Source organism: Microchirus variegatus (assembly GCF_963457635.1).
Source record: "Microchirus variegatus genome assembly, chromosome: 9".
NCBI classification, from domain to species: domain Eukaryota; kingdom Metazoa; phylum Chordata; class Actinopteri; order Pleuronectiformes; family Soleidae; genus Microchirus; species Microchirus variegatus.
Window position 1 is genome coordinate 6,801,316 of NC_139810.1, and position 576,716 is coordinate 7,378,031.

Below are 576,716 nucleotides of genomic sequence, written 5' to 3' on the forward strand. Positions count from 1 at the left end.
TGCACATCACCAACAACACAGCAACACACTCCCTCCAAACAGAAAACACAACGACAAAAACGCTCTTTTCCATTTTTAAGTTAATTTTGTTTCTGTTTATGAGGTTGATTTTTGTCGTTGTGTTATTTGTTTTTGTCGTTTTTTTGTTTGTGTAATAAAGTTTTCTGCTTTTGCCTCTTTTTTTTCATTTTGCCGTTGTATTTTTTTGTTCTTATGTTTTACGCTTCTGTCGTTGTGTGTTTTTGTCGTCGTATTTTTTTTGTTTTTGTTCTTATGTTTCATGCTTCTGTCGTGTGTTTTTGTCGTATTTTTTCGGCTTTTGACGTATTTTTTTATTGTATTTTTTCTGCTTTTGTCGTTGTATTTTTTAGTTTTTGTCGTATTTTTGTCTGCTTTTGTTGTAATTTTTGTTGTATTTTTCCTGCTTTTGTCGCTGTATTGTTTTGTATTTGTCATAATTTTTCTGCTTTTGTCGTTGTATTTTTTGTTGTTGTTGTAATTTTTCTGCTTTTGTCGTTGTATTTTTTCTGCTTTTGTCGTTGTATTTTTTCGGCTTTTGTCATTGTATTTTTTCGGCTTTTGTCATATTTTCTGCTTTTGTCGTTGTATTTTTTACTTTTTGTCGTATTTTTGTCTGCTTTTGTTGTAATTTTTGTCGTATTTTTTCTGCTTTTGTCGCTGTATTGATTTGTCTTTGTCATATTTTTTCTGCTTTTGTCGTATTTATTTGGCAAATTTTTTCTGCTTCTGTCGTTGTATTTTATTTGTTGCCATTTTTTCTGCTTTTGTTGTATTTTTTGGGTTTTTGTCGTTGTATTTTCTGTATTTGTTCTGCTTTGTCATTGATGTGTGTTTCTTGTTTGGGGTGTTTTGCAGTTGTGTTTAGTTGGTGGTGATTGGCACTTCAGGGCCACCATAAAGGACAATTTTGTTTTCATGATACTGATTTGGTTTCAGAACAAATCATGTATCGTGTACAATTACTAAACCACGTGTTGCCACAAAAGGGAATTCCAGGATTTTTCAGTCATGTGGGCGTGTCTTAAATAAAGTACTAACAAAAACCTTTAGTATTGGTCTAATAGATTGGTTCGGTGAGTGGCAACTGTCTGTTAAGTCCACTGAAAGAGTTTGTTTTCACCAATAAACTGAAGCATGAGTGTCTTGCTTCTTCAAAAACAGCCTAAAAAAGCAGCTGCACAAACAAAACAAAACACAGCTGTTTTAAATGCACAGACGACATTGAGGGAAAATAAAAACAAAGAAGCAAAGTAGGAAATTAAATTCACCTCTTGTCTATTTTCACACCGACTTGTTCAATCATTTTTTCAGCTTAGAAAAACACACACACACACACACACACCCCCACCCAATCACACACACACACACACACACACACACACACACACACACACACACACACACACACACACACACACACAGCATTTATACCACTTTACAAGATGAGCCTGTCAGGCACAAGGTGACAAATGAACAGGTTTAATTCAGTTGATCATTTCAGCTTATGCTTGTTTATGGCTGCTATTATAATGCAATCCTAAAAGCAGTTTTCAAACACTCTGCCTGTCTTCCCCCCTCATGGAAAACCCTGGATTAATGGATGGACGGACGTTTTTTACACCTGAAAAAGAAGAGACAGGAGCCAGTGTTCTTATAAGGAGGGGGGGGAAATGTTTATTTATAACACATGGTGCTGACAGGGAGTCTCCAGCTCAGCGTCTATTTTACAAGGTTGATCTGCAAGGCTGCGCATGTACTGGTACGGTATTTGGAAACCAAGATTGCAGTGGCACTAAAAACACGCTCGAAAACAACAGACTCGTTCCATTTTTCTCTCTTTTTTTTTTTTTCCTTTTGCTTTTCTTACAAAACGGTACAAACAACAATACAAAATAGTTGTGCTGTTGACAATTTACAAAAGAAGTCTTTTGATAACTGTGCAATTATTATTATTTTTTTTTCTCCCCACTTTTTTTTTTTTTTAATTTTTTTATTATTATTTATATATATATTTATATATATAGCGTCCATTTTTAAACTATGTGAGTATGGTGAAACCGGGAATCCCTTCTTGAACGGCGGCCTCGGTCATGCGGGCCCGCGACACATTTTTAAAACGGTTCGTTTATGTAGTTACTGTAGCAGAACTCTCGTCTGTCCGTTATAAAAAAGACACATGCAAAAAAAGCTCCAATGGTACAGTTACAGTTCGCCTAACTCAGTCTGTTCAGCTTCAAGCAAAAACTACATTATGTACACTTAGACTGGAGCAGTATTTTGGGGGGGGGGGGGAGATCTCGTATACGAAACACTGCCGACTGCCGTCGTCGTCGTCGTCGTTCTGGCCAAAACAGGACAAAAGTCTGGCTTCTGCTGGAGCCTCCCGTCATGTGCGTGTCCATGGTCAGGCAGTGAGTGTCCAGTCAGAGAACAACAGTGCAATAGTTCCTCCTTCATTCTCCCCTCCAGCTCAATAAGACAAGTGAGGACCAAATATGGGACCAGTAATGACCAATCTGCCTCAAATTGCATTTTTAATGAGGCTCAAATTTGACTCCGTCACTGCGAGTCTGCAATAACATTCAGTACAATAATGGCATTGTGTCGTCATGTATGTGTGACGCAGCTATAAAGGTCAGTTTACACCGTGTGTGTATGTATATGTGTGTGTGTGGAGGAGAACGATGCTTTTCAACGGATCGTGTCTTTTTATCCTGCGAATGCACGGAACGGCCTTCGGGGCGGTCGGAGCTCCGCGGCTGAAATCAGAACGACACCGACAGGGCATCCGGCGTTCTGGAACACTCACGTATATACAGTAAGGCCTAAAGGAGTGAGCGTGTGCTCTCGAAGTCGCTCGGTAATAGAATAGACTCGGAATAGAGAAACGCGACTGACTATGGCTGCGAGCTCGTTTAGAATCGCGCGGATTCCCCTTGGATGCGCATGGCTTTTTTGCGGTGATATATTCCTCGCCAAGTTTTCTTCAGAAAAAGGAAAATGGAACAAAGACGCAGACATCGTTTCACCAAATGTAAGAAAAAAAAAATGTATATATACAACATTTATATGTCGGAAATAATCACAAATAGTAGAAAGTAACAGCTGTGTTTATTTTGTGAAGATGACTGGAGAGATAAAAAAACGTCTCCAGCTGAGAGCCGCGATTCTGTTTCTGCGTCTGCTCTCGGTCAAAAATCACTGTTTCTGTTACTGCAAAGGTGCGACTTCAAGAACATTTGTCCGTGAAACTAAATCAAGAGATTCCTACCCTGTTTCGCCTCATTACTCACACGCTGACCTTCCCTTATTTTTTCCCTTGTTTATAGTCACCTCACACTTTCACCCTTATTTCTTTTTAATGGCACGATGAATATTTACATTTATATATCTCGTCTCTGAAATGATCATTTTGACCACTACGTACAGCACACGGGGAAACTACAGATTGTTTAAACGGACCCGTAGCAGGGGGCGCAACAGTTGAAAAGCTGCAGGACACAAAAGGAAACGTTTTCATTGTGCACATTTCCTCCTTTTATTCATCATATTCATAATTAATAGGAGATCTGGTCAATCCACATCGAGATGAAGCCGGGCTACCACCGTGTGAGACGTATTTCAATGGGGGCTACTCAGAAGATCAGGAATGATTAAATCATTCTATCACTCACAGCATCTCCCCGGTCCCTTCATGAAATGGTTTGCATATTTAAATAATTTAACACAAAGTCTACAGCCCCCCCCCCCAAACCCCCCTCCAGTTCTCTCTATGTGTATATATGTGCCGTCCTGGGAGCCTGAAATATGATTTTAAGAAAAGCCCATGGGTAATGGTGCTTTTTTTCCCTCATTAAGTCAAAACACAACTGTCCTCTCAAACATCTGTCCTTTAAAGCACAATTACCGAAGCTTTAGCTGCTTTGATAAAGCGCAGAACTTCATAACAGACTTTCTCCCCCCCCCCCCCTTCTTTCCGTCTAACTTCTTTTTAAAAACCTCTTCAACTTGCAGCCAAAAATTTCAGGAGGAAATTTCCCGATGAATGAAACGCTGCCTGAAGAGAGACAGATTGTGAAGGCGCTAAATCCCTGGCTGAGGCTTATTTTTTCCTCCTCCTTTTTCCGTTTGACAGGGAACCGGGCACCGAAGTTTGTTACGTGACAAAAGTTGGTTGGAGAAACAACAGCCGAGTCAACAGAAAAAGAGGAACGGAACGGAACGGGGCTCAAAAAAAAGAGCAGCTCACAATCTCTGTGTGAAATGATATTAAAACTCATCGAGTGTTTTTCTTTCCCCTCGTTCGTTTGTACAGATTAAATATTTTCCCTTTGACACGTTCACCAATTCACAATAACTTGGTGCCGGGTTAATAACCGTCGGGCGAAGGAGTAAACATGCAAACCTTTAAAGCTGCAGTGCGTAACTTTTTTTTTGGCAACTTTCGTTGTTGTTGTTGTTCTATGGAAAACAATGGAACTATCATCTGAAAACAGCCTCTGTCAAGCAATACTATCAGTCCTGACTGAGGGAGCATCTGCGTGTATACAGCAGCAGCGCAGCAGGGGAAGCTGAGGAAAAAAATGCTAATCTACTAAACGACAAACAAACCCTTCTGAAACATTTGTGTTTTCAGTGAGACTCCAACCTGCAGCCGTCTCGCTAGACTAGCACAAAAAGTTGCTGTCGTCTCCGTCTGCGTGGACATAAAACAAATCACTTCCTGTGTGCAGGTAAGGAATGTTGCTGGGTGGCACACGATACACTACCATTCAAAAGTTGGAGTCACTTAGAAATTTCCTTATTTTTGAAGGAAAAGCACTTTTTTTAATGAATATAACATTAAATGAATCGTTAATACACTCTATACATTGTTAATGTGGTAAACGACTATTCTAGCTGCAAACATCTGGTTTTTAATGGAATATGTACATAGGTGTATAGAGGCCCATTTCCAGTGTTCTAATGGTACATTGTGTTTGCTAATGGCGTTAGAAGGCTATTGGATGATTAGAAAACCCTTGTGCAATGATGTTAGCACAGCTGAAAACAGTTTTGCTGGTTCTTTGACAATTATTTCAAATCTTGTCAATGTCTTGACTATATTTTCTATGTATTTTGCATCTCTTCTGATGAATAAAAGTGTGACTTTTAATGGAAAACACACAAAAAATTGTATAGGTGACCGCAAACTTTTGAACGGTAGTGTATACAGAGCGCTATATATTGAGAAACGCCGTGGAGCCGATAGTTACGCACTACAGTTTTAAAGTGATCTTAAAAAGGTAAAGGTCTCCCTACATCGCCCTCGCATGAACGTCATATACAGTAACATAATAACACACTTGTTACACCTTAAATTCAGTAACAAGCCTTTATGTGCAAAAATACTGATCGCTCAAAACAAACACAGCTGCTATCGAAGCCACAATAAACAAAGACACAATGCAATGCATGTCTTCTCTCACGCAGATTCCCGTCGTGCATTTTCTGTGATTTTCACAAACCACATTCAAGTCGCGGCCGCGATCTAGGCAGCACAGATAAGCCCGACTTGACGAGACAATGATTTGTCCATAACTTACAGACTCGCTCTAGGCCTATATACAGTACATCTACATAAAGCGCCCTGCTAAGCCAGTCGACGCTCCTTCAACGACACCACCGCAGCTCTGCGGAATGACACAAATGACGAGGGGAAGGTCTGAGTTAAAGGGTCAGGGGGTCATGTGGGGGCATGTAAGCCCAGACAATGGCAACCAATCCTGAGTTAGCGGGAGTCTGCTAAGATACGCACCACTGAAGGCACTTTTTTTAAACAACAGTGCTTAATTCAAGTTCAAGAAAGAATAAACCAGGGCCCTCCGTGCGCGAAGGGCTTTCATATCTTGTGTTGTTCATTTTTTTTCTCGTCTTCTTCCTTTTGTTCCTCTCAGACAAAGCAAGAAGCTCAACCTAAAGCTTCCGCGGAGAGGCAGGCGGGGGGCTGACAGCGAGGGAAAAGTGAAAACCCTTAGGAATCGACTCAAAAGGGAGTGAGGACAAAAAACAAAAACTTGAAAGAAACAAAATCAGACAGAAGTTACTAGAACTTACATTGAGCTTAAACCCTAAACTGAAACTATGAGACGCCTGAAATCCAGGGCTTCTGTTTCAGTGTCAGACAAGACTTAGAGCAGGTGACTGTTGGGGAAACTGTGGCGACTAATTTGATTGGTTGGTCGGCGTGAAGTAGTCATTGTTAACGTGTGTTCAATAAGGGCGTTATAGACCCCCTTGGACATTAGCGGGGTAGAGCGTGGCAGGCCAGCTGACGGGACAAGCTTTTTGTGTGTGTATGTAAGTGTGTGTTTGTTTGTGTGTGTGTGTGGGAGTGTGTGTGAGACCGGGCAGATTTTAGTCCTCGTCCCCGCCGCCGCCGTACATGTCGGCGAGCTTCTTGAAGCGCGGGCCCCAGTCGTTGAGGTAGTCATAGTCCTGGTCCCCTGTGCTGGAGGAGTTGAGCGAGCTGACGGAGCCGGCGGTGGAGCCGCTGCCCTCGTAGTCAAACACCAGCAGGGAGTCGTAGGGAGGCGCAGTGGGGTCGTTGTCTGCTGCTCGCAGGCCCTGGATGGAGGATGAATAAGGAAGAACGTGGTCGTGTCAACAGAGGGAAAGATAGCAGTGAAAGGGTCAGTTTGTCTGGTCACAAGAGGTTGGAAACTTCCTGAAAGTAGACATATTATACCCTATTTCTAGAAGCTAAGCTAGTTCCCTAGTGACCTCAAAACACCTTAAGGATGAAGCACCACAGCAGTTCAATCACTCTGCCAAAACAGCCCTGTTCAGAACGCTCTGTTTTGAGTGCATGTCTCTTTAAATGCAAATGAGACACAGGAAACTACGTCAGCGTCACTGAGGCTAACGGCAGCTAACAGCAGTTAGCATTTGGGAAAGCCATCATTTGCCGACTCTAGCCGGGCACATTGCCGTCATATATTAAATGTAAATCCTCTGAGGCTGGAAGTTTGTGTAGAACTCTGTGCTGCACTGTGCAGCCAAGAATAGAACACTTCGCAGACTTCCACTCTTCCAGATACTATTGCCCTCGTCTGCACTCTCGCGTTTTTCAGGGACAAAGCGGAGCTCTACGAGACAACAATTCCAGGAATGTCTCATTGTGACGTAGGAATGAGTGCAGAAGTCAAAATCGCATGTTTTATCTCCTGTACTTAGACGGAGGCGAACCACAAAAACATGACAGAGTCAGCTTTTTTCACACTTTGCTGACTCATAGGGCCTCCAGAGTCCCAAATATAAGTATTACAATGATTAAAAAGTAGATTTTGTATGATATGGCCCCTTTATTAACCACTTCACTACACTAAAAAATGTCTATCCATCCATCTTCTACCATTTTATCCTCCACAGTACGGTCATAATGGATGAATCCTAGCTGACATAGGGCAAATTACGATCAATTTAGAGTGTCCAATTTACCTAATCCCCCACAATCTGCATGTTTTTGGACTGAGGGTAAGAAGAAAAAATGTAAGAAAGCATTTTTCCTTTTAATGAAATACCTCTTCTTATGTCGTAACTATGTTATTAGGTGCCTGCACCGCAATGCATTTAGGGCCTCAACTCTAGTAGAACTAGAGTTCAGGCCTAAATGCATTGCGGAGCAAGCATCTCTTATAATCCTTCGCGCTTTTTCCGCTTGATTTTCCTCTTCCGCCAAAAGTTTGCCGCGTAACTCGTCCCGCAGCTTTGAGAAAACCCTGACACAAGTTATATCAAAACGTGCGGTTTGATCGGGAATCGTGTGCTATGACTTTTATAAGGGTTTCGCGTAACCATGGCGACAAAAATCGCGAAAAACCCTTAACGAGTTCCACATAGACATGAATGGGAAACGGACGGAACAAGTCGACAAACCAAGCCCGCTTTGGAGCCTCATAGTGTCGTCATACTTTCACGTAGAAACGTGATTTGAACTTTAAACGGGTCACAAGACTTGGGACTTTTATCACCTAAGTCACGGTTTCGATACATATTACGGTTTTTCCACAATCGCAGTTTAAGTTTTGCAAAAAAAAAATACGTTTTTAATTTTTATAATGGGTGTGTATTGCGTGCGTGGGCGGTAGCTAGAGTGTACACTGTAGTGAGAAGTAGAACATTATTCACTTAAAATCTCCAAACAAACTCCTCTCCTGCCCACAATTTCCAACTTAAACAGACATTTTTTACATCAAAATGTTGCTATGGTTGTTGGCTAACCCTGTGTGTTGTTTTTATTTTCATACGACTTGCGGTTTTTCTTCAAATCACCTAATTGCACAGAGAGTTCCAGTCAACGTCCCCATCGACTGCCATGTTAAAAATTTAGATTTGGACTTTTTGAAAAGTCAAGTTCAGGACATATTAAAACTGTCATTACTCGGTCAATTCTCACCCGTTTCTTACGAAATTAAATGTGGACGCTGCTCAGAGCCTTGTGACGCTCACAAACCAAGAATTTTAGCTCTATCATTTACCGTTCATGAGATATGACAACTTTAAATGGTGCTGATTTCGCTGTTGTCTGAGGTTTTCGACAGAGACACAGGTGCGTGTGTGCGTGAGGTAAGGAGGAGGGGGAGGGGGAGGGGCTTGTCAGTAAAATGTACTTCTCCACCACAAACTTTGACACTCAACTCATCCCACAGTTTTGAGAAAACCCCCACACATCCTATATCAAAACGTGCAGTTTGATCGGGAAACACTGGCTATGTCTTTTCTAAGCGTTTCGAGTAACCATAGCAAGAAAAATCCCAAAAAACTGTGCAATCATTTCCACATACACATACATGGGAAACGGTCAACAACATGATCAGGACCTCACTACAGGAAGTGGAACACCCGAAACAGGAAGTTAAATGTAACTTTGCCTTACATTGAGAGATCTGCATCAAACACCATATGTGAGACAATGGACCTTCCATGGACATGTTTAGGGACACGCCCTTGACCCAGAAGGAAGTCGGCCATCTTAACCAGGAAGTGCCGACTTACTTTGCTGTACATTGACCGATCTGCATGAAACTTTATATCTGTAATGTCTAATGTAAACAACACATTACTTCCTGCTTCTCCTATGTACCTCTCGTACCTCCTACAGCACACACACACACAGCTCCTCGCTCGCGCACACACACACGCACACAGCTCCTCGCTGGCGCACACGCACACACACACAGCTCCTCGCTTGCGCACACATGCAGCTCCTCGCTCGCGCACACATGCAGCTCCTCGCTGGCGCACACGCACACACACAGCTCCTCGCTCGCGCACACACACACGCACGCACACACACACACAGCTCCTCGCTCGCGCACACACACGCACGCACACACACACACACAGCTCCTCGCTTGCGCACACACGCAGCTCCTCGCTCGCGCACACACACACACACAGCTCCTTGCGCACACACACGCACGCACTCACACACACACACACACACACACACACACACACACACACATAATTGTGCAGCTATTCTTCTTAGGACAGTGAACACTTCCATTATCAATGTTTAGTCTGTAACAGATTAGTTTGTCTGCCAGGGTGGTTCAGTCTTTAGAATAAAATGTGTAATAATCTAATAATTCATCCAAAATTTTATTTTGGCTTGAACAAATATTATATTATAAATATTGTGTCTTGAAATTGCAGTAACTTGTATTGCAATTTAGATTTATTGTTCGGCCCTACACTACAGTATATTCCAAAATATGCAAATAACATTTACACAACGCAAGCCAATCCACTTTTCTATGTTAATAAGAGTATTAAAATGAGGAAAAATAATGGTACAAAAAGAAATCAAGGAACATTTAGAATAGATAAAAATGTGAGATTAATTGCGATTAATCGAGAGTTATCTGTCATAATGCGATTAATCGCGATTAAATATTTTAATCGTTTGACAGCACTAGTATTTATGCTTTATGCAAGATGTTTTATGTATTAATAATGCTTACAACTCATTATGCTTTATACAATAACAAGGTCAAAAACAACGACTTTGGCCAGATTCAATCCAGCAACCTTCTAGACATTAGTTTACCTACTTAACCACTGCACTATCAGCAGTTATTGTAATATGGAGGTGTAGAACTTTCCATAATGAGTACATCAGAAAATGAAGATGTACACTGTACAGCTCTAATTCAAATACAAAGTTTATGGTTTTACTGTGATTTGAAGCATGTAGTGGCTGATTTGACAATTCAACTGGCACAATTTCGAAAAAAAAAAATGAAAATCTCTCATTAAAAAAAAAAAAAAAAAAAAATATATATATATATATATATCAATTTATTTACTCGTTTTGCGCTGGGCTGGGAGAAATATTTTGAATTACCTGATTCTAGTGATGCAGTCCTAACTCTAACCCGGTGGAAATGCGCCAAAAGATGTTTAAAAAAAAAAAAAAAAAAAAATTTGATTGTGAAAAGTAAACTGGATGTTTCTTACTACTTCCTCCCCAGCTCACGCGTGGTAAATTGACACAGACACCAGAGAGTCACGGTCAGTGCATGTGCTGCACCTGCCATTGGTCAGTGAACAATGGTCTATTATTCCAGGTGAGCTCTGATTGGTCCGTGACATTCTAACGTGTCTGGACGACGTCTCTTCTTCAGACTGGCATTTTTTCTGGTGAGTAAATGACGTGTTTCTGTTCGCTCTGTGTATTTGTCTGCTCTTTAAAATGTTTAAACAACCACAGCTCAACTTTTTCATTATCAAACTGTGTTATTGTACTGCTAATGTGAATGTGCTAATGTCAGAAAGTTGTTTCGTCGATATTAAACTTGTGTTTGTACGGGCTGTTCGTGTTGCTTGTTAGCCTTAGCGCGTTAGCGTTAGCTTATTAGCGTTAGCATGTGTGCCCGTGGCCTTGTGATTCACTCGTTTTTCAGGGGCACTTTTTAGAGGAAAATATTTTACTGTACACCGGTGTGTAAATAGGTATATATTTCATTACTTTTGACGCAGTGTGGAAGCATTTTTCATGTGTTTGCGTTGCTTGGAGCTGTGTGTGTGTGTGCAGTGCGTGTGTGTCTATTTTTAGACTGTGTGTGTGAAGCGCGTCATTGGTAAGCTGCTCGTTTCTTCGTCACTTTTAAACAATTATGGTTATTATATATTATATTAAACGGTATGTTAACGTGGCCGTTTTGTCTGAGAAGGCTTGAATAATGTGGGGAGATTTGTGTCTTTTCACTGTAAGGCGTGTTTTCCGGGATTATAATCCAAGTTTATCTTAAATGTGTTGTTTATTGAAAGAGGTCTGGTTCTTTTGTGTAAGGGTTAATTTAAAGCCCAGGTGTAGCTCATTAAGCGTTAGGCCATGTGTGTGTGCGTGTCTGACGTTGTTAATGTCCTTGGTATGAAGCGGAACTGTTTAGAGAAAGTTATTTTACTGTACAGAAAATGTATAAATTGGTATATTTTTCATTCCTGTGATATGCGTGTCTGTGACTGAATTTTCAGGCTTCCCGTGTGTGCGTGTGTGCGCCCGATGCGGTTAATTGTTAAAGAAAGTTGTTAAACTGTATAAAAATGTGTGGAATATTTCTGTGTGTCTGTCTGTCTATAAGTGTGTGTGTGTGTGTGTGTGTGTGTTTGTGTGTTTGTGTTTGCCCGAGGCGGTTAATTTTTAAAGAAAGTTGTTAAACTGTATAAAAATGTGTGGAATATTTCTGTGTGTCTGTCTGTCTATAAGTGTGTGTGTGTGTGTGTGTGTACACATACACTCACTATTTCTCTGCTCCTTAAGATTTTTAAACAATTATGGCTATTGTATATTATATTATACAGTATGTTAACATGACCGTTTTATCTGAGATGGCTTGAATAATGTGGGGAGACTGTCTTTTCAATTTAAGGCGTGTTTTGGAAGATTATAATCCACGTTTATCTTAAATGTGTTGTTTTTTGAAGGAGATCTGGTGGTCTATGTTATGCTATGCTATGTTTAGACTGTGAGACACACTTTGTGTATGTAAAGCGTGTTTTATATTTGGAGATTACAATCCAAGTTTATCTTAAATTTGCTGTTCATAGAAGGAGGTCTGGTTCTTTTGTTTAAGGGTTTATTTAAAGCCATGATGTAGCTCATTAAGCGTTAGGCCATGTGTGTGCGTGTCTGACGTTAATGTCCTTGATATGAAGTGGAAATGTGTACATTGGTATATTTTTAATTCCTGTGATATGTGTGTCTGTGACTGATTTTGCAGGCTTTGTGTGTGTGTGTGCTCGTTAACACTTTTAAACAATTATGGTTATTGTATATATTATATTACACAGTATGTTAAGGTGGCTGTTTTATCTGAGAAGGTTCGAATAATGTGATGAGATGGTTTCTTTTCACTGTAAGGTGTGTTTTGCTGGCTTCCTGTGTGTGTGTGTGTGTGTGTGTGTGTGTGTGTGTGTGTGTGTGTGTGTGTGTGTGTGTGTGCTTGTGTGTGTATTTTATGTGGTTAATTTTTAAAGAAAGTTATTATACTGTACAGAAATCACCTCCTTATTCAGCTGAACATTTTAAAGTAGAAAGTTACAAAAGTGGAAATGAATGAGGAGGTGTTTTTTGTGGAAAGTCCTGTTGAACCACTGTTACAAGCTGTAAAATATTATATCTTTATTTATTGGTTTTTTTTAAATAACATCTTGATTGTATAATTGGTGGATAACTTTTTACGATGTGAAATTGAGTAAATAGCTAGAAACCTATCACAAGAATTTAGGCCGTGTCATTACCTGTGACAGTGTGATGTGTCATCTCTCTGCTCTCTGTAAATGTTTGCTGTATCCACTACATAATCTTTCCTGTTTTTACCTCTGTCTCTTTTTTCATATGTTTGAAGAATTTCAGATTGCAATACCAGTTTACCTTTGCCTCTTTTGGCTGGCTTGAGCTTCTGGCGAGAGACTACAACAGAGACTTCATCGAGGATCTTCTTCATCACCTACATCACCTACACATCATCTTCATCTTCATCACCTACACCTACACATCACCTTCATCACCTACACATCACCTTCATCACCTAAACATCACCTACACATCACCTTCATCACCATCACCTTCATCATCTACACCTACACATCATCTTAATCACTTACACATCATCTTCATCACCTACACTTACACATCACCTACACATCACCTTCATCACCTACACATCATCTTCATCACCTACACATCATCTTCATCAACTACACCTACACATCATCTTCATCACCTACACATCATCTTCATCACCTTCATCATCTTCATCACCTACACATCACCTTCATCACCTACACATCATCTTCATCACCTTCTTCATCTTCATCACCTACACATCATCTTCATCACCTACACCCTACACATTATCACATTTTGTTTGTCCAGTATTATTATAGCACTTGTTTCAGCAGTTAGATTAGTGTGTTTGTATTAGATTAGATTATTTAGTTTAGTTAAGATTATTTAGTTTAGTTTAGATTATTTAGTTTAGTTTAGATTATTTAGTTTAGTTTAGTTTAGATTATTTAGTTTAGATTATTTAGATTGTACAAGCTCATTGTATTATCTACTAACTTTTTTAGGGTTAGGGTAAGCAGTTAAGCAGTTAGTTTAGTGTTTGTAGTAGGTTAGATTAGATTATTTAGTTTAGTTTACATTAGATTAGTTTAGTTTAGTTTAGATTATTTAGTTTAGTTTAGATTGTTTAGATTGTTTAGATTAGATTATTTAGTTTAGTTTAGATTATTTAGTTTAGTTTAGATTGTTTAGTTTAGATTATTTAGTTTAGTTTAGATTGTTTAGATTAGATTATTTAGTTAAGTTTAGATTGTTTAGATTAGATTATTTAGTTAAGTTTAGATTATTTAGTTAAGTTTAGATTGTACAAGCTCATTGTATTATCTACTAACTTTGTTTCTGCGAGTCTATTCTCTCCTTGTCTGCTTTCTCCCAGCTTTTTCTCCCAGTTTTTTCCCAGGATGCCGCGGAAGGGGAAGCGTTCCCAGGCCCAGAAGCTGCGTTGGACGAAGCTGGACCTTGACGGACTCCAGGAAGGGGCTCCACCTGCCAGGCCCACTGTTTTGGATGATGCACCTTCCCATAACTGTATGTAACCTATTACTGTGGAGGGTTTATGTGATTGATTGTTTTTCATTGTTGTCTTTATATAAATAATGTTTACTAGTTGAACAGCCCTTTTTTTTCTCTTTTCTTCCTCGTTTCTAAATAGGTCACGGGACTGGTCATCGTAGGCGAGTGCAACCATGGCCAGTTTCAGACTTCACTGGCCTGCAACACAAAAAGGTTGTACCAGCCGAGTCACCAAACAAAAAGGTATGTCTTTCTGTATCATTTATGCTCAGAGCTCTTTATTCTATGAATTATTTGTGACACTTGTTCTAAACACATTTCTTCTCATGTTGCAGTTTGTGTTGGTCATTGGTGACTCCCATCTACGAGGCTTCGTAGATGGAGTTTCTAAGAAGGTCGAAGGAAAGTACTCCTTTGGCTACATGTCAACACCGGGGGCCACTGCGGAGCAGTTGAGGACTGAGGTCAGGAACGTTAAACTGGATCGGATCCCTGACTTGGTCTGTCTTTTGGCCCCTGGCAACAACCTGACAGCCAAAAACACCACCATCACCCAATCAGGGAAAGACTTCAACAATCTTCTGACTACTATCCGTAGTCGCTGGCCTCAGGTGAATTTCTTGTTTTAAAATGTACATTTTTTTTAAAGCGATATTTCTTTCATTTCAATGGCTATGATGGGATTTCTTATTTTCACAGCTGTCTGTCGTGGAGTTTGTTCCAAGACTGAACGTTGAGGTTGGCATGCAAGAACTCCTGAGGCAGGAGTATCATCGTGTGGCAGCTAAAATGGGTATGTACACATGGATATAATTTGAAGTGCAGATACCTGTCGAATGTCCTAAATGTTGTTAGCCAACCTGATAAAATGAATCAGTCATTCCTCAAATGCTGAAAGTTGCAATTAATTGTTTGATCGATGAATGTTTGTTTGTTTGTTTGAAGGTGTCCCGTACCTGTCCACCTTTGAGCACTTTAAGTTTTCTGAGCCTTGGCTGTGGTGCAGAGACGATGTAAGTAGAATGTTGAGGCAAAGGGCACATGTAATGTTTAATATCAAGTTTGGCCAGTTCTTGGACATAAATGAACTGTAAATGCACATTCTTGCAGGTGCATCTCAGTGACAAGCAAGGGATGAGCACCCTGGCGGGGTTGTTGTGGCGTGCTGCGTACAACTACTTTGACAGAACTGATCCAGTGCAACAGGTTTCGCCTCCACCACAACAAGTTTCACCTCCACCATCCTCTCCGAGACACTTCTCCCCAAGGCTGGTGGTGACCGGAGAAGCAACTGTCCCTCGCATAACAAACCCCTTTGAGTGGACAGTTGTTGGACCAGACAGGATGGTAAAGGTTTCACACACTGTATCCTGATGACCCTGAAGCTGTGTAGAGTTTTGCCATTTTGACAAGGAAAGTAACCACCACTTCACATTTTACACGTGTCTTTTACAGGGACAGCCAGCCATGTCACAGGCTCATCCCATTCCAGTGAATCCTGAGATCTTCTCCAGTGATGTCTTGGATGCGATGGATCAGTTTGCTCCATCACAGCTTGACATCGCTGTCAGCCCTCCTACTCCAAAGGTACTGTACAGTTAAGACTTTGTGTGTATTAACTGTTTTTTAAGAAGTTATAGTTGTTTTCATTGTTGTACAGACTTCCTTCCTTCCATATGCAATCTAAAATTGCCAATATTGTCAAAGTGCCAATGCATCACTGTTGTAATTGATAACTTTCCCAGATATGGCTAATGAAAGGTTTTGTTTCTGTTGTTGTTGTCTGCAGAGAACCGGAAGCAAGAGGACACGAAGCAAGGTTGCTCCTTTTAACATAAAAAAAATTTTCTTACCTCTTTAAATTTGCTTAAAATTATCAGTTTGTTTAATATCAACTGAGTATATTGTGTAACAAAAAGCCTTTTGGTTTGTTGTGTTTGTAGGTGACAGCTGCACCACCCAGAGAGCCCAGAACACCTGCAGCGTCCTGCTCGCACTCTACTGTTGAGCAAGTATGTTCCTTCTGACAGTTTAGTCATTTAAAACACTTGCAGCATACTCGACACATTTTCCTTTGAACAAAGCATAACGTATTAAGACAACACACGAGGTGGCAAGCTTCATTTTACTGACATTTAACATCATGTGTTTACAGGTGCCTAGGACACCTTCACCCACCAGACGCAACTGGATGACTGGACTTGCACCTAGCCCCACACAGTCTCCGGCTGCAAAGGTACGTTTCCCACCTCCTGCTTAGCGAGATCACTGTGTCACTTGAAGATTTTCTAAACTTGCTGCTGTGTACCCTCAGATCGTAAAAATTATGAGATCGCCAGTGAAAACTTCCCTGACCCTCGAGGATGAACCCTCGTGCTCCCACCACCCAGTTGGAATGGTACGTTTTAGTTTGACACACAAAATTCACAAATCCCCTATTCTGCGGAGGTGCCAAAATTTCATCCCTGAAAGCAATATTAAATAATTGCTTGAATGTGTCAATCATTGATTAAAATTGTAATTAAATACACGTGTCGTTCATTAAAACACACGATTGAATAATGATTAGAATTATAATGTATTGAGCAGTGTATCTCACAAAACGGTATCTGTGCCGAGAGGTGTGGTTTCTCTTTTTGGCCACAAGGTGGAGTAGCTGCTATGGTAATGTATATTATAGTCATTAATTAAATGCATTCATGTGCCATTAATTACTTAAAACACGCAAAAAAATTATTTCCTCTCTGTGATTAATTCAGAAAAATCTGAATGAATGACATAACTGTCTAAATTAATGACACTACTAAATAATTACTCGATTGTGTCACAATTCCATGTATTTATTTATTGTATTTTTTAAACATGTATTCCAGTTTGTTGCAGTTTTATTTGTAATTGGATAATTCTGTGTGCCTGCATGGGTATGAACAACCTACTTTGTATTCCATATTCAACATACACGTTTTAAAGGTGTAGAAAGAAATAAAGTGCAGAAAAACATACAACTCATTCAGCTACTTGATTTTTTTGTTTTGTTTTTCCAAGGTGGAGCTGGACAAGGAGTGGCTCCTACCAACCAGGCCTGTGGTGGTAAGGAAATTATGTTTCAAGACATACAGTCGGGTCCATAACTATTGAGACATCGACACGATTCTCTTCTTTTCGGCTCTATATACCACTACAATGGATTCGACATGAAACAAACATGTGGTTTAACTGCAGCTTTAATTGGAGGGTATTTACATCCAAATCAGTTGAAAACCAAGTATTAAACAATGAAAGTTTGATTTATGATTGTTCAGTTTTTCCCATTACCTTTGGTCCCCTAAAAAGTGGGAGGCACATGTCGAAAATGTTGTAATTCCTACACCATTCATTTGATTTGGATGTAAGTAATGTAAAATTTTGAGCCTATAACAAAGTAGTGCTCTGTAGAATAGTTTCCACCCCCAATATATATGGACCTGACTTTAATCTCATTGTTTTTTTAAATTTGTTTTTAAATATCAAGTTATATCAATGTAATTTTATATCAGTCATTTCTGTCCATGATTAAGTTTGCTGAATACATATTTTCATCAGATGGGGAGAACTGTCAAACCACCAGCAAAACCCTCCATCACAGTGGAAACTGCACCCACCTGCTCCTACTACCCTGTTAGAATGGTACGTATTCATGTCACACACACACACACACACACTAATTCATTCTTCTATGTAGGTGCCAAAATTACATTCAAAAAACACTATCAAATTATTGCTTGCATTTGTCAATCATTCATTAAAATTGGAATTAAATACATGTCACTCATTCATTAAAATCCACCATTAAATAATGATTAGAATTATAATGTATTGATCTGTTAAGCTCACAAAAAGGTTTCTGGGATAAGTAGTACACAGAGAGGTCTGGTTTCTCTTTTTGGTCACTATGGTAATTAATTAAATACTCTTGTGTCAATAATTATTCAAAACACACCATTAAAGGATTTTTATCTGTGTCCGTTCATAAAAATTGTAATTAAATACATGTATGTCATTAATTAAGAAACACCGGATGACGCTTGAGCATGAAACTTAAAAAAACAACAAAAAAATGTAAATACTACTGGTGAAAATGACTTTGTTATATTGTATTGACTGTTCTTTTTCTAAAAGTACATGTTGAAGTACTTGAATCTTGATTTATTAACTCATTTGTTGTACTAGTCCCTAAACTTGTCATATGGTGTGACATGAAAGTTATTGTATGTTATAACTGCAACTATTTTAATAATAATTGATTAATCTGTGGCTATTTTCTCGTTTTATGGTTTGGTCCATGAAATGTCTGAAAATGTGTGTTTGTCAAACCTGAAAATGATGACCTTCCCCAATGTTCTTGTTTTGTCCACAAACCAAAATGATTCAGATGTAATGATTTCTTTGTTATATGGAGCAAAGAAGTCAGGAAATATTCACATTTAAGAAGCTAATATGATCAGTAATCTTGTTTTAACTAGGAACAAATCTTCCAACCCATGAATCGCTTATCATAATAGCTGACAATTCATTTAGTAATCCATTAATTTTTTTCAGCTCAATTGTATATAAAATAAAAATGGGGTTTAACTTTATTAAGTCATTGGCTTTATCATAATTCTTTGTCATCACCACCAGTGGATCCTGCATTTCCTTGTTCAGATCTGTTACATTTTTCTTAGTCATTGTGCAAAGTAAGACCTCTCTCCTCAGTCTTTCAACATATTTTAGATTCATTCTGACAAATGCCATCATAAATAAATTCTTGTGACACTTGGTGATACTATTTTCCATGTGTTCCATTGAGAATTTTAGGATTTATCACGACATGGTCAACTATTTTGACAATCGATTAGAAGCTTATTAATGAAATAATTATATATATATATATATATATATATATGCATATATATATGCATATATATATGCATATATATATGCATATATATATGCATATATATATGCATATATATATGCATATATATATATGCATATATATATATGCATATATATATGCATATATATATATGCATATATATATGCATATATATATGCATATATATATATGCATATATATATATGCATATATATATATGCATATATATATATGTATATATATATATATATATATATATATATATATATATATATATATATATATATATATGCATATATATATATATATATATATATATATATATATATATATATATGCATATATATATATATATATATATATATGCATATATATATATATATATATATGCATATATATATATATATGCATATATATATATATATGCATATATATATATATATATGCATATATATATGCATATATATATATGCATATATATAATTATTTCACTATTTAATCAGTTATTTCATGGTCCTGCGTTGCCGGGGTTATCCTTCTGTGTTTTAGGTGTTGGTGGCAGATTTTTTTTAAATTCAAATGCTAAGAGGTTATTATCTGCAGTTTTTTGTGTATTGCTCTGTGTAGCAGTGTAGTTCACAAAATAGTATCTGTGCTCCAATTTGTGTTGTTGAGAATTGGCACACATGGCACACAGGTGTGATTTCTCCTGGGCACAAGGTGGAGTATCTGCTAAGGTGAGCACTGCTCAGGAGTAAAGAAGGCAAGCACATGTGTATGACAACAGTTTCCTCCTGGTTCCATAGCGACAGCACGCCAGAGAAATGTATATTATACTGTTGTTGTTTTTTCTCTCTGTGACAAATACAATACAAATACAACTAAAAGGAGGGCAAAAACAGCAAACGCATTAATTTTATATTGTGTCATATTGATTTATTTCTTTACCTTGTATTCCAGTTTGTTGCAGTTTTACCTTTAATTGGATAAATATGTGTGGGCATGAACAACATGTAGTGTTTGTTGCTATGACATCAATCGTATTCCACATTCAATGTGTTTTTAAAGGGGGAGACGCAAGCATACAAGAGACTACTATCGCTGCGTGTTAAAAAAACAACAAAACAAACGGCATGAATTCTGAGATATTTTTTGTTTTTTACATTTCGCACTATTACTCTTCTGCAGAGTGAAACAATGTCAGCTTGGGTCCATGAAAACAAGACATTTCACACATTCAGCTACACTAATAAAAGGAAAAAAATGAATGCAAAGAAACTTCTGTGTAAAGCTATATAATGAAGTACTTTTGAAAATCACAATGACTTGAATAAAAAATGTGTTGGCCATTCAACTAAAAGTTAATTCAACTTTGAACAATGCATGATAAGTGTAATAACAATTCTGTCTTTATTTTCAGGCTTCGGTCGGACGGCAGGAGCGTTCTCTCAGGGCAAGTCACTCTCAGAACGATACAAGGTACACAACCTTCTCTAGAAACCATCAGTGTACCTGTATTGCTTTAACCTTCCTGGCCTTTCAAAATGAGGGCCTTCACTTCAGCACAACTGACCTTGATGGAGTGCTTGAAAATGGAGATTCTCTCTATGTTGCCATTAAGCAACAGCTCCTGGTTGACAAGAGATTCCAAAGCAACCACTTGACTGTAGAGGAACTGCCAACCCAAGTTCTAACCGATGGAAATATCTACAGTGTACGGTTGTCAGATGTGAGATGTGGCTATTTGAAAAAAAAAGTGAGCAGCCCATCAAGAAGTCAATGGTTTCTGCCCCTGGCTGCCCAACTGGACTGTCTGTCAAGTGATGTCAACCTTGCTTTGCTCCTCGTCACCCCCGAGTGCTTTGCAGTGTTTCGCACCAGATCAGGCCAGTACGGAATCTTTGACTCTCACTCAAGAAATGCAAGAGGCTTGCCTTACCTAAATGGAAGAGCAATTATGCTGACTTTCAATCATCTCCGTGGCTTGACTGACCACCTCAACAAGCTCTTCAAAGAGCGCGGCCCTGATGCTAGCTACGAACTTGTGCCCGTTTCTTTTGAAAGAGCAGTGGCCTCACCAGCACCCCCACAAATCAATGTGACAGCAGATGTCGCAGAGAGCAATGTGGACGACTCTCCACAACCTGCAACACCCACAGTGTGTGTGGAGAAGTCACCACAGCCTGCACCACCCACAGTGTGTGTAGAGGACTCCCCACAACCTGCAACACCCACAGTGCGTGTGGAGAAGTCACCACAGCCTGCACCACCCACAGTGTGTGTAGAGGACTCTCCACAACCTGCAACACCCACAGTGTGTGTGGAGAAGTCACCACAGCCTGCACCACCCACAGTGTGTGTGGAAGACAAAACATCAGAGGCTGCACCAAATGTCACCAAAATCAGTAAACAACGGCGACAAAAAGCTCGACGCAGAGCGATCAAAGAAGGCCAAGAGGAACAAGCACAACCTCAACAAAAGCCCACAGCTCGGACAAAAAGTCAATGTGAAAAAAATAAATATGCCACCTGCCCAGAGGTTCGAAAAAAAAAAAAACAAGCTATGAAAACCAAGTATGTGGAAGACCGTCACTACCACAAACAGAGACTGTTATCATACAAGAGGTATTATGCCAAGCCTCATGTTCAAGCACAAAAGAAAGAAAACATGGCCAGAAGATACAAAATGGATCTTGATTTTCAGAGCAGGCGGAAAAAACACATGGCCCAGAGAAACAGAGATCCTGATTTTCAGAGCAGAAACAAGGAATACATGGTGCTGAGATACAAAACCACTCTTGACGTCAGCAAAAACAAGAAAGCATACAGCACATCAAAGTATGCACATGACCAGAAGTACAGGCTAAAAAAGAAGCAAACTCTTCACAGCAGATACCACAGTAACCCTGACTTCAGATTGCACCGAATACAGAGCTCTATCCAACACAGAAGGAACAAGTTGGTTTCAAATGCAACCTTCCAAATCCATTACAGGTTGCAGCGTGCACAGAGAATAAAAGAGAAGTACAGACACTTGATGAAGCGCCAGCAGAAAACTCCAAAGCCTGTCGTGAACCCTGTGATGCAAGCGGCCACATTTGCATTCCGAGAGACGACTCGCAAGGGACCCACATGTCCCTGCACAAGCTGCCACCGTGTTCTCTTTCCCAATCAAGTCAAGCCGTGCAACAGATCCAAATATGTCAAAAACCCAGACGTGGCATCTGCTTGCTTGACTGCAAAATATGTTCACGTTTGTCAGGATGAATGCTCAACTCCTTGTACTGTTCCAAAAGAGAGACTGCAGGAGTGGATCTGCCCCACTTGTGACACTCACGTGATGAGAGGAGAGATGCCATCCATCGCAGTAGCAAACAGCCTGGAGTTAGCAGACATCCCCCCAGAGCTCGCTGAGCTCAATGTGCTCGAGAGACAGTTGATTGCCAAAATTCTGCCTTTCGCAAAGATCGTCGCGTTGCCCAAAGGACAGCAAAGAGCAGTACGCGGCGCTGTCGTGTGTGTGCCATCAGAGGTGGAATCGACTGTAAACTGTCTCCCAAGACCCAACGCTGAAGCTCAGCTGCTGCAGGTAAAGCTGAAAAGACGCATCAACTACAAAGGTCATCAATTCTTCTACACCGTCAACATGAAGAATGTACTCGCCGCACTTGCGACACTTAAGGAGATGCACTCTGAATACGAAGACATCGAAATAGACCAGAGTGCTACTTTTGAAAGTGTCCAAGACGACCACGAAGAGGACACGGAGCAGGTTGATCAGTCTGACGACGCTGCACAGCCCCAGCAGAGCACCACTGCACAGGGAGAAAAGGAAGCCACTGCACCCACTTCCACAACAGGTGAACAGGACCAACTGAGACCCGGTTTGGCCCTGGACACTTGCATGCAGCCCCCCGACATTGCACAGGAAGTAATGTCATATGGTAGTGGTATATTTAGCATTGCACCCGCCCAAGGCAACAAACCTGTGGGATTTTTTACCATACCAAAACTTGAATCCATGGCATTTCCTGTGCAGTTCCCAACTGGACAAAACACGCTGGACGAAATCAGACTGATCAAACTGTCCCCAAGCATGTACTTCAACGTGAGACTGTTCTCTGCAGACTTCCGATTTGCAAATGACCAAAGTTACCTTTTCTTTGCCCAATTTGTCACCGAAACGAATTTGGCTACCAGCAGCATGTCGATCCAAATGCGCAAAGGTAAAACCCAGACAAAAGACGGTCGCTTCATTTCCAACAGAATGCTTCAGGACAAAAATGAGGTGGAGAGGCTCATCCAAAGTCAACATGCCACACGCTTCATGCAGCCCCTCAGAGGAACTCCAGCGTATTGGAAGAAAACGCTGAAGGATCTTCACGCTATGGCCAGACAGTTGGGCAGGCCTACGTTTTTCCTGACATTCTCTGCTGCCGAAATGAGATGGCCTGAAGTCATAGAGGCCATAAAAGCCCAACAAGGAGAACAAGTGGATTTTTCACAGCTGGACTGGAACGCGAAATGTGACATTCTCCGCAGCAATCCTGTCACTGTCATGCGAATGTTTGAGAAGAGAGTTGATGCGCTCATGACGAGCCTCATCATGTCTCCTGCTCAACCCATCGGTGAAGTGAAGGATTATTTCTACCGTGTGGAATTTCAAGCCAGAGGAAGCCCACACATTCACATGCTGGTCTGGATCAACGATGCACCCGTGCTGGGAGACGACTTTGACGAGCACGTGTACAGATTTGTCGACCGGTACATTTCATGTGCGAGGCCCGACCCGAACACGGACCCTGAGCTGCACAAAATTGTTTCTGAAGTTCAAGTTCACAGCAGAAACCACTCAAAGTCATGCAGGAAAGGCAACGTGGAATGCAGATTTGGGTTCCCCAAATTGCCCATGGACCAAACTATCCTCGCATGTCCGTGCCCAGACAATGACGACAATGACGACAATGACAACGATAAGGAGAAAAAGGACGACAACGAGGAGCAAAGCAAGAGTGGAAACGAGGCCAAAAGTGCAGGCAACAAGAGGAAGAGGACAGCACTTTTAAAGAAGCAAAGAGAGGCCAGAGATAAACTGCAGCCAATGAGACGTCTGCTCTCTGATCCAAACGCTTCGTTCAAGGACTTGTCAGAGCTGCTTGAGAAATGCAATCTGACCCGTGAAGAGTACATGAACGCCGTGTTTGATATGACCATTGGGAATGTGCTTCACATCAAACGCCATCCCAATGATTGTTGGATCAATCCGTACAATCCAGATTTGCTCAGGGCATGGAACGCCAACATGGACATTCAGTATGTTGTCGACGACTACAGCTGCATGGCATACATGATGTCCTACCTGTCCAAACCAGAGCACGAAATGACTGAGCACCTGAATGCAGTCATAAGCGAGGTGAAGAAAACGAGCGTCAACGAGCGAGACGAGATGAAGCTGATCATGCAGGCGTACGCAAAACACAGAGAGGTAAGCGCTCAAGAGGCCGTGGCACGGACTTGCAGCCTGCCCTTGAAAAAATGCACCCGTAGCGTCATCTTTGTGCAGACTGATGACGATGCTCTGAGAATGAGTTACCCAATGAGCAGATTGAAGAGCATGCCAGCAGACGCAGAGGCAGTGTGGATGTCGGGCGTGCCAGAGAAGTATGAGGACAGACCAGCAACACCCGAGTTTGAATACATGTGTCTGGCTGAATTTGCCTCAGAGTACAGAATTCTTTATGGCCGCCAGACAGAAGGCAAAAACGCAATTCCTCTCCAAAACAACAAAGGCTACATTCAGAAACGGACTCGAGGGAACGCCGCCATCATCAGGTTCCCTCACTTCTCGGAGAAGAAGCAACCCGAGAAGTTTTACCGACGTCTGCTGAGACTGTATTTTCCGCACTGGTCAGTCGAAGACTTGAAAAACGAGACGTGTCCGACGTACGAGCAGTTTTACCTAAGCGGCCGCCAATGGGATCATGAAGTCAAGCAAATTGTGGACCACAACAAGCAGCGATACGAAGGCTATGGCAAAAAAATCGCAGCGGCACTCGAACTGATGCATGAGATTGGCCCAAACATCAATGCGTGGAACACCTTTGCGCCAGAGGTTGAAGTGGATCGCATGGAATGCCTCGAGCAGCGAGAACCCGTGGATCACAGTGACGACGAAGACGGGATCCCAGACTACCACGTGGATCCCAAGAGCAGTGGAGGCATACCAGGTATAGTTGCACCCAAGTTGAGTCCAGACTTTGTCAGAAAAATGTACCAAAGTCTGAATGAAACGCAGGCGTCCATATTTTACACTGTGCGAGAATGGTGCCTGAAACGTGTTTGGGGTCACGACCCCGAACAGTTTTTCTACCTGGTCTCTGGCGGAGCTGGCTGTGGCAAGTCTCACGTCATCAAGTCCATACACCAGGAAGCGACCAAAATCCTGCGCCAGCTCCCCAAGTTCCGCGACATAGCAGACATGTCCCAGCCCACAGTGTTGCTCGCAGCATTTACTGGAACCGCAGCATTCAACATCTCGGGGAAAACGCTACACTCCCTTCTGAAACTGCCGAGAAGCCTGAAGCCACCGTACCAGGGCCTTGGCAATGCACTGGACGAGGTGAGAGCAACGCTGTCAAACGCAGAGATTTTGATAATCGACGAGATATCGATGGTTTCAAAGGAGCTGTTTGCCTACGTCCACTGGAGATTCCAGCAGATCAAAGGAAACAGGAAACCGTTTGGGGGGATGTCTGTTCTGGCTGTAGGAGACTTTTACCAGTTGCCACCACCTGGTACAACCAAGCCGCTCTGCGTCTATGAGGAGACTGTGCTGGATCTCTGGAGAGATTACTTTCAGATGGTCAATCTGACGGAGATCATGCGCCAGAAGGACGACCGTGCTTTTGCCGAACTCCTGAACCGGATTCGGGTGAAGCAGAAGACGGATCCGCTGGGCATCGAGGACAAAGCTTTGCTAGCACAAGTCGTCGTAGACGTCAAGGACTGCCCACCTAAAGCCCTGCACATTTTCGCTACAAACAAAGAGGTGGACGGTCACAACGCTGCAACGGTCGCTGCTTTCCACACAAACATTGTAAACATTCCAGCAGACGACTACAGGAAAGATTCCAGAACTGGAGGCATGCGTGCCTGTGCGCAGCCACTCAAGGGCGGCAAAAGAGACTTGCCTGACAACTTACAAGCTGCAGAGGGGGTGCGCGTCATGATCACCAGAAATCTTGACGTTGAAGACGGGCTTGTCAATGGGACGTTTGGAACGATCGCAAACATTGTGACCGCGTCGGCAAACGGAAAGACTACCGTGAGGCTGATGGGACTCAAACTGGACAATCCTTCCGCAGGCCAGACGCTCCGTAAACAGATTCGAGGGTCGTCTGACGATCTGGTCTACGTGGAGAAATGGGAGGAGAGTATGACTCTCAAGAGAATGGTTCGACGACAGTTCCCAATGAAGCTGGCCTTTGCATGTACAGCCCACAAAGTGCAAGGCATGACCTTACAGTCGGCTGTCGTCAGTTTGAAGCGTGTGTTCCAGCCCGGAATGGCCTACGTCGCTCTGAGTCGGACCACGTCACTTCAAGGACTGAGCGTCACAGACTTTGAAGAAAAGAAGATTTATGCCGATCCTCTCATCGCGTCTGCTCTTGAGAATATGAGCAAAGCTTCGTTCCACGGTGTAATGCCACTCTTGCACCGAGTCCCACCAGCAGACCAAACCGGTCCGGCGACGCTCACAGTCATCCACCACAACACGGAAGGACTGGCGTGTCACATTGACGACGTCAAAGCCCACCATGAACTCAAGTTGGCTGATGTTTTCTGTGTGACCGAAACCCATATGTCTGGCTCCTTTGTGCCCCAAACGTTACACTTGGAGGGATACAACGTGTTCACGCGCAGCAGGAGCACGTCATACTCGAGCTGTCCAGACATGGCTGCCAAAGAAGGCGGTGGCGTCGCAGTGTACTGCCGAAACAGTCTTCAAGCTGAGGTGCGAAGGTTTGTTCACAATGTTACCGATCTGGAGTTTGTTGTCGTCAAAGTTGAGGGACCAGTCAAAGCGTTGATCGCGACTGTTTACAAGCCCCCGAATTACAGTCTCGGCAAGTTTCTGCCAAACTTGCAAAGCCTCTTGGAGAGTTTGGACATGATGAATCACCAGCCCGTCATTGTTTGTGGGGATTTCAATGAGGACCTCCTTTCAGGAGGAAAGAAAGCCATACGCGAGGTGTTTCAGTCCAGAGGCTACACGCAACTCATAACGGCGGCAACAACTGAAAAGCAGACACTGCTCGACCACATCTACACATCGGAACCACAAACCTGCCTTCAGTCTGGTGTACTGCAAACGTACTACAGCTATCACCAGCCAGTCTACTGTGTTCTGAGTGTGTAAAAACCAGCCAATACATTCTGTTGACCAGTTTGTTCTGTTTTAACTGATGTTTTTAATCCATCTATCATGACTATTTATTTATCTACGATGTGTATATATATTTACTCATGATATATTTAATTTATTTATCTATCATGGGTGCAAATCGTGCTGTGATTGTAGTCGAGGCATAAGTCAAGTCCTCCCCTGCTCTCACATTTTTTAAAAGTTTTTTCATGTTTTGGGTGCATGTGATGTGTAGTCGAGGCATAAGTCAAGTCCTCCCCTGCTCTCACATTTTTCAAATGTTTTTTCATGTTTTGGGTGCATGTGATGTGTAGTCGAGGCATAAGTCAAGTCCTCCCCTGCTCTCACATTTTTTAAATGTTTTTTCATGTTTTGGGTGCATGTGATGTGTAGTCGAGGCATAAGTCAAGTCCTCCCCTGCTCTCACATTTTTCAAATGTTTTTTAATCGCTTTTCAATGTTTTGGGTGCATGTTATGTGTAGTCGAGGCATAAGTCAAGTCCTCCCCTGCTCTCACATCTTTTAATGTTTTTAACTAACTTATTTATTTATAAATCTCACATGTTCATATTTATATGTATTTAAATAACTTATTTATTGCTCACAAATCAGTGTTTTTAACTTTTTGGGCGTGCAAATTATGTGATTGTGGTTGAGGCTGCGTCAAGTCCCCAACTGCTCTCAAGGAAATCAAGTCATTGTCATCATTCATTAAGTCCTCCACTGCTCGGACACATTTCTGGATGGAAAGCAAGTCATTGTCGTCATTCATTAAGTCCTCCACTGCTCTAACACGTTTTTGGGTGCATATCATGATGGCGGTCTAGGCATTCATCAAGTCCTAAACTGCTCTCACATTTTTTAAATGTTTTTTAAATCGCTATTTAATGTTTTGGGTGCATGTGATGTGTAGTCGAGGCATAAGTCAAGTCCTCCCCTGCGCTCACATTTTTAAAATGTTTTTTAATGTTTTGGGTGCATGTGATGTGTAGTCGAGGCATAAGTCAAGACCTCCCCTGCGCTCACATTTTTAAAATGTTTTGGGTGCATGTGATGTGTAGTCGAGGCATAAGTCAAGTCCTCCCCTGCGCTCACATTTTTTAAATGTTTTTTAATGTTTTGGGTGCATGTGATGTGTAGTCGAGGCATAAGTCAAGACCTCCCCTGCGCTCACATTTTTTAAATGTTTTTCAATGTTTTGGGTGCATGTGATGTGTAGTCGAGGCATAAGTCAAGTCCTCCCCTGCGCTCACATTTTTTAAATGTTTTTTAATGTTTTGGGTGCATGTGATGTGTAGTCGAGGCATAAGTCAAGTCCTCCCCTGCGCTCACATTTTTTAAATGTTTTTCAATGTTTTGGGTGCATGTGATGTGTAGTCGAGGCATAAGTCAAGTCCTCCCCTGCGCTCACATTTTTAAAATGTTTTTTAATGTTTTGGGTGCATGTGATGTGTAGTCGAGGCATAAGTCAAGACCTCCCCTGCGCTCACATTTTTAAAATGTTTTGGGTGCATGTGATGTGTAGTCGAGGCATAAGTCAAGTCCTCCCCTGCGCTCACATTTTTTAAATGTTTTTCAATGTTTTGGGTGCATGTGATGTGTAGTCGAGGCATAAGTCAAGTCCTCCCCTGCGCTCACATTTTTAAAAATGTTTTTAACTAATTTATTTATAAATCTCACATGTTCATATTTATTTGTATTTAAATAACTTATTCATTGCTCACAAATCAGTGTTTTTAACTTTTTGGGCGTGCAAATTATGTGATTGTGGTTGAGGCTTCGTCAAGTCCCCAACTGCTGTCAAGGAAATCAAGTCATTGTCGTCATTCATTAAGTCCTCCACTGCTCGGACACATTTCTGGATGGAAATCAAGTCATTGTCGTCATTCATCAAGTCTTCCTCTGCTCGGACACATTTCTGGATGGAAATCAAGTCATTGTCGTCATTTGTCAAATCCCCCACTGCTCTAACACATTTCTGGATGGAAATCAAGTCATTGTCATCATTCATGGAGTCCTCCACTGCTCTAACACGTTTTTGGGTGCATATCATGATGGCGGTCTAGGCATTCATCAAGTCCTAAACTACTGTCACGCATTCATTTTTCTATGTAATTAAATGATTTGTTTACTGCTCATATATCAGTGTTTTTATTATTCTGGGTGTGCATATCGTGATTCCAGTCGAGGCATTTGTTAAGTCCTAAACTGGTCCCACGTTTCTTTTTCAATGTTTTTAAATAACTCATTGATGCTAATTGTTTTTTGCTATTATCGTTCTGATTGTAAACATGTGATTGACCACATGTATTTTATGATGTCACAGATGTATTGGCTGGTAATAGGGTGTATATGTAAAATGTTTAGTATCACATCTTGTATATATCATGTAATGTCATGTTTGTTGTGTGTGGGGATTGGGTGGGAGTGGGAATCACCAATAGAAGATGGGGGGGGCAGCAAGGGGAAGATGGACCCTGCATGAAGAAATCCAGGTGAGGCATACACATTTGTTTTACAGTTTGTTTTTTTTGTCTTCAGTCAAACACATTGTTGTTTGTGGGTTGTATACAAACACTGAATTAAAAAACATAAATGTGTTCTTTTCCCCCACAGTTTTTAGAAGGTGCCAATCAGCAGAGTCTTGAAACTTCAGGGCAATGCAAATACCAGGTCAATTATACAGAACATTAATGTGGACCACAAACCAAACATTGTTTTCTCAGAAACATGTTTAGTAACGGGACATGATGCAGATGTCAATCGAGACAAACACAAACTGAGATTATTATTCTAAATCATTCATTTAGCAAACTAAAACTCTCTGTCTTTACCAAAGGATTGGAACAGATGCAAGGAAGAGGACCTTCAAGAGGAAAAACGGCAGCCTTCAAGAGGACTCTGATCTACTACCAAAAAAAAGATAAGTGTTATTTTAATTCACGTCAACGGGCAGCTATACTGGGATAAAGAGGTAACAGAAATAAGTAACACAGAAAGTAAGGGATTTTAACAACGGTGGTGGGGGGGGGGGGATGCTGAGGTGTGCGACTATAAGATTGGCCGATTATTATTAATCTCTGGATAAATGATGGTAATAATTCGAATTTATATTATGCATATTATACACATACATACAGACCTGTTTAGAAGTTATGTGTATTTTGTTTGTTGTGTCTCCCCGTCCCTGAATGTATATTTGTATTTTATTCATATTGTATTGTTACACACTTGTTTACTATTGAGACGCATAACTTAGCTATCACTGCTATTCATGATATGTTGATTGTACTTAGCAACCACATCACGATTAGGACCTTGCATATACCGGCACAAATACATTGGCACACACGAACGCACGCACATACACACACACACATACGCGGACACATACGCACACGCGCGCGCACACACACTCAGATAGTCAGGCAACTACACATACACTCACAGACACTCACGCACACACTCCTATACCTACAACCACTCATAAGTACACACATACACCCCTATACATACACCCGCATGAACCCACGCACATACAGATACATACACACACACACCACTACGTATGCATTCACATGTACTCATACATACATGCACACCCAGACTTACACCTACACCCATATACAGGATTATAATATTGATTACACAGATACACACACGCACACACACACACACCAACAGACAATACACACAACTACATTACACAATTAGATAAGCCAGGATGACCACACTGAAGCTTGTCACTTGGAATGTACGAGGAATCGGCTCTAAAAATAAAAGACTTAAAGTCCTTAATCATCTTAATAAGTTGGAAGCAGACATTGTCTTATTACAAGAGACTCACCTGCCTAAGTCAGACTGCCAGTTAACTTCACTACAATTCCCTCACATGTATCTAGCAAACTATAACTCTAGACAGAGAGGAGTAGCTATTCTGATCAATAAGAAGTTAAATTTCACACATAAAAACTAGGGATCGAACGATATGGGTTTTTCACGGCCGATATATCGATACCGATTATTAATAACCAAGCGAAACCGATAGCCGATATGTAGAACCGATATTTATTTGCAATAAAAATTAACATTTTGGTGTCAAAATTTAGAGAAACACACCTGGGATTAAAATGAATACAGTATACTGTTTGTGTACACTGACAAAATTAACTTTTTGTAAAATAACATGAACACATAATTAACATAATAACATAATCACATAGTCATTAATGTCTTTGCAGGTATTACACACTGCCCTTCCTGGGGTTGGCTTTGTGAAATACTGCCATACTGTACTTTTCACCAGATTCTTGGATCCATCCATCTGTAATGAGGATTTAGAGAAAGAGAGACAAAAAGAAAGAGTGAGAATTTAAAAAGAGTAGATATATATGAATTTATTAGAGCAAACTGTCTATTAAACTTCCACTCCACTACATCATATTCTTATGATAGCCTACATGAATAACATTTAATTAATGACGTCTTATGTTCTATATTAATAAATTATATCGTTATCAGTGAAAAAAACGGCCGATGCCGATTAACGCAAAAATAAAATATCGAATATCGGACGATATTATCGGCCAGACCGATAATTGGTCGATCCCTAATAAAAACACTATTACAGATCCAGAAGGTAGGTTTATAATAATTACCCTACTAATCAATAGTACAGACTTCTGCATTGCCAACATATATGGACCAAATGTTGATAACCCTTCCTTCTTTCACTCCTTCTTCTCCTCACTATCCACTCACCTGGACACAACAGTCATATTGGGAGGGGACTTCAACATGACACTCAACCAAGAATTAGACAGGCTCAGTATGACAGAAACAACATGAAACTGGCAGTCGACGGGGATTCTTAAAAAATATATGGAGGATGGTTTTCTCTGTGATGCTTGGCGCTCCCAGAACCCAGCTACGAAAGAATACACCATCTTCTCACCGGTACACAACTCCTACTCACGACTTGACTTCTTCCTGACCAGCAGCTAAATTTTAGCAAATATTCCAGACACTTATATCCACCGTATCACTTTCAGTGACCATGCACTGGTCTCACTAAACATAACTATAAAGGCAGTTACCCCACCAAACAGAAATACATCGAGGATGAGTGGACAACCTTTCTGGAGTTCAATAACCTACCAGGAACTTCGCAATGTGTTCTCTGGGAAACGGCTAAAGCAGTAATGAGGGTAGAATAATCTCCTTCTCCTCATTTAAAAAGAAGAAAGACAATTTACTAGAAATAGAATTAGAACAGAAAATTAAAACACTGGAGACTGCTTACACCGCCTCACAAGATGAACACCTTTTGAACAATATACGACAATTAAAACTTGAATTAAATAAAATAATTGAAAGGAAAACACGGTTCCAACTGGAAAGGCTACGCTTAGAAAGCTTCGAACATAGTAACAAATCCAGCAGTTTTTTAGCTAACCAACTTAAAATAAATAAGGAAAAAAACAACTATCCATTCCATAAAAGGTCCTGACGGGAACTTAACCCACACACCGGAGGAAATAAATAACGTCTTTAGAGACTTCTATAAAAAAGGAAAACGTTTTGGCCCATACTGGCACCCATATTTCATAAAATGGTAATGGAAATTAAGGAAAGTGGCACTCTCCCCGCACACATAAACACAGCACATATCTGTCTCCACCTTAAACCAGATAAAGACCCCTCACTACCATCCAGCTACCGGCCAATCTCACTCATAAATGCAGATCTTAAAATCATCTGCAAAGCCTTAGCAAGGAGACTGGGAAAAATCACCCCCTTCATAATTCACCCAGACCAGACAGGATTTATTAAGGGCAGACACTCAACAAATAATACGCGCAGGCTAATTAATATAGTAGACTATTGCACAATTGATAAACTTGAATCAGCAATTATGTCACTAGATGCAGAAAAAGCATTTGATAGAGTAAACTGGAAATTCCTCCTTGCGACAATGGATAAATTTGGATTCAAACAAAACTTTGTCTCCTGGATCAAAATTCTTTATAATTCATCCAGTGCTTCGGTCAGGACAAACGCTCAAACATCTCCAAGCTTCAAGCTCCGGAGGGGCACCAGACAAGGTTGTCCACTCTCCCCTTCACTGTTTGCCATGTTTATAGAACCGCTTGCAGCCGCAATTCGAGGAAATGGATATATCAAAGGTATTCAAACAGAAAATCTGCACCACAAGATAAGCCTATATGCAGATGATGTATTACTCTTCCTTCAAAACACTAAAACACAAAACACTCTCTCTGGTACTATCTCACTCATCAATAAATTCTCAGTAGTTTCAGATTACTCAATTAATTGGACAATATCAACTATTCTACCGATCAACTCTGACTTCAAAACATCTTTACCGACTCCCTTTGGCAAATCAGGCAACATTAAATACCTGGGAATTAGTTTATCCTCTAGGATCTCAGACCTGACTCAACTAAATTATACACCTCTACTCAAAACAATTGAAAATGACCTCCAACGATGGACCTTTACCCATATCACTTATGGGTGGAGTCGCCACTAAAAATGACGATCTTGAGCCTAAGCATCACCAAGAAAACAATCCTCATGAACTGGAAAAACAAACAAAAAATAAGTATAAGCCGATATAGAAATCTTCTGCTTGACCACATCTCTATGGAGAGAATGTCTGCCTCAATTAAAAAACAGTCGACTGACTTCAATTCTACCTGGGCACCTTAAATTAACCATATTACTTACGGCAGTGGTGGGCTGGCATCCCTGCTGGCCGGCCTCCTGGGGTGGGGGCCGGGGGTCCGGGGTGCTGGGGCTGTTCGGTGGCTTCTGGTGTCTGGTGGTCCCGCTTTCCGGCCCTCTCTCGGTGGCTGTGGGCCTTCCCCGTGGGGACTGGGGGGGGGGTGGCTGGGCGGCTGCCGCCCTCGTGCGGGGGGCGCTGGGGGGGGCGGGGGGCTGCGGGTGTGGGCTGGGCTGCGCTGCCCTGCGTCGTAGGTGGGGGAGGGGGGCCCTAGGCCTCCGTATGCTGGGGCCCGCTGGGACCCTGGGGGTGGGCTTGGCCCCTGCCGGTGGCGGGGGGGCCCCGCTAGAGTCGCTCCCCAGTGAGGTGGGGGGGGGGGGTGCTCGCTGCGGTGCCCTGGGGTGGACCGGCGCACCTCTTGTCCCCTGGGCAGGTAAAACGGTAGAGGCGGGTGTGGGCTGGGCTGCCCTGCGTCGTAGGTGGGGGGGAGCCCTGGGCCTCCATATGCTGGGGCCCGCTGGGCCCCTGGGGGTGGGCTTGGCCCCTGCCGGTGGCGGGGGGGCCCCGCTAGAGTCGCTCCCTAGTGAGGTGGGGGGGGTGCTCGCTGCGGCGTCCCGGCGGTGCCCTGGGGTGGACCGGCACGTAACTTTTCCCCTGGGCGGGTAAAGCGGTAGAGGCCGGTGGGCTTCCTGGCATGGGGGACCCCGGGGACTGGGGGGGGCGGGGCCTGGACCGGCCTGGGCTGTCTCCAAGCGGTGGGTGGGTCGGGGGCCTGGACTGTCGTGGCGGATCCCATGCTGATCAGGCTACGGGTCCTACTGGCGTCCGGGGTGCGGCGCTCACTGTTGGCTTCCCCCTCCGGGGGAGCGGGAGCGGACCTGACCCTGCCGCGCCGGTGGTGCCCGTGGAGAGCTGTAGCGTCGCCCCGGTCTGAGCGGGCTGGCCTCTGCTGGGCTGGGGGGCTGGGTGGGCGGCGATACACGGCTCTGCTAGTCAGGAAGCTAGCAACCGGCCTGGGTGGTCAACCTTGCCTGCCCTCCGTGCTCCCCCACCGGATCTGGTATATCACTCTCACACACACAACTAGGGCATTGGGGGAGATACGGGAAGACCATTGGGGGGGTTGGGGGCGGGCCCACCAAGTAGTGGGTCTATCCCCCATCTTCCCCTCCAGGGGTCTCCGCTCTCCCCCAATTTTTTATGGCATATTAGACACTAGGGCTTGGGGGTGGGGTGGGGCATATCGACAACCCCGCTGTCAGCAAGCAGCTGGGTGTTGTCGCCTCATCCTCCCCCCACATTTTTAATGCACTCTTAGAGACCAACATCCACCATACACACATCCCACAGCACACATACATACACACCACACCAGATCCTGGTGGGGGGGGGTGGGGGATGGGTGACGGGGACCTCCCGGGTATCTGTGTCCCGCACGCCTGCCTCCCGGCTGGGCTGGGATCAGCGGTTTGGGCTGGGGTGCGGCTGTGGGGCTCCGGGGCGCTTGCGGCTGCGGTAGGTAGTTGGGTCCGCTGTCGGTCTGTCGGGGGGAGCCCCGGGGGACCTGGCCGTGGCTTTGCATGACTCCTGGGAAGGGTGATGGTGGGCCGCGGACTGGTCGCCCGGCGGGGGCTGACTTTGGGCGCCCTGCCCTGGGTGGACGGTGGGTCCCTATGCCGGGTGAGCGTGGGGTCCGCCGTGGCAGATCTTTCGGCCTCTGACCCATACCAGTGTGCGGGGGCTTGCCCGGGGCGGATCCGGGACCCTGCTGTCTCCTGTTCCTTGGGGACCCCGGCTGGGATCCCTACATGAGCCTCTGCCTGTTCCCTCTGGGGGGAAGTCGTGTGGTTGGCTCCGGGGTAGGCGTCGGGGATAGCTGTGGCGGGCTCCGGCCCGCCTCCTGGGGTGCGGTCTGGCGGGGGCTCTGCTGTCCCTGGTGGTGGGCTGGGCTGCCCTGGGGGCCTGGGTGTGCCCCGGGTGTGGGGACCTGGGGCCTCAGTGCCTACCTAGGCGTGTGGTGGGCGGGTGGGCTACGGGTGTGGGCTGGGCTGCCCTGTGTCGTAGGTGGGGGGGGGGGGGCCTGGGCCTCCGTTTGCTGGGGCCCCTGGGGATGGGCTTGGCCCCTGCCGGTGGCGGGGGGGCCACGCTAGAGTCGCTCCCCAGTGAGGTGGGGGGGGGTTCTCGCTGCGGCGCCCCGGCGGTGCCCTGGGGTGGACCGGCGCGTATCTTTTCCCCTGGGCGGGTAAAGCGGTAGAGGCGGGTGGGCTTCCTGGCATGGGGGACCCGGTGGACTTGGGGGGGCGGGGCCTGGACCGGCCTGGGCTGTCTCCAAGCAGTGGGTGGGTCGGGGGCCTGGACTGTCGTAGCGGATCCCATGCTGATCTGGCTACGGGTCCTACTGGCGTCCGGGGTGTGGCGCTCACTGTTGGCTTCCCCCTCCGGGGGAGCGGGAGCGGACCTGACCCTGCCGCGCCGGTGGTGCCCGTGGAGAGCTGTAGCGTCGCCCCGGTCTGAGCGGGCTGGCCTCTGCTGGGCTGGGGGGCTGGGTGGGCGGCGATACACGGCTCTGCTAGTCAGGAAGCTAGCAACCGGCCTGGGTGGTCAACCTTGCCTGCCCTCCATGCTCCCCCACCGGATCTGGTATATCACTCTCACACACACAACTAGGGCATTGGGGGAGATACGGGAAGACCATTGGGGGGGTTGGGGGCGGGCCCACCAAGTAGTGGGTCTATCCCCCATCTTCCCCTCCAGGGGTCTCCGCTCTCCCCCAATTTTTTATGGCATATTAGACACTAGGGCTTGGGGGTGGGGTGGGGCATATCGACAACCCCGCTGTCAGCAAGCAGCTGGGTGTTGTCGCCTCATCCTCCCCCCACATTTTTAATGCACTCTTAGAGACCAACATCCACCATACACACATCCCACAGCACACATACATACACACCACACCAGATCCTGGTGGGGGGGGGTGGGGGATGGGTGACGGGGACCTCCCGGGTATCTGTGTCCCGCACGCCTGCCTCCCGGCTGGGCTGGGATCAACATTTGGGCTGGGGTGCGGCTGTGGGGCTCCGGGGCGCTTGCGGCTGCGGTAGGTAGTTGGGTCCGCTGTCGGTCTGTCGGGGGGAGCCCCGGGGGACCTGGCCGTGGCTTGCCATGACTCCTGGGAAGGGTGATGGTGGGCCGCGGACTGGTCGCCCGGCGGGGGCTGACTTTGGGCGCCCTGCCCTGGGTGGACGGTGGGTCCCTATGCCGGGTGAGCGTGGGGTCCGCCGTGGCAGATCTTTCGGCCTCTGACCCATACCAGTGTGCGGGGGCTTGCCCGGGGCGGATCCGGGACCCTGCTGTCTCCTGTTCCTTGGGGACCCCGGCTGGGATCCCTACATGAGCCTCTGCCTGCTCCCCTCTGGGGGGAAGTCGTGCGGTTGGCTCCGGGGTAGGCGTCGGGGATAGCTGTGGCAGGCTCCCGCCCGCCTCCTGGGGTGCGGTCTGGCGGGGGCTCTGCTGTCCCTGGTGGTGGGCTGGGCTGCCCTGGGGGCCTGGGTGTGCCCCGGGTGTGGGGACCTGGGGCCTCAGTGCCTACCTAGGCGTGTGGTGGGCTAGTCTGTGCCCGTGGTGCTGTCGCCTCCTACTCCTCTGGGCGGGGGGGGGGTGGGGGGTGGGGCTCTGGCTCTGCGGCTCCCTGCCCAGGTCTTGTGCGGGGTGGACTTGCAGCTGGCCCTGGGTCTGGCGGCTGCAGGTCTCTCCTGGCCCAGGGGGCCGGTGGATGGTCCATGTGCCTGGGTAACTGCCGATCTTCTTCCGGGCTGGGGGGGGCATACGGAGGCCCAGGCCCCCCCCACCTATGACGCAAGGCAGCCCAGCCCACACCCGCAGCCCCCCACCCCCAGCGCCCCCCGCACGAGGGCGGCAGCCACCCAGCCGCCCTCCCCCCAGTCCCCACGGGTTAGGCCCACAGCCATCAAGAGACAGCCGGAAAGCAGGACCGGCCGGACAACAGAAGCCACCAAACAGCCCCAGCACCCCGGACCCCCGGGGCGGCGACGCGGTTTTCACCACAGATTCCCGACCACACCAAGTGACAACCTCCGCACATACATATACATGGTTGCGCGAGTAATTATTATTTACCAGTAAAATTACTTCACTAGTGTTTCATTCGTGTTGTTTGGTGAGTTGAAATTTGCTCCACATTATATTGTCATGTGTCTCATTGGTGTCTTTTGGTTTTGTGTATTTTCAGAAAACATCAAGGATGATCAACACTCTGCCGAGTTCCCAGACATCGTCTTGAAACTTCAGGGCAATGCAAATACCAGGTCAATTATACAGAACATTAATGTGGACCACAAACCAAACATTGTTTTGTCAGAAACATGTTTAGTAACAAGACATGATGCAGATGTCAATCGAGACAAACACAAACTGAGATTATTATTCTAAATCATTCATTTAGAAAACTAAAACTCTCTGTCTTTCCCAAAGGATTGGAACAGATGCAAGGAAGAGGACCTTCAAGAGGAAGAACAGCAGCCCTCAAGAGGACTCTGATCTACTACCAAAAAAAAGATAAGTATTATTTACCAGTAAAACCACTCAACTAGTGTTTCATTTGTGTTGTTTGATGAGTTGGAATTCTCTTCTCATTATAATGCCCTGTGTCTCACTGGTGTCTTTTGGTTTTGTGTATTTTCAGAAAACAAGGATGATCAACACTCTGCAGAGTTCCCAAACATCGTCTTGAACATTTTGGAAGAGGCACAACAGCGATGGGACAGGATGCAAATGTCAACCAAGAAGAACGCAAAGTGAGATCATTATTAAGATTTTTATTGTAAATCATTCATTTAGAAAAGTATAACACTCTGTCTGTCTTTGTCGAAGGATGCTAACGTGTCCAAGGAGGAGGACCTTCAAGAAGAAGTCCTCAAGAGGACTCTTATCGACTCGAAAAGAAAGTTAGTATTATTTACCAGCAAAACAACAAACTTGTTTCATTTGTGTTGTTTGAGGAGTTGAAATTCTCTTCATCTGTCTCACTGGTATCTTTTGGTTTTGTGCATTTTCAGAAAACAACAAGGATGACCTAAAGTGAAATCAGTCATGATATATCACAATCAGGGAAACATGGCCAGACAACATCCAGATTTGCCGTTTGCCTCATGGATCTCTGTGTGGAACAATGTATATTTAAGTTGTAACATACGCACATTTAAATTCCACGCAAATAAACTGGGAGATTTGTTTTAAATAAGCAGTGCTAATTGTGTCCTTAATCAAAATCCATGTTTTCCCGTGGTCATATGAAGACCATTTAATGTTGGTAATTGTGTTTTCTCCAGCTGTGACAGTTGGTCTCTAAGTTTCCACTGAGATACTGCTTTGTCCTACTACTTCATGTTTTAAAAGTTAATTTCACCCAAGTATTACTGAGTCTAAATACTTCCAAGTATCCACCCAAATGTTACTCTATTACCAGCAAAGGTCCTGCACGCGACGACACATGCCGGAAGCTGCAGGCACCATCGAAATTACGCCGGCGGAATTTTCTAGTATGGTCTTGTCCTTCTCCCACAAAAAACTTTGCCGCTTAACTTGTCCCACATTTTTGAGAAAACCCTGACACATGTTACATCAAAACGTGCGGTTTGATCGGGAATGGTGTGCTATGACTTTTATAAGCGATTCGTGTAACAGTGGCGACAAAAATCTCGAAAAACCGTTAACAAGTTTCACATACACATGAATGGGAAATGGACAGAAAAAGGCCATATACCAAGCCCGCTTTGGAGCCTCACAGTGACGTCATACTTTCACGTAGAAACGTGATTTTAACTTTAAACGTGTCATAAGACTTGGGACTTTTATCACCTAGGTCAAGGTTTCGATACATATTACGGTTTTTCCACAATCGCAGTTTAAGTTTTTGACTTTTTTTGGCCTTTTATAATGGCTGTGTATTGCGTCCCTTACAGTGTACACTCTGCTGAGATTGTGAAAATAAATCACAAACTCTCCAAACAAACTCCTCTCCTGCCCACAATTTCCAACTTAAACAGACATTTTTTACATCAAAACGTTGCTATGGTTGTTGGCTAACCCTGTGTGTTGTTTTCATTTTCATACGACCTGTGGTTTTTCTTAAAATCACCTCAAAGCGCAGAGAGTTCTGGTCAATGCTGCCATAGACGGCTATTTTAAAAATTCTGATTTGTAGTTTGGAAAAACAAGATAAACCGACATTTCAAAACTGTCATTACTCGGTCAATTCTCACCCGTTTCTCACAAAATTAAATGTGGACGCTGCTCAGAGCCTTGTGACGCTCACAAACTAAGAATTATAGCTTTATCATCTACCGTTCATGAGATATGACAACTTTAAACAGTGCTGATTTTGCCGTTGTCTGAGGTTTTAGGACACAGGTGCGTGTGTGCGTGAGGGAAGGAGGAGGAGGAGGAGGGGCTTGTCAGTAAAATGTATTTCTCCACCACAAACTTTGACACTTAACTCCTCCCACAGTTTTGAGAAAACCCCCACACATCCTATATCAAAACGTGCGATTTGATCGGGAATAGCCGGCTATGTCTTTTCTGAACGTTTTGAGTAACCATGGAGACAAAAATCGCCAAAAACTGTGCAATCGTTTCCACATACACATACATGGGAAACGGTCAACAACATGATCAGGACCCAGTCCACTTTAGAACCTCACAGTGGGGTCATACTTTAACGTAGAGACCTCAAACTTTATATGTGAGACCAGAGACCTGTCCTGAACATGTCTGCAGAAGGTGACCTCACAACAGGAAATGGAACGCACGGAACAGGAAGTTAAATGTAACATTGCCATACATTGACAGATCTGCACGAAACATCATATGTGAGACAAGGGACCCGTCCTGAACATGTTTAGGGACACGCCCTTGACCCAACAGGAAGTCGGCCATTTTAAACAGCAAGTGCCCACTAACTTTGCTGTACATTGACCGATGTGCACGAAAGAGGATATATGAGACCAGGGATCCGTTTTGAACATGTCTAGAAAAGGTGACCTCCCTACAGGAATTGCAACACCCGAAACAGGAAGTAAAGTCTAACATTGTCCGATCTGCACGAAACTTGACAGATGTGACGAGGGAACTTCCCTGAAGTTTGACGTTGCCCGAAAACTCGACATGCCGGAAGCTGCAGGCACCATCGAAATTACGCCGGCGGAATTTTCTAGTTCCAGTCTGTTGTTGTTAGCAAGCACTGGAAGGGAAATCCTCATATATGACATCATCAGAACCAGAAAAAGGCCTTTTACTGACTGACATATACAGTATTGGTTTGTTTGAGGGTGAAGGAGGAGGGCGTATGTTTGCACAAGTCTATAATTGCTTCAAAATAAAAAATAATTTTGTTTTGAATGTGCTTTTTACATGTACATTAGGCAAAAGCCATGCTTTTATTATATGGAGGCTGCCGCCTTGCATCGCCATATTTCTACAGCAGGCGAAACAGATGTACATTAAGTGCTTTGGAAAGGAGACTTTCTACACAAAAGAGAGGCAGACTCCATCAACATAAACCAGCAGAAGAAGAAGAAGAAGAAGGAAATGACAAAGAGAGATTTGGAGAGATAATGAGCAGATAATACTCATTATCAATAATGTTGTTTCACTGCCTTTGTAGAACATGTGCTTATTACGGTAATTTCAATCATACTGTGGCAGGAAGCCGGCAAATCAGCATCTTTGTCACCAGAGAGGAGAGAGTTGGAAAAACGCCTGTACAAAGTTTGCATTTTTTGGCCTGTTTTTGCACATTTGAGACAAAAACTCCAGACAAAATGTAACTTTAAATATGTTTAATATTGTTCCAATTCCAAATTGAATGCGTACGATCTGGTGTTCACCTGCAACTACAGTGGTGTTTTTCTTCATTTTAAATTGTTAAAACACCATTGAGGTGCAGTAGATTGTAGATAACTGCCAGATATTGAAAGTTATTCCGGAAAAATGGGCAAAATCACTCACTTAAGGACATTTAATGGTTTAACTGTTATGGTTATGGTTAAAAATAAGCAAAAATATAAGATTTTACCATCTGCATTTTTTTTTGTTTGATTGAATTTAAGGGTTTTAGCAGAGCTCTGCACTCTCCAGCCACAGTATGCATGCGTTTCACACATACTTGTGTGTGTGGGTATTTTTGAAAAAACCTAAAACAATGCATCATCTTTCACAAGTTGACATTTTCACGAGGTCGACAGTGTTCGACGCGCGCCGGCGCTAAAGTGGTGCGGTGCTATTTTAAGTCGAGTACTTCAACAAATGTACTCGGAGCAAGTTGTTTTCTGGCACTGACATTTATCAGCTCTGTCTGTGTTATAACCCGCCGAAAAAGCATATGTGCACTCTAAAAAAGAAAATATACTCTGTGCATAGAAATACATTATGTAAAATGTTTTTTGCTCATGTTTAATGAAAAAGAATAGCGCGTTATTTTTGTCGCTGTGCTTCAGTTTTGTCTATTTTAGTATTCAGCAAACATACACAGGCGTCCAATGAACAAATCCCTCCGTTACATGTGCAAATATTTCTGCATTAAATCGTCAGGAGGCGCATAAATTGCCGTGGTTCGCGTACGCGGATTCATAAATAAAGAGCAACATTCGCCAGCTCGCGTTAATAATGTGTGATCAAACCTTCATCAATATTTTATGACTGTTTCACCGACGAGATGTAAAGTGGTACAGCGAGTCGCGTTGTCTACCCCCCCCGCGATGACGAATGAATGCCGTTGACCCGAAAAATGTTGGGGAAACCAGAGGGGGAATTTGGCTTAATCCACTTCAACTGGAAAACGGGGGAAAGAGAGAGAGAGACTGGGCCCCCCCAAGGGTGTAGTGTGTGGCAGGCAGGAACACCATGTGTTAGCTGTGTTTGTGTTGGCTGCTGCAGCGCTATCAGGTGAGTACATGTGTGAGTGAGGGAGGAGGGTGAGATGGGGGGGGGGGGGGGGGTGGAGAGAAAGAGAAGGGAAAAGAGGAAAGTCAAGGCTGGATGGATCAAAGCTGAACAGCTGCTGACACCCCTCGAGTGTGAATGTGTTGTCACGAGTCTGTCAATCAGCATTTTCTAGCATCACTGTGCCAACACTGTAGTTGTACGTGTGACAGGTGTGCGTTTGAGTGTGTGTGTGTGTGGCACAGTGAGAGCAAAGGGACAACAAAACATTGTTTCCATCACCTTCCATATCAAACAAAGCATCCACCAAATTAGTAATCACGTTGGATCGAAGAGAAGCGAGAGGCGTGATATAATGTGGAGGTAGGAACACTTTTGTGTGTGTGTTTGTGTGTGTGTGTGTGTGTAATATCACCTCATGGATAAAGTCCCCGATGTCTCCAGGATGGGGAACGACAGGTCTAATTGGATACTGGGACTCGGGGATTATGGGACGCTCATCCACCCGGCGAACGCCAGGCGGTTTGCTGATGATGTGCTCCAAGGAGTCGGGCTGCTGCAACTGGCTGAGGTCGTAGTCCTGCAAAGACACACACACACACATGCGATGTGAGCGGGTCAACATAGCGAGTGTGCAATCGTTGTACGCGCGCACGGGCATCTCTCGAGACGTCACCTGGTCCTCCTCTCCTCCGCCCTCCTCGTCGTATTTGAGGATGTTGTCCCTGACGTCGTCCTCGGGGTCGATGAGCAGCTGCTTGGTCTGCCTCTCCTTCTCTCTGCGCTTGATCCACACCACGAACAATAGCACCATACCTGCGACACACACACACACACACACACACACACACACACACACACACACACACACACACACACAGCATAACAGGATGCATCAGAACTCAATAAGAACACAGAACAAGTGCAAGTTTTGCCTTAAAGGTGCATTATGTAATAAATCTTAAGCAACTGGCCGTAAAATCCTCCTAATATGTCACAGAGACTCAGGAATAATGTTCATATAACAAACTGAACTCACCAACAACAACAGTACAGCCAAAATATTTGCATTAAAACAAATATTTTGCAGACTGCAAATCATGTTTATGTTTTGAAATCGTGTTTTGGCATGCAGCGCCACCTACCGCCGTCTACCAATCATTGCAGTCAGTAGAGTCTCAGCTGCCGAGCAACCATGGGTTGCCAGTTACGTCAAAAAACGAAACCTTCGGTATTTTGAATTTGAATGTAGTAACCGCTTTTGACCACATTCTTACATATGGCACCTTTAAAGTAGAAAAATGTGTAAAAACTACATCAAATGAGACATTTACCTTGAGCCATGAACACTCTCATATCGGTAAACTAAAATGTGAATTTAACAAGATGGTGATTTTATTTAACACCCCCAATAAGTATAATACATGTTATAAATGTTTTGTTCTAATGTGAAAAACTTTGCAATCACAACAATCTATAACAGGACTTTTTAAGACTATTTAAAAGCAACATTAAGCACAAGAGATAGAAAGAAATATCCAAGAATAATGTTGTCGTAAATCAATTCACCTAAGCTGTATTAATAAATCATAAATAAGTAAGTATATGTGTATATATGAATACATTAAACATTTTAAATTAATGTCTCCACATAATATCCCCAAACCACTCTCCTTTTGCACTGGTGTGTTAGTTTGCAATAACTTTAAGCAGCTGCTAAACGTGTTATTTTCAAGCAAATAATTCCCCCCGTAACTGAAGAGAGGGTAGAAAGTGGTAGAAATATTGTGACCTGGCTGTTAAAGGGCTCCGTTTATCAGTTCCACGTTGCGTGTGTTTTTAGTTTTCTTAGAGCAACTGAAACACCTGGGAAAAACCAACACATTTGACAGTGTGACAAATATGAAGCCTTGTGTTAGTTAGTCTCACGCCACAGTTACAATCAACTGACAGAAATCTATCAGTCACACGCTCTGATCACAGCCACTCTCACACCAAGGAGTGTCATTAATAATATATAACACATAAGTAACGCTCCTCCCTCCCTCGTTTCTTGCTACACCAGTGCTGCACCACACTGCTGCCGCTTCTAGATCAGAGTCTAACAGGCTCAAACATTTGGGCTGAATTCCAATTCCTTGCTTAACCCTCAACCTCAAAAATGCTCCCTCTAGTGCAAGTGCTGTCCCGATTCTCAGAAAAATTAAGTTGAGGGGCAAGTTTAAGGGCTGTATCGCCCTCAATATTGAGATTTTCCGAGACCACCCTTGGGAGCAAGGGCTACCCAGAATGCATTGCGTGTTTTAAAAAAGCAGCAAAACAAGTATGCTCCAAATTAAGTATTTTCTTTGTTAATAGAGATATAAAAATGATGAAAACCATTGTATTATCTTAGTTTAGGCCCATATTATGGATTACTTACGTCATTGTTACGTAACATTTATTTTTTATTTTACGATCTTTTGTCAATAGCCGGACAAGCGATCGTTTGCTATGGTTTACTTTTCAATAAGCCGTGGTGTGTGGGAACTGTCAGCTGAATATGTCTGTGGTTGTGGTATTTGTATGAGTATCATCTTATAACTAACTGACAACCTAATAACTTGACTGACAAACGGATCGTAATAAATAATCGTGACGTAAATGTGTTCTTCTTCTTCTTTTTTGGAGTTGACAGACTGGACGCAGCTTTCGCGTTATTCTGCCCCCTACAGTCTGAAGACATTAAGGGGTGTCCCATTTCTAAGTGACAAAATAACCCTCAACACTTGGTTTTGAGGGCCAGTTAAGATAAGGGTTGCGCTTGAGGGAGCAGGGAGCATCCAAAGAGCAGAGAAATCTGTGCCAAGGCTCCGTGTATTTCCATTTGTTGCAATATATGGTTTAATTATGACGGGTTTTCTTGACTGAAGTAGAGTTAAACTAGAAAGAGGTAAAATAAAAGTGCTGTGAATAAGTTGTAAGCACAGTGCCTACCAAATACACCTAGCGAGTGTTGTAACCAGTGATAGCGTCTACAGATCACGCCCAAAATCACTTGTTCCTGGTCCCATTGCAGACATTTCCTGAAAATGTCATCCAAATCTGTCGGTTACTTTTCGAGTTGTGTTGCTAACTAACTAACAGACAGACAGACAAACTCCGGCGAAAACATAACCTCCTTGGCGGAGGTAATGAGGTCCAGCGTTTAAGAATTTGTGGTGCCTACAAGAGACCCCCAAAATACACTGGTGACCGAATGGTTGCATACTGAAATACTGCTCCGTTTGTTGTGTTTACAACACACACACACACACACAGCGTTTTTCCGTGCAAGAAGTACAGCGGGAAAACCAGCCGTGCAGAAGTGGGCGGATGTGAGGCGCAAGCAGTGTATATTTTGTATTTGTAAGAAATGGAGGACTATGGTGGACTTTGTATAGCAGAAAGGATGTTGTTCTTCTTCATTTATGTTGTACTAAGTAAAGTTGTAAACTACAGTCTCTGTCCATTTGGGCTGCTGTAGAAACATGGTATTGCAAGATTATGGCCATTCTCCATCAAGGCCTTAGAGAATGGCCTTTGCCTATAGTACATACAGTTTAAGAGGCTTTTTACACACTATTCTGTTAAGATCTATTATTTTAACCAAACATTTTTGCCTTAAATTCTGAGCAGAAACACTGCTATATTTATTTTTAGTGGCTGTGAATAGGTGGCAGTAACACCATGTCATTATAACAGACTTATAACTCCCGACACTGAGTCACCGCTTCTCATATTCTGATTTTAGTCATCAGTAAAGTAAACCTTAGCAAAAAATATGAACTATTTCTGCTTCTGCATGTCACAGCTGCAGCTGTATTCGTCTGCGGCACTTGTCGGCGTGTTTGCACGAACAATGCAGCTCACAGCCACCAAATGAGCCAGCGGCATGAATCAGCGGCTGAGATTTATTCTACGAGGAAAAAGAAGACAAAAACACCTTGTTGAAAGATGGCGGAGAAGAGCCGAGCAGTCGAGACATTCATCCATTATACTATTGTTCGTGGTGTTGTATTACAGCATAGCCAGTGTTTAATGGCTGCAGCCCTAAATGGTACTTGGTTTGCTAGAGAGGAAATTCACATATAAGTGTGAGTGTGTGTGTGTGTGTTATATGAAATGCCTCTTTTGCACTAAAATTAGCAGATATACAAATGATTTGAACCTAGGTGAACCTGCTAAAAATAAGCGGATAAACACACATTGCCAAAGCAGTTGTTGTTTTTTTCCACTGCTGCATCATCCGTGTGTGACATGTGACGAAGAAAACAACAACACACTGGAGCAAAGTAAGTCGGAGGGGAAAAGTAAGTCGTTTAGCATTTTAGAAAATGCTAAATGTTGGAGATGTTTTGGGGATTTTTAAGTCTTTTTAATTGTGTCCGGAAAAAGACGCATGTGACGCCATGTTTACGTGACCCCTGATTGTTAAAACGAGTCGCTAAAGTAACACTAAACTTTATAAACAGAAGCACACATACGCAGTACACAGGTATGCTGGTGACCTCTCCAGTTCGACTGTAGGCACGCTAACGGCGCTAAAGGACTTAACGCAGCTAACTGGTAAACGGTGCCTAGACTCCGGTGCCGCGGCACGTAAACATGACATCACACGCGTCATTTTCCGTGCCCAGCACTACTTTTTAATCTACAGTTCAGCATTGATCAGTTTAATTCTTGTGTCGGACTTTGCGCTCCTGACTCATCCGGCGACGACACTCTATGACTAATTGGTGGCCGGCAGTCCGTCTACGTCACGATTTAGTATCGGCTCAGCTTGCTTGGAACCTCTCCAGAGCAGGTACTAAAAAAGTACCAGGAGTAGAGTCGCTATGTAGCTATGGATTAGAGTCGAGCCCAGTGGTGTAAGTCTACGTGATACGCAGGTATATACGGCGGATACCCACTACAAAAAGGCCAGGATTTCGGTATGACCACTTAAAAACAGACATTCATACATATCAACACATTTATATACAATTGTTTTTGCAAATAAAGAGTAGAGATGACTCTCATTTTCATTAAAAACACTTAATATAGTCAAATTAAACGTGTATACTCTTTTTGTAGGTTATTGTGCTGCTGGTTTGGCAACCCATGCTGACGGTATACCCACTCCTGTAGACCACACGACACCACTAGTCAGGCTAGAACTATACAGTGGACAAATGCCATAAGTGTTAACCCCACCGAGTCATTCCATTCGTGAGTAAATACCACATAAACACATCCCCACTGGTCAAAATCCTATTTTTTTGATTTGTGGTAACAGGGTACACTCGTGGAAATGAGGGTTCCAAAAGGGTCCTTCTACCAGGGCTGAGGTTCTACCTGGAACCATTTGCTTCAGGAAAGGGTTTTTCAGAAGCAAAGGGTTCTTGGTAACACTAATGGTTCCAGTAAGAACCGTTTTGATCCAGAGAACCCTTTAAAACCCCTTTTCTTGATAAAGGGTTTTAAAGGGTGGTGGAACCCTTTTGTAGGGTGGAATTATTTATTTATAAAAAGGTTCTACCTGGAGCCAAAAAGGGTTCTCCTATGAGGACAAGCCGAAGAACCTCATATGGTTCTACTTAGCACTTTTATTTCTAAGAGTGTATAAGAGTAGTAAAGTGTCCGTGGATGAACGTGACTCGAGGAACCCGGTACTTACAAAGCAGTATGATGATACAGATCAGGATGGAGATGATGGCTCCAGTTCCCAGGCCCGCGGCCGCAACTGCACCGAGCGTAGTGCAGTCTCCGTTTTCATCGCAGGGACACACCTTCACTTTGATGACCGACTTGTTGGCCAACGGAGGGTTCCCCGAATCTGACACGATCACAGGGACCTCGTACACCCCCGGCTCCAAATATATCTGATACCGCAAGCCCAGACGGGCATAGTTGCCTACGTCGAGAGGAAAGAGACAAGGTAGGACGTTATTATTCGAGGTTTGAGCTACGTTTTTGTTTTGCACAAAACATCATCGAAGACGTTAATTTTCTCTCCTCACCACTGATCCGGGAGATCGTCCAGTTGCGTCGGATGGTGGCGGGGAAGTTGGGGAGCTCGAAGACGAAAGGTCCGGCGTTGGGGTCGGTGTCGGCGTCGGCAGCGGTGATGTTGACACCGTTGATGTTTCTGTTCACCCGCTCGCAGATCTGCGACTCCTTGGGTAAGAGCGCCGGAGGGTTGTCGTTAATATCTATCAGATAGATCTGCAACGTGCCCGTGCCGCTGGCTGCAGGGAAGCCTGGGAGTAGGGAGAGAGAAAAGATCACGACATGTAAGAAATGAAAGGGACACTAGAGAGAGGGTAAGGGGATAGGAAGGAATATAAGAAAACTGTTTATTTAGAGTGTGAGAGGTGATTTTGCTGTAGCGCCGGAGGAGAATTCAAGTTGTTGACAAAGAATACTTGTGGCACTTGTGCTTTCCTGCTCTTCCTTTAGCCTCACAGACCCAAACCCAAACCAGCTCAGTCAATCCAGACGCATCCAATCACCAAGAGAGGGCTGCGAGGAACAGTAACGATGACTGTAATACAATCAAACAAATCCTTGTCTGAGTGTATTTATGCCATTGCACGAGAGCCATCATATATGATTCAGTAGCTAAAGGCTCTTGTGTCTGCAATATGAACTATTTATTTGTTGAGAGGAGAACTGGGCTTTTCTCGCCGTTGCTGTTGTTGTTGTGTGTTCAGAGGATAACGTCAATGTGGAGCTTGGATTCGCAGCATATTACTCTCTTTCTCACAGATAATGAATCACTCTTTAAGAGCGAGTTACTCGGTTGTTTCCATCATAACACACGACCTTCACAGACCTCAGTTATTACATTGTTAAGCGTGTGAGTGAAACGGTGTGAAAGCAGTTGTGGATTTCCCCCTCGGTGCAGACTAGTGTCCAATTATGTCGAGTATATTTTATCTTTAGATAGTGTTTGACCAGCTACTGCATTCGTATTCTTTGCCACCGGCTTCCCGAGTCCTCTCTTGTTTTCGCTGGTACTCGCTCTTGTCACGCTCTTGTCTAATTAGCGCGAGGCTCATTCTCCCCATTTAATAAACACTGGTGATGGATGGAAAATACGGCACCCGGCGGAGTTAGTCTCAGAAGAATGTCTTTAGTTATCCTTTAAGCAATTTGCATTTACACATTTTTTAACATTGTTAAGTGCTATACAAACACAATTAATGTTTATTACTAAAGTTTTATTAATCCTTAGAACACAGAGCATTTAGGCTGCTTTTATCCATTGCTGTGTATATTGTTAGCCTAATAGCATAATTGCCTCAGTCATCTGCCTTACTTTACCAATGTGGTTGCTGAAAAATTAGTTTTTTCTTGTTTTCTGAAAATGTGAAGTTGACTTCAGCAACTATGCTATTAGGCTAAAAATATATAGAGAGGCTATAAGAATGTGCAATATAGAGTGTTTTCTAGCCTTTTTTTAAATCATGATTTTGCTTTCATTTTCTAAAATTCACAATTGTGAAATGTGGAAATACATCACAATTTAAAGTTGGCTTGGCTCATTTTTATCAACAAAAATTGTCTATTTTGTGTATTTTTTTATCGCTAATTAATCATGTTGTGAATTATTCCCACGGCAATTTACCAAGGGTTAAATTATCCATTGTTTGACGCACATTCTAGCAAAGCCAATGTAGTGAACTTTGTAATTCACCAATACTGATGATCAGCAAAATACTCCAATAATTAAGCAGGTTGATCACTGGTCGACCCCTAATGGGTTCATTCTGTGCTAATAGAAACAACAAGTCATGCTTTGAGGTGATTGAACACAACAAAAAAACATAGATATGATTATTTTATATTCCATTTCAGCCAAATGGAAATAATTTCACTTCAATCTTACACAATGTTCCTTCAAACAACCCGTGAGTAAGCTAGCAGTGTGGAGAGAAGAATGCACAATTGTGTTTTTGTGGCACAGTGGTGTGACAGAAATGTGAAATCTGAAAAAAAAAAAAAGCGTACTTAGTAGTATAAAGCTCAGAGCTGTTTATGGAGTGTGTGTCAAGGGGTGATGACACTTAGCTGCCTCCAATTACGACTCATTTCCCCCGCCATGCCCCACTGGCTGAACCATTGGAATCAAACGCCCCAAGGGCCCATCTCTGGGATGAGATAAGGGCGATGTAATTTACAAAGATTTATGCAAAGCTGACAGATCTGCCAATTAAACATGGCAACAGAGCAAGACATTTGCCACACGAAGAGAGACAGAGAGAGAGAGAGAATGACACAGTTTAGGTTCTTTTCCTGGCATTTATTATACCCTTATTATAACTATCTCTCTTCCTTAAAATGATACATTTAAGAGATTCTTTTGAAGTCATCGTCTTAAAATGGCTTTGCTATAACGGCATATCTTTACCTCATCTAACATTTGTCAGTACATCCCCACAAACCCCTCATGTGTTAGTTATTATATGCTGCACAATGGACAAGTTCCAGTAGTACGTGGTTGAAATATACACAGACTAAAAAAAGAGCATATTGTGCAGGGTTTGCCCGGGACACATATGGTATTGTATTTTTTGTGTATTACAAAGATTAAAACACGGTAACGCGAGCGCTACGGATTGAATTGAATGACTAATAGCGTGTTGCTAATAATATTGCATGAATCTATGCCACAGTCTCCAGCCCTGACTTAGCTCTACAAGATAACTGGGCTTGCAAATGACAGATTAGCTGCTACACCTGGCTTCTTGTGATAATAACCCTTTATAATGATACGGCGAAACGACGGGAAGTCGGAGGTTCTGTATGTAATTGCAAAAAACGTTATGGAAAACGCCCGCCTTGTCTGCACAATGTTGTTCCTGTGGCTACATTGGTATAAACTAACAGTATGTGCGTTAAAACATGTCTTACATTAAAGTCCAGTGACTGACATGACTCCTCAGACTCTAAGTACTGGCTACACATAATTTATGTTGTCACAACATGAATAATACGTTGGACTGCACGTGCACACACACACAAGCACGCACACATGCACATTGCGGCTTCACTCCACTTCCGCTCATACCATGTTAATCCCGGCCATGTATGGGGGACATGTGGAAGCAGCTTGCCACAGCTGATAGGAGAATTATGTGGGTTTTAACCGGCTAAATAAATAATTATGTTTGTGTAAGTTCCTCAAAAGGATTTGTATTAACTCCCATTTTTTAAACGCTGGCTCAAAGATGTGAAGCGTGGTGGGAAAAGACGTGCTCCAACACCAACCATATGTTCTCCAAAGAGCGCTCACAAACACATAAACAACCGCTATAGGTGTCACGAAGATCCGGCACGTGTTGGTAGAGCAACATAAAAGTAGGGTTGTGTATATAATGTCAACTCCTTTTTCTACTCTATGACACTGTTGTTATTAAATCTGCACAACTTGAGCTGCTTGTGCCTCGTCTTTGAGACTTTCTGCAATCCATCAAACCTATACAGGCTAAGAGAAAAACACAGGTGCGAAAGCTGCTTTAAGGAAGAAGGCAACACATTGAAATGACTGTGAAAACTACATTGGAGCTAAACAACAAGGGTGTAAATGAGATGTTTATTGAGTCTAAACAACCTCCAATCATCGCAGCAGATCACGCATCGCGTTGTCTGACATCAGTCGACGTAAATGAATGTACAGAAACACAAATGTGTTAGAAATAGGTTAATTCATACATGCTCGCACACCTATAAATAAACTAATGTCTAAAGGCCAGCTCAACTTACTAACGGTAAACACACTAGTGTTCTGCTGCATGTCACTGATAAAGCAGTTGTGGGGGAGGGTTCAAGTATTCTTGTTCTTTACTTGAGAAAACATTTTCACTTCCACTTGGGAAAACAGGAACTTATTTGTTTGCTGTGATTGAGTTTGTGCTCAGTTAAGCTTGATTTTTTTTTCTGAAGCAGAACAAATAATAGAATTCAGGAAAGGGGAAGAAAGGGACAGGCGTTAGCTGGAGATGAGAGGAGATAATGTTGTTTCCTTGGTCTCATAACCTGCTAAAGTCATGCAAATGTCTTCATCTATCTAAAAAGCAAGTGTCTGTCTGTCTGCCTGTGACAGGCATATCTCGCTGACCGTAAGTTTGCCGTAAGACTTTGGATATGGGTTAATGAATTTTGGAAATTCAGGAAATGATCAATTTGCCCTGATGCACTTTGACAGTGAGCTGACTTTCTTCAAAAAAACAAAAAGTATCTCGGAATGACTTGAAATTTACCATCATAATAGTCGGCATCGCCCTGAACAAGGATCCGTTGAAAATATTTGCAAGCCTCGTAAGGAATAATTTTAATGATTTTTTGAAATTCAAGAAATGATCCATTTGCCCTGATGCACTTTGACAGTGAGCTGACTTTCTTCAAAAAAACAAAAAGTATCTCAGAATGACTTGAAATTTATCTTCATAACAGTCAGCATCACCCTGAACATGGATCCGCTAAAAATATTTGCAAATCTCTTAAGAAATAATTTTAATGAATTTTTGAAATTCAGGAAATCATCCATTTGCCCTGATGCACTTTGACAGTGAGCTGACTTTCTTCTCAAAAACAAAAAGTATCTCAGAATGACTTGAAATTTACCATCATAATAGTCTACATCGCCCCGAACAAGGATCCGTTAAAAATATTTGCAAACCTCTTAAGGAATAATTTTAACGAATTTTTGAAATTCAGGAAATGATCCATTTGCCTGATGCACTTTGATAGTGAGCTGACTAGAGTCACAACATCTAGCTACGCTAATGCTAATTGAAAATGAAAACATTTGCGTTGTGCCTAATGAGGTTGCACAGTGTTTGTATTATGTTATGTAATATGTTGTTAGCCTACGTTCCTTATCATGCATTACCATAACTGAAAAGTCTTCTTCCGCTCCCACTATAGGAATACATACTCCCTACAGGCACTGCATGAGTTTTTATAAATCACTCTCAAGAAGCTCAAGTTAAAGATCATATTTTTCAATTTAATTTATTAATTTAACACACTCCTAACAATCATTCTCATGCATTCTTTTAGAATCTATGGTGAGCGTCTTTGTAATATTAAAGTTTTTGGGCGCTACCGTGGAAACCTTCGGTCATAATCCCTGAATATGAGATGCACCCACACCATACACAATATACAGAAATTGCTGAAGTTAATTAAAGCAACTTTCAAAGTGATTCACAAGAGGCTCTATCTGAATATTTTTGAGAATCACGACTGTGAAATGACAAAATGTAATGATATGCGATATAATCCACAAAAAACACAATATATCATTTATATTTTTAAAGTAATGAATGTTTAAATCATTTTCATCATCATGTTTTTGAGGCTATATGTAGGAATGTTTGAACATGTGAAGATAATAACAGTTTAATAACAGCATTATATGAAACAGGAATCAATTTAAATGTCAAGTGTGTAAGTTTTCTTAACCATTTTGGACCATCTTTTGATGATCAATGAAGGCTCTGTTGTAACACGCAAGCTCCACCAATAAATGCCATAGATTGTACACACTGTATCTGTAAAAGAAAAAAGAAGAAGAAAAAAACCTCTTACCATTATCAGTTGCCAGGAACGTGGCTTCATAAATATTGTTTTTGACGTATATGGACTCCCGGTCGAGCATTGCGGTGGTTACTATCTGACCGTTGGTTCTGTTGATGGACAACCAGTCAGCCGGGTCGTTCAGCTTTGCATACCTAAAGACACAAGGACGGATCGATGGAGAAGTTAGAGCCGTGGCTTTTTTTCGTGTTTACAAGCACTTATAAATTTTCTCCTGCGTCTGTGCATACTCAGATTGCCTGCACATACACACCCTCGCAAAATCACAACAGCCTGACCTTCACACAGTTTAATTCTTCATTGACTTCTCCTCCAGAGCCTGCAGCCTACAGTCAATTTCACCTCATTTTTCACTCCTGTGTACCAGGCACTGAAGTCAATTACCTCCCTAGTTAAGCATTGCCTGTGTGCGAGCGTGTGTGTGTGTGTGTGTGTGTGTGTGCACATAGCATAATGCAGAAAACAGCATTACAGTTACACACATGGATGTGTTAGTCCATGCATGTTTGCAAATATTTCTGTGGGTCTATAAGACATCAGTGTATCTGCTGTAGACAGGATGATAGCATCTTAGAACGATCATCAGACAGGGAAGTGGATGTGGGAGCAGGTGGCGACACTCCCCCGGGATAAAGGACAGGGAAGGAAAAGGGGGATCATCTCCAGGATTGAATCTCAATCTCACTCGGATCTAACCGTTCTCGTTTCCCTGGCATTTTGTCTCGTTCGTCTCGTTCCGCACTTTCAATTTTTTATCTGATCTCGCTCACCCCCGCCGCTGCCGCCGCCTCGCCTAATCTCGCCTAATCTCGCTTGTGCTTTTGTATTCATGCGTTTTCTTATCCCACCGTCTGTGTCATCTCATTCCCTCTGTGACACGGAGTTCATAAACTGCCACCTCTGCTGGCTGCGTTTCCCCGCTTTCGAATGTGAAACATCATCCGCGGACATGTGACTCCTTGGCCTTACACAACGTGGGTTCTCCAACAATCCAAATTCATTTACTGAATGTCAGTTTGGGCAATAAGGCCATGTTATTATATGGCATACACTCCAAGCTTTTAAATCCATCCAAATTGAAATGGATTTGCCCTTAACCCTGCTTTTATATTTATTGAATCGTTGTGTACTTACTGACAGTATACAGCCCACTTGTTTATTTGTGTTTGATTAAATACCGGATGCACATTTCTACTTACATGCCGGAGAATAGAAGCCCAGAGGGGTTGGTGGCGATTGAGGCGGAGGGGGGTTGACAGAGAGTATAATCTCTCTCCTGCAGTGAAGGAGGTGGGATTTTCCCAGCAGGCAGTGGGCATGATCCCAGGCATAGCACAGTGCAGGGAAAGGGATCACAGAGATGACATTCCCACACTCTAGCTGGGTTCACACAAACTCGCCAAAAAAAAACCTACAGCCAATAACTGGCGGACTGTGAAATCACCATGAGGACTCCAGTCCAGTCCATCACAGTAGGAGGGCGCGATGAAAGGGTGAGAAAGGAGAGAGGAGCTGGGAGGAGGCGGCATTTTTGGATGTAGGAGCGTGGCTGTATGATCCGGTTTTAATATCCTCATTAAGACCGACTTGATACTGACAGATATTCAGTGTCCAACTGCTTCTCAGTCGGCCAAATGGACTCTCAAAGTCTCCACTAAAAGAAAAAGACTGTCTCTCTGTCTTTTTAGTGGACATCAGAGGGAAATAAAAGGGTCAGTTTACCCAAATCCCAAGAAAACGGCTTGAAATAATAGTCTGACCTTTTGTGACACGTGTTAAATTGTCAGGAGTCAAGCTTGAGTGGAGTGAAGCCGCGAGAATGGCTCTGTCCAAAATGAAAGAACCCGCCTGACCAGCGCCTATAAAAGAAACTGACACAACATAATGTGTTTTGTTCGAATAAATTGTACAGAAATTGTAGTGTGAAGCTAAGAATCTGGACTGGCTGCCTCACAGTCATGATGGTCAGCTGATAAGGCAATTCAACCACTGCACTGACCACCTCCGATTTCTTGCGACTCCTCTCGGTGAAAGTAAAATCAAAACCTCTTTGCCCACAATTATATCATCAACTTAGTGAAATATATTGATTATGCGTGGATGTAGATGCAAACAACAAACAAAGGATAAACTAATCAGGATGACACAAGAGCTGGATGGAGGTGGATAACGGTGCATGGTTGGTTGCCACGGAAACAAGTGAAACCTTTTCGTTGCAGCATATAGATTGAAAATGTGCGAATCGGTATGTTTTGTCAGGAAGAAAATATGAAAAGTGTCGAGTGGGGAAGTATAAATCGGGGCTTAGAGAAGTGCTCCACATAAGACGGTGACTCTGGGTGCATTCACACCAGGATAGTATGGGAGACTTGGGGCCAATTCCAATTTGTATCCTAACCCTCAATCTTAACCCTCAAGCTCAACACTTAATCATAACTGGCCCTCAAAACCAAGTGTTGAGGGTTATTTTGTCACTTAGAAATGGGACACCCCTTAAATGCAGATATGTCTTCAGACTGCGGGGGGCAGAATAACGTGAAAGCTGCGTCCAGTCTGTCAACTCCAAAAAAGAAGAAGAAGAACACATTTACGTCACGATTATTTATTACGATCCGTTTGTCGGTCAAGTTATTAGGTTGTCAGTTAGTTATAAGATGATACTCATACAAATACCACAACCACGGACATATTCAGCTGACAGTTACCACACACCACGGCTTATTGAAAAGTAAACGAAAGCAAATGATCGATTGTCCGCACCGGCCGGCTATTGACAAAAGATCGTAAAATAAAAATAAATGTTACGCAACAATGAAGTCAGTAATCCATAATATGGGCCTAAACTAAGATAATACAATGGTTTTCATAATTTTTATATCTCTATTAACAAAGAAAAATATTTAATTTGTTTCGCAGCTTTCGGCGCCATCTTTGCTATGGCAAAACACGCAATGCATTCTTGGTAGCCCTTGCTCCCAAACTTAAACTTGCCCCTCAACTTAATTTTTCTGAGAATCGGGACAGCACTTGCACTAGAGGGAGCGCACATTTTTGAGATTGAGGGTTAAGATTGAGGGTTAAGCAAGGAATTGGAATTCACCCTTGGTCGCTGATGGCTGCTCGTTCGGGGGCAGTATTTCCCGGAACGAGCACTGAACAAGAAGAAAAAAGCACAAGGAAGAAGAAAACCCGGTTCAGAACTGAAAACGGAAGAAATACTGTGGCGAGCTTGCCAGGAAGTGCCTTTTATAGTGACACTCGGCATTGAGGAAGTCGACAAACTCTGCACAATGCTCTGCATGAGTACTTGCAGTGCAAACACATAAACACAACACAACAGCAGAAATCACTGCACATGCCTGCATAAACACACTGCACCTAGTTAACTAGAACACATTTATGCTAACTGAAGGCATGCATGGAAGCTCCGCCCACTCACCCTCCCAACACACTACAATATCAAGTATTTTTCCTCAGTTATAGTCTGTAAATTACCACTGGAAACCTTCCTTTCTCCTTGTGCATTAAGCACAACAACACGAGCGACGTCGTACAAAAGCAGTGTCACAAAGGTTTGCTCACAGAGCGGAATGCTCTGTTCAAACCCGACTTTAATGAAGTCTCCTAAACAGCCCTCAGCGCAAATGTAATAAACTTGATACGAAACAAAAGGAACGAACAGACGACGCGGCTGAGCTCATTTCCAGCGCTCTGACTTCACGTCACCTCGATATTATTTCGTTTAAACTCTCGTCTTTGAAGCTTCAAATCGACAGATGGTTTGGTTCACGTACTGAAACTCTCTATGTATGGCATAGTTATACAGTTTCCTCTGCACCCTGTAGATGACGCAGCTTATTTGGTCATTAGAATGTTCCTGCAAAAGTACCCAGTGTTTTTGTTTACGAGTCCCAACTGTAATCAACATTACCGGTGGCAATTGGCAGTCCTCTATCGCTAACTTTTTAATGAAGTGTTGTGCCAATATTTTCTCTAGTTGGAAGGGTAGTTTTTTGTTTACTGTAGTGTTAGTTTGGTTTAAATAATATATATATATATATATATATATATACCTTATCTCTTTCTGTGTCGCATTTTCTGTGCTTATACCGAGAGCTCATCTTCTTGAAGGCTGCTCTCATTTGGGTGTTGGATGGTGTGTGAGTACAGCTGAATGTATGATTAGGCCTGGCAGGTTAGTGATCTTAGCAAGCAGCAGGGAGCAGGATGACATTTATTTTTTAAACCCCCCCGACCCTGAGGATGAAAAATGCATGTCTCAGGCTTAGCCAAGCCGGTTTGGGTAATCATTTATGCCAGTGTCTCCAGTCCCATATTTCGACCTCACTGGTCGGGTGTCTGACAGGTGATGCATGATGCCTCGCTCCCTCTTCTCCCCCTGGCCCTTATTCCTGTCCACATTCCCTCCTACCGCACTCCGAGAGGACGCTGTTCGACTGTCTCTGCTTTGATGAGCACCTGTCAGGTTCAAACCTTGACCCAGAGTCGGCTCTCCATACACGGGTTCCCATCTGCCTCCCTGCACAGTCTTTCCTCGCCTTACTTTCGACTTTTACAGCTCCCTCTTAAGTCTTCTCTGTGTCTCTTTTTTATGTTTCTCTGCGAACCGTTTTATAAAGACATACAGCTCTTTGTCACATGCAGAAGACAAGGATAATAAATCATGTATGAGACATGCAGTAATGTCAAACCTAAAAGTCTAGCACATGCAAAGATCTGTGAAAGGAGTATTGGGGTGAATTCCAATTCCTTGCTTAACCCTCAATCTCAAAAATGTGCGCTCCCTCTAGTGCAGGGGTCACCAACCTTTTTGAGTCAGAGAGCTACCTTAAGGGTAAAAAATAATATGGAGGGCTACCATATAATATTTTTTTGTTTGTTTACCATTTAAATGATTAATATTATGCATTCAACTGCATACACATTCCTTCCAGTGCTTACTCCTAACGATTACCAGTTTTTATAAACAATATCAAAGATATTTTACTGACAGATCATTTGGATACATGCAAGTGAGGTGAAGTGAAGTGAGCCCGCGGGCACCGTATTGGCTGCCCCCGGGCTACCAGGTGCCCGCGGGCACCACGTTGGTGACCCCTGCTCTAGTGCAAGTGCTGTCCCAATTCTCAGAAAAATTAAGTTGAGGGGCAAGTTTAAGGGCTGTATCGCCCTCAATATTGAGATTTTCCGGGACCACCCTTGGGAGCCAGGGCTACCCAGAATGCATTGCATGTTTTCACATGACAAAGATGGCGCCGAAAGCAGCGAAACGAGTACGCTACAAATTAAGTATTTTCTTTGTTAATAGAGATATAACAATTATGAAAACCATTGTATTATCTTAGTTTAGGCCCATATTATGGATTACTGATGTCATTGTTCCGTAACATTTATTTTTATTTTACGATCTTTTGTCTATAGCCGGCCGGTGCGGACAAGCGATCGTTTGCTATCGTTTACTTTTCAATAAGTCGTGGTTTGTGGTAACTGTCAGCTGAATATGTCTGTGGTTGTGGTATTTGTATGAGTATCATCTTATAAATAACTGACAAACGGATCGTAATAAATAATCGTGACGTAAATGTGTTCTTCTTCTTCTTTTTTGGAGCTGACAGACTGGACGCAGCTTTCGCGTTATTCTGCCCCCCACAGTCTGTAGACGTATCTGCATTTAAGGGGTGTCCCATTTCTAAGTGACAAAATAACCCTCAACACTTGGTTTTGAGGACCAGTTAAGATTAAGGGTTGAGCTTGAGGGTTAAGATTGAGAGTTAAGATAGGAATTGGAATTGGCCTTTGGACTGATTATATATATATGTGTGTGTGTGTAAAAGTATGAAGATAGGATGATACAATTGCACGATTGCACATTTGTACAACAAGATTGGAAAGAAAGATTCCCTGAATAAACCCCCTGATTTCCTACTGGTTCTTTTGAGTACGGGAGATTCAAGAGACTGTGATTAGTATTCTTGCAGAACAGCGGTGAGAAGACACCTTTTATAGAGCTGGTAAAGCAGGCGGGATTGATGGTGATCCTACCCAGATGGATCCAAATGACTGAGGTGGTGGTTTGCCATCTCTCTAAAGTCCTCCTTAGCCTGATGGTGAGAGCGGAGGAAGGATATTTGGTTTGCGCTGAGGAGAGCGACGGTAGGCCTAACTTAATGCCAAGAATTACAGTTCATGGCAAAACAAAGAAGGAAACCAAAGAGGTCAAAGTGAACTCAACAGGGAGAGATGAGATGAGAGAGAGAGAAAGAAAGGGGGGATGGGGCCGAGGCTATGGTGACTTTGTCGTCTATCTAAATTATAACTTACACCCAATTTACTCTAATTTGCTGTGAAATTAGCTGAGAAATTTGTTTAGACCGTTTTCCCCCGAGAAAATTAGAAGGAAGGGGCTGCTGAAGTGTGAGGTGTTTGGAGGAAGGTTGTTTTAATGTCACATTGAAAAGGCACGTTATCAACTCAAACGCCGTGCTGTAGTAAGCCGGTCCTTGGTACGTTCTGTAATTCAAGTACATTCTATTTCTTTTGTGCTATGTACAGTATATGTGGTTTTAAACACCAACACATTTTCAGTTTTACCCTCACAACTCTTTACACTACATCTAATGTTCTCAGCCACTATTTTTTATTAACTTATATAATGTGTGAAGAGAAGAAATGGTGAATTTGCTTCATGGAATCCTTAATGAAAATGCTAAGCAGGCACTTTGGCGAGGAAGCTTCACTTATATTGTAACCATTGGAAAAAACGTTAATCTAAATAATGTTAAAACAGTAGCAGTTTAAAGAGATGTAATGACCACATTGTTACATAAGTGGAATTTGAATTATGTATAAAACAGTATGATATATTGCAGTACTCTGATATACTGTCCTATCAGCAAGCCGATATATTGCAATTTATTGTGAAGTAGTCTCTCCTAGTGAAAATACCCATTTATATACATCTACAAAATGCTGCCAATAGCATTTCCATATTGATGCGGTGCTTCGGGGCATCAATACAGTGTCACGCCATGAAATATTCCAAAACTGTAGTGCATCCATATTTCCTTGCACCCCAAGATGCGAGCATTTGTTTATTTAAAACAGCTACCGTGACTGACTGACACATATGCCATATAAACCAAATAATGCTGACAATTTCTCCCATGCTGGCAGTCAAAAACACACCGCCCAGAGACAGCCCCTCCGCCGTCTCCGTTGTATTCATTTGCATGAAACGCGGTGACAAGTGTACGCCCCTGTAGTGCCACAGTGACAGCAGGACTATGGAAAGGTCTGCTCGTCATTTAAAGGTTGGTTTACATTTCAAATCCTGAGAGGCTTAGTAAGAGAGTAAGAACACTGCAGGTGGACATTATGCTGTGTCAGCCATTTGATCTTGAGCCAGCTGTTCTCTTCGTCCTCCCTCTATGTACTGTATGTGTGTACCTGCATGCACGTGTTCATGCAAACTACTATACACCATAGACACACTACTAATTACCCAGAGGCTATTGCTCCCTATTAACCTTCCTACCCTCTTTAGACAAGAGTTCTCTGCTGGCTCATAATATTTCACACAGTAGGACTTTGAGGAATGAGTAATGCCAAAATATAGTTCCCTTGTTGAACTTTGACTTCTAACTACTGACATGGAACCTATCCAAGAGGTGTTTTTAGAGCAATTCTGCTGCACATGGGGGGATTCCTGCCAAGTTTGTACTTACAATGCACTGAGCAAGACTTATCTGCCCCCAGTTACCCCATTAGGACTTTCACACCGTACCTGATTATCTGCTGCATCTGTAGTCGGTCAGGATCTGAGGCCGAGAAGGTCGTCAGGCTGGTGCCGGCAGGAACGCCCTCCTCGAAGCGGATGTGTTTTGGATTCGTGGGGAAATACGGGGGCTCGTTGACGTCCTGGACCGATATGGTGACGCCCGCCGTGGACTGGAGCGAAGACTGGATGCCGGTGGCTAGATGGGCCTGGTTGGAGACGACCACTGTCAGCATGAAGGCGCGGTTCATCTCAAAGTCCACAGGCTGGAGGAAGAAGTAAGGACACGTTAATGGTACAGGTAAAACTAAAGAAGTTCAAATGCTAAAAGCATCTTGAGTCCTCAGATGATTTGTAAACAACAACATTCTGCATGAAGGATAGCATCTGCATCTAAATCCATACAATTGTTTTACTTGACAATTGAAAAATTCACTTTCTTACTACGTTTTTATCCCAAGCCTTCACTGTCCACTTTTGACACATCTACTCCTTGGCTTTCAACACAGTATGAATTTTTTTTCACAGTATGAGGTTTTATTTCTTCTTCTACTGTTTTGGGGTTTAAGCCTTGGCACATCCAGAGTGCACCCAACCCAGCTTGGGTCCAACTCTGGTCCAACTCTGGTCCAACTCTGGTCTAACTCTGGTCCAACTCTGGTCTAACTCTGGTCCAACTCTGGTCCAACTCTGGTCTAACTCTGGTCCAACTCTGGTCTAACTCTGGTCCAACTCTGGTCCAACTCTGGTCCAACTCTGGTCCAACTCTGGTCTAACTCTGGTCCAACTCTGGTCTAACTCTGGTCTAACTCTGGTCCAACTCTGGTCCAATTCTGGTCCAACTGAATGTACAGGCAATAGCAAATCCATCCAATTGTTATACTTGACAATTGAAATATTCACTTTCTTACTTTAGTTTTTATACCAACCCTTCACTGTCCACTTTTAAAACATATCTACTCCTCGGCTTTGAACCCAGTATGAGACATTTTTTTTTGTTTTTCATTGTATGACTTGTTTATTTGTTTTCTTTTATTAGGTCTTATATTTCTCTATATTTATTTTAGTTTTGTTTATCTCTGATACACAGCACTTTGTGTGCTTTATAAATAAAGTTGGATTGGACTGGTAAGTAATGAAGCACAAGTGATCTAGAAATATGATGTTAATTTCAGTGTTAAAACCCCTGTCAACATATTTTTCTCCCCCGCGTGGCTAAGGAATAATGTGTTGAGCCGCGTTGACGATAAGGACATGAAGAACAAACAGATATCGTGTCATGTGCAAACGCATACGTGCAAACACATGCACGCACACAGAATGTGTGGCACTAGATGGCTCTGCCTCTTTGAATGAGTGCACTTACACTATATGTCTCCTCTGCCAGATGAGCCTAAACCAGCCTGACAGTTCCGTGCTCTCCTAATGAAGACTACGCAGTAGAGTTCAGATGACAACGACGCAGAAGCAAGGAAATGGAAAAAGGCAACAATTACACTTGCTTGTAGGTACCGCTGTCCCATTTCTGCACAAGCAAGATGACGCTTATAGCGCGGCGAGGCTCGCGTCTCTCGTGTTTGATTGTGATGTTAATGACAGTGAGCACATCTCTATGTTGCATTGCCTCATGCACAGTTAAGTCGAGCTTGAATAGGCCATTTAATGGGACTGCTGTCTTTGCCCAAGAAGACAAGCAATAACGGGGGATTCGGTTGATTGAGTTAAGTGTGTCTTACCCCGCTACACTAGCTGTATATTGTTAATATTAGGCAGATTCTGGTTTTAGATAGCAGCTAGTTGTTTAGAAAGTCAAGCGCCATTCCAGGTCACTATGCATGAATTTCAAAACATTCAATTCTTTAAACTGACTAATTCTGTATCCTCATCAGTCCAACAAATGTACCATCCTACATTTTGCCAGTTTTTTTTCACTGTTGTTTTATTTCTTCCGCTGCTGTTTTGGGGTCCACAGAGCACCCAACCCTGCTTGGGTCCAACTCTGGTCCAACTCTGGTCCAATTCTGGACCAACTGAATGTACAGGCAATAGTAATTTAATTCAATCATGTTGTCTCTGTGTGTTAGGGTACTTTCACACCAACAGCATTTGGTGCACCCCAAACGTGTTTGGTCCCTTGGTTTGTTTGGTTTGCTTAGGTGCGAATGTAATCTTGGTACTTTGGTGCGCACCAAATCAACCGCTTTATCTGCCCTACTTTGGTAAGGTTCCTCTGGTGTGAAAGCAACTAAACCAAATGGTCTAGTTTAATGCATTATGGGTATGAGATGAGATACTTGAGTGTCTTGAAAGGCGCCTTAAATATAATGCATTATTATTATTATTATTATTATTATTATTATTATTATTATTAAAGGTGTGAAAGCGCCCTTAGTTTGAGTCAAAGAAATTAAATTTTGTCCAATTCTTCTGACATCACGTAAATAGTGTGTTATCCATGCACAAGGATGCCGTATCTCTGTGTGGCTGTTGATATTTTGCCCGTCAATGTTTATGCACATAGGTTTGAATGAAATCAAATGAGCGCGGATTCGCGTATGACCCCATGATGCACTGGGGAGCCCATTTACAAGCTAACCACGCTCTGGGCTCTTTGATCTACTGCCAGCGGTATTCAGAGCACAGGGAGGTCTAGAGTATAGCTGTAGGCTAAGTGAAACACACATGCATGTATACCTCGAGGGAAGCCAGGGGAGTGAGAGGTCAATAACATGGTTTCCATCTATTGCCCATGAGCCATCACATTTTGCATCTCCTCACTGCATTCATTTGTCTCTTTCCCTTTACCTAATTTGTTCCGCCATACTCCATACTTACTCCAACCTCCCCGCCCCCAACTTCTCTGCAAACTCGTCTCTCTGCAGTCTGCATCCCTCCATCCATGGAAATCTTGTCTTTCTGTCGCCTCCCTTCACTTCCCCCTGTCATCGCCGGTGTTTATCGTACGCTGTGATTTCCATATCCTAATGACTCAAGCGAGTCTGTTTGTGTGTTTCTCTCCGTGCTTGTTTGCCAACCCGGGCTTTTTATTAACATGTCGCGGAATGAGACTACATCGCTTAAATTCCCCAGAGAGCGGCGTAAACGTGTGACATGTTCTGGTGAAGACCTCAGCCCTTGTTTACAGAGGAGCCCAGGTCCCTTCTGGGAAACTGCGGCAAACCCAGGTGTCAATGTGTCTGCGCGAGTCGTAGCGGATATCTTGTTAAAAAAAAAATAAGACCAAGGCAACCTTTTTTTGTACGGCTTCATGATTTTACCTATCGTATTTTGTCAGATGTGAACCATTCTGGCTCTCGTTCCCTGGAGCAAGCTTAAGCCACTCTGTTTACATGTTGAGACAGTCTATTTCATATTTCTTCCCAGGAGGTGTCCTGTCTCTTATTTCATGATTTCCTGATAACCTCCCATGGGTCTCTGTGAAAGCTTACGGCTACCCGGCTGCCTGCTGACTTCTACATAAGGGTGTCAGAGGAACGGATTATAAAAGGCAGTCATGTAGAGATAATGAAGAGAAGCAAAATGCCAATGCTTGGTGCTCTGGGTACTGTGGGAATTACAAGGAGATGTTATTGGTGTTCTTTTAAGCGTTATTGTGGGATGCGAGATGCGGTTTTGCAGGAGTCAGACACACGGATACAAGGATAATGCACCTGGGTCATCGGGGGTCAAAAAAATAAACAAGTTATTTCTGCAAAGCCCCATATGCAACATGATAACCACATTCCCTGAGAACAATTCATGGGTGAGCACAGAAAACACAAACCTTAAAGGCCATTTCAACAGCACGTGTATTACACGCAGCAAACAAGATGAACATCACATTGTGTTCATTTCTGTTGTCCATTTTCTGTATATTGCTCTGAATGGTTTAAAAAAAACCCTCTGAACAAGCTCAGTCTGAGAGGTTAAACACGAACACAGAAGGTTGTTACAAGACATAGCTTTGTTGTTGCTGTCATTTACCACAGCGGCGAGCACATTATGAGTGTATAAAACCCGCTGCCTTTGTAATTGAGAAATCAATATGTAATTTGCTACAGCCATTGTGTTTAAGACTGTGTGTGAGTGTATGAGCTGTTTCTGAAGGGTGCAGCGGGGCTACAATCCCTCATTTGGACATAAAGGGGCACATGAAAGGCAAAAACTGCCGTCTGTCCCCATTTAACTCTGTTGTCTTATGCTTATAGGCTTTAAACCCAGAGGCAATCGGACATTCGACAGAAAAAACATTTAAATTGAGCATTCTTCTATAGTGAGCTCCATAAAGCGACGGGATGAGCATGTTTTAAAGGTACATCGCGAAAGGGCCCAGTCATAATTACCACGTTCTGCATCTGCAGAGAGGCGATTCGCTTTTTTTTTATGTGCCCACAATGCCGCTCAAACCTGAAAGAGAGTCCAGGTCAATCGAGCTTTCTATGCAAGAGTGCTCTATGTCATATTCCAATAAAGTAGCGTCAATTTAACACCAGCTCCAGACATCACATGACTCGGCCCTATGAACCGCCATATTCGCAGCCTAAAATGTGGCACAAAATGAGCAGATTTAACCTGCCAGCGTTCACGGTGCACTTTAAATCCACGGAGATCAACCAAAACATCGCAAAACTTGACAGACCGAATGTATCTGATCCATATAATGTTCCTTGCGTGCTTTTTTAGGGGTATGGAAACAGCCTGAGGAGGACATTATTCCAGACCCACAGTATCCTGACATCTTCAACTTCCTGATTAACTTCCCTTTATCTTACTCTAGAGAGTCACTGAAAGTTTACAAGAGGCCTGGAGGGGGAAACAAATGAATGCACTTTCTAAAGATAGCGCTGTTGTCACTGTCATCAACAGAGAGTTAACCATGAAATCTGGTTTCTGGTTCCCATCGCGCAGTCTTCTTCTGCTCGACGTGAGCACATTTCAACAGAACCGGTTGGTTTAATTCCGGTAAGTTCTCCCCGTTTTGTATCTGTCCGTTTTAGAGGCGAACAGCGTGGTATCCTGCCAGTGGGCGTTGCCTTGGTTGTGTGACGTCAGCGACCGGCGCTCTATTGGACTTGGAAAGTGTTCGGCAGTCAGCATGTACGATCCACAGTAAATAACACTAGAGGTACAGTATGTGTCATGTAGGGTCCCTGTGAACGAACGTGGGAATTAGGGGAAGACAAAACTATGGGTTACCCTAACCCTAACCCTAATGTCACACAGACACTTGCAGACCTCTGCACTGATGTGGAATGTATGACCTGGCCCTCAGAATTAGTGACGTCTAATGATGAAACTCCATCCCTTTCCCACGGATGTCACTATATACAATGGTTGCATACCAGAAAGGACGTTAGCATAATATTCTTCCACTTCAAAATTCAAAGCACACTGGCCGGTTTTTCCTTTTTGGGCTGCTGTAGAAACATGATGGCAGCCCTTGCCTTAAATTTAACACAAGGGTTAGGGTTACAACCCTCACGTGGAGTGAATCAAAATCATTTTAATTTTAAAGTGATTATGCAATCATACAAGCTTCCTTGAAGTAGCATATTCAATCTTTACCAATAAATCCTCCTAAATGCTAGAAGCTGGACCTTTAAATGTGATAGAGTCCTCAGTCCAAGGATCAAATTTAACATAATGTGCGCCAATATACCTCATAGTCATACATGGACACAGCAAAATAGACATTTGTGTTGTTTTAAAACCCCTCCTAAACACTAAAACTTTAAGAGAACGGCGTCTTACCTTAACCACGGTGACCATGCCGTCATTGGTGACAGGGTCAGTGCGGATGTTGAAGTGTCCAGACGGGTCTCCGCTGATGATTCTGTAGATTGCGTTCCAGTTCGGCGAGTGCGGTTGATCGGCGTCCACCACCGTCAGGTTAGCCACCACGACACCCACTCGATTCTCTGGGACCTCGCCTGAGAACTGCGGAATTAAGGGTAAAAAAAAAAGCGACTTTGTAAAAATGTTGCTGCAAAACATCTTTATTTCCACTCTCGCTGACATTCTTTGGGATCCATTGAGCTGTATGAGTGCAGCAATTTTCGCAAAAAGCCACAGAGTGCCTATCATTACCCTTTTTTTAAATTTATTTATGTTTTTTTACAGAGCCAGTGCTACTTTCTGGTTTTCAGGTAGAGTAAGTTTAATTATCCTGCTTTTACCACGACCGAGTTGTAAACAAGACGTAAACCCATTTGCGCACCAGCAAGCACATCCACACAGGGGCAACAGTTCCATTTAAAAAAAATGTTTCCCCATGCATTACCCATGTCCATCCTTGGTGAGTAACAATTTCTTCTCTCCTTTGAAATCCAGAGTGACAAAGGAAGATAGAAGGACACCAGCAGCGGGCGACAGTTAAAACAATAGTTTGAGCGTCGTCTCCGTGCTGTAAAAAACACATGTGCTTTGTCCCGATAAGCTCCGACGAGGAGTGAGCTGCTGCCTGTCATGTGTCTCTCACGGTGGGGATTGATCAAAGCGGAGGCTCAGGGGATGAGGCCCACAAAAAACAAGAGCCCGCAACAGAAATAATGCACTTGTTGCCCACTGCTCTACGTAGACAAAAAAAACCAGTCAACTCGTGTGGGGGTCATGAGGGTGTTGATGTGTTTTCACCTGATCTCGAGGCAACAGGCATGTAAGCACCACAGAGTCACTGTGTCACCACGGGTAACAGGCATGGAATAGCCTCTGAGCCGCTTATGTGGGTGTAGGATATCAAAGAGCAAAGCCCCAGACCAAACACTCCAACAGACCATAATACCCTGCCTGGCACCCGTCGCATCATCCAGCCAACAGCAGCAGGCAGATTAGGGGGCTGCGTCAGGAGAGCTGTTCAGAGACTAAGTGACATTCTTAAGACAACAGACAAGTCGGGGTGGTCCTGATGCACTGCCGACACTGGATAAGAGGCAGGCTGTTGTGCGTCTGTGCCAGAGTAAATTTGTTTATGCGCGTGTATGCATGTGTGGTTTATTCCAATTCAATAGAATAAACAGAAGGGGTCCCTCGCAGCTCTGATGATCAGGATTCATTCTATCATTGTTTCCTTATAAAGTGCGATGGCTGGATGGGATTACACCAGGTATGCGGAAATTTGGGTAAGAAATAATAAAAACGGTAATAGGCAACCTTGATGAGGCATGGCTGTTTTTTTCAATTCCCCACACATAATCTTCAGGAAGAAGGAGAGCTGTTATTTAAGTCATAGTCCGGTGCCAAAGCACCTCCCTCTAATCTCACCACAGAAGAGAGGGTGGTCCTGACATAATCTCAAGAAAAACTGGCATATCACCATGGTACCGTCTACATTAAATAAACTAGTGTTTTCCAAACATCTTACATGACAAACAATCCCAACTTAATTCATAATATAAATGGGATGGAAGCCAATTTGGGCATCCTGTAACATAAAGTTTACAACAAATAACAAGTAACAAGTCATTTTCAACAGATAAATGAAACACAACTTCATTTTATACCTTTTCTTGACAGATAGATTTGTTGAGCCAAGAAAAATCAGCGACAAGTGCAGTAAGTTCACCTCACTCATTGATATTAAATTATAAAACTGGCTTTAACTGCTAAATTTGCTACTCTGATCTACTGTGTTGCAGTGTTGAGGCTGTGGTTCATAAGTTTTAAATAGGAATGAGTCAGTGATTCTGAGTAAGATGTTCCACAACCTGTATTTTCAGCAATCTGACAGAATAAACCGCTTATTGCATCTGTGCAGTGGAGGGGTGGGAGTTTCAACATCACCTCAGCATACGTCATGTCGAGGCTCTGTCACAGTTTTGGTTATTACTCATAATTTAAAAAAAATGTAACCAGCTCCTCTACTTCCTCACTATATTCAGTTCAACGTGATGATGCCTTTTCTTTCTCTTACCCTTTATTTTTATGACTGCTGGAGTCAAGATTGCACTGTGATGAATCTTTTGTGAGTTTTTAACAGCGGAGCATTATCATCTCTTTTTGAAGGCTGCTCTCTTTCACTTCTTTGCTGGGTGCTGTATTGAATTAGATTTGTGTCTACGCTTTTTTTTTTACAAACCAAACGATGATTTAATCATTCAAAAATATTGTATTTTACTGTTGTACTTTGTGCTCCCTGATTTGTTCTCTGCGCTGTGGTTTTTTGTTTGCGATTCTAACCATGGGCGGGCCTTAGGAAACTGCCTGCTGATTGGCTACTGGGTTTTGGAGCAACAGCTCAATGGACCTGAAGTAGTTTGTAACTACAACTATATAATAAAATACCTTTTTTTTAACCTTTCAATGTATTTGTTTACTACAGAAACTCGGTTCTTACTGTATAAAGTACAAGCATGTGAACCATACAGCATAAATATGAAATGTACATCACACAAATAGAAGAAACGCGCTCTGACTCAGCCACAAGGTCTCCAGGCGCTAGCTTACATCGCATACTTTAGCTGCTAACTTTGCAACAACTAAAACAATGAAACACAATAAAACATACCTCCCATTCCTGCTAAATAACAATTATAAAGCGGAATCTATTGAAAATTGTATGTAAACTAATTGAAAGTGTTTATGTACGCTAGTTACCTTAAGCAACGGGAGATGGGCTGTGCCCCTACTGGATCCCCAAGGCATTACTAGCAGATCGGTGAACAACTCAACTGCTCCTGTCTATATTCCTGTCCCCTTACACGCACATAATGCATCAATAAACAAATATGAATTGACAAATTCTTTGATGAAACTGCAAATTATTTGAAGCCAATATTGCGTGAATAGTCAATGACATCAGACACACAAGTGAATCACCGATCCCCAAACAATAATTGACTAGTCATGTCTGTTACGTACCACTATTGGCACAAAGAACAAGTGTATTTTCACACATGCAAATGCAATATTTTATCGATATTTTATTTGCTCCGTGAAAACACAAATCTAATTCCATAGATGCTGTCTTGACACTGCACTCCAGTATGTGACCGTGGCGTCTTTTAGTGCAGGGTGTATTTTCCTCTCTGCAATACTGTATCTGTATCCATCTGGTGACAAAAAGGAGGTGGGAGCTCTTTGTGATTGTGACTGGCACAGAGTGCAGTTGACTTTCTCACAGCACTTGACAAAACACCTCTTGCCAACACCCTCACCCTCCTGTCACTGTTTTGGCAGTCGGGGAGAGACGAAAGCAGGCAAGGGGAGGTGAGAGGAGAGAAGGGGGAAGTGACAGGATACTTCATCATAGCAACTTTGCGGGGACGGTAAAGGAAGGAAGACGAGCACTGCAGTAAATTCATGAATGTGGGTTTCTCTGTTCATAATTACAAAACATCACGTAACAAATATGAGACACAGTACAGTTCCTTATACTGTACTGTATGCCTAAACAAACAGAGGGGATAAAGAACTTATTAGCTTTATTTCGTTACTATCTGCGTCACAGCAGTAATGCGACGCAGCCCTGAATGAGCACCCGCTGCCTTCTTATCTGAACCCACGCGCCAGCATTTGCCGCCTTGGAAATATAAAAAAAAGAAATAGGCCAACCTCTGATAGGCGTGATGATGAAATATTAATCATCAACATTAAAGACAAATTCCCCAAACTTTATATTTCTGGGACACATTGAAAGATCTATGTGGTTTATTGCAAACACTAAGTATCTGCATAATGGCTTTGCATTCTCAACAAAATAGCTTTTATGTTATCCCCGCCAACTGAAATGGCTGATTTATGTAAGGACTGGATAAAAGTGCTCGGCTCATCCCGACTCTAAAACCTCCACCAAAATGTATCATTAATATCCATGATGTGCCAATGGAAGCGACACTTAAACGCGGTGGAATACAGTTAGAGGATATTAATCTGGTACTGGCTGCTCATCATCAATACGCCGCCATCAGTCGAGAATCCTAATGCAGGAGGGGAAGCCAAGACAGGAAAGGCCTCTGATTTACAATGGGACATGTCTATGCTTTATCACTGCTGTGGTAGAAAATAGCTCCTCTGACTAAATAATCCTTCATTCTTCCTTCTCTACCCATCATTCTCCCCCCTCTCCATTTTTCATCTCGGAGCATGGTGGTGGTCCAGTCACCAGCCCCTCTCTTTGTTGTCTTTTTTCCATCCTTCCTTGTACGCGATCTTCCGACGAGATTCGCGCATGCTTGCCACCATTGGTAACTCATCACGATCTGGGTCTTAACGCCTCCCCGGGCAAATGCTAATGCTAAGTGCTCTAATTTAAAGTGGAACTAGACCGGAAGTTCCTATTTACGCTGTTTTTTGGGGTGTATCTGCGTCATTACCTTGTTTATGAAGCCCTGAAGTTTTGAACCAAACAGTTCAGCCACTGCTGAGAACGCTGTGTTTATTGTAATCTCGGGGCTCAGCGAGATCTCTGAAAATCCCGTAATAGTTACGTTAACAGCGGTTCTTCTGAACAGGCGATCGTCCTGCTCCGGGCACTAGTCCGGGCACATCCGGTTGCGTACATTGAACCGCAGAAGAAGAATCTGTTGTGGAGGTGTTTCACGAACGACAGTGTCTTCTGTCTCGGGGTCAATGTCTTAAAAAAGGGACTGCGGCGGGGAGTCGGGACGAAGCTATTTTTAAACACTGTTAAAACAGTGTTTTGATAATTAGGAGCAGTGCATCCACCGTTCCAGAGGGGGGAGCTGCGCTTCTGAATAGTACTGGCCAATCACAAGACTTTGTCTTCTGGGGGTGAGAGTTCACTCTGAAACATCGCGGCTGACGAACAGCGTCAGAAAAGAGGATTACTATCGGCTTGTTTACAGCAACTAGGAGGTTTTTGACCATAAAAACAAGTTAATGTATGTAAGCAGACCTCCATAACTAACATATTGCACATATTATGTGCAACAGGACCACTCTATGTGAGCTTTAAAGTGGCGCGTCGACAGCGCTTCGTCTGGTTTCCCCCCTGCAAGTTACAGAGCGAAGCTGCCCGAGAGGACTGCTCATCTCTCTCATCACTCCTGACAGGAAAGCACACACGCTGAATAAATACCGACACCTGAAGTCATACTGACACATGGACGGATTTGTCTTACACTGAAACTAAAATGAAGACAAACAGACTCACCTTTTGACCGCCTCAAGGGCAACCGGCGTCCGTTCAGGCAAAGCAAACTATTGCCTGGGGCCCTTGATGGTCCGATAAGTTAGTCCACACTATGACGGTTTTGTGTACAGGAGATTGCAACAACACCATGGTCAGAGAACTGGCCAGGTTCAGACCTGCTACTAATCTGTATAAGTTGGCATCTCCTGACATCTACAATGCATACGGCATGTGTCTCTTGTAACCACGTGCCCTCTGCCCTCCTTTATTCTGACTGTACAGACATGTGTGATGTCAATGTGCCTGTGCGTGTGTATTTGGGGAAAAAGTTTGAGTGACTCAAAAGGGATATATTATGCAAAATCAACTTTTTAAACATTGTAATACTTATTATTTGGGACTCTGGAGGCCCTATGAGTCGGCAAAGTGTGAAAAAAGATGATCCACACAATTCCACAACATTACAATCATGGACTCTGTTGAATAAAGTACCCGAAATCATTTTCCCCCTCCTCGAAAAACATCCAGAGATTTAGCACATGGAATTAAAGCTTGACCTTCAAACTGCGCAAATAATCAAAACAAAACAGAAAAGAAAAAAGACGGAGTGAATAAAAGTTTGTTTAGTGATGACGCTGCTGAAAACCAGCGATATGATACATTATATTCAGTACATTACGCCGGGCATTTAAATTTAACTCTGCTCTTATTAATGACCTTCTGTGATGCAATCATCGCTCTCTAAATATCACAGTCACGACAACAATCATTAACGATTTGCTGGCTCTTGTGTTTTTTGCTGATGAAAGTCAATGATATGGATTAATTTATCTTCGCCTGTGTGTGTGTGATATTTTGTGCATTCACTACTAGGAAATTAAAACGTGCCCTTTGCACTTCATAACCCACCCTCGCTGTCCTTGTGTAAATCTTCCCGTGCAACAACAGAAGCGTTGTAATCCTTTCCTCATTTCATTGCTCTCTCTCTCTCTTTCACTCTTCACTTCAACCTTCTTTAATGCCTTTCTCTCTCCACCCTTTCATAAAAAAAGAACAAGAATTTGTAACTCTTGTCATAGTCATCATTTTAATAATTCCTCTCTTCTCTGAACCAAAACCCTTTTCCCCCTCCACCCTCCCACCCTCCCACCGCGCCCTTTTATTTCTAGTGACTCACAGTTCTGGAGGTGAGCATGGGAGGGTTGTCGTTGATGTCCGTGACGGTGATGATGGCGGTGGCCGTGTTGGAGAGGCCAAAGTTCAGGTTGCCTTCCATGTCTGTGGCCTGCACGATGACGGTGTACTGGGACACTTTCTGCAAACAGAAGAAAAATAGGAAAAGTGTGCAGTTATTGGTCAGATCAGCAGAAAGCTTTCATTTTCCCAGAGTCTCCAGCAGCAGCAGCAGCAGCAGCAGCAGCAGCAGTTAGGGAGTATGATTCCCAGAGGGAAAAAGAGACCAAGCATGTGTTCTGTTCCATCGTCGCCATCCATGGGCTTATGTGAAACAGAGGGTGACGTCTTTTATTCGACTTCAGTTGAAACATATCCAGACTTCACGCCATCTGCAGAGGCTTGCCTCGCCTCTCCTCTCCGTTGGGCGTGGCGTCAAAGACATCGCTTTATTATGCCGTTGCTCCTGATGGACAGATGTGAAGACAATGATCCAACTGACAGAGATTAATAAGACCGTCGATGGGGGAAATAATACGAGACGATGACGAATGACGTCTTTTAAAAAATGACACAGTGTTGCTTCACTGGAAGCAGGAAAATTTTTCTTTTTTTTAAAAAAAACATTGTACTTTGAGTGCATCCAGCTCAGGGGTCTGCAACCTTTAGGATGAAAAGAGCCATTTTCGTCGCCTCTCCACCCAAATAAAATTCATTTTGGAGCCGCAAAAAACCCCACAAAATGAAGGTAATAACACGTATAAAGGTTTTTATACAGACATACTATATACAATAGTAATAGTCTCTTTCATTCATGACATTTAAGAACTACGACATGTTCCGTTTATACCCAACCTCTAGACCCCGTAGACCTGGTTCTTCCATTGTTTCATTGCTTGTGTCAAATTCACGAAATTCAAATGAACCCACTTTGAAATAAATGACGCAAATATTTGGCTTGTAAATGATCGTTCGGGCTCCAGGAAAAACGGTATGTGGATCCGAAGATGGACAGGACACATCCGAACGTGTACTGAATATTGCATTTTACGTTGACGTTGGATGTGATGTGATGTGAAGATATTAACCACTTCTTCCCTGACCCTCTTTTTGGAGTCCCTGCTCGAAAATGACATGCCCAAACCAAATAGAGTAAATCTCTGCAGTTACAAGCTCGATGTGAATTATCTGGGTTATCTTGGATTTTATTTATATGTCACTATTGGTCTAAAAAGAACTTGTTTTGAAAAAAAAGGAAAAAAGTATGATAACTCGCTGTAAATGGATGCTCCCTGTGCGGTGCGTAATAACAACTCTGTGACTCTGAAGCGTCTTCAGTTACGCAGCGCCATAGCTCTGGCTTACCTCGGTCAATTAGGGTGATTGACAGCTCGTTTTAAACCTCTAAACCGGTAGAATCAGACCCTGGTCTCCAAATGTATGAGAATCACTTCATTAGTGAGTCAAAAGGGCATAAATGCATGTAACGCATTTGTGCGGACAGTCGCCTTTCTCTAATCAGAATGATCTAATGTCCCTCTGTAATGATCAATCAGACCAGGATTTGTTCCCAAAGCATGCTGGATAGTGTAGTTCTTCATTAGAAGTGGTTTTGTTCCCGTGGAAATAACTTGTTTTGATAAACAGCAAAGGTAAGACGACATTTTTGGTTGTATATCTTGAAAGTCAGTTGTTGTTTTGCTCTTATTTTGGGGCTGGATCCGTGAATCTTGGTACTAGAGTGATAAAAATGGTACCGCTGGAATCTGTTTGTTCTCCGCTGTCCAGTCGACACATGTTTTTTGTGTTTACATAATCACGCTGACGCTGCAGTGCCGCTTTTCAATGAGTGCGCCTGAAACGTTTTTTTTCGCTCCTGCTGGTTTGATCCGTCGGTGTTTTAACTGTGTTTGGTGAACATAAGAATGGTTTATATGAGCTTTTAGCTGAGTTTCTGACCTTTCTGTGGGTATGCAGCATGTCTGTGTTTGTTCAAGTTAGACATGGTTTTATGACGCTTTTGTCGCTGCGTCTGACGCTAAGAAGAGGTTACAAGACTTATATTTGTCTCCTTGATCTCTAAAGCTACAAGGAGCCACTGCAGAGTGGCTGAAGAAAGCCGCAGGTTGCAGACCCCCGGTCCGGCTCATCCACCTTTCCTCCTCTCTCATCCTCTGTCACTTCCTCTGTCCCAGGGTGCAGTTAATGGGCTGCGGGAAGGGACGGAGGAGCCTGTCTGGATAATGCGTCTCATCACTGAGATTCCCAATTACATTCCCAGTCTCTCCTCTAACTCTCTCACCTGCTAATTACCAAGTAAATATCCCAATTAGACGAGGACGCCAACATCACGGGGAGCAGAAAAGCTCCTCTCCGTACCGCTCATCTCGACGCCAGACAAGACGGTGAACTTCGACCTCGCACAAACTCTCATTAACACCCATAGTCGCACACCCACATACGCCCCCCCCCACCCCCCATATCTTGTTTAAAAGCAGCATTTGCCTGACTGTCCCATCAGCCCCCGTGTACGGCGTGGACACAACACTCCCGCTAATTAGACAAGGGAGTAATTATGTAGAGCTCCTCTGAACCTCTCAGCATCGCAACAACACCGCAGCGTAAACCAGGTTCCTCTGGAGAACTGAGGTCTGCTGCTGTCAACAAGCCTTTTAAAAGTCCGCACCGCAGACCAGCGAGAGAAAAAAAAAAAAAAAGAAAAAAGAAACCTTTAGAAGAGAACCAGTGTGGGAGTTTATAAAGGAGAGGAAGACATTTTAAAAGTAAAGAACAGAGAGACAGCAGGGGATGCAGCCGAGGCACAAGGGAGGAGGGTTACCAAAAATAGATGCCTGTGTTTTTATGTTTTTTTCCCTGTCTTTTTTTTTTTTTGAGCAACTTAATACCTTTAACACCCGTGCTTGAAGAGAGAAGGCAGATGCAGAATCTCTCAAAGTTTCAAAGGTGCATATAGTGCTGACTAAAAGTGGACCAGGGAAAGCAGAGTAGACAGGTTTATGTACAATAATCAAGGTTTTAGACTTCTAAATTAAAGACGTTACAAGATAAGAGGGAAGTTGGTTTTTTCTTCTTCTACAGTTTCTTTAGTTTAAGAAAGTAGAAACTTGGAAAACTGGTCCTTACTTCTTAGTTTTTAAAGTACAAGTACCAGTTTTTCATGATTAAAACAAGATTTCTGATTGTTTCAGCTTCTTATATTTTCTTTGTTTCTTCCAGATAACAAATAAATCATTTAAAGTCAATCATTTTGGTTTGTGGACAAAAACAAGACATTTGAGAAGCTCGTTATTTCCAGGTTTGACAAACACTGATCAACATTTTTTTAAACGTTTTTCTGACGAAAATAATACTACTAAAATAGTATATATAGAACATAGAATATACTGTATATATTCTGGACACTGTCTATAATTTACATTCTATTTGAACTTTTTAAAGTCACTGAATTCTGTAGAATCCAGCTAACATGATTTCTAAAAAAAGATTTTTATTAAAGACATTATATAGACGTTGCGCATCTGATTTCATTGGTTTGGGCTCACAGAGCAGTCATATATTATATTACATATATTATGTAAAATAGTAAGTCAAATATATATGTATAATATCCCATGTTCAGTCTTTGTTTAAACTGTATATATTTTTGAAACTGTCTATAATGTATATGAATATTGTTAATATCTTTCTGTACTGTACTTTCTTGGAAAAGCATGCTCAATATTTATTATCTTTACCTTTACTGTCTTTGCTGCTGTGACAATGTCAATTTCCCCGCTGCGGGGACTAATAAAGGAAGATCTTATCTTCTGTGACCTGATATAACTTCTTCTTTTCTTCAATTTTCTGCCAAATTACAAATACATTTAACAGACTGGACCTTTAATTGTGTACACGGTCAGTCCTCTTCTGTCATTTGCCGGGGTGTCAATGGTGCGATCATTTTAAAGACTTAATAATGCCAATTTTTCGATTATTATTCTATTCAATGTACAATAATAAATAATATTTCCATGTTACCAACAGAATAAACCCCATATAAATTCCCAGTATAGCCACACTCAAATGATTAAAAACACAGTAATACAAACATATATCACCAAACCTGGGCTTTGACGTCACTGAATTCAGTTGATTCCAGCGAAGATGATTTATAAAAAGATTTTTATTAAAGACATTATATAGACATATGTCAGGCATCTGATTTCATTTGTTTGGATGATCTGATCCCAAAGGCTCAATCACGCCGAGCGATCTGAGCGTTAATGGTATTTTAGAGTAGTAGAGAAGCACAGTCTCTCTTTCCCATCACTTGATAAACACAAATTTGCACCCGCGTTATTATTAATATGTTATGTTAATACCAGGTGGTGGGTGTCATTAAGGTAATGGCATCTGTTCATGTCAAGCATCTCCTCCCTGTGTTGATTCGCTCCCGATTGTGACCTGAGCTCAAAGTGCAAATTCAGTAACAAGCACGGCTCTCGGGTCAGGTGAAGTGATTATAAAATAAGTGACTGTGAAAATAAATTGTCATTTCACATGTGACAAATGATCTTCTTCACCCTTTAAGGTACGCACCAAGAAAAAAGCAAAGGAAAAATTATGTCTTTGTGTTTTTTTATTATTTTATTTTATTTCCGTATGATAACCATAGTACGGTACGGAGCCCCCGAAGTGACATAAGAAAAAAAAAAAGCCAAAAAAATAATAATAATTAATTTAAAAACAATTGGAAACTCGAGATCTCGACTTTCCCAAATTTTTTTTTTTTGAAACTCGAGATTTCAATTTATTTATTTTTATTTTTTTTTCTCATGTCACTTTGGGGGCTCCGTACCGTACCATAGTAACAATCAATGTTTTTTTGTTTTTTTTTACCCTACATTATTTCAGATACAGGCCTCTACCAAACGGTTAAGACGTCTATTCATAATAAACCTGGTTTGCATAATTCATAAAGTGCAACATTCACAAGTCACATTGTGTGTTAGTGAGTTCAGCTTGATGCATTTTTCAATGAGACATAGTGACTTAAAGTGTGGTCGACCAAATGGTTGAGTAGTACCTTAAAGGGTTAAGAATATTCCCATTTGTCATACAATTACAACATTAGCTTACAGACAAGGACAGTCATGGAGCCGAGGCTCAACAACATGACGACTGTCATGTCCGCCAGTCCAACCTAGAGTTTCCCACACTCCGGCTCTCCAGTGTCACTCACCCTATCTGCTTTTTTTTTTTTGCAAAACTCACACACACACACACTTACTCCAGCTTCATTGTAATATACAACTACCACCAGCTCAGTTTTCCTTCCATTGCTCCCTTTACAGTTTTCTTTCTTCACAACTTGCCTGGTGCTTTATCGAGTGTAGATGTGATTATATGGGCTTTTGTGTTTGTCTGACAGGCGTCAAGGGCATTCTATCTTATATATTTCCTCTCTATCTTTACCACACACACACACACACACACACACACAAACACACACACACACAGGTGAGCAGCCCATTGATGTGTTGTTAATGGGTCTGTCAGCGGTGACAGTTTGGGATGATGATTTGTCTGCGCGGTTTCTTTGCAGAGTTGCGTCTGGCATGTCCATGTCGCATGAATACACACATTTTGGATCTTGTCACAACTTTTTAAAGCTCCATAAACAAGGTGACCGAAGAAGATGGTAATTTTATTTTTGAAAAAAAAGAAAAGATAGCCTGATATGATGTGTGTGTGTATGTGTTTCTGTGTGCGGTTTCAAGTCACATCACAGAGATGTCATCAAAGCCTCTCCATGCACACAGCGGTTAAGGTGTATCGACTAACCCCACATGAACCAACATGTATGGGAAACAGGAAAACTGTGTTGTGAGTGAACAATTAATTGTTTTTAAAATGCAATTTGAAACTAGAAGCACTCGGAGAGTGCAGACCTCCGCCAAGGCAGCTCAGCCCCCTACAAAATAGCGATGAAAATAGTGATATCGTCCACGGATCACACTCAAAAAAATGTTCTGGTCCCATTGTGGACATTTCCTGAAAATTTCTTCCAAATCCGTCCGCGACTTTTTCGACAGACAAACAAACTCCGGCGAAACATATACCTCCTGGCGGAGGTGAACAATGCAATTAGCAAAAAATGACTGCAAAAAGAGAACCTTTTTTGGCTCCAGGTAGAACCTTTATATAAAGGTTCCACCAAGAACCCTTTTAAAGTCCTTTATATAAACTCTTTATTCAGGAAAGGGGTTTTAAAGGGTTCTCTGGATCAAAATGGTTCTTACTGGAACCATTAGTGTTACCAAGAACCCTTGAAAAACCCTTTCTTACACTCTTAGAAATAAGGGTTCCAAAAGGGTCCTTCTACAAGGGCTGAGGTTCTACCTTGAACCATTTGCTTCTGAAAAACCCTTTCCCAAAGAAATGGTTTTTCAACAGTTCTTGGTAACACTAATGGTTCCAGTAAGAACCATTTTGATCCAGAGAACCCTTTAAAACCCCTTTCCTGAATAAAGAGTTTTAAAAGGGTTCTTGGTAACACTAAGGGTTCTCCTATGAGTACACTCCCCACTAAATTTCCTCATCTGTGCTGATTGGTTTGGAGTGAGGAAAAAAAGAACCCACCTCTCGGTCAAGACCGGGCGCCACGGTGACGATGTCCCCCGTCTCGATGTTGATCGTGAACATGTTAGGGATGGGGCTGTGCGGCGTCTGGGACAGGATTCGATAGCGCACCATTCCGTTGGCGGTGGTGTTGTCGTCGGCGTCGAACGCAGACAGGTGCATCACATACGTTGCTGAGAAGGAAAAGACAACGGTTCATGATTCATGGACACAGGCAAAAACTCTTTCATACGACCTGATATCAGACCTAAATAAGGGAGCGTTTGTGTGTATACACTACTATTCAAAAGTTTGGGGTCACCTATACAATTTTGTTTGTGTTTTCCATTAAAAGTCACACTTTTATTCATCAAAAGAGTTCCAAAATGAATAGAAAATATAGTCAAGACATTGACAAGATTAGAAATAGTGATTTTTGTTCAAAATAATAATGTTGCCCATTTGTCAAAGAACCAGCAAAACTGTTTTCAGCTGTGCTAACATCATTGCACAAGGGTTTTCAAGGGTTTTAAAATCATCCAATAGCCTTCTAACGCGATTAGCAAACGCAATGTACCATTTGAACACTGGAAATGGTCCTCTATACACCTATGTACATATTCCATTAAAAACGCAGTATTTTTGGTTTCAGAAAGACCCCGAGGCTGACCCAGGACACCCTGGAGGGATATCTCTCAGCTGACCTGGGAACAGCTTGGAATTGCCCTAGAGCAACAGGTCAAAGTGGCCGAGGAGAGGTTTGTGTGGGTTTCCTTGCTAAGGCCGGTGCCCCCCCTGTGACCCAGACACGGATAAGTGGAACTTGAAGACAATTTTTACATGGTGGCCACTGTGGGTACTGCAACAGAAAACCCCATAAAAGCCCAAAAAGCAATTTTCCCATATACCGCAATAGTAAAAGAGACGCCTGTAAAAGTGTCCACAGGACACCTCGAGACATGGACACGGGCTTTTATAGATCTTTATGTGGTAGTGACACTACTGCGCATGCTCTATGGGCCCCATAACCCGGAAAATAAACGCGGAAGTCAAATAACTTTTTTCGCATATGCCTATGAAGCATATGCCTATGAAGCATAGGAATGAACGGAAGCGAAGGGGCGGTGCTCTATCCAGTTCATATTATACATTCATGGTCGTACTCCAAGATGTTTGCAACAATTTTGCAATGCTGTTGTTGTCTTACTTCCTGTGTGCAGCGAGATCTAAAACACCGCTAAACGCTAAAGCAACGGTTTGACTGCAAACATTTATTTAAATCCAAAAATTAAGCACGACAGTTTCAATAAACACAGGGATTTCTCTGAATGCCGACTCTTTCGTTACAATAATCACATCCCTGAAATAAATGACCCGGCCTCTCCACTCTAACTGATCATTTTGCGCATCACAGTTTTTTAACTGCACAGTCACACTGCGACGCTCTCCTCAACCAACCGGTCCTCGGGAACAGGATTTAATAACACATATCAGCAATAACGACACTGACGCGCCGATTAATGTGTTGATAAAAGTGGCGAATAACCCAATAACATGTTCCACAACACTGTGACACTTTTCAACGTGGCGTTAATTAACCTTCTAAAGATTTGTGGCAGCAGAGAAACGCCCGCCACTAATGTCACGCGTTATATCATCGTCGTCAACATGCAGCGGTAAGCACGGACGTTAGAGTTAATGCAGATGGACGATCAATCACACACAAATGCTGCATTTTGCATTAACGGGCGACACACGTCAATGGCATTAATCACATTTTGATATTGATCGACTGGCACGTGATGTATGGGGATGCTCGATAATGCTTGTTTACATGCATCTATGTAGATTTATGGCAAACTGGTCAGGGGGGGGACGCACTCTGCAGAAGACAAGCGTGTGTGAAGCGTAGATGCAGATCTGTGGCAAAAAAATCTGCCTCTGCAGCGAAGGCACCGCTGCATAAACACCCAATCTCTTCATCCATCCATCGCTCTCTCTCTCTCTCTCTCGCTTTCCCTCTCGCTCTCCTTCCCTCGTGGCTGATTGTAATTGCTGGAGATAGTGATATCATCCCAGTGACAGCCCCCTGTCCGAGGATAATTGTAACCGCAGCTCCCATTTCAAACTTCATTACATTTCAAAGCAGCATTTGTCAATGACTCGGCCAGAGGGAGCACTCTGAAGGCCTCTCAGCGAGAAGAGGAATAAAAGCCGGCAGCAGGAGAGAGAGGGGGAAACAAGAAAAGCAGAGGACAGACTCCATATTTGGTTTGCTTCCAAGTGACTACCAGTCCTCCAGCTATCACTTTTTCTTTTTTTTACTAGATAGAGGGATAGAAAGGGAGGTGAAGAATCAGACATCAACGGGGGTAATGTCATTATGCTGCACTCTTAGGGGGCTTAATGTGGACCCTTTGTACAGGCGTCCTAAGCTGTGCCTGACAGGATTAGGTCGCCATAATGACTCTTTAATTTGCAAACTAATTCAAGTCTGTAATTGGCCTTCCACAGAAACTACTGGAGCTCTTCTATCCAACACACACCCCGTTTTAAACCAAAAAAAAACAACATTATTATTGTTTAGTAGAAACATCATGCTGTGAGGGGGGAAAGAAGAGAAAAGAAAAGAAAAGAAAAGAAAAGAAAAGAAAAGAAAAGAAAAGAAAAGAAAAGAAAAGAAAGAGTAAGTTCTTTATTGTGCCCCCGGTGCAATAAACTCGGGCTCATCATCGGGTTCACACACATGCACGCACAGCACCGTGAGCTCATCTTTGAGAGGCTTTTTTTTCGCTCCGAGGTTGGACATAAAATGACCCAGTGGTGCGACAGCATGGTACATTTAATCCTCAATCTCCTCTCCAGACCGAACACCCTCTTTGGTTTATGGCCGCTGCTGCTGCTGCTGCAGCCGAACTAAAATGAAAAGCCACCGTAGGAGACAGAATCTCGACGCGTCATATAATTCTCGCTCTTTAACTGAGATACAAGTCATTATCGGTCCGTTCCTATCTTCACCCCCTTTTCAAATCTTCTAAATCCTTTAATTAACACATCCCTGTACCCTGCAACTGCTCCAGCGTCCCGCGTCGTAAGAATTCACACGTGAATACCTGGTTTGGAGCCTTCGTCCACAGAGCCGTTGTAGATCTGGTTTTTGAACTCGGGCCTGTTGTCGTTCATGTCGATGACGAAGATGTACAGGTCGATGGGGTTCTCCACCTGGTTCCCGTTCATGTCCACGGCGTGGGCGCGCAACTGGTGGACATAAAAAAACAAAAAAAACACAACAATTAAAGCAATGGTTATTATTGCAGAAGTGAATGAATATATTAATAATTCATAATGAGCTTGATGAGATCTCGTAATGGTTACACGGAGAAAACATTAAGGTTAAAATTAAAATGTTGTACGAACGGAATGATTAAATCTATCCGTCTCACAAAACGTGTTTCTCTTCGTTGATGTTCGTACAAAAACAAAATGAAAATCTTGAAGGGATAAGTTAATAAAAAAATGTTTATGATGATGTTGTTTGTGCAGCACTGAACTACTTTAGGGCTTTGAGGCCTTGCCGACAAGTCACTGTGAGGCAGTTCAGTGTTCAGTGTGGAACAAATACTGATTTTGATGGCTTGAATTAAAGCAGAGTGTGTAGTTTACTCTGTTTTAGTGACGCAAAAAATACCTCTCACAGACATTTAGACCATGTTTTTGTGTTTTGATAGACATCTACAGCGCCAGGTTAAGGGATTATTGATTATCCACTTAAGCAGACACGGATAATTATTAATAAAATCTCCACTTTTGAAAGCATGCCATCATCCGGAGTCTTAATGCCTTAACCCTTTAAAGCTCACATAGAGTGATCCTGTCGCACATATATGTGAGTTATGGAGGTCTACTTACATACATTAACTTGTTTTTATGGTCAAGAACCTCCTAGTTGCTATAAACGAGCAGATAGAAATCTCTCCTGACTGAAGCTCTCGTCAGCCGCGCTGTTTCAGACTGAAATCTCACCCCCAGAAGACAGACTGTGTTGTGATTGGCCATTTAACGAGAGCTTTCCCAACTGTCTTGTCATTGGTCAATACCTGGAAGTGACTTAAACAGCACAGCAGCTCTCAGAAGCGCAGCTCCCCCCTCTGGAACGGTGGATGCACTGCTACTCATTATCAAAACATTGTTTTAACGGTGTTTAAAAATAGCTTCGTCACGACTCCCCGCCGCAGTCCCTTTTACGACTTTGACCCAGAGTCAGATCCAGAGTCAGAAGACACTGTCGCTCGTGAAACACCTCCACAACGGACGTTATTCTTCTTCTGCGGTTCAATGTACGCAACTGGATGTGCCGGGACCAGGAGGATCTGCTGTTCAGGAGAAATGCTGAACCGGACCGGGTTTTTTTTCAGAGAGATCTCGCTGAGCCCGAGATTACAATACAACACAGCGTTCTCAGCAGTGGCTGAACTGTTTGTTTGGAACCTTCAGGGCTTCATGAACGAACACAAAAAAAAAACAGCGTTAATTGGAACTTCCATTCTATGGGAGCTTTAACACCGAACATATCGCAGATGGCACCTTTGACTGACTTTGCACCAAAATAATCGCACCGTTGGAAACATTGCAACAGTTTCTGAAAGCTGAGAAGTTGCACATCAAAGCCAACATGTGGTTTTAAGGTAAGTTCACTCCTGCTGTTGTAGGAAACCGGCGAATCAGCGTCTTTGTGACCATTGAGGAGAGAGTTGGAAAAACGCCTGTACATAGTTTCCATTTTTTTTTTTTTTTTTAAGTTTTATAGTGTTCACATTTGAAATTTAACACCCAAAATCTGGTGTTTCTTCTCAATAAAAACGTTTTTCTTCATTTTAAACTGTTAATACACAATTTTAATACGCACAAAATTGTAATTAACTAGCAGATATTAAAGGTTATTCTGGAAAATTGTGCAAAAACACTTAGTTACAGGACATTTTCTGGCCCTTTTATGATTAAAAAAAGCAAAAATAAAGTCCGGACAGACATTTTGAGGCTTAGGCGTTATTAAAGGGTATGTTCAAAGCATATTTGACATGAAAATCAATTCTGGCATATAAACCCTCATCTTTGTTTATTGTCTCGATACTCAAAAATAAAACAGAAACAAGGGATGAATTGTTTTTATACTTCAAAGCAAATATTCGACAGCACCTTCGGAAGTTAAAGTATCTCCACAATGTTATGCAGCACTGAAGCGTCAAAACGACAGAAACGACCTCTGCTATTGTAAACTTTCTCCAGACTTCTTATCGCTTCTTTCCACTTTGTCCCTAGGAATGTTTATAATAGCAGGAAACAAAACTGGAGACATTTCATTTTATCGCAAAAGGCGAGGAGGTGTCTGCTCCAGGATCGCGGTGTGTTAAATCCCAGGCCGACATTCTGTTTGATTTCATTTGAGGGAGAGTCTTGAAAGTTCTCCGACTGAAACGCAGAGCATTTTCAAATTCAACGTGCGCCCGTGCTCACACGAGACGAATCACCAAATAGGATTTCTCACCAAAGTTTGGACATGGAAGTTATTACTGGAATCAATACGTGATATAAAAAAAGAGACGGTTGCTTACTCTCTTTGGGTCCGAGGGAAAAATAAAGAGAACGTGAGCGAATGAAAACAGGGGCTGAGAAAATGACTAAATTATCAATGAAATGTTGACTTTAAATAAATATTTGTGTTTTTTTTTTTTTCTTTTCTTTTCACGAAGGTTAAAAACAGACTTATGTGGCATCTTAAGATGAACGGCTCGCTTCAGTTTAAGGCTGTTTTGATTCCCTTCACCTTACCTGGGAATGTTTATATCCCCGAACATGACTTATTCAGAGATATACCTGTCAGGTGGAAGCGCTGGGGATATGTTTAGTTCATACTGAGAAAGAGGGAGAAAAAAAAAAAGAAAAAAGAATTCAGATACTATCCTAGATTGTGCTAACAATATGATGCTGATAAATATTTATTCTATTAAAATGCCCGGCAATCGATTTCAAGCGACGGACCGTCTGACTTCTTTGAAACGTCCGGATATCCATCTTTAGGACGGATGAAAACATTTGACTGTAACACGAGAACGGAGAGAAAATGGTTGTAGTCGTCTGAACTGATCTGAGCCTAATGGGAAACATGCAACCTGGCCACGGCAACAGCATGAGAGTCAGATAAGTGAAAAAAGCCTCCAGGCCTCATTTGAGCAGGAAATAGAATAAAAAAAAAAAAGGGTTCTTCATCGACTTCTGGTCCTCAGAGAGGTGAAGATCTTCTCCACTGCTGTCTACACCCCTCTCTCCTCTTCCACTTCTGCTGAAATTGTGTTTTCAGATCTCCCTGAGGTTAATTTGACTTTACTTTTTTTTTTCTTTCCCAGCGCCAACCCCATTGTCTGATCTGTCCTGCACCCAATATCCGTGCGCGGTAAAGGCTCGAAAAAAACCAGGTGCCTTATCTCCACCGAGGCCCTCGTGCACCCCCACACCCTAATTCAATAACAGCAGGAGTCAGAGATTACCGCCATGTTTAAAGAAGGTAAAATGTAATTGTGGGTCCACATTAAAGTTATTATCTTGAAAACAGAGCGTACCATGCAGTACCTCTGCATTTGGCAAAGATGACGCATCCTGATAGAGATAAGAGCAGACCAGATGCTCCGAGGTTTTATTTCTTCTTCTCCCTCCCTCGTAAGAATGCAGTGTCTTGGTTTGCGCTTGGCTCGTTTTTTTTAAATTTCAGAGAGCCTCGTTCAGACCATAACTTTTGTTCTGTCCTCGCATGAAATATGAAGTAAACAAATGAAAGACACACAAAGTCAAACACTGACTCAGGTAAAGTTGCTCGTACGGATAATCTCCTCTGTCTTAAAGGTACATATAACTTTTGGCCATTTTTGTGAACATTTTATGCTGCGTCCTTCATCTGAAAACTTCCCTCCACACCGCCGAGGACAAGAAGCATGTATCCCATTAGACTGAAGATCGACCAGGGCTTTGTTTATGCAATGAATGAATTCACTTTTCGTGAAACTTTTGTTGTGGATGCGTCTTTTTTTTTTTCTTGTTGTTTTCAGTCACATTCCGGCCTGCCGCCCATCTGTTTTAACGTTAAAACAAATCACTTCCCATGTGCAGCTCGGTGTTATTGTTGCCAGGCGACACACGATTCGAGAGCAGCACAGAGAGAGTCAGGTGACTGGGTTCATCAGCATTGTGTGAACTATAATGCTGCCTTCACATGCTATTGGAACTATGAGTGCGTTACGTTCAAGTGATTTTGTTGTCAGCTTTCATTGTTATATTTATGAATTAAATACTGTAATTATTGTGGTAATTACAGTGTAATAATTATAATAAAGGAATTATTTACCACTTTGCATGTTCTCCACGTGTGTGCGTGGGTTTTCTCCGGGTTTCTCCGGTTTCCTCCCACAGTCCAAAAAATATGCAGATTTGGGGATTAGGTAAATTGGACACTCTAAAGTGGCCATATATTACTGTTCAAAAGTTTGCCGTCACTTAGAAATGTCATTATTTTTTAAGGAAAATCACTTTTTTTCATTGAATATAATATTAAATGAATCAGAAATACACTCTATACATTGTTAATGTGGCAAACGACTATTCTAGCTGCAAACATCTGTTCTAATGGTACATTGTGTTTGTTTATTAGCATTTATGTTAGCGCAGCTGTAAACATTTTTGCTGTCAAAATTATTAGTTTGAATAAAAATCATTATTTCTCATCTTGTCAATGTCTTGACTATATTTTCTAACTCTTTTGGCCCTGTGATAAACTGGCGACCTTTCCACAGTATACGCCGCCTATCGCCCTATGTCAGCTGAGATTGGCACAGCGCCCCCTCCCTCACCCACCCTCATATTGGAGGATAAAGCAGTAGACAGTGGATGGATGAATCATCTTGAAATGTCTCCACTCGGGAAAACTATCTTGCCATTTCCCAGTGGAAATCACGGCGTGAGCTGGAGTCCGTGCGCATTTTGCACGTCTGGATTCCATATGTCCCATAATTCCGATAGCACGTGAAGGCAGCATAATCCCACAATGTTTGAATCTAACGGACATGTATATGTTTAATCATGTATATGGTAATTCATAGACGAAGCACCAGAGCAGTTCAATCACCCTGTGAAAACAGCCCTGTTCAGAACGCTCTCTTTTGAGTGCCTGTCTCTTTAAATGCAAATGAGACACAGGAAACTACGTCAGCGTCACTGAGGCTAACGGCAGCTAACAGCAGTTAGCATTTGGAAAAGCAGTTCAATTACCCTGCCAAAACAACCCTGTTCAGAATGCTCTGTTTAGTAGTATCTATTTAGGTCCACCTTAAAAAACATGTAAAACGAAACTTAAGGGACAGGAAATGACATCAGCCACAGAGGCTACTGGGAGCTAACAGCAGTTAGCATTTAGAAAAGTGATCATTTGCAGGCTCTAGCAGGCACATTGCCGACATTGGACAATAAATCCTCTGAGGGTGGAAGTTTGTGTAGAACTCTGTGCTGCAACTTTTTGCGGACCTTGCAGACTTCCGGTTTTCAGATACTATTGCCCACGCCAGCACTCTGACGTGTTTTACGTACAGAGCGGAGCTCCGCGAGACAACAATTTCAGGAATTTAGCGCATTGTGACGTTTTTATCTCCTATACTTAGACTGAGGAGGATCACAAATACATGAGTAAGTCATCTTTTTTCACACTGCAGACTTATGAGGACCTCCAGAGTCCCAGATATAAGGATTTAAGTGATTGAAAAGTTGATTTTGCATAATATGGGACCTTTAACAAATCACCCCATCAACTCATGAGCATCAATCTGCTCAGTTCCCAAAAAGGTTTGACTACACATTTCTGCATCTGGATTTGGGACAAAATCAGCTGCAGAGAGTTCAGTGACAAATCCAAATGTAGTTCCTCCTCAATGGCAGAGAAAAGACTTGTGGAAAAACAAGCTCCAACTGAAATACTCTAAATTGGCACTTTATTAAATTTTAAACGCGCTTTGCCTGACTGCTTGACATTTCCATTCTAAAAAAAAAGTGCACACAGTGCAAACGCAACGAGAGGAAGTGGGAAACAATGGCGGTTTTATTCAAATGAAGCAGAGCCGCCGTGACAGGTGATGGGGAAATTGTTTTAGACCTGCGTCGTGTGCTTAGAGCAACGCCGGGCCATGTATGTTGCACGAGGACAGAAACCTTTTTACGTTTCAATTTATATTCCGGTTGAGGAAAGAAGTGTTCATTCATCATCTGGAGCTGCAGTTTTTTTTTTTTTTTTTTGTCCAGACCGTATTAAAAAAGTAATGTGACTGTGGCTGTGAAGTCAATGATTAATCATCACATTGTCTGACGCTGTACTTCACTTCATCCAGATGCTTTGCACACACCTTTAAAAAAAAAAAAAAAAAAAGAGATGCCGCAAATTGGAAATCCCATCATTCAACCTGACATCGAGTGCAATAAAAAAAAAAAGTGTAATTGGTCCTCGCGGCGATGAAAGCGTAAAAGAACGCACGGCGAACGATTTCAGCTCACTGTGATTCAGTGAGTTCGCGGCTTAATATTGTAGCGCGATATCATTATGCAGTGTTTATTGGTCGGGGCTTAATTAAATGGTTTGTAAAGCAGATTTGCTCGAGCGTAATTTGCTCTCCGACATCTATTATGCAGAACTAACACTGATTCCGTTTTTGACCCAGCTCTCCGTTGAAGGGAGTAAAGGAAGCGGGTGGACGTGTCAGAGGGATAAACACAGCTGTGCAGTAATGTTCTCAAAGGTCAGAGCTGTTAATGCGAGCGTGAGAGTGTGTGCGAATGAGTGAGAGATGGAGTGTGCGTTAGAGACACTCACGTGGTAAGAAGAGCGATGTTCTCGATCAAGAGGTTTGGTCACAAACATCTTCCCGAGCACGGGGTCGATGTTGAACACCTCGTTGGGCGGTTGGTCGGCTCCCACGCCAGTGATGCTGTACCGGATCGAGATGTCCTGGTCCTGGTCCGAACGAATCTGCATCAGACCAGACGGAGGAACACACAGACACACAAATCAATCGTATGTTTCTGTGAAAAAAAACACACAAACACATCGATCACACGGCTCATACTGTGAAACACAGAACCCCATAAGCAATGTTTACTTTTATTTTTTTTTCCCCGAAAACAGACGCTGCATCTTTAAATCTCTAAATTTGGGTTTTAACTTTTTTTTTGTACTTTTTTCTATTTTAAACAGGGAATCCACTCACATACACATCACTCACATCGCAGCTTTTGCATTTTCTAGGCAGCACGTACTCAAGGATTCCATTAGCGCTGCCACTGGGAGCACTATACATTCTGTTTAGGCAGAACTGGACTGCTTCAAGAGAGAAAGTGGAATTCAATATTTCTGGAAAAGGAGACACTGAATCAACATATTTACTGTTCTTTTTAACAGTTTGGCACTTGAAGGGAACTGGGGATACAGACAAAATATGACAATTAAGTAGGTGAGTGAGAATATGATGTAATTAGTACAGCATATTGCCAAAATATTGTTTTTTTGGGGGGGGAAATGAAAAATAAGTCAATTTGGGGGAAAATAGGTTTTTCATTTTTAAAGGAGACATATTATACCCTATTTCTCCAAGTGAACCTAGTTCCCTGGTGTCATAATGAACATGTCTGTGACATGCTTGGTCAAAATACCTTAAGGATGAAGCACCACAGCAGTTCAATCACCCTGTGAAAACAGCCCTGTTCAGAACGCTCTCTTTTGAGTGCCTGTCTCTTTAAATGCAAATGAGACACAGGAAACTACGTCAGCGTCACTGAGGCTAACGGCAGCTAACAGCATTTGGAAAAGCCATAATTTGCCGACTCTAGCCGGCACATTGTCATCATATATAAAATGTAAATCCTCTGAGGCTGGAAGTTTGTGTAGAACTCTGTGCTGCACTGTGCAGCCAAGAATAGAACACTACGCGACTTCCGCTCCTCGGGACACTATTGCCCTCGCCTGCACTCCTCTAATTTTTTTGGGACAAAGCGGAGCTCCACGAGACAACAATTCCAGGAATGTCTCATTGTGACATTGCAATGAGTGCGGAAGTCAACATTGTGTGTTTTATCTCCTGTACTTAGACTGAGGCGGACCACAAAAACATGACTGAGTCATCTTTTTTCACACTTTGCCGACTCATAGGGCCTCCAGAGTCCCAAATATAATAAGTATTACAATTATTAAAAAGTTGATTTTGCATAATATGTCTCCTTTAAATGACAAGCCTGTATTTTGGCTCAGCTTCATTTGCCATGTAGTCAGGAAATAGAATACTCAAGCGTATATATTGAAAAATAATGTGAAGGAGTTTTTCCAAATTAGTGGCCAAATAGTCCAAACCCCCTGAAGCATACTATCGCTTTCCGGTAGCTACATGACAACCCATGAACATCAGCTGGTGTATCAAAACGATTCAATCATAAAACGGCATACGCGGACATGCACGCACGCACGCAAGCACGCAAGCATGCACGCACGCGCACAGCCTGTCTATTAAATGACTGTTTCAGAGGAGATCCGGAGTGCACGGAGAGAGTAAGACTGTCCAAAGTCGTCTCCCATCTTTCACCACTCGTGGAAACCAATTTAGCTCCACTTTTGACACACACCAGAAAATCTGCCCTGCCGAGAGAATCGCTGCAGCGATGAACAAGGACACGATAAGGACGTGGTCTATTAGACAGGTGTCACCTCCGACACTTCCTACTGGTGGAACAAAAATAAAAAAGAAGAAGAAGAAGAAGAAAAACTGTCACCGTCACAACACTGCCATTATGACAATTCTCCTTCTGTTGTCTTAACATCACCGTCGGCTCCCTCTCTTAGACGCGCACTGTCAAGGTGTGTCTTAATAATCAAAACGGGAACAATCACTTATAGACACTTCAGCGGTGAGAATGCAAAGAGGAAGCTGTCACAACAGCTCACTAATGCTATTTGTGCTCGTCTCTTGTGTTTGTGTTTTCTTTGGGGAATAAGCGGGGGGGGGGGGGGAGAAGAATGTCAGCGTGTGGCGCGCACACACATCTCTGCAAATTACCGCTGACAACTAGGATAATTAACGAGCTGCAGGCGTCCGCCGCTATTACTTCAAAGAAGATCTAGCGAGTTAAACACCGACAAACGAACACATATCCGGGGATCGCAGCTCTGCCGAAACCCCTCCTAATGTTCTGCTATTAGCCTCCTGTACAGGCACAGCGGCGAGAGCGTGGCACGGTGCGACTCTGTCTGCCGCTCCTGTCGCATTAGAAAACACAAGCCATTTCTTCACATCCGCCTGCCAAACTATCTCCATTCCTCTACCTCGACGCTCCATTCTAACTTCCCCTCTCATCTTCACCTTTCCTCTCATCTTCCCCACCTCGCTCTCTTTCTTTCGCTTCAGGTCTCTGTGGGGACAGAAGTCATGCATAAGAAATGAAATTACTTCAATCCGTTGGCCCTGGCAGTGGTGTATAACTCCTCACCAGTTAGGAAGTGATCGCTCTCCATAATTCCATTTGGGTTTTCCCCCGCCCCTCAGCTTTCCCACCCATTTCCAAGTTGTCCTGGTGGTGTGTGGGTGCGGGGGGAGATTCAATTCAATTTTTTCCACAGTCTTTTCCGCCAATTAGCCCTCATTCCCACCATGTTCAAGTGTACATTTTTTTAAACTGATTAGAGACAGCGGCAGAATCCTGATCTTATTTCTCTATTTTTTACCAAATATTTGTGCATGGCTGCATGTGCAAACATTCAATTATGCAAAAAGTATATTATTAGTATTATTGCTGGGCAGCGTTAATAGCGTCAATGTTAACGCATGAGGTGTTTTCGTGACGACTGACCAGAAAAAGACGTGCGTGACCTCATGTTTACTTGATTCCCGGTTGATAGAATGAGTCTCTAAAGTGACGCTGAACTTCAAAAAACAGAGGCACACATGCACAGTACACAGGTACTGCTCTTTTTACGTTTCAGAAACAGATCGCTCCAGTTCGACTGTAGGCGCGCTAACCGCGCTAAAGGAGCTAACACAGCTAACGGCGCTAACTGGTAAACGGTGCTTGGACTCTGGCGCCGCGGCACGGAAAGCTGCGCTACTTGACAGACTCATTTTAACAATCGGGAGTCACGTAAACATGACGTTGCACGCGTCTTTTTCCTGTCAGTCGCCATGGAAATGCCTCATGCGCTAACATTGATGCTGGTTAACGGTGTTACCGCCGCTAACGGCGTCAATGTTAACGCATTGACACATGCCCAGCACTAATATAAATGAATAGATATATATGTATATCGATCTATAGATATATATCTATCGATATATAAAACTCATTTTGGCTCAGGGGTCAGTACAATCATAGCATAATAACCTATAAAACAGCATTTCCCTTTGATTTACATTTAATGAAATATCTTTTTTTTTACGAAACGTATTATGAATAACCTGGAATTTCTCTAGGAAACAAAAGTGGAATTTCCGGATAAGTGCCGGATTTGGACCCTTGTGTGAGCCAGTTTTGGCCTGTGGGCCGTATGTTTGACACCCCTGATTTAAAATGTGACACTGTCTTAAGACTGTATTAAAGCACAGCATCACAAGTCTATTTGGATACAGAACACAGAATAAAACATTAAAAAACATAATAAATAAACGGCAGGATTTGCAGACTTTTTTTAATTGTGATTCCATTAAAATTATCAATTGAATATCCACAGTACGTATATGTGCTTTTATCACAGGGCAATTAATTTCAGCGGTGAGCAGCTTTCACAGTCGTTTCGCCACATTTTTAGCTTCTGAGTGGGAAGTAAATGGCAAAATTGCACGACATGAACACGAAGAGCTGCTCGACTGCATCGGTGCCTTTTATTTCCTGTAATGAAGAGCGGGGACTTTCTCTCATATGTTGAGCTTCATATGCAAAACAGCACATTTCAAAATGTCTCCTCTGGGTGATGAATAATGAAGGAATTCACTCTCAAAATGCCAATAACGATGTCTGTTTTGAGTTTTTCCTTTGGTTCTTTTCCCCAGTTTTTCCACCGTCTCTGATTTCTTTTGTTGATTTTATCTTGATAATGTGTGTGTGTGTGTGTGTGTGTGTGTGTGTGTGTGTAAGTCTGTGGGGGAAAGAGACTGGACGAGAAGCAACCGAGAGGAACGAGACAAGAGAATTCTGTCTGTATCATTCGGCATCAGAAACTCCACACTGTCTAAACGACCCATTTGTCATCCGATCAAAGTAATTCCCTTCATCACTGACAACTTGTCTCGCTTCTTCAGAGGATCGTATCAGTGAGCTCAGCTCCGTTTCTACCTGGCAAAACTAACTCGGATGACGAACAATCGAGCCACTGGGTCTACGGAGTGGAAAAAACAGAGTGGAAAAGTGTCGTTCTGCCTCCACAGTCACTGGGGTGCAACGTTATCACTCAAGAATTCATGTTAAATAACACGAACAACGTACTCCAACGTGTGACTGCACAGCATGTCAAGAGGAATTCAATGTATGATTAAAACATGTAGTACAGTGTCACTACTATAGGCAACATACATGTAGTTTAACCGTGTATGATTTAATAATCGACTACATATTAAATATAGAGGCCACTTTATTAGCTACACCTGTTAAACTATGTGTAAATGCAAATATCAAATCAACAAATCAAGCAAATTTAGGCCACATGTAGGCGGTTTTACCGTAAATGTGTCTCGAATAAGCGGGAAAATATCATAAGCATCTGTTTTCTGAGTGAAAAATGGAGGAGAATGGCCAGATTGGTTTGTGATGATAGAAACACAACAGGAATTGAAATAATCACTCTTTAAAACTATGAAGAAGACTTTTGATGAGGTCATCATCAGTACTAGTGCAGTGCCCGTAGGAAGTATGTATTCCTATAGTGGGAGCTGCAGAAGATTATTCAGTTATGGTAATGCATGATAAGGAACGTAAAGGCTAACATAATACAAACACTGTGCAACCTCATTAGGCACAACGCAAATGTTTTTTTTTCGACTAGCATTAGCGTAGGGCTAACATAATACAAACACTGTGCAACCTCATGAGGTACAACGCAAATGTTTTTATTTTCGACTAGCATTAGCGTAGGGCTAACATAATAAAAACACTGTGCAACCTCATGAGGTACAACGCAAATGTTTTTATTTTTTAATTAGCATTAGCGTAGGGCTAACACAATACAAACACTGCAACCTCACGAGGTACAACGCAATTCTTTTCATTTTTGATTAGCATTAGCGAAGCTAGATGTTGTCACTGTCAGCCTCGCCTGCTAATCGCTAATGAAAACATTTGCATTGCAGTGTTTGTATTATGCTAGCCTTACGCTAATGATAATTGTAGCCTCGCTAGCTTACCTTTGGAAACAAGTTCGCCAAGTTAGCCGCAAAGTAGTAGCATGCTAATGCAAAATGAATGTGTGTGCTCGCGTATTGGTGAATGGACACCGACTTCGTCGTTTCAGTATAACACCGTGTTCTGCGGTGAACTGTTTGAAAATGTCTCACCCACCGCGAGGACAGCCTCTTTACTCCCACCTCCTCGCTCCAGACAGCGCAGCTGCTGCTGATGAGCCGCTGTCTGCCTGGTGTAGCGTGATAAATCAGCGAAAATTTAAAAATTCCTCCAAAAAAATTGAAAATCAGGGATGCACACCATCGGGCCATGCTCAACCTATATCCAAAGTCTTAGGGCGATCTGACTAACGGTCAGCAAGATATGCCTGTCACAGACACACAGACGCAACTTGCTTTATAGATAGATTACAGTAATGATTACTTGAGGAAATTGGTCATTTAGTGATTCATCGCAAAGTTTGAACACGAAAAAACACAAAGTCGAAGAAGAAAACCATCGGCCACAAAAAGCAAACATATGGATAACTTTGTTAAATAACATCGAAAGAGGCCTGGCTGGTGGATATGAGAAGCACATTCTTTCGTCGATTTAAACCAAATATGAAATCATTTCGATCAGATGTATGCGTTCAACAGCTCTACGGAGAAATTACAAAGACACTCGGGGAGTTTAGACGTTGAGTTAAGTGCTTTTTACGCATTTGGCACTCGTTCCCACAACATTTACCTTTAAGCTGAGTGAATATAATTTTCGCTTTTCCCACCGTTCTGCTGGGAGCGTCTGCCCTTTAACATGCAAATATTAATTTTAATTGCCTACACTATAGGCCCAAGGCAGAGCCAAACAGCTGCCACAGCAGTATGAAGTTGTGGGAATAGGTTGAGGTACTTTTTTTTTTTTTTGCTTGTGTGTATTTAAGTATATTTTGCAGGTTGTTTTGATGCTGTTTTTTGGAGCCGTTTCATACAGTGCAATGATTAGCAGTAGCTCATTTTATTTTTGCAAAGCCCCACTCACATTGCACTTAGCGCTGTTATGTTCCAACATTGTACTTTTACTACTTTCAAGGCCACATTTAATTCATTTTTAAGACATGGGTCCAATGTCTCTTTTTCAGGAGGTAAAGAAAACAACTCTGCCTCCTGCGTCACAGATTTAGGCAGCTCTACTCGGAATCAACGTGGCTCATCTCGGCGAGCTCTATTTTTCAGGTGTTTCAAATTGAACGTGAGCTCTTTCTGCTTTATTAAAACTGCTTTTCTTTGCCTTGGAATTGAAGCTTTTCTTGTGTCCACACAACTCTTGCCATGGCAAATTAGGAAAGAAGGCACTTTACTGTCTGCAAACAAAGCAGAGGCAAAATGTTGATGCTGTGAGCTCCAGTACACACAATTCAAAATAGAATTGGCTGCATTCACTGGCACCGTCGCGACAACTATATTCATTATGTTGGTGTCGGGCCTATCCTCCACACTAGAGGGTATGAGAAGTGAGAGGAAAAAAAAAAGAATGTTGGATCTAAACTATGTCACGGACAGAATGTAGATGCAACAAACCAATAACGGGAGGAGACTGTAGTATTATTGGAGAGATGAATGTGGATCAATCACATTATCTTATACAATAAGTTTAAAAGTTGCCATCAATCCATCAAGCTGTCCTAAAATATTTCACCCTGGATTATTAAAATCAAACATCCCGATGTCGTCATGGTGACATTAAACAGATGAAAAAATGAACCCAAACAAGGGGAAACAATCGTCAACTATTTTGATCATCGATCAAAATCGGTTTGAAGCTTTTTTTCATGATTAAAACAAGATTTCTGATCGTTTCAGCTTCTTAAATGTGAACATTTCCTTCGTTTCTTTGCTCCACATAACAAAGAAAATCATTAAAAACAGAATCATTTTTGGCTTATGGACAAAACAAGACATTCGAGAACATCGTCATTTCCAGGTTTGACAAATGATGATCAACGTTTTTTTTAAAAACATTTTTTTACGGAGAAAATAATCAACACATTAATCGATTACGAATATAATCGCTAGTTGCGGCTCTAATCTCAGTGAGGCGTTGACTCACAGCCTTACAGCAGCAGAAAAAAACATCATGTAACATTAAAAGACAAATAAATATGTATGACACAGTGTCGATAGTGGACATTTGTAACGATTACAGTAATAAAAACACTGTTAAGTGTATGAAACAGTTACGATAAGGCATAAATAATACTTCCGAACAGGATTTGTCTCTGTGTTTTGTTGACCTATCCATATCCATCAACCTAATAGCCCTTTATACTCTCTGATTTTACTTCCTCGTAAATCCTGCGGCTGACTGAAATTGTCCAACATTAAATTGTAGTCGCTTCTACAGATAACCTTTGTGTGACTTTTTGAAAGGACAGTCTCTTAAAATCAATGCATTGTGCTTCACGTGTCGATATACAGAAACAGATTTGAACTGTAAGGCACGAGAGGCTCCTGGACCTAGCGCTGTCCACTTTTTTTTTCCCGCACCACAGTTTAAGTCTAAGTGAAATGATTCATGATTTATTCATTTCGCCCCAAATTTGCATTTAGCAACGAAACACTGACACGGCAGATACAGCTGTCTCTGGTATTCAGCGAAGTTCAAATAAAAGTCTGACGATGTTTTGTTGTTGTTGCGCTCAGCTGGTGTCACAATGGCCCTTTAATTTTTATTTTTATTGTTTTTATATCAAGAAGCAATTTAAATCACAGCTCGAGCGCAAACATATGCCTTATAGACAAAAAGCGCCAAGCAATAATATCTACAGACCATCTTGTGATGGGATCACACAGCTGCCGTGCCCACCACCCAACCTATAGGTGAAAGCATTACGACACCAATAAAACAACGGGAGGGAATGGATATGGAAACAAAAAGTCATCTGTTGGGAGGACAGCGAACATCTGGTCAAACTGCTTATGCAGTGGTGACACTTTAGTCTCTGCATTAGATGTAGACAATTCAAAAACTACACTACCATTCAAAAGTTTGGGGTCACTTAGAAATGTCCTTATTTTTGAAGGAAAATCACTTTTTTTTCAATGAATATAACATGATATTAATCATATATACACTCTATACATTGTTAATGTGGTAAACGACTATTCTAGCTGCAAACATCTGGTTTTTAATGAAATATGTACATAGGTGTATAGAGGCCAATGGTACATTGTGTTTGCTAATAGCGTTAGAAGGCTATTGGATAATCTGAAAACCCTTGTGCAATGATGTTAGCACAGCTGAAAACAGTTTTGCTGGGTCTTTGACGAAAGGGCAAAATGATTATTTCAAATTTTGTAAATGTCTTGACTATGTTTTCTATTAATTTTGAAACTCTTTTGATGAATAAAAGTGTGACTTTTAATGGAAAACACAACAAAAATAGTAGAGGTGATCTCGCCTTATGTCAGCTGAGATTGGCACAGCCACCCCGCCACGATCCTCATGAAGCGGTAGAAGACGGACGGACGGACGGATGGATGGATTCCAGGAAGCAGAGAAATCGTCATTACGGTAGCCCCTCAGGACTTCCACGGAACGACCGTCTAATCATACACTCTTAGAAATAAAAGTGCTAAGTAGAACCATATAAGGTTCTTCAGCTTGTCCTCCCTTTTGGAGGGTTCCACCAAGAACACTTTTAAAACCCTTTATTCAGGAAAGGGGTTTTTAAAGGGTTCTCTAGATCAAAATGGTTCTTACTAACCCTTAACAAAAGTGTGACTTTTAATGGAAAACACAACAAAAATAGTATAGGTGACGGCAAACTTTTGAACGGTAGTGTATGGATTGGCGATCTGTCCAGGGTGCGGCCGACGCATTTCGCCTTATGTCAGCTGAGATTGGCACAGCAACTCCGCCATGATTACGGTAGCCCCTCAGGACTTCCACGGAATTCACACCAGCAGTTGGTGCACACCAAACGATCCATTCGAACCAAAAACTCTAGTTCGTTTAGTTTTCGTTGGTGTGAATGCATCAATCGCACTCGGGTCCATACCAAATCAAGCGGACCGAGACCGCCAAAAAGAGGTGGCCTCGGTCCGTTTGACTCCGCACCAAATGTGAGACTCTGGTGCGGTCCCTCTGGTGAGAACGCGAACTCGGGTCCAAACCATATTCTGCAGTAAATGCCATGGACATTGCCTACCTTGTAGGTCTTTGGAGCAATCTTCGTCACATTCATGAAAATAGCGCGTCTCCTCTGCCTGAAATGATGCGCTATACGTCTTCGTCGACTCCAGTGAATCAGCTGATTGTTCTCCAGACGCAGCCGCGACTCATTCTCAAATTGGATATTTTGCCAAAAATGGCCAATACAGAGAATGTAATAAACGAAGATCAGAGCAAGTAGCAATGTGCGAACGTGTTGCTCCATAGTGAGTCAAAAGTGGCGCTTTTCTACCGGAAGATACACATTGATGAAACGTCGGGCCAATTTTGGTTCGTTTGCTGGTGTGAAAGCGGACCACACTGGAGTCATATGTTACATAATAACAATTGTATTGCCTGGTGCGGCTCAAATAATCGAACTAGTGGTGTGAAAGCGCCCTCAGTGCTAAGTAGAACCATATAAGGTTCTTTGGCTTGACTTCATAGGAGAACCCTTTTTGGCTCCAGGTGGAACCTTTAACCCTTTTGGAGGGTTCCACCAAGAACCCTTTTAAAACCCTTCATTCAGGAAAGGGGTTTTAAAGGGTTCTCTGGATCAAAATGGTTCTTACTTGAACCATTAGTGTTCGCAAGAACCCTTGAAAAACCCTATCTTCGGGGAAGGGTTTTTCAGAAGCAAATGGTTCCAGGTAGAACCTCAGCCCTTGTAGAAGGACCCTTTTGGAACCCTTATGTCTAAGAGCGTAGATGAGATTCACCAGCGCGTCACACGTTTCCTAAACGGTTGAATAACTGCTCGATATTGAACGTGAAAGCTATCACTCACTGAACATTTTTTTTGACAACTCTACAGCCATAAAATGTAAATAAGTCCAGGCCGCCTGAATATCATGATGGTCATACGTGTAACAAGACAGGAGCGAAGTTTAAGAGTTTTTAAAGCCCAAAATTGCGTCCAAAACAAAAGGATGCACAAGGAACTGAACTTGATCTTCAAACTAAACGACAACTTAAAGCTTTTTTTGACGAGAGCAATGCGTGAGCAGGAACAAACGTGTGGGAACGTAAAACAACGCACAGGCGACAAACAAAGGGAGGGAGACACCTTTATAGGAGGAAGAGATAACCGAGGCCAGGTGCAGGTAATAAGAAGTCACACCAGGTGCAAACATTTAGGGGATCAGAAAAGACAGACCTAGTGCAGATGAACAGGAAAGGGAAACCCTCGCCAAAATAAAACAGGAAGTGACAGAAAATCAACAGAAAAGGAAGACGAACATAACGAAACAAACTCTGCGAAAACAAAAGAGCCATGATTTCTGTTTTGTTTTGACTCCACTTTTCACTGTTACTACATATTTAAGACATGTCAGCTATGGCGCAAATGGAAATAAAAAATGAGCTTTCATGATAATGGTCGCGCCAGAGAACGGTGCACCTCAAAAACACACTTTTAAAAACACAGTTTAATACCGTTGTGTCTCTAAATCGTTTTTTTTTGCATTAAGCTGAATAAAAACCTAGATCTTTAACACATTAAATGAAAGGTGTTTTTTTTTTTTCCCCAGCTCGACTTGTCACGCAGTTCTCTGCATTATATTTTTATACACCTTGAAACGGGTTGGCAGGCTGCCTCTGTGCGAAAAACGGAAGACACCGAGAATTTATAGATGAATGAAAATCATTTTTACTGCACAGGGTTCAACTTAAGCAAAAAAAAAATATATAAATAAAACAAAGCACATGGCAGGAGATACGACTCTACATATATCTATGCATCTGGCAGCCTTATACATTTATGTATGAGGACTGTTAACACAACAAAAACACTATCTTGAGGTGGAGGAAAAAAAGAAAAAAAAGAAAGATGTGACTCAAAGATGCTTTGAGTAAGTGAGTTCCAGAAGAAAAAAAAAAAGCTTGATGATCAATATCTGACGCCGCACACAGAAAAACACGACTCCCACGCTAACACGCAGAGGCCACACTCGTGAGAATGACACAGATACAAGCAGAAGGAGCAGGACAGTGCAGGACAGTTTGTCACTTTCACGCGGCACAGCGGGAGCACATCGCCTAAAGAGGTGAAAGCCAACACATGCAGACAAACAAACAAAGAGACGGCGCCAAAAGCCCAAAAAAAACGTGGTCACGAATACAGCTATCGGCGAAACAGGTCACAAACAACCTGGCAAAAAAAAAACCCTTCAGAGGAAAACACTACAAGAGAAAGCTTTTTAGGAGGTGGCGTTACTTATCACACACACAGTCCATCTGTCAAATGCTCTCTGTTGTAAACACAAAGATTAAAAAAAAACAAAAAAAAAAACGTGTATGTTTTGCTGTGAGTCAGCAAGGTGCTTGCATTAAGAGCTTTTTTTTCCCTCTGTGGCCTTTTAAAAGTACAGAATGTTGCTCAGACTTTAATGTCGTGCATTGTACCTCTTCAAAAAAGGAAATGCGGGATTGATGTTGACTTATCTCAGTGTGTGAATGTGTGGGGGTTTTCAAAGGTACTCTTACTTACTTACTGACTTACTTACTTACTTACATAAAACATAAAGCACTCATTGTATAACATCTCGTATTAATTAGCTGCCGAGGAAGGCAGAGTCTGCGTGAACAGATGTACATGTTCTGTATTTAAGAATAATGGTATGTGACTGTGTCTCTCCTCTTTTAAGTCATTTGAATATGAAAATGCTTTTTTTTTTTTTTTTTTTTTTTTGTCGCCACTGAACAATGAACATTCGGGCCCAGATGTAGACACAGGCATGGGGGAAATGTCCCAATCATTCTGCTCGTATATTCTAAAATTAAAAATACGACTGTGAAGTGCTTTGTGCTTTATTAGATTATATGGGTTTAGATTCAGATTGATGAAATAGTACATCATTTTTGCTTAAATGTCTTCAAGTTTGGCAGTACATTCCACACATTCACATATCCACCCTACACTCTTAGAAATAAGGGTTCCAAAAGAGTTCTTCTACAAGGGCTGAGGTTCTACCTGGAACCATTTGCTTCTGATAAAAGGGTTTAAAAGGGTTCTTGGTGGAACCTTTGTAAAAAGGTTCTAACTGGAGCCAAAAAGGGTTCTCCTATGAGGACAAGCCAAAAGAACCTTATATGGTTCTACTTGGCACTTTTATATCTAAGAGTATAGTAATAAAAACAATACAATTTGTCAGATTTTAGCTCGTATGAACTAATTTGATGAGTTTTTCCACTGAGATCAATCAAAAATAAAGGATTTCAAACACCTAAGTCACAAAATTAGATGTTTAAATTTACTAGTGGAGGCAGCGATGGTTAAACCAAACACTATGTGATGTAAAATTGCAGATTTGCTACTGGTACTGGCGAGGAGGAGGGAGTGACACAAACTTCAATTTCCAGTTTAAGAATGGCGTCTAACAGCGAGATAAAGATAAAGTACGCGGTTATTTTTAAACAGAGTACTGTCGGGTTTCCTACTTCCTCTGTCATGATTCGAAGAATAACACCTTGAATGTGGACAGGTTTCGCTTATTCCACTCTCGTATCGACGCGAACGTACAGATAATGCAGCTCCCGCGTGTAAAGAAAATGATACATATAAGACTTCTTCAAGTACGAAAGAACTAGAGCTGAAACGATTAATCGATGAATCGATTATTAATCGATTACTAAATTAATCGCTAACTATTTTGATAATCGAAAATCGGTTTGAAGCTTTTTTCATGATTAAAACAAGATTTCTGATTGTTTTAGCTTCTTAAATGTGAATATTTTCTTGGTTTCATTGCTCCACATAAAGAAATTATTAAAACTGAATCATTTTGGTTAGGAAACCAAACAAGACTTTCGAGAAAATCATCATTTCCAGGTTTGACAAACACTGATCAACGCTTTTTAACATTTTCTGACATTTTATGAACCAAACGATTAATCGATTAATCGAGAAAATAATCGACAGATTAATCGATTTACGAAAATAATCGTTAGTTGCAGCTCTAGAAAGAACATAAATCAGATCACAGAGGGCACATACAGTATATATACACATTATACCATTGGTTCTCAAAGTGCGGCCCGCGGGCCAATGGCGGCCCGCAGAAACATTCCTGGCGGCCCGGAATGAATTACAGTTGATACTTTTAATCCAGGAGCTACTAAGCTTGTTAAATGATTATTGGACATAACTGGATACAGACCAATACGTGTAAACTGCAATCTGGTTAATTAAAATTATTACAAATGGGATTTATTTCTGTTTTTTTTTCCTTTGGCGGCCCTCAGTCCAATGTTGGGTTCCTAAATTGGCCCTCAGGTATCAACACTTTGAGAACCCCTGCAGTATACGGATGAGGAAAATAAACTTAACACATGCATTTAAAGCTATAGTACATCACTTTTAAATACAAAGAAATGTCCACATTACATTCCAAAGCCCCATAATAAGATTGCAAAGTGAACATTCTGCTCAAAAACCAGGTGGTTCAGCAGTTTGCACCTGCACCTGCACCTGCACCTGCCACTTCACGCTGTGTGTCGCTGACACAGCCATCAGGCATCCTTACTGTACTGTGAGTTCAGTGGGTCACGCTCAGTACAGCGAGGTGTGCACAAGACACTGGATATTATCAGAAACTCACACACAAGCACACTTTAAATAATATGAACTATCCCTTTCAGGGCAATTAGTAAGTATAGCACGGTAACACACAAACAAATAAGCCAATGCCTAACATCTGTGTGGGACTGATGTCAGCGTTTACCTCAAAGCACCGCTGTGCCCAACAAGCCTCACCGCTGACGTCTGAGGTGATTACTCATGTCAAACCTGCTTCTTTCTCCTCCGTTTAGGTTCGAGAAAACAACAAATTTATGTTTCTCTCTCTCCCCCGCGCGCCCGCCCACCCCCCCTCGCTGTATATTAAACGGCTAAAACTGCGATGGTCGAACCCTCATTGTGTCCTCAGCTGCGTCTGCAGTCACCTCTGTTGTGTTTGGATAGAAACAAACGCATGATTTAGTTGTTTTTAGGTCCATTTTGGTCTGATAAATCGCCCCGGGCAGGAACAACAACTTTTACTGCGGCTCATAAATGCTGTGCTGCGACATCAATCTTCGGGCACTATTGTGTGATTGGAAAAAAATAAATATAGTTTTGACAAAAATGTAATTATAAATGCACATTTAAAGCTAGAGAGTATTGAACATATAGTCTTTGAATGCGACTTAGCTAATTTTTTTTTATGTATCCAGTTTAGCGGTCTAAGTAAATGCTTTATGTGCTTTTGTGTAATCTAAATGATCGCTGGAGGTGATGCTGATGACAATACAGAAGATAATCCACACAGTGGAACATTAGTGAGAATAACGTTGCAAGTTAAAGGGGACATATCATGCAAAATCAACTTTTTGATCATTTAAATCCTTATATTTGGGACTCTGGAGGCCCTATCAGTCAGCAAAAGTGTGAAAAAAGATGACTTATTCATGTTTTTGTGTTCCTCTTCAATCTAGGTACAGGAAATAAAACGCACAATGCTGACTTGTGCACTCACTGGGACGTCACAATGCGCTAAATTCCTGGAATTGTCTCTGTGCGTAGTCCGCAAAAAAAATTCTATTCTTGGTTTCACAGTGCAGCACAGAGTTCTACACAAACGGCAATGTGCCTGCTAGAGCTTGCAAATGATCGCTTTTACAAATGCTAACTGCTTAGCTCCCAGTAGCCTCTGTGGCTGATGTATTTTCCTGACCCTTAAGTTTAATTTTACTTTTATTTTAAGGTGGCCCTTTAAGGTGGACCTAAAGATACTCGATACTATTAAACCGAGCGTTCTGAACAGGGCTGTTTTGGCAGGGCGATTGAACCGCTATGGTGCTTCATCCTTAAGGTATTATGACCAAAGCATGTCACAGACATGTTTAGTAGAACACCAGGGAACTAGGTTCAAATAGGGTATTATATGTCCCCTTTAAGTTAAAGGTGCCATATGTAAGAATGTGGCCAAAAACGGTCACTACATTAAAATTCTAAATACCAAGGTCTTTTAGGTTTCGTTTTCTGACGTAACTGGCAACCCGTGGTTGCTCGGCAGCTGAGACTCTACTGACTGCAATGATTGGTAGACGGCGGTAGGTGGCGCCACATGCCAAAACATGATTTCAAAACATAAACATGATTTGCTGTCTGCAAAATATTTTTTTTAATGCAAATATTTTTTGGCTGTACTGTTGTTGGTGAGTTCAGTTTGTTATATGAACATTATTCCTGAGTCTCTGTGACATATTAGGAGGATTTTATGGCCAGTTGCTTTAGATTTATTACATAATGCACCTTTAAGCAGTGAATGATTTTTCCAAATAATGCAGTGCTGCAGGAGTCTGGTGTTTAACAATGCAGGCTTATGGCAAATTAGAGGTGCTGTTCTCCCCAGAGGTAACAATGAAATGATTTGCCCTGCATGCACTCGATTATTCTAGGCGGGGACAATGGAAATAAGGCAGCTATTGTGGCAGGACATGAAGAGGAGACACACCTCTTCGCTTTCGGCTTGGCAGGGAGAAACGCGCGAGGCTGCCAATCTCGCAATTACCCCGCGACTTCCTCGCATTTTCTGTCTTTTGTGAGGCGGGTTGATTAAATTGTGAAATCGGGAGTGTGATGGATGCGTGAATGACTAATCCAAGTTGCGCGCCCGCTCAGGCTTTGAGAAAAAGGACAATATCGAGGACCCCGTGGTATTCCCTCTTCCACCGTCCCCAGGAAGCCCAATCTGGGTAATTAGAGTGAAGAGCGTTGGATACTTGTAAAGGACAGAGAAGCTGGGCGAGAAAGGGAAAGTGTGGACGGAGGGGGGGGGGGGGGGGTGACAGTGACACAAAATCTGCTGTGACTGCAATTTTCCTCGCCATTTACCCGCCCAGTCAAACTACACACACACACACACACACAATATTTTGCGACGTCCGCCTGTCACACGCCACCATCTCCTCCTCGCTTTCTAAAACCATCAGGCTGCAGTGGAGATGAGAAATGCAGACGAGAGGGGAAAATGAAGGGAAGAAAAAAAGAAAGATGAGAGTAAAAGTGGGGGGGAAGAAAAAAAGAAGTGGCTGTGAATTCACTGCATCAGCAGACGCTCTGTAGCAGAGCATGAAAACCTGGAAACAGGAAGTGCGCAAGGGGTCGCCAGGAGTTGTTTGACTGGACATCCGTTTGGCAGGATGGAGCTACAGTATAAGCGGGAAAGAAGGAGATAGAGTTTTATTCCCAATTCACCAAACACGTGACCTTTGAAGGGGGAAAAAAAACCAAACGTCTGTAGTCAGAGAAACATCCAGTTACATCATTGTTGGGAGACACAGGCGCAGTGGTCACAGCTGAAAGGGGGGCTGTTTTGACAGAAAAGCGTATACAGTACATCCCTCCCAGCCTGCAGGGACAAACACTTTGGAAGCATCACGAGGTAAACAGATGTCTAAGGATCCAGATGTGAGTGCAAAGGCGAAAGGGAAGGGAAGGGAAAAGGTGCCGTTGTGTGTGGAGGCGGGAGCAGTATGTGCACGTTTGATGTCGACTGGAAGCCTGACAAAATGGGCTGCTCCCTGCCAAGCCTGTCCCTGCCAAGCACAGGCAGAAACTGAAGAGGGGCTGGACCTTGCCATGCTGCTGCTGGCTGTTTTAAAAAAAAAAAAAAAGAGTTACACACACATATGTGCATACACACCAGCACAAACACACACACACAGACCCACTGCCGCCTCTAAGTGTGTGTCAGAATGTTTCCCAGGATGTTCTGGCTCCCGCTAACCAAGCGAGGGATTCAGCTTGGCAAAGTCCACCTCAGCAAGAGTCCAGCTGTCATTTTGACAAATGAACCTTGGAAGAGTGAGGAGGTGTGTGTGTGTGTGTGTGTGTGTGTGTGTGTGTGTGTGTGTGTGTGTGTGTGTGTGTGTGTGTGTGTGTGTGTGTGTGTGTGTGTGTGTGTGTGTGTGTGTGTGTGTCTGTGTCTGTGTGTGTGTGTGTGTGTGAGTGTGTGTGTGTCTGCGGATACAAGCCTGTGTAATTTCTGCTGGATCATAAGCATATGTGTCATAAGAATGACACGCAGATGGTCGATGTACATGTGTTTTTATGTGTGTGTGCAGATTTGCTATTTGATCCGTACAGATCAGGAAAAGGATCAGAACCAGCGGTGGTCAAATGTTTAAATGGTCCATTCCTTTGTCTGGTTCTGGAAGTCATGAAGAAAACATTTGTGAAAATCCCCCCCAAAAAATCCCCCGCCCGCCTGCTCAAGCCACTTGGCTTTGTTTTTAATTTTTTTTTTTTTAAAGTGACACATTCAGAAAGCAGGACAAATCACCTTACATAAAGAAATGTTTTGCACAGCCTCAGATGAACCATAAAATAATCCCCTGTATACCGCACTGCCAGGTGCTGTGCAAAGAGCTATGCATCACTGTGGTTTTATTAACAGTGCGAAGGTGTTAAAGCTTTTATAGAACATTAGTAGGAAATGTTGTTTTTTTTTCGACTGAAAAACAAAGAGCCAATAAAAATGTGTAAAGCAGAGCATCGGGGAGGATTTTTCACTTACATGTGAGAAGCAATAAGACGTTTGCATGAATAGTAAACTAATTTAAAAAAATACCGACAACTCTTAATTCGGTGCTTTATTGTTTATCGCTGAGAATTAACAGCGGAGTTGTTTGGACGTCACTTGCACAAAGTGGAGTCCAAACTTTGCCCGTAATCTCGATGATGATGATGCATTTTTTTTCCCCTCTGTGTCCGTTCTGTCGCGTCAGTCATTTCCACGGGGGGTGGAGTCAAAACACTGTTTACTTTTCGCTCTTCGTCAACACCTGGGATTGCTGGCGTGAATCCAGGGCTGCATCCATTCAGGTACAACGGGCACACGCGCACGTGATGCTGCTGCTGCTGACAGGGAGTTGATTCTCTCCTTTGCAGAGAGTCAATAATTGTGAAAGGATTTGAAAGTGATAGTATATTTTTAATGGAGCTTTTCCTTCATGGAAAGCAGTCAAGTTGTGGCTGCAAAAAAAAGTGCATTTTTACCAGTTTCAAGGCTTTCTGAAAAATATTGTGTTGTCTGAGTATTTAGGAGCAGCATTCATGCATACAGAGCCAATAGGACTGATATACTGAATATGATAATAGAGTGTTAGTAGATACTGGTATACACTACCGGTCAAAAGTTTGGGGTCACTTAGAAATGCCCTTATTTTTTTAAGGAAAAGCACTTTTTTTCAATGAATATAGCATTAAATGAATCATAAATACACTCTATACATTGTTAATGTGGTAAACGGCTATTCTAGCTGCAAACGTCTGGTTTTTAATGGAATATGTACATAGGTGTATAGAGGCCCATTTCCAGTGTTCTAATGGTACATTGTGTTTGCTAATGGCGTTAGAAGGCTATTGGATTATTAGAAAACCCTTGAAAACCCTTGTGCAATGATGTTAGCACAGCTGAAAACAGTTTTGCTGGTTCTTTGACGAAAGCAAAGTTTGAAGGGCAAAATAATTCATGTCTATATTGACTATATTTTCTATTCATTTTGCAACTTTTTTGATGAATAAAAGTGTGACTTTAAATGGAAAACACGTTTTTTTCATTAAAACATGATACTCTGTAGCCTATATTAACAATTTAGCCATTCTTATCAAAGTGTCTTAAATATTTCTATCCATATTTGCAGATAATTAATTATATGTTTTCAAAAAATGTTTTAGACCAATTAGGTGAAATTGGATAATTTCCCACGGCACACCTGACGATCTCTCACACTGATATATACTGTATACTCATCACATTCTCAGAAGAGGAAAAAATTAAAAACCCAACTCTGACATGGTCCTAAAACTCTAAATATCACATAAATGGTGCACGTAGCACAGCCTGTAAAGACAGACATGCACCACCGATGTCACGTGACCAGAATGCAAGTCAGATACCAGACTGTATCGATCATATCAGCATTGTGGACTTCTTTTAAGATAGAATAATTTAATAAACATATATATATATATGTGTGATATGTGATATGGGTATTGAACCTAGTACTAAGATGAAAAAAATGGTATTGAACCATCTCTAGCCGGCTTAAATATACGATGTATACTCCCCCTGCCGAGGACCAATACAAAAAAAAAAAATCAAATACACGTCTCCTACAAGTGCTGCACCGCATGTGTCCAATGTTTGTGGGAGCGAGCGCGTCGAGGTTCGTTCGCCAACACGTAAAGAAACACAATCACCAGCATCCGTTTGACTAACATGAACAGATTCTGAACGAGGCCTTTTCGCTGTTACACGACACAGTAAACAGGATCAGATTATTCTTCGTTTTTGATTTGCCTCGCGTGTTTTACCTCCAGGAAAGAAAGAACCAAAGAGGTGGAAAGAAAGAAAAAACGAAAATACAAGCACATTAAAGCCAGATTAGAATTTACATCACGTGACTTGCATTCGAGTGCTTCAATTCAATCTCACGCCCTAAGACTTTCACCCTCAAAATTACACTTTTCTTCCATTTTCCATGTAACGCTCCTGCCTTGTATTGAAACACATTGTGTGTGTTTTTTTTTAAACGGCTTGTCTCTCAGGCTCACATGAAGACATTAGTGCCAAGGTGGGAGGACAGGATCACCTGCGTGTCTTCTCCGTCTGGTTGATCTACTTTCGTTTTTGTCGTGCCGTCTGTCTGACTGCCAACTTGTCCGTCAACCCGTCCTTTCTGTTTGACCGACCTTGTCTCATATTGCCGACGATCGCCTGCCACCCACAGCCCCTCACTTCATCACCCGGTCCCCACTTCCCAGAGTCCCCTTTCCGAAAAATCTTCCTTCCAATTTCACTGCACATTATTTTTTCATGTCTACAGAGGAATAGATTCTTGGCTCTCCTTCATACTGATCCACAGGGTCGCTGAGGCCAACCTCCAGGGGACCAGACAGAGGCTGTTTGTTAAGCTGTTATTTATCTCCTTCATAAAGTCCTCCTCATCTCCTATTAAGGAGCCCAGAACTGTTGCCCTTGACTCACACATAACTCTTGTGTCTTTTGGTGAGATGATTTACTGTTTAATTTAACACCAACTGAACCCAGGAGGGAAGCCGCCTGATGCTGCCTGATGTCATATCAGAGAGGGATGTGTTGGGGGGAGGGATTTGTGAACATGTGCGTGTATGAGTGAGTGGGTGGCTGAGGCAAGGTTTTTTTTTGTTTGTTATTGTTTATTTTGTAACTGTAAGGAGACCTGGACATGACATGGGAAATACTCATTTGTTCCGATGAAATCGGTAAAATGTGCGCACAAAATACAAATTTGTTCCCAATTAACCGCTAAAAACATAGACACATAATACTAATTAGTTCCCACAAAACAGGGGAAACGTGTGCAAGAAATACTAATTTGTTCCCATGAAACAGGTAAAACGTGCACACGTAATACTAATGTGTTCCGTTCCCACAAAATAGGTAACAAACTAATTTGTATTTTGTGCACAAATGTTGTTTTACCTATTTCGTGGGAACTAATTAGTATTTTGTGGGAATGTAACAAATTAGTATTTCATGTGCAGGTTTTACCTGTTTTCTGGAAACAAATTAGTATTTCTTGCACACATTTTACCTATTTCATAAGAATAAATTAGTATTTCTTGCACACGTTGTACCTATTTCGTGGTAACAAATTAGTATTTTGTGGGAGCGGAACAAATTAGTATATTGTGTGCACGTTTTACCTGTTTTCTGGAAACAAATTAGTATTTCTTGCATACATTTGACCTATTTCATAAGAATGAATTAGTATTTCTTGCACACGCTGTACCTATTTCGTGGTAACAAATTAGTATTTTGTGGGAGCAGAACAAATTAGTATTTCGTGTGCACGTTTTACCTGTTTTCTGGAAACAAATTAGTATTTCTTGCACACATTTGACCTATTTCATAAGAATGAATTAGTATTTCTTGCACACATTTGACCTATTTCATAAGAATAAATTAGTATTTCTTGCACACGTTGTACCTATTTCGTGGTAACAAATTAGTATTTTGTGGGAGCAGAACAAATTAGTATTTCGTGTGCACGTTTTACCTGTTTTCTGGAAACAAATAAGTATTTCTTGCACACATTTTACCTATTTCATAAGAATAAATTAGTATTTCTTGCACACGTGGTACCTATTTCGTGGGAACAAATTAGTATTTTGTGGGAGCGGAACAAATTAGTATTTTGTGTGTACTCTTTACCTATTTGATGGGAACAAATTAGTATTTCGTCTGTATGTTTTACCTATTTGGTGGGAACAAATTAGTATTTCTTGCACACACTTTTACCTATTTGGTGGGAACAAGTTATTTCATAATTAGTATTTTATGTGAAATAATTAGCATTTTGTGGGAGCAAATTTGTATTTTGTGGGAGCAAATTTGTATTTTGTGGCCACAAATTATTATTTTTTTTTTCCCATGTCATGTCTGGGGCTCTGTAGAAACCATAGTTTGCCAGATGAACATTTTTCATTAGGCAGTGAAAATTACATTTCGATCTCACTTCCCTGAACATGCGAGGAAACAAAGGCCCAACACTGTTGACAAATATATGTAGTAACAATTTATTTTTCTCATCAATACCAGGAGATTAGGAGAGTCCATTTCCTGGGGCTGATAAGATGTAATTATATTGACCTTGCTAATTTCATTAGACTAAAGGAAATGCAGTTCATGAATGATTTGTTATTTGCCAAGACATGGGTGTGGCTCTTTGGGAAAACGTTAGATGCTTAAAAGGGGAAACAAAAGTCAGGATTAATACAGAAATGGAACTGTCAAAGACAAGAATAAAAAGCTACCCCCTTCATAATTCATGAATGCCCTTGATCACCTCCCTGCGTGAGATATTAATGTTCCCTCAGATGCTCACCTCTTATCTTAAATACCTGAGTCGCACACTATTCAGAGAATTGTCAAATGTTTTATTAATTATCTGACCTGTCAAAACCGACAGGAGCGAGCTTTGCTTCCCCATCACAAAGACTCAATTAGATGGAGTAACATCGTAAAGCACTCTCAACTTCATCCCGCCAGCTATTCAGCCTTTATCCCAGTTTTCACAGGAACTGGAAGCTTTTGAAAAAAAGAAATCAATGAGTAGTCAGTACACGTGAGTACTGAGCTCTAATGCAGGACCAAAGCAGTTCATAAATTATATTTATTTTTAAAATGAGGTCATTTTTACTCCACAATATATCTGTTATAAAACGTATAGCATTAAACCAAATAGTTGTAATAGTATAGTAGACACCCATTCAGCCATCATCCATTGAAGACTGAGATCCTGCTGGGAGCTGGAAAGTACAACTACTGTGTACTTAAGTACAGTTCACCAAGTACCAGTCTAAAAATAATATCAAGTAAAAGGGTTGGATTTTGACCCAGCATAAGAGAGTATTTTATTGTTCTATCATTAGTTTTTAGGTCTTGTGTTTCTATATTTATTTATCTCTGATGTACAGCGCTTCGTTTCAGCTGTTGTTGTTTATTAACATGCTTTAGAACCCTTAGAACACAGAGCATTTTGGCTGCTTTGTTCCATAACTATGTTCAAACATAGTATACTATGTATAGTATATACAGGGAGTATACGATGATAGATGGAATTTTCACCAACTACACTCTTAGAAATAAAAGTGCGAAGTAGAACCATATAAGGTTGTTCATCTTGGAGGGATAGGAGAACCCTTTTTAGTTCCAGGTAGAAACTTCTATAAAGGAACCCTTAGTGTTACCAAGAACCCTTTTAAAACTCTTTATTCAAAATGGTTCTTACTGGAACCATTAGTGTTACCAAGAACCCTTGAAAAACAAAACAAAAACAACAAAAACAAAAATTGTAGAACCCCAGCCCTTGTAGAAGAACACTTTTGGAACCCTTATTTCTAAGAGTGCACATAAACACGCCTGAGCAAAAAGTACTCAAAATGTTCAAAATCGGATTGAATTTGTAAAATTTGGGAATAACGTCACAGTCCAAAGTTGACTTAGCTCGTTTTTATGAGCAAAAAGAAAAGAAAAACGGTCTATTTTTGTGACTTCTGACAACTAAAAACACTGTAGAAAATTAATCATAACTTAGACGCAAACATATTTTTAAAGCCTGAATATGTGACTTATAAACACACGCCCCCAGGATGTCCATATAAGGACTTGTGTGTTATTCCCACGGCAAATTACCATAGGTGCACATGCGGCATAGATCCGTGCCGCATGAGCACTAAAGGATAAATAAAGTTGGATTGGATTCATTACTTTTTTATCAGTGGGAGGAGCGGGGGGAAGTTGCTCCGGTGAAGTGGAATAAAGGATAGTGGGGGATATAAATCTTAAACTGTTTCTAATTTACAAAGTGCAACAACAAACATGTCGACACACTACATTTAACAGCCGTTCAACATGGCCTAAACTGTTGATTCAGTTGACCACCCTTCCTCTCTACGCCAACAAACACCGATCCATAAATCAAAACAGCTCAAGGTCACAAATGATGCGAGTTTCCAAAGACCGAAACATCAGAGACTTTCACGTTTGTTCTCCTTTGTTTCCAAGCTGAACAAGAGAGACTAATGAGGCAGTTGTTTACATGTTTGTTTTACACAGTGACTGATGGAACACAGATTTGAGAACTACACACACAACTATACTCATTTACAGTAATGCAAGTAAATTCATTCCCACCGCTGGTTATAAATGTGTTTAACTGCACTTAAAAACCTGCTGGCTGTGCAAATTATTATTATTTTTTTTAAATTAGTTCGAAAATTAGTAGACTGGGAAAAAAAATTGGGTCATCCGTTTGTTTTTGAGGTATTTCACAAAGAGCAAAACTGAGCTGCTGCTGCTCGAGCTGTAGGAGACCCCGGGGGTTATACCAGTTATTGAATAAATGTGACCAGCCACCAGAAAACCTGCACAAGTTTCAGAACTTGCAGAATATGCAAGTTGAAATCCCGAAGAAGCCACTCCATGCTTCAAATAACATTATTGGGGGTTCAACTTTGTTTATTTACAGACATTCCAGCTGGGAACCGATTCCTAGTTGGGGACGTGGTACTAAAGTAAATTAGCATACTGAGTTTCGTTGGCTATGCAAGTGCTTTTGTCCTTTTTCGGCCAATCAGTTGCACGTCTAAGAAGAACCACATGGCTACTGTTTATGCAGTTTATCCTGCATATACAAAATGCCAGTTACTGTTACTGCTAATTCTAGAAGCTGCGTGTCGTTTTCATAATTGAATGAAGATGGAGCAGGAAAAAGGCATCGCAGAAGAACTAAATTGTGGCTGTTACAGTGCAAATGACGCCGATTACGATGATTAAGATCATTATTTTTTGACAGCTCTTTAGATTGGCTTATGGTTTGAAAGGGACCGTACCTATGTTCCCCGGGTTCTATGTTCCCCGGGTCCTATGTTCCCCGATTTGTATGTGACCGGGGAACATAGGACCCTTTCTCTAAACCTAACCCTAACCCTACCCATTTTCAAAAAAGGGTCCTATGTTCCCCTGTCACATACAAAGTGGGGAACATAGGACCCTTTTTGGAAAAACGGGGAACATAGGACCCGGGGAACATAGGTACGACCCCGTTTGAAACATGATTGAAGAAGCCATTGATGCTAACCTGGAGAAACCATCACTCAACAGAAGTGGTGGACTAAGACACCAACTATAAGCTAACCACAATGCTGTTCTGAGCTCTATTCGAAAAGGAATCAACAAGCAAACACATTAGAACAAAAGTGAAGTCCAACATCTACACAATAGCAGACTGGGGACGCACTTACAACCTGTTCACACCTTGGCCGTTTCTCAATATCCATACTTGTCCATACTTGTGTATTCTCGTCTCGTACTTGGCGAGTATGTACTTCAGTCGTACTTTTCAAGTACGTACTTCCCAAGTATGCAAGCACATACTTGGGTATTGAGAAAGGGCCCTTGTCTCAACCTGAAACTGGGAGGTTTGGATGATCTGCATTGTTCAACTTCTAGACCTGCATCAGCCTCAGAGGTTAAATGGTTCTGTTTCTTCCCACGAGATAGTCAGAACTGAAGAAGCCTCTTGGATGAGAGGTGAAACCACGCGCCCACAGTCAACTACTGAAGACGATTGTGACCTGGATGACAGAGAACCTTCACTGACACTTCTGATTCTGAACCAGAAATATAAATGACGACAGAGCAACAGTGCAGCGAGCACGTGGTTAGCCAACTGATCTTGAAGGTCTGCTGGAATAAAACTCAAATAAAACAAATGGGTTGTGCGATGAAGGGAAACCAAGCAAAACAAAGGAGCATAAAGTGGCCGAGACATGTTTTCTGACCAAAAACAAAGAGCGAATAAAGCGCTGACATGACCGTTTGTGCCCTTCATACTTAAACAGTAGGTCCTCCCATCCCTCAAAGAAGTTTATTTTGTCTTTTATTTACTGCCCTTGCTAGTGTGAAGCGAGCGCATGTATGTTGTCTTTTTTAGCCTGCCAAGAGACAGAGAGAGAGGACTTTGGCAGCGCACAAGAACTTCGAAAGAATGCGAGGAAAAAAAACATCGCCCCAAACCAAAATACGCCTGAACACATACACAGCAGTGCACATCCTGCACAGTTTATGTTTGATAGACTTAGTGTATCCACACAGTTAAGTGTTATAACAGCAATGATTTTTTTTTTTTCGCCCCCAAGAACTGTGTTGCAGTTCAACATTCATAAAACGTTCCATATGGGCAGCGGAGTGGTTTCCCACTGACCGAGCTCTGGATTGGACCGTGAGCCTTAAATACTCACATCCCTTCGTTTCAGCATCCTGCGGTTTCTCTGGTGGACTAGGTTAAAAAATCACACACACACAAACACACATAATGTGAGTGCTATTTTGTTCAAGCTTAGCTGTTTTCTCTTCTTTGTTCAGGGATAAAGCAGAAATGTGACCAAACAAACCCCCCCCTGCAAACAATGAGCACGTACAAAGGCAACAATGCAGCACATGCGCTTTACAGATCCTTTGTTTGTCGCCTGCGTAGGACAAGTCATTCCTCTCTGTGCCTGTGTGTGCATATGCAAGTTTGTTTGTCGTACGTGTGTGTGTGTTTGTGTTTGTGTTTGTCTCAGCAAGAATAAGTGGAGAGGATGAAGGGGGCAGACTGGAGCTGCGGTGCTGGGGTGGGCAGATGCCAGAAGGCTTCATTAGACTCAAAGAAAAGGGGCCGTGAGCGGCATTTCTGCGGGAGACGCGTCTGTAATCCCAGTCTAGCCCTACATTCCCTTCTCTTGCTCCCTTCTTCTCCTTAATCATACTCTTTGTCCCGCCACAAATGCATCTCCAGCTCCGGCTCACATGCAGTTTTTTTTTTTCTTTTATTATCTTTCTTTTTATTTTGTCAGTTCTTTTCTGGTGTTTTTGTTGACGCCGTGTCTGTCAGTGAAGCGGAGCAGTCATTAATCACCAGTAAACATACGCAGAGGAGAAAGCAGACACTCCCGGGGGGGAGAAGAGAAGCTTTCTGCAATGTTCATGCTCAATGGAGAATGATTTGAAAAAACGGGAGCACAGGTGTTTCCAGGAAGTACAATAAACATAACCAGATGCACAGCAACAAATACCGTAACAGACACTTTTTTCTTTTTAAGAGGAATTTTGCGCTCCGCTTAACTCGCTGCCATCCAACGCTTTCGAGAAGGAAATAAACACCTTCTACACATTACAGGAACAAAATGGCTCGTCGATAAAAGTGCAGGGTATCAAATAGAACTCTTTCTCTTCATATCGGTCAATAAAGGGCTTGAGACAAGTACCCATTTATATGGCTTATTGCTCTCACTGCTGCTGTGTCACACTATGGTATTCCTGTCGATATATAATGTCCTGTGATTATTGAAGAAAGCCGCCTGCATTTTATTGAAATATCTGCCCTCTCAAGAAGACTCAAGAACAGCCAAAAGGCAAAAAAAAGAGAAAAAACATTCCTCTAAAGAGATATTGTCCAATGAAACACTTAAGATGAGATAGCAGTGATTCCCACATCCCTTATTTCAGCTCTTAAAAGAAAAAAAAGAAAAAAAAGAAATGTTCTTACTCAAAATAATATTTTTCTTAGACAACACTAAAGTATCATTATATGAAGGGAAAATGAAAATGGAACAAGGGGACGGTTCGAAAATTGATGGTGAGAAAGAAGAGAGGAAAAAAGTTGCAGGGGAATAGATGTAGATGTTAAGAGACATAAACTGATATTTCTTCTTTCTTTTTTTTAACAAATACGTCCATTAGGTATAACATTAGTGTAACACTTTATATTAGAGAACACACATTCACCATTAACTAGGTGCTTACTAACATGTGTATAAGTCGCATACTAGCCCTTTATTAGTAAATATTAAGCATGTATTGTGACACCTTTATTCATAAGTAAGTCATAATAGAGGTAGAATAAGGTTATGTAGAATAAGGTGTTACGTGCTTAATGATAACCAATAAAGGGCTAGTATGCGACTTATATATGTTAGTAAGCACCGAGTTAATGGTGAACACGTGTTCCCTAATCTTAAGTGTTACCAACATTAGATATGACATAGATATAGCCTTTTTTTTTTAACATACGCATCATAGTGGATCTACAAAGGCACACAACCTTTCGCCACAAGTGTCAGGAACTGAAAATGATAGTATTTTCACGCAGCTTGTACTTTATTTATTTAGGTAATAAATCACATGTGGCCACAGTCAAAGCAGCTGCGTATTTACTTGCGTCGTTGATATTTACCATCTATCTATAAAGCATATTGTGTCTGTCTGTGACAGGCATATCTCGCTGACCATTAGTCAGATCGCCCTACAACTTTGGATATGGGTTGAGCATGGCCCAATAGTGTGCATCCTTGATTTTCAAATTTTTTGGAGGAATTTTAATTTTCGCGGATTTATCATGCTGCACTTTCGCTGATTTCACGCTACACCAGGCAGGCAGCGGCTCATCAGTATTTTGCATTAGCATGCTACTACTTTGCAGCTAACTTGGCCAACCTGTTTCCAAAGGTAAGCTAGCGAGGCTACGATTAGCATTGGCGTAGGGCTAACATAATACAAACACTGTACAACCTCATTAGGTTGCAATTTTTTTTTAAAATTTCGATTAGCATTAGCGTAGCTAGCTGCTGTGACTGTCAGCCATGCCAGCCAACAGCTAGCTACGCTAATGGAAAATTTAAAAAAAGTGTTGTGCCTTATGAGGTTGCACAGTGTTTGTATTATGTTAGCCTTTACGTTCCTTATCATGCATTACCATAACTGAAAAATCTTCTTCAGTTCCCACTATAGGATTACATACTTCCTATGGGCACTGCACTTGTTACTTTAAATGACATGAAACGGGATCTATGAAAGATTTGTTAGGAGAGTAAAAGACACTGAAGAGTGTTGTTATATTGACTACACTTCCCCTTCATCTCCAGGGACGTGACATTTCCAGATTGCCTAACCCTAAAGATCCTCTCACGCATGTACTGTTGTTTTCAGTGAAGCCAGTTGTCACTGTTTTCACGTTTCCTTAATCTCTGATGACATATCTTGGTCATTTTATGGCTTGGTACAAAATATTTCTTCCAGCTCCTTTAATAATTACAAATTTAAAAGGTCTTGAATAGTAACATATCGATATAAAGATGTTCTGGTCCAGAGTCCGTAAAAAGTGCAACAGCAAAGGTGATTTAGGGGACACACATTTATTCATACTCCATTTTGTTCCCTGTCTAAATAGTCGTTTCATCAGGGTTTTGTTCATTTTTTCTTTTCTTTTTTTCTGCTGATGCTTGTTCTAAAAGGGGGTTAAGGGAGTTGGGTGGTGAAGGGGGACGGCTACGTTGAGTCTTTATTTACCCGAGCAAAAGAAATCGATGCGTCTCTGCCGTAGGAGAAGTGTGCGGATCAATGTAAGGTTTCAAAAAGCCTCTGTGAAAAATCAATGTGCCTTACATTGTATTGATGGCTGTTTGGCTGCAGAAGAAAGAGAACGACAAAAAAAAAAACACACCTGTTTATTGTGAAAAATGACTCCCTGCACTTTTGGCTTTATTCTCTGTGCATCTCCTCTTCTCTTTGTTTTCTCTAAAACAATCAAACCTTGTCTGTTCTCTCTCAATTTTTCTCTTCGCTATAGAATCACATTGTTTGTATAAATGTATTTTACCATTTTGTAAGAAGCAGGGCAGTGGTGCTGAAATTAATGCTGCTACAGTTAGTTGAATAAATAATCATAATAATAATAATCATCATCATAATAATAGTAAAATGCTTAATATCAATTTTTGGACTCACAAAATCAGTGCAATTTGCTAAAAAACATACTTTTAAAGGTGCCATATGTAAGAATGCGGACAAAATATCGAGGTCTTTAAGGCTTCGTTTTCTGACGCAATCTGTGGTTGCTCTGCAGCTGAGACTTTACTGACTGCAATGATATGTGACATATTAGGAGGAATTTATGGCCAGTTGCTTTAGATTTATTACATAATGCACATTTAAATGTTGTTTCTTGAATTTTTATTTGGAAACAAGAGCAGACTGAGTTCGTCAGTGCTGATTTTCTGAAAGCTTATGGATTTCTAATAGGCTAATATTCTAATAGGCTATTCTGTTTATGACTTCCTAACATCTGTTCAAGGTCTACAGATGAAAAACAGGCTAACTCTGGCACATTTATAGTAAGGTTTATTAATATCCTCTGTCCCCTAACCAATGAAATAAAACATAAATAAATAAATAACATACTCAGTATAAAGTATATCTTTCTGACAGTGGTCAGAATCACTTGATGGAATATCGGATAAAGTAAAATAAAGTAAAGTATAAAATCCAAAATTGCTAAATATCATATAATTACATCAGACTGATATTGGTAGAAATTCAAGTATCAGTATTGGACAGAAAAAAAGTGGTATCTTGCTAAACTGACAAAATGTTCAAAATGTTGTTATATTTAATAAACAAATTTGAATAAGGACACATACTGCTGTTTTCTATTGAACATTTTAAATTGGAAAAACTAAGTGTCTTTTAAAGCACAGTGTGTAATTTCCGCCGGTGGCGGTCTCTTAATAAAAACAATAACAAAAGACCGAGCTTGGGACTTTTCGTGTGGGGAGAGCTTCAGCAGGAAAAATCAGCAAATGACAGCAAATGACTTCTATGTAGACGTGATCGATTAGTGACAAATGCACAGTAAAATACAGAAACAAAACAATTAGAGTGAATGTCCAAACCTCCATGGTCATTTCACCATAGCAACGGGAAAAGCAGATGACGTCACTGAACAAACAGCCCATTAGAATGAATATAAATACAAATATAGTCTTGGAAATATAGTACACAATAGTTTTTTTATATAAATTTCATATTTTATATACATTTTTGTTGTATAAATGTTACATATTATATCTTCAAATCTGATTTTCTCCATCGATGATCAATCAAAACGGTATGTTGTTGCCATCTGTGCTGCACACTAACCTCGGTGTGAAGCCGTTATTTCAACGCTGCTATTAATATATAGCAGTCGATAAAACCTCGCTGAGGACCCTGACACCGTCTTGGCTTCAGAGAACGGTGGCACTACAGTTCTTGCCAAGACTTTACTGGAGCAGTCAACATTTTCCCTCGAGCCATGTCAGGCTGCGAGCTCAGAGGCCGGTCAGCGGGGGCCTCTGTCATGACATCTGCCAGATCCTGTGCCGGCCTGATCAAAGTGACAGTGCTGCAGACCTGCGGAGATGCAGGTGAGGGCTGCTGTCACCCCCCCGCCTGTCCAACTGATGGCAATGTGGTCCGGGCAGGGGAGAAGAGCGGCGAGCAGGATGGCGAGTAGAGCCGCTGCTTGCGTGTCACTCATCGCCGCGGCGGATGACAGGACAGCCCATTAGGGACGGAACTGACTTCACAGGCCATTAGTGGGAGGCGCCGTGCAGCCACAGCACACGGAGCGCCGAGCAGAAGCACCGCAAAGCTCCCACTTTGAAAGAAGTTAAATAAGCAATCAACATATTAAAGCGGACCTAGACCAGAAGTTCCAATTGACGCTGTTGTTTAGTGTGTATCTGCGTCATTACTTCGTTTATGAAGGACTCCGGGTCAAAGTCATAAAAGGGACTGTGGCGGGGAGTCGAGACGAAGCTATTTTTAAACTCTGTTAAAACAATGTTTTGATAATGACAGAGGTGGAAAGTAACGAAATGCATTTACTCAAGTTACTGTATTGAATACTTTTTTTTGTGTATTTTGTATTTTTTAAGTACAATTTAAAATCAGGATTTTGTATTTTACTTGAGTACCTATTGACTCAAGTATTGTACTTAGTTACTTTATAAATCCTATCTGTTACTGAGTAAAAATAAAAATTCAGCACAATGAAGACCTACAGGGGGAAAATATACACCAGAACCAGACAATTGATGATGTGATTAGCACCAGCACTGGCGCGTGAACCAAAGGTGACATAATATACTGTGTCGCGCCGGGCGTGAGCTCCAAAATAGTTTTGGATTTCTGACCCCTTGTCATATTTCTACTAACCTCACACCCCACGCAAAGTAACTAAGTAACTTTTACTTAAAGTACATTTCAAATTAACTACTTTTTACTTCTACTTGAGTACATTTTAGATTGATACTTTTACTTCTACTTGAGTACATTTTAGATTGATACTTTTACTTCTACTTGAGTAATATTTCATCAAAGTATTGGTACTTTTACTTATATTTTAGTACTTTTTCCACCTCTGGATAATGAGTAGCAGTGCATCCACCGTTCCAGAGGGGGGAGCTGCGCTTCTGAGAGCGGGTGTGCTGAATATGTTACTTCTGGTTATTGGCCGGAAGTCTTCACTCTGTCTTCTGGGGGTGAGATTTATGTCTGAAATATCGCGACTGACCAGAGCGTCAGAAAAGACAGATTTCTATCGGCTCGTTTACAGCAACTAGGAGGTTTTTGACCATAAAGACAAGTTAATGTATGTAAGTAGACCTCCATAACTAACATATATGTGCAACAGGACCACTCTGTGTGAGCTTTAAACGTCAGACGCATTTAAGCCCCACAATCCTCAAAACAAGGTTATAAAAGTTGACTCGACACCAAAAAAAAACCGCAACACACGCGGCCAACTCGTCCACCTGTCATTCAATCCCCGAGAGCTGTCTCCTTGTTAAAATCAGCAGTTCTCCGTGAGGCCCTGCCTGCCCTCGAGTCATCATTAAAGAGGAAAACCTGAGAGCTCAACAGAAGACTCATCACGCATCACTTCTCCACTGCTCTGAACACCCACTCTGACCAAGTCCACCAGCCCCTGACCAACTTACTCACTGCGCTAAGTGGATCATGTTTAGCCGAACACAATACTTCCAAATGTTTCTTTGATACGCTCCCCTTTTTTTTCCCTCCCTTCTCCAGTCGCTCGCTCGGCCTCGCTCTGTCTCTGAGCAGCTCATTGAAACAGCAGGACTGTCTGGCCAGTTTGTGGCTGGGCGAAGGGTAGTGCTCATGGATGGCTCAGTGGGTTTACAGAAAGCAAATGCCACACACTGTAGCAGGCTAATGGGATGAGTTCCAGCTGCAGACAAACGCTCCAAGCAAAGACGTATAAACTCGGCCCTTTTCTCTAACTTGATGTTTTTTGGATGTTTTGTTTTGCCAAAAAAAAGAAAAAAAAAAAACGTGCAAATAGAGAAGAAAAAGTTTTCCTTTAAGCAACTCCCCAGGCATTTCCCTGGGGATTTGGATGAAACCCGGCTGAAAAACACTAACAGAACAAAACAGTAACAAAAAGGGTTGTTTTTGCACAATTTGAGACCCAAAAGAGATCAACTGTGAGAGTTTTGTAAACAGCAAGGAAAAGGCTGATGGCTGCATATTTGGATAAAGGAGAAAATCCAAGTGGGGGCAAGGAATGAAGTAGCATTCTCCTGGATTTTTTTTTTTGATGAAAAACAGAATTCAGCTCATTCTGTTCCCACACAACCTCAGAATTATACGGCTTTTACACAAGAGCACATTTGCACTCAAACTCGATCTCTAATATTCACCATGTTGTGTTTGATATCTTGCACGAAAAGGAATTTGCCGTGGCGAGACTCGGTTGTTGTTGTTGTCACGTTCAAATCTTACATGCTAAATGAGAACAGATTTGTGGAATAATACTTGGGCATCTGCAGTTGTGGAGTAACTATTTCACAGTTGCCTAGTTTTGCCGACATGGTCACCTATTTCTTCAAGGTCCCCTAGTTCCCTGGTGTCCTAATGAACATGTCTGTGACATGCTTTGGTCAAAATACCTTAAGGATGAAGCACCACAGCAGTTCAATCACTGTTCAGAACGCTCTGTTTTAAGTGCCTGTCTCTTTAAATGCAAATGAGACACAGGAAACTACATCAGCGTCACTGAGGCTAACGGCAGCTAACAGCAGTTAGCGTTCAGAAAAGCCATCATTTGCCGACTCTAGCCGGCACATTGCCGTCATATATAAAATGTAAATCCTCTGAGGCTGGAAGTTTGTGTAGAACTCTGTGCTGCACTGTGCAGACAAGAATAGAACACTTTGCAGACTTCCGCTTTTCCAGATACTATCGCCCTCGCCTGCACTCTCACTTTTTTTAGGGACAAAGCGGAGCTCCGCGAGACAACAATTCCAGGAATATGTCATTGTGACGTAACAATGAGTGCGGAAGTCAACATTGTGTGTTTTATCTCCTGTACTTAGACTGAGGCGGACCCCAAAAACATGACTGAGAGTCATCTTTTTTCACACTATGCCTACTCATAGGGCCTCCAGAGTCCCGAATATAAGTATTAAAATGATTAAAAAGTTGATTTTGCATAATATGTCTCCTTTAAGTTGTATCAGAAATGTCTTTATGCTTTCTCTTTCTATCTTACAGGAGTTATGCCTTCAATATAACTTCCGTAGAGAGCAGCTATAAAAATGGAATCGCTCACAAACGTCTGATAAAGGAAAGAAAGGATGCATGTCAGTGTAAAGCCACACGGCCCACACACCGTGGGAGAATTTAGCTGCCTTCTCTATGTATGAAGGGTAAACTTCCCCCGAGCCAATCAGGACACTTTAAATACCCCAAGATTTACCGTAGCTATAATTACATCAGCATAACACAAGAATGTGGCGAGCAAACTGTTGTATGTAAATGCATCACTCTCTTCTTTATCAGCGTCCATCACACGTCCAAGCCCCCACAACCACCCCCCAAAACAGCGTGAGCCGTGAAGTGCCCTCACGACATCCCCTCAGCTGTAAATTCAGAACAAATCAGCGACGCGAAGCCATCAAATCTGTCACTCACGCTGACGAGCATCTGAGGGAACGGTCCTCGGGAGTTTTCCGCCACGTTGATCGGCGGGATCACCCAGTCCCTTTTCTGCCTCCGCAGCCCCCTGGAGCCGTTCAGGCCCGACCCGGAGAACTTGATGACGAGAGGCGGCGCTCGGAACGCGTCCATCTTCTCTTCTTCCGCCGCGTCTTTCCCGTCTTCCTTTGTGACCTTTAAGACAACACAATGGCTTTATTTAGACACAGTGGAAGCGCTGTTTATGATAAACAGAATTCACACGACATGAAAAAAAAAATAATAAATCACTGGATGTATCGTTCCTTAGGTAAAACTGACACTTCGGGTGAATTCCAATTCCTTGCTTAACCCTCAATCTCAAAAATGTGCGCTCCCTCTAGTGCAAGTGCTGTCCCGATTCTCAGAAAAATTAAGTTGAGGGGCAAGTTTAAGGGCTGTAACGCCCTCAATATTGAGATTTTCCAAGACCACCCTTCGGAGCAAGGGCTACCCAGAATGCATTGCGTGTTTTCACATAACAAAGATGGCGCCAAAAGCAGCGAAGCGAGTACGCTACAAATGAAGTATTTTCTTTGTTAATAGAGATATAAAAATGATGAAAACCATTGTATTATCTTAGTTTAGGCCCATATTATATCCATATATATGGATTACTGACGTCATTGTTGCTTAACATTTATTTTTATTTTACGATCTTTTGTCAATAGCCGGCCGGTGCGGGCAAGCGATCGTTTGCTATGGTTTACTTTTCAATAAGCCGTGGTGTGTGGTAACTGTCAGCTGAATATGTCCGTGGTTGTGGTATTTGTATGAGTATCATCTTATAACTAACTGACAACCTAATAACTTGACTGACAAACGGATCGTAATAAATAATCGTGACGTAAATGTGTTTTTCCTCTTCTTTTTTGGAGTTGACAGAATGGACGCAGCTTTTGTGTTATTCTGCCCCCCACAGTCTGAAGACGTATCTGCGTTTAAGGGGTGTCCCATTTCTAAGTGACAAAATAACCCTCAACACTTGGTTTTAAGGGCCAGTTAAGATTAAGGGTTGAGCTTGAGGGTTAAGATTGAGGGTTAAGATAGGAATTGGAATTGGCCCCTCTAAATCACCCTTTGTGACTTCCTTTTTCGCAGTTGGGGCGATTACAAATAAGTGTTTAGGCCTCATCAAAATAATTAATGGCTAAAGCACCTCGTGAAGTCAAGTGGTCTGAAGTTTTTTAACGGCAGGAAGCAGATAACAACACCGTCTGTCGCTGCTCGGGCTGAACAACCAAAACTGTAACCACAGTTTAAAATGACGCAATTAGCAAAGCTAACAAAGCTCAACTTGAGGATACACCTTATCTGATGTAAATGAAATATCTTGGAATGTTTTAATGTAATGGATTCAGTACATATTGGAAGCAAATCATATTGTTCTAGAATACAAAGTAGTATTTAATGGTATTTGAAGACTTATTATACCTCCAATCGAATTGAAATATCAGGCAGAAAAAAAAATCTCCTTATATCTACAGATATACGGAGCAGTGATATAAGGAAGGAAACTTTTTCAGTTTTCCAGTATTTCATCTCTCCAGATGATGTGTGACGTTACCATGGAAACATAAAAGACCTAATGGAACCCACTCTCACACAGACTCTCTCACTTGGCTACCTGACAGACGCTGCACTAGTTTGCGCCTCTTTCTGCAACTAAAAAAAGAACGACACAAACGTACATTACTTTATAAAGATTGGATAAAAAGAAGATTTTAAAAAATACCAGGAAGAAACATCAATCTTATTATGATTCTGATGAGAAACCCAGTGGAGTCAGTCTCGTTATAAACTCCTCACAAATCCCCGTAGCTGTAGATTTAAGGTAATTGCATGGCGTTAAGTCTATTGACTGAACAAGAGCAAAGAAGGTTTTCAAAAATGATATAATTGGCAAAGAGCCGGACAAAGTGCCCATAATTGATAGTCGAGTTTAATCATTTAAAGTTACTAAGATTTCTGAAAGGGACGTTCTTTTTTCACACAATAAAATTACAACAGATAAATAAAAAATATTAAATATTATTATATCAATTGTCTTATGATTAGCTTTGAGATTACAGAATGGCAGAATTGGCGAGTTGTTTGAAACGAAGTAAAGTGGGGTTTACTGTGATATAGATAGATAGATAGATAGATAGATAGATAGATAGATAGATAGATAGATAGATAGATAGATAGATAGATAGATAGATAGATAGATAGATAGATAGATAGATAGATAGATAGATAGATAGATAGATCAACAGTCTGGAAATAGGGTTAAAAGTAGTTAAAAGGTTAAAGAAAAGCAGTTTCAAGTTGAAATTCCGAATTAAAATACAAATACGAAATTGTCCCGGGTTATATGTGTAATCTAATGTGTGTGATATTTCCAAATCCTGATTTACTCACACAGTTTATAATAGACTTCATACAAACCGACAATGGGAAACATTGCCTAACAGTAAAAGTGGGAAGTTACCAAAGGTAGTTAATCCCTGCTCTCGTGCATCACAGCTGAGCAGGACCAGAGTTGTAAAAGTATATGCGTAGACTGTCGGTGTAAAGTCAGCGAATTATTTGTATATATGCATGTGTGTGTGAATATATACTGTACTGAAGAGACCATCAACTTCAGACTTTGTCATTTACACCAGATATAAAAATCCTATTAACAGAGAGCAAGACTGCGGCTTCGGATTTACAGGCTCTTTCAATATACAGTGACAGCTGAGTCACAGGCACATACTTCAATCATACAGTATTCTCCCATCATGCACTTCCCGCACACGCTCCCCTGCAGGCAGAGAGAAATTACCAACACAAACCTGTCCTTTTGACAGATGCTCAAATAAAGAATTTGAAAGAGCCCATTTTCAATCTCCTCATGAACATTAACTCACCCATGAGTCACAGGGAGCTACATCAAACACTGAACCTATCAAGCATATCACCTGCCTAACATAATGTCCTTATTTGGAAATGGTGCAAAACACATTAAAGTGAACTACGGAGAGAGTCGCGGATGCTTGCAGGGTCAGCAGAGACCAGAGGTGGAAAGACTACTCTACTCCCATAAAAGTACTTTGATGGAGTACATGTAAAATACCTAATGTAAAAATCTGCTCAAGTAAAAACAGTAAAAGTGAGTAGGTGTCTTCTTTTTGGTGCGTAGTATCTCACATCCATCCATCCTCTACTGCTCTATCCTGCACAGATCTCCAGTCCTTCACAGGGCCACATATAGAGACAAACAACCATTCACATTCACACACAATTGTGATTTCATTCACATTATGGTCAACCTAGAGTGTCCAATTTACCCAATCCCCAAATCTGCATGTTTTTGGACTGCGGGAGGAAGCCGGAGAATCTGGAGAACACTGTGCGAAATACAGGTGGGTCTGGGGGGGCTAGACCCCCCTGGTTAGCACTTGAGACTGCCTGAAAGCCTCAAAGGCAAAATTTGAGGGGGGTCTAAACTAGGGCTGGACGATTAATTGAATTTTATTCGTGATTTCGATTTAGGCTTCTCACGATCATAAAAACATTATAATTAAAGAAAAACGATTAATGCGCCGCATTATATTGTATATAATTTCTTATTCTAGAAAAACACCTTGAATGCACCCGTGTTACGTGCAGCTGCAGCAAGCGAGTGACGTGTGCGGATCAATAATATGAGGAGCGAGCGATTGAAAACATGGCAGAAAGGTAACAAAGGTAGGACAATATCAGTTAACTGATCAGATAATCAGTTAACGGCTGTGGCTTATGCTACCCCTTGACTACTCCAGTTTATCAAAGGATTGACATTTGGCGGTGATGTCAACACCCTGCAAAAGACAATCCAGACTCGCGTCGTTCCACGCTGGTGGAATGACCTACAGAGCGCTACCAGAACAGGTAACACCTGTCTATCTTCAAGAAGCTCTTGAAGACCCAGCTCTTCCAAGAGCATCTTCTGTCCTATAGCACTTACCTTTACCCCACCTAACCCTGCACGATCTCCTTCTGCACTTGGACCCACTTCTGCACTCTCACCCTCTGTCAGTCCACTATTCCTATCTAGTGGATTTCATCCCAAGATTTCTTCTGCGAAGCTGATTCCGCTTTGGATAAAAGCGCCTGCTAAATGCCTAAATGTAAATGTCATCATGAGCTAATAGTGGCTTTTCAGTCACACCTTTCAGTCCGGTTGACGGTGCCTTCTTCCTTTCTCCCACACCCCTCGTGTAAAACCATCACTGCAAAAATACCCACAAATGAGGGTGACCTTAAGGTGAGGAACTTCAGCTATTTGGTGGTTTGGGCTAGCTGCAAAGATCGTTTGCAAACAAAATTTGACTGACACAGAGCCTCACCTGAGGGTGACAAAGAACTTCAAATGTCAAATTCTACCAAAGTCTACCACAGCCATCCATGCAGAATCGACTTGGCGACTTGTTCATTTTGTTGGACACACTAAAAGTAGTCGGTTTATCACACAGTCGTCTATTGAAATGTTCATTGATATTTAGTTTCATTCACTGACTTCTTGCCATATATTGGGAAGGCAGCTTGATAACAGAACACCGAATACAATTTTCCAAAGTTTCCCGTTTTTAGTCATTGGGTAATTTAATAAATATTAAAATCAATAGATGTTGTGAACACCACTAACATCTTCTTGTATATTTTATTTAGTGAAATCATAATTCATTAATTCAGTGTTTAATGATTTAGTAAAACTAACTGACATACATGCCTCAGATGGATAAGGGGAGTACTTTTTTCCCATTTCACAGTATATTTATATATGTATGTCAATATATATATATAACACACACATATATAGAATTACATACATATATATACACACACATATATGTATATATATACATATATTTATATATATGTATATGAATATATGTATATATATATATATATATATGTTTCACTAGAACACACACATATATACATACATATATATACAGACATATATACATATATACACACACACATATATATGTTTATATTTGTGTATATATATGTAAATATATGTATATATATAGATGTATATATATATAAATACATCTATATATATATAGATGTATATATATATATAGATGTATATATATATATATATATATACATCTATATATATATAGATGTATATATATTAGGGCTGTCAAAAGATAAAACATTTTAATCAGATTAATCACGATTAATTACCATTCGTAAATATGCCAGAAAAATTATAATTTTCTCTTTATATTGTTGTAGGACCAGAGAGATAATTAAAGTATTTGAAAATATAAATGTAAAGAACAATAAAATACTGTAAATCTATACAAACTTAGTAAAAAAATAAACATTACATTGTAAAGAACCCACATTATAAGACAATATAAATACATAGAAAAAAATAAAATACTGTAAATAACTTTTTTTTTAAAACTACACATTGCACTGTAAATAACTCACATTATAAACAAAATATAAAGTATAGAAGTTAAATAGTTTTCTTGGGGGTTCTAAACCCACAGCAGGAAATTCCTCATCAGCACCTGCTTCTACTAGTTAGCGTTAGCGTCAGCTAGCATTCTGACGCTAATGTTAGCTGCTGTCTGTGTCCCCGTTAGTTAGACAATGACTGTTAATGTTATGATTATATCATTATCTGCGCCAGTAGCGCCACTTACAACTGTGTGTCTTTCTTTCTCTTTTCTTCAACCTCTTTTTTTCTTCCTCTTCTAACTTCCTGATTGATAACTCCTCTTCATTTTCCTTCAGCTTCGTTTACAACTTGCAGAACGATAACTTCACACAGGTTAACGTGAGGTGACGTGGGGCCCCGTTAGGGGGGTTTCGGACTGCGATGTCATTGTTGTTTAAGGGGGACAGGGATGCAGCTGCTCACTGGGGAATTTAGGCTCCGAGTGTCGGGTGCCCCCCTATCGGCTCGGGGCCCCATGCAGTTGCCCGCCGCCTTGCCTGTTCATAAACTGCACGTCTACCCGTAGCGCGATGAAAGTGAGAAAGTGCATTAAAAAAAATGAACGCGTTAATTCCACAAATTAATCATCCTGCGTTAAAGCGTTAATTTTGACAGCCCTAATATATATAGATAGATATATCTATATATCTATCTATATATAGATATATATCTATATCTATATATAGATATAGATAGATATATATATCTATATATAGATATAGATTATTTCTATATATTATAGATTATTTCATGCAGTAAGAGCGGTAGAATAAGATTATGTAGATTGAGGTGTTAATACGTGCTTAATGTTTACCAAATAAAGGACTAGTATGCTACTCATACATGTTAGTAAGCACCTAATTAATGGTGAATATATATACAGTATAACTGTACCTTTCCACCTCTGACAGAGACAAGCATATGTCAATGAAAATGCAGTCAGAGTAAGCTTTAATTGCGTGGCCCAGGGCTATAGTTAAAGCAACATATAGTCTTGATAATCGGACGTTACTTCGAGCATATAACACACACAAGGTTACAGGGGTCCTTCATTTCACCGGGCTGACTACTTAACCACCACGTTTGGTGTCCCAGGGGCTCCAAGTAGATGTGCCGTATATCGTCATCGTAAGGTTATATTGAATTGACATTCTGCGGAGTTGTTCTGCACCGAGTTTACCAACATATCTCAAGGTCACAAGCCAGTACAAACATGTCAGGAATTCAGTCACGGACATCATCGCTGGAGCTGTGCATCGGTTGCCCTCTCTCGGTCTCCCATCACATTTCCCTTAGCTATCCCCTTTGCTTTAAGCCTGCACTTCTCCTCCAGTGTTATAGTTTCTCTCCGATTCCTCTCCCAGTGTGGACTGAAAAACCTGTCTCGGTAACCTTGGTTCCTCGTGAAATGGGCTTCAGGGTGATGGTGCAGGAGAAGGAAGGTAAGACAACAGAAGTTCACACTCCCATCATCCCAACATTCTTAATTCATGTCTCTTTTCTTGTCTGCTTCAGGGAAAGGAATTAAAATAATATTCAACCAGATATATGGACGGGTCAACTTTACTTTCTCATTCTAATAAACATGAAATATTAGGATAAAAACACAGCGCTTTAATGGTGTCGTCAAATCAGCGGTGAAGTTTGAACACAGACCATATTTACTTAAAGTCTCGTCAATGTCAAACATTCAAACATCATTCATAAGGCCAATGTTTACCCAATTAACTTTTTTTTAATCTGGCTGAGACATCAGGTGATCCAGATTCGATTTCATAAAGGTTATTTTTATTAGAGTGGAGGCAAAGCATTTACACAGCAATGTCCTGTTCAGGCCCAGTAAAAGATGGAGAAGACGTCTGCAATCGAGATGCAACTGCATAATACCCGAAATATTAGATATAAATATAACATTCTGGTTGGGTAAGGCTGAAAAAGCAATACAAATGTCCACAGTCTCATTGTCCTATCGACTTTGACGTCTTAAGACCATAATTATAATCAGGCTGCCTGGATTTATTTTGTATTTTTATGGCTGTAGAATTGTCAAAAAAAAAAGTGATGCAATATTACTGTGTGTTTTGAGTGTCCAATAACAGTTTAAATGAATAAAAGTTAATAACTAAATAGGAACTCTAAAATGACATAGACAATTTCACATTTACTCATTTGAATTGTGTACTAGGACTTTTAGTTTTAAGTTTCTACCAGTTTTTGGAGTATAATGTCCACGTTTTTGTCAATCCTGGTCCTGGGAACCCACTGCCTTGTTTCCCTTTCCCAACACACCTGATACAAATCAATGGTTCATTACCAGGCTTTTTTGCAGAGCTTGGTGATGAGCTGACCATTTAGATCAGGTGTGTTGCAGCAGAGCTCTACTTCTCTGCCGTTTTTTTGGGGGGGAATTTTCTAGATATCACAAACGAATTAGGAGTTACATAATGAGAAGCATGCATGCCAAATCATGTTGTTAAAGAGTCACAAATTATGTTAAAGGTGCCATATGTAAGAATTTGGTCAAAAAAAACAGTTACTTCATTCAAATTCAAAATACCGAGGTCTTTTAGGTTTAGTTTTTTTGAAGGTAACTGGCAACCCATGGTTGCTCGGCAGCTGAGACTCTACTGACTGCAATGATTGGTAGACGGCGGTAGGTGTCGCCACATGCCAAAACATGATTTCGAAACATAAACATGATTTACAGTCTGCAAAATATTTTTTTTAATGCAAATATTTTGGCTGTACTGTTGTTGTTGGTGAGTTCAGTTTGTTATATGAACATTATTCCTGAGTCTCTGTGACATATTAGGAGGATTTTATGGCCAGTTGCTTTAGATTTATTACATAATGCACCTTTAAAAACATGTTATATATCAACTCAAACACCAAATCATACAGCAAAAAGACCAGGATTTGCGACCCGGTGCGAACGTTGCCTTTCTGTGTTGAGTTTACCTGTTCTCTCTGTGTATGTGTGGGTTTTTTAACTGGTGTTCTCCAGTTTCCTGCCGCAGTTCAAAAACATGCAGCGGTTAATTGGACACAACGGTGTGAATGTGAGAGTGAATGGTTTGCTCGTCTGTGTCTGTGTGTTGGCCCTGCGATGCACTGGCAACCTGCCCCCGGGGTGTGACCCCACCTTTTGCCCTCTGTCGGCTGGGATCGGCTACAGCAGCCTCGCCACCCTCACGTGGAGGATACAGCGGTAGACTGATGTGAATGAATAAATGGAAGAAGAAGAAGAAGAGGGAAAAATGCAATTTAAACCAAGTGCTAAAAGACATCTCTCCTGTCTGGATAATAAGTCTTTAAAAGAGTGTGTGCAGCCTATGTATTTAATTACCTGAGCGGTTGTGGGCCCTAAATCAGTTGGGCGGACCAGAAGTGATTTATGTTTACATGTAGCTCGGGGAAAACGGGGGTTGGACCCAGAATGGAGGAAAAAAAAAAAGGTTTGGCACTCAAATATGAGAATAGTGCTGGTGTTAGTGTGTGCCTTCACAATGGAGAAGAACAACAGTGCAAAAATATGGGTGCGATGGAAAGAAAAGACACAAAACACTGTTTGGATTGGAAAACACTCGACGGCGGTGATTATACAGAATACACAGATATATATATGCATGCAATAATGTCTTTATGTGTTTCCTTGATATCAGTATGTGTTTATGTGTGAGAAAGAGAGAGTGAGCGGTTGGGTGATCATGCCAGAGAATAAGAAAAAAAAAAGGTTGAATCATCATACATTTACATATAAAGAGGTTAGTGTTTTTCATACTTCTTCCACTTTTTCATTTTCTATTACTTCTATACGCAATATCATGTACCCACACGGTTCCTCACTGTAGCAGCTGACATTTGAGAGTAAAAATAAAATACAACACAGAGGCAGGCTCCAGTGTTGGAAGACGGCAATGGCTTCTGGCACATATTGAAAGTTGAGGTTTCTGTACAATGCAGTCTATAAAAAGGGTTTTCTCTTTGTCTCCGTGCCTGGTCAAGGTCCCTCCGAGAGTTGGCTTGTATCTGCCAGCGGAAACAATGCTTTCAAGGCTGACTTCATTAGACGGACGCCCAGGAGAAAAGCTTTTAAGGCTGCTTTAAAGGAAATGTGTCAAGCCACTCGGTATACTGTACTGTATGTATGCTCCATGTGTTTGCGTGGGTGGCATGGGCGAAGACGTCATGTTCAGTTTCATTAACCAAGCGCTGCGTCTCAGACGTGGGACGCCGGAGAGGTGGTTGCACTTGCAGGTAGACGTACGAGGAACGAAAGAAGAAAAGATGGGGATGTTTTTTTACGACATAGGAAACACATCTTGGTCTCCCAGAAAACAAACCAAATAAAAACAGAACAAAAATCTCTTGACATTTCACTTTTTCTGTGAACTATGGGAAACATTGCATTACATGACCGCCCCCTCGGCTTTTGTAAAGTGATGCTTTTCATGTTTCATGTTAAAATATGGAAAGATGTCTGCTAAGACAAAATGTTGGACAACTTATTCCAGTAGGTTTTTATGGACATAATGTGACACTAAAGAGGAGCAACCATGATTTCTTTCCTAGCCCTAAACAGATGCTTTATGTGTCTGTTATTATATTTGTAATCTTGTATCTGTTCTTCGTTCATTGGTCCGAAATATTTCCTTTAATGATGACGTGACTTTTGGGGAACTTTTGAAAATGGGAAAAATAAAAAGATCCTTTACGTTTTGTGCTGTTTCCGTCTGGACACGGCCTCACAGTGTTGCCACAAAGGTTGACTATAATGTTGTGTCAGTCATGAATGATTCGTTTGAAAGAACGAATCATTTGAGTGAACGAACTGACTGGGATCACTTCATGAACTGATTCGTTCCTTTCTTAGTTCAGTTGAGCTCAGCAGCGATCGTGGCGGGGCCGGGAGTGGAACTGCCGCGTTCTGTGAATCGCTCGTGAAGTCGTTCGCCTGGCCAACGTGCGCCGAGTGGGGAGGGAGTGACTCGTAAGAAGAACTGTGTCTGCCGTGCTGCTGTGATTCGTTCGCGCTGTCAGTCACTGACTCAGTAATGATTCGCGAACGAACTGAGACGCAGAGAACTGGTGAACTGTGGCTGAGGAACGAACTGACACACAGAGAACTGGTGAACTGTGGCTGAGGAACGAACTGACACACAGAGAGCTGGTGAACTGTGGCTGAGGAACGAACTGACACACAGAGAACTGGGGAACTGTGGCTGAGGAACGAACTGACACACAGAGAACTGGGGAACTGTGGCTGAGGAACGAACTGACACACAGAGAACTGGTGAACTGTGGCTGAGGAACGAACTGACACACAGAGAACTGGAGAACTGTGGCTGAGGAACGAACTGACACACAGAGAACTGGAGAACTGTGGCTAAGGACATGAATCTCGTTCGCACTGTCACTCAGATTCTGTGAACGAATCTTTTGAACAAATCTTTTGAACAAATCATTTTAATGAACGGATTCTAGTGAGTCAGTACACTCGAATGAACTGCCGATCCCATCACTAGTTGACAAGGGTATCTAGTCGTCATTAAATTTTCCGCATTAAAGAAATAATACATCAGTTGTTACTATAACAGTTAATTATTAATCAGTTAAACAGATACTAAAGCTGAGTGATAATTTGGACTTAAAATCCACTATTCATTCTCCTCTTAGCTCTAGTTTTTGGTCTCCACAAACTCTGAGGGGAAATATCTACCTCTTAAATGCTCCACTAAGTTCAATCAGCCAGTCGATAATGTATTCTGTTTGGTATCGGGCAGCGCACAGTAAAGTAGATTTGAAAACACCTATTGTTTCTGTCTCCAGATACAGTAACTTTAGGCTACAATTAAGTTAATGAAATTGCACAAAACAGTCTTCTACGATCTGCGATTCCTCGGCAACTGTGAAGATCATGTGGTACAATCCAAGAACTTCAGAATGGGCCTTGCGCAGATACAAAAATATCTGTGTATTTTTTCTTTTATTTATTTATTGTTTTTTTCTCCATATATATTTTTCTTTTTACTATTTATTTCCTCTTTTTTATTTTATTTTATTAATATTATTATTATTATTATTATTTCTTTCTTCCTTTTTGATGGTTTATACCTCTAAGGGTGGGGGGTGGGAATAATACCCAAAAGAAAATTGTAAACTGTAAGACCGAGGATTAGTAGCTTCGTATGTTATCCGAATGATTTTCTTTTGAGAAATAAAAAGATATTTAAAAAAAAACAACAAAAAAAAACTTTAATCTTATTTTGAACAAAGTTTTTAATGTAACACCTTAAAGTCGGATTATAATTATCATGCTGTCATGTCCATGAAATGTGGATATATTATTAAAATGTTGATGAAATTCATAATTTCTCTCTTAATTTGGCCACTTGGGGCTCTATAACCCCTGCAGTGGTGACTAAGCCAACAGCAGCTTGTTCTCTTGCTCATGGCCGTAAAAAGCATCCTTGCCGTGCCACCAGTCTGCACAAGAAGCCAAGCATCCAAACACACACACACACACGTTGCCATGATGCACTGTACTATGCGACAGCTGGGTCACTGAAACACGCACGCGATCCTTTTGCATGTGTCCATATTCAGAGGACCGAAAACCTTGGGGCCAAGTGCAACATGCCTGTGTGCACAAACAGGGTTTGTCAGCTGAGCAGGAAGAGACAGATGCGAGGCTGCTTTTGGACAAATGTATTCTTTTTCTTCTGAGGGAGAGGGAGGCTGAGTGGGGCTGACTGCAGGGGATGGGGCTGCTCCACATCTCACCGGCAGAGGTGGAGTGAGACATGTTTGGGATGGAGAGCGAGGCTGTCAGAGGCAGATGTGCCCCCCACCCCCCGCCCCCCCTCCACCCAACCCCATCCTAAATAAGTCATGCTCCACATCCTTTTATCTACACATGCTAACAGGTAATAGTGAGTTCCCCCGAGGAGAGATGTAAAAGAGAGAATGGTGGAGAGGAATAAAAACAAAGAGAAAGAGAAACAGACAGAGATGGAGAAAGATATGTGCCCTTCACTGCCACAAAGGGCTTAAGTGGGCTTTTCTCAAGCCACAGTGTAATTCTGAATGCTGCAGCTTTGGTTCGGCGCTCTTATATTCACACCCACATAGAAAGAGAGAAAGACCAGGAAGGCGATGCAATTAGAAATAAAATAGGTTAAGCAAAGTTATTCAAACTATTATAAAAAGATGGAGGATAAGGAGCACAACCAAAGCGGATTAGGATATAATAATTTCTTCAAAAACCTTCACAAATTCAGACAGATTTTAAGATTGTGTTCCAGCCCATAATCCACCCATCACAGAGTGGGCATTTCTTTTTGGATATGCAGCCTTGTACCGGCTTAACCTGAATGCTCCATGCATTCGACACCCTTAGACATTCAAAAACCACATAGACCATTCACAATAATTAAAATGTTACGCAAATTTAGCATAGTTCACACTTGATCCGACATAATCTCCTTCAGAATAATGCAAAAAAAATCCTACACACACAGAGATACATATGCATGCTTAAGCACACTAACACTATGTGAACAGGAATCAGTGAGTGTGAAATGGATGCAGCCCCCCCAACCCTGGTGCCATCAGCCTCAGCCAGCTGGCAGTCGTCCCAGCTCTACCCCTCCATGCTACTGCCTCCCAAAAAATCCTGCATGCTTTGATATCAGCCAGCCCTTGGCTACCCAGACATCTGGAAGTTATTATTCAACAGAGCACGCCACAAAGCACCATTTCCATAATGAAACAACACATTTTGTTTCAGAAATGCCCCCCGCCCCCCACCAACTCTCTACTTCTGCCCTGCCTATATATACACATGTTTGAGTGGGTGCTGCCTGACTCTTTCCTCAGCGATCAGGTTATCACTGATTCAACGCTTCATACATTATAACCTGTGAATCATTTGAACCTGAATTATAAAAGTGTCAAAAGGGAAGGCCAAGCTATTCAGAGCCAGAAAGAAAAAAAAACCGTGAACTACTTCTTACACCCTCTCCGAATAACAGATGCTTTATTAGCTAACTCTGTTCTGTTCCTGGCCATTCGGAAAAGTCAGAAAAAGTCACTTTTAAAATTCAAACTTCCCTTGCATTCAACTGAGAAATGTTGTATTATTTGCTTTTAAACAAATGCTAGGTTCACATTTTATTAAGTGGAGAGGCAATAATTGATGACAGGGAAGCTAAAAACAAACAAACAACCTCTCTGTTTACATATTAACCTGGAACATGTTTATCCTACTAAGATAGAAAGGTAACCCTAAAGGCCACATTATACTTATTATCCGACTGCATAATGCGTTATCCGACTGCGTAACCACAGAGACCCCTCGAGCCTTCATAGTGGTGACGCATACTCTGCATCTACTGCAATTTCAAGCCCGACCAGTAGGGGTCGCTGCGCAAGGTTGTTGTGCTTTTGGCTACAGTGAGCAATGGCGTCCGAGAGAGAAAGACGGTTGTTGTTGTTGTTGCAGCGGAATAACATTGAAACAGTGGCCGTTTCTCACTTTTCTGTGTCCCGGAACGCAGTTTTAAGCTAATTTGAGGTGAGAAATTGGCCATTTAGAGTCTAAACATGTGGTTTGTGTGTATTAAGATATGACGTATTTATAGTTTGGCAGCGACGTTGTCGGCGGTGATCAGCTCCGCCTCTGTGGACGCTCTGTGCGCACAGTGGCCGGCACAGAGCAGTGTTATCTCGGCCTGTCCTGAGGACCAATCGCAGCCCTTGCCGTCTCCGTTGTCCTTTGACGGAGTGACGGACACTTAAAAAATATTTTGTGCAGCCGGAGACGATGCAGAGGCTCTGCGTCAGGCTCTCTGTCAACGCAGAGGGCTCTGCGTAACCTATGTAGAACGCTTTACGCAGGAGTATAAATTGGGCTTAACCCTTACGTTAACCCTGACCCAAAGGCTTACTGGGCAAATGAAGAGGACTTACAGGCCACCGTAGTTCCCTGACGACCTTGGGAATACTTTGTTCCGTTCTGCAGTCTCAGCATTAGATGTCTTTTAATCCAATTAACACAAATGTTCTTTACACACTTACATAGATAAACAGAAAACCACAGCTGCCACTTATACATCCAACATCAACAGAGTGCAATTAACACACACAATAGTTAACACAAAAGTCTAAAGTGGTCTGTTGTGTTAACTATTTTTTGTTTTTTTTACCAACTCCTAAAGGAAATATCTGGCTCCTTAAATGTTCCACTTTTTTCACCAACTGGCTGCGAAATCTCTTTGCCGGTGCTGGCCAACTTAGTGTACTGTGGGTTTATGGAACTGCTGCAGCCAAAAGCAACACTATGAGAGTGGGAGAGAATTAATCAACACATTTAAGTTGTGTGCCACAAAACCAACAATGTAATCAAAGATGCCTGCGGAGTCGGGTTGTAATTCTCCAGTGCGGGTTTTGTCCGTAAAGGAACACCTTAAATAGATATTTGACACATGCATACATTATTACCATGCATACTGTATTCACACAATGTGTTTACCCCAGAGCAAATGACTGATAAAGGTGAAACAAAAAAAATATATTTTGTTTGTGATCTCACCCTGCTTTAAAAATCCTGGATGCACTTGCTAATGCAAGGGTGAAAGCAGATTTTGTAACAATGTCCTTTAAAGGTGCATTATAAATCTAAAGCAACTGGCCATAAAATCCTCCTAATATGTCACAGAGATCAGGAATAATGTTCATATAACAAACTGAACTCACCAACAACAACAGTACAGACAAAATATTTGCATTAAAAAATATTTTGCAGACTGCAAATCATGTTTATGTTTTGAAATCATGTTTTTGGCATGTGGCGCCACCTACCGCCGTCTACTAATCATTGCACTCAGTAGAGTCTCAGCTGCCGAGCAACCACGGGTTGCCAGTTACGTCAGAAAATGAAACCTAGAAGACCTCTGTATTTTGATTTTGAATGGAGTAACCGTTCTTACATATGGCACCTTTAAGTCTTACTGTTTAAACTTCGTCAGCTGATTTCAAAAACATTTTAAACACGACCAGGAAGAGACATCTGAAAAAGTAAATAAACAATTGCCTAACAAGGTTCAGTTCATTTTGCCTTGCTTTCCCTGCATGTCCTGCTTTATCTGTTCAAATATGCACCAATCGTGTTAGCGATCGTGTGTGTTACCAAATCTCATTATATTGTTTCTGATATAGCGACTATCTGACGATCTGGCCCAGTGTGGTGCTGCAGTCATGGGGCCAATTGAGTTAAGGCTGCTCAGTCCTCGTCTTGACCACTGACAGCTTTTAAATAGATGAGGAAGAGTCAAGGACCCCTGGGTTATCCAAGGCACAGGATGTTTTCCAATAACAGCTTATGGCTTAAGGGAATCGCACCCTCCCCTTGTGGCAATGTGATTCTATCATTTATTTTTTAACCATGTGCTGTCCCCGTACATCTTTCTGCCCTTCTATCTCTCGCTCCCTCTTCAAAACCCCGTCGAGGTTTGACCTAATTCTTGGCCGTTTCCATCACCAGACCACCAGAGAAATTGTGGCAGGAAGACGGAACTCTGGGATCATAATTGAAATGTGAAGCGTGATATTTTTGCTCACCGAGTGCATCACTCACCTCATTTTCATTTTGTTGAGTTGTTGGCGGGTCAATCAGTGCCAGCTGCACCACAGTCTCCCAGACATGCGTCTGTGGACCGCTTGCTGTCAGTTTAAACTGGACCGGCTCTTCGAGGCTAGCTCCGTCTCCCCGGGCGAAGACGGACCCATCTGCGCGCACGTCGAAGACGGGGTTGCTGCTGCGGAAAACCACCGCCTCGTTCCCCATGCAGTCGTCAAACTTCACTGTAGACGGAGGAGAAGTGAGGAGGGTTTTAATATGCAGTTCATCAAAGCAGCTGGTTACAGTGATAATGAAATAGGCACAGAGTACGCGGCGGCCTCTGGGAGTGTAACTGACACCGGCAGATGTGCAAAACACAGTCACAGTACACACATACAGTGAACGCATATCAGCAGCGGTATTACAGCAATATAGGTTTTTGGTTTGATAATGTTCAATTTCTATGGGACTCTTGAGAGTTGTGAAAAAACCACACACTGAACAAAAAAACTATTTATTCTGGCGTTATTAACAATGTTCTAAATAGAATGCGTTTTACGACACACAATTAACTTCTACAATTATATATTATCGAAGTTTTTTTAAGAAAGCAAAGGGGATTAAATGCAGCTCGTTGGCGATGATTCATCGAGTTTACAAGTCTGTTAAGGACACGAACTTGAACTTTCACGAAAAACAAACTGCGTCTGGAAACACAGACTCAACCACAGCACTGTGAAGGTTGTGTTTTTTTATTTTTGATCTTTCCAATGATCGCTGCTTTTTTTGTTCATGTGTACGCGCCAAATCATCACAGATTTTCTCATTTTCTCAACCATGACTTCATCCTGGCCCGTGATTGCCTCACATGTCATCACATCCTCTTCTTTTTTTCCGCAGTTATGGATTCACAGAGACACAAAAAAAACACAGACAAATACTGCGGCGCAGCGCTTTTAATGTCACACCATTGTCTCTAAAAATATATATATTAGGAGAATGGCTTTAAGCCAGGTTCATTGTTTTCCATTTTCATCACCGTGCGTACGTTTGTACTGCCCTTAACGTTTACCGGATCTGAATCCAATAAAACACCTTTGGAATTCTGGTAGAACTGAAGATCGGCAGACGATGCTGCTCGCGTTTTGTGATGCAATCACATCAACATCTATTGAAATCCATACCATGATGAAATGATGCTGTTTTGAGACATACAACATATATATATATAGTATCATGGGAAATGCAAGAGCAATGTAAACATAAAATGCCCCAAAACACATATTTGTTTAATTTCTCAAATCACTGTCCACGTAAAACCCTTTATTTCATTTCGAAAACAACAATATCTTTGTATATAAGGTTTCACCAATTAGGCTGAAAAGGGTTAAATAAAAACATGATCTGAAAGAGACTAAATGAAACGCGAGTCTGAATCTTCAGAGCATCCTTGCATCCTGCAACGATTAGAGCTAAAGATCGGAAACAGGGCCTAATGTGCAGCAAGTGAAATAAAACATGTCCCTGTGTGCTTATATGTAATTGGAGTGAGTTATAGTAAGCTTCGGTGAGAGGAAGGTCAGCACGGAAACAAGGTCTGCGTTCTGCAGCGTATATTAAATACTGTCACATTAAGAAGGAAGTGCTTTACGCTACAGACGATACGGAGCTTCCTGTTTTGCTGTCTATGAAAATTGCACTTCATGGATTGCGTCACAAATAGAGGCCTCACATCCACGCAGAACAATCTTCTCCCTATGTGGGATTGCAGTGCCTTCACAGCACAACATAATAAAAACCTTGAGCCAAAAAACCATCACACACTCTTTCACTTTTCACACCTAAAACACGGCTTTCATTGCAGAGACTACACTGGAAGTAAATGCACCAATTTTTTATTTTTTTTGTCCTGGCTGTCCCTAAATACGCCTGCGATCATGTCAGCGCTCTTCTCTCCAAGGCCAGATGTCCAGACAGCCCCTTGGAGCTCAGTCAGATGGGACAGCTGTTCAACAGCGCTGCAGCGAGGCAGGTGCTGCAGAGGTGTCCCCGCTCCAGACAGGAGGAGACGCACAAGATGGATTACATCAAGCCAAGCTTCTTCTGTTCATCAGATTGCTTCTCTCTCTCTTTGTGTTTCCAAACATTTTCTATCCCAAATAAAGCCCTTGAAAGCGTTTGTCGTGTTCTTCTGTTCGTCTGAGTCCCTTCCCTTTTGTCTAATCTCATTTCTTCCGACGTTGTTATTTGCCGCAAAGATTAGATTTTTGTGAAGTGAGAGGTGAGAACAACACAAAAAACACAGTTGGCACACACGTGCCAGTGCAAATAGAGTTTTGGCACGCTACGTGATTATATTAACGACGAGAAGTCAAAAAACAAGGCTCAAACTCGACTTTATTGCATTTCTATGTAGTGTGAAAACAGTCAAACTGTGTTTGTCTCTCTCCCGAGTGCATGCATCCACAAGCACCGCGGTATCACAGCCATGGTAAGGACAGACTTTTAAGCAAAAACTTTACACTAAGAAGGGGAATCGAGGCACACATCATTAACCATAGACCAGGTATGTTTGGGCTTTAATGTCTGTATGAAATGGTTCATTAGTTGTGGCCTTTTTGTAGCAGGAACAATCTGTTTTATTATTATTATTATTATTATCATTATTTAAAGCTCACATAGAGTGGTCCTGTTGCACATTATGTTAGTTATGGTCAAAAACCTCCTAGTTGCTGTAAACGAGCCGATAGAAATCCCTCTTTTCTGATGGTGTCCTGAGCCACGATATTTCAGACATAAATCTCACCCCCAGAAGACAGAGTGTGTTGTGATTGGCCAGCCAGCGTAGAGCCTTCCCGTCTTGTGATTGGCCAATCAGCACACCCGCTCTCAGAAGCGCAGCTCCCCCCTCTGGAACGGTGGATGCACTGCTCCTCATTATCAAAACATTGTTTTAACAATGTTTAAAAATAGCTTCTTCACGACTCCCCGCCGCAGTCCCTTTTATGACTTTGACCCGGAGTCAGAAGACACTGACGCTTGTGAAACACCTCCGCAATGGACGTTCTTCTTCTGCAGTTCAATGTACGTAACGGGACCGGGTTTTTTCAGAGATCTCGCTGAGCCCGAGATTACAATAAAACACAGCGTTTGTTTAGAACCTTCAGGGCTTCTTAAACAAGGTAATGACGCAGATGCACACTAAAAAACAGCGTTAATTGGAACCTCCGGTCTAGGTCCGCTTTAATCAGAGCTGAAAATATTGTTTAATCAGTCAGTAATTAAGTATGTTAACTTATAAATTCCTGAGCAAAGATCGCACGGATGCTCTGTTTCCTTCCAACTTCCAAAAGTCAATGAACTAATGCCAATTTCACACATCTTTTTTACAGGAAACTGAGTAAATGGAAATGAGTCTCTATTGTCATAATTTATAGATCAGAGGATTCATTTGAGTACATATAATAATGTGACTACTGAACCGAAAACCCTGAATCCAGTTCTCTCTGTGTCTTATTTCTTTTCTTTGTCTCGTCTGTGACATTTAACAGTTTCCTTTATTTGCTCTCTTAAATACTCAGAGGTAATATTAGTATGTCAAGAAATAGGATTGCCTTAAATCATGATCTCTCCGGTGAGGTTAAATATAATAAACCTGTGATACAGTTAAAGGGTAAGTCTATTTCAACTTACGATCTATGATATGTATAAATGTGGAGTTGTGTCAATGGATGACATTGAAAAGGTCCAGTAGATCACCAACGTTGGATGCAGTGGGAACCTTCAGCTTCAGGGGCAACGGAATGAGATCATTAAAAGTCCACAGAAAGGGATACTAATAAAATGCTTGAAATCAAATTATTGAGTTATTTTCTTTCTCTCTCACTTAAGCGTTCCTGCAACAAAAGTCTCACGAGACCTGCGTGGGACATTGAGTGTGATATGTGTAACCGTGCCTGGCAGAATGAGTTAATCTTAGCAAAGCGAATGAGAATGAATACAAATACAAAAAACACTTTTAATGGACAATTTGTGGACTTTTACAGTTGTCTAACGACTGGCACTATGTTGAGACTGTCGGCTGATGTCGGTGATGTTATGGACTGATTCCACTGAAGGACCGTTCATTAGCACGCCTAGTTTTATGAACAAAGGGCAATGACTGGCAAAAAAAAAAACAGCATAATCGCGTTCTAACTCCTCAATTCAGTAGTTCGCTCAATATACGAACAGCGTGAAGGGCAGATCAATTTAGCTGAAAAGCAGCACAGTATGTTTTAGTAAAATCTGTAAGAGTCAAAATCAATGAGCCAGTAATCCATGGGCTACGTAGCAGGTGTATACTCAATGTGTGTGTGTGTGTGTGTGTGTGTGTGTACTATATTTGTGAGGTTGAAAAAAACCTATTAAGTGGGGACACTTGACCTTGTGGGGATATTTTGTCTGGGCCCCACAACTTTAAAGTGCTTTTTTAGGGTTAAGACCTGGTTTTAGGGTTAGGGTTAGGTTTAGACACTGAGTTGTGATGGTTAGGGTTAGGGTAAGATGTAGGAAATGCATTATGTCAATGATGTGTCCTCACTATGATATGAAACAAAATATGTTTGTGTGTGTGTGCACTATATTTGTCAGGTCCAAATAAAACCTATTTTGTGGGGACACTTGACCTCGTCTGGGCCCCACAACTTCAAAGTGCTTTTTTAGGGTTAAGACCTGGTTTTATGGTTAGGGTTAAGATCAGGCACTTAGTTGTGATGGTTAAGGTTAGGGTAAAGGGTTGAGGAATGCATTATGTCAATGATGTGTCCTCACTATGATACAAAACCAAGTATGTGTGTGTGTGTGCGTGTTCACACTATATTTGAGAGGTCCAAAAAAAAAACTGTTTTGTGGGGATAGTTGACCTTGTCTGGGCCCCACAACTTCAAAGTGCTTTTTCAGGGTTAAAACCTGGTTTTAGGGTTAGGGTTAGGATAAGTGTTAAGTTCAGGCACTTAGTTGTGATGGTTAAGGTTAGGGTAAAGGGCTAGGGAATGCATTATGTCCAGGATGTGTCCTCACCATGTTATAAAACTAAGTTTGTGTGTGTGTGTGTGTGTGTGTGTGTGTGTGTGTGTGTGTGTGTGTGTGTGTGTGTGTGTGTGTGTGTGTGTGTGTGCCTGCATCTCTCAGCATTGACAAGCTGAAGTAAGTACTACGATGCCAACACACAAAAAAAATGAGGTGACAGGCACCATCAAATACCCAGGGGGCCTTGTTCTTCCATCAGTTAAAAAATAAGACAGTGCCAATTTCACCTCTTCATCAACGCACACTCTCTCTCTCTCCCTCTCTCTCACACACACACACACACACACACAGCTTCTCTTTCATTCACTTGGGTCAATACTACTGTAAGAGAGAGTATAAAAATTGGCCAACAAGAGAGCAACACGGCCCCAGCGACACGGGACTGCACATTAAACAAGTCGTCTAAAGCTCTGGTCGTGCATTGATCTGGAAAATGACACCGACACCCCAGTGTGCCAAGCAGCCAGTCCAGCACTTTTGCACCGTGCAGACACACAGGGCAGGTAATATATTTCACGTTTTTTTATTTAATGACTAATACGTGGAGGGCGGGGTCGTTTATGTGACACTTGAGTAATACATCTTCACTTTTCTCGCCTCTGTTTTTAATTAAAGTTCTCCTCTCCTTTCAGCAAGACAAGGACGAGGGTGAGCGAGGGATACTTGCGAAGAAGGTGTGACCTTCCCGTGGCGTGCTTTGGCCATGCAGCCTGACAGGAAGTAGGTGACAAGTGTTGAAAGGGAAGTGAGAAAGGGATACAATCAGGGTGGAAAAGGGACAGACGGCACAGGAGTGATGGAGAGAGGAGAGGGGAGGGGAGGAAGGAAAGAAGGAAGGGCAGAATACAGAGATGAGAGGTTAGAGAAGTGTGCGGAGGTGGCAATCGGTGAGTTAAAAGAATGAGTGAAAGAACATTAAAGAATCAAATGGAAAGAGACTCAAAGGCAGATTGCCATCACTGAAGTGAAGCTCTCCAGGGGCTGGAGCAGTTTTTATTATATGGTACTTTGAATGTTTCAGTTGTCACCCTGCTCTGACAAACAATATAGAAAATATTTTTAAATCTCCTTTGTTGGCCTAATCCCTAAGCCCTTTGAGGACAAGAGAGGAGGAAGTGGAAAAAAAAGAGGGGGATAAAGAGGAAAGGAGGGACTGGAGGAGAGGATGTGGAGGCTGGAGAGGGTTAGTGGATGAGGGCCTGGCACTGAAATCCTGGCTCAGTGAACTGGCTCTGTCTCACACAGCCACACTGGAAATGGATGGTGATGCTCAGATGGCTGTTTAAACAGGTTAATTGTGCTGGCCTCCCCGAGAGATTGGGACAGATGGATAGATGAATGGAATGAGAGAGGAGAGAAAGGGAGTGCAAAAGAGCGAAAAAGGGGGTGCAGAGAAATGGAGCTCGGAGAGAGGTAGAAACAGAGGACGGAATGAAGGGACGGACAGTGAGAGACGAGCCCCCACCATCATATACCCTGATCAGTGACTGAATAAACAGAGCCGGGTCCACTGTCCACAAACTGGGAGAACAAACTCTCGATGGAATGATCACGAGATCTGCCTCCATTCTAACCAGCAGCGTATGGATCGGTGGCAGTTATTCCAATGAATGAACACACAAAATGAGAGGGAAACATGCAGAGAAAATAAGCAGCTGACATAGGGCGTATTAAGACTTTGAGGAAATTCAATGAAGTCTATTTAGAATCTTAAAGGTGCATTATGTAATAAATCTAAAGTAACTGGCCATAAAATCCTCTTAATATGTCACAGAGACTCAGGAATAATGTTCATATAACAAACTGAACTCACCAACAACAACAGTACAGCCAAAATATTTGCATTAAAAAAAATATTTTGTAGACTGCAAATCATCGTTTATGTTTTGAAATCATGTTTTGGCATGTGGCGCCACCTACCGCCGTCTACCGGTCATTGCAGTCGGTAGAGTCTCAGCTGCCGAGCAACCCTGGGTTGCCAGTTACGTCAGAAAACGAAACCTAAAAGACCTCGGTATCTTGAATTTGAATGTAGTAACCTGTTTTTGGCCACATTCTTACATATGGCACCTTTAAGGAACAAAACGTGTCGTCACAACGACCTTGAACGTTGACCTTTCACCGTTTTCTCGCCTTGATGCCGTTAACACATTCACGCAGAGAATCTTTTTATCCATTAAACTTCTTTCACACTCAGTCCAACGTTGCCCGACACAGCCGTCATATAGGAGCAGGTTGGGGTGAAGGTTCTTTGCCCAGTGACACGTAGAAATGTAGACAAGCTCCAACCTCGACCCCTCCGGTTGAAAGATGACTCGCTCTACCGTTGATCCGCATCGCCCACGCGTGGGCGCCGACAGACGGACAAGAACGATCAAAACACAACACAGAGCTGCAGTGCATCCGTCAGCGGCCTTGGCATTAGACCACTTTTAATGAGGACAACTCTCATGGCTAATGTTATTCACAAAGTTTGCCGTTTGACTGTTCCCCTTCAACGGACACAGGCTGCCAGTTTATTTGGCTGCGAGGACATAAGGGGAGGGAAATGACTATTCCTGCATCCATCATTTGAATTACCTACATGTTCACAGTAAAGAAATAAACTAGAAAGAAGGAAAAAAAAAAAAAAAATCTTCTTAGCCATAAAAAAAAGAAATAATGATTCAGTTCTGGGAGTCTAAATATATTCCGATTTTAAACTTTGGCCACATAACAACTTTGTTGTTTCCCAGTTTGTACTCCTCTAAACTTTCTCTGTATTGCTTATACAGCAAAAGAGTACTGTACACCGTCTGCAGAAGACCGTGTACCATGAACTGAATGTAAATGTGTGTGTCCTGGATATGGATGGCCCGTGGTGTCTTATGTAAAATTAAGCAACTTTGCTTTTTGTTCGGTGGAACACGTATATATACCTTCTTTTATTCTATCACTACTAAACTATCTCTGGGTGAAAATCCAAAAATGCCAAAAAATACAAAATCCAAAAGTACGTCACATGAGGCTGGAGATGGATCTTGGCCATTCTTCAGCCCCAAACGCTTTTCTTGGTTTGCTAGAAAACACTACTGGTTATTACTTAACCACATAAATAAAAGATGGCATAGATAAAAAAAGAAGAAGAAGAAGGGATTCAAGAAAACACAAAGCTATTGCCAATTGTGTGTGCATTACTGTGATATACATTATGGGCATATCTTGAGGGCACTCCTGCAAGTATGGAGGTCACATACCTCCTCCATATATTTACATTCATAAAATATTCTGTCAGCTGTAAAGCAGCCTCGTGTTATAATGCATGCATGTGTGTGTTTATCTTTTAAAGTAAACATTCTTTCATTTAAAGTACAATTTACTCTCCAGAAAGCTTTACAGCGAAACATTTGCGACTATTGCGATGAAAATAACAAGGCAACGCTCTAAAATTGTGTGCGTAAACTGTTGTGTTAATGCTGTTGTTTAGCCAGCATTACAGTCTTTACAGATTCATGATGAAAGGAGATCATAGAGTGCTAAAAGTCCTAAAACCTCAGAGATGCGGGGTAATTCCAGCAAATTATTTTTTGGCTGACTTCAGCATTACTTTGATTGGTAACTGGTAAAATGAGTTAAGGTCATCGAAATTAAAGTAGTTTTTCTTCAGATCTCGTCCAAGAGGCTCGATCCAGTCGCCCACAGCTAACTACTGAAGAAGATCATGACCTGGATGACTGAGAACCTTCAACGACATCTAGATTAAAGTAGTTCATTCAATTTTGTGATACCAAGGAGGCGTTTCTATAGGTTTGTCAAGCAGTTTATACATTGAGGGCCTTGCTGTATTGTAATATTCAAAATATACACCACCATTCAAAAGTTTGGCGTCACTTAGAAATGTCCTTATTTGTGAAGGAAAACTTTTTTTCAATGAATATAACATTAAATGTATCATAAATACACTCTATACATTGTTAACGTGGTAAACGACTATTCTAGCTGAAAACGTCTGGTTTTTAATGGAATATGTACATAGGTGTATAGAGGCGTTCTAATGGTACATTGTGTTTGCTAATAGCATTAGAAGGCTATTGGATGATGAGAAAACCCTTGAAAAAATGATGTTAGCACAGCTGAAAACAGTTTTGCTGGTTCTTTGACGAAAGGGCAAAATTACTATTTGGAATAAAAATCATTATTTCTAATCTGGTCTAAATGTCTTGACTATATTTTCTATTCATTTTGCAACTCTTTTGATTAATAAAAGTCTGACTATTAATGGAAAACACAAAAACATTGTATAGTTGACCCCCATATCCGATACGCCGATATATCTGGAGTGCTTCGGTCAATACAATACTGACACATATACATATATATATATATATATATAACTTATATATAGCTTATTTTTTTATAAAATAAATGGGTATCAAAAAATAAGCTAGCATAGAAGTCAAGGAGGTAGCAGCTTTTTTTTGTACCTTACTATTTTAGTCATTAGTCACTTTGGTGGATCTTGGCGTGTTTGCCAATATCAGATAACACACTTTAAAACCAATTTCTGCAGCTACCGATATCGTGCCGATTATATCATGCATCCCCCGTATAAAAGGCAAACAGATCAACACTTTAAGACACGGAGAAGAAGACACTGTCTTCGACGTATTAGTTTCTCACTCGTTATGGAGAAACTGCTAAGACATAACTGCAGACTTAGTATGCGTCCAAACATGCTTCTTAATTGGCCTTCATCAATTCTCAGTCCTCTCACACACACAGCAAGGCGAACTCAACTGTTGCCTGAGCTGGCATCGGGAGTCCAATCAATCACAGTGCGCAAGTGCCTGTATGAATCCGTGACCACGACTGAAATTACGCTGTCATGAAAAATGACTCATCGTGGCAACATGAAAATCGTACTACGGCCGCACGAGATATCGCCATCCACGTCGTGTCATGTGCAGCATCTCTAGTTGCACATCCGTCATGCTTGTGTGTCCCTATCGTCATTTCCCTATCATTTTCCCCATTTTGTGTCGTTTTTAATAAACATTAATTTCCCCCCCAGTTCTTCTCGTCTGCGCTGTTGCGAGATACATGTAATTGCAGCACGAATGAGAGTAAGTAAGTAAGTAAGAGTTGCTTTTTTTTTTGGCAATCATGACTGGCTTCAGTTGTGATTAGGTGAGAAGGCAGTGAAATAGAGGAAGGGATCAGGCAGAGAAAAGGATCCTACAGGAAGAGAAAAGTCAGCAAATGTAAGTAAGTGCTTCTCTAAGTTTTCTTTTCAGTTGTTTTTTGGAGTTGTTGGTAGTTGCACTGCCTGACAGCAAGTGTAAATTCAGCTGTGAGGACATCATTGCATATAGATGCTAACCTTAAAGCGGACGTAGACCGGAAGTTCCAATTAACGCTGTTGTTTAGTGTGTATCTGCATCATTGTGTGATGTGTTTGCTGTGTTTTATTGTAATCTCGGACTCAGCGAGATCTCTGAAAAAACCTGGTCCGGTTACGTAAACACCGGTTCTCCTGAACAGCAGATCGTCCTGCTCCGGGCACTAGTCCGGGCACATCCGGTTGCGTACATTGAACCACAGAAGAAGAATAACGTCCATTGTGGAGGTGTTTTTCATGAGCGACAGTGTCTTCTGACTCTGGGTCTGACTCCGGGTCAAAGTCATAAAAGGGACTGTTTTTAAACACTGTTAAAACAATGTTTTGATAATAAGTAGCAGTGCATCCACCGTTCCAGAGGGGGGAGCTGCACTTCTGAGAGCGGGTGTGCTGAATATGTCACTTCCGGGTACTGGCCAATCACAAGACTCTGTCTTCTGGGTGAGAGAGTTGAGTCTCAAATATCGCGGCTGGGAAACACCATCAGAAAAGAGGATTTCTATCGGCTCGTTAACAGCAACTAGGTTTTTGACCATAAAACAAGTTAATGTATGTAAGTAGACCTCCATACCTAACATATATGTGCAACAGGACCACTCTATGTGAGCTTTAAACATCTCAACTGAATGCATCCCAACCCTTATCCTAATACGAACCACAACCCTAAAGCCAAGCCTCAACACTCAAAAGGCCAAGATCTATATGGTTTGATGGTCCTCACAACCGGAGAATCGTGTGTACACAGTAAGAAGGAATTCACCCAACAACCCACAACTCACATCCCCATGCTCCTCTCAGTCTTTCGGTCTTTCACGCTGCCGTTCTGTGTCTGTATCTGGGGGGGAAACAAACTCTAAAATGCCCGGGTGGTTGTGGTTCAGTGCGTTTTCTGGATCGATAGCAAATGGATTTCATATGTACAGTATAAGTTACTGTTCCCAAGGGCTTTGGCCCAGATTTTGTATCACTCCTGTTTGCACTGAGGCATCGCTCTAAAGCCCCGCAGCAAGAGATCTGATAGTCTGACCGATGGACCTTCACACAGACGAGGGGAGCGCACGGAGGTCAGCGCGTATGAGGTTGTGTTATACAGGCTGGCCGTCTCTCAGACTGCTCGTGCCTCTCGAGGATGAATGTGGTGATTGTGTTGAGTTACAAAAGATACGTGTGGAAAATACCTATCTGACAACGATGTGGACTATTGCCGTCAACATTTTGAATCGTCAAAGCCTATTTTACCCATTTGGTCTCTGCAGCTGATCTTCAAAAACCACCACAACTCAGGTGCCAGTGATTTCAAGGTCAAACATGTTGTTATATCTGTCAACCTCCCCCTGGAACAGCTCCCAGACATCATCCACTCCAGATCCACTTCACTAGCCTCTGCATCTCTTTATCTTTTCTGTCATGATAAAAAAAAAAAAAAAAACTAGAGGAAAGAAAATGCAGACACACGTATTTTTAAAAAAAGACAACTTAGTACAGACCATAAAAAAACAAAGCCTTCAACTTTGCCTTCATTCGAGTATTTGCCTGCAAGCATCAAATATGCTTGTTGTAAAGAAAAGAAATCATTTTCATATTGTTTTCTCAAGCTTCCCCAAGGAAGGAAACAGCACAAAATTGCTTTCCCCTACTGCTGGAGGAAATACAGGCTGCGTTTCTCGAATCTAATCAACATCTCTCCATCAAAAACTTTCAGAAAAGGTTGTGTTTTTCCAATTATAGAGGTCAGAGCATAGAGCGCAGCAACCAGAGAAATTCCTCTTGCCTTTAAACCATGGAAAAACATACATGTAATTACACAATCTGTGCAGAGGATAAGGGACACTGCTTTTCGGTAGGAGGAAGACAGAGCGCTTCTTTTTTTTAAATTTATTTTTTTCCCCTGGTGAGATAGCCATCAAGCTGTGATACTTAAAGTCCTGGGGATGATGGTGGACTTCGATGGCTGAACGGTGCAATTAGTGGTTCTGAAGTTTTTCACTGAGATACGAACTGAGCAGGAAGTTCAACAAGCAAGCAGCCAAATACGGGAGATGACTCAAAGGATGACAAAAACACTACAATTACAGTGCTGTCATTTAAAAAAAAGTGGACAAACTTTCATAAATGTGTGAAACGGATGTTTCACTTTTTATAATCTCTTTTTGTTGCATTTCAATTTCATGTTTCCTAGTCGCTGCTCACACGCAGTTGCTGTTAAAGATGTCATTTGTTCAGGATGTGAGTTCACGATGTTTTCACGTCATTAGTTATTTCCTGTTTTATTCAGTGCTGGGCACGTGGCGCATTTCCATAGCGACTGACCGACTGTCCAACTGGTGCGGTCTGTTTATTAAAGTGACATCATGTTTACGTGCCGCGGCACCCGGAGTCCAGGCACCAGTTAGCTGTGTTAGCTCCTTTCGCGCCGTTAGCGCGCGTACAGTCCAACTGGAGCGGTCTGTTTATTAAAGTGACGTCATGTTTACGTGCCGCGGCACCCGGAGTCCAGGCACCAGTTAGCTCCTTTAGCGCCGTTAGCGTGCCTACAGTCCAATTGGAGTGGTCTGTTTATTAAAGTGACGTCATGTTTATGTGCTGCGGCACCAGGAGTCCAGGCACCAGTTAGCTCCTTTAGCGCCGTTAGCGCGCCTACAGTCCAATTGGAGTGGTCTGTTTATTAAAGAGGCGTCATCTTTAAGTGCCGCCGCACCCGGAGTCCAGGCACCAGTTAGTTGCTTTAGCGCTGTTAGCGCGCCTACAGTCCAACTGGAGAGGTCTGTTTATTAAAGTGAAGTCATGTTTATGTGCTGTAGCATCCGGAGTCCAGGCACCAGTTAGCTGCGTTAGCTCCTTTAGCGCGCCTACAGTCCAACTGGAGCGGTGTGTTTATTAAAGTGACGTCATGTTTACGTGCCGCAGCACCCGGAGTCCAGGCACCAGTTAGCTGCGTTAGCGCCATTAGCGTGCCTACAGTCCAACTGGAGTGGTCTGTTTATTAAAGTGACGTCATATTTACTTGCCGCGCCACCAGGAGTCCATGCACCAGTTAGCTGCGTTAGCTCCTTTAGCGCAGTTAGAGCGCCTACAGTCCAACTGGAGCGGTCTGTGTGCCTCTGCCACTGCGTATGTGTGCCTCTGTTTTTTGAAGTTTAGCGTTACTTTAGAGACTAATTTTAACAATCGGGAGTCGCGTAAACATGACGTCACATGCGTCAGTCATCGTGGAAACGCGCCATGCGTTAACATGCCCAGCACTAGTTTTATTCTGTCCTTCTTTTCCCTCACATCGGACAAATCACCTGTGCTCCAACACTGCCCTTATTGTTTGCACCTAGACCTAGTTATCCACTCTCCTTTCCACTATATATACTCCCCTTTACCACCTAACCCCTCCATCTTGTAATATCTTTGATGGCATCCCGGCAGTAATTACGAGCTCGTTCTCTAGTGCACGATCCTACATACACCACGACAGTGTTTTCCCCCCTGTAAAATATTTTCAAGCAGTGACCCTTTATGATTCAACAGTCAATGATTCAAAAAAATAAGTAAAAAATGTGTTTGTTGGCACACGCAGGATTGCCTCTGCGAGAGCGTGGTGTCACAGAGCAAGCTAAGGAAGAAACATTAGTCACTGATGATTAGTAGCAAGATATTCCTTAGGGCATCTGTGTCATTATGTGTGTGAGCACGAGGTGTTATTTCTATTACAGGGAAGCACTGAACCTTCTTGTGGGCTGAATGAGAGCCCTTTACGGAGAACCGAGTGAGTGATGGCTCTTAAAACTGTCAACTAAATTTGTCGTTGGGATCGCAGACTATAACGGAGTCCTACACCAAAAGAAAAAGGGGGGCCACGTCCGAGTGGGTTTCACTGCTACTTGTGTGTCTACGTGGACACACAGGTTGAGTGGTCCTAATATTTCTTCTTTAAGAGACGGCTACGAACTACAGGAAAGGTTTACTGCAGCTGGTGATGCGGCGCACGCAGATATGACAAGTCTGCTAACCACTCTTCAAATGTCTCAAACAAACACACACACACACAGACTCAGCTCGAGGCTGACAGAGGTTGGCAGCCAACGGCTCCCAGAGGTACAAACAGACAGCCGTGTAACAGCCCACCTTCTCCCCTACAGTCCCGGAAACAAATTCTCGAGCAAACACACAAACAAACAAACAAACAAACACACGTTTTTGTGAGCCAGTGCACATTTATCATTATTCAGAGTCCTGGAGATGGTGCATTAACCTTTATTGGAGCTAATTATTTTGCAATCCAACAGGAAGAGGCCCCCCGGAGCTGTTATTGGAGAAGCTATGTGTCACAGCATGCGATGCAAGTGTACACAGAGGGTTTTTAAAAAGAGGTGGGCAAGAGGTTGTGTCCAGAGCAGCAGCTTGTGAACAGGCAAGGCAGACAACTGCTTGGGGCCCCGAGACGATAGGGGGCCCCCCGACACTCGGAGCCTGAGGGCTGTTTTTACTGAAATGTGCAGTGACCAGCCGCCTCCTCGTCCCCCTTAAACAACAATGGGCGATTTGCAATGACATCTCAGTAGGAAACCTCCCTAAAGGGGCCCCACCTCACTTTAACCTGTGTGAAGTTATCGTTCTGCAAGTTGGAAAATAAGGAGGATTATTTGCAGTGTAATGTACATGTTTTTTTCAGCTATTTACTGTATTTTATTGTTCTTTAGAGTGTAATGTATATTTTTTACTAATTTTATATAGTTTTTTAAGTTATTTACAGTATTTTATTGTTCTTTACATTTACATTTTCACATACTTTTACAAGGTTTTTCCATGTTATTTGATTCATTTTGAAAAAATATATATATTTTGAACTCATACATTTTTCGTTAGTGTCAGATTATTTGTAACATGATGGTGATGAACACTGGTTGGAAGGAAGGGCCCCCTGGGAATTTTTGCTTATAGGGCCCCTACAGACTCTAGAATCGCCTCTGGTTGTGTCTAAGATGGCGTGAGGGATAGACACATAAATAAGTGTGGTGAGATTGTGTGTGTGTGTGCGGTCTGCTTATGGTACAGTATGCTTTGTGCGTGCAAGGGGAAACAAATTAGCCGTGCTAGCAGGTTGCTCTGACAAGTCCTGTTAATGAGAACATCCTCCGGAGCCTTTTTGGGCTGGGGAGCAAAAGCAAGAGGCCGTGATCATCTGTTCAGTCTGGAAGATGGCATGGAACGAGGGGAGGGATGGTGCCAAACAGCACAAAAAAAAAAAGCCTGCACGATTAGACCAACACCATCTGCAGGAGAGGTGCAAATCTGTGGTTGGAACGAAACCGTAGCGTCGAGAGAAAAAAAGAGGACCCCAGTGGAGTGTTAAGGTTTACATAGCTGTCTGAATGTAGGGTAAGCTTTTTGAATTTACTCTGGACATCTGCACACTGTGCTCACATAATACTAAAAATAAGCGTATGCCACTTAAAAGTGAGACAAACGTCTAGCAACCGAGCTTTAGTCACAGCACTGCAGCAAAGTCAAATATACGTAATGGACTGCAAGTTAAAAATTTTATGACAATGTTATAATCGTTTTTTGAAAGTTCAGGAGGACAAATAATATATTACTTTGAAAATGCATGCAGCTTTATGACAATGGACATCTGTAGTTGTCCACTTCATCTATTTAGAACAATAATGTGATCAAAATATGACTGGTTGCACACACACACACACATGTACTTGTGATAAGTTGCCAATTTGGTTACAGCTGACTCACCTGCACCAGGCTTAGTGAGGCAACGCCAACTGGCTCCTTATGAGTTTTGGAAAATCACAAACCAAAGGAGTGGGGGTTTAGAGATGCATGAGGCGCTTCGCTGTGTAGCATTACCATGATTCATCTTTACAAAAGTGCAAAAAGCTTGTGATAATCGCTTTAGCTAATCCTTGTACGCTTCAGGCAAACACGCATTGGTGAGAGAGAAGGGGGTGGTTCTTAAACCCTGGGAGGGTGGACTGAGCTGATGCTGCTGCTGAAGGTGCACTGGTTGTGAAGTCATTGTCAGTTCAGTGTCATATTTGGACTTTGATGCTGATTCCAGAATGGTACTTTTTTTTTGTTTGTGGGGGGGTAACAATTTCATTAAATCGGCTACAATAATATGGAGTAAGACAACTGTCAAAAAGACGTATCCATAATTCTTAACATTCGTATTCATAATGATAAACATTTGTATGTAAATAAAAAAGTTGTACCCAAAATTCTGCTCTCATACACATGAGTCTGAGAAATTGTTCAGTTAGGATTGTTTTTATGCGAGTATGAATCTAAAAGCTGTGAGTGCAAAGTCTTGTGAGTACAACTCTAATTTCTAAGACTACGAAATCTTCTCTGTGAAGACGAATTCAAGTTTACGGGTACGAGTAGAAATGACGTCACATAGGTCACAGGCAGGTCACAGAGGAAACTAATCGAACGCCGATTGCACCAAACGTGCATGCTCCAAAGCCGGCTGACGAGTGCAACAATGGACACCGCGAGGAAAGCATCGCAGGTAAAGTCAATAACACATCCAATATTTGTTTATTTTTATTAAGTTATTTATTTATTTCATGAAATTGTACTGCTTTAAATAATATACAGTTTAAGGACGTACAGACATGCTGCGTTAGCTTGCAAGCTCCAGATGAATTGGGGGAGAGTAAAGGTTGCTGACCCCTGGTCTAGTCACTAGTTTGCTCCCAAAAACTGAAAAATATATTGTTGATATGTTTCCCCTGCATGCAGCTACACCTCTTCCACATTATTTTTTACCAGTCTGGAAAATAATTTCTGCGCCGTGCGTTGGTGTGGGAAGTAGCCAGACTGGACAGATAATGTCGGCGCAAATCTGTGAATTCTCTGGTCGTCCACAAACGAACATGGCGGTTACAGGTAAAAATTAGAAAACATGAACAATATTTGTATTAATATCGATTATTATTAGTAGTATTATTATAATAATAATAATACTACTAATACTAATAATAATACTAATAATAATAAACATTTAGATTCAACATTTATATAATCAGATTGTTCAGAGACGAGAGGAAAACTGTCACTGTCAGCTGCACATCTGTCAGCAGAGAGAGAGAGTTTCCCAGGTTCGATGTTCCCTGGTCACACACAAAGCAGGAAACATAGGACCCGGGGAACATAGGTACGGCCCCATTTAAAACAGTACAATTTCATGAAATAAATAACTTAATAAAAATAAACAAATATTGGATGTGTTTTTGACTTTACCTGCGATGCTTTCCTCGCGGTGTCCATTATTGCACTCGTCAGCCGGCTTTGGAGCATGCACGTTTGGTGCAATCGGCGTTCGATTAGTTTCCTCTGTGACCTGCCTGTGACCTATGTGACGTCATTTCAGCACTTTTCGACTCGTACCCGTAAACTTGAATTCGTCTTCACAGAGAAGATTTCGTAGTCGTAGAAATTAGAGTTGTACTCACAAGACTTTGCACTCACAGCTTTTAGATTCATACTCACATAAAAACAATCCTAACCGAACAATTTCTCAGACTCATGTGTATGAGAGCAGAATTTTGGGTACAACTTTTTTATTTACATACAAATGTTTATCATTACGAATACGAATGTTTAGAATTATGGATACGTCTTTTTGACAGTTGTCTTACTCCATACAATAACACATTATGGTTAAGTTCTTATGAAAGTTGTCTTTCGCAGTCAAACACGGAGCAACTTTCTGCTCTCATATTTAGTCCGTGTACTTAAGATCTTCTCAACATACCTTACACACACACACATACGCTCTAATGAGATTATCCCCTTTAGAAATTTGACAACACATTTTCAATATTAACCCTTTCGACAAAAATAAATGAAACGGTTTCTGAACACATTATTTTTATTACAGTAATTTAACTCGGGCTGTTGCAGGAGGCTGGCGAATCAGCGTCTTTGTTGCCATATAGAGGAGAGGGTTGGAAATATGCCTGTTTTTGCACACAGAGAGACATAGACTCAGACATTTTTGTTTGTTGCAAATGTGTTTTATACTGTTCAAATTGCAAACTTAACATCTGCAGTAGGGCTGTAATCAACCAAAGAAACTCTTGGTCGACTAAAGCCCTGAAATTTCGACTAAAAATCTACTAATCTGGAGGGGCGCAAAGCACCTATGTGGCTGGAGTTCAACTGAAAAGTTTAAAAATCACGTGTAATTAATAGCAACGCTAATCTGTCTGTCGCTCATGAGCCACGGAGCGACAACAACCCACTGGGCTGTATTAAACCAAAAAAGTGGAAAACAAGGGGGGTGTTCTCTGAAGACAGGCTGTTACCTGTGAAACACGGGTGTTCTAAAACACCCCTATTAGACAAATTAGTCGACCAGTCGACTTTGACTTTACAGCCCTAATCTGCAGTGTTTTTCAAAATAGATGGTTTTTTTTTCTTCAATTTAAATTGTTTTTAACCATGCAGCAAATTGTTAATAACTACCAGATATTGAAAGATATTGTGGAAAAATGCACTAACTTACTTGAGACATTTTCTCACCCTTTTGTGATAAAGAATAAAAACACATTTTGAGGCATAGGCATTCAAGGGTTAGGTGATACAGAGCAAGTTTCCCAGATAAATGTGTGAATGTAGATGTAAAGCAATAATATTAGATTCTATTATTGGTGCTTAGTTTTTTTTTTCAGTCTCTGAACACGCACAGTTTAGGGTTATTTGTATTTGGCAACTGAATTGTGCACACGTGTGCAAAGAGGTCTACTGTCAGAGAACGTGTCTGCATATCTTCATGACACTGGGTTAAATCTGTGCATGCAAGCCGTCTCTATCCAGGCATATCCATCACTATCTATCACTCTCTTGACACAAGCATCTCATGCATTTTCTCAGCTCTGCCTGTTTGCAAAGCCTCACCTGCGCTGCTTCTATTTCCAGAAAACTGGATGCTTCCAGTAGAGTGAAAGCACAAAGGTTTACAACCAGACTGACACCTTCCCCGCGATATGGACTATAGACATGGCCACAGGATCACCTCATTAGCATCAGAAGATGCTCTCATCCCTGACAAGTGAGACTTCACTGCACCGCTCTCACAAAAAAATAATGAGCAAATATAACCTCTAATGGCTAAATATAGGTAACCGCGGTCTCAAAAGACTTTGGAGCAGAAACCGCACGCTGCGAGAGGTGACTGAGGCCTTCCGAAGTTTCGCTGCGGAGTGGGCGTGAAGAGTGCACAAAGTAAACAAAAGACTTTAAGAGGGGGAAGTGATAGTTGAACAGTGTTTGATGAGAGCGCTTAGCCTGTAGCTATAGCACATTAGGCAGATGAGCCACAGCCAGCTCCCACACTGTTAATGTGGAACACATTACAACTGCACAATGAGTTATGATTGCCATTAAATAGCAAATGATCCAGACTACACAGCTGGATTTAGAGGGATGACGCTGTTTGCGCCCTGTCCTTTCTCCTTCCTGCCCACACATATACTTCAGACACTCAGGTGACAATCATTCCGCTGCATGGATTCGCCTCACTGAATGTGTCACTCACATCTGTTCTCCTGTTCTGGGCAGTTTTCGCTTCTCTAATGCAGGCACAATTACTGTTAAAGGTGCATTATGTGAAAAATCTAAAGCAACTGGCCAAAAAATCCTGTCACAGAGACTCAGGAATAATGTTCATATAACAAACTGAACTCACCAACAACAACAGTACAGACAAAATATTTTGCAGACTGCACATCATGTTTATGTTTTGAAATCATGTTTTGGCATGTGGCGCCACTTACTACCGTCTACCAATAGTTGCAGTCGGTAGAGTCTCAGCTGCCGAGCAGAAAACGAAACCTAAAAGACCTTGGTATTTTGAATTTGAATGTAGTAACCGTTTTTGGCCACATTCTTACATATGGCACCTTTAACATTGTAAATGTAAAGTGAAGTCTGTATGAAAGAAGCCTCAGCGCTTAGCAACAGCAATTTATGATCGTTACAAAGCCTCTCCAACACTGAGAATTACAGAATTACTACTGAGCGTGGTTTTGTGTGTGAGAAAGCTTTCCAGGTAAATGATATCAAAATAAAAAAGCATTTCAGACAAAACACTTTTTCTTATTTTGAAATGCTTAAACCCTCCGGTGGAGGATAAAGCGGTAGATAATGGAGGGATGGATGGATGGATGGAAATGCCTTAAGTGCTTCAGGCAAATAATTTGGACTTGAGACGTCTACAACAATAACATAAACACTTCAAAGCATTAAACCTCCGTAGCTTAGCAAGTCTCATGAGCATTCGTTAAAGCATCGTCGGCCTTGCCAGAGTCTGGTTTGAAGATGCAATGAAGGAGTAACAGCTTGATTCGGCGGATTCGTAACAGTTAAAGCTGAAACATCAACCCAATAATAGTGCATTGAGACTAATAAAGGTCAATATAGTAGCCCGCTAGGCCAGTTATCAATGTTCTGTTCCATTGTATTCTGCTTAAGGCCACATTATACTTCTCCAACTGCGTAATGCGTTATCCGACTGCGGCGGATAACCATGGAGACCCCTCGAGCCTTCACACTTCTGCGTCATGGACGGATACGCACTGCAATTTCCCGCCCGATCAGTAGGGGTCGCTGTGCACGGTTGTTGTGCTTCTGGCTACAGTGAGCAATGGCTGATGAGCAAAGAGAGAGAAAGACTGTTGTTGTTGAAACAGTGGCCGTTTCTCACTTTTATGTGTCACGGAACGCAGTTTTAAGATAATTTGAGGCCAGAAATTGGCCATTTTGAGTCTAAACATGTGCTGTGTGTGTTAAGATATGACGTATTTATAGTTTGGCAGCGACGTTGTCGGCGGTGATCAGTTCCGCCTCTGTGGACGCTCGGTGCGCACTGTGAGCCGGCACAGAGCAGCTTCGCTCGGCCTGTCCTGAGGACCAATCGCAGCTCTTGCCGTCTCCGTTGTCCCTTGACGGAGTGACGGACATTTAAAAAATATTTTGTGTAGTCAGAGCCTGAGCAAGGAAGCCCAACCACTTCTTCACAGGTCAACCAAGAGATGTAATTCCTCCAGCGTGACCTCAGATGGCTCCTCTCGAAGTGGAATCGCAGCGCTTCTACTCTATATCCACGATCTTGTTCTTTCGGAGGTATCAATGTACACTAACGTTCAAAAGTTTGGGGTCAACTATACCATTTTTGTTGTGTTTTCTATTAAAACTGATACTTTTATTCATCAAAAGAGTTGCAAAATGAATAGAAAATATAGTCCAGACATTGACAAGATTAGAAATAATGATTTTTATTCCAAATAATAATTTTGCCCTTTTGTCAAAGAACCAGCAAAACTGTTTTCAGCTGTGCTAACATCATTGCAAAAGGGTTTTCTAATCATCGAATATCCTTCTAACACGATTAGCAAACACAATTTACCATGAGAACACTGGAAATGGGCCTCTATACACCTATGTACAAATTCCATTAAAAACCAGATGTTTGCAGCTAGAATAGTTGTTTACCACATTAACAATGTATAGAGTGTATTTCTGATTCATTTAATGTTATATTCATTGAAAAAATTGGGATTTTCCTTCAAAAATAAGGACATTTCTAAGTGACCCCAAACATTTGAACGGTAGTGTATGTTTATCTTTGACTTTATGGCCAATAACTAAGTTATATCTCTTAACATGTTACACCTAAAGTATGTATAGGCACAGCCTCAAGCTGCATGACTTGCATGATTACACTGACCGCGTTCGACATAATAAATAGGCAGTTTATGCCCCTCAGAGATGAAACATCCCACTTCTCTTTTTTCTCCGTCAGCCTCCTTCAGCGCTAGTATAGGAGCCCTTAAAATGACATCGTTCATTTTGGTACGCCATGCGGGAGCAGGGGTACATGGGGACTAGTGTGGAGAGAGAAAGGTAGAAGTATGTTTGAAGCCAAAGAGACCTCTAATTGATCCCCCTCTCCCTCCGTGTCTGTGTGTCTCTCTCAGCCTAGGAAGTCTTGCTGTGAAATAAATGGGAGGTAAAAGCACGGGCAGACTCTTACCTTAAGATAATGATGCTTGCTTTGTTAGTCCTGTCCTAAAGCTTTGTCTTTGTCTTTAGCCACAGGAAAGAAAAAAAAGATGACGGTAAGGCAGCGTGATGAAAGAATGTGGCTGTAAACCAGGGGTTCTCAAAGTTTTGATACCTGAGGGCCAATTTAGGAACCCAACATTGGACTGAGGGCCGCCAAAGGAAAAAGAAACCCAGAAAGAAATCCCATTTGTAATAATTTTAATGACCAGATTGCAGTTCTACAGTTTACACTTATTGGTCTGTATCCAGTAGGGGTGGGGGAAAAAATCGATTCACATAGGAATCACGATTCTGAATGGATTCATAAACTTCAAAAAAATATATATATTTTTTTTAAGTTTCTATTTTTTTAAAACCACACAAAACACCAGTTTGTGTTATTTGTGTACAGTTTATTGTTGTAACTTCTGGGAGAAAAAAGCAGCTAGCCTAAGCTTTTATTTGTTCAAAAAAAAGTAATTTTTTGTACAGTACGTAAGTTTTTATTTGTTTTGAATGAATAAATGTTAACTTTTGTCTTAAGTTTGCCTTTGTGTGATCACATTATAACATTATCTTATACAAACTCTATTGTTTTGATGCCATCATTTGCCTTAACACACTATGCATTGTATACATTTTTGAATCGAGAATCAGTTGAATCGAGAATCATATGAATTGAATCGGTTGAATTGAGAATCGATTTTGAATCGAATCGTGACCCTAAGAATTGGAATCGAATCGAAACATGCGCCACCCAAAGATTCAGATCCCTAGTATCCAGTAATGTCCAAAAAACATTTAACATGCCTCGTAGCTCCTGGATTAAAACTATCAACTGTAATTCATTGCGGGCCACCAGAAATGTTTCTGCGGGCCGCCGTTGGCCCGCGGGCCGCACTTTGAGAAACCATGCTGTAAACGAACAGTGCATAGGCGTCAGCCACAGCCAGGACAAAAAAAAAAAAAGCATTTGGATTCAGCAGCATGATCCCGACAAACACGGCTAACAGGGTAAGAGAGCTTTCACACTGTATCAAGGGTGTCAGTGGTCAGAAAAACCTCAAACGCTTCTCTCCATCTACACTGCAGTTAGGGAAAGCTGTGAGCAATTACGGCGAAAGGAAAAAGTTTCTCCCCAAGACCGTGTAATGAGACGTATTCGAGGAAGAAGAAGAAGACAATTTTTACAGTCTGTTTTAAAAAAAAAAAAAAAAAAACGTGGACCCAAGTGAGCTGGCCCTCGGCCGCTGTGGAGAAAATAAAGAGAGGGGAAAAAAAAGTATCCTGCATTTTGTTATTAGAGCACGATTTTTAACTGTGAAAACTTAACCAAATGAAACCATCAAAGCAACGATTGCTACTAATTACCACTGCTGTTTAACATCAGAGAAACAAAACAAACAAACGGGGAAAAAAAAAAAAAAACTCACACTGCAAATATTAAATGTGTTCTCCATGGATAAACTGAGCCTCATTTATTTTAAGTCCTGCTGGAACATGATTTGTGACTGTGAACATGCATGCTGTGCATCAGATACCCAGCAGATGCTTAGTTACGACTAAAACAGTAAAGACACTTAATGGTAATGGAGGTGGTGGTGGTGGTGGTGGTGGTGGTGGTGGGGGGGTGGTAAAGGGGGTGCAGCAAAAACAATAAGCTGTGCGGAAAAAAAAATCATAAAGTGCAAAGCTTTGAAAACAGATAATTAGATTTGTGACAACAGAGAACAATAACGGTGTCAGCGGGGATGGAAATGCCTGCATTGCCCGAGACAACAGCACAATGTTCCCTGTCTGAACAATTCTCACATATATCATATTCAGGGCTGGAGTCAAGATTTTTTGCATTGCGAGAGTTGCTAATATGAATAACGATGCCGGGACGAGGAAACGAAAAGTTACCTGTTCAATAAATCACTGATTTTTTTTGTTTTTTTTGTCAAGTCTCTCCCTGAGTCATCGAGTTTTCTCGCAGCCGATCACTGACTAAGCAGCAGCACAGTAAGAGACAAAAGCGCTGTCAGTGCCTCATTAGGCTGCTCATTAGGAAGCTGGCTGTATATTCAAACATTCTCCACGGCTGACCATTTTGAGTCAAGGCTAAGTCATATCTCTTGCTCTTGCTTACAAGGCAGAGGTTCTCGGGGTCGGCAGAGTCCGTCATTATTAGTTCCGTTACGTCTTCTCTGACTGGTTTGGATCCGTTGACCTGATCCGGGGGTCAGACAGCTTCAGGCCGTGTCTGCACATGTAACCTTCTCTCTTCTAAGATCCAACTTTACATTCATCTTGATAACTGTTTATGACTTCCTACCATTCTGGTACAGACAGGCTCCTGACACTGTAATTGGAAAGTGAAAATGCATTTTGATTTTTCGACTGTCAGCATTCGTTTTCTTTTGTGGATCTGTCGTTTACTTAAAGTAGATATATTATACCCTATTCTACAAGGTAACCTAGTTCCCTGGTGTCCTAATGAACATGTCTGTGACATGTTTTGGTCAAAATATCTTAAGGAGGGTAGCAGTTGAATCACCCTGCCAAAACAGCCCTGTTCAGAACGCTCGCTTTTGATTGCCTGTCTCTTTAAAGGGACACTGTGTAGTATTTATGGGTTTAAATGACCCAAAATCCACTTTTTTATACATATAACGTGCTCCTGCAGGGTTTGTCTAGTCGCTGTATAATAGTTTTTGTTTCATTTTCGTAGTGTTTCAAAAAGTCATGTAAAATAACATGGTCGCAGGCCGCTGTTGCATTGCCACTGTTACCAGCGAGACGCCATGTTTCTACCGGAGCATGTAAGGACAAACGCGAGAGAACAAATCAAACGCCGCTTTACTTGTGGAAGTCCCGCCTCCACTCTCTGCGCTTCGTCTGCTACGGCCACGGTAGCTCGCCCTCTCCCTCGACTCACGAACCTCATCTGCTGACACGGAGAAAGACGACGAGGACGACATTTGACCGGCTGAGGATATTGTAGCGCTCAGGGAAGGGAGGGGGTGAGCAGAGGAGCAGTTCGTTGTTGTAAATTTCAGCCTCTCCTCTAGATGTCGCTATAAACTACTTACTTCACCTTTAAATGCAAATGAGACACAGGAAACTACGTCACTGAGGCTCCGGAAGCTAACAGCAGTTAGCATTTGAAAAAGCCATAATTTGCCGTATCTAGCCGGCACATCCACTGGACACGTAAATCCTCTGAGGCTGGAAGTTTGTGTAGAACTCTGTGCTGCACTGTGCAGCCAAGAATAGAACACGTTGCAGACTTCCGCTCTTCTTGATGCTATTGCCCTCGCATTTTTCTGGGACAAAGCGGAGCTTTGAATTGCGACGTAGCAATGAGTGCGGAAGTCAACATTGCGTGTTTTATCTCCTGTACTTAGTCTGAGGAGGACCACAAAAACATGACTGTGTCATCTTTTTTCCACACTTCTCATAGGGCCTCCAGAGTCCCAAATATAAGTTTTAAAGCGGAACTAGACCGGAAGTTCCTATTATCGCTGTTTTTTTTGGTGTGTATCTGCATCATTACCTTGTTTATGAAGCCTGACGGTTCGAAACAAACAGTTCAGCCATTGCTGAGAAAGTTGTGTTTTATTGTAATCTCGGGGCTCAACAAGATCACTGAAAATCCCGTTAACGTTACGTAAGCAGCGGTTCTCCTGAACAACCGACCGTCCTGCTCCGGGTGGTAGTCCGGGCACATCCGGTTGCGTACATTGAACCGCAGAAGAAGAATAACGTCCGTTGTGGAGGTGTTTCACGAGCAACAGTGTCTTCTGACTCTGGGTCTGACTCCGGTTTAAAGTCATAAAGGGACTGCGGTGGGGAGTCGTGACGAAGCTATTTTTAAACACTGTTAAAACAATGTTTTGATAATGAGGAGCAGTGCATCCACCGCTCCAGAGAGGGAGCTGCGCTTCTGAGAGCTGACGTGATAGATTACGTCACTTCCAGATACCTGGCCAATCACAACACAGGTTGGGAAGGCTCTACGCTGGCTGGCCAATCACAACACACTCTGTCTTCTCGGGCGAGATTTATGGCTAAAAATAGCTCGACTGACAAGCGCTTCGAAAAGGACAGATTTCAATCGGCTCGTTTACATCAACTAGGAGGATTTTGACCATAAAAACAACTTAATATATGTAAGTAGACCTCCATAACTCACATATATGTGCAACAGGACCACTCTATGTGACCTTTAAAATGATTAAAAAGTTAATTTAGCATAACATGTAACCCTTCAACGGAATTATGGTCAATAAAATGCTCAAACTGTGACAATGAGTGCGGAAGACAATTGTGGGTTGCCAGTCTGAGACTTGCAGGTCCTGCAAACTGCTGTCCTGGCTGTGGTATAGAATGGACACAAGGAGCCGATAGCACTGCCTGCTACTGCCAGGATTAGCTTTCTGCAGTAACAGTTGGCACCTGCCTATCTGGCAGCTGAGCCATATACTCACTTTGTATAAAAGCTTCCATTCTTATCTATCCCTAAATATTCCATGTTCCTCTTGGTAATTAGAGTTGACAGAGCTAGTAGCACTCACTCGTTATAAAGTACATCCGAGGTCTCACTTCAGGCATAACGCCTTACACTTTCTGTCTGCGTTTGCAGACTAAGTGCTGCCTTAAAACAATGCTGTATCTATTAATAATTGTGCCCTTATTTTTGATAGGGGCAGCACAACACAGCACATCAGATCAGCTTCACTTCTCCTTGTTATAATTCTCCAAGTCTCTGAAATTGTGTGCGGCGTAGTTGTGCAGTAGTCGGGGCTGATGCCTCAAAGTGAGAAGGTTCTCAGTGAGGATGCTGATGCTGGTCTGTGTAGAGTGTTGGTCAATTGACCTTGGGCAGGATTGTAAGTGTTAATGTTTGGGTGAATTCCAATTACTTGCTTAACCCTCAATCTCAAAAATGCGCGCTCCTGCTACTGCAAGTGCTGTCCCAATTCTCAGAAAAATTAGGTTGAGGTGCAAGTTTAAGGGCTGTATCGCCCTCAATATTGAGATTTTCCGAGACCACCCTTGGGAGCAAGGGCTACCCAGAATGCATTGCGTGTTTTGACAAAACAAAGATGGCGTCGAAAGCAGCGAAACGAGTACGTTACAAATTAAGTATTTTCTTTGTTAATAGAGATATGAAAACCATTGTATTATCTTAGTTTAGGCCCATATTATGGATTACTTACGCCATTGTTGCGTAACGTTTATTTTTATTTTACAATCTTTTGTCAATAGCCGGTGCGGACAAGTGATCGTTTGCTATCGTTTACTTTTCAATAAGCCGTGGTGTGTGGTAACTGTCAGCTGAATATGTCCGTGGTTGTGGTATTTGTACGAGTATCATCTTATAACTAACTGACAACCTAATAACTTGACTGACAAACGGATCGTAATAAATCGTGACGTAAATGCGTTCTTCTTCTTCTTTTTTGGAGTTGACAGACTGGACGCAGCTTTCGCGTTATTCTGCCCCCTACAGTCTGAAGACGTATCTGCATTTAAGGGGTGTCCCAATTCTAAGTGACAAAATAACCCTCAACACTTGGTTTTGAGGGCCAGTTAAGATTAAGGGTTGAGCTTGAGGGTTAAGATTGAGGGTTAAGATAGGAATTGGAATTGGCCCTTTGTTTGTGTGTCGCCTGCCTCTCACTCAATGTTAAAAGATGAAGCAATATAGCTTAGAGAAGTGTGGAGCATTTTTAATTCTACTGGACAGATTATTCCAAAAGATACTCCTCCATTGAGTGCATGATGATGTGATGGTTGAAGTGGTGACTAATAACTCCTACAGATTGCCATTCAGTTGCGTCCTGGTATCTGCACTTTGCTATGAATCAGAAACACTTTCATATGCATCAAAACACCCAGTGAAAGCATCTGCATCTTCGCACGTTGCTCCACTCGGTTATTCAGCGTTAACCTTCAGCGTGTCCCCTAAACAGAGAGCGCACGTCAATTTAAATCCAATCAGCATCTAATATTATGGTGAATTAAAGGGAAAATAAGGGCTTCAGAAATTAGTCAAACACAGTTGCTAGTGTTGCAGAAAATACTCAACATTAAACCCTTAAAAGCAACTTTGTCAAAACATTCTTTTTTGACACAACATTCAGTAAAAGGCAGTGGTTTCAGATTTATCTGAAAGGTTTTTACAATGGTGATACAAGGTCAAAGTCCCCAATTAAGCTGAATTGGATTGTCACACTTAAATGGTAATATTGAATAAGAGTAGAGAATTGTAGAATCTTGTGTGTGCTCACTTGTGTTTATGTGTTTTTTCCTCGTTTAATCGGCTTTTTTTCTCCCACCACCCCCTTCACAGTGGGTTTGAAACACAGCGGCTCACACTTACAGAGAGATAATGGGCATATCTTTGTGCCACAATTACTGGGTGCAACACCAACTGTCGATAAACTTGAAAGGATGAACTTCCGCATACACACAAGTATAAAGACATGGGCATAAATACACAGTCTCACAAGCCCGCACACACACACACACACACACAGAAATGCACTGGGAGCAGAAAGCATAAATGGCTTTCATACGATCATTGATCTGTCAATTCAGCAGCTTCACAGTCGGACAAGAGATGAAAACAGCACTTTTGTTTATGCTTCTATAAATGGTGAGCTTGTGTGCAAAGAGGAGGGAAGGAGAGGAGGCCACATCGATATCAGCCAAATGGCTATTTCTTGTTTTAGTCCAGGATACCTGTTTGTGAGGCAGCAGACAATAGGCCTTGACAGCTAAAGTGCCGGAGGGAAAATGGGTCTGCGGGATCAAATTGATACGTTTCACAATAGGATTACCCATTGGCTCAATTACTAAATGAAGATTTAGGGATTTGTTGTAAAAGAAAATGTAAGTGTGCTGCAATATGGTTAAGACCATGTGTTTTTTTTATGTTGCCCTTTGGGTATGCTATACTTAGCATACAGCGCAGTCACCTCTCACAGACCTTCATTTATATGGCACAGAAGTTACAATTGATCATTTGACAACCGGGGCTATAGGAAATATGTTGAGTAAATTATATTTTTAGCCAATCAAGAGTAGTTGGTACAACCTCATTAAAGATGGAGTATGCATGTCTGGAAGAGCTAGCAGTAGCAGGCTACCTTTTGAAAATTTAAGCTAGGGGTGTGTATAGAAAACTAATATAATAGTGATACTAGTTCCTCATTGGACAATGCCAAAGTACTGTTTCAAACAAGTGTCTATAAACAATACTGTTATTAATATCTATGCTAAATCTACTTTAACTTTGCCTTAGAATTGGTGGACAAATCTAGCATTTTCCACTTCCCAGCAACCCCTAATGATAACTAAGGACCAGCACTAAAAAGGTTGGGCTAACATTGCAAAATTCATTGAAAACCAAGTGATTTGTAGTAAACAGTAGCAACCCCACAAAATACTAACATATACAGTATATATATATATATATTCTGGAGAATCCACAATGAAGAACATAATACAAATAATGTAACATTTAAGCAATCGCCACAACAGCTAAAACACATGCACCTTCAATAATAGTGGTGTCATCTGCATACAATGCAATGACATGGCTGAGCCAACAGTTTCCTGATTGATCGTGCTTAGATGATGCATGGGGAACGTTTTCAGTCACTCATCTTCCACTGCTTTATTCTACAGATGAGGGCACTGGTGCCAATAGGGCAAAAGGCAGACAACACCCTACGCCAGTACTTTAAAAAATAGGGATGTAAGAATAAGTATCTACAGTTGAAAGATATTTATTTGTCATTTGTTATTGCCCTCAAGAAATAAGGCTATGAATTTACTGCAGCAAAAAGACCAGCTCATTTGGAGTCCTTCTGAGGGCTTGGCAACAATGGAGAATGGAGACATCTCTGACAAACCAGTTGGAAACCACTGCTGCTGCACACCAGGAAAAGACTCAAACTTTTGCCTCTGCCTCATACAAATAGAGACCGATGAATTAAATATGAGCACAGAGAAAGGTTCTAAAAAGCAATCTCTTGCAAAACTGGACTGCTGGACAGGGCAGGGATTTGAGAGGATGGCATAGTGATCGTGTGGAGCAACAGGGACAAAGCACACAAATTCATTCATTCATATTTTTTTATCTTTATTTCTGCCCCTTGAGGGTCCCGTTAGTGTTCAAGAATGAAGAAAATGCGCCAGAGAGGGAGGGAAACCGAAGAGAAAAAAAAAAAAAACACACACACAAAACATAAAAGTAGTGTTGTGCCACAGCAAATGCTGGAGATAGACGAGGGCAGATGTGTGGTCTATCGGTGGGAGCGTAATCAGAGGGAGAGAGGTGCATCATTATTCAGGCAGAGAAGCCAGCGGTGAGACGGTGAGAGGTGAACTACTTGATGGAGGAGCCTATGATTCCCTTACTCGCCTCCGGTGCTGCCCCCAAATCCACCCCTGTTAAACCCCTGGATCTGGAGCCGAGGAACGAGGAGTGCCCAGCAGCAGTCGCAGCTCTACTCATCACTATCACGATGGGGGACACGGTGCCACATTTATTCTTAAATTAGACCCACAAATACACACCTATTCGTACACACCTGTGTATGCGTCCTGTGCGTATGCATTTGAAAAAGCAGCGTGTGCTTGAAAAAGCAACAGCATAAACTAATAGTTCCATGATTATATAATAGCATATTTAGCTATGTCCTTGTTAATTAAAAGGATATAACATGTGTTGTGGATTTGTTTTGACTGCAAAACTCATGCCGGCTTCACATCTTCAATGACATAAAGCAGCTTCACTTCAGAAAAAAAAAAACCCACAATTGAAGTATATGAATGCCATCTTCCTAAGGAAAGGATAAAAGTGAAAGCAGACCAAGTAAGCAAAGTAAACAGATGGCTTCAAAGTGAATCAGTGTGCTGTTTTATCCGCATCTATATGATGTCAATAGAGATTAATTGAAGAGATGTGCTCTCATTCATTCCCGGATTGTCCTTGCACTGGATCTCCAGGATCCAAAATAATTACAGGCTACACTAGAACAATTAAGTCTGCCTCCTGTCCAGATGCTATCTGAGCGACACACAGTAAACAAGAGCAGATAGCGGCAGGCCCCGGGAACTGAAATGAATCACAGTCTACGTCTGCAGCACAGCTCCAGCGCTCACGTCTCCTGCTTACATCCAGCCTTAGAGCATCAAGAGTGTCTATTTTCAACTGGCTCCAATTTTTATTTTTTTTTCTTAAATGGAAAGACCTCCAGACATTAAAGTCTGATTAGCCGGGCAACCATTGTGTGTTTAAGAGTGGGCTAAATGAGTGATGCTGGTCTGAATCTTGATTTAAGGTCCCCATGAGCATGTGTCCTTCTGTCAGTGTCTTTATATATAATGTGTTTGTGGGCTTTTCCATCATACATAAGCTATACCTCGTACAATAAAGTAGATAGAGATGACATGTGGGCAGACAGTCAGCGGTGAGATAGGCTCCGTCAGCCCAGAGGTGGCTGTCTGCTGCTTCACACGTCTTACAGCTTTTTTTTTTTCCTTTCTCAGTAGATTAACTGTCTGCAATCCTCAGATCAGCTCTGGAACTGACAAATGCCACTCTAAATACTGTTTGTGGCATGTGATTGATTCGTGAGCGCTCATCCGCTCCGTGCCAAAAGCACGCAGATAAAGGCGAGCCCCTTAGCATTCGATTCCCTTTAAAGGTACGTTTTGTTGGGTTTTTAACAGAGTCGGTGGTTTTTAAACTAACTTCCCTAAGAGTCAGGTAAGTTAAAGGGGACATATTATGCAAAAAAAACCACATTTTAATCATTTTAATAGTTATAGTTGGGACTCTGGAGGCCGTATGAGTAGGCAACGTGTGAAAAAAGATGACTCAGTCATGTTTTTGTGGTCCGCCTCAGTCTAAGTACAGGAGATAAAACACGCCATGTTGACTGTTACGTAACAATGAGACATTCTTTGAATTGTTGCCTGGCGGAGCTCCGCTTTGTCCCTAAAAAAACACGAGAATGCAGACGAGGGCAATAGTATCCGGAAGAGCGGGGGTCCGTGAAGTGTTCTATTCTTGGCTGCACAGTGCAGCAGAGAGTTCTACACACTCTTCCAGCCTCAGAGGATTTACATTTTATATATGACGGCAATGTGCTGGCTGCAGTCGGCAAACGATGGCTTTTCCGAACGCTAACTGCTGTTAGCTGCCGTTAGCCTCAGTGACGCTGACGTAGTTTCCTGTGTCTCATTTGCATTTAAAGAGACAGGCACTCAAAAGAGAGCGTTCTGAACAGGGCTGTTTTGGCAGAGTGATTGAACTGCTGTGGTGCTTCATCCTTAAGGTATTTTGACCAAAGCATCTCACAGACATGTTCATTAGGACACCAGGGAACTAGGTTAGCTTGGAGAAATAGGGTATAATATGAGTCCTTTGAAGCAACTGCACACAGAAGAGGTGATCAAATGGCTCAAAGCAGTAATGACGTCGTTGTTTGACGACATCTTTCTATGTGGTTCTTTAGGAATCGCTGCCAAATTGATCTTTGAAGATTTAACCTCTGTTTTAATTTCAACATTAGGCTCAGATTACTTGAACATTAATGCAACCCCACAGATAACAGCAGAGCACAGTTTGTACCTCATCATAATATTGTCCCTGACATCAGCCGCACTCAATGCGCGCCATCGTGTTTCGTCACTGTTGTGAAGAGGCACTTGCCTGTGCTTCATAATGCTGCCGGTGCCTTCACTAGCACAGGGAACAGCATGCAGTTGTAGACCTGTGAACTCTTGTCATCCCTTATTGAAGATGACATGTACTTTTAGCACACATCGCTCCCAGGCTTTCTCCACCCCCCCCCCCATCCCCCCACTGCACTGTCAATTTTAAACATACAACTGGGAACGCTCGCCGAAAAAACAGAGAGCACTACAGACGCACGTAAAACACAGAGGGAGTTCATAGTCTTTGATTCGGCAACATAAAACAAGCTTAGATACAGACGCTCACTGTACACACACACACACACACACGCAGACACATACTGATTTAAGTGTCTCCTGGGTCGTCCGTCTCTGTGCTATAATCCTTGTTAGAGATGCAGAGGCGTTGTAATGACAGCCATAACCATTCTGAAGCAGTTAGCGCTGGTACCACCTCAACCCCCGAGTCAGCTGGGAAGCCTACTTTACACACTCTTTTATTACCTTCATGACCATTAGTAACTCTAATTTTATTGCTGTCATCGTCACCATTTACCTGACAAACGCAGCCTCAGCAGGAATTCTCGTCTCTCTCTCTCTCTCTCTCTCTCTCTTTATCTTTCCCTGTCTCCCTCATAATACGGCACAGACCAATTAAAACCTATTTTTTTTTTTTTTTAAATCTGGTACAATTACTGACAGAGCAAATCTATCTATAAAGCAAGTTGCATCTGTCTGTCTGTGACAGGCATATCTCGCTGAGCGTTGGTCAGATTGGCCTAAGACTTTGGATATGGGTAGAGCATGGCCCGATGGTGTGCATCCTTGATTTTCAGGGAAAATTTTAGGAATAATTTCAATGATTTTTTGAAATTCAGGAAATTATCCATTTGCCCTGATGCACTTTGACAGTGAGCTGACTTTCTTCAAAAAAACAAAAAGTATTTCGGAATGACTTGAAATTTACCATTAAAATAGTCGGCATCACCCTGAACAAGTAGCCGTTGAAAATATTTGCAAACCTCTTAAGGAATAATTTTAATCAATTTTTTGAAATTCAAGAAATTATCCATTTGCCCTGATGCACTTTGACAGTGAGCTGACTTTTTTCCTAAAAACAAAAAGTATCTCGAAATGACTTGAAATTTACCATCCTCGTAGCCGGCATCGCCCTAAACAAGGATGCGTTGAAAATATTTGCAAACCTCTTAAGGAATAATTTTAATGAATTTTTCAAATTCAGGAAATTGCCCTGATGCACTTTGACAGTGAGCTGACTTTCTTCAAAAAAACATTAGGCAGATTTGCGTTGTGCCTAATGAGGTTGCACAGTATGTTAGACTTTACGTTCCTTACCATGCGTTACCTTAACTGCAAAAAAATTTTCAGCTCCCACTATAGGAATACATATGTCCTACGGGCACTGCACGAGTATTGATAAAGCTAGTTGTCGTAACCCCAAACTGGGATTCTTTTTTTGCAAAAACATTTATATTAATATTATATTTATGCTCTATGCAGACACTTTTTGAGAGAGAGAGAACACTTACCTCAGATTAGTGAAAATCTTAGTGTTTGTTTTACAATTAATAGATTTCAACTTCCCCTGAGGAGCAAAACTAAGTCTTGATTATTTTTTCATTTACTGCGATAATTCTAATTGGAAAACATTGTATTGCCATTGTAGTTTTTGGCCGTATCACCTTGTATCGCCCAGTCCTTATATATGGTTTAATTCAATTAAAATACTAATTGCCTTACAAAATAACGGTCATTTCAGACTTAAATTGCTTATCTCGGAAAAGAACGAATGAGGCAACATATGACCCGTTCATGTGTCTCTCTCTCTTGTCAAAGCTTTTCCAAGTCTCTGGAAATAAAAGATAGTGATGCAGTGCGGCTCATGTAGTGCTGAGATCAATACTGACGTTGGTGTGCTGACAGGCCACTGCACATTTCTCTGAGGACCCTCATGTCTGGCCTCTGGCCTGATAACTGCTGACATTTAGAAACATGACACTACTGTGATGGACATGTGTGTGTGTGTGAGAGGATAGATGTGACCACATCTCCAGGGCTGCTCAGATCTATCCAGGAGATTTCTGTGTTGGTGTGTACAGTATTGGCGGTGGCAGTTGTTGAGTCCCGATTGTCTGTACGTCTCAGATGCTGAGGATATACTGTTTGGAGCCGAGATTACACTTCGAGGCGGGATACTCGACGTAATATACGGAAAAAAACCTCTGTTCCTGTGGCTCAGTGGTGTTTCTGATGAAGGTGTTATGACTGTGCTGATGTAATACGTTACATATTAGTGACACTATATAGAAATGCATTTCTATTTTCAGACAAAAAATATTCAGTAACCGCTGCCCTTTGACCTACTTTTGCCGTAGAGGTGATTGAACATAATTGGAAGTTCCTGAGCTACATTTTCAGTGGTAAAAATATGAAAAGAGAAAGCTGTGGCTGGGGCAAAAATCCAGGTCACGGCAGGATAACAAGGTGCGACATGTAAATAAAGAGCGTGAAGAGTTTTGCTGCTGCTCCACTTTATTATTAAAGTAATATTTGCTTTTTGCAGTAAGTGGAGCACTGTTTTGGTTTCCTCGGCAGTCCACACATTCCTCCTCTCACCTTCACTGCGTCCGCCGCTTTCCGCTTTTTCCGCAGTTCGGCAAAAAAAACAGCAAGAGCAGGAGTTGGGAAGTTTCAGTCCCGTGATTTTCTAAACGTCCCCCCTTTTTTTTTTTTTTTTGCTGAAATCGTTTCCAGTGCAATTATTCACAACTACCTTTTTTATCGATATGCCCAACTTTTTCCGCACCTCCGTCAAGCATAAAAACTTTTAAAAGTGATATTTCGGGACGTCTGTGTTTCCATTCAGGTGCAAATCAAACATGCACATAAACACAGGTTGACGGAAATCCACCTAGAGACTCAAGGAGTTAAGTGTCTTTGAGATTAGATTTGAAAGTAGCTTAAGTGCCGTACATAGCAGAAGATGTATGGAATTTGAAGATCTATTTAATTTAGACAGCACCAAGTGAACCGATGGGAAATTAATATATGGATTCAATAAAATCGCGCTAATTGGCTTACAACTCCCTCATTTTGGGTGCATTATCAGTAATTGTATGAATTATATTCAGCAGCATACACAACGCTACAGATTTTCCTTTCCTGGTTTCGACTCCAGTCTCACCGGGAAACTGAAGAATCTGTAATAATCTGCTGCTGCTGCTGCTGCTACATGTCTTTGTTAAGCAGAAGACATGTCCTAAAAGTAGAAATAGAATTTAAAACGATAGATTTTCCATGTCAAAGGTAAATGTTGTGCCTCGGGGGCCATCCTCGCTTCTTCCTCAGCCAAAGGATCACATTTGAAAGTCGGTTACACAACACGTCGTTACCGTTTCTTAGCAGCAACCTTTTGATCCTCTCTGTATTAAGGGTGTACTCACTAAATGGGTGTCATTGTTTTGTCAACTCTGTATTTACACTCTCACTAATGCACCCTCTGTGAAAGGAATCTCAGGACTTTCATAACGCGGTGTATTAATGGTCGGCGAGCTGTAGATTTCTTCCGTCTTTTTCTGACGCACACCGCGCTCTCTGTTGTGTTTCTCTTCCCAAACCTGTCTATAACAGCCTTCGTGCTAATTGATTTTCCATTATGTTTTCCATTAAGCGTTGTAAATCGCTTCTCTTTACACCACGACACGCAGGCATTTGTTTCCCTGCTAAGGTGATTGGGCGGGGTATCCTCAGTCATTTTCATCAAACAAAGACAAATGCAGTGAAATAGATGAATAATTCATTAAAAAAATACAACATACACTTTATGAATAATCATCCATTTGGCCTAGAAGCTTTGGTTAGAAAGCCTTTACAGAATTTAAAGCAAGTTAAATGTGTATTTAGGAAACTAAATACACTTACAACTTACATAGTTGATGAAAGATTCGTTTTTTTCATCAGATTGCCTAGGTTGTGCTGAAATGGAGAATATAAGACGCTCTATTTTGCACATTCTTAAAGCCTCTGTATAACATAGTAATGGAAAAAAAGCAGTGTTCTACACAAGGGTTCCAAAGGTGTTTCTCTACAAAGGGTTGAAAGGGTTTTTCAAGGGTTGATGGTAAAACTAATGGTTCCAGAAAGAACCATTTTGATCCTGAGAACCCTTCAAAACCCCTTTCCTGAATAAAATGTTTTAAAGGGTTAGGAGCCAAAAAGGGTTCTCCTATGAGGACAAGCTGATATGGTGCTACTTAGCCCTTTTATTTCTAAGAGTGTATGGTTTAAGAAAAGGACAACATAAAGACCTGTTCTATAGGAAAGGTAACAGACTTCTATAGTGATTTGGCACTTTAATAGAAAATTAAATAAATTAACTTGACCTTCAAGAGGCGACGGGGGATGCTGTTAGGGTGAACAGGATGCCCCCTAATTCAAATTTAAAAATCCGTAAAACATGCGTTTAGACAGGGGAAGGAAGAAAAAAAAAACCACTCCTTTCATGTGCACTGTAACTCAGAAAATGGACGGACAGAGGGAACACTGAGCACAGAAACTACATGAACGTGAGCAACGTTGATAAGAACAAGTCAAGTCTGGAGGAAGACGTGAGGAAAATCACTCTTTGCAGCGAGCGCTTTGTTCAGCCGCGTTATTACGTTATCAGTCCGCAGACAATTTGCTTGACAGTACTTGTAGAGAGAATTGTGTATATTTTAATGTGCAGTACACACCACACCTCTTCACCCCCCCTTACCCCCCTTTTGTCTGGTTTCAATTAAGAGTTTTGTGCTCTCTATAGCAAGCAGTGTTTTGTTACATCTGTCTTTTCACTAAGTCAAGGACAGGGGTATTAGGAATGTGCTGAGGTGCGAGGTTTGCGCACACGTTAATTGCTTGGAAGAGAAATAAGTTGGATATATAAGGAATGGTAGATGGGGGACTTTTCACGTTGCTATCTACACATCTTAACAGGGTTAACAGCTTTGTGCTTTTATATTGTGGGAGGAAGCATCGGCGTTGGCTGCTTATCTTTACGACCACGTTATTACCATTTAAGGTATACGGTGTATTACAGCGCACTGTCAAAGGTATTGTGCTGCAGAGAGGAGGAGGAGGAAGAGGAGGAGGAGAGGCGTTACATTGACATGTTTCTCCGGCTCCCTCTTGGACAGAGTGTTTGTGTGGAGGAAACATCACGCCACATGTGATTCTGGAAACCCGTGAGTGCTGCGAGACCAGGTGAGTGCTAATTACGGCCGAGGGAATGTCAGACATTTCAGTTGACCTATTCCCTCTCATACTGTCACTGCAGCAATAAGGACATCCATTATAGATATTTCAAATGACAGGCGAGTCGGAAGAATGTCAGAGGAAGACATGTGTCCAGTGTTGCCGTATAGCCCTCCCTCATTTTCCAGTGGCTTCCCATGAAATGCACTTATGCTATTTTCATTTTGATACACTACCGTTCAAAAAAACAAACAATTTTTGTTGTGTTTTCCATTAAAACTCACACTTTTACTCATCAGAAGAGTTGCAAAATGAATAGAAAATACAGTCAATTGACAAGATTAGGAATAATGATTTTTTTATTCCAAATAATAATTTTTGCTTTCCTTCAAGAACCAGCAAAACTGTTTTCAGCTGTGCTAACATCACCGCACAAGGGTTTTCTAATCATCCAATTGCCTTCTAACGCCATTAGCAAACACAATGTACCGTTAGAACAGTGGAAATGGGCCTCTATACACCTATGTACATATTCCAGTAAAAACTAGAAGTTTGCAGCTAGAATAGTTGTTTAACACATTAACAATGTATAGAGTATATTTATGATTCATTTAATGTTATATTCATTGAAAAAAAAGTGCTTTTCCTTTAAAAAATAAGAAGATTTCCGCCTGACCCCAAACTTTTGAACGGTAGTGTATGTTAATCTCCCGTTAATTACCAAGACTGTGGCCTCACAACTGTTTCATAAGAAAACAGTAAAAAAAAAAAAAAAAAAAGCACAGCTCTTATATGAACGTAAAAGATCTACAATGTATATTTTATGATTTTGTTTTATTGTCGAGCTGTGCTCAGCACTCAGCTCCTCCTTGCCCTGCTGTTGCTCTCTCTCTCTCTCTCTCTCTCTCTCTCTCTCTCTCTCAGCACACAACACATTCATCAGTCACAGTCAGAACGACTGCCAGGAGCGCTAGTAAAAAAAAAAAAAAAAAAAAAAAAATCCTCCGGGATTGTTTCTCATCCATCTACTTACACAGGTAAAAGTGTAGTAGGAATTCTGTGTAAACCAGTGGCTACAAACAACACAGAGGTAATGGATTAATATTCCAAAAAGGTCCAGATAGAGAAAACCTCCTCGAGCAAAAGTCCAGAACACAGTGAACACAACACAATGTCTGTGTCTGAGTGTTGTGGTTAAGTGCACTATATATTTAAATGTTTCATATCAATGAAACATAAGACGAAAACTTTGCGCGAGCGCACTTTGCATTACCGTAATTATGCGAAGGTTTGTGCTATCGGAAAAATTCCAGCAGTTTCTACAAGTTGAGAAGTTGCACGTCGAAGCCAACTTGTGGTTAATGCGGTCATATTCGTTCTTGCTATTGTAGGAAGCCGGAAGAATTAACGCCTTTGTCACCAGGGAGGAGAGTGTTGGAGAAACACCTGTACATAGTTTCTATTTTTGACCTGTTTTTGGCCATTGAGACAAAGGGCCAATTCCAATTCCTATCTTAATCCTCAAGCTCAACCCTTAATCTTAACTGGCCCCCAAAACCAAGTGTAGAGGGTTATTTTGTCACTTAGAAATGGGACACCCCTTAAATGCAGATACGTCTTCAGACTGTAGGGGGCAGAATAACACGAAAGCTGAAAACACATTTACGTCACAATTATTTATTACGATCCGTTTGTCAGTTAGTTATAAGATGATACTCATACAAATACCACAACCAGGGACATATTCAGCTGACAGTTACCACACACCACGGCTTATTGAAAAGTAAACCATAGCAAACGATCGATTGTCCGCACCGGCCGGCTATTGACAAAAGATCGTAAAATAAAAATAAATGTTACGCAACAATGACGTAAGTAATCCATAATATGGGCCTAAACTAAGATAATACAATGGTTTTCATAATTTTCATATCTCTATTAACAAAGAAAATACTTAATTTGTAGCGTACTCGTTTCGCTGCTTTCGACGCCATCTTTCTTATGTGAAAACACGCAATGCATTCTGGGTAGCCCTTGCTCCCAAGGGTGGTCTTGTAAAATCTCAATATTGAGGGCGATACAGCCCTTAAACTTGCCCCTCAACTTAATTTATCTGAGAATTGGGACAGCACTTGCACTAGAGGGAGCATTTTTGAGATTGAGGGTTAAGCAAGGAATTGGAATTCACCCAAAAACTAAAAAAAAATAAAAATGTTACTTTAATACTGTTCAAATTTAAATTTGGGGACTCTGAACAGGTTGCAAGTCCATCACAGGGCCAAACTGAGATTAGGCAACAATTCCAGGCACTTCTCTGGCGTGTTTTCACATTGAATTGACGGGATTGAAAAATATTATTGTATTATTGTATTTGTATTTATTCATTTAGTTTCACTCACTGGTTGGTCAGAATGCTGCTCTATATTCACCTATATGACTGGGTGAGTGGCCTCATGTGATGATTTGCAGCACACGTAATGGGTTTGCTTTTCCTATGGCTCTTGTATAACGTAGGGTAGAACAGCTGCTCTGGTCAAAACAATCTGTGGAAACAGGTCTAGGTCCAAATCGCGATGATTCCTCTTTGAATAAAACCACCGTATTTACACCGCATCAGTCTCGTTGATCCCTTATAGGCGTACAAGTGCAGACACAGACACACACACACACACACAAAAAAACCCCACACACATGCAAGCATATAAACACTGTGGTTGTACTTCATGCTCTGAATGACAGAGTTGTACAGATTCTGCATGAAGAATACAGATAATTTAGTCAGATAGCAAGACGAAGTGATGTCAAACAGACAGGCCTTCAGATGAGGCACTGAGCCACTCTCACTGAACTGACAGCCTCTGGCCTGAGATTCAAGCAGCATCAGGACGTCAAACTCCACTATGATTTGACACCCGTTGCTGTCCTCAGCAAAAAAAAAAAAAAGAGAGAGAGAGGCAAAACAGAAGCAAGGGCTTCTGAAAACACAAAAATCCACAGCCCATTAGTGTTAGAGTTCCTGCTGAATGCACAAACAGAACCTCGCACTGAGGCACATAAAAAATGGAAAAACAAAACAAGAAAGGACACGGGAGAGAAGGCCAGTATTTTAGACACTTAAAGACTCTCTTTTAGGTTGTAGAAGAAGTTCATCATGTTGCCATACGACATGTAAACCGTGTCTGCGCAAACGATGCGAATCACCGTTGTCTGGGTCTTTTTGGCGTTAGAGGAAACGCCAAAGCGGTTTCATATAACGGAGTTCTTTTCAGGGACCAACGTGGCTTCTTACGACACTCTGAATCAAACTACCCGTAGTTTGCAATGAGTGGTCGATCGCTGTTTCTCTAGGGATGGTATGGAGCGGACTAGCCATGGTAAATTGTGAACTTCTAATCCTTCATGATCTAATTGTCATATCATCCACATCCCACTATGGATGGATAACAGGAGAAATGTTATTTGACCTATGAAGAATACAGAAAGTATAATGGATCATTAAAAATAGATTACATCTGCATTATATCAGGCCGTTTTACCTAAACTGTTAAACTAGTGCTGGGCACATTAGCGGCGTTACCGGCGTTAACGTTAATGCATGCAGCGTTTCCATGACGACTGACCGGAAAAAAAGACAATCGTGACGTCATGTTTAGGTGACCCCTGATTGTTTAAATTAGTCTCTAAAGTAATGCAGTTTTTTCGTGCCCCAGCACAGTTTACCAGTTAGCTCCGTTAGCTCCTTTAGTGCAGTTAGCGCGCCTACAGTCGAACTGGAGCGGTCTGTTTGTTAAACGAAAAGAGCAGCGCTACAAATAACCAGCGTACCTGTGTACTGCGTATGTTTGCCTCTGTTTTTAAAGTTTAGCGTTACTTTAGAGACTCATTTTAACAATCGGGAGTCACGTAAACATTTTCGTCATTGAAACACGTCATGCGGTAATGCCGCTAACAGTAGCGCTGGTAACGCAGTTAATGTGTCCAGCACTAATTTTAAACATATATTCATATTTCTTTTAGGACTTTAAGAACATCTAATTAAAGATTTCCATACATTATATTTTGTTTTGGTAGGGGAGTTTAAATGACCATTTTGACAAGACAGAATACATGTGGTGTAACGTGTAAACTCAGAGCTATTACTCAACCGCATAGGGCAAATGCCAATATTCCAAATGACCAATTAAGAAGGCAACGACCAATAATCCCAAAGTCTCAAAGGTTGTATGGATCCTGAAAGTAATCTTTAGTGAATAACAGACATGTTTATTCCAGATTCCAAAGGTAGAGAGAGGTGTAAGAGACTGGGAGAAAATCTAGTATGATTTGGTGCTTCCTAGAGAGGATGGGGGAAACAGAGGGGTCCATTCATGTGGCTCTCATCGCAATAGAAGAGATAAGAGAGTAGAGCTCAACTACCTCTGTAATTACAGTGCATTCCTTGGTCCTTGGAGAGTTTATTTTTTGTGCTAAGAAATCCGTGAACCCCCTCCGACAGATGCGGCAAGGGTTAAAAAATAAGAGTCTAAACTAATCCAGAATATACTGCGTCACCCTTTGCCATCTGTAAGTCCTGACAGGATATACAGTAATTTATGTTTCCAGGAGGATGGTGTGTGTGTGTGTGTTTCGCCATATGGTAAAGCCTAATCTCGGCCCCAGAGGTGCGTTTGAATATTTGTCTTCTCTAGCTTCCTAGAACGGTCTCCATGCAATGTTCTCTTTTTTTGCCATCTACTGTCACAGGAGCACTGCATTTTGTGATGTTGTTTGAGCGATTTTTTTTCTCTCTCTCTCTCAGTGGGGAACCATGTCTCCAACCACCACTGGCACATCTCCAGGTTTAGTGTATAGCCCACCTGAGACGTAGTCAAATCAGAGTAATGAAGTATGCAGCGCAGTGGCAAAGGCAGATGACAGCAGAAGGATAGACAACAGAGGCGGGGTAGCAAGCAATATAGGAAAAGCACGGCAATGGGGGGGAGCAATGAAATATTGCCCAACCGTACAAGAATAGAAAGTAAAATAAATCTGTCTGTGTAAATGGGTGAGGGAAAGAAGAACGGGCCCAATCATTTAGGCCGGATATACCCTTTATGGACAGTGTCTCCTTGGGTTCCCCTCTCTGACAGCTCATTAAAGTTTCATACAAAAAAAAAGGGAGTCAGTATTAGCAAGGCATGTTCAGGGTGAACTATTGCCTAGCGGATATGGGAAGAGAGTCGAGTTCTCGTTGCCATGGCGGCCACTGGCCAGCAAAATACGCGGTCAGCAAAATAGTCGTACCTGTTTTTCCCATTAAACTTTACAAGACTCTAATCTAACACTGAAATAAACAAGCTTCTAAGCCTCAGGAAAGTATTTTTATCTACTGCATGTTAACAGGTGCATATTATTGGATTAAAAAAAAAAAAAAGAATACTTACAATTTTCTTTTTCTTTCATTCACAAACACACACGAAAAAACAAATAAGATCCAGACCTTATGGTGTATTGCAGACTCTAACTCTTTAACACTTTAACCTCTGATCACACCACCACATTCCTTATTACCTTCGCCCTTTTTCTTATTGTGAAGTTTAAAAAAGGATGCTGTTGATCACACGACAAAGGCAAGGTTGGGATCAATGGGTTTTTGAAACTCTTATCGTGAAGAAAGGATCCTCTGGTAATTTCCTCTCCATTGACAAGTGGGGAAGAAAGTTCACGATTGCATTTCAAATCTTAATATAGGAAAACAGGAGACATGTGGTGTGCCACAATGACGCCCAACTTTTGTGAGAGACAAATGTCATCCTGCGCTCTTTCATCCGTGTCTCCAGCTCTTCCTGTCGACCCTTTTGAAAAGGTTGTTTGATGGGCTGTGAGGGCAGGCCACGCCAGAATGTGGAAGTTAACAATCACATCATCTAACCTTTTATTTTCTGGCTTCAAGTGGGAAAAATCAAAGACGCTGAACAAATGATTCAGAGGAGGTTATTGCGACGAGGGGGGTATAAAAGACAGCAATGAGGGACGTCAAAGCGGGGACGAGGGAATAGTTCAAGAGAGAGGTGAGAGACGTGATTGACAGGACAAAGACGGAGGTGACGGGGTGCTCTTTATTTCACGGGGAGTTCAAGGGGTTGTTGGAGGAAAAAGTACAGAAACAGCGGGATGTCAGGAGACTTGACAGTGCCAATTAGTTGCATTGGTCGAAAGTTTAAAAGCATCTTTCGATTACGCTATCCTGTCACGAGATCATAGACCAGGGCAAAAGAACAAACTAATGCCTGAACCTAAAATGTGGCCTTTGCATAGCAGTCATACAAAGTCATTCTTCTTAGTTTGCATAATAAGATTCAGCTTCAAAACATGAATCACACACGGACTTGTTTGCCCATATGGTCTTCTGTAAAAACATGGCAGTGCAAGATGGCAGCCTCCAAAATGTAAAAAAGGATGTATAAAGGCGTACTGTATGGCTACAAAAACCCAAACTGGACCTTAAACATTAAAGCGGACCTAGACCGTTTTTTTTTGGTGTGTATCTGCATCATTACCTTGTTTAAGAAGCCCTGAAGGTTCTAAACAAACAGTTCAGCCACTGCTGAGAACGCTGTGTTTTATTGTAATCTCGGGCTCAGCGAGAAAAAACCTGGTCCGGTTAAGTAAACACCGGTTCTCCGGAACAGCAGATCGTCCTGCTCCGGGCACTAGTCCGGGCACATCCGGTTGCGTACATTGAACCGCAGAAGAAGAATAACGTCCGTTGTGGAGGTGTTTCACGAGCGACAGTGTCTTCTGACTCTGGGTCTGACTCCGGGTCAAAGTCATAAAAGGGACTGCGGCAGGGAGTCGTGAAGAAGCTATTTTTAAACATTGTTAAAACAATGTTTTTATAATGAGTAGCAGTGCATCCACCGTTCCAGAGGGTGGAGCTGTGCACCTGAGAGCGGGTGTACTTCCGGGTACTGGCCAATCACAAGACTCTGTCTTCTGGGTGAGAGAGTCTCAAATCTCGCGGCTGGGAAACACCGTCAAAAAAGAGGATTTCTATCGGCTAGTTTATAGCAACTAGGAGGTTTTTGACCATAAAAACAAGTTAATGTATGCAAGTAGACCTCCATAACTAACATATATGTGCAACAGGACCACTCCATGTGAGCTTTAATTAGCACGACTTATCAAATGTAAAAACATACCTAATGTAAGATTACCAGCCTTCTAGTCTTTACCAGACCATGATACTGCGCAAATGCGCAGTGTGCAATGCGCATGCAGCCCAGATTTTAGAACTGCGAGCAAAGAGTGTGTTGGGTGTGCACTCACCAAGCAGAAAGAAAAACATTTCAACAACAGGGTTAAACCTAACCCTAACCCAAGTAGCCAAAGATAATCCAAACCTAGACCTGGCAACCCTAGAACTGGCTGACACCCCTCGACTCCAGTAACCGATGGTCCTTTCAGTTGTGAGCCGCTCCAACCAGACATGACTGAGGGAGCTGTAGCATTGTTCTTCTTCTTTGGTAAGAACGTGTCCTATTCCTTGCAACCAGACTTGTACCGCCACCCGATGGTGAAGTGAGATACTACAGGACCCTGGTGCGCCAGTATATCAGGGTCCGCAATATGCGATGTATGTGCGCAGAAGTATATCAGGACTGTAATCCATCTTCCAGGAGTTTGTGAAATATACCCAGATATATACTCATCATTTCAGATTAAAACACATTAAAAGTCAATTTATTGCCATGACAATATATGTAACTAGCTAATAAACAGCTTTCCAGTTTTGCTGTAGTATACGAGTTTAGATTGACCTATTTGCCCATTTATAAATAAATGTTAGTGGCACTGGCAGCCACCATTGTTAATTAGCTATCCAATATTGTACACACGCATACAAGTGCTTTCTGACATAATCAGGGCCAGGTGTTCTCAGGTCCACTGAGCTAACGCACATGATGTTAAACAGACACAGGAAGGGCCAGCGGTAATAGAAGAAGAAGAAGAAAACCTCTATTTTTAATGGCTGATTCTTGACTGGACTCTTGTTTAGTTCATACTAAGTGTCCTCCAGAAAGTTGATAAGAGTTAATTTAATAAGAGGGTGGACTTTACAAGATGTTTCTTTCATGTGGCGTTAGGTTTAAACACAAATTAAACAAGCATGCAAATGGAATTATGTCTGAGGCTGTAATCTCACTGGGGCTGGCTTGGGAATGTATGAGTGCACTGTGCAAGCACATCTAATTTCACTCTTTACAGACTATCCACTCAACTGCCTTTGATCTGCCAATATCAATCTCCACAGCTGCCCACAAGGGCAGGACCATAGACTAAATAAGACATGCACACTTGCTTTTTTCATGTCCTCTTGTTCAATCAGTATACATTTGGGGGGAGTTTCTGAAAATACCTAATGATAAGAAGGTGAGTCAGTACTCTACGGCATTAGTGTGTGCCCTGGTTTTAAGTTAAGAGGAGGAGAATGTGTGGGTTGCAAAATTGTCTTTTCTTTCACTGCTGCTGGCGAGCTAAGGCAGGGAGGAAAGTTTAAATGTGGACGTAAAAATCAGCCCCTTTGGGGGGGGGGGGACAGGATATGTGTGCGTTTTGAGTGTGCTTTTCTACCGACTACAGGATGTGTTTGTGTACGAACGAGGATCTGATACAGTGGGACTTGGCATCTCCTCTTTAATGAGCATCTCTGGAGATGGCAGGTGCATGATCAGCCATTCTTTTACAAGCTCAGCAACAAACAGGCCAGTCCACTCAGTCCCACTGCAATTACCTCTGTCATTAACAGAATCAAATTATCAACAACAGTGAACAAGTGATATTGCTAATAAACACACACACACACACACACACACACAGACACGTTTGCATGGCTATTCTACTTAAGACACTGCATTGACTTCCATTCATTTATTCCTAATCTAAACTATGACAATTTATTGCCTAACCCTATCCGTAACCTTACCACAATTCAAATATTAGCCCAAAACACAAACAGTAGAACCAGGTTTCCCTTTCCATGAGGACTACTGTTCCTAACATGGTTAGTGTTTATGCCAGAAAAAGTGCTAAAGAGGTAGCAAATACAAGCACACACACGTGCGTGTGTTTTTAAGCTTCGTTTTACACCCTTTACTCATTAAAAAAAAAAAACCTAGATCAACCCTAGAGTGTTTTTTCCCCTTTTGTTCATGTAGAAAATCAAGGTCCATGAAGGTACCATATATGGTTCCCTTGCCTGTCTGTGTTGGAAAAAACACAAATAAAGCGAAAGGAACATTATTTTAGAACATTATAGAACATTTTATCACATCTTAGTACAGTGTTTCCCAATCCTTGTCCTCCCTGTCCCTGATTGATTCCATCAGATTTCCATGGTTAGTTTTTGAGATTGCAAGAAATCCACTTGTTCCTAAGGGGGTCGTACCTATGTTCCCCGGGTCCTATGTTCCCCGATCGAGGAGCATCTGACTTTTTTTTTTAAAAAGGGTCCTATGTTCCCCACTTTGTGGAAGCCTGGGTGTGGAGCTCCAGGGTTAAGAGTTAGGGTTAGGGTTAGGGTTAGGGTAAGGGGTAGGGTCCTATGTTCCCCAGTCACATACAAAGCGGGGAACATAGGACCCAGGGAACATAGATACGGTCACGTTCCTAAGATCTTCGGTCTGCGGAAGTTACCAAATACAGTTTTTTGTCCGTTCAAGGATTAAGCCATTGCCAAATTAATTTCAGACGATCAATGTCACCCACACTGCACACATGATGTAATTGGATTTCTGTCAAAACAGACGAAGGCAAAAGCAACAATGTGCTCGTCGAGCATGACTATAAACACAAAGAAGTGTTTTACTCTTCTATTACTCAAAGAAACCTGCTCATCAGAGCTGGTTTTCAGGTTCACAATACACCACACACACAACATTACATCGTCTCTGTTCACAAACACAAGGCAGAATGCAATCATCAACAACAAAAAATGACTAAAAGTTACTCATTTTTCATCTTTACTTAATAGTCATTGAATTGCCTTTTCATATCTTGCTCTAATGTTCTCTAAGTTGTCTAACCCCCCCCCCCCCTTTTAATTAAATTCCCTCTATTTTGTGATATAATAGTCACTTAATGTGCTCTGAAAGTGGCTATAATAATAATGATGATGGTGTTGATGATGCATGGTTAGTAGAAATGCTATAGTAACATAAATAGCAGGCTGTTTTTCGCCATAATTTCAGCTATTACCACCGATATATAGTTAATAAAGCATTTATATAAAGCTGTGCTTTCCCACTGAATGTGACTGGCTTTGCCCCAAAGCCCCAGACACCAACAGGTGAGCATGATTATTATGTTTACACTTTAAAGCCAGAGTGGTAGCTAGGGAAATCATCTACTCTTCTATTTCATTGCAAATTTCTCTCTCTCTCTCTCTCTGTTTTCCCACTGCGGCTCTACTTTGTTCCTTAGACTATAGATAGCAAATGCCTCCTCTGAGGTGCAGGCAAGCATTTCAAAACCAAATAATGAACATATTTGGAATTAAAACTGCAAAGGAAAGCAAATCAGCAGTGGCGTGCGGAGAACTTTCATCAGCTATTTCAGGTTTCAAGGTCAGGGTTTCGAGTTTGTGGCCCTTTGGGAAAACCACAGTATGGATTACTTGGTATTTTTCTGCATGTCTGTGTCCGTTACGGAGACCAAAACCTGGTCCTACTGAGGTGGAACCCCATTTCTGAGCCACTGGCTGAGTTTAGGGTTATAAATTAGACTGTTTCGGCTGTGCAAATGGACAGAATTCAATGCTAGTGTCCTAAGAAGAAGAGTCTGTCTGGTAAGATAAAAGGTAATCACTCCGGGGCACAAGATGACAAATGGAGGAAAAAACGGCATCTGTCATTATTGCTAGATTGATCTTTGATCGAGTTTAAGCCTTGTTAACATCGAGTCATGCAGCCAGATTCAATATGAGAAACGCAGGTAGAGCACTTAAAGCGCTTGTAAATGAGTTAATCTTGGAGCAAACCATTGGCTTTAATTTCCTGTTCGTAGCTGTTGTCAGCATCACCCTCCTCCAGCTCCCTGCATCACCTCACAGATCTGTTTAGTGAGTTATTTTCGGGCCAAGCGGCCAAACTTTATTTTACTTGCCGACCCCCGACGCTGAGAGACCCACGTCACTGACCTAACACTCTGCATCAGTGATTGCCGTTGGGATATAAAGCTGTATTTAATATTAATCATAATCAGGGATTGAATTTGGTCGATAGGAGTTCAATCACATGGAAAAAGCAGTGAACTGAGAGGCCATAAAGTGCTGGATTACTGGACTACTTTTACATAGTTTACCCTTTTCTTCTGAATTCATTTGAAATGCTAAATGATTTGAAGTTTCTTTTTTGCTGTGTGCTGCTGAATCCTTGAAAAGTGGTGGGTTTTTTTGGTTAAAGTTTGAACTAAGAAGGAGTTTTTACACAGCAGTTCAGAAGGTTTCAGGATGACTTAAGTTTAGGAAACAACACTATTATATTCAGGCAAACATTGTGCTTTTTTTCACTGAGATAAAACTTTGTTTTGTATTGTTTTGGTTTGCCAATTGCCAAAATATCCCTTCAACATATTTTGATTTTACTGAAGTTTGGGGAACAGGCATTTCAGGATGGTGGTGGCTGGAGTGGGGCACATTTGTTTCAGCAGACCTAGAGTGGTCCTGTTGCACATTATATGTTAGTTATGAAGGTCTACTTACATACATTAACTTGTTTTCATGGTCAAAAACCTCTGTAAACGAGCCAATAGAAATCCTCGTTCTGACGCTGGTCCTGAGCTGCGATATTTCAGACTCAACTCTCTCACCCAGAAGACAGAGTCTTGTGATTGGCCAATACTATTCAGCACATCCGCTCTCAGAAGAGCAGCTCCCCCCTCTGGAACGGTGGATGCACTGCTCCTCATTATCAAAACATTGTTTTAACAGTGTTTAAAAATAGCTTCTTCACGACTCTCCGCCGCAGTCCCTTTTATGACTTTGACCCGGAGTCAGACCCAGAGTCGGAAAACATTGTCGCTCGTGAAACACCTCCACAACAGACGTTATTCTTCTTCTGCGGTTCAATGTACGCAACCGCATGTGCCCGGACTAGTGCCCGGACTAGTGCCCTGAGCAGGACGATCTGCTGTTCAGGAGAACCGGTGTTTACGTAACACAGGGGTGTCCAAACTTGTTCTGACGAGGGCCAAATTTGATAATGTAAAGATTTCTGGGGGCCAATAGTAGTCTTTTTAACAGCCAAATTTACACACAAAGGCCATGTTTTGCCAATTTTATTGTCCTTGAGTGAACAAATGAAACAATTCTGCATTTCTTTCACATCTGGAGTCAGATATCATAATAACATAATAAGGTAACAGGAAATGACATGCCATTGAGGCCGGTTTTCTGCCCCAGTCCCTCCTGGGCCATAAATAATGCAGTATAGAACTGAAGCTACGGGCCGTACAAAATCTGACCGAGGGCCGTGATTGGCCCCCGGGCCGGACTTTGGACATGCCTGACGTAACCGAACCGGGTTTTTTCAGAGATCTCGCTGAGCCCGAGATTACAATAAAACCCTCTCTGCAGTGGCTGAACTGTTTGTTTAGAACCTTCAGGGCTTCCTAAACAAGGTAATGACGCAGATACACACTAAAAAACAGCGTTAATTTGATCTTCCGGTCTAGGTCCGCTTTAAATGACGCACAGTTTGACTGAGATCTGTTCAACTCCTCTGTTTGTAGCTGACAAATAACACTCTGAAAACAGATGTGAAACACAATTCAGCTGCTTTAACTTTTGTAAAAACAAAAAAAAACAAATACATGTTATGCTATGCAAATTAAAAAAAAAAAATGTGGGTTAGGGTTATGTGGAGCCAAGACAATCCTGGATGGATGTTGTGCATTGGGGGGTCGGTTAAACTGTTCACCCAGCTGGAGACGCACAAAGCGGTGGAGCCATTAGCCACACTGTGTGGTCACTTTTAGATTGAACATCACAAACTCCAGCACACATACATAGATAGAGCCACTGCCCACCTCTCCACTGGGGTCTGCGATTCATCCGAGCAGGAGTGGAGAGGGAGGAGAAGGTTATTGGGTGTCCGTCTCTCTTTGAACTCCAGTAGAGAGGCTGGGCTTGAAGTCTGCTTGGTGTTTTCTGCCGTCACAGCTTGCCTCAGGCCACGAGGGGCATTATTTACTGAGAGTTGACACACCAGGGGCGGCAGAGAGGCCCTGATTGCTTCACGCCCTCCTTGAGCCAGCGTGATCCGTCCAACATGGACCGCTGACAAGAGTGAAATTACAGGATCCATGCTGCGAATGTTGTCCGTGTCCTCTTTTAAAGACGTGCCCGACGCACATATCGGGTGCAGAAGAACCGCACAAAACCACTGCTCTAAGAGGTGTGACTGAGGTCTCTAATGGCTCCACTCCATCAAAAATACCAGAGCGAGCTTAAGCGACGCCACACAGCACTAACACTCAAACAGCGAGCACACAACTTCTTTTAATGCTTCATAATATGATGAGGAAGCCATTAGTAAAATCTCATCTTTGTTACACATTACGATGATGCACAGCCAAACTAAGAGACCGTGGAACATTATGCTGATCCACTCACAGTGCTCTGATACTGCATAAACCCCCCGCTTTAATCAGTCTAATTGTCGAGATTATGAGGACTTGTGTATGTTAATGCCTCGACAAACACCCAACACTGGAGCAAGTTGTTGTCCCTCCGGGAGGGTTTGCATATTTTCCTGCTTGCTATTAGTACGTGTTAAGCTCTGAATCAGCTGGAAACAAACACGATAATAAGTGGTGGATCTGACGTTATTTACGACTGCCAACATCAAATGTAGTTGGTTAGTTAAGACAGCAAAATGTGTAATGAGCGTGTTAAAACTGACTTCTAAATGCGATTACAAATATCTCTTTCTCTGTGGTCTGTGCTGTGGAAACGGATAATGACATATTGACCATTATCCGTTCACTTTTCTCATGCACTATAGCCAAGGCCTCATTCTTCAGACACTTCTGAACATTTTCATTCAAGCAGACAGAAACTGCGTCTATCTGGCTAATAAATAATACAAGATTCACTACAACCTGGAATTATATAGGATTTCTATTAATGTTGATCGACCCGGCATAGCTCATTCATTGCCACTGCGACACAGCTCACCGCTCGCCCTGTCCCTATCTTCGGTGCCACTGCTGGTTAGCCGATATATGAATAATTCCCGGCGGACATTAACAGTAAGAAGTAGGGCAGTGGATTCGGTGGTGCGCACTCCTCTTCCCACCCTCACTCTCAATCCCCTCATCAGCAGGCTGTTAATATTTAATTATACAAGCTTCATTTCACACACTCCAGCTGAAAACCGTGAGGTAGAGATGGAGGTGCACGGAACCACTGTGAGGGAAGTGATGAAATGGAATACCGGGGGGTTGGTCGAGGGTACGAGAGAAGGGAAAGAGGGGGGAAAGCAGCGAAGCGTAGAGGAGTGAGATGCAAGTGCCAATAATATGCCTGCATGTTTAACCAGGCAAGAGCATTAACAACACTGCAGTTAAGTCTGTGGTGTTGCACCTACAGTATATAAGACAATTACACAGTCAATGTTGCAGTGTCGGAGTGACACAATTAGAGAGTTTGTTTAAAGCTCACATAGTGGTCCTGTTGCACATGTATGTGAGTTACGGAGGTCTACTTGCATACATTAACTTGTTTTTATTGTCAAAAACCTCCTAGTTGCTGTAATTGAGCCGATAGAAATCCTCTTTTCTGACGATGTTCCTGAGCCGCGATATTTCAGACTCAACTCTCACCCCCAGAAGACAGAGTCTTGTGATTGGCCAATACCATTCAGCACACCCACTCTCAGAAGCACAGCTCCCCCCTCTGGAAGGGTGGATGCACTGCTCCTCATTATCAAAACATTGATTTAACAATGTTTAAAAATAGCTTCTTCACGACTCCCCGCCGCAGTCCCTTTTATGACTTTGACCCAGAGTCAGACCCAGAGTCAGAAGACACTGACGCTCGTGAAACACCTACACAACGGACGTTATTCTTCTTCTGCGCTTCAATGCACGCAACCGGATGTGCGGAGCAGGAGGATCTGCTGTCTGCGGGGTTTTTTCAGAGATCTCGCTGAGCCCGAGATTACAATACAACACAGCGTTCTCAGCAGTGGCTGAACTGTTTGTTTCGAACCTTCAGGGCTTCTTAAACAAGATAATGACGCAGAAAACAGCGTTAATTGGAACTTCTGGTCTAGGTCCGCTTTAATTGACCACAATATCGGAGTCCATTTAGCTCTTTTTCTGTCATTTTGGAAAAATAATGTTCATAAGTGTAAGAGAAAATCCTTCTTTGGATTAGCAACTTCCATTCCCAAGCAGAAACCTTACAACTCAGCGTAGACCAGCTGAAACTGGCAAATCACAAACCCATAATTTGTCTATAGAGTGTTTCTCATTATATCTTTGTTGAACCTAACCTAAAGTGGGGCAAAGGACCAATAACTAGACTACACAGACCTCCCCCATTGTCGACTCCAGGTATCTCTCTCCTCTCCTCCAAACCTTCACTCTGAGATTCACTGGCAGAATGACAGAAGACACCCAACTGTTAACATCTCGTTCTTCATGTTTGCCATTGTCTCAGTTCTCCTCGTATCTGAGCTGTCTTCGACGAAGCTGCTCAACTCAACTCGTCGCTGACTCCAGAGACTCCATCCTTGGTCGTCCCACCTGACGATCAAAATCCCCGCAACAACATCGTTTCAGGAAATGTCTTCAAATAAATAAAGCTTAATTGAATAAGTGTACTCTGCAATGTTTACAATCACAGAAACAGAAGGAAGAAAGCCAGGGCGACCAAACGATCTCCGAACACGAGAAGAGAAAGAGAGTGATGGCATAATGACATCACTGTTTTCCCATTATCACATGGACCACCCCTTAACCCTTTTAGTGTAAGAGTTGCACTAAACGTTGTATTATTATCTGAAATCTATCTATAAATTACACTGACACATGCTTCTTTTACATATGAATCACTATGACCCCCCGTTCTTGATTAAATTAATGATTATATCCTGGTTGAAATGTTCACCGTAATCCTTTTTTTTAATTGTTTCTTTTTTATTTGATGTGAAGGACACGCCGTTCTTTTATCATCTGACAGACAGCGGCACAATAATCCATCACACTGTGCTGTCAAGCCCTCGCTGATCTTTGCTCTGCTTTGTGTCCTGATTTTTTTAAACTCCACTTATTAAGTCTGAGAGTGCTTTTCTTGACCAATGAGTACATTCGAAAACTTTTCTGTGAACTTTCAAATATAAACTACAGACATCCGAGTGTTGGAGCGGGAAGCTTCTTATCTTAGCAGCGTAATTAATTCCAAATAACAGGCGGTAACTGGATGTGCGTCTCCCTAAAAATGTTTATAAGTTCTCATTTTCTTCCTCCATTTTATTAGCAGATAAGTGCTATGGCTTCTCACTGATTATCTGACAGTGGAAAGACTTTAATGATACAAACAGACAAATTAGGCTGCTGTGCACATTCCTCTCTGTCTGCCTCCACACTCTGTTTACAATTTATACATGACCAATTTAAGACTATAAATCTGCTGCCAAGTGCCACGAGCTAATGATGAGTAGGTTCAAGGCACTGCGAGAACTTTCTAGCAATGTGGAGGTCACGTGTGCACTTTTAAAAGAATTATTCCACTACTTTGCAGAGTATTTAATGTTGAAAATGTATCCTAATATTAGACCTTTGGGCTATTTCCTTTTTAACAAATCTTGTAGGAGTGAGATCTCGCAGATGAAGTGGTGGATCATTAATAATGTATGTGTGGGCCTTTTTATAGAGTACAGCCCTTAAGATTCATAATTCCATTCACATTAGACCTCAGATATGAGCTTAAGTTTTAATAAATAGGTATTGAAACTTTAACTGATATTAATAGCGCCAATTAAATGGCACATGGTGTGAAGTTATGCGTCATTTCTGTACGTTTGGGGTGGGAAAGCCACTCTTCACTCATCCACCTCCTAGTTGCTGTAAACGAGCCGATAGAAATCCTATTTTCTGACGCTGTTCCCCAGCCGCGATATTTCAGACTCAACTCTCACACCCAGAAGACAGAGTGTGTTGTGATTGGCCAGCCACCGTACTTCCCAACTTACTTGTGATTGGCCAGTACCCGGAAGTGACATATTCAGCACACCCACTCTGAGAAGCGCAGCTCCCCCCTCTGGAATGGTGGATGAACTGCTACTCATTATCAAAATATTGTTTTAACAATGTTCAAAAATAGCTTCGTCACGACTGTCGCTCGTGAAACACCTCCACAACAGCCGTTATTCTTCTTCTGCGGTTCAATGTACGCAACCGGATGTGCCCGGACTAGTGCCTGGAGCAGGACGATCTGCTGTTCCGGAGAACCGGTGTTTACGTAACCGGACCGGGTTATTTCAGAGATCTCGCTGAGCCCGAGATTACAATTAAACACAGCGTTCTCAGCAGTGGCTGAACTGTTTGCTTTGAACCTTCAGGGCTTCGTAAACAAGGTAATGACGCAGAAACACACTAAAAAACAGCGTTAATTGGAACTTCCGGTATAGGTCCGCTTTAAGGTCCACCTTATAGAAGAAAAACAAAAACTAAACTTATGTGACATGAAATGACATAGCATAACATAACATAATATGTCATAACATGTACTGTATCCACTGTACAGATAAATCCTCTGAGGCTGGAAGTTGGTGTAGAACTCTGTGCTACACTGTGGAGCCAAGAATAGAACGTTTCGCGGACTTCCAGTTTTTCGGATACTGTTGCACTCTTGCGTGTCTTACGGACAAAGTGGAGCTCCACGAGATAATAATTCCAGGAAACATATTTTTTCACACTTTACCTACTCATAGGACCTCCAGAGTCCCAAATATAAGGATTTAAATGATTAAAAATTTGATTTAGCTTAATATGTCCCCTTTAAAATCTGTGCAAAAGCTGTAATAGCAACCACAAAAAAGTGTCTACTATAAATGCACACGCCGGAGCGAGTTCACTCCACCTCATCATTCCATAATCAATTCACTGAACATTACTACGACAAGATGAGAACTTCTGACCATCCGTGGTGGTGATTGATGAATCATTTGTCTTGTCTCCCACATCATGGTTTCCTCCAGTGTGCCAGGTCAAATGGCCTGTGTTAGTCAGCCAGTGCTCATTCATTTCAGTTAATGAAGCAGAACCTGGCCGGCGCTGGACGGCCATGCCATTAAATACATTAGTACTTTGAAACGTATGCATGTTGAACTGTTTTATTTAACCAGAGCTTTATTTCACAGGTCAGTGAAAAGAATCTGCATGCGTGTTACTGTACTACTGTTTCCCTCCACTGGCTCAGCAGTTTCCTTCCTCACATACCTCTTTCACATAGTTTTTAGTTTGTACCGATACCAAGGCAGCAACGGTGTGAGGAAGAAAAGGAAAATGGGCTTCCTTTGTTCTGCAGTCCTGAACTGAGGATTATAATTTTCGTGCTGGAGCAAAATAAGAGAAGCAGTCGACTTAAATCATAGCTTATGTGTTCTAATTTGCGCAAGGATTAAACCGGCTGCTGCTGCTGCTGAGTGTCTTCGGTATGAGCCGTCAAAACAGGAAAGAGACGGAGAAACGTGGGTATGGTTTCTACTTTTTTGCTCCAGCGATTTCCAATGACATTGATTCCCTGAACCTCCAGAGAGATCCACAGCTGTCCTGTTTTCTCCCCCCCCCTCCTTCATCCCAACTCCCTTACAAACCTGTCCAGAGGATGAATGATCTACACATTTCCCATGAGAACCACTGACCGGTACATGCATCGGTGCACTCCCAGTGCTTAGGGAGCTCACCGACATGGTGAGGCTAAAGGAAGGGTAGATGGATAGAGCGAAAGAAACGATCAAAGGTATTGGAGAGAGAAACCCACCACTGTGACATGTGCAAAAAAAAAAAGAGTTAAAGGTGCGAATGTGGCAGCAGATGGAGGTGGGCAGGGGAAGGTAGTATAGTAGGGGATGATCGAGGTGATGAGATAGTGTATTAAAGCTCACATAGAGTGGTCCTGTTGCACATATATGTCAACTCTCACCGGGGCTTCCCAACTGTCTTGTGATTGGCCAGTACCCGGAAGTGACATAATCAGCACACCCGCTCTCAGAAGCGCAGCTCCCCCCTCTGGAACAGTGGATGCACTGCTACTCATTATCAAAACATTGTTTTAACAGTGTTTAAAAAATAGCTTCTTCACGACTCCCCGCCGCAGTCCCTTTTATGACTTTGACCCAGAGTCAGAAGACACTGTCGCTCGTGAAACACCTCCACAACGGACGTTATTCTTCTTCTGCGGTTCAATGTACGCAACCGGATGTGCCCGGACTAGTGCCCGGAGCTGGAGGATCTGCTGTTCAGGAGAACCCCTGTTTACGTAACTGGACCAGGTTTTTTCAGAGATCTCGCTGAGCCCGAGATTACAATAAAACACGTGTTCTCAGCAATGGCTGAACTGTTTGTTTTGAACCTTCAGGGCTTCTTAAAGAAGAAAATGACGCAGATACACACTAAAAAAACAGCGTTAATTGAAACTTCCGGTCTAGGTCCGGTTTAAAATGTAGGCAGGGGAGTGAAGTATGACGTTAAAAAAACACATTAGGGAATCCCAATGAAAGAAATGGAGAGCAGATGGAGAATGAGGCTCGGGGAGCCTATGTGTGTGCGTGTGTGTGTGTATGGGGCGTTACAGGCTTTGCCACCAAATAGCACACAGGGAGGCAATCAGCGCTGTGCCTGTGGTTTCAACCCTGTAGTTCACCGCTGCTCTCCCGGGGGATAGGTGTCACTCGTGTGGAGAAAGAGAGCAGCCACTTTAATGAATGGAGCTCTTTATCTGAGCCTGAACAGCAAGTTATTACCTACTGAGTAGACACTACAAAACAGGTTCTATTTTCACAGCAGTGATCCCCAGGGCAGTGGGGGGGGAGAGAGAGAGAGATGGAGAAGGAAAGGAAGGAAGTTCATATTTGGTGCCTTATTTTGTAACAGGGTATGACATCTCCGGCCTCCGTGCCATAACAAAGCCCCGGAGCGTGGTCGAGCATCACTGACGAGTGGAGCATTAGTGTAGAAGGCTGCAGCAAAAGCACACAATAACAACACCCACTGGGAAAGGCCTCAGACTGTGTCGGAGCTCGGTCGCGTCTTTCTGCATTTCAGCGAGAGAGTTTTGAATGTTTTAAAAGAGACTCATGCAAGAATTCATGGCACTGTACTTCTCTTTTCTTAAATGATTCCGTTTTTTGTGAGTCTCAAAAAAAAAAATAGGGAGCTTGAAGTTGCAGAAGAGGACATATAAGTAAGGTCAAATTAAGGTTGCAGTGTGTAAAGTGTGCAATCGGGCTATGCCAAGCAAAACTATCAGACCTGAGCGAGGGAGCGTTTGTGTGTATACAGCAGCAGCAGCACAGGGACAAAAAAAACAATTAAACTGTTAAACGCGGAGTAGAATTCACTTGTCAAACTCTCCGTGGGCACTTCTTTGTGTTTTCTGTTATTGTCTTTGCAGCCATCTCACAAAACAGGGAAAGCCGTGCGGTGCTAATGAGTTTATTCCGCATTACGTAAACTCATTTGACAACCGTTTTAACTGTAAAACACTTCTTTATAATTAAAAAAGTTTTAATTAAAAAAAGTTTACATTAGTTCATTATTTAATTGAAAATATATTTTGGTATTTCAGCTTTGAAAGAAGTGAAGTGTATTTTACTTTTAAAGTAAAATATACTGCATGGAGCAAAAAAAGCCTGTGGGAATCAATCTCGTCAAGCCCCAAAAGTGGGAGAAAGGATTTTGAAGAACCCTTGAAATTTACCAATGAACATTGTCACTCTGTAGTAGACTGAGTGGACTTCTGCCCACTGTGTACTCCAATCCAGCCCCTTGTGACTGTGCTTGATGATGACTATCAATGTCAATATTAATGTAAAGTAAAACAAACCAAAAAAACACACAAAAAAAAACCACAAAAGGCATAAGGAGAATTTCCAATCACACTTAAGCATTTAGTGGTGTGTATACGTGTAATTGCCCCCTTTACCACCTGTCTGCAGGCAGCGCAGAGCTGAAGGAGGAGGAGGAGGAGGAGGATGGAGCCAGTCCTAAACCCTCTATTCTCCAACTCCGCAGGCTCTGAGAGCAAACCTGGTTCCACTGACGCAGCCTGATAGCTTTAATTGGTCTCCTCTGGCTAGGAGAGAAGCACAGGAACACTTAGGCACTAATGGAGTGAGCTGCAACAAGATTGATAGCACATATGCGCGTGCACGCGCGTCAGTATGTGCATTTTGTCTGTTTGAGCAAGCTATGCGCAAACAACACACACACACACACACTTTTGACATATACACCGTTCCATACATGTACAAAGTAAGCACATAAGCCACCTGGGAACTCCTCCAACTCGTTCACACTTCTGTATGCACCGAGACATAAATCCACATGCCTGAAGACCAGCAAGTGACTGATTTCTACCTGTTTGAAGGTAGCGTTAAGGGAATATTTCCCCCTCATCCAAGCATGAGTTAAAAGAACTGAATCACTGCCACAGTGGGAAAAAAAACTGCCACTTTTCCTTGTTTTGTGTGAGTCACATGGAATCTCATCTGGTGGCCTGTAAAAAAAATATATCAAAAGATTTGGCAAGAAAGAAAGAGAGGGAAAGAAAGAAAGAAAATGTTGATAGAATAAATTTCATATAGTTGAAAGTTATTGATGCAAAGTTAAAAAAAATATATAAATATATATATAGGGTGTGTTTTCCTCTGTTGATTCTCTTGGGAATGTTTAAAGATGTTATTACTCTTATGAACAGATGCTGTTTGTACTGAGGAGACGATCTCCAGAGTATTGCGAGATGAGAGAAGGAACGGAAAGAAAGAAAGACGGAGGAATAATACAGCCCGACAGCGAAAAAAAACCACTGGTTTAACTAACGAGCATCCTACAGACGGGAGACAAAGACCACTCCTATCTTGCGTTGCTTCCTGGGGATTACAGGGTTGAGGGTGAGGGAAATACTTAAAGTAAAATCAACATACCACACACACACACACACACTGCAACTCCCCCTTGCCTCAGTACATAAACAAAAAAAAACAGACCTTGAAATAAACACATGAAAGGTGAGCGAGAAAAAAGCGGAAGAGGGTAAACGGGAGGGAAAGCCAACTTTTCAAATGATATAGTTAAAAGAGCAAAAAAACGTACCATACCGTGGGAGTGCGATCCTCTTTAGCATTTAAGCTACACGCATTTACCGAGTAAATGAGAGTTCACGTCTCCTGTACATACGAAGCACCGGGAAACAGAGCTGACGGACGAAATCAATCGACAGAACTCACACGCATCCCAAGCACCGGCTGTCATTCAAAGTGCCTCCTTCTATACCGTCATCTGAAGCATCGGCTCCATGCTAACGCTGCACCAGGTTATACGGGTTATGCATCTACGTCTAATGAGTGTTGGATTTCCATAGAGAGAAGAAGTGTTTCTTTATGTACCTACAGACCCTCTGTGTGGGGAGTTAAGCTGTGTACAGCCTTTTTTTTTTTTTTTTTTTTTTTTGCCAATACGACACAGAGTTCCAATCTGGTTTCTCGATGGTCTAAAGCAGTGTTTACTTTTTCAAAGACTTCCGCATGAATTATTGATGGCTGCGAGCTTGGAATTAGCCGAGAATAATCCATCTGTGCCTATACTTCACTTCTTAGGTGCAATGCCTCTCTCCGGGGGTAAACAGACTGATTGGAAACTTGTGTAGATTTAAAGAGTAATTTGTTATCCTGAAATTTTGGCGAGTGTAAAAGTGGATATTTACGGCGGCAAAGGAGGACTGTGCGGCGTTCAGAGTACAGAGCTCGGTAAAGTTTTGTTTCGTTTTCTCACGGCAAACGAAGTAGTGCTTTCATTAATTTGTAATTCAAACTCATTTAGTCTACTGGTCACGTAATTCGATGCAACCTCCTTGTTGCAGTAAACGAGCCGATATAAATCTGTCTTTTCTGACGCTCTAGTCAGTCGCGATATTTCAGACATAAATCTCACCCCCAGAAGACAGAGAGTGTTGTGATTGGCCAGCCAGCGTAGAGCATTCCCAACTGTCTTGTGATTGGCCAATACCCGGAAGTGACATATTCAACACATTCGCTCTCAGAAGCACAGCTCCCCCCTCTGGAACGGTGGATGCACTGCTACACATTATCCAGGAGTGGAAAAAGTACTAAAATATTGTACTCAAGTAAAAGTACCGATATTTTTATGAAATATTACTAGTAGAAGTAAAAGAAGTCATCTGAAAATGTACTGAAGTAGAAGTAAAAAGTAGTTCATTTGAAATGTACTGTAAGTAAAAGTTACTTAGTTACTTTGCGTGGGGTTTGAGGGAAGTAGAAATATGACAAGGGGTCAGAAATCCCAAACTATTTTGGAGCTCACGCGCCCGGCGTGACACAGGATATTACGTCACTTTTGGCACGCGCCCTCTATGTTCACGCACCAGTGCTGGTGCTAATCACATCATCATTCGTCTGGTTCTAGTGTATATTTTCCCCCCTGTAGGTCTTCATTGTGCTGAATTTTTATTTATTACTCAGTAACGGATAGGATTTATAAAGTAACTAAGTAACAACACTTGAGTCAATACGTACTCAAGTAAAATACAAAAATCCTGATTTTAAATTGTACTTAAAAAAATACAAAATACACAAAAAAAAAGGTATTCAATACAGTAACTTGAGTAAATATAGTATTTCGTTACTTTCCACCTCTGGTGCCCGTCCATCAAAGAGCCACATAGAGATAAACAACCATCCACTCTCACGGTCAATTCAGAGCGTCCAATTTGCCTAATCCCCAAATCTGCATGTCTTTGAACTGTGGGACGTAAAAATTCACACACACACAAGGGGAGAACATGCAAATTCTATGAAGAACGGCCCTTGTACTGACCGGGTCGCGACCCCGGGTCTCCTTTGCTGCAAAGGCAAGAGCGCCCCCCCCCCCCCCGACTAATCCATAATCCCATCTTTAAGGCTCCAAGTAAGGAGCGCAACATTCCCAAATGAACCTGATTACTCTACCTAATTATGCTCTCCCGTCACCCATATCCCATTTGCAACTAATTATAATGCAATTTAATAAAATTACCACAATTACCGAGATATTCACCCACTCTTTACTCCACTTGAGAACACCTGGCAACTTTGTGACACACCTTGGGACTTCTGGGATGTGTGGAGAAGAGGATGTGAGGACTGAATACCTGATCGCAGCATAATACACTTTTTAAAATATGATCCTATCTTTTGCTTTATTCTCTTGCTCAAAATCAAATTATTGGTAAACCAGACAAATTGGTAGAGCCTTAAAAAAAACACACTATTTAAAAGAAATAGCTTTAAATGTGAATGTGCATTGGCTTGCGCTGTAAAACACACACTTGGCAGTTTCCACTGTGACTGTGTGAATGGTAAGAATTAGGATAGTTACGAGAGAAGGTCTGAAAAATGCTGAAGATACAAAACGTCTGTGTTTAAAATTCCTCCCCACTTCACGTGAGTGATGCCACGGTTGTCCCCGTCCTGATTCTTATTCCCGGCACATTTCGGTGTTGGGGAAAAGGTGAAGACTTTACATCTGAAAGTTTTGGTAATAAACACTTTGGATTGATTCCCAAGACAGATCGGAGCCAGCCTGAGCAAAGAATTAAGACGCATTTCCTCGCTAGTCTGTCGCACACATCTGGTTTTATGCTTTCGCTCCTGATTTAATTTTTCTTAACCATTTAAACCTCCTCAAAAAACACTTTCTTGGGTGCAGAATACCCATCTGCCCTTACTGTGGTGACATGCTTTTGAGCAGCTGATGAGGTTTGAGAGTGCAGCACTGTGGAGTGGAAAAGCCTGGATAATTAGTGTTGCTGTGGATTTCCGAAGATGTGTTTATCTCATTATGGGGCATTTGAATGAATATTCACAAGACTTTGCTCAGACATTTTACAGCAATTTTTGAAAAGTAAAGTTAAGAGAGAGCGTTAAAAAGAGCAAAAACTATTTCAAAAGCGTCAAATAAGATTTGATCAGTTTGATTTGTCGCTGATTAGTTTGGCTCTGCGTTTAACTAGAGCTGAAACAAATAATTGATTACTAAATTAATTGAACTATTTTGATAATCGATTTGAAGCTTTCTCCATTATTAAAACAAGATTTCTGATTGTTTTAGCTTCTTAAATGTGAATACTTTCTTAATTTCTTTGCTCCGCATAACAAAGAAATCATCATTTTGGTTTGTGGACAAAACAAGACATTGGAGAACATCGTCATTTCCAGGTTTGACAAAGCGTGAATTCCAATTCCTTGCTTAACCCTCAATCTCAAAAATGCTCCCGCTAGTGCAAGTGCTGTCCCGATTCTCAGAAAAATTTTAAGGGCAAGTTTAAGGGCTGTATCACAATATTAAGATTTTCCCGAGACCACCCTTGGGAGCAAGGGCTACCCAGAATGCATTGCGTGTTTTGACATAACAAAGATGGCGCCGAAAGCAGCGAAACGAGTACGCTACAAATTAAGTATTTTCTTTGTTAATAGAGATATAATAAAAATGATGAAAACCATTGTATTATCTTAGTTTAGGCCCATAATATGGATTACTGACGTCATTGTTGTGTAACATTTATTTTTATTTTACGATCTTTTGTCAATAGCCGGCCGGTGCGGACAAGCGATCGTTTGCTATGGTTTACTTTCAATAAGCCGTGGTGTGTGGTAACTGTCAGCTGAATATGTCCGTGGTTGTGGTATTTGTATGAGTATCATCTTATAACTAAGTGACAACCTAATAACTTGACTGACAAACAGATCGTAATAAATAATCGTGACGTAAATGTGTTCTTCTTCTTCTTCTTTTTTTGGAGTTGACAGACTGGACGCAGCTTTCGCGTTATTCTGCCCCCCACAGTCTGAAGACGTATCTGCATTTAAGGGGTGTCCCATTTCTAAGTGACCAAATAACCCTCAACACTTGATTTTGAGGGCCAGTTAAGATTAAGGGTTGAGCTTGAGGGTTAAGATAGGAATTGGAATTGGCCCAAAAACTGATCAGCGGATAATTTTTTAATATTTTCTGACATTTTATGGACCAAACGGTTAATCAAGAAAATAATCGACAGATTAATCGATTACGAAAATAATCGTTAGTGGCAGCTCTACTTTTAACACTAACGGCAAAGTGTATTGGGTTTCTTTTGTGAATGGGAATGACGACTCGCCATGATTCTCTGCAGCTTTTTCCCCCGCCCCCTCAGGTGAGTACTGAGCAGAGATTGATGTACTTCCACTCCCGGTTTGTCCCTCCCCATCTGTATCCATCTGTTTCACCCTGCCGAGCTAATCCAATCTGGCCAAATCCCTCTGCTAAGCAGGCCTACAAAGGAGCGAACCTACTGGGAGCAATATGCCACCCGCTTCGCTGGCAATGCCAGCCCTATAGGACTTCAAGCCCAACTGTGGCGTTTTGTCAGGAAACACACAAAGATATATCAATCTTTGTAAGTGACTTAGACCAGATAGTCGTATGATAAAATCATGTTGTTGGATCATGGGAAAATGGGTATTTGCTCTATGGGATGACACCACACAGCACAACACCAGCAACTCTGGGGAAGCGGGCGTTAATCTTCCAGATACCTGCCACACGCCATCAGGTACAAAGCTGATTCACCTTTTTAAACGGAGCTGCTTTGCCACAGAGAGAACAGTTATGATAAGCTGCGGTCTATCTCTTAGTAGTCTATTACACCACGGCCCCCGTGGATGGCCTGGAAACTCCAGCCTCCAAAGTGATCAGCGTTGCGCCTGACTCAGCAGAACACACAATATTAAATTAAGTCCATCCATCAAGAGAACAGTCCGCCCTTGTATCTAATTGGCAGGTGAGGCTTAAGAACCAGATTCTGTAAGAGAGAGTGTGGTCATCGCTTCGCTTCCGTCTTTATCTCTGTTATTTTCTGCGATGCTTTTATCTTCTCTCTGTCTTTGCCGGAGAATTGTTTCAAAGCGCAGTCAGCTTTAATGAGTCTAAGATGTGGGTCTGCCGAAGCTGTCTTTGTGTGGTTCTGTCTTTATCTCTGGCTAACACTTCAATTGGATCTGTTGCAGGGTTTAGAAACAAAACACATTATCAACCTCCTTTCAAAAGCAGTTATTAAAAAAAACTTTATTTTCCTTTCACGTGCAGGAGACAAGGCTCACAACCCTTGACTTTTCCCAACAATCCTGTCACAGAGCTCTCTGTTACCGAGTCTGCTACAGTGTCTTGTGTTGGCATTTAAATCCCATATATGCTGAAACTTATTAGTTGGCCTGAGGGATGCAATATAGACAAGATCACAATGACCCCGCTCTCCTACTAAGGAGACACAGCTGTATTTAAAAAAAAAAATAAAAAATCATCAAAGGTCAAACTAATCATGCCTCTCTTTGCAGGGATTCTGAGTAGAGCGTGAGCACGAGACTCGTACATTTGCACATACTTATTCAGTCATTACTACTGCAGACAGTAGGGACTGCTCTTACTTGAGGACACGCAGGCTCGGATGGATGAATGGATGTACTGTCATCATGAGCAGAGGACTTGAGGCAAGAACATTTTTTTTTTTTAACAATGATAGAAGGTGAAATAAACAAGGTTGCATACGAGAAACCAACTCCACCAACTCAACATGTCAAAGTTTGCACAGTGTAAAGCTTACTTTAGAGCTAAATCCAAACCATACACGGATGGGGATGCTGTTGGAACACATAACAAGTGCATATAATTATTTGATTAGTTAGTGACGTATGGCTGCGAAGCATGGACACTTCACACGAAGGACACCCAGAAGATTCAAGCCTTCGAGATGAAGGGCCAATTCCAATTCCTATCTTAACCCTCAAGCTCAAGCCTTAATCTTAACTGGCCCTCAAATCCAAGTGTTGAGGGTTATTTTGTCACTTAGAAATGGGACACCCCTAAAATGCAGATACGTCTTCAGACTGTGGGGGGCAGAGTAACGCGAAAGCTGCGTCCAGTCTGTCAACTCCAAAAAAGAAGAAGAAGAACACATTTACGTCACGATTATTTATTACGATCCGTTTGTCAGTCAAGTTATTAGGTTGTCAGTTAGTTATAAGATGATACTCATACAAATACCACAACCACGGACATATTCAGCTGACAGTTACCACACACCACGGCTTATTGAAAAGTAAACCATAGCAAATGATCGCTTGTCCGCACCGGCCGGCTATTGACAAACGATCGTAAAATAAAAATAAATGTTACGCAACAATGACGTAAGTAATCCATAATATGGGCCTAAACTAAGATAATACAGTGGTTTTCATCATTTTTATATCTCTATTAACAAAGATAATACTTAATTTGTAGCGTACTCGTTTCGCTGCTTTCGGTGCCATCTTTGTTCTGGGTAGCCCTTGCTCCCAAGGGTGGTCTCAGAAAATCTCAATATTGAGGGCGATACAGCACTTAAACTTGCCCCACAACGTAATTTTTCGGGACAGCACTTTTTGAGATTGAGGGTTAAGATTGAGGGTTAAGCAAGGAATTGGAATTCACCCGAAGTGTTACAAGAAGCTATACTGAGGGTCAGCTGGATAGAACATCGCACCGACATCTCAGTTCTGGAAGAGAAAGGGACGGAAAGATCACTCCTAACCGTGGTAAAAAGACATAAGTTACAGCACTTTGGACATATCATCAGAGCCCAGAGTGGCACCAGAAGCAGAGGGAGGACACGCAGGAGATGGGAAGATGACAGGGACTGGACAGGCAGGCCACTAGCGGACTGTACCAGAAGGCGAAAGGACAGGGATGGAGGATGGAGAAAGCTGGTGCTGGAAGCAACCACAGCCCCCCCGACAACTCAAGTTGAGGATGGGACAAGATGATGAGATGATTTAATTAATCAACGATCAAATCAAAATTCAACTGGGTTAGGGTTAGTGGCTGCAGATAATATTAAACTGTTGTCTAGTGTGTAAAGTATAGGTGTAATTATATGGCAGGAATTGAAAATAAATTAATAATAGTTGTTTTTTTTTTTTTTCATGTGTACAATCACCTGATTGTATGTATTGTTGTTTTTCATCCACCCAGAATGAGCCTTTTTCTCGTACACACTCGGAAGAAAAGGGATATTAAGCTAAGTGACATGAATCTTCACCAATAAAATATTACACACTGTAGTTTTTATGAGAATAGAGGTGAATGAAAGAAAAAAAAAATTGTTTCCGTGGCAACGCTGAATGAATGAATGAATACAGACGTCTGGATTCAAATTATATTGAAAGACAAATGGTCTTTTCAATACAACGATCTGAAAGAAGTAAGATTTCAGTGGTCCATTGGTTATATATTCAATTTTTCAAGTTTTTTTAAATTATTTGATTATTTGAAATCCAGCCATTATCTTTGAGCTATAAAAATACACGTACATGTCATTCAGTAAAGTACATAAGCGTTGATCCACTTGGGAATAAAGGGTGATGGACTAGTACAGAAAACGCCTCAGGCTCTGCTCATCTAAGCCAATAAAGTTTGATAATTAAAAGATGATACAGAAGAATGCACGAGTGTTGTCATCTTCGCTTTAAAACGGAGGATTAATCTCACGGTCAACTTGTCGAAGCTTCTCTGGTGCTAATAAATCTGCACTAACTACTATGTGAACACAGAAAAGAAGCATTTTCTATTGAGGTAGCGAGGTATTGAGGTAAGAAACTGGCCATAAAATCCTCTTAATATGTCACAGAGACTCAGGAATAATGTTCATATAACAAACTGAACTCACCAACAACAACAGTACAGCCAAAATATTTGCATTAAAAGAAATATTTTGCAGACTGCAAATCATGTTTATGTTTTGAAATCATGTTTTGGCATGTGGCGCCACCTACCGCCGTCTACCAATCATTGCAGTCAGTAGAGTCTCAGCTGCCGATCTGTTACGTCAGAAAAACGAAACCTAAAAGACCTCGGTATTTTGAATCTGAATGTAGTAACCGTTTTTGGCCACATTCTTACATATGGCACCTTTAAGAAAGGTAAAATGGGGTTTCAGTAAGATTTTGCGTTCCATTAAGAAGATCAGATTTGATGTCTCACACATGACAATTTACAGCCCAGCTAGAAGTCTATACTCAAAGTCTATAAATGGCTCTCTCTGAACAATACTGCAAAAATAATCACACTCTGATGCAACTGTAAGCATCAAAGACGCTTTTTAGAGATGGATTCATGAGGCTGGTAAACACTTAAAAGATCACATGAGGATTACAATTATCAGTTACCACTTGTGATAAATCATCTTATTAGAATGCTTATTTTGGTGTAAATTTAGAGCGTTTTACACTCTTTAAATAGTCCTCAAGAGCTAGCTCAGATCATTAAGATGTGACCTTTAGGCTGTAGGTGTGACGAGTATAGAACTCAAACCACTTTGTCAACATCATTTCCTCAATCCTCGGTGGTAATTGTATATAAAACCAGAAGAACTCTGTACAACTAAGTCATTATCTTCCTTGTAACTTTGCTCCTTAGATGTGAAAAAAAGAAGTGTTTCCTTGTGAAACTACACTTTCAAATAGTTCCCGATAGTACTTAAGGAAGCTTTGCAGACCAAACGGAATGTGAGAGAAACGGGGAGGCATCAGTCACACTGCTAGAAATGTTCAAAAGTCTGTGTCTTAAGTCTCCTCAACTGGAGCTAAAAAGGGTATTTCACAAGACAGGGGAGAAAGTGCTGGAGTGAGGACAGACTGTGGCTCCAATTTAGCAGCTGGAAGGAAGACGTTGAAGAAAATGTAATGAGCAAAGGACCTGGAAGTTTAGAAATTATATATATATACTGTATATATATATATATATATATATATAAACGAGGGATGGAGAAAGAGGCAGACAGAAGAAGAAGTTGACAAGAGTAGTTTCCGTTTGTCGATGTAAGTTGACGGGTAAATTAGCCTGTGTGGCTAATGGGGTAAAAAAGAGGCCAAGTCCTTGTTGGCACCCTGTCACCCAGGCAAACAGGCAGCTTGTTGACCCAACTATCGCCTCTGTCAGTCCCTTAGCATCGAAACACACAAACAAATACCCTTAAAAATGTGACACGGACACACAAAACTGACAAACGCGCACTGCGGCAAAGGAACACATTTCTGGGCCGGGGAGGAGAACTTAATCCAATAGGATTCGGGATTGAATTTGAGGATGAATCTTGAAATGTTCAAAAAAGGTTCTGAGATGTTGGCCTTTTGATTGATCTTCCGTCACGCTTTTTGGCAGAAGTGAAATGCACTGACAGAATCGTGGATCACAGCATGCATCTTGAACAGCATATGATGAGTTGTTTACAACCTGCTCATCAAGGCGAGGGGGTGGGTTTAAATCTCACATATCTTCTCCCTCCACCTTTTCGCACGGGAATAAATAGCCAGATAGCGTTCTGTCATTCGGTTTTTGTTCCAATCACTTACGCCACTGATGTCACGCCGCAATCATAAATCCACAGCTTTGCAAAGACGGAGAAGGGAAATACTCTTCTACTGTATGTTTACATAACACGTACGTGCACATGCATAAGTGTGGACGGATCTGCGTGAGAAAAAAATAAATAAATCCCAGCTAATTATTGCCACACATCAGCGTGCCTGTCTCCACGTAGCAGGTGTCTGAATATTTCATCTCATCATTAAACACTGACAGGCTTCACAGATAACACCACTGATCCCCGTCAGAGGAATGCAAGGCCTGACTTCATTAGCCCTGTTAGCCCACTAAGCTGCTTTACCCTCACCCACGTCTGGCTTCACCTGTGCGGTGATAAACGCTGCAAGTAGAAGGGAAGATCGGCAAGGTAAAAAAAAAGAGGGGTGAAACAAAAGGAAAAAAGGCTGGGGCAAACGCATTTAATGAGCAAAGTGAAGGTGTCAAAGTCAGGTACAAAGGATGAGGAAGTAAGGTGAGGCGAGCGGGGAGTGAGGAGTCACGGAGCGTGTGAACCTTGAGTTTGAGTTGAAGCTCAAAGTGGTGTTTGAACTGTGAGGGGATTTGCTGACGCAAAAGAAAGAAGAAAAAAAAACAATCAATTAACTTGTGTGGTGCAATTAATCAATTATCACACCCACACATTGACAGGCAAACTTTCAAGATTCCAGCACGAGGCCTCACTGTACGGAATAATTAGCGATGTGCGCATTCCATCATATGCATCCACACTCGTGTGTAAGCCACTTTAATATGCATCTAAGCACCTAAAGATATGCACACACATGTTTGGTCTCAGCGTGTTTCTCCAGTCCCTTCATTTGGTTTCCCTTTCTACTCGAAGTCACCTCCCCTCCCTCGCGCGCCCTCACTCCATCTTCTACTCCTGCCAGCAGTGTTTTTTTGGCCGGCTTAAATACGCCCACAAGCCCCAGAGGGACAGCCCATGACGGATGGCACTGCGTGCGACTCCAATTCGATTCAGCCCATTTGATAAATTTATTGCTGGCATTTTGAAAATGAAATTAGAGGGATGTCTCCAAGAGACTGTTTTTCCAGTGCAGGTGCCATAAATACACTTCATTTGGCAGAAGAAGGGGAGCAGGGGGGGGGGGGGGGGGAGTGTGAGAGGGAGGAAAGGTGTTGGATAAAGGATGGCATGGTGAGGGTGGGGTGGGGGGATGGGGGAGGGCAGATAGTGGGGATGCTCTGCCGAAGTAGAGAACTAAAGAATAAGGTCACATTATAATGGGGTTCTGTATTAATCATGATATTGGAGCGGCACAACAATAAAGGTCATTCAGCCACACTTTGGATACTACCTGCTCCAAGTTGACCAATATGAGTTTGTCTTATAAAACCTTATATCTTATGAATTCTAACCATTGAATATTAACAAATGATACATTAAAGTAGACATATTATACCCTATTTCTACAAGTTAACCTAGTTCCCTGGTGTCCTAATGAACATGAAGGAACTGCTAGGATTGAAGCGCCACAGCAGTTCAATCACTCTGCCAAAACAGCCCTGTTCAGAACGCTCTCTTTTGAGTGCCTGTCTCTTTAAATGCAAATGAGACACAGGAAACTACGTCAGCGTCACTGAGACTCCGGCAGCTAACGGCAGTTAGCATTCGTAAAAGCCATCATTTAAGGACTCTTGCCGGCACATTTCCGTCATATATAAAATGTAAATCCTCTGAGGCTGGAAGTTTGTGTAGAACTCTGTGCTGCACTGTGCAGCCAATAATAGAACACTTCGCAGACTTCCGCTCTTCCGGATACTATTGCCCTCGCCTGCACTCTCGTGTTTTTTATGGACAAAGTGGAGCTCCGTGATACAACAATTCCGGGAATCTTCATCATTTTTTCACACTTTGTCTACTCATAGGGCCTCCAGGGTTTCAAATAAAAGTATTAAAATGATTTTGCAAAAAGTTAATTTTGCATAATGTCTCCTTTAAACTGCCTCGGTTAAATAACACATTTAGTGAGGACCACTGACATTTTGTATCTGATATATTTTAAATTAGAAAAAGAATATTGCATAAAAATAAGAGGTAATCAACTTTTAAATTATTGACTGTGTCAACTTATATAAGTAAGTTAAATAAATGCCTGCATCTACTGTGGCAGAAATGCTGCCCTTGTCACTTTAACATGTATACCGTCTTATTGTGTACGAGCCGCTTCTCTCGAGTTGAATGTTGTCGTATTGACACATCGGTTTTTGCCGACAACGCAAATGTGCACAAAAGTGCGCCGCTTTCTCCGTCTTTGATGAGACGACGGGAGAAGACACACAGCGCGTGTGTGCGCACACGTACACAAAACGCATCAGTCTTTTGAAAGGATGTGAAAGCACACGCTCATGGTTAATGTGCATTATCTCTATCCTCAAGGCCCCTCGCCGCTCTTCAGCTCTTACAGCTCGCGTAGCCATCTATATAACTCAGCCTACGAATGACTTCCGGAAAACACTATTTCTCTCAATGACACTTCCAATGTGCGGTGCCCAGATAGGTCATGTTTTTTGTGTGTGTGTGTGTGTGTGTCTTTATGTTTCTTCATTAAAGGATTTGATATTTGCATACTGGCTATAGGGAGTTCAGAAATGGGTACAAAGACAAAATGTGAGGATCCATTCACCGTGGTTTTTTTTTTATAAAGAAACATATACAAGAGTAGCTATGGAGAGGTGATGTATGCCGAGCCATCTCCTGTTGTTCAACATTCATCAGCGAGCGAGGCCAGAGCTGTCCGCCATCTCTTACGTTTTATAGGTCCATCTGACAGCACCGTAACCAGGGCACGGCGTTATGGGTGGGCCTGACGAGCCGAGGCCCACCCACATCTCAACAGGCCCACCCAAAACTTTTCTTTAAAAAAAAAAAATGAATAACATATTTTAATTTCGTCAAGAATAATTAGGAGGACGAGTCACCGGCCTGTTTTTTTATGAATGGAATAGGTGAGGGCGGATCGGTAACTATGGAGCTTCGGCCGCTGTCCGTGGTGCTGAAGGGCTGGTTTGTAGGATGAGTGTGTGGTCAGTCACCTGTAACGTTAAAGTCTACATGGTGACAACAGCAGTTCTCGCGAACGAGCTTGCACTTATGTTTAGGACGTGGGTGGGGAGCACAACACAAGCGCTACGCAAATGTAAGACGGCATCTCACCCAGTCAAGATCCTGCCCTCTGGTGGACACCTAACGAGCGCAGGTTCAAAAACCTGAGCCGTCTGGCGATACATCCATGCCAGTGGAGAGTTTTTCCTTTTTTTTTTTGCCCCTCATTTTATTATCACTGCTTGGATGGTAAATATTGGGCATTACAGCCATGTTTTTGAGACTAAAATGAAGGCCAGAGTGACGGCCAGAGTGACGCCGACGCACTAAAGCACAACCAGGTATGGTGCGTAATGGAGATTCCAAAGCGCTCTCCTTTGATCAGCAAAAGCAACAAAAGCTTTTACAACAACAAAATATTTAAATGAGAATCAAGCTATTAAAATCTCTATTATGCACAGATAATAAAACATTATATTAGTCGGTCATTTTTATTAGGTTAACAGGGATTTGATTACGTTTTTTAATTTAAGGACCACCCCTATTTGGTCTGGCCCATCCACAACTAGAATCCTGGTGCAGTGCCTGACTGCGACTCCCGGGCTTGTCATACACCGCCAGTGCTTACACTCTTAGACCCATTCCAAATGGGTTCTTCAACAAGGGCTGAGATTATACCTGGAAACATTTGCTTCAAAGGTTCTTGGTAACACTAATGGTTCCAGTAAGAACCATTTTGATCCAGAGAACCCTTTAAAACCCCTTTCCTGAATAAAGGGTTTAAAAAGGGTTCTTGGTGGAACCCTCCAAAGGGGTTCCAGGTGGAAAAAAGGTTCTACCTGGCGCTCCAATGAGGACAAGCCGAAGAACCTTATATGGTTCTACTTTGCACTTTTATTTCTAAGAGGGTACGCTTTGTAACTACAAGCAGCTTCAACAGACGTGAAGCCACACTCACCGTTTTGTTTTTTTGTTGCCCACCGAAAATACACGTCGTGTGCATTATACCAGACGCCAATGACAATCAAAGTCTTTTCACCCCGTCTCTGTACCGCTCTGCTTGTGCAGAAAAAAACAAAAAGGCGAGGTTCTTATGGGCGCAGCGTGGAATCAAAGAAAGTTTCAATGAAATCAGCGGGGATTTCTCCTGAGTGATTGTCTACTTCTGCTTTGCAATCACAGAGTGCGACTCACCCCCCGTGCCATTACTGTATCTCCATGATGAAGAGCAGAGGGGCTGGGACTGCTCGCATACACCTGCAGGCTGTCGCTCAGAACACCAACCCCTGGAGCTGTTTAGACAGTTTGACTGTCTGGCCTCATCAAATTACAAAATCAAAATAGCCTTGAGGTACTTTTCCTCAAAAACATCACCCACGCTCTCACACACACACACACACCTTCTTCCTTCTTTCCCTGAAGATCCACAACGCAAAAACAATCACCTGCCTCCACCTCGCATTAACATACCGATGTTAATGATTACTCTGAACAGACTTGGAGAGAGAGCCGAGCACAAACACACACACATACACACACCGTGGGCTGTCAATCACCGTGGGTGAACAGGAAAAAATCTCCTCGAGGTGTCAGTGGGTGTGAGTGATTGACTCCGTAATCAAACAGATTGTTCAAAAGCGAAAACACCGAATGACTCAATTTCAAATCAACACCAACAACTCCATGAAATGTTACTCATCTCATTAGCAAAAACACAGCAAACACACACACACACACACACACACACACACACACACACACACACACACACACACACACACACACACACTCTGCCTCACAGCACCCATCTGAAAATGCAAGTGGATCCACAGGTGAGTGAGTGAGTGAGTGAGTGCTGTCTTACCTTTTTGTGATGATACTGTGGTATCTGTAGATAAAAGAGAGGAGAACACAGAAGAACGCGTTAACAGTTGACAGGCTGCTGTATGGCAGACACATAAAAAGCAGGAGATGACAGCCAAAGGAAGTGATTTGCTGGGAGGGGAAACAAGCCACCTGAGAGGGATAAACAGACAGGGCGGCGGTTGCATACACAACTCCTCTCATCCCAGACCTGCAGAGAATATCCGTTTTACATACTCATTCACACGCCGTCGTGCTCTGGATAATCATACGGCGGGTGTACGACTAAGGCAATGGCCACAGATATAAAAAAAAACAATATGCACAGCATCTGAGCAGAAACGTCAAAAAAAAGAGAGGGCGTCAAGTAGAACGATGAGAGTCTCCAGACCCCTGTGGAATCCTCTGGCACAGTTTACCTGGAGTGAGCCTTCTAATAAGTAAAAGCAATGGGGTTGAGCTACAGCAACACAAATCAAATCCTTTTAGTAAGTATTTTCAGCTCTTACTCCAAGGCCCCACAAGAGCACAAGTCATGAATCGAAACAACGCACGCTTTAGAACACACAAGACACAAAATGGTCAATCTTGGTTATTGTTGCCACAATGCATTTGTCAGAACAGTGTTGTAAGCTCCCAGGGTTTCACTTTCATGCTACTTTTATTTGGAAAGCTAAGAGGGACGGCACTTTTTAAGTGAAAGCCCAAGACAAGAGTAAAAAGCTTTAATGAACATTACTGTTAATGTTCTTCATTACCAAGTTTTACTTAAAGGTACACTGCGTAGTATTTATGGGTTTATATGACCCAAAATCCACTCCTGCATTGTCTCGTCGCTGTATAATAGTTTTTGTTTTTAATTTTCATAGTGTTTCAAAAGGTCATGTAAAATAACATGGTCGCGGGCCGCTGTTGCATTGCCACTATTAGCAGCGAGACGCCATGTTTCTACAGGAGCCTGTAAGGACAAACCCGAGAGAACAAATCAAGCGTCGCTTTACTTGTAGCAGAGGTCCCGCCTCCACTGAAAGAGCAGGAAGTCTGAGGTAACCCTAACCCGATATACAAAAGACACACTTATACATCTGAATAAACACTAGAACCTCATCTGCTGACACGGAGAAAGACGACGAGGACGACATTTGACCAGCTGAGGATACCGTAGTGCTCAGGGAAGGGAGGGGGTGAGCAGAGGAGTAGTTGGTTGTTGTAAATTTCAGCCTCTCCTCTATATGTCGCTATAAACTACTTAGTTCACCTTTAACTGCAGTTGTTACTAACTTTTGCCATATTTCCACTACATGTTCCCAGCTCGCCTCGACTCGCCTTTACAGTTTGGTTGGTTTTTCCATTACAATACAGTAAAGTGTGGTAAACGACTATTCTAGCTGCAAACGTCTAGGTTTTAATGGAATATGTACATAGGTGTATAGAGGCCCATTTCCAGTGTTCTAATGGTACATTGTGTTTGCTAATCGCGTTAGAAGGCTATTGGATGATTAGAAAACCCTTAAAAAGCCTTTTTGCTGAATAAAAGTATGACTTGTAATGGAAAACACAAAACAATTGTATAGGTGACCCCAAACTTTTGAATGGTATTGTATATAAAAAGATTATCATCATTATTTGAGAGACTTGTCAAACTTGCAATGATAACTTTTTTTCCCGTTCAAATCATTTGGACAATTTATCTACTGTCCATGTGCCCAAAAAGCCCAAATGACCACAGAAAATGGCAGAGGGAATAATTGAAATCCAGATGGATTTGTGGTGTGCTGAGGCTGAGGCAGAGATAATCCAAAAAAGCTATGCCTAATTGCCAGAGCAAAGATGGCGTCCACAGAGTGGGTGGCATTGGTGTTTATCAAGGCAGCGTGGCGTGAGATTGGACCGAGTATTAGTGCTTTACACACTTTTGTTTCGCGAGGTGTTACAGTGGATTTTGGGAAAACACTGGCTCTCTGGTTATTATGTGGTCTGATTGTCTGCTGTGCGACTGTCCATAAGCTCTGCATGTCTACCCTAATCTGAGAAGAGACTTGGAATAATTAGTCAGTCAAGCACTCTCTCACAGACCCCAGTGCAGTCAACCTTATCACTAAAAGAAAAATCCTTGGTCCATTTCCTTTTCACCCTAAAGGCTTACAAACGCTCGACACTGTTAAAACCCCTCAGGGTTAACTGAACAGCTGATAAAATAATATCCAACATAAGCACTGGCTCTACCGTGCTTATTTTTGTCATGTGTTGCAATAACAAAACACTCCTGTCAAAGTGGTTGTAGTCCACATTGTCTGCAAATATTAGTGCTAAGTGCAGACGATAATTTCCAGAACATTGAGAAAATTGATTTTTTTTTTTTTCTTGTTTGCTTTTTCACTCAGTGGTGAATAACACGTCCAATTTACTGTTCAAAATTTCAATTTATTTCCAACATCCACCGTGGATAATGAAAATATTACACTCATGGTGAGGGGTAACCAACCTGTTGCGCTATTAGTATAACTTAATTGGAATAAAACACAGCAGAGTGAAACACAATGAGGCGGTGAAGCTTTCTGGAACAGACCAATGCCAAATACAAAAAGCTGGAGACAAAACAACTTAACTGTGATTTCATTTTAATAAAACAAGACATCATTCAAATTAAGGACTAATTAATTGTTCCTATGCACAGCTTCATGCCGTACAAAAAAAGCAGGTTGCATCAGTGTGTGCCCCTGTATGTCTGCACACAGATATAATAACAATAATAACACCACTTCCCCGAAATTAAGGTTCCACACCTAACTGCATTCTCAATTCTGGTTTGAAAAGAAGAACATTTTCTCCTTGTTTCTCTGCAAGATGTTCACCAACAGGCCATAAACGGCAGAAGATTTATTGTGGATCATTGTGTCCCTATGAGAAAAAAAAAAAAAATTGTTTCTCGCACGAAGCAGGCACTTTTTGTGCCTAAATTTAATCACATTCATAAACAGGAAATAACTTTCTTCATTTCAAGTGTCATTTGTGGTTAGAACAGTATGGTGTCATTATGCCTGACTGACAGTTGGACATAATGCAATGGGCTGGTTATATTTTTAACCCTTTAACACCGAGCGCATCGCAGACGACATGACACGTGCATTTTGCATTTCCATAAATCACGCGAAGGTTTGTGCTATCGGAAAAAAAAGCTGTGGCCTGTTTTTGGACATTGAAAGAAAATGTCAAACAAATAATATTTGAAACATGTTTCATAGTGAACAAATACAGTATTTTACACTATTAACATGCAGTAAATTGTAAATAACTGCCAGATTGAAAGTTATTCTAGAAAAATGGGCAAAAAAAAAAACGTACTCGCAGGACAATTTCTGGCCCTTTTATGGTTAGAATAAGCAAAAAAAAGTCCAGGTGGACATTTTGAGGCTTAAGTGTTAAGGGGTCAAATATAATTTTTAATGTTCTCTGGTAACATTGTGTCGGTAATGAGAAATACTGAACACACACCAGGAGCAGTCAGCATACTGATTGGTGTAAGTACATATAAATAACTTGTTAAGTAAAAGAAAACCTCTGCTACTGACCATTGCGCTTCATCCAGCCATCATTTGGCCGTGTAGATTTGGAAACTCATTTGCAGTCTCGATGCTCCCACAGCAATAAGCCTGCAGGCTTGAGAACTATCTGATGTCAATACCGGTTCCCACTGCAAATGAGATATGTGAGCCTAATACGCCTGTCCAAAAGGACATAAAAAATACATTCTGAAGACAAATTTACTAACTGGCAGAACTGTCAAAGCGGTACAAGAAAAGAAGAGCAATGGATGGAGGATGCATTATTAATTGGAGTAAACGTGTATCCTTTTAAATGAGACTGCGATATAATACGTTTTATGGTTTTATCATTCAGCAGGCAAACAAACCAAACCACAATAAGCACAATTAAAGGTCACATAGTGGTGCTGTTGCACATATACGTTAGTTATGGAGGTCTACTTACATACATAAAGTTGTTTTTAAGGTCAAAAACCTCCTAGTTGCTGTAAACGACCCGATATAAAACCTCTTTGCCTGAATTAGTGAAAGTTAGTAAATTAGTAAAGACTAGTTTACAAAACCTTGCAATGGACAATGGAATCCCTGCACCCACCCTGATATCTGTCAGCCATCAATAGTCTAGTTCGTCTGCCCAACTCTACAGTTCCTACTGACTAACTCATATCAGTGACATGTGACTGTGTAATATTAAGGTTCAATCCCAGATCACCACCATCAGGGTTTTATGTGGGCACATTTACAGAAAGATAATCAATCAAATAAACACTATTGTTTGGCCCAATGAGGACAAAGCAATACAGCAGATTGGTTCGATTTAAATGGCCGAGAGTTCAGATAGTCCACTTCATTTGGGCAGATGTGAACGCTCATCCAAACAAGCAAACTCTAAACCGCCTGAAAATGTCGGTTCGCTTGCAAGTAGGAAATGCAAACGAACAGCTTTTTGTGAAGAAACGATTAGGTTTGAACCCGAAAGTAAAAACAGAAAAATGCATAAATGTGGTGTTGCTCCATTGTTGTCCTCCACCAAGGAGGTATATGTTTCCACTGGAGTTTGTCTGTTAGTGACCAACATAACTCAAAAAGTCATGGACGGATTTGGATTACATTTTCAGGAAATGTCCGCAATGGGACCAGGAACAAGTCATTTGTGGGGGCGTTGTGGGGCTGAGCTGCCTTGGCGGAGGGCTGCGCTCTCCGAGTGCTTTTCTAGTTTGTTTTTGTGGTGAACAACAGGGGACGGATCTTTGGTCCCAGCCAATCCATGAGTGTGAAAAGTGAACCGAACAAAATGAAGGTGTGAAATCCCTCCGCCTAATCGAAACCAAGTCCCCTGGACTCTTCTGGTGTGAAAGCCCTATTAGTTACATCTTTACTGTGTATTAAATGTTAGGTACGACACTAGAATTATCTGTTTTAGTACCTTCCTTTAGAGACAAGTGAGCTCCTTCAGCACGGCTCCTGTAGTTGCCATGGACAAGAGGAAGAAAGTTTGAACAACCATGGAAACAACACGCATGCTCTTCCTGCTTCTTCACACAAGAGTGCCCAAATGGAATATGTGGAACACATACCTGATGTTAAAGGTACGGTTAGTGCTTTTACATAAGTATATGGTTTCACTGAAACCATACATCTATCTATTTCTGAAATTTCTGTAGACATAGTCTGGATATTTTTCTTTTCTGTAGACATTTTAGAGCAAGAGGTAAAAGAAAAATGAATTTCTCTCAAGCTGAAGTTGCATTTTCAAACTCTAATATTCTCACATGACAAATAACACAAAAGTGGCCAAACATGCTGTGTTGTGGAAATTGTCAAACACTCTAGTAGTATAAAGGACTGCCAGCGTCGGTTTGTCAGCACTTCTTTTGCACTTTGGCACGACTTGTCACATGTGAGCGTCGAAATGTTGAACATCATATGCTGCGCAAGCTTCAACTTGATTGAAGCTACTTCGCTCCAGCCGCAATGCACGTCTGAATAAAAAATTGGCCAGACCCCGCACGAGTCAAGATTGGAGCCATAAACATTGTGTGATGGATTCATCTAAAGTTAATGATGATGGGGAGGAATACGGAGGGGAAAGAGTGGCTCGAAAAATAGCATCACAGAGCAGGATGTTGTACAGCAGTCGTCCCTTTGAGTAAAATAGTGGTTTTAAAGTTGTAAGAAAGCCTCTGCTTTTGACTTAAATTCAAACTGAGTTAATTTTCTGACTGCTGCTCTGCATTCATTAAGTTATACAGTTGAACATTGGAGCTCTTGGATGCTCTGGGGTGATTGGACTCAAACTAAGCACAAAATACAGCGAGCAGATTTAAACCTGTTGATGATTAGTGTTCATCATTCAGTCACGGATATCACGTTCTGTCCAGGAGTAGACGAATGCTGCTTTTAGTTTATCGAGGAATCATTAACATACAGTTTACATCGCAGACTGATTGAATTAGACTGCTATTGGAAACTTGTCATCTATTGACCTCTTAAAGTTGTGGCCTCGCAGCAGCCTGCTGTGGGAATACTTTTAATTATAGCCAGAAATTAGGTTCGATTTCATCCCCCATCATGATGTGAGGAATCCCTACAGCTAATCATCGCTTGAAGAGAGAAGGAAAACAATATCATTACGAGGAAGTGCTGCGAGTATGGACACATTGTTCCTGACTGCATGTATCTATGTGTTAAACATGTAGATACGTGCCTTCACGTAGATCTGCCGCTATTGATATCGTGTCATGACTATAACATAATTAGGATCAATTGAAACGCTCTTCATCTCTTCATCATACTTACTGGTGACCAGAGCAGATCAACAGTCGCCGTTTTAAAATGAATGGCGCCATTAAGTGATGGATGGCGTCCACCAGGGAGTTGTGACCACTGACACGGATGTTAATGGTTCTGCAGAGACTCGGCAACAGTTCATGCACATCATACATGACAATAGGTGGGTTTCCATCGTGTGTCTATATTAATGGGCATTTCTGATTTGAAGAACCGTATATTACTACAATAATTAATCGAGGAGGTCTGAACCATGACCGTATATTAACAGCTTGAGGCACTTTTTTATTTAAGTCACCAATTGCACTTTCTTATCCTTCTGTAATAAGAAAGATGCACCACCTACTGCTTATTTTAGTGAACCATTGTTCGCGTTACAGCAGTCGAAGGAAACGCTGATCTATGCGGAATCATGGAAAAAATCAGTTAAAATGTGTGATACATTTTAATTAAAACCTGACTAAATACAGAGGGGTTTCGCACCATGGGGCTACACCAGAGGCGATTGCTCTAAGACAGCAAGGGGAGCTCAGCTTCCTCTAAAATGGCTGAGTTTTAGAGCACTTTGGAGTCAGAGAGATTAGGACGTGCATTAAAACCAGGGGACGCTGGGCTTCTGCACGATGATTGGACGAGTTTTTAGACAGTGTTGCAGAAACATACACAATTTTGCAAGGGAACTCTGTAGACAAAATAGCTGGTCATTCGCTCAGCGACACAGCCCATTTTTGTTTGTACATATACACTGGAAATAATAATAATTTTAAAAAACACTGTTATAGGATTTCAATTTTTTGCATAATAATCAAATTTCCTTATTCTAGTTTGCAGAATTGTAAAAATGTATAAACAACTGGACCGAGAAATTAGCTTCCTCGTTTCAAAGATCAGCAACCGCCATTGGACTACGTGTGTTTTTGTCATAGTAACATTGCTACAGAAACACAGTGAGTTTGCATCTTGCTTCACCTTCCTTCACCCACGCACAGGAAGTAGTTGATAAGTTAAGTGAACAACTGTTTTCTGACCTCACGTTGTTTGTGATTTTGTATTATTTTGCTACGACGTGTTCAGCCCTACTACACGGGCATAACTACACTGTGAAGGATTACATTACATGAGGATTTGTATTGAATTTCCCACTTGGTATGTACAGCAATAACACAGCATGGTCCATGAAACTCAAGTTTAAAAAAACTAAATGCATGTGCTGTTTCAAGAGAAGAAAATGAGGAGACGGACCACAATCCTAAGTTTTAATTAGATGAGTATTGTGCATGCTCATCTGCTATGTACTGCACAGGGAGAGCAGGGAGTGCTGCCTTCTTGCTCATTATGCACTAATGAGTTGTCTATTAATGAAAATGGAAAGCATTTATTTTGCGAGCACAAAGGGTTCGGCTGGATTAATTACTGCACTACAGCAACAAAATGAAAACAGAAAGTACAGCATCACTCTTCTGTGGCACATTACCCATTAACCAACTGTTATCAAGGCCCGGCGCATGGCACTGCATAGCACACATAAACTCTTCACACAGACCATTAAAATGCACTTCTGATAGCTCCTACATACCGTCTACTGATGCCTGTATGATTATTCCCATAGAAGGCATGACAGCATCATCTTATTAGTAATAAGAGCAGCATTTGAAATGCATAAAACAAAAGCTGAGCAGAACCATGCTCTTTTTTTTTTTTTTTGAATGAAAGGTCCAGTGTAAAATATTTGGGAATACTTATGGGCAAAAATTGCATAAGCTACCTATAACCGTATAATCTATCTATGAAGCAAGTTGCGTCTGTGTGTCTGTGACGGGCATATCTCACTGACTGTTGGCCCAATGGTGTATGTCCTTGATTTTAAAAAATTTTGCACACGCATGCTGCACTTTCGCTGATTTGTCACGCTACACCAGACAGGCATCGGCTCATCAGCAGTAGCTGCGCCATCTAAAGCGAATAGGTGGGAGTGAAGAGTCTGTCCTCACGGTGGGTGAGACATTTCCACACTGTTCACCGCAGAACATGGTGTTATACGTCGGTGTCCGTTCACCAATACGCCAGCACATATTTATTTAGCATTAGCATGCTACTTTTTTGCAGCTAACTTGGTGAACCTGTTACCAAAGGTAAGCTAGCGAGGTTATGATTAGCATTAGCATAGTGCTAACATAATACAAACGCTGTTCAACCTCATTAGACATAACGCAATTTTTTAACTAGCTGTTGTCACTGTCAGCCTCTTGCATAACATTAACTGAAAAATATTCTTCAGCTCCCAATATAGGAATACATACTTCCTACGGGCACTGCACTAGTTACTTTGAAAATAACAATGTCTATAACCTTAAAATGTGCCTTTCATACAGTGTGTACTTAATGCTGCAGTGCATTGCACTTGGCAATTTTGTTGTTGGAGAAACAATGCAACGTTATTTGTATGCCACGTCCTTCCATGTGAAGACAGGCTGACTAAGGGAGTGTTTGTTGCCGTTGCCTCCGTCTGCTTTTAAATCACTTCCTGTGTGCAGCTCAGGACAGAGTCGTGTGGAGCTGATGGGCTTTATCAGCACCGTGTGAACTCATTTGACAATGTTTTGAATTCATCGGACATTTGGTTATGCTTGGTTATGACATTACATTCATCTACTTTGTGGTAAAGGTAAGGGGCTTACTTTACATCTTGAGCCGACATGATTCTACAGCAGCCCTAACAGATGCATGTTTCACATTTTAAAGTGAATGCTTACTATACCGATGCAGAAACCAAGGAAGGAGACTGCAGAAAATTGAACAGAAGTCCCAAAAAAAGACAATTTTTTCTTTGTTTTTGTTCATAATAACGAGCCAAGTCAACTTTGAACTTATTTCCAAATTTCACAAACTCAATCAAATTTTTGGGATTCTTTTGAGTACTTGAGTGCTCAGGTGTGTTTATAGAGTTAGTGAACATGATTTTTTTTTTTTTTCCATCAGATTGCCTAGGTTGTGCCCAAGAACAGGAAAAAAGACTCTATATTGCACATTCTTATAGCCTCTATACTGTATGTTATAGTCATGGAAAAAAGCAGCACAAAATACTCTGTGTTCTAAGGGTTATTACAGGAGCAAATGTAGGATTCTAATGCACCATTGTTTAGTTCTTCTTAAATGGTGATCAGACTAACTTAAATAGACCACTAACAGCTTGATTTCCCTTTGGACTCTCCTTGGAGAGGTCAGCGTGTGGGCTCTGGCAACCTCAGCAGATGGTTCATGATCAGATATTAAAGGCTGGGCATCTAAGGTCGTCTAGCCATGAGCGTTCTGTCCTGCCCGGGGGGGAAACAACCAAGTCAGAACCTCCGGCTCCAGCTCTGCTTCGAGGTCCAGCTGAATAACTCTGACAAAAGGGACATTGGAGCGGTGACAGACTGCTGTCCTTAGGCCTTTTGACAATCTGGGCAAAAGGAAGGAAACTCGCAAACATGCTGTCTGCTGTCATTTATTTCCCTCCAGGAATTTATTTTGCCATATTTTGGCTGTATATAATAGAAGACAATCGGTTATGTAATCCCTACTGTTCTCTATTGTCTTGTGGGAATGATACGAATGATGTCTGAATGAAAGACAAACCATCAGTGATTTAAAACATCGCATGTATTTTTTCCGTTGAGAAAATAAAGCATTCACGTGTAGACAGACTTTTGTAACATAAATCCTTCTTAGATAATCCAGAATCGACGATTGACATTCCCTTTTTTTCCCCCTTCCCTTTTTGTCCGCCTCATTTGTCTGTCGCTCCCTCCTCCATCGATAAAGTGGGGTGAATAAACGCGGCCATCTGAGATTTGTTTATCCTCTCCCCCGCTACAGTGGCACTCTTAAATGGCAGGGCTTTGGATGTGACCTTCACTTAAAGTGCCTCTCCATCAGTCATCGCTGCCACCCACAGATCCGACAGTGGACAAGAAGCACCTTCCGTCCACATACCCATCTCTACCCACTGCTGATATTCCTCTGATTTTACTTTACTTTTTTACTCCCAAATTGTCATTTATTTTTGTCCTCAGTCAAAAACCAACGTCTTTCCTTTTTCATTCTTACCTCATAACTTTGACCTATTATTGAAAATTGGCAAAACTCAATGTCTATTTCAATAATTGATATAAATTTTTACATTTTCTATCATGATAACCTTTTTGGCCACAGACCTACATTGGTTTTATATTTTTTATAGTTTTATTGTATGACTTTGTTTATTTGTTTTTATTCTTTCTAAAGTGTTTTATTGTATGTTTTCTTGTTTGTTCTTAGGTCTATTAGGTCAGGGGTGTCAAACTGGCGGCCCGTTGGCCACATGCGGCCCGCCCACCACTATGCCGAGTCGCAGCTTCCTGGATAGAAGACTAAATACATTTGCCAGCAATATTTTTATAATAGTAATAAGACATTCGGTTGTAATTACTTAATTAATTGCTTTACTCAACATTAAATTACATAAATTACATTAAGATGCTTTAATTACGGTTATCCTTGTCTTTATTACCCTGTTTTTCTGTATCGTAAATATGTTTTTATTGTGAAGTATACATCATTCCATATCAATACAAACACATTTACTTTGAAATTCTCATAAATATCGTTCATTGTTCACCCACTTTTTTTCTCTAGACCGACCCCCTCCGGACGAGACGCTCATTGGCACTTTCTTTCAGCTCTTGTTGTTTTACTTTGTACTTTGAAAATAAAGTTGAACTGGATTGGATTTTGAACTATAAAGATACTGACAATAGTGTCTTTAGATCACAGCAGTTTGAACAGCACCATAGTTTGAGGTAGATGAACTGCGATGGCCTCACTCCCATTATTCCATCTGCTTGGGTTACTTTTTGAACACTCAAATGTGTCCAGTTGTGACAGTGAGAACTGAGCATGGCCCAAAAAGACATGTGCATAACAAAACCTCTACCATAAAACTGATGTTGAGTCATTTTTTGGCAACGTGCTTATAGCATCCGTTGAATTGTTTTTCCATCTTTGTTCCATAAGCCCTATTCGGGATTGGGATTGGTTTTACATGGGGAGGTGGAGTAATGTCATTTTAAAACAGGACATCTGTAATAGGAATGGCAAATTTGCACAGGATAAGAAATATCAGTAAAACGACCACAATTGGGCTAAATCAGGTAAATTCCTCCATCTGTTCCAGGAGCCTAGTTTACTGGATCCATTGTGGAGCCAGTGCCACGCTACTCGCTTGATACAGACTAACTAACTTGACCAATCAGCAGCATTCATTTAGCAGCAATCACTGCCTGAGTTTGTGAGAACGTAGGGAACACATTACATCAGGGATGTTTTCTCATTATAAAGCAATTCAATTGCCCCCCTTTATTACATTATGTGAAGGTAAGAAAAGGGAGGATATGTATAGTACAGGAGGGGCATGAGTCACTGTGACATCCTCACCGGGGTTGACCAAAGAGGACCTTAAACCTGTTGTCTGATTATGTTTTATGTTACACACGCACATAATGCTGAGTTCCACAATCTATATTTTGTTTATTCTTGGGAATCAGCCACGCTCAGATTAGCCTGATTATAGTGTTAAAGGTCACATAGAGTGGTCCTGTTGCACATATATGTTAGTTATGGAGGTCTACTTTATATACATTAACTTGTTTTTATGGTCAAAAACCTACTAGTTGCTGTAAACGAACCGATGTACGCAACCGGATGTGCCCGGACTAGTACCCGGAGCAGGACGATCGGCTGTTCTGGAGAACCAGTAAACCAGAACGGGATTTTTCAGAGATCTCCCTGAGCCCGAGATTACAATAAAACACAGCGTTCTCAGCAGTGGCTGAACTGTTTGTTTTGAAACTTCAGGACTTCATAAACAAGATAATGACGCAGATACACACCAAAAAAAACAGCGTTAATAGGCACTTCCGGTCTATGTGACCTTTAAAAAAACACACAATACAAACATAATGGTACCTCATGTTCAGAACAATCTGCTTGATGCAAGATGTTATAAATCTAAAAGCACATGCTCTGTTAAAGACGTTAATAATGTGAAAAACAGTTCTTAATACGATGTTTATTAGGGCCAAATGACAGAGGAACACATGTAATCCAGATTATTCTGAAAAACATGGATTCATTTTTTTTTTACAGCATAGCTGCTCTTAGTTATTTACTGCAGTTAATTTGAAATGCGATTGAGCATTACCACATTTTTTATAATAGTCTATATTCTAATGCAAGGCTGAGAATTTAAAGACATGAACTACTTTGATTTAATTGACCAGCCATACTGCTTAGAGAAAGAAAGAAAGAAAGAAAGAAAGAAAGAAAGAAAGAAAGAAAGAAAGAAAGAAAGAAAGGAATCCTCAACATCAAAAACAACAACGGCAACAGCAAACAAATGTTTTCATTTGCTTTTGCTATTGATGAAAACATGAAACACATTATAGTCGTGAGAAGATGTAATTTTCTTTCTTTTATAACCTTTGCCGTTCAAATTAAAATCAGAAATTTGTTTCATCCGTTTATTTTTTTCAGTTTTAGTTGTTTTTTATTCTTTTCTCTCTCTCTCTCTCTTTCTCTCTCTCTCACACACACACACACGGAGAAGAAAGCCACTAAGCTTTAAATCACATTTAGATGGAAATGAAACCAGATGTTACAACAGAAATAGAAACTTTTAACTCAGTCGTCTGTAACACATCTCCTGGATTGACAGAATGAGTTTTAGACTTAACAGCTGTGGTATATTAAGAGTGTCAGTATCTTGCAATCTACAATTAAGGAGCTTATGTTTCCGCCAGAGAATATCAATGACTGGAAAACATTGACAGAGAAGAGGCTTCACAATAAAATGTTTGGGTGAATCATTGGATTACTTTTTTATAACCCTTGGGTCTCTAATTCACAGCTTAATAACAAAATCTAGGGTTGAGCGCGACATACAAAAAAAAGACAAAGGCCCTTAGGTGACACTTTGGGAATTAAGTATAATGTCCTACTCTATTATAATTGTACTATTCTTGTCATTCAGAAATGACAAAAAAAAAGCTAAATGAACTAGATGTTACTGAGGCGAAAAGGTCAGTGCTTTTAGTCTCTCAGAACAGCAGGAAGCATTTTATCGTGTTAACATTTCCAGGGAGCAATCATTGTAATAGTTGTGATGCAAACATGCAAAGATGTTGTTATTTTTTTTTTTTTTTTTTCTGCTTCGTCCCAAAACTCTTTCTCTTTCCAACGATGTGCCTTGAATAAAATGCAACCGAAGACTGACTCATCTGCATAGAAACTACACGAGGTAAGTAGTCGCAACTAGTACAAGTAATAACAAGAGAATAACAAGCGGGAGATTAAATATATTGAATAAAAAACTATGAAATAAAATATAGGTCAATCATAAATGCACTGTTTACCAGCTGTTAGCTCCTTTTAGCGCCGTTAGCGTGCGCCTACAGTCGAACTGGAGCGGTCTGTTTGTTAAACGAAAAAGAGCAGCGCTACAAATAACCAGCGTACCCGTGTACTGCGTATGTGTGTCTCTGTTTTTAAAGTTTAGCGTTACTTCAGAAACTCATTTTAACAATCTGCGGTCACGTGAACATGACCTCTCTCCGCTTCGTCTGCTACGGCCGCAGTAGCTCGCCTCTCCCTCGCCTCACGAACCTCAACTGCTGACACAGAGAAAGACGACGAGGACGACATTTGACCGGCTGAGGATACCGTATCGCTCAGGGAAGGGAGGGGGTGAGCAGAGGAGCAGTTCTTTGTTGTACATTTCAGCCTCTCCTCTAGATGGCACTATAAACTACTTACTTCACCTTTAATGTTAAAAGTGAGCTCATTTGAGCATTCTCAAGCCAGACTGCACTCCTTGCCTGGATCCTACGAGGTTCACTGTTTTGAACACGTCTCACCGAGACAATATTGTTACTTCAAACTTCAATGTGAATGCACCAAAAGCGAGTGATTTACATTCTGCAATCCACCAACATGAGAACAGATGCACAGAAGAGTTTCTGTAAAGCATTTGCAGCAAAACACTCACACATAGCAGGCTCAGAGCCAGCACGACACTAACTTTGAGCTCTGAATGTCTAATTCAGACCTGACGACAGCTTTCGGAAGGCTTGAGGAGTTTAAGATGGCTGGATAAGACAATATGCACTCTGACTGCTACAGCCTATTGGCTGTTAAAGCCCGATTTAGTCTTACCTGTCAAGATATTCCAGTGGACCTGTCATTGGAGCTTCTAAGAAATGTATTCATAGTTTGGCATTAGATGGATATGACATGCACTGTGGATTCTCACTGTGCACTTATTAAACCTGGAATGTGTCTGCATTCTTTCATTCATTGTGATATACTGTTGAGCGACAGTTGGAAGATTTAAGCAGGAAGTGCACTATGGCATTACTATGCTTGAGAATTAATTTTTCCCCTCAATATACTACATTCTGCCCATCGCCCATCACAGTCAACGCTACCTATCCGTTCTAAAAATGTGAGGGAACACGTGTAGTTCAAACTACATCATCCTATTATGCTTGTGGTTCCTCTAGTTGTATCTTTTTCGAGATGCATTTTCCGATCCTGCAGCACTTCTAGAAGTCACTGCAGAGGCCGAGTACGGAAGGATAAATCCAGCTTTAGACCTGGACACACCTGAGGGCCATCATCTTATCGCTGAAGCCTTAAATCGCCCAGTGTCTGGAAAGAATGGCAAGTCAGTGGGAGAGAAAACGCCAACAGCACGACAACAAAAGGTGTTATCGAGTTCTGGTGAAGCTCAAATGGTGCTATTTGTGATCTCAGAAAGCTGATGGATTTCCTGGTGTTTTCACACATCTCCCTTTTCTAATTTCCTCTGTCCTTTTCTGACTTGAGTGCAGCAGCACTGTGTTATAGCAGAGGGGGGGGGGGGACTACCCTGCAATTGTCCTATAATGATCTGCTCCCCCCGCTGTAATCTGCATGGTGCAATGAGCTCCATATTCATGATGGTGGTCATTAAAAATCCAAACTATGTGGAACTCTTTTGCATTTGTTTTAATATCTACCACTGCACCTAAACTAGGGTCAGACATTGTACAACCCAGCACATGAGACCAAGTGGAAGTAATGCAGGGCTCAATGTGTGTTGAGCTTAAAGGAGCAGCTCAATTCAAAGTACTTGTCATCACTTCAAACATGCATGAAGACCACTAACTAAATGCTTTCTACCACTGCCACCTTGTGATAATAATGCCCACAAATCAGGTTGTCATGGGAGGAGAAAGATTTGCGTTCATAAATGCACAAACATAAACTAAGTCTAATTTACTGCAGTTCATTAATTAATTAATTTAATTATTTCATATGTTTCATAACTGAAGAACCGGGATAATACCAATGCACACATGGGGAGAAAAATGCATGAACCCGGGTCTTTTTTGCTGAAAGGCAACAGTGCTAACCACTACTCCACTGTGTGGCTAAAAAAAATGCTGCCAAATAGTGGTCAGAGTCTTCAATACAACACAAACCAATGTCAAGAATATTTCCATCACAATACAGCATTTCTAAGAGATTTTAGTGTATCAACACATATCTTGCACTCCTAATTAAAGCATCAATATTTGCTGTGGTTCATGGTTAGAGTTAGAGCATAAATCCTTCAAATTAATATGACATCAAGTTCATCAAAGTACTTCAACTAAACACAAAGAAATCAACACAAGCATCCTCCAACAAACCTTTGGCACTTTTGTTTTCGCCTCGCATCCTCTGAAGCCCAATTTCGAATGACTAACAATGGCGACACCTGGGCACTTCACATAATAACGTGTGCGGCGCCAGCGCCAAAACACACACATGACAACTCTGCCCTCATGGAGTCTTCTGGGATCTCATTTTAATCACAGCATTAAACTTGTTAGCACATGCACATATTAATCCGTGCCAGCTTGTCCAGAAGTACACAGGCAAAGCTTTTAAGCAAATGGCAGTTGTGTAAACTAAAATGGCAATGTTGAAAGTCAATTCAATAATAGCTGAAAGCCATTACAACATTGTCATTAACAAGGTTGCTGGAAATGCAATTACCCCCCCCCTTACATTGCTCACGGCAGCAAGCGAGGAGACATTTCAATAAAAAAATAAATTATTAAATGAATCAAAGGAGAAAAAAAAAATATGACAGCAGCACTCTCTAAAAATACAATAAGAGTTATATAATAATACAAGAAGGAACAGAGAATAAATACATTTTAGTGGAGATACAGTAAATGGAGATGAAGACATTTAGAGTATACATCGCCCTTTTAGCCTGAGCCATGAACACAAGACCACAACAGCAAAACACCATGCAAGTCCTGACCTGCAGTAATCAATTTTATACACCCTGAAGCTGAGGGTTAAAAACAAAGGCAATAGGGAGGATGAAGCTGCAGCTATTTTTACAAAGATTAGAAGAAGAAGTCATTTTCCTTTCCCCCCTGCTTCCCGTTTGCTTGCAATTGTTGAGACGTTATGTGAAGGAGGAAGAGGTCATGGCTAAATGAATGATAAGCATCACTGTCACACAGCAGACTTCCAGCAGGTCTCCCTTGTAGATAAGAACCAGCTGTCTATCCCCAATGCGCTGTCGTCAAGGTCAGTACTCTGCTTATAATGGAAAAGCCACTGCTCCTCATCGCGAACACTGAATCGCGCCAACTTCTTTTCTTTTAATACGGAAAGGACAACTTTCTACACTGCTGGCGTTACAACCAACCGTACATTTATGAATCTGCGTTAGCGTCAATGAAGGTCTGGGCACCAAAACATGGTCGTAAATGGCACTTGGTACAGATTATGATACATGAATTGCAATGCATTCAGGTGCCGCATTTCAACGCCTCATCTCCACCACTGAATGTGTGGTGGCAGATACAAGTTTGGCATGGAAGGCAGCAGCTGGCGATCAACCGTGTCCATCTTTGTTTGATCAGAACCCAGGTCGTCTGGCCGTGACAGGTAACAAAAACAAAACCTCCCGTGCTATTTGTGGCTATTTTGATTAAATAGCAGTTCACACTTGCAGTAAACAGGTCCGTCACAAACCAGGACGTGACAGTGCATTGTCTGCATAAGTGTTTTACACAATTTAAAGGTGCATTATGTAATAAATCTAAAGCAGCTGGCAATAAAATCCTCCTAATATGTCACAGAGACTCAGGAATAATGTTCATATAACAAACTGAACTCACCAACAACAACAGTACAGCCAAAATATTTTCACTAAAAAACATATTTTGCAGACTGTAAATCATGTTTATGTTTTGAAATCATGTTTTGGCATGTGGCGCCACCTACCGCCGTCTACCAATCATTGCAGTCAGTAGAGTCTGAGCTGCAGAGCAACCACAGGTTGACAGTTACATCAAAAAAACGAAAGCTAAAAGACCTCTGTATTTTGAATTTGAATGAAGTAACTGTTTTTGGCCACATTCTTACATATGGCACCTTTAATCTATAAGGATCACTGTTTCTATTCCATATCATTCACTACCATCCGCACACTGCCGGCAAAACCACAAGGGTATGTAATATGTAGGATATGTCCACTACATGTAGACGAGAAGAGCATGGGATCAAATCCACAGCCACTCGATATTTCTTGAAAGAACAGCAAAAGCTTTGTTTGTTTGATGCAACACAAAATGTGTTTCACAACTGTTACATCGCACCCCGTTCACGGGGGCAGCAGGAAGTTCAGACAGCTGATCCCAGGCCAGCTAAGAGATATAGTTCCTCCAGCATGTCCTGAGTCGGCCATGAGGTCTCCTCCCAGGGAGGCATCCAAGAGGCATCCTAACCAGATACCCAAACCACCTCAGATGGCTTCTCGAGATGTTGAGGAACAGTGTTTCTAGTCTGAGCTCCTCGCCCTTTCTTTAAGGAGGTTTTCTTCTTACCATATTCTTCAATTAAATGTTCACATTTGCCTTAGCAATAAAAAGTAATTATTAAACTTAACTCACGTCTGCGCTGTACCTTTTCAAAGTACTAATGGCACATTTTTATTCAGTTCACCAACCAAAGTAAGAAATAGATCGACTATTGAAACTTATCATGGCTTTTTGATCAGTTAGGTAGAGTGTGGTTTTGTCCCAGATACAAAACAAGTAAAAGGATCTGAAGCTGGCCTCAGTTTGTGAGGAGTGCGCCTACTGTAGTGTGTTCTATTTGGCACCGAGTGTGGTTCTTGTATGATGAAGGTGGGTCCCAGCGCTGCACCAAGGCAGCAGACGGGAGGGTAATGAGGAGGCAAATATGATTAAGACCATCTCCTCAGGCTGCCTTGGACCTGCCATTAAACCAGCGGACACTCCTCGTGCCTAATCCATCACACTGCTTAGCTCGCAGCTAGAGCTAGAAGGGAGATGACTGTTTGTTACGAGACCCTCAAGTGTCCAGTCGCTTCTCTCTAAAAACATTACACTCCAGGAGACTCGCTCTTTATGAAGGATCTGCCACTGGTGCCCCTGGAAATGGGTCTGGTTGTAGTGGAAATATTATTCCAAAAAGTAAAGTCTTGATTCCATCAGATCCCCTGAATTCTAAAGTTTAGCGCCGACCATATCGGTCGACTGGGACCGTATCCATGTTCCCCGGGTCCTATGTTCCCCTGGTCCTATGTTCCCCGATTTGTATGTGACCGGGGAACATAGGACCCTTTCTCTAAAAAAGGGTCCTATGTTCCCCGCTGTTCACCCAAAAGGACCCAGGGAACATAGGACCCTACCCCTTACCCTAACCCCTAACCCTTACCCTTACCCTACCCTACCCTACCCTACCCTACCCTACCCTACCCTACCCTACCCTAACCCTAAACCCTTTACCCTGGAGCTCCACACCCAGGCTTCTACAAAGTGGGGAACATAGGACCCTTTTTTTTTAAAAAAGGTTTGATGCTCCCCGATCGGGTAACATAGGACCCGGGGAACATAGGTACGACCCCGGTCGACCTCTGATTATGGGTAAGACCCTAAATAGCTCAAGACAGACTAGCTCAAGTTAAAAATGAAAAATAAACAGATAAAATAACATACAGTAGCTGCTGGCACCATCTAACCACAGTAAAGTGAAGACATTTGGTTAATAAAAACAGATACATTTACCAAATGATAGAGATTTGCTGCCAAAACAGCGACTGCCAGAAACACAAAATTTAATTAGCGCAAGTTAACATTGGAGATCATCACATCAGCTCCCTTCATAAACTCGTAAAAACTTCATCTACTGCCAGATAGAAAAATGAAGACGTTCTTGTAAAAAACCACAAAACACATTATATTCATGACATCGATGCGTTTCGTTCGCAGTCTGCCAAGTGTCGGTCTGTTTCTGTTCCCTTTATGTGTTTCTGCATAAACTCAACATTTACGCAGACTTTTATGCAAGCAAGGTTAAGTCCTCCTCATATCCCGTTCAACTAATTTAGGTAATTTCTGTTCATGCATATATTGTGGCTCCTCCCATCTGTGTCAGGAAAAGTTCAGGGTTGCGCTGCGAGTCTGAAAGGGAGCTTTTGTCTGTGCAAAAAAAAAAGTTCTCCACAGAAAATGACAAAGATTTGTATGAAAAGCCACTAGATTTGTAGCCAAAGGTTTTTGAAAACTATTTAGAATGTAGTGCCAAATATATTAAGTTGGCAACATCATACAGAAATTGTTCACAACAAATTGCTTTGAAAGAGTGTTGGACCACGGTCAGTCCAGTCAACAAAGAGACACGGTGCCATGCTGGTGTCTATTATTCTCCTTGGCTACTGACAGTAATGCTGATGTAGATATGACTAATCTCATCTTCCCTTCACCACAGCCCATTTTTAATGACTCCTCTACACCACCAACTCCTGCAGACGGATACTGAAACACCCCCATGTAATCCCCTAAAGACATAAGAATCATGGATTACAGCTGGAAAGAATCCACAGGCGGCTTCACTGTTGAGCAGAACATGTTGGATTGTTGTGCAAAAAAGCCTGTAGGATAATTATCAACAGGAAGCACAGCCTGTGGAGAAATAAGGCATCTCGTGCCCTAGGCCCTTTAAATGAGCCCCGCAGACCAGCTGAAAGATGCTGATGCCTCTCTTTATTGAGGAAATGAGAGGCACTTCCATTAAATGAATGAGGACTCCAGGGGAGCACAATCTGAGAGCAACACTAGATGCTCGAGTGCTGCATAAATATGACAGCAAACAGAAGGCTTACGTGAATGGCCGGTATTTACAGAAATAAGCAACACCGCTGTATCTTATTACACGAGTGAAATAGGGTTCAACAGACCAACCGTTGTACAAACGTGTTTGTTGCAATCGCGAGCATCGACAAATGGGGTCCATCAACTGAAGCAAACGTGCGCTCTCGCACTATCATATGTGTAATAGTATCACAGAAATCTGCAGAAACACTGGTTCTGAAACCTTGTCTAGTTATACGCTACCGTTCAAAAGTTTGGGGTCACTTAGAAATGTTCTTATTTTTAAAGGAAAAGCACTTTTTTTTTCAATGAATATAACATTAAATGAATCAGAAATACACTCTATAAATTGTTAATGTGGTAAACGACTATTCTAGCTGCAAACGTCTGGTTTTTAATGGAATATGTTCATAGGTGTATAGAGGCCCATTTCCAGTGTTCTAATGGTACATTGTGTTTGCTAATGGCGTTAGAAGGCTATTGGATGATTAGAAAACCCTTGAATGATGTTAGCACAGCTGAAAACAGTTTTGCTGGTTCTTTGACGAAAGGCCAAAATGATTATTTAGAATAAAAATCATTATTTCTTATCTTGTCAATGTCGACTTTATTTTCTATTGATTTTGCAACTCTTTTGATGAATAAAAGTGTGACTTTTAATGGGAAACACAAAAAAATGGTATAGGTGACCCCAAACCTTTGAACAGTACACTCTTAGAAATAAGGGTTCCAAAAGGGCCTTTCTTCAAGGGCTGAGGTTCTACCTGGAACCCTTTCCTGAAGAAAGGGTTTTTCAACAGTTCTTGGTAACACATATGGTTCCAGTAAGAACCATTTTGATCCATAGAACCCTTTAAAAGCCCTTTCCTAAGTAAATGGTTTTAAAAGGGTTCTTGGTCGAACCCTCCAAAAGGTTTCCGCCTGGAGCCAAAAAGGGTTCTCCTATGAGGACAAGCCGAAGAACCTTATATGGTTCTACTTACTTAGCACTTTTATTTCTAAGAGTGTAGTGAATATATCGCAGAAACACCATTATTGCCACCATTAAAATACAGTGGAGTAAATAGATGAATGATTTTTTTAATTTTCTAGTCAAAATCAATCAAAAGTCCTCAGCTTCACACACTGATCACATACAGAACAGTGTTTCAGATTTTCGTCCAAGAGCCACCAGAAAAAGCCTGTGCACCACTGGTGGTACACGTACCTCAGTTTGAGAACCATGGACTTATTCGACATAGTGCTGCACAACTGCAATGTGAGTCTGTGCAATTATATAGACCCCAAAAGCTGTAATTTCATTAAATTTCATTTAATAAAAAAAAAAAAAAAAGTTCTGCATCACACAATTTATGACTCATTAAAAGTTCACTCACTCACTACCAACCACACTTCTCAGCTCAGAGCACATTCTGCTGACACATCTCAGCCTTATAGACTCAGGCTTTCTGTCAAAGATATGCATGTTTCACTGTTCACTGTGTTCTCAGCTCAGTTTCTGTGACAGACAAAAATTCTTGTCTATCCAGATTTTCTCTCTGGCTCATTTCTCTAGTAACGCCATCGAGTGATGCCTGTTTTTTGTGAAATATTACATTCTTTAAAAAAAGAAATAGTACTGTATAATACTAAAATTTGGGGATTTGAATAGGTTTCTAACGTTGTATTTTCAAAACAAAAGCAAATAGACCAGTAGTCTGTGCCTTTTGTCATAGCGAAGCACACAATGTAATGTAATTTGTCAATAATTATTTTCTCGATTAAACAATCTGTTTTTTTGGCACATAAAAACGTCACGTTTGCGCGGTCCTTCTAAACCTTGAAACGATGACCGTTCTCAAACGTTGTCTTTGTTTCGTCCACAAACCGAAATGATTCAGGTTTAACGTTTTCATAATTTCGTCATTCTTAATAATCATTCAATCATATAATCACTGCAGCCCTACATCCAATTCCTTTAATTTACAGGCTAATGATTTTGTGCTGACACTTCAGTATGCACATGCGAATCAATAAATGACTGCTGACGGTGTTTGTCTTGAATGGTTCTTTTGCCTAATTTGTTGTCAATTATTATCTCAACTTTGGGCTGGAAATAAAATCCTCTCGACCAAAAATTCAGGCAAACGATTCCCTTCCCTATTCCCTGACACTGTCGCCAACCATTCGAGGTATTGAGGAGTATTAAGAGACATTTAAAAGACTGTAATTACGCTGCAGCACAATACAGTCTGTCAAGCTGATAGCAGAAGGTTGCTCGGACCAGAAAACTCATTACCATCCCTGGCCTTCATGGACATTAAACCATCAAGGAAGATGTTGGAGCTGGTGGAGGAGATTGACCGCTCTGTTTACATAGCTACAGGAAATGGGGAAGGTCTCTCATCCAAGTTTGGATTTGGACGTGTCCTACTCTGTGTTTAATGGGGAGTTGAGCACGGGGGAGAAGATGGAGAGGGGGGTTTGTTTTACAGCTCTTACTGGAACCAGAGCCATATGTTTGATTTGGATCTGATAGCCTCCCTTCATGTAGAGGGGGGGTTCATAACTCAATTTTTACTGCCTAATGACGACAATCCAAGTATGTCACCTCTGTCAGAGTGGCTCTGGTGCCAATAGCAGGCCAAGTTTTCCATCTTAGGGGAGGTTGAGGATATGTGCTCCTCAAAGAGCAAACCGGGTTTAGCTGGGACACAGACACAGATGAAAGCCAGATAAGTACTAGACCTTAATGTTTTATGACACCCAAGGATGCTTTCATCTTCTCTGCACTGACTCACGCAAAATATAAACAGGGAACACAGGAGCATATGCACGCACACACACACACACACACATGCACGCACACAACTTCTTCAACTGCCAGTTACAATTTAATTATTTCAGTCAAGCATTGCATTGCTTGTTCAACCAAGCATATCTCTCCATCCCTTTTTCTATTTCTTCCTTCACTTGGAAGGAATTTCAATTTTATGTGTGTGTGCTGCTGCTCACCACCACTCTATCTATCTGTCTACTTTGGGGCAGCACTGTCTGTACTTCTTGATTTTGTTTCCATAGTGACTGCGACAGAACATTTTCCTCAGCTGTGATGGATTCTAAACCAACGCAGCAGCCATGATGACACGCAGATCAAGTCTGCTGACAGCGGTGATAACTTCCTCCTGCTCAGACTCCAAAACTCCATCTCCCCGCGCATACCACCATTTTCTCATTTACATGTAAACATTTCCAGTGCTGATGGATAGGGATCTTACACAGTGAGCCAGGCACTGGTGAAATATCTAGTTACAGGCAAGAGTATAATCATCAAGCTTTCTGGTGTGCCATCAAATGCGCAGACGACAGGAAATGGATTCCACTCGTGAGTCAAGAAAAGCAACATGCACAGCGGTGAATATTTCTAATCTGCAGCTTCTGCAAGGGAAGCAATAAACCCCGAGAAGGATTTCCCTCATACTTCTCTGCTAGGAGAGATTTACAGTGACTACTATAAGGCACATCAACATTTGCATCCATTACCTTTCCACTCCTACTGTACACCAGCAGACCCTTGGGTGACCTATATAGTTTGTTGTCAGCCTAATGAATCTGCCACTATTAATTATTTCTTGCGAGCTGGAACAGGTACAGTATGAGCGCCATGCTGCAGGGAACTAATGAGAAGTCCCCACTTCTCTGCATCTTTTTTCCTTTTGAAGTGGTAATAGGTTTTAAGGTGCGTGTAATTCCGTAGTGCCGATAGCGGATGTGGGAGAGGGCCACACCTGGGTATGCGGGATAAGGAAGTGGGGGGACTCTCCCCAGCGGCGCTGCTCACCATCCGCGCTATCTTGTGGGCTGATAAAGGAGCAGGTGCGGCGCTGAAGTAGGATACTGATAATACCAGAGCAGCAGCAGGGCACGGCACAACCGTGACATAATGAGCAGCCGGAGCGGTGAAGTTATGTTTAGTAAACGGTTGCTGAGATAATTAGAGCTACAGTGATATCGTCTGAGCATTTGATTCTAGAAAAGCATTTGCTTATATAATAAACTCGTGAATATATTTCGGAGCATTGAGTATGGTACTGATTCCTTAGATGATGTGTGCGCTGACAACCCTGACACACCGAATACTGTATGTCATTGGTTCTCAAGTTTTCAAGTGCGGCCAATGGTGGCCCGCAGAACCATTTCTGGCGCAATAAATTACAGTTGATAGTTTTAATCCAGGAGCTACTAAGCTTGTTAAATGTTTATTGGACATTACTGGATACAGACCAATAGGTGTAAACAACATTTCTGGGTATTTACCTGGTTTCTATATGGTGAATTTTAGTGTATTATTGGGTTATAAGCTGGTAGCTACAGCCCTCAATTACTAGCTTTTTACCCAGTAAATATATGGCAACAGATATGTGTTACATGGTATTAACCTGTAATTTGAAAGTAAGAACAATGGCCAAAATACTGGGTAATTACCCAGTAAATTATATTAACGCTTAAATTACATTATATTAACTTATATAACTGTAGAACTGCAATCTGGTCATTAAAATTATTACAAATGGGATTTCTTCTCTTCTTTGGCAGCCCTCAGTCCAATGTTGGGTTCCTAAATTGGCCCTTCAGGTATCAAAACTTTGAGAACCCTTGCTGTATGTAGATTATTCAGACATTAACCACAAAAGTTTACATCCTAAATAGTAATGTTCGCTATATTTTTAGGGGGGAAAATGTAGCAAATACTTTGTGTTTTCTAAAGGTACACCAGGGTGCAACAGTGTATTGATTGAGCACCCATGCTCTTCATAAAACTGCAGTGCATGGTAGAAAAATTCCATTTGCGCCACAGTGTGTGCAGTGAAAGTTTAGGGGTAAGTAGGTGGCTAGCAGGATGGATGGCGGCGCCTGTGTCCTCTAAAGTCTCCTGTTGTAGGCCAGAGCTGAGTTCACCTTCATCTATCAGCAGCATCGCTGTGGCCGCTATAACTCATCCTTACCTGCACAATAAGATACAGAGGGTAAATGTGGAGGTGGAGAGAGAAGCAAAGAGCGGAAGAGGTACAGGGGGGAAATGGTGGAGGAGGAGATCGTCACTGTGTGTCTTGCCTCGAATACGACGTTGTGGTTTTTGCAATTACAACTGTAGCGATTTGTGTTACTTGTGTTACTTTTACCACATTGTCAAATTAGATCGCAACTCTCTCTGTGATTCTCAGCGTGGCAATGTTTAGATCGCATGTCAACGAGCAGCATTTCCACACTGCAGGAAGTGATTTAGACGGGACCGTATCTATGTTCCCCGGGTTCTATGTACCCTGGGTCCTATGTTCCCCGGGTCCTATGTTCCCCGCTTTGTATGTGACCGGGGGACATAGGACCCTTTCTCTAAAAAAGGGTCCTATGTTCCCCGCTGTTCACCCAAAAGGACCCGGGGAACATAGGACCCTACCCCTTACCCTAACCCTTACCCTAACCCTTACCCTTACCCTTACCCTTACCCTTACCCTTACCCTTACCCTTACCCTAACCCTTTACCCTGGAGCTCCACACCCAGGCTTCCACAAAGTGGGGAACATAGGACCCTTTTTTTAAAAAAAGGTCCAATGCTCCCCGATCGGGGAACACAGGACCCGGGGAACATAGGTACGACCCAATTTAGACAACAGCAACATCGCGCTATAGCGAAGTGGGACAGCTGCAATCAGGTTGGATAACGCAAAGACGCAAAAAATAAGGTTTCAGGAGTGATTTCTGCTCAGAAAACGTTGTGCTTCAGCAGTTTGATGCAACAAAATACCTGCTTCTTGCCTCCACCTGCCCATGCACTGCTGGTGTATACACACAAAAGCTCCCTCAGTCAGGTATGGCTGTTTTCATATGAATGATTCCGCATGCATGAATGATGCAGGATACGAATAATCATCGTTTCTGTTCATGAAGCTTTGAGCAAGTGTGCACATAGTCTGTGCCTCTCACTGCGAGCTAATGCTAACGGACAAACATGAAGACAGTGCGTGTCAGAGGCCGACTCTATTGGATTACCTAAGGACACACACTGTCTGTCTTTATTGCAGAGGTCCTTGTCGATTTAAGTTGCAGATAAATTGATTATGCCTGAAGTCCACCTGCCGGGGCGCCGTCTGGCAACAATCAGACTCAATAGCAAATCAATATCGCATGAACTGGTTACCATAGCCCACATCGATCTTATCAGGGAATATGAAGACAAAGATCAGAGCTGGAAAATATGGTCAAGGCAAAAATGGACAGGGTTAATCCTGTTTGACCTGTCTCTCTGAATGAAGAACAAAACGGTAAACCCGTTGTTTGTTTGAGAAAAAAAAAACGTTCCCTACTTACAGATGGGGGGGGACATTGTGTTGATAAGTTTGTGCACATGTGCAAATGAGTGTGTGTGTCTTCCTGTCCGAGCAGGTGCTCCCCATCTCCTGAGGAGTGTTCTACATACACTCACCTTGGGCTGTGTCTGTCCCTGCGACTGAACGCGGCGCAGTGGGACGACCTGACTGGCTAACTATAGGGGATTCCATGTTTATTCTCAGTGACAAGGATGCGGAGAGGAGTGCTGAGAGAGAAGGAGAGGGAGGCAGGCATAGGGGATAGGGCAAAGGAAAGAGGGCGAGAGCTAAAGAAAGAGGCAGGTTGGGCGAGTAAGAGAACAGTCTAATGGAGGCGAGAACTTCAGGGGAAAGACAGAAGGGTGATGCACTGCAGCGAGAGGGCGAATACCTCACCTACAGGTTGCCAGAGGATGATGCATCATAAAAATGCTGTCAGTGTTTGGAAGCAGAAAGAAAATGTCTCACGGAAAACACAAAAAGCACTACCCATATTACGAAAATGTGAAGGGGAATAAATAAAACGGAATAAGGAGGGCAGAGTGGGCAGACAGGGGGATTGAATGGTCTCAATCCCGGTGTCCAACTTTCACCCTCCTCAGCAGATCCTGTCAGATGAGAGCCGAGCTGTGAGTGGATGTGATTAGTGGAGCAGAAAGATGAACAGAGGAAGTGAGCTAGAGAAGCAAAAAAAACACCTGAACCACTCATTCAGTCTCGCATATGTTTTTTAAATCTGCTGTAAATCCTGTTTTAATTCAGAGGACATAGCTGCCAAAAGGCCTGTGATTATTCCACCTGTTTCCAACGCATTTTCACTTGATTTAGGATATGGTTTTTTTTCACGAAAAGCAAATGAAAATAGGGTTATGATTCTATAAATCCTTGATTTGATTTTCAAATTTAAGGTCACAATTCAACTCTCAATCTGGGTCGAGCATTCAGCCACTCGTCTAGTTTAGACTAGGATGATTGGTTTTATGTCATATCTCATTTTATTCTTTAATATCCATTTTGATTGCCTACATGGTGTCATGAGTACAACACTAAAGCCCAATTTATAATCCTGCGTAAAGTGCTCTGCGTAGGTTAAGCAGAGCCCTCTGCGTAGATGCCTTTCAGAGAGCCTCTGTGTCGTCTCCAACTGCACAAAATATTTTTTTAAGTGTCCGTCACTTCGTCAAGGGACAACAGTCCAGTCGCAGCAAGGGCTGCGACTGGTCCTCAGGACAGGCTGAGCTAAGCTGCTGTGTGCCGGCTCACAGTGCGCACCGAGTGTCCACAGAGGCGGAGCTGATCACCGCCGACAACGTCGCTGCCAAACTATAAATACGTCATACACACAGCACACATTTAGACTCTAAATGGCCAATTTCTTGCCTCAAATTAACTTAAAACTGCGTTCTGTGACACAGAAAAGTGAGAAACGGCCACTGTTTCAACAACAACAGTCTTTCTCTCTCGGACGCCATTGCTCACTGTAGCCAAAAGCAACCTTGTGTAGTGACCCCTACTGATCGGGCGGGAAATTGCAGTGCGTATCCGTCACCACGACGCAGAAGTATGAAGGCTCGAGGGGTCTCCGTGGTTACGCAGTCGGATAACGCATTACGCAGTCGGAGAAGTATAATGTGGCCTTTAAGGAATCATTGTCAAATTTAAATCATTTATTAACAACATGTATGCATGTATGCAACAATAACCAGTAAATGCTTACCAGGGTTTTTCACCCATATAGTGTTAGTTATCTCTTTAGCTAGGTTGAATTTTGGGGAAGTTTCACTCGAAATGAGGACAGAAGAGTTGTTTTAGTTTACACACCATGGTTTTCTTGTTGACAAAACTCACAGAGGAACGCGGGAGTGGGGTTCAAGTTCGGTCGTGGTGCCAAATTAGCAGTTGCCATGGTTACTATTAATTGGCAGCAAGGAGGTGGGATGAGGTAACGTGTAGTCCTGCTACAATGGCTACAACTGTGTCTCCCCCCCCCCCCCCCCGGCAAGCCTGCACGACATCACACTGGGGGGGACATGGTTTAACCCTCAATTCCACCTTTGCTTTGGAGATTGTGACGTCGTTTTGATTAATATTCCATTTACAATCAAAATCGTGACACATGTAACTATCTCGAGGTGAATAGAAGAGATATGACACGGGAATAAAAACAATAATGAGTGCATTTTAAACCACAGACATTCTTTTGAAAGAAGAGAGGCTCAAATTATGAATTGTGTCACATGATTTCTGGCTGTGTTGAATGAGATAATTGGGCTACTGGATCCAAACAAACAAATGTTGGCTAAAGAAAAAGAGACTTTATTGGGACAAAAAAAGAACTATTAGAAAGTATTAGAAAATGGAACTTAATAGAGCATGTACACACAAACAAAACATCACATGCCACACACGAGTTGTTGTTGGGTCAGACATCAAAGGTCTTTGGGTGCAGTTTTTTTGTTTTAGTGCAATAACGTTGGATTCACCGTCAAAGAGACAAGAGGTTCTGAAATCGCAGAGATACGGCCAGGTTACTGCATGCATTTAAAGATAAAGGGTTGCACAAAAGAGACGCTCCCTTATCACGTTTCACGTGGCTGAGAGATGAGCTTCTGAGATGAGGCCTATCTGCTCAATAGTATCTATGGAGACGAACACACCTGTCCTGAGGACGTGCTCGTCGGTTCTTAATCTTTCACTTCCGAGTATCTTTGCAGTCGTCACCGTCTACGCAGGAAAAGAAACGCAACCACCACAACATTTTATCTCCCCACAACCGATGGCGTCGGCCCTAAGACGTGATATAGATGGGTTTTTTTTTACAATGCCAAAGCCAACTCTTTAACCTCTGACCCACAGTCCTACATAATTCAGTGCACCCCAGAAAAAACATGGCCAACTTTACTCTCTAAAATGACAACTATAAAATCCATGTCATTTGCCCTGCAGCGTAATGTAATACCACATACCACTGTAAATGCCCGGGTTGTGCCATCTAGCAGAAACACCTCCCCCCCCCCCCACTCTAGAATGCTATACGAGGAAACATGCTCTTATTTTTTTGTTATTCCATTCCCATTTCCATTAAAACTGACATTTCATCTAAAATGAAACCTCCAGGGGTAACTTAAGAGGAAGGGAGGAGATGAAGTAATAAAGATCTGTGTGTGGGTCTGAGTGTGTCCATGTAGATTTGTGTCTGCGTTGCACGCGCACGCCGGCCCTGAATGTGTGTGTTTGCGTGCGTGGAGTGTGCAAATGTTTTGTATGTCTGTGTGTGTGTGTATGTCTGTGTGATATAATGGTTTTAAAAGGCATCATGAGCTTGGGTCAGAGCGCATGTGAGAGTGCACGTGCGTGTGCCCCGGGGCCTCACAATCCATCCTGTTCTTCCCCTGGATCAAGAGAAATGTCATTATTTCCAGCCATCAGTAAGAAATCAATGCAATTATGTTTTGAGTCTCCACTCAGCTCTTGCCTATAGTGCATAATTTGCAAAGTCATAAATGCCATTAACACATTCTCCCTCCAGAACTCTTCTCGCTTTAACCCTTGATGGTATGATCTCCTTTGAAAGAAAATTAATTATTCTGTTTGCCGTGGAGCCTCCAGAAATCCTCCTGCTTTTTTCCTCCACAGTGACAGAGACTTGGGATGTTAGACTGGGGAAGCAATGGACTAGGGAAGAGGTCTTTGTGTTTAAATTCTCGCAAAAGGGCCAGATGAGTGACAGGGGGGGAAATGCAACAAATAAACACTCAGCCTCACACTCAGACATGCACATACATTCAGACAAATATATGAATGGAGGCTGTGGAGCTACAGTATGGGGAGGAACTCTGTGGCATTGGAACACCAAGACATGTTTAAAGCAAACAAAGCTCAATGCACAGTTAAGGAAGGGCCACTGAAATGATTCAAATAAACATTTTATGGGTGTGATCGAGCTCAGAATTTCAATACTTCTGCAATTGAATGGAAAGAAAATGAGTTACAGTGACAATCAATACTTGTGGGTTCCACCCACAATAATAGGTTTTGCTTTTTTTTTTAATAACACATCACCTTTAATACACCTGGCATCCACATGACCCCAGAGCTGTCAAGGCCCAAAATGCTGCTGGTCCAATTTTAGATTTTAGATTTGGACCAGCAGACACTGAGATACTTAGACATGATGGCACAGACATCCACATTCACCTCTTGGCTGGGCCTTAATGGTCATGACTCAACTGACAGCAGTGTTTGCGAAAGCATAGCTCCATTACAGTCACAACAATGTGGCTAACAATGGCAACGTTACAGTGGTTCATGGCTAACAGCTATGCTAAAACCTGCAGGACAATTTAAATTGCTGCCTAAAATTGACAAGATGAAGATAGAAATTGCTGTGTGTTCACCTGGGTTATGCACACCCACCAATGTCAAGTGGAGTCAAAGTTGATAGAAACACATGTGCATTGCAGAGTCATTTGGATCAATACCAATTAAACACAATCCCAGAATTAAACCGATCTGACATGTAGCAATAGCCGTTGGGAGCATATCCACCTCAGAATGATGACAGAACGACCACAAGATGCATGACAAAGGCTAAAATATCATTAAAGGAATAAAAACTCTAATACCTTCAGGTTTTTATTAGACATATAGCCTATTTCTAAAACTTAACCTAGTTCCCTGGTCTCCTAATGAACAAAGCATGTCACAGACGACATGCTTTGGTCAAAATACCTTAAGGATGAAGCACCACAGCAGTTCAATCACTCTGCCAAAACAGCCCTGTTCAGAACGCTCTCTTTTGAGTGCCTGTCTCTTCAAATGCAAATGAGACACAGGAAACTACGTCAACATCACTGAGGCTCCGGCAGCTAAAAGCAGTTAGCATTTGGAAAAGCCATCATTTGCCGACTCTCGCCGGCACATTCCCGTCATATATAAAATGTAAATCCTCAGAGGCTGGAAGTTTGTGTAGAACTCTGTGCTGCACTGTGCAGCCAAGAATAGAACACTTAGCCGACTTCTGCTCTGGCCTCGCCTGCACTCTTGCGTTTTTTAGGGACAAAGCGGAGCTCCAAAACAATTCCAGGAATGTCTCATTGTGACGTAGCAATGAGTGCAGAAGTCAACATTGCGTGTTTTATCTCCTGTACTTAGACTGAGGCGGACCACAAAAACATGAGTGAGTCATCTTTTTTCACACTTTGCCGACTCATAGGGCCTCAGAGTCCTAAATATTAATTAAAATGATTAAAAAGTTGATTTTGCATAATATGTCTCCTTTAATTGACAGAATTAAGGCTCAAAGTGGTGGGTTTCTACTTGTAAAATCCCAGCCTCTGTCACTGGTTCGCTGACAGCAATGCAAACTGGTAAGTGTCGGAGGTGTAAGTATTGTTGTTGTAGTTCCAGAGGTATCCACAGATAATAGATGGGGGGTGACTTGCCCCTTTTGCAAAACAACACTTGGAAAACTGAGTCTGGGCGATGACTAACCCTCTGGTTTCCCCTCAGCCACTGGAGCACTTGAGTTCAAAATGAGACGAAGGCTCAAAAGAAGCATCCCGACACAGCAGGGCACCGAGCAGCCGTTGTGCGAGTTTGTGGACAATCATATCTCGGGCCTGTGTGACTCACAACTTGTAGCAACAGCCGCGGCGGGAATGTTTGTCTCACCAAAGGACGACTCCGCTGAAATTTATGTTGTGCCTGTCAGCAGCTGTGGGCGCACACAGCCAACTACAGGTTGTTGGTCAGTGTAGCTGACCAATTTTTCATGTTTCAAGGAGAGCGAGGTAAAGTCAAGTGGCAGCCCAGGCCGATGTAAGCCACTGGCTTGTGAACTGCCATTTTGAAGCCTGTGGAGTTTGCCCCGTGGAATACCAGAGGAGAAAATGTTCACTAAGAGGGAGAAATTCACTTGATACAGACTATCTTTTCTTATCATATCTTCTTGCTTAAACATTGAATCAAAAAGGCTATACAGTGTTCCCACACCTTGGTTAACATCAAATTCAAGAACTTTTCAAGGACTGATTCCCCCAATGTCCTGACACAGCTTAAAGGTGAAGTAAGTAGTTTATAGTGCCATCTAGAGGAGAGGCTGAAATTTACAACAAAGAACTGCTCCTCTGCTCACCCCCTCCCTTCCCTGAGCGCTACGGTATCCTCAGCCGGTCAAATGTCGTCCTCGTCGTCTTTCTCCGTGTCAGCAGTTGAGGTTCGTGAGGCGAGGGAGAGGAGCTACCGCGGCCGTAGCAGACGAAGCGGAGAGAGTGGAGGCGGGACTTCCGCTACAAGTAAAGCAACGCTTGATTTGTTCTCTCGCGTTTTTCTATACAGGCTCCCGTAGAAACATGGCGTCGTGGCAATGCAGTAGCGGCCCGCGACCATGTTATTTAACATGACTTTTTGAAACACTACGAAAATGAAACAAAGAATATTATACAACGACTAGACAATGCAGGAGCACATAATATGTATACAAAAGTGGATTTTGGGTCATATAAACCCATAAATACTACACAGTGTCCCTTGAAGATGGGAGGGCAACTTGTAAGAGCCACTTCGCCCATTTGCATTTCCCAGGCATCACATGATTTGCTCTCTCTCTTGCTTAGCGTTACTCGTTCATTGTTCTGCACGGAATCTCACGCCAATGGCAGAGTGAAAAATAGTGGACAGTGTCCACATCGGCGCTAGTAATCACGTCTCGTTGTTCGATCTGCATAGACTTAGTCTACAAGGGAGACATTTGCCAAAATATCTAGCTACATTTCTTTCTTGCAGAAAATTTGAGCACTTTTTAATGACCCATGTCTATTTTGGGTAATTTTCAAGTTACACTTTTCAAATTCACAAACACTCAAGGATTGTTAAGGACCCGTGGGAACCCTGGCTATGTAATTTCGACATATTGTCAAGCAGTTCCAGACAATAATCTTATATTGCAGTCATTCTCTACATTCTCATCATATTCAGATAACGCAGTCACATTACATTTAGTCTCTGGATGGAAGCTCTCATCCACAAATGGAACACTATGAAAGCTTTCTTCAAACACAGCCCTGGGGAAGAGACTGGGAAAACTACATTAAATTCCCGAGGCAATACATGATAAAGGTAGATACACAGAGACACTGATACAATAATCCACTATGGGTTTGCAGGAGTCGACGAAACTCAGTAAAAATATATGAAAAAGGCAACATATTTGATTATATTTGAATTATCCTGTGGTGAACACAAAGATTGCCGTCTTACGCCGTCATTTTCACGCACGACGGCCATGTTGTGTTGGCAGCAAATGAACTTGCACCTGCGGGTGTGGTCCGGGGCATTGTCTGGTCTAAAGACAATGGCATACTATTTTCAAGCTTATTTAAACAGCAAATGCTTTACACTGCACGTACACTCTGCTTGCACACAGGGACGTGCTTCAGCAGTCCTCTCCCCCTCCCTCACCAGTTAAAGGCAGGTCGAATGTCGGTGCAATCCCTTATCCTGTGCAGTCTAATAGAGTTGTTGGACAGAGGATTGGTGGATGGCAGAGGCAGACCATGGTGAACAGTAAACCCTCATGCACTTGCACCACAACACTTTAGACCATGTGCTATATCTATCTATAAAGCAAGTTGCGTCTGTCTGTGACAGGCATATCTCGCTGACCGCTAGTCAGATCGCCCTAAGACTTTGGATATTGGTTGAGCATGGCCCGATGGTGTGCATCCTTGATTTTCAGATTGTTTGGAAGAATATTAATTTTCACTGATTTATCATGCTACACCAAGCAGGCAGCGGCTCATCAGCAGCAGCTGCGTCGTCTGGAGCGTGTCCATTCACCAATACGCGAGCACATATTTATTTTGCATGAGCATGCTACTACTTTGCGGGCTAACTTGGCAAACCTGTTTCCAAAGGTACGCTAGCAAGGCTACGATTAGCATTAGCGTAGGGCTAATGCTAATCGAAAATGAACACATTTGTGTTGTGCCTAATGAGGTTGCACAGTGTTTAGCCTTCACGTTCCTTATCATGCATTACCATAACTGAAAAATCTTCTTCAGCTCCCACTATAGGAATAAATCTTAGCTTACGTAAAAAAGGATGACATCTGTCATTATTTTATTTCTTTATTTACAAGTGTGAGGTGTTTTTTTTTTGGAAGCTTTCTATTAACTACAACAGCAACTGACAGCAGGTGGCATTCGGAGAGGCAGTTGTAGATTCACTAAACCACAGGGACAGCTGTTTTTATTTATTCATGTGTATACAAATGGTTTATAATTCATGACCACATGTTCCCTTATAAAAACAAAATGCGAGAATGCGGGTCGGCTTTTTGATACTAGCTACATTGCGCTTACAGGAATTATCACACATTTCAGATGTCAATTCAGAATTAAACAACTGAGATCAAATCCAACCAAGACTTTTCTGACTGTTTCTCTGAATGAATGTGTGCCTCTTTTTTTTTCTTTTAAGTGAGGACAGCGCTGAAATACCATAGACTGAAAAATAATTTAATGTGGAGGGGAATGCAAGGACTGTGAATAGTGGACGTCGGGGATCAGGTCATTCAGTTAATGCTTAATGGAGGATAAATTAGTGGACTGAGGGGTCAGGTAATTAAGGGTGACTCAGACTAGCATAAGTCTAAGTTAATAATTCATCATATTTATGTTAATTATTCATTGAAAATGGCTGCCAGGCTCCTTTAGTGAAAGCAGCAACACACACACACACACACACATTCACCTATACTGTATGCACACACATAAAAGGAAAAACTTAACAAACCAACGCAGATTATAATGCAGCTGAAAAAAAATGTCTTTGCATAGCATTATAGGGCATTTACATTTATGTGAAGGGAAGTAATTCCTCGAAAATAAAAGTGTTTTTATCTGCAAAAAACTTTTTTTATGCTGACAGTCAATGTTAGCGTGATACTCGATGCAGTGCGCAGTCCAAAAACCACTGGATCAGGTATAAATGAAATAGGAAATGCTGTATATGCTGCTTCAATAAACACAGAGAACAAAAGAAAAAAAACGAATCAGCCACCACCGTCATGTGATTGAGGACTGCAAATGTCTTTCACACAGTTGGAGCATTCCATTTTTGATATAGCCGGTAATAGCTACAGTAGGTGGTAAATGCAGTCAGTATAAATGTTGTTATTAGCAGCTAAGAATGGTGTTCAAGGTGGTGATCTCGGACACATAAATGCCCCATGGGATCACCTGTGTGCATGTGCTTCCTGCGTTGGGTATGAAGCGCCAGATCCTCTCCTTTGAAGGAAGAAATCGTATCAAACCAAACTCTTTTTTTTTTTTTCCCTTTTCAGTTTTAATTCCCCGATAACAGTTTGGATGTGTTCCATCACATTTTCTTTTATCACGAGCAGAACTGAGCCCAGCTTCTGATACACGCCTTCAAAAAAAAAAAAAAAAGTGTTGATAAGAATCAAGATCTGGTCCAAACTACTTAAAATTCCACCCTCATTCCAGCTAAAATATTTTATTAACAGTGTCAGATTGTGAAGCTTCACCTTTATTTGACTGCGGTGGCAAAGCGAGGGCCCTCACATCTCTGCTGCACTTTCACTCCCTTCTTCTAATTTTCCTAACCGCGTTGTCTCAGATAAGTAATGTAATCTCGGAAAAGGTTACGTCTCTAAAACAGGGCAATCATATTAAACACTAATGGATACATAAAATTAAGAGCTCATAGGTGATGATTAATCAACTTCAGAAATGCACTGGGCCTTAAATCAGTTTAGACTGAATTAATCCCCAACCAGCCACTGTTCCTTCTCCTCCGGGCAATTTAGTGAGAAAATACAATTATGACCTCAGAGTCACACCTCACTGGTTCATCTCACCCTCGTGTTTCCTCCAGCGAGCCGAGTATGAACCTCCCACAGCCCTGTAGCTAAATAGTGACATGATTAAAAAGAAGAAAAAAAAATGGATGGAATATTTGAAGTCAAACGTTGTGTGTCTAAATTCACTTCAGTCGACAAAACACAGTTTATTTTAAGACCTTTGTGTCCAAGGCAGCCTCGGCTGAATGAGAGTTTTGTTGCCCCGTCCCAATACCTCAACCAACCCTGAATTGTTGCCCTAACCCTAAATTTTGTGCATTCTCGTGTAGGGGGGGAGCAAGGGGAAGTGCAATTTTGTCCTTATAATCAACCCTCAAAATGTAGTGAGCTCTGATGCGGGCTTACAACGAAGTGCAAGATGAAATGACCCATGATGCTTTTGCGAATTCAGTGAGCCGGCTGATTTTTTTCAACAAAGATGGCGGCCGAGGAACAATTTTGTTGTCAGTATATTTTCGAAATGTGTTGGAATATGTCGGTTTGATACACATCCAGAGGACCATTGAGATTTGAACACTAATGTCAGAAAATAACGATTTATGAAAGCAGCTAGCGAACTAGCTAACTAGCTAGCTAGTGGATATTTGCCGAGTGCTTCGAGAGAGTAGTAGCTCTATGGGCTGAAATATGTGCCACCAGGAACTGAATTTGAATCACAATATTTGAATTTGAATAGCTAAACTTTAATAATTGCATTTAAAAAACTGAATTTGAATCACAATATTTGAATTTGTATTCTTTAATTTGAATTATTGCATTGAAAAACTGAATCTGAATCTGAAATCTGAATTTGATTTTTAAGAACTGAACTTGAATTGCGAGAACGGAATGCGAAGGTATATGAAATGTTGAATTTGAAAAATTCAATTTCAAAATATACTATTCAGATTCAGTTTTTCAATGCAATAATTCAAATTAAACAATTCAAATTCAAATATAAATGATTCAAATGCAGTTTCTGGTGGCACATATTTCAGCCCATACAGCTCGCTCCACCGGTAGAATTGTCAACATGTGACGTAGGTTAGCACGTTCGTTACGTTCACTACGCTAATTTACATATAGTGGTGTCCCAATTCCATAGGGAAGCCACTTCCCTCAAAGAGGGGAATTTACTGTTGAGGGCACTCCAAACCAAGTGGAAATGTCAAGGGGTAGAAATGGGACGGAGCCTTAATCAACACTTTTGAAACTCTGATCAAAAAGAAACTGTTATTGCCTTTTAGGCACATGTATCGCACTTTTTATTTTATATTCTGACCTCACCTGAACTAACTATTGCAATGTACAGTAAAGCCACACATGCCTCCGCACACTTTCATTACCAACTCGGCCAGCACACTCCTGTAAGCCGCACTGCAGCGTGGGTCAGCGCGCACTGCTCTACCGCAGGAAAAAAAAACCTCACTATATCTTTGATGCCACCCCATGTGACATTTTGCTTATTTGTACCTGTTCACAACGGAGATACTGGACTAAAAACTACATGTGATACTGCACTCAGTTGCCACAAGAAGAATAAGCTGTTCCACATAAATCATTTACCTATAAATCCCAAACACAGCAGCTGACCATAGCAGGTCCCTGCATTAGTAGCCGTTACAAATTATGTGTCCAAGTTGTTGTAAATCTGAATGTAACCTATGATAATAAATTTCAAACTCCAGCTCTGCAAATCTTAATCCATCAACAGCAGTTTTCTGGTGTGTGTTTTTTTTTTTTTTTTTCAGCCGCCCTTGAGTGAGACAAGACACTGCTTCAGGTACATCAATAAAAGCATGTATAAAATGTAGTTATAGGAGTTGTAATATGACCATCACTCAATACTTTCTTCCTCTTGAAATCAAAGATTGTTTCAATGTTTTTGGTAAAAAAAAATAAAAAAAGAATGAATGAAAGGCACTCAGACTACCTGGCATTCACAGACTCACACACAAAGAATCTTCAAAATTCTAAGATTTAAATGTCTCCTCGACACAGATTTACCTCCTTCCGCTCACTGGTAATTCTTTGCGTGTGTTTTTTTCTCGCACAGACCTTCAATCGGGCTAAAAAAGAAAGAAAAACAGACGCTTGTTGTCGCTCCTTTGTGCTGGTGTATAATTTGACATGAATGCATATGCAAATATTTGTGTGCGTGAATGACATCCACGCATGTATTGGTTGCTATACTCTGTCAATGTGTTCCTGGGACAGGGACGGGGGGGAGAGTGTGTTCTCGAGTGTGCAGTCATTCCATCAGTCTGGTTCCAGTTCTCTCAGATGCCCACTGAGAAAGAAGCAAATCCACTTAGAGAAACAAATAGTCCCCCTGTTGTGAGTTTGAAGTGGCCTTAAAGAGAAAGGGCTGAGTGAGAAACAAAGGACTCAGAGGGAGAGAGAGAAATAGCGGCAGTTTGAAGAGAGGTAGGCGTCTACAAGTGTGAGCATTCGTGAGACCGGGTAATGCCCTCACTCTCTCTATCTATCACTATCTCTGAACATAAATGTATTCGCTGAGGAAAGAATGCATGCGGAATCTGTTTATTCGTAAGAAAATTTCGCAACTCAGCTCCAGCTCGCTTTAAAACACAGATAATAGCCCAGACTGTTGAGTTGGGAGGTTTTTGAACGTGTCCCGGTGATATCACTGTGGTCAGTGCTTTTGTACTAAGATCCATATTCAAATATTGGGGATTTATGGGTATTGATGTTTTCAACCTTTTTTTTTTTTTTTTTTTCTGCTGACATATTAGAATTCAAAATAGCATTCCCTGGTAATGGCAAAGCAGTGATGCGAAGGCATATTTTATGGATACTGTTTGAATGTGGGGGAAAAACACCAGCACAGCACAAGCGACGGAAGCATAAACAAAGAGGGGGGAGGTAAAGTGCTGAGATAAAGACAAAGTGAGTAAGAAAGGCAGAAAAGAAAGAAACTAAACCAACTAAAAGGTCTTTTTTATGTCTATGTTTACATGACAGTGGCCGAATAATCCTGGGATATCAAAATGTGTCTATTTTTGGTGGCTGAACACCAGCAAATGAATTCAGTAGGTGCTGATGTGTGTCGAGTACTGCATGTAATAATGCAGACTAAAATTCAATAACTGGAGTCTAATTAGAGAGTTAATAATCTCAAAACTAATGCACCCTTCTCTGACGATGAGCAAGCAGGAGCAGCCCAACTAAAGGTACAGTAGAGGTGGTTTCAACAGCTCCTCTTACATCAAATTTGACACTTTTTTTTTTACCTCCTGGCAAAGGTCAGGCGTCAAAAACTCTGTGCCACCGGTTTGGCACCTTTTCCCAATACAACTGGTATCTAACAGACTGATTTACAATACAGATGTCTCTCAGCTCGGTGCCCCCTTTTTCACATCCACATCTGCTCATTTTGCTTTGCATCTCGACACAATATCGCGCAGATTCTGGCAAGAGATGACGAGACACACAAAGGCGGTGGCCGCCAGCGACGTGTTGCCTGTGTGTCTGTTGTTTGATCAGAATCCAGATCACTGGGTCACGGCAGGTATTGAAAAAAAAAAAAGTCAGACACAACAGATGGACACAAATGAGGATGTGAGGCAAGACATGATATTCCAATTTGCCGTAAAAGCTGCTGTAGACTTTAATAATCAAATGTCTGCTACATTCAAACCATTGTCAAATGAGTTGACACAGTGTTGATGAAGCCTATATCAGCTTAACACCACTCTATGTATGTTGTGTCCATTAAACGTTTCAGAAGTGGATACGACTGCTAAAAACAAACCTGTATGTTAAACAGTCTTATTTTAGTCAGTAGCACGTGACTGTCTGCTCTTGACAATATGTGCTTTACCAACACAATGCATAGCAAATCAAGTGCTCCCTAAACCACATGCCAAATTCAACATCACTGATGCTTTTCACTGCACCATGCAGCTCAAAGTGTCCTGGTCACAGTCAGAAAATATTATTTTAGTACCTTTTCTCTGGTATCAACACTGACCTTACTAGTATCAGTAATCCACATGGAGAGTGAGGCCAGAAGCTCAAATGTGAATTGTGGTTAGGTTAACCCCTCCTGAGACCGTGAATTGGCATGTGTATGTCTCATTACCATAACTCCTAGACCTAAAACTATGGACTGGCGATCTGTGACCCCGCTTTTTTTGACCCCAAGTCAGCTGAGATTGGCACAGCACCTCCCCGCGACCCTCATGTGGAGGATAAAGTAGTAGAAGACGGGTGGATGGATACCAGAAAGCCGCGAAATGTAGCTTTGCGCTTTTGCGGTACACTCTTAGAAATAAGGGTTCCAAAAGGGTCCTTCTACAAGGGCTGAGGTTCTACCTGGAACCATTTGCTTCTGCTTTTTCAAGGGTTCTTGGTAACACTAATGGTTCCAGTAAGAACCATTTTGAGCCAGAGAAACCTTTAAACCCTTTCCTGAATAAAGGGTTTTAAAAGGGTTCTTGGTGGGACCTTTATAAAAAGGTTCTACCTGGAGCCAAAAAGGGTTCTCCTATGACAGGGGTTCTCAAAGTTTTGATACCTAAGGGCCAATTTAGGAGCCCAACATTGGACTGAGGGTCGCCAAAGGAAAAAAGAAAGAAAAAAAAGCAGAAGGAAATCCCATTTGTAATAATTTTAATGACCAGAATGCAGTTCTACAGTTTAGCGTAATATAAGCGTTAATATAATGTCATTTAAGCATTAATATAATAATGCTTTATAATTTACTGGGTAATTACCCAGTATTTTGGCCATTGTTCTTACCTTCTAATTACAGGTTAATACCAAGTAACACATAATATTTATATAACCAAGTAATATTTCTGTTACCATATATTTACTGGGTAAATAGCTAGTAATTGGGGCCTGTAGCTACCTGCTTTTTACCAGCTTATAACCCAATAACCCCCTTTGAGAACCAATGTCCTATGAGGACAAGCCGAAGATCCTTATATGGTTCTACTTAGTACTTTTATTTCTAAAAGTGTAGCCCTCAGGACTTCCGGGCAACAACCGTCCAATCACAGACAAGAGTCACAACAGTTTATGACGTTCCTGTGTGTGTTTGTGAGGAGGTTGGGAGAGAGGAGCCACAGTGGTTTGGTAATCATAGTTAACCACTGAATCTTGAATATTTACCTTAGAATTAAAACTAATTTAATATCGTTGACATTTGCATTATACTGAATAAAAAATATAAATGACACCCAACCCTTCTCCTGACTCTGTTCTGCTCCGTCACCCAGAGACCCAGCCGTCTCCGAAGAGTAATATGCCTATCTCCCATTACTATCAAAAAAACGACAAGAGCATCCGTGATGGACATAGTTAATCTAAATGTGTCAGAATCAGTCATAAAAGCCGCAATGATCACAGGCCATTCAGGTGTTAATGAGAAAGTGTTGTCTTTTCCTTCTCCCTTTAAATGCATCATTAGCACCGGGCATTACAGTATAACACCATGCACACAGGACCACTATCCCCTCTTTTTCCATTCCAAATGGACATGAAACTAATGGAGTGACGCTGCCAGTGTACGGACCGTACACCTCGTATACTACCTCGGCTCGCTTTCATTCTGTCAGCACTAAAATGCTAACACTTTCTGCACCGTGTCCCAGATTAGGACCATTTGCATAAGTTGCCATCTTAAATTATTCACAGCTGATGTCTTGGCTTTTTCTGACTAATTATATTTTCAGCCTTTCTTTGCTTTTGTTCTCACGTTTAGCTAAAGAGAAAGTCCCAACACCAGGAACCTGCATACATCACCAAGAAAACAGCAAATACAGTGCAAATGTGACACGTGTGCATGTTCAGCGTGTTGATTTGTTGGCACGTCGTTTTTTCGTACCCTATCAGAGTCCCCTTACTACCTTGAATTTGGACTTTATCAATAATTTAGTGGATTGCATCCAATCCAGAGCAAGATGATTGAAGTGGCTCTGCAGAATGTTTTTTTTTTTTTTTTTTTATTGTCGTTGTTTTAACATTTACTGGAATAATTTAGTTTGCTTCAACAAATGTAGACAGATCATTGGAAAAAAAAAACAGGACCCGACCTCTGCCAAACCTTGACAGATGATCCTCCTTTGGTATACGTTACAAAAACAAGAGGATGGTAATCAAAGAAATAAGATAAGGGCTCACGGTTGGTGTTGCGGTTAGCGCTCTCGCCTTCGCAGTTCGAAGACCCAGGTTCCTGGGTTCGAGCCCCGGTTGGAAAAAAGGCCTTTCTGCAAGGAGTGTCCATGTTCTCCGCAGTGTTGTTTTCGTCAACGATGACGATGACGAAATCTTTTCGTTGACGCCACTTTTTTTCATGGCGATAACGAGACAGTGACGAGATAAACATGACTCTTTGATGACGAAAGCATGACGAGACTTGTGTGAGTTTGCGTTGACGAGACGAGAATGGACGAAAACGTTAGTGGGTGGTCTGTCAGACGTTTGAAACGCACAACATTACGTTTTTTCGGCCAATCACCTGACGGTCACGGAGAAAGCACATGGCTACTTAATATGCACGTAACCCGTTACTGCTTCTGCAGTGTGTGTGTGTGTGTGTGTTCACCACTGAATGACGATGGATAAGGAATCCAACAGAGGTACTGAACTGCGGATGTACTTCTTCTAACCCCACACTTATGTAAGTGGACTCGTTAGCATTTTAAGCTAGCGATCTTTATGCTAACGTGTTAGCAAACAACAAACAGATGGATTATTCAGCAGCAGAAAGAAAGCAGGACATGACAATAACTGGACACAGTAGTTGGTAGTAGTGGCTAAAGTTAGCTTTTGTTACGCTAACGTCAATTCATTATGTGTGTGTTTCTTTAGCAGCATGTTTAGCCATGTTTACATTCAGTGACGGTGTGGTCATCTCTTTGTGTGTAATAATAGCCAATCTGCAAGCTCACAGTGTGTTGAACTTATAGGTCTGCTGCTATTTTCACAACTTATGTGCGACACTGCCCAACAACAATCTCCAACACTTATTGACCTAAATACATTTGTTAAAAGACTATACTTCTTTTTTCGACTAAAACTAGACTAAATCCTTTTTGAGTTTTCGTCGACTAAAACTGGACTAAAACCCTTTTGAGTTTTCGTCGACTAAAACTGGACTAAAACTATCACATATAGAAGTGACTAAAATGTGACTAAAACTAATAAGCATCTTCGTCCAAAAGACTAAGACTAAGACTAAATCTAAGATGGTTGTCAAAAACAACACTGGTTCTCCGGCTTCCTCCCACAGTCCAAAAAACATGCAGATTTGGGGATTAGGTGAATTGGTCACTCCAAATTGACCGTAGGTGTGAGAGTGTGAGTGAATGGTTGTTTGTCTCTATATGTGGCCCTGCGATGGACTGGCGAACTGTCCAGAGTGTACCCTCAGGTCCGCCTATCGCCCCGACATAGTGCCTGAGATAGGCACAGCAACCCCCACGACTCTCCCGTGGAGGATAAGGTGGTAGATGGATGGATGGATGGATAATGGATGGATGTTACACTTCAATAATCAAGCACCAGGTCTGATGTAGCATTGACACTATAGGCTTTGCGAATCAACAAAAAGACACACATTCTGTCTACGACAAAAGAAAAACTGATCCAAACGTGTATTCAGCTTCGAAACAACGTAAGCGTCAATCAGTTCATTCAGACTCGTGTTATCACAGCTAACAAACAGGTTTACAAAACAGCGTTTGCTCCTCTCTCACTGATTTCCTCATTATCAACTAATCTGAATTCAATAGTTGAATTCAACACAACTTAATGACCATGATGTTCTCCCACATCCCTTTGAGCTAACACTAATTTATGCTTTCATTAAGAGGCATTCAGTCTCTCATCGCGTCCTTGCGTTTGCCAATGTTTTTGTGTGTTCGTTGTATACATTTTTGTTTAATATATTCTATGATGTGCATTATAACGATGATGTAAAGTATAAGTGCAAATGTGCAGCCGAAGGGGGCAACCACAAATGTTCTATGCTAAGGATGTAACACAAACTTAACATGGAAGTTGATGTGAAGTTGTGTGGATGTTTACTTTCTATTGAAAATCGCTGATTTCACTTACACTACCGTTCAAAAGTTTGGGGTCACCTATAGAATTTTTTGTGTGTTTTCCATTAAAAGTCACACTTTTATTCATCAAAAGAGTTGCAAAATGAATAGAAAATAAAGTCAAGACATTGACTAGATTAGAAACGATGATTTTTATTCAAAATAATCATTTTGCCCTTTCATCAAAGAACCAGAAAAACTGTTTTCAGCTGTGCTAACATCATTGCACAAGGGTTTTCAAATCATCCAATAGCCTTCTAACACGATTAGCAAACACAATGGGTGAATTCCAATTCCTTGCTTAACCCTCAATCTCAAAAATGCGCGCTCCCGCTAGTGCAAGTGTTGTCCCGATTCTCAGAAAATTAAGTTGAGGGGCAAGTTTAATGATGTATGAGTATCATCTTATAACTAACTGACAACCTAATAACTTGACTGACAAACGGATCATAATAAATAATCGTGATGTAAATGTGTTCTTCTTCTTCTTTTTTGGAGTTGACAGACTTTCACTTTCGCGTTATTCTGCCCCCCACAGTCTGAAGAAGTATCTGCATTTAAGGGGTGTCCCATTTCTAAGTGACAAAATAACCCTCAACACTTGGTTTTGAGGGCCAGTTAAGATTAAGGGTTAAGATTGAGGGTTAAGATAGGAATTGGAATTGGCCCAATGTACCATTAGAACACTGGAAATGGGCCTCTATACACCTATGTACATATCCCATTAAAAAACAGACATTTGCAGCTAGAATAGTCGCTTACCACGTTAATAATGTATAGAGTGTATTTATGATTCATTTAATGTTATATTCATTGAAAAAAAGTGCTTTTCCTTAAAAAATAAGGACATTTCTAAGTGACCACAAACTTTGGAACAGTCATGTATATGGCAACTAAACTTTTTGTAAAACACTATCCTGTGATCTCTCATACAACAACTGTAATTATTGTCCTTGACAAGTCTCTATTGAAAATGAGACCCCGTGTCTCAATGGGATAACCCTGTATGGATACATGTTAAATCGAAAAAATGTAATGTATTATGTTAAATTGAGGATGTGAAAGAGTTTATTACAAAATGAAAATTGTTTCAAGAAATGTTCCCTTTTCACTCACTTTCCTCACTCCGTCTCAAACATTAACATATTCGACTGCCTGGTTACCTGCTTTGTTATGCAAGAGCCAAGCACTGGAATTAAATATTAACCCTAAAAGCCAATGAGTGAAAATGACAATTTTTAACGCCATTTATAGTTGCAGCAGAAAAAAATAAATAAAAAATCAAGTAATATTTGAAGGGTCTTCAATCTATATAAATGTTGGAGTGGAATAAAGGGCAGCTAGAAGGCATGTGAGTGAGCGCACAGTGTGAAACCACCTTCATAAATCCTTCTGTTTACCACTGATGACACGCATGTATCTCATTCATCAGTCTGAATCCATCACTTGATGTAAAATATGTCTGGGTGGGATGATAAAGCTACTCGGGCAACAATCACCTTGTGTGACTGTGGAAACAGGAAGGTGGGCCATTCCTTCCAAAATTGCATTTTGTTGAGAGAACAAATGGACTCTGCAGACACCACAACTGACACAACTATAGAAAATAAGCTCTTTTTCTTTAAAAGACTTCGACCTGACAAACGGTATACGGCGACTGTGCTTGGAAAGTTTTACGTTAAAGGATGTTTTTTTTTTAACTACAAAGGCTTGTGAGATTTGGGGCCTGACCAGCAGGATTCTTCTATCAGAGCAGAGATATCTGTGAACACACCGTCACTACTGCAGCTGTAGGTTTAATCATCCTTTCATGCTACAGCATGTGTGGGGGCGATGTGTTGTCATCTGTGTCAGCCTCGATTTTGTCCACATGTCACAACACTGATAAGAAAAATGCTGGATTTGCATCTCTGCACATTTGGCAGGTGGCTCAAGTCACCCTCTGTGTCTGCTGACTGGCATTTAACGCAACATTATGTCATATGAACAAAGAGTAACTAAACCCCCGCTTTTGAGGCTACTTCTGAAACCCAATAGGTGATTTTGAAAAATGCCAAAATGTGGGCTAAGAGCTGAGGTAAAAGGAGGAGGGAGGCCAGAGTGGGGGGCAGTGCAAAGGGCGTGGTTTGGTAGTGAAATTAACACCGAGTTGCACTTGGTGGAAAATCCCTTCCGCAGGTGTTTAGATACACAAGTCTCTCTGTAAAAAGGGGAGGAGTCTGGGGCCATGAGGGTGACCAAAGCATGTGAAGCAAGAGTGGACTAAAGCCCTATTCCGTGGTTATTTTCAGAGCTTCTCCTGTCCGAAAGTGCCACGATTATGGCGACTTTTACCACTTTTTACCGGGGGTAAAAAGCTCCAGGAAAATACACCAGCAGAAAATACGTGCGTAAATATTCCGTCATCTCCCGTTTTTACGAGTAGATTTCTGTGGATTTTCATGCACGGGTTTGAAGTGCTTTGTTGAATATGTGTCTGCACTTGTGATAACAAGCAGCAGCAGTAGATCGCACATGATGCACAAGTGGTGACGGAAGAGCATAAATCGAGCGCCACTCAAGTCGGGGGGGGGGGGTTCCCTTGCCCCCTCACGTGTTGGGAGTACAAGGAGCCGATCCACAACTGGACTCAGTAAAGAGCTCCTCGGACAGACGGGGCTACTTATAACTCCCAATTGTGGTCATTTTACTGAGATTTCTTGACCAGCTCAAATTGGCCATTAATATTACAGATGTCCTGTGGTAAAAATTACATTACTCCACTTCCCCATGTTAAACTAATCCCGTCCGAATAGATCTGAAGAAAGCCAAAGCGGTATTGTAATCGGTGTTTGACCAAAAAGGCCAATAACAAATTACTAATTAGTAACAAACATTACTAAATGCCAATACACCCAGGTGTGTTCACCTGAAAAGTCAGTTTAAGGGTTTAGTTAAACAATAACTATAATAACATCACTAAGTGCACTTTATCTGAAAGATCTTGAGTTGCCATCTCTGATCCAGGCATTTGAGAATATTATTGGGCCTCTTCACTTCTCTTTGTGTCCCCATGAGTCCGAGTGACAGTTTGGCAAGACAGCCGACGTTACACTTTGTCATTGTTTACTTTGAGTGTTGGCCCCAGTCAGACCCTTTAGATCGCCACTTATGTCTCTTGGAACGGGGACGCACAGAGACGTCGGTGATTCAAGGAGAGTGGAGGAAGGTTTTTTTTTTTTTTTCTGGCCACACACCAAACATGACAGTGAGACATCATCACAACAACAAAAACAACAACGCAGTATTTACGTCGAGACAGGGAAGTGCACTAAATATGTCTCGGTCTCAATCCAGCGTATTTTTAACACCGCAATGTGAAGCAAGCAATCGCAATCCACGATACCCTCAAACATTATCTGAGTAACAACATTTAACCCAAACACTCTACTAAGCTGTTGAGAAGTCACTACTTGGGTAAAAATAAACACATGCCATATTAGAGTCATTCATGCAAAGGAATCTGGAATGTCACAATTTAGTTTCTGCAAGAAACCAGTGTACATTCAACAGTCGGCTACACGATGATCACACACAAAAAAAAGGGGGGATAATATCAAAATAGAGTAAGGGCAAGAAAATGAAGTATGCATTGTAATGCCCCTACTTCCCCCCGACTAATAATATACTGAAAGTGGTTTCTCCAGGGAGTCTTTTCCAACCTTTACTCCTCCCTAAATAATAGCTCTATTGCCAGCAAGTTCCAACTCTGTAATCTAAATATAATTGGAGGGGGAGCAACGCTTCCTTAGCAGGGAATACAGTAGGAGTCTTAATAGCTAGTATCTTCAAATTAAACCTTCCCTGCTGCATACGGTGTCTGATCAGTCCTGCCTTAAAAAGCAGCCAGAAGCGATGCTATCATCTGTAAGCTTTTGTTGCTTTTTTTTCTTCTTCCAAAAACTGCATGTCCATGCATCACACATTTTAGATGGGTTGTTTTAGCAACGCTGTAATGACCATATAGTGTAATTATGTCTCAATCACTTTATTGGAACACATAAAGAAGGCATGGGAAATACGTTTTTTTTTTTCAGAAAACAAAACCAGCTTCTACAGGTTAAAGTGTCAAGTATTTAGTTAAAGGTGCCATATGTAAGAATGTGGCCAAAAGCGGGTTTCGTTTTTTGACGTAACTGGCAACCCGTGGTTGCTGGGCAGCTGAGACTCTACTGACTGCAATGATTGGTAGACGGCGGTAGGTGGCGCCACATGCCAAAAACATGATTTCCAAACATAAACATTATTTGCAGTCTGCAAAATATTTTTTTTAATCCAAATATTTTGTCTGTACTGTTGTTGTTGATGAGCTCAGTTTGTTATATGAATATTATTCCTGAGTCTCTGTGACATTTTATGGCCAGTTGCTTTAGATTTATTATATAATGCATGTTAAAGTGCGATTTATCCTTATACTGGAACAACAGCATGACCCTAGCTCTCTTAACACTGCAGTAACACCTGTGCTTGTCGTAGTATTTCATGTTGAGAAATATCTGCTGTGAAAAGGAATTATGATTTTTTTTTTTTTTCATTATTACACGATGATAACATTTCAGCACAAGGTAAATCAAGCGTTCCGAGAGAGAATGTGACTTCTGTGCCCACTTGATGCTCCGTTTCATATAAAATGTATTATTTTAAGGCTTCAAATCACAGACAATTTAATTCTAAAGGATTCATACGCAAATAAAAACATATTTATACGGAATACGGTCAAATTGTTTCACTGTACACTGCTGTATTTGACATACTGGACCATTAAAAAATAAAGATGAAGACATCGCCTCAGGTTCATTATGTCTATCTGGGCTTATCTGGCAGGTGGGCGTCTCAGGACAAAGAGCAAAAAACAGTTAGTGTTATTGGAGGCACAAGAAGATTGTATTATAAATTGTAGGAGATGCAGCGATGTTTTCATGTTCATCCATGTATTAATTGTTTAACGTGTGCGTCTTTAGAATCTCTATCCATCTCTCATTTCTTTTTCAAAATTAAGTGACGAGAAGGCTTTCCAATCACGTATCAAAACGTCAGAAGCTACAATTCTCCACAACCTCTTCTCTCCTCAGTCCAAAGTCCAAAATCAATGGCTGTCATGACTTTACACTGCTGTTAGCGCTGACATTTGTTGGCCCTAACTTCCTTTATCATGTCCTCTAGGGAGGCTGCTGCTGCTGTAGCATGTTGAATGGAAAAAGAAAAGGCGGATAAGGCCATTATCTGTTAAAGAAATAAATAGCTTTTTTGTTCTTACCTGGTTTTTGGAAGTGGCCAGCAGGGTGGAAGACAGACATGTAAAAAGAAAGGAAGAGTTTGTGTTAGGAATGCATTTTAGAAATACGTAAAATATGTTCGAAGTTTGAGTTTTGTTGTCTCTTAGAAGTTACACAGGGCAACCGAACGTTGGCAACACAGAGACGGTGTGAGATCAAATCCCGTCTTCAGTTTTCTCGGTTTTGTTTCTTCACTCTTCTCACTCTTTCATTCCCTGTGTCTCACACACTCAAACACACAAACACACACAAATGTACCTCTCAAAACTCCCACAGAAACAGCCTAAACAGCACAAAGCACTACTGTGAATGATGCATAATCGTTGCTTGTAACATTGCAGCTTAGCGTATGTTTTCTTATGTTCTATCATGACAGATATCGCAGCTGCTCCATTAGCTGCTAGTGGACAGATTGTTATTTACATTGTGCGGCCGTGCAGCACTTCCTCTCAAGACTGGACGGAGGGGCTAATGGAGGCACACACACACACGCACAGCTTTTATTAGCTGTGAAATCCAATGGCATCAAATATTAAACGCTTCATTATGGAGCACCGCTTGTCTTGTTCCACAGAAGAGCCACTTAAACCTACAACAGCCAGGAGAAAATAAAGAGAAAAGGAATATGTGATGACAGCCGTAATTACTGGAAATCTATTTGATGAGACGCGTTCGTGATGTGAAATTGCAGCATGTCCCTGCACGTGCGCGTGCTTGTGTATTATCCGCACGTGCACGCCGACCTGTGTACTCGTATTATACCGACACATCAGCTTTCAATAAGCATAATGTCATTTGTTAATAATTAATCCCTGTATATATCAAAACAACAACAGTTTTCTCAGTGGACAGGGAGCCAGCAGAGTGTGTTTAATGAAATGAAATGGTCCCATTACATCTGACATGTTGGCTTAACAGCTTTATGGTAACAGTGGGCAGCAAGTGAAGAAAGGCCCAAAACAGGCAGGAGACGTTTGGACAGTTTCCTGAAGGGCTTAAAGCCCACATTTATACTTCTACAACTGCGTAACCACGGAGACACCTCGAGCCTTCATAGTTCTCTGTGGTGTTGCCGGATACGAACTGCAATTTACCGCTTGATCAGTAGGGGACGCTACGTAAGGTTATTGTGCTTCTGGCTACAGTGAGCAATGGCGTCCGAGAGAATATGGTTGTTGTTTCAGCTGAATAACATTGAAACAGATACTTTTGATACACAAATTGAGACGTAAAAGACTGAGGAGACGTGTCGGAGGTGGTATGTTCGTCCACTAAATGTAGAGAGACTGATGGCAGACAAATTGAACCATCTTATTGGACGGACGTGGACAAAGAAACCCCCTTTCAGGTACTTTCGGATGTCGGCTGGCAAATTTGATGACCTTCTACGCCGTGTGCTACCTCATATTAATCATCAAGGCACACACCGTATGCCCGTTGATGGCCTAGGACCAATCGCAGCCCTTGCCGTCTCCGTTGTCTCTCGGACAGGCTCTCTGGTGAAGTAGAGGGGTCTCACCTTAACCGACCTAGAGCACTTAACGCAGGAGTATAAATTGGGCTTAAGTGACAATGCAAATGTCTCCGAACTGGACATTATATGCAACTTTCTCATGCCTGCTCCCAGGTCAAATTTATTTGTATAGTGCCAAATCATAATGCATTATCTCAAGGCACTGTACATATTTCACAATTCACACAATGAGCAATCACTAGGCGAGAAAAAAACTCTCTTTAAGCAGTAGAAGAAATATCTGACAGAACCAGACTCAAAGATGTGCGGCCATCTGCCTCGACCGATTGTGGTGAAAGGAAAAATGGGCGACAGAGGAGAGGTGGGGGACAGAGAAAGGACTAGAGGGAGATGAGGTGTATGAGGTAGGTGTGCACCGAGCGTCCACAGAAGCAGAGCTGATCACCGATGACAACGTCACTGCCAAACTATAAATACGTCATATCTTAATACACAAACCACCTGTTTAGACTCTATAAATGGACCATTTCTCGCCTCAAATTATCTTAAAACTGCATCAAACTGCGACACAGACAAGTGAGAAACGGCCACTGTTTCAACAACAACAACAGTCTTTCTCTCTCTTTCTCTCTTTCACATAACACCAAATTATGTTAGTACCGGCGAGTACCCATTGATGTTAAATCAATCAGAGATCAGTACATATAGAGATAAAGAGCTGTGTCTTGTTAAATGCATACGGGACCACGGCACAAAAGTGACCAAGATAGACACAGACAGTGGTCATTGTTAATGGAAAAGCTGGACAAGGCCGTATCTCAACCTGACGGAACACCTGGCGGAACACCAAGTATTACAAGGCTGAAAAAAAAGCCAGCACCAGAGAAGGTGAATCCTCTGTGGACAACAAATCCTGAGTTGTGAATGTGTTTTTCCTCAGGTTATTTCTTGTTCCATTCTTCGTGTGTGTGTGTGTGAAAAAGCAAACTAAAGACAGACTTTCTTGCCCTCGGTTTTGTGTTTTTTAAAACAGCTTGTGACTGAAGAGAGGGGTGGGCACAAAGGAAGATGGGCAGCTTACAGGCAAGAAAGAGAAGGAAAACAATGGACAGACGACAAGAGAATGAGACAGGGAATTGAAGAAGAACCAGACAGGCATTCGTAAGAGCGTGTGAGTGACAGCTTCACCGACGACCTCTGAATGATTTCTCCCTGGACATTCTTCTGTCTATCAGAGCATCAGAGGCCATTAACATCAGAGAAAGCAGAGAGCTGGGACAGGACGGAGCCTTGTCTCATCTGTCATTACTTAAAAGTTGACCCTCAGAACAGAGGGACAGAAATTTCCCCTCACTGCCAACGCTGCCCTGTCCTCTAATATGCAAACATTTCTCCAAGGAAAAGTGACTCAGAGGTAAAGGTCTGTCCATTTTTCTTTCTCTTTCTCATAAAAATGATCAAACCTTTGCAGTGTATAACTTTAAATCAATTGTAATCCGGTCCCCCGTGACCACCGTATCACGGAGCCTGAGGAATTTTATTTGACTTTAAAAAGTGCAGGGCCTCACTCTGAATCCCAAGCACGCTTGGTATTCATGGAGTTCTTCTTTCTAGCACCTCGTAGTTTGTCTACTGCAGCAGGGGGGTTAAAGCTCGCAAAGAAAAACAGCTTACTAAGTAATACAAAGAGTTTTAACTTTGTGGCTGTTTTATTCATTAATGCACTTTACATTGTTGGAAAGTAAGCAAGCCCTTCGGTCTTCAGTATCCGAAAAAGTAAAGTAAAAACTGTGCCAAGACAGAGATCTCAACCCCAGCAGCTGTGAAGCAGACCATTGAAAGACCACTTTTTTTTCTGTAAATGTACAAATGAGGAAAAAAACAGCACAAGGGTTTAGATGTTCTGAGTTATTCTCAAACATTTTCACCGGCCAAATTCATGGCAACGAAAAATTCAGGGTTTGCACCGATTTAACGGCTGAATATTTCTCTTGAGGAGCTTGTTGAAAATGGCATTCACTCGTGTCAGTGGCTGACTTTTTATTCTGTTTTGTTCACATAAGAGTTTCCAACACAATGGTTTACGATATCAGCATCGACTGTCGACCATACACTGCTTTTGTATTGTATCATTTAAAGTTGGGATGGAGAGAATAAGAGAGGATGAGAGCACAAGAAAGAAGCAGTTACAAACACAATGCTTAAAGCCCAATTTATACTCCTGCATAAAGTGCAAGAGACGGCAAGAGCTGCGATTGGTTCTCAGGACAGGCCGAGCGAAGCTGCTCTGTGCCGGCTCACAGTGCGCACCGAGCGTCCACAGAGGCGGAGCTGATCACCGCCGACAACGTCGCTACCAAACTATAAATATATCTTATATCTTAATACACACAGCACATGTTTAGACTCTAAATGGCCAATTTCTCGCCTCAAATTATCTTAAAACTGCGTTCCGTGACACAGAAAAGTGAGAAACGGTCACTGTTTCAACAACAACCACAACAGTCTTTCTCTCTCTTTCTCACTCGGACGCCATTGCTCACTGTAGCCAAAAGCACAACAACCTTGCGCAGCGACCCCTACTGATCGGGCGGGAAATTGCAGCGCGTATCCGTCCATGACGCAGAAGTATGAAGTCTCGAGGGGTCTCCGTGGTTACGCAGTTTACGCAGTCGGAGAAGTATCATGTGGCCTTTACACAACCACACTGTTGGACGGGCTCACTGCAAACTGAAAGCTGTCTATACAATGATGTGTGGCCTGTTTATTCGTGAATGAAGCCATGAATCTTAAAGTTAGACTAACGTGTGAATGAACTACTTGCCGAAACAAAGCAGTGTCTCCTTTGTTTACCTGCAGGCGGTTAATTACATCAGCAGCAGCAGAGGGAGGAAGACTGGAGAAAGCCATCCTCACTGATGTGTTCCCCATTCCCTCCAAACCGTCACAGAACATTTTCATTTGATTTTGACTGCTGTTGTAAAATTTCTGTCGCTATAATTGATTCATGGAATATAAATAATTTACAATCCTAAACACTACATTTTTTTTTAATAATGAAAAATAACTAGAAGGCTTTTGTTACAGTCCCCCCCCCCAAAAAAAAAATATGATAAAGTTGTTGTGTTATTATTTTATGATGAGAGGAAAAAATGTAAATGTAGAAATGTGGGGGAAACGAATTACAACAAAGTAAACAAACAAACACAAAACAGAAGTATCACTTCAAAGTTTCACAATCAGCGCATTTCCCTAATTAAAACAGTAATAGGATAACAGCAATTTAGCCCACGGCCATGGAAGAGATGGAATCATGAGAGATTAAAGTGATGGGGAGGAGAGAGGATGTACAGGAAAAGAAGAAGAACAAAGAAAACACGGAGAAAATGTTGTGCTGTCGTAATTGTCTTGAGTTTTTAAGCCACCTCTGCAGAGCAGGTGGGAGGTGCAGCGGTGGTGCATATGGGGTTAAACAGAAGGAGGGAGCATTTAGGATTTAATTAGCCTTGCCTCTCCTTGTTAGAGCAGGACATGGCTGACAGGTGGAAGGGGGGAACGGCAGGAGAGGCTGACAGCAACATACATCCTTTTCTCCACAGGAAGCAGGTGACGCGTCGCGCGCCGCATGCAGCGATATCACGAGTGCAGGCGATACAGAGGCTGGTCCGGAAACACGTTGTCGTTTGAACCTTGTTTGTTGAAATCTAAACGTAAGAGGTGACGCATTTGAAGAACGCGGAACATTCGCTTAAGACAATGCCTCCTACTACCTTTGCGTTGGCATGGACGCTTACGCAATACTTCCTTGAGAGGGCAGTGCTGAGCACGAAGCTGCGGGCATCGACAAACAGGGCAACCACTTTAGAGGTTATTGACCTCCGCCAGGAAGTATGTTTTCGCCTGCGTTTGTCTGTCTGTTAGCAAGATAACTCGAAAAGTCGCAGACGGATTTGGCTGAAATGTTCAGGAAATGTCAGCAATGGGACCAGGAACAAGTGATTCAATTGTGGGCGTCATCCGTAGAGGCTATCACTGGTCACAACACTCGCTGTCTGACCATAATGTTATCGCTGGTTGAAACTCCCACAGGGAGGGTATATTAGGTCTGCGCTCTCTGAGTGCTTCTACTTTTATTGATAGTGCTTGATCAAAAATAGACTGAAATGCAGGCATATTTTGTGGTGGTGTGTAAGATCCATCCATCCATCTTCTACCACTTTATGAGGGTCACGGGGGGGGGAGGTGTGCCAATCTCAGCCTATACATGGCGATAGGCAGGGTACACCCTGGACAGTTGGCCAGTCCATCACAGGGCCTCACGGATAGACAAAGAATCATCCACTCTCACACCTATGGTCAATTTAGAGTGTCCAATTGATCTAATCCCCAAATTGCACACACACACGGGTAGAACATGCTAACTCCATCCAACCGGTCCAAACCGTGTGGCCGCAACATAAGATCACTGAATGTAATTCATGGTGAATATTACTCACTGGTGTTGCCGATGAGAGAGCTCGATGGCGAGCAGCATTTTTCAAAATTTCCGTATGTCCGCCGCAACTTTGGACAACTTGCTTCACAGCGAGTGAAGCTGAGCACTTGGCAGTTATGTTTTGTGGCTGCAGGGATAAGCCAGCAAGCCCTGGCAGCTAGTTGTAAATACCCGTACAGACGGTTTCCTGACTGACTGGTCTATTTACTCTATACTGCCCCCCCCACGAATCCCAGTGGTACTGCTCCGTTTTCGTCATCGTAAGCTCCCCTGCTCGGCGCAGTTAATTACAGACAGAATTAACGCAAATTTCATATTGGCATATTTCTCAGTATTCATCACCTAACTAATCTATTTATTGTCAAATAAAAACAAAACAATTAGATTGTTAGATTAATGGTTTTAAAATACCTGATTGGAACAGCCCTATTGTGATGTAAAGAGTGGAAAAAGATGGAAGATGAAAAAAGAGTCCTTAAACACTGATGCCAGAAGTCTCTGGCAAAGTTTGAACACTTTCAACCTAATCACTTAAATATAAAGTGAACGCTGGACAACAAGACCTGACCTGAGGAGGGAGTGGATTATGGCGTTGCACCTCAATGAATAATTTGGACAGAGCCAATAATGAAGTCATAAACAGGCTTCATCCCATGCCCTCAGATCAGTTAGGAGCAAGCAGAGATAGCGAAACCATTGATTTTCTCCACGGCCCTGGATGTTTCGTGGATCTTTTCTGCAGACTGCCAACTATGTGCATCGATACAGACGTGATGTGCTTCGCCAATGGCACCCTTCAAACGGTGGAGTTGGGGGGGGGGGGGAGCCTGTTTGTGTCCAAGGGTCATTCTTAGAAGACATTACTTGCCCCAGTCGATGGTAAACTTTGTGTCTTCAAGCAGATAAAGTCAATTGTGTGCGTGTGTGTGTTTGTCTGTGCGTGTGTTTGTTTAACACTCTGCAGAGATGTAATCAAAACTGCAGCGTAACAACTGAAGTCGTTTTCTATTCAGAACACAATTAAAGTAACAAACCATTATTTTACTTATACTCATGTAAGTGCTATGATCTATTTATGAAGATATCACATTTTCAGTTTCACATCAACGTAATGAACACTGGATTTTGGTGTACTACATCATTTAAACCCCAAAACCCCGTTAATGTATAGATCTAATGGGCATTGGGCATTTAATTCAAAGGTTAAATGTGTAACATTTAGCTTCTTTTCATGTAATCGCTTTAGATAAAAATCTGTAGCCTCGGATGAGGCGCTTTAAAGATGCTAAAGATGTTTTCTACAGCGGCCCAAATTAAAGTGAGTTTTAAAGCAGAGGCTCTATGCAAACACCCACATAAATCTGATACTTATCCAATGAAGAAGAGACACAGAGAGAAAGATGGAGGAAGGAAGAGAGGGGAGAGACTTGTGAATGAGTGCTATGTGAAGGCCACATTTGTCGTCGTAACCTTAAATGTCACTAATTACAGTATTTCTCCTCCTCAGTTACAAGTAAGTTAATATAAACAGTTAAATTTACATAGCACTGTTATTATTATTATTATCATTATGTGTACAGCTTTTTTTCATCCAAGATGCAGCTCGAGTGTCTCCAGCTGTGCTTAAGAGACTCTGGACGTCTTCCATTAGATCCCTAATCAAGCTCAACCAAGTAAGTGTGTACTACCTAATCAACCTTGTCACTACACACATCTCGACTGATGTTTACATTTTCAATTAGGCGTCTCACTCACACACACACGCACACACACACACACACACACACACACGCACACAATCACCTGCACAGGTTGCTGTGCTCGGCACTCAGCAGGTAATCACGGGACTGTCAGTGACGTGCCATCTCTGACGGGGGCATCGACCATTAATATTTATGGTGCTCTAAATCAGCTGCACACTGAGCTTTGTGACAGCAATCACCCCAGTTTTTTTTTTTTTTGTGCGCGTGTGTGTGTGTGTTTCTTATATCCCAATCCAGATCAATTCTGATTAGCATTTCAAGCCTTTGGTGGAGCAACGCGGTCCAGCGAACTCTTCCTTTTACGCAGCGATGAAGAGAGATGCAGAGGAGGAAGGAGGAGAGTAAAATACTTTTAAAGGTGCAGTATGTAATAAATCTAAAGCAACTGGCCATAAAATCCTCCTAATATGTCACAGAGACTCAGGAATAATGTTCATATAACAAACTGAACTCACCAACAACAACAGTACCGACAAAATATTTGCATTAAAAATATTATTTTGCAGACTGCAAATTTATGTTTTGAAATCATGTTTTGGCATGTGGCGCCACCTACCGCAGTCTATCAATCATTGAAGTCAGTAGAGTCTCAGCTGCCCGAGCAACCACAGGTTGCCAGTTACGTCAGAAAACCAAACCTAAAAGACCCAGAGTATTTTGAATTTGAATGTAGGAACCAGTTTTGGCCACATTCTTACATATGGCACCTTTAAGACTTAGTTAAACCAGGAATGAAATGTTTGCCGCCCCAGCAACAAAGACAGATTGATGTTTAAAAATAATCACAATAATAAAAAAAAATAAATGACATGACACTGCTGAGATGTGTTTTATAAATAAAAAAAAACAGAGAAACTAATTGAAAAAAATATTCAGTAGGAGAACCAGATGTAAAACTGCGACAATAGCACCTGTTTATACATTTGCATGCCTTTATTATAGATATGAGAAGTGACATTTTGCAGCTTTAGAGGTGAAGCTTTACAGGCTCCTTGTGAGCTGCTCAGTCTCTCTTCTACCGCCGCGCTGCTGCCATTTTATAAAACCTTTGTGTGGACTGAGCTCCTTTTGTCTTCACCGAAAAAAGACAAACCGATCTGCTTATCTCGGAAAAAAAAAATCCAGCGGGTGCGAAGGCGTTTCGCTGCTTCTGCAGATCGGAAAAAAATAGTATACGCGAGGCGAGGATAGTAACCTTCTGCACAAGCGAGCGGGTGGGAGGAGGCAGATGAGGTGACAACGTGTGCGCAAAAGTGTACACATATATATATACATCGCCGCATCTGTGTTATCAAGTGTGTTTATGTGTACGAGGAAAATCCCACCGCCCCACCTCGCCCCCCCCCTTGGCCTTGAAGAACCCACACACAGATGTTCATTTGTAGTGACAGCGAGGTTTGTTCTCCCCGTGTTCCCATTTATCACACTGAGCTGATTGTACGGCTGTGGCCAGATCCCACCGAGAGGACACAATCACCGCCCTGACAGATATGCACGAGTAAGCAATACGGCTCTATGAATCTACAGACATAATCTATCAGTTCGGATCAGCAGCTCTCCCGGAGAGAAAATTTTAAACAAGCGGAGAGGGGTAGCAGCAGACCGTGCCCTGAATATGAAATGTTAATTTGATTTTTTTTTTTTTTAATATAATACATAATTAATGAGTTATGTATATTCATTGAGTTTAAAAAAATGACAGACACAAGCTGGTAGAAGAAAAGCATGGGGGGGAGAGGAACAAGTAGGAGACGCTGTAGTAGGTAGAACCTTCTCCTTTGGGGGAAAGAAATGCTCTTCAGTGAAAATAATGACTCCCCAAATGGAGCGATTTAAGGAAATTCGCACTCGACTCTATCGGCGCTCTCTTTCTTTTCCATTCTTCCCACTCGCTACTGTTACATTGTCTTTTCACCTCTAATAAGGAACGTCACGAAAAAGCACAGGAGATCATCGCACACACATGCGCGCACACACACGTAGGCACTGCTAGGTGGCGCACCTGCAAATCCCCCCAGTGTGAATCTTGACCTTTTCACATGAGTCATGTATCCCATAAATATCTTCTTTGTGTGCTTGCTTTTCAAAGTGTCTATGTGTACTTGTCTGTCTATATCGTGTGTGTGTGTGTGTCTCTATCTCTGTGTGTTTCACTGCAGAGTTGACCTTTCCGTCCCTGCTTTGTCCCAGATTAGAACTGACACCACCCTCTGCTGCAGACCAAACTGACACACATACTGACAACACACACACACACGCACACTAGCGGAATGAAAACTCACATTCATGCGGGTGTTGATGGGTAGATATGTCCAAAGAATGTCACACGCTAAAGACCACCATTAAAGCTTGATTAAAGATTCCTCTGGACAAATTTTATTAGACTTATTTCTCTAATAGGATTTAAACGGAGCCTGATCATTCTCTCGCAGACTCTCAGAAGCACATTTTCCCACTTCATTCAACAACACTAAGACTTAATCCCATTTACATGTACACCTTTGCCCTACCCTGTGTTTTTCAACATTCATGTGTGGTTGTGGGCGTCCTGCTTCGTGCTATGGAAGGGTGAAGAATAAGGGTTAAATGACCCTTCAAATCAGGGACACGCTTCAAAAGGGATGAGATTTTCACCGATTAACCCTTCGGCACCTAAGCCTCAAAATGTCCATTTGGACGTTTTTGCTTATTTTAACCTTTAAATGGCCTGTGATTAACACCAGATTGTGTTTGTTAAATTTGAAATTTGAACAGTATTAAAGGTGCCATATGTAAGAATGTGGCCAAAAACGGTTACTCATTCAAATTCAAAATCTTTTAGGTTTCGTTTTCTGACATAACTGGCAACCCGTGGTTGCTCGGCAGCTGAGACTCTACTGACTGCAATGATTGGTAGACGGCGGTAGGTGGCGCCACTTGCCAAAACATGATTTCAAAACTTAAACTTGATTTGCAGTCTGCAAAATATATTTTTTTAATGCAAATATTTTGGCTGTACTGTTGTTGTTGGTGAGTTCAGTTTGTTATATGCACCTTTAATGTTATATTAATTGAAAAACGTGCTTTTCATTCAAAAATAAGGACATTTCTAAGTGACCTCAAACTTTTGAACAGTAGTGTAGATAATAGTGTCAAGCAATTTGGGTAAAATATGTTTTTCTTTTCCCTCTCAAAGCATTTGTGATTTTTTCTACAGTTGAGCTTTCATTAAATATTCACTGTTTAGTTGATTTAAAACAAATGATGGGGACACAACACCATCAAAGCTATGCTCTTTTTTTTTAATTCCAGGATGAGAACATATCAATATGAATTGTTTTGAATGTGTATGAGTCACATTTACATAAAATAGAACAATCAAAATATAAAATAGTTTAATTAAACTGCAGCCTTTTGCGATTTGAAATCATTTGTTGTTCTGCTTGAGTAGACATTGCAGTCAGTCAGTATATGTTATGGTAGTGTAATCTATTATCTTTTTTCAATATAATATAATAATACAAATAAGGTGAATTAAAATAAAATCTGTCCCTTTTGTTAGTTCGTTGCTCATTTTTATCCAGACTGAAACATCCAACAAATTATTGAGTGGGTTGCTCATGAACCTTTAATTGTGCAGACAATCATGGTCCCCGGAGAATGGGGTTCATTTAGCCTGGATGTTTTGTTTACAGCTAACATCAGATAATTTGGTTGTTTTGTTGTGTTTTATATATCCACTGACTATTGGGTTACGTTGCTGCAGATTGCCCAGGCCCCAGAGAGATTAGTCCTAATGACTTTTGGCCATGCTTTCCTAATCTTTCCTCTAACACTTCCATGAAATCTAGACTCTTGACAACTATCGGGGGAATTGGAAGTGAATTTGTTCCAGACGTTCGTGTCTCCCTTTAGGATGAACTGGTCATCTCTTAAAGGACTTCCTCTAGTGTTGGTAAGTGTGCGTGACCAAGTGTCCGCCATTTCCCGCCGTGCAGCCACAGCTGTGCATGGCGCTAACTGGCAAAATGCTGGCAGAGGCTGAAGAATGGTGGTTAACACAAGTAAACGTTGTGTTTGATAATTGCTCTCTTAGCATCATTATTGTGAGTCTGATAACATTCAGGTGATGTTGGATCATGGCGAAGAAATTCAGGCACAAAAAAAACCTCCAACATGTTTGGAGAGATAAGACCATTCCAATTTCAAGGCTTGCATTTTGTACTTTACTTGGTAGGCGGGGTGTCTGATGGGCAAGTAGCGTGATGCCGTACCGGTATGATGGCGGCAAACGTGACAACAACACAACAGAGAACAATGGAAGACATTCAGTTCTTTTTATCCGGCTCAGTTTGTGGCCGTTTGTCTCAACACGATGTTTTCTGTCACCTAATCAGCTGACTTTCGCGGGTGGAGCTAATCAGACTGTACCATTTTTCTCTCGTAGGGAAGCGCTCCAAAGAATGGAACGGTTGTGTCCAGTTATTTTGGTACTATTTTTTTATGGAAACACAAAATAGGTACCAAACTGTACTAAACATGTGTTTGCTAGCAATTCAAAGGCACCTTCAACACCTGGGTGTACTAGTGGACCAGATTATGGTATGTAAAATACACTATAAATACTTTTTGATGTGGTTAGTGTAGCAGCACAACATGCTAACCAGTGTCGACTTTCTGATGGTAACATTTGTTTCCCTGGATTCAGTTAACCCTTTAACGCCGAGCGTAACCCAAACGACAATCGCTTTTTGCATCACAGTAATTACGCGACAGTTTATGCTAACGCAAAAGTAGCAAGTCAAAGCCAACGTGTAGTTGTTAGGGTAATCTTTATTCGAGCTGTTGTATGAAGCTAGCGAATCAGCGTCTTTGTCGAGGAGAGTTGGAAAAACGCCTCTACATACTTTCCATTTTTTTGGCCTGTTTTTGGACAACACGTTATTTTAAATATGTTTAAAGGTGCATTATGTAATAAATCTAAAGCAACTGGCCATAAAATCCTCCTAATATGTCACAAATACAGGAATAGTGTTCATATAACAAACTGAACTCACCAACAACAACAGTACAGCCAAAATATGTTTTGAAATCATGTTTTGGCATGTGGCGCCACCTACCAATGTCTACCAATCATTGCAGTCAGTAGAGTCTCAACTGCCAAGCAACCACGGGTTGCCAGTTACGTCAGAAAACCAAACCTTTAAAGACCTCGGTATTTTGAATTTAAATGTAGTAACCGTTTTTGGCCACATTCTTACATATGGCACCTTTAAATGAATTATAAATACACTCTATACATTGTTAATGTTGTAAACGACTATTCTAGCTGCAAACGTCTGGTTTTTAATGGAATATGTACATAGGTGTATAGAGGCCCATTTCCAGTGTTCTAATGGTACATTGTGTTTGCTAATGGTGTTATTATGCTATTATGTTAGCACAGCTGGAAACAGTTTTGCTGGTTCTTTAACAAAAAGGCAAAATTATTATTTGGAAAAAAAATCATTATTTCTAATCTTGTCAATGTCTTTGACTTTATTTTCTATTCACTTTGCAACTCTTTCGATGAATAAATGTGTGACTTTTAAAGGAAAACACAACAAAATTGTATAGGTGACCCCAAACTTTTGATTGGCAGTGTAGTAATGCAGATACAATGAAGGCACAAAACATCTAATCTACACAAAACCATGCAGCACCTGGTCTGTGCGGCGCTGGTGGATGTGTCTCTCTCTGCGTCAGTGGGACGGAGACCAGAGAGTCTGCAGCTCAGACTGCACAGAGCAACACTCCATTTCACTGATCACTGAGCAGCCTCTCAGCCTCACAGCCTCTCAGCCACTGCCACAGGGGGATAAGCTCCCTTACCTGACCAGAATGTGCGCGCACGCACGTTTTCTATTTATCTCTATCCATCCATGGTTTAGTGTCTGATACTCTTCTATCATTCCATCTGAGGATACAGGTGTCACACGGACACGCACAGGCGTTGATGGATGAATTTTTGACAAAACGCGAGCCCTGCTTCGCTCACAGTGGTCGACTGGTAACACACGACTAGGTGCTCGCTTCTTGGTTAAAAGACCAGAAATCTTTGAGCCTGGTCGTTTAACCTAAGTACTGACCCTAATCGCGCATTGCTCCGGTGACAGGAAGAGGGGGGGGGGGGGGAACAAAGAAGTCAAAAACTCTTGATTGCACAAGGCCATCAGATACAAACACACATCAGACAGAGAAAAAATGATAAAAATCTCACAAATTGTGACCCTTTCATGTGAGGAACACGAGCTGGCCACTTTACTGCAGAGCATGTGTGTAGGTGCGACCGTTTCACAAACTGTACTCATTTAAAGTTTCTATGGAGACAACACAAGGACGGGAAAACTAAAAGTAGCTTCAAACACGTCACGTCTCTCGCCAACACACAGCAATTCGATATAACCTCAATGCATGCGTGGTATTTCTGAGCCATATTGGAAAGCTGACACTGTCATTTATTTTTTATAAGTGATCAGAGAGTTGCCGTGACTTTGTTTGACACAAACTAGTGACTTGTAAAGCAGTTGTTTTCAGTGTAACTGAATCATTAGAATCACTGATTAAAGGTGCCATATGTAAGAATGTGGCAAAAAACGGTTACTACTTTCAAATTAAAAATACCAAGGTCTTTTAGGTTTCGTTTTCTGACGTAACTGGCAACCCGTGGTTGCTCGGCAGCTGAAACTCTACCGACTGCAATGGTTGGTAGACGGCGGTAGGTGGCACCACATGCCAAAACATGATTTCAAAACATAAACATGATTTGCAGTCTGAAAAATATTTTTTTTTATTGCAAATATTTTGGCTGTACTGTTGTTGTTGGTGAGTTCAGTTTGTTATATGAACATTATTCCTGAGTCTCTGTGACATATTAGGAGGATTTTATGGCCAGTTGCTTTAGATTTATTACATAATGCACCTTTAATTAAAATGATTTGTTCACTAATTCCTCCTCTGAATTCTAAGTAGCCTCAAATAAGACTGAATGAGTGAACTGTGTTGCATTCCAGCTTAAACATCTGATCTGATGTATGTGCTACAACCCTGACAGCTGATGTATCAGCCCATGCGACCGTTTCACTGGTGCGGCTCCAAGTGCGATTCACAACTCAAATGTTATGAACCACCAAGGAGACGTTAAAAGTCTGTGGGACAGACAAACATTTACACACCTAAAAGCTAAATTTAGTACCAACTTTACTTAATCTGGATTCCTTTACCGCTAAAAAAAGGAAACAGAAGCATCTGGAGGCCACGGTGGAAAGCTTTAAAACCTCACACTTGTGTTAGGTTTGGACCACATGACCTCATTCTTGTAAAGTGACATCATTTTTAAAGCCCTGCGCTTGGAATCACACATATACCACAAGCTGTGACACACAAAAACACACACAGCAATTTCACACATATCCACACACACATATACATAAAAAAATGCAGATGCGACCGGTTGGTACTGTAAAGCCACAGCCGGCAAAAGTGATACTACAGTACACAGCCAAGGGACTAAACGGATGAGAGTGGTGCATATGTAATATGTATGAAAATGAGAAAACAGAAAGGATCACAGGAACACAGATGGAGAGTTTAGGGGGGAACGGAGTAGACGGAGACTGTGGCAGTTGATTCTTTTATTATTATTATTATTATTATTATTATTATTATTATTTATTATAAGATTATTTATTAAACCAGCTTAATAAGTGGTTTAAACAGGTTAATATTTGCCTATAAAGAAGACTAGGGCAATTAATCAATGCTTATTTCAACAAAACAGCGAAAATACCGCTTTCAATGTTTTAACGGTTTCCGATTTCCTGTCCCACTTGTCAATAGAACACAGGCATTCAGTGGAATTCACAACAGGTAAACACGCAACATTAGTAAAGATATATACGATATATAATAATTCATAGTCACAATGAGCTAAATTCCTGGAATTGTTGTCTCACGGAGCTCCGCTTTGTCCGTAAAACACGCGAGAGTGCAGGCGAGGGCAACGGCATCAGGAAACCGGAAGTCCACGAAGTCTGCGAAAACGTTCTATTCTTGGCTCCACAGTGCAGCACAGAGTTCTACACAAACGTCCAGCCTCAGAGGATTTATCTGCCCAGTGGATACATGTTATATATGACGGCAATGTGATGGCTAGAGCCTGCAAATGATCACTTTTCCAAATGCTTATAGCCCCCAGTAGCCTCTGTGGCTGATGTAATTTCCTGTCCCTTAAGTTTAAATTTAAGTTTTACTTACTCGTTTTATTTTGACCGAAGCCTGTCACAGACATTGGTGTTCATTAGGACACCAGGGAAATAGTTTAACTTGGAGAAATATGACCACTTTTTTTTACGTCACAATCGTTTCAAATAATCACAGTTTCAATGTCGAGCAGCTCTAAGGAAGACTTATTCTTAGAACATCAAAAAGGCCGGATGGATAACTGAAGAGTGCAGATTCTCATTTTACCTATACTATGTTTAGACAATGCTTCAATTTTTTTTATTATTATCATTATTAAATATTGATATTTTGCAATGCTGAGGATGCTGCGAACGACAGTTGGTCACCACACAGTTTAGGATTCAAAAGCACGTCTTCTACTTGACTTAAACCCCTCCAGACAATACACTGAGGTCAGCAAATGGCTGTTTAATATCACTGTGTTAGGACACCATGAAACACACAAAGCACAGATTAAAAAAAAGCGGGAAGAGGAAAAGGGAAAATAAAAAAATAAATGGTGTGACTGATGAGGAGCTCTTATAAACATGCTGATTCATTCATCTGCAAGCACTGGGAAGCACTTCCTCTGGGAGAGAAGGGTCAAACGCATTAGCTCCCTGCATTGAGCAAGTGTAGCGCTTTTAGGGAATTGCTACAGCGCCGACCTGTCAGAGATGCATCACCTCGCCTCCTCCGACGCCGCGCGACTTTCAGAACAGCGACAGAACGCAACAAAGTAAACTTACTTTTATACGCGTTTTACTTCAACTTTATTAGAAAACTATAAATTCCCTGCAGGTTTTCAGGTGCCACACAGTCAGTATTCATGCACACCCACGTGCAAGTAGAGGGCAAGAAATAATAATAAAATATCCTTAAATAAAATAAATTCCACAGGGATCCAAAAGTTGTTGTTTTTTTTATTATTTTTTATTATAGCAGCTCTGTAAGCACATGTGTAAAATGGCACTGTGATATTTAGAAATAATCAACTTTTCATATTACTTTTATGTTTCATGCATTTTTCACAATTCCCCACAGTCCTCTATCAAAGGCCTGGAGGTTTTCCTAATCAAAGCCCGTGCTTTTATGAACACATCAATATTAATAGAAAAACAGAAGCATGGATTAACGAAACTTTAATGCCTGCTGATTCAAGTGATTTTTGTGGTCTGGTATAATTAACGGAAAGGATTGTAGTTTATATTGCATGTTAACATTCCCCTCAGGAGTTTTGCGTGAGTCACACATTCAGCGGAGCTATTAAAATGGTGTAATTAAGTCTAAACACTCTGGACACATACACTCTCTCGTGTATGCGTATGCGCACGCACACACACGTGCAAAAAAAACCCATAAAGTTTCAGATCTTCACAATTCCTATAAATACCATAACACCCCGCATGAATATTTTACACTTGCATTCATAGGATACAATAGGCCAAGAAAAGAAATCGCACTTTCTGAAATTAAATCCAACACGCAGAGCTTACACAAACAGCATGAATATTTTAGGGTAATTTAACTTGTGCTCTCTAGAATGATGTATTATTTCTCCAAACATATTTTTGCGGATTATGTGAATATGCAGAAAACCTGTTGACCAGGGACGTGACCTTGGACTAACTAACTGTGTGCAAGGTATTGGATTGCCCGCAGGTAAAAACGTTGAGTGTCGACTGTTTCACGCTGAAAAAAATGACAGAGCAAAGCTATCAATTCATCTGTTTTCTACTGGTTTATCCTCCACATGAGGGTTGCAACAGGTGGGGTACACCCTGGACAGTTCGCCAGTCCATCGCAGGGCCACATTCACACTTACGGTCAATTTAGAGTGTCCAATTTATCCAATCCCTATATTGCATGTTTTTGGACTGTGGGAGGAAGCCGCAGAGAAGAACATGCAAACTCCATGCAGAAAGACCCTTGTTCCAACTGGGTCTCGAACCTGGGTCTTCTTGCAGCAAAGGCAAGAGTGCTAACCACTACAGCGACCATGTGGCCCCAAAGCAAAACTACCAGCCCTTTAATTAATCTGCAATCACCAAGTATGATACTCGGTTTCAGTATTGGGTCCAAAAGTGACCGGAGTCAAAATCACTGGATTACTGATCGGGATAAGAATAATTTTAAATCCCTATTAAATAAATCTATTACTGTGGCAAATACAATCACCGCAAATGCATCGTTAAAGGTGCCATATGTAAGAATGTGGCCAAAAACAGTTACTACATTCAAATTCAAAATACCGAGGTCTTTTAGGTTTTGTTTTCTGACGTAACTGGCAACCCGTGGTAGCTCGGCATCTGAGACTCTACTGACTGATTTGCAGTCTGCAAAATGTTTTTTTTAATGCAAATATTTTGGCTGTACTGTTGTTGTTGGTGAGTTCAGTTTGTTATATGAACATTATTCCTGAGTCTCTGTGACATATTAGGAGGATTTTATGGCCAGTTGCTTTAGATTTATTACATAATGCACCTTTAACAGCGTGGCTTGCTTTAACAGATGTAAAACAACGATATATGTAATTGTTGTTGGTTGCTGTTGCTAAATAAACACTCATTTTTGTAATCGATTAATCGTTTGATCCATAAAATGTCGGTTAAAAATAAAAAAAAAACGCTGATCGGTGTTTGTCAAACCTGGAAATGACGATGTTCTCAAATGTCTTTGTTTTGTCCACAAACCAAAATGATTCAGTTTTTATGATTTCTTTGTCATGCGGAGCAAAGAAACTAAGAACATTTTCACATTTAAGAAGCTGAAACGATCGGAAATCACGAAAGAAGCTTCAAACCGATGAATCGATTCCGAAAATAGCTGACGATTCATTTAATATCGTGGACAGAGAGGTAAATCCATCACCCCCATCATGTGCAGTAGATGGTTTGTTCCGAGATTTGTCTCTGCCAATCTGTGCTTTGAGATGTAACCGAGCTATTACAATATGCACATTCACTGTCAAAAAAAAAAAAGGAAACCATGTTAATGAACCTCTATATGGTTTCAAGAGGTGAAGCCATATAGCTATAGTTGTCTGAATACATTATCTTGTCAAGAAAGAGAAACAGCAGGAGCGGCTGAATAAGTGCTAGATTTGTGCTCCATTCACCCTGAAAATTATTATTGAAGTGTGGGCCCGTGCTCTAGCTCGCTGATTTACTGACAAGCAGTAACTGTATAGAATAATTCATTACAATCCGTATTATTTTTAACACGCCTAACTATGACAGCCTCACTGTGGCTCATTTATTACTCTACGCTGAACCACTTTCGCATAGAATATCGTTAAAAAATGTTTTGGTCAGGTTTAAGTATTAATGTATTTTGCAGGGAGGGGAAAAGATTTCAATCATGAATAGTTCCAAAGCAGCAGGGGAACAATCTCCTTTTTTTTCACTTAGCCCTATAAGTCAATGTGTTATGGGTTAACAATGGCAGAATGAATGAGTGCAAGTGCTTATAATTCGAATAATTCTGCTTTATTGATGGCAAAATTATCCCCTATTTCCCCGCCAGTCACACACTTGCCTACAGTGTCGACAGTATTCGCTGCACGCGTTTCACATCTACGCTTCAGCACCGAGGCCCAAAGCAGGAAAACTAAATTACCACCGAAAACATCCTCCTTTGTTACGGCAAAGTAAACAACGTCCTCGGAGTAAAAATATGGATCTCATTCATTACATCTTATTCAAATGTGACATTATGCCCAATGGGCGACTATAACTATAACTGCAACCGTCTATGGCGGGAAAACGAGTGCAGGTGAGATTGGATATTGCTTTTCAGAATGGCTCTCAAGAGTCGCACTGAAACCGTTCTTGGTGCGCGCGATTGATTGGAATTGCACATCTGCGTCTTCTTTGTTTTTAGTTACACGTACGTTCGTTTGGGGGGGGGGTTGGGAACACGTGTGTGTGTGTGTGTGTGTGTGTGTGTGTGTGTGTGTGTGTGTGTGTGTGTGTGTGTGTGTGTGTGTGTGTGTGACAGTAGGTGGACAAAGGGTGGTGGTGGCAGGGGCGCAGCTTGTGAACAGGCAAGGCAGGCAACTGCTTGGGGCCCCGAGCTGATAGGGGGCCCCCCCGACACTCGGAGCCTGAGGGCTGTTTTTACTGAAATGTGCAGTGACCGGAATACGAACAAGTTTCAATCTCACATGATCCATAAAGTTTAAATATCTATTAATGTGGCAAATACAATCACCGCAAATGCAGCGCTAACAGCATGGCTGGCTTTAACAGATGTAAGACTACGATATGTAATTGTTGTTGGTTGCTGTTGCTAAATAAACGCTTGCTAAAAGCCACATCACAGTCCCCCTTAAAAAACAATGGGCGATTTGCAATGACATCTCAGTCGGAAACCTCCCTAAAGGGGCCCCACCTCACTTTAACCTGTGTGAAGTTATCATTCTGCAAGTTGGAAAATGAAGAGGATTATTTACAGTGTAATGCATATCTTTTTTACCCAGTTATTTACAGTATTTTATTGTTCTATATATTTATATTGTTTTATAATGTGGGTTCTTTACAGTGTAATGTATTTTTTTTACTAAGTTTATATAGTTTTTTTAAAAGCTCTTTACAGTATTTTATTGTTCTTTACATTTATATTTTCAAATACTTTTTAATTACAAGGTTTTTCATTATGGTGATGAACACTGGTTGAAAGGGCCCCCTGGGAATTTTTGCTTAGGGCCCCTACAGACTCTAGAATCGCCTCTGGGTGGTGGTGGTGATGGTGGTGGGGCTAGGGTAGAGTGGGGCGGCTCACAGCGCCTGAATCATTAAAAGCCATGATTAATATTTTCATCACTGCACCTGTGATCTGACAGGCTAAGACGAGGTCACGGCGCTAAACTTCATGTCACTTCCCATTTTCCGTGTGTAACAGGTCTGTGGGCAACGTTATCACAAAAGCCTCTGGAGCTCGTATAATCAGCTGGCGAAAAAGATTTTTGGAAATTGTCTTTTATTATTAGAAACACTCCATTACATCCTGATATAAATATATTAACTGCACTGTATGAAAGGTGTTAATGTTTCCCTGTTCTCCTCCTCCTCCAAACACTGCACTGTTCAAGCCAAAGGGTGAATTCCAATTCCTTGCTTAACCCTCAATCTTAACCCTCAATCTCAAAAATGCGCGCTCCCTCTACTGCAAGAGCTGTCCCGATTCTCAGAAAAATTAAGTTGAGGGGCGAGTTTAAGGGCTGTATCGCCCTCAATATTGAGATTTTCCAACACCACCGTTGGGACGGGGGCTACCCAGAATGCATTGCGTGTTTTCACATAAGAAAGATGGCGTCGAAAGCAGCGAAGCGAGTGCGATACAAATTAAGTATTTTCTTTGTTAATAGAGATATAAAAATTGTGAAAACCATCGTATTATCTTAGTTTAGGTCCATATTATGGATTACTGACGTAATTGTTGCGTAACATTTATTTTTATTTTACGATCTTTTGTCAATAGCCGGCCGGTGCGGACACACAATCGTTCGCTATCGTTTACTTTTCAATAAGCCGTGGTGTGTGGTAACTGTCAGCTGAATATGTCCGTGGTTGTGGTATTTGTATGAGTATCATCATGGAGTTGACAGACTGGACGCAGCTTTCACCTTATTCTGCCCCCCACAGTCTGAAGACGTATCTGCATTTAAGGGGTGTCCCATTTCTAAGTGACAAAATAACCCTCAACACTTGGTTTTGAAATTAAACAAATGAAATGACATCAAAGTTGTTGAGTGAAACGCACAAAAAGACAAAAGAGGGACGGGAAACCCGGGGAGGGGAAGACAGAATGGAAGAGGAATACATTTAGAGGGAAAAAGGATGTTGGAGAGAATACGGGGAAGAACTTCAAAGTGTTAAAGCTGTTGAAATTTATTGCAAATAACTGCTCTCCTGATGCTCTGCCGTTTCAATTTCACACAACACAATCCACAGCTCTGGAGCAAATGTGTCCCTGTCAGTATCACTTAGGCTTCTGCTGCTCTCTGTCTCACACCCCTCCTTTCTGCCTCTATCTCTCTCTCTCTATCTCTCTCTCTCTTCCACCAACTTCTCTCACCTCATCTCCCATCTTTTTTTTAATGTACTTTCTTAAATGGTTAGGGCTTGTGCACACAGACCAAAATAGAGCGAGGTGGGGAAATGAGCAGTGACTGAGTGAGGAGAAGGACAATAGACAATGGAGAAAAAAATGGATGAGGAGGAAACTGAGGCCAGAGAGACGGTGGTGGAGACGATGAGGAAATTAAACGATGTGCAAAAAACTTCCATTCTCTTATTGACTTTATTTGAACCCAAAGAGAAAATCGAAAAAAGCACTAGATTAAAAAAGAAGGGTGTTAACAAAGGACTTCCTGTTTAGCGAGGGACTTCAAAAAGTTCAGAGACACTCACCGCACGCCACAGTCGCCCCTTCTACGCCCTCCACCAGCATGGGAGAGGCAGGATGAAGGGCCGTATAAAAAGGGATGCGAGAAGGTGGGTTAAGAAGAAGAATAATATTCATTTGGGCCAAGTTGTGAATAATTTATCGATAGGATGAAGAGCAGCTCGGGATTCGTAATGAGGCGGAGACCTCGTGTTTAGAAGACTTTCATCCTCCGCTGTCTCAAGGCCCATTATTCTTGCCTTAAATAACCCAAACACGAGCCTGAAAAACGGAGGTGAATCAGTTAAAACTATCGAGTTATCATCGTCATCATCTCACTGTACAGCCGGATTAGCGCACTTTGCTTCCACCGGCAGCGTCGCAGAGAGTTCCAGGATGAGGCTGAGAGTGAGAGGGAGAGAGAGAGGGGGTGCTGTAAAGACAAGAACGTGTGGAAAAAAAGAGAAAGAGGAGAGAAAAAAAAAACAGAGCTCCACTCAGTACTGCAGTGGTTTGATAAGAGTCTTTACTTCATTATCTCTCCCTGGGCCTAGTCCTCAGCTGGCATACGCAAGGTGCACGTGCACAAACACAAACGCACTGTACATACAGTCGCACGTGCACACACACACACACACACACGTGTGCGCGCAGAACAGATAGAGGGGAAAAGAGTGAGAGAGCGAGAGAGAGAGAGAGAGTGCAGATTAAGGAAAACTTAATGAGGAGGATGAGGGATAAGGAAAACAGGCCACAGAGCACTTATCACCAGCAGCCTATTTATTCTCCTCTGCTTCATCGTTTGCTCTCACACACATTTTTTTCTCTGGACCCGTGAGGATCAGTTTGTGGAGACATTGGCGTCGTATTATGTGATTGACTGAAGTTCCAAAAGCACCAAAAATCGGACTTTGATGCCAACACATTTTTTCCTCTCAGCTTTTAAAAAACTTTCAAAGGAGGAGTTAAAGTCTCATTTCTGCCATCATCTTAGTGGACCAGTTTAAGGCAACTTGGATTTAATTCAAAGAGTGGTGGTGCTGTTTGATGTTTGTACCTTATCCTCAGAGAGATGTGTGTCCCCCATTAGGGATTTATTTGTCCCGTTGTCTGGCACGGATCCAGATAGAGGCCGCGGGCTTCTCTCTCGTCTTAAACCTTCCGAACGTTGTCACCGTCGAGCTTGGAATTCAAACTGTAGGCGACGTGGCTGACAGCGCTGGCAGTCATTGGCTTTCTGACAACTGCAACTTAAGATTTTCACGATTTGAGGGGAAAATATTTGAATTCTGCGACGTTATAATAAAATAATAATAAATATTGAACAGTTAAGGCCATGTTATTCTTCAGATGGAAGAGGCAGGGGTTTAGAAAAGGGTCACATCAATATCAAAGCAGTGACCTGCATCTAAACAGAACAGTGACAGATGAGGAACACGCGTCCTGACATATTGGGGGCAAGTCAATAAACGGCTTGACAACAGATGGGCGTTCACTTAAATTCGCGGATACTGATGAGCATACACCCTGACATATACGTGTATACTGTAAACACACGCAATAAGCACTAGCAGGAGAGGGAATTTAACACTTCACAAGGTCATGTTCTTCCCATCCATCCATCCACCAGAGGGTAGCGGGGGGTGCTGTGCCTATCTCAGCTGACATTGGGGGTACACCCTGGACAGTTCGCCAGTCCAGAGTGTCCAATTCACCTAATCCCCATATCGCATGCTTTTGGACTGTGGGAGGAAGCCGGAGAACCCGGAGAGAACATGCTTGAACATCCTTGCAGAAAGGCCCTCGTTCCGAAGTTGTTCCAAAAGGGGCTCGAACCCAGGAACCCGGGTCTTCTTGCTGCAAGAGGCAAGAGTGCTAACCACTACACCAACCGTGGGCCCCATGTTCTTCCCCTTATCCTCCTTATTATTGTTTTCATATGTTATCGCCGGAGTTTGTTTGTTTGTCTGTCTATTAGCAACATAACTTTAATAATGGAAAGTTGCTGACGGATTTGGATGACTTTTTCAGGAAATGGGACCAGGAAGAAGTGATTAAATTTTGGGCGTGATCCGAAGACGCTGTCGCTATTTTTAATCGCTATTTTGTGGGGGGGGGGGCTGAGCTGCCTTGGCGAAGGTCTGCGCTCTCCGAGTTGCTTCTAGTTAAAATACTGTATTTGTGATCAATCAGAAATATGTGAGATTAGTAGGCCTTAGTCCTGTAGTCCTACTTTTAACTCACTGACCATGACCTGAGGTAACGTTGCTTATCTGGCCTTTAAAGTATAGTGTGATAAAACCTCTAAGGTAAGCTTCTCTGAAAGCATCTTTTTAAAGTAAATCAGAATTTTCAGTGAATTTCCCATCAGGTTTAGCTGATTTAAGAACTACTCTACACAACTGGTACTGGAAGTGGACGTTTTCTAACTCCTGTCTGAGAAAACACTTTGTGACAATAGTAACAAGGCAGATGACACACAAGAGATGAGGAAGGATGCAAAGTATTTGAGTATTCAGGCAGACTGTTTTAATTCTCTCTTCAGTTTGAGCTTTTAAACTAGTGACTGACATCTATTATATATACGTTACAGACGTTTATATGAGCGCTTTTAATGTGTAACATGACCTTGTCTGAGTCTGTGGTGTTTGTGTGACAATTTGGGAGTGACCCAATAAACGCAAAATGAAATCCATGCAAATGCCCAATGGGTCAGATACGTCATACTGCTCGGCCGACAAACGCAGTGAATTCATCCATTTCTCTGACATCACATTTTCACATTTACAGTGAGATGTGAGAAGGAGACGAGTTGAAGAAACATAATTCCGGGGGGGGGGATATGAGACAATTCTCCTACTCAATGAGACTGACTGATGATGACGCACAGCTGGATCGGCTGTCAGCGAGGCTGCTGTATGTGCGCGGATGAATGTGACGGACCGTCAAAATAGTGAGAGAGCAGCCGCACATACAGCTCTGGTTGTTTCTATTCTTCTGTGTCCACCCACATGGAAAGAGGAAGCCGTCTGGAAAAGAAACTGCTGGTGTGGAACGTTTTCATCATTCTGGTCCGGACTGCCAGTAAATAAAGTACGATAATATCATTTGATCGTCCTCTACAACAATCTTTAGTCAGAACTTAAAGGTGCCATATGTAAGGAATGTGGCCAAAAACGGTTACTACATTCAAATTCAAAATACCGAGGTCTTTTAGGTTTCGTTTTCTGACGTAACTGGCAACCCGTGGTTTACTCGGCAGCTGAGATTCTACTGACTGCAATGATTGGTAGACGGCGGTAGGTGGCGAAAACATAAACATGATTTGCAGCAAAATATTATTTTTAATGCAAATATTTTGTCTGTACTGTTGTTGTTAGTGAGTTCAGTTTGTTATATGAACATTATTCCTGAGTCTTTGTGACATATTAGGTTTATGGTCAGTTGCTTTAGATTTATTACATAATGCACCTTTAATGAGTCAAACTGCACTTTACTAGATACTAGCGGTGTACAATTATCTATCAATGTATGAATCCAAATGAGCTACGAAGTGATGCATATCCCACCTTTTAATGTTCTCGCTATAATGAAGGTGCTATGCTGTTACTTTGTAACTGCTTCACTTCAAACTCGCGTGAAAAAAACACCCTTGGAAGACTCGTGCTCGCGAAACTCACAATGCCTGTGAAAGTTGCTTTGCTTGCAACAAACTCATCCAAGATGCCATTATGTGCTTGCCAGACTAAATTTTGGTTGTATCTGTATCCTGCTGTCGTTTAAACTTACTGCTAAAGTTGAGGCTGGAGCACTAAATTGATTTGGAAGCTGAACGTTTCTGATGTGATGTTTTATTTTTGATATTATGGGCACAGAATTTACTTTACAATGACAGAAACACAATCGGGTCAGTAGTTTTGAAAGGATTCATAAACTGTGAACCTGGTGGTCATCAACACCCCTTGTAGCTACTGTTGTTTGACTTCCCCTGGTAAGCTACCATTTACTGGACCATAATAAGCACACTGTAAAGGAAACAAGTCTGCTGTCACATAGGATGTAATTTCTTTGTAATTACTTTTTTTTTCCTCCAGAAAACATTTTCTTGCTCTTCCAAGCCGGATAAACTAAGGAAATTTGAAAATATGGTGGTGATTTTTATTTATTTTTTTCATGACAAAAGGAAACTGGATATAGCATATGGAGCCATCACAGAGGATATGTGCAAGGCTACAAAAGCTCATTTCCTGTTAAGTGTTTGACGGGCACACGAGCAGAGTGAAAAGGTAGGTAATTAAGAGGGTGGGCAGGGTGGAGGCTGCTGGGATCATCACAAAACAATTGTGCTTGATTGACTGGGTGTTGCCGTGACACATTCATGGACAGACAAGCGCTCGGGCACTTATACAGACAGGGATCTTTTAAGTGCCAGCTGCGAGAACCGAGACAGTAAAAGCTTTGACATTTTTGCAAAGACACTTTTATGAAGCTCTGCAAAGTTCCAGGTACAAAAGGTGTTAGAAGCTGCGAAAGAGAAAGGAAGACAATTTGAATGACTCCCTGGGACAAAATGTGCACTGCAATTATGATTAAGAAAAAAAATGTTGAAGATGTTAAAGAGTAAACTATTGAAATAGTTTTTGTTACTGGTTTAAAGCGGCCATAGAGTGGTCCAATCGCACATCAACTTGTTTTTATGGTCAAAAACCTCAGAGTTCCTGAAAATGAGTCAATAGAAATCTCTCCTCACTGAAGCTCTCGTCAGTCGCACTTTTTCAGACTGACAGCTCACCCCCAGAAGACAGACTGTGTTGTGATTGGCCAGCCAACGAGAGCTTTCCCAGCTGTCTTGTGATTGGCCAATACCTGGAAGTGACGTAATCAGCACACCAGCTCTAAGAGGCGCAGCTCCCCCCTCTGGAACGGTGGATGCACTGCTACTCATTATCAAAACATTGTTTTTACAATGTTTAACAATAGCTTAATCACGACTCCCCACCGCAGTCCCTTTTATGACTTTGACCCGGATATCGGATCCAGAGTCAGAAGACACTGTCGCTCGTGAAACACCTCCACAACGGACGTTCTTCTTCTTCGGCGGTTCAATGTACGCAACCGGATGTGCCCGGACTAGTGCCCGGACCAGGAGGATCCATTGTTCAGCCCAAGATTACAATACAACACAGCGTTGTCAGCAGTGGCTGAACTGTTTGTTTTGAACCTTCAGGGCTTCATAAACAAGGTAATGGCACAGATACACACCAAAAAAACAGCGTCAATTGGAACCTCCGGTCTAGGTCCGCTTTAAATCGGCATTAGCTTTACAGTCGTGTTCTGTAGTGTCACCTACCGCCTTCTCTGTGTCCCTGGGGAAGGTTGAGCTCAGGGGGAGGGCTGGTGGCTGGTGGCGCTTGGCAGAAACCAGGCGGTCATGCTCAGCCCTTCATACTTCATTAGTGTCTGCTGTTTGTTCCCTAACCTTTTTTTCCCCCCTCCATTCCCTCCCATTCCACAGCCATACTGACCTCATTTATCGCCACAATCTCCTGGGGAACTAGCTCTCCCCCCTTAGAGATGTCCAACAAAGAAAAAAGGTGTTTGCGTGTGTGAGAGAGTGCATGTGTATGTGTGCTTACACCCTTCACCTGAGCTATAGAGCGCTACTGCATTGTTTAAGAACTATAAATTCTATGTTCCCAAGGTCCCCTTGATCATGCTGTGTGCTTTGTATCTCCCTCTCCTTCATTCTTATAGTTACTCATGTGCAGAGCATCTTAGGTTGAGGGTATGAATGGCACAGAAGATGAATGTGTCATTACTAAGGTGCCACGGCTTGGGATTTCTTACGCAAACAAACCAAACTAAGCCATTGCTGCTACACTTGGGGGTTCGTGCGCAGTACAAAATAATTAAAACACAGATACACACATACTGAAAGGGGATATGAACAGTACACCTGCACAAATACTCGGAAACCTATTCTAAAAATCCGTCCCTCTCTCGCCGCCTCCTCTCGAGAGAAAAATGAATCGGTGGTTGAGCATTGCAGATCAGCATCTGTGACCCTTTTACCACCTCTTTCGCTCACAGTCCCTCAGTTTCTTCTTTTTTTTTCTCCAGCGTCCTCATCCCTCACTCTAGTTTCCCAGAAAACCCCTCGAATTGTGCATGAACAGCTGGATTAGTAGCACTAACAGCAGTAGCAACTTGTTTTTGGGGCTCACAGCATGTAAGTAATGCCGATCGATTCATCAGTTTAAAGCTTTTTTCATGATTAAAACACGATTTCTGATTGTTTTGGCTTCTTAAATGTGAATATTTACTTTGTTTCTTCGCTCCACATAAGAAAGAAATCATTAAAACTGGATCATTTGGACAAAACAAGACATTCGGGAGCGTCTTCATTTCCAGGTTTGACAAACACTGATCAACGTTTTTTAACAACCACTGACATTTTATGGACCAAACCATTAATCGACAAAATAATGGACGGATTAAGCAATACTGAATATAATCGTAAAGCCCAAGTTACACTCCTGCACGAAATATTTTTTTAAGTGTCCGTCACTCCGTCAAGGGACAACGGAGACAGCAAGAGCTGTGATTGGTCGTCAGTGGCTCACAGTGGGCACCGAGCGTCCACAGAGGCGGAGCTGATCACCGCCGACAACGTCGCTGCCAAACTATAAATGCGTAAATTTCTCACCTCAAATTATCTTGAAACTGTGTTCCGTGACTCCGAAAAGTGAGAAACGGCCACTGTTTCAACAACAACAGTCTTTGTCTCTGGAACACCATTGCTCACTGTAGCCAAAACCACAACAACCTCGCGCAGCGACCCCTACTGATTGGGCGGGGAATTGCAGCGATTAACCATCCACGACGCAGAAGTATGAAGGCTCGAGGGGTCTCCGTGGTTACGCAGTCGGAGAAGTATAATGTGGTCTTTAGTTGGAGCTCCATTTGTGAAAAAGGAAAGGAAATTCCTAAACTCTAGTGTGGCGCACTAGTAAGATCTATTGAAACAGGTTTCTTGACCCGACTGGGCTTAAAGGCTGACGATTGAATTAATTTACCGACTGTACTTTAAACACAAGGGAGACAAAGAGAGACATAAGACAGACAACAAACGTTCTTACCACAGATGAAGCATTTGATAAAAGTCATGTCACAATATCCACTCTTACTCCGAGCGCTTCTTCATTCCTAAAAATACCCAAAGGCTTAACTGCTCTCCATTGTACTACAGCGTTGAAAACTTCGAGTGGTTTGTGCCCACAACTTTCCCAGAGCTTCCAACCATGAGAAAAGGCTAAATTTACAAACATTCAAACTAGCAGAGAAACAATCCCACAACTTGTCGCTGCGCCACAGGAAAAACTGGTTGCGTTGGACGCTATCACTTCCCCATAGAGCAAAACATTTCCCATGGTCCCGCAAGGAAAACTGAATACCCACAATGTAATTATAGAGGGAGCGAATATGTTAAAAAAAAAACAAATGTTTACTTGCCATGTCATTCATGACTGTCACCAGGGATACATTAAGAGGTCCGGGCCTATGAAATGCAAGGGATTTATTTAATATTGTACATTAGGTTGCTTTTAGCAGACGGTACCTTTACTGTGGGACCGAAGCCAAGGCCTTGTCACTGAGATAGAACTGTGATTACAGCATAAAGCAGACCAAGGAGAATTTGCCCATGAGAAACAAAAAGGCAGCCACACAGGGAAGATCAAGGATGAGAGCAATAACGTAATGAAGAACGAGAGCGGAGAGAGGGAGGGACGAACGCGGAGCTGAACAGATTGAAAGTGTCAGCACCCCTCTTTACAGCAGATGGGGATTTCACGATGCGCAGCTCTCCTCTCGTTCTCTATTTACAATTCTCCCACTTAGGCTTAGCGAGAAGCAAACTCTTTAGTGAGTCTGTCATGGCTCTTGTCTAAACACATCCACATTCGCTGCACAAACAAGTGCAACACAATTCAGCGCGCCGATATGAATTCGTCAGCGGAAAATATATATACGGTTAGTTGCGTCTATAAGAATAAATAACTGCAAACGCGGGTGCAAAAAAATATTCTCATCAAGCAGAGGAAACTAGAGGCATTACAGCATAATTGGCTTGATCCACACACACTCAAACACACAACACACACACATCCTGCTGTCTCCATCCTCAAGGACTGCTGTGGGTTCAGGCGTAGAGCACCCGGCTTGGTAATGAGGTAGAAAACTAATATTTGGAGTGCATTAATATTGTTGATCTGAGGTGGCGCCGAGGCTAAGCACACCAGCCAATGCTGGTTTGTGCAATTTGCTGGTGTTTGTATATCAGTGGTGCAGCGGTAGCCAGGCGGATGAACATCATTCAGCCATACATCGGGTAGATGAACCCAACAGATCTGCTTATGAGACCTCCACGGCAATCCATCCCCGACCCTTCAGTACGCGTGCAGTTACGCCTGTTTGAGTCCAATGCAAACATTATCAGCACACACATGCCCAACCTCATTTACATTATAGGAAGTATAGGAAGAAGAAATTGAACCAATTTGCATGTTTGCTGATGTACATCATCACCCTCCCTCCCTCCCTCCCTCCCTCTCCTTCCAATGAAAAGCTGATTATAATAGGAAAGCCTGCAACATACAGCGATAATCAGTTACAGTGCAAACTAAATATGTTCACATTTGTTTTTTGAACCGTGAAGAATGGTCTGTAAATGGTCTGTATTTATGTATGTACTACCGTTCAAAAGTTTGGGGTCACGGATACTATTTGTGTTGTGTTTTCAATTAAAAGTCACACTTTTGTTCATCAAAAGAGTTGCAAAATTAATAGAAAATATCGTCAAGACATTGACAACATTAGAAATAATGATTTTTATTCAAAATAAGCATTTTGTCCTTTCGTCAAAGAACCAGCAAAACAGTTTTCAGCTGTGCTAACATCATTGCACAAGGGTTTTCATCCAATAGCCTTCTAACGCCATTATCAAACACACTGTACCATTAGAACACTGGAAATGGGCCTCTATACACCTATGTACATATTCCATTAAAAACCAGACGTTTGCAGCTCGAATAGTCATTTACCACATTAACAATGTATAGAGTGTATTTCTGATTCATTTAATGTTATATTCATTGAAAAAAAGTGTTTTTCCTTCAAAAAATAAGGACATTTCTAAGTGACCCCAAACTGTAGCGCTTTTCTAGACTTGGTGACAACTCATATCTGTTTTTGCCATTCACACCCATTCACTCACAAATCACACAGGAGCAATGTGGGGTTCAAAGTGTCTTGCCCAAGGGGCCCGGAATCAAACCCACAACCTTTGAGCCGCTCTACTGAGCTACCGTCGCCCCAGAACCTAATCTACAACATCAACTGTGTCACCACTGTAACTATTGAACTTCCAAAAGCAGTTCTTAAACTACATATCCTTGGAGTTTTACATGGGAATCCCATTCGATTAAGAGTCAAAAACAGTTACAGACACAGCAAAGAAAAGAACTGCAACAGAATAAACCACACGGTAGCGTAGCAATTAGTGCTGTTGCCATGCAGCAAAAGAAGTGGGGATCGTGACCATGTTGTTCTGCCTGTGTGTGGATTTGGTTTTCTCCAAAAACATCTAAATTGACCACAGGTCCGAGTGTGAAAGTGAATGGTTGTTTGTCTCTATGTGTTGGGACTGGTGACCCTGTCTGGTGATTGCTAGCTAGCGCCCCCTGCGACCCTTCGTAGACCACGAATGAATGACGCAGCAGAATAAATCACAATAAGTCACAGTGATATATATACGATGTATGTTTCTCTCCATACATGGATGTCATGGCTCCGTGGTCTTTTGAACAACAGGGGGGATTTGAAAGGCTTTAAAGTACAGCAGTAACCCCCCCCCCGACCCCCCCACTGTGACAGGCAGCAGAGCAGTGGAGGTGCTGATACTACTGTGGGGAATATTGGCCCGAGGTCACTTGAAGGGATCCAGGAGGACACACAGGGTGTCACTTCCATTTATTGCTGGCTCCAACCGTGTGGTTTACAGTGTTACGGTGAAGCTACTGCACAGTGTGAGGGAGGCAAAAAAATGGACGAGGTGGACGTGTTGAGCCACAGCTATTTCTGCACAAAGAATTAACTTTTTGAGACTCAATTTTGTGACATGATTCCTAATGATAATGTCTATAATGACGCTTTTGTTTATGACACGAGGATGACCTGCTGCGTCCATTGTCTCCTTGTCTCACTTATCAGTGTGTGTCACTGAGGCCAGTGCCAGGGCACGCGCACACAGATTTGTCTTGTGCCTGCGACAAAATAAAGGTGACAGGGTTAATGCCAAAACAAGGATGATTCACCCTTTCACGCTAAGGACAACAACATCAGCCTTTTACATTTGCCAGCCGTAGAATAATTAGTTTCTACTAGGGACATTTAGCTTTTTATCACTGACTCAGTACAATTCTTACTTTGTTTGTTCGTTTGATTCCTTTTTTTTTTTTGTCCCTGGCTTACAGAGCCTGGTGGACGCGATTGGCGCCACTGAATTAATAACTGTTATTTTAGCCGCCTTACCTCACTGGACTGCCTGATTAAAAAAATGAAATGAAACGTCTAATGGACCTGGAATCTCGCTCGCAATCAAAATTTCCCCAGTGTGCAAATGCGGGAAAGCCCCCCAAATACCTCGCACACATACGCCTCCCATGCTCAAGTACCACCCCAATACCACACCATCTCACCAGAGTCATCCTGGCAACCACAGCGTCCGTCCAGATTGTGTCTCCGGGTGCGGCCCCGTGTCGGGGGGCTGCACCGTGGCCGGGTGCAGGCATGCGCGCATGTGGCTAACCCGGGGGGGGAGACTGCAGATTAAATTAAGAGTCTGCCTCATGTGGGTGGAAAGAGTAGAAAGACATGTGTCGCTGTTACCGATTTAATGAGCGCATTAAGCACATCAGCACGCTCACCATAAAGCGTCTGCACAGACATCTGCATGCTGTCCTGATGAAAAATCCTTTTACGGCATAAGTGAAAACAAAGCCCCTAGTTATGTAATATATACATATATATATATTAGGGCTGTCAAAAGATAATTTTTTTTTAATCAGATTAATCACAGGGTAGCTGTGGCTTAATCACGATTAATCACGATTAATTACCATTCATAAATATTCCCAAAAAAAAATCGAATTTTCTCTTTGTATTGTTGTAGGACCGGAGAGATAAATAAAGTATGTGAAAATATAAATGTAAAGAAAAATAAAATACTGTAAATAACTTGTAGAAACCTATACAAACTTAGTAAAAAAGAAACATTACATTGTAAAAAAAAAAACACATTATAAGACAATAGAAAAAAATAGAAAAAATAAAATGCTGTAAATAACTTAAAAAAAAAACTATACATTGCACTGTAAATAACTCACATTATAAACAAAATCTACTAGTTAGCGTTGGCGTTAGCTAGCATTCTGACGCTAATGTTAGCTGCTGTCTGTGTCCCCGTTAGTTAGACAGTGACTGTTAATGTCATGATTATATCATTATCTGCGCCAGTAGTGCCACTTAAAACTGAGTGTCTTTCTTTCTTTTTTCTTCATCCTCTTTTTTTCTTCCTCTTCTAACTTCCTGATTGACAACTCCTCTTCATTTTCCTTCAGCTTCACACAGGTTAACGTGAGGAGACGTGGGGCCCCGTTAGGGAGGTTTTCTACTGAGATGTCATTGCAAATCAACCCTTGTTGTTTAAGGGAGACGGGGATGCAGCTGCTCACTGATGCATTTAGGCTCCGAGTGTCGGGAGCCCCCCTATCGGCTCGGGGCCCCAAGCAGTTGCCCGCCGCCTTGCCTGTTCATAAACTGCACGTCTAACCGTAGCGCGATGAAAGTGAGAAAGTGCGTTAATGCGTTAAAAAAATGAACGCGTTCATTCCACAAATTAATGTAGATACAGACATATATATATATACACAAATATATATATATATACATATGTGTGTGTATATACATCTATATATATACACATATATATATCTATATATGTGTATATATAGATATATATATGGATGGATGGATATATATATATATACACACACACACACACATACACACATATACATATATACACACATATATATATATATATATATATATGTATATATATATATACATATATATATATATGTCAAGCTCTCTGGAAAAGATCAAATCAACTTCCCCCATTCACAATAAAATGCTTCATCTTTGTTTTCAGGTGAGGGGTAAATTATAAAACTGAATTATTTGACTATTTGGATTCGAAAAAGGTTTATTATAGAGGTCGGAACAAAACGCTGAAGAAAATGTAATTTTTAATGTAAAGGTGCATTATGTAATAAATCTAAAGCAACTGACCATAAAATCCTCCTAATATGTCACAGAGACTCAGGAATAATGTTCATATAACAAACTGAACTCACCAACAACAACAGTACAGACAAAATATTTGCATTAAAAAATATATTTTGCAGACTGCAAATCATGTTTATGTTTTGAAATCATGTTTTTGGCATGTGGCGTCACCTACCGCCGTCTACCAATCATTGCAGTCAGTAGAGTCTCAGCTGCCGAGCAAGCACGGGTTGCCAGTTACATCTGAGCTACAAAGGGCGGAGAAAACGAAACTGAAAAGACCTCGGTATTTTGAATTTGAGTGTAGTTATGGTTTTTGGCCACATTCTTACATATGGCGCCTTTGAGTCTATAAATGTGTTTCTTTTCATCCGTTGCATACTGAAAAAAAATGACTGAATAAGCCACACTAGTACAAAATCATCAAAATTATATGCTTCTTTATTGTATAGAAATGTGCAAGGTGAAGTTTCATTATATCAGGCACAAAGTGGAGTGAGTGATACACACCATGCACAACAGAGCATGGGGTCAAGAGACAAAGGTAATGTTTTAGCACAATCGCTCCTTAGCTCGGAAACTTCGCTTGTTCCAAATCAATACTTATTTACTCCCTCCAACTGGCTGGGGACAAAAAGAGAAAGAGAGAGCAACTGAATATGTGTGAGTGAAGCAGATATGCTGAGTAACAAGGCAATCTATTTCAGATGCTACAAAAAAAAAAAAAAAAAAACTAGGCCCAATGCTGCAAGGAAATGAGAAAAATATCTGAAGTAAAAAGCAACTAATAAATGTCAAACAATGAGTTCTCGTGTAATCACTTCATCCGTCTTGCTCCATATGCTGCATACGCCGGCTGGAGGAAAGCAATCAGGTAGATCCTCGGTCATGCTAGTGTATGATGAGCTGCTTTAGAAAAGAAATGCTTGTGATATTCTCCAAAAAAAGTGGGAGAATGAATGAGGAAGCAGGGTCATCGAAAAGGTGTGTGTGTGTGTGGATTGTGTCTATGAGAGTGTGCCTGTGTGAAGAGGTGTGTTTGGTAGGAGAAGGGTTGCAAAAAAATGGACTCTACTGGCAAGCATGGACTAAGAGAAACCGAGATGGCGAGAGCGAGGAGATAAGCGAGTGCAGCAAACGGCGAGCCAGACCAAGTAATGGAAAAAAAGGGGGGGGGGGGGGTTTTGACGGGAGCCTGTGAGAGAGGTAACGGGCTGGGGGATGAATACCTGGGACATTCTGTCAGGAAAAGCAGGCCATCGTGCCCTGACATATACAGTCTAGCAGTGAGCTGATGTTGCGCTATCGTGTTTGGCTGTAAAAGCCTCAGAGGCGGCGTGGACAGACATTAGAGGGGGGGGGGGGTCACACACACACACTGCGCTGCACACTAACACCGCTCCTATAATTGAATCTAAATTAGAGCCAGTCAAATAATCTGAATAACCCGCCTGACAGATCATTGCAGAGTGTGCGTTACAACCAAAAAGCCTGAGCTCTGCGCCGCACAGTGCATTAAAACCCTTCATTACCATGCATAAATCGCTCAAAAAGATATGAAAAGTGCCACTCCACATTGGATTTGCTTCTGTGCAAGGAGAAGCAAATGTACCCAGAGGGAGACGGCGAGGGAGGGAGGGAGCGAGGGAGGGGCATGTGGTGAGAGACAGAATGAGAGAGAAGCAAGAGACTCCAAACGACTGTCAGCGAGCATGAATTATGCATGAGTTGTAGTTTTAACACTGTGTCTGTTCACTTTGCCGCTTTGTCACTATTAAATATTCACACAAACATCTTTGTAGGCCACTGTTAATTACTCATCACAGCAACAAAAGGTCTCAGCCGGAAATTGCCAATGCCAAACTCCATTAGTATTGTGTCTGAAGCTCGGTGAACAATCAGATCGGATAGAAGTGTGGCGTGTGTTTTCCTTTATTTATTTTTTTTTTTTTTTTTGTCTAGACAGACACCAATAAAAATGTAAAAAAAACATTAATGTAAACCGGCACAAGCAAAAATGGTGAGAATGAGCCTGGTTGAGCGGTGCAGAAAATCGGATTTTAATACAAGACGTGTGATGTAAAACTTTTTTTTGTCATGTCACTAATGCGACTGGAGGTTTAATTTGGATTATAAGAGCAAACAAAGGATGACTCAGGGTGAATTCCAATTCCTTGAATAACCCTCAATCTCAAAAATGCGCGCTCCCTCTAGTGCAAGTGCTGTCCCGATTCTCAGAAAAATTAAGTTGAGGGGCAAGTTTAAGGGCTGTATCGCCCTCAATGTTGAGATTTTCCGAGACCACCCTTGGGAGCGAGGGCTACCCAGAATGCTTTGCGTGTTTTGACATAACAAAGACGGCGCCGAAAGCAGCGGCACGAGTATGCTACAAATGAAGTATTTTCTTTGTTAATAGAGATATAAAAATTATGAAAACCATAGTATTATCTTAGTTTAGGCCCATATTATTGATTATCATGTCATTGTTTTGCGTAACATTTATTTTAATTTTACGATCTTTTGTTAATAGCCGGCCGGTGCAGACAAGCGATCGTTTTTTATCGTTTACTTTTCAATAAGCTGTGGTGTGTGGTAACTGTCAGCTGAATATGTCTGTGGTTGTGGCATTTGTATCATCTTATAACTAACTGACAACCTAATAACTTGACTGACAAACGGATCGTAATAAATAATCGTGACGTAAATGTGTTCTTCTTCTTCTTCTTTTTTGGAGTTGACAGACTGTACGCAGCTTTAGCGTTATTCTGCCCCCTACAGTCTGAAGACGTATCTGCATTTAAGGGGTGTCCCATTTCTAAGTGACAAAATAACCCTCAACACTTGGTTTTGAGGGCCAGTTAAGATTAAGGGTTGAGATTGAGGGTTATGATAGGAATTGGAATTGGCCCCAACACTAGTAGAAAGTACGACAATGAATTATCAACCTAAACCAAGGACATATTGCTGCAACACACAAGACATAAACCCTGAACTACAAACAGCACAATAAACTTCAAAAAACGACAATTTGGATCCAGAAAAGGAAATGTATCAAGCGACTAAATTGTCTGAAAATCATTTAGTTGATTAAATGTTGTTGAGTCATTGATTGTGCTGTTTGTCGTTCAGGGTTTATGTCTTATATAGCTGCTGCACGGCTCTGTAGTGAGAAGCAAATAAAACGTAAAGAATAAATCAATGATTTATCAGCTAAATAAATTGCTTGATACGTTTCCTTTTCCGGATGCAAGAAAAAAATTAACCGGATCAAATCTATTTAAAGTTTATATGAAGCCTATAATATCAAAACATAAAACGTACTGGAAACTCTTGAGTGCATGTTGTAACTATGTAACGATGTTAAGTTAACCGTCATGAATTTTGCATATTGATACTAACTCGAGTCAATGATTTGCACTCGGTATTAATAATTCATCACGTTTTCATTCTCAGAAACCTGATAAATGCTGCTTAATTACGAGAGCCCTCATTCAAAAGTTTATTTGACAAAGTTTAAAGCCTTTTAATGACCCCTTTCATGTATGAAATATTTAGTTTTATTTATTATTCGTACTATCAAAAATATATGAGTTCACTGCAATGCAGACACAACATTAAGTCTAATTCAATTGACTATATACACTCGTAGGAAAAGAGAAAATCAGCCATCAGCTGCACCGATTACTGATGTTTTATGATTGGCAACAGCCATTCTGACACAAGGTTAAAGAACAGTCAAGCAACATCAGATATGAGGCGCAGAAAAACCCAATTACTCTTTAAAGAAACACTTTAGATTAGGGAACACATTCACCATTAACTGGGTGCTTACTAACATATTAAAGTAACATACTAGCCCTTTATTAGTAATCATTAAAATGAGCCATTTGCACTGATGCACTTTGACAGTGACTTTCTTCAAAAAAACAAAAAGTATCTCGGAATGACTTGAAATTTACCATCATAATAGTCGGCATCGCCCTGAACAAGGATCTGTTGAAAATATTTGCAAACCTCTTAAGGAATAATTTTAATGAATTTTTCAAATTCAGGAAATTATCCATTTGCCCTGATGCACTTTGACAGTGAGCTGACTTTCGTCACAAAAACAAAAAGTATCTCGGAATGACTTGAAATTTACCATCATAATAGTCGGCAGCGCCCTGAACAAGGATCTGTTGAAAATATTTGCAAACCTGCAAACTTAAGGAATTATTTTAATGATTTTTTGAAATTCTGGAAATGAGCACGTATTAACACCTTATACTACCTCCTACATAACATGTTAAATAATACACGCTTAATATTTACTAATAAAGGGCTAGTATGCTACTTATATGCATGTTAGTAAGCACCTCTTTAATGGTGAATATGTGTTCCCTAATCTAAAGTGTTACCAAACAGTTTTCTCACCAAAAACGGAGAGAACAAAGTCAACGAGCAACACAAGTTTTTTTTTTTTTTTCTTTTGCCGCCAGACACTGTAATTTTTACACTTTAATCCTGAGCTAAGCGGCAGAACACAGGAACCTTGAGCTGTGTGGCTTTACTCTGCTGGCCCAGCTAACAAGGCTGCAGGGACACGGCAGGGAAAGTTACAAAGCAGAAAGTGCCCCCCCCCAAAGAAAAAAAAAAGAAAAGAAGAGGAAAAAATGCCTCTTACAAGTGCAATCTGTATGTTGTCACATCCTGTGCAGTAAATTTGCATCAGCACAAATGTATTATCATGTTCAGTTGCGTCAGCCACTGACCAAAGTAAGGGGGATGTGTGAGTATGTGTGTGGTGAATGTGGTGGTAGTGAGGGTGTGTGTGTGTGTGCGAGTGTGTGTGGATGGTGTAAACAAACCAGCCTACATGGATTGGGCTAATATCCAGTTTGTTCCCTCTCGCCTCAGCTCCACGGTGGCTGCAACGCAATTTCTTCCAATTGACCTCCCTGCCACCGGCACAATCACTCTCACAACGGCCCCGGAATACGGAGCAGCCAGCAGCGCTGGCCCGACGCTGGAGCGAGCCGTCAGTGGAAGGAGGTGGGGACTGAACCCACCACGAGGTGGAAATGAGACAAATTAGGGAGCGAGATGGGGGAGGCACGGGGGGGGGGGGTGGGTGAGAGAGTGAATTTATTCTGTGGTGTAGTGGCAGTGACAAAGCACAAGCATTTAGAGATCAGCTAAGGAGGAAATTAGAAGCATTACAGCCAGCCCTGGTTGTTTCCGCGCTTTCTTCTTATCTCTCTTTCTGACCTTTATTTGTTTCGGTCCAAATCGCGCCAGACAAAAGTTGCGAAAGTATCAAGGTAACTTATTAAAAACGATACATAATAGTCTGACCTGCAGGTGAGAACTTGTAATTGAATGATACCAAACATTATGGCAATCATAAGCATTTTGTAAGTACACAAATGCCAAATACGTCACCTTGCAATAACTTGAGGGAAATCGCCCGAAGACTAGGAGCTCGATTTACGAGAGCAATAGCCCAGCCAAAGGCTAAAAGGCTTTATAACGGCAACGGATTTCCAATAAAAGTGAGGTTGGAGCCCTCTAAGAGCAGCACTCTCAAGTAATAGGATTAGTCCAAGTCAAGAGCACGGCCATCTTAACTCTTTATGTTGCAGAAATCGCTGAGAAGCATCTCTGCCACGGACAAGCGCGGCCGCGCTGATGGTGCAGGACAAAAAAAAAAAAGGCCTAAACCTTCTCCGTGATGACGCTTTTCAATTCAAACGCACAAACATTCGCAACTTTCGTTGTATCTGCCACGCTGGTGAAGAAAAAGAGCCAACCCCGAGTCACACCAGCGCTCAGCAGGGGGAAAGACCAAGGAGCAGGGCTGTAAAGGAATAGTTAAAATGAGTAATATGTGAAGGGGGGGGGGGGGAATTGATGGCTCCTCGCTTATCTCATTTTCACTCCATTCAACACAAACTGCTGACTGCACTATAACCCCCATCCCCTCAGCTCCTCCCTCCCCTACCCACACCTTGCCCACGGCAACTCTTGGGGACCCGTTCTTTTCAATTCTTTAAATGTTAAATGAAATTAGTGCAATGCATCAGTGCATTCATTTTTTTTTTTTTTTACCCGCACTAAAAATCACTTGGTAATTTGCTCATGAGCATGAAAGGAAGGCGTCGGGGCACCTGAAGGTCGCTCACATGTCTGTGCACACCATGCATTTCCCTTTCTCAAACTAAATAGTGCAATCATTTTTTATTCTTTTTTGCAGGTATACACACCACCCTGCAGACAGTTTTCCTGGCGTTTCTCGCTCCAGCTCTCCGCTTTGCCTCTCTGCGTTGCTTCAGATGTATTTGAAAGAGGCAGTGTGTTTGGCGCGCTATTAAAATCAGCCGGAGTCAGCAGATGAGTAGGAGCATCACTGCTGCACAAGCGATGCCCTGCCTCTGAACTTCCTTTGTAGTGCCAGTTGCGTGCGGCGTCCATTTTGCTCATGTATCATAGAGTAGCAGCCGTAACACCATGGGCTTCATGAGGTTGGAGCGCAGCGTGTGTTGGATAAACGGAACTCAACCTTCTCAACGAGGACTCCAGAGTGCACAGGTATGTTACACACACAGGTGCTGGCACACTCTGCCATTTTCCTCTCACTCGCCCCTCGAGTGCCTCCGAGTGCAGGCTGCTCTTTTGCCCACAGTTCCGAGCAGGCTCATTTCTGCACCTTTACCATACTCCCCAACGGGTTAATGGGTCTTTCAGTTCCAGTTCTGGCTGTTTAAATCACCACACCAGTGTCCCCGTGTGCCTCTGTAGAAAGGGCACCACCGGAGCTTGTTCTGGGAACGATCCACAAAATGCCCTCTGCTTTCCTTTTCCCCTGCAGAGAAAAACTCTACTGCAGAAGTTGTAACCACCACTGGGAATTTAAGCAGCAGGGAGGAGAAAGTGGAGGAGAGCAACTGGGGTGATGGAAGTGCACAGAGATGTAATTCACCTCTTAGGGGGAAATGGCATCTTAATGTATATAAATGCACACCACAAAGAGAGGAATGAAGAAAGAAAGAAAGAAAGAAAGGTGGAGTTTAATCAAGTCGACTCCACAAATGCAAGGCATGATGACTCAATTCATTACTACCCTTGTATGAATACAGAGGCATGCTCCACAACCATGTATTTGCTGCTGTTGCTGCTGTTGCTGCTGCTGCTGCTGCTGCTGCTGCTGCTGCTGCTGCTGCTGCTGCTGCTGCTGCTGCTGCTGCTGCTGCTGCTGCTGCTGCTGCTGCAGGGGCCATGAGGAGACAATGTCTTATGACAGAAAGAGATGTTTCTCTTTCGTTGGCGTTGTTCAGAAGTCAAATCACATAGCTTTGCTTAACAAATACCTTATGTTGTATAAGCATCAGCCCCAGAGGGGTTTGCAGTCCTTTCAGGTCAAGAACTGCAACCGTTTGCATGTTTTAATGGTAAAATCAAACATAAAGGCATTCATTGCAGTGACTAGATAACTTGATCATATACTAAGGATGTCCCAGATATTCGTGGCAGTCGACCAATACTAGTTTTTACTAATGCCAATGCTGCATAATGAATGTATTGTTTGTTTCCAAAGGTTTTAAACAACTGGCATGATTAATATGGGGACAGGTTAATACGCTGACCTCTGTTTTGCAATATTATTGAGCATTATCGATGAATATTTATATGGAAAATGGCATAAAAAATAATCAAAAATAAGACTACACTTGCAGTTGCAAGATGGCTCGGTCGTAAATGCAGGCCTCTGTGGCTCAGTTCCTGAAGGAAGTTTCTCCCATTCATTTATCACTTCATAAGGGTTTTATGGAGTTTTTCCTCATTTGATGTGATCTAAGATGTGGTCTAAGGAAAACTGTAAAGCCCTTTGAGCAGTGGTGTAGTGTGGTTTACAGTCGTGGGTATAATGTCAGCACGGGTTGCCAAACCAGCAGCACAATAACCTTCAAAAAGAGTATATTTTTGTGTTTTTAATGAAAATGACAGTCATCTCTACTCTGTATTTGCAAAAGCAAATGACATGGATATAATTTCTGTCAAAAAACAGAGTTGATAAGTATGAATGCTCATTTTAAGTGGTTATACCAAAATCCTGGCCTTTTTGTAGCAGGTATGCCTGTGTATCACGTCGACTGCACCACTACCTATGAGGCAAGTTGTGCTTGTGATATTGGGTTATATAAATACATCTAACTTAACTACACTCTCAGAAATAAGGGTTCCAAAAGTGTTCTTCTACAAGGGCTGAGGTACTACCTGGAACCATTTGTTTTTCAAGGGGTCTTGGTAACACTAATGGTTCCAGTAACAACCATTTTCATCCAGAGAACCCTTTAAAACCCCTTTCCTGAATAAAGGGTTTTACAAGGGTTCTTGGTAACACTAGGGTTCCAGGTGGAACATTTATAAAAGGTTGTACCTGGAACCAAAAAGGGTTCTCCTGTGAGGACAACCCGAAGAACCTTATATGGTTCTACTATACTTAGCACTTTTATTTCTAAGAGTGTATTCAGGTGATTTTACAAACTCATTGTGGGGAAAAGAAATCATATTAAAGCCATAAAATAAAGAGATAATTACTTCATCTTTTGTGGACTACACCAAGGACAGAATTTTTGGCTCTGTGGCTTTCTCGTAAATCTTCCATGTGATGCCCAGACAGAGCTGCCGGCCAACACACACTGACCAACTACTGTCTGCACAAATCCTGCTGGATTTCCCCCTTCTTGAGACTACAGTTGAGTTTCATCCGCGTAGTGCGTAACAGCACCACGGCCACCAGAGCGTCAGATCTGGAGCATGCTATGACATTCAGGCCCAGCTTTGGTTCCTCCCTCACACACTGACACTTTGTTCACTGTCACACTCCGCCAGGACGTGCTGAGAAAACAAAACTTCGACTGTTCATTCACTGCTTTGCCAATGTGCAAACAGACACACCGATATAGGGCCTATGCACTGGCAGATGCACAAACACACACTCACATCCACATATATATAGATATATATACCATATATCTACTCAGCTTGAAGAAAACTGTTTCAGTAATTGTTTGGTGGGAAGAGTGACAATAAGTCCAGATAAAGAATTGCAGGAATATAGGGAACAAGACGAGAGTGAGAGCTCATAAATAGACGGAGAGAGAGCAACAGGGATATGTGGAACAGAAGAAAGAATAAAGATGGGGGGGGTGGATATCAGAGCATCAGTCTTTGCTGGTCCATTTGGCATTCCTCTCTCTGTCCTGCCTGTGTCTTGTCCAGCTACTTAACTGTGCAGCTCAGCTCTTCGAAGCCTCTCACATAGCCTTTTCACATTGGGCTCCAACATTTTCTTGCACTTCCTCTCTTACTTCATCTTACGCTGCCCGTCTCCCCACCCCCCACCCATATCTTAACCCACCGTTGTCACCTCGGCTCCTCGGAGCGTATCTGTCGACCAACACTTACGTTTCTGCATAATGTAAGAGCTTTCACATCACCTCTCCATTCCGTTTCCTTTACAGTTTGACCATATAGTTGTGGATGTAATGCAGGTATATGCAAACATTTCTGACACTCTTGACCTCACTCAATGCACGTACAATCCCGTTGTCCACGCGTTATCTTCCACTCCTGCAATAACCTCATCCAACAACATCTAATGAAGTGTGGCGAGAACACTCCTGCGTTCGAAAAGGCGTGGGGTGAGTTTAATTAAACAATGCTAATGAGCAACTAATTAAAAGCTTTCCAATCAAAATAAGCCAGTAATTACCTGGAGCAGAGATGGGTAATGAGCACCACTACAATAACTGGCAGACAGGCAAACCCACAGAGACCTGAGTAGATCAATTCTCTGCGTATTAATGACCACTCTCTCTTCTCTGTCTTCCTTTCCTCTCCGTCTGCCTCTGCTCTAAGTCTTTCAATAAGTCAAACCATAGAGAGGATGAATGAGGGGCTGATGTGAAGCCTAGAAAGCCACTCTCGAGGAAATACTATAGCTTGAGTGTTGAGAGACACATCAAGCATAACCAACCACTGTAATTTTAGCGATGCAGATTGTATTAAGTTTGTGTGTGTGTGTCTGTGACAGGCTTATAGCGCTGACCGTTAGTCAGATCACCCAAAGACTTTGGATATGGGTTGAGCATGGCCCGATGTTGTGCATCTTCGATTTTCAAATTTTTTTGGAGGAATTTTAATTTTCACGGATTTATCATGCTGCACTTTCGCTGATGTATCACACTACACCAGGCAGGCAGCGACTCGTCAGCAGCAGCTGCGCTGTCTGGAGCGGGGAGGTGGGAGTGAAGAGGCTGTCCTCACGGTGGGTGAGACATTTTCACATGGTGTTATACTGAAACAACGAGGTGTCCATTCACCAATATGCGAGCATATATTTATTTTCCATTAACATGCTACAACTTTGCGGCTAACTTGGCGAACCTGTTTCCAAAGGTAAGCTAGCGAGGCTAGGATTAGCATTAGCGTAGGGCTAACATAATACAAACATGCTACTACTTTGCGGCTAACTTGGCGAACCTGTTTCCAAAGGTAAGCTAGTGAGGCTATAATTAGCATTAGCGTAGGGCTAACATAATACAAGCGTGCTGCTAACTTGGCGAACCTAATACAAACACTGCAACCTCAATAGGCACAACACAAGTATTTTCATTTTCGATTAGCATTAGCGCAGCTAGCTGTTGTGACTGTCAGCCACGGCAGCTTTGTACCTAATGAGGTTGCACAGTGTTTGTATTATGTGAGCCTTTACGTTCCTTATCATGCATTACCATAACTGAAAAATCTTCTTCAGCTCCCACTATAGGAATACATACTTCCTATACTTCCTATCCCATACTTCCACAAGTTAAATAAAACCGTGAAAGTGGAGACAGTCACATGAATTCAGATGAGTACAGCTTGGGTTGCAAAATCTGGAAATTTCCAAATTTGAAAAAAAAAAAAAGATATCCCTCTGTGACACTACAGGAAAATCCAAGAAGAAGGAATCACCTTATTTTAACCCCATTGATGCCATAGGATGTAACCATGGCACACGTCATGCTGTGTCCCATCCAGCCGTGCATGCATATACAGCGGGAGAAAATAAGTAGGGCTGGCAGGTGAGAGGAGGAAGGCATGAAACACTGAGTGTGAAATTTACTGATAGAAAAAGCAGCCCGAAGGCCTGTTAGATTAGACTGAGAAGAAGCAGGAATGTGGCCACGGAAGAGAAGAAAGGAGCAAAAATTGTGGAGACAAAAGAGCGAGGAAGTGATCAGAATGCACTCGAACACAGAGATGATGAACGGCCAGAAAGAATGAGGCGGTGCATGTGGGATACGCGCACACAGATCCAGCAAACGGGGAAGAAAGAGAGATAAATAGATGGACAGATAGCGATGGCCTCTCAGCAATTTTTCCTTCTTTTGATCCTCTCCTCGCAAGTAAAAAAGATTATCAGTTTCTCTGAAATGTCTCTGTAAACAGGGAACTGTCAGCATCATCTGTCTCGTTTTTTTCTCTCTCTCTCTCAAGCAACTCAAAAGGAATGCGTTTTAATGCACGTTGCTGTTCATCTCTATACATCTAATGCGGTATGCAAAAGGCGGTCGTAATGAAATATCCATTTGTCATGCTCAGACAGGCATTATACCGTTTTATGCTGTACGTAATGATAACACATGACAGGCATTCTTAATGAAAAAACTGTCCACTGTCTATACCGTTTAATATACCATTATTATTGGTTTCCTAAATGTATTTTTTTTTTGCAATTACCCTTCCCTGTCATTGACACACACACACTGAGCTTGTAGAATTTACTGCTTTACCCCTCCTTATGCTTCGTAGAAATGTGAACCATTTAACCAAGTGGGCAGATGAAAACAGAACCTGCTGTGAGAACATCAACTCCCCCAATGCCCATTACATATAAATCCCATATAAATGTTTGCTGAAATAAGCACATTCATAATAAAACATTGGACAACAAAAATACAACCTCTATGTGAAAGACATTTATATATTTATAAAACTGTGTAATAAATGTTCATTATTATTCCATTTATAATAATAATTTATCAATGAATCAATATATTATTTATTTTAAAGCAGCTACTAAGGTGAAGGGAATTTCTAAAGTGGTGCATTCAAAGCCCTCAGCTGAAATCACAACCACAATATTACTTTAGCAAAAGGAGATTGTGTGAAGGGACAAGGTCGCATTCACACAATCATTTTGAAAGCCACACTCGGAATGCAAAAATTAGTCATTTAGTGGATTTTGTGCAAACCAGTGCACACAAAAACCTCAGCCAGTTTATTCTAACAACAGTGGTCAAGCACCAAGTACAGTATTAAAACTGTGCAGGACAGATTGTGACGACAGGTCGATTACCCTTCACAAAGCCCAAATTCTTTTCACGAAAAAAAGGCACTTTAGATTACTGCACCACAAGAGAATGGATTAGTGTCAGTTCACGTGAATACTAAGGAACAAAAAAAGAAAAAAACAGGAGCGTACAAATCCTCAAATACATTTTTCTCCTCCAATATTGTTACTGGAATATGACAAGAAACAAGAACCCAAGCAATACAATTAAACACCATAAGAAATCTATGTACAGTTAAGTATACAACCTGAAATAGAACTTCCTGTCAAAGTGAAAAGTGCAATAGGCAAAAACACTTTATGGTGTTGGGGTGGATCAACGTAGGTAGCTATTGCTAATGGCATGAACAATAATTACTTAACGCAAGAATATAGCATGCAATAATGGTCTCTATAGTCTCTATAGTCCAGATGTGAGTGTCTGTTGCAGGCAGTCATGGGGGGGGGAGCAACTATTCAGTAGAAGGGTAGGCGAGATGAGCTTAAAATGATACCACAAAATGTCATCATGGTATCACAATGATGGATATTTCCCAGAATTTAAAAATACAGAAGCTACCATAACGTAATAGACTATTGCAGGAGATTGAAGGTATTGTCCAAATGACCTGGAATTATCCTCCAATGACTTGGCTACATCCAAGGAGCCCTGTGGTTATACCGTACACTCTTGGAAATAAAAGTGCTAAGTAGAACCATAGAAGGTTCTTCGGCTTGTCCTTTTTGGTTCCAGGTAGAACCTGAGTGTTACCAAGAACCACTTTAAAACCCTTTATTCAGAAAAGGGGTTTTAAAGGGTTGTCTGGATCAAGAGTTGTCAAGAACCCTTAAAATGTTTCCAGGTAGAACCTCAGCCCTTGTAGGAGAACACTTTTGGAACCCTTATTTCTAGGGCTGTAAAGTCAAAGTCGACTGGTCGACTAATTGGTCGACATGCTCTGGCTCGACCAAAATTGTGATTGGTCGACTACATTTTTTATTTTATTTTTTTTTATGGTGAATTTCATTAGTAGGAAAGTACCACATGCTAATAGGGGTGTTTTACAGCACCCATGCTTCACAGGTAACAGCCTGTCTTCAGAGAACACCCCCCTTGTTTTCCACTATTTTGGTTTAGTCCAGCCCAGTGGGTTGTTGTCGCTCCGTGGCTCATAGTGTTGCCAAACATGACATATCATTTAAAAACGCTAAGCTAAGGTTGCTCCGTCCGTTTTGAGTATGAACATATCAGAATTATTAGCATATTTCAATGTTTTAGTATAATAAACGTTGATTGGTTTTATAACTGCAGGCGCATCCGCTCGTAACAGCGGCAGCTTCCCGCGGTCTATTTGTGTCTCAGCCGCGAAGCTGCGCTGTTCAGTCTTGCTCTGTATTCCTCAACAGTTATTGTGCTGATATTACTAGTTATTTTCTGATATCACGGGCTATGATATTGCGCAGATGAACGTAATGCAAAACGCTGTCAGAGCCGTCAGACTCTGTTGAACTCCAGCCGCGGTTGCGAGTCTTTTCAAAGTAAGAGCCGCAGCCGCACAGGTACTTTGCGGGTGCGGGTCTTTTCAAAATAAAAGAGCCGCACACGCAAAGTATCCCCCCCCCCGTCGATTAGACGATTTTTGGTCGAAATTTCAGGGCTTTAGTCGACCAAGAGTTTCTTTGGTTGATTACAGCCCTACTTATTTCTAAGATTGTAGTGCAAATCCAGCCCAGTTAATTCAGCTTCTTTTAACCCCCCACTGCAGCAATGTCAATGCCCCCCCAGCAGACTACACACTGCGAAGAAGACGCCAATGCAAACACTGAGTCATAAAAACCTCTGGAGGGCTCCGTGTATGTTTGTTTGAGTCCTCACTGGCTCATGCTTTAAGTTTTGATCTGAAGATGCTTCGATGTCACAGCTGTCGGTGGTGTACGAGAACTCTGACATGTACGGGGGGGGGGAACAAATGTTGTCAAATGATCTTAAAATAAGGTGTAATGCATGGAAGTGGATACTCCAGCGGTAGTTGATGGTCCAGAATATACAGATTCTTGGAAATCTCCAATATTTTCATTTTCTATTCATCATCCATTGTTTATTATTTGTAACAGGGTCTAATGGAGATTCTGTGTACTTCTGCGTGTTTGAAGGACTACAGCAGTGACCTGGATTTGTGCTTTCCAGTGTAGATCTGAAACTTCAGCCTCTGCAGGACAAAGCAGCAGACTCTGGCAGAAAGCTACCTCACATCACACTACATGTATCTCAACACACACACACACACACACACACACACACACACCAACCCTCTCTCCAATGCTCTCATCTCCTGTCCTCACTGTTCTCTCTCTCTGTGAGGAAAGGGGGAGGGAACACAGATAAGGCTGCTTCCTCTAGAAAATTACCTATCACAGCCTGGTGATGTGTTCAGCATTACTGTCTGAGGAAAAAAAAAAACGCTGAATTTGCCGATCCGGTTCAACTGAAAGTGAACGTGTGAGCTCAGTTTTAGCAGTTGATTTAAATGAGTCGCGTACTGTGGGTGCACGGATATCAGGAGTGTATGAAGCGCAGTTAAAATGGGCAACGCATTGTCCTCTGCAGCTTTCATTTGCATTTTTTTAAACTGAGATTAACCCAAAGTAAAGACCTTCATAACCTACTATCAGAGGACATTCATCACCAGCAGCTAAACGGACTGATTTGTATCTAGGTAAGATTGCTCTCTGGGGCTGTACAGCAGCCTCCCTCAGCTGCATACTACAGTAGATATATAAAACTCCTCGTTCTCTGCAGTTGTGCTATGAAAGACCTGCAATAAATTATCATAAAACAGAATGGCACGACATAGCACAGCACTATTACCAAATCTGTGGTTATAAAGCACATAAGTGATTGCGGATAATGTGTATTTATTACTAAGAGACCGAAGAGGGAGTTCTTATTTATTATCTCACGGTGGGAGTAGCAAATTTCTTTGGAAGTTGCAGACGATGCATCCGCGTTATCTACATACCTCGTAACTTGAATCATAGAGCACCTCTAGCAAAGCAACACTCCCCCAAACCTCAAGTAATGAACTATTCTGTCTAAGTTCTCATCCAATATCAAGTAAAAACCTCCGTGCCCTTGGGGGCCTCTCATTCACAAAGACAGTTTCTGTGACGTTCAGGAGCTACAATCATTCTCCTAATCAGCACAGCTCGTACTTTAGTTGACTGTTTATAAGGACTGTCTGCCTGCTCTGTTCTGTCTCTGTGTTATGCCTTGGAGAGATGAAGCGCCGCTGCGTTGCATTGATGTTTTATGCTCTATCTGGGACACATCTCTTTAGTGACGTGCCACAACCTAATGGTATCTCAAATAATGGTGATATGACTGGAGTTAACTCACAATTATACGGGGGGCTTCCCTGTTCTGGTGCAGAATAAGACTTCAAATGATATAAACGCCAAAAAAGGCGACAAATGGAGAAAACGAGTCTATATTCATTCATTCATGTATTATATAAAAGTAACCAAACATTCCTGAAAAGGTTTTGCAGTTGGTAAGGTTTGATTCCCCTTGAATCCTTTTAATCTGATGATATTTTTGAAAATAAAATGATTTAAAGCTCACATAGAGTGGTCCTGTTGCACATATACGTTAGTTATGGAGGTCTACTTACATACATTAACTTGTTTTTATGGTCAAAAACCTCCTAGTTGCTGTAAACGAGCCGATTGAAATCCTCTTTTCTGACGCTGTTTCCCAGCCGCAAGATTTGAGACTGAACTCTCTCACCCAGAAGACAGAGTCTTGTGATTGGCCAGTATATTCAGCACACCCGCTCTCAGAATTGCAGCTCCCCCTCTGGAACGGTGGATGCACTGCTACTCATTATCAAAACAACAGAAGACACTGTCGCTCGTGAAACACCTCCACAACGGACGTTATTCTTCTTCTGCGGTTCAATGTACGCAAACCAGATGCCCGGAGCAGGACGATCTGCTGTTCCGGAGAACCAGTGTTTACGTAACCGGACCGGGTTTTTTTCAGAGATCTCGCTGAGCCCGAGTGTTACAATAAAACACAGCGTTCTCAGCAATGGCTGAACTGTTTGTTTAGAACCTTCAGGGCTTCTTAAACAAGGTAATGATGCAGACACACACTAAAAAACAGTGTTAATTGGAACTTCCGGTCTAGGTCTGCTGTAAAAAACACAGACATAAGCCCCTCTGAAACTCCTTTGTACTTTTGAAAGAGAAGCTCATGCTCCCCCCCACTCAAGTCCATACAGTAATCATATCTACAATCCACTGTGGCTTTAAAGCATAATTACCTTCAAAGAATCAACACCCCGGGGTCCACTGTGATGATTCTAAAGACTTATTTCCTCTACCACTCTTTGTCCTAGGTGGCATGAAGCATTCACTAGTTTTATAGATACAGATTAAAGCCTCCACTTGGAACGTGGCTGACTGGGAGATTAGTCGACAACTTACCTTTTTTTCTCAAACAGGACATAAAAATGTAGATGTGCTGCTGGGGTGAACAGCGTGGACAGAGAGACTAATGTAACATCTGGTACTACAGGACTGAGTGTGACACCTGGGAAAAGGGCTGTGCTGTTCACATTACCGCTCTCCAATCAGGGAGACATTTCTCTCACGGCACAAGCAGATACAATTCTCGATTATCACCCACCAGCATCCCTAAATGTCAGGCCTGATTTGTAAATGATATGCTACTCCTAATTACACTGATATTTCCAAGAGCAAAACAAACCTCTCTACTTCACTCGTCCCCGCCATCAAATGCCTAGAATCCCCTCCCCTCTTTATTTCTCTTTTTCTTTCCCTTTTATGTTTCAAATTGCACTGCCTTTTCGTAGGAGAAGACCAATTCCATTATCGTGAGAGGCACTTAAATGTAACATTTAAGAATTCCCCAAGAACAGGTGTCCTTTCACTTCCTGGGGTAGCAATGTCCTAAAGCTTAGAATAAGTGTCTGTAACAATCACAGTCAGTCACCAACACAAACCCCGAGACAGACTGGTGCTGGTGGAGGTGGTGGGAATGAGTGAGTGAAACAAACCGTTCTCTAAAGAATTTGAACACAGCCGCAAAACTTGGGCTGATGTAATGGAGCTGTCACAAATTCACCTGCTGCATCTATTACAACACAGCGGCATCACAGGAACATGTCAGCCCAGAGTGACTGCAAGAGCGCAATCCCTCCACAGTGTATATTCACCCTTATTGTTCAAAAAGAAGCCCCATCGTTGGAATCGATTGGAATTGTTGGTGATGTTGTTGTTGAATTGTGTCATAACGCGAAAGAGATATCTTTAAGTTCTGCATTAGATCTACCGATATGACCAACCACTACAACAGTAGGCTAACTAGGCTTCTACCTATAATGGCAACCTCTGAAAACTATTATTTATTTATCTTTATCTTACTGCTGGGCACGTCAACGGCGTCAACATTAACGCATGATGCGTTTCCATGACGACTGACTGGAAAAAGACACGCGTGACTATGTTTACGCGACTCCCGATTGTTAAAATGAGTCTCTAAAGTAACGCCAAACTTTAAAAAACAGAGGCACACATACGCAGTACACAGATATGCTATGTTATTTATAGCGCTGCTTTTTTCAACCAGGTTGCGCTAAAAGAGCTAACAAAGCTAACTGGTAAACATGACAGCACAGGCTTCTTTTTTGGTCAGTTGTCATTGAAATGCGTCATGCGTTGATGCCGGTTTACGTTAATTATGTTAATTAAACTACATAAGAGACTAAATGAGTTGAGCACAGAGAAAAATGTGCATATCGGTATTGGTTATCGGCCCAAGAACTCCCAATATATCGTCATATTGGATATCGGCAGAAAGTCCAGTATCATAATATCATGTACCCCTTTGCGTTAAGGGTTGTACGGATGTAAAATGGTGATATATGAGTTTACCATAGGGGTCAGGACAGCCTTTGAGCGATGTCAAATGAGTCTTCTGGCTCCGATAGGAAGCACTGGCCCCCTCGAGGGTCAAAGAATAGGTCACGCCAAGACATCTCACAGGAGATGAAAGATCGTCTCAACATCATAACCCACTGGGTATGACTATCATCATTAGAAATGTTTTTCACAACATGGCCTTGGGATAGAATAAATGAGGCTTTAGACAGAATAAATGACTGGTCTGAAGAAGGACCTTACTTTATCACTGTAAGGGCAGAGCTCCATGAGTCCCCAGCCTCCATTAGAGGAGACAATGTGATTCTCTGCTGTGGCCTCCCTGTGGCCCTCTCTCAGTGTGAGATGAGCTGAGGCTTTAGCCGCAGCCACCAGAGAGACAAACACACAGCCATACTAACTTTAGCTATACTGCCATGCAGACATGGAGGCTCAATGAAAAAAAAAAAAAAAAAGTTGGCACATTTGAAAGACACTATGTCCGGAGAGCATTCGGGCTCCAGACCGTCTGGAAGAGGAGCGTGGGCTAGTCAGTCCGGATCTGAGATCCCCTACAAAGAGCCAGCAATTGCAGGGGCAGACTCAGGCATCCCATTAGCCTTTGAGTCGAAATGTCAGTGTCTCCACTGGCCTAGTTCAGCAGGCTATTTGCCTCTTCCCTCCGAGAGTGCAAAAATATAAACATAAGCAAGAAAAATAAGTCAAATGTCACACACAAAACACAATCTTTGCCTCATTTGGGTCTCCTGTTTTTGTTTTGTTCCGATGTATTAATAGTAGTTTTTCACCTGCTTTTCCATAGATATAGTCTTTTTTGTACTTACTCAAACCAAAATAGGATATAATGGATATAAATCATAAAAAAATATGTCTTTTTCTGGATTTAATCACCCATCCCATACTTCCTTTCTTTCTCACCAGGACAGCAGCTTGGGCTGAGTTCAGGTCGTAAATTAAGACATATTTTTATGGAGGTGTTGCCGCACGGGTTCACTCTCACATAACAGTTGGTGTCACCGTGTCAGGGCACACACTGCTATGCAATAAGGACTGTGACTGTGTCGTTGTGACATCGTAAATAAGGTCCTGATGGCTGTATGGAAGAAAGTTTCTGCATAGGCTAATAATGGGTCGCCATTGTGATGCTGTGCCTCATCCCTGCCACACACTTATTTACTTGCTCCTGCCGTAATGTAAAGTATATTAATTATTCACCGACTTGATCTGCTGCCTTTCCCTCGTGTGAGTGCAGCATCGACGTATGCAAGGAGTCTAAAATGATGCAGGGGGTGGGTTTCCTTCAGTTTCCCAACACTTGAACGGGAACAGAAAATTTGGAAAAGTAATAAAATACTGTCAATAAAAAGCTAGATGTGAATAAGTGCAATGGACATCTAGAAACAAGGGGAATGAAATCTCGCTCCGACGTCCTAATTTAGCTGAACTGCAAAAATGTGAGAAACAAAAAATGCAGCAGGCGAGGGGGAGTGTGTGTGTGTGTGGACTGATGAGGAAACCACAACATTCCTCGACTTGAGCACGAAAAAGAGAAAAATGACACCAACCAACGGAACTCCCTTCCTCTGCCTCCTCTTCTCAACAGCTCCACTGCCAATTATGTTATTAGGAAATAATGAAACACTGTGAATAATGGAAACGATAGATCAAACATGTAATGTCACCAAGGTGGATTCTTTTACGCCCAGATCACACACCCAGCGTGAGACACTGGCTAAATGAGGAGGAAGGGTTATGGTGATGTTTTACAGCACAAAACTGCCCAAAACTTAAGTGGGATGTGTTCATTTCTTCGTGAAATGAGTGAAAGAACAAGAAAACACCCTCCACCTTCTTGCCAATTTCCCAGGATTAAGTGTTCAGTGAACTATACACTCCAGATTTTCGGTCTGCTATTACTTCTCCAGTGTGTTCTATTCTCAGTCCTCCTTAACTACTGAATGGCTGGCCAAGCCTTATGCATGCAAATAGGCCAGTCACGGTGGGGGGGGGGGAGGTCATTTTACTTAATTTTATGTAAACCTCTGCAAAGCAACCTATTTCAGACAGACACTAAAGTCGCTCCATTAGGAACCCACAACTTCGGAAACAAATGAACAATGTAGAGGACAGTTCGTGAGCCAACGCACCACCGAGTACCCATTTGAGTACGAGCTCTAAAAATGGCAACAGAAGCTAAATGGTGCCAAAAGTCTGGCACGGCACATGACGGACATGCAAAGAACTTGCTCTCTTTTTCTCTGCCTCTGCACTAACGGCCATGCATGCTGTTTAAGCAGGCATAAGTACACTCTATTCAGACTGTTGGACAATAGAATCTCATTAATGGCATTCTGCATTGTACTCTACCCAAATCCATATTGTGCTCCAATTCATTGCAACACCGCATTCAATTGTATGTCCATTACCTTATTTTCTTTAATACGCCTTATTTGTTTCTCTACATACAGCAACTCGGGAATCTGGTGAGTGGGATAAATTAATCATTAATGGTTTGTTTTTGTGTGTTTTTTTTTTTCCATTGCTCACTTGGCTTCCATCCACATTCAGAAAAGGGCGAAAACAGTTGGAGTCATCCTCCACTCCTTTGCACCACCATCCTCCACAGTCATCCATCACGTTCCGTCTTATCTCATCCTATCCCAAATAGCAATTAGCTAACAGAGTAGCCTCCACAGTCCAAATCACATCCAGCATCTCACTCCGACTGTGGTTCACCATCCCATTACACACAATCCATGCAACTACACACTCCTACGTCCTCACCCCCTCTCGCCTCGTACTCGCATGCCACCAGTGAGGTTGAGGGTCTGGGTTTGAGGTTAACCTATATTCACCATCAGATGTGCTCTGCAGTGTAGTGTGAACGTTTTTACAAAACCCAAGAGAGCCTCAGCCATTAAGACACCAGTGTAGTCATAATGTTTTTATTAGCTTGAGAGTGACAGTGCTTTGAGTTACTGTGACTAAATACCCTTTTAAATGTTAAAACTGTGGTTTATCTGCAAATCCTTCTCGCTGTTTGATTACTTTTAGCAACTTTAAATAGACTGCATGATTCAAATTAAACAGTAACTCAGGCTTATACACATGAAACTCAAATGATGTTGGGCTCAATTACCCCTCGACACACACACAATCATACAAGGAGCAAAAAAAAGACAAACTTGAACCCATTCAGACTGATGAAAGATGCAGGAAGTCGGTCGCCCACAATTGTTGGCTTTCATATTGAGAAAGAGACAATAAGTTCAGCTTCATTGAGTTTGACAAAGCCAGCGAAGCACAGTAATTACCGTGGTTCAGAACATCTCGCAAATACACATTCACATAGATGCGTTTACATTAAGTCCATTATTTAACTGATGCAAACAGGCAGAAAAGGGAAAAATATACAGTAAGCACAGTAGAGATTATTCTTCCACGGTGCATAAGAAGAGTAGAGGCTGTTGCAATTGCAAGTGATAGAGGCAGATAAACAATATTACCAAAAGGTATGCGCGACAGAAATGCAACTCATAGACTGAGAAGTATGGAGAAAAATGAGCAATGACAATCTCCAAACAATCTAATCTGTCCTTGAGTGTCCTCCTACTGCAGCATTGTCCTGTCAGAGTCAGATAAGTTGGGAGGCGCTGCAGTGAGTGAACAGAGGAGAGGAGAGAAAAGGGAAAATCAATGATAAGAGTCTCCACTTGCCACAGTGAAGTACTAACGCGGAGGAAGGAGTTTGGGGGCAACCAAAGGGGACGGAATGAATAAGGAGGAGGTTACCACAATAAAATGTCTGACTAGCATGGATCCAGGTGCGGCTACAAGGGACAACTATGCAGGACAATCACTGTAAGTGTATACCTGTCAAGGCTCTCAGTCATCCAGGTCAATGTGACACCAGGAGTGCAGAATATTAGCATGTGCCCCTCATTTTCTGCAATGTTTAATTTTAATCCTTCTCTGTGGCCAATTAATAGGTGACCGAGAGAAAAGGAGCCCATTTCTCCAAGCGCAAGATAAGCAAATCCCTTTTCCCCAGATGACGACATGAGAATAGTTTATGCTTAATGTGCAGACGTCCCATCAGATAGTTGTAATATATACAACCTCTTTGTCAGCCACCTCAGGTCACCTATCCAGGGCCTGTTTAATTAGGTGTTGAACTGACGGATTCCCATTATTCAAAAAGTTTCTGACCAAGTCTAACGCAATTACCTCTGAGCACTGGAATCTCAATTAAAGTCAAATATTTAGAAAATGTTTTTAAAATTGCTAGAGGGACATGGCTGGATAGTTATATATGATGATTTCAAAGATAAATCTGACTGCAAACAGATGAAGAAGAAAATAATTTGCCCTGACCTGTTCAGAATTTCCTCCAAACATTCCAGATTAGTAACAAAAGAATCCTCGTAGACTTTCAAAATCTAAAAACCCATTCGCACATAACACTTTTATCCTAGTGAGGACACTTGTGCACCTGATGCTTTCTTGATGCGCTCCATACCTAAACTTTAACAATTACAACCCTTCACCATATACCCTGCACTGGAGCTAACCCTAAAGCCGTGTTTCCATCATGGTACAGTTTGGTTGGGTACAGTACGGTACGGTTTGGAAGGGTAAAGCCCTCAGTCAGGCTTGTGTTTCGACAGAACAGTACGCAATAGACAACAACGTAACGGAAAACACCTTAATGGACAACGATGTAAGGGACAACAACGTAGCGGACAACAACGTAGCGGACAACAACGTAGCGGACAACAACATAGTGAACAACAACATAGCAGACAAAATGAGTGTACAACAACGTAGCGGACAACAACGTAGCGGACAACAAAGTCACGGACAACAACGTAGCAGACAAAATGAGTGCACAACAATGTAGCAGACAACAACGTAACGGACAAAAACGTAGCGGACAACAACATAGCAGGCAAAATGAGCGGACAACAACGTAGCGGACAACAACGTAGTGGACAACAACGTAGCGGACAACAACGTAGCGGACAACAATGTAGCGGACAACAACAGCGAACAACAACATAGCAGACAAAATGAGTGGATAACAACGTAGTGGACAACAACGTAGTGAACAATAAGGTAGCGGACAATAAGGTAGCGGACAATAACGTAGTGGACAACAACATAGCGGACAACAACATAGCGGACAACAACGTAGCGGACAACAACGTAGCGAACAACAACGTAGCGAACAACAACGTAGCCGACAACAACGTAGCCGACAAAATGAGTGGACAACAATGTAGCGGACAACAATGTAGCGGACAACAACGTAGCGGACAACAACATAGCAGGCAAAATGAGCGGACAACAACGTAGCGGACAACAACGTAGCAGACAACAACGTAGCAGACAACAACGTAGCGGACAACAACGTAGCGTACAACAACGTAGCGTACAACAACGTAGCAGACAAAATGAGTGGATAACAACGTAGTGGACAACAACGTAGTGAACAATAAGGTAGCGGACATGAACGTAGCGGACAACAACATAGCGGACAACAACATAGCGGACAACAACGTAGCGGACAACAACGTAGCGGACAACAACGTAGCGGACAACAATGTAGCGGACAACAACGTTGAGGACAACTACCTAGCAGACAACAACGGAGCAGCTCATTTCAAGCTTTGTAAGATAATAGATTGCGGGTGTTGAAGAGAGGGAGTGACGCTTTTCTGTTGCCCAATCCCCCGACTGGCGTGGGTCTAGCTCCACCCGTAGCGTATCATTACTCTGGTACTCTGGTAGCCCAAGGCAAAAAAAAATTTGTACCCTACCTGAACCGAAACATGCCAAAAGTCATAGTCTTATCTACAGCCCAAGTAAAATGTCCTTACTCCATAAGGTCAATTAGACCATCACCCTCTCAAAGGTATACACACAGGGCTTGATGGTGGATATCCAATATGACAGGAACCTTTGTTGTCTGGGAGTAACACGGACTATACTAAGAGCAGAAAGAGGGCCAGCTCTATTCATATGTAGAATATTAAATCTCCTCAGACATTGAGGTATTAAAAAAAAAGGATGCTGCCTAGACTGATGGGTACAGCGACAGAAAACCAACAAAGACTCTCCATTTACTGAGGCCACCATCTTGGTTGCCGTCAACTTCTGCAGCAGCCCCCCCCCCCCCACCCACCAAAAAAAAAAGACAATACATTATTTCTGTTATGCAAAGGCCACCATAGTTTCCTTATGTGCTTGGAAAAAGGAGGGGTGAGCGGAATAGTTCTCCGTTTTCTACAATCTGCAGTCTCACCATTAGATGTCACTAATTCTGACACACTGGACCTTTAAAAACTAGAAAAAAAAAGCAACATAGGAACATGACAGTTAAAATACAACATCACTCAAGGTTGTCTTTATAGAAAAAAACTAATTGCTGAAGCTGGTCTGGCCACAGCCAGGCTACTTTAATCATAACTGTGAATGGTTTCCAGACAGAAACTGTCCGTCTGTCTCTGTCTTTCTGCCCGGAAATATCTATCTTTTATCCACCCCATTAAACCTGCTCTCACACACCCAAGGTACACACACACACACACACACACACACACACACACAGAGCATGTTCTGTTAAGCAGAAGTTTCTTTGTTTTTGGCTCGTTTTTGGCTCGTGCTTCAGCTGCAAGTAAAAGGACAGCCCAATTTGTCAAATAAGAGCGCACGGAGCTAATCACATCAAAGGAGCCGCAACCAAGGATAATATCAGCCCACGTGCAGAACACCTCAGTCATTAGTCTGCATCTGCGAGACAAATCGATACGAACTGTACACAAGACCGGGCAAAATCACGCTAAACTCTTGCAGTGTATTATTGGCATTAGATAAACAGCAACGGCAACATAATATCTGTTAAGTTGAATTGAATCAGACGTTATATTTAACTTTCCTGAATTGTCTTCTGCTCAATGGCTCACACACCATAAATCTGTGTGCTGCATGCACATCGTGGCAATTGTGTCTATGCAAAATGTGCAAGAAAAACGTTGTGTCTCTTTGGCACCGTTACATTTAGAGTGCATTTGCCTCTCATCGGCTTGAGTGGAAATATGGATCAAATGGATGAAAGATGTTGATGCCTCTTCCTCGTGGAGGAGAAGAACAGACCAGAGTGGTGGCCCCTCAGAGCATTTAGTCTCTTTTCTGTCCAGTGGATATCGCATCCAACTTGGCATTTCAGCACACGCCTCTCATGTGAGGAAACATGCCCTCTGCGGGGCTTCGCTGGGCAGAGACACAATGACATTGGAGGTAGACGACCACAGATAGAAATGATTTGGGCTTAACTGGTGCCAATTTGCTGGTAGGAAACCAACAGAGTCATTACAATTATACGTCAGCGTGTCGACCACTTGCAGCTCAAAAGATGTCTTTTATTAGGAAACGTCTCATCTCTACCAAGAAGAGAAAATGTGTGTGTGTATACACCGCTGCTTACATACATACCTGATAAGGTGGATATCAGTATGAGAACAAAGGCGTATTGTCTCTCTGACTGGCAGCTAATTCAAGCTTACACGTGTTGCTGAGGCTGAGGCTAGTGTTATTAGGCTTTGCTTCTGTTCCTTTATTTACTTTTCAGCGTCGATGTTGACAATGTTGTTGCGAGGTGATCTAGCATAGCCTGATGGAGGGGAGGACAAGCTTTTTATCACCATTCCATTCCACCGAGTATCTTTATTAGGTTTTTTTCTGCTACATGGAAGTAAACAAACTTCACTCACTCTCACTCACCCTGGATTTCCACTGGACGCGTTACAGCCGCGGCACGTCACTCGCGCGGTCGCAAATCGCTTCCATTCTAATCAATGAGAGCATTTCCACTGGGAAAATGCTCTGCGGAACGTCTCAGCAGCGTCCTAGAAGCAGCTCGCTGCGCCGAAGCGCATTCCATAGGTAGTGGTTCTATTTTTGCCGTTGCCGCTGCTGAACGGCGTAAATTTCAACAGAGCAGATCGCACCAGACAGGAAGTCCGACGCAGACTCAAAGTGCCCCCCTTTCAAAATAAAACACAATCGGCAGGTCATTCACATCAACATTACGTTGTGACCGTTGCTACCAGGTCAACAGTCAATTAATCAGAGCGTCTCGGAGAGTCATAATGTTTGACGAGAGACTGATTGTTGAAGTGGAGAAACATAAACTCATTTATGACACCAGAGCAACTGTTCTTCCACGTCTGAGAATGAAAGATGATGTGTTGTTGTTGTTGTTGTTGTTTCCTTTATACACACAGTCTATCGCGGGATCTCGCGAACTCGCGTCCATTCGAGATTATCATGCGATCTTCCGTGAATACCGATGGCTCCCAAGGCACCGCTGGGCAGAGGTCGAAGCCGCGGCTGTATCGCGTCCAGTGGAAATCCGGGGGTTACTCATCTTCTATCGCTTTATCCTCCACATGAGGATCGCTGGTACCAATCTCAGCTGATGTCGGGCGAACGGCGGGGTGCACCATCCATCACAGGGCCACATATAGAGCCGAACAACCATCCACTCTCACACTCACACCTATAGTCAATTTAGAGCAGGGGTGTCAAACATACGGCCGGATCCTGCCCGCCAGTGGCTCCAGTCCGGCCCGCCGAGCCCCCGGGCCGGACTGGGTCGGTACTACCAAGTATTTGCATAAAATCAAACGGTACCCGGAATCGGTACTTGAACGCATCCTTGTAACATTATCCGAGGGGAATAGTAGGTCGATTTCCTAAGCTGACTTGAACACAGCACTGCTCGCAAAGAGCGTGATGACGTAGTTTGTTAACGTCCGTCATTCATTGGCTGCGATGTTCGAGCGTCATGACGTAAATGTTGCCAGCTGTTAGCTCCGGTGTGGCTAACAACAGCGCTAAGCAGTTTCAGTTCGTCTGACGTTCTCTGTGCATTGCTGCTATTTTATCGGCATTGTTGTCCGGTCCAACATAGTTATATGTAACTATAACTGTTGAATGAATTACTAATTTCCGTGCCTGGAAAAGAATGACGCTGTTAAATGGAACGTTAGATGGGCACACGGACACTTTTGCGATGAGTTTACTGGTCCGGCGCCCTTGAGGTCGGATAAAGCTGGATGCGGCCCCCGGACCAAAATGAGTTTGACACCCCTGATTTAGAGTGTCCAAATTGCCTAATCCCAATTTGGACGTAGGTGTGTTACCAATCAGCACACACCTACGTCTTTTAAAGAGACACACACCTACTCTGATGTGAAGAGAAACAAACAAATAACATAACTTGCTTTTTTTTTTTCCCTCCCTTAAAAAACACACCAGGGACTGTCAAATTGCTGTCACTAAACTTTGTGATTTGCCAAACTATGAATAATTTGTACATAAATTAAGTGAGGGGTAATGAGAAATGCCAGGCCTCTGTGATGAGAGGAAATGGAAAAAGCAGCAGTGGCCAATCAACTCATGAATATTGGAAACGGAATCAACAACCTCACCTAACGTGGGAAACACGCTGGGATGAAAATCCCGAACGCACGAGTCAATAAGCTCCCACAGCTCTTGTGTGTGACCAGCTGTAAATTGAGGGGCAGGGGCTTCTGGGTGGACATGTGGAGATGTGCCAGTAAAGATAAGATAAACTGCTCCATCTTTCCTAGCTGGAGGGATTCTGTTCCGTTCCTCGGATTTTTCTCCCGAGCTTTGAAGATCTAATTCCTCTGATCTGTCATGCCTCGCCTCCCGTGCTGCCCAGTGTGCCTCTGCTCATGAGCAGGACAATGTGACAGCAATCAAGCCGGAGCACAGTGTGAAAGTCGGCGCTTTGGAACAGGCAGACTCGGCTAATGTATATTCATTAAAAGGAAAAGGTTGCGATGAAACGGGTCTCAGTCGGCTGCAGTTCAAGGTTTGTCGTTTTTGTCCAGATTACCTCGTTGCACAAGTGTAAGAAAAGAAAGACATATTTAAGATATTTTTCATTTATTTCTGCAAACTGAGTGCAAAATACTGTTTCATTTGGAATGCATTGACCAAAAGGAAGACAGTGAGAGATCCTCTCTGCTGAGACTCCAGTGGATCTAGGTTTTATTAGGTGCTGCTGGTTGTTGGTCAGCAGTGGTACTGAAAGTGTGGAGACTAGGGCTGTAAAGTCAAAGTCGCCTGGTCGACTAATTGGTCGACACGCTGTGGCTAATTGTGATTGGTCGACTACATTTTTTTTTTTTATGGTGAATTTCATTAGGAGGAAAGTACCACATGCTATTAGGGGTGCTTACGGCACCCGTGCTTCACATGTAACAGCCTGTCTTCAGAGAACACCCCCTTGTTTTCCACTACTTTAGTTTAGTCCAGCCCAGTGGGTTGTTGTCGCTCCGTGGCTCGTGAGAGACAGACAGATTAGCGTTGCCATTAATTAGACGTGAATTTTGAGCTTTTCATGTTAGTCTACGGTCAGTCCTCCTGTCACATCCATATCAAAGACATCAGCAGTGTGGCAGCATTTTTCAAAAGTAGATGACGGTAAAAAAAAGTTGAATGCAAACTTTGCAAGCAACAGTTTGCTTTTCACAGCTCTACTACAAACATGACATATCATTTAAAGACGCTAAGCTAAGGTTGCTCCGTCCGTTTTGAGTATGAACATATCAGAATTATTAGCATATTTCAATGTTTTAGTCTAATAATGGTTGATTGGTTTTATAACTGCAGGCGCACCCGCTCGTAACAGCTGCAGCGTCCCGCGGTCTATTTGTGTCTCGGCCGCGAAGCTGCGCTGTTCAGTCTGGTTCTGTATTCCTCAACAGTTAATGTGCTGATATTACTAGTTATTTTCGGATATCACGGGCTATGATATTGCGCAGATGAACGTAATGCAAAACGCTGTCAGAGCCGTCAGACTCTGTTGAACTCCAGCCGCGGCTGCGGGTCTTTTCAAAATAAAAGAGCCGCACCCGCAAAGTACCTTTTATTTTCAAAATAAAAGAGCCGCACCCGCAAAGTACCCCCCGTCGATTAGTTGATTTTTTGGTCGCAATTTCAGGGCTTTAGTTGACCAAGAGTTTCTTTGGTTGATTACAGCCCTAGTGGAGACCCAGACAATATTACAATAATCTCCTTATGCTCCCACATCCTCTTTCCGTCTTCAAATCTCAACCTCCCCTCCCACACACTGGGAGGCACATCAGCATATATCTCCCTACAGTCTGTGTCTCTGCTACTGTGGCAAATCAATTCTTAATAAACCATCCTTTGCTATACCTTTCATTTCCGTCTCCTTAAAGCTGCAGGGCAAATCAGCCTGCCAAAGAGGATGAGAGGGGGGAGCAAGCAGCTGACGAAAGACACACAGTGTGTGTGTGTGGGGGGGTGAAAACAACGACCCATCCCCTACAATTAAATTAACAAATCACTGTTCTTAATTAATCAGGGAATTTTCAAGCACAACTGTGGGTTTGAGACGTGACTGACACTGCTATAGTCGGTGCTGCTGTGGTGGGAAAAAACACGGGGAGGTAAAGGAGGAGAGGAAAGGCAGATAAAAGCTCAATAAAAAAAACTCTCTGCAGAGCTCCCTGAGCAGAATAGCGAGGCTGTTACCCTTACCCCCTCTTTGGTTTCCTCTTACTCCCACTCCTTTATATCCTCATTATTACACCCGTTCTCCCCTCCCACTAATACAATATATATATCTCACCTTTCCCCCCCATCCTTCACTCTCTACCCCTCTTTTCCACTTCCTGCTGCCTCTGAAAACTCTGTTTGCTAATGAGGTGCAGGATTGACAGCTGGATTACACCTTCGCTTTCTAATTCTGTCATTTCTGTGTTGAGGATAATCACCAGACCAGGGCATCGCCGTCGTCCTCTCGGGACAGTCCTCGATGTATGTGTGTGTGTGTGTGTGTGTGCGAGAGTGGGTGTGTGTTATCAAAGCCCGTACATGTGCGGCGCTCTATTGTGCGACTAACCTTTTCTGAATCCAAATTCACGGGGCGGACAATAAAACACTCGTTATCTCCACTGTACACTGTGACCAACAACATGCCACTCATTATGCACACCCACCACTACTCTGTAAAATGGTCCATAAAGCAATGAATGCGACAGAGTAAACCCATCTCCCTGCCTGTCCAAGTCCTGACTCGGCGCCAAGACGGTATGAAGCACCTGTCTGCAAGCGACTCGTCCTTTTTTTTTTTCTCTCGGAGATGAGCAAACCATGTGTACTCCTCTGAGTGTGGCTGCTCCTCTCAGCGTTCTCCTCATCCTCATCCTCACCCTCCCCCCCCCCCCGCCAAACTCCCTCAGAGGAGCTCTGCGGCCAAAAGGATTCACTTTGTTTTTGATCATTCACAGACTCAGATCTCGACAACTTATCTGCTTCTCTACAGTCTGCAAGGCCCAGAGGAAGAAGAAGAAGAAGGAAAAAAAGCGGGGCCTTTTATTACCCTCGCTCTGTGTCTCCTCCTCTGATGTGCTGAAAAAGACAATAGATAGATAGATAGATAGATAGATAGATGGGGAGGAGGAGGAGGAGGAGGAGAAGAAGAAAGGGAATCTGACCAGTGTGCTTTTAAAAGCACGGCAGTCCCAAGGCCTACAAACTGCTGTTCGTCCGCCAGCAACAATATTACAACACCCTCTGTAGCCCGACAAACACTTAAAAGCTGCGCTGTCACACCTCAAGCATTCAGCGTTTGACACACAGTTGGAATATCAGCGAAAGCATAATTGTACTCGGGCTGTCACATTTAAGGAATGTTCACTGAGGTTAATTAAAGTGACTTAACAGCGCAGTGTGTGGTGAGTGTACTTCCTGTCCTGTAGATTGTTAACCGCAACGGTTACAGCTCATATAGAGTGGTCCTGTTGCACATATATGTGAGTTATGGAGGTCTACTTACATACTTTAAAGCTCACATAGAGTGTTCCTGTTGCACATATGTTAGTTTTGGAGGTCTACTTACATACATTAACTTGTTTTTATGGTCACAAACCTCCTAGTTGCTGTAAATGAGCCGATAGAAATCTCTCCTTACTGAAGCGTGCATCAGCCGCGATGTTTCAGACTGAAATCTCACCACCAGAAGACAGACTGTGTTGTGATTGGCCAGCCAACGAGAGCTTTCCCAACTGTCTTGTGATTGGTCAATACCTGGAAGTGACGTAATCAGCATGTCAGCTCTCAGAAGCACAGCTCCCCCCTCTGGAACGGTGGATGCACTGCTACTCATTATCAAAACATTGTTTAATGATGTTTAAAAATGGCTTCATCACGACTCCTCGCGGCAGTCCCTTTTACGGAGCCAGAGTCAGAAGACACTGTCGCTCGTGAAACACCTGCACAACGGACGTTCTTCTTCTTCTGTGGTTCAACATACTCAACCGGATGTGCCCGGACTAGCACCCGGACCAGGAGGGTCCGCTGTTCAGGAGAAATTCTGTTTACGTAACCAGACCGGGTTTTTACAGAGATCACGCTGAGCCAGAGATTACTTAATACAACACAGCGTTGTCAGCAGTGGCTGAACTGTTTGTTTTGAACCTCCAGGGCTTCATGGACAAGGTAATGGTGCAGATACACACCAAAAAAACAGCGTTAATTGGAACTTCCTTCCTATGGTCGCATTAAAAACAGCAAAATTAGTCAAGTTGTTGACAGCAAACACTGCAGCAGCAGCAGCATCACATCAGCTCTTAAATGGCCTTGACACCTTTTTTTCCCCCCATCTCAATTCAAGGTTGCAAAGTTGTGACGTGGCTCGTCATCTTTTTTTTTTTTTTACGGTGGCCTCGCTCCCACCACGGCGTCTCATTCATGCGATTATTGCAACAGCCACTGTATTTTAGAATGACTGGACATGTTCCCGCTTGAACTGAAATGAACATAAGTTTATCTTGTGGATGTTCGGTATGCCTTTGACTCTTTGGAGTCGGGAAATAATTCCCTGCAAATATAGAAGTTATATATCACAAAAATGACTCTTCTTGCTCAGTTTGTTAAAAGCAATTACATCCTGCGGAATTCTGGAAAGAATTTTTTCTCTTTATGTAGCACAGCACCACCACAGTGTATTTGAAATAAAAAAACAACACTGCAAACAGACTTCACACAGACAGCACCGTGAACTTCACTGTAAAGGTTAGGTGCACGTATTCTGTGAGTGAGAAAGTGTTAACTATTTATACTCCAAGGCGAGACAGCCATTACCGCGGCTACATTGTTCAGTTTTTGACAACTCCTTTGACAAAAAAGGAGATTAACACCAGATTAATTAAAGGCGCCATATGTAAGAATGTGGCCAAAAACGGTTACTACATTCAAATTCAAAATACCGAGGTCTTTGAGGTTTCGTTTTCTGACATAACTGGCAACCCGTGGTTGATCGGCAGCAGAGACTCTACTGACTGCAGTGATTGGTAGACGGCGATAGGTGGCGCCACATGCCAAAACATTATTTCAAAACATAAACATGATTTGCAGTCTGCTAAATATTTTTATCAATGCGAATATTTTGGCTGTACTGAGTCTCTGTGACATAATATTAAGAGGATTTTATGGCCAGTTGCTTTAGATTTATTACATAATGCACCTTTAAATAAAGCAACCAGCAGCATCTCCTTCAGAAAATAAAGTCTTTCAGTTCAAATCAGACTGCTGATATGTGTCCATCTTTGGGAAATTCACACACATACATTACAGCATTAAATGACAGTGAGGCAGATTTAATGCTCTAGTAAAACCTGCTACACCGTAGTGTCTTCAAACGCAAAGGGCAATGCATTTTCATCCCTCCTGCTCGTAGCTCGCTTTTGTGCTATATTTACTCGCATGCATTGATTTTGGCAAAACACCAAACTGCAAAGTTTGCCGTAGAACATTTGAAGGAAAAAAAAAAAAAATAGAAAAAAAAATATGGGTGCCCTACATAGATGCATGCTCTCATCACATCCGCACTCATGAAAAAGGGGAGCTTTTAATAAGTCACATTAATATTTCATACTTTGGAAGCACTGATTGATAGGTTTAAGTTGAGCCACGCAGCAAACATCAACAAAATATTGTCTCATCTTCTTAAGAGTTCGACATTCCTTTAGTGTCGATCAACACACTGGAATATAAACGAACGCCGCACTTATCGTCTTGCACTAAGGACTCTGCGAAACGCCGAAATAGGCAAGTGGGTCAGAAACATGTCATTACGTTGATAAAACAGAACGCACGGTGTAATGAGAATAGAAAGCAATACTTTCTGCATTTATATTGGTTGCTATTAAACCTTACTTTTGTGTTATAATGACTCAATTCACAGCACAAAGGCACCGAGTTATACAAGTAACAATTTACATTTTCTAAGTTTATGTATGTCATTTATTTAAAGGGGACATATTATACCCTATTTCTCCAATTGAAACGAGTTCCCTGGTGTCCTAATGACCATGTCTGTGACATGCTTTGGTCAAAATACCTTAAGGATAAAGCACCATAGCAGTTCAATCACCCTGCCAAAACAGCCCTGTTCAGAACACTTTGTTTAGTAGTATCTCTTTAGGTCCACCTTAAAGGTCCACCTTAAAACCTTACTATCAGCCACAGAGGCTACTGGGAGCTAACAGCAGTTAGCATTGGGAAAACTGATAATTAGCAGGCTCTAGCAGGCACATTGCCGTCATATATAACATGTATCGACTGGACAGATAAATCCTCTAAGGCTGGAAGTTTGTGAAGAACTCTGCGCTGCACTGTGGAGCCAAGAATATAACTTTTTCGTGGACTTCCCAGACTTCTGGTTTTGGACTGCCCTCGCAAGCACTCTCACATGTTTTACGGACAAAGCGGAGCTCCGCGAGACACCAAGTCCATGAATTTAGTGCATTGTGATGTCCCAGTGAGTGTGGAAGTCAAAATTGCGTGTTTTATCTCCTGTACTTAGACTGAGGAGGACCACAAATACACGAGTAAGTCATCTTTTTTCACACTTTGCTGACTGATAGGACCCAAAAAGTCCTAAAAATAAAGATTTAAATAATTAAAAAGTTGATTTTGCATAATATGTCACCTTTAACTTTTTTAGAATAACACAAAATGGGTTGTCCACTGTGCTCCCTCACACGAATGTGGAGCTGTTGCAGGTGCCTTTAATATAATATACATCTCATCTCACACATTACCGTTGCTCATATAAGGATCTCCCCGATGGGAAAGTCAATCACGATCAAAAAAAGCCAACATCTATCTTTACAAGAATGATCAGAGGGTTTGTAAAGATCAGAGCTATTCTGAAAGATCCCTTTGTTAGGCCCTTATTAGCTTTTAGCCTGTTGTGTAGCATGGGCCCGGTCACTGAGGGACTCATCATTGTCTTTGATTAATTAACATTTCTGGCACTCTCTGTTTGTCGACCCTCAACTCCGCCGCTTGGCGTCTCCCTCTGGCCTCTGTGTTCTTGCACAGCTTCCTTGTTCCGAGGCAATGATTTCGACTGCATGCTGAACTTAAGGAACGTAATGGGGAACATTTGCAGGGAGTTCAGGACACAATTAGTGATTACCAGACAGTCGTGTCTTCTGAGGGCTTCCATACTCTGTTTCATCCTTCCTTAACAAAGGCGAGGGATCTTCAAGCAAAGGGAATAGCACATGAGGCTGTGTTGCTCGTGGATTTGTCATGCCCACATTCTCAGAAAAGACCCTACCCCCTCTACATGGTTGATAAGAACAGCGTGAGAAACGGACACAAGTCTCCTTAATTAACAATAATGATCTGATTTCAGCTCAGTTAAACCTAGCAGGCGTGGACAGATAATAGCGAGCCGAGTTAGAGGTGAGGATAATGGAACGTTTAGCATGTTCTGGTTCTTTTAATCACTGGTACGAGATGTTTTCATAACAATGGCTATTAAAAAAAAGGCTTTTAGCAATTGACTTTAATTATGTCATATAACAAATAGTAGAAAACTTTTTAGAGGATCTGCTGCGTTTTTTTTAATTTGCCCAAAAAGTGATAGAAATTGACACTAACCACAACAATGTTGTCACCGTGTCTCCTCCACCACCACCACCACTGCCAGTATGTATTTGTCACTGCGCACCAGCTAAATATAAAGAGATGGATCCCTGCTAGCTGAATCATCACTTTAGCAGTTGCCTTCACAGTGCATGCATTTCTAACTGAATCAATTAGGCTCTGATTAAAATGCTGCCACAGACAAACAGTGGCAGTGGAGAACTAAGGAGTGAGTGGGCAGGAAGAGGACACCACAGAGTTTGGGCCCGGGCCCAAGTTATACTGGAGGAGCAGTCAGTCAGGTAGTGGAAATCTGGGTAGCATTTATACGAGAGTGTCACGAAGGGTTTTTGTTTATGCATTGCCTTGCATGAACGAGTGTGCTCGCTTCATTAGGATAAAGAACCCTTATATATCCTGGAGCCTGATAAAGTGTCTTTATTCATCCACGTCACCTTCGATCCCCCCCAACTTGAAAGACATGGTAAGGCCCCGTCCCAATACCTCCCATAACCCTCAATTTTTTGCCCTAACCCTAAATTTTGTGTGTTCAACCCTCAAAATGTAGTGAGCTCTGATGCGGGCTTAAAACGAAGTGGAAGATGAAATGGGACCGTATCTATGTTCCCCGGGTCCTATGTTCCCCGCTTTGTATGTGACCGGGGAACATAGGACTATTTCTCTAAAAAAGGGTCCTATGTTCCCCGCTGTTCACCCAAAGGGTCCTATGTTCCCCGCTTTGTATGTGATCGGGGAACATAGGAACCTAACCCTTTACCCTGGAGCTCCACACCCAGGCTTCCACAAAGTGGGGAACATGGGACCTTTTTTGGGAAAAACGGGGAACATAGGACCCGGGGAACATAGGTATGACCCCGATGAAATGACCCATGATGCTTTGCGAATTCAGCGAGCCGGCTGATTTTTTTTCAACAAAGATGGCGGCCACATCTGCAGAGGAACAATTTTGTTGTAAGAATATTTTTCGCAAATAAGCGCGTTACAATGTCGAAATGTTATGGAATATGTTGGTTTGATATACATCCAGAGGATCGTTGAGCTTTGAACACTAATGTCACAAAATAACAGACGATTTATGAAAGCAGCTAGCTAGCTAGCTAACGAGGTAGCTAGCTGCTTTCATAAATCGTAGCTTGCGTCTATTTGCAGAGTGCTTCGAGAGAGTAGTAGCACGATCCACCGGTAGAATTGTCAACATGAGACGTAGGTTAGCACGTTCGCTACGTTCCCTGCGCTAATTTGCATATAGTGGTGTCCCAATTCCATAGGGAAGCCACTGCCCTCAAGGAGGGGAATTTACTGTTGAGGACGCTCCAAACCAAGTGGAAGTTTTAAGAGGTAGAAATGGGACAGGGGCCTTAGTGTGGCTCTCAAGCAAAGCGAAAAGAGCCGTGTAAAGGTAATCTTTATCCCGCTGGTCTAATCCCCGTCAACCACATCTTAGCAAAAGAGCAGCCCCGTGGACGCTCTTGCATCACTTTTGCGACTCATAACAAACTATTTTAGCAGCGACAGCAGGGGGACACCTTACAACAGCTTAAACACAGTCCGTCTGACATTAACACAGGGAAACAAAAACAGACAATATGTGTGTGTGTGTGAGAGAGAGAGTGTCTGAGTGAGGAAGAGAGAAACAAAGAGCTAACAGTGCCCCCTTGTCATCTTACAGCCTTCACAGCGCGTACAGACCATCTGTGCGTTAAAGAGCTCGAGTCCGAGCACGGTATTCAAATGGCTTTAATGTCTTTGGGAGGGCCATAACCTTGGTCCTGCAGGAGCCCAGAAGCCCAATCATCCCGAGGTAGGAGGTCTCTTAATGTACCAAGCAGATGACAGGGATGCAGAGTTCATGCACGCGTGCACACACACACACACGTACGCAAAATTCAGGGTAATTCAAACTGCAGGAAGTCACCCCCATTTTTCCCCTACACACATTCCGCTGCCCTCCCTCCCTCCGCACCTCCTTTCAAAACAAAAGGGAGAAGATGTCAGAAATCTCATTAAAATATAATGGCCTCCACCCGCTTTCTTTCTCTTTTTTTTTTTTTTCAACCCTCTCCTGCTTGCCTTTCTAACGACCAGCTTGAATAAACCTGGAGGATATCCACGACGACACACACGGCCACGCACCGGACAGCAACCTTAGAGCGCGGCGTGTTCAACCACAAAAGCACGCACACACACACAACTGTTCAGCAGCGTGTTTTCCACAAGCCTAACAGCCTAATCAAAAACAGCTCCTGCAGGTGTAACACCCGCCTTCACTGCTTATCTCATAAACCACTCATGCGTGGACCTTAACAGGGAGAGAAACACAACCATAGGACTAAATCATCAATACGAGCCTCTCTGGAAAGTCCTCATACAACTCTTTCAGACTACTGGACATAATACATCTGCTCTGAGGTCAAACATTAAGTAAATATGTGTCAACTGACTATTTGTAACTGCTCCCTGGAGTCAGATTGGCCCTAAAGGAGATCATAAAGGAGAACCTTCGGGTGCATCCGTATATGTGTGTCTTCATCGCTTCGCAAATGTCTTCCTCTTGCATTTCTGTATTTAATAACCATGAATAAAGGATGCGCCTGTGCCTGTCACCGGGAATGAATACCCTCGCAAGAATTAGCCATAAACCATGTAATGGATCAAACAGATGGCAAAGCGAGAAAAGCAATTTGTGTTGTTATTCCGCATTAGAACAGAGATTTGATTGTTATTATGAGAGCAGTGGCGGGGGGGGGGGGGGGGGGGGGTTGCGGAGATAGAACAACAGCAAGAGAGAGTCAAAGACATATAGAACTTTGTCAATAATGTCAGATACCATGACTCAAAATATTTTTAGACAGAAAAACAATGATGTCAGGAAGATGGCAGCCGTTCTGCTATCAACCCAGACAAGACAGAGTGAGTGTCAAGAGATTTTGGGGCGAACGTTAAACAGGAATCCAAAACAATCTAATTCTGTTTGTGGGTGAAGAGGAGGAGAAAAGTGTATTGTCCATCCCTACAGAGTGTGTTAAAAGAAGAGATATCTTTTATTCAAAGCTCTACGAGTGGGCTTCTGTCGCCGCATCAGCACTACAGAGAACGCGTGTCAAATCTGCTTTTGGGAAGAAGGAAAAGTACATGGGGAATATAAAGTTATTAATTAAATACCAAAGGAAGGCAGAAAACCTTGTAGGTTTATTTATGCTTCTGAAAAACGTGTTTTTTTTTTTTTCTCGTGTGAAAAATAGTTAGGTGCATTAAATTGAGGGCGAAAACTACTGTGAACTTCTGCACTTGCAAAGTTGGAAAGCTGACGTTCTGAATACAAAGCCTGCAGCTAAGTAACAGCTCAGCTACCGGGTTCTAAAGAATCACCTAAAGCCTCGCAGGAAAGCTTCACCGACCAATGCAAGCGAGACTCATCACCTCGGGCCATGTGTGTGCCCAGTGGAAGAGGTTTTTGGTAAAAAAAAACATCCTGAAGAACATTGCAGCGCTTTATTCAGAGGTACAATTGTATCAAATTCTTGTGGTTTTTTGTTTCCATCCTGAAGCAGGCAACAGTCAGAATATATAACAGTCACCTATACAATGTTTTTTGTGTTTTTCATCAGAACTTACACTTTTATTCATCAAAAGAGTTGCAAAATGAATAGAAAATATAGTCAAATATCATTGACAAGATTAGAAATAATGATTTTTATTCCAAATAATCATTTTACCCTTTCGTCAAAGAACCAGCAAAACTGTTTTCGGCTGTGCTAACAGGGTTTTCAAGGGTTTTCTAATCATCCAATAGCCTTCACAATGTACCATTATAGAACACTGGAAATGGGCCTCTATACACCTATGTACACCATTAAAAAACAGACGTTTGCAGCTAGAATAGTCGTTTACCACTTTAACAATGTATAGAGTGTATTTCTGATTCATTTAATGTTATATTCATAGAAGAAAAAGTGATTTTCCTTCAAAAATAAGGACATTTCTAAGTGACCCCAAACTTTTCGAACGGTAGTGAGTGGTGGCACTGAAGAGGGAGCGACTGGATCCAGTTCAGAGATGCAAGGTGTGTGTGTGAGGAGGTACTGATAATCTGATAATTTGGTTTAATCTACTCTTACATGAGGTGGTATGAGTTCAAAATATGCCATTATATAAGCATTAAAGACACCTAACGTGATTATTTCTAAGAGTAACAAGGTGAAAAAAAGTCCCCCCCAAAAAAATACATATTTCGTGCAATAGAAAGTGCAATAACACAACGGTGTGGCCAAGGACAGAAATAATCATCTGAATACATACAGACATTCAAGCCATTCAGCAGTGACTGAACAGATCACCTCACCAAAATGAAAACCAAGCAGTACAAGTGCTCCGAGAAAACAAATGGACAGCAAAGAAAACCTTCAGTATTCCACAAGTGAAAGTAAGCATCCTTGCACAGAAATGCACTGACAAAAACAAAAACGCGCCACAGAATGTATCAAAACTGCCTTCCGCTCTAACCGCTAACGCAAACACACTCAAACCACAGGAAGAAGTATAGAAAGTGAGGGCTGCCCACAACCGCCAGTAACCAAAAGTGCAAAGTCAGCAAAGTGGGCTCACTGAGCTGAAACCTGACTTTCCCCTGACTTTGGAGAATACAGCGGTAGACAATGAATGAATGAATCAATGAAATAGACATTAGCAAAATAGGAAATAGGTTTTAATAACAGAACAATAATTGCAAAACAGTTCATCTGTATGTGTAATAACAGGCAGCCATAACAGACCCAGTGGAGCGTGACCTCAAATGATGCCCTAAGTGAGAGAGTGGTAAATAAGCCATCATGTGCTCTCATACAAAAAAAAAACAAAACATAAAATGCAGCATTTCACCCTCAGCTGCTGTATGGTTTATTTAAATATGTTTACATGTAGAAAAAAAATGGATGCTACTTCTCACCCATTAAAATCCATTATCTAAACCCTGCTGGGTTCTGTATTTACTTTAATACTCAAAGTGTCACTTATTTACTGCTAAAAAGCTAATTTAATTCAATATGCAGCACTAGGACACATACAAGTCAACTTATAATCAAAACTTTGTGTCCCTTTTTTATGAGTTTCAGACATTAACTGTCATAACTGCCAAGAGTTTTATATATGGAGATACATATTAAAGATAAGCAATTCACTCAGCAGGAACGATGCAGTAATGTTTACCAATGACGCTCTTTTTTTAATCAGAAACGCAGCAAATTTCCAAGATGGGATCAAAAAAGGCAGTGCTCATGAAAGGAAGATTAATCGAAAGCAGAGTCGGGGAAGATTGGAGATGACTTACGATAAGGGAGAAAATTAAAATAGCTAATAAATGAAATGCATTAGAGAAACATGGAAAAAAAGGCCTTTTATTTAGCCAACGCAATGCAATAATGACACGGGAACCATAAAAAAATGCAACGTGCCCTGATTTAGTCATAGTGTGACCAAAGGCAAGTATAAAGACAGCCAAATTAGCTTTGTTTTTAAGCTTTTTTCATGATTAAAAACATGATTTCTGATTGTCTTGGCTTCTTAAATGTAAATTATCAGTCAAACTGAATAATTTTTGGTTTGTGGAAAAAAAAAACAAGACGTTCAAAAACATCGTCATTTCCAGGTTTGGCAAACACTGATAGATGTTTTTTTTTTTAACACTTTCTGACATTTTATGGACCAAACGATTAATCGAGAAAATAATCGACAGATGACTCTTTTACCAAAATAATCGTTAGTTGCAGCTCTAGTGCTCTGACACGATTTCAGATTGACTTAAAATTATAAAAAGTGAAATCTAAGGCTCTCCTCCTCCTCCTCCTCCTCCTGCTCCATGCTGTTGAGGACCAAGCACCCCCCCTCCCCTTATCATGGCCATGGTCCTAGATCTGTCCTTCCCATTATTCCCCTGATGGCTAACATGAATATACAGTACATATATATATATATGTTCATGTGTGTGTGTTAGAGAGAGAGTGCATGTGTGCATGACTGGGTGTCATTACTCCAGGCCCCATATGACGGTTTTGGGTTAAACAATGTTATTATTAAAGCCCTTCCAGAGTCGCTTTGTGCCCCCCTCCGGTGACACCCTTACCGTCTATAAATCAAACCGCCTGAGCCCTGGCAAGTCATATACCCCGCGTGTGTGTGAGTGTGTCTGCGCGTGCACATGTGTGCACGTGCGTGCACGTGCGTGTCTCGCCACAGCAGCTGTACTCTCCAGATGCACGTGGAGACGACGCTGCAGCTGTCACGGCAAATATGAGCACCTAACTTTTAGCCCTTCAACAGATAACAAATGATAAATGTTTAAACTATCGTGGTTTATTTGGTGTGACTGCACAGCAATATTTGAAGCAAAAAAAACAAAGTGTGCAATCAAATCACACTAATGCATCTGTTGTTAGTAGTTAAATTGATTTGCAAATAGTGGAAAAAACAATCCCGCGACACGTCAACAAATTAGTTTATGTCGGGAATGAGGAGACACAAAGACAATTCAATCATCACCCTGAAGGATGCTCTTTGCAAGAAACGGCTCCCCGTGCAGGCACCAGTGGCTCTCTCTGTGATTGTTTGTGACTGTGTTGACACCCCCTGCTGGGCTGAAGACATCACTACCGCACTTAGAGCAAATCCCACCCCACATTCCCTGTCCCACATCCAGCCGCATATGGATACCATACACTTAAGTTAATGAAACACTCAAAGCTGATACCTTTTCAGACTCGTATCACTCAAGCAAACTGACAGACACAAAATGAAAAGATGAGTTGAATTGGGTAAAAAAACCAAAACAATGTACCCTAACACAGTACATCTTTAATCTGTAAATACTTTACGTCCACGTGCACATACACACACACACACACACACACACACACACTCCATAGAGAGAGTCTAGACGGCTGCATTCACGCCACGTCTCTCACGGCTAAGTAGAGTGAGAAATATACACTGAGCAAGTTGACCCACAAAAGAGCGATTGTGCGCCCTGCAGCAAAACAATACAGCTTAGCTGAGCTATGAAGGGGGGGGGGCAACATCGGGATCAATACAGAATTGCAATTAGTCCACATTGGCAGGAGCAACGCTAGATTAGACGCAGGATGTCGATTCCATTTCCTGCACTATCGAGAGGGGCCCTCCAACTCGGTCCGGTCTACGTGTAATCGCGGGTAACAACGTGTTAAACTGCATAAATGTGCAGATGATGTGAGACAGCAGTGATTGTGTCAATGAGGAGGTGAAAATAAGGAGAAAACAAACACGGATTTGTGTGGTGACTTAACTGAACCCCGCTTACACCAGACTATAATAGCAGAATTTTTCCCCCCTCAGTTGTGGAACTTTCAACATCCCCACAAGCTGAAAACTACAGTACCAGGAAACCACTGTGGACTATCTCCTTTCACACAGTCTCACCAGCAGAGATAAGGCTCTTATTTGCGCTGTCGTCGATCGATTTTAGCAACAAAAAAAAAATGTAAAAGAATACCACAGACGTCAAATTAAAGGTCCTACCTTTAAGTACGCCCTGGCCTTGCAGTACATCCTTTGAAATCAGCACAGAGTAGAAGCTTTGAGAGAAGCCCGGTCGGCAGGGACCTTTGGCAACAAGCTCCCCATTATTCCTCTGCAAAGGAGAGAAGAGGACACACAATGCAAAGACGTCAATAAACACGGCCTTCGGAAATACTCTGAAATGAAGCACCGTATACATTATATGTACATGTTTACATATAAATGAGGGGGGGGGGGGGGACCTCACACTCTTATGATGAATGTGACACAAATTTGACTGTGTAACAAAGCAGCAAAGTATTCAGATGAAATGAAAGTGTTTTGGACTCGGGATTAAGTGACACACACACACACACACACACACACTTACAAGTCCCCACTTTGCTTAATATTAAGAAAATTCACGAGAGCATGTTTGACATGATTTTAGCTTGATTTAAGGCATGACTTAGTGGGGACCTGAAAAAAGTCCCCTGTTCAACATGAGTTCCCCTCTTTGTGAATGTGTAACGACGCCAAAGTCCTCTGTTCTACTGGTTGACGAGTGCACACACACACACACACACACACACACACACACACACACACACAGCAAAAGAAATATGCAGCATTGTCTCACTTCACACTGTTAATCTAGCAAAGAAAAGGAAGGTCCAGAGGGTTAGAATGGTTTGACCCACTACAACCACTTAAGGGCGCGTGTACACACACACAGACACACACACACACACGGAGAGGGATGGAGACTAAAAAGAGGAGTCATCAGGGACTGATCGCTTGAAAGGGAATAAAGCAGGTCTAACATGTTCGATGCCGTTTACGCCCCCAAAAAATGTACATGAGAGCAGTGTTTTAGTAACAAAAGCAGCCAAAGCCAAACGCTTCTTGGCGAGACGCTGAGAATAATCCACAGGCGCCGACTTCATTCTCATTATTTTTTTTGAGGAAACGATGAGAGGAAAAATTGTTACAATTTGGAATTTTTAACTTCTTGCTTGACATCGCTTTCCGTCAAGGAGAATTTAAATCACTATGTGCCATCACTGCTGCTGCTGCTGCTGCTGCTGCTAAATTACGCACAGGGTCTAACATACTTTAAAAGGCATCACCACTGGCGATCAAAGTGCTCAATGCTCTTAACTTGAGTGAGACGCAGCAGAACCAGCCATGAACCCGCATCCATGTAGATCACTTTCCCCCCCACACACACACTGTAATTCATGATGGGACTAATTAGCGTACTTGCAGGGGGGGGAATACAGCTGCGTCGCAGCAGCCCCTGTTCCCGACTCCGACTCCATCCGCCTGTACGCGGACTTTGAAATCTCCCCTTTGCACCTCACACACGCTGCGCCAAAATAAAGCGAAATCTCACCCAGAATGTGTCGAGAAGAAGGGCTGCTGTCAGGACCAGAGCCAAGTCAGTTCTCATGGTGGCGTGTGTGTGTGTTCTTCTGTGCGCGCGTCAGAAGGGCTTCTGCCTGCCTGGACGAGGAGGAAACACAGAAAGACACAGGGTTCGCTTTCGATTCCTTCCTTCCTTCCTTCCTCCGGAGGATTTGGGGGTGTTTTATTCCCGTAAGGTCCGTGGGTTTTTGCGGCTCCGCGAGTGTTGCTTGCTTGCTGCAGCTCTGTTGTCCCCGAGTTTCCCCGGCTCTCTCATCTGCAGGTGAGCGCTCCAGCTCAGCACCAAGGCGCAGCCAGCGTCACTCTCTCCAACCCCTCCTATCGCCCGGTGCAGGAAAACTCCCCACACTCACTTAAAGAAACACTCGTTAGTGAGTGAGCTCGACAGACACGGAACTTGTCCACTTCAGTCACTTATTTGCAAAAATTTGGCTTCAACATGTTGCCTTTAATATCTTTAATGAATCCATTTCCCTGTTACTAATTATCGTGTGTGTGTGTTTCTAATTATGTTCCAGCATGGTTGTGTGTACACTATTACATTGTGGTGGATTATTATGAGGTTTTTTGTTTTTTTTGTAATGTTTTCTTTTTATATATATAAATACTGTACATGTTTTATTGTTGTGTAAAAAAACCACCAATTTAAATTCAGACTACAGTGTGTGCAGCAAGCTGCAGATGATTAGCAATTAAAAAGAGAGAGAGAGAGAGAAAAAGAAAGACTTCCTAATGCTTCCTAATCACGTTTGACAGAACCAAGATCATTAAAAGATGTAAACTTAGCACAAAAAAGTAAGGATTATTTATCTGTTGTAACAGTTCCTTTTTGGCAATGAGTCTTGTATATCGTTGCAAAAGCCTGTTTATTTCCCTTTTAAATGGCGCCACATTTGTAAGGAACATGCGTTAGTGGGTTGAACAGCGGAGTTGAGTAATGTGGGTTGAGCCCATGAAAAACTTCGCCAAATCCTCGCTGCCAATGTCAAACAGCTCATTTCTGCTTTTCACGTTCGTTTGGTGTCGTTTTGTCGGATTGGAAGTCGGAAGAGACGAAACATGTTTATTTTTATTTTTAATTAGTGCTGGGCACGTTAGCGGCATTAACGCCGTCAACGCATGACGCGTTTCCATGACTCCCGATTGCTAAAATGAGTCTCTAAAGTAACGCAGTTTTTCATGCCGCGGGCAAAACAAAGTCCAGGCACCGTTTACCAGTTAGATCCGTTAGTTGCATTAGCGCGCGTTAAGTCGAACTGGAGCAGTCTGTTTATTAAAGCTCCCATTAAGTGGTCCTATCGCACATATATGTGAGTTATGGGGGTCTACTTGCATGCATTAGCTTGTTTTTATGGTCAAAAACCTCCTAAAACGAGCCGATAGATATCTCTCCTCACTGAAGCTCTCATCAGCCGCGGTGTTTCAGACTGAATCTCACCCCCAGAAGACAGACTGGCTTGTGACTGGAACTGACGTAATCAGCACACCAGCTCTCAGAAGCGCAGCTCCCCCCTCTGGAACGGTGGATGCACTGCAACTCATAATCAAAACATTGTTTTAACGGTGTTTAAAAATAGCTTCGTCACGACTCCCCTTAGCAGTCCCTTTTATGACTTTGACCCGGAGTCGGACCCAGAGTCAGAAGACATTGTCGCTCGTGAAACACCTCCACAACGGACGTTATTCTTCTTCTACAATGTACGCAACCGGATGTGCCCGGACCAGGAGGCGGATCCCGGACCAGGAGGATCCACCTCCTGGTCCGGGCAGAGACTCAAAGAGACTAATTTTAACAATCAGGAGTCACGTAAACATGGCGTCAGGTGTGTTTTTCTGGTCAGTCGTCACTAAGCACTCATTTTAATTTAACTATTTAGCGATATGTGATTATACAACCGGTGGCAAATCTCCACAGTCTGGGACTGAAATCTATCCCCCAAGATGACAGCCCTCATCCCCCCCCCCACAGAAGTTGGGAGTGTAGAGGATGGAATGTCCTTCCCAACCCCGCTGAACACTGGTGGGATCAGCTGTTTGTGCCAGAATGACCAACACAACCACGTTGGCTGACCAACGCTGCCACAGCAGTGTGTGACCAAGCTGGTGAAACAGTTTGAAGAGGAGGTGCCAGGCTGCTGTGGCTGTATGTGGTTCTTCCACATGCGACTGAGGCCCTGGTTTGTTAATAAAAACGTGGTTAAATTGGGAATATGTCTTGTTTTTTTGTTTCAGACTTCAATCATATATTCCAATTATATGACACCAAACAAGAGTCAAAAGCAGAATAAGCTGTTTGGCATCGGCAGAGAAGATTTGGCAAGTTTATATTATAACTATTATTATTGTGCTGTGATTATGAGCCAGATTTTTAAGAGTTCTGGTTGTTAGAGGTTACCATTACTGGATGTTAGTGGTGTGTAGTAATGGGGGTGCACTCTTGAATTATTTATGTTGGTTGACAACATGAAGTACCACAGTCTGCCACACTAACTAAACCGATGTTGCTCGTGTTTTTATGGGAGCTCTTGTGTCTACTGATGGGCGCATTTTCACTTTGGAGAGATGAACAGTATGCTCCACAAAAAAACACCAAATACTCTTTTATCTTTTTCACCAGACCTAACATTGTCTACGAGACTGTGAGGATGAAAGGAACATTTTCATCTAAATATAAAAAAGGGGGTTAATTTCAAATGCTTTTCAATGTGAAATCAAATGCCTGACAAAAACTGAACTTCACATCCTTTAAAGTAAGCTTCTCTCTCCACAAAATGTCCTCTGATACAAAAGGCTGACAAGGCTAAGTATAACCTTGTATCAGTGCTCATGTGGTTCAATGTTACCTATTTCCAATATTGTCTTTTCATAAAACCCTTTACTTGAACATAAAAAAAAATGCTTAATGGAGGTTTACCTGTATCTATCTGGCCTTTTTGAGCAACATTTGAATATTCTGTTGGTTCTGACTGACAGGCTGGTCCCTGTGTGCTTAGACTGAGCCAGAAGGCTTTAATCCTATTAAAAATATGACTCTGCATTAGTGGGTGGCTGCTCAGCCAATTTTCTCAGTGTGACATGCAGACATTTTACCACCTTTCTCATACCAATCCCTCGGTCCCAAGGATGAGCTCCAACACTCTTAACCAAAGTCCTTTTCTTATTCCTGATCTCCCACATGGTGTGCGTATAGTTGTCCATTGGAGGACTCAATGGTAAAACCGGAATGTGGAACCTGAAACTACTGGATTAAGGGTGAATTCCAATTCCTTGCTTAACCCTCAATCTTCAAGATTCAAGATTCAAGATTCAATGAAATTCTTACTTTGCTGTCCACTCAAAAATACCAGCATAAAGTAGAAAGAAATGTTTTAAAAAGTATAATATACATAAGAAAAAAAATACTAAATAAATATTACCAAAAAAACTAAAATAATATATATGCATGAAATAAGTATAAACATGTGCATGAGTAAGAACTGTACATAAAGTGCACACTGGTTGTGCAAGATGTTGTGCAACAGATTTAAAGTGACATGTGTCAGGTTTGAAGTGTCAATTGTAGTCCTGCTCAGCTGTTCAGGATTCTGATGGCAGTGGGGTAGAAAGAGTTCTTTAGACAGGTTGTCCTGCATTTGGCACTCCTGTACCTCCGTCCTGAGGGCAGGAGTGTAAACAGTCCATGTTGTGGGTGGGTGCTGTCCTTTATGATGGTGGCAGCTCTCCTGTGGACTCTGCGGTGGTAGATGCTGTGCAGAGAGGGCAGTGGAGACCTGGTGATCCTCTCAACTGTCTTTACCACTCTCTGCAGGCGTTTGCGGTCCATGGCTGTAGTGCTGCCGTACCACGCGGTGATGCAGTTGGTCAGACTGCTCTCCACGACACAGCTGTAGAAGTTGCTTAGGATCTTTGTCGACATGCCAAACTTCCTCAGCCTCCTCAGAAAATACAGCCGTTGCTGTGCTTTCTTGACCAGCTGTGTTGTGTTGGTGGTCCACGTGAAGTCCTCAGTGATGTGGACCCCGAGGTACTTAAAGCTGCTCACCCGCTCCACTTCAAGATCCCGGATAAACAGTGGTTGGTGAGGTCTCCTCTCCTTCCTCATGTCCACTATCATCTCCTTCGTCTTGTCTGTGTTTAGGGTGAGGTTGTTGTCCTCGCACCAAGAAACCAGACTGGCCACCTCCATCCTGTAGGCCGCTTCGTCCGCCGCGGTGATGCATCCTATCACTGCAGTGTCGTCAGCAAACTTCAGGATGGTGTTGTCTTTGTGGGAGGCGACACAGTCATGTGTGAACAGGGTGTAGAGGATGGGGCTGAGGACACATCCTTGTGGAGTGCCAATGTTTGTTATGATGCTGGCTGATGTCCTATTGCCGATCCTGACAGTCTGGGGTCTGCCAGTCAGAAAGTCAAGGAGCCAGTCGCAGAGGGTGGGGTGGATACCAAGTGTGGACAGCTTGTGGGTGAGTTTGTAGGGGATGACCGTGTTGAAGGCGGAGCTGTAGTCTACAAAGAGTATCCTGATGTAGGACTCTTTGTTTTCCAAGTGGGACAGGGAATGGTGGAGGACAGCTGTGATGGCGTCGCTGGTGGACCTGTTGGGTCGGTAGGCATACTGCAGGGGGTCCAGTGTATCCGGGATGCTGCTCTGAATGTGCGCCAGCACCACTCTCTCGAAGCACTTCATTATGATTGGAGTGAGTGCTACTGGTATGTTGTCATTCAGGCAGGTGGGTGGGCTCTTCTTAGGGAGGGGGACGATGGTTGTGGTTTTAAAGTAGGAGGGAACTGTGCTCTGGCTTAAGGAGAGGTTGAATATGGAGGTGAAGACGTCAGCCAGCTCGTGAGCACATGCTCTGAGTGCACGGCCAGGGATGTTGTCTGGTCCTGCTGCCTTGTGGGGGTTGATTTTCTTCAGGACTTTGTGTACCTGACCTGAGGAGACTGTTGGTGGTGGTGAGGGGGGTCCAGTGGTCCAGGTGTGTGTGTGTGTCTCTGTGTTGTCGATTGTAGCCTCAAAGCGGGTGTAGAAAGTGTTGAGGTCTTCTGGCAGGTTGTCTGTAGGACTGATAGTGCTGGTGGTGGTCTTGTAGTCTGTGATGTGCTGCAAGCCCCTCCACATCCGCCCAGAGTCAGCAGTGGAATAGAAGCCGTCCAACTTCTCTCTGTAGTGCCTCTTTGCTGCTGCGATGGCGTGTCTCAGTCTGTACTTGGCAGTTTTGTACTCAGCTTCGTTGCCTGATTTAAATGCAGTGGAGCGAGCACGCAGCATGCTTCGTACCTGAGTGTTTACCCAGGGCTTCTGGTTGGGGAACTTCCTGACATGTATGGTGGGCACGATGTTGTCAACACACGTGCTGATGTACCCAGTCACATACTCAGCGTAGTCCTGCACGCTGACAGAGGAGTCCTCCAGAGTTGAGTTAACCCTCAATCTCAAAAATGCGCGCTCCCTCTAGTGCAAGTGCTGTCCTGATTCTCAGAAAAATAAAGTTGAGGGTCAAGTTTAAGGGCTGTATCGCCCTCAATATTGAGATTTTCATAGACCACCCTTGGGAGCAAGGGCTACCCAGAATGCATTGTGTGTTTTCACATAACAAAGATGGCGCCGAAAGCAGCGAAACGAGTATGCTACAAATTAAGTATTTTCTTTGTTAATAGAGATATAACAATTATGAATACCATTGTATTATCTTAGTTTAGGTCCATGGATTACTGACGTCATTGTTGCATAACATTTATTTTTATTTTACTATCTTTTGTCAATAGCCGGCCGGTGTGGACAAGCGATTGTTTTTTATCGTTTACTTTTCAATAAGCCGTGGTGTGTGGTAACTGTCAGCTGAATATGTCCGTGGTTGTGGTATTTGTACGAGTATCATCTTATAACTAACTGACAACCTAATAACTTGACTGACAAACGGATCGTAATAAATAATCGTGACGTAAATGTGTTCTTCTTCTTCTTTTTTGGAGTTGACAGACTGGACGCAGCTTTCGCCTTATTCTGCCCCCCACAGTCTGAAGACGTATCTGCATTTAAGGGGTGTCCCATGTCTAAGTGACAAAATAACCCTCAACACTTGGTTTTGAGGGCCAGTTAAGGTTAAGGGTTGAGCTTGAGGGTTATGATAGGGTTTGGAATTGGCCCTAAAATTGGATTGAAAACAGTGAGAAATGGTATCACGTTTGGAAAATTATGGAAGCAGAGGGTCAATATTTTGTTTGATGCAGTGGAGATAAACTGGTTCTCACACCACATTTTATTTACAATGCACTTTTTATTAGGAAGAAATATCTCAAATTGCATCAAATCAGCATGTCCTCTAGACTGTTCAGTTTTTACAAGCAGAAGACACAGTTGTAAAGCAACTGGTAAGCACCAAATGAAAGCTGTTAGGTGAAAGTGTAGATAAAGGTCAAATCAAACTATGATAATAGGTATAAGCACTGTTCCCTCAGTACAAACAAAACGTTATGTTCATTTGAATTATTTGAAAAGTGTTTCTGTATCCGATGGCTTTCTTTAAAACATAAATAAACAGCTATGGCTAAAGGAGCAATGACTAAATAGCTCATATTTCCTATGCTTTCTGCCATTTTTCCTACTTCCCTTTTAAAAGACTGATGTATCAGAATAATTTAATTGGATGTGACAAAATAGTGAATGTCCTCCATTGCATCCACTGATATGACTTGGGAAAAATAACCTTTCACTTACAACAAATTGGTTTTATTTGTTAAGGTAATGCTAAAGTAGATTGAAAGCTCCAGCTAAGTCATGTATGCTCTCTGAAATTAATAACTCTCTGAGCCGTTTTTGGACCATTGTTCGTGTTCTTGGATAAACTTTGAATTAATATAGACACAGCCTACGATACAGAATATGAGTTTCTATTGTTGAGCTGTTCACTTTAATTTTACTTCCTATAGTGAAGGGTTTTCAGAAAGACTGCTACATATCATTGGGCTGAATAAATGCCAGCATTTACTTTTAGTCTTTTATTGTTACTCATGTCTCCCTGATACATATGGACTAGTCTGATTCTGTGCCAGGAAGCAGTGTAATGTTAGCAATAAAGTACAATTTTATGATTGTCTTTGTGTTTAGCATAATATTTTCAAGGATGTTTAGAAAGTTGTGAATAACACAACTTAAAGTTGGGACCTCAGGAGAAGTTTTAATATTTCAATTTGTTGTGGAATGTATTTTTCAACTTTGTATTGATTTCTTTCAATTCTGTCTCTTTTGTGTGTTGTTTTTAATGTCGCTGTACTGCACCTTGAATCTAACTGTTGAGTGTGAAAACAACAAAATAAAGAACACTACCTTGTCATTTTTGGCTGCGCCAACAGTGTTTTAAAATTTCACTATAATGGATGGCACCAGTTTCAAGATGTCAAGAGTTCTAAATCCACAACCGAGATCAAGCAATATACAGTATACAATATCACAGAACTTGACAGATTGAATATACCTGACTCTTACAATGCCGTTGTGGGCTTTTCACGTACATGGAAACAGCCGGCAGCATGCATTATTCTATTATACACGTGCATCAATGTGCATTCCAGACCAGCATCAACGTTCAGGTAAATTCTCCAGAGAACGCTACACATCCCAATAAAAGCATGTAAACAATAAAAGCGTGGAAGACAAACATCCAGTGATCCAACTCTGTCTGTCTCTCGGGATCTTTGGTGGTCCAGTAAAATGCTCTCCTGTTTGCTTGTTTTCGACTGTTTTGGCATCATGACGCACAACATCCACCATCTACAGTTTTATCAAAGAGACGAGACCCACAAGCTGCCTGACATATTGCTGCCAGTTATATGTGTCTTTGATCAGCACTGATCTACTACTCCTAATGGCATTGTGTTGGTTCAGAGTTAGATATTTACCTCATGACGAGTGTCCGTGTGTACACAGGTTCCCTTGTTGAGCAGAGGTCTTGCAGAGATCTACCTATTTTAATTAAGGGCACGGCCAGCTCTGTTGCAAGTGATGCTAATGTTGCTAAATTCATGGCCATGTGATGTCTACCACGTCTGCCATTGTCCACTGTATTGGGTCCAACCAGCAACAAGAAGTGCTCTCATCCCTGTAGCTCCCAGTACAGTGTAGCATTTAAGCTAAATGCATGAACAAAATTTGATTAGTTAGCACCTGTGATTTAATTAGCTGGCGCTCATGCTGCCACATAGAAAGTTGAACATTTACAGCGTAAGCCAAATGCAGTGGACGCACAATACTTGAAGTCAAAGCCACTTGCAGTAAATAAGAAGCATTTCAGTCGATGCCTCCACCAGCTGTGTGTGACTCCTCCCGTTAGCAAGCTAGCACTTGTGTCAAAGCAGTAGCCAGTAAACAAAATATTGTGTGTAGGGTTGTTTCAAAAATACTACAACATACCAATACATTTTACTCAGCCTATGGCTAGTTCAGACGTTTACTAAAGTGGCTACTGTTTGGGGCCATGTAAGCTATGCTAGCAATGAAACAATGAGAAGACATTACAGTTAAATTTGGGATGTTGGTTCACTTTTTGTGACTTTAAAAAAGGGGAAAGAACCCACGCTGAATGAAAATTTGTTATAAAGATTCAAAACACTTTGGCTGAACAGATAAATCACAGATGGAACAAATGATTATTAACAATTCCCCACAATATAAATAAATGCCATTTATTTATATTATGTCAGATAGGTATGTCCCTATGACATAATAATACTAAACAAGGCTAATACTAGCAACACACACACAAATAGAGTATATAAACTATGATGAGGTTTTTGTAACACAGCAACGTGTCTTCAGGCATTTATCAAAGATTTTGACTGCCAATATCTGTTAACATTTTATCAGAAGGTTCATTTCAACACCACACAGCCACTTGGGTTAAGGCTGGTATTGTAGAAAACTGTTTTTAAAAGGCATTTTTCAATCAATTCTACACTCTATTCCTATGCTAAAAGTGTCCTTCTGCACCACTAACTAAATTTAAATTTATGTTTCAAGTTATAGTTTTCTGCTCAAAGGTTTTATGGTCTCTTTGAGAGCAAATGAATTACTGTGCAGTTGCACATTTCTATATTTTCGGGCATACGGCTAGCCGACCAAAAAAGTTAATTTGTATTGAAGATACTAGTTTAATTTAAAGTACCATCTAAAACAAATTAACATTTGTGAACAAAACTCTTGAAGGACCTATTTAAAAGCAGGAATTGCCCAACAGTATAAATGGCTGCACTTATCACAGCCTGTCAGCAGAAGTTTATAGGAGCTGAGAGCAGTGGGAGCCCTTATTACCTCAAGAAAAAACAGCATCCATTTGCCAAGCTCCCATTGAGACTTGCCACTGTACTGTGTACTGGGCTGCTTCATCGCGTCAACTTGTATTACCACATTCAAAAATACTCAAAAAAACTCAAGCCCAGGCAGAGGTAAACAGCCAGACAGCCTGGGTCTAATGGCAGTAAAAGAAAGTAAGGGAGACAGGCAGCACTGCTCTTAGTCTCCTGTAAGCATATTTTAAGGGCCCCAGTCATCTACTCTCCTGATAATGATGCTTTCATTAGCCAGAAGGATGCCAGGAATGTCCCATACACTGAAATCAATCATTAGGCATCTCTCTCTATGTGTCCCCCTCTCAGTGAACTGTTGCAGTATGGGGTTTCGTGTTTCTGTTCTGATCTCCACTTAATGCTGAGCTTATTTATGCAAAACGGAACAGAGTAAAGTATAAACCCAGAGTGGTAGTGCAAAGGGCGAACCCACAGAGTTTAGTACCAGCCTTTACTATTTAACCATTAAAGTATTTTATTTTTCCTCTGTGTCTTATTAGTCACTGAAGACAGGGTTTTGTTTTTTTTTGGTCACATGCTGGATGATGAGAAGGGCAAGGATATCCTTTTCTATATCTGGATTATGAGAGTGTTGGGGTTTTCCTTGTCTTGACCCTGGTGTCCTGTGACACTGCCTGTGGTTTTTACGCAGGAGGGCAGGACTCTCAAAGACTGATGATGGATTTACAGACTGACTCACATCACTGGAACAATCACCCAGACAAGGATCAAGGAAATTGTGGGCTTGGAGCAATACTTAATATCATTGTTTGATTTCCCGTCCTCAGTGGATGGACAGTGGAGAGAAAATGCAGCTGGATATCCCCAGTGCCAAAGCACTGGCACCATGTTATTCAGACATCATAAAGCCAGCTGTGAAGTGGTCAATAGGACAATGTGGAGAGCGGCAGCTCCCACAGCGAGTGAAATTCACAAGAATAAAGGTCAGGGACATGTGGCATTGTGCCATGCAGATTAATTCATTTCTGTTGTAAGTTGTGAAAAAAACTCTGGTGTGAGATGTGGAGGCTTCAAATAATGTGTTTATTGTGCAAAAGCTACCTTAGAAAAAACCCTAAACTGACACTGCGCATCAGGATTAAAAGACGACTTGAAACCCGATTTGAACGCTGAATAGTTTGGAGCATAATGCAGCCGTCAGTTGCACTGTGTTTCTTCTGCTAATGGAGCTGGACTGAGAGGACGGAACCGAAATCACCCAAATGCAAAACTATCTTCATTTCTTTTTCTCTTTCATTAGCTATCAAATATTGTTGCTGCCAGATGCGAGTGCACGGATCTCTGGAACATGCGCAGGTGCTTTCATGTGCAGCCGGCACGATGCATGTCCAATGAATGGTGAAATACGTGACAGCGTATGAGAGGAGAGGTGTTAAAGTGAATCCTAGCCAGGGAGAATTTTGAGCAGCCATGGGAGGCACTCAGTGGAGATGCCCCTAAGGCTGATAGGACGCTTTGATCAGAGATGGAAGGACACGCCTGTTAAAAAACCAGCAGCCACCCGTTCTCCCTCTACCTCTTTGTATTCCTCTTTCTCTATCCCTCTTTCTCCTTCTCGATCTCTTCATTTTACATCCCTTCCTCTCCACCCTTGATATTTTCCCCATACCTTTTCCCCAATCTGTCTCTCGCTCGCATTACAACTTTTTTTTTTTTTTCCTTTCCCGCTCACAGAGAAGGGCCAGTGGAGCTGTCTTGTTTGCAGTATGCTTCAGCCCATTCCAGCTCCCTATAGGTGGTTGTACTGTCATGCCCACTGGAGAGGCGAGAACTGGACAGATGGTCCATATCACTCTCTTAAACCCATCACATCCACACGACGGGCTGTGTTAAAAAGCAGACATCACACGCAAAGGCGTGTACACAACTTCCCACAATATATATATATATATATATATATATAAAACAATGTAATCCAGATGTAATGACTAAACAAGGTAGAGAGAGAAAAAAATACTGCTCCAGCTTTAGGCTTGTTGCACCCAAATTCCTGTGCTATTCAATTTGATATTTCAATATCTTTGATTTCACGGCAGCGTATTTATTTCTGAAAACACTTATGTGCAGTAATTCAGTTTTGTGGTCGCCTTTATGTCTTTTCCAGGGTTAGCGCTGCGCGGGGATTCTCTGACACCGAGCAACGGTCGTGAGTAAATTATTTCGCTCAATTATCTGAGCATTTGCTCAATATAAATGCCATCTGTGTGCTTGAAATAGATTAGTTTAAGGCCATGCTAAATTATTAAACTATTCCCAGTGAACGAGTCCCCATTCCCCTTTAAATGAGGCAGACTTATGGGGTTCATACCAAGTATGGTCGTCTCATGCACTTGAATTGTGTCCGTCTGGAACACGGTGACAGGATTCCCTAAAGGAACATTTAAAAACAAGCATTTGACCCACACTTTTTTTTTTTTTCCCACTGCCCAAAGAGTTAACCCATTTCCCAGACTAAATGGCCTGACCTAACTAGCATGAGGTCTGGAATAAAAGAAAAACATGCATGGAAAAGCTATAACTCTGGATTGGGTGCGGGTTATGAAATATTTTCTCTCTGATTCTGGTACATTACTCTCCAGACCATAATGTGCTTGGCAGAGAGAGTTCTCGAACACACTTCCACATGACCTCGATCACTCCTCTCCGCACAACAGTGAGAAAGTGTTTCTCGTTTATTTGTCATATACTCCCTAAGGAGTCCAAATCAAAATCTCAACATATGGCTGCACTGCATTATTGTGCTGACATCTCCATCAAGTGGACCAACACAACGCTTTTGGAGAGTTTCATCACTTTGACAGTGCACACAGCAACATACAGAAAACCCCAACAGCTTTCAGCTCCATGTTAGATGACTTTTAACTATTGTATGACCTATGGAACACTCATAAATTGCCCTCCCTAACCACCTTGCCACATTTCTGAGACAGCTAAATTAATGTGAAAATTTATACTAGAGGACAAAAATGGAGTTTAGTATACTGAAGGCAAACATTTCAAAGGAGTTAAATTTCCAAATAACTCAATGTTCTATTTTGTACAGTATGATTTTTTTTTTTTGTGAGTTAGCCCTTGACCAATACCAGGATTAGAGCTGGTGACCCTTTGGTTACAAGCCCACTTGCTTTCCTCTGTGTAAATATTGCCATAGTTCCATCTTAGGAGGCAGGTAAAATAAACTACACAAAAATATACTGCAAAAAAAGTAAAAAGCAGTCAAGACTGAGAAAGAGAGCGATGTGACGCCATGTCAGTGATTGTCCTTGCTTTTCCATGTAGTTGTTTTCGATAATTACATTTTCAGTACACCAGTATAGATCCAGTGTGGAACCACTATTGTCCCCTGTTGATTTATGAGAAATGATGTGGTCTCTATGTCCACTTTTTCTCTTTTCCAGTTAACTTGGAGCTGCTTGGTGAAAGTAACAGCAGCACATGCGATTGTCACATATGGTCAGACAGCTACTCAGGGAATGCTTACATTTTTTTGACCTTATGAGAAGCCAACATCGTCATTTCAATATATACATAATAGAAGTCCGACTGAAGGGTAGGTTTGTTTTTTGTAGCAATATAATTCAATAAAAAGTGATCGTATGAAATTGTCACAATTTACTCATGCCGTGTGCTTCTCCTGCATCACTCTGTGCGCTGAGAGCTGTCTGAATCTGATGCTTAGTCAGCATTGTGTGATATATAGAAGTTACACACTTTAGCTTTAAATCACAGACACATTTTTATATACCCAAGCTTTTTTCAGTTTTTATAAGAAACTGATGCAGTGGTTTGTCTCTGTTCTGGATCCAAGACATGTCTCTGTAGACACAAGCACTTCACTGGGTGTCTTTAGGAGATCATAGTGGACCACATGTCCTTTACAATAAAATTCTCCTATTCATCACTTCCAGCTACAGCATAAGAATTCTATAAACCACAGCTGAGACACTCCATCACCGTCACGATCAAATCATCAAAACACACTCTCAGAGAAATGTAATGTCCTTCCGTTTTATTGCAGATCACGAGAGCCAGATTTTGACAAATATAAAGGAAATAATGAAAAGGCAATTTCGTCCCTGGGTCAAATTACCATTACCAGGGTCAATGCTGTCATTATTCTGTATAAAATGGGGCCGTAAACAATGAAATACAGACGTCTAGGTTACTGAGGTATAATCTCAGGTCAAAGACGAGAATAAAGGGTCAGTGCCACAACTCAAAGCTCCTTCCATTTCTGTCTTGGTAGTTTTTTCTTCTTCCAAATCTGATTCCCACCACATTTGGAGGTGGTTTGAAACATGAATGCAAAATCAACTCTTTAATCATTTAAATCCCTATATTTGGGACTCTGGAGGCCCTACCAGTCGCCAAAGTGTGAAAAAAGATGACTCACTCATGTTTTTGTGGTACTCCTCAGTCTAAGTACAGGAGATAATATACACGATGTTGACTTCTGCTCTCATTGGGACGTCACAATGCGCAAAATTCCTGCAATTGTTGAGCTCAGCTTTGTCCTTAAAACAAGCGAGAGTGCTGGCGAGGGCAGCGGCATCCAAAAAGTTCTATTCTTGGCTCCACAGTGCAGCACAGAGTTCTACACAAACATCTAGCCTCAGAGGATTTATCTGTCCAGTGGATACATGTTATATATGACGGCAATGTGCCTGCTAGAGGCTGAAAATTATATCTTTTCCAAATGCTAACTGCTGTTAGCTCCCAGTAGCCTCTGTGGCTGATGTAATTTCCTGTCCCTTAAGTTACGTTTTACTTAAGTATTTTTTTCTCAGTCTGAATGCTTCAGCTGCTTCAGTGACATTTCAACTTGTCCTCACATCATCTTTTACGTGACAACAATACCTGAACTGGAAGTGATGCAACATGGCCGTGACTACAGCATGCCACTGCACTTTTCCTGTGCTGTGACTCTTGCTCCATGACTTGACATATTGAGCGATTGCACTTTTTTTTTCCCTGCAAGGATTTTCTTTTATTAGTCCCAAGACAAGGTGAAACCAAAACAGAAGCAAAGCTGATAGTTGAGATGCGGATCAGTCGGGAAATGAACGGTTAACTTTGTCAGCATCTTCCAAGCTGGGTTTGCTTATGTTTAGAATGGTTTAGAACAGGGGTTCTCAAAGTTTTGATACCTGAGGGCCAATTTAGGAACCCAACATTGGACTGAGGGCCGCCAAAGGAAAAAAAAATCAGAAAAAACAGAAATAAAGAAATCCCATTTGTAATAATTTTAATGACCAGATTGCAGTTCTACAGTTTACACTTATTGGTCTGTATCCAGTAGGGGTGGGGGAAAAAAAACGATTCACATAGAAATCGCGATTCTAATCATCCACGATACTGAATGGATTTATAAACTTCAAAAATCGATTTTTGAAAAAAAAAAAAAAGAAAGAAAAAGTTATTTTTTTGTACAGTAAATACGTTTTTATTTGTTTTGAATGAATAAATGTAAATTTTTGTCATACGTTTGCCTTTGTGTGATCACATTATCACATTATCTTATACAAACTCCTTTTGAGTTGATGCCATAATTTGCCTTAACACACTATGCATTGTAAAAATGTTTCTGCGGGCCGCCATTGGCCCGCGGGCCGCACTTTGAGAACCAATACTTTAGAATCTTTTTTTTGTTCATTATGCGATGGTGATGCATGCCATTGTTATGAATGTTTTGTTGTCTGCCTTGAAGGATATGTATGCACATCAATGCAGAGCCAATACTGTGATATTGTCCTTCAGTGGCCAGCGGTTTTTCAAAAGGATTGACCTTATCTTTTCCATGGTTTTGATATAAAGCCTTTTATTAAACACACACACATACAATTTGATAGACAGAAAATAATATAAAATAATGCAGTGGGATATTAAAAGAATGTCAAACTTTCCGTACACAGAATTCTATGACTTGTGTACAAAAAAAAGAAGTAATCTAATTTCGGGCACCTGAACAGTATTGCTGATGCTGTTTTGATCACTGCAAACACCGGCAACCACAGAAATGGAGTTCTGTGTTATTTGCTGAAATTTGTTCTCCGCACAACTTCTCTTTGTGGGAACGTCAGCAATTTAGAAAACTGTCCTTTCTTGAAGCTCGAGCAAACAACTGTGCGTTTGGCCGCGGTTCCGTGGCGATCGTGACAACTTCAGAAACACCTCGATCCGACTGCTTTGACTTCGACATGAAAGAATGGAAGCAAAAAACAAAAACAAATGTGAGAAAAGGCAGCATCGACAAATCATTTTCCCGCAAAATGAGGCGAACACTGACACAGCACGACAACACAACACAACAACACAACTAAAAGAGAAACAGGGTTTCTCCAGTCACCTAAACGTGGATATGAATGGATAAATGAATGAATTACTTTATGTTTTTATTATAATATTTAAAAAAAAAACAAAAACAAAACTAATAAACCAACCAAATGATAAAAAAAACAACAACACAACAGCAATTCAGTCCCTTCAAACATCAAAAAGTGCTCTGTAGATATTTCTTATTTTGAGTTTTCCACGCATTTTCTTTTCAAGCCACAGGTCATTAGAGGAAACTTGAGGCTCAGGATTCAACACTCTCTGTAAATAATATTCGCACAACCATGTGTTAAAATTCCTGATGTCAGAGTTAATTTGGTTAATTCTGCGGTTCTCATGTCTGTAAACTTTTTTTGCAACAAAACTTGGGCAGCAGCAGCAGCAGCAGCAGAACAGCATGAGTCTAATTTCATTCGCCCAGCGATCCATCTCGGATTTAACACGCTTCAAATTATCACTTTTATCCCTGTATGCCTGACTGGGGTTGTTGGATTTGTTTATCACCTGAGCAATCTGACTGGTACAGAGTTTATTTCAGTCCTTACCTGTTAGTTTTTCCTTTTTTTTTATCTCAACTCCAAATATGCCACAATACTAATAACTGCATTTATTTTATTTATTTTAGACACATAACTTCACTTCACTCCACTCAAAGTTGAATTTAGTTTTTTTTCAAAAACAGTGAAATGCAGCAGCCCACAACTATATCAATGTTTCCCAGCACGTATTGATTTTGTGTACATTCTTTGTTTACTGTTTTTGTTTATTTGCATGCGCAGTGCATTGATTAACTCAGCTCTTTCACGCCTGTCTATGAATAGCCCACCCTCTCTCCGAATCAAAACATAATCATGTGTGGGACGAAGGACTGTTGACTTTTCCCCACAGAGTTAGACAGCCAGCAGAGCTGAAATTAACAGCTAATACAAATGGATAACAATGTTAACTCTTCACCTCTGACACTGCCTCAGTCTGAATGAATAATGAAAAATGTCTTTTCAAAGACTCAAAAGGCTCGTTCTGGAAATCCATAAAAACAGTCTGGACCAGAAATATGATGCATTGTTGAAACGAAATACAGTAACCGGATGAAACTTTTGCTGCTGAGCCTGACTCTGGCAGTTTGAGTTCTTTCTTTAACTCCGCCAAAGTCTTTGTGAGTGAGGGAAACAGTTTCTACTTCAGACATGAGTTCTTTTAGACCGTTATTCTCCACTGCAAGAAAACAAACGACATCAAACCTAACTCCAGTGCATGAGAGCTAGTGAGAGTAATGGGTTCACAGCATGTTGAGCAGTAAGGAGAAGCTTCAAGATGCATTAAAGGAATCTTGTAAATGTTATCAAACACAATGATCAAATAAATAATCAAATAACTAAATATCCATGCCCAAGGGTTTTAGGATACAGATTGGGAATGACAGCGGTTTCATTCTTCATGTCACAGGCAATTGAGTTTTTCTAAAGGAGACATTCAGAGACATAATCAACTTTTTAATCATTTTAATACTTGGGACTCCAGAGGCCGTATGAGTCGGCAAAGTGTGAAAAAAGATGACTCACTCATGTTTTTGTGGTCCGCCTCAGTCTAAGTACAGGAGATAAAACACGCAATGTTGACCTCCGCACTCATTGGTACGTCACAAAGAGACATTCCTGGAATTGTTGTCTTGTGGAGCTCCGCTTTGTCCCTAAAAAACACGAGAGTGCAGGTGAAGGCAATAGTATCCGGAAGAGCGGAAGTCTGCGAAGTGTTCTATTCTTGTCTGCACAGTGCAGCACAGAGTTCTACACAAACTTCCAGCCTCAGAGGATGTGCATTTTACATATGACAGCAATGTGCTGGCTAGAGTCGGCAAATGATGGCTTTTCCAAATGCTAACTGCTGTTAGCTGCTGTTAGCCTCAATGACGCTGACGTAGTTTCCTGTGTCTCATTTGCATTTAAAGGGACAGGCACTCAAAAGAGAGCGTTCTGAACAGGGCTGTTTTGGCAGAGTGATTGAACTGCTGTGGTGCTTCATCCTTAAGGTATTTTGACCAAAGCATGTCACAGACATGTTCATTAGGACACCAGGGAACTAGGTTAAGTTGGAGAAATAAGGTGTAATATGACTCCTTTCAAGTAATGCCGAGTTATGCTTCAAGAGAGCCCACATAGGAATTGTCGTAAATAAACACATTACCAGGACAACATGTCACTTTTCCTATTCGAATGTCCACTCTGAAAATAGACTAAATGCAGTATTATTTAATCCATCCATCGTCTACCACTTTTTCCTCCACATGAGGGTCGTGGGGTCGCTGGTGCCAATCCCAGCTGATACAGGGTGAAAGGCAACGTACACCCTGGACAGGTCGCAGCATTTTCTAATGAATAATTTAAAAGGAACTCGGAACTCATGATGTTTCTCCTAGACTGCTAAGTGAACAGCTGTTAATGCTTATGATGGCCACGAGCAATTTAAAAGCTTAATTAAACGACGCTGTAATCACTATAAGTCAATGCTGTCCACTCAGTGTTTTGTAGAAAAAAATAATTCCTGCCTTTGAAAATGTATTTCTGATGCATTAAGCGTCAGCGTATTTACAATTTGCCAGATTATGTAACGCAACAACACAACACCACAGTTATATTTACGACAACGTGTATCTGCTGTTGCACTTTATTACATTATAAATGGAATATTTTGGTGACTGTGCAGAACAAAAAAAGATTGTCAAAGCCTTATTTTTTACCTGAAAAAAAAAAGACTTGAATTGCAATATTCTGAGGAGTTTGATAACCCTCTAGCCTGGAATTAAGGAGAAACTTTGCCTCAACCCTCTGTTGGATGTGATAGACTCTATCATACATAAGCTGCCTCTGCTCATACCAGTCAGGAATAAACATGCATATAGGGATGTAGTTACGAATATTGCATTGCCCTCTTCCTATGAATTATGCATATTGTGTCATTTTAAAGCACTTCCACCAATTTTACACTTTGCTGGGATAGTTTAACATCCAGATCTGGCTACACAGCACTTCCCCCTGTCAGCACTGTCCCCTATCATCCACATCTCAACATAAACATTTAAAGCTCTAAAGATACTGATGTGCAGCACTACAGGGGATGTAGGTGCACAAAATAATGAACTTGGCAGAACTGTGAACAGCTCCACTTTCTGTTCCCGCTCTGGTAACCTGCGACAACATGCTGCTGAGCTGCACACACCAAGATAATTATAAACACAATAAACAAACCCAGTCGTGCTAATGAGTAATCTGCAATTAAAATAATAATGCATCAATTAGCAATCGTTTATGAAATTATACGTATTCCAACCGTACATTTGCATTAGTAACTCTCAGACGCTGTAAGATCGGGAAAAGGTAGCTGTTGCAAAGGTGAATTCAGTAAAAATCCTTTGTTGTTAAAAAAAAAAAAAAAAAAAAATCCTTTGTTGCAACAAAGGTCAAAGCTCATTGTGAAACCTCTATTGCCCCCTGTGGACATCCGAGTAATTACCAAAACACTGATTTTCTGCTTCTCTCTGTCCTCCAACCATTCTCTCTCTTTCATTATGGGCACTTTCTTATTGTCCCCATAAGGAGATTAGTCCCCACAATATTAATTATATGTCGACCACCCACCGACACACACACACACACAGAGGTGGAGAAAGAGAGTTCTGCCTTTTGCTGTGCAAGACACTAGATTTTTGTGTTCCACTCAGAGGAAAATAAATGATAAACACATGTGAACGCCAGTGTGCTTGACAGCTGGTATTGTCCAACGACGCCTGGTTGCAGATGATTTTCCTTGAATTTCCAGTTTCAAATAATTGAAACCGTCAAATTGGCGGGGTGGTGGTGGGGGGGGTTGGGGGGTGTTGTGTCGCAACACAATCTATGTTATGACATATAGTGGCAGACACGCAGCAGACACGCAGCTTGTCCCAGTCACTGCAAGAAACCCATCCCCAGACTGATTGCCCTGGTTCGAGGATGACATTGCATTGTCGCTAATGTTTATAGAATGAAAGTAGACAGTCCCAGGTGTGCGAGGTCAACACCATGTCTCTTTGTTGTGTGTGTGTGTGTGTGTGTGTGTGTTTGTTCTTGTACTTACGGCATACTGAGGACCAGTGAGGGTTTTTTACCAACAAAGTGAGGCCATTTTTACAAAGTGAGGACATTTTGGCCGGTCCTCACTTTGTTTTCGTTGAATTCACTTCCTTAGGTTGTAATACTCTATCAAATAACTTGAAAACCCGTTTTCAAGCCCTGGCATTTCACACACCTTTTGCTCTGGGGCTCCACCTGCAGACGTTTTATTGTACTGCAGTTAGTAGTTCTTTATAGATGTCATTCATGAAGTGTATTTATAGTGTATTTTACAGTTTATTTACTGTGTATTTACAGTCTGTTTTATAGTGTATTTACAGTGTATTGTCACTCTCAAACCTTTCATGAGTCCAGTGAAGATGTTCGTAATTGTGTTGATTTACAAAGTGGAAATGATGGTCTTCATTTTGTCAGCACTACCCGGTCCTCAATATTCAGCAAGTACAAGAATGTGTGTGTGTGTGCGATTAACCCACCTGGCATCCGTATCTCGGGCTGAACTCAGGTTGGTGACACCCTTGTCAGTGATTGTTAACCCAGTTGGTGTCTGTGACTCTTACGCTTACTTAATGCCTGAACTTGGAACAGTAATTGGTGCATGGGCGACCCACCTGTGAAGCTGAACTCAGGTCATTTGGACAGCCGGTCCAATCGGTAATAACAGGTAATAACACACAAACACCAATTTCCCTCTTATGTGTGTGCGCTCTTATAGTACTTTGACCCCAAGCCTACTCGGTCTGCTACTTAGAGTTTATTACTCCCAGTATAGTTGAGAAGTGACAGTCGAAACTTTAGAAATAAACTCAGCGTTGCAAGGAGAGAAGACAGCTGACTGCAGGACGCATTGATATAAAATATGCAGTGAACATATATAATATGGTCTTGTGTGTTTCAGTGTATGTGCATATGGTTGTGGATATATACTTGTCCTTTAAATACCTCTTTCCTGGCACGTTTACCCCAGCATGTGGTTACATGTAAAGTAAGAAAAGGCTCGTTCCCTGTGTAGTAAGTATGAATCTAAGATAATGACATAATAGGCACAGCGTTTGCAATAAAATTGTGATGATTTGACTGAATTTAGATAACCTTTTAACTCCGAGCGTATCGCAGACGACACTTATGCTTAAGTGCACTTTGCATTACCGTGATTATGCGACTGAAAAATTCCCGCCCTTTCTGAAAGCCGAGAAGTCAAAGCCACCGTGTGGTTATTACGGTCATTTCACTCGCGCTGTTGCAAGGAAGCTGACAAATCAGCGTCTTTGTCACCAGAGACAAGAGAGTTGGAAAAAACACCTGTGCAAAGTTAAACTTTGTTTTGCCTGTTTTTGGACATTGAGACTATATATATATATATATATATATACATATATGTATATTTTTTTTTATGTTAAATATGTGTTATACAGTTTCATTTAACAGAAACTGGTGTTCATGTACAACCACAATATTTTTTTCCTAAATAAAACATTTTGTTTTATTTCGTTACCCTTTTATGATCCAGACGGACTTCTTGAAGCTTAGGTTCCAAAGGGTTAATAACACTTTGATGACCATATATAATCATATCTTATTTTTTATGTATTTATTTATTTATTTATTCATTCATACTGTTAGTGTTCAAAGTGGCTGCTGTTAAAAAAAAAAAAAAAAAAAACATTTAAAACAATCTTAAGCATTTCATACACACACAGGTTTATCTCATTGGAAGCTTGCTAATAATGTGACCGACTTGCAGCCACATCATCCCATTTAAAATGTCAAAGACCACAGAATTTGACTGACATGAAATCATAATTTTGCATGAGCGATGACAAGGAACAAAGCCAGCGCAGGCGGCCTAAGACCTTTGCTGTATCTGTGCAAATCAAAACATGTGATAATACTCGGGGGGGTGGGGGGAGGACAGAGTTCTACACAAACTTCCAGCCTCAGAGGATTCTGGAAGAGGAGTGTAAGGACGACTGGAGCCACTGAAAACCACTGATGAACTTTGATTTTCCTTGAAGCGCACCACGCTTCACAAAACTCATGCAAATGATTATGCAAATGATATCAGCTTGCCACGCCTGTTTCATACATTGTGTATGAAATTGTGTTTCCTGTGTCACCTTAACGCGCTTTAGCAGACGATTGAATGCATCTGTGCGAGCGCCATGATGGTGCTATGAGTGTGAGCGCAGTGAAATAAGGAATGGAAAATTACCTGGCACCAAGAGATGACACCAGGAAACAAGAAGAAAATAAGAGGATATGAGGGTTGGTTTTAAGACATGAAAATTAGTTATTCATGCCTCTTTTTTTTTTTGGCTAGTGAAAAAGACTGAATTGGCCATATATTTGCTACTTCCTTCATCATTTACTTAGTAAACCAAAAAATCAGAAGGAAAAGAGAAAAAAAAGAGATGTGTTTTTGCTACTGGATATAATCTGCTGCCTTCATTTCATGCTCAGCTGTGTGAAGTTTCATCAGTCTGCATTTCACACAGAATCCTGTATTTATACTGATAACAAAATGTGAAATAAAAAAAACAACAACAAAATAAATGGCAGAATGGAGGAACGTTTGAGAATCAGAAAAGGACAAATTACGCAGATTGCTGTCCTCAGTTGCCGCCATGACAAAAAGGTTTTAATTGCATCCAGATATTTCTTTTATAATCGATTGCTTTTGGTTTCCCTTTTACAGCCGCACTTTAACAATCACCACTTTTTCTTTGCTCTTGTAATTTGTACTGACATCATCATGGTCAGAAAAGCTGAAAAGAGAGCAATAATCTTCCTCTTGAAATCCTGCTGTGGAGTCGTCTTTGGCTTCACAAAGTGGTACACACACAAATAGATAACACATCATACACACACACGCACACAGAGGTCAATTATAACAAGCATGGTTGTGAATTAATAATTACAAATTCAAAAAGGTTATTGAATTTAGTATTAAAATGAATAAATGTCCTTGGTTGATGTTGCGGCGAATGTGAATTCTTTAAAAAGGGGATGGGTTGAATCAGACACAATTCTTTGGGCTTTGCGTTGAAGCTGTTTTCTATAAATACATCCCAACTGCTTCTGCTCTTTCCCTATTTATTATTGTGCAACTGAAAAAAAAAAAAACTCTCTTAAACACTGCATTTTGCAGTTCAGCTTTATTCAATTCAGTTGAATCAAATACCGTGTCTGCACCAGAGCCAGATCATATGACATTAAATGCAGCATAAAGTGTGTATTTAACAAAAAACTAAACAAAACTGGGAGCTAACAGCAGTTAGCATTTGGAAAAGTGATCATTTGCAGGCTCTAGCAGGCACATTGCATCAAATAAAATGCATTATTATCATTATTATTATAATAATATATAACATGTATCCACCGGACAGATAAATCCTCTGAGGCTGGAAGTTTGTGTAGTACTCTGTGCTGCACTGTGGAGCCAAGAATAGAACTTTTCGCAGACTTCCCAGAATAATGTTGCCCTTGCCTGCTCTCTTGTGTGATTTACACACAAAGTGGAGTTCCGGGAGACAACAATTCCAGGAATTTAGCGCATTAAGACGTCCCAATGAGTGCAGAAGTCATCATCGCGTGTTTTATCTCCTGTACTTAGACTGAGGAGGACCACAAAAACATGAGTGAGTCATCTTTTTTCACACTTTGGTGACTGATAGGGCTTCCAGAGTCCCAAATGTAAGGATTTAAGAACTCTCTCAAACACTCCATATTGCAGTTCAGTTTTGTTCAATTCAGTTGAATTAAATGCCTTGTCTGCACCAGAGCCAGATCATATGACATTAAATGCAGCATAAAGTGTGTATTTAACAAAAAAACAACAACATGTAAATCACCTCTTTTAAGTGTCAAATGATTCATCCCACACAGATTTTGAATTCCAGATGAAATCATTTCAAAAGAACTTAGATGAAGAATGACAGATTCAGTAATGAGCAGCGAGAAGTGTGTACACAAACAAAAGTGTGGATAGTGAGTAAGCGCGAGCTCTCTTGGGCATGGAAACATACAAAAAAATACCAAAGTGAAGCAAATGAGCGATAAACAGCCTCCTTTAAAGTTAAATTCTAATACAGTCATACTATACTATACCATGATTTTCCAAGTCCGCTCTCAATATGTTACATTGGAAACACATGTCTTTTTTGGCACCGCTGATGCAATTGTTGTTCCCCTCCCACCACAATGAATGGATTTGGCTGCCTTCATGCAACTTTTTACAGAAAATAAAAAACCCTGACTGAAACATGACCGTTTTTTTTTTTGCACAGTGCAGGAGATCAAGCATGCGCTGCAGATGTTGACTGACAATCTTACAGGACAAGACTTCAAGGTGGCAGCGTTCCAAGCATGGCAGGAGGGCAGGGAGCCGTGCATTCCTGCACTATGTGACTGCTTTGAAGGCAATGGCAGCTGAATTGGAATAAGGTATGATTCTTGTTTGTTCTCGGCATCGTCCCTGAACTTTTTGATCCGTCAAAAAATTTGATTTTGTTTTGTTGTCTCTGGTAAAGAGATTCTTATTCCCTCTGTCCAGCATGTAAAATTAATGTTATTATAGTGTGTAGGTGGACTTTAAAAAAAAATAATTTGATGAATCATTAAAGGAAGGGTTGCATACATTGCCAAATGTTGTTCCTTATTCATACATAACAGTTTTGCTATTATGTACATCAAGTCTTTAAAATGACCATGTGTTAGTAGTGTTTTAAACTGTCCTGCAGTCAAAATCAAAAATACCAGAGACTTGAGGTTGCCAGGTAGTTTAAAGGGGTCATATTACACCATATTTCTCCAAGTGAACCTAGTTCCCTGGTGTCCGAACGAACATGTCTGTGACATGCTTTGGTCAAAACACTTTTAGGATGAAGCACCACAGCAGTTCAATCACCCTGCCAAAACAGCCCTGTTCAGAACACTCTGTTTAGTAGTATCTCTTTAGGTCCACCTTAAAAAAAAGCCACAGAGGCTACTGGGAGCTAACAGCAGTTAGCATTTGGAAAAGTGATCATTTGCAGGCCCTAGCAGGCACATTGCCGTCAAATAAAATGCATTATTATTATTAATATTATTATTATTATATATAACATGTATCCACTGGATGGATAAATCCTCTGAGGCTGGAAGTTTGTGTAGAACTCTGTGCTGCACTGTGGAGCCAAGAATAGAACTTCCCTGACTAATGTTGCCCTCGCCAGCACTCTCGCGTGTTTTACGGACAAAGCGGAGCTCCGTGAGACAACAATTCCAGGAATTTAGCGCATTGCGACGTCCCAATGAGTGCAGAAGTCAACATTGCGTGTTTTATCTCCTGTACTTAGACTGAGGAGGACCACAAAAACATGAGTGAGTCATCTTTTTTCACACTTTGGCGAGTGATAGGGCCTCCAGAGTCCCAAATATAAGTATTTAAATGATTAAAAAAGTAGATTTTGCATAATATGTCCCCTTTAAGGCTACACACTTTTCCACAACATAAACATGAACAGAATGTGTGGGTCATAAATTAAATGTATAATTCTGAATCTACTGACAGGCGGTCCGACTGAGGGTCCTTCTCCAGGTTTTCCCCGGGTACTCCAGTTTCCTCCCAGTCCAAAAGCATGCAGAGGTTAATTGAACACATTCAAACCCAATGACTTTTGGTATTTGTCTTTTTGTGTTGGCCAGGCTGTACCCTATACCTCTCCAATGTCAGCTAGGATTGGCTCGCGACCCTCATGTGGAGGATAAAGTAGTGGATAATGAATGAATGAATAAATATACCGGCTGTTCAATTCATCTATAAACCCAAGGCACATCTGTCTGTCTGCTGATCAAATAACTGTGCTTGACAGCCTTCAAACGTAGTGATTTAATGACTTACTGAGGGCACCAGCGCTGACTGAGATAGTGATAAATAAATTAATAAATGCAATCAGTGATTGCATGGATAAAAAGTCTCTCATAAACTTAGAGGTCGCTCCTACAGTAGACCTTCAAACAAAAATATGAATCATATATATATATTTTATGATATACTTGATGATAGAAACATGACAAAAGAAAAAGTTCCTTCTGCACTCTCAAGTGTCTCAAGTGGAGCAAGGAGAGAGTTTATAAAACACAGGTAACAAGTAGTTGACTTTGGTGAGAAACACCAATAAGTACTAAGTTCTACAAGATAAGAGTTCTTGAGAGGTGGTTAGGTAAGTGTGTCTATCTGAAGAACTTCATTTTTTTCTATCATATCTAAAAGCATGAGAATTTGAAGCCTATTAGCCTTGTGGCGTACTTTTCTATACACGACTGCTTCCTTTCACTCTACAGTATAACCTTAGTGTAAAGAACAAAAAAAACCATAAGCCTGGAAAAAGAAGAATCTTCTGGCAAAATTATACCTTCATAATTTCACTATGTATATTAGATCTCACCTTGCTCAACCGTCTTATCAGATCCTGTAACTCTAAGGTTTCAGCAGGCTGAAACTGAGGCTTCATTCCTGACGCTTCTTGCAGCCGAGCAGCATCACGGCGCGCTGCACTGTCTGTGCTGCTTCCTGTCACGCGCCTCCCTGTGACCTAAACTAAACACAGTGTCACACCTGAGGCACAGGGACAATAAAGAGCACTAATCGGCAGATGCCAGGGTGTTTCGCACAAAGTGCTCCAGTATGTCGGTCTGTTCCCTGTGTAATTACTGCATCTTGGTTGGTACCATTAAATATTCATCTGCCATTGGCTGGAAGCTGCTCCAACTCTCCAGTGGCAGCTCTTTTCACACAGAGAAGCGTAATGCACCATTTTCTTTTGTATTCGCTTGCTCTCTTTTTCCGCACATATAAACTTTTTTTTGCTTTAATCTTCGCACCCAAGTTTCTTTTTGTTTATACCTCTCTTCTCTTACAAGGGACTTTTTTTTTTTCTAAGAACCCTTCTTACATTTTATGCAACACTCCGTTTCAATCAAAAAACAATTCAATCAAAACAACCTGAAATTGGTTATTTTAAGGCTGCGGAAGAGGGAGAAAAACAGATGATGATGATGATGTGAGACGCAGCCCACACTAATGCCTGTTAAAGACTGTGAGATGGCTGCAATATGGTACGATCATTATAAGTCACACTTAGTGACATCTAACTCAAAAACCTAGCCAAGAAAATGCATCCTGTGTGATGCATGCAGACTGTAGGACACTGACTCCAACAGAGATGTATAGGCTATGAAACAAGCCATCAGTACATTTAGGCTTTTTTCTAAATGTAATAGTGCAGTGCCGTAGGAAGTGTGTATTCCTATAGTGGGAGCTGAAGAAGATTTTTCAGTTATGGTAATAACTTCGATTAGCATTAGCGTAGCTAGCTGTTGTGACTGTCAGCCACGCCAGTGCCTAATGAGGTTGCACAGTGTTTGCATTATGTTAGCTAATGCTAATCGTAGCCTCGCTAGCTTACCTTTGGAAACAGGTTCGCCAAGTTAGCCGCAAAGTAGTAGCATGCTAATGCAAAAATAAATATGTGCTCGCTAATGGTGAATGGACATCGACTTTGTCGTTTCAGTATAACACCATGTTCTGCGGTGAAACCGTGTGAAAATGTCTCACCCACAGTGAGGACAGCCTCTTCACTCGCACCTCTCCGCTCCACACAGCGCAGCTGCTGCTGATGAGCCGCTGCCTGTCTGGTGTAGCGTGATAAATCGGCGAGAATTCCTCCAAAATAATTTGAAGGACACACACCATCGGGCCATTCTCAACACATATCCAAAGTCTTAGGGCAATCTGACTAATGGTCAGTGAGACATGCCTGTCATAGACACACGGACGCAACTTGCTTTATAGATAGACAGATAGATAGATGTGTGTGGATAAAAGTCCAGAAAAGAGGCGGCAGATTGCACATAGACAATGTTTCCCATACTATCCTGTTCTACCATTCCAAATCAGTGACTATTGCTGGTGTTTGAAACAGGGGAAGCTCATTTCAGGCCCAGTTATTTATACATAAATGCTTACATAAATTTCGCAAACAAACAGCTCCAACAAGGAAATGCGATAATTATGTAAAACTGAAATGCTATAATAGAGTTTTTACTTTTTAGTATATATGTACAAATGAAAATGGTCTATAACGAGCAGCTATTTTTCTACACAAAATCCACACAGGACTGAGGCAGAAAAGTCTCCGCTCTTGTGTACGTTTCTGCAATGCTGGCAATCAAAAAAAAAAAAAATTCCGCCTTTCAGACAAATCCTTCAATCATCATGCAGAAGCCCAGTGACTCAGAGAGAAGCTGAGCTCCCATGGAAGTGAAGTTTTTACCACATGTTGTCCTATCACCGTTGAGCTCACCGCAGTGAAAAAAACAAAACAATTACGTGGCTTCCCATAGAGAACAGATGATCTAGTGGTTTTAATGCGGAGGCTGCTACGAGAATACGCAATCACGTACAGTGATCCGTCCTCCGCGATAAACAGCTGATTCTGAACGTAAAATGTAACACAGTACACAGTGTCGCGCTGATTAATACATGATTTCACGGTGCATTTGCACTGGTTCGTCTCGACGTAGATCGTAGGTGCAAACACAATCAGAGACGGTCATCCCAAATTTCTGACGCAATAAAAAAAAAGCTGTCTTTAAACTTTTATCACAGTGTGACATAGGACCAATGTTTGGGAGCTACTATCACAGAAGTTGCCCCAATTATGTTGTGTCTGGCATTTCTCACCTATGACAGCAGAAAATCCTACAATGTATACTGTGGTGAAGAGGGGAAAGACCTTTGATTCACACAGCAGCAAAAGGTGAGCAGGAGCTGAAAATCACTACTGCCCATGGGATTAAGTCTGAGAATTACTATAGCATGGGTAGCACTTGGATTAAATATATGTGCGAGAGGTGCATTTAATATCAGAGATGGGTCAATTCAATATACTTGGTTTTATTACTCCTCGTGCGTCTTTAAAAAAAAACAAAAAAAAAACCTTCAGTTTAAGCTTGGGGACAGCGACGGAGTTAAAGGTCAGAGAGGTATTTGCTCATTTTAGGAAAATTACTCTCAACACTGCATCAAACACCCACAAAGCTGTTGGTATTAAATAACGGAGAGTGGGCTAAAGAAAGAAAATCGCTCTCCAGTGTGAAAGTCATTGCATTAAAGTGTAGTTTCAATATTATTCCTGGATGCCTACACGCATACACTGTAAGAAACGATTCTGTGGTGATGTAGATTTGAATTAATGTATCAGGTAAAATATATTCAATATAATTGTGTTTTTGGTTTTGAAGCAAATATTTAATTACATTTCAAATAAAAATATATGGAATAAAATCCACCCATTGTAGTTAAATAAAATATAAGCATTGTGTTTGCTTAATCCCCAAAAAACTGAATATTGAGTGAATTCAAATTAATGTAATCAGGCAAATTTTAATTGAGAAGCACTTCCTGTCAAAGTGTGCATTTTTTGAATGCAGCAGGCTATCATTTAGCCACAAGACATTTGAGGAGCATAGACAGTGAATGTTCATCTACTTCGACATTGCTCAAAGGTAAGAACTTATTTTATTATCACCTGGCTTGTAAGAAGAACGCATGAAGGCTATATTACAATATAAAATGAGCTATCACAGAAAAAGAGACTCAGCAGCAACATAAAGTTGGCTTCTGTTGCCAAGGCTTTATGTTAATGTACGTCAGTAGGCCTAGTGTGATTTTGTTGCGCTATAATATGAACACTGCATTATACATTTAGGAAGAATTCATGTATTGAAGTCAAACTTATTTTGAAGGATGCGGATTAGCATTCCGCTATCATGGTTGCTATCTTGCTTCCTACGTCACTTGCGTGTTGATATATCCTCAGTATGTTTTTATAAAATGACGTAAATAAGTACATTGGGTTTAATGTTAAGGTTAGACACATTAACATAAAGAGATATATTGGGAGTTATCGCTGAAAGAGCATCTTATATTTCGGACGGCACTTGACGCACTTCCGTTAGCTTTACTTCCTGTGTGGGGCTCGTTTTCCCGGGCAGCTAACGTAAGTACTCTCTGTTGTTTCGCTGTTGTGTTGCAACTTGCAAATGTGAAGGCAACTTACCTAAACACACGTGAAGTAAGAGCCGCAATTATATTTATTTTCATGCTTAAATCTGTTAATTTTAGTGTGGTAATGTCCGGTCCACAGCACTAAACGTTAGCAGGGGGGAAGAGGGGAGGCCTAACACGGCACTGATTTTTTCAATTTTCAATTTTTCAATTTCAGTCCATGAACGTTTTAGACTGTAAAAAATATATTACATTAATTATAGATTAAAATCACGTTATGTTGACATTGGTGTTTATATTTGTGTTGGGGAAATTTCATTTCAATAAAATGCTTTCAGTTTTCACATGGGTATGATTATCATCTGCAGAAATTTGAAGCTGAAAAGCACTTCTCATATCTAAAACTTTGTGTTTTCCTTAGGTGCAGCCAAATGAGATGGCAGTGTAATGTCTTTGGATTCAGAGCGACAACAAGGGGTGATCTTCTGCAGCATTACAGACTACAGCACAGCAACTTCTGGCTTGAAAATGAGACTGTTGTTGCAGTTTACATGTTGTGCTATGTTCAGCTTCTACAGAGCTAGAGATTTACACATTTGAAAGTGCTGCTATGTTTGTAAGTTAGCACTGATTTGGACACTTATCCCACTAATGTCAATGCCATTTCTATTGTGGTTAGTTCTAAATGTGTTTAACTCCATACAAATAGTTTTGGTACATGCACTTCTGGATAATTTTTCTTTAAGATCATTATTAATCCAATTTAGTAGCTTTGTGAGGTGCGCAATCATGGAAATACATCATCACTGTGTAAAATGTAATTATTTTTGTTTTTACAAAAAAGTTTGGAGTCAGTATTCTGTCCTATTCAAATTTCTGGTTTGAAATAGGACAGAATAGGACAGCTGTTAATTGTTAATAAACATGTTATTTGAGTATTTGTTTAGTTCTGTATTTTCTGGGCCATAGACTAGTTATTCCTAAGAAATATTTTTTTTATATTTAATTAATTGGATTGAATACATTCAAATTAATGCACAGAGAAATGTAGTTGATTATTAATCAATTATATATCATTGATATGTAAAATTAAATAAATTTTTATTAGTACAATTTACACATTATCTTTTTCAAATCAACTCAATATGTTTGTTTAGATTTTAATTAATTCTGTACTGTTTTCTATTCAGATCTACTCATATTAAATGGGTAACTATTAAGGGTCTAATTTAATTAAAATTTACTCAATACCAAACATTGTGAAATTTAATTAATAATATTGCTTGTAATCTGTTGCCTCATTTTTATTGAGTAGATATGGTGTATCTTTTCTTACAGTGTACTTTGGGTTTTAGACATTAAAATATGTTGAACAAAGGTTCAGCACGGTTTCCTTCACTGTTCCATACGGAATGTTGTGTGTTCTTATTTTGTGTTTTGTAGGCAAATATGAATACAAATGTTTATTCTCAAGCAAGTTTATTTAAAAAGCCATAACACACTTATACGAGCATATACTCATGAGTAGCATATTCTGTTTCTGACAATAAACCCTCCTTAATGTTACACACTGGACCATTAAACGTCATATAATCAACAATTATCATATAATCCTGTCATTAATTTTTCCTCCCTCGAGGGGAATAGCCTCTCTTTTTTTTTTATTATTATTTTATTTTTTCATTAATAGACGATGATTATGACCTCCAAGAAGATTTGAGTCAACTCCAGTGTCATTTTTACAGCATTTGCTTGCTAATATCACTATTTCTGTAACAGATGGGACTGGATGAAAGGTTAGGCAACTAAATATGATACAACTTAATGAGTGCAAGCATAAAACACACACGAAATTACACATTTAATGACAGACCTGTGGTCGGTAGCCAAAATTAAATGCTAGCTTTTGAAAAAAAACAAAAAACTGGTTTGATGATTGAAAATTGCTTCCAAATAATACAGTTTTAAGACGGAGACAGTTAATATTCACATGCAGCGCCGAAACTAGTCACATAATGTCAACACTGTGAGAATGGCCGCAAATCTGGATCCATAAATTGTGATGACGCAACTGTCCTTGAAATGGAAACTAATGGTGCAGCTCAGAAAAACATTATTAGACTCAACATCAGGAGCAAAGAGGAAGGCCATCTGACACCGCGGAGGATATTTTTTGACACATCTTATTTCCCATTCCAATTACTGACTCGCTGCTGTGTTTAGCACCGTGAATATGTCACAGACAGAAAGTCGCGAGGCCTTGATGCCACCGGAGCTGAATAACACAAGAGCAATGCCAAACATAAAAACTGGGAGGTTTTTTTTTTTCTGTTTTTTTTTTTTTTAAACAGGCTTACTGAAACATCTTAGCTCAATAACAGGTTTATTTATTTGCATCACACCAAAGTGTGTGACAATATGTAAAATCACAACAAGCTGAATACAGCTGCGCTGACAAAGGTTTCCGAGATGGCGTTGAGCAGACCACGTGGCAGCCGACGCAACCCAAACAAAACACGATAATGCAAATGAGAATGACTTGAACTTGTTATTTGTAAGCAGGTTTTTTTTTCCCCCTGCCATTATAACTAGCTGGTTCTGTGACTTAAAGGTGGCACCTCAAAGCAGAATGAAAATAAGAAACTGTGCTGAGAGTTTTCTGTCGACTTTTGCTGTCATTTCTCGGTTGTGTTGGCTTTTTCTCTTCTTCTTCTTCTTCTCCTCTGCATGTTTGAAAAGGGGCAGGGCTCTACTCATCATGTTGCACGCTGAATAAAAACATACAGCACAGCAATGAGGTCACGGTGGAGTTAGACAACTTATTTTTAAAGCTCACATAGAGTGGTCCTGTTGCACATATATGTCAGTTATGGAGGTCTACTTACATACATTAACTTGTTTTTATGGTCAAAACCTCCTAGTTGCTGTAAACGAGCTGATAGGAAATATAAATCTCTCCTCACTGAAGCTCTCGTCAGCCGCTCTTTTCCTCTTTTCTGAAAGTGTTTCCCGGCCGCTAGATTTGAGACTCAACTCTCTCACTCAGAAGACAGAGTCTTGTGATTGGCCAGTATATTCAGCATACCCACTCTCAGAAGCACAGCTCCCCCCTCTGGAACGGTGGATGCACTGCTACTCATTATCATAGCTTTGTCACGACTCCCCGCAGCAGTCCCTTTTATGACTTTGACCCGGAGTCGGACCCAGAGTCAGAAGACACTGTCGCTCGTGAAACACCTCCACAAGGGACGTTATTCTTCTTCTGCAGTTCAATGTACGCAACCGGATGTGCCCGGACTAGTGCCTGGAGCATGACGATCTGCTGTTCTGGAGAACCGGTGTTCACGTAACCGGACCTGTTATTTTTTTTCAGAGATCTCGCTGAGCCCGAGATTATAATAAAACACAGCGTTCTCAGCAGTGGCTGAACTGTTTGTTTTGAACCTTCAGGGCTTCGTAAATGAGGTAAGGACGCAGATACACACTAAAAAAACACCATTAATTGGAACTTCCTGTCTAGGTCCGCTTTAAAAACAAAAGTTGCTTTTCACAATGTGCTAAATGGGAAAATCTCCATGTAAGAGGCAGTTCGAGCTTCTAACCTCCAGCACGCCTCCCTGGGGAGGTGTTTTGGGGGCATGCCAAACTGGAAGGAGGCCCCAGGGCAGACCCAGGACACGCCAGAGAGATTATATCTGTCGGGTGTCCCACAGGGAGAGCTGCTTGAGGTGGCTGGGTAGAGGAGTGCTGGGGCCTCGCATGCTGAGACTGACTGCTGCCCCCGCGACCTGGACCCAGGTAAGTGGTAGAAAACGACCAAGTTTGCAATGTCAGATCTATCTGAAGTTCGCCACAACTTTTAATACATGGCAAATTCTTGTAAACAAATCAATGGTACTCCTGTTTTGAATTTATTTATATATATTAAAAAAATGTCAAATGCATGAGTCATGATGCACTGCTGACTGCTTCATAATCCTGCGAATGGAAATCAAATATGTTTATGAGAGTACCACAGCACCAGAAAAACTTCTGAAACCTATAGTTGATCGAACTTTTTTTTTTTTATCTTTCCTTCTCACTCTCGGCAAACTAAGCACAGAGAATGGTAAGATTCAGATGGAGCAGTCACTGAGTTGCTAAATGTTCTGTTGTGGTGAATTGAAGCAAAGGTCAGGGTGTCAACATAGGGGAACACGTGAATATGAGGCTAAAGAGTGAGGATGTTGGCCAATTACATTTTTTTCCCACCCTCTGGAGACAAAAAAAAAATCCATATTTAACAGCAGCACTGGTTGACCAACATCTTCAAAATCTACATGAACACAATTAGAATACATGTATAGAATACTGTATTTAATTGTATGAGTTGAGTACATAATGCAAAGTCAAAATGTTTGTTTAGATTTGATGATAAGACACAGGCACTGGAAAATCTGCCTGGACCGGTTGGGGTGAAAGGACAAAGAGGTGGGTGAGAGACAGAAATACGATTGTATCAAGTCATAGATTTAAGTTCTGAGTCAGTGATGACATTTTTATTGAACTAAAAAGTAATTTATACAAGCATTAGCAGAAATTGTTGATAAAAATTAAACTGATATCAACTTTAACTATAGCACAATAATAAGGGTGGTGATATGATATGAATGATCATGATAATAATAGCCTCAAAACCAGATCTGGATCCTGCAACTTGCAAGATGAGGACACAGACTATACTATCCTAAGATTATTTCATCACTTTACATCAGCTTTAAACATACTTTTTTTTTTTTTGTCAAACAGAAAGTTTGCTCTACTACGCCAATATTTATAGAGAAACTATATATTTTTAAGCCGACAGGGACTCAGTGGTTGTTTTGTAAGTTTGTTGCTTTGGTAAATCCATACAAAGGATTTCAAACACTGAAGAAAAAAAAAAAAAAAAAAACTGTGATGGAGGCAGCAGTGGAGCAACATGATGTACAATCACTAATTTTCTCTCAGGACTCTGGACAAACACAAACTTCATCTTTCTGTCAGAAAGGAGAAAAAAGTAGTCAACATATCCTTAAAATATCACAGATTTTTACAAAGTGAGACTTTTGTTAAGGAGCTAAAATTGATTTTTCTTCCTCTTGTCAGCTGTGCTGTTGTGTTTTCAGTGAGGATTGATGACACACTGGTGGTGCACACACACAGCAAAATCAGTACTGACTATGTGTCAGTGCCTTTCTACCTTGAACTGTACCTGCAAACATTCAAAATCAGGAGCTAAACGGAGTCTTATTTCTGTGGTAGAAATAAATCAGGCACATGTCATTTGCAGGGAGATTTGTAAAAGCTTGCTGCACACTTCTTCTTTTTATTTTTTTCCCCCTCACCTCTCAGTATGTCAGCTACATGACAGGTGGGAAGGGTAAAACTTCCCAAACTAGTTAAAAGCAATTTTAATCACTCAGTACTGCCTTTGGTGACAGATTCAATCTAATTTCAAACCCGAGACTTAGCTCTGCGTCCAACATCACACACACAGCATGCACACACCTTGGCGTCCCAGCCTCGGCGTCACCTTTGCGTGCATTATTCAAATCCCTCCTTCCACCTATTTTCATACATCTCTCTGCTGTGCCCTCGACCTTTGCTGGAGTTTGCTCACAGGTGTAATAAAAGCAGTACTGCCTTTTTTCTTTAATGTTAGGGCGCTTTGCGTCGACATGAAAAGGCTGCAGGGCTCTACCGCGGTCGGGTTTGAACTTCAGTGCAGATGACAGATGACAGTGACATCGACTCGGGAAATGGGACATTTCTGTGTGCATCGGAATATATCAAGAAAACAGGGAGGTAGAGATACAGCTAAACAAAAACCACTCAATTACAGACAACAGGACAACAAATAAGTCAGATCAATAGTTTCTACACCAAATAAAAAACAAAACACCAATATAGTCTTTTACCAATTAAACTTTTCTGCATTTCATTATTACTTATTTCCTATTATTGTTTCATCACTTCAATTTTAGTGTTTTCAACTTGCATTTGTCTGCCATAATATGGCAGACAAATACATCACTTATGTACATATATTATATGTACATAAGTGATGTTAGAAAACGATTAGAACAAGATTCATATCAATTACGAATACATTATACCATAAAATAATTTAAATATGGCGCCTGAGATACAACATTAAAGCGGACCTAGATCGGAAGTTCCAATTAACCCTGTTTTTTAGTGTGTATCTGCATCATTACCTTGTTTAAGAAGCCCTGAAGGTTCAAAACAAACGGTTCAGCCATTGCTGAGAACGCTGTGTTTTATTGTAATCTCGGGCTCAGCGAGATCTCTGAAAAAGATCTCCTGGTCCGGGGTCCGGTTATGTAAACAACGATTCTCCTGAACAGCAGATCCTCCTGCTCCGGCCACTAGTCCGGGCACATCCGGTTGCGTACATTGAATTCCAGAAGAAGAATAATGTCCGTTGTGGAGGTGTTTCACGAGCGACAGTGTCTTCTGACTCTGGGTCAAAGTCATTAAAGGGACTGCAGCGGGGAGTCCTGACAAAGCTATTTTTAAACATTGTTAAAACAAGGTTTTGATAATGAGTTGCAGTGCATCCACCGTTCCAGAGGGGGAAGCTGTGCTTCTGAGAGCGGGTGTGCTGAATATGTCACTTCCGGGTACTGGCCAATCACAAGACAGTTGGGAAGCCGGGGTGAGAGTTGAGTCTGAAATATCGCGGCTGGGGAACAACGTCAGAAAAGAGGATTTCTATCAGCTCGTTTACAGCAACTAGGAGGTTTTTGACCATAAAAACAAGTTAATGTATGTAAGTAGACCTCCGTAACTAACATATATGTGCAACAGGACCACTCTATGTGAGCTTTAAAATGATCTGGCTGAGCCACAGCATCGACTGAAAGACCAGTGATAAATCCTGATCTTATTTTAATGCTTCTTTGTCAAGAAAATACACTGTCAATTTCATTTGATATCCTATCCATGTCTATGATATATGAGTACGAAGCAAAAATGTGCGTTTACTCATTCTCGTTTGACAAATACTTTTGTCAGCTAAATAAAAGACATATTAAAAGGCTCCTCTGTGTCTTCAGATATAGTTCAGAATAGTTGTCTTCCATTGACTGTTTGAGAAATGAACAAAAAGCATCCAGTGAGGAGTTCTCTCCGAGGAAGCGCGCTGCTCTGCCGGCTGTAATAAATTGGCTGTTTATTACGTTACAAGAAATTAAACAATGGCCAGGGAAAGGCTGCACGTTCAATTTAAACTCCTGAGGAGAAGAAGAGGTTTAAAAGGCCAATAAAGTCACTCCACAATTCCTCTAAAAAAAAAAACAGCCTTTGTCTTCCCGATTGCATTTTCTCCCTTTTATTTCTTTAATGTCAAATGCACTCCCCCATTTTCATCTTCATTACGAGAATTATTCTGCTAAAGTCTGATTCCCTAATGACTTACAGGAGCTGAAACACTTCCGCTGTGAGAGCCACGCGTCGAACAGCATTGGCCGTTTTTGATGATAACGCTCACTTTGCAGCGCCCAAGGTGCTGCTGCGACAGCGCAATTACCTTTTCGTCTGTTGTCAAGAACACCGAGTAGCTTTTCCCCCTCGTGTCCGTTATGAAGTCATGAAGAAATCATGGAATGAAATGTATGGATCTGTTCGAGAAAAACTTTATTTGGGGCAGAAAAACTACATGAACATAAACTAAAAATCCGTTCCCATGTCGTCAACAACGTCCTCACGTTCCTGAACAACGGAAAACACTAAAAAAATTGTCTGACTCTAAAAGTGAGTCAGACAATAAATGCAATAAAACGCGCGTCAGTGTTGGCAGGACAGTGCAGAAGAGATGGAGAGATTGCCTCGAGTCATCTGTCTCATATGATGCGGATGTGTCCGTCAACTGCCTACTATAGCGTTAATGTGTTTCATTATGTCTTTTTTTCTCTCTTCGCTCCATTGCTCTCTTCCTCTTCTTTATTTGATCTTTTTACCATACTAGTATTAGCTACACACTGCCACTTAACATCCTTTACCTCACCCATCCCTTCCAAGTGTGTTAGAGAACCCATTTTAGCTTTGCATCAAAACCATTTCCCATAGACCATTGCAAGACAACATATGAAGTTGTTGTCCCGCGATTGGGCCGTCGGGGCCCCCGCCCACGACTGCCGACCAAATCACATTGCACCGGCCCCTTATGGCCCTTCATGTGGGTGGTGGGTCCACGGACAACATAGCTCCTAGGATCATACAGATACTCAAACCCCTCCACCACAATAAGGTGGCAGTTCAAGGAGGAGACCCAGAGGAAGACCCAGGACACGCTGGAGTGACTATGTCGCTCGGCTGGCCTGGGAACGCCTTCGGGTCCCTCCGAAAGAGCTGAAGGAAGTGTCCTGCGAGAGGGAGGTCTCGGTGTCCCTTCTCAGACTGCTGCCCCCGCGACCTGGCCCCGGATAAGCGGTAGAAGATGGATGGATGGATGGATATACTTATTTTATCTTTCTGCCATTTCTGCCAAAAGAAAATGACTTCAAATAGATTATACACATTAGACCTTTAACTTTCTTCCCAGTTTATGTATTATAATGTGACGCTATTTGGACAGGGACAGTGCATGATTAAACATTAACGTTGAATAAAACATTGAGGCATCCACCAGGTTTTACCACTCACAGGTTCCTATATGCCTCACCATTCTCTCACATGCTGGGAAAATGATCATCTATCCACATTAGGGATCCAACATTTTCTTCATTACACATAGGTGAAGATCGCTATCACCACTCAAAAAAGAAAAAAAAAAAAGGTGATTTTCTTTTTCTTTTTTCTCCGACAGAAATAACAAGCCATTCAGGAATAATGCGAGTCTTTAAGGGTGATTGTGGAGTGGGCTGTACACGCAGAGCCTCCGCAGAGGACGGAGCGATGTAAAACGGCAAAGCTGGTCATGAATAAAATGTGACACCACATTTTTCCTTCTCCTTATCGAGGTTGCCGGGAGAGGGGGTAGGAAAAAGGAAGTGCGCTGATTAGAGCGACTGCTGCTGAAGCTCTGACAGCAGATGTCTTGTTGATGATAGGGCACATGGCTACATGAAGGAAATATACAAATCCATTGAGAGGCGGCCATAAAACACCGTAGCATAGTGAAGCTGACCATTAGGTTGCATGATTCTGCATAAATAAAGACATAATATTCAGCATCTCAGTGGTTGTCCTTGAATATTCTCTCTGGATTTCAGATCATTTCTTGGATATTTGCAGGGCTGTATGTTATTTCTGCGGTTTGCGGGTTTCATAGCACAGCATAGCTGCTGCATCCATTAGAGTACATGTTTGTATGCAATACTGGGTAAATTCTGGCTGAATTTCAATTAACATAATCTTTTTTTTTTTTTTTTTCCAACAGATGTTGGTTCAAATGCAACAAAACAACAACAACATACAGATTTAAATATCAAGATCTGAAAACAGCCATCTCACAAAGCAGTGCATCGGGATACTGCTGTGTGTGCATCTGCCCATTTGCATGATGATCTCCCGCTGTGTCCGAGAGGCTTAACAGGAACTAAGTGTACTCTGCTGAATTGAATGAATCGGGGAAAAAAAAGGAAACAAAGAGGATGACAAACATGTCAGAGGAAGGAAAACAAAGATAGGCTGATGCTGCTGCTGCTGGTGGTGGTGGTGGTGGTGGATGGAATGCATGAAAGAAAGAAAAAAGAGGCGTTTAATGCTCAGGCAGTGTAATTTAAACACTGCCAGGCTTTGCAGTGCTTCTCTATGGGCTATTCTCAGCTCACCATAATGCTCATCAGCTCCTTCTGCTCGTTGACGCTCTCTCAAACATACTAACAGTCACTCCCACACATTCAGCTCATGCATTTTCTCACTTTGTTTTATTTTTTAATGTTTTTGCTTTTTTTTTTTTGTTGTTGTTACCCTTTTCCTTCTCCCTTATATCCCCCCAGTGATTCGACAAAATTGATTGCTGCCTTTGGCCGAAAAAGAGCAGAGGGAGCAGTGTTTAGCGGTAAACAACACTTCATATGCAGAACTGTGTTCCATTGACTGTATATAAAAACGGACAGGGTCTTAAAGTTTTCTCGGTGAAGTCACTCAAGAAGTAAGAATGTACTGAACAGTCACCAGGGGAGAGTCAGCTGGTTGCAAAACAAACTCTGTTTAAATTAAGGTCTCCTCAGTTGATGTGTGTATGCATACGTTCCGGGATTGGTCTTCTCCAGATCCTCTGTTGCACAGGATGTCAAATAAAGAAAAAAAGACAATAATATGCAGCACAGATGAGTGTGATTGACAGCTAGTGTCGGAATTTCCAGTTGCAAAATGTTAGCATGGTACCAAATCGCAATTATGGTGGCTTCAAAAGGGGAGTTCAGATTCTTATGGGTGACGAGTTGGTGCAACAGTCAAACTGGTAGTATTTTACTACTATAGTGCGGATCTTTTAAATAAAAATAAATGTCTGACCGTTAACCCCACTACTGGGGGGGGGGGGGGTCACATCCAGTGAACTCCTCGTACCAGTCCCAAGCCCGGATAAATGGAGTCAGGAAGGGCATCCGGCATAAAACCTTTGCCATATCAAATATGCAGATCATTACTGCAAAGATGGGGAGTGGGGAGGTGAGATTAGGGGCTTTAAATGTAGGCAATATGACTGACAAAGGGAGAGAGCTGGATGATCAAATGGAAAGACGGTAGATATATTGTATGTGCAAGAGACCAGGTGGAAGGGAAGCAAGGTCAGGATCATTGGAGGTGGATTCAAACTGTTCTACCATGGTTTAGACTTAGGTATCGGATGTTTGTCTCTAGGATGACTGGAAACCAGTGAAGGCAGAGCCAAGGATTAAATGGTGGAAGCTGAAAAAGAAAAGAATGTTGTGCAGAGTTCAGGGAGGGGTTTGCGACGGGCTCTGAGAGGCGAAGCGTTATCGGGGAAGTATAGCTAAACTGGTGAAGGGTACATCTAAGAAGACATTTGGTGTATCCTCTGGACAGGGGAAAGAGGATAGGGAAACTTGGTTGTGAAATGTGGAAGTGTAGGAAAATATCCAAAGGAAGAGGATTGGGGCAAATATAAAGTAAGACAGTCAGGAGAATAAAGAAAGTAGGCAGGAGTCCAGGGAGTCGAGGTGTGCGGCAAAGAGAGAGGTGGCAAACGCAAAGGCTTATAATGAGTTGTATAAGAGGCTGGACACGAAAGAAGGAGAGAGAGGGACTTGTATCAATTGTCTAGACAGAGGGACAGAGCTGGAAAAGATGTAAGGCGAGAGATGGAAATGTACTCATCTGTGAACAGAATGTGTTGAGGAGCTGATGAATGAGGAAAGTGAGAGAGTGCCGCAGTAATTATAGAGGTATAAAGAGGTATTAAGTTGATCAACTCCACCGTTAAGATGTGAAAAAGAGTTGTTGAAGCTTGGTTAAGGAAAGAAGTAAAGATCAGCGAGGGTTTGTGCCAAGAAAGAGTACCACAGATGCAATATTTGTTTTGAAAGTAGAATAGAGAAGGCCAGAAGGAGATGTCTCTGTGGACTATTTTGCTTGCAGATGACATCATAATCTGTACTGAGAGAAGGGGACAGGTGTAAGAGAGCCTGGAAAAGGTGGAGAGAAGAGAAAATGAAGGTTAGTAGGAGCAAGACAGAATACCTGTGTGAATGACAGTGAGGCAGGTGGTAAGGTGAGGACAGTTGGTGGGAACACAAGAGGACACAAGTGATATTGCAAGATAGGCAGATGGTCTGCTGCGGCAACAACTAAAGGGAGAGGCCAAAAGAAGAAGAAGAAGTTAGCCTATGAGTTCCACACAACTTTCTCTGGGTTTCAGTATACAATGGGGTTAATTTCTTATTTCTCATGCTGCACACAGGGGGTGGATCCTTTAATGTCAAGACAAACGTCCGCGACAGCAAAGTTGCTCGAGTAAAGCCAAAGTCTGCGAACAATTTGGAGTACGATTGAAAACACAATGGAGCTCCTACTAAAAGTTTAGAAGTTAATTCCACTGCTAATCAGCACTTTCATGGGACTCAACACTCGCCTTCCCCTGCGCTGTCACTTTAGACACAAATGCTCCCTCAGTCAGGTCTGATAGTATTGCTTCACAGAGCTAATTTTAAGGTCGAAGCACGTAGCAAACAGATCATGTTCCATTATTTCTGTTCACAAAGACCAAACACAGGCAAAATGTAATGCCACACAGACAAATCATCCAAGGTAAACGGCGTTAGCTGTAATTTATTCCTGGCTAGCAATCGTGTGGACAACCCCATGTAAGGGCTGTTGCATATGCTGGTGGCTTTCACCTTTGAGTGATATGTTAGGAAATTGGATAACTTACTGTCTGGAGGAGGGACTGCATGAATAGAAAGCAGACGAATCAGTGTCAACATGACTGACACACTTGCACGGTTGAGACGTGTTGTGTGTTTCTTTCTTACACAATGTACGGCTGAGGCGTTTGACATTGATTGACCTCATCTGCACAAAAATCTCCTGTCACCGGCTCTGATTTTCTGGACATCATAAACAAGGTTGTTTATTTTAACCTAAATTTCTGATGCTGACCTGTTTTGTACTGATGTTTGCCGCTGCTGAGGTGCTGTCGTTTACTCCTCTGTCTGGGTGTGTAGTGCACTCCAGGGGGGTTGCTTGTGATTATCTGAACACTTCTCTATTTTCATTTCTGGTCAGGTGTATGAGACGCTGACCTGTATGTCACCCTTCTCAGGGATAGAAGATGAAAGGATGCAGAAAGATGTGAAGGAGAAGTGTCAACGATTTTTCTCAAATATAGAAATTCAACCTCAGCAAAGATTATCATGACTTGAACTTGATTTAGTCGATTGGTGTTGATCTCTCCAACTATCACACACATTGTTTTCACTTGAAAGACCTTGACCAATAAACTCTAAAGAGAAAATCAACCATTTTGCATCACAGTACACAGGAGTTGTTAATTAAAAGATGCCCATATCATGTCATCTTGTGACTTGTAATCCTTTGCTCAGATTTACCTAAATTACACAAACTTACAAACAAGGCAGCAGTACAGTCTTAGAAATAAGGGTTCCAAAAGGGTTCTTCTACAAGGGCTGAGGTTCTACCTGGAACCATTTGCTTCTGAAAATCTCTTTCCCGAAGAAAGGGTTTTTCAAGGGTTCTTGGTAACACTAATGGTTCCAGTAAGAACCATTTTGACCCAGAGAACCCTTTAAAACCCCTTTCCTGAATTAAGGGTTTTAAAAGGGTTCTTGGTGGAACCCTCCAAAAGGGTTCCAGGGGAAACTTTTCTAAAAAGGTTCCAAGTGGAACCAAAACAGGTTCTCATAAGAGGACAAGCGAAAAAACCTTACATGGTTCTACTTAGCACTTTTATTTCTAAGAGTGTAGACCAACTCATCTGTGTTCCCGTGAGCTAAAAACCCTGATTTATATTATGGATGTTGGTGCGGGAGTGTGAGTGTTTGAGAAACTGAAAATGCAGCCTAACAATGAGATAAGGAACATATTTTATTAAAGTACACAACATTAGCAGGCACGTTTTTTTTTTTTTTTTTTTTTCTTAATCACTGAACCCTCAGCTATGATCAGGAACAATGTCTCAGTATACTTCATAGAAACAGAGGCACGCTCATGTGCATTCTCAGTGAAGTCACTGTTGATAAAAACCTGATTTATCCCTTTAATACTAACACTGCAAACATACGCCAACTGACTTTATTAGATTGCCTGCAGATTTCTAAGGCAACAACTTTAGAGCGCTTCCTCTCTTACAGTCACCATAAATAGAGAGCGATGCAAGTTATTGTTAAATAAAACATACATACGGAGATAGACCGTGCACGTCAAAAGATCTTGAAATGGATACGTGACTTGAATTTGCCTCAAACCAACATTTATCGATCAGCTCTTCAGTTACTGAGTGTACCATTTTTTGGTGTTTGGTGCTGTAGGGAGGACAATTTATTCAAACAGATGCCTTCTGTGGTGACATGAATCACATTTTTGTTTCATTTATGTTTCATTTCAACACTCCCAAATAGGTTTCGCTCGCTCGGCTTGTAGCTGACATAAGAATGGAAAGCTCTGACCTCAGCTTAGACAATTAGATGCAAGGGGATTTCTCATCTCAACTTTGGATGTAAATCTATAAATCAGTGCTCCTAATCCTTGATCTCAACACCTATGTAGAGAGCAGATATGTCTTATCTTAGATCCTAATACGCAAACTCGAAGGATAGCCTTAATCATTAGCCTGCTACCGAGATGTAGAGTATTACCATCCTGAAACTTAGATGAGAGTAAGAGGATGGATCCCACAGCGAGGCATCCATCTAAGTGCACCTGTTATATCTGATTTATCCATTTTATCTGTGAAGAGAGGAGAGGAGTCGTTCTCTCATCTCTCCTGTGAATACCCCAGGTAAGATTCATTGGGTATGTGTCTATCTCTGTCTCATTAATGGGAACACTTCCCAATTAGGGGGAACTGAGGATAATCAAAAGCCGGGAACAAGACTCTATAGTGTCGTCCCTCTCCTCTGATGTCTGTCTTTCTTCTTCTTGAGGGAGGTTCTGATGGTTTTTTTTTCTCTCAGAGCATCAACCAGCAAATGCCACGCTTGCATCAGCGTGACATTCATCTGCATTGTTGAGGGTCAGCATTGTTTGGATTTAGCTGAACACGTGAACGCTTCCCTCAAGGTTGAGAGAAAAAAGAATATTGTTTTTTGCTGAAGTACTCAGGGAAAAAAAAGAAAAAAAAACATTTGAAGTTTTTTTTTCCCAGGGAGAACATACAAAATACATATATTGTATAGAAACAAACAATTAAACATTGAACTGACCTTCTGGTGGATGTGCAGCTGAGTGTGTACTGTTCTTCTTCCACTTGCATACACTTTACACTGCAGTCTGATAAAAACATGGCACTAGCATGATTATAACTTTGTAATTCGCGAGGTTATATTAAAGTAAGACCATCTAATTTCTAATGCAATTTCTAGCTCGGTAATAACAGTTGTAATAGTGTGGTAAAAGGGAGATAATATTACAGTAAAACCACATTATTTCCAAAGTAATATCCAGGTAACTGCTTGGTAATGAGAAGTATGATACATACATCAACATGATAATGTGATAAACGACCATTCTAGCTGCAAACGTCTGGTTTTTAATGGAACATGTGCACAGGTGTATAAAGGCCCATTTCCAGTGTTGTGTGTAGTGCATTGTGTTTGCTTATCCCGTTAGAAGGCTATTGGATGATTAGAAAATCTTTGTGCAATGATGTTAGCACAGATGAAAACAGTTTTGCCGGTTCTTTGATGAAAGTCCAAAATTATTATTTATTATTTTTTCTAATCTTGTCAATGTCTGGACTATATTTTCTATTCATTTTGCAACTCTTTTAATTAATAAAAGTGTGAGTTTTAATGGAAAACTTGGATAAAAATTGTATCGGTGACCCCAAACTTTTGAATGGTAGTAATTACCTTTAAATACTTTTAACTTAAATAATTTAAAATGTATCCTCCTTCTGTAATAACTACAAAAAATGCATTACTTACTAAATGTTACTAATATAATATTAGTTTATTCTAAGGTGTGACTAAAACAATTGAAACCAAACTGATTTGACTCCTTTGCTGTGAGTAAAAAAAAAAGAAGAAAAAAAAAAGAAGACAGATATTCCACACATGAAGGGACGTGTTTTTGTTTTGTATTTCCCACCAGTGTTTCACTTCAGAAAGGAACCACTGTCAGTAGTTGCAGTGTTAACTTTTAAGGTAACTGTGAACATTGAAACAATACAAGCTTTTTTTTGATGTTGTGGTGGTTAATCATGGCTAAGAGTTTAGAGTTCTGCTTCAGAGTTGTAACCTGCTCCAACACACCTCATTCAAATGGTCAGCTCGTCATCAAGCTCTGCAGAAGCTGTTCATCTGAATCAGGTGTGTTGGAGCAGTGTTGGAGCAGAGCAACATCTAAAAAATGCAGAGCAGTGTTCCCTGAGGACCAGGGTTGGGAAACACTGGTCTAGGACACACAATACATCATAGAAAACAAGCTAAACTTTATTATTATTATTATTATTATTATTATTATTAATAATAATAATAATAATAATAATACATTTTATTAGAAGTGCTTTTCTTGGTACTCAAAGACACTTTACAATACATGATAAAAGCAGTAAAAACAGCATCAAATAAGAAAAACACTAAAAACACATCAGACTAAACTAAACATTAAAAGCAATTTTAAAAAGGCGAGTTTTTCTCATTGATTTAAAAGTTGAGAGGTCGGTGGAGTCACGGATATGTGTGGGGAGAGAGTTCCAGAGGGAGGGGGCAGCAACAGAGAAGGCTCTGTCGCCCCAGGTTCGGTGCTTGGTCCTGGGTCTTGGAGACAGGAGGTTTGCGTTAGATGAGCGGAGCCTACGGGATGGGTTGTTGTGGAGCAGGTCAGTGAGGTAGGAAGGGGCCTGATTATGGAGGGCTTCGTGTGTGAGGAGGAGGATTTTGTATTCGCTGTGGGACCGGGAGCCAGTGGAGATTCTGGAGGACAAGGGTAATGTAGTCACGGGAGTGGGTGTGGGTGAGCAGACTAGCAGCAGAGTTCTGGATGTACTGGAGTTTATTTAAGGTTTTGGATGGTGTGCCATAGAGGATGCTGTTGCAGTAGTCAAGTCTGAAGGTGATGAAGGCGTGGATGAGGGTTTCAGCAGCAGAGAAAGAGAGTGATGGGCGGAGTCGGGCGATGTTTTTGAGGTGAAAAAAGGAGAGGTTATTGTCAAAGACGACTCCGAGGTTGCAGACATGAGGATGATCATGTCTGTTTTGTCAACTTTCCATTGACTTTGTCTCTGCACCCCAGAAACTATTAGACATTTTCTCCACTGTGCAGTTGTATTTCCCACTTACACTAAGTTTGGCAGTCAGTCAGTACCACTACTGTCACCTTCTCCAACAAACCTCTAATGACAAGGTCCGAGCAAACTAGGCGTGGGAGGCCTGGTTTTAACACGCCATCCTAAAACTTCAGACAACGCTGATTATTTATTGACTTTGTTATTTAGCAGCCGTCTCGGTCGCTGCTCTCGTCTCAGTGAGACAGAGTTGGGCAGATGCAGTTAGATCTGGTGATGACAAAACTGTAGATAATTTAAACACAGCAAGAAGGCGTCAGCTCGGTCTGAGGAATGAGATGAGATTACAGAGCGCTTCAACAACTGTTATCGAAAGGCTTGTTCAGACTGATTTGTTCACCGAAACGCTATGGAGAGACTTTTCATTTGGTCAAAAATGAATCTATAACAGGTGGCACATAAGCACAATGGAGTACAATGGCTCGGGGAAACTGATGCACACGATCCCGCCATGTCGACGGAATCAAAAAAATGGAAAACTGTGCAGGAGTCTGACATCTTCAACTCTTATCGTGCAGCTTGTTCAAAGTGATATGTACACCGAACAGCTATGCAGAGGCCTGGCTAAAGATACATATTTTTTTGCTTGGTTGACAAGTCTGTGTATCATCCATAACAGGAAGTGAATAAGTAGTGTATGTGAGTAGGAATGCATACAGTGCGACAGATGAGAAACAAAAGATGTTCTTGACTAGCCTGAAGCACAAAATAACCATTTGTTGAGATATAGGATAGTGGATACTGGAGGAAAGACAATGGAACATTGCTGCAGTAATTAACCGAGAGTCATTTTTCAACCAGTTCCTGGACTGGATGCTGTCCATGTGTACAGTATGTTAATGAAACCTAATCATTGTAATCAGGGCTAAAGAGAGGATCTTATCAAGGCCCACTGAGAGGCTTATCAATATCCACGCTTCAAAGAAGAGCCCCAGTAATGAGGGCATGAGAAGCAGTTCTGATTTACCGCAGTTGCACAAAGGAATATCTAGCTATAAAGCAAATTGCATTTGTGTGTCTGTGACAGGCATATCTCGCCGACCGTTAGTCAGATCGCCCTAAGACTTTGGATATGGGTTGAGCATGGCCCGATGGTGTGCGTCCTTGATTTTCAAATTTTTTGGAGGAATAGCAATTTTTGCCGACTTATCACGCTACACCAGGCGGTAGGCAGCGGCTCATCAGCAGCAGCTGCGCTGACTGGAGCAAGGAGGTGGGAGTGAAGAGGCTGTCCTCACGTTGGGTGAGACATTTTCACACGGTTCACCGCAGAACACGGTGTTATACTGAAACGACTACTACTGTGCGGCTGACTTGGTAAACCTGTTTCCAAAAGTAAGCTAGCGAGGCTACAATTAGCATTAGCGTAAGGCTAACATAATACAAACACTGTGCAACCTCGTTAGGCACAACACAAATGTTTTGATTAGCATTAGCGTAGCTAGCTGTCGTGACTGTCAGACACGCTAATGCTAACATTTGCGTCGTGCCTAATGAGGTTGCACAGTGTTTGCATTATGTTAGCCTTTACGTTCTTTTTCATGAATTACCATAACTGAAAAATCTTCTTCAGCTCCCACTACCCAATACTTCTTATGGGTACTGCATGAAATTGAATGACACAAAATAAGCCTGAAATCTAGTTTTTATCCCTGGCATGATGGCTGACTTGTAAATGTATTCAGTGTGTGGTTAATATAATCAACTGATTTTTCTTGGATTAGCTGAAAACACCATAAAGCGCTTTTCTTTCTTTTCTTTTTTAAATGAAGTATATCAATTATGCTCAGACCATATTCTAGCGATTGCGCGCACATGCTCTCTGACAGCCGACACAGCGATCTGAGGATAGCTTAATTGCACACACCTGAGCATATGACAAACTTGAGCTCCAATTATGTTCTGTCACCTTCAACTGTTAATAGCTTAAGCTTATTGTTCATAATAAATACAGGTTCATCTTTGATTTGAGTGCCAGAGTGAAAGGCAGATTCAAAAATTCTTACATAAATACACACATACATGCTCACGCACAGGCACAATTGGAGCTTTCAAGATTAAAGGTAAAGTAACAGCTTGTCAAAAAAATTGTCGAAGTGGGAGTAGAATTATATTGGCACCTCTGTACCAAATCAGACACATTTACATGAAGTAGTTCTTTTTCATGCATTTGCCTGTTTGTACTTGCCGAACGTAACATCTTGTTGAAAAGCAAGAAGGTTAAAACGACCGTAAAAAGAGTCTCCACTTCCATTCTACATTAACGATAGAACTCATTTATTTGAACAAATCAAACATCCTTCATTATATCGACATGACGTGATTTAATTACATCAGAACCACAACAGAGATGAGTGTTTTTTTTTTTTTTTTCTGTAAGTGCAGTGTCACGACTGCCAAATGGAACAGGAGGACGGCAGCACTTTAAAAAATTCAGAAGAACGTGCTGCGAGCCATACTGACTGTCCGGCTGATCTTCTTTTGCTGCTGTGCATTAGCGAGAAAACTGCAAAATCAGGTCAGTGACAGTGACACAGGCAGGAGGCCAGTGGGTTGTTAGCAGTCTCTGTATTTAATAGTCTCTCTGTGTGTGATACTGGAATCAATCTGTTCACAATCTTCTATGACTACAATTCAACCATGTTTCGCCATATTTATGTACCATTATCGTCCGTATTCATCATTAAAAGTCCCATATTATACCCTATTTCTCCAAGTTAAATGAGTTCCCTGGTGTCCTAATGAACATGTCTGTGACATGCTTTGGTCAAAATACCATAAGAATGGAGCACCACACCAGTTCACTCTGTTAAGTAGTATCTCTTTGAAAAGAAAAAAAAAAAAAAGAAGTAAAACAAAACTTAAGGGACAGGAAATGGCATCAGCCACGCAGGCTACTGGGAGCTAATAGAAATTAGCATTTGGAAAAGTGATCATTTGCAGGCACATTGCCGTCATATATACACATCACATGTATCACACACACAGTTTGTGTAGAACTCTGTGCTGCACTGTGGAGCCAAGAATAGAACGTTTCGCCGACTTCCGGTTTTCTCGCATGATTTACAGAAAAACCGAGCTCCGCGAGACAACAATTCCAGGAATTTAGCGCCTAGTGACGTCCCAATGAGCGAGGAGGTCAACATTGCGTGTTTTATCTCCTGTACTTAGACTGAGGAGGACCACAAAAACATGACTGAGTCATCTTTTTTCACACTTTGGCAACTGTTAGGACCGCCAAAGTCCCAAATATAAGTATTCAAATGCTTAGAAAGTTGGTTTTGCATAATATGGGACCTTTAACAATCATACTCTTTTTGTTATACATTATTAAACACATTACAGGGTCTCTGCAGGTTTCAACAAGTCAAATGTAAGACTTTTTAAGACTTAATGAATAAAATTTAAGACCCATTTCACATCCATACTGCCAAAAAAGTACAAAATACATGAAGGAAAATCAGAGCCACAAATTGTTGAACTTGCACTTATCCATCTTATGCAAGCAATTCAGCTTAGCTGTGGGCTTTCGTTAAGTTTTCTCCGCTGCTATGCTAAGCTGTAACAGCACACTAGCTAGTGGTGGTCGATAAATTCTCACCGGGCAGCACAGGTGGCCTACTCTAGTTCCACGTTGTAGTTATGCGATCACATCCTCAAAACTCGAAACATTTCAAAGCGAGACTGAAGTTTATGCATGTTTTAAATAGTAAGTAACATTAATAGATTTTTAAGACCTTTTTAAAAATTGTATTTAAGACCATTTACGAGATTAAAGGAGAATTTTAGACAATTTAAGGCCTTAAATAAAAATGATTGGATTTAGGACTTTTTAAGACACCCTGCATTAGTTGATGGTACGAAATCTTAGTCTCGTCCAGTATCTTAAGGTACAGTGTCTTAGTCTTTGGCTTAAGGTGGATCTGTACCTTCTCAAATATTATCTGTGTCTATCTGTGTCCCCCCCCCCCCTTCCTTTCCTGTTATACAACTTTCTATTGTTTTGTCTCCTCAATTAACCCCCAATGCAATAATTACTGGTGATTCAGTGGTTCAACCTTAAAAACCTATAAGGTGACTGAGCCTTCTGACTTTTAGCCCCACGGTTATAGAATGGCCTCCCAGAGGAGATTGGGGAAGCATTGTCGCATTGTCTGCATTTCAATACTCACTTTTTTAGACTGTTGGTGGTTTGTATTGATTGTTTTATTATTTTTATGGTATTATATTCATATTTTTTCAATGTTGTTGTTTTTTTTATTTTATTTTTTTAATCCATGCTGCTTATTGTGTTTGTAACTCTTGGATTTGATCGTTCACATGAACACGGCTGCCCTGGCTGAAACGGCACACACGCACGCGCTGACAGCTTTTTTTTGCACATCATCAACAACATCATCAAGAACAGAAAACATCATATATTTATATTGAAATGGGACGTAAATGCTCAGTGCATGTGCATTGGCCATAAAACAAAATGTGATTGTTCTCACTCATGCTGAGATCTAGGTGACACAAATGTGATGTAAATGGACTTTTTGAGCAAATGTCTGTGTCATCACATTCCTAAACAAAACACATTGGCATGGTAGACTGAACCATTTTTGTGTCTGTCTAGTCTGCTCTGCTCTACATGCTGTAAAAGTGTCCAGGCTGGGCGTGGCCGACCCACTCTCCTGCTCCTGCCAACCTCACCGAAACACCTGCTGCTCATCACTCTGATTGTCACTCATCACCGGTGCTGCTCTGGGCTCTTTTTTTTGCACAGCAGCCACTTTGACCGTGTTTTAGCAGGGAAACGTGCAGGTGTTACTAATCGCAGTCATGACGGCTCAGTCAGGACAGAGTGACACTGAGCCAGCGTGCGCTCTGAAAGCAAGGAGGCTGAATGGAACGCCGCCATCCTTCATTTTTTATTATTTACACCTGTGATTTTTCCTACTGTGACCTGTCAAAATGGCTGCTGTGCAATGGGCCCATTAATACCCAGTCATTCTCACCACACTGCGTCAGTTTGTCTTAGAACTTTCACTAGAATGATACGTTTAGTTAAGAATGTACCTTTTGTTGATCCCCCGTAGGGGAAAATTCAGAAACACACACTATTACAGCAAATTGGATGAGATTTAAGAGTCGAGAGAACAACATTTTCCTCCATAGTTGTTTGATTTCTCTTTTCTGCACTTCTTTGGTGCAGCTTGATGATGTCAACACTCAGCGTAACTGTACAAGCAAAAACTGAATATGTATCTCATCTCGGACCACATACTGAGGTGACACCAATCGGATTTGAAAAGTGGAAGTGACAGATTGTTCATGTTCACACATCACCTGCAGCGGATACGAGTCACTTCAGCACTGGAAATCTGAACATCGCCACACATTTGTTGCACTTGGAGGTCTATGTTTTCATCATTTATCTTCATCTGTAGTTTCTGCAGACTGCAACCGTCTGAAAACACTGTGTGCCATTTCTTCTTGGCTCATTATGATATTGCAGGATGAGCAACTGGCCTGCTAGTTTGTCTCACTATTGGTGTCCAGGGTTAGGGTTAGGGTCAGTGTCTTCTGTCTCTGGCTCAAAGTCATAAAAGGGACTGCAGCGGGGAGTCGTGACGAAACTATTTTTAAACATTGTTAAAACAATGTTTTGATAATGAGTAGCAGTGCAGTGAGGGGGGAGCTGTGCTTCTGAGAGCGGGTGTGCTGAATATGTCACTTCCGGGTATTGGCCAATCACAAGACAGTTGGGAAAGGCTCTACGATGGCTGGCCAATCACAACACACTCTGTCTTCTGGGGGTGAGATTGATGTCTGAAATATCGCGGCTCAGGAACAGCGTCAGAAAAGAAGGATTTCTATCGGCTCGTTTACAGCAACTAGGAGGTTTTTGACCATAAAAACAAGTTAATGTATTTAAGTAGACCTCCATAACTAACATATGTGCAACAGGACCACTCTATGTGAGCTTTAATCAACGAGGAGGACCGAAAAATCTGACACTGTCACTCACTGTCGTGGGGACACGTTCATCTTTACAGAGGCCACACACATGCTCGCAGAGGAGCAGCTGTCTGATTGGCTACTTATCACTGTGACATCAAGACGTTTCAGTGGACCCGGCTGCTGTCAAGTCGATTCCGTCCAAAGTTGACATTGTGCGTCAAAGGACGTCTGCTGCAAAACAATGAGCTGAGGAACATCGGGCCACGCCACAGAGAAATAATACTGTGTGTAGGTTGTTTTTTTCCTTCTAAGATCACAGACTGTGTTTCCCCAGATAGTCCACTCACTCACTCACTCACTTATGTGCTCACTTATTTATGGATCTGGCTAAGCAACCAACAGAGAATTCACATCACAGCCTTCCTCACGAGGAGCCCTGTCACATCTGCATATTTTTTAATAGCTCATAACTCATACAGTCCTGCACTTGACATGTTCCATCAACAAGATGCACGGCTGACTGACGGCTAACTTTCTCCTTAAAACCTTTGAGTGCATGTCCAATTAACCCTTCACTTACACCTGTCTAAACGGTTTTTACCTCGCTATACATCATAATGACCTTCATGTGCATGTGCATTAAAATAAATGGCCTGTCATTGCGTTTGATGTATAATGCGTTTCACCAGGCTGTTAGAGCTTCCCTAAACTTAAGTGAGATAAAATCATCCATAAACTATCGGTGTACATATCATGATTGATAATTAATTGCAGATAAAGGCTTGGCTTAGACAAAACAGCCATTAACTTCAACTTCTAACAGGCAGAGTGTATGCCCCTTATCTATTCCTCCGTAGCTGGCCGCTTGCCATTTACGTATATTACTCCTCTACCAGCCCAGAGGATAAAATGGTTTTAACAGCCAAATGAATCAGGGACGCAAGAGCTTCCTGCCAGCTTTGATTTCAAGTCAATATTTACACCCAAGATTAAGGGAAGAGAAAAGCAGTGGCAGCTTGTAAACGGAGGATTTAGAGTCAGCACTTAAGACACACTTGCATTTTTCAAAAATATAGGGGGCGCTCGGAAAAAAAAGCTGAACATGCAAAAACGGTCTGACTCCTAAAATCAAAAAAAGTTATGTAATTCAACACAGAAATCAGTAGGACAGTACAACTGCAACACAACCTTAATATAGTGGTGTAGTTTGGTTTATCTACATTATGACTGGGTTTATAATAATCTGTAGAATTTGTAAAGTTCACCTAAGCACAATAGATTCAGGGGGAAATGTACCCTCTTTGCATTAAACCAGAGCTTTGTAATGTAAACTGAGCATCTTCCAGTTTCTTCATACTTTAAGACATTTTGTCTGGCAAATGCTTAAGGGTTCGTCACCATGGTCACAGCAGACAGCAAACACAACATTGTTTGCAACATTTGTTTTTTCAAATTCTTTCCCCAAGAAGCAGCAGCCACATTCAGGTGTTAAATGAAGTCCTCACCAAAGTTTATTTTCCTGTGAAGCAGGTTTTTCTGTCACAGTTTGCTAATATTATGTGTCAGTCCTTAGTTATTGCTGTGATATTTCACCCACTGCAGGGACTCTTATACACCATGAGGCATGTAGCTTCAGGGAGAGAAGTTTAAGTAGCTAAGCTAAACTAAGTTAGGTTAAGCTAGCAGCAGAATAAAGACAAGGACAACTTTTAATATACAATATAGACAGTATAAATGTGTTTGTATGAGGGTGACTGCATACTTGTCCTCATGGAGACCAAACCCTGGTGCTAATCCTAAGGAACTGGCTAACTTTAGCGGTACCATTTAAACGTATGGTTAGACTAAGGTTAGGGTTACGCATTGACTGGTTACCGTTAAAGTTATAATGCCTAAAAGATAAAAGAGAATAAAGACAAAGACAACTTTTAATATACAATACAGACAGTATACATGTGTTTGTATGAGTGTGGCTGTGTACTTGTGTGTATTTGTAACCTCTTTAGCACAATTTCTGGCATAAACACCGACATTGTGAGTTGTCCTCATGGAGACCAAACCCTGGTGCTAATGCTAAGGACCTGGCTAACTTTAGAGCAGCCACATTAGCATAATGGTTACCCTCAAAGGGCAAGATGTATCTGTCATACCGAATAAATGTAACTAAATGTAACCAAATATAAATAAAGGTAACTACTCTGTAACATATTGCTAAATAACTTTCTGAATTCATTACTCGCGATGCCGTTACTTTGCGGGTAACACAATCGCCATGCATTGTGGGAAATGAAGTTATTGGCCAACGCACTCCTTAAAGCAGCATAGACCTATTTCAACACAGATTTTTAAGACCAATTAATCACTTGCGGGCCACATAAAATGACGTGACGGGCCACATCTGGCCCCCGGGCCTTAAGTTTGACTCATGTGCTTAAGAAGTATAATTTAAAATATGGTTAGATTAAGGTTAGGGTCAAGCATTGACTGGTTATGGTTAAAGTTACTGATAATGCTTTATTTAGGCTGCCTAAATGAATAGTAGTCAATGCAGTGTTCTACAGGGGTTGTACCTATGTTCCCTGGGTCCTATGTTCCCTGATCGTGGAGCATCGGACCTTTTTTTAAAAAAAGGGTCCGATGCTCCCCGTTTTTCCCAAAAAATGTACCTATGTTCCCCACTTTTTGGAAACCTGGGTGTGGAGCTCCAGGGTAAAGGGTTACGGTTAGGTTAGGGTTAGGGTAGGGGTAGGGTCCTATGTTCCCCGGGTCCTTTTGGGTGAACAGCGGGGAACATAGGACCCTTTTTTAGGGAAAGGGTCCTATGTTCCCCGGTCACATACAAAGCAGGGAACATAGGACCTGGGGAACATAGATACGGTCCCGTTCTACAAATAGCTGCACAAACCTGTCTCTCTATGCGTGTGTATGTGTGTGTGGACCTTATTATAATTAAAGCCAGGAGGACAGTGAAATAACTATGTTGTCATCAGCACTGTATAACAGAGAGCGGATCATCCATCAACCACTGTGAACAAAGCCAGTCAAGACGTATGACACTAAATCACGTTACCGTGAGCAGCTTATAGTGCTATGTGCGGTTAAGATTTATATTTATATTCATCGCTAGCTTCACTGAGCTGCTGGTGTCTCATGCGAAACCCTTTCGCCTGCCTCCCATCCAACAGCGCTTGCTGCACTATTTAATCAGATTATGCGCTCAATCCGTTATTTAGCGGCACAGCGTATACATGTTATTGAACACCAGACTAACACGATCTTATCGATGTGCAATCACTTCATATTTCCCCGCTCAAGGAGCCGAGGAGTCTGACAGCGGTGAGCAGCAAGTTGATGCTACGCTATTACTGCTTTGCTCTGTTTAACCTAAACTTTTTCGATGTATAACACTTGACTGCATTAAGTATAATAGTTTTTGATTTCTCTTTCTCCTCTTGCTCTTCCTGTCATTGCCCAGCAATGTGTGCAGGGCCACTTCTAGCTGTTTGGGGGCCCTTTGCGAGACACTATTTGGGGGCCCCTATTTTATCAAACTCGAGGTAGATATTCCTAACTTTTTCTGATTACCCGACAAACACTTACATGCTTTGCAAATATATGCATAATGAATGCATCCAATACATGCAAATAAAGACAGGTACTTTTAATTCTCAAAAATTTAATAAAATAGGAGTCTGAGTTTGCAGTTTGGGGGCCCCCTGGTGGCTGTGGGGCCCTATACAGCTGCATAGTCCGCATATAGCAAGAAACGGCTCTGAATGTGTGTGTGTGTGTGTGTGTGTGCCTAAAAGTATGTGACCTATTTAACACGGTGCTTTGTGTGTTTTTACACCACTATAAACTGTGAAGTCAATAACATCTGAACCTCAGGTAGTGCATGCGATCCATAAACCATTAAGACATCTACATTAGATAAAGCTTTATGTACTTCAACATATGTGGATAAAAAGCATGTTTTTTTTTTTTTCTGTGAGACTTCCATAAAATTCAGATTTATTTACTTTAATATTTCTCACAGGTCAGTGTCGGGCGACATTTAATGTATTTCTAAGGCGGGCAGATTATAAGGGAATAAGGAAAGATCTGCGCCACAGAGAAGAAGATGATGCACATGAGAGAGGAAACAGGGAGCGATTGACTGAAATAATGTTTTTTAAATACAAACAATGACAAACTAATAGCAATTAACAGTCACACCTGCTTTGTTAAAAGCAATCTGTTCACAGGGATGTAGTCGTGTTCCTAATTACATAAAAAAACCAAAACAACAACAAATAATTCTGTTATAAATCATCTGCAGGTGAACCAGCACCTGGCGTTTTTTTGCCATTTCACAAACTGACACTTTTTTTTGTGTCCTTGTGGTATTTTTGCTGAAAGCACAACCATATGTTGTCAAGGCAACGCACATTTAAAGTGAGGTAGCTCGTACGTGTTCTTGTTATCCTTTTTCTGTGTGAACGGCAGACGGGAATAAATGCTTCTGCTCGTCGGGAGACTCGATGGCAGCGCCGCGAAACTGACCGACCACTGCGTCGTCGTATTCAATAACTTTGTGAGTCTTTGTCATTTTTTGTGTCAATGCCCAGCAGTATTTGGTTTTATATTCAGTTTATTTTTTCTTCTTCTTCTGATAACACATACAATCACAAGCAACAGTTTTGTGAAACAATGTTATAATATGTTTGTAGACGTTCATGTCATATTCACAATGTCAATGAGAAGAAAAATAAAATACTTAAACAATAGACACACGGAAATATAAAAGCTTTATGCTTCATACCTATATTCTGTGAAATGTGTAAAAACAGCTTTTGGCTCAAAGGTCACAGAGGAGGGTTAAAAATCTACCAAAGCACTAAGCTACTGAATTACTATAATTATGTGGGAGGATTTACTCCTAAAACTACGGAAGAGGATTAGGGCCAATTCCTTTGGAGAAGGATGAGATTAAATTCAGAATTCTGAATTCTTTTTCTTCCTCGGAAGTCTATTAAAGTGTAATAAATGAAGTGTAAATATTATCAAACAACACTTTTCACTTCTTTTGCCACGTAAAAAAAAAGTGTTGCTTGCTTCGCCAAAAGTGTTGTTTTGATAATATTGACACAAATCTAATGCCATGATAAATGAAGAGAAAATATTAGAGGAAAAAAAAACATATGTTCACACAATCATGAGTGTTTATTTTAGTTTTCATGAATATGAATAGGATTAAAAAAATACTGTTTTGGTGTAATACAAACACTATTGTACATGATAAACTGATATACATATATATATATATATATATACATATATACCGATTGGAGCTTTTCCCTTTTTTAACCAGCAGGCAGCACGAGTGATTAGAAAGGTTTTTAACCTGTAGTGATCTGTGGCACGATGGCAATTTCGATATTCCCCGTGCCATTAAGTGCAAAGACTTGACAATTCATTCTGTTCTCTGAGAGAGGAGCATCAACGTGACGTTAATCATTGAAGTCATTTATTTCCCTTAAACTCCGCTTCCAGCTGGAGGCTGCAGCAATAACACCACTGCGATACCCCCTCTCTGCAGCCACTCAATCAGGATATTAATTGCCCAGTTATGTCTCCCTGTTATCAATCTCTACCAATCGCACTTTATTAAATAAAGATACAACTGCCTTCTGGCACACACTCACACACACAGACACACACACACACCACCGTGGGCTTTATCATTACAGTCGACAACTCTGCGGCTCTGGACAAGAGGAATCGAGGAGTGGAATTAGAATTCCGTCCGTGTGCTACTTTCATTGGCGTTTGGTGTGTTTACAAACATATGGTGCAGCGCGATAACGCAACACAGTGTTGACACTAACGTGTCTAAAACACTGTTTTTAAGACCTAATGCTGAGAAGCGAGGAGTAGTTGCACACCTCTTCTGATGTACCCCACTATTTGTTGTTTGTCCTTCCCACATGAAATGACTCAGTGGCTTGTGGGCTGCTATAGAAACTGTTTTAGGTTGGAATTATGAACATCTTAGTTGATCAGATCTGCTTCACAGCCCACGTAAATACTGAATAAAACCTGACTCGGTTTGCTTCATAATATTATAAAAAAAAACAAAAAAACCACCTTGGTCAATGTTTGATTGTCAATTTCATGCGTTTTAGAGTTGTGTAAATTGCTTTTAGATCCAGGGTAGTGATTGGAAATTGCTCAGATGTCTGATTTCTGCAACCTGAATACTCAAATTGTTTAAGAAAATAGGGAACAGCGTTTTGCAGGCGGAGGCATTTGTAATAGTTTGACTCTGTCTGTTGTTTTCGGCTTCAACCACCCCTGACAGTAGGAACATAACAGTGAGTACTGTACATAGAGCTGTGACACAAACAACACAGAAAAGAGTTATATGAAAAATTAACTGATGCTTCAGGGTCTCGCACGAATCATACAGGGGATTCCTTGGATGCAGGCAAAGACTGCACATCCAGATGGCTTCATTTGCGTTTCCTTTCAGTGCTCCTGTGAATAGCGGTCGGTAGAACACTGTGTTCAGTAATTCTACTTTTCTGACTGAAGGCTGAAATAAAGTGGCACAGAGAGACGTCAATAAGGTGAAAATGTTCACATCATCACAGGGGGAACAATTTTTTCACATAGCCTTTGAGCACAGACAAAAGTGAACGCCGGGTTTAAATTAATTGCCTTTGTGCAGTTATCATCCTCCCACAGAATGGCTTTTATCAAAATCATTATCTAATGGCTGAGAAATTCTGGTTGGAAGCTCACGCGGCTCCCAACAACTCGCTCGTATTCGGTTACACGGAAGCTAAAATGACCCACCTCCATTTTCCTCCCACATCCTCATCTTCTTCACTGGCACTTCAGTTAACATACGCCGCAGCACATTATCGACGGCACCGCCGAAGCGTGCAGAGAAAAGCAGGAGGTTTGTACCTGAAAGGAATGTCAAGGTTCATTTGTCACCGTGCTGACCCTCCCACTCACCTTGTGTCAGGATGACCCCCGTGTCAGTCAGCGACCAGGTGGGTTATTATCCACTGTAGCCAATCACAGCCTTTGAATCACTCGCAGAGTGCCCTGCCTTTGAACCTCGCGCTAAGGTCATCGAACATGCGGTATATCTCTGAATCATGAATACATGTACTGCCTTTATCTCTCGTCATTCAAGTGTTTAATGCCTGAAAGGACTGAGTCTCATATTTTTTTTTTTGAACAGATGGCCTTGTTTCTAAGAACTATATTTCTAAGGATTTATAGGCACAGGGAGATCGCATCAAATGCGGCGCGGTGACCAAACTGGAACTGAGGAACAGACCAAAGATGCGACCGCGCGAAGTGGCCGAGTGATCTACAAAGTCTGGAGCTGAGAGCTGGGTATTTAAGCCTGATGAAATGAGGAAGGTGAAATGTTTACAGACCATACAGACACACAAACAAAGAGGGAAAGAAATACATGGAAAGGGAGGAGAAACCTACGACCGATTATTAGGGCCTAACATCAAAGAAAGTTGTAATATTATGAGAATAAAGTCGTAATATTCCAAGATTTTGTGTTATTATTTAATTTAATTTTGAAATGTATTTGCTCAGCGTTTTTCTCGTAATATTAAGACTTTGTTCCCGTAATATTACAACTTTTTTTCTCGACTTTATTTTTGTAACATTACGACATTATTCCAGCAATGTTACGACTTTATTCCTGTAATGTTACAAATGTATTCTCGTAATATTATGACTTTATTCTCGTACTATCGCAAATGTATTCTCATAATATTACGACATTATTCTCCAAATATTCTTGACAGCTTGAATATTTTTTTTTTCAGTTTGGCCCTAATACTTTGTCAGAGAAACCTGTTTAACCATAACAGCAACTCCTAAGTCAGTTCAAGAAGGATAAATGCACCCAGACAGAATAATTTTGCTTTCTCCACACACAGCACAGCTGGGGAGAAGAAAAATGTGACACAGTAATCTATTGTCTTTGTTTTTATTTATTAGTTTTAGTTGAATCTGTTATTGGGTCACACAAGGGGAACCTGTTGCCTCACAGCAAGAAGGTTGTTGGTCTGTGTCCCGGGCCTTTCTGTATAGAGTTGGCATGTTCCCTCTGTGTTCTCTGGCTTGTCCAAACACAAAAAAACGTCAAGTGGACATTTCAGGGTGCACCCGCAACCCTCATGTGGAGGATAAAGCAGTAGACAATGAATGGATGGATGAATGTGTTCAGTAATTCACTGAAATTGCAGCTAAACTCCAGCCTACTTCTGTTCTTGAGTATACCAGTATATTCCCAATTATAATTACTAACACTGTCTGTCAGGTGCTATGAGCCTACACTGTTACACCTGGTTCACACTGTCGTGTCTGCATTCCATTATATTTTATTTTTGGTGCCCGTGTTCACAGTGTTCACAAGTTTTGGCTTTTCACCTTTTTCCACGTGTGATGCTCGCGGTTCCCAGCAAAAAAATGACAAAAGAGAACATCTGTTGTTAATGATTTGAACATTCTACCAGCTACATTACATAAAACATACACCTGTCTTTGTACCTTTAGTGTCCAGTCTGGATCTGAACACATGAATAACTATCAGATGAGTCTTTCTTTCTCTGAAATAGTCAGAAATAAGCGACGCAGCAGTGACACAGTTGGTGTGAACACAAACATGAGCGAGATAAAGCAGTCCCAATGTGTTTATGTGACGTAATCAAGGGAGATGAGTGGGCACCAGAGAGATACTTAATATTAGCATGATGACTTATAATGTGTCATGAATACAAACACAAGAACCTGAACAGAAAACCTGTTCAGTCTTTCAGTTCATTAAAAATGACTGGAGACCATAGAACTGTCAGATCAAGCTGTGAATTCATTCCCCAAAGCAACTTTTAAAAGATACTTTTTTCTCTGGTTGCTTAATAAATGGAAACATACAAATGTAGCTGTAGATGTATAGCGCTAAATCCCAAATACATTATCTCAAGGCACAACAATGAGCAAGCAACTAGGGATCAATGGAAAAAATGTGCAGCCATCTGCCTCGACAGGTTGCGGTGAAAGGAAAAATTGGGGACAAAAAGGGGGGAGATAAAGAACAATAAGGAGGTGACGTAGAGACAGAAGAGAGAGACCAGGAGCAGAAATACAACAATTGTATTGTTATAAGTTTAGAAAAGACAGTTTATACAAAATTCATGTCATGCTATACAGAACAAAATGGCCATACAAGAGAATACAAGTTTATGGCTCTTCCACCTTGGGTTCTCATGCTGGACCTGTATGAAAACACCATAAATGTTTCATCTCCAGCTACGGTCTGCAGTAGAAAACAGACTAAAACGGCCTATGTAGCAGTCTGTGGGTTGTGACCACATGTTAACCTCAGCCGGTTGGTGTGAGTGAAGGAAGTTTATAGAAGCCACAGGTCAGTTGTGGTGGTCATGCAGCGGCGTGTAGCACAACATTTTTGGGACCAGATAGTATCCATGACTCCGTGATTCTCTCTATCCATGTGTCTCCTCTCTTTTGACACACCTTCAGTAGTTATTATAAGTCTAATGAACAGCTGATACCACATTTAAATAGGTGATAATTATCAGCGTTATATCCTTAAGCCTGCAGAGTGTGAAATCACAGCACATTTTCAAGCCTCTTCTCTTAACGTACTGTTGCTCTTAATATCTTGGTGATAAATGAGGTCGATTTGTGGCTGCCTCATATATTTAAAGGAACCCTTTTCACGTAATATTTCTCATTACCGAGGGGGGAAAAAAGGTAAAAAGTGTTGAAGCAAAAGTACTATTTTAGATTTGTAACTGCTGAAGTGAAAAGAGGCATAACATGAAATCAGGTATTATACCATAGTTACACTTTTTCCTTTTTTTTGAAGAATCAAGACTTTACTTTTCTTCTTTGATTCACTAGTTGATTTTCCTGTTTTTGTCTTGCAGTGTGTTTCATGTCCCCCCCCCCACCCCCACCCCCCGAGAGAGTATAACCTATTTCTGGCTGTTTGCGAATTTGGATTCTTTTTCACTCAAGAAAGTTTTTGCCACACTTGGACCGACATTTGTGTCCTGATTTATAATTAACCATGACAAGAACAAAATGACCAAGAATGTCCTGAGTGAGCCAAACATTTTGATGTAAAAATTGTCGAAATCAGCTGAAAAATGTAGAAGATGATGGAATTATAATCACAAAGAACACAGGGAAACAATATTTGGAAATACTAACTTAACATTCCCAGTGTAATGGTTTAAAATCTCTAAAACCAACATTATTAAATGATTTAGTAAGCTGTAAAACCCCCCACAACATGTTCAAATGTTTAGAATAAGATCAATCTTACAGTAATTAAAAAAATGAGAAGTTAGTCTCACTTCAGATTAATGAAACAAACTAGAAGGACTATTTCTAGAATTCTTTAATCATCTCAAAGTGAGAAATGGAAACATGGGTTATATTTTAATTAGAATCCGCCTCATTCATCACCCTGGTCTGAAAATTGGGAGGGTTGCATTGCAAAGATGCCACATCGTAAAGAAACTACTGTTGTTGTTGATCTGGAGGAGCAGTCATCAGCTGGTATTCAGTCTTCACAGAGGTCGTTGACTCTTATCCACAAGGTCAAGGCCCCCTTTCTTTCAGTTGTGTTCTTCCTCTTGAGCCATATTCGACAGGAGGCAAGACAACAGAACAAGAGACAAAAAGACAAAGGAACGAGAGGCTCTTCCCAATGTACCCCCAACTTTAAAAGCTGCCGTGTCCTCTTATAACCTCGTATGGCCTCTGCTTTTATTCCACATCATCGCACATCCACAGCAGAAACGTGCACCCCTCATCCAGATTATTCTGTGTCAGTTGGTTTCTCTTCTCCTCTTCCCAACGATTTGTTAGTTCATGCTGATTTTCCTGTCTTTTCTCAGAACAGGTGACAGCAGTTGGTCTCGGGGGTTGAGAACAGTTCTACTGCCAGGTAACTGGAGCTTCCTGGTCAAGTTGACTCACACCAACTGACCGACCGACTCCCCCATGTTTAGTTTGGCTTCTCCTTGAGTAATTAGCCTCTGACCCTCTTTTACCGAAGGTGATGGTATCCAGCATTGGTTTTGTTTTAGTGGGATGTCTCCCTCTCCCTTATTACTCTTAGAGTGTGTGAAGGAGTTGACTGTATGATGGCATCATCAGTGTCTTCCCTGGGTGAAAGCAGTTTTTACACCCTGACAAAAAGTACACCATGGTTCTTTTTATTCTGAATGACTCAGAGAGATATAGTTTACCCTTTCTCGCAACATAAGCATGTTCTCAAAAGCAACCCAAACAATACCAAACAATTTGTCTATGGTCAATTGAAAATGGACTAAATTAATCAAAGTACATGGTTTCCCCTCTGAATTAGCTTACTTTTGCAATTTTGGGCTGGGATACAGTTCTCTGTTGGTTGGGCAAATCTATGCATAAATTACATGGATAATTAGAATGAGTTTGTTTTGCACACACACCAATTAGTGATAGTGAATTTGACCTCTGCATTTAACCTATCCTTACACACCTTACACAGTCGTTGAACATACACAAGATGGGCACATGTGGGCAGCACTTATCTGCTCACAGGGATCAATGTGGATGCCCCTGAGCAAGGCACCCAAACCCCATTTGGTGCCTTACTCAGGGTCAACCCCAGCCCTTGGTCCTTGCTCTTCCCGGGACTTGAACCAGCAACATCATGTTTACTAGCTCAATTTATTTCCACTTATCCATGGGCTGCTATAATATATTTTGAGTGGAATTATTCATTCCTAATTCCTACTAAACTGAGTGGTTAGCATGTACAAATGTGAGCAGAAATGCCAAAACACTACCCACACAAAAATGACACCTTTCTTTTCAATGAGGGCTAATATATTATTGTTATATTATTGTAGTATTACAATGACTGACTGGTGTGTGTGTGGGTGGGTGTGTGTACTTGTGAACCAATAGAACAGGGGACCTCGGTGTCATTGGACACCCACAAAGAGGGGACTCCACGTTGTTTGTCATGCTTTAAATCGAGCTAAAATCATGTCTAATTATGTCTATAAATGTGAACACACCGGTGTCAAAGTTTTTGTTAAACAAACATGTCGAGAAACAACATTTTCACTCATTCGTTCACTCATTTTGGTCACATTTCCATGACACACTGTACAGAAACACAGTCTACAGTCCAGCACTCTCTCTGTCTCCCCTTCCATCAGCAGCTCCTGCAGATTCACAGCAGGAGTCTGCTCTTCTTTATATTCTTCTTCTACTTCATCTCCTCATCTTTAGGAATTTTAAATAAAGTGGCTGAGGAGGTTTTCTGTGTATTTTTGCAAAAAAAAAAAGTTAAAAAAAAAAGATGGAGTAGGGAGAAGGAGGCGGTGGTGTGAGATTGGCAGGGTGGAGAAAGCTCCAATGTGGATGTTTTGTGTAATTTTAACCCGGACTGTCTTCCTGTCTGTCTGTCTGCTACAGACAATGGGATGTTGATGTCATTGGGAGACTAATGAGATGGCACCAGGCCCGTGAATGGCTCATTGGCCTGATGCACATTACTGTCTGTAAGTGTTTCTTCCACTTGTTATGGCTGGCCATGCAGCATATATTCTACCTGTGACAGAGATTATGATGAATAACAAAAATGTGAAGCATGATGGCTCACAGTATACGTATGCTGTTCATACTGCCTGAACTTTAATGCCGGGAAACCCGGTCTAATACACAGACTGGGTTGTGATGATCTGTAACCATTTTGGTAATTAAATTTATTTACACCTCAGTTACAGGAAGAGGTCAGGTCAAAGTTATTGCTTCAAGCAAAGTAGTAAAATGAAGGAAAGGAATGAATTAACTAAACTATTAAATAATAATAATAATAAAAAAATTCCCCCAGTTGATGAATAGATTTTAGTCAGTTAATTAACAAAATCATACCCAACACTTCCTCTTTTTTAATGAATGTGTTGCTTCAAATTGTGATAAATCATCATGTTGTATGATATAATTCCCTTTTTCCTGCATGTTCTGGAGGTTTTCCCTGCTCCAACACACCCGATTCAAATGTTCAGCTCATCAACAAGCTCTGCAGTGCAGGAGCCTGGTAATGAGCCATTCATTTGAAGCAGGTGTGTTGGAACAGGAAAATACCTAAAACATGCAGGGCAGTGGCTCCTCAAGGACCAAGATTAAGAAACACTGATATAATTCAACATATCCAGATAGCACATAACTATAGCAATAACCTTAACATGTTTGCTTTCAACACACATTTACAATGTTATTTCAATACATAGGATTTATTAATGTTGAACAAAAATTGTATAATCAGTTATTTAAAGCGAACCTAGACCAGAAGTTCCAATTAACGCTGTTTTTTAGTCTGTATCTGCATCATTACCTTGTTTAAACAAACATTTCAAAATCCCGTTAGAGTTACGTAAACAGCGGTTCTCCTGAACAGCCGATCGTCCTGCTCCGGGCACTAGTCCGGGCACATCCAGTGGCGTACATTGAACCACAGAAGAAGAATAACGTCCGTTGTGGAGGTGTTTCACGAGCGACAGTGTCTTCTGACTCTGGGTCTGACTCTGGGTCAAAGTCATAAAAGGGACTGCGGCGGGGAGTCGTGAAGAAGCTATTTTTAAACATTGTTAAAACAATGTTTTGATAATGAATTGCAGTGCATCCACCGTTCCAGAGGGGGGAGCTGCGCTTCTGAGAGCGGGTGTGCTGAATATACTGGCCAATCACAAGACTCTGTCTTCTGGGTGAGAGAGTTGAGTCTCAAATCTCGCGGCTGGGAAACACCGTCCGAAAAGAGGATTTCTATCGGCTCGTTTACAGCAACTAGGAGGTTTTTGACCATAAAAACAAGTTAATGTATGTAAGTAGACCTCCATAACTAACATATATATGCAACAGGACCACTCTATGTGAGCTTTAAGAATAGAGGGGTTGAAAATCCAATGAGCAGTATATGAAGTTGGTGAACAACAAACCGTTTAAGTTGGTAACTGGTGTCAAATGTGATTTGCTTTACATTTTTCACAAGACTGCAGTGAAATAAACACACTCACATCTATACATCGGTTCGATAAAGTGTGTCTGCCATGGGTGACTTTGTAGCAAGAATTGTTCATGTTGATTAAAGATAGGGTTGGAGATCCTGGAAAAACTATTGGAGCAGGTTAAATTTTGAATTCAAAAGCCCAAGCCCCTTTCTTCAGACTTCTCTCCGAAGGTACGCTTCTGGAGCATAGGCACGCGCAATGAACACAGATTCATGAGCACTGCTCAGCATCGGTAATGCTCGCTACTTTTTGGGGACGCTAACTTTTTCGGATACTTGTTTAATTGACAACTTGATGCCGTAATACAACAAGTTAACCTACCTGTCCAGCAGAAACAGAGCCACCCTGCAATCACTTTGTTGTCGCCACTGTTCAAACATAGCACCGATGTTCACTCTGGTCTTGAATCGCTCTGCATCATCCCTTTTCTTGGCAGTAGCTTTCCACAAAAAATGTTGTTTGTTCAAAATCAACACCTGTTGTTGGCTCCTTTTCTGCCATAACATTGCTGCAACTGTCTTGTTGATTTTTTTTAGCAAGCTAGCACAAGTTCTGGTGTTGTCAGCATGTACGATTAGTGCACACAGAGGGGTATGCACATAGGGGGGAGGGGGGGCAGATGGCAGTTTGAATGATGCATCACGATCCAATTAATTTGGTTGGGCCGTTCAATATGACTGGAAGGTGTTTTTACAGGTCCTGTCCGTACCACAGCTGACTGACATTTTTAATTTTTGTGACAATGCATTCATTAATTGCTTACAATCGTGGTGTGAAGAGGATCTGAAGCAATACAGTAAAAACAATGCTCCAGAAATGATCTCCCATTCTACCACAATGCAGTCTGTAATGCTTGATGCTGCCCCATTTAAGATGAATAAGAAAACATTTCCGTTGACACCTCTAACGATAAGATTAACCATCATAATGTGATGCTTTCAGTGGGAAAATTGTCTCATTCATGGACATTTTCAGCAACGTTGGTGCCTTGAGAATGATGCTAGTATTTGTTAAATTACCTGAAGTCAGTTTACATATTTCTCCTGCCAACTTAACACTTAGATTCTCAATATATCTCCCATAAATAATTGATATCTCCGCGCTTCAGCCATGAGTCTCAAGGGACCCTTTACCCCTCTTCAAGAACTTATTGCCTCTGGAATATTTGTGATAGCGTGTGTGTGTGTGTGTGTGTGGGTGTGTGTGTGTGTGTGTGTGTACTCACTCAACACACATATATATACCATAAATTCATACACATATATACTACTTCAAATACAGTACCATACATTATCCATGACACTTCAAAGCCTGTGTTGCCCACTACCCTGAAGCTCCTCTCTGCACTAGATGGTATGATCCTTGGATTCACAGGATTGAAAAGGAGGGCAAATGGAGAGCAGAAAACCCACAGCATTGGGTGGCAGACTTCGGGGAGGTTATTAATTAACAGCAACAACAAAAATGTCCAAGTGGAGACCTCAAGGGGTACACCATGATTCCTCAGATCTTTGTCCAGGAAATGGATGGCTGGGCTGGAATGGTTTCATGCGCAGTGGGGTTCTATTCAGACAAAAAACTCAAAATTAAATCATGTATTCCTGGAGGTATTTAGAAAATAGTTTCCAGGTCTTAAGTGGGAAGTGTGGTGAAATATATTAAAGTTGAATGTGTTATAAATAACTGAAATATATGTGTTTATAAGTGTAATATGTAGAGCATCGGTATGTTGTTTCACCCCCGTTTGCACTGTATAAAGTGTTAGATCAGTAGCACTTTTGCTTTGACAGATTAGTTTGATATTTAAATACTTTGTGTCTTTGTATTTTTTTTTCCTCCAGGAAACCCATAAAAAGTCAACCCAAATTTGATATAAAATCTGACTTATCGCCACAGCAAGTGTAAGAACTGAATTCAGAGGGGAAATTAACCCTATCAGCCTAAAATGTGAGACAGAAATGCTTTCTTCCATGTACATTTTAATCAAGAAGTGCTCAGACTTTGTCTTTGTGTGGTGTCTTGACAGATGAGCAAGTGCCTCAAGAGATTGGTTGGTTGTGAACATAATTTAGGGTTCTGTGGTTCTGTTTATTGCCCTTGGGGAGGATCACACGCAGTTTTATCTACAACCATTATTCAACCACACAGCAGCAGGGGCACTTTAGGGTTCAATGTACATTAACATTCTTTAATTATCAATAAATACATAATTTGCGTACCTACTGTAGATTAAAGTACCCTCATTACTGTAAGTATACAGTGATTTACTAAAACCCCTGTGGCCAGTATTGTGTTATACATTCCTAAAATAATGACTAAAGAGTAATAGACTATAGTTTTTTTTTCCAGTAATACTATAATTCTAAAGTAGAGCTTGGGCTAGTGTCACGAGGCGTCAGTTATGGTAGTCTTTTTTGTTTGTGTAGTCTGTTTGTTAGTTGGTTTAGAGTCACGTTAAGTTCATGTCACCTTTTTGGTGTTGAGTTTGATTTTCACTTCCCCTTTTATTTTGGTAACGTTCATGTCTTCCTGTTTCGTTGTCACCTCGTCCTCCTTGACACACCTACCCTAATTCCCTCATGCACTTCACCTGGTGATCCTTAAGTAATCACTCACACCTGCCCTTGATTCCCTCTTCCCCTATATAGTGTTCCCAGTCCCTCAGTCATGTGTCAGTACGTTGTTTATGTTGCCAACCGACGCCCGTCTAAGTCAAGTCTGTCAATATCTTCTAGCCATAGTGTTACGCTTTTTGTTGTTCCTTTTTTACCTAGCCATAGTGTTACCTTTTTATTGTTCCTTTTTTATCTAGCCATAGTGCTACGCTTTTTGTTGTTCCATTTTTACCTAGCCGTAGTGTTACGCTTTTTGTTGTTCCTTTTTTACCTAGCCGTAGTGTTACGCTTTTTGTTGTTCCTTTTTTATCTAGCCGTAGTGTTACGCTTTTTGTTGTTCCTTTTTTACCTAGCCATTGTGCTACGCTTTTTGTTATTCATCTAGCCATAGTGTTACACTTTTGTTTTTAATTCTAGAGACTTTAATAAAGACTCCTTTAAAACCTTCCAGCGTACCTCCAGTCTCGAGCATTTGGGTCCAGCAGTGTTCTGCCTTCCTAACAGCTAGTAAATTAGTGTACATTAACAGTATATGTGTCTTTATCAATGCTCATTCATCCAGTTCAAAGTTAGCCAAGAATAAGAAAATAAGAATAGAAAAGCTCTGTTTAAATACTGAACATTTTCATTTTATCTCTTAATGTAAATGGTCGGATTACTGTATTGTGCAGCTTTTGTATTAAATAAAACATCACAGGGCAGTGAAGATGTATGATTGATGCTGCTATGAAATGAGAAGCAATTATGGGGCATTGCGCTAAATCTGGTTCTTCTTCAGTGTCATTAAACTGCACATCAGTGTATCTGATAAAAAAAATATGCTTATCACATATGAGATGGGGGGGAAAAAAGGGGTAAAGAGAAAGCCTGATGAGCTCCATTTGACACAAAAGGCGACAGCATGCGATCACTGATAAGCCTGAGCTTGTGGCATCCTTTGATGCCTGACCAGTTCTGCAAAATAACAATCCATTTCAGTCTCCGGCTGCACAGCGAGAACCTGTCAGCCGGTACAAGTCCCAGACACTAATAATACATTTAAAAGATGGAGAAGTTGGTGATGCTGGTAATGATAAACCAAATTATGGCAGCAACATTAGTGAGGAGCGCAGAGAGAAATTAATAACAACAGCATGTTCCTTCTCCATGTGAACAACAAGTATATATGGTGATGTAATAGGCACAAAAAGATCCCTTTATAAAAGTTTTAAAAGCCAGACACAGAGTTTGTCTCCATTATCTTTGAAAGAAAAACATGTTCACCTCTTGCCACTGACCACATCCAGCCCCAAGTCTGCATGGATGAATTCTCTAGCAGTGACCCAAGATCAAGAGCCACAGCCATCTTTTAACATGCCTCTCCATGATGCATGGATTGTATTCTAAGAGGATGGGGCGCTACGGCTGTTTTATTAGCTCCCGCAAACTAAATTTCCATTTAATTTGTGAGCTGGCTCCTCAAGCCTGTGCCTGGCAGGGAATGGTATAAATCTGGCCTTATCTGGCCCAGGCATGCACAGTTCATATCCACACACCCTGTGCCAACAACAGATCTATAATTCATGGCCAAGCACACCCACGTTATTGGCTGCCCATGTATTAGAAAATACAACACAGGAAAAAACAATTCAATGTAGTGTCAACCAAACGGCTCAGAAGGCAAGAGGGTATGTTTTCTCCCCCTTGGAGACGAAACCATGTGACACAAAATTCTCTGAAGTGCTATTACACGTGAGCAAATCGGAAATGTACCGCACCAAACTTTTCAAATTTATATTCTGCTGGGTGTCTTCCTGTGTCGTTATGCCAAAGTGAGGGTTAACAACAGTGTAACCCTCAGGTGAAAGAGTGCTGTGTTTGACAGATGGGGAATTATTCCTCCAATTAGGCTAATTGGAAGAGACAGGTCAGAGCATAAGCTGTTGAATGGAATCAAATAAACAGAGGGGATTTTCGTCAATAATCTTCAAGGAAAGCCCCAAATGAGGCCACTGTTTCTGTGAAAATCTATACTGGGTAAGAAAAAAAAACATTAGTGGCCGTCCTTGTAAGCAGTTGTCTGCGTTTGATGAGTTCCACTGTATAGAAGGCGAATCATTATCGAATCACGTTCTCCACGTTTACCGTGTCTCATATGGTTTTGCTTGCCATGCATCGATGGTAAAAAGAAGCGGGAAAGTTTTGCGAACTGAATGAAACATTAAAGGAGGTTTTATTGGCAGAAGTGCAACACGCTTCTATCTATACGTCTGCGTAAATGTATAATTGCCATGAAATAGCACTTGTTTGGTTTTTTCGCAGCCTTAGTATAAGCCTTTCAAGTGTGCTTTAGACAAGGACCTTGCTTAATGGAGGCTGCAGAACCATATGTATGTGCATTTTGCATTTTGAAAGTAAAGATTTCCACTCAAAGGAAGAAAAAAAAAAACATCCCTCTGCCCACATAAACCCAACACATTAAAGCATGAACCGAAGAAGGATAAAGGGCATAGTGTACGTTGTGAAAGACTGTTTGCATCCATTCTCATATGCAAAGGCCACCATAGTTCCCCGACCCACTCTGCAATCTCAACATTATAATTGACAAATTCTTAGCCACTGGATCACAATGGTATGCCAGTATGTCTCAACCCTCCAGTTTGTTAGTATAACTGGTTTCCTAGTTGACCCATTACATCACAGACCAAAACAACTTTAGCTGCCAGCTAGTTGGTACCATTCCAAGCACCATTTTGTGTCTTTCTACTGCCTATTAATGTGAAAATGTATTTTTCTTCAACAGACAATAAATTTGGTTTTCTTGTCAAGTACAGTAAAACTACTACAAAAAATTAACATGCACACCAAGGCCAGTTTGGGTCCAGCTGAAAGTAGATACTATAGTCATTCAACTCCCATCTGCATTATCTGGGTATGTTAGTCTGACCTTGAACCCTTTAATTCAGTACAATTGATTTGTTCAAACTCAATCAAGTAAACATACTGGGTATCTCATTGCATGTCGTTTATAAGACAGTAGCATGATGATGATGATGATGTGGAAATATGTAATTCTTAATAGGCCACTTCACATGGGGTCGTGTAAAAGTGAGACGGGGAAATGCATCACAGAGGATGAGGAATGAGGGCAAGTCTCTCTGGTGTCCTCTTAATGAGTATCACCATGCCAGCGGAGAGGTGCAGGAGACGCCTTCAGCAGCATGGCATCGTGGTCAGCTCAGCACAACCATAACTTCTACGGCTCACCAAGGGCCAATACTGTAGCCGGTAATAGACAGTGAGATGCGAGATGAGAGAGACATCAGACACTCGGTAATTAGGACCACTCGAGGAGGAGAGGTGAAGGAGGATACCACAGCTAAACATCCTCTCTTATCCCTCCTTCCTACGATTCCTTGGGGTTATGCTTGTTTTTGCCTTGATATCTCTGTTAATGAATGAGCGCGGCGTCTATTGCCCAGAAGGGACCAATGTTTGTGCCTTAATAGGGAGGCGGGGAGGGCCACACAATGTTTTTGTTTGTGTTGTTGCGGAGCAGCAGCTGGAGGCAATGACGGGGAACGGAATAACAATTTTCATACACTGAGTGGAATGCATAAGCACTCACTCATCACAAAATTATAGGCAAAACAAATGCAACTGTAAATGAACACCTGCTATGATGTACAGCATATGAAGCAACTCATCGTCACTGCGACACAGCATGTCAGCATTTAACATGAGAGTCAAGTGTGTTGCGCACAATTTAAGCAGCACAAGTGCAGACAAATGGCAGATTTTTTTTTTTTCAACAGATTTTCAACATGGTAACATGTTAATATTAGCATTATGATAACCTTTCAGGGCCCACGGTTGGTGTAGTGGTTAGTTTTCTCCGGGTTCTCCGGCTTCCTCTCACAGTCCAAAAACATGCGATATGGGGATTAGGTGAATTGGGCACTCTAAATTGACCGTAGGTGTGAGAGTGTAAGTGAATGGTTGTTTGTCTCTATATGTGGCCCTGTGATGGACTGGCGAACTGTCCAGGGTGAACCCCGCCTATCGCCCACTGTCTGCTGAGATAGGGACAGCACCCCCCCCAACCCTCTGGTGGAGGATAAAGCGGTAGATAATGGATGGATGGATGGATAATCTTTCAGCATGGTGTGAATCAAGTGATCAGGAAAGTAGGCCAACAACACTCCTGAGAAATAAACTACCCTGGTGTTAATGGTTAGTTTACAGTACTTTTATGGTAAACTGACACTTCAGAGTTTAAACAGATTCAAATCAAATTTCCATTTTGTACATGTGATTTCAAACATTTATTTATATTTTGCACGTGCACGCCAGTATTTCCCAATCTTACACTGATTCATCTCTTCCAAGCGCACCAATTGTCCAGATGTTCCATGTACGTGCATACCTGCTGAAATATTCACATCTGGTCTCCTCTTGCTGGGAGCTTTGAGGTCCGCTCCGCAGATGTGTCCTGTCGATCCAAATAAAGAGAAACATGGGCAGCTAATCACCTTGCTGCCGTGCTATTGAATGACACTGCTCGAGGACATGTTTTTTCATATTTCCTCTCTCTCTCTTCGGCAACACGATGGTGTGTCTCTGTGAAGTCAGTCCACTTTGGCGTCAAACATGTGCAACACCTGAGCATGTAATGGCATCATAAAATGTGTTTATGGGCGTAATGTTTGCGGAGATCATTTAAAACGTGAAAGCTGTTATGCCGTTTGGCAAACTGTGCTATAAAGACTGTAGTGTTGGAGTGAAGGAGCAAAGAGGGGGAGGGCTTGAAGAGCGCCCATGGGAACAATAACGTGTTGCACAGTATATCATTATGCTATATTATAACTATATATACTGGCTTAGCACTGTAAACCGAATGATTAATATTTCATAACGTGAATGTTACTTTAATGGATTATTAGACTTTGAACAGGCAGGGAAATTAGTGTTTAAACCAGGTCGTCATGTTAGATTTACTGGAATGTCGGTTATCAGGAAAAGATGAGGTCATCTTTTATTATATTTCAAACTGAGCTGAGGCTATTACATGGTTTCTTAATATCTTGAAGGAGAAGTAAATGAAATTCAGTGAGCCAAAAAGGACAAATCTCAAACCCAAAAGGTATTAATCAAGTCTTTCTACTATTAAAAAAAAACCCTCTGAATGGACTGAAATGTGATGGCTATCTCACCTCATGAGAGTATTAAGGTGTGTTCAGCCTATTGTCCTCTCAAATGGGTCTTCAGGAGCTCTTATGACAAGCTCTGAGACGCTTAATTGAACTTTGACTGATGAAAAATGGCTAACCTGGCACAGACAGATACGCACAACCAGTGGTTTCACATTCATGAATGTGTTTTTAGAGTATTTTTAAACCATGTGAGTGGATTTAAAGCTTACATGTAGCGTTACAGTGTGAGGAATGAATGGAACAATGACCATATGTTGAGCTTGGTGCAACCGCCGGGGGATCGATTGGTGCATATTTCATTAGAGCATGAGCTAAATTCTTTCCAAATGAAAACATACACATATCCCTGAAGGTGGGGCTCGACCATATGTGCATGTTTATTAATATAGTATAGCTTTGCTCTCTTGATATCGGGTGATGCATATAGGTAATTATATTTTCCTGATCCCACTACCTGCTGTTACTACAGCAGGTTCGCAGTGAGAAACACAAAGCAAGTTGTGTTTGAGGCTAAATGCATCAGCACATTAATATATTTATTTATTTATTATTATAGAAGCCATTTGACATAAGGCTTTTGCCATTTCAGAGGTAGCATCCTTTGGAGGATGCATTCTGTAACCGGTCTTTATAGACAACAGACTGTGTTGGCTGAACCTAAATATGATGGTGGTCTATGGAGGTTTTCCCACTTGTATGAAAAGTTCATCAACATTTTTACACATGGCGAGTGACAGAAATGGACAATAAAACCGTGTTTTTCTCTCTTATAATGCACCGATAGAGTTTTCTTTTTGTTTTGTGTGATTGATTGATTGGCACTGTCCTCATGTAGACGTTTCATCCTCAACTGGTGAACCGCAAGATCTTCTCCTCTGTTCTCCCTCTGTTTTAATTGTGCAAACCTCTACACTCACCACCCCTGTTTCCCCGCGCTCCCATTGTCCTGTCAGTCAAAGGAAATCTCTTCCTCAGAAATTACATCAACAAGTTTGTCAGTTCATCTGTAATCAGAACAAAGAATAATCAGATAGAAATGAAGAATACACTGAGCACTGTGTAGTTGGTTACCATTGACATGAGAGAAAACTTCCACCGGAAGACACATTTGAAGGATTGTGAGTTATGTTTTACTTGAGCAACAATTATAAAAACTACGGATGGACAAAGTACAAACCAGGCTTTACTATTGCATCAAGTTGTGTCCGTGTGTTTGTCTGGCATGGGCATATCTCGAGCATGGCCCGATGGTGTGCATCCTTGATTTGTTTTTTGTAGTAATTAAAATTTTTGCTCTATCACGCTACGCTAGCACGCTGCGTCAGGATTGTCAACAACGGGTAGGCACACCAGCACGCTGCACCAGCCAGCACGTCTGATGGCTATTTTGCAGCTAACTTGGTGAACATGTTTCCAAAGGTAAGCTAGCGAGGCTATGATTAGCATTAGCGTGACTGACAGTCACAAAACAGCTAGCTACGCTAATGCTAATCGAAAATTTTAAAAAGTGCGTTGTGCCTAATGAGGTTGCACAGTGTTTGAATTATGTTAGCCTTTCATGCATTACCATAACTGAAAAATATTCTTCAGCTCCCACCAAAGGAACACATACTGCCTACACTGCACCAGTACTTTACAACAATGACTCTGTGTGTAATCTCATCATATGAAAACATGTGTTTTGTGGTTGTGACACACAGTTCCTTCAGCATACATATGAAATATGCAGGAGCACCAGGTGTTAAGTTGTCAATGGCATTGAGGAAGGTTTTTCTTGCAGTTTTGTCAACTACATTTCCTTCATGTGACAGAAAACTACTTCCTGGTTTTTGGCACCTGCTACAGCAACTCAAATAAGTGCAGCAAGAGGAGGAAGAGGAGGGACGCACGGGAGCAATAATCCCTAATAAGAGCTCTCTATCTTTCTTTCCCTCTCTCTTACTTGTCTTCATATTCTGTCCCTTTATCTATGTGTCTGTCTCTCCTTGCTGATATATCTTTCCCCTTTATTTTCTGTCATAATCTCTCTTTGATATATATTTCTTCCTTGCATTCCAAGAACTGTCATCATCCTGAGCATAGCCTATTTGTTTCTTTGGCTTTCTATCATCTCCTGCCACGCGGCCTTATCTAACGGCAATCATCGATGACCATTTGCAGTAACTTACTATGTGGTGCTGGTAACACACGTGATGCTGTCGACGCGCGGCATCTAAAAATGCTTGAAAAATGCACAGAAGGAGGCAGAGGTGCTTGTGGGGTTGCGCTTCGAATGAATGAATGAACTTTATAGTCATTACACACAGGTATTATGACATGTTGTGTGGGATTCTCTCAATAAAGACCCTATGTACACATAATAAATGGGAATATAAAAATGATACCGATAAATGAGAGAATAAAAATCTAAAATTGCACATAAAAATAAGTGCAAAGAACACATAAAATACACTATATGGAAATTGCACATATAAGAACATTTGCACAGAATTCCGCTGGCCTGTTGTTACTACGCAGCCATTACCTGCAGCTGCAGACATGATTGAAGTTGCTGCAGGCTCATTCAATATATCCTCCCACATGGCGGTCGTACCTATGTTCCCCGGGTCCTTTTGGGTGAAAGCGGAAAACATAGGACCCTTTTTCTAAAAGAAGGTCCTATGTTTCCCGGTCACATACAAAGCGGGGAACATAAGACCCTTTTTCTAAAAAAGGGTTCTATGTTGCCTGGTCACATACAAAGTGGGGAACATAGGACCCAGAAAACATAGGACTCGGGGAACATAGGTATGGCCCCTTAACATATTGAAGGGAGTTCGGAATTTTGAACAGAAGACTATTTTCCAACTCAGCCGGTGTGATGGAGACGTCTTGAGACGTTTTCAAGAAATTTCATTCAGTTCTTCTAGTTGCAGAGTTCTCTGGTGCTATGGCTAGCGCAAGTCAATGGTACACGCTAGCATGGCATTAGAAACACTCATACCGACTCCACAGTGCACCCGAGGCAAAACAATTGTAACGGCAGACTATCGTTGTACATATCTGTGTTGATAGAATGTTTGAAATAAAACCAACCTTGCAATTCGAAGGATTTATGTCTCAGCAGCAGCAGCAGCAGCAGCGCGTCATACTTCCTGTTATGGCTATGGCAGCGGCGGACTGATATCACCTAGCACTTATAAGTTACCGGTTCTATAATAGTTTGTTTACCTGCTGTCATGGCTACAGACGCAGAGTAGCCTGCAGTCCTAGCTTCTTCAATCTCACAAAAATGGCCACTTTTGGAGAATATACTGATATTTTTGATGACTCTGATGAGGATTTTTCCCCAACCCAAACCCAACCGTACCTGCACAAGCCTGAATATACAGAGGAAGAATTGTGCGAGAGGGATGCTCAAAGGGCAGAACGTGAACGAGCGCCTGTGGAGACCGAGATAGCCCTCCGCTGCTGCTGAGAAAGTAGTCCCTCAAAAATGGATGATTCATGCGATGCAAGGTTATTTTTGTTTCAAATATTATTCTATCAACACAGATATGTACATCGATAGTCTGCCGTTACAATTGATTTGCCTCTAGTGCACTGTGGAGTCGGTGTGAGTGTTTCTAATGCCATGCTAGCTGGTAACATTGACTTGCGCTAGCCATAGCACCAGCGAACTGGGCAACTAGAAGAACTGAATGAAATTTCTTGAAAACGTCTCCAGACGTCTCCATCACACCGGCTTAGTTGGAAAATTGGTCTTATGTCCAAAATTCCGAACTATCTCTTTATACAATGAAAAAGAAAAAACGACATATTATGAGATTTCCCTGACTCCATCTTTGCTGTTCAATAAAAATAAGAAGGCTCACTATGTCTGAGTGCCGCCTCTCCTTCACCTACCGGATGATTTAGGTTCAAAGCTCATACCAGAGAGAAGAAACACCAATTTGAGCTAATATTTTGGCACGTTTAACAAAGAAGGGACTTGCTGCATCCCAAAAAGTTGAGATATTTCCATCTCTATCGTTGTGTTTTCACTATGAGTCAGTTAAGAATATAATTCACCGTACCGCGTTAACTCTTCCTGCCAGTAAACTGTGTCACGACAAGGACGACTACATATTTGCAGGTTTTACAGCGGAGGAAATATGGGCATATATCTTAAGATAGTTAAGCCCGTGACTGCATTTTTTAAGCATGTACTTTATGGTGACCTCTCCTCTGACACAGCAGGGAGAGACGAGTCTATTTGACATTCATGCCCACTAAAGATGAATTATACATGTTACGCATTAATGTGCTGTGGTCATAAAGAAGCTGAATAATAATTATGCTAGCTGTACTTACTGGCTTTACATTGAATTAGTCCTCCTCGTGGATAACCTTGTGTATTAAAAATAATATTAATGAAGATACAGACCCTCTGTTGTAACATACAACACATACACCCCTACATTTGCCCCCGACTTTACCTATTCCTCTCACCTTAAGTTCACTTTTACCCTTAATCTTAACTGGCCCTCAAAACCAAGTGTTGAGGGTTATTTTGTCACTTAGAAATGGGACACCCCTTAAATGCAGATACGTCTTCAGACTGTGGGGGGCAGAATAACGCGAAAGCTGCGTCCAGTCTGTCAACTCCAAAAAAGAAGAAGAAGAAGAACACATTTACGTCACGATTATTTATAACTCGTTTCGCTACTTTCGGCGCCATCTTTGTTATATGAAAACACGCAATGCATTCTGGGTAGCCCTTGCTCCCAGGGGTGGTCTCGGAAAATCTCAATATTGAGGGTGTTACAGCCCTTAAACTTGCCCCTCAACTTAATTTTTCTGAGAATTGGGACAGCACTTGCACTAGAGGGAGCGCACATTTTTGAGATTGAGGGTTAAGATCGAGGGTTAAGCAAGGAATTGGAATTCACCCTTTATCTCTGTCTCATTCCCTCCTGGAGACAGTGAAGTTTGAGCTTAAATAGCTGAAACTCTGATTCCGATATGACTGTTCTCGTTCATGACGGACGTATACCGGACCACATAAGTGACGAAGACATCAAATTTGAGTCAATTCAGCCTGGTACTTTGGACATAGCATATGAACACCACCAAGCTTTTTTTTAAATAAAAAGATTGAAGATTAAAGGGACAATATGTAGTATTTATGGGTTTATATAACCCAAAATCCACTTTTTTGTACATATTATGTGCTCCTGCATTGTCTAGTCGCTGTATAATAGTTTTTGTTTCATTTTCGTAGTGTTTCAAAAAGTCATGTAAAATAACATGGTCGCGGGCCGCGGTTGCATAGCCACTGTTAGCAGCGAGACGCCATGTTTCTACCGGAGCCTGTAAGGACAAGCGCGAGAGAACAAAACAAGCGTCTCTTTACTTGTAGCGGAAGTCCCGCCTCCTCTCTCTCCGCTTCGTCTGCTACGGCCGCGGTAGCTCGCCCTCTCCCTCGCCTCACGAACCTCATCTGCTGACACGGAGAAAGACAACGAGGACGACACTTGACCAGCTGCGGATACCGTAGCGCTCAGGGAAGGGAGGGGGTGAGCAGAGCAGCAGGTCTTTGTTGTAAATTTCAGCCTCTCCTCTAGATGGCACTATAAACTACTTATTTCCCCTTTAAGTGTGTTTTAAGCTAGTGTTTTAAGCTAGTGCTAAATGTGACCTGTGGAACTAACTGCTAAACGTGACGTTGCCTCTAACTGCTAGTTTTTGATCATATAAGCAAGTTAGTAGACCTCAATAACGCACATATTAAGTTAGAAAAGACCATTCTAACCGCCGTTTAAAACGCTTTTTAATACACTTCCTGCCACACCTTTTTTTTTTTTTTTTACAAACTTTATTTGAAATTAAAAACATGCAGTCAAAAAACATATAAAACAATGTGCATATCAGATATATATGACAGAAAAACATATATAAAATATATGAAAATAAATAATGTAATTTAAAGAAACAAACTAACAAAAAATAAATAAATAAACACATAAATAAATCAAGTCTTAACTAGGGGCTACAGAAAATAGTTCATCAAAATAAAGCAATGTGTGTTCGCCTTTTTTTGTTTGACATATGGTTTAAAGTATCTACGTACAAGTTGAATTCAATTATAATACCGTTAATGTTAGGGAAGGATTTAGAGAATCGTGCTTTATGAATCTTAAATTTACCAAATGCAAGAATAAGATTTCGTCATTTTGACTTAAAGATTTGCTGTTACATTTAAATTCAGTGACAACATCTTTGGGGGTAATTGCTATAATATGACTGGTCCTGTTTTGAATACACTTCTCTGTGTCTCTCCAAAATACAAAGGAAAAAGGGCAGTGATAGAACAAATGTAAAGTCCATTTCGCATCGATGTTAACACATTTGGAAATGCTTGTGTCTTCCTGCCACACCTTGTTTTGTACACATTGCTTTGATTGTAACATCATCACACATTATGTAAAAGTCCTTTAGCCAGAATACATTCAACTGTGTCAGGATAATGAAACGCGAGTGCCATCTGGATTAAACAGCACACACATCATGCATGTTATATAACTGCGTGACAGTTGTTCCTTCAGTGTCGTGACTTTGTTGAGGCAAACAACTCTTTAACTTACTGACAAACAATATATTATAAACATTATGAAATAAGTGCATTAAATGCCTAGCGGAGGCTGTCACTTCGAGCGCATAAACACAGAGCAATAGCAGAGCTCGTCTAATAAGTCCCTCTGAGTTGAGTGAAGAGGAAAAAAAAAAAAAATCTGTTTTGCACATCACAGGGGCTTAAGCTGTTTATTTGTAAGTCAGTTTGCACAGATAGCAGCGAGTGTGTGTGCGTGCCTGTTCCGTGTTTGCTGACGGGCGAGAGGAAAAGCAGGTTTTAATCACCGCTAACCCTCACACCCTGCTGACAGCATCAGAGAGGACCAGTCTCACCTCTCTCCTGTGATCAGCCTCATCAGCTGTCTGCTTAGCCATCCATTCATCTCTTCATTATTTATTTACCTCCACTTTGTGCATACATATTCCGCGGGGAGCACATCGTCCTCTGAGCATTTAAGAAGGGCCCCTGCTATGATACCGCAGCAGTATTTTTGTTTCATATAAAAACCAGTTTAGCTCTGAGTTTAACATTTTTTTCAATGAATTCAGCTTTCAATGAATCGGAGAGGTAATGTTTAGAATTGGCACGATTGATTTAATTTTTTAATTGTTTTCCTTAAGTAAGAACAGAATGCTCATTTACAAAAAAAAACAAAAAAACAATCAATGGGAGACCGGCACCAAGGGACATCATATTTTTTTTTGTGCTGGTAATGATTTTGTACATAACAAATCCAATTGACACGGGCTCTTTGTGGCAGATAAAGCCACTTAAATGCACAGAATGTAATCTCTGGCTTTAAATTGCCCACTTGGGCGACAAATAAAGTATTTTTCAATCAAATTGCATCGAGTAAGGGTCTCTCAATCACAACAACAACACAAAAAAACATGACATTGGGAAGCTGCGTGGCATTATTGTTGTCTTTGGTTCACCTACTACGTGTTCACGCTCTAAAGGGGCAGCTTTGGCAGTGGGACACACGGAAAATGACAATTTGTAGTAGTTGGAGGAGGTTGTAATACACAAAAGACAACACACTAGTAGTAGTAATGCATATTACCTTCCTCACGCTGATGTTTTACAGGGGGTTTGCACTGGATGTGATAGCAGAAATGCAGAAGACATCAATACAAAATGAACAAAAACAGTTTGTTGCTTGCATAGACAATCTATTTCTGTGTTTGTGCTGCTGTCTTGGCCAGGTCACTCTTGGAAAAGAGGTCTTAAATCTCAATGAGTTTTTTTTACCTGGTTAAATAAAGGAAAATAAAAATAATAAATTAACGTTGATTTAAAGTGTCGGAAACATTTTGTATGTAAGTCCACGACTGCTCACCCAGCGCATATGCCAACAAATTTCTGGGTTATGGGGCCCATAGAGCATGTGCAGTAGTGTCACTACCACATAAAGATCTATAAAAGCCTGTGTCCATGTCTCGAGGTGTCCTGTGGACACTTTTACATGCGTCTCTTTTACTATTGCGGTCAATGGGAAAATTGCTTTTGGGCTCCATGGGGTTCTCTGTTGCAGTACCCACAGTGGCCACCATGTAAAAATTATCTTCAAGGCAGAGGGGGCGGAGCTCTATCCAGTTCATATTATACATCCATGTCCACGACTCATCACAGGAACATTAGTTTCAAAGTTTATTTTTTAAACATTTTAATACAAAAATGTAACATATCTATAGATACATTATTTATCCTATATAGCACCACCATTAGATTCATCAGATGAGGTCATACTTTGTGGGCTCACTGGTCGTTTTCTATTCCTCGGTTCCTGTCAAGGATCCTCAGTGTCTTCTGTGTTCTGTGTCATGTGACACCACCTCAGGGCAGGAAACCGCAGAGTCCCTCTTGGCTGCGTCATAGCGGGAGCGAGTGAGAGAGTGAGGACATGTTTGGGAAGGTTAATTCCTTGTGACAAAACACTGAGTTGAGAGGCAACTGTTTCTATACTCACTTTACCTCTTTCTTCACTGAAGTTTTGATTACAGAAATGAACTTGATATTTTACTAATTATCTTAGGATCCTGTTTGGAACTTTTGCAAAAACTGGTCAAGCCTCTCTTCTGGTTGTTATTTCATCAAGGTTTTATATTATCGCTAACGAGGTAAAAGTTGTTAAGGACAGTGACTGAAAATAGCAGGTCATTTCTTTTGAGGAGTAATTATTTTTATAAGCCGGAACAGCGTGCACCGTGATCCATTAACTCCGCGATCTCTGGTGAATTCACAGCCACCGTCTGACGAGACAAGAGCATGACACGAGACAATAAGTGAGAATACGAGCCAATGTCTTGGAGAAAGGTCTTGGTTTCGTGCTATCAAGATGTGACACATTTCTTAGTCAGCCACATTGAAAGATAATTTCTATTTCTGCAGTTCCAACAATGACTCAGTGTGGGAAAATGGAAGGGAAGTGACATTTAAGGGCTCTAGTTTGTACATTTAGGTGCAGAGAAACACAACCTTAGATAAACATGTGTAATAAACGTCTTAGACGTGTTTAGAAGATGTGACATCCTTTTGTATTCCAGTTGTATCATAAAATTAACAAATTGCTTCAACCATCGGAGCAAACACAAAATGGTCATCCTTGGACTGTTTTATACTTGGTGATCATGTGATCAGAATGGCGGTCTCGTCAAGTATTAAAGGTCCCATATATGCAAAAGAAACTTTTTAATCAGTTAAATACTTATATTTGGCACTCTGGAGGTCCTATCAGTCGGCAAAGTGTGAAAAAAAATGACTCACTCCAGGTTTGCAGGAGATAAAATCGTCACAATGCGCTAAATTCCTGGAACTGTTGTCTCGCGGAGCTCCACTTTGTCCGCAAAACACGCGAGAGTGCAGGCGAGGGCAACGGTATCTGAAAACCAGAAGTCTGCAAAGTCCGTGAAAAGTTCTATTCTTGGCTCCACGGTGCAGCACAGAGTTCTACACAAACTTCCAGCCTCAGAGGATTTATCTGTCCAGTGGAGAGATATACCGCGGCCGACATATATATGACGGCAATGTGCCTGCTAGGGCCTGCAAATGATCACTTCTCCAAATGCTAACTGCTGCTAGCATTTCCAGTAGCCTCTCTGGCTGATGTCATTTCCTGTTCAGCGTTCTGAACAGGGCTGCTTTGGCAGGGTGATTGAACTGCTGTGGTGCTTCATCCTTATGTTATTTAGACCAAAGCATGTCACAGACATGTTAATTAGGACACCAGGGAACTAGTTTAACTTAAAGGGACAATGTGTAGTATTTATGGGTTTATATAACCCAAAATCCACTTTTTTTATACATATTATGTGCTCCTGCATTGTCTAGTCGCTGTATAATAGTTTTTGTTTCATTTTCGTAGAGTTTCAAAAAGTCATGTAAAATAACATGGTCGCGGGCCGCGGTTGCATAGCCACTGTTAGCAGCGAGACGCCATGCTTCTACCGGAGCCTGTAAGGACAAACGCGAGAGAACAAATCAAGCGTCTCTTTACTTGTAGCGGAAGTCCCGCCTCCACTCTCTCTCTTCGTCTGCTACGGCCACGGTAGCTCGCCCTCTCCCTCGCCTCACGAACCTCATCTGCTGACACGGAGAAAGACAACGAGGACGACATTTGACCAGCTGCGGATACCGTAGCGCTCAGGGAAGGGAGGGGTGAGAGCAGCAGTTCTTTGTTGTAAATTTCAGCCTCTCCTCTAGATGGCACTATAAACTACTTACTTCACCTTTAAGTGACAACGATAATGGTGATGTTGGCGACATCACATTGCCATGTTTTTACTGTTGATATAACTCAATAGCCATGAAATATTGAAGGCCTTTTCACTTATCACTCTCTTGAGAGGTTCATATTTGTGTCTAATGTTCTTTTGGAGGGCCAAAGTGACGAGCATCAGAGAGGCAATATTTGAGACATCAAGATAGCCAGCTAGTTCTCGGTGATTTTTGTGTGCTAGAGGACAAGTCTCTCCAAAAACTGCATTCTCCTTCCCATCTTCCTTCATAAAAGAGAAGTGGAAGGGCCTGTGTGTAAATCTTACAGGAAATGAAAAACAGTCTAACTATTCATATTTACTTAGTGAGTCACTCTGGCATAAAATACATGAGACATTAATTTATTCATATTAAACCTAGACTCTTATCTACCTTCGAAGGTCAGAGCCAGGAAAATGAAACCCGGCACCATTTTGTCCACAATTAGTCTCACAAGGCCAGACCTTGACTTCCTCTGCTGTGACAACATCTGAGGGGATGGGGAGGAAAAAAAATGGCAGCGCGGTGCTGTGCTATGTAAAAATATCAAGGCAGGTGGACTGCCTGATCTGCTGAAGAATAGAGCACAGAGGATATCAAAATGAGAAAGGTCAAATATTAGCATTTAAAACCAGCCACGACAGAGGTAAAAAAAAACGAACGTAGGCTTCGGATAGCAACACATTCCTATACAATTTGCTTGGACAATGAGAACAACATTTAAGGTCACATATAAACAAACCTCAGGCAAAATAACATTTATAAGCTAAAATGTGGAGACAATGGCGGACATAGAGGATTTTTACTGTATTATTGAAGAATGCACCTTTTGGAATACTATATTTAATGACAGCAAATCCCATGACAATAATTAAGTGTGAGTATCCGTGACTCATATTATGGCTTATTCCATCATGAGCTCAACCTCCACTATTTTCTGTTTTTTTTTTAAAAAACACATTGTGCCACATTGTTGCTCTGACAAAAATGTGTTTTATTCATATTAACAAACACTGGCAATGTAGCGTAACATGAGTCAACATTCACTTTCCCACTGCAACAAGTATCACCCACACACCACATTTGATCTGACTACATTTGTAGCTGGAAGTGGTCCAAATCATACACTACACAATCATTCTGGGGAATTATGTGACCAAAAATGTAAATTGAAAGCATCATAGGAACTATTCAAGAAGGTTTATTTCCAGTGTAAACAAATAGGGGGAAGGGGATTTTGAAATCACTGGCAAACAGATCACTCTTGGTCTTTTCCATTGATTTCTTTGCACTGGAAAATCTATTTAGATTCCATTAGGCTTATTTTTTAAATGCTCACTTCAGATAAACACAAATCCACATGTAAACACAATCAAGTAAATGATGTGACACAATACTTTGGATAATCAACCCCAGTTTCACTGTCATTCCATGCAGGGCGCAGCTCTTTTTGTACTCAGTCTTGAAAGAATTGGCCATACTCAACTGTGAAATGCTTTGTGAAAATAAAAAAATATGACATACTGCAGGCACCGCAGAGCAGGATCAATATACAGCGCAACAAATCAAATCTCGAATCCGCCATGTGCAACACTTCTTTTGCAAGTTAATGCATGTGACCGTATCGATTACACCGAGGAAGCGTGAACAAAGCACTCTCTCGGCCAATGAGCAGAAAGACACGTGTTTGTGTTGATGAAGGCAAACAGACCTCCAGACACTTGCGCCGCTGACTTCTAGTCTTTGCAGTCAATGGAACATGGATCCTGAAAATGAGGAGATATGCTTGACATCACACATGAACATGTCGGTGTAATGACATTGGCTATACCGTGCTGCACATAGGTTTGTTTTTCTTTTGCAATCTTGAGTGAGGTGTAAAGCAGGTGTTCTCAAAGTGTATATACCTGAGGGCCAATTTAGGAACCCAACATTGGACTGAGGGCCGCCAAAGGAAAAACAACGAAAAAAAAACAGAAGGAAATCCCATTTGTAATAATTTTAATGACCAGATTGCAGTTCTACAGTTTAGCGTTAAGTAATATAAGCGTTAATATAATGTAATTTAAGCATTAATGTAATTTAAGCGTTAATATAATAACGCTTTATAATTTATTGGGTAATTACCCAATATTTTGGCCATTGTTCTTACCTTCTAATTACAGATTAAAGGGATAGTTCGGAATTTTGGACATAAGACCTATTTTCCAACTCAGCCGGTGTGATGGAGACGTCTGGAGACGTTTTCAAGAAATTTTATTCAGTTCTTCTAGTTGCCGAGTTCGCTGATGCTATGGCTAGCGCAAGTCAATGATACAAGTTAGCATGGCATTAGAAACACTCATACCGACTCCACAGTGCACCCGAGGCAAATCGATTGTAACGGCAGACTATCAATGTACATATCTGTGTTGATAGAATAATATTTGAAAAAAAACTAACGTCGCATCGCATGAATTTTTGAGGGACTACTTTCTCAGCACTATACTTCCGGCAGGCTGATTCCGCTGCCGAGAATATGACGTGCTGCTGCTGCTGCTGAGACATAAATCCTTCAAATTAACAAACAAAAATAACCTTGCATCGCAATAATCATCCATTTTTGAGGGACTACTTTCTCAGCAGCAGCGGAGGGCTATCTCGGTCTCCACAGGCGCTCGTTCACGTTCTGCCCTTTGAGCATCCCTCTCGCACAATTCTTCCTCTGTATATATTCAGGCTCGTACAGGTACGGTTGGGTTTGGGTTGGGAAAAATCCTCATCAGAGTCTTCAAAAATATCAGTATATTCTACAAAAGTGGCCATTTTTGTGAGATTGGAGAAGCTAGCACTGCAGGCTACTCTGCGTCTGTAGCCATGACAGCAGGTAAACAAACTATTATAGAACCGGTAACTTATAAGTGCTAGGTGATATCAGTCCGCCGCTGCCATAGCCATAACAGGAAGTATGACGCGCTGCTGCTGCTGCTGAGACATAAATCCTTCGAATTGCAAGGTTGGTTTTATTTCAAACATTCTATCAACACAGATATGTACATTGATAGTCTGCCGTTACAATCGATTTGCCTCGGGTGCACTGTGGAGTCGGTATGAGTGTTTTTAATGCCATGCTAACTAGTATCATTGACTAGCGCTAGCCAAAGCATCAGCGAACTCGGCAACTAGAAGAACTGAATGAAATTTCTTGAAAACATCTCCAGACGCCTCCATCACATCGGCTGAGTTGGAAAATAGGTCTTATGTCCAAAATTCTGAACTATCACTTTAATACCAAGTAACACATTTCTGTTACCATATATTTATTGGGTAAATAGCAAGTAATTGGGGGCTTTAGCTACCTGCTTATTACCAGCTTATAACCCAATAATACACTAAAATTCACCATATAGAAACCAGGTAAATACCCAGTATCTTTGTTTACACTGATTGGTCTGTATCCACTAATGTCCAATAAACATTAAACAAGCTTAGTATCTCCTGGATTAAAACTATCAACTGTAATTCATTGCGGGCCGCCAGAAATGTTTCTGCTGGCTGCCATTGGCCCCCGGGCCACACTTTGAACACCAATGGTATATAGAGTACATGTTATGATGATCCTGGATATGTCCAAACCATCAAATGACCTCCTTAAGTTAACCAAGCAGATTCAGATATTGTTGTCAAATCAATGACAGACCTCATAAAACCAGTGTCTTTGAAGTGAATTGCTGCTAAGGAAAAAAAAAATCAATTGACTGTCTCCGGGTGGGAACATATTCAATGAACAAATGTGCATTCTAAAACTATCATAAAATCTGTTTTGACAGTGAATACACTTATGGGAATAAAGTATAGACTAAGTTAGATGAGATCAATACCACTCTTTTAGCCGTCTGACAAACAGAACAGCTCATTAGCTTAGCATTGCAATGTGGCTAAACAGTTAGCCTGGTGGTTTGTGTACTAGCACGTTTAAAGCATAACTTCAACATTAATCCCCGTGTTTCTTGGCCTGAAACAGAGACTGGATATGAATAAAATATGGACATATAGTTAACCTTAAATTACAAGGTTAGTAAATACTGGCCTGATCAGTTTATGGTTGCAAAGTCATCATGCAAATAATGGCTTTTGCCTCTTCTTTAGCAGAGCATGATCTACACTACAATACATGTTGTAATATATGGTCCCACATTAATATCAAGTTATAATTAGTTATTGTTGTATTAATAGATTAATAATTTTGCATCATAAATATGTTTATATTGTGAACTATTTATCATTCTGTATCAAAATACACACTTTTGGTTTGAAATTATGTGAAATAACATCATAGATCATAGCCATTTGAGTTTGAGACGCCTGCTTTAGGGTGTGACGTTGGTGTGATTGACAGCAGACGGAGGATCCACCAATATTGTTTGCAATTGGTAAACAAGGTGTACTTTACATGAGAGATGTGTCCTATACTGCAGATATAAACTAGTGATGGGATCGGCAGTTCATTTGAGTGTACTGAATCACTAGAATCCGTTCATTAAAATGATTAGTTCAAAAGAGACTCACCTCCTCCCTGAGTGCAGTACGTTCGTGCCGCGGGTCATTGAGTGATTGACAGCGCGAACGAGATTCATGTCCTCAGCCACAGTTCTCCAGTTCTCTGTGTTTCAGTACGTTTGCGAGATTCATGTCCACAGCCACAGTTCACCAGTTCTCTGTGTGCCAGTTCGTTCGCGAATCATGACTGAGTAAGTGACTGACAGTGCGAACGAATCACAGCAGCACGGCAGATGCAGTTCTTCTTAGTAGTCACTCCCTCCCCGCTCGGGGGCACGTTGGCTGGCGTCGTTTGCCGAAGATTCACAAGTGAGTGACGGCGCCCGGCGAACGACTTCATGAGTGATTCACAGAACGCGGCAGTTCCACTCCCGGACGCCACGATCGCTGCTGAGCTCAACTGAACTAAGAAAGGAACGAATCAGTTCATGAAGTGATCCCAGTCAGTTCGTTCACTCAAATGATTCGTACTTTCGAACGAATCACTCATGACCGACACAATACTAATATAAACCTTGTACAACAGGCTTGAAAATAACATCCTGTGTCCCATCCTAGGAATGACTATGTTGGAGTAATTTGTAGGGGAGGGAGAGAGAGATGGGATGCAGCAGGTGATGTTTGATATCCTAGTTTTATAGTGTTTGACACACACAACACTTTATGTCATGTGACTCTATTTAAAACACCTTTTGCCATGAAATCAGAACGCGTGTGCCTCCGATTTTGATATCCACTATGTCATCGTAGAGCAAAGATGATTATCAGCAGTTTTAACCGTGTAAAGCACCATGAAAGTCAAATGCAACACACGGGGGCCCGACACTCTTGATTGAATCCTACACGCCTGATGAATAATCTCCCTCAGAATTGTTTACAGGGCACAAAAACAAGTGTTAAATTTGTAGTACTGATCGGGGGGGAAAGCGGTGAAACCACGGCATTGTGTGCGGTGCGTTAATCCATTATTGAAATGTAGCATTGTTGCGCGTGCAGCTTCAATCTCATTACCTCCATTCAACGTTTAAGTGCGTAGACGATGGTGAGTGACAGTGGTGTACAATAAAGAATTGAAACACACTGGGAGGGGAGGAACTCACACTGCATCTTCCATCACACTGGCATCTCTGTGATGTATGAATAATACAGTAATAAGAAACATAGTCGAGGTGTTTCATATTCATAACAACTTGAACAATGTGTGTAAGTACCTCTGAATTTCATGCATCTAAATTTACACCTTCGCAAGTTATTTTTTTATTTTTTTATTTTTACCCCTCACCAACAGCCAATGAATTTCATTCACTGAATGTTTCATCTGCCAAAGATGTTATAAAGAAATTACTGTGCGGCCAGTGAGTCAGGAAGCACTGTGACTAGTGTCCAAGTGGAATCTAGGAGAGATGTATTATTACGATATTTTCGTAGAGGAATCCGGGATTGAATTCTGATTCAGCGGAATATGATTTTAAAGCAAGGTTGTACCATCCCCTGATGGATGATACACAGGCAACAGTCACGCCACACAGAGCATCGCAATAGATACACTGAGTGCAGAGCTGGCCGTGCGCAGCACCAGCAGGCTGCATACAGATGAGCTTTGAAGGAATGGGATCACTGGGGCATAAGCACAACAACAAAGGATGTAATGGAGGGTTTACCACTTAAATCCAGTTAATCCACTTTGTTATATATGAATAATACACTGTAAATCATTTCTGTGAATTTAAGGCAGTGTTTTTTTTTGTTTTTTTTTTATTAAACAGTGCTTTACTGTTAATATTACAGAACATCAGTGAAATAACAGTATCATTTACTGTTTTTTTTTATTTTTTTACAGAACCCTAATGTATTCCTATTTTACAGCAGTTTACAGTTAAAGTGTATTAAATAACAGTATCATGCATTATTTTTGGCAGTCTTTACCATCATAATAGTCTGCATCGCCCTGAACAAGGATCCCTTGAAAATATTTGCAAACCTCTTAAGGAATAATTTTAATGAATTTACGAAATTCAGGAAACAAACCATTTTGCCCTGATGCACTTTGACAGTGAACTGACTTTCTTCTCGAAAACAAAAAGTATCTTGGAATGACTTGGAATTTACCATCATAATAGTCGGCATCACCCTGAACAAGGATCCGTTGAAAATATTTGCAAACCTCTTTAGGAATAATTTTAATGAATTTTTGAAATTCAGGAAATGATCCATTTGCCCTGATGCACTTTGACAGTGAGCTGACTTTCTTCTCAAAAACAAAAAGTATCTCGGAATGACTTCAAATTTACCATCATAATAGTCGGCATCCGTTGAAAATATTTGCAAACCTCTTAAGGAATAATTTTAATGAATTTTTGAAATTCAAAAAATTATCAATTTTCCCTGATGCACTTTGACAGTGAGCTGACTTTCTTCTCAAAAACAAAAAGTATCTCGGAATGACTTGAAATTTACCATCATAATATGCGGCGTCACCCTGAACAAGGATCCGTTGAAAATATTTGCAAACCTCTTAAGGAATAATTTTAATGAATTTTTGAAATTCAGGAAATGATCAATTTGCCCTGATGCACTTTGACAGTGAGCTGACTTTCTTCTGACAAAAAAAGTCAGAATGACTTAAAATTTCCCATCATAATAATGTTCGTAATACTGTTTATATATGTAATATATGTATGTTCGTAATATTCTTTTTAACATGCAATTTGTTCAGCATCTGAAGTTTCTAAATGTCATCTTTACATTCAAATAAAATACATGATTGAAAAATCAGTTGGTTAATTTTCTTATTGTTTGCCTTCCGTCCTTGTGGCCAGGTCCATTTTACAGTATTATAATGGCAACCCAGCTGCCAGTTCTTCACTGTTTTTTTCCAGGAAAATTTCTAACAGTGTAAGTTTACCAACATTTTCAAAAGGGACAATATATTGCATGCATTACATAATGTGGCTCATGAAATTTTATGAAAACTCATAATAGCACGCCGCTTGCCGTTCTCTGAGAAGTCGAACTTAGCATTTCCCACACACAGAGTCTGGATATATCACTGAATGTATTTTTTGTATATGAAGCACCTCTCTCTTGTGCGTAAACAAGTGTCTCATGTGTGCGTCAGTTCGCTGTTTGAAAGGTGATTATGATCACTCGCTCTCTCTTTTTCAAAAAAGAAAATAGAAAAAACAGCACAGAAAAGAAAAGGGCAGCATGACCTGAAAAAAAACAGTGTAGGATTGCGCCTAAGGTGGGAATGGAAGCTCATTTTCCTTTCAAAATAAAAGAGACAGAGAGAGAGAGAGAGAGAGAGAGAAAAAACACTGTTAAAAGGAACGGAAAGTACCAAGATACAAAACCACAAAAACATATTGTAGTTCCTCACTGAAGCTATACAATGATGACTAAAATCACATTTGTGTGTGTGTGTGTGTGTGTGTGTGTGTGTGTGTGTGTGTGTGTGTGTGCGTGCGCTCTTGTACGGGTATCTTTGTGAGTACCGTGTAAGTTCTCTCATCTCTTAAAAGGGTTTTCTGAGTATTAAAGCTTGGATTAAGGGTTTAGTTGTGATGGTTACATTTGGGTAAGGGGCTGGGGAATGCATTATGTCGTAGGGTGTCCTCACTATGGATGCTTTGTGTGTAAATGGATGCACGTGTCAGCTCGAACACTGGATCTATTCTCGGTTATTGACATCACTATTGGCATATTCATCTCTGATAAATGACTTAAAGGGAAAGAATAGCAATACTGGCTCTTTTTTTCTTTAAGACACACACCTCATCTACATAACACTGAGTACATTTTACTAAATTAAAGCTGATAACATTTACTGTTATTGTTTTTTTGTTTTTTTTAATAAAAGTGTATTATTCAGAGTCCACGGTTGGTGTTATATAAGAAGTATATCCAAACTAATGGGGTCATCACATCAGCGGAGCTGCAGGTTACACGGACCTAAGAATAGTTGTTGATGGAGGATTTCATCAGGTGAACAGCACTATTTCTGGCACACCTGCATGTCGACTAAATCAGGACCGGTGATTTACTCGGTGGAGAATGAAAGGAGAGTCTGCAGGTGATGAATCTGTGCTCCGTATCCTGGGAGGTCATCCGCATGACATAAAGAGCGATTAAGGGCCTTTTTTCTAATCTATCAAGGGACAATCGCTGTATTTCATCATCACGTCACCATTTTTCATGCCTTGCTTGCCCATGTGGAACCGCTCATCAGAAAACGCAGTTGTTTCAATGAGCGCTCATCGACAAGGTCACAGTCCAACTGTATGTACAGAGCCTGTGCGTATGTGTGTGGGTTTTTTTCCGTGCCAATGTATATGACACAAAGACAAAGGGAGACAAGGACCCATTGCTCATCTCCATGGAGTCATCCATCACAACATTTTCTGACCCTGGAGTATGAATGGAGTCCCATGGTGCACACATGCACTCACCGTGGATAGATCCAAGGTTCTACCACCGTGGCTCGGGGAGCTGTGGGAGTGGTCAGCCTCATTAGATTCATACTGTAACGCCAACAGCTGTGGGACCACAGGGATCGTGGGATACTGTCCGTTAATCTTGGTCAGGCGTCTGTTTTTGCAAATGTCTTTGCGTCTCCTGTACCCACCGATTGTTTGTGTAACTGTCTACAGCTAAAAGGACGATTCATCCATGAAGTTAGAGGAGATGGTCACTGAACTGATTAAAGAAAACATATTTAACCTAGTTCCCTGGTGTCCTAATGAACATGCCTGTGACATGCTTTGGCCAAAATACCTTAAGGATGAAGCACCATAGTAGTTCAATCACCCTGCCAAAACAGCCCTGTTCACCACGCTCGCTTTAGAGTGCCTGTGTCTTTAAATTCAAATGATACACAGGAAACTACGTCAGCGTCACTGAGGCTCCGGCAGCTAACAGCAGTTAGCATTTGGAAATCCATCATTTTCCAACTCTAGCCAGTCGATGTCTGTTAGGGTTAGGGTTAGCATTCTGTATTCTGTAGGGCTTTCGGAACGTAGGGATTTCGGAACATAGGTGTGTAACCCATTTGCCGACTCCATCTGGCACATTGCTGTCATATATAAAATGTGTCCACTCGACACATAAATCCTCTGAGGCTGGAAGTTTGTGTAGAACTCTGTGCTGCACTGTGCAGGCAAGAATAGAACACTTCGCCAAACTTCCGCTCTTCCAGATACTATTGCCCTCGCCTGCATTCTCACGTTTTTAAGGGACAAAGCAGAGCTCCGCGAGACAACAATTCCAGGAATGTCTCATTGTGACGTAGCAATGAGTGCGTAAGTCAATATCACGTGTTTTATCTCCTGTACTTTGACTGAGGCGGACCACAAACACATGAGTGAGTAATCTTTTTTTTCACACTCATAGGGCCTCCAGAGTCCCAAATATAAGTATTAAAATGATTAAAAGGTTTATTTTGCATAATGTGTCTCCTTTGAGGATTGTGGGTTTGTGTGCCCCCTGAGGATGGGACATGCTACCAAGTATACCAAACAATTGCACATTGAGGTGAGCTCAATGTGCAATTACAAACGAGAAGGAGTTGTTTCCGGTTTCTACGGCAAAGACTATGATTTACAATAAAATCCCCCATAAGAGAATACGAGTACAATGTCAGGCAGCACAAATTACAGTGGAGGGGAGAGAGAGAAAACACCCTCACATTAACTCCTTTACAGGTACATTAAATATTGATCACGAGAGTCATCACACATTCATATGCCTGGAATTATGTTAGCAGAGGTGACAAAAATAATTGGCTGCCTTATGAATACACTCGTACACCTTCCCTTATAATGGCAGAACATAATATTACAACATTCACAACACACTTAAACTAAATAAAAACATTAAATACCATGAGAAGATTCCTGAGCCCAGGTCTGAATATGGATTTAGTCCAAAACGGGGCTGTAGCTGCTGGTATAGACGACGAGAACTCAATAAAAAACAAAGTTTTCAACTTTCTGAATTGTAATTAATCAGATTGCCAAGGCATATTTATGGTTTTTGGATAACAGAGTAACCTAGCATATATTATTTTGGCAGTGGCTTTCAGGTGGAAAACGTAAATTGTGTAAAATGTTGATGACATTTGTGATTAAACGCTTTAAGTGGACCATAGAAGACATTTTGGCATTTTTAAACTCATTTGGCTAAATGATAAATCCAGAAGCGACCATATTATACACTAAAAAGATATATATATATATATATATATATATATATATATATGCTACAATTACGCTAGATAAAATCCTGGAGATTGTCTGAGAAATCCAGTTAAGCCTGACTTTGTTTCAGTGTAACTTCAAACCAATATGTTCATTCTGAGTTAAGTGTGTGACTGGTGAATTTAAGATAAGATAGATAGGACTTTATTAACCCTACAATGGGGGAGATGTAGTCGTTGCAGCAGGCAGTAACAGTGTTTAAAAGTAAAAGACTGGAGGCACATACAAAATATATGCCAATTTATGCAAACATAAAATAGCGAAAGAATTTTAAAAATCATTATCAATGACGAGATTTTATATAGCAAATCTTCCGTTGTCCAGTGGACTTAGAAAGATGAAAGTGTGGCAAAGAGCGTTTATCTTTACAAAAATACATCAACGTGTAGCGACACAGACCAAGTCAGAGGAGAGAGGCAATACATTAACACCAGTTATTTTTCATTCAGTGCACTTCACCAGACCCCATTATATCACCAACTTTAATTTCCCTAATGGATGTTTAAGTGCAGAAATCCCCGTTTGTTAGAATAAACTTTTAAATATATTTATCCAGCCGTAACATGATGAGGACAAACTGCTGCTATTTACCCAGTGGATGAAAAATACAGATTGAAATCATGCATTAAACAGGTTTTTTAGACCTACAGCTGTGAAATCAATCACAACCAGTGTGTTTGGAAAAAAAACATATTGAGTGTTAATATGGGGAACTGCATGTTCTGTATTTATACTTATTTTACTGTATGAAAAATATATCTATTTGATCGGTACCAACATCAAATTGATATAATTAAACATGTACAAAATTTGAGACGATCAAGCCTTTCTGGTCACATAACAATGGTCTCACATGAATATCACATTATATATTCAGTATTAGAGGATACTCATTTTAATTTGACAAAACTAAGAAAAAGGATTAAAAGGAGAAACTGAATGACAGTGCTTCCATCCACATGGCACAGGGGTATGAGTTTAAAATAGATGATGTACCCTCAAAAAAAATAAAAGGCAAAACAAAATGTGAACTTTGTCAGATTCTCTCAATGCAAACAAAAGGCTTATAGTTCTCTCAGAGTTGGTTTACAACTTTGCTGTCACAATTAAGATGTGTAGTTCTTTCATGCACCACAATGATGCCACAGATGATGAATGATCCACCAGAGTTGATGTTGCTTGTGAATTCCATCCCCATAATCTCACCTCCAATACTGTCCATCCATCCATCTTCTACCACGGGAGCAGCGGTGCCAGTCTCAGCTGACGGGGTGATAGGTGGGGTCACACACTAGACAGTTGCAGGGCCACATATAGAGACGAACAATCATTCACTCTCACACATACTGTCAATTTAGAGTGTCCTTATTTGCCAAATCCTAAAAAAAAGTTTTAGGACTGTGGCAAGAAGCCGGAGAAACCAGAGAAAACCCACACACACACAGGGAGAACTCCAAGCAATAAGGCCCTTGTTTTGACCTGTTCCCAAACCCGGGTCTTCTTGCTGCAAAGGCAAGAGTGCTAACCACTACACCAACCATGTACCTCTAATGTCCATCCATCCATTATCTACTGCTTTATCCTCCACCAGAGGGCCACGAGGGGTGCTGTGCCTATCTCAGCTGACATAGGGTGATAGGCGGGGTCACACCCTGGACAGTTCGCCAGTCCATCGCAGGGCCACATATAGAGACAAACAACCATTCACTCACAATCTCACACCTACGGTCAATTTACAGTGACCAATTCACCTAATCCCCCATTCAGAAAGGCCCTTGTTTCGACCTGTTTCGCAAACCTAGGTCTTCTTGCTGCAAAGGCAAAATCGCTAACCACTACAGCAACCGTGTGGCCCTATACCTCCAATGTCATTTCAGAGACTATCAGTTTATCCAACAGGCTTAAAAACCGCAGACCACGTGCAACCTCACGTGTAACATCAGCCCAGGTGTCTTGAGCTAAAAGATCAGCCACTGCTCTGCTTTTACACCCTCACCTTCCTATTTTATAGACCGAGAATATGCAGTGCATGCACAGCTGCTGGCTTTCAACTACATTTTGTGAGCGCTAGGTCCTTCTCCTTTTTGTTCCTCGACATTTTCGCTCTCTCACACTCCTGTATTCTCCTGTAACAGAACCGAATGCCATTCTGCCTGTGTGTGCCTCCGCTTCATGAATCTCTCGCTCTTTCTGTCTTCCTCTCTCCATCCTTGGTGTCCATCCCTGAGAGCCAATCAATAGACTGCAACAGCCTTTCAATGAAATCAACCCAGTGCCATTGGAGAAAAGAAACATTGTTCAATCGAACCAATAACTCTCACCCCGTGTTCCTTTTGATAGTTCCCTCTCTCTCTCGGTCTCTCTTGCTGCATAGATACACGGAATAGTGTATATACAATCTGTCCTCCTCTCCGTTTTGTGCTTGATCTGAGGAGGATGACAGGGAGGTGGTGCAGGCAGTGGTCAGAGGCCATGGCTGGAGGCTTGTTTGAGGAGCAGTGGGGAGTCGTATGAAGGAATCATCATGCCACAGGCATTGTACATTATATCTGAGTAATGCAAAGGCTATAAAGTCAGCACTAGCACCAGCGGGGGGGGGGGGGGGGGGGGTAGAGAGGATGAGGACAGTTATGCGGTCAGTGTGGATTGTCCAACACTGCTGCGTGTGCGGGTGCCTGAAGTGCTGACAAGCACTGAGGCAAGCAGGTGAACAGGATGGTAAAACAAAAGAAAAAAAAATGGTGTGAAGCATTATTGCAAAAGTCAGCAGGTTTACATCCAAGAAGTCAACATTCCCATTGTAAAGCAGCAGAGGCGCACAAAAATCGGGCCTTGATTTGAGTTAAGAGGCCAGCTGTGAAACATATGTGTTGTCTTCAGCAGACCAAGAACAAACCTGTGTGGTAATCATGGTGAATTGTGAGTCAGCAAAAGCAAATGATTTGTAGCCACGTTGTTTTCTAACGTAATGCATCCATTTAGTGTTCATTAAACACGAGTGGTAACAGGGATATATGTTTATCACTTGACCCCAAGGAGTGGGTGTGAAGTATTGTTTTTAGTGGCTCTGTGTTGCACTTGCCAATATGACCAACAGAGGCCTCCAGAGGCTTCTTGCGTGAATGGGCTGAAGTCTGCCATCTCTGATTGCCTTGTGTTGTTTTGAGTAGGAGAGACTTGGAGTGTGTTTATAAAGGGCACATATTATGCAAAATCAACTTATTAATCATTTTAAGACTTATATTTGGGACTCTGGAGGCCCTATGAGTAGGCAAAGTGTGATCAAAGATGACTCTGTCATGTTTTTGTGGTCCGCCTCACTCTAAGTACAGGAGATAAAACACGTGATGTTGACTTCCCCTGACGTCAGACTGATGATTCCTGGAATTGTTGTCTCGCGGAGCTCCGCTTTGTGCCTAAAAATTGCGTGGGTGCAGGTGAGGCCAATAGTATCCGGAAGAGCGGAAGTCTGGAAGTGTTCTATTCTTGGCTGCACAGTGCAGCACAGAGTTCTACACGAACTTCCAGCCTCAGAGGATTTACGTATCCGGTGGATACATTTTATATATGACGGTATATTTCCAAATGCTAACTGCTGTTAGCTGCCGTAGTTTCCTGTGTCTCATTTGCATTTAAAGAGACAGGCACTCAAAACCTCTTGATTTGTGCAACTTGGAAAAACAGAATAAGAAAAAAACAAAACAAAATTGTCTGTATTTATTGCTGAAACATGGGGATCAGAGTACTGAACCATTTACAGCAACAACCATCTATATTCTTTATGTCTTTTACATTGTCATTTTCTTTCACAGTTGCTAAATGACAAGTTGTCTTGACCTTATTCTTCTATTCTTTCTTTTCCTCCGGGTTAAACCAGGGGGCTTGTGTACCCGGCAGAGTAACAGCATTGTTGGTCACACAGGTGTACTTCCAACTTCTACAAACCTGGAATTTGTATAACCTATAATGAACTGGGTGGACAAGCACTGCAGGGAATGTGTCAGTGTAGCAATCACAAGGCAGCAGCCGGCGTCGTGCAATTTTGGTGTCAAGAATCAACAGGATGTGAAGTAATGCATTTGCCACCGGGAGGCTGTCAGCGATACAGTTTGGGGGAGGAAAAGCCTGAATGATATGGGGGCCCAGAGCTTGGCAAAGGCCCCTCAACACTCCTGGGATTATAGATATGATGTCATAGCTGCTGTCAGAGAGAGAGAGCACATTTTCTAGTTCCTTCAAAGCTCAGACAAGGCACTGCTATGTTTCCAATTTAAGACCAATGCACAGAACTTGAAGTCAGTTTGTTCGCAACATTTTGTTAACGTTGAGGCTTTATTGACATTATAGCTGCAGTGCACAATTTGCTGAAAGACGATTTCAAATGTGAAACTTTTATAGGCGCTTCTTAGAGTTTCCATACCCCAACCTTTCTCCGTTTGTCTTAACATGAATCAAATGAATTTCTAAGTGCAGCAAAGGATCTTAATACCACTATACGGAGGAACACGGAGAGAGACTCATTTGGAGCCGACAGACTTCATTTGACATCGGTTTGATTGCGACAGACATTCGTTTATATCTGAAAGTTATGCACAGTAACAGTTTTAGGATGAGTGCAGGGCAGTGTCTGTTTAAGCAAGGGAAAAATGAAGATATGGAAGAACAGAAAGATCACACAGACACAGTCTGACTGGTGCTTTTAATGTTAACCTTTGAGTAAAGTCTATAAACTGCTTCGTCTTTAAGACACGTGCGCAATTTGAAAGTGAGAGACTGAACAATGAGTCGTTGGCTTGGACACAATGGGAAGGAATATCAAAGCTAAGGAGAATCCGCCTCTGTTGGCTGTGTAACATTATTAATTTAAGTCACTATTTGCTTTAATTCTAAATGACTTCATCTAATTTGATCCTTTTTTCTTATTGTTTTCTGCCGATTTATTTATTTATTTAACTACTTTTCTTTTATATGATAATCTATGCTTATCTTTAAATGCATCACAAAGAAGGTCTCCATCTTACATAGCATATTAATGTTTATTGTCCTGGGGAGCCTCCACTAGAGAACTGTATATTGTAGGTTATTTTACTTTTGTGTTAAATTATTCAAACAACAGTGCGAGCCCCAAATCATTTTATTTTGTGCCATCTCAGCAACAAAAAAAAAGGGAGAGTAGAGTGTGCAAGTAAAGTTTTGTCTCAATGAGAAAACCACAAAAGACATCTGCAGTCTTTTATATTCTCACAATATCAATTTTCTTTGAAAAAAAGATGGATCTACTGTAAAATAACGTACACTTTTTGACTGATAATGTTGTATTTCACCACTTTCCATGTTGCCTTTTTTCTGCAGTCACTGAAGCGTTTCTTATGATGAGGAAGTGTAGGCTGAGAAGCACAGTTTCATGCGTGTTATTTTCAGCACCTTAAGTAAAAAAAAAAAGCCATATCTCCATTTACCCTCGGCTGCACTTTCCATTATGAAATTGTTTTAGTGCCGTTGCACAGAGTGTTCAGATTTTTAAAGGGAAGAAAAACAAGTTATTTAATTGATTGTGACTAATACCAGCACTTAACCAATGCAGAAACCAATGCATTCTGAAATGTGAGTCAACCTGTTTGCCCCCTGCCTGGGAAACTCTTGATGCAGGTCTCTTTTTATGAGCCCCCCCACCAAAATGAGCAAGCAAGTGTACAGTATACACAGACAATAAAAGCACTTAGACAATAAACACAATCTCCAAAACACAGATTGAAAACACATGGAGAAGAGAGAAGGGCAGGTGACTGGAGAAACTCGTATATAACCCATTGTTGTCTCTGACTACAAATAAGGCTTTGAATTTCAATCATTTTTTTTGGAAACTTAAAATCTCGCGTTTCCCAAAAAAATAAGAAAAAAAATAAAAATTGAAAACATTCTTTTCATAATTTTTTGGAAACTTAAGATCTCGCGTTTCCAAAAAAAATAGGGACAAAAAATAGATAAATTGAAAAAAACATTTTTTTTCGAAACTTAAAATCTCGCGTTTCCCCAAAAAAATTTTGGAAAATTTTTTTTTCATTATTTTTTGGAAACTTAAGATCTCATGTTTCTAAAAAAATATGGAAAAAAAATAAATACATTTGAAAACCTTTTTTTCATCAATTTTTTGAAACTCAAGATCTCGACTTTGAAACTCGAGATGTCAAATTATTATTTTTTTTTTTCTCATGTCACTTCGGGGGCTCCGTAAAAATATCACAATATGTTAGTGATTCGATATTTTCCACAAATTTTTTGCAGACAAATTAACAACAAGCTGAAACTGAAGCTGCATCGAGTGCGATCTGTAAAATCCAAACCTGTCACAAGACATCAGAAAGCTTTTCTCTCTTAAGAGGCTCTAATAATGCATGATCAGGCCTCACTGCCTCACGGCACCGGAATCAGCAAAGCATTGACGTCGATGCTCATACTTACTATCCACACTGCACTAACTGACCCCCCCCCCCCCCCCGCGTTATTACATGTTCTGATACCATCTTTAATTCTACTTCCTTTAAACAAGGTTGATGTAAGGGTCATTAAACCTCCTTTCATGACGTTAATTACCTGATAAGGTTCGCCAGGGTAAGATGGACAGAAGCACTTTCAGGAGAGTGAGAGCAAAAAAAAAAAAACTGCAGATTTTCTCCTCCAGCGACTCTACACACATCCTCAGGTCCAGTCACACAAACCCTTATCTTATATCCAAAGTACAATTACTGCCTCACAGTTGCATGCCATCGCTGTACTTGAGACTCACATATCGTCAAGTCGTGGTGTGGGTTTGGACCTTATCGACGATGGCCACATGATGATGTGACTCCCCTACACTTACTCAGTAATGGCGAGAAACCTGTTTTTTGTTTTTTTTTGCAGAACATTATCGTCTAACAGTGAACTTGACCTTGGATACAAAATGTCACCACTTCATCATTTCATACTATTAGACCCGTAATGCGACATTTTGCCACAATTGATGTAAAGATTATTGAGTTATGGCCAAAAAACATGTTTTATGAGGTCGCAGTGACCTACTTCACCCTTGATTTATTACACCCTTGTATACATCAGACCAAATAATCCAACAGCATTAACATTAACTGTTTCCAGGTCTTTGTTGCTATTTAGCCCAATCCGTTTATTTGAATAGCACATTTACTGTATCACATATTTAAAAAGAAACAAAATAATAATGTGGAGCTTAAATGGGAGATTTTAGTAAAAGAACTATAGTAAAAGAACCAATACACTCTTAGAAACAAGGGTTCTAAAGGTCATTCTACAAGGGCTGAGGTTCTACCTGGAACCATTTGCTTCTGAAAAACCCTTTCCCGAAATAAGGGTTTTTCAAGGGTTCTTGGTAACACTAATGGTTCCAGTAAGAACCATTTGATCCAGAGAACCCTTTAAAACCCCTTTCCTAAATAGGGCTGAAAGGGTTTTAAAAGGGTTCTTGGTGGAACCCTCAAATAAGGTTCTACCTGGAGCCAAAAAGGCGATGAGGACAAGCCAAAGAACCTTATATTGTTCTACTTAGCACTTTTATTTCTAAGAGTGTACAATGTCCACCAGGAAGGATGTAAATCAGCTATTACGACGCCGACAGTCCACCTCCATGTCTGTTTATATTCTGAAGTCACGTTAAATCACTAAATCAAGTTTCTGTGAGAATCGCCTCCCTGAAATTGTTCCAATAAGTGTGGTGCGGCTGCATCTTGAAACGTTGAAAAATCGGTTACAAAGTTCGCCGTGTCTGTGGTCCCTCCCACGTTTTTAAATTCAAGTCAGATTTGCAAAATCTATAGCGTGGGGCAGACTTAAGACTACAAAACCCAGACCCAATATTTATTTTAAAGGTATAGAAACACACTAAAGGTTCAGTTTCTGCCATTAAACCCTTCTTATTTTCACACTCTGGGCCTTTCATTAAAGGCTGTGGGCATCAAGTCTTTGATACTAGACAGCAATATTCTTTAAATTGAACGCTGTCTAATATTCCCAGTTTTGTCTGAACACCCACAGCGGCTCACAGAGCAGCGGTGCACACACTAACAAAACATAAAGCTAATTCACTTTAAACTCTGTTGGAGACTTTTCCCCTGTTGCCATTAACGCGGCAGTACAGCGTCTGTGTGAGGCAGACTTCCGTGCATGTCAATACTCAGCCATCTGCTCGGGCTGCTAAAGTGGACACGGGCCCAGGAGAGAATTTCACCCATAGGAGGTTTTTATTTAGATAGCCCATACAAGATGGTCAGGAGCTTAGTGATGGTCAAATAATCTTTGAACCCACTCACCTGTGAGACAATCCCACAGCTTTATATACCAAGGAATATATTGCTGTGTTTTTGGCTCAGACCTGAGTGTATAACCCAAGGCTGACCTGGTTATGAATCGGCTCTTTGGAGAGCGAAGCATCATGAGCAATCTGTGGTGTTTCGGGGGGGGGGGAGGGGGACGCAATATGCTGCACACGTCTCTGCTATAAATATAGAGCCAAAACAATTAGGGATTTAGTCTGTTCTGTTGATGGTAATTTTTCCAGAGACATTCAGACACAAATCCATCACACACCACCACAAATTCTTCCCACTATGCCAGCACACACAAAACCACACTCAGTCTCTGCTACTTTATTTCCTCTCCCCTCGTTTGTACACACCCACATTGATCCACCCACTCGCACAAACACACATTGGAATCGCACACACACACACACATTATTTAAAGCCCAGTGCAGTGTGCGAGTGGATTAGAATATAGTTTCGGGTTGAAAATGGGCCACAGTGTAATCAGTGCAACGTAGGGGGAGATTCAATTAAATTTCTCTCTGCAGAGGAAATGCCAAACACACAATTTAACCGTCTACATTCACATTCCATTATGTTGTCACTAACCATGAATCACAATGAAAACAGCTTCGATTTTCCTGAAATGTTGAGTATAAATTATTTTTCTAACCCCTGGCTATGTTTTAATTATGTAAGCACTTGCTTTGAATCATCTGCCCACCGAGGGATGGTTTTTATTTTTTTTAAGAAATTAAAATACTTTTTTCTTTTTTTTCCCCCCCTCCAACACGTTTCCAGGAATTTCAAACGAGTCCACATTTGAAATTCCTTCTCGCAATTATGTATTCCCCGACTTGAAAGTTTCCTGATTGGGAGTTACAGGGAGCGCATTTACATGAAAATTTACAACAAAAACCAGCATCATTGTGATTTCCTCAGGCACATTTATTTCCACCGAGGAGTCCAGAACCTGTGCTTTCTGCCAACACAGTGGTGTCACTCGCTCTGATGGAAGGTGTTTGTGCCTGAAGATATACAGTGTTAAGTGAAGAGAGGATATGAGAAATATATTTCAAACACAGGGAGAAAGTGATGGTCCTCCCTGAGGACTATCAGTCAGTTGACTGCAGCACTTATGAACTAAAATAGAGCCAGGCAGAGAGCATAATTAGACATTTTAAGTGCTTTACATAACAACAGTCAGTCATAATGAAGGCCCTGTGGAATCCAGACGCCGGGGCCAGCTATTGTCACTCTGCCACAGGAGGGGCATTCATAAGAAGGCTTGGAGAATGAGATGGAGGGATAAGGGTGGAAATGGAGAGGTGGAAAGTAATATTGCAAAAAAAGGCCATTCTTACAAAACATAAAAAATAAAATGGATTTAACTTAATTAACATAAAGTTTTCATTACCCGTTCAAACAGAGGCAAAAATCAGTGATTTACCTTTTTTGTTTTTAACTGTCCTCCTGAGTGCACAGGCATTATCAGGACTGCAATGACCAAAAGAAAATGGGATCTTGTAAAATACACAACAAGGAAAGACATAGCAATTTAGGGCCTGGCAGGAGGGGACTTTTAAAGGGACTTTGTGTCAGAAATCTATCATATTAAAGGGGTACATACAGTATTATACCCTATTTCTCCAAGTGAACCTAGTTCCCTGGTGTCCTAATGAACATCTCTGTGACATGCTTTGGTCAAAATACCTTTAGGATGAAGCACCACAGCAGTTCAATCACCCTGCCAAAACAGCCCTGTTCAGAACCCTCCATAGTATCTCTACTAAAAAACGTAAGGGACAGGAAATGACATCAGCCACAGAGGCTGCTGGGAGATAACAGCAGTTAGCATTTGGAAAAGTGATCATTTGTAGCCTCTAGCAGGCACATTGCCGTCATATATAACATGTATCCACTGGAAAGATAAATCCTCTGAGGCTGGAAGTTTGTGTAGAACTCTGTGCTGCACTGTGGAGCCAAGAATAGAACTTTTCGCGGTTTTCGGGTTACTATTGCCCTCACTCTCGTGTGTTTTGAAGATGCATTTTGTTCACTACCGTGTAGTATTTTTTTTATCTCTCCATTTCCTGTTTTTCAATTGTTATACTGTTTTAGAATCACTGCTTTTACTGTGTATGTGATTTATTGTGTACATTTTATGGTGTATGTTTTTATTTTGTGATGTAAAGCACTTTGATGGAAGTGCTATACAAATAAATGTATTATTATGATTATATTATTAATGTTTTGTTCTGTTGTACCACCCACCTCATAACCTGCAGAGTTAGTCGACACAGCAACCTGCAGTTATCGGTCAGAAATACAGAAAGTTATAAAACTCAAAAAGTTTTGCTACCCCTCGAGCACACGAGAGGGAACATGGAAGCCATGGTGTGTTAAAAAATATAGATGGCTGAAAGTAGAGAGGAAGTTAAGTACAGATGCTATAGATTCATGGTTCTCAAACTGTGGTGGTGCACAAGCTTCCTCTGGTGGTACTTCAGGAGGAACAATCAGAAATACCGTTCTATTGCATAATATACCAGGGTATGTGTTTTCGAGTGGAGCAGAGGAATTTGGACTCTAGTGTGTAGAAAATGAAACAAATAACAAAAAATAAAAAGGGAAACTCTCTTGTTCTATGTTAATCTAATTTCACTATGCCAGTGTGTGAAGTAAATGTGAGGAAGAGGAGGAGGAGGAGGATGATAAGAGAGCAAATTATCTTCTCCTGTGAAAAGTCTGTATAGCTGACTTTGCTCGGCCTTTTTGCACCACTGTATTTTAACGTCTGCGATAATGGTGTTACTTCGAGAGCTCCACATTTTCTCAGGTGGTACTTGGTGTAAGAAAGTGCTGCTATAGATAATTTCCTCACGGACAGGGAAACAAGAAAGCTACAGCCAAGGATAGCTAACGTACTCTCTCTCATACACGTTGGTAGAGTTTTGAGGTATAAGTGAGTTTTTTTTTAGTTTTTTTTTTTACAAGCCATTATTGTCGGCTCTTGACTTGTGGTAATTCTGCAGCGGCCCCCACGTGCACTTTCACTTTTGATTTCTGCCTGTTGCTGATATACAAATATTAATTAAACAGGTTCAGTGTTTATTAAAATATAACAGATGGTGCTGCAGTTACGTAGGAGTATGTGCATAATGTGAATGAACCCATCGTAGCACCTGGCGCCGCATAAGTGCACCTTTGTTTTCTCAAACTGTGGCAACCGCGCTGCACAATGGAAAGTGTTTTTAAAAAACTAAAGGTCACTGTTGTACATATTTTACATCTGTCCCCTTTAAAAGCTGTGTGGGTGGGGGGGCTCTCTCTTGTTGACTGACACTGATGTTTTAAATTTCACAACCACGGAAATTGCCTCTCCATCTAAATCCCCTCTGATCAGTTTCAGTACTACCGCGTTACCCTACAGTCAAATGTATCTGTAAATGCAATTAAATTAAATACATATTAAAAATCAAACTGAGTAGACAAAAAAATACAACTTGTGGCCCCATTACAGTCCACACTATCAATCTACCCATCTCTTTCCTCAAACCTTAAAGAGGACCTATTATGCAACAATTTTAATACATATATTTGGGACTCTGGAGGCTCTATGAGTATGTGAAGTGTTCTATTCTTGGCTGCACAGTGCAGCACAGAGTTCTACACAAACTCCCAGCCTCAGAGGATTTGCATGTTATATATGACGGCAATGTGCCGGCTAGAGTCAGCAAATGATGGCTTTTCCAAATGCTAACTGCTGTTAGCTGCAAGAGCCTCAGTGACATTGATGTAGTTTCCTGTGTCTCATTTGCATTTAAAGAGACAGGCACTCAAAAGAGCATGTTTTTGCAGGGTGATTGAACTGCTGTGGTACTTCATCCTTAAGGTATTTTGACCAAAGCATGTCACAGACATGTTCATTAGGACACCAGGGAACTAGGATAACATGTACAAATAGGGTATACATTTTTTGTTTACAACAGGTTGATAACCTCTTCAGCAAGTAAAGCTGCTTTATTGTTTGCAATAGATAAAATCGATTCACCTTTACACTAAAGTCAGATAAAAGTGTCAATCAGCAGTTGGTATAAAACCTGGGAACTTGGCAAAGTTCAACATAGTCTAATAACAACATGACATTTCCTATCTCTCTCTCTCTCTGCCTTTATTATTGCTGGATTTCAAATTACATCTGGTGCCCCCTGACTTACATGTTTTGGACAAACCATATCCAGCTTTATCATTTTAACAGACAGTATTTTCTTTAAAGTAAAGAAGCAAATTATAAAACTGTGTAGACTACACAAGAGGAATGCAGAAAACATGATTCATAGTTATTATTAGTGAATGCACGCTAAAGAATATTCAGTCATGTATCTGCAGGGAGCATCCATATGGCCTTGGAGACATGATCCCAGGCTTCAGAATGCAAAGCAAAGCACATTTTACGATCCAATCCTATGCTTTTTATTATTATGTGTTCCACTTTTGTACAACAGAGTGGCAAGTTTGAGTTTTAAAATGTACATTTCAAGTCAGAAACGGTGTGCTACCACTTTTCATACTGATTCAAATTGTTGAGAGCTTCCTTGTAAGAATGAAGGGAGAGTTATTGTCAAAAATGGTAAAAACCCTGACCTCTTTAGAGGCACACTGTGTCAACATACAGTGTGCAAATGTGGAGACATTGTTGGATTTTTTTTTCAGGGGTCTCCTTAAGTCATTCAGTCACACAATCTGGCTTATTGTCCCTTAAGAATTAAGTAAATGGTGCACTGCAGTGTCTACTGTGGAGAATAATTTGGTCCAGGTCATACTTTCTGCATGAGTGTTCGCGGAGGTCAGCTGAGGTCGGCATGACATAAATTATAATCATTCGCCCATTTCCATACGCAGACGAATGTGAAGACACCAAGAGCACACAGAGAACATGGTAACCATGGCGCTGGGTTGAGAGTATGCGAGGAGGTCGGCCAGTACCGATGCATGTTGCTCAAGGACCACATATAAATATGTGAGTATGCACATGTGGAGCACTGATGTGAACTCTTGTTAAATATGAACAGAAGTGTGTTCATGTGCTGTATCGTGGCTCTCTGCAAGCACGGTGCATTAAGGTACGACCTGTACCTCAAAGATGGGGTAAGCGCTGATGGTAAATGGGTCTATTTGAATTAAATGACTCCTTAACCTATAACACCTCAGCCTCAAATTGTCCGTCTGCACTTTTTTTTAGCGTATTTTAACCATAAAAGGACCAGAAAATGTCCTGAGTGTGAGTGTGAATTACTATCAATATCTGGCAGTATTTATAATTTACTGCATGTTAAAATAGTGCATGATCTATTTAAAATGACGGAAAACACCGTAGTTGTACATGGAGACCAGATTTTTGTGTGTTACATTTGAAATTTGAACAATATAAAACATATTAAATTTTTAGCACAAGTGAAATAACCGTAATAACCACACTTTGACGTGCAACTTTTCAGCTTTCAGAAACTGTTGGAACTGACTTATCACGCTACACCAGCACGCTACACCAGACAGCACATCTGACGGCGCATCCGGATTGTCAACAACGGGTAGGCAGCGGCTCATTTCACACGGTTCAACGCAGAACGTGGTTTTATACTGAAAAGATACTGAAGTCAGTGTCCATTCACCAATACGCGAGCACATATTTACTTGGCATTAGCATGCTACTATGTTGCGGCTAACTTGGCGAACACATTTCCAAAGGTAAGCTAGCGAGGCTACGATTAGCATTAGCGTAGGTCTAACATAATACAAACACTGTGCAACCTCATTAGGCACAACAGAATTTTTTTTTTAATTTTCGTTTAGCATTAGCGTAGCTGGCTGTTTTGTGACTGTCAGCCACGCCAGTCACCGTAACCCTAACCCCCAGTGTATTATGTCAGCCTTTACGTCCCTTATCATGCATTACCATAACTGAAAACTCTTTTTCAACTCCCACTATATGAATACATACTTCCTACGGGTACTGCACTAGAACATTTCTGTGAGCATGTGCTGCTTATGACTGTTCTCAATTCAGACACCTCTCTTGCTCCCATTCACTGTTTTGTACTTTCTTTCAGTCCCAAATTTAGTATACAGTATGAAGACTAGATTTTATTTGATGTAGAAAATGAACAATTAGCTGACCGTAAGAAGACGGCAGAATTTGACAAAAAGTTGATTGAACAACAGACGTATGGCTATCGATAGAGGGTTGTATAAAAGCCAACAGCCAGCGTGAGATTTTGATATTATCTGGGTGGAATGATTAGTTGAGGGGAAAAAAAAAAAAACTGTGAAAAGAATATTCTGCTTGTTTAATGTCATTAATTTTGTATTCGCCCACTAGAGAAGCGGTACCTGGAAGTCAGCCTACAGGAGTATGAAAAATGAGGGACACACTGTTCACTAAGTTCTCTCCCGCAGCAGTTTTCAGTTAGCAGCCAGGGCAAGAGGAAAGTGTACATCAGACGTGAACTTTTTAAATGTGATTTATGGAGCTCCCATGATCGAGATGTCAGATTTATGACCAGACCCGCTGACAGCAATTACTCCCCAAACACTAATGCAACTGAAAACTCCCCTTTGATAGATCTGGTTATTAATGCAACTACACAGGTACGCAGCCACTGAGGGCTCCCCGGAAAGGTTAGATTTATCATGGTGACATTTTACTTGTATTATGCACCCACACTCTCCCGATGTGGCCAGGGGACGGGCAAAGAAGGTGCATGGGGATACTCGTAACCTCCAACAGAACACCAACCCCTCAAGCATTAGGTACAAAAAAAATAAAACAGCATTGCACTCCATACACAAATGCATACATTCATTGTGGCAAAGTCAACTCCAGAAATAATTTCTGTAATTTTTTTTAACATGCTAAAACATTTCATATGTATAGGGATTGCAGAACAGTTTCCCTCATTCACATAAATGAACAATGATGTACTGAAAAACAACAACTTTATTCACATTATTTATCCAAAATGCAAACGCACACTTCAGATTATTTACTTATTACTATTGAACAGATACAAATCTTTACAATCCAGCTCTACAAAAAAAAGCGAACCAGGTGCAAAGGTCCCCGCCTCACTGCTCAATGACCTTAATAGATACATGTTAGACACCGCATGGCGAGCCACAGGCAGCGGGGAGAGTGCTTCTTATTTCCTGTTTTTTCCCGCTGCATTCAACACCTTTGGGTTGATGTTTTAATGGAGTGTGGGAGGCAGACTCCCGGGTGTTTCTGCATAATCATGCGGACTCTGAAGCCCAGTGTGTCCTTGTGTGTTGACTGCAAATGTCTTATTTTTTCCCTCCAACTTCTACTCAACTCCAAGGGAAACTGCCACCTTTTCCTCTCAATTAAATGCTATGTATTTACAAGACTGGCCTGCTTGCGTAGCGTTGTATGACGCTCAAAGTCTATATTCGTCGGGCGTGGAGTGAAGGGTCGATAGAAACTTATGTTAACAAGACTAGATTGCTATTTGTTTTCTGTTTCAAAATGTGTTGATTGCTTGTTTTGTTACCCATGCTTGTTCCACCACCATAACTTCGCATTTCATCATTGTATCTTTTAAAACAATGATCTCAATTGAGGAGGGAGTTATTAGCAGCAGGAGAAAACAGCTTTTCAATTGGTCGGTAGCAGAATACAAACATAACAATCCTAATTTGAACAAACCTCAACCTGTTTGTGTCTTTCACTTCCTGGAGATTTTTCTGTGAATATCAATCCCTTTTTTTCTCTTTTTCTATCACTCTATTCTTCACCTGCTTTTATTTCTCTGATTCAATCGCTCAAATATTGTCAAGGAATTGTCAATTTTGATGTTTAACCATCTGTCATTTTCATCACTGAAGGCAGACACTGGAGGATTCTCTTGATTGATTTGGTTACAGAATGGGTAACAGTTCCTTTCTGTCGGAAATTGCATATCTGCATGTGTTTACAGGCCTGCGGTTCCATTCATACTTAATGAATGGAACGTACCTCTGCACGTACACCAAAAAATATAAGCTAGCAGTCTGGCTGATCATTTGCATTGGAGAATATAGCATTTCCTCATGTCCAAAGACAGATAATGTTCAAGTTATGTAATTGGGGTATGAGTAATCACTGGGAATAATACTAACAGCTGTAAAAAGTGTCAAAACCCATTAAAGAAAACTTTTTTTCAGTGTGAGATGTAACGAGCGTCCACAGATAATAATGTTAAAATGGCTAGCAGAGCCCGTGGAGAGCTTTGCATATGAACAAGTGTGGAGATTCTCCAGAGACGGATCATCCTTGTTCCCCCAAGGACCAGACAATATATACAGAGTGAGACACACATGCATATAGCAATGATGAATGTAAGGAATGCGTGTAATGCGTGAGAGAAAGGGGGGAAAAAATGTCAACAGAAGTTGGAATTAATGCTGTTAAGGTAGAAGAAAAGCAGGCAGAGGTAGGGAGACTGTAATAGGTGAGAGCCAACCCATGTAATTAAGACTAAGGCCATGAAATGAATTATGAATCACTGAGGCTGTGGCACAGAGGGACCTGACAGATGTACTGTAGTAGCTTGGCCACTGTACTGCAGGGACCACTGCATTTAAAACCTTGGGGACAAAGGAATTTCCTCAACGGAGCTCCGGTAACTGACGTCACACGACCAAGGTAACAGGCAGGATACTGTGATGTTCACCTCCATAGACGTTTATACATAAATCAGGCGAAATATCACAGAACTCCTGTTTTCACCAGTTGTTTTTATAATACAAGTGAAGATTGTAGATAGCTGTTGTGCCCTGGGATGCCAAAACAGTCGGACACAAGGCTAGCAAGGTCTAACTAGCCTACAAGTCTGCGCGGCAACGTTAGCACAGCAATTATTTACATTACACTGCCCGTTGCTAAAGCTAATGCTAATGTTATGCTAACACGACGCTTACCCTATCTTTAGGCAGTAGACTACAGAGTTGAATGTTTGTCGCAGAGCCAGTTTGTGTCCATTTGTTTCCCCTCCAGGCTCTTGTAAACTTTCAGTGACTCTCTGGAGTAAGATGGATGGAAATTGAAGATGTCCAGCAGGTCCAGAATAATGTCCTCTACGGCTGTTTCCGAACTCACACACCATGGAGTAGGATTACTATTGCATATGTTCAACTGGACCTAAATTGCACCATCTGGTGACCCGTAGGTCAACCAGAAGATGCCTAATACTAACAACCATGGTTCATATCGTAACCTAGCGTAGCCACCAGCTAAATCAATTACATTATTGGACAGTAGTCCAAATAAATGGCGAAAAACAGTCGCTTGCTACAATTGTGCATGGAAATGCAGTGACCGTTCTTATTCACCTCGACTGTAAGAACGTCAAGAAAGAGCTAAAGAGGAATTTGAACCTGCAAGCATATTTTCATTATTTAGAGGTGTTTACGCGGCAGTGTCATCTCCTCACAAAGAAAGGATGAGGGATGGGGGAGAGTGACTGGCTCTGTTAGAGTCAGAGAAATCCTGGTAAACACAACAAATATAGTTTTCTATTCACCTGTCATGGGCTGAATTTAGAGCAGGTTTCTGAAATGTCACACTCGGTGGGAAAGTGAACGTCTCGCACACTCTCTATCTCTATTTCGCGCTCTTGGTTTTGATGTAACTGTATATTCACTGTAGCATTAGACACATTGGTAAGGGTGTTGCACATTACATTTCATAATATGATGGGAATTCCATCCAATGTAATCATGATGCCAATGAAATAGACAATGCCCAACACTAATGGCTTTTTTATTGATGTGTAATAAAACAACCTCTGCTGTAGCAGAAATAAAACAACCTACAGAAGATGCACATTCCAACCACTGTACTGTTGTTGTTGTTGTAGTTTTTTATAGCCATGAAGTGCTGGATGTTTTAAATCTGGCACGTCAGTCCATTAAAATCCCATATTTATCTATCTGGTTCATTAAATCCAAACAAACACACATAATAGTCTTGGATATCAATTGCCCTATCCTATGACCTACATGGTAATTGTGAGCTGAATTTGCATGGCTCACTCATACATGCCGAGATATTAAAGTTTCAGGGCCTTGTGAATTAATGTTTAATACTGGCAGTGTTAGGCAAGGAAAGCAATATGTTCCTCAGCCCCACCTCAGGCTGATTGGCAGTCTTTAAGCTTAGCGTAGCTTGAGCTGGTGCCTGTATGCTGGAGGGGGAAGAGGAGGGGATGTATGGGTGGTCCTCCATGATTACTTTTGTTACCTTGAAGGCGGATTTATATCCTGAGAGAGTAGACCCTGAAAAACATGACGATCGGATGCCTTTAGGTTGGAGTTGTTGGAAGTTACAGCTGATACGAGGAACGTCTGGCAGAATGTGAAAGCTTCTTCTGAAATGCTGAAGTCGAAGATGCCTGAGTGCATCCAGTATGTGGTATCGGAGCAACAGAGAGTAACAAGTGTGTCTAAGATGATGCAGACAGAAAAAAGGTTTTTTTTTTACTCACAATTACCTTTTTGAAGTAGGATCATTAGAAATCAGTTTTATTGTTGTGATCATGTTTTTGGGTTCTCTCTGTCCTGAGGCTACATGTTATCATACATGTATGATAATAAAAAACAGTCTGTGTCCACATTTAGATCCGTTTCAGAAGCAACCTGCATCCGTATTATCCCTAAAAATGAACCTGGTTCATGCACATACTGGTTTCTCTCTCCTCTGCATTTGTTTGCTTAGTTTCAGAGAAACAATGATCAAAAGTACAACAAAAACTAAAGAAATAAGTGGCTTAAAGCAACAAAATGTAGGATTTGGACCTTCAAATCAATATCATTTTGGTAGTGCAACAACTTCTGTCATTTGGTTCCAGGACAGAACCATGGCGCAAAAAACTATCAAATTTAAGTACTTTATGTCATACATCGCAAAAGACAAAAAAGAAAACAACAAAGTTACACAGGTGGTTCCACCTGTGAGTGGATGTTTTTCAGAAGCAGCACAAAAACATGGTAAAGAAAGCGGGAGAGTGATAGAATAAGACGCTGTACAGGGGAGGCTTTCACTTGCTGGTGTGAACTGAAAGAAGTAGAGGGATACCTGACCGATGGTGACCTGGCCCTGTTACGGTTACGCACATATGTCCCAAAATCTCTAGGTTCTGAAAGCCCTACAGAATACAGAATGCTAACCCTAACCCTAACCCCAACGGACATCGACTGATGCCAGGTCCGTCGGGAACATTGCGCTGGGGATTAGTGTTGTGTCGGTCAGGAGTGATTTGTTCGAAAGTACGAATCATTTGAGTGAACGAACTGACTGGGATCACTTCATGAACTGATTCGTTCCTTTCTTAGTTCAGTTGAGCTCAGCAGCGATCGTGGTGGCCGGGAGTGGAACTGCCGCGTTCTGTGAATCACTAATGAAGTCGTTCACCGACACCGTCACTCACTCGTGAATCTTCGGCAAACGACGCCAGCCAACGTGCCCCCAAGCGGGGAGGGAGTGACTACTAAGAAGAACTGCATCTGAAGCACTGAACGATTCGGTGATGGAATCTTTTGAACGAATCATTTTAATGAATGGATTCTGGTGATTCAGTACACTGAAATGAACTGCCGATCCCATCACTACTGGGGATAAATCCGCGCTTCCCCCAACGCGTATGGCTTGTTTCCGCCCTGCGAAACACCTACTACAGGCTTGTCAGCGCCGCAAAATCGCCCTCCACTGAAAGGCCAGGCCAGTATTTGAAATGTGGAGGTTACCACATTGTAATCTCAAAGCACTGGTCGGAACAGGGCAAGGAGGTCAAACCTCATAGGTCTTTCGAAACATAGGGTTTCCAGAACATAGGGATTTCCGAACATAGGGCTGTCCCTCACTGTTACTGTTGGCCAAGCAAGTATCAATAGTTTGCTTACCTTGTATATCTAGTGTTTTGGAGCTTGCTGTTAGGCCATGTTACTGTCCACATGCATAATATGGACAGCATTGTATTACAATATATGAAGTGAGCAATAGATTATAAAGGTTGAAAACGCAAGCTAAGCATGAAGCACAAGGATTCGTTTTTGTTTTTGATATCTTGGGAAATAAAATAACGTTATCATATTTGTAATAAATGACTATCTTACCTTAAAATAAAATGTTATAACATAGGCTACTGCATCTGGTCTGAAGACATGGTTGTTTGCACATATTAGTAGAGTAGAGTTCACCGGTGTCATTTTACGACAGTTTTTACAGACAATACCGTTTACCAACTGCAGGGGGAGCAAATCCTACAACTTTAACTGAGCATTTCATTCACAACCAATAGCCGAGTTGTCTCCAAAGTTTCCCAAGGTTTTTGCCCATCGACAGTAAGACAAGTTACACTTCATGTCCCACTGGGAAAGTTGCCGTAGACTTAAAAACCATTAAAAAGTAGTGCATGCATTCAGACATAATAAAATACAGCAACGATACATGTGCAAAAGGAAAATGAGTAACTACATATGCCTAGATGGTGTGAGGGGATTTTCCTGGACAGGGGACCAAGGATTTTTTTGAAACTGTTGTGCCTGATTGGGGGATTCTGTTCCAGTTGCCTGAGGGGAGCAGCTGAAAGTTGCGGTAAAGGATATAAGTTGCATCTTAAATAGATTTCTGTGCCTGTCTGATCATGGTGTGTTGGGAAAAAAAAAATGTCTTGGAGACTGGGGTGGTACCAGACTCCCATAATTTTCATGGCTGTCTGGCTAAGTCTGTTAAAGTGGGTCCTTGACTGAACTGTCAAGTTTACAAACCACACGGAGATCTCAGCACAGGAGGCTTTTACAACACAGCGGATACACTGGAAAAAGCAGCCCACATGTTTTCAAATGAAAGAATTCTGAACTCCTTTTTGGGGATGGAAAACACAGAGGTATCCAGAGATTTTTAGTCGTAGGAATGAAGCCTTATTCCCTCCCACGAAATGAGCACATTATGGATTTCTTTTGCAACAGATGACCAACACCGGGCCATTATTATCATGTAATATTGTGTTTATCTCATTATGACTTTTAAGTCACTTAGGCAGTTGCAGTGTAAGCAGTTTCTGCCGTTGCTGAAAAAGCAACTTTTGATCCAAAGGGAAAAACAGGGGCTGCCTCTTCATTATGGCTAGGGCTGAAACAGAGACAAGAAGAGTTGCAAACAAAAACACAAAAACATCTACTGTAGCTCTTTATCTGATTACTTTATTTACAGTATGGAGAATATAGATTTTTTTACTATTTAGAACTATTGCCAAAAATGTGCTGCTAATACGGAAGCTTCAAAATAAAAGTAATGCAACCCAGTAGCAAATTAAACCGCTGTAAACGCCACAAGCAATGAAGTTGTTGTTGACTTGTATGCTCACCTAGGGATTTGTAACGACAGCGTTTGCTTCCCCAGGTGGTGGTGAGTGACTGAGCCACTGGGGAGGTATCATTTGCACACAACTCACATCTTGGGGGAACAACATGTGTCCATTTGAAATTATTTTAATAGTCAAACTGTGGGTGAAATTATGGCGACACTCGATCAATTTGGGTGGAATTATTTCGAGAACATACCGTACAGGTCCGGTGTGACTTTTTTTCCAAAACAAACCAATGTCCTCTACATTTAAAGCATTTTCAAATGAGTGCACACGATGCTCATCGGCTCCACACAGCTCTTTCACAATAGCAGGGCATGTTTTGTGTCTGTGGTGACACAGAGTGATGCATTTGAGGCGGCAGCGACCTTTAGGTTAAAAGCAATTTTCCCCCAGTTCTCTGAAACATGGTTGACGTAAAACAGATGTTGAAAGAGAACAAATGTGTTAGAGAGGTTGTGAGATAAACGGCATCATTTAAGGCAGTATGTTTAATTTCTCTTAACAAACACCTAAATGTTTCACACCGAACATACACAAGTCATATACACAAGCCTTGAGACTCCACAGAAACTGCATGTTTATAAGAGGTAAACATGAAGCACATGACATTATAGCGTTTTTTTTTTTTTTCAAATCTTTTAGCCGCACGGGACGTCATGTTTACGTAACTCCGCATTGTTAAAATGAGTCTCTAAAGTAACGCTAAACTTTAGAAACAGAGGGACACATACGCAGTACACAGGTACGCTGGTTATTTGTAGCGCTGCTCTTTTCGTTAAATAAACAGACCGCTCCAGTTTGACTGTAGGTGCGCTAATGGCGCTAAAAGAGCTAATGCAGCTAACGGAGCTAACTGGTAAACGGTGCCTGGACTCTGGTGTCGCGGCACGTAAACATGACGTCACATGCGTTTTTTTCCGGCTAAGTCGTCATGGAAACGTGTCGTGCGCTAACCTAGGGCCCAGCACCAGTTTAGGTATCCCAAGATTAAAGTGGACCTAGACTGGAAGTTCAAATTAATACTGTTTTTTAGTGTGTATCTGCGTCCTTACCTTGTTTAAGAAGCCCTGAAGGTTCTAAACAAACAGTTCAGCCACTGCTGAGAACGCTGTGTTTTATTGTAATCTCGGGCTCAGCGAGATCTCTGAAAAAACCCGGTCCCGTTAAGTAAACACCGGTTCTCCGGAACAGCAGATCGTCCTGCTGAGGGGAATTGTGCCAGACACATCCGGTTGCGTACATTGAACCGCAGAAGAAGAATGACGTCCGTTGTGGAGGTGTTTCACGACGGACGTTTCAGTGTCTTCTGACTCTGGGTCTGACTCCAGGTCAAAGTCATAAAAGGGACTGCGGCGGGGAGTTGTGAAGAAGCTATTTTTAGACATTGTTAAAACAATGTTTTGATAATGAGTAGCAGTGCATCCACCGTTCCAGAGGGGGGAGCTGTGCTTCTGAGAGCGGGTGTGCTGAATATTTCACTTCCGGGTACTGGCCAATCACAAGACTCTCTCTTCTGGGTGAGAGAATTGAGTCTCAAATCTCGCGGCTGGGAAACACCGTCAGAAAAGTGGATTTCTATCGGCTCGTTTACAGCAACTAGGAGGTTTTTGACCATAAAAACAAGTTAATGTATGTAAGTAGACCTCCATAACTAACATATATGTGCAACAGGACCACTCTATGTGAGCTTTAAAGACCTTAAACCCACTTGATGGACTGAAAAACATGGATTCATGCGTATCTTTTAGGGCCTGTATTGATTTTCCCAATCTGTATAAATGAGCATGAATGATACCTTTTTATATAGCTGTTGCTGCTCCAGTCCGGTTATGACAGATCATTTCAACCTCTCACTTACCTGAATGTGTATGTGGTGCAGTCGCTGTGGGCTCACCTGCTAACACGCTGCTGCTGAGTGGGAGCTGGCAACGTGTAAGCTCCCCTCTGCCTAAAAACACCTCTCTGTTCAGCGTGAGTGGTCTTTGTATAAAAGACACCCCTCTGTGTTCCTGGAATGGTTCTTATTTGCGCTCCATCTCTCCTCTGTTTGCCACTCGTTTTCATTGTTGTTGTTTTTTTTTTCCTCCGAGTCTCATTGTCTCTCTGAAGCCAATTCCGGTGCTCCAAACAAAACATGAAAAGCACTGGAATTGAAACGACATGATTGTTTTCCGCCGAAAAAGCAATCAAACTTTTGATGAGTACTTGTTCTCTATTTTATTGCCGTTCGCCATTTGCCCATATCTGCTGTTACAGATAGCAGGTTAAAATATAAATATATAAAGCAAAGACATTCTTTATTCTGCGCTGTATATCCGACTGCTATTTAAAACACACAACGCCCGATTCCTTGTGATGGACACAAATTCCGACTGTGAACTTTCCTCTTCAGATCGGTGCTTGACAAGTGAAATCGAGAGCCTTAAGAGGATTATATGAATGATGCTCCATTTCCCATGCGTATGGTAAATCATTTAACATTAAGGTGACTCTGGTAAATATAGTGCTTAAAGTCTGCCTGCTTTTGCCTGCTTCCTCCGTGATTAAATTAAGGATAAAATCAGACAGAGGAAGAAAAAAAAGGGGTGTTTGTCTTGCTGTGTGAAAAATGGCCGTGGGGATGTGATTTACAGACATAGCTGTCAGATTACCAGCTCCAGCTGTGAAGAAGAGGAGGCCACACATTTGCTGTCTTTTTTTTTTTTTTTCCCTCTTACAGCACAGCGTGGTGCTGTGTTTGGTCTTTCCATATAGGGTCAGGACATGGTCTACTCTGTTTCCCTCTTGGCTAACACACAAGGAAACGACACCTCAATCTGAGGCACATAGTTTGTCTTCTTGTTTCTTGTGCTCCGATCCCTCCTTTTCATCTCAACTCCACTAATCCAGCATGTCTAAGTGACCCTGAAAGAATCCATTGTGCATAATTGAAAAGACTCCCTTAACAGTGCACTTGAAATTAAAGCCATTGAAGACACTGCACACATATCTCCAGTATCTCCTTTGTTTGCGTTGTAAGCCTCTGATTCAAAAATGCAAAATGTCATATGGTTGCACAAGGTGGCAGTCACCATAAAGCAAAGTCCTTGCCTGAAGGACATATAGGCTTATTCTAAAACCAAACAATTTGATTTAAAGTTGCACAATTATACATACAATTCACTACCTTGCGACAGCATTTCTCTAACCCCTGCAGTCTGTTTCCAAGTTGTGCGCTACATTCCGTCTTTTCATCAGACGGACCTGTGACCGTGGACCATCCGCAGCCTTGTGAGAGCGATGAATTGCCTCTTTTCTGTGAGTTCCTGTTCTTATTATTCCTGTCTTCTGCATTTTACATTTCAATGATATGTGTGTTTCTGTCCTTTGTAAATGTGATGTCTTTTTGCAATCTGCTGAAACCTGTTTCTGTACACGTGACATTGCTGCAAGTGGATTTACCTCACTTGATATGAGGGTGGATTAGGCTAATTGGACACTATAAATTGAACGTTGTGTGAGAGTGGGTGGCTCTTTGTCTCTATGGTGTACCCCGAAATAAAGTGGTAGAAGATGGATGGATGATATGAGGGTCTTAGGAGAGAGGGAGTCACTTGACTGCAAAGCGCTTTGAGGCAAATTGTGTTTGTGATGTTGGGTGACACTTACACACTGTACCTTTAAAGGTGAAGTAAGTCGTTATAGTGACATCTAGAGGAGAGGCTGAAATTTACAACAACAAACTGCTCCTCTGCTCACCCCCTCCCTTCCCTGAGCGCTTACGGTATCTTCAGCCGGTCAAATGTCGTCCTCTTCGTCGTCTTTCTCCGTGTCAGCAGATGAGGTTCTAGTATTTATTCAGATGTATAAGTGTGTCTTTTGTATATCGTATTAGCTCCGTCAGTGGAGGCGGGACTTCCGCTACAAGTAAAGCGATGCTTGATTTGTTCTCTCGCGTTTGTCCTTACAGGCTCCTGTAGAAACAGTGGCAATGCAACAGCGGCCCATGACCATGTTATTTTACATGACTTTTTTAAAACACTACGAAAATGAAACAAAAACTATTATACAGCGACTAGACAATGCAGGAGCACATAATATGTATAAAAAAGTGGATTTTGGGTTATATAAACCCATAAATACTACGCAGTGTCCCTTTAAGGCCACCTAAATATCAGCATTCACACATTGAACAATGCAAACAACATGAAAGGATTCAATATAAAAAAAAATATCCTAAAGCACAACAAAAAAAATTTAATAATGAGATCCCAGTCACAAAAGTTTAATTGTGTGTTGTGTTTTTGTTTGATTCAGGCTGGTTTTTAAGAAAAAATATAATACAAAATATATTGCAGATCATCTCGGCCTGTGTCTCCTTCCTTTCTTCCTTCCTTCCTTCCTCCTGCACTCATCTCTGCATGCAATCAGTTCACCTGTGGCAGGACCACACCTGCTCCCCATCCAATCATCAGACACCTCTACTTATTTCCTTCACGTTCTCCACTCTCTTTGGCAGATGGTCACAGACATCTGTGTTCTAAATGTCACTGCTCTCTTGCAGATACCTTAGTTCTCTAATTGTAAGTGCTAAGTGCTATAGTTATTTGCTTGTATTCTCTGCGCAGACCGTCCTCCTGTGTGCATGAATCTGTCTTCCCCTCCAGTTCCTGCACTGTTCATCTGTAAAACCCTTCCAGTCACACCGTCTTTGTGATGTTGGGCTATAAATAAATGTGACTTGAGCTAATCAATCAGACTCAAGAAGGTACCAAAGCTCTCTATAGATTCAATGTCAGTCTGCTCGTTGCACATAACTGTCCAGTGGTTCAGGACATCTTCAAATTTGGCAGGTGATTTACTAAAGGCACCAGTGTATGCAGTGCTGAGTTAATAAGAAATACAGGGATATTCTGTTCCTTTTGTGTCGTTACCAACTACATAAACAGACACGTATTGAGCGGTTAATGCACTATCACAATTTTTACACAATAAAGTATCTGAAAATCAGCCACACAGCGACGGGGGTGCCGCACCGTTCCGTTTTCAGCAAAATAAAAGACCTGGGTGTTTTGTTGCCTTTCTGCATGGAGTTTGCACGTTCTCCAGGGTGCACGTGGGTTTTCTCCACGTACTCCGGTTTCCTCCCACAGTCCAAAAAAAACACCATTTGAAAGTTTAAAAAAGTGAGAAATTAGCAACCAGCTGCTTATTTAGATTTGGATGCACACCATCTGTTCTGCAAAGCCTTAAATTGGTCTACAAGTAAACAAAGTTTGAGAAGTTGTGTCCTGAAGCGGAATCTCTTTTTTTTTTTCCAAGCAGTGGTGAAGATGAAAACGTTTTTTGGAAAAAGTTGGAAAAGTACCACTCATAATACATCTTTCGACTCTTCGGTAACACAAGAAAGTAACTGAGCAAGGCATAGTGAACGAAACACTATTAAAGGATGCAACAGTAGGAGGCTATGGTTTGACCAACACCACTTACCACTGAACTCCCTATGCTGCATCCAAGTCCATCACTAAATTAATCCCCATTTAAATATTTACAGGCATTTGAAGGCTATATATTCTATGGCTTTACCCACTGACTCAGTACGGAAGACATTCTATGCTTTGCAAACAAAACAACCCAGGGGCTTTAACATGATTAAATGCATTCACTGTTGTTGTTTTTCAATGCGGCTTTTGTCAAAGGTTGTTGTTGTTGTTTTAACTCTTACTTTTAAATTAAAAGTGGGGTGAGCTACCACGTACATGCACTTATACTCAGTACACAAGCAAACACACGGCTCCGATAATTAAACTTGCACACACCCACACATACCGTTGTCAAGTAATGAGCAGCATAATTAACACAACTGTTCATCATTGGTATTTGCTGATTATTAATGTTGCCTATTATGAAGGAAAAACAATGCTATCATGACCTTGCTTGCTTGACAAGAACAAAACTCAATAGTAAGAGTCAGTTGTAGATAAATTGTGTAGGTTGACTTTTTTAAAAAAGGCTTAGGAAGCGCTGATTGCTAACCAGCGGGTGTCCACAGCGTTATGATACCGTGTATATCTGGGCTGGGTAAAATTAATGTTGTGTCTGGCCCCAGCAGTCAGAGCTCAGGTGTCCAGTCTGAGTCCTGACCTGAGATAGTTGAGCTTTTCCACCTGAGCCACCTCAAATCACCAGCTGTACAAGGGCTGCGCAGCAATCCCTCAGGGTTTTGCAGAAGACCTTGGCATAGCAACAGGCAACACTTCTTATTATAAAGGAATATAGTATGGAAGAGGAAGTGGAGTTTACATGAGGCAAATACTGAGCAAGCTTGAGAAATATTGCATCCATGTCCTAAATCTAGCTTTATTTTTAATATGTTGATAGATGAGAATAATTAGGTTTAGGCACTTTCTTACATCTTATATTTCTTTATTTACAACCACTATTATTCACCATACAGTAATACAGATTTTGAGTTTCCATTTTCAGACCTTAAAGGTGCATTATGTAATAAATCTAAAGCAACTGGCCATTAAATCCTCCTAATATGTCACAGAGACTCAGGAATAATGTTCATATAACAAACTGAACTCACCAACAACAACAGTACAGCCAAAATATTTGCATTAAAAAATTATTTTTGCACACTGCAAATCATGTTTATGTTTTGAAACCATGTTTTGCATGTGGCGCCACCTACCGCCGTCTACCAATCATTGTAAGTCAGTAGAGTCTCAGCTGCCGAGCAACCACGGGTTGCCAGTTACGTTAGAAAACGAAACCTAAAAGACCTCTGTATTTTTAATTTGAATGTAGTAACTGTTTTTGGCCACATTCTTACATATGGTGCCTTCAAAGATAAACATTTGGGAGGGTTTATATGCAGAAATTGAACATGTTAATAATAAACATGTTCAGATAAGCATACAATTTCTTTATAATTACATTCCACCGGACGCCCCAGCCGCGCTCCATCTTCCCCCTGCTCCCCACTGGTAAGCGCTACGGAGCATTTCGTCCCTCACCGCACGACTCAGAGACAGTTTCTTTCCACAGTCTATTAGGATTCTAAATGGACAACGATCACTATAGCCTCCATTCTCCATCCTTTACAACTCGCTCTGCTGCTATCCTTCACACTTCCTGCTCATTTGTGTGACAATCTGTCAATCTGCACTTTAGGCTACACCACTACTGTGCGGAAATGTGCTATATTGTTAATATATGCGACAATAACACTCCAAACTGGAAAATTAATGGCTATAGAAATAACATGGTTTGGTTTTCATAGCCTTAGAACAAGCATTTTATATGCACTACCGTTCAAATATTTGGGGTCACTTAGAAATGTCCTTATTTTTTAAGGAAAGGCAATTTTTTTCAATGAATATAACATTAAATGAATCAGAAATACACTCTATACATTGTTAATGTGGTTAACGACTATTCTAGCTGCAAACATCTGGTTTTTAATGGAATATGTACATAGGTGTATAGAGGCCCATTTCCAGTGTTCTAATGGTACATTGTGTTTGCTAATCGCGTTAGAAGGCTATTGGATGATTAGAAAACCCTTGACAACCCTCGTGCAATGATGTTAGCACAGCTGAAAACAGTTTTGCTGGTTCTTTGACAAAAGAGCAAAACTATTATTTTGAATGGAAATCATCATTTCTAATCTTGTCAATGTCTTGACTGTATTTTCTATTCATTTTGCAACTCTTTTGATGAATAAAAGTGTGACTTTGAATGGGAAACACAAAAACATTGTATAGGTGACCCCAAACTTTTGAACGGTAGCGTAAAACAAAACTGATGTGCATTCCACGTATTGAAATAGCAAATAAAGAATGATTCCACTCGACTTGACGCACACATTACACAACAATGCATATGAAGGAGAAAACAAACCTGTTTTTTGGTACGTGAAGGCCACTGCAGCTCCCTGTCAGGCTCGGGAAAGGGAGAGGTGAGAGGAGAACTCCGTTTTGTTACACTCTGCAGTCTCACCATTAGGCGTAAGTGTTAATAAAAAAAATTGCAGAAGTATTACTAACACTACTACCAATAGTATTAATAATAAATAAAAAGCGGAACGTCGAAATAAAGTCCTGGATGCAAGCAAACTTTCTAAATCTGAAATGTTAATAATCTGACCCAAATCTCTCACCACATCTGCCCATAACTTCTGCCTCACTCTGGACCAAATCACCTTGACCATCATTGACCGCCACCTCTTTCTCACCTTTTGAAAACCATATTAGTAACAGCACCAAACAGCTCTGCTGCTGAATAACTGATTCACACAATCACTACTTCCAAAATCGACTACTGACGCAGCATCCTCTACACCAGGTTCAGCAGCAAAGCTCCTCAATAAACTTCAACATGTCCAGAACTCTGCTGCACACCTACACACTCACTCACTCACTCACTCACTCACTCACTCCCACCACATCACCCCTGTCCTCCAGATCCTGCACTGGCTTCCCATCCCACAACACATTCAGTTCCCATAACCAGTGCGCGGGCTGACGAGAGCTTCAGTGAGGAGAGATTTGGAGCAACTAGGAGGTTTTTGAGGATAAAAACAAGTTAATGAATGTAAGTAGACCTCCATAACTAACATATGTGCGATAGGACCACTCTGTGTGAGCTTTAATATAATAATTGAATACATTTAATAAATACAAAGAAAAACATTGGATCGGGTGAGGACATGGACAATTGAACCTACAAAAATCATCCTAAAGAGCCACATCACAGTCAACAATATACACAGCGTACCTTTTATTACTTCTGCATGCATTTAACCCTGTATTGTACTTGACACGGGATGCATCTACATGCATACAGATATATGCATGCGACTCCCACTCAGAACAGTCTAATTGTGAGCTACATCCAGTCATTATTCACACACGCTCGTCCACAGAATAGATTGCATTGATCTAAAGTGTGAGATGAGAGCGGCAAATGTTTGTAGTATATCTCAGCAGAGCCACAGACGGCAAATTAGATTTTTTCCAATTTCAGAAATGACATTAACTTCTACAGCCAAGGCGTTATTGAGAAGGGTGAGCAATTTTTCCACTGAAAGGGAATCTGACCACATGCAATTAAAGAGGCAAAATAGATTACACCAGTTTGTTTACCAGTCATCCCGACACCCTCCTCAGGGATTCCAAAGATCTGAGCTGATGGCTCCAGTGTCTTGTGCCATCTTAGAGCATGTGTGTGAAGATTGAATGTACTTTGTAATTGTACAAAGCAAGAAAATGGCTTAATCGATATAAAAAAATGGAATAGAATGTATGTTTATTGTCATTGCATGTCACACGATTGTAAAGTATAACAAGATAGAGATACGGATAAAACCTTGAGTACACAAATCAGTACGCCAAATTAGAAGAGAGGTATTCAAAGGAAAGGCTGCTAGATTAGAGATTTAAACTCAACATAAATGTATAAACATTATTTAGTCTATACATATATCTGTCTTGTGTATCCAAGATTAAGAGTGCACATGCATACATGTGTTCTTTGTAACATGAACCCGGAAGGACTGGACAATAAATTTAAAATGATTTAATCCAAATATCAAAAAAGTTGATAAACTGGTAGATTTTGAATTGACACATACATTATAATATATCGGATCATTTACAAATGAGTCCGTTTTTTTGAGTTGTTAAAATTTGTGGAATAGAACTTAACTGGATTTGAAACATGAAGGAGCACATCATCTGCATACAATGATACTTTTTCCTGACTTTGTCTGTTTTTTATCCATTTTGCCTCTAGCATAAATTGATGAAGTGTCTCACAATAGATTGTTAGTGCATAAATGCCTGTAGGTGAAGTTTGCAGTTATATTTAAATCTCCAGGGTGCAACTTCTGCCACCTCGCGAGGAATTCGGTGTTACGACCGAAACAATGAAGAATGACCACCACCATCTCTTTTCAGTAATCCAATGGCACTGATGAATTATCCCCATTAAACAGCTCAGTTGTCCACAGCTTGTTTAGCAGAAGAATACACTTTTAAAACTTTTCAGTCATAATTCTCTCTTTTGCATCTGTTTCTCTTCACCAGCACTCTGTTGCTGTTGTGTTTCTTCCTTCCAAAGAGAGTCATGTGGAACTAAAAGACTTAATCACGAAACTTGAATGTAATGCACGACAGTTTTAGGATGTTAAGATGAAGTTCTCAACAAAACCAACGGTCTATTCATTCATAAACTCTCAGGATTGGAGGAGATTGAGAATTATGTTAATAAGTCTTTGTGTATTTAAAAACCTTGAACTTTTACACAGACCAAGAAAATGTTTGAGACAAAAGTGAGTCCTTTTAATATATGACTTATTATTACAATACTGTTTCCTGGAATAAAATTGACTTTTCTCAAAACTTGTTGCATGCCTATTTCTAGTGTGAGGAAAATACTCTGTCATTTACAGATTTGTTCAAGGCTTCTCTGCATTGCTCAAAATGTTTTTTGTACATTCAGTAGTCGCATGAAAATGCAGACCAGATATGGAGATGTCTGTGAAGCAGTCATTGTGTCACTGTGATAATGGTGCATTTGAGTTATGTGTCTGGGGAACACAGCATGGCAACCCCCCCCCCCCCCAACCCTATTAGCTACACTCCCCACCATCTGTGCCACATCTCACTGAATATTCTACAGTGCTTCTCTGTCTTTCTTGCTGTGTCTCCGTTTGTCTCCTCTTGTCTCTTGTACAGATTCGTTTCGTGGAACTGAGTCAGTCTACATTTAAATTATTGATAGAACAGGGTCGGAATTTTATCAAACTACCCCGAGGTTGAACAAATCATGCTGAATCGTAGTAGATTATTGTTCAATAATCTAAAAATGTGATCCACATCTGGCATGTTTGAGCTGCACTGTGTAGAAACATTTTTTTTTTCTGAGACAAACATTGTTGTTAAATAGATTCCATTGTTTGCTCAAAACACATCATTGAACGATTCACTTCTGATGGATGTTACTGTCGAAAGTTTCTATGAACGCGTTAAATCAGCGGTAATTCTTTTCCCAGCCATTATTAATTCTAGATTTGCTTTGGAAAATAGATTTGTTTTTTTGGATTGATGCCCAAGTACTGTGTCATGAAGAATTCATTATTCAAAGATGCATCTGAAACTAGGGCGCTCCTGTTGGAAACTCTATGATAGAAATAATGCTGAAAGGTTTTAGAAAGCCCTTTCATGTCCTGTTTATATTAAAGAGGCTTATTCTGACTACCACTGGAGTGGTAAAAAAAATGGTATATTAGCAGCTAATTTGATTGCCATGGATGTCAGAGTATATTTCAAGTGTGTCCCATTTCAAAAAAGAAGGAATCTGCACTGTTTTTTGTCATAGAGAAAGATTCCTTTGGCAGTGAAATCAGTGGTTTGCCTCGCACAACAACAGATGCTGTGTATAAATTATGTACTAAAGTCATTAGAAAATAATTTCCTGAATGGCAAAATGCAGAAGAAAACATTTGTGTGATGCAATGGTGCATGTAACGAAGACTTTTTTGTTTGAACCAGTGCAAAAAAAACCCAGTTTTTTTCTTTGTTAATTTTTTACATGTAATTTCCTTCTCAGGAAGCTGAGATGTTGGTGTTTTGTTGGTCCTCACATGCACTGCAATTCTTATCATCTTTTAAATGTGGCTATTGAAGTCGTGAGTCTCATCCTGACTGATGTCATACAATTGGCCTGGGAAGCTGTTTGTCAGTGTTGGACGAAAGATCTCCGCTCACCATCAGCTGCCAAATCATAACATACATTATCTCAAGGCTCTGCACATAGACAACATCATGCAGAGCAGAGAAACCCAACAGTTCACACAATGAGCAAGAACTAGGCATCAGTGGAGAGAAAAAGAAAACAAAAAAAAAACTCCCTTTTAACAGAAGAAGAATCTCTGACAGAACCAGACTCAAAGATGTGCAGCCATCTGCCTCTGCTGGTTGGGGTGAAAGGAAACATGGGGGACAGAGAAGAGCTGGGGGACAAGTGAGTGATGAGGTAGAGACAGAAGAAAGAATCAATCATCTTAATCCCCAAAACTCATTAAAACTAACTAAAAGCATATATATATTTTTTACCAAAGTATCGGCACCTATTCATTTATCCAAGCCATCCTCCAAATCCTGGGAAAAACACTTGTTTTTGGGAGACCAGACCATCCATGAGTTGGAAGTCATCTTTATCCATCTTTATCCTATCGCTTTATCCTCCACATGAGGATACCGGGAGGGAGATGTGCCAACCTTAGCTGACATAGGGTGATAGGCGAGGGGAACTCTGGAGAGTTGGCCAGTCCATCACAGGGACACATATGGAGACAAGCAACCATCCACTCTCACACCTATAGTCAATTAAGATTGTCCAATTTATCTTATCCCCATGTATTTCAGGTTTTTGGACTGTAAGGGGAAGCCGGAGAACCCAGACTCCATGCAGAAAGGTTACTGGGTATTCTAGCTGCAAAGGCAAACGTTCTAACCATATGTGTCTCCTTTGTAGATATTCCAGTATATTTAGATGACACACACACACATGCGGGGCTGTCTGCACAAATCAGGATGATATGAGTACAAGGAGGAAACTTTTTATGGGCACTTGACGTTTTCAGCAAAAGGAGGTGGGCAGTGACATTTAACTAAGCCCATTTCCTCAGGTGAGCCTTCACACGCTCTCTGAAAGGATGATTATAGGTTTCATACCAATTGCATCCGTCACGGCATCTCACTTTATTAGGTTAGCTGATATGCTGCTTCCTTCCTTCCCTCCGTCAATCATGACGTGGAACGCATCAGGCACAGCACAGAAATGTTGCTGGGTGACACAAAACTGAAACACAGCGAGACAGTGGTGTGGAGCTGATGGGCTTAAGGTTCAGGAAAACCAAGACTCAAATGCAGGTTAAAAAAAATATATCTTTAATAAAAAAAAATAACATTGAGCACAAAACCTTTTTCTACAGCTAAAGCTTTTCTACAAGGGCAACTTCATTTCATCCATTCTTTGATAGAATTGTAAAAATATATATATATATCCTTCTGTTATTTGAGTATATAATTCTCAGGTGCCATGTGCTATCGTCGACATCTCAGTCTCGGGAGGACATGGATTCTTTGTGCCTGGAGGTTAGGATTTAGCACAGAGTTTGCTGTGGCTTGTGGAGTCCAATCCGTGAGAGGCAGACACAGCTACAGGTTTCACAGGAGAAGGCTTGCACAGATGAAGGATGTAGGATTGAGTCCCGGATGTCGTTGCTTTTCTCAGTGCACTATTGGTCTTGTGAGAGCAGTGATGCCTGATGCAGTAATACATTATATTCACATTTTCCTTCAAAGAGTTTGTATAGGGTCACCTATACAATTATTTGTGTGTGTTTTCCATTAAAAGTCACACTTGTTTCATCAAAAGAGTTGCAAAATGAATAGAAAATATGCAAGATTAGAAATAATGATTTTTTTTTTCCAAATAAAAATTTTGCCCTTTCGTCAAAGAACTAGTAAATCTGTTTTCAGCTGTGCTAACATCATTGCACAAGGGTTTTCTAATCATCCAATAGCCTTCTAACTCGATTAGCAAAGACAATGTACCATTAGAACACTGGAAATGGGCCTCTATACACCTATGTACATATTCTATTAAAAACCAGATGTAGCTAGAATAGTCATTTACCACATTAAAAAATTTATAGATTGTATTTCTCATTTAATGTTATATTCTCTGGAAAAAAGTTATTTTCCTTTAAAATACGGACATTTCTATGTGACCCCAAACTTTTGAACGGTAGTGTATATTCACATTTTCCGTCAAAGTTGCCTGATTATGATACAAACTCAACAAAGAGACTGGGGCGCTTGAAGACCGAATACACCTGGGTGACAGGAGTTATTACACACAGGTGGATCACGTCAGGGCGGGTCAGACGATCACAGTGGAAGGAAAACGCAGGGAGTTGAACTATAACCGAGACAGGACACAAGCAAGACCACCAAACAACAGGAAGTAATATTAAAAACAAACAAACCGCAAAATGAAATGGGGACGTGGGTTGCAAAAAAACTCCTGGAAAACAACAGAAAGTACAGCAAACATTGTGTGAACTCATCTCACAATGGTTTCTAATGTAACAACATGAAAACGCTACACTATAGCTTTAAAAACGCCATCTGAAATGCCACACTAAAACCCCCAAAAAGCACGCCCCGTCAGTGACGGCAGGATAAAAAAGCAATCTTCACACGGTGACGTCCGTGTGAAAAACAGGAATCAAGCAGATAAGCAAACAAAGGTCTGAGGAACTCAGCGGTGAGCACACAAGACAATCTGTCGGCTGGTGAATAGAGACACGCAGGTCGGCATTTGGAAAACAGATAGTGAAAACAATGACGGGGGGGTTAGTTCCAGTCACAACACAGAACTCACAGAAATACACACAGTCTGTCTGGAAAATGACCTTTTTTTGAAGTAAATAAATAAGTAAATCCCATATTTGAGCATATTTTGTGAGTTTTTTTTTTTTTTTTTTAATTAATGTGTGAATAAAGAAGCTAAGAGAAAGTTTTCAAAATGCTGTCGTGTTTTTTTCGTCCACACGGGTGTATGGAGACCAAAGAGCCTGAGGAGAAGCACTTGTGATTTAAAATGTTAACATGTCCACATGGAATGGAAAAAGTAATTGGCAACAGCATAAAAAAAAAACACAGGTAATTTTTCTAGCTGTGTGTGTGTGTGTGTTATTATTATTTCCCAGCATCTGCAAAACAGTGCTCATGTGCAGGCACCTCCTGGTGATTGCCAAAGACAATATAAGTGAACAGCTACAGGAGGTTTATAAATAAAATATGAGCTTTTATTTGTGGTGTCTATGTTACAAGGAAATTGACTAAGACTCATGGTCTCGCTGTTTCATAAAGCTCATGCTCCCAAAATGATTCTCATCATCTATTGAGTCGCTCAAAAAGTCCCAAATGGAAAGAATGTCTTTTCTTCTTGTACCGAATAAATATCCATTACTGTGCTGACGACATTCCAACATTTCCTGCAGGTAAAGAGAAGTTATATTATTATTATTATTATTATTATTAATAGTAGTAGTAGTAGTAGTATCAGGCCACATGGAGTTTGCATGTTCTCCTCGTGTGTGTGTGTGGGTTTCCCAAGGTTCTCCAGCTTCCTTCTACAGTCCAAAAACATGCAATATGGGGATTAGGTCAATTGGACACTCTATATTGACTGTAGATGTGAGAGTGGATGGTTGTTTATCTCTATATGTGATGGACTGGAAGTTAAAGTGATAGAAAATGGTTTGGTCTTAAAGCAGACCTAGACAGGAAGTTCCAATTAACGCTGTTTTTTAGTGTGTATCTGCGTCATTACCTTGTTTAAGAAGCCCTGAAGGTTCGAAACAAACAGTTCAGCCATTGCTGAGAACGCTGTGTTTTATTGTAATCTCGGGCTCAGCGAGATCTCTCCAAAAACCCGGTCGGTTACGTAAACACCGGTAACAGCAGATCGTCCTGGTCCGGGCACTAGTCTGGGTACATCCGGTTGCGTACATTGAATCGCAGAAGAAGAATAACGTCCATTGTGGAGGTGTTTCACGAGCAACAGTGTCTTCTGACTATTTTTAAACATTGTTAAAACAATGTTTTGATAATGAGGAGCAGTGCATCCACCGTTCCACAGGAGGGAGCTTCTGAGAGCGGATGTGCTGAATAGTATTGGCCAATCACAAGACTCTGTCTTCTGGGTGAGAGAGTTGAGTCTCAAATCCCGCAGCTGGGAAACACTGTCAGAAAAGAGGATTTCTATCAGCTCGTTTATAGCAACTAGGAGGTTTTTGACCATATAAACAAGTTAATGTATGTAAGTAGACCTCCATAACTAACATATATGTGCAACAGGACCACTCTCTGTCTGCTTTAAAAAAAAAAAGGTACATTTAGAACAAATTTTAATCTGACTCAGCTTCACGCTTCAAGTAATTGAGATAAGAGCGAGGGAAATGTCTTCTGTGAAGTATTAACCTTGACAAAACTGCCGGGCAAACGGAAAACAAACAAACTCTCTGGTTTGTGAGTTGGAGGAAATGATTGAAATTACTTGTAAATGTCTCTCTCGTGGTTTTTTTTACGTGTTCACTCTCCAGTGACTTTCATCGGGGGGTGGGGGGTTTGTTTGAACGCTGCGTTTCCCAAAGTTACAGCATTTTGTGTCATATTCATGAAGCCGAAGCTTATTTCACACAGAGACACGATGCTGTAACACAGCACGTGTTTTTGATGGTGATGTGGAGTGGATCCTTACATAAGGGAGTTTTTTTTTTTTTTTTTTTTACTCCTCTGTGGGACTGTTTTTCCAGGGAATCGGAGAATATACACTAGTCCACGCAATATTTATTAGCATAAATCATTTTCTTTAACTGATGGTTGGTGGAATCCATTTAAGCACTTTTAGAAATCTAATGTATTAAAAAAAAAAAAAAAAAGTCGGGATGCTTTGCATACATATTTTATCAAAGTAGGCAAGTAGCTGGAAGCAGGTGGGAAAGAAAACAACAATTCATTTTTCTACGTGGCATTAAATCAATGATGCCGGCAGTTTTATTGAAACATTTGATAAGTAAATAAGGTTACATCTAAAAGATTCAGCGCTTTTATTGTGTGTGTGTGTTTACGAGTGTGTGTGTTGCCATTGACTCAGCATCTCTGTTTGTGCTATCTATTCCAGCTATGATTGGAATATGTCTTTAAGCCTCTGAAGAAGGTCAGGAAAGTAATTAACCTTGCATCAACAGAGGGACAGAGACAAGAGTGCTCTCTCTGTCTCTGTCTCTCTCTCTTACACTCACACACACACATTAATATCCAACACTGTCTTTTTCCTCAGTTAAATCAAAGGAAATAAAGGTAACATAATCACGTGTTTGTCTAATGTGCTCATCGGCTTGGACAGGCACTGACATTTAAATAATAGCACCATAAAGACAGGAAGCACACTCTGATCATTTCTCTCGCTTTTTGCCCTCGTCGCTTAGCCGCCCTGTCTATCTCCTGATTCTTCTTCTTCTTCCACCCACCACTTCCCTAACATCTGTCCGTGCAACTTTTTAATTTTTAATTTAATCCACACAGGTGTTTAGAGGGAGGGGTTTTAATGGTGGTGTTTTTTCCCTCTAGTTAGACTTTATCACACTGGCTGGAGTGATTTCTTGGCCCAAATCGCCTGACGTTCCCTCACGTACACAGTTGTGTGTATTACTTAACATTCCACCAAAAAAATTTTTGTTTATTTTTAAATGGTTCATTTCTGTTGTCAAACCTCACCATTCCCACCTGCTTGACACCCTCCCCCTTACCCTCTACAGAATAAAAGCAATAGAATATGAGGAAACAGAATATAATATAGTCTTAAAATCTCGTGGGAAGTTAAATGTGTAAAATCCTGTAAATTCAAGTCCCAAACTGTCAAATAATAACAATTCGAATAGTGGTATATGGTGTGGATCAGGCAAATTCGACACTCTAAATGCCACATTATACTTCTCCGACTGCGTAATGCGTTATCCGACTGCGTCACCACGGAGACCCCTTGAGCCTTCATACTTCTCCGTCGTGGTGACGGATACGCACTGCAATTTCCCGCCCGATCAGTAGGGGTCGCTGCGCAAGGTTGTTGTGCTTTTGGCTACAGTGAGCAATGGCGTCCGAGAGAGAAAGACTGTTGTTGTTGTTGAAACAGTGGCCGTTTCTCACTTTTCTGTGTCACGGAACGCAGTTTTAAGATAATTTGAGGCGAGAAATTGGCCATTCAGAGTCTAAACATGTGCTGTGTGTATTAAGATATGACGTATTAATAGTTTGGCAGCGACGTTGTCGGCGGTGATCAGCTCCGCCTCTGTGGACAATCGGTGCGCATTGTGAGCCGGCACAGAGCAGCTTCGTTCGGCCTGTCCTGAGGACCAATCGCAGCTCTTGCCGTCTCCGTTGTCCCTTGACGGAGTGACGGACACTTAAAAAATATTTTTTTATAATATCGGAGACGACGCTGAGGCTCTCTGACAGGCTCTGCGTCGACGCAGAGCACTTAACGCAGGAGTATAAATTGGGCTTAAGGGTGCATTCACACCAGCCCTCCTTAATTGAATCCTAATTCGTTTGCCTGGAAAGTCCGGCACCAAAGAAGCCAACTCCGGTCCACCTAAAATGTAGGTTCTGGAATGCAGGAAGGGGACTACAACGCAGGGTTAACGCAACTAAAATCATACACGCATGTAGAACTATTGCCGGCATAAATGGCTGAGCCTATTGTTGCAGCGCATATATGTCGTATGTTCACATAAAAACAAAATAAAATATCCAAAGACAAATGGCAGCTCCATGTTTTGCTCTGATGGTGGCAGAAACAGAAGATGCCCTGCATTAACCAACAGACGAGCGTTTATTCAAACGGTTTGGTTCGTTTCAGTAAAGTGCGAAAGTGTGAAACCCAGAGTCTAGTGGACTATTAACTGTGGAAAACCATATGTGTGAGATATGGTGTGTCACATAGGTGACACGAGACACAGTGACGATTTTTGATGAAGTAACAATTTGACGATTTTCAAAGTGTCTTGTGTGCTGCTGGGTAACCCTGCCCTCTCCTCACCACTCTCCAAACGCTCCCTCCTGGACTGTCTTTGTCTCACGTGTCTTCCACTGTTGCGATCCTTTGCCTGCCGTTGCCGACAACAGGAGCCACAAGAGCGAGGACGTGGGTTGCAACGGTGGCCATGGAAGCCTGAGTGCAGTCTTGTATCAAGTGCTTGAAAGCAATACTTGAGTAAAAGAACAAGTATCTTACCAGAAAATTACTTTGGTAGAAGTTAAAGGTGCCATATGTAAGAATGTGGCCAAAAACGGGTTACTACATTCAAATTCAAAATACAGAGGTCTCTAACTGGCAACCCGTGTTTGCTCGGCAACTGAGACTCTACTGACTGCAATGATTGGTAGACGGCGGTAGGTGGCGCCTGCAAAAGATTTTTTTTAATGCAAATATTTTGGCTGTACTGTTGTTGTTGGTGAGTTCAGTTTGTTATATGAACATTATTCCTGATATTTTATGGCCAGTTGCTTTAGATTTATTACATACTGCACCTTTAAAGTCCCCTTTTTAGAATTGAGAAAATCCACTTAGGGCACCAGTTTGGCTAGGGAACTGTATGGGAGTAAAAGTAAAAGTAAAAGTTGTCAGAAATATAAGTAACGAAGTAAAGTTCAGATATGTGAATTTTCTACTTAAGTACAGTAACGAGGTATTTGTACTTCATTACATTACAACACTGCCTGAGTGTGAGCCTACGTGGAGCCGCTGCAGGTGGTAGTGGCAAAAAATTCAAAGGAGAACTTTGAAGGCCGAGGTGGAGAAGAGTTCAGTGTGAACAGTATTGAATTATGTTGGCCTGCTTGAATTTTGTATCCTTGTTTTTCTCTTTTTTTATGTCTTTACTTTTGCATCATCCCCCTGAGTCATGTTCTGCGGTGCTTTTCTGATAACCATCGTGACAGTTCCAAAGACTTCCCGGCTTAATTTACTCTCCTTTGTGCGAGTGCTTTTAGAGTGACCCGGGTGTTGCAACACACTAGGTTTAATTAGATCTCTTGTTAAAGAAATGTGTTGGTGTGTGAGGAGGAGAAGAGCTGATGGTTTTTTGGACAAAAGACTTTAAGAGCTTCCCCCCAAAAAAAGAAATAACAGGGGTATAGTGTGATATCTTTTACTTCCCAGGTTGTTTATGACGCAAGTAAAGTACTGCCATCGTATGACGCTTTTGATCACAGAAGATGGATATTCACTTTCACGCATCATTTAACCAGGAGATGACAACTGTGGCTCGTGACATCAGATGCAACAAAAAAGCCTAAACAAACCTAAGAAATGCAAGGATTCCTCGATCTCTAAACAATAAGTAAAATCTCAAAACCTTTACAAGTCGTTCTTTGTTACAACACCCTCATCTGTTTCACTTTTAATTCTAACCACGCAGAGAGCACATTATACATTATATTTCCAAAAGGATTAAGGAGCTTAAAATACCAATTCCTGCCATGTACAGCATGTGCTTGGAAGAAAAACCGGGAAGCAGAGAAACATTTTTTTCAATTCCTGAGGAACATCATTTGTTCCTATAAGCGTACATCATTTGTGTTAATTCATACTCACACTGCTGGTAAAAATTACAGAATTATATTAGGCGCAAAGCAACAACTGTAAGTCTATATTTGTGTATCTACAGAAAACTACGACCCCATGTTGGAAACCCCTCCAAAAGCTTCTTAATTTTAGAGCAGCAATGTATGAACCACTGAAAACACACTGATGCGAGTGTAATGAGGTGGAAAAACATAATCACTGAGGTTTAGTTTGGTCGCCATTTGCCGTAAACAGTCCGAGTGTTTGCTCAGTCTGGCTTTTCAGAAACCTGGTTTTACTTGCAGTGTTAAACCCATATGAGCATACAGTACATAATTAGGACCAGGTGTAAATTGCACCTTTAATGAACACCCATGATGGACAGGCATGCTCCCTTTCTAATTAAGCCTGAGGTTCTTTTACTTTTCTGTTCACAATCACTATAGCACGTGGACGAGGAGGAATGGTCATCCCAGGAGCTAACCTGTCTGCCCCAGTGGCAGTTTTATTTTCTTGCGGCTCCTCTTAATCATTAGTTCCCACCATGTCTCCAGAATAACGCTGACATTAGCTGTCTCAATCACGGAACTGCACCTTCAGCTGTCTGTGGATGTTCAACTTAGTTGACCGCACCAAAGTTAGCTAGCCAGTCATTTACCTCTGAGCCACTGCAAAGAACCTCTCCTGCCACCATGTACTGCTGTAATGAAGACAATGTAACATCAAATATTTAGTGCATAACTTAGCGCATAGAGTGACACATTTAAAGTAGACATATTATACCCCATTTCTCCAAGTGAACCTAGTTCCCTGGTGTCCTAATGAACATGTCTGTGACATGCTTTGGTCAAAATACATTAAGGCTGAAGCACCACAGGGGTTAAATCACCCTGCTAAAACAGCCCTGTTCAGAACGCTTTCTTGTCTTTAAATGCAAAAAAGACACAGGAAACTATGTCAGCCCACTGAGGCTCTGGTAGCTAACAGATGTTAGCATTTGGAAAAGCAATAATTTGCCGACTCTGGCCGGCACATTGCTGTCATATATAACATGTTAATCCTCTGAGGCTGGAAGTTTGTGTAGAACTCTGTGCTGCACTGTGCAGCAAAGAATAGAACACTTCGCGGACTTCCGCGATTCCGGTTACTATTGCCCTCGCCTGCACTCTCGCGTTTTTTTAGGGACAAAACGGAGCTCCACGAGACAACAATTCCAGGAATGTCTCATTGTGATGTAGCAATGAGTGCGGAAGTCAACATTGCGTGTTTTATCTCCTGTACTTAGACTGAGGCGGACCACAAAATCATGACTGAGTCATCTTTTTTCACACTATGCCTACTCATAGGGCCTCCAGAGTCCCAAATATAAGTATTAAAATGATTAAAAAAGTCGATTTAGCATAATGTGTCCCCTTTAAATCAAGACTGAAGAGGCGTGGCCATAATAATCACACAGTGACAGTACAGACTATCTCTGACACCGTTGAGAAGCGCCCCACGAAAAGGTTCCAGAAGTGCACTCCTCTGCTGAAAATCAAACGCCCAGAAGGACTTCACAATTCACAATTTCTATCACGGTCACAATTTCAGTTTTCAACTGCGCTCCCCTGAACAATCGCCTGGCTACGTGCCTGCATGTGCCACCAATCTGCCTGAGTCTGGACAAGTAACGTCTTGTCAAAGACAGATAAACACATTATGTGCCAGTGTACTGTAGGAAAAAAAGTGTAGTGTTTTACAAAGCAGGCGGCACAACTTTTTAATCTCTCTCGCTGTACAGTGTGTGTGTGTGTGTGTGTGGTGTGAGATTAGGGAGGAGGCGGGGGCGAGAGAGAGAGAGAGCGAGAGATCTAGGTCATGGAGACATGCAATGTTTTGGTAATTACTCAGAAGTCCACAGGGGGTGATAGAGGTTCCACAGTGGAGCTTTAAAAGTTTATTCCACCAAAATGATAGCATGTGATAGTGCAGATATTCTGTCGCCTTACTGAAGAATTCTGAGTAATAAGCAAAAACTGACGCCTCTTCTCTGCAGTGTGTGATGACTGTGATGTTCTGACGCGTCTCACGCAGCTCTGCTTTTAATACGGGGAACGTCCGTATCTACTGTGTCGCTGTTTTACATCGCGGGGTTTCGCCTTTGAAAATCATCATCAAAAATGGACATTTTTAAATACTGTAAATATTCCTCTGTTCTCCACTAAACTCCTGGACTCTTTGATATTCTGTTGCTGCCCAGTCTGCAGTGCGCGCTCCTCCCGTCAAGCTGCTTAATGAGGTTTCTTTCTCGTCGTTTTCAGCCACACTTTCGGCGGGACCGTATCTATGTTCCCCGGGTCCTATGTTCCCCGGTCTCATACAAAGTGGGGAACATAGGACCCGGGGAACATAGATAACCCTAACCTCCTTACCCTTTCTCTAAAAAAAGGGTTCTATGTTCCCCGCTGTTCACCCAAAAGGACCCAGGGAACATAGGACCCTACCCCTTACCCTTACCCTTACCCTAACCCTAACCTACCCTACCCTAACCCTTTACCCTGGAGCTCCACACCCAGGCTTCCACAAAGTGGGGAACATAGGACCCTTTTTTTTTTTAAAAAAGGTCCGATGCTCCCCGATCGGGGGACATAGGACCCGGGGAACATAGGAAGGACCCCCTTTCGGCCACGTGAAAGCTGCTGCGCTTCTTGCCTTTGCGACCGTAAGTCACGACACAAACAAATCATTTCTTGTGTGCAGCGTCTCGTAATACCACCGAGCGAGACAAGAAGAAAGCGCTGCTGAGGAACAACACAAGGACTGATCTAGACCAGGGGTGCCAAGCCAGAACTGGATCTTGTTGACTGGGTTGTAGCCACACTTACTTTAAAAATAGAATAATATATCTAGCATAATGTCTCCAGGAAGTCAGACAGTGGAGAACTATTCTGTGCCCAAATTAATTTCACTTAGCACAACAGAAATAACAGTGTCATTGCCAACAGCACTTAAAGCTTTGTTATATGTTATATGTTATAAAGCTATAACATAGTGGCCTATATCCTGATGAAGAGCTTTGTTATTGTATCTAAAAACCTATATTAGGTGCACACAATGTGATCAGAGCACCCATGTGTCTATTAAAGTCAGCGAGCCTGTCAGCATGTGTCACACTCCCCGACATAATGTTTGATATGCATTCATTGGTCCTCCTGGCTCATCTATGTTGGCAGCCGCTCTCTCCATCTCCCCAAGCTCAATTTGATCACTGGGATAAACAAATCCCCGACAATTAAAAGAGATATGAGGGTTGACAAAATAATTAACACAAGGCCATTATGACTCGGGAGGGAGATTGTGTGCACTCAACAAAAAATGAATACACAAATAATCATTTGGGTGGCTGAGCAACGAGCATTATAATTCTCAGCGCGGCGTAAAAAACAAAACAAAAAATAGATAAATAAGAAAATAACCTTGGCGAAATTAATTTTCACAGAAAAAGACAGCTACATTTTTCACACACGCACCCCCACCCCCCTAACACACATCACAACAAATAAACATTGATTTACTGTTCATTGACATAAGAGTGATTATAAAGCAGTTACAATTAAGTGGAAACAGAGAGTGATCTCAGTGGTGCTCTTCAGTTCAGAGCATGTGTGGATTATCGCTGCAAATTCAAGTCAATTTTATTTATATAGCCGAAAAACATCATAAACAGGATTTGCCTCAAAAGGGGCTTTAACAGTCTGTACAGCAAGTGACATCTTCTATCCTTAGACCCTCACATCGAGTAGGGAAAAACTCCACAAAAACCCTTGTGGGGGGGGTTACAGATGTGCAGGAGGTGTCACATGTACAGAAACAAATTCAGCAGATTACAAACAAAACATCACATTTACAAAGAGAGTAATGTGACCCTCAGAAAAGAACAAGCCTTTGATGAAGGGCTGATGAGGGTCATTTTAATGTAAATATATATAGTTATATATATATATATAAATATATATATATATATATATAAATATATATATATATATATATATATATATATATATATATATGTATATATAGTGGCTTTGGAAACTCACTGATTTGCCTCAAATAGCTTCAGGTTTTAAAGAATAACAATAATCTTAACTTGCTTTTAGGTTATTATGATTAATGATTTGTTAATCATTAGTAAATGAATACCTAATAATTAACTGACCATTCAGTAAGGATTAACTGAAGACTAACTGATCATCCAGTAAGGATTAACTAAAGACTAATAAATCAGTCAGTAAGGATTAACTAAAGACTAACTGATCATTCAGTAAGGATTGATTTAAGACTAACTGATCATTCAGTAAGGTTTAACTAAAGACTAACTGATCGTTCAGTAAGGTTTAATTAAAGACTAACTGATCGTTCAGTAAGGACTAACTGAAATCATCCATTTGTAGTGAGTAATCAAATGCAATGAGTAAGTATAATCATAATTAAAGATTATTGAATGATTACCGAGTGGTTAACTAGTCATAAGTTAATGGTTAATGATTAAGTATCTGCTCATACATACTTAATAAAGTTCAAGTCATACATAAATGATCAGGGTTTTGTAGATGAGTAGGTAATTATTAGTGAATGCTTACCTGATGATTAGTTAATGATTAACCACTCATAACTTGTGTTTAAGTAACAGTTTGTTTGCATACTTTATTGTAAAATGTTCACAAAGGTACAGTGTATGTATAGAATGTTACAATAATGTAAATAAGTCTTTAAAAGACCTAATCGTGCACAGTTGCTGCAGCATCACACGCGCTCACCATGGTTGTCAGTGTTGCCCGCTGAGACTAAAGCTGGATATTTGTCTGTGTTACCCAGAGGTGAGAGTCAATGGGGGGCAGCTTTTAGCAGCTGCATGTGTAAGTGCCGTACCCTCTGCTGCATCTGGTTAAAAGCACGGAAGAAAAATTGAGGTTGCAACCACTTTGGCTCTGATGGAGACGACGTGTTGCTGGTTAAAATGTGGTCGGGGTAAAAAAAAAAGAAAAAAAAAAAGACATTTTACACACAGAAATGTGTTTAAAGAACACTCCAATTCAAACATATGTGCATGGATGCACACAGATGTGTTAAAACAAAAGACAAGTGTGTTTGCTTCCTGCATAGAGGAACAAAAAATAATAAATAAAACAAAGATGAGAAGAAAATGAACTGGGAAAAAAAATCAATATAAGGTTTCAATCCAAAAAAATAAACACAATTATGGAATGACAAAACTATTTCGGCATAGCCACGGTGAATGGTAAATTGTCTGTTTTTATATATACGCTATTCAGGTCTGTATTGATTTGTTTTTTTATTGATTTTTTTCACTTTTACCTAAATTTGAGACCTGATGAGTTATATAATCGACATGAGAAAAGAAACTAAATGAATCAGGTGATAGAAGAACACGCTCACACACAGAAACACACGTATCCAATAGCATCAGCTCAATTTCATATACATGCCATCGTATATATCATATTACATATACAGTCTTTTATGTAAAACATGAATAAAAGTGCTGCAACATGATATCAGAGACAACAGTATTTGTTTCTTGCTCAATCTAAAAGCCATGATGTAGTTACCAGCATTCATGTTCTGCAAAGAAAAACCTCAACTAAAAACATTTATTTTCTTATTATACACTTTCTGTTTCACTTTTGTCGGTTGAATAAAAATCTAATCTTTGTTTTCATTGTTGTTTCTCATGAGTCATACTCTCTGAAACTCTTTGCAGAGGCAAATCTACTTCCTGTTGACACCAGCATGTACATGCTCAGAGTGTCTGAATGAACTTGTGATATATACTGTATGATTTAGGAGTAATATATATATACGCTACTGTTAAAGTTTGGGGTCATATACACACATTTTTTTTATGTTTTCCATTAAAAGTCACACTTTTATTCTTCAGAAGAGTTGCAAAATGAACAGAAAATATAGTCAAGAAATTGACAAGGTTAGAATTAAGGATTTTTTTATTCAAAATAGTCATTTTGCTCTTTCGTCAAAGAACCAGCAAAACAGTTTTCAGCTGTGCTAACATCATTGCACAAGGGTTTTCAAGGGTTTTCTAATCATCCAATAGCCTTCTAACGCGATTAGCAAACAAACGTTTGCAGCTAGAATAGTCGTTTACCACATTAACAATGTATAGAGTGTATTTTGTGTATTATATTCATTTAATGTTACATTCATTGAAAAAAAGTGATTTTCCTTCAAAAATAAGGACATTTCTAAGTGACCCCAAACTTTTGAACGGTAGTGTATTTATATATAATGTTTCCGATAAGGAGCTGAAACATCTCATAAGGTCATGTTTAAATGAAAACAGTAATAGCATGACTTTAGCCTCGGTCTCTCTCAGGCTGTAAACAGTGCAGTAATTGCACAGGGAAGTGCAGCAGTTCACTGTGCAGCAAACAGCCTGCTCCTCATTTGCCTCTGTCCATGGTCCTGATCTTTCCCTCCATAAGAACTGGTGGCCGTGTTGTGACTTCACAGCATTCAGATGAACACGGCAACAAGATTTTTTTTTAAATTTTAAGTCATAATGAACAAACTGTTAAGAGAAAACGCACGGCCTGATTGTTATTACCAGAGATTATTAAAAAATATATATATCTCACACACACAGAGAAAACACCATGATCAATAGCACAGATTATAAACTCCAAAGCACTCAGTAAACGCTTTCACTTTTTTTTTTCTTTTTTTTTTACAGCCAGGAGAAGCAGTCTGCCCTGTCTGCCTCTTTATCATTAGTTTGGGGATCTTTCTCCGATAATAAGACATTTGTTTTCCTTTAACAATGCAGTCAGTGAGGACACAGCTTTCATATACACAAACAATGCAGTCATTAGCTACCTTTAGGAGGCAGCGAAAAAAAAAAAAGAAAATTACTCCCACACACACATAAACAGTTAAAATAGCCTCACTGACCTTAGAATTCTGGTCAGTTACAACACTTTGTTTTCATTGAATTACACTGAGAGCTTCTGAAAAAGAGGTCACGTTTAATTGAAACGTTGTTACGCTAGTGTTTGTGTATTAATGTAAGTGCTCTGTATATTGAATTTGCATATTCACTTTCACATAAGTGCATGTGGGTGTGTGTGTGTTTGTGACACATGGTGTGCTTGTGTGTTTATAGCTATACATTTACATATATATATATATGTGTATATATATCACTCGGGTACTCTGGGGTCCTCTTGACAGAATCTGGAGCTTTTCACACTCTGTTGTTGTCCGGGAGCAGAGTCGCCCACCCCTCTTACCCCTGTCTTCCATTCTCAATACCCCCCCCCCCCTCCCCTCGCTCCCACGAGGGTGTCAGCCCCAGCTGGCGAGCAGGAGATCAGGGCCGAGCCACGAGAAACACTCCCACAGGAGCGGTGAGGTGGACGAGGGTTCAGCTGGGGCAAAGAACTGCTAAATGCCCTGGAATGGCTCATAATGGACAGGTTGGGTCTGTGTGTTGCAGTATATCGGTATGTGAAAATGGACACAGTCTTCCACTGGCATATTATATTACAAAGTCCGGTTGTGAAGCCTCCAGATTTGCGATTTCACCGGTGACAGTATTATAAATTTATTTTGTGATATATTACATTAAATATTCCCATTCAACTTATTTTTCCAACCAGCAGAGACTTCTCCTGGTGGTTATTCAACACATTCTTACTTCTGGATTGGCCTCAGGTGCCGAACTGGAAGTTTAGCTTCATTAAATATATATATATATATATATATATGTTCATTGAGGAATATAAAATATGCTTCAATGTGTGCTGCTGCATTCCATGTGAATATATTTAAATCCCTATACCTGTAATATTATACTGTGTTCCAACACGGAAAGTGAGTCAGTCACTAACACTGGCAGCACATTTTAAAACAACATTGTTGACCAAAGTGTTGTACAATAATAATGCAAAAACATTTAAAAACCTAAAACACAAACAGATTTTAGGGACCATGAAGGAGTGTAAAGCTGAAATAAGATCAATAAGGTAATGGAGGAACAAGGCCATTTAGACACTTGTACAGAAACAATCATGACTTAAAAGTGATCCTGCAGTGTAGTGGAAGCCACTTTGGGGGAGATAAGGTTCACGAGTGTTTCAGAAAGTAATAGCTGTATTAATATTACCATTGCTTAGCACATTAATGTTGATTTAGAGTATTGCAGCTTTACTGGGGTTGTAATGTGTTTGTTTCTCCTATTTTGTCCAATCCAACATTATTTATAAAGCACTTTAAAGACAACACAAAGTGCTGTACACAGACATGACAGATACAAATGTAAAAAAAAAAACAATAAAAGACAGTAAAATTGTTTTAAAGAGGTCTTAAAAACAGGAAGTGAGTCAGCCTGCCTGATTCACGGCGACTGAAAAAATGCACGTTTTCCGTCCAACCTGCCAAAACTGAACTACATTTTCAAAGGAGAGTCGGCGATTTAGGAGAGTTTGGTGATCACACACCAGTAGAGAGTTGACATTTAAAGTGACAATCGATACAAACACCATGAAACAAACAGTCAAAGTGTGCAGAGACAGGCGACTGGCCACGCACACTGGCGCCATCTTGGCTCAACACAGTCCCATAGCTCATTAGAATATATCCAGGGAATATTTTAAATCTGGGAGAGATAGTTGACCTCCGCCAAAGAAGTATGTTTTTGCCAGAGTTTCTTTGCTGTGAGATGCTGCCATGTTTGCAGCTACGTAGTCTGCTAAATTATTTTCCTTTTTTTTTTATATAAAATGGATTTGGTTCCATAATAAACTTGTTGTCCATCACTTTTTGAATGTATTAACAGACGTATTATTGTATAATATGAGTCATGTCAAGTAATAAGTTCTTATCAATTCTTATGATTACTTTTTAAAAGATGTTTAATAAGTAACCAATTACACTTCCACAAGATATCCAGTGTGTGGCAGCTTTGTTGATGTCGAAGGTCAGGAGAACCACTCGGTCCAACCATGTTATGCAGAAGACAATCTCTACACGCTCAACATCTCTCCTACCACTTTATGAGGTGTCCTGTGTACCTAATAAAGTGACCCCCTGAGTGTATTGTGCTATCCCCGTCTCCCCACAGTTTATAATCTCTTCACTTGAGTTGTGAAAAGGTAACAGAACAGATTATCATCACCACCACGTGTAAGCCATTAGTCCAGACAGCGTTGTATGAGAGCTGTCCAGAAAAAAAAAGATGTACTTTTCCAAAAAACGAGGAGACGTGAGCGATGTCAGATTTGAGCTGAATGATTCAGAAACCTGTCTGTGCAGAAACACAGCGAGGGCGACTATCATTTCACCAAAATACATCAAAATTTGATCATATGAAGAGTTCAGAGAGTGGATATTTTTCTTATAATACCATCACCTTCAGGTAAGATAAGTAAAGAAAAATAAATACATGAATAAATAAGTAACATTTACACTTTGATCTTGCTCTGACAGATCAGATAACGCTTAAATTGTTGGCTTAAATTAAATCTATACAAGTGATTCATTTATATATTTTTAAATACAGGATTATTTGTTTTTAGAGTTCACTGTAGACAGGATTTCATACTTTTTTTGGAAATGTTCTTTAAAACGTACTTAGTAAATGGATCATTTATCTCCATTTACAGTCTTTTGAAGCACTTTTCACTCCTCACCACTTGTAAAGGGAGCTTTGTGTTGATCGAGAACAGAAGCGACAGAGTAGAAATGTGCTTTTGGGAATTTGGAAACGTCTTTTTTGGCTATAATTGTGAATGCATTTTTCTTTCTTTTTCTTCCCAAACAAGTGGAATCACTCAGCGCGCATTATTTCCGACAGCAATACGCCACACACACACACACACACACACACACACACACACCGATTCTGACTTTGCTCTTTAAGGCGTCTGATTCACTTTGTTCCTCTCTTTGTTCTTTTCTTGTCATTCACAATCACATCTTCCGACGCTTAGCACGCACACGCTTTAACCTCGCAGCCACTCTCTAATGCATCAGGGATGAGATGAAAGTGTTTCCCACCTCAGCTGAAGGAACAATTTGGCATTCAACACCATTCAAATCCTATAATTGCGAAATCAGTGACAGATCTTTTTAAGGACGAGTGGCAAATTTATCGTTATAGTTTTTATCACTTCGACAAAATGACAGCAAATGATTATTCATTATTTCATTTTAGTTAAAGAGAACATTCTACACTAAATTCACAACTTTAATTTCGAAAGGGTATTAAAATAGCAGATTAATGAACCTTCTACTCCTTACAAAGTGACAGCTTAGTTTAAGTTTTTTTTTTATTATTATGTCATGAAATGGAAGCCGCTCACTTTTCCACACTAAACCCCATAGAGAAAATCTTTGATTTTTTAACTCTCTGGGACATAGTAACTGCTGGTCTACTGCTGCCCCGTGTGGTCAGTTTGTGTCACGGGTGTAAATCCAAACAAATGATTTCACACGTCAAAAGTTACAAAACAACACAGTTGAACTTTCTGATGGAGGCAGCAGTGGATCAGAACAGCTCCTGCGTGCTGTGATGTAAAATCACTCATTTACTCTGTGAAGTTCGGTGTGTGAGAGTGATGGCGTTTAAAAAGTGACACAAACTTCAGTTGCCAGGCAGAAAAGGAAACACACTTTCCTTTTCCTCAAAAAAACACTTATAGTCTGTCTCTACATGCTGCATTGTGTGATTTAAAGTGCTATAATCTGTTTTAAATATCCATTGTTCTGGGGAGAAGTTACTTTGGAATTCACATTTTACATTCTGAAATTACCGTACAGTATAATTATTTCTCAATCCTTTTATTGAAACACTACGAAAGTGTGAAGTATTAACCACAAAACATGGCTATCTTATAGGGGACATATTATACAAAATCAACGTTTTAATCATTTAAATCCTAATATTTGGGACTCTGGAGGTCCTATCAGTCGGCAAAGTGTGGAAAAAGATGACTCACTCATGTTTTTGTGGTCCTCCTCAGTCTAAGTACAGGAGACAAAACATGAGATGTTGACTTCCGCACTTCTTGGGACGTCACAATGAGCAAAATTCCTGGAATTGTTGTTTCGCGAAAAAGTTCTATTCTTGGCTCCACAGTGCAGCACAGAGTTCCACACAAACTTCCAGCCTCAGAGGATTTATCTGTCCAGTGGATACATGTTAAATATGACGGCAATGTGCCTGCTAGAACCTGCAAATGATCACTTTTCTAAATGCTAACTGCTGTTAGCTCCCAGTAGCCTCTGTGGCTGATGTCATTTCCTGTCCCTTAAGTTTTCTTTTACCGTTTTTATTTTAAAGGTGGACCTAAAGAGATACCACTAAAGGAAGCGTTCTGAACAGGGCTGTTTAGGCAGGGTGATTGAACTGCCGTGGTGCTTCATCGTGACCAAAGCATGTCACAGACATGTTCATTAGGACACCAGGGAACTAGGTTAACTTGAAGAAATAGGGTAGTATATGACCCCTTTAAACCTAGTAGAACCCTTAGTAGTCCAAGTTTACATGATTCCAAACCAAATGCCAGTGATCACATTAAAACGAAAATAGCTGTTGCCCACAGGCGGCAGTTTTTGGTAAATGATCGGTGCAACCTCTGCAATAAGGAATTTGATCAATATACAAATATGTACACCAGTATTGATGAGCGGCCTGCATCTCAGTGTGGAGCATCCATTCTCCTCATGGTCTGAATTCTCTGCAATTCCAGGTCTTGACATGGAAATAAAAAAAAATAAAAAAATCAGAATCAGAATACTTTTGTTCCAGATGCGCTGTGCAAAGTAGAGCAGTAATACAGCATCAGTGGAAACAAGAGCTAAAGATACAGATTTAAATAAAACCGTAAAAATAGGCAATAAAATGATACAATTATAAAGTAGACACTCTGGAAATATAATACAGAGAAAGTTAGCGTTTACAAATGAAATGAGAATGAGTGATTATAGTTTTATAGGTTGTAGTCCGATCGTCAGAGGGAGGAGTTTTACAGTTTAAAGAATCCAGTGCACATCATAATCACTTTGCCGGTGTCAGGGAAAAGGTCTGTGTCCACTCTTGTCTCACTTTGATCTCTCTCTTTAGTCAATGTGACATCATGTTAAAAGACTGGTACGGTTGAACTCTACCAGGCCTTCACCTCCCCCGCACAGTGACACAGAGCACAGCACTTAAAGTCAAACCTCCTCCTCTGGGGACAATGCTTGTGAGGCACAAAGACCTTTTTTTTTTTCTTTTTTTTTTTTTCTTAACCTAACACCTCCAGATGCTCCTCACACGGCTGCCCCTCCAACCCGACCATCATCAAGCACCGGTGTCACTGCTAAAAGGTTGGCCCTGACAGGAGGTCAGAGTGAATGGGAGTCTCGGTCTCAGTGGAGAGATGTCAAGGAAAGAAGCCATGTTTGTTGCTTGTGTTGTTAAAGTCGTATGATTTGTGAGACAACGATCATTGAAATCGATTCATCCAGTGGCGACTGGACTGTGCGGCGTGTGAAACGGTCACTTTAAAGCAGGGGTTCTCAAAGTTTTGACCCCTGAGGGCCAATTTAGGAACCCAACGTTGGACTGAGGGCCGCCAAAGGAAAACAAAAAAGGAAAAAAAACAAAAAGATATCCCATTTGTAATACTTTTAATGACGAGATTTCAGTTGTACAGTTTACACTTATTGGTCTGTATCCAGTAATGTCCAATAAACATTTAACAAGCTTAGTAGCTCCTGGATTAAAACTATCAACTGTAATTCATTGCGGGCCGCCAGAAATGTTTCTGCGGGCCGCTATTGGACCCCGGGCCGCACTTTGAGAACCAATGCTTTAAAGCATGTACTATTAAATATCGTGGCATTTTCCAAACTTTTATATGAGGACCTACTTTTTAAAGACTATTTTTTTGCTGCCAGTTATTTAACATATTACTTTGAATAGATAAACACGATATTGTCAAGAGATATATTCGATAAACGAATCAAATCCTTATTTTTATGTCTGAGTTATTTCATAAATCTTAAATAAAAAAGACTTGAAAAAAAATATTAAGGGACATTTGGCAATTCTAAAAACACTGTCTTCACTTTCATATATTATTTTTCCTTATAATTAATTAATGAAACACTGATTTTTTTTTTTCCTTGTAGTTTTGAATAAAAGATCAGAATTGGCACAGATTTGGGCTGCGCAAAAAACTGTAGCCTTTTAAAGTGGAAGAAGAAAAACCCGTATCATTCACCATCAGTGAGACTTCCAAGGACAGAGCCTGTTCTGCCTGAACAGACTTTATGGTTTTGTGGTGAAGGAGAGGTAAACCCACAAAAACATCAAAACCAGTGAGAAGAGAATGAGAGGAAAAGCCCTGTGATTATAAAAAAAAACCATGCAGAAGCATGACTAGTTCATAGCTAATTAAAACATGAGGTTTTTGTACATTTAGAGATGGAAAGACACAAGTACTTCATCATTTTATTTATGCATTTTGACTAATTGAACTGCAGAAAACAGTTTAGAACAAGATGCATTCAATATGTACAACATGAAACAGGCCAGTTTATTGGAGGAAAACGTAAATATATACAGTATATATATAAAAACTACACTTTTACAACTAAAGCAAGTGAGTGTAGGCTAAAAATATAGGTATCATCTCAGTAAAAGTGAATTTTGCCACAGAATATTCAGGAAATAAAAGTAACCTGTGTTGAGGTTTTATTCCATTATCTCATCACCCGAGCTTCTGTGATTCCATAATGGGAAAGTGTTAAAGATGATAATGAAAACGGGCTGCATGTGTCGAGCCACGATGAATTGGGGAAAAAAAATCTACATGACGGTCCTATGAAACTGTGGTCGCTAAGAAGGCATTTATATATATTAACTCCGCTAAAGTAGCCTCTTTAAATTCATGAGAATCAGCAAGTTCTCCCTCTGCCTCCCCTTCACCGCTCTCCCTCAAACCCAATCCAAACCCTGCTCAAGAAATAATTTCCTCCCATCCTTCAGCAGCAGTACAGGCTCGCTTTCACATCGCCACTTAACATGGAAGAAAAAAAAAAAATCCCTGCTTCTCCGCCAACTCTCTGTTTATGCACCTGTGTTACAGATGATGTGGCTTTGGAAAGATGAGGAATATGTCAGTATGAGGAGGACGTTTCACAAAGTGCTACTAAAGTCACCGATGTTCATATTCCGGTGTAATTTATCTCCCCGCTCTTCCCACAGACGCCAGTGTGTGTGTGTGTGTGTGTGTCACCGTGTGAAGTTTTTATCTATTAATCTATCAAAAATCGACATTAGCGAGCGGTGACATCAGCGACACAGAACAAACAGTCACTATAGGACGTTTTGCGTGGGTTTTAACAATCCGATCCCTCCTCCGGTCCTCATTACCCCTGTGGGTGTTCGTTACAGCAGGTTATTCTGATGATGACAAATTGTCATGAAAGTCATTTTTTTTGTTGTATGTGGAGAAGAAATAATGAGATACAAAAAGGGGAAGAAAAAAAAAAACAAACAAACACACACAACAACAAACAGACATATTGTTCTTGGCTTCTGCAGTGACTTTAACAGAGAGCGCTGCCCGAGGTTGCTCCCCTCACTGCTAATTACAGTGGTGTGACATCCGTGTGGGCAGCGGGGTCGCCCGTGTTAAAAGAACCCGGGGTTGTGTTTTTCCCTTCCCAACAGAGGAATGTGTTAATGATACACGCAAAACAAACACTCAAAGCAAAGGACATCTTTTTCACGAGAACTCAAGGTTAGGTGCGCATGAATAATGCATGGCGGCCAACAATCAAGGCATTCGAAACATTGCATGATGCTGTGTAGGAGAGAGATCGTAGCAACGTGGAGCTTCAGCATAGTCGGCGCATGTCTAACAACAGGAACACATAAAAGGCGAGGCAGGAGAGGGCAAAACGTTTTGTGTGTCTCTTTCTGTGTGTGTGTGTGTGTGACAGGTTTGGGTGACCTTCAGGGAACAGGTGTCAGCATTTACGGCACACTGAGCAGCACACGTGGGGAGGAGAGAGAGAGAGAGAGAATGTGTGTGTGATGCAAAGAAACACTTTAAATCTTCATGGTGTAGCGAGAGATTTTTCAGAAAATGACGCATGTTTGATGCTACGAAAAAATGTAGTGCCACAATTTTGTGGCACAAAAGCAGGGCACGCGTCAGACAGGTCGCCATTCCATTGCAGAGACACGGTAAAATGTAGAGTGTCCAATTTCCCTAATCCCCAACTCTATGGAAGGAAACCGGAGAACCCGGAGAACCCGGAGAAAACCCACGCACACACGGGGAGAATTTGCAAACACAATGCAATAAGGTCCTTGTTCTGACCGGGTCACGAACCCACGACTTCTTGCATCTAACAAGGAATCAGAAAATTGAATCTAAATAGCAATACAGCTTTGATGAATTATTATGTTGATCTATACACAGATCTCCACAACTATCACACAATTATCATATTATACATGTTTTTTTTAAATGAAGATGGTGAATAATGGATGTAAAAATGATATCTGATATCGCGAACCACATCGTAATTACTGTAAATTAATCGCAAGTATTGAAACTCTTTCAGCCCTATACTTACCACTACACCAGGGGTGTCAAACATACAGCCCGCGGACCAGAACTAACCCACCAGTGGGTCCAATCCGGGCCCCCGGAATGAATTTGTAAAGATTTATTAGGGTTTGAGCATGACTGTGCGTTTTTGCACAGTCATGCTCAAACCCTAATAAATCTTATATAATAAAAATAATACAAATAATAATAATAATACATTATTATAATTATATTTATAAAAAATATTAAAATAAAGCCTATTGAAATTGAAGGACTTATTCTTATTATCATTATTATTTGTCCTCGAAATTAATTGCGTTTTTGAGGCCTTTTCCATATCCCAAAACTCATGGATTTTTCATCCATGTCGTTTCATCAGACCTGGTGAAAATGTGCCTCTGAAAGTGGTTTGGGGAATGTGCGTAAAAAAAAAAATGGAAGTGGGAGGGCTTATGAAAATGAAAATCAGCTTTCAATATGTGACTTTATGCCGTGTTTGACATACATGAACAAAAGTTGGTACACATGTTATTCATGTGAGGGCGGTCCAAAAAGTAAATGACGACTGGAAAATCTATCGAGTTATAATTTTATATTTTTCAGTTCCAGATAGCTGGGGCTCAATGTTGTGTGCCTTTGTAAATGCCAAACTTTGGCATAATATTGTAGAAATCACACTTGTTTTCTCAACAAATTTCAGGTAGTTTTGTCAAAAAAATACGTACTTTATTGTAAAACAAAAGGAAACATTTAGAGTGCTTGTTGTTAATAGGGTTTTATGCTATTATTTGACTGGTCCGGCCCACTTGAGATCAAATTGTGGTGTACAGTATAAGCCATGAACTTAAAATGTGACTTTCTAACATTCTCAAATTAGTTTACACAATGTCGAATGAGCTCCACACGACTCTATGTTATTGTGACATCATGCATTGCATTTCCCAACAACATTCTCTCTGCTCTGCACACAGGAAGTGACTAATATGTCAAGTGAACAAGGCTCCATTGAAAATATTAGCAAACCTCTTAGGGAATAGTTATAGAAAATAGAGGAAATTACCAATTTGCCCTGATGCAATTTGACAGTGAGGTGACTTTATATATAAAAAATATATATATATATATATATCTTCAAATGACTTGAAGTGTTCTATAATAATATTGAGCATCACCTTGAACAAGGATCCTTTGAAAATATTTGCAAACATCTTAAGGAATCATTTCAATGAATTTTTGAAATGGAGGAAATGATCCATTTGCCCTGATGCACTTTGACAGTGAGCTGACTTTCTTCAAAAAAAACAAAAAGTATCTTCAAACTACTTGAATTTATTTCAGAATGATAGTCAGCATGACCCTGAACAAGGATCCATTGAAAATATTTGCAAACACACAGGAAGTGACTAATTTTCTGTCCAGGCAGACGACAACAAAAACAACAACAAACAACAACAACATTGTGCCAGTTAAGATGGCAGCGAACAGGATGTAGTACGACTGAAAACACAGCTGCTGTATCCAAACAAACGCTCCCTCAGTCAGGTCTTATTGACCAAACAGAGGCACAATAATAACATCATCAACAGCACGAGGCGAACACTGCGACTTTAATAGTTGTATTTGTTTATTAAACTCATAGTTTCTTCTGGTATTTTGGACTGTAATATTTCTATATGTCTCTATATAAGTGTTTTTTTATGAAGAAAAGTGCCCTCCACTGTCTTCCCTTGTATGGAAATATGAAGAAATGTATACCTATCCACAGAAAAAACAACATACGACTACTACTACTACTCAAATTAGACCATTAAATGGTTTTCACCATGGAAGTTTTTCATTTATTTAAAATTTAAATAAATGAAAACCTTCCACTTCCCACTTGAGAAGATTTTCAATCAAAAGGCAAAAGAAAATGTATTTAAATGAAAACAATTTATTTCGCATAAATATTGTTTTCCTCCCCGTACAATTAATCATGTCACGACCCCTCAGATTCATCTCGAGACTCTTTAGAGGAGCTTTGACCCCCGGAGGTGAGAAACCAGCTAAATAAATGTGCTCACTGTATACAAAGTAATTAAAAGCTACACACTGATTCATCAACATGAATAATGTAATTTATTAAAACATTAATGCTCACTTGGGCATATTTTCTGCAGAATGAGTACTTAGCATTGTGGAGCACATGCCTCTGCCAACACTGACCAAGAGCTCTTTCAATGTTTCTTTTCTTTGTTACATTATTTCTTTTTAGAATACTGTGGGGTATTTTTTTTTATATAATAATCACAAGTAATAGCTTGTGCAGTGGAACATTTTTGCCGTACAATGTGGTAATTCTTACTTTTTTCTTTTTTTTTTTCAAACATTCTTAAACGAAGGTATTACACACATTGTTGTGTTTTACGACCCCAGGGTCATGGCTGCTTTTTCCTCACACAAATGTTACTTTAAATATGTCTTATGCTGTTCAAATTTCAAATTTTACATGCAAAATATACGCAGATATTGAAAGTTATTCTCGAAAAATTGGCAAAAGCACTGGCTTACAGGATGTTTTCTGGCCCTTTTACGGACGTTTTGATACCTAAGGTATTGAAGGGTTAAAAGTGCTTCTAAATGTCAAAAAAGGACAATATTTTACATATTTTTGGTGCGTGTGTGTGTGTGTGTGTGTGTGTGTGTGTGTGTGTGTGTGTGTGTGTGTGTGTGTGTGTGTGTGTGTGTGTGTGTGTGTGTGTGTGTGTGCGATGGGTTACAGGTGTGCCAGGTGGATCCTGGGAGCTGATTGGTCCTGGCACAGAAGGATCCAGTACAAGAGGCCTGATCGTCCCAGTTGCTGTGGACTAACTCAAACCACTCACAGCCAGCAGACATTTATATTTAACTTGTTTTCAACTAAACCTTTAAAATGCATTGTTTTACTTGTTGCTGGTGGTTTCTTTTGGGAGTTTGGAAAAGAGGGAGATTCCTTAGTTTTGTTGCGATCAGGTTTTACCCCCCTTTCCCCCTGGTTGTGACGATTGACTTTAGTAATTCTTATTACCTGTATGTGACATTGGAAATAGCACGGCATTGCTGTAATATCATCTCCTGCCGACCACACCACAACTATTGCAATTGTCAAGCTGGGCACAAAATTGGAAATTACCTGTATACGGTAATGTAAAGTGTTACCAACTATGGCAGCTGTGGAGGATTGTGGTCTCAGTGTGTGTGTGTGTGTGTGTGTGTGTGTGTGTGTGTGTGTGTGTGTGTGTGTGTGTGTGTGTGTGTGTGTGTGTGTGTGTGTGTGTGTGTGTGTGTGTGTGTGTGTGTGTGTGTATATGGAGTTCCCTGCACAGCCAAAAATAAAAACGCAAAAATAAAAAGGTAAATTGGGCTAAAATATAGGGGAAAACAGGGAACTATATCTCCTTCTAGTGAGTCAGAGAAACAGAGTTTGGTTTATTATTTTCGTCAAAAGCATAATGTGTGGTCAAACAACTATTTCTTCTGACAAAGTATTGTGGCGCAATAATTGTTGGCACACCGTCAGATATATATTGCATGCTTCATATGCACAGACTGTAAAAATGTAAATACATATCAGCAAAGGCATTTTGAGCTGAGCCATGTTTGGAACTGTTTAAGTTCTTTTTTGGGAGAACAATATTTGTGACACAGTTGGGGAATGATGTCTCTTGAAATGACTCAGCACAAATGTGTTGTTCGCAGCTTCATACGTTCATAAATGGTCTAGAACGACTGCATCGTAAATAATATCGATATTTGGTAAATACTTGAGTTTTTGATATCAGTATCGAACACAAAAAAGTGGTATCAGGACATGAAATTAAATCCAGACCAAATTTCACCTGGTCAAATTTCTGTCATATTTGTCTCTACTGTACATTATTTATTAGGAAATTCACCAAAAATATGTAAAATATTGTCCCAACAAACAAATAATAAACAGAAAAAGAGAAAATTAAGGATGTGTTTGCAAAACTTCAATAAGTATACTCAAGGAGGATTTTAAGGGAGTATTATATTGACTTAGGTAAAAGGTCTTACTGTGTCTTGCATCACTGCAAAATAGTACAAGACTCTGTCTCCTCGACACAGACATGTGTCAGCTGTCTCATTTACAAGCGTCTTCGAATGTGATGTGAATTTGAATGTCCCCTGAAAGAAGTGCACAGATTCATGCTCTTCAAGAGTCTATTAATAATAATACACTGATTGAAGACATCGAGGAGCTGCCGTGCGATAGTGCAGTGAATTATCTAGTTATCCGAGTACATTACTGGTGCAAAATGCTGACACTGTCATATATAAGGGAAGAAACATGGCACTGCATAGTAACAGTAAGATAATCTGCTTTTGCTCATTGTGTCGCCTTAGAACAGAGAAAGAAAAGAGCAACATGACGTGGAAAGGTAAACAGAAGCACATGGCCTGAACCAGAGGTTTGCCCTGGTGCACTTTGATAGTGAGGTGACTTTATTAAAAAAAAAAAAAAAAAAGTATCATCAAATGACTTGAAATGTTCTATAATAATATTCACCATCACCCTGAACAAGGATCCATTGAAAATCTTTGCAAACATCTAAAGGAATAATTTTACTGAATTTTTGAAATTGAGGAAATCATCCATTTGCTCTGTAGTGGGGCGGATTACTGAACCAATCTTTCACTTGGTGATTTAAGCACCATATTTGGCACACTAAAAAAACAAAAACAAAAACAAAAAAACATCATGTGTGCCAAATTTGGTGCTTGTATCACCAAGTGAAAGATACTTATGGTATATTTTTTTATTCTGCCCCCAGTATAAAGGATGTCTCCCATTCACTGCACAGGTGGTTTATGGGTAGAAGGAGGAGGAGTGCATCTGTTTAACCTGCGACACGAGTCAGACACCATGTTGTGTCAAACTCAATTGCTTTTAATTTCGCCCCAAACATTCATTTGGACTATTGTAACAAGGAGATCAATGTGGGTTAATAAAGACCCAGATCAGAACCTGCTGTCTCCCCAGACTGCGTCTGTTTTCCATCCATTGTGAAGATCGAGGAAGAAAAAAGAAGTCTTTTCCATTTGAATTGACCTATGTCTGTGTTTCCTGCACGAATGAGTGCGGACGTGCGTCCTGTCGGTGTATTTTTATACGATTGTGCGCCGTGTCACACGGCACAGCAGCCTCTGCACAGGGCGCATAATGAGATTTCTGCTTCTGCTAATCGCTTCGTTTATTTCATCCCATTGTCTGCGGAGGAAAAACGCACTCACTCACAAATCTGTGGTGGAGAACAGATCAAATGTGTCCGTAATCTCAAGCTTTAGGATGTGGATTTTTTTGGTTTGTTGTGTGTTTGGATTAGACCTTTTCTGGCATAAACAGTGACAACAACAACAGGACGAGTAGTCCTCATGGAGACCAAAACCACTTGGTCCTAATAAGACAGAACTCAATGTCTGAGGGACTGGTTAACCCTTAGAACACAGAGATTACCATGTTAAAACATACAATATACAGAGGCTATAAGACAACATAGAGCAATATAGAGTGTCTTCTGTCCATTTTTCCCAGCACTTAACACTTAACACTCCTGAACAAAAAAGTACTAGTAGTACTACTAGTAGTATTTTTATTTTTATTTATTTAATTTTTTTTATTTATTTTAATTTTTTTTATCAGAGTGAATTTATCAAATTTCATACAGTCACAGTTCAAAGGCAACTTTTTATGAACAAAAGGGAAAGAAAAATGGTCTGTTCTGTACTGTATGCACACATTATTGCTACTTTATATAACTACTAAAAATGTGATATAAAATTAATCAGAACTTTGACTAAACAACACATGAGAAGCATTGTTTTAAATGCTGAATATGTGACCTATAAACACACACTCACAGGATGTCCGTATAATATAAGGAGTTGTGTATTATTCCCACAGCAAAATGACCATGGGTGCACTAAGGGTTACCTTTAGGGCTGAGATTTTAATTCTGGTTAAAGTTATTGTTAGACATTAAGTGGTGTTGGTTAAAGTTCGGTATACAACTTTGTGTTGGTTGTTTAAATGAAAGGATGTCATTGCAGTGCATAGCTGAAGAGCAAATGTGTGTATGTGTGTTTTCACGCAAGATAAATTTCCTTCCACAAATTAATTATTGCAGCTCCTAAGACAATAGGTGCCTTAAGCAAATACGCAGCGAGGAAAAAATATTGAAATGTCGCAGGTCATTTAAGTTTAGCGTATTTAAGTAATACTAAATGTACAGTATGAAGCCAATTTGTGTGAAAAGAAAACATCTGAATGAATGGGTCCAAGTGTGTAGAGAGGAGTTTATAATTACTACAACCATGACACATTTCTCATTGTTCTGACTCCCGCACACTAGATTTGGGAAAAGACACAATGGCTATAAGATTAATGCACCGGCTGCCAGCTTTAAGGATTGAGCGTATTCACATTCAAAAGAGTCCTCCGTTTACAAAGCACATTGTTTTCGCTGCTTTGCAGAGTGACACATTTCCTAATCTGACACCTTATCAACAGGACAACAGCATTAGTCAGTGCCTTTCAGAGCCGTGACAAATTGGTGTGAAAACACAGTGGTTCACGTTTGGGTGGATTTAGGTACAAAAAATTAAATGAATGTATTTCAGTTATTTCCCTTGTGTATATGTATGCATACATTATGTACTGTTCAAAAGTTTGGGGTCACTTAGAAATGTCATTATTTTTGAAGGAAAAGCACTTTTTTTCAATGAATATAACATTAAATGAATCATAAATACATTGTTATTGTGGTAAATGACTATTCTGCACTGTTAGAAATGTTCCTGTAAAATTAACTGTCAATGAAATGTACGGTTTTGTCCTGTAAATGAAACATACAGTGTAAACTGATATTTAAAATTACTTTCACTGTATTTTACAATTAAATGACTATTTAACTTGTATTATTTGCACATTTCAATAATCTAATAAAAACAATATGATTGCACACAGTAAAAGGCACTTTTGTGAAGAGAAACATGTTACATGTCATTGACTGTAGGTTTCACAAAATCTCTGTACCTGGCCACAAGCACGGAAGGCAAACCATAATAAAATTAACCTATTGATTTTTCAATCATGTGATTAAAATGTAAGAGAAAAAGCAGTGTCTTATTGCACTTTTTTTTAATGTAGAGATGACAACTAAAAACTTCACATGCTGAACAAAATGCATTTTAAAACAGTATTATGAACATACATATATTACATATATTAAAAGTATTACAAACATATGCCGAATTTTATGATGGGTAATTTCAAGTCATTCCAAGATACTTTTTGTTTTTGAGCCTAGTCAGCTCACTGTCAAAGTGCTCCAGGGCAAATGGATCATTTCCTGAATATCAAAAATTCATATAAATTATTCCTTGAGAGGTTTGCAAATATTTTCAATGGATCCTTGTTCAGGGCAATGTTGACTATTATGATGGTAAATTTCAAGTCATTTCAAGATACTTTTTGTTTTTTTGAAGGAAGTCAGCTCACTGTCAAAGTGCACCAGGGCAATGGATCATTTCCTGAATTTCAAAAATTCATTAAAATTATTCTTTAAGAGGTTTGCAAATATTTTCAACGGATCCTTGTTCAGGTCGATGCCGAATTTTATGATGGGTAATTTCAAGTCATTCCAAGATACTTTTTGTTTTTTTGAATAAACCTCACTGTCAAAGTGCATCAGGGAACATGGATCATTTCCTGAATTTCAAAAATTAATTAAAATTATTCCTTGAGAGGTTTACACATATTTTCAACGGATCCTTGTTCAGGGTGATGCCGACTATTATGATGGTAAATTTCAAGTCATTCCAAGATACTTTTTGTTTTAGAGACTAAAGTCAGCTCACTGTCAAAGTGCATCAGGGCACATGGATCATTTCCTGAATTACAAAAATTCATTAAAATTATTCTTTAAGAGGTTTACAAATATTTTTGATGGATCCTTGTTCAGGGCGATGCCGACTATTATGATGGTAAATTTCAAGTCATTCCAAGATACTTTTTGTTTTTTTGAAGAAAGTCAGCTCACTGTCAACGTGCATCAGGGCACATGGATCATTTCCTGAATTTCAAAAATTAATTACAATTATTCTTTAAGAGGTTTGCAAATATTTTCAACGGATCCTTGTTCAGGTCGATGCCGAATTTTATGATGGGTAATTTCAAGTCATTCCAAGATACTTTTTGTTTTTTTGAAGAAAGTCAGCTCACTGTCAAAGTGCATCAGGGAACATGGATCATTTCCTGAATTTCAAAAATTAATTAAAATTATTCCTTGAGAGGTTTACACATATTTTCAACGGATCCTTGTTCAGGGTGATGCCGACTATTATGATGGTAAATTTCAAGTCATTCCAATATACTTTTTGTTTTTGAGACTAAAGTCAGCTCACTGTCAAAGTGCATCAGGGCACATGGATCATTTCCTGAATTACAAAAATTCATTAAAATTATTCTTTAAGAGGTTTACAAATATTTTTGATGGATCCTTTTTCAGGGCGATGCCGACTATTATGATGGTAAATTTCAAGTCATTCCAAGATACTTTTTGTTTTTTGAAGAAAGTCAGCTCACTGTCAAAGTGCATCGGGGCACATAGATCATTTCCTGAATTTCAAAAATTCATTTAAATTATTCTTTAAGAGGTTTGCAAATATTTTCAATGGATCCTTGTTCAGGGCAATGTTGACTATTATGTTGGTAAATTTCAAGTCATTCCAAGATACTTTTTGTTTTTTTGAAGGAAGTCAGCTCACTGTCAAAGTGCATCAGGGCAAATGGATAATTTCCTGAATTTCAAAAATTCATTAAAATTATTCCTTGAGAGGTTTGCAATTTTTCCAATGGATCCTTGTTCAAGGCAATGCCGACTTTTATGATGGTAAATTTGAAGTCATTCCGAGATAATCTTTTTTTGAGTGCCCCATCTCTCTCTCTCTCTCTCTCGCTCTCTCTCTGACAATCTTTGCATTCTTACAGTGGGAGGAGCATTCCGTGCATATCATTCTATTTTACCTGTGAAGCAGAAGGACAAAAAAAGTGAGTGTTCATATGATTATGATATTTGATGATAATTTACTGTGTGTGTGTGCGTGCGTGCGTGCGTGTGTGAATGCATGTGTGTGTGTGTGTGTGTGTGTGTGTGTGCGCGCGTGCGTGCGTGTGTGTGTGTGTGTGTGTGAAATAGGTTTCTCTCTAACTCCAGATGAAATTGAGCTAAAAGCTTCAAATTGTGAGTGAGTGTGAGCTCACAGTCTCTCCCTCTCTCAGACTGAATGAAGTCCAGAAGATGAGTGGTTGTGAGGAGGAAGACGAGGACAGAGCAGAGTCTCCAGGACCCAGCTGTCTCTCTGTGAAGAGGGATGAGTCTAAGGGACGAATTATATGCTTCAGTCATGAACCTGGAGCCTCAGACACAAAGTAAGAGCGCTGCTACAAACCTGTAACTTCCTGGTTCTTCAGTCGTATAAGTGAGGAAATAGTTCCCAAAGTGGTTTCTCAACATTCTCACTGCGGCACAAAGTCAGCTTGGTTTATTTATAGAAACCGGCGATTTTCCAAAACTATCACCACTTTTACTCAAACAACGAAACAACGAAATGTTATTTATAACCCAGATTTTTTATTTCAACAACTCAAATGTGACAGCTTTAAAAAAGATTACAAATCCAGTGCAAACAAATTCAACTCAGTTATTCATGAACAGTTAAGTTCAGAGATGACTCTACCCAAGAAATACGGGAAATTCATTTCATTTCAACTTTTAACAACAATGTCTTCTCCTCCAATTGTCAACCAACTACATGAGAAATAAAATCTTTCATAAACAAACACTTTGTAAAGAGCGGGCTTTAGACCAGTGGTGGACAGTAACCAAGTACAAGTCATTCCTTTTGTCACTGAGCGTATCTGTACTTTAATTGAGCGTCATTATTTGGACTTCCTACTTTTTACTCCTGTCATTCCTGAAAACGCCTATTTTCTTTGCAAATCTTTTGATGAATAAAAGTGTGACTCGTAGTGGAAAACACAACAAAAATTGTATAGGTGACTTCAAACTTTTGAACGGCTGTTTGTGTTTGCAGAGGTCAGAACCAGAGACGGAGAGCAGAGTCTCCAGGACCCAGCTGTCTGTCTCTGAAGAGTGATGAGTCTATGGAAACACCTCTATTTTTCAGTCATGAACCTGGAGCCTCAGAGACAAAGTAAGAGACAGTTTGTCCTGTGAAGGAGTCAGATTTTTATAAAAGTGTAGGTTCACAACCAAAGCCTCTGAGAGACACACAAACACACACACACACGTGTCATGAAGAACAATTTTCATGTTACTGTTTTCTCTGTGAAAGTTGTTGCTACGTCTGTTGCAGCTTCAGATCAGAACAGTTTTTTTGTTTTTGTTTTTTTTAATGTGTGGTTAAAATTTAATTTGACTGGACTTTTGTGAAGGAAGAAGAAATAAATGTGTGTGTGAGGAACAGACACTCCGAACTGATTCAGAGTCAAATGAAACTGATCAATAAGCCAAACCATTAACGAGTCAGAGAGTGTGTGAGCCTCAGGTTTAGAACTTTACAACAGTCCATCAGAACCACCGTGAGACAAAGCTGTAAGAGAATAAAGTGTCTCAGATCATAGGACAAGTTTGTCTCGTGTCCCCAGTCGTCACTGAGCTAGAAATTTGCTTCAGTCAACAAATGAGGGCTTTCATTCATTGTCCATCTCTGCCACACACGCTTAGAAATAAATGTAGAACCATATAAGGTGCTTTGACTTGTCCTCATAGGAGAACCCTTTTTGGTTCCCTTAGTGTTACCAAGAACCCTTTTTTTTTAAAAACCCTTTATTCAGGAAACGGGTTTTAAAGGCTTGTTTGGCTCAAAATGGTTCTTACTGGAACCATTAGTGTTACCAAGAACCCTTGAAAAACAAATGGTTCCAGGTAGAACTTCAACCCTTGTAGAAGAAAATTTTTGGATTTTTGGATCACATGTCCATCTGTCACTGACATTCTAGTAATACAAATAATTTCTTCACAGACACAAGCTTGCCGTTTCTGTGGACGACACGTCCTGCTGTCCCCAGTGTGGACAAAAACCCAGGACAGGACATGGACCACAGACCATCACTGTACAGAGTAAGACTTATAAGAGCAGCTCCCATCAGCACTCGCAGACTTTAGAATTTGAAAAAAAACCGTCTAAAAGTTAAAAATGTTACTCATGTTAACTTGATTATAGAGTTTAACTCTCTGTTGCCCCCTGCAGGTTGAAGAAATTAAGGTTTACATTCATTTTCCTGCTTTTCTATCATTATCGTTCTCTTGTATGCAGATGACACTCTGTCCTTCACAATCATCATAGTTATTCTAGAATGATTCAGTCTTTCAGAATAGTTATTCAACATTACAACATAAAACAACAATGTCACGGAAAAACGTGTCATTTTGTCTGTTTAATAATAATCAAACAATCATCAGATCATTTCCTCCAGTCTGACTTCGTCTCTTGTCTTTCAGCAGATGTCGGTCTGCAGGAGGTTCTAGATGAACATAAGATCATTCTGAGGAGGAGATTTGAACATGTGACTGAAGGAACTGAAGGAAAAGGAAGTAGAATCCTCTTGAACAGGATCTTCATTGAGCTCTATATCATAGAGGGACAGAGTGGAGAGGTCGATACTCAGCATGAGGTGATTCAGCTGGAGACCACCTCCAAGAAGAAGATGGTCCAGGACACTCCCATCAAGTGCTGCGACGTCTTTAAAGCCTCACCTGACCAGCAGGGGCGCATCAGAGTCGTCCTGACCAACGGCGTCGCTGGTGTTGGAAAAACCTTCTCGGTGCAGAAGTTCACTCTGGACTGGGCCGAGGGTTTGGAAAACCAGGATGTGAATCTGCTGATTCTGCTTTCGTTCAGGGAGCTGAACCTGATCAGAGATCAGCAGCACAGTCTTCTCACGCTGCTCCATGTTTTCTATCCAACATTACAGAAGGTCAGTGCAGAGAAGCTCTCTGTCTGTAAACCTTTGTTCATCTTTGACGGCCTGGATGAAAGCAGACTCTCACTGGACTTCAAAAGCAGGACGCTGGTTTCTGACGTCGCACACAGGTCATCGGTCAGCGTGCTGCTGACCAACCTCGTCCAGGGGAATCTGCTTCCCTCGGCTCTCATCTGGATAACTTCTCGACCTGCAGCGGCCAATCAGATCCCTCCTACATGTGTTGACAGGGTAACAGAAGTACGAGGCTTCACTGACGACCAGAAGGACGAGTACTTCAGGAAGAGATCCAGAGATCAAGATCTGTCCAGCAGAATCATCTCACACATCAAGACGTCCAGGAGCCTCCACATCATGTGTCAAATCCCAGTCTTCTGCTGGATCAGTGCTACAGTTCTGGAGCACATGATGACCACCGAGCAGAGAGGAGAGCTGCCCAAGACCCTGACAGACCTGTACTCACACTTCCTGCTGGTTCAGACAAAGAAGAAGAAGAACAAGTACGATAAAGGACTTGAGATTAATCCACAGGACATTCTTCTGAAGCTGGGGAGGCTGGCCTTTGAACATCTGCAGAAAGGAGACATTATGTTCTACGAAGAAGACCTGGACCGGTGTGGTCTTGACGTGACAGAAGCCTCGGTGTACTCAGGAGTTTGTACAGAGATCTTCAGAAAAGAGAGTGTGATTTTCCAGAAAACAGTCTACTGCTTTGTTCATCTGAGCGTTCAGGAGTTTCTGGCTGCAGTCTACATGTTCCACTGTTTTACCAACAGGAAGACAGAGGTACTGCAGGACTTCTTCAGACAAGAAGACAAAGACAGGGGCTCAAACAGGTTTAGCACAAACGTATCACTCGACGTCTTCCTGAAAGAAGTCATGAAGAAATCACTTCAAAGTGGAAACGGTCACCTGGACCTGTTTGTTCGCTTCCTTCATGGACTCTGTCTGGAGTCCAACTGGAGACTCGTAGGAGTTCTGCTGGGTCAGACTCAGAACAATCCAGAAATCATCCAGAGGGTCATTGAGAACCTGAAGAAGATGAACACGCACAACATCTCACCTGACAGAAGCATCAACATCTTCCATTGTCTGACAGAGATGAACGACCAATCAGTGCATCAGGAGATCAAAGAGTTCATGGAGTCCAAGGACAGAGGACAGGAACTCTCTGATATCCACTGCTCTGCTCTGGCCTACATGCTGCAGATGTCTGAGAAGGTTCTGGATGAGTTGGACATGGACAAGTACAGAACATCAGTCCAGGGAAAACAGAGACTGATTCCAGCTGTGAGGAACTGCAGGAAGGCTGTGTAAGTTCAGACATAATCAATAACATCATCAATCAGTGATGTTTAATGATTTGGTTTCATTAAATAGTCTTCTCTTTAAATCGTCTTCTCTTTCTCTTCATTTGACTGAACACATGATCGAACACTGACTGGTTCCAAGCAGCAACTTCTCATCTTTTATTCTTTATTCAGGTTGAGGAGCTGCAGATTGTCAGAGATCAGCTGTTCTTCTGTGGTCTCAGCTCTAAAGTCCAAGCCCTCCCACCTGAGAGAACTGGACCTGAGCTGGAACCAGGATCTACAGGATTCAGGAGTGAAGCTGCTGTGTTCTGGACTGGAGAGTCCACATTGTAGACTGAAGACTCTCAAGTGAGTTCACTGACTGAAGCTGCTGTCTTTTTTTAAACTTTAATTTCCTTAACATGAAACTCATTTGATTCACACACACAGTCGTCTCATGTGTTGTTCTTTATTCAGGTTGAGACGCTGCAGATTGTCAGAGATCAGCTGTTCTTCTCTGGTCTCAGCTCTGAAATCCAACCCCTCCCACCTGAGAGAACTGGACTTGAGCTGGAATGAGGATCTGCAAAGTACAGGAGTGAATCTGCTGTGTTCAGGACTGGAAAGTCCACGTTGTAGACTGGAGACTCTGGGGTGAGTTCACCGACTGAAGCTGCTGCTGTTTTTTTAAAGTTTCATTTCTTCAGTTTCATACGTGTCATCGCCCAAGTCTACATTAAACTCATTTTATCCACTGATGAATCAGTGAAACACACACATATACAGTCGTTGTCTAAAGTCTCATGTATTCTTTATTCAGGTTGAGTCACTGCTATTTGACGAAGACCAGCTGTTCTTCTCTGGCCTCAGTTCTGAAGTCCACCTCCTCCCCCCTGAGAGAACTGGACCTGAGTAAGAACTATACTGTGCAGGATTCAGGAGTGAAGATGCTGTGTTCTGGACTGGAGAGTCCACACTGTAGACTGGAGACTCTGAAGTGAGTTCACTGACTGAAGATGCTTTTTCATTAAGATTGAACTCATTTGATTCACACTCTCTCTCGCATACCCACACTCAGTCGTTATCTAAGTCTCATGTTTTATTCTTTCAGCTTGAGTAACTGCACTTTGTCAGAGATCAGCTGTTCTTCTCTGGTCTCAGCTCTGAAGTCCAACCCCTCCCACCTGAGAGAACTGGACCTGCGCTACAACAATCTGCAGGATTCAGACGTGAAGCCTCTGTGTGATCTTGTGAACAGTCCAGACTACAGACTGGACACACTGAGGTCAGTATGAGTGTTAGTCAGTGTCCACTTTGATCAGCGTTGTACTAATCACAGTCAGAGCAGGTGTTTCCTCAGTGAAGCCATGAGAGCAGAATAGTTACAGGCTTCATGATTGGACACAGAGAGACAACAGTCGGCAGTCGGACCAGCCACGGGATGATGGTGATCACGTGATCACAGACAATGACACATAACAAAATAAAGAATTGGCTACAGCGTTCGATCAAAGGAGCGTCATGACGACACTCCCGAGGTACAGGCTGCTGTTATTTATGCGACCTCTAGGGGGCAGCTCTATTTTTTTTTTAAAAACACAGTTATGGTTTGTTATCTGCTGCAAATTTGATTGAATGTAGCTCTTAGGTCATTCTTTTGAAAAATCCCATTAGTCACAATGGTGGCCATTTTTAAAGATGGCCGGCATTTCCAACCAAATTTCCAACCATCTTTTACATCAGATTTTCATTTCCTGGGCCAATTTCAGTTATTTTGGTGTCAAATTATAGGCAAAAATTCTAATTTATAAATCAGAAATCCTTTTTATGTCTCTTTCTGCCATTTACTCTGAATAGTTTCCAAAATAATAATAATAATTCCAAAAATCCAAAAATTCCAAAAATCTGCTCCACTATCTGTCGTCTTCTTCTCAACAGCTGGAAGAACTGATGATGATCTTCATGAAGATGATCTTCGCCCTGAGTTCTGCTCTGTGACACAGCTTCAGCAGATCTGGGACAAGCATCATCTGAAAGACAAAGGTTGCTGATGGCCATGGCAGAGTTCAAGCTACTAGTTGAAAACAGTCTCGGCTAATAAATGGGACTCAATAACCAAGCTGCTATCCTGATGTGTGTTTGGAATTACAACAGTCCAGTGAACAGGTCATTATATACCTCCAGGACACGTCTTCTTCTTCTTCTTCTTCTTCTTCTGCAGAGGTGTCTGAATGCAGCAGCAGTACGTCTTCTTATCACAATCAGATATATGGCATTGTTTTTCTCGGCGTAGCCTATGTTGCTCGCTCAAATTGGCACATCACAAATCCAGAGAACTGACCAATCACGAAGCTGCGTATAAGCATGTAGCGTTGAGGGCATGTGGAGGCTAGACCCCAGTGTGAAAACAAATCAAACTAAGCCTAAGTGCAGCCTTGTAAGATATTACTCCCTGAACCGGAACAAAATATAAGTGAGAATGTTTTGTTCTGTACAAACATGTTGAGGCATAAAGCAAAACAGTTTTACACACTGGACCAGTGTCTCTCTTTCTCTTTCTCTATCAACTAATCAGGAGCAAGAACTCCACACAAAAAGGCAGTTTTTACCGAAAATATGAGATGACTGACTACATCTTTAACAGTATTGGTTGTCCTTTTTTTGAAATTTTGAAGCCATTTAAACCCTTTAACACCCAAGGCTCAACAGGTCCGTAAAAGGGCCAGAAAATGTTGTGGTTTTTTGTCACTATAACTTTCAATATCTGGCAGTTATTAACAATGTACTGCATGTTACAACAGTGTATTAACAATTTAAAATGAATAAAAACAAAAAAGTTTATTTAAAAACAACAACAACAACACTGTAGTTGTAAATGAACACCAGATTTTACACATTATTTAAAGTAACATTTGTCTGAATTTTTGTTGCCATTTTTCTTTTTTTGGCCTATTTTTGGACAAAAACAATGTACAGGTGTTTTTCTAACTCCCTCCTCTCTGGCGACAAATAACACGAACTGTCACGCAAATTGCGTTTGCACAAATGTGTCGCTCGGCGTTAAAGGGTTAAAATTGCAATACCTTCATGAAAGAACGTACAAATGTGATGTGGCCGTTCGATACAATGTGACAAAAAGGAAGGGGAATAATTTCACAAGATACATTCAAAATAACATCGAGTCGTAATAAGTGAAAGGAACGCTGCATTTATTCATTGTTCGAATTTCGCTGCATACTGTGCGTGCGTGCATGCGTGTACGCTCTCTGAATTGCAAACAGAGGACACACACACACAAAAAAAACCCAAAAGAAAACAGAGAGGAAACAAGATGAAAACAAGACTGAATCTCTGGGAATGTTTATTCCTCTTTTTTCTTCCCCTTTCACTGAATGTTTTCCGAGGAACACGAGATTCAGTAAACAACTGCTGTCAGCAAACAAATCAAACAAATTACACAGTCGCTCCTCATCGCAACAAAACGGAGATGGATGATGATGATGTGCCCTGGAAACACTGTAAGAAATCTTTCTGCTCGTACTGTGAGAACTGCTCTTGCAAATAAGGGGAATGTTTGGAAATAGCATTTTTTTTAAGTTTCTCTCTCTCTCTCTCTCTCTCTCTCTCTCCAGTATTTGTCACATTTCACCAACAGCGTTACATTCCACAATGCATGTGTTTCATTATCTGGAAAGAATTGCAGTCGAATTAATAATGCAGTCAAAAAAAAACTTCTATCTACAGGGAAGAGCATCCTGATGTTACTGATGTTTTCAAAGTCTGGCCCATGTGTTCAGATAATTAGCTCCGTTAGTTCAGTCCGAAAAAATCTAATTAACTGGATCTCGTGTAACCTCTGATCTATACTTTCCTTTCAGCTATAGATTCAAAGGAGAGCAGCACCTCTGTGGCCAAAACGCTCAGCGGGGAGATCTGAAAAGAGGTCGAGAGAGAGAGAGGCTGTGATCTTTAAATGTTGCACAGCAAGGTTTGAAAACCCCAAAAAAATCCCTCCCGCTTTTCATCAATAAGGATCCCAACATTAACCGTTATACACACACGTGTGGGACTGCCAACTTTTAGCATTTTATCCTGCATCGCGGGTCTCCTGAACGCCACGTGTTTGCCTCTGAAGTGTCTCAATTACCACCGATGCTATCGGAGCCTAAGTGGGGGCTCGCGGCGCGTGGGGTTTTTTTGCGGGGCATTTTGTTAAGTGGGCCTTTGTCGTCGAGTTTCAGGGTTAATGTGAAGTGTGAGCTAATCCACTGGCCACTCAATAGCTTTAACAGTGCATGAAATCTCTTTTGTTAGTGAACCCTGTGCTCCAGGCCCTATCTGAAATTGATCACTGTTCCCTCTCCCTGCCTCTCCTCGTGGGGCTTTGGTGAAAGAAGTATTGACAGACATCCCTCTTAAGGAGGGAATCGGATCGGGACTCAGAGGGGCTGCCAGAGGGAATTAGCAAAGCCAGATAGTTGAGACACAATTTACTATCTATCTATCTATCTATCTATCTATCTATCTATCTATCTATCTATCTATCTATCTATCTATCTATCTATCTATCTATCTATCTATCTATCTATCTATCTATTTCACTTCCATGAAGCTACAGTGACAAAAAGCAGAATTTTTTTTGTCTGCAAAACACTGGATTCTATGTATTCCAATAATGCAACTCAAGAGATCCTTTCTGGTGTAAGCCTCCATATTTGAGTCCAGGCACTCGTATTATCATTAGATTAATTTTTCCCCCTGTAACAGAAACAATAAATGTCTTCGAAGAGAAGGACACGCAGTTTTTGGTCACGTCAACACTCGCAGTTACTGTAATATTCATGCTGTGTGTGTGGTACTTGACTGAATTGGGGTTTTATTGGAGGTTTAGAGTCGGTACAAACACGTGGCATGGAGTCGACGTAAATATTGAGACAGACATCGGTTGGACTGCTGCACAGATATCCACAGTTTTAGCGCTGTTGATACTGGCGTTCATCATGTCCAAAATGTCCATCAGAAGACCTTGAGCTGTCCAACATCCTGCTTTTTGTCTGATTGCTTTGCTGAACAAGCAACTGCTTAGATTTTTTCGGGGGGGAAAACAACAGGTTTTGCCAGGTTGTGTGTGTGTGTGTGTGTGGGCAGAGTTCAATATGGCAGCACAGATGCCAAAGAGATGCAGACTGATTTTTTTTTTTTTGCATGGAGTTCTCAGTCTCTCCACCACGGACACTTCTGGATAGTGGAAGGATGGATGTGAGCTGGTGACCGTATTTCTTCAAACTGACCTTGTTCCCTGGTGTTCTAATGAACATGTCTGTGACATGCTTTGTCAAAATACCTTAAGGATGAAGCACCACAGCAGTTCAATCACTCTGCCAAAACAGCCCTGTTAAGAACGCTCACTTTTGAGTGCCTGTCTCTTTAAATGCAAATGAGACACAGGAAACTGAGGCTCCGGCAGCTAACAGCAGTTAGCATTTAGAGAAGCCATAATTTGCCAACTCGAGTCGGCACATTGCCGCCATATATAAAATGTATCCACTGGACACGTAAATCCTGTGAGGCCGGAAGTTTGTGTAGAACTCTGTGCTGCACTGTGCAGACAAGAATAGAACACTTTGCAGACTTTTGCTCTTCCGGATAATATTGCCCTCGCCTGCACTCTCGCCTGTTTTTTAGGGACAAATCGGAGCTCAGCGAGACAACAATTCCAGAAATGTCTCATTGTGACGTCCCAAGGAGCGGGGAAGTGAACATCGCGTGTTCTTTCTCCTGTACTTAAACTGAGGCGGACCATAAAAAAACATGAGTGAGTCAGCTTTTTTTCACACTTTGCCGACTCATAGGGCCTCCAGAGTCCCAGATATAAGTGTTAAAATTATTAAAAAGTTGATTTTGCATAAATTGTCTCCTGTAAGAAACAAAAATGACACAAGCCGAGTTGTACATTCACAGCAGCTCTGGTGCAGTCAGATATTAATAACTTGTTTGGGACACGTGCTGAGAAGTATTGATTTTCCCGTCTTCAAGGGCATAGAGCGCCCATCAAGTCACAAATAAATCATGGGAAAGTTGCTCCACAATCTGTTTGTTGTATTCCGCATATAAAACGAACCGATAAATGTTTTTTTTGTTTTTGTTTTTTCCCTGTGGAAACAAGCGTTCTCTAATCTTTAACCCATCAGCCCCTCATTATACCCATTAAGGCGCTGTCACTCTGTCTTCATCATGCTGAGTGCTAACTCGTCAGCGCTCTATCTTCGTCTTGTTAAAAGCTCTGTTTGTGTGTCAACACCCCTTCATTTTTTCTTTATTTCCTATTTTTTATTTTGGCCATGGAGACAAATCAGATGTTTCCAAGGCCACTGGAGTGAAACTCGCAAATGCACATTTGATTGTTTTGTGATTTTTCTTTTTTCTTTTTTTTTGTGTGGCAGCCATCAGAAAACGTTGTGCCCTCTCTTCAAAAGAGCGCCCCGAGAAAACTTTCTTATCCCCTCCTCAAGTAAAGTATAGGAAAATAAAGTTCTGGGTGCTGTGATGCGTGCAAACCCAGTATATGTCAGCAGAAAAGCTCTGAGTGACAGACAGCTGAGTGCTTTACTTTAAACTTTACGAAAAAAAAAAACTGTCTGTCTTCACTGCACTTCTATATGTGTGCCTCTGTCCTCTCATCTCCAATCACCCATGTTTTTGACGATGATCAATCAGCACCGGCGCCTCTCGCGGAAACCCCCTTCTTCCACAGCGCTCCCCTCCGCCGCTGCGTCTTCTGATCAGCCGCAGCCTCGATAGCAGGTGGCTGTACGTGGTGCAAGCCGCTCTGACTGTGACACATGACGAGTGCTCCTCCCGGCTCTGATCCGGGGTTTTTTTCTATACAGAATCATTAGCTGCAGAAAATGCAGCGGTGTCAAGCTGGTTCACAGCTCAATCGCTACCATCCGTCTCCCATGCCTCGCAGGATTTCTTCCTCGGAGCATGAGTAAGAGAACACACTGTCTCCTCTCTCACACTTTTACTGCGTTTATTTATTTTATTCTTTAATGAGCTGACCTTAACGATCACTGACAGCGTGTCTGGCGTCTGGGCCTCCTCATCACTGTCACCGGGACGACCTCCTCCCAAGTGACAAACTCGTGTCTAAATGGGGATGTGAGAGGCTGCTGGGCTATGTTTAACTAGCAAGGCACCGACAGAGACAGCCTTATCTCAGAGGTTTCGATTCACGTTTTCAGTTTTTTTTTCACCTCAGCGGTTGATTGTAGAGAGATTTCGGGTGCGGGATGAAAGCCGCGTTGTCAAACTGTCGGTTTTGCCGCTTTGACACACACTTGTGTGTTGAGTAGGTGATACTGATGTTACACATGATTGCACCGTTCCAGTTCCCCGTGTCATCTTTTCCGCTGTGCAGGTGTGCGTCAGCTCGGCCTCCTACACAAAAACAAGCATCGAGGATCTTAAAGGTGCTAAATGAAAGAAATGTGTGATATTGATGCATAGAATGATCACGATATGTCATCAGACATTTAAAAAGAAAAAAAAAAGATGAAATTGAAATACTCGCTTCAATGATAACAATGGTGCAATATTCCTGACATTTTCATTTAAGGGCCACAAACAAGACTTTTTCACGAAGCAAGCAACGCTTTATGAATTCGTTATGAATTAATGAACCACAAAATCAAAATACACAAATTGTAAATAAAATATCGCTTTAATCATTCAAAAATATTGTTTTATTTGTTTGAAAATACCCTTTTTGTTTGCAATGGTCGCTCCCTGATTTGTTCTTTAAGTATTTAAAGGTCCCATAGTATACCCTATTTCTTCAAGTTACCCTAGTGCCCTGGTGTCCTAATGAACAACGCTCGCTTTTGAGTGCCTGTCTCTTTAAATACAAATGAGACACAGGAAACTACGTCAGCATAAATGAGGCTCTGTCAGCTAACAGCATTTAGCATTTGGAAAAGTGATCATTTGCAGACTCTAGCCGGCACATTGCTGTCATATATAACATGTATTCACTGGACAGATAAATCCTCTGAGCCTGGAAGTTTGTGTAGAACTCTGTGCTGCACTGTGGAGCCAAGAATAGAACTTTTCACGGACTTCCGGTTTTCAGATGCTGTTGCCCTCGCCAGCGCTCTTGCATGTTTAACGGACACAGCGGAGCTCCGCGAGACAACAATTCCAGGAATTTTGCGTTCCAAGGAGTGCGAAAGTCAACATCATGTGTTTTATCTCCTGTACTTGAGGACTGAGGCGGACCACAAAACATGAGTGAGTCATCTTTTTTCACACTTTGTCGACTGGTAGGGCCTCCACAGTATTAAAATGATTAAAAAGTTGATTTTGCATGATATGGGACCTTTAAAGTAATTGTACTACAATAATATACAATAATACTTGTCGACGGAGAAAACAGCCTCCAAGCCCGTGACTACTGTCGCTCCAAAACTCAGTAGCCAATCGGCAGACGGCTTCCTAAGGCCCGCCCATGGTCAGAATCGCAATGGACACAATCTAATCACGTCATGCCAAGAGGAGAGAGGACGAAATCTTCTCTCGTCACATTATATTTGCATCACCTTTAAGGGAAAAATGATTTCCATTTCCCAAACAAACAGACATCCTTTCAAAATAGATCCCCACCAAACACTGATGCCTCACAGACGAGGACAGCCTGATGTTGGACGTTGTGATAGACTGTCTGTGTCAGAGTTACCTCATAGCTGGGGAATAATGAAGCCTCCTGGTAGAATTAAACTGATGAATCCATTAATTCTGTAAACACAAATTGCACTGAACTTTTCAAATCCCCAACAAAGTACGACGGCAAACACTAATGAACAATTTATCTCAATGAATTCATTTGTTTCTCATTAGTCAGCAGTGCAGACAGTGTTCAGGGTTACCGTGTGCTCATTGTGTGAGTCTCTCGCTCCCGAGTTCTCCGAGAAATGGGCAGCATTTTCTCCCTTTGCTTTCATCAGCGTTTCTGCGCCTCAGCCTTCGAATGACTAACAAGGACTGTGTTTCTGCGGTACGAATGTTTTGTTAGACTTAGCCTTTTGCGACCAAAGCACTTTCAATGTTTGCAGCGCAAGATATCATCAGAAAAGCTGCACAACCCTGATCTCAATCATTGGCTATTTCCCCTCTTTTTTTGCCCCGGAGATAAGAAAACAGCGTGTACGCAACACAAGGTGGGTTTCTATCAGCCGGGGCGTTTTCAATTTACGCAAAAAGAAAAAAAATATAATAATAACACAGAATTAAAAAAATACTTTGTTTTTGTGAACACAATTGTTTAAAAGTTTTTTTGCTTACGGAGGTGAAAAAGTTCTTTAAATGATGCAGGGATGACATTGTCTTGGTTCCCTGTATTTATATCAGTACGTACACCAGGGAAGCTCTGGAATGGGTCAGTTCGGTGCAGTATAGTACCTATTTTTTTTGGCATTTCCATTAGTAACAAGGAGAGATGCAAAGAAATTTGGCCACTGAAAAAAATCCGGCCGAAATTGGCCATAACATGGGAAAATGTCACAGGAAAAGGCACAAGAATCAAACCGAAAAAACAATGGTGAACTGGAGATCAATTAAAAATACTTAACAATCCGGAATCAGACAAGATTTTGATTCGACTGTCAAAGGACATAAATTCATTGAGTGTAATTCCCTGATACCTATATTCAGTTGTGTATCCAAAGGTTCAATTCCTAATAAAAATGATAATTTTACAATTTACACTTACTATTTTTGGTGTTGAACAAATCACTGTGATTTAACAGAACAACTTTGTTTTTGTGATGAAGAAAAAAAAACATTCTGTGTAATCTCAAACAACATGCTGTTTCGAAAGATTCGAGAAAATATAAAAGAACCATATCCTAAAGCAGATTCACTTTCGTCTGTTACTTTCTTTTGTTTTTGCAACTACTATAAAAAAAATATATATATATCTTGCAAAAATAAGATGGTGACAGAGTGTTGTGCTGTTTTGCTTTGTCTTCGCCACCCTGTCTTCGTTATTTTTATCTCTGTCATCCGGTCACAGCAGCAGAAGCAGAAGAGTAACTACTGTCACAGCTTCCTTTTTTCTTTTTTTCTTTTTTATTGCGTCGAGATAAAAATGCACGTGTGTGCTGATGTTAACAATCCACTCTGAGTCAACAGATGTGGACTGCTGAGATAAACATGTTGTCGAAAGACTGAATCCCACCTCCCTCGGTGCTCTTTCACCCTCTCTTTCAGTAACTAACAAAGACAAAGTGGTCTATCTTTGGCTACGAGCATAATGAGGGGATTTTTAAATTTCAGTTTGCATTAGTTACAGCAATGACGCAAAGTCCATTCAGTCACTGTTCAGGATCTTTCAATCAGGGATCACCTATACAATTTTTTTTGTGTTTTCCATTAAAAGTCACAATTTTATTCATCAAAAGAGTTGCAAAATGAACAGAAAATATAGTCAAGACATTGACAAGATTAGAAATAATGATTTTTATTCAAAATAATGATTTTGCCCTTTCGTCAAAGAACCAGCAAAGCTGTTTTCAGCTGTGCTAACATCATTGCACAAGGGTTTTCTAATCATCCAATAGTCTTCTAACGCGATTAGCAAACACAATGTACCATTAGAACACTGGAAATGGGCCTCTATACACCTATGTACATATTCCATTAAAAACCAGACGTTTGCGGCTAGAATAGTCATTTACCACATTAACAATGTATAGAGTGTATTTATGATTCATTTAATGTTATATTCATTGAAAAAAAGTGAATTTCCTTCAAAAATTAGGACATTTCTAAGTGACCCCAAACTTTTGAACAGTACAAGTACACCAACTAGTCCACTAGACTCGGTTCGTTTGGGGCTCCGAGTTTTCTTTCACACTTTTGTACTTTAGTGACACGAACCGAACCTTTTGAATAAACATATTCCCCTCCTCGCCTGAGGCGGTGCTGCATCAAGAAATACTGAAGGAGAAGACAACAATGAACAAGAAAACTTGCACATCTATTGGTTAATGCAGGACAACTTCTGTTTCTGCCAAATCAAATCCTATGTGTTATTGTGTTGTTTTTCGTTCTACACATGCTTATGTTTTGGCTGTGTTTACCCACAATGCCCTGCGTTGTAGTCCACTTCCTGCATTCAGTTCACTTGAAGCGAACCAAGACCTACATTTTTTCCTTGCAGAGTTTGTTTATTTGGTGCGTTTACAGTTTGCTTGCGCATTCACACGTCGCACCAGACTTTCCAAGCAAACAAACTTAGTTTAGACCACTTTGTATGTGATCATTCAGATATGTCTGGGATGTTTATGGTCAAGACATCGGAGTAGCGCTAAAAAAAAAAGGTATGTGAACTAACTTAAATGACCTAAGGCCATACTTTCCATGTCTGCAGAGGTCTGTAAACAACGACTTCACGTGCTTTGGTGTAGTGCTCTTGTTTTTGGTCAAAAGAGAAATGGAAGTACAACGAGAGTAAGTGTTGAAGGATGCTTGAGATTATGTGAGGAGGTGTGCTGGTGCCCATGTATGTACAACTGAGTGCTCAAATGATGCAAGGACATACCAAAGAGGGCACATTTGAAGAGAAAAATCAATGGAATGTGAGATTGAGTATGCATTGGTGAAATGCTACAATTAAGTAGATCCTCGTTTAGTATGAATGGAACCACAGGCATGGCTCTCCGAGGACATGGAATGTGAAACATCTCTGGCCCTAACACTCCAACATTATTTTATTTGTGGCCTCCAGCATATCAATATCGGTCCCCACTTTTTAAAGTGCGTGAAACACAGAAAAAAGGTTGAAACTCAAAACTCAAATCAATAGAGGGCAAATTCCATGGGGAAGTTCAGAAGCGTCAAGATCTGTCCAGACCTCTTGTCTGAGCAGGAACTCAAAACGAGCGCACATCACACTTGATATCATCCCTGACATCCAAACTGTACTTGAGTGTTGCATGAACTGACGTGCAATTCATGGCCAGACCGCAAAATGTGGAGTGTGCAGATGATGATGAAGTCATAGACCAACCGTCATCAAGAAATAATAAAGGATACAGGGGACCTCTTCTGTTAAGAATCAAGAAAAATGTCCGTAAGTTGGAGACAACAAGTGCAATAAGAATAGATTACTTTTTGTGTGATGAACCACTGGTCCAAAAATGTATGAGGGCACATGTACCAGTTGCTGAGGATACAGCTGCTTTTATGTCTGCAGACTTCCCCTTGTGGATTAACTCTAATCCCCTGTCATTATGGCCACAGTGGTTTCATTAAATAACCCAACATATTGTTAAAAATGTGTGTGTGTTTTTTTTTAACACAATGAAACCGTGGAGGATACGCCAGGAGGGTGCAATAAAGAAAAGCCCAAATGAGAGCGCATTCAACGTGGCTTAGCCTAATAACAAACTGACTAGGCCTGTTATGGCACAGGATTTTTATTTTTTTTATTTTATTTCTTTATAAGAGGACAAATGGGTTTTATTTTGTAGGGTATTATAAAAGATCAATTAAAGTTCAAACAAAAGTAAATGCTGCAATGAAAAACAGAAAAAATATGAATATATATAATAAAAATGACTGGTTTTCAAGGTTTTTAAAGGGCCACTTCACAGAATATACATTTTTTTAAGACTCATTTCCAGAGATAAATGTATTATTGGATCTGAGATACATGTCTCATTTCCACAACAACAGAGGACGTTGGGATCAGTGTTGTTTTCGTCAACGATGACGATGACGATGACGAAATCTTTTCGTTGACGCCACTTTTTTTCATGACGATAACGAGACGGTGACGAGATAAACATGACTCTTTGATGACGAAAACATGACGAGACTTGTGTGAGTTTTCGTTGACGAGACGAGAATGGACGAAAATGTTAGTGGGTGGTCAGACGTTTGAAACGCACGACATTTCGTTTTTCCAGCCAATCACCTGACGGTCACGGAGAAAGCACATGGCTACTTAATATGCACATACCCGCTACTGCTTCTGCAGTGTGTGTGTGTGTGTGTGTTCACTGTTGAATGACGATGGATAAGGAATCCCACAGAGGGACTGAACTGCGGCTGTAATTCTTCTAACCCGACACTTATGTAAGTGGACTCGTTAGCATTTTAAGCTAGCGATCTTTATGCTAACGTGTTAGCAAACAACAAACAGATGCATTATTTAGCGGCAGAAAGAAAGCAGGACATGACAATAACTGGACACAGTAGTTAGTAGTAGTGGCTAAAGTTAGCTTTTGTTACGCTAACGTCAATTCATTCAATAATAGCCAATCTGCAAGCTCACAGTGTGTTGCAGTGTGTTGAACTTATAGGTCTGCTGCTATTTTCACAACTTATGTGCGACACTGCCCAACAACAATCTCCAATACTTATTGACCTAAATTAATTTGTGAAAAGACTGTACTTCTTTTTCGACTAATACTAGTCTAAATCCTTTTTGAGTTTTCGTCAACTAAAACTAGACTAAAACTAACACATATAGAAGTGACTAAAATGTGACTAAAACTAATAAGCATTTTCGTCCAAAAGACTAAGACTAAGACTAAATCTAAGATGGTTGTCAAAAACAACACTGGTTGGGATTGAAGAAAATAAATAAAATGCAACATAAAAGTCACTTCCTTCAAAGAAGACAAAAGCCCTACACTGCCCTACACCCACTTGCTGTGTTTGGGTCAAGTTTTATGAGTAAAAGATGAAGTTTATTCTTCATTTGACCAAGTAGGGTCTACTATCACCATAGATGATGGACTCTTATTGTTATTTATAGGGCAATTTGCCAGAGATGGCACTGGGGCTGTGGTTCCTGGCGGAGTTTCGTTAACCGAAGACTTTGGAGTGAACGAGTGAGAATAGTTGTTTCTCTTTATGCTGACACACTGGTTACCCTGTCCAATGTGTCCCTCGCCTCTTCGCTGGCACTTTCGACTTATATAGGAAGAGCTTCTGCTCTGCCAGCAACACTCAAAGGATAAGCCGTTTAGATAATGAATTGATGGAAGTGCCACACAGTTCAGCGCACTTAACAGTTACAAATGCCTCCCGCTTACTCATTTGTAACCGTGCATTAAAAGAGCTGTGCGGCATATTGATGAAATATGCTTCTTTGCTTTCTCTTAGGGAGCGAGCTGAGTGGTTTAATGTCCTTCTCGGACTTAATTAAGCACAGAGTCACGGCGTGTTTAGCCTAGCTTAACGTAAACTGCCCTGCAGTCGGGCAAAATTAGACGGTATCTGTCAACAGGTCCGTCAGCTGGAAGCTGAGACATGAACGCTATTATTTTTACACCGTTACTAAATGATCAACCCTCCGTCTGACCTCAGAAAAAAAATCTGAGCCGTTTCTCATTATTTATCCTAATTTGTATTTTTAGTTTTGAGAAACATCTCCACTGGCAACGCACAGGTTCACTCCGAAAACTATCTTGTTAAAACAAATAAACTCTCATTATAAATCTCATTATAACAAGGAAGCGGTCAGATATTGTTTTTTTTTTCTCCTCTGTGGAAGTTCTACGCTCACTAATCTCATAAAATAACTCCCATAGACTGCCGCATACAGCAAACAGACAACTCTAATCCACAAAGACAAAAGCAGTCAAAACCAGAATAAAGTTAAAGGTGCATTATGTAATAAATCTAAAGCAACTGGCTATAAAATCCTCCTAATATGTCACAGAGACTCAGGAATAATGTTCATATAACAAACTGAACTCACCAACAACAACAGTACAGACAAAATATTTGCATTAAAAAGAAATATTTTGCAGGCTGCAAATCATGTTTATGTTTTGAAATCATGTTTTTGGCATGTGGCGCCACCTATCGCCTTCTACCAATCATTGCAGTCAGTAGAGTCTCAGCTGCCGAGCAACCACGGATTGCCAGTTGCGTCAGAAAACAAAACCTAAAAGACCTCGGTATTTTGAATTTGAATGCAGTAACCATTTTTGGTCACATTCTTACATATGGCACCTTTAAGCATTATGGCGTATAATTGGCTCATTTGTTCCCCCATATTCTGTGACCATACAGTACAGTGTGTTTATGATGACTGGAAAGTTGTTTGTGGATAGTGAGTCGCTTTGAATGCATCTTTTTTTTCTTTAACAACATTATGCTGCACTTACAAAAATGTGCTGGACTTGCCAAAGAGTAATTTTTTCCAACATCCACTCACGAGTCTAACAATACAGTGATTATGTCATAGAGTCATATAAATGAAAAAATTATCTACTGCTAACTCTAAACTCTGACTAAAAATGTAATCCGACACTGCTCAGAGAATAGCTCGATAAATGGATAAAGTGAGGTTATGAGCTGGATACAGAGTCTAAGATGTGTATTGAGCTGGCACATTTACAGCAGTCAGACTGGCTTCAGACCTGCGGGATGCTACAATAATGTGCTGTCAAACTCTGCATGAAGTTGGCTGGAAATGATGTAAGCAAACCATGATGAGTGATGAGTGAGGACACAACAGACAGAAAAATAGCTTTTATACTATTTATGTCTGGAACAACACTGGATACAGGGGGAATCTTCACTGTGACCTGTCCAGAGTGTGTGTCAGCTGGGATTGGCTCCGTGCAGCAGCCCCCATGACACTCATGTGGAGGGTAAAGTAATAGACTGTGAATGGATGAGTGTGGATTTGGCCTCACTTCCAGGTCTTTCTAATTACTCTCACCTGCGTCCCAGTAGTTTCAGCGATCGCTGGCCACTCGCTGATTTCTCACACCTGTTCCTCATCATCAGCTCACAACATAAAAGCCTCAGGTTCTTCCTCCTCACTGCAAACCTGCCAGTGTTTTCTCAAGTGTGTGGTTGACTGTTTGTTTCCCCCTCTGCGCTTCAGACCAGTGTTTTCAGATACTTGCTTGTGTAATGAACCTTGTGTGTTTCATTATATTTGAATGTTTTGCCAAAGCTATTGAGTCATGTCCTGATCTTGGGTCCACTTTTGCATCTCTGTAGGACCTTCCTTGACTTTGACAAGCGCTGACTATTACCTGACCCGTCTCTCAACAAGAGAACAATTATCTGCCCGTTTTCCACTTTGTTCTATGGCTCTGCTCTTTGTGCCAACAGCAGTGAGACAAGCCTAATACAAGTGGACTGTCTGTCACCGTGTGATTGAGTGATCAAGTTACACCACCAGTCAGCCTAATTCTCTGTGACTAAGTGTTGCAGTCTTCCTCATTAGCCGTTACCATAGACATTTTACATTATCTGTTTACAGGTAATGTTGCACGCCTGGAGTATTTTTTCACTCAAATAAATAACTTGACTCATTGGGCAACTTTTCCCCAAAATGAAAGATAAATGTAGTGAGTAGGACAAGCTTCAGCTCCTTTCCCCTTCACAGGCACACCTCTCTTTGCATCTTTTTGATGATATACACTACTCATAAAAAGTTAGGGATGTTTGGCTTTTGGATTCAATTTCAGAATGCACCTAAAATGCACTCTAACCTTTACATGTGAACTTAAGTTAACCTTCTCTAAACCATTGAATGCACATGTCCACATGTCCAATTGTTCAATGTTTCGGTACTTATTGAATAACATGCTAACAAGGTGATTAACAGCAAAAATTACAACAACTGTCTGATGTAGTGGTTTAATTGTTATTGAAACACTAAAAGTTCTGGTTCAGCGACAATTTGTATTCCAACAGTCGTCTTCATCATGATGTTCAAATGTTGACATCGTGAGACCAAGACAACACTTTAAAATTGATCAAGTTATTGAGACATTGAGTTTTTGTGTGTTTTTGTTGTGGTATTGACACCACTGTTGTTAGCTCTGGTTTGAGATCAAGAAATGACCATCGCATCCTCTGACTTAAATGCCCTGCTTTCATGGTAGAATATCGCTGTAGCATCAACTTTTCATTGGGATATTCTTGTTTAACATTCTTTTTGTGTACCAGTGTGTTTCACTGGTAAAGTGGGAGTGTAGTGGCTGGCACTGCTGCCTTTGCAGCAAGAAGACCCGGGTTTGCTACCCGATCGGAACAACGGCCTTTCTGCATGATGTTTGCATGTTCTCAGCGTGTGTGGGGGGGTTTTCCCCGGGTTCTTTGGTTTCCTCCCAATGTCCAAAACATGCAATATGGGGGCTTACATTAGGTAAATTGGACACTCAAAATTGACCGTATCTGACTAGCAATCTGTACCCTGTCTATCGCAATATGACAGCTAAGATTGACACAGCATGACCCTTTTGTGGAGGATAAAGCAATAGAAGATGGACGGATGATAGAATGGGTTGTCTTCCGCTGACCTGTGCAAGATATTTAACTATAGGTTGCGCCGACAGTCTTTTACGGATTTTAAAAGTCAGATTTCAGTCCGACTAAGACAATAATTCAGCTTAGTTAATGTCATGTTAACAAGTTAATCTGACTAAAATTGACTTGGTTTGGATAATGCAATTCTTAGTCGGATTACTCATGCATGAATACGCTTAGTCAGACTGGAGTTGGACCCGGAAGTAGAAGGAGACTCAGCAACCACAAGAGCCATGTTCGATTGAATTTGTATCACGATTAACATGTACAGCAGGTACGAAACATACAGAAGCACAGCACGATCTATCTCAACGTTCACTGTTTGTTTTTGCTGTGACGTAAAGGTCAAGGAAACTCGGCAGGTTGTCCAATTTCCTGTCTTAGTCGGACTATGGCCTTAGTTCGATTAAACTGTGCATGTAAACGTACTTAGTGTGCGTGTGATAGAAGAACCACTGAATGTGCTCTGAGGGAACGTGTAAGTGGGTGAATTGCTAAACTCCTTGGCCGATCATCGAGACTATAAAGGCACTATGTACGTAAATAAAAATCATTTAGCTTTAACCATTGACCTTTGTCAACCTTTGCTGGGAGTTTTGCACTGCTGACATCCACGTGACCTCAGGGATTTTAGGAGCACTGACTCTACATGGTCCAACCTTACACGAGGTTTTGGACCAGTCCTATTTTTCAAAGTGAAGACTGCCTTCTGAATCATACTCTAGGGTCTCTTTTCTGAGAACATGACATATATCACTATAACAAGGCAACAAGAAGCATAAGTCAGTCTTTAGTTGGTGTCAGCTCCCACTCAGCTCTCGAGGTCATAATTAATAGAATGAGAGTGGGAGTCTGTTGGGCGATAGCTGCCTCGTCTGTAATGCCATAGAGCCAAGGCAGCTTTCTGTCCTTGCCTATGTGCAGCTAACTAGTCCTCCAATTACTCGCTGAGAGGTTATTTCCAGGGAGCGCAGAGAGACACGCTGCATTCGAGGAGTTTTAAATGAGACATAAGGGCAAACAAAGAATCTTTTGGGTCTCAATAATTGACAGATGATTCATTATAAGCACTGAACTATGATATGGTACGCACTTGGACTCTCAAGAAATCTGCTAAACGAAAAATCATTTGACAGCTCAGTTGGACTCACAGCACTTAAACGAGTGTGAAATAAATTGCGGAGACACACTGGACAAACACATACTTGCAGACGCGTGGAACTTTAATCAGACCGTCCATTCTTGCCTTATTACACTCGAGATTCTCAAACAGCTTAGCCTGAAGGCCACTTTTGCAAACTGACAGAGTTGCCAGGGGCCAGATAATTTAATTGTCTGTTTTGGCTGACAACCTATGAACAATTTTTTAAAAGTTATCACTGCTCTCAAAAATGGCAAGGCCTACCAGCTTCAGGTGTGATCCTGCCAAAATGCGCTCTACCATACTCTCTACTCTCTTAATGCAGCGCTCTTTGATTCATTCATTTACATTAAATCATGGTTGTGCATCATAAATAATGGAATTATGAAAACGAGACAGCTAAATGTAGATTAGTCGAGATGTGGGACAGAAATAGATCACCTCGAGCAACACTTTCTTTGTTTGGGCTACCCTTTTTATTTCGGCAGCAGACTAGTTCAAAGTTTCCAATTCATTTAAAAGTTGTTAAAGTACTGCATATGTGACAAAATACTGAGTAATCATTAGTTTGGGTGGAGATAATTGCACAGACACTGCCGGGATTTTCAGCCGGATGAGGATGACACCTCATCCATTAAATGAGTAGATTAGATTCAAATCTGAGGACGGCATTTTACATTACATAAGCTGGGGAAAACAAAAGAAATATTGGACTATTCTAGTCTACAGCTGTGCTATTAACTATGTAAGACTTTGCTATGTACATGCTACTACTAGCCTGGTAATAATCTAACAAAGCAGAGTGTCCGTCAGCCTGTTTCTTTTATCCTTTATTCTGACAGTTTATCAAGGAAACCTGGTTACAGAGAGTCCTGCAAAAAATATATCTTGATGTAGCTTCTTCCTTGTTCAAATTAGCTATTAGTAAGATATTTTTTTTTTCAGTTATTAAGTTATTTTGTGGTGATAAACTGTGCGGGGTCACATCAGGGGAGGGGGAAGCAAGGAAGACATTAAATCAAGACTAGAGGCTGTTGAAGGATCACGCAGAGGAACTTGTTTTTTATGGTGGAAGCAGGAGGGGAGCTGTTGGTGTGCAGTGAGGTTTTCCAGGCAGGGGAGGATGGAGTTTATGTCATCATTTGGGTCATGAAGATTGCTAAACGTTGAGGATCTGAGGAGAAGATCACTCATTAACTGTCCAACGAATGCTCAGGACACAGACATTGGCATAGCACAAAAGCTTGAGGGATAACAAAGTCCAATATGAACCGTTTTGTGATTATTCTGAAGAACTTGTCAATGAGTAACCAACACCAGCTAAATACAGTATAGGTTTATCCTCTTTTGTCATGAAAATATCTCGATTGAAGCATAGCGATCTTCTTCTTCAGTGTTTCAGGGCAGCTGGCATCCATTTCCGTGATGTTTATCGTAAATGTAATCTCTATTTCTCCATTTATGGTATCTCCACCTCTTTAAGAAACCGCAAAATATCAAATGATAAAAGAACAGAGATAGAAAAAAAGAAGAGATCACAAGATTTACCTCGCTTGATTAAATAATTCATGGCAGCAGCATGACTGAAAAAAAAAATAATGGTTCACATTTTTACATTATTGCAATAACAGTTCAAAAAAAATCCTGGCCAGAAGAAATACAGCCAGGGTTTCAAACAAGCAACATGAAATATGCAATGGTGCTGCCAAAACTGACCATAGATATGTATTATATGGCAGGAGAATATGATTAATTCCCAATAGAGCAGGAGAGCGAATTACAGTGGTAATATTGAAATGGCAAACCACCTGTAAAGAGAGTTTTCAGCCAATGAGAACTAAACCCAGGGCTTAATTTGTGCTGGAGCAGGATCCTCACATGTTGGGACCAGAAGCTATTGAAGTGGATTGGGCACCATCCATGTCACAATTCATTAAATGTGTTGTTTGCCTATTTTATCCGCATTTGAATCAGATTATAGAAGAGAGCTAGAGGAGTACAGCTGCGTCGTACTCATGAAACCACACAATGGGGCCAAAATAATAGTAAAATTCAGACGGTAAATAAATAAAAAGACATAGCACATCATTACTAACATCATAATTATTAACAGGATCTGAGACCGAACATGAACACAGTGGATCCTGTGGGTGCACGTTGTCAGCTGCTGTGGAGACATTGGCATCTCCATCACGCCTGCTAATAATAATGTTTCATTTATAAGGGCTGTTTTTTTTGTTTTGTTTTTGTACCGTGTCAAGGACAGGTTGGTTGGTTTGCTGCTATAGCACCTGTGCATCAGCGGTGTGCACAGCAGTGGTCAAATCAGTGGTGAAGTTATGGGATGTCAGCTATTTCACTGTAATGTAATTCCCACAGTTTTTCACCTTGTGATTTATTTGTGCTCAGCGTTGAATGTTTTACAGTGTTTTCATTACATTTACGTGACATTGTTTTTGCAACTCATCAAAAGAGTTGCAAAATGAACAGAAAAATATAGTCAAGACATTGACAAGATTTGAAATAATGATTTTTATTCCAAATAATAATGTTTCCCTTTCGTCAAAGAACCAGCAAAACAGTTTTCAGCTGTGCTAACATCATTGCACAATGGTTTTCAAGGGTTTTCTAATCATCCAATAGCCTTCTAACACAATTAGCAAACACAATGTACCATTAGAATACTGGAAATGGGCCTCTATACACCTATGTCCATATTTGAGAATAGAATAGTCGTTTACCACCATTATATTAAAATGTATAGAGTGTATTTATGATTCATTTAATGTTATATTAATTTACAAAAAGTGCTTTTCCTTAAAAAATAAGGAAATATTGGTAGTGTCCGTAATATCGAACGGTAGTGTATGTGTATATTAATGTAATTTACACTGCACCTGCCTATAATCAGAGTAAATAATGGGCAGTAATCATCAGCACATCAATGAAAAATCAGGATAATTGAAAAATCTTACAACCAAATTGGTTGTATCCATGCCTGAACCTGTATGTACTGCTTTCTGTCTTAAGAAAACAAGGAAAATGAAAACAAACAAAAAATTGTTAACTAACTGTTTTTTGTGTTGTTTTGTCCAAGCATTGGTTGGTGGTTCCATGCCAACCATACAGGACAGTGTGTCTGCTTGTAGGTACCTGTAAGTGGCAACTGGTCATGCCATTATCCATAAGAATCTGAACTCCAATTCTGAAGCATAAAATATTGTGATTTGGCCAGTGTCATGTTGACATTTTGCAACTCTTAAGTTCAGAAGCATCACCTGCAGACGTCTATTAGCTGATAAAAGCTGTCAATCACCCCGGTGTGCTGTAATTTAGAAAATTGACATCATGTTCTGTTGAAAAATAACCTGAAACCAGCGACTGAGACCATTAACTCCTCAGGAAAATGTGTTCTGACGTTTATAAGTCAAGCGGGAAGTAGGCTCATTTTCCCATAAACTCCCATTCAAACTGTGTTCTTTTTCTATCTAGCAGTCACCCCTTCGTGGCTATTCAATATTTCTATTTCCTGGTTGGCCTTAGGAGGAACTCGGAACACTGCATCCATTTTTCATACACGGTCATGGCCACAGTGTGTAAACAAGGCTTTTAGTTTGAGCAGGTGGGTAAATCTCAACTTATTTATCTCAAAAACCCAATAGGTTTCCATCGCGAGCAGTGCAGCGGTGGAAAACAAAATAAAAAAGAGAACATCCGACTTTATGCCATCAGACTTTAGCCAATATTGCGAAATCTTGGATTGTTTTACCTACAGGCAATTTATTCGAAAATGTGTTGTGTGTGCGAGCAAGAGTTCGGACTCTGGATGCTACTGATGCAAAAAGTGAGGGAACATGACTGAAAAGGTGAGCCGTGGAGAACAGGAAAGTCTTTAAGATGCCGTGTCACGACTGCATTAGAGAGGGTTTAAAAGACAGATGGGAAGATTTGCAATGATTTGAGAAAAAAACATCCAGTGATTGATTGGATTTCGGAACACGAGTAGAAAGATAATTTTGTTAGATATGGGGATTGTGAACGGAGGAATTTAATAGCATGGGGAAATGGAAGTGGCAGAGACAAATAGACGAGGAGTATATAACCAGTGTTTACTTACTAAGGGTCAAGGCAGAAAGTGAAACTTGTTGAAGTTTCACATTAACCTCAGTCTTTTCAATTTTGCATTTGTTATATTTCCATAGCCTGTCTATGTCTTCATTTAATATGAAGCATTTTTTCATTAGAATATCTAGAAACAAAACCCTTCTGCTATACACTACCGTTCAAAAGTTTGGGGTCTCTTAGAAATGCCCTAATTTTTTAAAAGGGAAAGCACTTTTTCTCGATGAATATAACATTAAATGAATGAGAAATACACTCTATACATTGTTAATGTGGTAAACGACTATTCTAGCTGCAAACGTCTGGATTTTAATGGAATATGTACATAGGTGTATAGAGGCCCATTTCCAGTGTTCTAATGGTACATTGTGTTTGCTAATCATGTTAGAAGACTATTGGAAGCTGAAAACAGTTTTGCTGGTTCTTTGACGAAAGGGCAACATCATTATTCAGAATAAAAATTATTATTTCTAATCTTGTCAATGTCTTGACTATGTTTTCTATTTCTTTTGCAACTCTTTTGATGAATAAAAGTATGACTTTTAATGGAAAACACTCAAAAATTGTATAGGTGACCCCAAACTTTTGAACGGTAGCGTATATTTTGTTGAGTATGAATAGTTGTGGCTTTCTTACATGAGCCAAAAATATTCCTGACACTCTTTAAATCCACAGAAGTCCATACCAACTGTTGCGTTTTCGTCGCCTTTTAATGACATCATCCACTTTATCTCCTGTCTGTGACAAACCCCCAATGAAAGATCAGAGGGAGGAAGGAAACATTCAATACTGATCATCAACCAGTGTGTTGCCTTTTGTTTTTTGTTTTTTTCATTTTTGCCTCGCAGCAGAAGAAATGGCATACTGTGTTTAAAATCTTCCCATTTTTGTAGAAGGAGGTCTGTTTTTGTTTGTGTGTGGGTCTTTTTTGGGGTGGGGGGGGGGCATTACATCTCATGACCTATTATCCCACAAGCTCACCATGCTGCCTTTCAATCTCCTCTCAACCCTTTCAGTCCTTCCCCATGGGTTCATTAACTGACAAAATATGTGCATATTTGTGAGCTCCCAAGAAGAATCTAATTGCCCTATTATGAATATGTTCACTTTTTGGGGAACCATTTATAACCTCATATTCCTGACAGATACTCTGAAGTAGGGCAGACACATTTTTGGCACGGTGTGAAATGTGCAGCTATATGAGCATTAGGCCTGAGGTATGGAATTTGAATTGATATATGAATATTTAACGTATGTTTGTGTCCAACTAAAACCAAAAAAGCCATGTCAACTTCTAAGAGATGGGCCTATATCAAACTTCTATGTGTTCCTCAATCACAAGAAAGGAATTCTGCTTTTGTTTTAACACCTTTCTCTGTCATGCTTTGGTTCACTCCTTGTTTATTCATCTCTTACGTCTATGGAAGAGAAGTGAAGGAACAACAGCGAGCACCGAATTAGCTTTTCTCTGAAGATGGCATCTGGCCACCAAGCTGTGTGCAAGACATGGATAGACAGGTACATGCTGAGAGACGCTATAGGTTTCCACTGTTAAGCATGCTGTGTGCTTTGTCTCCATGTAGGATGTCATACAGTTTGCCCTTGATGCAAACAGATGAGTGCAGGCATGCTTGTCCAGTTATAGAACAAAATTTAGCTGAAAAATGTTCGTAGCATCCCTGACCTTTGGCAGCTATTTACTGCACAGTCACATTTTTGCATGTACATATTAACAACTTCAATCATGCATAGAAATATCTTGCCAAAGAAATCCTGAAGGTCTCATGTTACCACTAGTCTTTGTGCAGCCAAGCCTGATTTCCAAGCAATGGATGGGACAGAATTAATGGGCTTCAAGCTGCATCTTCCATAGATGTAAGATAGCATCTATGGTAAGGAACTGGCGGATGTGTGATGACCCAAACAATGGATTTGACAGGTGGAAATTGACACCAAGAGTTTTGTAAAATATAAGTTCCTATTGTGGGCCCACGGTTGGTGTAGTGGTAAGCGCTCTCGCCTTTGCAGCAAGAAGACCCGGGTTCCTAGGTTTGAGCCTAGGTTGGAACAACTTCCAGCCCCAGTTGGAAAGGGCCTTTCTGCAAGGAGTTTGCATGTTCTCCCTGTGTGTGCATGGGTTTTCTCCAGGTTCTCCGGCTCCCTCCCACAGTCCAAAAACATGCAATATGGGGATTAGGTATATTGGTCACTCTAAATAGACCGTAGGAAAGAGAGTATGAGTGAATGGTTGCTTGTCTCCATATGTGTGGCCCTGCGATGGACTGCACCCCCTCGAACTTCCGGTGGAGGATTAAGCAGTCGATAATGGATGGATGGATGGATGGATGGAAGTTCTTCCTCACCTATGGTCACGAGTTGTGGACAGTGACTGAAAGAACAAGATCACAAACACAAGCAGATGAAGTGTGGCTCAGAGTAGAGCCGCTACTCCTCTGCATTGAGAGCAACCACATGAGGTGGCTCGGGCACCTGGTTAGGATGCCCCCTGGACGCCTCCCTGGTGAGGTGTTCCAGACACGTCCTACTAGGAGGAGAAGGCCCCAGAGAAGACCCAGGACTCACTGGAGAGACTCTGGCCTGGGAACGCCTCGGGATTCCCCCTGGAAGAGCTGGACAAAGTGGCCGGGAAGCTGGAGCTACTACCCCCCGCAACCCGACCTCGAATAAGAGGTAGAAAATGGATGGAGTTGTGTAAAATAGTCTCATAATCTTTTTTTGTTGTTCGATTGGTACAATATATGCAATTCGACCACAATCACATGACAAATCCAGCAACAGAGAAGGTGGATTGAAGCCTCTATTTTGCATTCTCCAAAGCTAAGTCCTCATATGGGATGAAAGGATGAAAGACGACTCATTACATTAAACTGCCGAGCTCCATTGCTGCAGGGTTCAGGTTTTGTATTCCTCACACCCCGGCTGTGCTTCTCCTGCTTTGACCTGAATATTTTCGTCTCTGAATGACAGTCATAGACAGCTAAGCACTTCAATAAGACAATGTGATTTTTTTACTGAACTAAACTTGTAAGTAAATGTAGTGCAAATGAGTACTGTAACATCAATCAGTTCTGGTATTAACATCCATCTTCATTGATCTAATCTCATTTAGGTTGCACAACGTCTGAACACTCCAGGTCTGTCCTGAACACGTCCTCACATCCAATCACAAAAATGATGGTTGGAGGTAGTTTGCGGACACGTGGACACAATTCTAAGAATCTGTCCTCAGGGAGCTTTGAAGCCTGCCTCCTCAACTGATTTTTTTAAACTAATCAACACTGATTTATTTGACAGCCACCTCCACATTATTATCACGGATCACCATAAGACTTATTTTATAAGTTATACGTTTTCTGTCTCTCACAGACACACACACCAACAGTTTTCATGTTTCCTAACTAAGGACAGATACTAGGTCTCGGTCTAACAGGGGCCTATGTTACAGTGATGACTTAATGTCCTTTAAAGTTACCGACATTAACCACCATAAGCTACTTGATCAGAGATCAAAATAAAAAACTGAGTGGATTTGTGCCGCAATCCTATCTCCAATTTCCACTCCTACCACTGGATTCTTGTCACTTACACTAACAGAGTTATAAGGGCAGTGGTTAAAATCTACAATAACAACATTTGACAACCCATAAGCAGACATGACAGGTCCTGTTGGAGATTCAAAGTCCATAGCTATCGAAGACGGTGGGAATTATAATGCACTTGTAGTAAGCTAAAGCATGTACACAAGACTGCAAACAACTTTTCTTGTGGTTAACATAGTTATACAACTTGCTTACCAGCGTTAGCTTAATGACGTTAGCATCATAACATTTCCTTGTATTTGTTTATTCTGGGAAATATCAAAGTGGTATGGAAATGTTCATGTTTTTGGTATCTTAAGGAATTTAACCCATTGACGCCAGGAAAGCATTGCCGCATTTGTACCATAGACGCTGGGAAAGCGGATACGTCAATGGATAAGGGTTCCTTGTGACATTGTTTTGAATTTTCTTTGAGCAAACATGGAGGACTTTGACAGCGAAGAGATTTGGTACCATAGAATCTATGGTCTGCTTCTTGGCCTCGTTGGTCTCATAAGGCATCTCAGTCTCACTCACTATTTTACTTCAAAACTTGTTTTCCTTTTATTTCAACTATTCCACGTCAGAAATATTGACATGGCATGTATTACACAAAGTGTGAAAGCATCACATTTTGTGCAGAATGTTGTACAAATGTAACTTTTCCAGAAAAGACCATGGCAGCTTATTACACATTGTTGCTTTTGTCCGAAAAGAAGTATGGACTAACTCGTAAAACTATTAAGAGGCATACACCTTCTTTTTTAAAATGTTATTTTAGTCATGCACTGAAATTAAAAATTAATTTTAAAAAAATACGTAAGCATGAAAAATGTGTTAATGTCATTTAAATGTAAACTTGGCAGACATTGGTATACACCCTGGAATTTGAATGAGCAACTATCAGGTTTTGTAGCAGTCCACCTTACATCTGTCTTTGTCTTGATGCCGTGCGCGTGCGTGCGCGTGCGTATGTGCCTAGGAATTGACAACTTGCCCTTACCCAGAGAAGACTGGCCACCAGAAGTGAACAACCAGAGTCACCTTTTTAGGGATGGCACTGTCACAGTTTGTCATTGTGTGCAGGAATTTTTTTTTTAAAGGTGCTGCTTCTTCAAAAAATCCAGGCGCCAGTGCTGGGAAAGTTAATGGAGACTTGACTGTCCCTGTGCGGCTATCACAACAGAAGAGGATTCCATTCCGTCATATTATGAGGCAGTTGTTGATGGAAAGTGTCTGTTCTGGGATGTGTGTGCGTGACAGCCGTCCCCGGAGTGTGCATGATGCACGAGTGCTGAAACGGTCACATTTATGGGAAGTGGTGAGCGTTGGACACGTCCTTAGTCAACACACTGTCAATATCCCTGGCCCCTGATGTGACATATTTCCTAAGTGGAGTCCCTGCTTACCCATTGCAAACAGCTGATGAGGCTTTTTTTGTGATACAGCCAGACTGACCCCACAGCAACAGAGGCACAATGTCAGATTAAGCAGTGCAAGGCAATTGTGGAGACGACCTTCGGGAGAGTAAAAGGTAGACGGAGGTGTCTTCTAAAAAGAAACGACTGCCCGGGGCTCCTTACAAAAGAAAATGGCAGAATTTGTGAAGATCATGGGATTTTTATCACATAAAAGGTTTTTTTTTTGTAGTAGCGGCAGCACTGTCACTGTTTTCACACACAATTTTGCTGCCAAATCATGCATTAAAGGGCAATCACACTTTTTGAGTTTCTTCAGTAAACAAATATCACACTGCATCAACTGAAAATCAAGCAAAAAAAAAAAAGTATATGCAGGCATAAAATGTGCAAAAACAAAACTACCAGAGAAATGAAAATATTGATACTACACTAGCACTGTCATCCTTCAATATTGTTTTTAAAAAATGTGCTATTACTATATTTTTATCTATTATGCCATGTATGAAAACATATTATTTCATCTTTATTTTCACACATCGAGATTCAAATAAATTTTACGACCGAGACCCAGCCATGACTCATAGCTGCGTGTGCGGAGAACCACAAGAAACTGCACGTGGTACAGATGAAAAACAAAGAACAAGGCAGCAATAATTAGGCATTCATTAATCAGTTCATTAAAGCTGCTTCAGTGACTTCCTTTCATTCTATGTTTGAAATCGCTGAAAGAGAGCTGAGGGTTGTAAAGTTTGAGTTTGAGAAGATTGTTCCAAGATCGGGGACCAGTCTCTGTTCTCACATCATATTTATATTTCTATATTAAATAGAAAATCATGACTATCCAGGAAAAAAAATAGAAGACTCTCCCGCAACACATTTTTCTCACTCTCGTCCTTTAGATCCAGACGTCAGGGATTTCTTCCTCCTCCGAAATCTTGCTTTCAATGAATAGTTTGACATTTCGCGTATTGTGCTTATTCAGTCTCTTGCACGGGGTCAGACGAGACAATAGATAAATCTGTCTGATGCTGGAAATCTTTGTTGTCACTGTGAGTTTATCAGGAAACCACCAGAGATTCCAAAGGAGACGGAGCGAATTTATTAAATTCTGTGCATTTTCGGTGCAGAATAAGACAAATTGAAGTCTGCACTATCTGAAGCCGTTATGCTTCCTTATATATAACTGTGAAGCGACACGAGATAAATAGCCCAAATAACCTATTTCCTCTCCAGGTTTAAATACGTGATTGAACATTGTGATTGTAAATTCAGTGTCATTTTAGCTGGAGGTTTTGTTTTTTTTATTACCTTTGAACTGAACCAGGATGGTGGTATCACGTTGCTTCCTGTCTGTTTAACAGACTTCTCGGTGTGAAATATGCACTCCTAAATTAAAAAAAGGGAATAGATTCACGCTTGTCAAGTTATTTGGAGGAAAAAATTTATTTAAAAAGGGAGATTTTTTTTAAAGCAATTAAAAAATATATTTCTAATGAATTGGTTACCCCCAAAGGAAAATGTGTTAGCTTGCTAAGTGTTTCAATATTAGATATCAAATCACATCACACGCACACATTGACGAGCTTTGGTCCCCACTAAAAAGCAAACACTTTGGTATTAAACTGTTGTTTGACACACTGGTTTACTTACAGTCTTGCTGTTTTCCGCTCAGTTCCGGCTTTTCTTTCTCTAATTCATCACCTTTTAAATTAAGTGGCAGAGCTTTCAGACTAGAGCTAAAAAAAAAAACTTTTAAATAAAACACTGTTTTCACTCATTACTCCACAGTAATTAGCTATGGAGGTGTACTTACATCATTGGTTCTCAAAGTGCGGCCTGGGGGCCAATGGCGGCCCGCAGAAACATTTCTGGCGGCCCGCAATGAATTACAGTTGATGGTTTTAATCCAGGAGGTACTAGGCTTGTTAAATGTTTATTGGACATTACTGGATACAGACCAATAAGTGTAAACTGTACAACTGTAATCTGGTCATTAAAATTATTACAAATGGGATTTCTTTCTGTTTTTTTTCCCTTTTTTTTCCCTTGGCGGCCCTCAGTCCAACGTTGGGTTCATAAATTGGCCCTCAGGTATCAAAACTTTGAGAACCCCTGACTGTCATACATTAACTTGTTTTTATGGTCAAAAACCTCCTAGTTGCTGTAAACGAGCTGATAGAAATCCTCTTTTCTGACAGTGTTTCCCAGCCGCAATATTTCTCAACTCACACACCCAGAAGACAGACTGTCTTGTGATTGGCCAGTACCCAGAAGTGACATATTCAGCACAACCTCTCTCTGAAGCACAGCTCCCCCCTCTGGAACGGTGGATGCACTGCTACTCATTATCAAAACATTGTTTTAACAATGTTTAAAAATAGCTTCTTCACGACTCCCCGCCGCAGTCCCTTTTATGACTTTGACCCAGAGTCAGAAGACACTGGCGCTCGTGAAACACCTCCACAACGGACGTTATTCTTATACCGGATGTGTCCAGACTAGTGCCTGGAGCAGGACGATCTGCTGTTCCGGAGACCCGTGTTTACGTAACCGGACCGGGTTTTTTTTCAGAGATCTCGCTGAGCCCGAGATTACAATAAAACACAACGTTCTCAGCAATGGCTGAACTGTTTGTTTCGAACCGTCAGTCTTCATAAACAAGGTAATGACGCAGATACACACCAGAAAAAAACAGCGATAATAGGAACTTCCGGTCTAGTTCCGCTTTAAGTGCATTTTCTTGCAGTCCTTCTTTTCTGATATAATGCAGACACTTGTCTGTACACGAACACAAACTCAAATGTACCAGTTTGTCCTTGACTCATCTTACCCTCCCTCTTTCCCAATAAGAGCACAAACACCCTCAGTGAAAAGAGTTATATTATTCTGGCCTCTCAGCTCCAAGGCTCATGGACTTTTTCATTTTTTACAAACAGAAGGGGAAACTTTACTTATGACTTTGCAGATTTTATTTTTTTATGTATTTATTTTTTTTAACCAGACTTTAGGCAAGTACAGCGTTAAACACCGTGACATCTGTCCATGCAGCAGACTGGCATGATCCTACTGTTCTTCAGTAAGTTGTGTGTGTCATGCTGCCTGTTCGGGTCTTTCCTTTGTGACTAACTTCCCGCACCATCTGCTACTCGCCATGTCTCGCCACTAATTTAGACTGATCCACATGCTCCGTGGCCTACAGAGGGTGTGGACTGACGCTCACGTATGTAGCCTCAAAACCTGGAAAGCACTCTCTCTCTCTCTTTCACTCTTTGTTTTCACAGACATTAAGGCCAACCACAAAGTCTCAGAGTATCAACCCAGCAGCCCTAAAGTTATCACATGAAAGCAACTGGGTTTTTTTTTTTATTCTGCACCTTTTTGGCCCAAAGTGTCAGTTTGTCAGTGACTGGGACTCTGACAATGACAGCAAAAACCAATACTGACACAGATCACTGCACATATGTCCTTCATTGGTGGTGTCCTTTCTCCCAATATATCATGTAATTATATAGTTTATCCTTATTGTATTGTATTTAATTTCATTTTAAATCGGACCTAGACCGGAAGTTCCCATTATCGCTGTTTTTTAGTGTGTATCTGCGTCCTTACCTTGTTTAAGAAGCCCTGAAGGTTCTAAGCAAACAGTTCAGCCATTGCTGAGAACGCTGTGTTTTATTGTATTCTCGGGCTCAGTGAGATCTCTGAAAAAACCCGGTCCCGTTAAGAAAACACCGGTTCTCCGGAACAGCAGATCCTCCTGCTCCGGGCACTAGTCCGGAGCAGGACTAACCCTTAACTCTGGGTCTGACTCCGGGTCAAAGTCATAAAAGGGACTGCGGCGGGGAGTCGTGAAGAAGCTATTTTTAAACATTGTTAAAACAATTTTTTGATAATGAGTAGCAGTGCATCCACCGTTCCAGAGGGGGGAGCTGCGGGTGTGCTGAATATGTCACTTCCGGGTACTGGCCAATCACAGACTCTGTCTTCTGGGTGAGAGAGTTGAGTCTCAAATCTAGCGGCTGGGAAACACCGTCAGAAAAGAGGATTTCTATCGGCTCTTTTACAGCAACTAGGAGGTTTTTGACCATAAAAACAAGTTAATGTATGTAAGTAGACCTCCATAACTCACATATATGTGCAACAGGACCACTCTATGTGAGCTTTAAAACCAGGAACCGCATTTCTCGATAGGTATGTCTTGAAGGGAGCGTAGTTGTCTTGGGGGTTTTTTGTTTGTTTTTTTCCCCTCTGCCAAATGGATAAGAATACTGGGCTGCAAAATCGGTATGCAAATCAAGTCAATATTGATTTTGGCTCGTAATTTAGTTTCTACAAAAAGACTCCCTTGGCATATCTAAAGTGAACATTTGTTACAGAGTATACATGCTTTGTTAGTGTAAGTTGCTGGATCCATCTGGCAGTGCTGAAAGAATTAGTCACAGACACAACAGAGGATGTAGGCAACCTGGAGGGCTCAAAGGGAACAGTTAGATTTCTGGGAAAAGCTCTTATTTGAATTATTGCCTAAACTTACATTAATTAAATATTAGCAACTCTGTATGGTAGAATAGCTTTGTAAAGTTATTTAAAGTTTCCTTCCAAGTTACTGAGTTGCGTATGTGTTGCTTATCTCTGCTAGTTGCTGCTACTTTATCTTGCATCATGTGGAAAATGTAAGTTATTCATAGATGATTTATGACAGAACCGGAATAAACGTATGGACTCTCTGTTCGAGTGTTAAATGAGTGCTAAAAAAAACAGACACAAAAGAGAAGAAATATGTGCTGAACTGCATGAGTCATATCCTTTGTCCTTAAATATCTTCTTAGTCACTACTTTACACTTTTCGAAAACTGGTTTTCTCAGCAGTTGGACTTTAAATTCAAAAGTAAATGGGAGAAGGAGCCAATGGGCAGATAAGATGACAGAATCTGGAGACACTTAACTCTTTGGCATAGATGTCACTTACAATCTGCCAGATATCAGTAATTAATTACCATGAGCAAGTGGCATGATATAATCAACCATGAAAAAAAGTGGAATTAAGTGGGTTTATCAGCCTCTATTAAAGCACTGTCTAGAACCTCTAATGGGCTGATGAATATATTATTCATCCTCATTTGGATGAAGAGTTTTGGGGGGGTTGGTTCTGGCCAGCAGAGCTGTCACATGTACAAAAAAAACAAAAAAAACTTAAAACATTCAAGTATGACAAAATCACTGAGAGCCTGACTTATGAAAGCAAGTCCTTTGCGTTTTACTGAGACAAGTACACTTGTTTAAAATCTTTGAACAATGCAAATGAATGCAGCAAGGAAAACATGAATGTTATTAACTTTTTAATTATTCCTTCCTCTTGAAACATTTGCAGTTGGCCTTAACACTTCTCCTTTGTTCCCTTCAGGTAATTAACATCATTTTTGAGGCACTGTTTGGCAAAAGGCTCTAATTTATATCTGAGTGTCTTGTCTAATGTTTCTTTTTATGTCTTGTGTTTGGTACCCAGAGATTTGGTAAACAAATATATTCTTAGAATGAATCACTTTGGAGGAGAATAACAAAGCGCCGTGAGACTCAGGCAGAATATTTAATATAGACTGATAATTACCGGTGTAAAGTGAAGTAAATTAGAAAAATGGTAAATTAGACTTTTGGGTTGTGTAATAAATTCACATCCACTCCCCTTTTCTTGATTAATCTTAAAAACTTTAGGCTGTTTATTAATGCAGCCATATATTACCTGTAAAGTGCAACTGGCTGACTCACATTTACTGTATGTCATGTTATTGGTGCTAAAGGCAATTGGAGGTTAGCAAAGCAGTGTCTGTCATAGCCAACTATATAGCAAGAGTTGCTAATGTTGCTGAAATGACATCTATCATTGTTGGGTTCACTTTGTCTAGCAAAAACACATCTGTAATGGGGAAAGTAACCGAGAATTCCTTTGCTGACTCACGCTTACATGTTATTGGTGCTAAAGGTGATTGGAGGTTAGCAGTGCCTGTCAGAGCTAACTATATAGCAAGAGTTGCTAATGTTTCTTAAGTGACGTCTATCATTGTTGGGTTCACTTAGCCTGACAAAAAACATCTGCTATGGGAAAAAATAACCAGGAATTTCATTTCTGACTCATGCTTACATGTCATGCTATTGGAGGTTAGCAAAGCAATGTCTGTCATAGCTAACTATATAGCAAGAGTCGCTAATGTTGCTGAAGTGACGGCCACAGAGAAGGTTCATGGATGTTGTGACATGAAGACAATTGGTGTAAAGAGGACCCAACTCAAACAAAATCCATGTAGATAGCGATACAAACCTTTTGTGATATCAAAATTAGAAACTGCTTTTTGGGACCATCTTCAGGGCTGAATTTGATTTGTTATTAATTTCCTTTTTGAGTACAAAAAGTTTTCCACCTCCTATTTGTTGTCAAAGAGTGATGTGTTTACAAAGCACACATTGCTCCTTTCAATGGCTTCAATGGCTTCACTGAGCGAGTGAGAAAAATAGGAAATACAAATCTTCAAAGTGGACGAAAATCAAGATGAGTTACAAACACCACGGTGTGTTTGTACAGTTTCTACCTTTGAGGTGTTATTTGATAAGAGTCATCCATTTCCATCTCCATACAGACCACTAGAGTGGAGAGGCTCAATGATACCGGCACATCTGCTGCAGTTATCGTTCAGGCAGACACATGAAAAACAGAATGATTTAGAGGGAAATGAGAAGTATTCGGACGGATTCCTTTCATTGTGTTTGCCATCGACGGTCAGCAATCTGTGACCAAAGCCTGTAAATATATGAGCCGTTTTTGCTTGGTTTTTATGACTCAGATTTATGCTCTGACAGAGAAGCTTTCATCAAAATGTCACTGTCAAGTGACCCTGACGGTGCCAAGTACTCAGGCTAATTTATCGCTCTGAAAAGTTTCCTGGTGTTTTCTTCTGTAACTTAAGATAATTTCAACCTCAGGCAAGTCATTCTTGTCATTTTAGGATTGTATGATGAGTGTTCTTTTTTTTTCTTTTTTTTTTAATTGTCACCTTTCAAGTACAGCATCCTGGACATAGTGTACCATCACTACAAATCCAATGTCATCTTTCTCTATAGATGCACATAAGTGCCTCCACAGCACTTAGGGTGCAAATCATGGTCTCACCTTCCCTATAGTGAGTGGTGCAGTAAGTGCATTCCGTCTTGTGGTGGCGTTAGGTCACCTTGCAGGTGCAACTGATGTATTAAGAGATTAGGGCCAGCAGCTCACAGTGTGGAAGGCTCTGGTGTGTGGTGTGCAGCCGCATGCCTGCGCCTTAATTGGCTCAGGTGGCAGTGAGTGCCCTGCCGTTACTGAGCTGAGTGCTGGTCAGGGTTCAGCCCTAAACACGTCCTTCCTGTCATCATTCCTGTCATTTTTTTCCTGTCAGCCTGAAGGTCAGTGCCGTAGCACCGGTATGGTAAGAAGTGTGGGCAGGTGTAACCCCAGCTACCTGCGGGTAAAGATGAAAGGTTTCCAGGTGAGGGAAAGACGCATTTTTGGCACTCAGGTTCAGGGTCTTCCTCCCTAGCTCCCTCCCTCCAGCCACGTTGCTTGACCCAGAGAAGTTTTGGTCTCGCATCCGAGATGACCGATGTGTTTTTAGGTTAGTGTTGGGTCGTCTCTGCCAACTGTATTGATCCTGGCGAGTTGGCTTTTAAAATGAGCTGCAGCACTTTGACGGATGTGGATGGGAACGAGGAACGAAGTGACTTCACAGTTAAAGCCTTCGGAGAATGATTTCACTGTAAATCCATAATAGAGCTTGTGGTTGGTGCTTGGTGTTAGAACGGGGGGGGGGGGGGGAATGGTGTGCGACAGACCTCTGCTGTATATGATGAGATAAAGAGAGACAAAGAAATCCATCCATCCTTTTACCACTGTATCCTCCACATGAGGCGCTGGTGCCAATCCCACTGGACAGGTTGCCGGTCCATTGGAAGGCCAACATATAGAAACAACTTTTACATTCTCAGTGTCCAATAAACCAAATCACCCAACTGCATGTTTTTGAACTCAAACTCAGATTTGAACCAGTGACCTTCTTGGTTGTCTGGTTTTTGGTTGTGTTTTGGGGCCACTGTTGGGTTTTCCCTCCCAGTGTTTCTCCTGCAGAGTGGCAGACCTCGGGGCTGACCTACTTTCTCTGGAGTGCAATGAGGCTCACCTGGCTAAAATCTACCCACCTGACTTCTATCTAACTTCTCCGATCAGTGACCTCAGTGTCCGGACCTCTTCACCTGCCTTGAGTCTTCTTTAGTTTTTTCAATAAGGCTTTTTGTTGAACTTTCAGTCAACTCAATCGTCTGGGCCAGAACAGCTCGGCACTGTACCTCCGTTTGACCTATGTTTATTAATCAAAATATCAATATGAGTCGTTCTTGGAGAGATTGGATTTATCTTGAGAGATTTTTGTTCTGTGATTTTTTTCTTTGATAAAGGGGCTGAGCTGGGGAAATGAACACCTAATTGGATTCGACTTGGATAGTCTATTCCTGGCGACATGATGAGTCATCAAAAAAAGGATTTCAAAGTGGATTCTTGGGCATAAAGCAACCTCTAAAACCTCTCTTATATTTACGCACATGTAGGTGATATTTTATGCAACATGTGATTAAAATGGTGATTTTAATGTAATCACGAGCATATCGCAGACGGCGCATTTGCGCAAGTGCACTTTGCATTTCCTTAATTATGTGGCGGTTTGTGCTGTCGGAAAAATTACTATTAAAATTTATTACTACTAAATAATAATGGTTATTACAGTAATTTCACTCACGCTGTTGCAGGAAGCCGGCAAATCAGCGTCTTTGTTGCCAGAATAGTTTCCATTTTTTGACCAGTTTTTTTGACCAGACATTGAGACAAAAACTTTAGTTTTTCTTCATTTTGAATTGTAAATACACTATTTTAACATGCAGTGAATTCTAAATAAAAATAATAATCCAAATATTGAAAGTTATTCTGGAAAAATGGGCAAAAGCACTGACTCACAGGGCATTTTCTGGTCCTTTTATGGTTAAAATAAGCAAATAAAGTCAAGATGGACATTTTGAGGGTTACGTGTTAAAGAGTTAAAACAAGAGATTTTAGTTTATAAGATATAAGTAGTTCTGGTCGCATTAGTGTGTTAATGGCGGTCAACGGCGTCAACGTTAACGCACGTTTACGCAAGACGCGATTCCATGACGACTGACCAGAAAAAGACACGAGTGACGTCATGTTTATGGGACTCCCGATTGTTCAAATGAGTAAAAATAACGCTAAACTTTAAAAACAGAGGCATACGCAGTACACACGCTGGTTATTTGTAGCGCTGCTCTTTTCGTTTAATAAACAGACCGCTCCGGTACGACCGCTAAACGAGCTAATGCAGCTAACAGAGCTAACTGGTAAACGGCCAAACACACCGTCATGCGCGTCTTTTTCCGGTCAGTCGTCATGGAAACACGCCATGCGCTAACGTGCGTACTTTATAACCTTTATAAAGTACAGTTTGTGTGTATTTCGTATGTCAACAATGGTCATTTTATTCATTTAAATCTACAATACAGTCAAGCAAATAATAGAATATCTGAATACCATTACGGTTGCAGTGTTTTCATTATAACAGGGCAGGACATACAGTAAGTGGCTTCTCGTGCACAGGAAACATTAATATATGCCACTTATCATACTTACACCCACACCAGGAAAAGTGGATGGGTTATTTATTTGTGTTTTTATTTATTTTTTTGTTCTGTACACTCACTCATACATAATACACACGGACATAGACAAAAAATATTCACACGCACTCCCGTGTAATTTATGCAGAGAACATTGTTTCGCTACCTGTCGTTGACATTTGAATCGAGTCGTAATGATTTCATAATGATTTTGTGTATTTTGTTGTGTTGTTGTTTATTTTTGCAGATAAATGACGAATCCTGTTGTCAAATGAAAAGATGTTAAAGCATCTTCATCATCATCACCGTCACCATCATCAAACCTAATCTAACAGAGCTCCAGGTCGTGATGTACATCTCCTCCGCCACTCAACCTGTGGAATAATGATGCTCTTTCCCTCTCGCTGAGCTTATTATAGGCATCGCCCACAAGAGAAGTTTGAAAGTTTTAAAGTTGTCGAGCATATACAACATGTCTATTACGTAATTTTTTTATTATTATTATTATTATTATTATTGTTTACAGTTTTGTTTATTATAAACAATTAGTTGCTTGACAAGTGCTGTTTTTCCTTAACTAATAAATGACAGCTTTAGGAGACGTTCTGTGTCATCAACTACACACAAACAAGAGCTAGGAAAAACTGTATGTGATATTTTATTCATATGAGCATGTGTTTTTTGTGTAACCGCTATAAATAGTCTGTGTTTGCTAATTTGTGTTTTACTAATTAGAACATAAAAAAGCTTCATTTTCATTTCCATGCACAAAACCAGAATATCTTGAGCCGAGTCCCAGTGTAGAATTAAAAAAAATAAGTTAGACAAGGACAACTTTTAATATAACCTGTCCTAAACCTTTGACCCAACTATATCATAATAGGATACACATACTGTGTTTTTGTTTTCAGTTGTATATGCACAGGCTCTATGCAAATTTAAAATACAGGATGCATCTCACAACACCTCCACCTGAATTATGAAAACTCGAAACTGGGATATGTGTGTGTTTATATACGTGTGTGTGTGTGTTGTTGTTGCTTACAAAACATGAGATTCCTGGCAGAAGGTCAGAGTAAGACCCTGGCAAATGAAGCGTGCTCTCGACACCAGCGAGAACTTTCTGCCTATACACTCCTTGTCCCTCATTAGTTTTTAGTTCTACTTCACTTTTTTAAGTGTCTCGTTCCTTCCACACACCATCACACTTTGTCATATACCGTGTTGAAGAGGAGCATTCTTTTATCAACAATAAACAAAGCAACAACTTAATGATGATCACTGCTCACTTCTGGGCATTGTGATTACACCTGATGTACACACAGAACTTTGTGCCCGGTGATGATGTGTTTCATTAGGTTTAACCTTTTTTAAAATGTTTCTAAGAACAAGATATGAATTATTAATGTAAACAAATGAACCATTAAAAAAAAAAAAAAACAGAGTAAAAAGTTTGTTGTTGTATCGTGGTCGTCTGAAGCAGAGTGGAGAGGTTTAAACTGGAAATATGAATGAAACTTTTTATGATAAAAGTGATCAGTTTCAGATCCTTATTTATCATTCACCTGTCCTCATCATTCACCTGTCCTCATCATTCAACTGTCCTCATCTTTCATCTGTCCTCATCTTTCATCAGTCCTCATCATTCACTTTTCCTCATCATCATTCACCTTTCCTCGTCATTCACCTTTCCTTGCCATTCACCTGTCCTCATAATTTACCTGTTCTCATCACTCACCTGTCCTCATCATTCACCTGTCCTCATCATTCACCTGTCCTCATCATTCACCTGTCCTCATCATTCAACTGTCCCCATCATTCAACTGTCCTCATCATTAAACTGTCCCCATCATTCAACTGCCCCCATCATTCAACTGTCCTCATCATTCAACTGTCCTCATAATTCACTTTTCCTCATCATCATTCACCTTTCCTCGTCATTTACCTGTCCTCATCATTCACCTGTCCTCATCATTTACCTGTCCTCATCATTCACCTGTCCCCATCATTCACCTGTCCTCATCATCATTCACCTTTCCTTGTCATTCACCTGTCCTTGCCATGCACCTGTCCTCATCATTCACCTGTCCTCATCATTCACCTTTCCTCATCATTTATTCACCTGTCCTCGTCATTCAATTACCTGTCCTCATCATTCACCTGTCCTCGTCATTCATTCACCTGTCCTCACCATTCAACTGTCCTCATCATTCACCTGACCTCATCATTCACCTGTCCTCATCATTCATTCACCTGTCCTCGTCATTCATTCACCTGTCCTCATCATTCAACTGTCCTCATCATTCAACTGTCCTGATAATTCACTTTTCCTCATCATCATTCACCTTTCCTCGTCATTTACCTGTCCTCATCATTCACCTGTCCTCATCATTTACCTGTTCTCATCATTTACCTGTCCTGGTCATTCACCTGTCCCCATCATTCACCTGTCCTCATCATCATTCACCTGTCCTCATCATTCACCTGTCCTTGCCATGCACCTGTCCTCATCATTCACCTGTCCTCATCATTCACCTCTCCTCATCATTCACCTTTCCTCATCATTCATTCACCTGTCCTCGTCATTCATTCACCTGTCCATCATTCACCTGTCCTCGTCATTCATTCACCTGTCCTCATCATTCACCTGACCTCATCATTCACCTGTCCTCATCATTCATTCACCTGTCCTCATCATTCATTCACCTTTCCTCATCATTCAACTGTCCTCATCATTCAACTGTCCTCATCATTCAACTGTCCTCATAATTCACTTTTCCTCATCATCATTCACCTGTCCTCGTCATTCATTCACCTGTCCTCATCATTCAACTGTCTTCATCATTCAACTGTCCTCATAATTCACTTTTCCTCATCATCATTCACCTTTCCTCGTCATTTACCTGTCCTCATCATTCACCTGTCCTTGCCATGCACCTGTCCTCATCATTCACCTGTCCTCATCATTCACTTCTCCTCATCATTCACCTTTCCTCATCATTCATTCACCTGTCCTCGTCATTCATTCACCTGTCCTCATCATTCACCTGTCCTCGTCATTCATTCACCTGTCCTCATCATTCACCTTTCCTCGTCATTCATTCACCTGTCCTCATCATTCACCTGTCATCATCAGGTGTAACGCAAGTAAATCTAATTCCTTTCTTTCCACCTGTGGTGAGTAGTGATTTACACTCTGTATGCTGATTGCAAAAATTGGTCAAAAAGTACACACTTAAGTAAAGCATTCAAATTAATGTCAAGGTCTCCTCTGACTCATCTCTCACTGAACATGTTCAGATTTTGTATTCTGCTGCTATTTTCTATAAGTCTGCATAGCACTTTTCTTGTATTACCAGTTAAAGTGCTTCAAACTACAGATTCCACCCATTTACATCTATTCTCCGTCTAGTGTATATAGAGGAACCAGCCTCAGAATGTGAAGGAGAGGTGATATAGGGGACTTTAAGTGAGGTTCTTGGTGACAGACAGTCTGAACTGAGAATTTCAGAAGCTGCTGATAGAGAGGTCAGAGGAGAATGGCCACACTGGTTTGAAAAGACAGAAAGGCAGCTGCAGAATTTTAGCAGATCACCTCTGAAAATGCAAGAGAAACCTTGAAGCAAAAATGGGCTCCAGCAGCTGAAGACCACACCACAGGTGCCACTCTTGTCACTGTATTCGGTGTCCTGTATACCACATAAAGTGGCAGGTGAGTGTACAGGCTTCCAGTGTCACACATTACTCACACCCATTTACACGCTGCCGGCACAGCAGCAAGGCACAAGTTGGGGAATAAAGTACCATGGCCCAGGGACACATATTTGAATTTATTGAAAGGATAGCTTCTGTACACTGTGCATGTCGAGGAGATCTTCCAGTTGGTAGACGATCCAAACTGCTCTACAGCCCCATCTATAGATGAGGGCTGAGCATTCTGACAAACTACTGTGAAGAGTGGCTGTGACGTTAACTCCAGGTTCACAATCTTCTTCACAATGACAATTTTCCTGTTTTGGTCTTGGAAAACCAGAACCAGTACACTCTTAAATAAAAAGTAAAGAAATAAAATAAATAAAAGTGGAACCATATAAGGTTATTCTGGACAGTGTTTTTCAACCAGTGTGCCGTGGCACACTAGTATGCCGTGAGAGATCGTCAGGTGTGCCATGGGAAATTATCCAATTTCACCTTTGGTCTAAAAACATTTTTTGAAAACAAATAATGAATTATCTGCAAATAATATGGATATAAATATTCAAGACACTTTGATAAAAATGACTAAATTGTTAATGTAGGCTACAGAGTATAATTTTTTTAACATTTTTGTTTGGTGGTGTGCCTCGTGATTTTTTCAATGAAAAAAATGTACCTTGGCTCAAAAAAGGTTGAAAAACACTGTCATAGAAGAACCCTTTTTGGTTCCAGGTGGAACCTTTTTATAAAGGTTCCACCTGGAACCCTGAGTGTTACCAAGAACCCTTTTAAAACCCTTTTTTCAGGAAAGGGGTTTTAAAGGGTTCTCTGGATCAAAATCGTTCTCTGGATCAAAATGGTTCTTACTGGAACCATCAGTGTTACCAAGAACCCTTGGAAAAACCTTTCTTTGTGAAGGGGTATTTCAGAAGCAAATGGTTCCAGGTAGAACCGCAGCCCTTGTAGAAGGACCCTTTTGGAACCCTTAGTTCTAAGAGTGTACGACAGAGTCCAGTCTTCGCTGCCCTACACTGGCTCCCTGTGACATTTAGAGTTGACTTTAAGCTCCTTCTACTTGTATACAAAGCACTTCATGGACAAGGACCAAGCCACATTGTTAACTCCCTTGTGAGCTGAGTACCACAAAGAACACTGTGATCGTCCACTGCTGGTTTGTTGGAGGTTCCCCACAACAACACAAAGAAATTTGGGGATGTTACTTAAACCCCTAAACTGAGGAACACAGTACCATTAGACATCAGGGAAGCCAGCTAACTAGATATTTTTAAAAGAACACTTATCCTATCCTATCTTCCTTTTTACTCAACCTTCAACTAGTCACTTTTTATCCCACCCTTTGTTGTGTTTTATTTGCATTTTTTAGTTTATTTTAAAGTTAAAACAGGGTTGTTTTTTCTCACTCATCATCTGCCACCTTTATCCTCCACAAGAGGGTCATGAGGGCACTGGTTTTAATCCCACCTGACATGGGGCGAAAGGCGGTGTAGAACCTGGACAGTCCAGTCGCCAGTCCATCACAGGGACACATAGAGACAAAAACAAACATTCACTCTCACTCTGTGTAAAACCTCACAGAGCCACAAAAAGAACCAATACATACATTAAATAAGACGTCATTGCTCACACTTGCATTTTAGATGTTTTAAAAAATCTCACATATTTCCATAAACATCCTCACTCCAGACATAACTAACACCTTCTCCATCTTCCGGTGTCATCACCTCTCCACAGGAAGAAGTGGGGAATGTAATTTGGAATTTCAAGTGCTTGATAGAGACTGAGATATCACCTGGCTTTGCGACGTCCCCCCCCCCCCACCGAGGTTGAATCTATTAGCTACCAGATCCATGTTTGACTCTTCCGAACGTCAATTTAAGCCTGTATCTCCTCCCTGCGTTTGTTTTCCCTTTACTCATCTACAGACGGCCCTAATTATATCTAATTATTTGAAGCGTGCATATACCACTTGCAAATGAATTGCTCAATTTTGAAATTCATCGTGAGAGTAAGAGAGAGAGAGAGAGAGAGGTGTAGCAGGCTTATTTTTTTGCAGCATTACTAAGTAGAACTATCTCCCCTCTGGCAAAAATGAATAAAATCATTTTAAGGAGGCTGTACAGGATGGATTGGTTTTACCAATCGTACAGGAATTACCAATGAGCTTTCATCCAAGTTTCTCAGGCTGAGGCGAATTACTGAACTTCTATGGGGTCAAAATGGCTGAAAAGTTCAAAATGGTCGGGGGGAAAAACTTTCAAGCTTAATTTGCACTGCTTAGTTTACTTTGTTGTGCTTTAAGGTTTTGAAAACATTTTTTTTCCCCAATAAGCCATTTTCTCTGAGTTGCAGTCTTGCATTAAAACATAATTTTTGGTTATTTCCCATGAGACGTTTCTCGTATTTGTGATTGTAGTCAGTTTTATTTGAAACCAACTTTTCTGGGGGGTTTTTCTCAGAAGGCTAAATTATTGTATAACTTAAACACATTCAAAGTTATCTTTTCTTTATTGGCCATTGGAAATTGATGAATGTTTATTTCACTATTTACTTATTTGATTTGCCTTGCCTGTAAAATGCACGTCTTGCAGTCATTTTCTTTATTGTTTTTATTAGAATATTGTTTACATGCAGTGGCTTATTAACTCATCTAGCATATCTAATGTAAGATTTAATATTTGAATAGAGTATTGCACATTTAATATATATATATATATATATACATACTTTATATACAAGATTGTCCTGTGTTCATTATTTGAACTGTTTGATGCAGAGCGTGTAGTAGATGCTTTTTCACTCAAAATTGTAAAATGGTGAATGTTAATAAAACTAAACTGATATAGCAAAAGGTCAGGGCTAGGCGACCAACAATTTGCCTTTATGAAAACTGAAAATCTTGGATAGTAATGCATTAATGTAATTTGATCTGAGCCAAATACTTGCTTTAATAACTATGATAGTTATTATAATAGTTAGTATTATTGTGGTTAAGATGAATTATTGCTGTGAACCTGTTTTTCAAGGGAAACCTGGACAATTATATACAGCATACAGCACACACTCATGTTTCATACCTATTCACACGCTGCCGAGTGCCGAGGAGCAACGCGGGGGTTCCTTGTCCAAGGATGCATCGTCATGTCATACACATATGGAAACCAACCATCCATCCATCCATCCATCTTCTACCGCTTATCCGGGGCCGGGTCGCGGCGGCAGCAGTCTGAGATGGGACGCCCAGACCTCCCTCTCGCAGGACACTTCCTCCAGCTCTTCCGGGGGGGACCCCAAGGTGTTCCCAGGCCAGCCGAGCAACGTAGTCACTCCAGAGTGTCCTGGGTCTTCCTCTGGGTCTCCTCCCGGTGGGACATGCCCACAACACCTCCCGAGGTAGGCGTCCAGGGGCATCCGATACAAATGCCCGAGCCACCTCAGCTGGCTCCTCTCTATGTGGAACCCACAATCTTCAATTTGAAAGACATTTCGCTCAACCACTGACCTACCGCTGACCTGTAACGTATGGGGATGTGTTTTGATTAGTTTTGAAAAGTGAAAGTGACTAACTGGAAAAAGACACAACGACTCCCAATTGTTAAAATCAGTCTCTAAAATAACACATTTTTACGTCGGAGTCCAGGCACCGTTTACCAGTTAGCTCCGTTAGCTGCGTTAGCTCCTTTAGCGCCATAAGCGCGCCTACAGTCGAACTGGAGCTGTCTGAAAAGAGCAGCGCTACAAATATCCAGCGTACCTGTGTGCCTCTGTTTTTAAAGTTTAGCGTTACTTTAGAGACTCATTTTAACAATCGGGAGTCACGTAAACATAACGTGATGCATGTCTTTTTCCGGTCAGTCATCATGGAAACGTGTCATGCGTTAACGTTGACACCGTTGCCCAGCACTAGTTTTGAATTAATATAATCCAGTGGTGTAGTCCATGTGATACACGTTTTCTCAATACAAAAGGGCCAGAATTTTACGTAGAATCACTCAAAAAGTTAGTAATTTGCTTAAATAAAAAGTGTGGATGATTCATTTTCATCAAAACACAAAAACACACTGGTCAGGAAACCCATGCTGCTTTGAGTGTGTGTATTTTGACAGTGACAGTAGACCACACAGTAGACCACACAACACCACAGGTATGTCATGTCCCTCAAGGCTCAGCATGAAACCGAGTAGCTCAAAGTTTAAAAACAACCTACTTGAATCATAGGAATCTGCTGGTGTGTAATTTCATTACACACCAGCAGCAGAAATTGAGGTGTTGTCACAGTGTGTGTTTCGTTTGGTGGCCTGAGTACAACGAGTGTATATTCAAATTCAATAAAAGCATTCAGAATTACAAAAACATGAAACCATAACTGATAGATAAATTCAATAAAAAAATTGGAATTACAAAAACATGAAAGCAGAGATCATAACCAATAAATAGACGAGATAAAAAAGAGCTGATATTAAAACCGAGGAATACCCGAAAAACAATAAGAACTGTAAAATAATATCAGGGCGCTAACAGTTTAAGAGCAGGTAGTTTATTAAGAAATGTGACGGAAGAAAGAAGTGATCTGATGTTTGTTTATATGGTACAGCGTTACTGATCCAGACTGAATCTAGGGACCTTAATATGAGCTGCATGGTAAAAGAGCCAGCAGCAGCTCTGATTAAACATTAAAACAGGGATGTAGCCTGGGAACCAAGGAGTGCTTGATTGCTTTTTGCAGAGCATATCATTTCAATATTAGGCAATCACAGAATCGTCAGAAGGCGAGATAGTGATTGAAATTGAAAACGCAATTGTGTCCAGGTTGATTTTTAGCTGTAGAATCCACTTGTGAAACCTTTTGCGAGCACTCGTTGGTGTTTGCCACAGACACACAAAAACAAAACTGAGAGTCACACAGAGACACAGAGAGAGTCGTGTGGAGCTGATAGGCTTCATCGGCATCGTTTGAGCTCATTCAACAATGATTGGACTGTTTATGTTTAAAAGTTGCACCCCCTAGAGCTTCAACTGTGCAGCACTTCAAAAAAACAGCGACAAAATCCACACACACACATAAATGCACGCGTGCAGAAATCCCTCGTGCAGAACCACAGAAAACGGCTCGATCAGCGGTTCTCGCAGACCTCGATGCTCATATAGCACCGAGCTCGGAGACTTTAATTTGCCTCGAATGCTGGAAGCGTTTGAGTGATCAAGTAGTTAGAATGTGGCTGTTGTGTCAAGGCTATACTCTGTACAGATTGAATCTTATTCACTGCAGTCGTTTGCAAATCTAATTAAAGTTTAATGGCAGTCCCACAAAGCTTGCTGTGTGCTTCAGAAGAGGGAAAAACGTCCAGCCCGGCTGCATAAATTGAGCTCTGTAAGTGAATACTTTTGGTAAATTAGAAGAAATCAGGGATGAGAAAGAGCATCAAGCTGCATTCTCTGCTGCTTATGTTTCCCCCGTCAGCTCAGACGAGTCAGATGTTTCTGTGGACTCACATACAGGTGCCCCTTTCACTTTCCAGCCTCTAATGTAATTTCCTTAATGAGCTAATTCATGGTTTATGCATCGCGGGCCGATCTATTCATATATATTAATGAGAGTTTGATTTTGTTATCATTCCTCACTGTGTCATAACATGATATTAATTAATGAACACTATTAGTCCTGCATTTAAAATCTTTACTCGCTATAGCAAAATGAACGTTTTATCAAAGAAAAATTATTCTTCATAACAACATGAGCGGAATGGAAACTCCACATTCGGCCCTGCAGCAGCTGCCAACGGAGAGCGAGATATCCCTCTGCCTCCCTTTTGTGTTTCATTTCAAGATTATGTTTGGGGTACGTAATTATGACACTCATTAAAAGCCCCTATGTTGAAACTGTGTCAAATGGGGGGAAAATATCCTTGGCGGCAGTCCAACTCATTAGACTCCCTGATGACGCTTTATGGGATCAGCTTTTTTTTATTAGCAGCGGCTATTTACTATACAGCAGAATGGAAATATTGCTGTAATAACTTATAATTACGTGCGAGTCCGACTGTTAATTTGAGTTGGAGACGAAGCAGCAGATTGAGGAGTGTGGGTCCGCTGTGCCAATGGTCATACCGGGGTGAATTGGCATTGTGGTGACAGCTCCAGCCTCGTCAAAAGAGTCATCTGTTATTTTGGCCCAAACATCAGAGTTCTGACCACGAATTCAACAATAAAACAAGACTTACAGCTTGGCTGGAAAAAGAGAAAAAAAAAAACGAACAGCACCTTTGGAGTAAGGGCCTGTTGTGTTGGGGTTGCAGACGGGGTCATGGAACATTTCTCAGAATCGCGCGTTAACTATATTTTTAACGGAGAAGAACCTGGGGGAAAAAAAATACCACACAAACATTGGATATTGTATTAAATTTAGATCAATAGAACAGCATGAAAATTTGAAACGCCGCAGTCATTAGACGTCTGTTAACAGGGTCAAGGCCATAAAATCTGCAGTAACAAACCAGTGGGATTGATGGTTCGGCATCAGTCACCAAACTGTGAATGATTCTTCATTGCTTTCACACAACACAACAACAAAGAATGCATTGTGTAGGGAAACTCATTAATTATATGAATTATATAATAGATACAACAGACATTAGGAGGACAGCCTCAGAATGATTTTGTTTGGATTTATTGATCAGGAAGTCGCGTCGACGGGGGGAACAAGAGAGCAGCGGGGAAAGGTAAGAATACATGGAGGACAAAGGAAATGAGGACTGCTGCATTCAATGGTTGCGTCAATATTCTGACAAAACAACAGGTCAGAAATGCAATTATGTCTCCTCCGGAGAGTGTTTCCAAACTGACACTTCCTGCACGACGTGCACCTTTACACATTTCAAAGTTACTTTGACAAAAGTCACGACGTCTTTCAGTCCTATTATTTGCGAATAATGAAAGCAATTATGTTGTTTGACCAGGATAAATAGAAGGTCCTTAAAGGTAGGGTTGGAGAGAAAAACTGTTGTAGCAGACTTCCCTACGAAGCTACGCCTTTCACGAGCGCCACACAGCATCGTTGACTTTCAGTATTTTTCGGTGACCCTAAGTTTTAAGTGTTCGTCAAGGGACAACGGAGACGACAAGGGCTGCGATTGGTCCTCAGGACAGGCCGAGCTGATCACTGGCAAAAACGTCCCTGCCAAACTATAAATACGTCATATCTTAACACACACAGCACATGTTTTGCCTCTAAATGGCTTCTCACCTCAAATTATCTTAAAACTGTGTTCCGGAGTGAGAAACGGCCACTGTTTCAAAAACAACAGTCTTTCTCTCTTGGACGCCGTTGCTCACTGTAGCCAAAAGCACAACAACCTTGTGTAGCGACCCCTACTGATCGGGCGGGAAATTGCAGTCAGCCTTTTTCTTGGCAGTAGCTTTTCCAAAAAAAACTTATTTCATTTACAACCAACAACTGTTTTTGGCAACTTTTCTACGTTAACGTTGTTGCAACCGTTGGATTAAGCTAGCTAGGATAAATGCTGGCGCTGTCTTCTGCGCATGCGCGATTGGTGCGCGAAGAGGGGTACGCGCATAGGGGGTGGGAGGGGCAGATGACGGTTTGATTAATGCGTTACGATCCAATTCATTCGTTCGGGCCGTTCAATATAAAGAGGATTTTAAGCAATACAGTAAAAATGCTCCAGAAAAGGATCTTCCCCCCTCCCTTTAACATGCAAAGTCTCTTTAGACAAAAGTAATTCCTCTCCGCTGTTCATTTTAGAGTAAAGCCCAATTTATATTCCTGCGTAAAGTGCTCTACGTAGCTTACGGATACCCCTCTACGTCGTCCAAGAGCCTCTGCGCCGTCTCCAGCTGCACTAAATATTTTTTGAGTGTCCGTCACTACGTCATGGAACAACGGAGACGGCAAGGGCTTGCGATTGGTCCTTAGGACAGGCCGAGATAACGCTGCTCTGTGCCGGCCACTGTGCGCACCGAGCGTCCACAGAGGCGGAGCTGATCACTGCTGCCAAACTATAAATATGTCATATCTTAATACACACACCACATGTTTAGACTCTAAATGGCTAATTACTTGCCTCAAATGATGTTATACCTGCGTTCCGGGACACAGAAAATATTAATTTTCAGGTGAGAAACGGCCACAGCAGTCTTTCTCTCCATTGCTCACTGTAGCCAGAAGCACAACAACCTTGCGTAGCGACCCCTACTGATCGGGCGGCAAATTGCAGTGCGTATCCGTCACCACGACAAAGAACTATGAAGGCTTGAGGAGTCTCCGTGGTTACGCCGTCAGAAAACGCATTACGCAGTCGGAGAAGTATAATGTTGCCTTAAGAGACATTGACGGTCGCGATCCACCTCAGTATCAAACAAACGAGGAAGACGGTGGCTCATTAATGCGCAGGTGGCTGCAGGCTTTAAAGCGGAACTAGACCGGAAGTTCCTATTATCGCTGTTTTTTTTGGTGTGTATCTGCGTCATTACCTTGTTTATGAAGCCTGACGGTTCGAAACAAACAGTTCAGCCATTGCTGAGAAAGTTGTGTTTTATTGTAATCTCGGGGCTCAACGAGATCACTGAAAATCCCGTTAACGTTACGTAAGCAGCGGTTCTCCTGAACAACCGATCGTCCTGCTCCGGGCGGTAGTCCGGGCACATCCGGTTGCGTACATTGAACCGCAGTAGAAGAATAACGTCCGTTGTGGAGGTGTTTCACGAGCAAAAGTGTCTTCTGACTCTGGGTCTGACTCCGGTTTAAAGTCATAAAGGGACTGCGGCGGGGAGTCGTGACGAAGCTATTTTTAAACACTGTTAAAACAATGTTTTGATAATGAGTAGCAATGCATCCACCGCTCCAGAGAGGGAGCTGCGCTTCTGAGAGCTGACGTGATAGATTACGTCACTTCCAGATACCTGGCCAATCACAACACAGGTGGGAAGGCTCTACGCTGGCTGGCCAATCACAACACACTCTGTATTCTCTGGCCAGAGTCATGGCTAAAAATAGCGCGACTGACAAGCGCTTCGAAAAGGACAGATTTCAATCGGCTCGTTTACATCAACTAGGAGGATTTTGACCATAAAAACAACTTAATATATGTAAGTAGACCTCCATAACTCACATATATGTGCAACAGGACCACTCTATGTGACCTTTAAGTAAACGCTTGTATATTCTCTACTCGTTTGCCTCTGAATTACAGTTGAACTCTATCTCACTGCTAATTAAGAGAGTGCGTCCATGTGCGGTAGTGTTTCTCATTTCTTAACCCCAACAGCAACACAACGACGCATACTGTGGGTGGAAATATTTGCTTTGTTTTCCCTGCATGTGTGTGTGTGTTTCCCCTTGTCCTTGGCCGTTATGATTTACTGTTTATATTAAATGCGGTGCGATGTATATATCCGTGACAGCTCAAACACACTCAAAATCATCCGTCTGACAACGGCGGTACAAGCATTTTCTCTGTAGTTGTCAACACAATTGTTCATCATCTGACACTTTTTCACCAGCCCAACAGCTTTAATTGGCTTTTATCGTTCACTTTGTCCACTGTGAATTCTTCGGAGTTGCTGTTGTTTCTCACAGAGCTGCTCAGAGGTCAAAGATCCGTGACCTGGGATCCTTCCTGTCTTATCAGTCTCATGACCCGCCGCGGGGCCGAGTACCAGCACAAGTAATGTCCATCCACACCCTGCTTCAGTGAGTGCAGCTCTGTAAATCTCTGTGGAAATTAAGTTTATCACAGTTTACAGAATACTTTTTTCAACATGCATGCAGCTAGTGTTCAGCATTCTCCCTTTTGGGGGGAAGAAGAACACGGAATATGGTTTATGCTTCAAATATAGGGACGTGTGGGGTTATTTACTTGTTATGGGGGAGGTGTGAGGCTGTGGTGGAGCTTGTGTTCTGAAAGTTCAGAAGCTTATGCTTTGTTAGAATGTGGCAATTATGAAAGAAAGGATAGAGGGTTTTTACAGCAAAAGGGTTTTCTGAAAAAGTGCTTCTATAGATTTGAGAGTTGCGGGACAGACAAGTGAACAACTAGTCAAACTCATACAGTACTAAAAATACTAAAATTTGATGGATCTTGCCCCTTTTTTACATGCCTTTGTGTTATATTTTGAGAGGTTGATTATCAGAGGTTTATTAATTAAACCATAATTGCATAATACATGTTCAACATCATGTAAATCAAGTGATCTGAGAGAGAGAGAGAGAGAGAGAGAGAGAGAGAGAGAGAGAGAGAGAGAGAGAGAGAGAGAGAGAGAGAATTATTCTACCGCACTGCTTCTGACAAACCATTACTACAGGAGAGAATCGGCACGTGAACAAACAAGTGTGTCCATCTGTGCTCATCTGATGACAAAATGTTCATATCATCCTTGTGGATGAAACTCCATTAACCAGGTCTGACAAACATGCTGTCAGACAGCCCTTTCCATAGCATTGGTGCGGATGGGCTTATATGTCAAAGATAATGTGGTAAATCTAGACCTAGACCGGAAGTTCCAATTGACGCTGTTTTTTTAGTGTGTATCTGTGTCATTACCTTGTTTAAGAAGCCCTGAAGGTTCAAAACAAATAGTTCAGCCACTGCTGAGAACGCTGTGTTTTATTGTAATCTCGGGCTCAGCGAGATCTCTGAAAAAACCTGGTCCAGTTACGTAAACACCGGTTCTCCAGAACAGCAGATCGTCCTGCTCCGGGCACTAGTCCGGGCACATCCGGTTGCATACATTGAACCGCAGAAGAAGAATAAGGTCTGTTGTGGAGGTGTTTCACGAGCGACAGTGTCTTCTGACTCTGGGTCAAAGTCATAGGGTCAAGCTATTTTTAAACATTGTTAAAACAATGTTTTGATAATGAGTAGCAGTGCATCCACCGTTCCAGAGGGGGGAGCTGCGCTTCTGAGAGTGGGTGTGCTGAATATGTCACTTCCGGGTATTGGCCAATCACAAGACAGTTGGGAAGCCGGGGTGAGAGTTGAGTCTGAAATATCGAGGCTGGGGAACAGCGTCAGAAAAGAGGATTTCTATCGTTTTTGACCATACAAACAAGTTAATGTATGTAAGTAGACCTCCATAACTAACATATATGTGCAACAGGACCACTCTATGTGAGCTTTAAGCTAAGGGAAAAACATTAATTGTTATCAATCTGCTTTCGTTTTTTTTTATCTGTGATTGATTAACAACACATGTACTGTAAGGTAATGACTGAAGAAATCTGATTTCACTTTGTTTTACCATCTGTTGTCTCTGAGAACACACACACACACACAGTTCAAATCAGTCCACCGGGTGCAGTGCACAAACAAAATCTATTGTCTCCCCTGGTGATGTGATTTTGAGCAGTGAGTGATAGACTGTGTTGGTATGGGGACTGGCAGCATCTCAAGATAGCTCTAAGGCTTCTCTCACTGCCATGCTTTATGGTTAAGCAGCCAGCAAATTGGGGAAGTGGCTTTATCTAATTAGAAAATACATTCTTTTAGCAAGTAGTCCCCGAGGCAGAATCATCATTATTTAAGCTGACTGGCCTTGAGAGAAGCAGGAAGCTACATCCAGATACATATCTAATGCTCTTTATGGATATGACAATGTGCGTCGGATACGCTCATGGTACAGTTATTGGATTTTTTTTGTCCTCTTTTTGCGCTCTAAATATAAGGCTCTGTTTCTCAGTCTCCCAAATCTCTATTGTACACTAAAAGGCTAAATAATAATTATCTTTGTGTCGTTTCATTAGATGATTTTCACGCTGTGGTGAAATTTTTTTTTGCAGATTGCCTCAGTGCGTTGATACTCACACATTAATGCTTCAGAACTGGTGCAGTGTGGGTACAGCAGAGGAAAATTGTTCAAACCCCTCTGGGCCATGGCAGCCATATACATAGACTGGAGCAAGCATAACAGACATGATATCTTGAACCGTAATCATGGGATATCTTCCATAACATAATCAAATTGTGATTCACAGCAGCGCAAGTGCAGCACACTTTGATGTGAGCCATAGATACCAAAGACACAGGGGGATTAAAAGGAGACCTAATGGGCAGATGCTGGCTCAGAGACAGGGACGCACTCTGCATTGTCCAAAAAAAACAACAACACAACACGCTTTGACTAAAAAAAAACACACACACACACGGTCTATGCACAGTGCACGATCCTGTGTGTGTTTTCCCGTCTGTCTGCTCTGTGCATGTGTGCAAAGTGTGTAATGCCCACTTTGAAGCTTTTGTATGTACAGTCTCTCAGAATCTCCGGCTACTGTGAGCCCTCCCATCACCCAGCTCTGTTAATGAGGCTTCTGGGAATAGAGACTGAGACGTGTGTCAACACACAACCCCACTAGTATGTGCCTGTGTGCATGTGTGTGTGTTTGCGCAGGCTCCTCTTAGGCTACGTTTACACTAGCACTGGTATTTTTTTTTTAAACGGAGACTTTCCCCTTCGTTTGTGCCTTTTGTTTACACACAAACGGCGATTTCGCCTCTGAAAATGATTCTTTCTAAAAAAAACTCAGGCAAAAGTTGGGATTTTGGAAAACTCCGTTCTCGCGTTTGCATGTAAACGGAGAAAAACAGAGAAAAACAGAGTTAAGGCCACATTATACTTCTCCGACTGCGTAATGCGTTATCTGACTGCGTAACCACGGAGACCCCTCGAGCCTTCATACTTCTGCGTCGTGGACGGATACGCGCTGCAATTTCCCGCCCGATCAGTAGGGGTCGCTGCACAAGGTTGTTGCAATGGCGTCCGAGAGAGAAAGAGAGAGAAAGACTGTTGTTGTTGTTGAAACAGTGGCCGTTTCTCACTTTTCTGTGTCACGGAACGCAGTTTTAAGATACTTTGAGGCGAGAAATTGGCCATTTAGAGTCTAAACGTGGTTTGTGCATTAAGATATGACGTATTTATAGTTTGGCAGCGACGTTGTCGGCGATGATCAGCTCCGCCTCTGTGGACGCTCGGTGCGCACTGTGAGCCGGCACAGAGCAGCTTCGCTCAGCCTGTCCTGAGGACCAATCGCAGCTCTTGCCGTCTCCGTTGTCCCTTGACGGCGTGACGGACGCTTAAAAAATATTTTGAGCAGTCAGAGACGACGCAGACGCTCAGGAGTATAAATTGGGCTTTATTTGCAATCTACGCTCCACAAATGGGACCTTTTTACATTTGGTTATGATCATTTTTACATGTTTGCATTTACAAATACGGCTCCTATATTACGTAGAGGAGCAGAGGCGTGTCAGGGCTCGGAGGTGAGCCAGACCACGTCACCGTCAGCATCGCCGGTTTTGGGTCCAACTTGGGAGGACTGCTGTCAGGTGGGAGAACTTTGAGAATGAGGTTATTGTCCCGGAGGAGTGGCGTGACAATTTTAGGATGTCGCGATCATCGCTTCTGTCACGCTGTCACTTGTATAGTTACGTCCATACATCGAGGGTGAGAGGTCAGTCGTTGTTGTTGTTGTCTTCGATGAGGATTCTGATTGGCTCGTATGGCTTTCTCCTTCTTCCTACACTGCCGCCCACAGACTTGGAGTAGTTATGATGGCTCTCGACAGCTTATTTATGTGGGTTAATATAAACAGAAACTGTTTTGAAAACGATGATGTGTGCACAAAGTTATTTCAGAAAACGGACGGAAGAAAATATCCGTTTTTAAAAAATATCCAGCTAGTGTAAACTTAGGCTTAGCCACGTTTGGATTAGTGTCCGTCCAAAACAGCAACAATCATTATTCATATCTGCATTCTTGGATTTCCTCAAGTTTTCCAAACATACTGCCTGTACTTGCCTGACTTTATTCTCAACGTTGTATGCTAAATAAATAAATTGTGTATCTACAATCAAAAGCCTGTATCTATGAAATGAAGAAACGAAAGAAATGTTAAAGCAGTCGTGGATCAACCTGCTGCTGCTACTGTCACCATATTTGATGACTTTAATCATTCTTGCCTAAGATTACACAGCATATGTCATCTTCTCCTCCTCTACTTTTTCCCCTGCACTCGTCTCAGCATGCAATCAGTTCACCTGCGGCGCGAGCACACCTGCTCCCAATCCCTTCATCAAGCACCTACTTATTTCCTGGTTCTCCAGTCACTCATGGCCAGACAGTTACAGAAGTTCTGTGTAGTAGCATCGCAGCTCTTTCTTAATGATATCTCGTGCTTAGTTACTTGTTTGTCCTCTGGTATGTTACAACTCCTGTGCTCAGAACTTACACACACGCTGCCGCTGACACTTTCCTTTGTCGCTATCGGCCCACAACTTTAGGTTTACATTTAAAGGTGCATTATGTAATAAATCTAAAGCAACTGGCCATAAAATCCTCCTCATATGTCACAGAGACTCAGGAATAATGTTCATATGACAAACTGAACTCAACAACAACAACAGTACAAACAAAATATTTGCATTAAAAAAAATATTTTGCAGACTGCAAATCATGTTTATGTTTTGGCATGTGGCGCCACCTACCACCGTCTGCCAATCATTGCAGTCAGTAGAGTCTCAGCTGCCGAGCAACGATGGGTTGCCAGTTACGTCAGAAAACGAAACCTAAAAGACCTCGGTATTTTGAATTTCAATGTAGTAACCGTTTTTGGCCACATTCTTACATATGGCACATTTAAGCATTAAGAGGAATAAGCTACGTAGAAGTAGTCTTGAAAAGAAATACGCTAGATATGAACAGTGGACTGATATAGTGTGAGAGTGCAGGTGGCTCTGTAGTGTTCGGACAGAAGATGCTCTTGAAAGAGACGCTTCTTGAAGATAGACAGGGGACGCTGTTCTGGTAGCAATCGGTAGGTCATTCCACCAGCGTGGCCCTCAAAACCAAGTGTTGAGGGTTATTTTGTCACTTAGAAATGGGACACCCCTTAAATGCACACAAGTCTTCAGACTGTGGGGGGCAGAATAACGCGTAAGCTGCGTCCAGTCTGTCAACTCCAAAAAAGAAGAAGAACACATCTGCGTCACGATTATTTATTACGATCCGTTTGTCAGTCAAGTTATTAGATTGTCAGTTAGTTATAAGATAATACTTATACAAATACCACAACCACGGACATATTCAGCTGACAGTTACCACACACCCCGGCTTATTGAAAAGTAAACGATAGCAAACGATTGCTTGTCCGCAACGGCCGGCTATTGACAAAAGATCGTAAAATAAAAATAAATGTTACGCAACAATGACGTCAGTAATCCATAATATGGGCCTAAACTAAGATAATACAATGGTTGTCATCATTTTTATATCTCTATTAACAAAGAAAATACTTAATTTGTATCGCAATCGCTTCGCTGCTTTCGACGCCATCTTTCTTATGTGAAAACACGCAACGCATTCTGGGTAGCCCTTGCTCCCAGGGGTGGTCTCGGAAAATCTCAATATTGAGGGCGATACAGCCCTTAAACTCGCCCCTCAACTTAATTTTTCTGAGACTTGGGACAGCACTTGCACTAGAGGGAGCACGCATTTTTGAGATTGAGGGTTAAGACTGAGGGTTAAGCAAGGAATTGGAATTCACCCTTGGTTGTGCTGGTTCAAGGGGATAAATGCATTATGTCTATGATGTGTCCGCATTAAAATATAAAAACATGTTTGTGTGTGTGTCGAGAGTGATTTGAAACGCGGCCTATGATATGACAAATACAGGCTTATGGGCAACATGCTGTATATCATTAAATGACTCCTCTGGCTCAGATTGTTCTCCCATTCCTTTATTGATCTTTCCATCCCCTGCTGCATCACTGTGAGTCTGGCTGTCATTTCTTACTTTAAGTCCCCGCACGAGGCACAGCTCACAGCACCAGCCTCTTTAGACCTAGACACACTGGGTCACTGATGTGAGGCACAGCGCATGCAGGAGCAGGAAGGTAGACGATGTCTGTGGGTACGAAAATGGCGGAGCAATCATTGCAGCTCTGTAATGTGGCGGAGAGAGAAAAAGTAAAAGACTGCTATTTTAACCTTTTAGTAGAGTATTCACAAATGTTACAAGAGCCCAGACTAAAAGGGAACCCGTGGGGGATCTACATCAGACCAATTTGACCTCAACCTGTTGTTAGCATTTCCTTTTTCTTCTACTACAGATTCAACCTTTTTGCAAAACTAATTTATTCAACAAAACCACTATTAGGCTTTTTCTTTTCCTCACCTTTGCTTTCTTTTTTGACTTCTTAAAGCATATGTGCACTTCAGCAGCAAGCCACCGGCATAATGGAGCCTCTTTAGTTGTATTTTCTTGTGTCAAAGAATTTAATGGCAGCTGTGAACCCTATTCAGCCTGATGAGATAAGATGGTGAGGTAGTGTTGTGTAATGTGAGACGAATGGCTGGGCTAGACAGAGGGTGAGCTAACACCAGTTCACGTTCTTTTTCCCTTTGGCAAGCTCAGGACGTGATTTTGCTTTGCCAGGTAAACCGATATAAACCCATGTTTTAGCTTGTGTTTCGACCGTGGGTTGAGTATAGCTGCGTCAGCACAGTAGCAGCCTGCCAATAAATGCAACAAAGACAAATCCATTAATGCACATAATTTTTAGAAAGACGTTTGAGCCTTTCCCCCATTCCATTCCCAGTATTGCCCAAAAGTGATGTGGTTTTTTTTATCAACCGATTGATGGATTAAAGTTTGTCTAGTCCCTCTATTCAGGTGAAAAAAAGGGTCAATACCACTTTTTTGTGTCGGATACCGATATTAGTGATCAGTGTTTGTCAAACCTGGAAATTACGATGTTCTCGAATGTCTTGTTTTGACCACAAACCAAAATGATTCAGTTTTTAATTGTTTCTTTGTTATACGGAGCAAAGAAATGAAGAAAATGTTCAGCTAAGCTAATAAATCTTGTTTTAATCATGATTAAGGCTTCAAACCGATTATCAAAATAGTTGACGATTAATTTAGAAATCGATTAATTAACTGTTTAGCGCTAATACAGTAATTTTAGATCATTTATGATCTATGAAGCTGCTCACAACATATTTTGTGCTGAGTCATTTCAAATACACCATTCTGCACCTATGTAACAATTATTGTTCTCCCATAAAGCAGAAATAAAGAGCCCAAACATGACTCAGCTAAACGGCTTTTAGTGATTTTTACTGACATTTTTACATCATGAATGTGTAGATAGTGAACCATGCAATTTCTGTAATGTATCAGAGTGTATCACAGTTATATCTGTCTGATATCCGATCCAATGATTTTGATACCGTCCGATACCGATAACCATCCCTACCAAAAAAGTGGGAAGGTGGGGATTGCTTATTTTGGTACCGTTCACAACGTTTGACATTCAAAAACTATGCAATTGTGTAACATAGCAAAATGTACTGAACTATACACTTTGGAGTTGACTTCTGAGTCCACAAAACTTTATTTAACCAGTAGCCAAAATGCTGATCAATGTGGCCCATGGCCAAGAGGAAAGTAATTGGGCTTGTAACTAGAAGGTCGGTGATTCAATCCCGGGATGGGTCAAGGGCAACCAGTCCCCCGTTGATCCCAAGCTTGTGTGTGTGTTTAATAAGAACTAGTGCAGTGCCCGTAGGAAGTATGTATTCCTATAGTGGGAGCTGAAGAAGATTTTTCAGTTATGGTAATGCACAATAAGGAACGTAAAGGCTAACATAATACAAACACCGTGCAACCTCATTAGGCACAACGCAAATCAAATACGCCTTGTAAAGAGATTTCAGCGTGGCTGACGGTCACAAAACAGCTCGCTACGCTAATGCTAATCGTAGCCTCGCTAGCTTACCTTTGGAAACAGGTTCGCCAAGTTAAATAGTAGCATGCTAATGCTTAATAAATATGTGCTTGCGTATTAGTGAATGAACGCTGACTTTGTCGTTTTAGTATAACACCATATTCTGCGTTGAACCGTGTGAAATGAGCCGCTGCCTATTGTCGACACTCTGAGAATCCTGACGCGCTGTCAGACACAAAAATCAAGGATGCACACCATCGGGCCATGCTCAACCCATCTTCAAAATTTTAGGGCACAACAGACACAACTTGCTTACATAGATAGATGGGTTAAATGCAGAGGACAAATTCAGAGGTAAGAAGGGAAACAAGAAAAAAGATGATGTTAATGTTAGTGGAGACACTCTTTAAAAACCCTGAGCATCCAATGACTTGTTCCATGAAATGGAGTGAAGTCTGAACATTTCTTTGTAAAGACTTCAATATTCTCAAAAATCAACACAAAAAATGTCTCGTACAGAACGTTCCAGTAAAACTTCCAGTCCCACTGATCCTTCTGCTCGAAAACTGAGATAGTTTGAGTGGAGCTTTTAAAAGTAAGCGCACAGCTTTGGACACAATGAACACGTTCATTACTGCCACAGTGCTTTTTCAATGTTTTCTATAAGCATGCAACGGATCCTAACAATTAAAAGCTTAGTTGTTATTGAAGTTGAAAGTGTGACGTGAACTATTTCAAGACGGGGGGCGGGGGGGTTCGCTCTACATTTAATCCAGATTTCTGAAAAGACCTGATTAAATCATTCTTTTCTGCCCATAATAGAATTAACATGCAAAGAAAATTAATTATGCACTGCCACGATTGAGTTTTTGCTTTTAATCACGACAATTTCAGGCTTGACGAAGCACAGTTAGGCTAATTTAAGAAGAGGTTAATGGGTTCTTATTATGGTTAGATTTCTCATTGCACTGTGAGCCCGGCTGCACAACAAGAGAGAAGAGAATGACCATCGCTGTGATACAAAGGCTATTGTGAGTAAGTCATTTTCTTTGTGAAGGACGTGACTTTATCGTCCTGTAAATATGGGAATTTATTTATAACTCGTGTTAATGAACGTTATAGAGAATGTAGAGAAAGAAGATGGCGATATCAGAATACCCCTATAGTGCAGAGTTTAATGTAAGATTTGATATCAACTAATTAATGCCTGGAATTCAAAGGCTATATAAAAGTCAACTGAGCTGGCTGCACTTTATAATTTGACATTTTAAACCACTTGTGGACTTTGTTCATTACATTAAATTAAATTTAAAAAAATAAAAGGAAAAAACATTATGTATTATAGCGATGTATAAAACCTAAGATATTATATTCTCTAAGTGTCTGTAAAAAAGGTGATGGAGGTGAATTTCATTCATTATATACAAAATGTTGAAACTTTTGATCAATATTGTCATTGCACTTGTTTCAGGGTCGTTTAATCACCGTGGTTCTTTACATTCACATTTCACATGTATCTATGTATCAGTATAAGGTGTTCACTTATATGTTGACATTGTATTTGTTTTATGAAAGTACCGTCTTCTTTGTATGCACTTTGTGTTAATTATACCAAAATCCCTCACTGCATCTCCAACTTATAACTAGTATGCTGTTCAAACATTTTTCATTTCCTTTTTCCCAAATCCAAACAGAAGGATGCCTGTTCATTTCATTCTTGAAAAATTGTCTTACTATTTTTGCTATATGTTTTTAAAATTGCCGTGTGTCTGTGAGAGACAAAAAGAGTCACAATCATCAACAATAAAGCACCACTACCCGCTCAAAGAAGATAACAAGCAAAGACGCTTGTGGTTTGCACAAAACTGTCTGCTTTTTGATTTTCACTTCTGCGTCATAGTCGGCACGGCTCGACTCGATTTGGTTTGGTTTCAATTACTTAATAGTACCTCCTAAACATGGGCGGAGTCATCATAGCACGGCTGCATGAAACTGCCGTGACGCAAACACACAAACGAGTGACTTGTAAAGCATTTATTTTCGATGTAACTGAATCATAGGATTGATTCAAAAGATTTGTTCACAGATTCGCTCAGTACTTCCTGCATTCACGGGACGCCCGGCGGAAGGGGTTGTGATGCGCAAAATACACCAGACCCCTGTGAATATTGGCTTTTTAGAAATTTCCTTGCTATATGTTGGATTTTTAAAGGTGACATGTTATGCAAAATCAACTTTTTAATCATGTTAATACTTATATTTGGGACTCTGGAGGCCCTAGATGACTCACTCATGTTTTTGTGGTCCACCTCAGTCTAAGTACAGGAGATAAAACATGCAATGACTTAGGCACTCATTGCTACGTCACAATGAGACATTCCTGGAAAAAGAAAATACCAGGTACTATCACCTTCGGAGTCCTAAAGTCTCTAATGGCCACCATCGGCCGTGCTGCTCTGATGACCCGAACACACCAGTGAGCTTTGAACTGAGCAACCAACACTTAAAAACTGGAACTCTGTGCCCTTGAGGCTAATTATTCGATGTGATTTATAGGTGTGGGGAATAATGAATTATGTATAGACCTGTACTCCTCTATTTAAAAAAAAAAAGTCCAGGTGCCCGTCGTTATAAGTTCTTGAAAGTAGCATTTCTTAGTCGCCTAATTCACAACATCTTTTACAACCCAGGGGACAAACTGTGCATTTAATGATGAATGATAAACAATTTTAAGCAACAAACCCTCGTCTGATCTATCCGATCATGTCTCCCACATCAATTTAAGATGTGTTTTTATTTATTTATTTCAGTCTGAGTGTCAAACTGAGGACTGTTTTGCAGAAAGGAGTGATGCACAGCTATATTATTAAAGCTAAGTCTGTTTAAAACGTGTCTGTCAACCTTGAATCTGTTTGTTCAGACCAGTTTTTAAAGTTTGTGTCCTGTGATTTAAATCAGCCTAGAAAAAAAAAACAAGGAAAGAAAAATTTGTTTTTGATTTAGTTTAGGGATTTAAAAACTAATTACTTCTGTTCTCCCATCTGCTTCCGTTCGTTTCACAAAAACAATCCTCTTGATGCAAGGACACCTAAGATGATGCTGTGGGTGAGCACAGCTGAAGAGGAAAATAAAAAAAAGGAACTTTTATTGAAAAGACAAATCAGGCTTTTGTTTGTGTTTTTCAAGCTACAAGAGCCACGAGATATAAAATGACAGATTCAGTCACAAATGTTTTGTGCCGACTATAGAGAGCATTAATAACAACAGGTGGTTGACTGGTGGATTTATGCATCATTTCAAGGTTCATTATTGTTTTTTTTCCACACATGGCAGTGTTTAAAAGCGTGTAGGTGCAGTCATGGTCTAAGTGGAAGTAAAGTGTTTTGTTGTTATTTATTTATCTATCCCCCCTTCGCTGGCTTAGACTTTTGGGGTCAGCGGAGCATAAAATTACTTTGCACATATATATTATTCACTACATGGCAGATTCCATGTGTCTCCATAGAAACTGGTCTCTCGTTTTGTCTCGTTAAGGCAATTAGCAGACAATAAGGTCAAGCAAAAAACATGGGGCTTAATGTTTTAAAAAAAAGTGGTTAAATGAAAAGACAACAAACGAGAATGTGGAGAAATCGATCTTTATAAGAAGAGAGGAGTTAATTTGTCTCGTGAATATCGTCACAATTCCTCAAGCATGCAAAACACAGATCAGGAACATATGAGAGAAAAACCAAGTGTGGACACAGAGCAACTTGTCTTCATTTTACGTACACTCTTAGAAATAAGGGTTCCAAAAGTGTTCTTCTACAAGGGCTGAGGTTCTACCTGGAACAACAAAATACCTGAAAACCCTTTCCTGGATAAAGGGTTTTAAAGGGTTCTTGGTGACACTAATGGTTCCAGTCAGAACCATTTTGATCCAGAGAACCCTTTAAAACCCCTTTCCTGGATAAAGGGTTTTAAAAGGGTTCTTGGTGGAATCCTCCGAAAGGGTTCCAGGTGGAAACTTTTTATTAAGGTTCTTTTCACAGTATTGTATCATGGAAATCCATAGTTCTATAGTTCGTGCCATTTGATTTTCATCCATCCATCGCTTTATCCTCCACATGGGGGCGCACTGGTGCCAATCGCAACTGACATACGGCAAAAGGCAGGGTACAAACAACCATCCCGTCTCAGACCTAATTGGAAATTTAGAGTTTCCAATTTGC

The 576,716-nt window shown here is 41.3% G+C and overlaps 2 protein-coding genes across 2 annotated transcripts; one reads left to right on the forward strand and one right to left on the reverse strand.

Moving 5' to 3' along the window:
• Positions 1–6,417: 6,417 nt before the first annotated feature.
• Positions 6,418–346,991, reverse strand: LOC310931514 (cadherin-4-like; the record flags this gene model as incomplete). Its single annotated transcript, XM_083894688.1, has 17 exons — positions 6,418–6,627; positions 43,590–43,754; positions 43,851–43,990; positions 48,852–49,088; positions 49,195–49,434; positions 54,773–54,915; positions 62,586–62,842; positions 68,328–68,513; positions 74,843–74,980; positions 81,481–81,653; positions 84,573–84,717; positions 91,361–91,516; positions 126,501–126,698; positions 142,649–142,875; positions 217,718–217,741; positions 345,560–345,671; positions 346,935–346,991. 17 exons carry the CDS (start codon positions 346,989–346,991, stop codon positions 6,418–6,420), a joined length of 2,808 nt encoding a protein of 935 aa, XP_083750814.1.
• Positions 346,992–511,850: 164,859 nt separating this feature from the next.
• Positions 511,851–520,587, forward strand: LOC310931788 (NACHT, LRR and PYD domains-containing protein 12-like; the record flags this gene model as incomplete). The annotated part of the gene is made up of 7 exons (XM_083895017.1): positions 511,851–511,875; positions 511,946–513,740; positions 513,912–514,088; positions 514,197–514,373; positions 514,540–514,716; positions 514,831–515,004; positions 520,437–520,587. 7 exons carry the CDS (start codon positions 511,851–511,853, stop codon positions 520,585–520,587), a joined length of 2,676 nt encoding a protein of 891 aa, XP_083751143.1.
• Between the last annotated feature and the right edge of the window lie 56,129 nt (positions 520,588–576,716).